This window comes from Natrix helvetica, assembly GCF_964273705.1.
Source record: "Natrix helvetica genome assembly, chromosome: 7".
NCBI classification, from domain to species: domain Eukaryota; kingdom Metazoa; phylum Chordata; class Lepidosauria; order Squamata; family Natricidae; genus Natrix; species Natrix helvetica.
In genome coordinates this window covers 26,095,699-26,539,614 of record NC_138558.1, presented here as the reverse complement: position 1 = coordinate 26,539,614, position 443,916 = coordinate 26,095,699, and the positions used below count along the sequence as shown (strand labels likewise).

General features: G+C 38.5%; 4 protein-coding genes across 34 annotated transcripts; 2 read left to right on the top strand and 2 right to left on the bottom strand.

The window, feature by feature from the left end:
* Positions 1-18,241: 18,241 nt before the first annotated feature.
* Positions 18,242-329,946, bottom strand: ANK2 (ankyrin 2; the record flags this gene model as incomplete). Of its 22 annotated transcripts, XM_081960477.1 has the most annotated exons (50): positions 18,405-20,920; positions 22,746-22,928; positions 23,313-23,477; positions 24,467-24,550; positions 25,048-25,140; positions 27,751-28,042; positions 29,477-29,756; positions 31,145-31,285; positions 32,803-32,934; positions 35,480-35,554; positions 36,953-42,841; positions 45,832-45,853; positions 47,490-47,522; positions 48,481-48,603; positions 52,934-53,059; positions 54,376-54,604; positions 56,400-56,496; positions 58,297-58,501; positions 62,342-62,553; positions 64,583-64,737; positions 68,047-68,271; positions 71,575-71,610; positions 73,243-73,284; positions 75,996-76,099; positions 76,653-76,755; positions 80,096-80,240; positions 83,687-83,759; positions 85,051-85,149; positions 86,544-86,642; positions 89,381-89,479; positions 89,574-89,672; positions 90,502-90,699; positions 91,879-91,977; positions 93,802-93,900; positions 94,098-94,295; positions 94,589-94,687; positions 95,646-95,744; positions 95,899-95,997; positions 99,935-100,132; positions 100,923-101,021; positions 110,376-110,474; positions 116,734-116,832; positions 117,826-117,849; positions 118,522-118,707; positions 122,393-122,491; positions 131,205-131,306; positions 132,199-132,297; positions 142,137-142,238; positions 269,693-269,754; positions 286,031-286,069. In XM_081960477.1, 49 exons carry the CDS (start codon positions 269,711-269,713, stop codon positions 20,813-20,815), a joined length of 11,787 nt encoding a protein of 3,928 aa, XP_081816603.1. In that variant the 3' UTR covers positions 18,405-20,812. The 22 variants fall into 22 exon arrangements, with proteins under 22 accessions (XP_081816601.1, XP_081816603.1, XP_081816620.1 ...); XM_081960475.1 differs by lacking the exons at positions 269,693-269,754; positions 286,031-286,069 and adding an exon at positions 152,384-152,518 and having other exon boundaries at positions 18,242-18,405; positions 131,205-131,303; XM_081960494.1 differs by lacking the exons at positions 269,693-269,754; positions 286,031-286,069 and adding an exon at positions 329,183-329,946.
* A 17,546-nt stretch (positions 329,947-347,492) lies between these two features.
* On the bottom strand, positions 347,493-369,682 carry LARP7 (La ribonucleoprotein 7, transcriptional regulator). Of its 3 annotated transcripts, XM_081959691.1 has the most exons (14): positions 369,245-369,682; positions 368,953-368,992; positions 366,014-366,229; positions 365,132-365,232; positions 364,961-365,044; positions 362,448-362,612; positions 361,382-361,490; positions 360,535-360,891; positions 359,522-359,660; positions 357,737-357,894; positions 355,750-355,871; positions 351,915-352,074; positions 350,286-350,377; positions 347,493-347,846 (listed from the first exon to the last, which is right to left on the bottom strand). In XM_081959691.1, exons 3-14 carry the CDS (start codon positions 366,180-366,182, stop codon positions 347,766-347,768), a joined length of 1,737 nt encoding a protein of 578 aa, XP_081815817.1. In that variant the 5' UTR covers positions 366,183-366,229; positions 368,953-368,992; positions 369,245-369,682; the 3' UTR covers positions 347,493-347,765. The 3 variants fall into 3 exon arrangements, with proteins under 3 accessions (XP_081815817.1, XP_081815818.1, XP_081815816.1); XM_081959692.1 differs by lacking the exon at positions 368,953-368,992; XM_081959690.1 differs by lacking the exon at positions 369,245-369,682 and having other exon boundaries at positions 368,953-369,112.
* A 1,261-nt stretch (positions 369,683-370,943) lies between these two features.
* Positions 370,944-407,032, top strand: ZGRF1 (zinc finger GRF-type containing 1). 8 transcript variants are annotated; one of them, XM_081959332.1, is made up of 26 exons: positions 370,944-371,074; positions 375,268-375,345; positions 375,465-375,545; positions 375,661-375,717; positions 376,950-377,123; positions 380,557-381,952; positions 383,905-383,981; positions 384,822-385,007; positions 385,392-385,485; positions 385,569-385,666; positions 388,419-388,551; positions 389,068-389,243; positions 390,080-390,267; positions 390,660-390,799; positions 392,662-392,808; positions 393,582-393,696; positions 393,841-394,097; positions 395,009-395,168; positions 396,571-396,648; positions 398,014-398,161; positions 400,501-400,628; positions 402,386-402,509; positions 404,458-404,634; positions 405,354-405,488; positions 405,870-406,131; positions 406,748-407,032. In XM_081959332.1, exons 2-26 carry the CDS (start codon positions 375,325-375,327, stop codon positions 406,789-406,791), a joined length of 4,596 nt encoding a protein of 1,531 aa, XP_081815458.1. In that variant the 5' UTR covers positions 370,944-371,074; positions 375,268-375,324; the 3' UTR covers positions 406,792-407,032. The 8 variants fall into 8 exon arrangements, with proteins under 8 accessions (XP_081815458.1, XP_081815453.1, XP_081815459.1 ...); XM_081959327.1 differs by having other exon boundaries at positions 406,674-407,032; XM_081959333.1 differs by having other exon boundaries at positions 405,870-406,136; positions 406,678-406,835.
* Positions 407,033-419,558: 12,526 nt separating this feature from the next.
* Positions 419,559-422,353, top strand: NEUROG2 (neurogenin 2). Its single transcript, XM_081960329.1, has 2 exons — positions 419,559-419,855; positions 420,629-422,353. Exon 2 carries the CDS (start codon positions 420,630-420,632, stop codon positions 421,416-421,418), a length of 789 nt encoding a protein of 262 aa, XP_081816455.1. The 5' UTR covers positions 419,559-419,855; position 420,629; the 3' UTR covers positions 421,419-422,353.
* The last annotated feature ends 21,563 nt before the right edge of the window (positions 422,354-443,916 follow it).

Here is a 443,916-nt window from a genome sequence, read left to right as displayed (position 1 = left end):
GAAAGTATCTGTGGTAGTACTCCACTTTGTGGTTAAAGAATCCATGTCATAGATCGGGGGTGTCAAACTCACGACATCATGTGACGTATCATTACTTTTTTCCCCTTTGCTAACCTGGGCGTGGGTGTGGTCAGCGCGTGATGATCCATCCCACAGGCCATGAGTTTGACATCAATATCATAGATTTTTTTAAAAAGTGTTTATTTCAAACAATTGCTATTGGTGGTGTTATTATAATGTACTGCCATCTAGCAGGCTATCTTCTAGTAGTGTTCCAAAAGTTGATGTCAGAGCACTATATGCCTAAGATGTGTTTTTTGTTGCTCTATACTAATTATTCTGCACACTTTGTTAGTGATTTCTATTGGGGTTAATTTTGCATTTTTTCAGTGCTGCAAAAATACCTGTGAATGCAATGACCTATTCAAAGCTTGGTTTAATAGGTTTCAAGACAGCTACTCCGATAGGTATTTCCATACCAAAAGCTAATGAAAGCCAGGTTTCACTGATATTTTAATTGAAGACCTTGTGCTATTTTTTTTTAAAGGAGATTTAATTTATCTCATGAATTGATTTAATTTCCCTATTAATTATATTTGTTACTTTAATTTTATATTTACTTAGCAATAGCGGGTAAATGGGGGAAAACGTGGTTTGCTTTGAAAAGATGGATAAAGATTCTGGTTAACTTATTCTAGTTTTCAGTTTTCAGAACCAGTATATGGTTCAGTGTGGTTCTAGTGGTGAACTGGGTCAGGTTTGAGTTCATCCTTAGCCAATGAAGACTTAGATGAATAGAATAGAATAGAATTCTTTATTGGCTGAGTGTGATTGGACACACAAGGAATTCATCTTTGGTGTATATGCTCTTAGTGCACATAAAAAGACAGGATACATTCGTCAAGAATCATAAGGTATAACTCTAAATGATAGCCATAGGGTATAAATAAGCAATGATCTAACAAATAAAATTAAAAACAAAAACTATTGTGCTTTTTAAAAAATAGATCCTTGCCAAAGAACCCATTCAGTTTTTCCAGAGTATGCCCTATGCCTCCTATATAGATAGGTTGATTAGATTTATATCCATCACAATTAAAAAGTTCATCTACTATTGCCATTCATCCATCAAAATACTATCAAATGCCCAGGGTACAAACAGTAGGCTGAATTTGGCTGGATACCATACATGTAGTCTGATCTTTGGATTTTTCCCCAAGTGGAAATGACCACGATCCTACATGCTGGCATACATCATCTCTCAGATCATTTACCACAACACCCCTGCTTTTATTAACAGCAGTGGCAAAATTGTTTTACTTTCACACTCAGCATTCATACATTAATATTAATGAATCCATCTGTTTTTCATTTTGTTTTCCCTCCTTTCCTGGCAGCCAGTTGGCTCTTTTATTTGATTATTTTAGCTTGCCAAATGAATAATACATTGTTTTCTTTTCAGAATTTATGGCGAATTTCTGCAAACACTTCAAATCAAATCAAGTGCTCGTAATGGGTTGCATTCAGTTTATGGCTGACACGAGTGCGTGAAAAATAATTTACAAAAAGAATCAGTTTTGAAGAAAGTAAAGAGAATCAAAGCAGAATTGCTTATACCAGGGGTGTCCAAACTTGGGAACGTTAAGACTTGTGGACTTCAACTCCCAGAATTCCCCAGCCAGCCATGCTGGCTGGGGAATTCTGGGAGTTGAAGTCCACAAGTCTTAACGTTCCCAAGTTTGGACACCCCTGGCTTATACTTAAATTGATGGTCAGGGTCATATTTTCCATTACAAATTTACATTCAGTTTGGCCAGATAAATACGTTCTAAGCACGTCAGAGCCATTTTTGGTCAAGTTAAGGCAAGATATTGGGAGACCGTGAGTTCGAGTCTCACCTTAGACATGGAAGCTAGCTAAGTAACTCTACCTTTGCGCGACTCATCTCACAGGATTGTTTTGGGAAGAATAGGAAGATAAAGGAGTATTATATATGTTTGTCACCTTGAATTATTTATCAAATTAATAAAGATGTGATTAAAAAATGGTCTTGTCCCCACAACAGGAAGGTAAAACTCCAAGCTCCAGAAGAGAATGATGATGATATTCAGGGTTTTGTTTAATTCCTGGCTGTCTCCAGAAGCTGAATCATGTAATATTGAAGAAAACTTTTTTTCTACGTTTCAATTCCACATCTCTTCAGGGGAAATATGTAGAATAAATGAATATAAATTATCCTATGCCAGACCACAGGCTGATGAAGAAAGAGTGTGGTTCACCGGTGCTCTTATTTAAGTATGATTCCATTAACATAATTCTAAAAAAAATAGTCACCCTGGGATACACTCAAAATTTAATCAGTAGAAACAAGTGTTTTATGGCTTAGTCTTACTTGAACTTTAAAAGGCTATTCTTTCAGAGTCTCTCCTGTCTAGGATACTACTCATTCTGCCCAATGTAATGTCGGGAGAATTTCTGCTTCTGCTTTCCGGATATAATCAGTGCTGCCTTCCTAAATGCCCTGCCCATTTTTGCCCTTCTCTGATAGACAGTAAAACAAGAATGCTAGGGATCTGAACATAGATCCTCGGGGACAAGGAGTTGTGTAATTCCATACAAAAGCAATAAATCTTATGAAACAACCTACTGCCTCTACTTATTCATTTCTATAGGCTTAATCTTGATTTCAGTTGGGCAACCAAAGTAACTTGTCAAAAGAAGATTATTTTTTAAAAGGCCAATCATGAAAAGAAAAACTCACTATAAAAATTTCTCAGTATTTCATGTTTTTGAAAAAGAAAAAAATGCATATTTTTTCTTCTTCTACGGTTGAATGTGGTTCAGGAAGATACTCAAATTTCCATTTGACTGCTTCGGTCAGTGGACACTGGGGCAGTCGCTCATTGCAGCACGAACATCTTCCTAGATCAGGGGTGTCAAAGTCAAGGCCTGCGGGAAGAATCTGGCCCATGGGGTGCTTCGATCAGGCCTTCAGAGCCACCCTGAAAACAGTGAAGGACCAGCCCATGTGGTGGCTCTGCCAGCGAAAATGGAGCTCGGGAGGCCTCCCAAATTCCGTTTCCACTGGCAGAGGGTTGCAGGAGGCCATTGTAGCCTGAAACGCAGCTCAGGGGCCCATTTTCACTGGCAGAGCGCTCGTGCCACCACAGATGTCCCCAACACGAGTGATGTTGAGCAGGCATGCCCATCCTGGCCATACCCAACCCGCCCCCCTGCGATCAAAAAACCCTGATGCGTCCCTCAATGAAATCAAGTTTGACACCCCTATGCTAGATTATTCAAGGCTCTTCATGTATTCTTTCAATTGTCGGAGAAGAGGCAAGATGTATCTGTAAAACAAATGAACAATCCTTTTTGTTATGTGCTGCTTTTACTGTTAGTTTAATGTCTGAACCCGCCTTGAAGTACTTTTTTTTTTAAAATCACGTTTGATGCTCATTTGGGCACTTACCAACAGCATTTGCTCTTTCCAGTATTTCCGTACTACATTGGAGAGAAGCAACAGCAAGAAAACAGGATCTACCAATTCCATTTGCAAAATATGTGCTTCTGTTGCTGTGTTGTGCATCTCATTCTTAGCTGATGAATTTCTGAAATGTTTTCACGTGTAATGAGAACCCACTGTGGGAAACAGATAACGCTTCCCTCAAATCAAGCTGGACATCTGGTGATTGCTGATTTCTTGGCAACAACATAAAAAATTATTTTCCATTGCCATCTTCTAAAATATTTAATTTTCCATTCTAGGCTACACACAGATTTCCTAATATTTTCCATCCAAATATTTAGCTTTTACAAGTCTGCCAAGATCAATTGCATCTCCTGTTCTATTTTCTAGTTTATTATGAAAAGCCACAGATCTTTCTCAGAAAAGGAAGAACTGGGGCTTATGTAAATAATGTTGCAGAGGAACTTCAAGTCCTAGTAGTAAAAAGCCAAAGACCACAGTAAAAAAAAAAAAAACCTGTACAACCATGATGGCGAACCTATGGCACACAGAGCCCTCTCTCTGGGTATGTGTGCCATTGCCAGCTCCTCTTCCGAGTTCCAGTGCACACATGTGCGTGCAAAGACCAGCTGGCCGGCACACATGCATGTGTCGGAACTCAGAAGAGCAGTTAGCTGGCGCATGCATACGCACCGGGCAGCTGCTCTTCCAGCTTCCGGCACTCCTGCACACATGAAGACCAACTGGCTGGTTTCCGACGCATGCACATTCTGGTTTCAGCACTCTGTGATGAAAAGGTTCGCCAACACTGCTCTACAATGAAAAACAATTAGTACAACTACTCTTAGAATCAACAATAAAGATAGTTTCTTCCATTTAAAATCAACTATCAATAGTAAAAGAATAAGCAGTCAAGAAATATGCCACAGACTGGGACTCAGATGAGCGGCCATGGTTGAAAAAAATGTATTCAAATGATGTGTTGGTACTTACAGAGATCAGAATCACGCAAGCCATGGTATTCCTGTGACACGCTAGGAAAATGAAAGTTGAACTTTAAAGTAGCAGGGTGGAAAGCACATTAATACTTATGAGAACAAACCGATGGATCATTGAACAAACCAAGCCAGAGTTCTTGCTTGACATGAAAATGAACATAATAACAGAGTTGGAAGGGACCTTAGAGGTCGTCTAGTCCAACCCCCTGCCAGGCAGAAAACCCTATACCCATGATGGCGAACCTATGGCACGGGTGCCAGAAGTGGCATGCAGAGCCCTCTCTGGGTATGCGAGCCGTTGCCAGCTGTTTTTCTGCTTTCTGGCCAGCTGATCTTTGTGGGCACTGGAGTGCTGGAAAATGGCCCCAAAAACATCCAAAAAACAAGGCTGTTTTCATGTCATTTTGGGGTGTTTTTCAGCCATTTTTGGCCTGAAAAATGGCCCGAATAAACAATCTGAAAATGACCTGAAAAACAGCATGGTTGTTGGCCATTTTTCAGGCTGTTTTCCGGCTTTCCGGCACCCACAAAGACCAGTTGGTCAGCGTGCATGTATACGTGTTCTGATTTGGGCACTCAATGCTGAAAAGGTTTGCCCTATACCAACCCTACACCAGGTTCAAATTGTCCTCCTTCAGACAAATTAGGCAAAACACAGCTCAATGGAAAAGGCTCCAATGCTGGGAAAGGTAGAACGGAAAAGGAGAGTATGACCAGTAGCAAGGTGGATGGACTCAGTCACAGAGATGATGAAGGCATTTTTGGGAGACATGAAAGAATAGGTGAGGGATGGATTGTTTCGGAAGAAAAATTATCTGTCTGGTTGCTAGGAGTCAAAAAGCCTGGCACAAAATCAGATATACCAGCGTATGTGACGTTTAAACTACATATTGGCAATTTCCCTGTTACTTTGCTTCTTCCCAAACCGTAAAAGAATCTGAGAAGTCTTTGAACAATGCAAAAATATACCAGCCTCTTCTCTCTTGCTGACAGATTTTAAAGTTCAGATGTAGCTGAGAGAGATGAATCATTTCACATTCTGTATCAACTTGTTTGGGGTGGTTTAGTTGTGCTGAAATAAAGAAGAAAAGTTACTAGGTGGACCAGCTCTTATTGCACAGAAGAAGAGGCTTTCCCGAGAGCCAAGTCTAAATATGATCATTCCCACTGACACAAGAAGCCACTCATGGGAATGACGAGTTTGATTTCTTAAACCTGTCAGGTATGCTGCCAAATGACTGTTATTTCAAGCCAGCCCGTTTATTTGGGGTTGATAGCTTTCACAAGACAAATGTGCTGCTGTTAACATTGTCTTAGCACATAAATGCCATTTATAATTGTAGCAGTCAATCCTCTTAATTCCAAAAAAATGGCTTCAGTGATCTCATTTAATGATACGGATGAAGTTGCAAATGAAAGGCTCATATAATGAATGATATGTTCTTATAGGAACTAAACAGCCTTGTCCAAAGTGCCTTACTCCATTTCTAATTAAATCATGAGGACTAATGCTTAGTTTTTATGACTACACTATTACAATGCCCGAGATCAGAATTTCATATTCAGGTCTCTATGACCACAGAAATGAAAATATATATATGTTAGTAACTGAGCAATTGAGGCTCTAAACTGGATTTAAAACCCATTTGTATGTACGTATGTATATATTTAGTTCAATTTATTGTATATATTTGCTCATTGCACATCTGTGACTATATAAATGCAGATATTCCTCCTGCATTCAATCTCTCTGCATAACATGCTGCTGCTTTTTTAATTCTGATCAGCAAACAGAAAATGCATCAGAAAAATTTCCTTCAGCAGCCAAGGTCTTTTAAAGTGGATGGTTAAAGGGATGCCAAAACAGAAAAATGCAATCCTATAACATACATGGATTTCATGCAGCATGCCCAAATGCCATTGTGCAATGTATAACATTGTGAAACATCACTAAATTACTCTTTGTCTTAAGGTTTTGCTTCTAATAAAAGAGAGAAAGAGAAAAAAAGAATAGAAGGAAACAAGAAAAAGATTTTATTGATTACATTTTTATGCTTCCCATAACCCCTACAAGATGATTCTGGGCAGTTTACAGATTAGAAAAAGATAAATAAATAAAAACAATTAAAATAATAAAAGCTGTTTTAAAAAAAACCTGCAGGACTTTTAGATAAACAGCACAGGGATAAGGTGGCCCTATCCCGACAAAGTGAGTGCCCATCTCAGAACGCCAAGCCAGACAGCAAAACCAAGTTTTAATACCAACTTTTAATAAGGCCAAAAGGGGAAGAGCAGTTCTCATCTCCGATGGGAGAGTGTTCCACAGGGACGGGGCCATAACAGAAAAGTTCCCGTCTATTGGAATTCCTTAGCAGACAGGGTCCATAGAAAGCAGAGGTGGTATTCACCAGGCTCTGACCAGTTCTGGAGAACTGGTATCGGAAATTTTGAGTAGTTCGGAGAACCGGTAAATACCACTTCTGACTGGCCCAACCCCCATCTATTCTCTGCCTCCCGAGTCCCAGCTGATCCGGAGGGAATGGGGATTTTGCAGTACCCTCCCCCTGGAGTTAGGAGGGAATGGAGATTTTATAGTATCCTTCCCCTGCCACGCCCACCAAGCCACACCCACAGAACCAGTAGTAAAAAAAAAAATTGAATCCCACCACTGATAGAAAGACTCTCCTACTGGCATGAATAAGATCATTCTTATTCTAATGCCATTGGGTGAGATAGCTCCTTAGATACCCTTTTTAAAAAGCCATACACCAGTGTATGTTTCTGTTAGATCAGGTAATGGAAAGGCACACAAGGCTAAAAAGCAACAACAGCTCTTTATTGAAGTACAACAAGTAAGAACAATCCAGCGAAGGTTGAGTCTGACAGCAGCCCTTTTATAGGGAGCTGTCAGATCCTTTGACCAATAGGATTAAACATCTGTTCCCACCGGAACAGAGGACCTTGATGGAAACCACTGTAGTAGATACCAGTATCTAAAACCCCTCCCCTCTTGGATGGAACAATCCGACTCGTTACGTAGTCACACAGGTAGGCGGGCTTTTGGGTAGCTCTGCCAGACCTGCGCAGTTCAGTCGGAGGGTGTTCTTTGGACAGGTTGGACTGCATGACCATTTTGTGTTCTGAGGGCGTTTTGAGTTTGCTGCTCAAAAATGTCAGACCCTTCGACCAATAGGATTAAACCTCTGTTCCCGCTGGAACAGAGGACCTTGGTGGAAACCACTGTAGTAGATTCCAGTATCTAACAGTTTCACAAAGCGTTTCAATAAGGATGACCTTATTTCATTACAATTGTTCATACATAGTCTACCTCTGTAACTAACCCATTCATAGGTCTTGAATAACATCATGTCTTCAAGCCTATGAATAACAGGGGCCAAAAGTTGAAGGACTAGTCTCCTGGCAATAAGAAGATTGTGGAGAATTCATTTGCATTGCCCTGCCACCACTTTCCAGCAATAGGTATGTTATTCAGAACAATTAGGGTGTGTGAAAATATAAGCTTTGTTTTGAAGTCAAATTAATGAATGTAATTACTTCTTTCCAGAATATAACTTTACTATGTTTCAAAGGAAAAGATAAAGGAATCCCTGCAGATTTTACTCTGGTAGTTGTTGCTGACTATAGTTGTGGCCCGCCAGCAAAGTTGGACAATGAGGAGGTTGGGGAGGAACATGGGCCAGTCCTGGAGGCTGGGGAAGGTTCATACAAGGGCTCTGCATCAGAGGGGCCAAGACCATCTGGTAGTTCTCAGCTGCCTTCGGAGCTAGACAGCAGTGAGGCAGAGGAACAGCTGGAGCCTGTTCCCAGTGTGCGCATGCACACAGCTGCCAGAAGAAAAGAACAACTAAGAAATCAGGGTTGACTTGGGAATATTGAATCTCAAACCTGGCGTGCCAGCTTTCCAGCCGAAAAGCCCAGCATCTTAATGGCTAGTCCAATGAAGAGAAGGACCAAGGGAGACATGACAGCAGTGTTCCAATATTTGAGGGGCTGCCACAGAGAGGAAGGGGTCAAGCCATTTTCCAAAGCACCTGAAGCCCAGACAAGGAATGATGGATGGAAACTGATCAAGGAGAGATTCAATAGGGAAATAAGGAGAATTTTTCTGACAGTGAGAGCAATCAAAGAAAGGAACAGCTTGCCTTCAGAGGTTGTGGGAGCTTCATCACTAGAAGCCCTTCAAGAAGAGACTGGACTACCACCTGCCAGAAATGATGTAGGGTCTCCTGCTTGGGTGGTCCCTTCCAACTCTGTTAATCTGTAATCTAATCTTGCTGACCCACCGGATCACACCAGTATGTTTCAAAAACATGCTTTGATTAAGAATTAGTCTCACTAACTCTCCAACAATTTAATAATTACTTTACAGTATACATGCAATAGGGTCCAATTAGTCCAGAACCTTTTTTTGTTGGATGAGACAATACTGCTGCCATTGGGGTGGGCGGGGGGTGTATTATGGGTTTTTATGATGTGGATCTTTAAATGTTGGAAGCTATTCGAAATCACCCGTGTGTCAGTTGGGGAGCACTATAAATTGGTTTAATAAATAAATAAAACTAAATTAAAGACATAAACTAAGATTTATTATAATGTTTAATGCTGCCCGTTTTCTATTGTTTAACCAAATGGGGGCCTCCAATTTCATATTCCAATCAGCTTTACATTTTGTGTATTGATATCAGGTGTTTATAAAGATCTATTATGTTAGGATTTAGTGATCATATGTAATACCTTAGTAACTCTGAAGCTGAAAATTCTGCTAGCCTAAATCAAAATATTACTAAACGTTTTGGCCATAAATACTGCAAGTGGTGGTTAGGGATAAAGTATATTTAACTTTTAATATGGAAAAGAATAAAAACTCATGATTTTCATCCACCGGTTAATCTAAAATGAACCTCCCAGCATCCATCCAAATCATATAGAAGTGAGGGAGTAATCAATTTTAAAATTAATTTATCATTATTTTAACATTATGACTTTTAAGTGGCTTTAACTCAGATATTCCCAAATTCAGCTACCTAACATTGTGAAGCATCACAAAACAGTTCATGTTTCCTTGACTATAAGAAAATTATTTCTTGTTTCTTTGCTTTTTGTCTAGGGGCTGTGAGTTCACTTGGATAAAAAAAAACTTTACCTAAACTTATAAATAATCAATGAAAATTAAGAAGTGGGAACTTGTCTTTCAATAATCAACAAAGCTTCTTGTTCTGGCAATCCATCTTAGTTAGGTGTTGCATAGGAGTTACACTCCAAAGACAAATTGTGTTTTTAGCTCCCATTGTCTGTTTACCTCTGGACCACAGTTTTTGTTGTGTTTTTTAATACAATTTTCACTGAGAAAAAATGTACAAGATTAAAAACAACAGAAAGACAAATAATTAGAAAAAAAGAAAATATATTAAATGTTAAAATATAAGTTAAAAAACAGTAAAAGTCAAGACAAGAGAAGGGAGAAAAATATCTAAGAAGTTATTTTCAATTTTCTTTTTAGAAACATAATTATTTCAGCCCTCCAAATAATATATCCTATTCTCTTCTTCCCATAAACAACCCCTTTTAATCAGTAAACCCAAAATCATGAGTTCATTTTCAGGGGGGGGGGGGGAATCCATAAAGAGATTCCATTTTTTGTAAAAAAAAAAATTGTTGTTCCTTTCCTAATAAAAAAAATCAATTTGGCCATTTTGGCAAGTTCTGCCATGGTCACAATTCACTCCTCTATTGTGAGTATTTTTATATTTTTCAGTCTTTATGCATATAATACTTTTGCTGCAGTTACAATATCTAAAACCAATTTTCCATAAAATGAATCAAGGTTCATAAGTTCTAGGAAAAAAATAGTTCTAGTTTCAACTGAAAGTTTTCAAAATTCTCTGCATCATCTTATACATATTATGTGCCCAATATTTTTCATTTTTTGCAACTGCACCATGTGCTTTTTACATTTCCCAAAACAGATAAAAGTATCCTTATATCTTAGAACAGGGATTTCCAAGCCCAAGGCTGTGGATCACTACTCATCCATGGCCTGATGTCTATGGCTGTGGGCCAGCTACCGGCAGAGCGTACACCCAGAGCGGCCACTGCTGGAAGACTTGGTTTGGAAGCCAGCAAAAAAGCCATACTGCGATGGTGGCGGTGGCAGCGGAGGTTTCCTGGCTCTACAGGGGGAGCTGGGCCAGGGCATCGTGAGGCTGGGAGGCGTATGAGTGAGAGCAGAACAGCCAGTGGTGCAACCCCCCTCTCCAGCCATGCAGAGCGCCATTCACTGGCATTTTGAAGGTGCCAAGCCGCAGGAGCCAGGCGGCAGCAAACAGGCGCTCACGCGGCTTGGCGATACCCCTAGGTCAGTGAGCGGTGCTGTGCCCGGCTTGAAAGGGGGTTTGCCGGGTGGCTGCTTGTGAGCGTGGTCGCTTCATGGCTGCTGTGCTGCACTGCTGTGACAGCGCAACACAGCCATTCGCCCATGAGGCTGTGCCCGGCTCTTTGGGAGCCCGCTCGCAAGAGAGCAGCCATCCGGCAACCCCCCTCTTCAGCTGGGCACAGAGCCGCTCACCAACCTAGGATATCCTGAAGGCACCAAGCAATGCGATCACCTTCACACACACACACACACACACGGTTCCCACGGCTTGGCATGGGATACCGCTAGGTTGGTGAGCGGAGCTCTGCCTGGCCGGAGGTGGGGGGGTTGTCCAGGGGGCTTATTTGTGGGAGAGGGCTTATATTTTTGCCCACCAGAAAAATGTGGCAAGGCCTTAGTTTCAGGACAGGTCCTATTTTCAGGGAAACACGGTATTATAACATTAAATCTGCCTGCATATATTTGTACTTGAATATAAATAATTTTAGATAAATATGTAACTTTTTCATTTCCTATTTTGTATACTCACGTCACTTTGTCAAACAACAGAAATCTAACATTTACAGTTGGTCATAAATAAATAATTAGGAGGAAAAATAAAGAAGAAAAATTCTAAAATTAGTATGATATTAGAGGCATGCTGAACAAAATCAGTTTCAAAATGGAGACATTGATATTAAGGCAATAGATAGGTACTGTAAAGTAGCAGATTAAATTTAGTACTGGGACAAACACTAATTGATTTTCGTTTTATTCATTTAATCCTAGACATCAAGTAATGTTCTGATAAAAACAGGGCAATTTGAATGTGTTGTTTAAAATAATAAATCTGTCTGAATAGCTAGAGAATAGCTAGCATGCACAAAATTCAGCCAATCCTTTCACAAAAGTCTATCCCCAAATGATAACCTATTGGCAATGGCTGGAAAATTGCTATCTACTGCCCTCCTGTGGCACTACGGTATTTTCATTTGCACAGAGTACATTTGACTGTAAGGCAGGGGTATCAAACTCAATTTTATTGAGGATCGCATCAGGATTGTGTTTGATCTCATGGATTGGGTGGGTGTGGCCAGGGTAGGAGTGGCCAGGGCAACATCACTCATGTCGGGGGCACCCCTCCCAGGTTCTGTTTTCAGCTGCGATGGCTTCCTGCACTGCTCTACAAGTACTGCAGGAGGCTGTTGGAGCCAAAAACAGAGGTTGGGAGGGCTCTGTTTTCACTGGCAGAGGCACTGTGGGCCAGTCCTTTGCTGTTTCCAGGGTAGCCCCATGGGCCAGTTCTAAGCCCCCCGCAGGCTAGATCTGGCCCATGGGACTTGAGTTTGACACCCCTGCTGCAAGGAGTAAACTGCAGAAAGGTTCTCCTCAGAAAGAAAAAAGAAATGAAGAGAAGAAACAATACAGCTTTTGACAGCTTTTATCCACAGAAAATGTTGGATTTCTCATTTGTGTGGAATACCGTAATGTAGAAATGCATTGATTGCTGGAAATCTTTGATGTAACTCCCAGAAGTCTCCATGTGATAAGAGGAAAGATTCTTAATTATATAGTTGAGTAGTCAATTCTATGTTAAAAATTATGGTTTGTTCCATGGGGGAAAATAGCCAAAAACCAGGGTGAAGCACATTGATTTTTAGAAGTGAAAATATTTGGAGGTTCACTCAGTATTTTGAATGGCACTCTTCAGGTTTTTCTAGGCCATCTCTAACAAGAATGAGCAAAAACTTAAAGGCAGTTTGGTTGAATCATTCTTAGATTTTTCAGATAATTGCTAATCTGTTCCCACAATATACAACGCATTCAGCCACCAACCTAGTAAAATCTGTCAGTTGTTCTCTTGCCATAAAACTAAATAACGTATTTTTCAGAGTATAAGATGCACATTTTTTCCTCAAAAAAGAGGCTGAAAATCTGGGTGCATCTTATACACCGAATACAGCATTTTTTGCCTCCTGAAGCCCTGCTCCCTTTACCAAAATGGCAGTGCATACTCTTATGGAAGCTTTCAGAGAGCTCCTGGGGGCTGGGGAAGGCAGAAATGAGCAAAAAATGGGCCGTTTTTGCCCCCCAGCACCCCAGCAGCACTCTGTAAGCCCCCCCAAGGCTATTCATGCCTTTTATTTGGGGGAAATGGGCCCATTTTTGCGAAAAACGAGCCGTTTTGGGGAGGTTTGCAGAGTGCAAAAACTTTTTTTTCCTTCTGGAAAGCTCTTTAACTGATTGATGAGAATTACATTGATCAAGTGCTGTGCCAGCAGAAACACCTACTTATCTACTCTCTCTCTCTCTTTCTCTCTCTCTATCCCTCTACCTACCAACCTACCTATTCTCTCCCTCCCTCCTGTATTTCTCTCTCTCTCTATCTCTCTACCTACCTTTTTCTTTAATTTGCCTCTTCAAAACCTTAGTGCATCTTATACTCCAGTGCGTCTTATACTCCAAAAATATGGGTAGGTAAAATTTGGAAAAACAGAGTCCCCATCAATTTTACCAAAGGGGGTGTCCTATGAGCCCTTGTCCCAGAAATAATTAATGCAAAGCCCAATTGTCCCCCCAAATTGATCAGTACAGTTTGAGAGATGTGATATGGGCTGGGCACTGGGTCTATAATGGAATAATGAGGCTGTGAGGAAAAACCAGTTGTCTTAACTTTTCCTGCAATCTGGCTTTTCCTGCCGTACTGGTGGCAAAGGGTGCAATGATTCACAAAGGCTTCTTTGGTGTCCATCAACCTAGACTTGATAGTACGACACTTGTAGGCAAAGCAAAACAAATTGCCAGCCTACAACAATTTCTTTAGTTTCTATTATTCCCTCTGGCCCTAAATGGCCTTCATGAGCTTCATATAGAATTAAAATAATGACTGCCTACCTTTGGGAGTCCACCTGCTCAAAAAGAACAAAGTAATAACAACGAGAAGGTTCTGCTGGATTGCTAAAACATGAGAGAGGCAGCATTTGGCAAACACCTACCTGACACATGGCAACACTTCGTGAATGGACAAGTCCCACCAACAGTCTTTGGGGGAAATACATCTTCAAAATTTCCAAATGTGCCCACCACCCCAATAAGTTGGAGATCCCTTTGATATCATGGTATGTTATCTACTGTACATTTTAACCATCACTTTAATAATTTAATTACACCACTATTTCTTGCATATCACTTAACAGGATTAAAACTTCATCTCATATTTAATGTCCCCCCAATTTTTTCATGTTTCTCGGTGGACCATAGTTTTCGTTCTGTGTGCTTTAATCTGCGAACATTGAAGCGTTTCTGGAATTCTTCTGGGACTCCTCTTCTGTCCTTAAGAACAAAATGGGACAACTCACCATGGCTAACTCGCTGCTGTCAACTTGCCATGGCCAACTTGCCACAGTGTGGGATAACTCATGATGAGATAATTTAACAATTCATTTAAATTATTTTAATTTTTGTCATTCACATTTCATTTTGTTTCTACTTTCTCATCCTTTCATTAATGATTATATTCCACCATTTCTTTGATATTAGTGTAACTCTTGTCCCATGGCGAGTTGACCATGGTGAATTGTCATAGACCCACTAAAGAAGCCTGCATCAGGGCAAGTTTTTCCTGTGTTGCCTTTCCTCTTGTATTTGTTTGATTACAATAATCTATGTGATCTGTTTATATATGTATTTGGTGGCTCAGTCCTCTAGCTAACATTGCCCAACAACTTAATGTAAATCGGGGTTACAATAGCCGAGCTGCAAATATTCAAATGTTTTTCTCAGCGAAATCCATGCCACGAAATCCATAGACATTGATTCTTCAATTGCTACATTCTCCAACCTTATACATTTTGACTATAGCACCCCAAAACTTCTGAAGTTCTATTTCCAGCTTGGAGGGCGTGATTGAGCCAAGAAAATATATAGCTAGAATGGGGCAAAGTTTGGTAGTATTGTTTGGTAATACTGTTTTATTTCTATGTTTTTATAATTGTAAGCTTCCCAGAGATCTTGCTTATATCATGGGCAGCATTATAACACAACTAATAACATAAATATAAAATAATAAAAGGCAGAAAGCCAGTTTGGTCTAGTGCTAAGGGAATCAGGCTAGAGACTGAGTTCTAGTCTCACCTGAAAGCTGGCTGGGTGATTTTGGGCCAAACTCTCTCAATCCATGATGTCCAGCTTGGCCATCAAGCCAATGAACCAATTCCTGTTGCAACCAATGGATCAACACTCCATTGATCTGAAAAAAAAGCACTTGTGGGTAAATACTAGGAAGAAAGAAGAATGGAAAGGATGTGAATTCTACATGTTATTATATTTTAGCTGTCCAGACAAAACTAGCACCTGCTATCAGGTTGTATTCCTTTAGAACTGACAATCAGTTGCCTCTAATGCGTCAGCTAGTATGCAAGACTTTCAGCAAAAATCCAGTCTTCTGCTGGAAAAGACAAAATTATGGGTGGCATTGTACAGGTATACATTGATTAACTGCTTTGTTTAGTGAGCAAAATTGCAACAATGCTGAAACAGTAATTTTACAGCTAATCTTTCCACTTACGACCATTGCAGTATTCTTATAACTACATAATAGAAAGGCAACTGATGAGTGAACTTACGACCATCATTGCACTGTCCTGTAGTCATGTGATCACCATCTATGCACTTCACAACTGGTTTCCAACAAGCAAAGTCAATGGAACAGCCAGCAGTAAAATTTCAAATCGCAGTCGTATGTCTCACTTAGCGACCATGTCACTTGGCAATGGAACTGCTGATACCAATTGTGATCTTGAAGCAACGTTTATCTGTGTGCCATTATATGTATGTGTGTTTATACAATCTGCATCGGATTGTCCAAGCATACAAAATAAATTATTAGTTTTACTCTTGATTTTTATTCTATAAGTTAAAGGAACAACAAAACAAACTAAACCCAATAATGAAAAATCTCCTAAAAACAACGGGCAGAGATAGCAGGCAACATATTTATCTTGCCTTTAGAGTGAAAGTGGACTTTTTCTTTGTTCCCATCAAACGAGCCTTTGCCATTGTTGAGACATGGAGAAAATTCTCTTCTCAGATTTGAAAATTTAAGATGGAGAGAATGGAAGAAAATGACCCTGTGTTCTTGGGACTGACTTTGAAGGTCAAACATTAACACTGTAAAATTAATCATAATGATATAGACCACTTGCTTTATAATTTTGCAATTAAAGTTTCCAAACAATTTCCCGATTCTACGTTGCAAAAAAGAGAGGATGCTATCATTGCTACATTTAACACTTTTATATTTTTATTTAATTAAATCAGCCATTGTACACATTGCAGCTATGTATTGTTAGTGCTGTTTGTTTGTTTTACATCTTTAATACATGCCCTCATAGATATATTCAGTTAAGTGTTATCACCATGGGAACAAGATGCCGATTTATCAACTTAAAATCACCTTCTCACAGTATTCAAGTTCTCTGATAACACAGCAAAAATTCAAAACTGAAAAAAGGAGAATAGCCATTATGCTGTTACACAGAACATCATCTGCACCGCAAATAACACAACAGAAATGCATTTCTTGTAGAGGCCCAGTCTTGAAGGTTAAACAGTGATGTTCTTGACAATGAGGAAAGAGCTATTGTGTGTCCTGCAATTAGGTCTCCTTTCATTTTGGCAGTCATTAAGTGCTTGTATCCTGCTTTGCCAACAAAACAAATTTGCATGGCACCAAGTAGGGGCTTTTTTTTAAAGCAGGAAACCAAAACCTCCTCAAATGTTTCTTTTCTCTTGGCATTGTTGCTTAATGAGGAGGTGCCACTTGGAACATTTATTTTCAGCATCCTGAGCACTGAGTGAGTCGGTTTGTTTTGTTTAAAGGAAGAAAGGGTAGCAGGGTTTTGAAAAATATTCAGCTCTAGAGGACCTGACTCATCATTGCTTTGTGTTTATCAAATAACTGACTCAAAATGTATACCATTTCATATAATATATATGTATATATTATATATATATATATAATTACACATATATGTTAAAATGCTACAGAGCTTCAGACCACTATCAGAATTAGGTACAGACCACAAAATAATTCCAGGGTCATATATGCCTTCTTGGAAAATCAAAGTGCAGACATTTACATGAATAATGCTTGAAAGGTGATTTAAGAACTATAAATAAAATAGCAAAGGGAGGGGAAAAAACTCAAATGAATGCGTAGTTGATTCCTGTCTCCTTATAAATAAAACTCTGGAGAAAAACCTCAAAGACAATGGTAATTTCTGCTCTCTCAGTGCTAGGAAGGATGAGAAGCGATTGGCATGATTATAGAAAGGTCATGTTTTTATATTCCAATGCCACATGCAAGTGCCAGATTTAAGAGACAATCTTGACAGAATGTGATCAAACTTTTTTTTTCCTCTGAAAGGTAACGGTTTCTTTTCCTCCTGCAAAATGTCTGTAGTGCTGTGGCCAGCAGAGATATCCCCTTCTAAGACAGCGTGGTTTGTTCAAGGAGTGATCCAAGCAGGATAGAAATCAGAACGATTGAATGCACCCATTTCACGTCCCTGATCTAAAAGAATTAAATACAGTATGCAAAAGTGCCACAGAAACAGCTGCTAGCACGTTATATCTAACTGGGTTTTTTTTTTCTTCAGGAAATCTTGAGGTGGTTTTCCCAGGAAGCAAAAAAAGCAGTAATGGCTGCAATCAACTGTCCTGTAAGGGAAACAGCTGAAATGTGAGGCTTTGTTCTGACTCTTTATAGTCAAGTAATTTATTACACTGGAAGTCCTATGAACACAGGAGGATTGATTTGCTTCGTTCTTGATAGATCCATGTCCTAGTTGCGATGGATTGTGTTAGCAATATTACATGAATTATTCTTCGACGAACCTTATAGTCCTGATGCTAAAAGTAGTCACAATAGGCAGTGCTTCTTTCTTTCCGTCTTGTGAATCCACATATTTTCTCTATTTACAGTTTACAGTTAATAATATCCTTTAAAAAACACATGTACACTGTCATTTCAAGAGGCCTGTGGAAGAAACTTATGCGTTTTATGGATCTGGTGCAAAAATAAAGAACAATAAGAATGCCAAGGTGACAAGAGAGTCAAGGAGAGCACACAAAGTCTATGACTTAGTAGATAAAACCATCCAGAATGAAGGATGTGATCTTTGGTCACAAATTAGCTTACAGATATTTAGAAACAAAGAAAATGAAATGGAAAACCTGCTCTATATGCTCAAAGTAGAAACAGCAGTGTTCCCTGATGATTATGTTAAATAATAATAACACCTATGATAAAAGAAAGTTGGATAAAGCTGGACAGTTAATGGATATGTGTGGTGGTCTAAGGGTGAGATTTAGCAGCATCTCATTTGGCCTCTTTCTTCTGCTCATCTTTGCAGAAATGCCTTAATAATTGTTGAAGGTCATGCTGAAGATCATCCTGGGGTAACGCGTCTGGTGTGTCCTCCAGCAGCTCCACGTGAATCCGGTTTCCATACTGGTCCTTAACCACAGTCCTCTTCTGTGTACTAGCTTTACTCATTGTTGTCCTACAAGGAATCAAAGAGGGGAAATGAGTGAATTTGTAGGATTTTTTTTAAAAAAGGAAATGGCATTCTATTTTTCATTTTAAATTCTAAGCATGAGTTTTGAGTTCCTGTAGGTGAAAAGACAGGGACTACATTTGACTTTAAAGAGCTAAGAAAAATGCTAAATATTTATATATAAAGTATCAATATTATATTTTTTTTAAAAAGTAATTACTTTCCTTATGCTACATTTACATAAAGCAAGCCTAAATTTACAATCAGATTTAAACTGGTAGATTTGTTAAAATGTCAGCAACTTGTAACTTCTTGAAAAATTTCTGGTGTGTGACATAACTTTGCACAGGCAGGGAGAAATGATTGCATAAAGGGACTATGGGTGTAGACTGTAGCCTGCTAAGATCAAAAGTTAAGTTGGTGCATAGTTGACATGGCTATGTAGAGTTAGAATGGGATAGTTTAAACTGTCCTTATGTATGGTTCGAATTTGTATGTAAAGATTGTATTCTGCTGGTTCGCACTGGTTTGGGCGAACAGGCAGTGATAGTGGGGCAAGGCTCCGCCCACCCACCCAGACATCATAAAGGAGGCTCTGCATATGCCCACACATGCTGCGTGCGAGCGATGGGAGTGAGTGGGCGCTCCCACTACCGAACCAGTACTGAAGATAAGAGGATACCGTTACTGCATTGTATCAGTCAGAAACTTTCAGTTATAAACATGTCTTAAGTTATTTTCCTTCCTGATACCGATAGTTGTTCTGAGAGACATTATTTGCTTTGTAACATCAGTGCTTATATTCATATGTTCTAATCCAGCAACACTGACCTTTGTATGAAAATCCTGTAACATGGAATCATTAACAAGATAAATGATGGGAGAAACATCCGTATCCCAAACTACAAACCTGCTAGTTTTTGTCATTCCTGCCCATACTTACAATATTTAACTTCAACGAACCTCATTGCTAGGAAGATGGAATACAAGTCAATAAATAAATATGTTTGTCATTTGGTATTATACATTGAGACAAGGGAAGGGAAGTAAGCTCTATTATATACATATTTTTATTACTACTTCTCTTCAAGTAAGGGTTTCCACAGTGATGGGAATACACAAAATTACATCACAGAAATAATTTATTCAGTGGAAAAGACAGTTTATTTCTTTGGGTTATATTCCTTGAGAACCACAATCCACCTTATAGAGGTAGTCTCTGTTGACTTCTTCGTTCTTAGAGAGGAATATGAGGTTCATATTAAGCCTCAAGAAACAAATGAACTAGGTCATTTAACTATTTGACAATCAAAAAAATCTCATACCATTGTTATTTATACATTGTTAAAACCCTGTTATTGTTCCTTCAACCCAGGAATGCTACTTGTTATATTGCTAAAATGGTGCCATCCACATGTCAGGCCTGTAGTTATGTTTCTTTTTAGGATCTTTGGCCTGCCACACTTTTTATTAATTTCCTATGCTGTTTCATTAGTGTAGTAGTTGGGAGGGGGGAATAGAAAGGAGTAGATTTGTGGAATGTATAGTTGTCATTCTTTTATAGAAGCTCAAGGTCATCTTTTGTCTCCGCACCTCGACACCTGACCGGAAGCAGAGGGGTGTAGGTGCCAGCGTGGAAGATGATGATTGGAACATGTGATGGATTTGTGGGTGTGGGGATAAGATCATGAACTTTCAACTGGGTGGAATTCCAGGAAGAACATTAGAGTTGGAATTCCATGGACGTGCTAACTTGCCTGTATGATTAAATTGGAACTTTAAGGATGAGTTTGCCTTGGTCTCTCATAGGGGTGCGAACCTGTAATCTGTAAACTGTGCATCTGAGGGATCTAGGTCGCACACTCATTTCCCACCCACTCCCCAATCTATGGAAAAATTGTCTTCCATGAAACCGGTCTCCGGTACTAAGGAACCACTGCAGTATAGAATGTATTCTGCCTACATAGTTGTGGATATGAACATAGAAATAGTAATAGCATTGAAATTATAATTTATCCCAGGTAATTAGCTTCAGTGACATGGACATTGTCTGGGGGCTTTTGTTTAGCCCCTCCCCTCCAAAACCTGGGTCTTTTGGTATGTGGATCTAAAGCCAAAACATTTCAATTAATTAATTGTCCAGACCTTTTCCTGTCCTCATGACACTTTGTCTTCCCCAAAACATTATTTAAAATATGTCATGCAATTTTTTTTACATTGCTAGCATTCAGAATCAGAATTATAATTCAGTTATTTCCCAAACAACTGGTTTTTCCATCAATTGATTATCCCCTCTTTTACCGAGCATGTTAGTTTCCAAGTAAAGCTTAAGACACCGAGACTGTAAGTTGACATTTATTCAAGTACTATTACAGTTAGTCTGTTAAATCTTTGGTCACTGCACAGGCTAGTGTCATGCCAACTCAAACCTTTTAATAAGCGACCCATCCTCTTTCATGACCTCTTTCTCTACTAATGGGGGGACTTCAATTTTCAATTTGTTACCTATGTAATTCAGGGCCTAAAGTAAAACAGGAAGCATAACTGTAGCATAAAAGACCCAAATACAACTTAGTTATATTAACCTGCTAAAATATCAATGAGACAAATAATAGTTAAACATGTCAGAAAAAAAGTATTGAGTGCATAATTTACAAATTCTGTACTTACTAAGAATTTGGGAATGTGTGACAAAACAGTAGAACCTACTCTTACTGAGAATTCTTATGCTGAACTCGTAAGGAAGACAAATGACCTTTGGTGAAGAACAAGGTCTTTTCTTCTTGAAGGAACCCAGAGAGAGTAGAAAGAACTCCAGTCTTACTAACAGATGGGATTTGGTTCATTAGGAAGAAGGCTTTATTAGGAAGACAATAAAAATGATTCGATCCAGGATTATCCTTGGAATCACATATACATTTCAAACAGGATAGCCATATTTCTTCTTGATGAGCCTCCTTTTTGGATTTATAAATAAAATAATCCCACTTGCAAATTGAATTATATTGTTAAGAGTACATTCATACTGGAGATTTCTTTCCTCAGCTATGTGCTTTCCGCTGTGTTCTTGGATGCTACGTTTAAATGTATCCAATCTAAGAATGGAGGTTCTTACTCAAACTGGACATCTGGTAAAAAGAAGATGTGCTGAAATCACTCCCATCTGAATAGAAATTATCTATATTCTATTTATTCAACCAATATCGAGTCATATTTTTAATCAAGTAGGATATGGTGAGTTTACAATCCTGCTCAAAATGCATCTGGAAAAAAGTTCAAAGAGCCTTTACTCGTCGATGATAAGCTTCTGCTTGTACAATTAGTTCCAATCTGAGGGAACTTCAATTTTCCTTACGTCTGGAAAAATATGTCAGTTGTGAAAGGTTCCAACTAAAGTCACTGTATAATAATGAATTTCTCTATACAAATTGGCTCCAGTTGGCCTTGCCAAGAGTGGGTTGACATGACCTGTCTTTCTGAAGCACTTTTATCATTTGTTTTAATTTCTTCTTCTAGCAGATTCAGTAGGTAGAAAATGGTCTTGTTAATGTGCCTCTTCCTGCATCACTTCCTTTTAATGAGGTACTGGAAGTAAACTACTGAACTCAGGCGCCTGTGCATGCATAAATATGTGCAACTTCAATATAGAAGTTCCTTCAAGGTGCTGAATATCCTGAAGGAGATCACCAGGCGGGACGTTGAATGTGATTGTTTGGCTTTGCTGTCTAGAATTCGGATGGGGCACTCCTTTTCAAAGCAGCTTCAAATGAATGTGTCAACTCATAAAGTTGCCATGGTGAAGAAAGGGGGGAAGTGCATTCCACGCATACCTTCAGCTAGAGTTGGATTTCAGAATACTACAACAGGCTTGTGAGGCGTGCACTTCATTGGTGAATGTGATTTATGACACAGACTGAGGGGAGGGAGGAAACAGGGGTAAAATTCAGCCATAATTAAAATGAGGTCAGATCTGACTGCAATGGGGTATTCCCGAAATGGTGTTCCTAATAAATGACTGGATTTCTTTTGAAACTTGGTTCCAGGTTCATGAATTAATTAGGGCATCTTTCGGAAACCTTTTACAGCTTTGTATAAGACCTAAAATTAAGACTCAGAGTAATCTCTCACTGGGTTCCATTAGATGATACTCTCAGATCTTTTCCAGAAGAAAAAATTGTTCTTTGTGAACTGTCGAGTTTCTCTAAACATACTGAAAAAAAAACAAGAATACATTTCTATAATGATGCTTCATTACAGTTAGCTATTTCTAATTTTTCTACATGTGTTTTTGCCCTTAGTACTATTGCTGTTCTAATAGTGTTGCCAAAACCAGACAATTATCTCACCTCTTCGAAGTCATCTTTGGCTGATGGAAGATTCACTGCTAAACTAGAATCTCCATGATGTTTTTCCATTCTCTCCCCTTGCACTAAAGTAGTTTTTATAACTTTGCTGACCTTGCGGCCTTCTACTGGTTCAGCCTGGAATTCTGAGGCACTTGGTAATACACTTGGCTCAGAAAAGGTCAGCTGTGAAAGAGAAATCATGAATAATTGCATTTGTCAATAATTGCTTAGTCCAGAAATCATGGCTATTGGCTGATTAGATAATGCCCAAAACATTCTTTTGCTACTTTGCTGTGAAACATTTGCACTAATGTTACTGATTCATTCATTTCTTGGAAAACGATGTAGTTGGTGGCTAGACTTGTTAAAGAATTGTTCTACAATTCTTCATTGAATCAGCCATCTTCCAAGGGAGTTTAAACAAGACATGTGGAGTGAACCTTATGAAACAACGTTTACAATTAAACATAAGAAACAATTTATAATGGGTAATTTCAGTGCCAATTTTGAAAATTCACTTCAAATAAATAAACTATAAATAAACTATGGCAGGAAAAAAAATCTAACCTCTGATTGTTCACTTTCACTTTTCAATACCACCCGCTTTATGACTTTGGAGTAACTGTCTCCTTCTTCCACCTTAACAGGATCTTGGGGTTCTCCCTGCATCACAACTTCTTCTTTTTCTGTTCCATCTGGTAGAACGAATCGCCTGATGATTTTCCTAGTGACCTAGCAGGATGACATGTTCATCAAGAGTTATGTTAGCATGTAGTTGAATTTTAAACCATGGCAGTCATATTTGTCCTTTCAAATACCTAGAGCATTCTCTCTCATGTGCCTTAGCCTGCTATTTCGTTAGCAGGTAACTTGAGGCACAATTTCAGCTAAAACATCTTCAAAATACTATTTCAAAGCAATTTTAATATAATCATCACATGATGTGTATTATTAAATACATTACAATTTGAACATGTTCCCACTCTGAACAAAGTTTGCAAATAAAATGCAGAAACTATTTTATCAAAATGAAGACAAAAACCTCATACAAATTTTACAAAATATATAGTTTCAACTATTCTGCTCCCAGTTCTCTCCTAAAACGAATAAGGACTTTCTATTTTTCTGCAACCGTTATATGGGATAAAATGTTTTCCTTTATCCCATGTGGTGTGAAATGCATAGAGCCTAAATCCTCAATTTCCATAAGAGATTTCCTTGTTACATATACAGGTAGTCTTCAACGTGAGACCAGAATTGAGCCCAAAATTTCTGTTGCTAAGTGAGACATTTGTTAAGTGAGTTTTGCCCCATTTTACGACCTTTCTTGCCACAGATGTTAAGTGAATCACTGCAGTTGTTAAGTTAGTAACACAGTTGTTAAGTGAATCTGATTTCTCTGTTTATTTTGTTTGTTAGAAGGTCGCAAAAGGTAATCACACGGCCCCGGGACACTGCAACCATCATAAGTACATGCCAGTTGGCAAGCTTTTGAATTTCGATCATGTGACCAATGGTCATGTGATAAAGGGTCATAAGTTACTTTTTTCAATAATGGAACTTCAAAATGTCACCAAATGAACTGTAGTAAGTTGAGGACCACCTGTATTAAAGTATCCTAAAGCCCTTCAATTTAACTCTGGAAATCTTGAAGTGGGTCAAATATAATTGATATACTAAAATGCTCTTTATATTCTCCTAATAAACCATCAGCTGAATACCTTCTTCACCACAATATGGCCATGTTCATCCACATACTGTTCCTCCGTTACAGCTTCTGGGGGTATATCAGGCACATCATCAGCCTATTGAACAAAAAACAGAGTTCAGAAAAAAATAACTGGCTATTTTAAATAAACTGCATCACAGAAGTTAGTTGGCTCCAACAACAACATAAATTAGGCAAGAAGCACTGAAGCCAATTGCTCCAATGCTATTGAACGTTTTGCAAATAGATCCTTTTTAAAAAAGCATGCAAGCTTGGAACAAAAACATATTTGGCTAGTAAGTGGTGGTGCTGAAGCAGCAAATCAGACTGTCCTCTTAGAGAGATAGTCTCTTTCAAAATGCAAATTAAATATCTACCATTTGGATTTACATTCCTTGAGTTTCCAAATGAAATTGGAAAAAATAATTATGTTAATCAGTTGACATGCATTACCCAGGAACATGCCAAATTCATCAGTGCATTGTCAGCCAAGGGGGTGTTTCAGGAACAGGATTTTAGGAAAAGGGTGGGTTTTAAAGGTATAACCAGGGCATAGTTGCCACTGGTACGTGCAATAGTTCAACACTCCTGTACCTGAATAATTACCCGGCGGCGAACGACCCTGGTAGTTACCATCTCTTCCTCATCTGAGCTGACCTCCAGCTCACCTAATTCCTCTGCTAGCTCCTAGTGGAAGCATGGAAGCATTGCTCTCATCATACTGGTACTGTACATGTGAATGAATAATTGGGCCCCTTTCTAATAACACAAGGAACACCATACAAATGCTTGCTGGAATGAGATACACTGCAAAATATGCTGTAGTACTTTCTTTCTATTTGGGGGCTGAATTTCAAAACCTTCTTTGAAGATCTGATGTTACAATCTGAGGAAACCTGCCTTCAACTTTCTTTTAATACCATGTACTACGTAAAAGCAGCGCGCCAGTTGAATAATGCAAATATAGTTATAACTTCATCTTCTATAAACCCAATTAAAAAAAACTAGAGAGATATGAGTTTCCAACAACTTTCTACTTATGAAATAGATCAGTGGTTCTCAACCTTTTCTTCATCATGGACCCTCTTTAAATAGCTTTGGTGGCCATGGACCATCGTGACTTAACTCAAGATTTAAATTGTAAATTGTTTCTTCAAGCCCTCGGCGACCCCATTTAACAATATCGCAACCTTCCAGGGGCTGTGGACCATCGGTTGAGAACCACTGTGGACTAGATTATATTGCAAGTTTGAGTTAATGAATAATGACTATATTTGCTCCTGTCTTTTAGCTAGTAAAATAAAAGATATAATTACTTTACACTTAGAAAACACAGTTAATTTTGATTTAAATAGTTCTGGGATATTTTTAAAATCCTTTTCACTTTTGAAACAGCAGTTTCTTCAGGTAAAGATACCGGCAATAAAATTTGCTCACTACGTATTTACTGTTGTGATTCTTCTGCAATGGGACTTGGGACACGTTTCTTAAAGGCTCATAATAATGATCGAGTTGCCACGGTAGCAACTTTCAAAGTGCCAGGGAACTAAAGGTGGGATGCAGTTAGGTTACTGCTACACTGTCAATCCAAATATCGTAACTTTTTCAATGGGAAAAATGAATTCTTTTCTACAGTTGAACAAAATCCTTGAAAGAAGTGGTTTGGTGAAAGACCTCTTTTTATACTGTTAAAATAGCCATTCTTTGTTTGGGCTTATTTGGTACCATCAAAAGGTGTTCCTGGGTATATCCATGTACAGGTAGTTCTCAACTTACGACCACAATTGAGCCCAAATTTTCTGCTGCTCAGGGAGACATTTGTTAAGTGAGTTTTATCCGCGTTTTATGACCTTTCTTTTCACAATGATTAAATGAAATCACTGCAGTTGTTTAGTGAATCGCGCTTCCCCACTGACTTTGCTTGTCAGAAGGTTGCAAAAGGTGATCACATGACTCTGGGACATTACAACCATCGTAAATATGACACCCTTGCCAAGCAGGTGAATTTGATCATGGGGATGCTGCAATGTTCATAAGTGTGAAAAACAGGGATAAGTTTCTTTTTTCAGTGCCGTTGTAACTTTGAATCAGTGGTGGGTTTCAATTTTTTTAGAACCTCTTCTGTAGGTGTGGCCTGCTTTGTGGGAGTGGCTTGCCGGCTGTGTGATCGGGTGGGCATGGCCAACTTGTAAAATGTGGTGAAACTCACTTAACAATGCTCTTGCTTAGCAACCAAAATGTTGGCTCAGAAACTCTGGCATTGAAGTGTGCAAGTCTTAAAGCTGTCAAGTTATAAGACCCTTGCACCCCTAACCTTTTCAAACTTGTGTTCAAACTTGACAGCTTTAAGACTTGTGGACTTCAACTCCCAGAATTCCTCCTCTCGCTCTTCATCTTGATGATGTGCGGAAGGGTGGGGGGAGGGAGCTGGAACCGGTTCTAAACAGCACTGTAGATTTGTGGAACCTCTTCTATGGAAGAGGTTAGAACTGGCAGGAACCCACCCCTGCTTTGAATGGTCACTAAACAAACTGTGGTAAGTCAAGGACTACCTGTATTTCTACTTGTTTCTTTCATTGTTTTCCAGTGAGTGAAATTGTTGTACCTGGTCAAGAGTAGCTCGTGAAGCATCCATACAAACCTCCTTTTCCATTTAAAGACAGATGTTCTATGCATGCTTCTAAATATTCCCAAACAGTTCTTTGGAAAGAAAAATGTGAGGCTCTATTTTGATTTAACTGATCTTTTTGATGAAAAGTTTTGACAATTTTCAACTGCCGTGGGACAAAAGTACATTTTCATTCACAATCTAATTCCTAACACATTCTTTGTAGGAATTAAAGTGTGAAAAGTGTGTAATTCTAACAAACTCTTATTTTGCTGCAAATATATATGTTTGGAAAAGCTTTTAAAACATTTCTTGCTTTTTTTTCTTTCCATACAAAAATCATACAGTACAAAAAATATTGTACCTTAATCTTGCTAAAAAAAAAATCTTTCAAAAATTCTTATGTCCATTTCATATTTTTCAGTTCAGGCTTATTCTGATCTTAATTCAAATGATAGCATCTTTTCAGTTATATTTCTCTCTATTCACTTCTGTGTTAATGCTTTACATTTTTTCAGTGCATTGTCTTTCAATTTTCCTTTCCTAGGACTGTATTTTAGTCTACAGCGTGTGAACATCTCTTATTTCTTATTATCTGGGTGTTTTGTTCCAAGTATTAAATAAGATTACATTAAAGTTTTTCTTCTTCATTAATTCTCCAAAGGGAACTACTTAGCGTTACAACTTACTTTTTCTAACAATTCTTCTTCCTGTCTCTCTAATTCTTCAGGCGGTTCATCAGTGGATTCAACAATCACCAGGCTGTTTTTCCTTGGATGCCTATCTTCTTGCTGAAAGTGATGGTCCTCAGGTTCTTCCACAATGGGAGAATCAGTTCGATCACTACATGTTGGAGTATGCAATGGTGGCTTTTCAAGATCTTCGCATCCTGGGGTGGAATCCCCAGATTTGTCACTAGCAATGCTGGCTGTTTTCACCCTTTGGGGCACTTGTGTCAAATCTGCTCCAGAAGCTGTGATACTGTTAATAAAGATTGGAGGAAACAAATGATTAGTTCTTCTAGTCTGTCTCTGAGGAATAAGATGTATTCTAAAGCCACTGGGCTTGGTTTTGAAAAGTGGCACGTAACATTCTGAAATGAATAAATCAGGACACAGTTGACTGAGAATACACGTGAGAATTCAATACCTATTGTCATGAACTACTAATCTAATATGGTTCAAGTTCTCATATTTCTTTCGAAATATATTAGAATTTGTAGTCAGGTAAACTGGGTTTCAATCAGACAAAAACAAGCAGCTGGCAATATTTTGTATAGACATTTGTGTTAAACCGAAACAGTCTAGCTCTCCAGTACTCCATTATGATATATTTTTATTTCGAGTACTGGAACTTTCCTCCCCCTTTAAAAAAAATATTTGGCCTTCCTGATTTCTTCTCAGCAATTTCACTGCTCTCATTCATTTCATTTGCTCCATTGCCACCACAGGCTAACAGAAGAAAGAATGGAATAGAATTAATGGTTTTCTTTCCAGTCTGTCATGTGTGTCATAGTAATTGTGTCTTTGTGACTATTTAATTCAGACTAATATTACAGTGGTTCTCAACCTGTAGCCTGTGGAACCCTGAGGGACCTCAATGTCATCACAGAGGGCCCGTGAAGGCTCAAATAAATGTTATGATTTAAATCTTGAGTTATGTCTTGGAGGTAAATGGCTATGCTCAGTGGCCACAAAGAAGAAAAGGTTGAGAACCTGTTTATTTCCAGGAATAGGAATAGGCAAGCTCAAGGACTACCCACTTTGGCCTCTTACTGATTGACACTCCTCTCATGGAAGCAATGTCTGCTCCCCAATGAAAATTTCACCCAGTACTTCAGAGAACCTTGGCTCATCTCACCATGAATGGAGCTTCATTCAAAATAAAAAAAGAAAAGAACCATTATCTAACCCAGTCAATATTTTGCCATACTAAAAACACGCTCCCATATATGACAAATAGAAATGATAATAACATCTTAACACCAAGGAACCTGAGGGTAGAACAAGAAGCAATGGGTGGAAACTAATCAAGGAGAGAAGCAACTTAGAACTGAGGAGAAATTTCCTGACAGTTAGAACAATTAATCAGTGGAACAGCTTGCCTCCAGAAGCTGTGAATGCCCCAACACTGGAAGTCTTTAAGATGTTGGATAGCCATTTGTATCTTATTGTAGCCAATTTGATGATCTATTTCTATTTAAATTAATAAGTCCAAGAATATTTTAAAATGGTATATATTGGCCATATATTTGTTTTACTCTAAACTTTTAGAAATTATTTATCTCATTGATTTTTTTCTTGAAGTATTTCTAGTCTTGCAAAATATGTATTTGTTCACTGCTTATGAAACATGATCTCTATGTAATAAATACTTCCTATTGCTACATACACCGCCGTACAGTAGAATTCTTACACATACTCCTGTGTAGTAGGTGAATCTTCTGTCAGCTCATGAGGCTTCCCTGAGAATTCAGCTTTCACATGATCTTTCTGTATTTGGTGTAGTAGTTCTACCACAGATACTTCTGCGTCAGCCTTCGATGTGCCTTCATGCAAGGGTGAGCAACTGAGAGAAAGGTCTTCTTCTGAAACAAGGGGAGGATGATCTGATGGCTCACTGTCTTTAGAAAAGGAATATTCTTCCTCTTTTTTATCTTTTGTGCTGCATAGATCTTCATGAAGTGCAGAGAACCCTGAAGCCAAAGTAAAACAACAGTCATTTAATCTCAATAAATAAAGTAATTGTTATCTACCCTGTTTCCCTGAAAATAGGACCTCCCCGGATAATAAGGCCAATCTGGCTTTTGAGTGCATGCACTAAAATAAGCCCTCCCCCCAAAATAAGGCCTCCTCGAAAATATTATGCCACAGCAGCAGCCATGAGGTGACCTTGCTTGCCGCCTCCTGCACCTCAAAAATAATAAGACCTCCCCAAAATTAAGGCCAAGCGCTTATTTCGGGGGTAACGAAAATAAGACCCTGTAGATGCAGATTTCAAAACATAAATTAAAAGTTTGCTATATCTAACCATAGATAAATAACCCTGTCATGTGTTCAAATATAAGAACTTGCTATTGATTTCTATGAATCCTATCTACTAAAACTCCATATAGCCAGAATTTCAATAAAGGAAAGTATTTGTAGCTCAAGGTTGAAGTGAAGGGCCCTTAGTGTTCACTAAGCTTGATTGTTTTCTTGCAGACATTTTATTACCCAAGCTAGATAACATCCTCAGTGCTAGTAAAGAGTGGGGTTAGCTCTCAATGCTCTCAAAAAGCCCTGTCAGTAATGGTGGGAGTGATCTTGGTGTTCCTTGGTTGGGTTGTTTATTGTTTGATAGTTGCTTGATTGGGGTATTGTTAACTTAATTGTTAGTCTGATGTTAATCTTGGAGTTAATCTGTGCTCATCTGGGTGTTGATTGCTGGTATGGGGGGTATTTTGATCTTTTTGTTCCATTTTATTGTCTCTTTCGCAAAATATATACACACCAGGGGTGGATTTGGCCTGCACTACTGCCAGTTCACTTGTGTGCACACTTTGCTTTTGTGTCGGCTGTTAAGGTTGCTGCAGTGAGTTTGTCCTTGTCTAAATAAAGTTCTTACACAGCTTCTCTTGTGGGAGGTTGGATTATTGCTTTGGTAGTGAAGAAACTTATTGGCATGGGTGGTTTTTCAGTACACTTGTGTTTCTAGTTTGCCATTGTGGTCTCTGCTGATCAGGATGACCAGGAAGGGTAGTGAGTTGTTGTCTTCTTGTCTGGTAAACTGGATTCCTTTGAAGATATTGATGGTTTTATGGGTGCTCTCTAATTGATTTTTTTATTATGGTGAAGTGTTATCTACATGAATTTCAATATGCACACTATATCTCTCAATATTCAGTGATATAGTATAAGATGATTCACTTCTGATCATTACTACTACAATGTTGAAAAGCACTATGTTTATTCCTATATAAACTGATGGGAATGCTCTCCTTGGTATAGAACCACTAGTAGTTAACCCAGTGATAGCTGGTGTTGTTATTTGCTAACAACCAGTTACTGAATAGTAATCATGCATGTGTAAGTATATTCTCACCTTCACTGTGATCCAGTACCATTGTTTGTTCAATTTCTGCATAGGTGCAACCATGATCTCTGGATTTTTTCATACTACTTTCCATTAGGTGGACAATATCCATTCGATTAATTTTTTTAACACACTCTGTAAGACCTGAATCTGTGTTATGGAAGAGACAGCATTTATTTTTAACAATTTGCACATATGAAGAATGCCATCTACTCAGTTTCTGGATAACTGCTGTCAGCCAATAGGAAGGTAGAGAATAAGCCTGTGTCTCTAATCATTTGAAAAGAGTGGTTATTTATTTTTATTTATTTTTGATCCTTCTCGTTGTCCTGATAATCACACTTATATATGATTGATTATATTCCTGGGAGGGACACGAATTGCCTCCTGAAATAGCTTGAACGGCAATCTTCCAAGTAACAAGTACCCACTAAATGCTGTATATTCAGATATATGAAAAGGGTGACTATGTGATAGCTTTGTACACATTATCCACATTTCTGAGAAAATCATCCCCAAATGTTGCTCTATTAATGGAATGTCTCTTCATTCCAATAGTAAGTACTTAACTAGGAGTATCTAGCAATATGTAGATAGTAATTGCTTAGTGACTGCCTTGTTTAGCTATTGTTTGCAGTTATGATGGTGATAAAAAAGTTGACTTTATGACCTGTCTTAACATTTACGATCTTTTCAGATCTGTAAAGGAAAACTAAAATGATATAATAAGCATAGTCACAATTTCACTTAGCAACCTCTTCAGTTAATGATATGGTAGAATTGCCAGGCCCAATTGTGGTCACTAAATGAAGATTACTTGTACATAATACGGTCATAGAAAGATAGTAATTATCTTGGCTGCTTAAATGAAATTATTTCTTGGGGATGAAGTAGCTAATAACAGGAATGGTACTGTTTATGTTTTATTTTTAAGCTGCCCCGCATCACAAATGTGAGATTGGCAGCTGTAGTGTATAAATTAGTTAAATACACTATAAATTAAAAAGGAAGGAAAAAGATAACTTTATGAAAAGAGTTCTTACACATTACGTAACTCTCAGAAAAATATATTGGAGGAGTACTAATAATGTTTGGCAATCATATTAGGAAGGAAAGACATGTCTATTCACAGAGCTGTCTTATTCTTTTGAATATATACAAATACAGGATATCCTGGAGAATACACAGAATTTACCTGGAAATTACTGTATGCAGGTACAGTTGCTCTGAAAATGACAATTGCATAGGAAAGTAAATTTATCCTTCTCTACTTGAATCATTTTTTTAGTTTAAAACCATACTACCTTCAAGTTATTGTATGTCCTCCAAGAAAAGCATATAAACAGAATATGAGCATGTTAATTTATATCATTGTCATATAAACAGTTCTACATCATTGAGAACATGGAAAAAAGAAACATTAGAAATCCTTTTCATCAGTGCTGTAGTCTCAGTAGACAGTATAGCTACATTTAGAGGTAGATTAGATAATAGATAATTATCATCTATAGAAGTCCATACGAAATATGAGTGTCCTTGTGTGTACTGTATGTAGGATCTTTACATTGTTTTATTTTTGTATGACACATGCAGTCTCTTATGTATATTGCACTTGGCTGTCAGAATGGAAGAGGAGTGAGGGATGGTAACTGCTAAAATAAATATACCAGTAGCATGCTTTCCATCTCTTTCCAGCCAATATTTCAGTAATGCATGACTCTGATCCTGAAGAGAATTGGGATTCTCAATCCGAATTTGATGAATTTGTTCTTCAGTGAAATCCAGTTCTCTTGCTAACTCTGTAAGCACAAAGTATTCAAATAATTTTGCAATTCTAGTTGCAATTCTTTATAAATATCACTTATTGCTACTATTAGATTACAATTCTATACTCACCTCAGAATAAACCCAGTAAACACACACACATGTGTGCGTGCACACACACAAACGTATCTATCTATCTATCTATCTATCTATCTATCTATCTATCTATCTATCTATCTATCATCTATCTATCTATCTATCTATCTATCTATCTATCTATCTATCTATCCATCCATCCACCCACCCACCCACCCACCCACCCACCCACCCACCCACCCACCCACTACCTATATACCTGTTATGTATTCGCATATACATAGATAGTTCTGACAATATTTAACAGCTTTGCCAAAATTGTAGACAATATTTTTCTTTACTGTATATATAGAACATTGTTAAGGTTATACTTGAACTATAACTTATACTGTTGCAATCCAGTTACAATCATTACACTGCATTTGTTCACTATTACCACAATGTTTATTTAATTGAAGAATTCTCTTTTGTGGAGTGGTATTTTTGTGACAAAACAGAAAATGCTGTTTTCCCCTCATATTTGTTTATAAAAATTTTTAAACTATCCATGTTCCTCACAGAAAGACTGTAGGGAGCATATTAGCTTGGTCTCATAAGCAACATTTTTTGGAAATTACTAAACACTGAACTTTTCCAAAAAGTTTTTAGGAAATGATAAATTTTGATCTTTAGATTTCTACTTATTTATTTAAAAATACTAATGTTCTCAGGTGTTTTTAAATGAACACATGGTGCTTTTTCTTTACCTTGGGCATTTTATAGTATTTTGTCTTTTTGTGAACCACTGTGAGTCAGCAAAGATTCTTTATAACAGGGCAATAACAGTGCGTATTTATTTTAGTACAGATTTATTTTAGAACCCAATGTTATAACTTCATGTGTGCATATCATATTTATATAACAAGAAAACATACAAGATATACCAATTAAATCTATACCAAGCTAATACCGTGTTTCCCCAAAAATAAGGCAGGGTCTTATTTTCTTTTTACCCACAAAATATGGCTTGGGCCTTAATATCAGGAGTTTATTGTTTTGGGGTTGCCGGGCGGCTGCTCTCTTCTGAGCGGGCTCCCAAAGAGCCAGGCACAGCCTCATGGGCGAATAGCTGTGTTGCGTTGTTGCAGCAGCACAACACAACAGCCATGAAGTGACCATGCTCATGAGCAGTCACTCGGCAAACCCCCCTTCCAGCCAGGCACTGCACCATTCATTGACCTAGGGGTATCCCAAGCCGTGTGAGCGCCTGTTCGCCACTGCCCGGCTCCCTCAGCTTGGCGCCTTCAAAATGCCAGTGAAAGGCGCTCTGCTGGAGAGTTGGGTTGTGCGAGTGACTGTTCCGCTCCCACTTGTGTGCCTCCCAGCCTCATGATGCCCTGGCCCGAGCTCTCCCTGCAGAGCCACAGCACCTCCGCTGCCGCTGCAACACCAACATGGCTATTTTGGCAGCTTCCAAACTGAGTCTTCTGGCAGTGGCCACTCTGAGCGTATGCTCTATGGTTGTGGGCCAGCTGCCAGCAGCGTGTACAACCATAGAGCGTATGCCCAGAACGGCCACTGCCAGAAGACTTGGTTTGGAAGCCGCCGGAAAAGCCATGCTGGGATGGCGGTGGTGGCAGTGGAAGTGCTTTGGCTCTGCAGGGAGAGCTGGGCCAGGGCATTGTGAGGCTGGGAGGCCCGGGAGCGGAACAGCCATTCGTGCAACCCCCCCCCTCTCCAGCTGTACAGAGCGCCTTTCACTGGCATTTTGAAGGCGCCAAGCCGCGGGAGCCGGACGGCAGCGAACAGGTGCTCATGCGGCTTGGCAATACCCCTAGGTCAGTGAATGGCGCTGTGCCCAGATGGAAAGGGGGTTTGCCAGGTGGCTGCTCATGAGCGTGGTCACTTCATGGCTGTTGTGTTGTGCTGCTGTGACAGTGCAACACAGCCATTCGCCCATGAGGCTGTGCCCAGCTCTTTGGGAGCCCGCTCGCAAGGGAGCAGCTGCCCGGCAACCCCCCTCTTCAGCTGGGCACAGCGCTGGTCACCAACTTAGCGGTATCCCAAAGGCACCAAGCAACGCGATCACCTTTGCCTCCCTCCTGGTTCCCACGGCTTGGCACCTTTACTAGCTTGGTGAGCAGCGCTCAGCCTGGCTGGAGGTGAGGGGTTGTCCAGGGGGCTTATTTGCGGGGGAGGGCTTATATTTTTGCCCACCAGAAAAATGTGGCATGGCCTTATTATCAGGACATGTCGTATTTTCAGGGAAACACGGTAGTATTAAACTGAATAGCAATTCGGAGAAGAGTTAAAATCAAGTGAGGGACTGCTATTAGTGTTTTTGAATTAAAAATCTTCAATCAGCATGTTCAATGATTCTGGGAGTTCTACTCAAAAAAAATCTGAAAGTACAAGGTTGTATGGAATAAGCAAATATGTGAAAACTGTTGTTTCTGGCAAAAAACACAGATTAACAACTGTGATATCTCCAAGATTATACTTTACCTGTCCAGCTGAATCCAAGATGATCAGCAATATGGGCTAGTCTTTCTTCTATTCTTTCCTGATTATCTTGTTGTTCTAAAATAAGATTAATAGTTGTTTATTTGTATGAAAATGTTTTTTTAAAATCAAAGGAGTCTCCATAAAATAGGCCAGTGTTTTTTTAGAACAGTGGTTGTGTTTAAGTGAATTAAAGGCCTTGATAAATGACTAGATTTAAAATATTCTACTCTTCAGCATTCATTAAGAATTTCTTTCAAAAACGTGCATTAATGTGTTATTGTAAACACTGTCCTAAATTTTATGTAAGTTCCCACCTATTTTAAATAAAACAAAACAAAGGGAAACTAAATATTTTGCTAGGGTAGAGATTTCATTTTTCCATGCTACTTTGGTTAACAAATCAAATGTGTATTGGTGGCCCCTAGAATCACTCTGTGTCTTCTCAACATTTTAAGCCACACATCTTCTAACAGCTAAAACAAGTCATGAATTATTGTCAGGATGATATATTAAATCATATATTTAACCCAACATTTCATCTTTTCCCCCCTCAATTTTTTTCCTTCTTCACAAAAATAGGCATGGAAAAGCAAGCACAAATTTGTTTGGAGGAAATATGCATAAAAGCAGCAGGAAAAATATCCAAAAGCCAAGGCAGTATCAGCAGAGTTTGAGTTTTTGTTTTCCCATAGATACATTTTAGATCTTCAAAAAGTCTATTAGGAAATATATTCAGAATCCCACTATCATTTTCCTTAGTATTCTATAGTACTACTGTAGGAATGGATTCTTAAGAAAATACATATATATATATATATATATATATATATATATATATATATATATATATATATATATATATATATATATATATATATATATATATATATATATATGAACATTCCTCTCTAAAATTTAGAGGACTGAATATCCATAAATTCAGTATTTGAAAGTTAATTATGGAAGCAAAGTTCAATATGTTTCTAGATTCTGATAACTTTGACGCGTATAAATGGATCTACATATCCAGAATTATAGTAATCTTACCTGTCTTTTTCTGTATCAAAAATATTTCATTAAAAAGATTCAAGCAGAGTGATGAAAAACCAAAAACTAAAACTTGCATTGGTCAGCTGTACTACAAGTGAAATAATGTTATAAGTTTATTAGTGTTGAAACAACATTAAGGAAGTGTGTGTTTTTTCATATGAGAAAGCTTATTTTGTTATATTTATGCTTTCCGTGAACATTTGCATTGTGCAATCTTGAGATTGTTTCAGAGACAGTAAAACACATAAAAAAACACAAAACAAACGGAGCTCACACAAGGCACATTAATAAACATAGGAAGCTTTTTAAAACAACACACGAATCATACACCAAGAGCAGGGCAAGAAGTAAAATAGAAGAAACAGGCAAAACCTTGCGATTTATGACATGCGTAGCAAAGGGAACCCAGTGGCTGGCAAATACCTTCAACATGGTCAGGGACATTTTCATCAGGAATACGTTCAATCAGAGTCTCAATGGACTCATCCCATATGGGCCTGGTGTCAAAGATGTCCTCGGCAAGTGACTGCTGGGTCTCAGTGGATGGCACATTTTCAATAACTGAAACTTCTAGGGCACTACTACTTTCATCATCCGAAACTAATTCTTGTTCTCTCTCTGACTGTGTAAGCCTATCCACTAACTTGGAAGCTTCATCGCTAATCTCCTCAAAGAATTCTATAGAATTTTTGTAAAGGTCAAAAAAATGTTCCTTACTTTCTTTTGAGGGACTAACAGCATTTCGGGAAGCTGAGGCACTTCTGCTCTTAACAGGTAATCGTGAAGAAAATATCTTTGGTCGGGCAGTCATCAACTCATCTGATTCTAGTTCAAGCTTCATCTCACCCACCCTCTCTCTGGTCTCTGCTTCTGCCTCAGTGTAACTTCTAGCTTTGACTGAATGCTTAGCTTTTGAGTCCATGGAGGCACTGGCATCAGATTCAGATTTACTCCTAATATCTTGTTTCATACGTACTTTGCAGGTTACATCAGGGACTTTAGCTGATTCTGACTGCCAGGCAGATGTTTCTGTCTCTAAAGATTCTTGCTCACCTCTTTGAAAAATTGCCTTAACTGGAATTTTAGTTTTTGGTTTGGAAGCATCATCCTGTGGTTCTTCCAGGTTGTCTATGAAGCCAACTGAAGGAAGGCTCTCAGCTTCTGACTTATCTGATGATGGGAATGTAGCTGGAGTAGCCCTAATGGGGATTTTGGATTTGCTTTCACTAGAAGGCACACTCTCCATGGCAGCTGTGGGGATTTCAATCACAGATTTCTGCTCCTCTGGGGAGGAATCTGGGGAATCATCTTCTTTTTCAGCACAAACAGACCTAGTGACTGTGGAAAAATTTAAGTGTACATCAATCACTGTCTGCTCAGGAGAGATAAGACAAGGCATCTGGGAGCTATCAAATGTATCACTAGAGGGGAGGTCATGATCAGAATCTGTTCTTTCTTTCTTTGGTGATTTTGAAGAGGCTGAAATACCCATTTTAATAGGAATTCGAGATTTAACATCTTCTTTTGTGCTACATAAAGCAGCGGTCTCATCCTCTGATACAGCTGTTTCTGCTTTATTAAATTCAGAAGGTGCAACTGAAATCGAAGATTGTTCCTCAGGGGGACATTCTAGGCCTTCAGCTTCTCTCATTTCTTCAGACAACGACACTTCTTCCTGAGATGGCTCCCCCATCTGGAAAAAGTCTAAACTTTCATCAGAATAATTCCTTTTAGTCATATCAATGGCACCACTCCTTGTCATTTCAAACAATTTTCCTTCCTGGAAAAGAAAGGGATTTGGTTCACTGGAAGGAGTCCCATCTTCAGTAGGTGTTCTGGCTGGTGTTGTATCAGGGGTGGTGCCTTGGGATCTCCTGTCTACCATTAAGCCAAATATTTTTTGTTCTTCCTCCTTCACTCTAGCCTCAAAAGCATCATCATCTTCACGAATTTGACTCCACTTCTCAGAATCCACATCTGTCCTAGTTATAATTACTTGGCTAATTATTTCTTCGGCTTCATGCCTGATACCTTGTAGAGCAGCTTCATCAAGTGATGTAGAGACTGATACCGAAGATGCTGAAGCTGGTCTTTTCTGAAAATTGTCCATTTGCTTGGATTCTATCTCCATACAAACACCTTCTGGGATCTGAACTTCAGAACCTTCTGATAGTGTTCTATAAAGAGAATTCATGCGTGTACCTTCAGCCATTTTAGTTTTTTTGTTATCATAACAGTCTTCCTCAGATGACTGATCTATTCTTGTTTTAAAATTAATTTCTGTACTAATTTCATCATTAGTAAAAAAATGTTGTGAAGGGACATTTTCATAAGGGCTTGTCATAGGCAAATCACTACTTTTGCCAAATTCTTCTATATCACTTTCATATTTACCTTTTGGGGTTGTTGGAGATGAATATTTTGTGGTATGTTCTATGCTAGGAAAAGCCCTGTCTGTCGTCTCTAACCTGTGATCTGTTCCAGCCATATCACTTCCCAAAGGGGAGTGGTCAGGTGAAACATTAGTAGCCAATACATTATTTTGTGAAACACAGCAATGAGAAGTCCCAGATGTACATGAGTCCTCTGAAGTTCCTCCCATGCTAACTAAGTCATTTGGTATTACCCCTTCAGATGCTACACTATCTTTTAAAGAATCATCCTGCTGGTGTGATGCCATTGAAGTTTCATATAACTCAGTTATTTTTTGAGCATCATCAGCAGCAGAATGGTAGAAAGATTCCTCAGGTGGCATTACAGGGCCATTAGGGCTAACTGTATCACTCTCATCCGTACTATAGCACTTTGATTCGCTAGCCTGTGCTATGATGCTGGCATCAGAAGCAAGTGAAGTATCACATGACATTTTGGTTTCCTCGGTTGGTTTATCAGATTCTGTGTTATCTTCCTCAGTACTGAATGCTTGCTGCTTAGACTCAATGGGCTGAAATCCTGTCTCTTCAGGACTGGAACTGGAATCCATATTGGAAAGATGAGGTGAAGAAGGTTGCAGTCTCATTGTAGGTTCCATTAACAGCCCAGAATCGGCTTCTTTTTTCAGCTTTGTTAATTCTGGTTCGCTTTCTGAGGAGGAAGAGCTCTTTCTAGATACAACTCCAGAAGTCACTATTGTAGATAAAGCATTATCTTCTAGAATTGTTGAAGGCAGCCTTTCAGTTTCAGAAGCACCTTCTAAATCAGAAGTTGAAATATCATCGTGTTTGAAATCCTTTCTATAGTCCCTCTTCTGTTTTGCTTCCTGTTCCATCTCATCAAACATCTTAATTTTGGCCACCATTTTAAACATCTCCTCTTCTGGAGTGACTCTTTTCTTTGGTTCATCTTCTGAATCATCTTCTGGCTCTTCATTAACCTCAGGAATTACTGCAGACTTGGGTATATTTGCAAGAATCTGTGATTCAGTTATTTTTGGTGTGATTTCATAACTAATTTCTTCAGAGCTAGGCGTCTCAGGTGAAAGAGGACTTTTTCCTGAGCTCTCCAAAAGAGATGTTTGTTCTAGACTGTCATCTTCAGCGCTTCCATCAGGATCACGTAAGAGTCTAGATCGCACAGGTGCTAGTTCTGGGAAGTTTTCAGCTTTAGCAGGGGTAGCCTGAATGGGACCAGGACCTGGAAGGAAGCCAGCCTTTGATTTCTGTTCTACAGGGCTACTTTCCAGAGAATCACAACAGGGGGATTCTTTGGTTGGACTAGGTTCAAGGGAATCAGGTGTTTTACGTGAAGAATTATCCTCCAACACTGGGCTTGCTTCCAATGAATCTTTATGACTTATAGCTATGGATTCGTCTGCAGCTGGGCTAAGACTTTCTCCCTCATGGCTAGGAAATGAAAGCTCTAGTCCTCTGCTAATGGTATATGGCTCAAAGGATGCATCCTCATCTTTTTCAATAAAAGAATCAGTTGGTTCAGCTAATTTAGTTAAATGTCTTTCATCTGCCAGCACTGATGATTTATCACGGAGAGCATCTTTATCAATCAGAGTTGAGCTAGAATCTAGGCCTTTGGAGTGTTCTTCTGACATATGATGGGAATGGGATTCTGTGGTTTCTGCCATATCTTTTAGGTCTTTGTCACAAATAGTAATTTCCTTTTCTTTTGGAGAAAGCCCCCTTGGTGAATGTGTTTCTGGTGTCGTCTGCACTGCACTGGCTAATATAGTTTCTTCCGTCTGGTCAGCACTTTCAGTTTTCTTAGATGAAAATGGAAGGCTCTCGGGGCTTGTTTCTGGAGTTTCTGCCAAGCCCTCATGCTTATAACTTTCCTCAGAGCTGTTCTGGGGAGTTCCATCAAGCAGGCTACCAATTGGAGAGTCTGCTATGCCTTCATGTTTAAGACTTTCTGAGCTGCCATCCAAAGCACCACTTTTCAAGGAGAGTGTGGGCAAAAACCCATCTTTCACATATTCTGATGTAAATGTAACATTGAATGGACTGGTCAAAACTTGATCTAAGTGAAGCTCACCTTCCTCGGTAATTGAAATATGCCGCAACTGTTGGTATTTATCACTATCTTCCAGCTCTTCTTTTATGACATCAGAAAAATCCGTTGATGTCTTTCTATCAGGACTAATCTGAAGCTCAGTATCTCCTTGGTCATCAAATGTTAGGGCTACATCTTTGAATTTTTCTTCAACAATGACAGGAGGTTCTTTTTTTCTGTCACTCTGTGATTTTGTGATTAAATCTTTCTTCAAGGTTATATGAGGTATACTCTGTGTGATTTTTTTAGATTGCAAACCTACCTCTGTCTGAGGTTCCTGGATCTTTTTGCTTTTGGGACTGTCTTTTTTATGTGTGTCTCTAGAGGTTAATGCTAGCTTCTTTTCACTTTCTGCTTGACTAGGTCCTTTTTTAGCTGTCCCTTTGTCAGAATCCTGTTGTTTCTGCTTTACAGACTTATGCTCAAAAAGTCCAGCTTTATGCTTTGATGGGTCTTGACCTGACTGGAAAGCTTTCATTAGTTCACGGACAGACATCGTTTCTTCAATTCTTTCTGTTTTAGAAGACGGTGACACAGAAGGCTTCTTGGATGTGGGAGAAACAGGAGGCTTTTTAGCTGTGGGAGAAACTGATGGCTTTTTAACTGTGGGAGAAACTGGTGGCTTCCTTGACGTGGGAGAAAGAGTTGGCTTTTTTGTGGTGGGAGAAACAGCTGGCTTCTTAGTAGAAGGAGAAGACAGTTTAGAAGGAGAGGAAGAAGCAGCAGAAGTCTTTGGAGAAGGTGGAATCTTTGTGGCTGATGGAGAAGTTGAAGTCTTTGTGGAAGAGGGAGAACCTGGAGGTTTTGTTTTACAAATAATCTTTTTAGCCTGTGATGGCTTTGTAATAGGCTTCTCAGATCCCTCTTTTCCTTGAAGTCGAACTGGCAACTTTGAACGCCCTTTCTGTTCATCTTCTACTCGCTTCTGAAGAGCTTTCACTTTATCTTTAATTGACCCAATAGGGGTTTCTTCTATAACTGGAGACACAGCAGTATCTTTCACAGGCTCTGCAATAGATAATAGTTGTTCTTCATCTAAAGATTCCTCTGAACTGACTTTGTCTAGCCCTAAAGGCTTATCTTTTCCTTGAGTTTCTTCAACCTTTAGATTTAATTTGTCTTTTAATTTCTTTCTAACAGGTTTTTTAATTTCCAGGGTAGGTTTGCATTGAGCTTGCTTCTTTTTGTCTTTTTTATCTGCTTCAGAACCTCTGCTTACAACAACAGCTTCAAATCTTTCTTCTACTATGTCTTCTTGGAATGTCTTCGGTTGCATTTCATTCAAAGACACATAAACTTTTAGATCCTCGCTGAGGTAATCAATCATTCCTGTCATATCTTTTGTTTCTTTCTTTGGTTTTCCTTTGCCTATTCTATTTTCTACACAAACAGGCTCGCAAACTTCCAAAGGAGCATTTTGCTTGGCCTCTTCAATTTCTTCATCACTTAAAAGAACCCAGTCTTCTTCCACCAACTCTTTTTCAGAAGCAGATCTCTGCAAAGCTGGCTTTTCTTTGGGGCAGCTCCCACTTCTTAGAATTTCATTCACTTTTTCCAAGTCCTCTTTAACTCTTTCCACGATTTCAAATGGTTCTCCAGGCTCTTCATCTGCTACTTTTGTAAGATCTTTCACCTTAATAGAATCTGTTTTTTCAGAAGAGTCTGTTGTCAAGATTACAGTCATTTTTATCAAATCTTGTTTCATCTCAGAGACTTCAGACAGCAAATCTGGACTTGCTAGGACAGGAACATCATTGACAAGATGGCTTTTCAGGACAGATGTTTCTGTAGATTCTGTTTCGTCATCATCTTTGATGGAAATAGGGGAAAACATTGGAAATAAATGGAAATCAAAAATAGAGATTGTCAAATGTAATCACGATTGAAATGGCTGTTTTTGATTGCAGCAGGATCAACAAAATGGTCTGGGAATGGTGGGTCCACAAATCTGATGGTGGGGGAAAAAAAGCAAAGCAAAGCTAATAGGGAAAACTGAAAAGGAAAGTAAGCAGGAAATAACTTGCTTAGTTTTTGCAGTCCAACACATCCATACACACAAACACCAAAGCTTTTATAAACTAAGACACCATAAAAACAAATTAAAGAAAGGAAAAGAAAGTTTGGAATTTACACAAAAAATAGATATCTCAAGATTGTTCAGATGTTACAGATCAATGCTCAAATAAAAACAGAACAAAAGGAGGATTGTAATTGGTTGAAAACTGATACCCTCAAAGAGAAAGCCAGTGGTAGCAAACTTCAGAACCGTAAGTAGTTATTCTATGAACATTATTCAATAATCAAAGTAAAAATATCTATATTTACATTTAATTCTACAATACTTTACAATAAATGAAATACATTGATATCTGAGGTAGCTGCAAACCGGCATTTCATCTAAGGGGAATCTTACATCCAAATAATGACAAAGACACAAGACTTATTTCAAGAGGCATAGTTCTACTTTGGAACATCCTCATATTGAAATAAATAAGTAAATAAGATGTAAAAATAAGGGGAAGGGGGTAATTAAAACACCACCACCACAGAACAGAGAATTCAAATGTTCAGGGAGAAAATGTAATGAATGGTAACCAGAAACATTCATACAGATATACAGACACAAACATACACACGATATATACATACATATAGATATATATGTAAGCCAAGTTATTTCCATGCAAAGCAAAGCTGTTGCATACATCGCGGGGTAACTATTCTTACATTAAAAGGAACCCAATAAAACTTAAAGGTTAAAAATTAAAATGGAATTAAATCATGTGGAAAATACTGTGGTGAAGTTTGACTTTCGATATCCAGTATACTTCATATCTGATTTGGAAAAAATCATTGGACAAGAATAAAGATTAAAAAGTTTTGCAGTAAGGCTCTCTATAGAGAAATCAAAGGCTATATAGCTATTTGTAATTTAGTTTGTTAGTCTGTCGTTTTTCATGATCAGCCAGCTATGGCTGTGAGCTGTGGATATTAGAGATGTGCCTAATCTTATTTGTATATTTTCAACTTGTTTTTCTCTCTCTCTTTTCTGGGTTGTCATGCATCTTTTGTGATGCACTGGAGAGTTCATTCTAATTGCTATTGATGAAAGCTCACTAGTTCTCTGCTAGTAGAAGAGATCATAGTATATATGAATAAAGTAGAATATCTACAGAACTTCTTGCATAAAGTAGATCAGGGACTCAGTACTCCCCAAATAGGTGTGATTTAGCTACTGCAACTGTCAAATAAGATTTGACTGAGTTAGTGGCTTATTGACAACCTTATAAGGTAAACCAGACATCAAACACAATCAGCTGGGCCAATTCTGCTTTACTGTAAAGTTATCTTAACAAATCTTATATGAATATTTCTCTCCCTTTACAATCCAAGAAACTGGGTTTGTGTGTGTATGTGAACTCTTCTGAGCCTCTTACCCACCCACATTCCTGCTGAAGGCTCAGCTGCCTTTATCTAATTGTTCCCTACCAGTGGTGGGTTGCAGGCGGTATGCCCCGGTACGGGCGTACCGGAGCCTGCCCGGAGCACCGGATACCGTTCCGGTACGGTGCTCCAGAGGCCTGCCCACCCGAGTTCCTTACCAGTCTTTTAAGTCTTTGGTGCTTCCGCACACATGCTGACACGCACAGCGCCTGCGCAACTCTCCCCTGAGCAGCTGGAGTGTTGCGGAGGCTCGTGGAGGTGCTAAGATGCATGCGCGCACTGCATGCCTGTGCACACGCACTGCACGCATCCATGTGGACGCCGTGGGCCCGTTCCAACTATACCAGTTGGAACAGGATCTGGAACCCACCACTGTTCCCTACATTGCTCTCTTTGCCTTGTCTCCAAGGTCACTCCCATTTACTATTACATTGATTTAGATAGGGTTGTTGGATTACTAACCTCAACTACCTATTTCTGTAATGTAAAGGACTTAATTCTCTGTATACTTTTCAGCAGCTATCACAAGATATACAACATATATCTGGCACTCTAGCACATGGATGCTTGTTTCAAATAGCCATTTGTAGCATGATACAGAGAGTCAGTTTAGTTATGGAGATTAAAGGCACCAGTCTAGAAACCAGGAGACCGTGAGTTATAATCCTGACTTAAACATAAAACCAGTTGGATGACTTTAGGCTAGTCATCCTCTCTCAGCCCTAGAAAGAAAGCAATGGCAAACCACTTCCAAACATGTTTCCAAAAAAATTGGAGAGATTTGTACAGGAAGTTGCCAGAATCACCTAACAGAATCACCTCTATCCTCATTTGGGGCAAAAATAATTCATTTCCAGAAAACAAAATTCTAAGAGATAAAAAAATACTTCACCATAGTATTAAGACATAGATAGATGGTTTAAAGATCTTTGTTACTTTCAACAGTATCACTTTTAGTATCACATAGGGATTTTCATGTGAGTAATTTCATGATGAGTTTTGATAGTTTGAATATTTTAATTTTTAAAAGTGATACTGTAATTAGTTTATGGAATGAAATGAATTCAGGTCACATACTTAAAATAAGAGAGAGACGGTGTTATAGTATGAAGGGCTAACAGCAATAGCAGGGTTACCAGGTAATTAAAAAAAACAAGAATGCTTAGATGAACTAAATATTTTAATTTTAAATTATTAATAACAAAAACAGATTTCAACTAAAAACTATAGTTAGAGTATTATAATCTTATATTTATAAAGTTAATATGATCTCAAGTGGCAATTAAAATTTGCAATCCCTTTCATGCTTTATTAGATAATTCATGCACATTGTAATAGTTTTGTTAAAATCTTACGTTTTTCTGATGTCATGTCAGTCTGAAAGAAAACAAAGAATGAATGGGTCATAGAAACATGATGTTACAATAACCAATAGAAACTATTATTCTGAACTAGACCTAGGCTACGCTCTTTCATTTTAGAAATGCACATGACAATAACAGCTCAATTCTAAATACTCTCAAACTGAATTCATTTCTTCTTGATAAATATTCTTAGGATTGCTGTTAAGTTAGTTACTTAGAGTGGTGGAATTAGCCATGCTTTTAAGTCATTAGAGATCATGAATTCAATTTATACACACAATACTAATGGTTAATTCACTGAATTTAAACTGGATGTTAAAAGGGGAGGGCAGAAGCCATTGAACTGGACAGAAATACAGAAATTGAAAGGGGTTATTTTTAACCTGCACTTTGGAAAGTGTTTTGAGACGTTAGTAGTAAAAATGGTAACATTTAGGTAGAAATAGTCTAAAGGTCTTCTTTTAAGATTCAAAGCATTTATATTTATATTTTTTGCGACGTTTTGCTAGAGAATTGGAATCATCTATTTTATTAAAGTATTTTAAGTGTAAAATATTATATTTTTACATGATATTTATTCTTCTATATTTTTATTCTTTGTATTTTCTTTTACAAATAATTACTTTTGAATATTGTATTTTCATTGATATGCCTATTTATTTATTGGTCAACAACTGAAGATGATAAGTGTTAATTAATTCATGATTTTATATTTACAGAGAATCATTTCCCATTACAATTTTAAAATGCCTTTGCCCCTGCAATTTTTTAAACTTTTTTGCTTTTAATAATTATCCATTGTCTGCATGTTTCTAGAAAAGCCTTATGAGAAAAACTATTTCATCAAAATAACTCAATAGGGAACATTCTTTGCTTACTTCAATTCAGGTCATTTAGCACTGTAGCAAAGGTAATTATAATGGAGACAAATTACAATAGAATGTCTCCAATTAACTGAAACACTCGACAATTGCAGTTATTTTTAGAAATTATAAAAGTTTATAAGAACTTAAAGAAAAGACATCCTTTCTTTCTAATTATTGTTTGCTTGACATTTACTCCTGGATAAAATTGCCAAAAGAACAAACTCACCTCAACTACAAGCATGTAAATATAAAAAGTTAAATCAGCTGTAGCTTGAACTTTCATTATCCTTTGAGGACATTATTGATAAATATGTGAGCTTTCACTTCAGAACCAGTGGAGTGGACTAAGTTGTTATATACGCTATGTTGTTAAAATAGTTTAGCTAACTTATAGATTTAAATTTTATATATTTAGATAATTTACTATTGTATCTGTGTCTCGTTCATTGATAATATATACTGGTTTAAATTAGCAATTAACATTTACTGCTTATAAATATATTTTTCATTTTCTCTTTCAGTTAATCTCTTCTCTCTTTCCAAAACAGAAAATGTAATAGAATAAATATGGATTATAGATAGTTTATTACTGGATTGATTGCAAAGGGCTTGTTAACCTTGGCCAATATCTATATGAAATAATTAATTTGAGATGGGCCACTTCTGGTCAATAGGCAATAAGTTGTTCATATTTGACATAAAGTCATCAGGCATTCAACTGACTCCTCTTTCCCAATTTAGATCCTTATCCTAGCAATTTTACAGCAGAATTAGCAAAGTTACCTCTTCTTCCTGTTCTTGATCTGATTCTGATTCCTTTAATCCAATATGCCATGCAAGAAAAGAAAAACAGAGCAAGGAAAGATAGGATGCAATTAAAGGAAAAGTATGATTTCTGGATATATGTAATTGGTAAGAATACATAAAGAAAACAATGTTTGCACTTTCTCCTAAGAAGGAAAGAAAAAAGAACAGGGAAGTTGGTTCAGTTAAGAAAAGTGGGGATTCAAGTAAGTTGAAAGAAGAAAAGCTATTTCATGTTGGGATTTTTTGTTTGATTATTATGCATTAAACTTACAACAATTTTTCAAATATGCCAAAATTCAACCTGTGTAGAAAAGTTTCTTAAATATATCTTTTTAAAAATAACAACAAGAAAATGAAGCATTAGCATAGATTTATATTTCTGTCACTAGTTAAGTTTCAAATTTAATGTTGCTATGTCTGAATTACATTGAAAGTTAGAATATTTGCATGTGATATCTCATACAATTTTCCTGTTCATTTACTGACAATTAGTTTGGGGCTGAGTAAGAAAGCTATAAATAAAAAATGCCAAATAACAAATCTACTTTACAGTTTTAATTTTTTTTAAAAAAGAAACAATTGTCCAGCATTGCCTGCTAATTGAGTTCACTATGTATGCAAATACACACAAAAATGGCTTAATTATCATATGAGTTAGTGATAACAATGTTGGTTGTTACGAATTATTGATAAACGTTAACTCATAACTAATGAGCCATTGCTTCCATATAGTGTTGAGAGTCATCCATATATATGACTCTCAGCACTCAAGGAAGCTAGAGATCCTCTGACAGGACAGAACGTTACATAATTTATGCACCCCAAATATGTAATATTAAATCATGGATACTTACATAATGCTATTAAGAATTTGTGAAAAGTACAAAACTATATAACAAGTTTAGTGCATCTTAAATTACAGTGTACAAGTATAATATGAGCAGGTTATATTTTAACTGGGGAGTACCTTTGTATATATTGGTAATGTGATATTCAGATTGCAGATAGCTTGATGTACTAGACCTCTTGTAGATTTAGGCTCTTTCATAAATGATAGGCGTCCACAAGATTCTTGTGTTGTATCCCGAACCTAGTGCAGAAAAATAGCAGGAGTTCAAACCCAACACTCTGAAGATGTCAATACTGCATATGTCTCTTTGTTGGTGGGATATGGGCAATCGTGTATTGGATTCCAAAGTAATATCTTAAGGAGAAACCCTCACTTGCAAGAAATAAAGCTGGGTTTTAGTTGTGATATGCTGGCAAAAAAATGCCAGAAATAATCAGTACTTTTCTTACACTCAGCAAATATTACTGCATGTCACAGATAGAATTAAAGGTGACATCTTCAGTTGACCGAAGTATGATGAGTGGTGGAGGGCTCATCTGATGACAACTGTTACTGTGTTGTCATTTAGTGTGTCACTTACTGTCATTTAGAATGAAAACGTAAAAAGCACACCTATAAATGAGACCAGGCAGAATTAAATACTATAGATCTGAATGAAGATAGTCTGATTTTATGAAGCAGAGTTGCTCCCCAAATTTTCATGTGCTTAAGACTGCAGGTGACAATCCCCATATTATTGTACACAGATATTTCTTCAGTTACTTCTTTTTCTTTTGGGGGGGTGTTCCTAAACATCTCTCTTTTTTATAAAGATTTTTTTTAAAAAATTGAATAAACACAGAGACAAAACACACAACCCCCCTAACAAAACTATCTTCCATTACAAGTTGTAGAAAGTGTGTCGATTGGTTACAAAAACCTCCGTGCATCCCTTCCACAATCATCACCTACAATTCATATCAAATCATATATTTTAAATCATATATATATATATATATATATATATATATATATATATATATATATATATATATATATATATATATATATATATACATACATATATATTACTATCATCATACCTCAACCTTTATTTGACTATAATTGTTTTTACATCCTTTTATATAAAATATTCCAGATTTAAAGCAAAACCACATAATGGCATTCCATTAGCTCTTCCCAATATCATCCAGTAACATTACATCTTTATAACATGTTCTAAATAAAAATTGGTTATATTTAATAACAGAGTTTCTAAACCTCCTTTCGTAGTCACCATTTGCAATTTATATCAAATTTCTTCTTATCAAACCCATACATATATATGCATTATTATCATTATCAATCAATCATTTAACTATATCCATTATCACTTCATTTTATACATAATGCTCTAAATTTAACTAAATGTGACTTAATTTTTTATTATAAGCTTTCATTACATCAACCTGTGTCTTTCCAGTAATAGTGCGGGCTTATGTCTCTTGCCATTTGTGGCATTAGTATTCTGGTTATTTCCTTAGAAAATTTTGTATGGACTTCTCTTTGCAATTTATTGCTATTGCATATTTTGTATAAGCTCGAAACCCTCCATCTGCTTCTTCGATCAGCTTATCTTTGGTTATCACTAGTGCTTCTGACAAGATTTCTCTCCTTAGTTCCATCAATTCTTCTCTCTTTTCTTCCTCTATACTTTGAAATCTTGGGTAGAGCTCCAGTCCATCTATCTTCCCTTTCCATATTCCACTCTTTCCATTTCCAACCACGCTCAGTTCACTGTCACTATCAACAATTTTCTTGTCTCTTTATTTTTTCCTTCAGTTTTTAGAACTCTGACCTCCACTTTCTTCATTGGATGAACATCCTCAATTTTTCCATCAAATTTTACTGTTCTACGATCTATGTTCTCCAATATCTTCTCAATTTTCTCTGTTACTTCTAATAATTTTTGAATTTCAAACATAATCTTTTGCAATGTTAAGGTTTCTTTTTCATGTTGCGCCATTCTTCCAACTTGTAAACATTGCCACTCTGGCATTCAAAACTTTTTATTAAATTTAAAGCAAGTTCATTTATAATCTTTCAAGACAAGGCTTTGTTTTCATTCCACTCCAGCTGCCAATAAAGTTCCCAAAGAGCACCTGTATAAACAACCCATGCTCTTCTCACTATCACTCTCTGTAAACAAGTTGAAGAACCTTGCAATGCAAAGTCAAATGATCAAAGAAAAAAAAGAAAAAAAACAATATTTCCAAGCCTTCCAAGCCCATGGGGTGCTTAAATCTGGTCTACGGAGCTGACCTGGAAATATCAAAGGATTGGCCTGCAGTGCCTTTGCCAGCTGAAACGGGCTGCAGGGAGGGTCGCATGTGGCCCCCTCCCCAGGTTCCAGCAGCACTCTACTGGCCAAAAATGGGCCATGTAGGGCCCTCGCGGGGCCTTTGCGCTGTCTATTTTTGGCTGGAAGAGTTTGGTAGGAGGCCATGGAGGCTAAAAACGAGGTGTGTGGGGGCCACATGTGGCCCCCCCTTGTCCGGTTTTGGCTGGCAAAGTGCTGCAGGAGGAGTCCATTCCATCTCCCCCCTGCTCTCCTCCCCCGCCAGCCCACAGAGAGGGACTACAGTGCTGATCAGGTCCTCGAAGAAATCCAGTTTGACACCCCGATATAGACAGTTGACTTTTAAAATTTTAATTGCAATGGGGTCAGCTGGCAGCCTGGGAGGTGACACGAGGCTGGCTCCTGGGCCTGGTGAGCGCCTCACTGGGTGAGGGATACTTACCAACCGCCTTGAAAGAGGCGGTGGTGAGACCCTTGCTCAAGGGGCCTTCGCTCGACCCAATGGAGCTAGCTAACTATCGTCCAGTCTCCAACCTCCCCTTCTTGGCGAAGGTTGTTGAGAATGTGGTGGCGCAGCAGTTCCCACGACACCTAGACGAATCCGACTATCTAGACCCACGCCAGTCCGGCTTCCGACCCGGGCACAGCACTGAGACAGCCTTGGTCGCGTTGGTTGATGATCTCTGGAGGGCCAGAGATAGGGGTTGCTCCTCTATCCTGGTCCTATTAGACCTCTCGGCGGCTTTTGATACCATCGACCATGGTATCCTATTGCGCCGGTTGGAGGGGATGGGAGTCGGAGGCACCGTTTTGCGGTGGTTCGGCTCCTACCTCTCCGACCGGAAGCAATGTGTGTTGACAGGGGGGCAGAGGTCGTCCCTGAGGCCACTCACTTGTGGGGTGCCGCAGGGGTCGATCCTCTCGCCTCTCCTGTTCAACGCATATGTGAAGCCGCTGGGTGAGATCATCCGTGGTTTTGGGGTTGAGTACCATCTCTACGCTGATGATACTCAGCTGTATATTTCAACCCCAAACCACCCCAACGAGGCTGTCGAAGTGATGTCCCGGTGTTTGGAAGCCGTCGGGGTCTGGATGGGGGACAACAGACTCAAACTCAACCCCTCCAAGACCGAGTGGCTGTGGTTACCGGCACCTCGGTTCAGCCAGCTGACCCCATCGCTGGCCATAGGGGGCGAACAACTGTCCCCTGTGGAGCGGGCGCGCAATTTGGGCGTCCTCCTTGATGCCCGGCTGTCAATGGAGGACCATGTGGCAGCCGTGGCAAGGGGGGCGTTCCACCAGGTTCGCCTGGTGCGCCAATTGCGCCCCCTACTGGACCGGAGTGCCCTGCGCATGGTCACTCATGCGCTGGTGACGTCTCGCCTGGACTACTGCAATGCCCTCTACATGGGGCTTCCCTTGGGACGCATCCGGAGACTGCAGCTAGTTCAGAACGCAGCCGCGCGGGTTATTATGGGAAGTACACGTTACTCCCACGTAACACCTCTCCTGCGCGAGCTGCACTGGCTACCTGTGGCCTTTAGGGTGCGTTTCAAGGTATTGATCACCATCTTTAAAGCGCTCCATGGCAGAGGACCTAGTTATCTGCAGGATCGCATCCTTCCACATACGTCCCTGCGACCTATCCGCTCACACAGGGAGGGGCTCCTCCTGGTGCCGTCTGCTAGGCAATGCCAGCGGGCGACACCTAGGAGTAGATCCTTCTCTGTGATGGGCCCAACCCTCTGGAATGACCTCCCCCCAGACATTCGAACTACCACCGACCTCCGTTCCTTCCGGCAAAAGTTAAAGACTCACCTGTTTCAATCAGCTGGCCTGGCACTTTCTTAGTTTTACCTCCCAGGGATTTATTTTATTTTAGGGTTTGGGGTTTTAATTGTGATGTTTTTAGGATTAGAATTATTTATTTCTTAGTACAGCCTATCTCCCCTCCAAATGTATCTTAAATGTAGCTTAAATGTATTTAATTTTATGACTGGTTTTATTGTATTGACTGTACACCGCCCCGAGTCCCTTTTTGGGAGAGGGGCGGTCTAAAAATCTAAGAAATAAATAAATAAATAAAATTATCATGGTATTGGATTTTTTTTGTCACTTACCTCCACCTTCTCCCAAGGGTAAAAAACATAAATCAACACACTATAACTTTATTACTGGTATTGAAATAAAATAAAACCAAACTTGACATACATATTTGCATATCAAAATTACCTTGACAAACAATGGAAGTCTGTTTTCTTTGAAGGCATAAAAACTGAATATATGATGTTGGCCACTCTTTGTTAATGGTACTAAATTTCCAAAGCAGTCCACAAATATAGGTTTTCCTTCTAATACCTACACATAATAAATAAGAAAATAAAACGTTCATTAATTTTGTTCTTATCTTTATTTTTGCTAAGTTAGAACATATTGTTATTAATATAAAGAAGAAGGTTTCCCATGTCACTCTAGGGAGTGGTACTCATCTCTATTTCTTAGATGATGGAGCCAATGTTAAGAGACACTTTTGTGGTCATTTGGCCAGCATGACTATACACCAACATGCAGGAGCTGACCCCATTGCAATTATAAATAAACAGCAGCAGCAAATATGGATTAAAATGTATGCAAGAGATTCTCAATATAGACAAATACATTATTATTTCCAGACAATCAATATTTCTTAGTAATTAAATAAAACATTACTTATATGCAATATGTCCTCAATCCAATGTAAAATGCTCCAAACATTTTAGGAAATTGTGTTTTTTCTTTCCTAATTTTTTACATAGTTTGTCAATAAAATCTTAGCTATAAATATCAGAGCAAGGAGAAAATTATTTAAATCTGATTAAATCAAATGTAAGCAGAATACCATAAATTAAAAAACTTAAAAGGATCACCTCCCCATGTTTTTAATTCATGCACTGCTTTGTAATGGACAACAACCAAAAACCATAGTAGAGACAAAAAGAAACTGTCACAAATACATAATTAAGACAAAATATTCTGATGGGTTCTGCATGCAGCAGAACAGATGTTGCAACATTTAAAGAGATTCTGATTCAGCAATAAATAGTAAGGATAGACTGATGGGAACTTAATTAAAATGTGGAAGAATCTTTTCAAAAATCACAGTATAAAAGTAAAAATAAAATTTACAAGTATCTACTCCACATGAACAAAGGTGGGAAACATATGGAATTATCTTTTCCTTCAATACAGCTATTGGAGACATACCACTAATTGATTAATTGAATTTTAGCTCTTTAAACGTTAGCATTCTAACTTGATTTCACTGATTTGTTAGCTTGATACTATAAACCTTTAAAAAAAAATACTGCATGTCTCTTGGTAGGTAAGGGCCTGCCACATTCCTATACTGATGTTTTAAGAGCAGATCGGTCCAAAGCTAATAGGGATTTTTGCAAGAAATTGCCATAAAGCAGGTCATGCTGGAATGGTTTTATGACATCTTATAACAAAATAGTCAGCAATGTCAATAGATATATTATTTAAAAAGTAATATGCATTCTTAACCATAAAACAAGGATTCTTAATAATATTCTAGCCTCTATGGTAGCAATATAACATTCTCAGATTGTTCATATATTGTCAATAATTTTTCCCTTCCATCATATAGGAAACATGTCCAAAAATAAAAATAATACCTCTACATCCCTGCTTCGAGCAACTTCAGCAAAATTTTCTTGTTGTTCCAGTGTTTTATCCACTTTATCATCGGTCATGCAGAAACATCTTAGACGGGCTTCTATGGGATCCTGAGATTTGGCAAACACTACAAATTTGGCCATGTAAGGTACACATATAATTTCTCTGTAGACTTGGGAAGCAAATGCTACAGATTCCTGTATCTGTCGACAATCTATCAACCAAAATCTGAAAGTAAACAAACATATTAAATTATTACCAAAAAGATCTACCAGGTGGGGGGTGGACAATAATGTGATTAAACTTCTAAAACACTAGGAACTAGCACTGATTTCAAATACCTGATGTAAAAGACAAATTCAAATATTTACTATATTATATATTATAAAATATTATTTTAAATATTATATATTTCAAATATAATTCAGATTTGACAGTATTTGAACTGCCCCCTGGACTTTGATGTGAGGGTTGGATCAGGACTGAAATATATCTGAATATATTGCTAGTTTAGTCAGGATTATAGAATGTCTTCACTGACACTTGTACATAAATTTAAACCAAAGTCTGCTTTGTCCCAATACATTATGCCTTTGTTTTTTCCCATTGTATCTCTTGCAATTGTTTACTTATTATTATTTATTTGTTAAATTTATATGCAACCCATCTTGCTACCCAAACCATTCCTTTGTTCTTCTTTTTCCGAATTCTTCATTACTATTCTAATCAACAGACTTTAAAAGAAAGACAAGAAAATCCTTATCAGAAAGCTCAATTTTTAAAATCAGGGCCACATTCTAATGCCTTAGAAGAGGGGCATCAAACTCGATTTCATTGAGGGCTGCACAGGATTGTGTTTGATGAGGGGCTGGAGTGGGTGTGGCCAGGGCAGATGTGGCCAGCTCAATGTCGGGGGTGTCTGTGGTGGCCCGAGCGCTCTGCCATAGAATATGGGCTCCCAAGCATCATTTTTGGCTGCAACAGCCTCCTATAACCCTCTGCCAATGAAAATGGAGCTCAGAAGGGCCAGAGGCACTGCGGGCCAATCCTTTGCTGTTTCCAAGGTAGCCCCACGGGCCAGATCTAAGCACCCCACAGGCTGGATCCGGCCTCCGGGCCTTGAGTTTTACACCCGTCTTAGAATAAGAAGTTTCTTTTTTCTAACAAGTTTTTATTGTTTTTTTCCATCATCACATTAACATTGTTGTGTCATCATACCTGTACATATCAATCTTATATCACTTCTATATTTATATAAATTCATCTACAGTTATATACATTTCTCTATTGTTTCTTGGCTGAATTAACTTTATTCCTGTTATGCAACCATTTATACCTATTACTCCAAATTTCATGGTATTCAGACTCTTCTCTGTCCTTTAATCTTAATGTTAACTTGTCCATTTCTGTGCAATCTAGGATTTTCTGAATCATAAATTCATCTTGTGGGATATTACTCTGTTTCCAACATTGGGCAAACATTATTCTGGCTGTAGTCAACAGATGTATTAGTACATATTTAGTTTTCTTTCTATATTTCCCCTTGGTTATTCCCAGCAGAAAGAGTTCCGGTTTATATTCTATTTGTTCCTCTATAATTTGTTGTATCCATTTCCAAATTTTAAATCCAATACTTTTGAGTTTCTGGACAGGTCCACCATATATGATAGGAAGTCCCTTGAATTTTTTTGCATTTCCAGCAGGTCGGATACATGTAGAACCACAGGTTTCTAACATCTCCAGTCTATGGAATCCTGAGGGAACAGCTGTTTAGAATCCTGTCATAGGAGCAGCTATCAGAGAACAGTAAGTTTACTTGCAATGTTGACATTAGATTTATTTATTTAGTATAGCATTCAGAGTTAATTATAATTTGGTTTATTTCAGGATTGGGTCAAAATTAGGGATCCTATTATAAATAGCAATCGGTGACTTTTGGACAAGATGCATATGCATAATACACTGCCAGGCTAGGTTTATGGTTCTGAAATGCTTTATACAGTTTTATTATTGGGCACTGTACCTGGCAGACACGTTTGTGGTGAAGGAAACACATTCATTTACGTATGTTAATGGTGTTGTTCCTGTTATGTCTTCCCACTGAGCAGGTGTTGTTCCACCTGAAACAAATAGGGATAAACAGTAAGCATGCCTGCAAAATTGCAAAATTGAATGTGTAAAATTACTTTTAGTTAAATTCCTAGTCATGCAAAGTCTGACCTAAGGGTATTCCTAAGATTTTCCATCATTAAAATTAATTCTGAGATTTGCCAGTACGACAGTTAAATGACTAGTACAGAATAGCAGTCCCCATTCTTTTGGGCATGGGGACTGGTTCCATGGGAAACAATTTTTTAACAAACCAGAGGCATGGTTTGCATGCTATGTAGATCCAGCACATGTGCAGATGAGGCTTCACTCACTTGCACAGCCCAGTTCCTAACAAGCCACTGGCGGCTACCAGTCTGCGGCCTGGGGGTTGGGGACTCCTGGTATAGAAGACTAATATATGTATTAATCAAGTCATAGGAGCCATTTGTATCTCCATTCATATACAATTATAAAGTCTGTGATCTTCAGAATCCAAAACTTATTTTGGGGTACAAAAAGAAAAAAATAGTAAATTCTTTACATCAGGGGTGTCAAACTCGCAGCTCGTGGGCCAGATACATCACATGCTAGCTCCGCCCCTGCCTGGTTTAGCAAAGGGGAAAAAAGTCCTGATATGTCACGTGATGCTGCCATGATGACGCGGGTTTGACACCCTACTTTACATTAATACTGTGCTAAAATCTGCATTGCAAACTCGATGTCTGTTGCTCGGAAAAATAGCTTTGGTTTTGTTTACGTTACTGTAGAGTTTGTTTTGTTTCATTTTGGTGAACGTGTTGGTACAACAATTTTATTTTCCCAATATTCTCTTCTCCTTTAAAAGATGAAAACTTTCTTTTTTTTAAAAAATGAATTAAAATTGATTTTTAAAAAACAGGCTGTTGTATATTTCAAACCACTATATTCAAAGACTTTGACAGACAAAAAAAAAGTTATGATTATATTTTAGAATATTTTTCACAATGAGGTGACACAGAGATAACACTGCCTTCTTAAAATAGTCATTGAGAAATCTCAGAACAGAAATTTCCACATAATAAATACCACTGCCAAAACTTGTTGAGGGGAATTACAGTAAGAGAATACACAGTGAAGTCACCACCTTTGCTCCTTGTCAACTCCTCAGAAAAACCTGTCGGGCTGGAAACAATGCTGGACAAAGATGCCTCTTGAATTGATTCAACAAGGACATTCTTCTAACAGAATAACAGAGTAGGAAGGGACCTGGAAGGTCTTCTAGACCAACCCCTGCTCAAGCAGGAGTCACTATACCTTTTAAGAAAAATTATTGTCCAATCTTGTCTTAAATCTTATAATTCATCAATATATTTATAATCTGACAATTTAAAACTCTGAAAAAATAGGTCTGCCCTTTGTTTTACAAAGCAAATAAATTATTCGGCTTATAAAACAAAACCAATTGAACATATATTAATGTTATAACTAAATATTGGTTTGTATCCATAATGTTTAAAAGTTATTTTTTTCCCTACAACTCTATTTCACAATAACATTAGCAATGACTCTTTCCACTGGACAGCTCCTATTCTTCACCTACTATTCTAGTCACAGAGCATATTTTTAGAATAAAATATAGTTAAAATGAAAATTAGTTATTTTAATGACAGTATGCATTGATTGGACAATGTGTATTTTCAATGTGTAAACCAACGCTCTTAAACTATGATCTATGGAGGTTAGTTTACATAATTTTCTAATAGGGCTTTAGTGAACATTTTAATGATTTAAACCACCAATATTTCATTTCAGCATCATGTATAAAATTGCAGAGAAATATGAGAGCTTACCTGTTATGCTGCACAGTAGTCTTAGAGTAGGAGTCTCACCCCCATAACCATTTATCATCATATCACTGGAAGCTTTGGGAACAGGAATGGTCATAGTGATTGGCTTATGGAATTTTCTTCGCCTAGGTTCCAGTGTGACAATAGGGCTGAATGTGGCTTTGTTGCCTAAAATTTTCTTTATAAGTTCACTGTGCATAGGTTGGGCCTATTCAAAGATATGGATAAAATAAAATTTATCTTAATTAAAATTACTTGAATAATGATTAGCTACAATAATACACTTTGTCCTATGTTCGTGATGGCGAAACTATGGCACGTGTGCCACAGGTGGCATGCAGAGCCCCCTCTGTGGGCAAACCAGATGTCGCCCCAGCTAGCTCCATCACGCATGTGCGTGCACCTCCCGTTGGGCAGCTGGTCTCGGCCAAGCATGCACAGGGGGCAGGGCGCGTGCACGGGGGAGCTCGCATTGCATTTTCGGGATTTGTGCGCGTGCCACCCCAGGCCCTGTTTTGGGCCTGGAAGGTCTCCTGCACCAACCTGGATGCCAAAACAGGGTGCAGGGGCACTGTGCAAGACCCAAGACCTGTTTTGGCTTCCCTGTTGGTACAAGAGGCTTTCCAGGCCCAAAATTGGGCACAGGGTGGGGCTCGCATCATCAAAGAGGCTGCAAGTACAGTCCATTCACACCAGCAAAGAGGCAACAGTGGTGGCAGCAGGCCAGTGTCTCGGGACGGAGTCATGCCCAGATGCAACAACAAAGGTCGGAAGTATCCATCCACCATGTTTTGCCTTCCAGGTTGATGCAGGAGGCTTTCGAAGTCCAAAACAGGGTGCGGGGACACCATGTGAGATCCCCTGTGCCCCATTTTGGGCCTGGAAAGCCTCCTGCAGCAACCTGAAAGCCAAAGTGGGGTGCTGTGAGGCGGGGCACATGCATGGGGGATTGGATGCATGCATGTGGGATCCGTGTGCGGTGTGAGGTGCATGCACGAGAGGGCGCTCGCATTGCATTTTGTGGGGTTTGGGCACTTGGCATCAAAAAGCTTAATCATCACTGTCCTGTGTGGTGATGATTTCTCTTGATTTGCTGCTAATTGATGTCTTCTGTTGATACTCTCTCCCTTGTTGACCATGAGGTCACTACTAGGAATTATCATTTACCAAAACTCTGAGGTATTATGATTTCACAGAATTCTCAAGAAAAGAACCATGAAAATTTCTGAAAAATCTTTCAATTCATTTGAATGATGATGAGATAAATTCACTTCTCCCTAGCCATTAAATAAGTACAACCTGAATATCTTCATGTTCTTACATTATTTCCTGAAAATGATAAAATAATATCAGTCCTTTTTCTTTTTTTATTGTAAAATTTTATTGACTTTTACAAATGTTTTGAGGAAAAGGGTAAATAGGTATAGAAAATTTTGACAGCTACATCATGCGGAAAGTAGAAATCCCCCCAAATCTCTCAACTTTTACAAAAAAGAAAAAGAAGGCATCAAAATTTGAATAAACATTGGCAGCTTTTTGTTTTTACATTCAATCATCAATATATTCAATCATCTTTTGTATCACTTCTAAGAATTACATTGTAGTAACAATTGCAAAGCCCTTTTATATTTTGTATATAGAATTCTTCCAGTGAAAAGTTTAATTCTTTTGCATTATTTGTGAATTAAATTAGATTTATGGCATGTTGATCATAAATTTGATAACAGACAAAACTGGAAGAAATGAACCTGTTATTGCTCATAATTCAATCCTACACTCAGGAATCTTAGTAAGTTTAATGAGACTCAACCCATGAAAAAAAGACCAGTTAGTAGCTTAATGGGGCTCCCCTTGAGATGCACCCGAAGACTACAGTTGGTCCAGAATGCGGCCGCGCGGGTGATTATGGGGAGTACTAGATACTCCCATATAACACCTCTCGTTCAAGGTGTTGATTACCATCTTCAAAGCGCTCCATGGCACAGGACCTAGCTACTTGCGGGATCGCATCCTGCCCCATACATCCCTGCGACCAATTCGCTCTCACAGAGAGGGACTTCTCCGGGTGCCGTCCACTAAGCAGTGCCAGAGGGCGGCGCCCAGGAGCAGGGCCTTCTCTGTGATGGGCCCAGCCTTCTGGAATGACCTCCCCCCCGACATTAGGATTACTACCGACCTCCGTTCCTTCCGTTCAAAACTCAAGACCCACCTTTTTCAACTAGCCGGCCTGGCTCAATTATAGTTCCATCTTTATCCTCCTGGCAATCTTTTAAATTTGTAATTTTATATTGGGGTATTTTAATTTTTAATTCTATTATGACTATTCCTATATATTGTACTATGCGATTTTGACACCTCCTCCGTGAAATGTTTTAATTGTATAATATGTGTTTTTATTTATTGTACGCCGCCCTGAGTCCCTTCGTGGAGAGGGAGCGGTTAACAAATCTAATAAATTCAATTCAATTCAATTAAATGTTTTAAAAGGGAGATACTAAGCTTTTATACATTACTCATGCACAGATACATACATTATATATATATATGGCCATTAATTTTAAACATCTGTTGTAAACTCAAAATAACACTTTTTTCTTATACAACAATCTAGATGACTGTTACCAGTCCTTCTTGTTAGATTTTCTCACTGAATCTATGACTTACTAAAAGTTATTACTGAAGTTGAACCTATGCCAGTGATGGTGAACCTATTGCACGCATGCCATGGGTGGCACGCAGAGCCCTCTCTGCGGGCATGTGAACCGTTGGCCCAGGTCAGCTCCACCACACATGCGCGTGTGCCTCCCACCTCCCAGCTGATTTTGGGGTCTCTTCTGCACATGGGTGAGGGGTGTGGCATGTGTGGGAGGCACTCATACATGTGGGGGGGGCAGGGGGATCACACGTGCATCTGCAGGGGTGGGGAGAGCATGGGGTGACGGGCACCCCTCCCTGCGGCCTGTTTTTGGTCCCAGGGGGCTGCAGGCAGGCCTGCTAGATCCAAAACAGGGCACAGGGGGTTTGCACATGCATGCGTGAGGGACGCAGGAGGCGTTGCATGCACATTACATTATGTATATGAGCATGAGAGCATGCACAATGTTGGGCGGGTGCACTTTTGGCACGCAACGACAAAAATGTTAGCCGTCACTGACCTATGCTTTAGTATTCTGTTTTGTTTTTGTTCTAAATTCAGTATAACACTAAAGCTCAGAACATATTACAAAAAAGGGCACAAAACCAAAAGGCGACTAAAAAAATCCAGAGAGTTACTAGATGGTAGCAAATAAATGTTGGGGGGATTAATCTAGATTTTTGCCACCATGATATGGCAGCCGTAAAAAGAATTAGTAAGTAATTAATTGAACAATACGTTTTTACAAAAAAAAAAAGCACTTCATAAAAGTTTAATGTTAGCGTGCTATGGGGGGAAAGGAAGTTTCAAAAGTAACACTTTTTCGCAAGGTCCTGAAGACTTGGTTTTGCCAATGGACCTTGGGAACCCAGAGTGGGGTAGAGCCCAAGAAGTAGCTTATTTGCTTCCTTGTTGTCGCTGTGAGGTGGGCAGTTATTGCTTCAACCCTTTTTATATTGTTTTTTTTTGTAAGCTGCCCGCGTAGAGTCACTGAAACTTGAGTGGTTGGCCATATACATTTAATCAATCAATCAACCAACCAACCAATCAATCAACAAACAAACAAACAAACAAACAAATATGATGAGAACCATTTTAATGTGCCTCTTAAAGACGACTCTATTTAAATAAATGTTTTGAATGCATTATCTGTTTTAGATATATTTATGGAGAAACCTTATTCAAACTTTTGCTACACATTTTGAATATATAACTTAGTTAATACTTTACAAATAATAACAGCGCCAGTTTCCCCCAGTCGAACTGGAATTCAGGAGACATAAAAGACTGGGCAAAAAGAAAAAAAAATACCATGGAGGAATGATAATGAAATAGAATTACAGGAAACTACTCTTATTCTCAACCAAAATATTGCCTTCAAGAATTATAATATTTTTATTTGTTTTCTCATACCTGAAGACCAACACGAATTCTCTTAGTTAATGCTCCCTCTGGAAAGACTGCTTGCACTTGTGGTACTACAGTGCTGCTTAGTACACCACCCTCAGGTCCAATGAGATTACTGTCTTGTTTAATCCGAGACACCACTGCAAAGTATTGTGGGAAGTCTCGGGTGATAATACGGCAAATACGCTTCTTCTCTAGCTCTTCTGGGGTGTCAAGCACTGGGTGAAAAGAGCAAACATTATTTCAATAGTAAACACTGGAATTGTTAAAAGAAACATTTACATTCATACTCTTAATGCAAGGGTGGGGAACAATGGTCCTTTTATGACTTTTGGACTTCAAGTCCCAGAATTCCTGAGCCAGCCAAGCTCAGGAATTCTGGAGCTAAAGTCCACAAGTCATAATGGGGCCATCATTTCCCACCCCTGTGTTAATATATGGACCTTTTAATGCTTCAAATGTTATTTTAAAATGAGTGAAACCTCCTTCGGGTAACTTAATTTCTGTTCAAGCTTCTATGACACCCTAAAAAAATTATAGCTGCTTGAAAGTACCTCATTAAAAGTAACACCTTCTTAGAACAGCCATTTTTTTCTTTTCAGGATCACACAGAAGCTAGACAAATATGTTCATTATAATAAACATCAGAGAAATGCTGTATTCTTCTGAGGTCAAACTGCCTTTTCAAGATAATTTTCAAAGCTTGCACAGTCCTAATATACATTTACACACCTTTTTGCTAATTGTGCTTCTAATCCTAAGAGATGCAGCCAGAATAAGTGTCTTAAAATTTGCTCTGAATAGATTCAGGTTTTGAATTTCACAGCAACAGAACAATTCATTAATTGCTGCTTGCAGGCAGTTACAACAGTTCCATTTAAAAGCTGATTATGGATGATATATATTAAAAATCATACTGGGTCTATTATTGGGACTGTGCTGATGCATACCAAGCACCACATAATGAGCAGCAAAACCATCTCAAACTACCAACAAAAATTAGTTAAGTTGCAATGACACAACCTTCAAACAACTCTACCAGAATTATTAAAAATATTCATCAACATATTCCAATGCCCTTTGGAGAGGAAACCCCTCCCTGAGGAAGGAGTTGGTACATTCCAACGACTCTCTGCCTAACTGGCTTGCTCTGATTGATGAAGCTGCTTGGATGAGCAGCAAAGCGTCTGAAACTAACAACGAATTAATCCAGTTGAATGACTCAACCTTCAAATAATTCTACCTGGATTACTGATAATCTTTATCGATACTACGTAATATTTTAGAGGAGCTTGCTTGGTATAGTATACAATTTGAATTTCATCACAGATTTCATGTTTGCCTTCTTACATTGTTTTAACTAGTGCAAATTTTACCAAAATAGTTTCATATAAAATACTAGTTTAAATATGTTAACTAAACTATCCATAGTGCACAATTTCTGTTACTCCTAAATTCCAATTTATAATGGATAAACGTTCCAAGTTCCTTGCTCCATTTACATACAATTAGACTTCAGCACTCTGCACCTGGCTGACTTCATAAAGCAATCAGGAAAAGATCTTGTGAGTACTAAAATAGGAGACTACTAGGTTATCCCCAGACTAGGAAATCGAAATCGTCCCCAAGAAGTAAGATTATGTAGTGTAGAAAACTACATTATATGCATTTACAAGTCACTAGACAACCTGTGCCCCATTGGGTCATTGCTTCAGAGATATTTCCTCATCAGATTGCCAATGCACTCAACAATGGCAGAGCTTCTAATGTATTCTAATGTAAGAATTTATCAAATTCTTGAAAATTTAGTAAGATATTCAGAGGTGTACCTTCCCATGTTGAATATAAATGCTTTATATGATTTTTATTTATAAAATTTGCCAAATTTCAATTTCACAGGAGTCCTGAGTCCCAGAATTTGGATTCATTCTGTAAATTAGCTCATTAGAGATAATTCGTTTGAAAAAGTTTTGCTCCATGATGCTCCGTTTCATCCAATTAAAAGTAAAAGACACGAGAGTTTTAGTAGATAAGAACTTCATTATTAGAATTAGTTTTATCTTGCATCTTGCTCTCTTTCTGAAAATCTGTTAACTTTCTACTATATAACTATTCTCATTATTTTGAGGGTATAAGTAATTTACAGCAACTATATGGCAAATTAAAATTGTTATTCCTTCCAGCTAGGATTGCTACTTTGATTTCTTTTTATTGTAGCTTTAAGATCTTGTTTATAAAGACATGTACCTTCATCCATTCCATTTAGTATTTCATTCAACTCATCTTCCGTAAATTCACAGAAATGCTCTTTCCAGTTGTCCCCATTCTCACTGCGCAAAATCACCAGCTCTCTTTCTTTACCACGTAATGCCGCAAAGTGAGGGATTTCAACAATCACAGGCCTATTACAGCAACACATCACGTTAAAAGATTGTGACAATAGAGAAACAAACAAATAAGTTTTGTTTAAAGCCTGTAACAAAAAGACCTGGAACTCTGCCAGCTTCATTATTCCTTGCTAGGATTGTGGGGGGGGGGGAGCATACTACAGTAATAGTATCTTCATACTGTAGCTAAGGATTATGATCAGGGAGTGTCTAGTTTTATTCTATATAAATAGGACCTTGCCAAAAACACAGATATGAATTTTTTTTTAAACACTGATAAAATCCATGAAATTGAAAGTTATTTTGAAGTATGGAATTGTATGGAGGAATCCTTATAAAGAATGTACTGTGTGTGTAAATGTTAAAGAAAAATTATGTTTTATAATACAGGTAGTCCTCAACTTATGACCAAAATTGAGCTCAAAATTTCTGTTGTTAAAGCAAAACAATTGTTAAGTGAATTTTGCTCCATTTTACAACCTTCCTTGTCACAGTTGTTAAATTAGTAATAGGGTTGTTAAAACTATCTGGCTTCCCCATTGACTTTGCATGTCAGAAGGTTACAAAGGGTAATCACATGACCCCAGGACACGGCAACCATCATAAATACGAGCTAGTTGCCAAGCATCTAAATTTTGATTACGTGCCCTCGGGGATGCTGTAACTGTCATAAGTGTGACAATTTTTTTTCCACTGCTGTTTAACTTCAAACGGTCACTATACAAATGGTTGTAAGACGAGGACCACCTTTAGAGGATAAAAGAAACCACTTTAAGTAACAGGATATTTTTGTGCTTCATTTGCATTGATTTTAATCGGCTCTTTATCTTAAATGACATTTTCAAAACTTTTTTTTTAATAGGGTGAATATATTGAAATAATTCATTTCAGATTATTTTATAAATGCAAAGATTTAATAATGTTTATGCATATCTCTAATTCACTGTCTTAAAACATGCTTTCTACTTTGGTAAACTCTGTAAATACATCTTTACATTAATACTTTCACGAGAAGAACGGAATTGTGTACAGCCGTACTTATTGATCATGCTAAATGTTATGTTATATCCAGTATATAAGATATGTATCATACTGGGGACTATGGTAACAAAATAATGATAGTAATAATCCAACAGATTCCTTTGCTTTCAGTCCAGGTTGCTTTGCTACAGACATCAAGCACATAACAGCAGAAGTGACTGGTACATTCTATAACTAATATTTTCTCATGCTAAATCAAAGGTGAGGTCAAGGAACTTTAAGAAAAAGTAGAAACATATCACCAAAACAACAACCACATATCACAAGGGCTAGAAATGGTCCACTAAAGGTTAGGAATACATACTATCAAATCATAGAAAGGACAATGTCATGGGCACAATGACATAAAAAATAATATTGCAGAAGGAGAAGAATGGGAAGGCCGGCATCCATCAATTTGTTTTAAGTCTCTCCTACCCAAGAAATTTGGTCCCTGGAGGCCCCAGCTGTAGGATTCGGCTGACCAAACTTTCTCCCTCATTAAGTGGGGGAGGAGCCGTAGGCAGGTGAAGTTTACTGAGTACATCCAAAGCAGCAGTGAAAGAAAGAAATAAAAAAAAATACCTTTATGTACTATTTTTTTTTTTAACCGAACCCCAGTGCCACTGTCTGCTCAGAGTGGAATTAGGCTTACACTGAACAGGTTTCTGCCTTTTGTTTGTTTGTTTGCTTGCTTGAAAATGACCCTCATATCACAGCAACTTACGAAATAAGTCTCCCATAATAGAGAATCTTATAGTTTATTAATAGGTCCAATGATACATTAGCATCACTTCTTGACATTAATGGGAACCACTCAGAACTGATGAAAAAATGCATGACAACATGGCAACAAGATTTGGTTTGGCTAGAAGTGTTCAGTGTCTCTGATTTCACTGCCAGGTCACCACCCAGGAAAATGTTATGGTATTCTTTTAATTCCATTTTTAACCTCCTCCATTCTAACTGTACATATTCAATTTTATTGTATTTTGATATATTTGGCATGGACTGTACACCGCCCCGAGTCCCTTTTTGGGAGAGGGGGCGGTCTAGAAGCATGAATAATAAATAAATAAATAAATAAATAAGATGTGGCCTTTAGGAAATTATATGAAAACTTTTCAACATATGCCAGTTTTCATAGGCAATCCTCACAAGGCTGAGAAAATAAAATAAACTCAGTCATTTTTATACTGGAATTAAGATGAGAAACTAAAATACATGATGTACATAGGCACTTGATTTGGATCTGGTGCATATTTTATTTAAACCTGTATGTAGTTTTGAATGGAGCTTCATTGAAATTCTAGCAGCAATCCTTCACTACAAATTTGCCCTTACTTATTTATTATATTTAGGGATATTCTCGTTTCCTTGCTAAAATACAGCAATAACAAAATAATAAGATGATAGGAGATTGATGCTTTGCCTAGCTTTAATGTATACCAGATTCCCTCTAAAAACCCGAACCTCTAAAACAAGATATTGTTAGAAAACAACTCAGACTTAAAAACTTGGCTAATGGCCTTAGGTATGTCTAATTTGCGTCATAACAGAATTATGCTGTTCCTCTTACGCCTTCATTCCTTTGGTTTCCAGCAGAAGCCATTCATTCATTCTAAGCAGAGGGGGTTTCCTTTGATCATCCACTTTTGGATGCCACCACTGATAAGGGAAAATGTCGGTAAAATAAAAAGTATTGGGAAATGATAGTTTCAGCAAAAAAAAAAAAAAAAACAGAAGGAAAACAAAAATAAAAATTGCTGAAACATTTGCAGCAAGTTTGATCTTTCTGTGAGGCCTTGCAATATAAGGATAAATTGCAGTCAGAGAAGTTGTTCTATTGCTTGGCCCCAGAAAAATCACCGGTTCCTGCTTCCCGGGAGATCTCAATTACTGAGAAAATACCTACTGAGAGAACACAAGTTCCTTGTAAAGGGAGCATTAGCTTGTGTTGCATTTTTCAACAGGTATTACATTTGTATTGACAACATTTCTGCTGCTATTTTTATTTAACCTTAAAAGAGAATAGGTAATTAATTGATGGTATATTATTAAAAATGGGTTTTCTTTTACAGCTCAGCACGGCTTACACCAGTTGATTTCAGGAAGCACAGTAAACCTGACTTGTTGCTTTAAATTAAAAGGTACACAAGCTGATTAGAATTATCAGATCCTTTCTTTGCACTACAAATCTTTTCACTTCTACTGTTAAATGCCAAGCCACCCCCGCACTGGCTCAAGTGAAATTATTCTGTTCTTGTTAATTAGTATTTGGGATTATTAAAAGAAAATCCTTACCCAAGAAATTGAGCGCCAGAAGGCCCAACCTCGATAAGGCGACTGGCAAGACCATCTCCTTCCACCATCGGAGGCATTGTGGCAAGTCTATGGCGTTTGACCAACCGGCAAGTAACTCGAGTTGGAGCAGTGCATTTCCGAGGTGGAATAATGATTCGAAGCCCATTGTGTCTGCAACCCCGCATAGCACCACCTCGAGCATCAACCATAAAACTGACCAGAAAACTGAAAATTGGGAAGAAAAATTAGGCATGAAAATAAGTTATAATGCATGTTACAAAAATATTCCAGAAGCAACAAATTTTAAGTATGTGTACTAACCATTCTTAATGATCAAAATTAATATGCATATTATGTACTTATGTACTTATGGTTAAGCTGTAGTTAGAGCTTTTAATTAATTGCACAGATTAAAAAAAATCAGAAATATTTTTACTACTTTTAGGGAGTCAAACCAATTAGCATAGTACTAAAAAAACCTCAGCTGATTAATTTGTACAAGTTGTCCTGGATTGTACACAGAATGCTGCAGTAACATCCAGCTCTATATGTATTAGTATACTAATAGGGTTGATTTGAAAATTGTGGATAATATCAGAATACAACAAAAGTATTAACAAAAAAGAAAATTTGGAAAATGAGAAGAGGTTTGTAAATATTGTATCCTAGCAAGGACTAACATTTCTAGGCTGTTATAAGATGTTGGAATCCCTACTCATAGAAGGCACCTGATGCACAATACCTATTATTTTCATCTGATGTTTAAACGTAATAAGAATAACACATGAATTTGACGACTAGCAAAATATAATGTAAAATGTATGAGAAAGTAGCTATGTTTATATATTTATCCCTTAAGATAAAACTAATAAGCAATATAAATACTTTGTATGAAAAACAAATACTGAACTCATTTCTTTTAAAGCATCTACAAAGTTTTGAATTTTTCCCAAGTCAATATCACATGCAAAATATAAATAAGCAAATCAATGTGGATGAAGATGAAGAACCATGATCTGCCATCTTGAAACATGCCATGCAACCTAGTCTTTCCTATCCCTCATCTGTGCCTTTACCCCAATGCATTGACGGTCCTCAATAACAGTAAAAAACAACAACAACACATTAGCAGTTACAATACTCCATGTTTACAGCTACAATGCCAATCACACTTTCTAATTTATGGTTATCAAATATACAAGAGCTAGTCTGCCCAAAGGAAAGTGGGGAGTTCAAGATCTTACCAAATGTAATTGGGGATCCAGGAAGGACATTTTATTTCAAGGTTTAAAGAGAAATGGACTGTAGACAAACAGTTGGTAGTTTTGTAGTATAAAATTGCACAGAGAACAAGCAACACAAAATTATGGAGGAATGCATGCAGGGTGGTTTCAACAAGGAAATAATATGTTAGCTAAAGTGTAATTTTCTTTTTCTTTTATTGTTTACAGGTTTTGAATTGTGTTTTGGACTTTGGGGGACTGGGAAGTAAGTCTCATTTTGATTAATGAAACTTAATTCCTAATAAATTTGCCTGCGATTTCCATGTTTATTTTTAAATGTGTATCTCTTATTTTTTCTTAACAGTCAAAGTTATATAACTGTGCGCTAGGCCTGTATCAAAATTGCATATAGTCAAATCCTTGATTTGGTGATTCTTAAACCTTAATTCTTAAAATAAATATGCACTTGTCCCAAATATTTACCACTCTCTTTTATACTCCACTGATCTCCCAGAAAATAAAATTATGTTCAAAGATTCCAAAATTTTGTTAAATCTCAAAATCTCCCAAGATTCCCTCTTGAAAACACCAAATCTTATACAAATCTACTAAAATCTTGCAGAATATTTTATAATATCCAAAGTCTGGAAAAGACTAGCCATAAAAAAATCAACCCAATAGCCATTGGAAGAAGACTCTGTGTCTGTCCCTGTGTTTTGGTTTTTAGCAGAACGTTTTCTTGCTATGAGACAAAAAGGCCTTTTTCATGCTATACAAATATATTATTAAAATCCTAGAACAATAAATCAGCAGGATGCTTCAGAATCAAAGGGAAAACATATCCCCACCCCACCCATTTTTGTAGTAAGTATTCAAACACCCTTAAACATTATACTCTTAGATCAAGAGAAATGCTTAAATTTCACATTTCTGGCTCATAGATATAAGAGGCTATTTCATCTGTACAATGTACATCTTTTCATTTGTCTTCATAATTCATTTAAGTGGCTCATATTAACGGAAGCAACGATAAAACTATTCTAAGACGAATAATTCTGATAAAAACACACACTGTATATAAATGGCACTTTTGGATAAAGCAGAAAAGATGTATCTCATTATATACCCCAAAGTGCCTGTACAATTAAACATTTAATTTAAATTATGGTACTACATTTCTCCCACAAAATAACTTTCTGGGAGGACTATCAAAAGAAAGAATAAAACTCTGCATAGTTCAGCTCAGAAAAGATATTTGAAAAGAATGGGACATATGGAAAATATTTTAAAAAGATTTATATTAATAAAGATAAACTAGACGCTTTAGATGTCTAAATGTATGATTTTCATGAGAAGGTAACCGCAGCCAATTAACTGTGGATGTGTATTTTTACTGGGGGAGATGGGAATAAAACACTTTATGCATAATGAGCTCAGGTACAATAGTTAGTCAGACAAATAGACATGCTCATCACCATAAAGATGGAAAGGACAATCCTTTTTGGAATATTTCCACAATACCAAAATTATATTGTATTGACTATGTCAGGCAGGGAAAAAGAAGAAGGAGCAGCAACCAGTTAGTAAAGAGTGTGAAATAAATAGAGTTTGAGTAATGGCTTCAGCATTTCTCAATAATTATTATAATAATATCAAACAGGATATTCTTCATTTAAAGACATATCATATGAAAAGACCACTAAAGTGCCCAATTTAAACCTAATGAGAGCCGTTTAAAAATTGAATATAATTCAAATTATTTATTAATAGTAAAGCTGGATCTCCAGCTTATAAATATGTATTTTTATGTATAGTCTTATTAAACTTATTAGATATGGGCATATGTGTTTTAGAGCTTTTCGAAAAGCTAAAGAAGGGCTGATAGTACGTAATCCACACACTTGAAAACCACTTCTTTTTATTGACTGAACATTTAACAAAGTCTAATTTTGTTCCTTTAGAAATGTTTCAGAACAAATATATTTTATAAACAAAGTCAATTACTTTAAATTGCCAAATTCCATTAGTCACAATTCTTGTGCAGTAGAGATATAACAACTAAAAAGTGTGCATTTTGGTCCTTTGGAAGGCTTTCTACATGAATATTAGCCAATAATTGCATTGCAATTCTATGAAACAAAATCTTAGATCAAATGATAAATATAAGAGGATCAATCTCCTTCACTAAATAATGAATGAGATCAAGGAAGTAGTAGAGCATCTTAAAGTGAATAAATTAAATGGATGGTAGAAGAAAGAAGGGAAAAGGAAGTTAGCATTAACATGAAATTATATATAAGTTCACCTGCTGTTTTCATGGTCAAAATATGGAGAGGAGTGGCTGCAACAGAAGAGATAATTTAGCAAAATAAAACAAAAAAGAATGAATGAATGAATGAATGAACAAATGAAATAAAATCAGTCAGAAAAGATATCTATCTACAAATGGAGAAGATGAAAACATTAAACATACAGTATGAAGGGCATATGCAGTAGCTAAGATAGAAGATACATCCCTTTGTAACCTCTTTTAAATGGTAGTCTTGTCCCTAAAATCATCTAAAAGCACTTTCATATGTGAAACATTTCCGAGATATGTTCTAGGAAATCAGCAGATGTCAAGAGTCTACTTGCTAGCCATAGAGGTAATCCTTGACTTACAACAGTTCATTTAGTGACCTTGCAAAGTTACAACAGCCCTGAAAAAAAGTGCCTTATGACGTTTCAGGTGCTACGTCTCCGTTTCAGGTGCCACCGTCTCCGTGGTCACGTGATCAAAATTCAGATTCTTGGCCATTGACTCATACTTATGACAGTTGCAGTATCCCGGGATCATGTGATCCCTTTTTGCAACCTTCTGATGAGCAAAGTCAATGGGGAGGCCAGATTCATTTAATAACAGTATTACTAATTTAATGTCTGCAGTGATTCACTTAACAACTGTGGCAAGCAAGGTTGTAAAATGGGACGAAACTCACTTAACAAATGCCTCATTTAGCAACAGAAATTTTGGGCTCACTTGTCGTAAGTCCAGGGCTACCTGTATTTATTGTGGACATGTTTCAGTCCATTTTGCTGGCATGCATGCATGCATGTATTTATGTAGGTATGTATATAGTTATAGATCTTTTATGATATCACCATTATGAAGCTGAACAATAATCATTTGTGTACATATAATTCAACAATGTTTTAATTAAGCATGATGTGTCTTGCTAAATTGTTCTGTATTTTTATAAAAAACAAATTATGAAAAAAGAACAAAGCACAACTTTGCAGCAACAAATTGCAAAGACCTTAACACTGGCTGCATAGATAACTTATAACACAATTCTATCTGTGTCTGCTAAAAAGTTCAATTAAGTTCAATTAATTAATCAATCAATCAATTAAGTTCAATTAAAGCTACCACTAGGTAACTATATATGCTTGCATCTTCTTGACTTAGTGGATATTAGTGAAAGTAGATTTAGAAAAATATTAAAAGGGATATCTTATATCCCTTTTTAAATATTAATTTCCTCCCCCCAAAAATATGCTCACTAGTATTATTTAGTTGCACATTAGTTGCTTTTCAGGTTATGATAATCTGAAAATATTTTGCATTTAGTTTTCCAAGTGTTTTTTTCTCCAGAAAGTTTTAGCTCAAATGCTGTCACTATTTCCCTGATCGTTTTCAATCTAGTTTATTGCTATGTATGATTTTCCTCTTCGTAGAAAAGAGGAACAAAATTTTCATTTCTTTCTTCCATGGTGCTGATCTGAAATTAACAAATATGTCATGTATACTTTGTTCACTTATGTGACAAGACTAATTTTTTAAAAAAATCAGAAACTTTATAAACATGTTACCATCTTGTAAATTTATTTGATTTAGTATTTTTATAAAGTTTGCTTTCTAGCTGGTAGGTCCTGTTTCTTATCAAACTTTGTGAAGATACTACATTAGGTGAAAGCAAGAAATATCATTTACCTTGTTAGCAATGATCCAATATCCTTTTTGGAAGACAGGCAGCTAAGAATAACAACTCTAATTATTTGTCAATTTTAAGTACTGGTCCCTCCATATACCTCCCACCAAAAAAAGAAGAAGAAAGAAAGAAAGAAAGAAAGAAAGAAAGAAAGAAAGAAAGAAAGAAAGAAAGAAAGAAAGAAAGAAAGAAAGAAAAAACAACTAATCAAAATTAGAAAATTCTCTAAGAAAGTAATTTGTGGGCTAATTTTTCTACAACTAAATATATTCATTAAAAGTATACACTATATTAAATGCACTATTATAACTGCTATAAATATGTATGTATATGTTGCCTATGTTATTACAAAACAATGAATTAGGATCTCTCAGCCTAGAAACCTCTTGCAAGAAAGAACTGACCAGGAATATCTGTATAATAGAGGCTGTGCATATATTTTCATGTATATGGACAGATTGTATGGACAAAGCCAATGCATAAACAACTTGTTATAAAATATACACTACAATTCCAAAAAATGGAACACAATGCTGTAGAAGCCACTCCAGTCTATCTATAACATACTAATTGTATACATTTTAATGATGAACTTTAATATACGTGAATATAAGATTTCTTTGATTCAGTATTTTTTCTAAATATAAAGTATACTATAGGAATGCTTAGATTATTATGAAATTATAGAAAATGTTTTTCTCCCATAGAAGTAGCTAACTTAAGACAGCATTGGATTTTTAATTGAATACATTGAATTTATATCCATATTTCCTATTCCATATCATTCAAAATATTTTCTATACATCTTTTCCATTATGTTAACAGTAAATATGCATAGAAAAGGCTTGCTAGTAGAAAGACTGGCTACTGCCATGCTGTTCTAAGAGAAAACTTGCAGCTGTTAGCCAAGAAACTGTTCACATTCAGCATAATATGTCAGTAATGCTTTTGCCCCTAAGCTTTGCTGTCAGTCATTTCAAAGCAGGCATTTGTCTAAACTGATTATATGACACATATATGCAGCTTTTGGCAAAATGTGCAAAACATCAACCTGGAATTGGTAATTCAAGCAATGTGAATGATCTAACCCCCCCTCCCCCCAAATGGTTGCAATATTTAGGTGAATCTGAAGTTTTCTTACAAGTTTGTGGCCATGGGGATATTTGCTTATTACAATCCCCCACCTCCAATATTTGGGAAAAAATATTATTAAATTAAATGTTTTATCACACACTATTCCTGAAAATGTTTTTTTTTTAAGAAAAACTTTAGCTTAAAATATATCTTTTAACTTTTTTTGTGTTTAAATCTCATTCCAAAAGTTGGCGTAGTGATACTTATACTAAAACCAAGAAGAACGGGTTTCACTTTTACTTTATTAGAGAGCCGTTTCATCTCCACACAGATATAGATTATAAAGTTACTTTATCAGCTGAAGTGAAAAAAAAGTTGGTTTCAAGAACTTTTAATAGCTGCTGAATTAGAACCATACATTTTTAACCTTATCTTTTTTGTTCCCATTCACTTTGCTTCACCTTATCGTGAGACCTGCCCAGGTCTACACAATGCTACTATTCACAATAGGGGTCCTATAGATGAAGTTAATTGGTATAAATGTCCTGTCAAATAATAGCTTACATCTGAAACGTTGATCATATGTAAGATGCTTCTAGATATCAGAGGATGGAACCTGTGTCATACAAGTCCACTGAGTTTAGTTCACTGGGGGTTTTTTTTGCATGGAGATGTCTTAAAGCAGAGGTCTCCAACCTTTCCGGCTTTGCGGCTGGAGAGTTCCGGAGAGGGAATGGTTCCGTGGAAGCACCGGGCCTGCACGCTCATGCGTACAGCTCCATTTGAGCAAGAGGTGGGTTAGCATGCCCCCTGCTCACACAAATGGCACTTCGTGTGTGACCACAACTGCCTGCTGATTGTGCTAATGGATCTTTCCATATGATTACAAGTACCCACCACTTGCACAAATGGAGCTGCATGGGCTTGCACACCACTTGCGAAAGCCCAGTTCCAAATGGGCTGCAGGCCAGTGCCAGGCGGCAGCCTGGGGTTGGAGAACACCTATCTTCAAAGAATTTTCTCGTGGTACTTTCTGTGTTGAAATTTAAATTTAAAAATTGATCTGATCAAACCTGGTAGAATAATTAATACTACCTCCACAAGTATTACAGCAAAAGAGCCAGAAACTAGATACCATTTATTAGCTAGCATAAAACTGTACCGTTCCTATCGACAATTTAACTCCAAATATTTTTATTATCTAATATTCTATAAGTTGTGAAATATAAACTGCCGCAATAACAATACCATGGATTTCAGAAATTAATAAAAATAGAAGTTTGATGTCTGCCTTATTGTATGTTCAAATTATTGATTTAAATCAATTTCAAATGGGTTTAAATGGGATCATCAAAAGAAACAATGTTTTGTAACCATAAAGCCATTACATTTACAGGGGTGTCCAAACTTGGGAACTTTAAGACTTGTGGACTTCAACCCCCAGCTATGCTGGCTGGGGAATTCTGGGAGTTGAAGTCCACAAGTCTTAAAGTTCCCAAGTTTGGACACCCCTGCATTACAATAATCAATAAAGGCTTTTCAACATTTTTAAAGAAGATATCATGACAAATACGATTGAAATGCAAAGTATGGTTGAAGATTAAGATTATTATTATTTTTCATTCATGAAATAAATTAATAAAAAATACATCCAAAGAAAAAATTAGTATAGATTACTTACCCAGAATGAATAGGACTAGCAGAAAGAGTTATGTTGTCCAGATTATCAGGACTCCAACTTAAACGATATGAATTTCTTTCACCTTCTTTAGTTAATGCAGCTATCTGGAAGAGCAGAGAAATATGTTTCCTTTTTTTTCTTTGCAATGTCTCTAATGAACCCATTAAAATGTTTCTACATTTGGATAAAACATAGATTGTTTTAAATTAATTTCACAATTATTTTTTTTCCTAGTACCCCATCTCATGAGTTTTAAATTATTAAAACTCATGAGATGGGGTACTAGGAAAAAATAATAATTGTACTGAGTGATTACAATAACCTTAGAGTTGTAACACAATACCCTTCATGACTACTTAGAAGGAAACAAATGCAACTTACTCCTAGATAAATGTATACAAGACTCAAGCCTTAAACCTTCAGAAAACTCCACTTTTAGACTCTTTTGATAGAACATTTTTAGACATATCAATTTTAATGTAAATTTGTTTTTTAATATTCTATTATTTCCTATCTAATCTTATTCTAATACTCCTTTTCAAGTCTCTTTCTGCACAAGGATTATTTTATATATAATAATAAATATTATACATACATACATACATACATACATACATACATACATACATATCTGCAAAATAATCTGGAACATCTTACCTGGTGACTTGGGATAATGACGGTGTCATCGATCATAGTGCTGTCCCTCAAGTACGAGGTATGGCTCAGTGTACGGGACCTGTCTGAACTGAAGGATCGCAGGCTGGTAGATTGGTATTTGGGCAACATTTTCAGCAGTTGTGATGGAGTGGTGTACATAGGATTATGAGCAAAAGCACAGGGGTGAAAAAAGCATGCTATTAGCAAATAGTGTAACTTCCAGGGGAAATTATTTTAATATACCCTCCATTATTCCTTGGAGTTTGCTATGCTTCTGGGTTTTCTATTCCAATGCAAATTGGAACAGAACCACAACATGCTCAATGTTCTGCTTACGAACACATCATGCATGATGTGTGACTAATCAGTCCTACATGTTCTTTTTTTCTCTGATAGAAAAATCCATTATTTGTCTTTCAAAACATGAAGAAGACAGAGTCCCCTGGAAGGTACATACATAATGGCCAGCCAACTGCTGTTACTACAGTGCAAGATTCTTCTTTTATCTGCCAACAGCATTTAAAAGTTTGCAACCACAACCACTGCTTATCTCTCAAACACAGAGAAAACTATAGAAAACCATTTGCTGAAGCAATGAGAGAATGCAAAGCAAAACAAAAGTGACTTACACACAACTAAAGTCTGAGCCAAATTTCCCTAGGTTTTGTCAAACCAAACTACAAATATATTATGGTAATCCCTCTATGATTTCCACATAATCATAGAATATATATGATATTTCAGATGTTAATTTTGATATTTCTGACATTGGAGTAAATGCCAGATGATAACTCTCATTTTTCTAATTGCCTGAAATCATTGCAAACTTAAAGTTTCAAATACTAATAAGCATTAAAATATTACCTAAGCAACACAATTGACTACTTCATCATGCTGAACTATACAGATTCTTCAGGCCTACATGCAAAGCCAAATCTCGCATAAATTATAGAAAATACGTATAATGTTTCTATTTTAATATTTCTTATACTGCATCAGTTGGCCAACTCTGTAGCCAGTAATATGTATGATCATCCTTCTAATTTTGATTAAACAAAACTAGACAGAACTATATTTTAATAAGTGAATTTATTTCAGAGACAATAGAACACAATTCATGTTCATAGAACCGAATTTTGTTTTTCCTTTCCTTCATCTCTCACTCCAGCATATTGGACAGCATATGGGAAACTGCTGCTAACATAAATCACATTTTCCCCTTATGTAATAAAGCAAGCTAAATAAGTTTAGAACGGCAAGTTTGATAACAATCTGACTAGAGCCAATGCAAAGTGTAATTATTCTCTTGTATTCATAATTTTTTCTCTGAAATATTATTGTGTAACAAAAGGATCTTAAACAGGAGTAATAATGTGGCTTATTACATCGTCATGGCAGAAATCATAGGGAGAAAAGATTATTTTTTTCTGTCTCATGCTATGATCCTAATACAGTTAAGAGAGTCCCCATGACTTTCTGCTGTTCTTTAAAATGAAAGATATGAACCATATCTGATCATTGTTCCTAAATGTATAAAACTTTGATGGGCAGTTAAATTGCCTGTGATAATATTTACCCTTTAAATAAGCAAATTCTGCCCCATTTTTATATTTCTCTAAATTCTAGAAGCAGTGACATAAATGGTTGGCAAAGAACTTCATAGCCCAAATCCATTACTTCTCTGTTAATGATGTGTTCCAATAAGTAACAAACATCTACACATAAGGACTTTATAAAACTAAAATTATGAGTTTTATGGGACAACATTTGACTAATTCTAGTGGTAGTAAAACAAAGCCATAGTATTTGTTTGATACATATTATAATATGGGGAATGTAATTAAACACACAGGATTCTTAGAATAAAATAGGGATTTTGCCACCACAAAGATAGTAGAAACTTGTGATGAATTTGGAGGGGGAAAAAAGTGCTATCTTCTTTAGATACAAAATTAAGAATGCCCTATTGTCATACTTAAGGTAAATTTAATCTAACAGAAAACCCTTAATTCTATTATTTTGTCTGTTTCAAAACTCACTAATATTTTATCAATCTCTTTCTTCTTTACAAACCATGGATTTTCCAGCTTTGAGGCAGCACAAAATGAGAGCATAATGAGGACTTTTTTTTCTGCAGTCATCAATGTTTTCCCAAAGAACACATTCCTATTCCTCCATACTTTCTCTTTATTCTATTATTTTCTTAACTATTTTTGATACACTTCATTTAGCTAAGAAAAGTAAAAATAACTACATTGGAACAGAAAATGGCCAGAAAGAGCAGTACCATAGTATAGTACCCATCACTCCCCCTGTAAGAAGTAATTTAGCTAGTAATAATAAGCATTCACATTGTGGCATTTTCTAAAGCTGATTTTTAATTAGCAGTTTTCTAGATGTCATCATGGAATGTGATAAAACTTTGGTTGAGCTAATTACTAACTGTAATCAAAACAGATTTTAGTTGTCCTGTAAACTTCACAAATTCTAAAAAGCTTTTCCTTGGCAAGCTTGCAAAATGGAATTGGGAGGGGAAAAGATGGGATGCCATAAGGGAAAACAGAAAGCATTGCTTTCAGGCCTCATAATACCTACCTGTGCATAGTACTATTGAAAGCATAAAAAGGAAGGAAAACAGGAAAAAAAAAACCACTGAACTCTTTTAAAGGTCCTCTGAGATTCTAATGAATAAAATGAAACAGTTCTTGAAATGTGGTTGTGTAGATGAATGGTAAGTATGAAATGTTCCATAGCAGAAACCAAGTGGCTTTGAGAACAAGCTTTGTTTTCTGTAATGATCCAGTTTTAAAGCAAAGTCATTGGTTGTGTAGAGGCTACATATCTACTTACTATTAAAACACTTTGGTCTGTAACCTTCAATTGCATGGATCAATGCATTATAGGGCAACAATTTTTAAATTAATAAACCTCAAATGAGCAACTTGAGCAATTTAAGTCTAAATTCTTAAATTAAGGAATCTACTGACACATAAAGAAGAAACTTGTCTGTTTTTATATTGTGTGATTGCAGAGTTCTGAAATCAACATCCCTATACCACTTTGTTTTAAGAGATCTGTATTTAACTATGTGTTTCTAATGCAAAAGACAAATACAGTTCATGAATTTACAATGCAAGAACTGCATTACACATTGTACTCCTTGGATGTTTCTTTTGTTCTATGGTGAAAAATGCTCTTTTATAACCCAATACCTAAAAAGCAGAGCTCTCAAAAACTTGTAAAAGAACAAATAGAGTTTTACAATTGTTACTGCTAACATCTTTTCCGGCAGAGTTTATTTTTCTCCTTAATGAAGCATATTTAGTTTAAGTAGCTCCTGAATATATATCTCTAATAGTCATCTGCATTTTGAACGGCTGCTCAGAAAAAAGAATACAGATAATTGCAGTAGGAAAATTCCCGTATTGTCCATAAAGTGGTACCTGTCAGAGTGGCCTCCTTCCAGGCTGTATCTCAGGTAGTTCATGCCATCTAAGAACTGAGTACTAGGTAATGAATCATCACCTAATTCCTTCAGATCTTCAGGTCTTAGATATTCTCCCCCATCTCCTGTCATTGTATCATCACCTTCATTCAATACACAAATTCCCAAAATTAGTCATCAATATAATTGTTTTAGCATTTGAATGAGACACCTATAAAACAGACATGGTTACTATCACTCTTGAAGCACAGCAAGCACAAATAGTTAATATATCTTAAGGAAACACTAGTCAGTTTCATAGGATTAAATTAATATAAGCTCTCTAAAAATCACATATAATCATTCATCTTGTGCCAGGGTAAATAGTATTAGTAGGATTAATTTAAGGAGTTTTAGTTCATTTATTCAACTCAGTGGGATTCTGGAAGAATCTTTAAATATTTTCAATATTAGAAAGTGATGTGTCCAGGGATGGGTTCCAGCTGGCACTACTGCCGGTTCGCTCATGTGCGTGCTTCGCTGCGTGCACAACTAAAAAACAAGATGGCGACGCTGATGGTACTGACTGGAGAACTGGTTCGGGGACGTGGCAGGCCTGGGTCGCTGCCGGTTCCAGCGACCCACGCTGCCAAACCACCGCAGGTTCGGCCGAACTGGTCCGAACTGGTAGGAACCCACCTCTGGATGTGTCTCTATAAATCTAAAATGATATGACAACAATGACTGAAATATGACATATAGTGTTATAATACCATAATCATTATTGTCATATCATTTTTTGTCTTCCTGGTAGAGCTCTCTTCCTTGGCTCATTCTCTGAAAATCTGTTTTTATTAGTTACAACCACTTACTGAACTATTTAAGTCTTTTCTACATTTGTTAATCAATGTTTGTTTTATATTATTTTATATAAATATTAATATCAATTCTAAGTAGAACTTGAAGGTGAGAAACAACAGTTTGTTATTGATAAGTATAGGATTTCAAGAATAATGTAGGAATGCAGAATGGGCAGATATGAACATTCTAGGTAAAGAAAATGTATATCAGAAATGTAGACTGATTCTAAAAAAAATTAATTCAGTTTATATATAAGTCCATATAGATCAGTGTTTGCTTGTTTGTTTATTGATAGGTTGATTTCAATTATTATGGCTATCCCTATCATTGTGAGAATTCTAGGCAGCTAACAGCTAAAAACAATGTAATAAATGCCGCAATAATAAACCCATAATTGGTTTTGTATTATCTGTTTTAATAGTGGTTTTCCAAGTTCACAGGCAATAGTCTTTCCTATGACTTGCTATCTAATTATTTAAATTCAAAGGTCAGATACTGATCCTGAAATTATGAAAAGCACCATGTGTATAACTGCACTGTGGCTTCTCCCATAGAGAAATGGAAATAGGTTCTAGAGATATTTTTATATATCCTAGCAGTGAAAACAGATCCATACTACATGCATTTTCTGGGAAATTAAAATAATCTCACTGACAACTCATTAATATTCCTGGTTTGATGTGATAAGCATGGTATCTTCTTGCCCATCAAATAACTGGTGTTAATTAACAGTTAAGTAGGGCATTATCTTAAAGACAGTGAAGAGATTTCTATATTGGAAACATTACAGAAAGTAGTAGCTCTGCATTTGGGGATCTACTTTCACTCATTTTATAGTGTTGTTCTTCATATAAATTTTGTAACCATAGTTACCATTCAGCTCAAAGTTTTGAAAAATATTACCCTGCTGCTTTCAAGAGTCATGTTGTCTGGCTAAAGACTCAAAGAATTAGGAGTTAAGTAATTGCAGATGAACATCATATCTTGTTAGTCACGTATAACTCTTAAAGCACATCAGGAAGCTAGGAAAACATCTGCTTTTACTTCATGATGAGAAGTGAGGCTGTGAAAGGCCACAGCCTACAAATGTCCATATGGATCTTTTGAAAAGCAATACATTTAGGAATTGTCTACATTAAATAAATGCATTGCATATTCTAATATTTTGCATATGATAACTCTAGAATTTTTGAACTATTTTTCTGAAAATCTCAATAATAGTGAATAGTTTACCTGCTTTAATACCAAAACTGCTTGGAAAATACTGATGTATAAGAAATGTGATGGTGTCACATTTTGTTTTAAATTAATAACATGAAATTATAGGATTATTAAAGTTTTAATTAACATTGTAAGATTGGCACATTCCCAAAATGATAACTCAAATTCATATTAGTAATTTTAAAGCTATTTTTCTCCATTTGGAGAATAGAGGGTGGGACAAACCATAAACTTGCACAGATGCACAATCAAATTTAATGTCTAAGTGTTAGGTGCTCAAATGTATTTTTAAACAAGGAAATCATTTAAGCTAGATTAAAATATTTTCTTTGTTCTCCAACAGTTGCTTCCACAGTACCTGCATCACTAAAGGCTTCCTCGTCAGTGGAATGGTCATAATCAGAATGTTTTAAAGCTGCATAATACATACATTGGTTTTAGGGGAAATTGTTTACAAAGGAATGTATAAGGAACAAAGTTACATTATAGGTAATCCTCATTTAGTGACCACAATTGCTTCAAGTGACTCAGTCATCACCCAAAGCAATTGTTACATGAAATTACTTCTCCACACTATACTTATGATTTTATTTCAGCAATCAAAAGCCTTCAGTGTGAAACTGTCAGATCTTGTCAGTTTTAGGCAGCAGCTGCAAGCAGAAGTTTCTGGCCAACCAATTAAGGTCACTGAAGTGAGTTTGTTACTTGCAGTTAGCGCATTGAGGGATGTGCCACACTTTCACTCCTGAGAAAAGCTGCTCAGGAGCAGGATGAGGCAACACACCAGGAACAGGACAAAACTGTGATACAATACTGACCGTGACAGCGAAAACGACTGAAAAACAGACACTGTGAAAGTCTTCAACCCAGATATTGTTCACAAAGTTACATTGTCATTACCTTCATCATTTCAAAAAGTCATGTATGAGACAGTTGCTAAATGAGGACGGCCTGCAATATGCTTCATTTTAAAATCATGTTGTACATAAACTATATGATCCATTTGGAGAACACATTAAGGAACAACTATGTGTCTATGCTTGCAGGTAGTTTACACTAAGGAAAATGGCATTGGGATAACTTATTTCACCATAATTGATAACTTTTAGTACTTCTGAATCAGTATTGTCCTCCTTTCCCAATTTTGCATGCCATAGCTCAGGGACATCTGACACAATAGCAATTGGCTTCCAAATGACAACAAAACCTTTTGTAAATACAGAAACGTGGCAGAGTTATGTTTGCCTACTTGTGCCTGCCACTTTAAAGCCAATTTAAAGCCAATTATTGTCACTATGGGTGCTGCTACTATGGGCCAGCCTATTCAAAATGTCACAGATATTTTACTTAATCAGAAACATGTCTACAGCTGAAATATATATATTTTAGTAAGTTTGGTACATTTTTCAATTTATATTTATATTTTCAGTAAGATAGAAGTACTTTAACTTACTACCCATGAGGAAAGCAGTAAATACATTTTATGAATACATACATTAACAAACCAAGTGATTCATAAAGAACTCACCTTCCTCATCAGAAACATCCAAAATTTCAGTCATAGTCTCAGGTACGTTGAGCTTGTGTTTTTCGGTGACAGTCTGTAATGAGAAAAAAGAAAAATCATTTGTTTCTCTCTCTGTTTGTCTACATGATTACAGAAAGGGAGACCGTGTTTAAATTCCACTCTTTTTAAAATAAAAGTATTAATTGTCGAGATGCCTGATTTTCAGATACTCATCTGCCTATGCATAAAGCCACGCCATAAAGGTATTCAAGTTGGCAGTAAACTTGTTCAAATATGACATTTTCATGTCAACAGTAAATTCTTTTCCTAAACAGCAACTCTTTGGATTTCATTTTAAGAATTGTTTGCAATTTCTTTTTTTTTAAGTTACAGAGCAAGTATATATAAATATAAACATTATAAATATATTTATAAAAAAAGTTCCTCCATTTAAATACCTAGCCCCTAACATAATTTTAGTCTGTTCTACTTAAAATTGTTCCTCCTTTATATTTTTTGCTTCTCTATAAATATTTCTTGTCACTACCAAGCACATGAATCATATTTGCATCTACTATTAAAAGGACTAGGTTAGTTTTGGTAATTTTTTTTTTGAAGTGTGCTCCATTGTATAAGCTTGATGGGTAGAGAACCAAATAATGTCAATATTTTAAAATACTAACAATTATAAGATGAAGAACATTTCTGTTTTTAACCCATCCACTTCTGCCTCAAATTCCTTGTTTGTACCAAAGAGACTATCATTTCTAAGCTTGATATCTAATAAATCCAAACTCACTTTCATATTTGATGGAAATATGAAAAGACTCTTATTAACTAGCTACAGTAATTAAATGTAATGTGGGAGATAGAATCAAAACTTTAAGAGCAATATAGAATTGCCTCTTCTTAATTAATAAATAAAATATTCAAAGTAAGCAATGGATGAAGCACCTATTACAGTATGATTTAACTGAATCTGTATTACCTTCCTGGTTACAAAACGTTTGTTCACTTCTTTACAGCATGAAAATCTTTCTATAATCAGGGATACAGAAAGTACAGGTTCCTGTACTGGCTGACCACAGGAACCCTTCCCAATATCAGAAAGAACAGATAATGAAAGATGACCCAAATAAGTAAATATTAAAGGCAATGCACAATTGATATGAAATTTAACTGGAAATGTTTGTAGATCGGTAGAAAAGGCATAACATTCAAATATCACATTTTAATACATTTATGAATATGCTTAACACTTCTCTGTATGGATATGCCGATAAGTACTGAATTACAGTGGACATAATTAATTTATCTCTTTTAAAAGATACCTCAAATAAACAAAACCAGAATAAAATAATTGGAAAAACGTCTGCTGTACTCACAGTTGTAGTGGTGATTACTTCCTCTGTTACAACCTTTAATGTATCTACTACTGAGATGTATCCCAGACGCTTAGCAATTGCTAAGGCAGTGTTGCCATTCTGAAGGAGGAAAGAAGGAAAAGGAATACTGTGATATGAACCAATGAGATCACACCCAGAAGTAAATGAACCAACATTTCCATCCAAAGTAAGTCATTCACTATGGAAAAACCCTTTGCAACTTTGCTCAGCAGCAATTGCCATGGAAACATAAACTCAGAACATCTGTCTGTGATACTGTATTTTTTAAAAAAGTGCACACTTTTTAATAATTTAACCCATAGCTTTCTGCACCTCATTAGATATTTTTTAATTTGCTACATGTGTTCTTGTATAAGTTTGACAATAAGCTTTTAATTGGCAATTATTTTGATAATAGTGTTAATAGAACCCAGATGCAACAATTTAAGAGGTTCCAACTCAGAAATATTAGATCAGAGATGGACGGGATGCTGCTGATGCACACCCAGAAAAAGAGGGGGGAAATCAGTATATTTTAAACATGTTTATATACATTCTCTTATTTAAAAAAAACCCAAATACACAATATTCAGACTCTAAAGTGATTTTTTTTTAACTTTAGGGGGAAAAAAACATAATTTTGTTTTAGTTGCCAATATAGTAAGTTATTATAGAAGTGATAACTATTGTTTCCTATCTGTATTATTGCTTCAGCATCGTGCCCTGTTTCCTCATTGTTAATTAAGGGAAAAATAGTAAAAATACTAGCATCACAATATTATCTAACCAATCTGAATTCCTGTAACTAATTATCTATGAATTAAAAAATAGATATATTTAATCAATATTTATAGAATGATCAGGTAAAAGGAACCAATTAAATTTGGCACTGCTACAGGAGAATGAGTGACAAAAATATATCTGTAGCAATAGCACTTAGACTTACATTCCGCTCCATAGAGCTTTACAGCTCCCTCTTAGCAGTTTACAAAGTCAGCATATCACCCCCAACAATTTGGGTCCTCATTTTACCAACCTTGGAAGGATGGAAGGATGAGTCAACCTTCAGTCAGTCAGGATTGAATTCCTGGTTGTGGGCAGAGTCAGCCTGCAGTGCTGTATTCTAACCACTGTGCCACAATGGCTCATGTGATAAAGTTCTTATTTCACTATTACCATTGCATCACCTGATGTTTTTCAGCAGCTGCATGTTTAATCATAAACTATGATAACATGCATTTATTGTATGTGCAATGATATCCATTCTATAGTTTAAAGACTTCATGCGTACAATACATACCATTTGTCTTATTAAATTATTAATTATAATATATTTTTAGTTGACTTGTGTATCTTACTATAAGTTCTCCATGTAGTCACATTCATCCATCTGATCCTAGCTGACTAATATAATTTACTTTCTAAGACATTTTGGAGTTCAAAATGTAAAACAAATCATTGCAAGTATATGAGTAAATACTCTAAAAACTTACCGCAGTGATTGCATTTGGTTTGGCCCCATATTGAAGAAGAACATTGATGATGTGAGTGTGACCTTGCTGAGCAGCTTGGTGCAGAGGAGTGTATCCATTCTGAAATTAGCGGTAGTTATCATGTTTAAGAATATAAATGGGACAAAAATCCTAAAATACAGTTATGTTAATATTCCCCTGATTTCACAGAAGTATTAATCACAGTGATGCCAGCTGTTTTCATCAGACAACAAACATCAATAACCATTTTTTCACATAGCTAACACCTATCAAATCCCTATTAATTTTTCATAATTAAGGTTTTTAAAAAGCAATCAATGGGTCAAATAAAATAAAATAAAAAAGACCCTAGGTTACCATGAAATTTGATCGTGTTGGTGTTCTGTAACACCAACCGTTCTGTAAACAGTATCTCTTTTATTTGGGAATATGTAACTGCTGATGTTTTATTTGGAGTGGGAGAAGAGAGATAGGAAAACTAAAATAAGCATTTATATGTTTTGCTCCATGTTACACATATTCTGCTTACCTACAACCCTGCAATTTCACAGCAGTTTAGTCTTAAGCATGCCAACAATATCCCTGTTAAAGTCTCACTATAATAACATCTTTGAATTTATTCTAAGTAGTATTGAAAAAGATTGAAATGAACAAATGGGGAAGTGAGCAATGATAGTTTGGTAGTCGCACATTCTTTGGAGCAAATTAAACTCAAAAAACCAGAATTTTTAATTCTAATTTTCTTATGCATATAGCCAAGTATTCCCTCCTGGACTGCTTCTGAACTCAAGAAGCAACCAGTTTTACATAATACAGAGGTAGAATAATATTAAACATATATAACAAGAAAGTGAAATTTTATGATTCTTGCACATTTACAATTTAAATTAATTAAAACTAATTAAATTACTTATATTTATTTACAGTACTTTTTTTTTTAGAGTCATACAGTTGTTTCCCCCATTTTTTGTAAATCTTTTGTAAATCTTATGTAAGGCTTATCTTTTAAGGGTTCAACACATAATACTGGTATGGAAAATTCAGAAATAAACACATATTTCCATAGAAGCAGCTCTGCATCCAGCATTTTATTTCTCACAATGATAACCCTGAGGTACTTATAAATTCAATAAGGAGGCAAATATCTTTTCTATTGTTATTCTCCTACAGGTGATATTTGAAAGCATGCTATTCCCAACCCAGAAGTAACCCTCAGTTAAGAACAATATTTTTCAAATCGTATGCTCCATGGTTTTATACTATCTCCTTTCAAGCCATCCAGGTGAATGGCCATTACTATACTTTATAGTACAGTACAAATTGCTTATGCACTATGTTAGTGGTCCCCAACTCCTGGTCTGTGAACTGGGACTTGTCCGCGGCCCATAAGGAACCGAGCTATACAAGTAGTGGGGAAGCATGCGAAGCTCCATTCGTGTATGTAGTGAGCCCATATACAAAACCATCTCCTTCCTCCTGCCACCACTGCTGCTGGTGTGCTAAACTGGAAAGGTTGGGGATTGCTAGTACTATGTGAAAAGGTCTTTTTTGTCCGTTTCAAATCACCTTCAAATCAGCTTTTTAGATGGTCCTGATTTTTAGAGGAGAAAATATTTTCTGTGGCGACTTTCTCCATACATTCAGAATTCCATATACCTCAGTCACTCTCCCCCTCCCAAACTCAAACATTCTAACCCTTTTTTTCACACAGAAGGTGTTCAAGGGCTCTGATCATTTTGGGCTGGTCTTTTCGGCACTTTCCCCAGTTATAATCTTTTTAAAGTGTAGCAGCCAGATCTGTACCTAGTACTTTACAGCCAGACATGTTGTAGATTTGTATAATGGCATTGTGCTTGGATTTTTACGATTAGTTCCTTTCCTAGGGATCCCTACATAAAAATATGCTTTTTCACAGTGCTGTTTACTTCCTTCTGCACTATGATGCCTAGATCTTTTTCTGTCATTAATATGTATTATCTGAGGAACTATCTCACCCACGTTGTCCCACCCACACTGACAGAAGAGGCATGCTGTGGACCCCATCAGTCAATGAATTTCAACTGGCAGGGTGCAGGAGAAAAGCCCTTTCTGCCATGGATCCTGCCCTCTGGAACATTATGCCCCCATGATGAGATCTGCACTCATCTTTCTGGTCTTCTGAAAGAGCTGAAGACCTGGCTTGGACAATTGGCCTGATGCCCTAATTGGCCTGGGACCCTGGGCCATACTTCAGATGGTTAGTGGACTGAAATAAGACTTCGCCTTCTCCTCTATGCACCTTGCTCTCTTCCTTGCCATATTTTTTAATTCAATTTGAGTATTAGTATTTATTACTTTAATGCTTTATCTTGTTGTTTGTATGGGTTGTAAGCTACCTAGAATCACCCCAAGGTGAGATGGGCATCATGTAAGCTTAATTAATAAATAAATATGAAAGTAGACATTACAGGATGCACTACCACCTTACACTTATTAATTTAAAATAAGCATAACACTGTACCATTTGGATTATCATTCGTAACACTTGTATTTTTAATTGAATATTTTTAGAATAGCTTTCCTCAGACTGATGCTAATGAAATGCATTAGCACTGTCATTTAGAGAAGTCCAAAGTTACAGAATTCCATGGCCGTAATGATAGTGATTGGCTATGCATTATTATCTGTACATAGTCAAATACATTCTTAATGTTGCATTATTCACAGAACACTGTACTGAAACATTGACTTCTGCTTTCATATATTGCAAATTTCTTGCAAATATATAAATTTCTTAAATATAAATTAATATTGTGGTTGTTTGTAAATGAGAATGGAAGGAAACAATATACATTTACCTTTGTCTTAGCATTGACATTAGCTCCTTGCTTCAGAAGGAAGTTCACCATCTTGATGTTTCCATAGTGACAAGCCACAATTAGTGGAGTGTAACCCAGCTAAATGAAAAGGACCCCCCAAAAGCGTAAGTAGAGAATGTGACAAGGCATTGGAAAGTTATTTTATTGTCTTGGAAGTTACTATTTGTTATACCTTAGTCTGAGCATCCTTGTTTGCTCCATGCTTTATCAGCATATCAGCTACATTTACTTTATCTTCTTGAGCTGCTAAATGTAAAGATGTCAATCCGCTCTGAAAATTAACAACATAAATATTTTAGTAATACAAATGAATATAAAAAAATTTTTTACACTGTAATAATTCAAGATATCCCCTGAATACCACAAACTGGGACCACATTGCCTCATGGAACTCACACCTAGGAAAGGCTGTAATGTAGTATGATATTCCTAAATATGTCATCTCAGAAGTTAGCCTAATGAAATTCAATATTCAAATAACTTCTTTCTAACAATTATCATGAAATATTCAGACTGTCAACTCAATCATAGTGTCTTTCCAATTCTTGTTATATATTGGAGAACACAAAGGTTATAGCTACGAACAAGACAAGAGAGGGAGGGAGGGAGGAAATAAAACTTGGTATTATAAAAGAATTGAATACCAGGGATAGTGGCCTCATACACATGCTGGAGAAGAAAGACATAAAAAAATGAAATACTCTGCAAGTGAATAAAATTGGGGTGAAATTTTGCTCGCTCGCTCTCTACTTCAGCATGGAAACTGCAAAATGATCTAACAGATTTAACTGCAATGTCCAATTAACACTTAAGCAGACCCACACAAACCTCTATGGATATATTATCTACTATTGATATTATCTCCTATTTAAGGATTTAAGGATCCTATTATCTCCTATTTAAATAGATTTTAAAAAATCAAATCACACTAATATGGATTTTGTGATTTTAGATAAGATATTAGCCAAATATATTTTTACACATTTTCCTGTTTTTAATTCTCTAATATAACTTAATATTTTGCATTGATTTGTTGAACACTTACATCATTTTCTAAATCCCAGTTAAAAAATTCATTCTTAATAGAAGGAGGGCATTACCTTTGTGGCCACATGAATATTGGCTCCCTTCTCCAGAAGTAAGTTCACCATGTCAGAATGACCTTCTTGAGAGGCCAAGTGAAGTGGAGTCACTCCTTGTTTGGTCAAAATGTTGGTCTCTGCTCCATAATTTAGCAGGGTTGTGGCTATCTGCATCTGATTCTTCTTAGCAGCAATGTGTAGAGGAGTATACCCATTCTAAAACCAATTGCCTTGTATTAATATAGGTTTTAATTTCCTTTTCTTTCATAATAGCAATAGCACTTAGACCTATATATCACTTCACAGTGCTTTACAGCCCTCTCTAAGCGCTTTACAGTGTCAGCATATTTGCCCTCAACAATCTGGGTCCTCATTTTACTAACCTCGGAAAAATGGAAGGCTGAATCAACCTTGAGCTAGTCAGGATTGAACTCCTGGAGTGAGCAGTGAGTTAACCCTGCAGCACTGCATTCTAACTACTGCGCCACAGAGAATAGCCATTATTTTCTGCAGCTTTCATCTAAATAATAATATTAGCCATAGTTTCTTGCATGAAATCACAGTTGCAATCCAGATAAGGCATATGTTAGGACTGATCTTTCAAATGTCCAATTTTAATTATAGAACACATAACCTTTATTGAGAATAGTTAAATGCTTTCCCTTAAACATATTATTCTTGATTAGAATTCATATAACTTGTATAGAACTAAAGGTGAAAATAAAGTCTTCTTTAAGAATAATTTGACATGTTGGACATATCCAGACATTTTCTAGCAATAATATGGAGTGGCTTGCTATTGCATTTTTTTCCAGAAAGATTTTTTACTTCTCCAGCTAGCCTACCGTCCTAGTATTTCTTCGCATTCTTCTGTGCTGGTATTGACCAAGGCTTCCATGATCAGACAGGTCAGCTTAGTGCAGTAAGTCTCAACCTTCCTAATGCTGCGACCCTTTAATACAGTTCCTCATGTTGTGATGACCCCCCAACCATAAAATTATTTTATATTTTCTGTATTTTTTTGAAAATATGTATTTTCTGATGGTCTTAGGTGACCCCTGTGAAAGGGTCATTCAATCCCCAAAGGGGTCCCGACCCACAGGTTGAGAACCACTGGCTTAGTGGAAACAATACTCCAAATGACACCTCTAACCTCATTCATAGTTGCCTTCCTTAAATGGATTCCTTCCAGACATATTGGATATCGGCAGTTAAGGTGGAAGATAGTTATGATCCTACTAGTCTGCAAGGTTCTAGTTTGTTGATTTTAGAAGTCTTTTTCAAACTTCCCCAACATACAAACTTCCACAGACCACACATCTTAAAGTTGCCAAGTTTGAAAAACACTGTTTTAGAACAACTAGAACAAATTTACAATAAAATGGTAAATCTCACCTTGGCAGTAGCATGAGGAGAAGACCCTTTCTCTAATAATAGTAGTGCCACTTTCTGATTGTCATAGTGAGCAGCAACATGGAGGGGAGTGAGACCATTCTGGAAAGGGTGGTTTATGTTAAGGCATTAAGTGGTGGTTAGCTTTGTTTATATTAACATTAATTAGAAAACAGCAGTATAGATTAAATAAGCAATTGATCGGAAATAAAAAACCCACAGCATGTTTAATTCAAAGTGAATTATTTCATATTAGACATGTTATTTAAATCAATAACAAAAATATTTTTTAAAAAATAGTATTACATCAATATTAGATAAAAGAATATTGCTTAAAAAAAAGAATAAGCCATTTCAAATTCATTAAATTTTCTGCAATGATATAATGTGTAGCAGAGCACAAAATAGTTTTGGATTTAAAATGTTTCAAGCTTGAAATACCCTATTTTGATTCATACCGGGTGTTTTGTCCGTATTGAAAGCTTTCTGACACTCTTCCAACTACCATAAAAGTATCCTCTGATTAAATCAGACCTGTATTGAGCTCAGAGCACTTAGCGTGGGGACACTTAGCAAAAAAGACTTTTCCAGAGGGGTCAGAACATTATCAAAAGATGTCCTTCACTATGATTAGGACAGCAGTTTCCAACTCAAAGTATTTTATACAGCCCTGATGTATTGCAATTCTAACCATATACTTTTATTAACAAATTGCAATCTTCAAGTACTTCATAGCAAAAAGTAAAATAAAACACTTCCATGTTATCTATGGGTTTCTGGTCATCATTGAAATATTGTATTATTATTACTTACAAATATACTCATGGCAGAATTACATGCAAGCGTATTTATAGAAAATAAAGAATTGTGGGATCCCCTAATCCCACTCGCTATACAATAACGGCAAAAGCTAACCATTTGTCAGGGAAATGTTTCATTTCCAAGCAGTTGCATTGTTGATGAAAGAATTACCAAGAAGTTTTAGGTGAGGTCAAACTGGGAAGCAGAAAGAATGTGAGGGGGGAAATTGCTGCAAGGTTATTTAAATCTCTGCCAAATAAAGTCCCCAAAGTGTTTATAGAAAAGAAGGTAGCCAAACTGGGAGGCTCAGAATGCTATATTGATTGGGGAGGAAAGCAAGCTCATGTCGAAGCATCAAGTTGATCAAGGCTGAATTTGTAAGGAATGATAGGCAACCAAGTGCCTTTTCTCGCCTATCTGAGCAAGATACCCAACATGGAATGATTGTTTATGGAATTCCATGTTAATCTGAAGAAAGCACATTTCTCCTCCCTTTTCAATTCTGAGTTAGAAAATTAAATGTGTATTATCTAATGAGGTAACAGAATACTGACATTGAGATTGGCACTGAGTGACACGTTGCAAAGAACAGTCTATTGCTAAATGTATCGATTGTTCCATCTTTCCCTTTATAATACCTCTTTTCTTGTCCCACTGCATGTCATTAAATATAATTGGCATGAACATGTAAGACTAGACCATACTAGATCTAGTTGATCTTATGAAGTATGTGTAGAAACATTGATACGTGATAACTATAATGTTCTGCCCTTTTTATGACATGCAAACAACCTAAACAATCTAAAAAGGAAGCCTTCATGTGATAATCCTATAAAAAAGTCTGTCAATGAAATCCATTGAAATTTGCCCTTTACAATAGGATATAAGCAGTATTTGTAGCGAATAATAGTGGGAAGGCTTCTGTAAAAATAGAATAGGCATAGTATTTGTGTAGCAATATAAATGATATTTTTATTTCAATATCAACTTTTGTTGGGGTTATTACTTGGAACTCTGACATACTTGCTATATAATATTGAATGCAACATCAAAATTAGGATATTTATCACTTAGAACAAAAATGTCTTGGTTATTTTTAATTTAAACTGGAATGCTAATTCTTACCTTCCCAGCTGAATCAGCAGATGCACGACGCTGCAAAAGGAGCTTTGCCACATCAAGGCTTCCATACTTTGCTGCCACATGTAGTGGTGTGAATCCCTTCTGCAAAATATAGAAGTAGAAAATCAGTGTGTGTACACACACACACACCATACATTGTTACTACAATGGAGCAATATAATTTCAATATCGTTGCTTCTAGTTACCCAAGCTAGCCACAACAATCTATTGATAAAATTCTAATGTTGGTGTTACTTTGCTAATATTGGAACATTAGCAACCAAAACTTGAGAATTTACCTTGGTAGCCAAAGAATGTGCTGCACCTGCCTCCAGTAGAACTGATGCTACATCAACTTGACCTTCTCGGGCAGAAATGTGTAGTGGTGTATATCCATTGGTTGTTGCAGCATCTGGATGTGCCATGTGTTGCAGAAGTAGCTGCACAATTTCTGTTTTGCCCAAGCGAGAAGCAATATGCAGTGGTGTCTGTTCCTCCTACAACTCAAAACAGGAAAGGAGTTACCTATCTATCTATCCATCCATCCATCCATCCATCCATCCATCCATCCATCCATCCATCTTATTTAATCTAACACATACGTACGTACGTACGTACGTACGTACGTACGTACGTACATACATACATACATCTATCCATGTATCTTTGTGTTCTTCACACTATAGAAGATTGCTAGAAAAAAATGAAACCTGTTCATCATAGTACACTAGATTACTAGAATTAGTCTAACTTTAAAAAAAAAATGTGCATGACATACATAAATACATACCCTGGCTCGTGCATCAACCAAAGCACCATTCCTCAGGAGACAGCGCACCACTTCTACTTGTCCTGCACGAGCCGCCATGTGTAAAGCAGTTTCCCCACGCTGAAGAAGAATGAATGGGTCAAATTTGCTAGCCATCTGAATAAAACCTTCAAATTCATTTCATGTGAGTTAGTCTTGTGTATCACAAGTACCTATTTTCCACATAGTGTGAGTTAAAACTATTATTCTAATGACAGCATATAAAAATCCCAGGAGAGAAATCTAATGTCAATTTTCCTCTGACAGAACTTTTTCCTACATGCTACCAGACCTAATTTGGAAGGAAAATGTGAGGAACCATAGCAACAAGAATTACCCTTCTGTTTTTGCTATTCCTAGATAGCAGAAAATTGCTAGAAAATTAACAGTTTTCTAAACAGAAAACAAGTAGTTGGACTCAATCCTTGGGTTATAAGATCAAACATAGCTTATCTACATATGCCACATACAGACATCAATCTGACAAATATATTTAAAAGTGAAAAAATAGTAAATAGTATAGATGTCATAGTTAATGTTTATGCTTGAATATAATGGCTGGGAAATTTTATTTATATTTATTTACTGAACATAAATCTATTTTGTAACTCTTGTGCAAGATTTAGATTTTAGTCTATACTCAATCTCAGATAGCTTGGGATACTTTTTATCATTGGAAATTTACTAGCACAAACTTTTGAGCATGCTCTATCATATATGGGCATCCCTGGCATAACTCTGCTATTATAGCAGTCAAAATTGAAGACATGGGAAGATTGAGGAGTAGATAGAACTAAAAGATCCTGAAATTATTTATTGCTTAGACATTGCTTTGAGATTTCAGAAATAAAAGTGTGTTTTAAAAGTATTTTCAAGACAAGCAGATGACCGAAAAAAGGACCATATTCCATTTTCATTGTATCCCAGAAAGAAGGTGAGTTAGAAAAAGTTTACAAAATACTAATATCTAGTATAGCTTCTGGTTAAGGCACATCACACTCAGCTATTCTAGGATTATTAAAATCCAAGCCATACTCACAATGTTAGTGACATCTGGAGAAGCCGCATTTTGCAGTAGAAGGAGAACTATGTTCAAATGCCCCATAAATGCAGCCACATGAATTGGAGTCAGGCCCGACTGTGAAATAAAGCAATACCAATTTTACTCCTCTGCAAAATGCCTTTAAATTCTTCCGGATTTATATATATATAAATATATATGTATAAATAGGAGAGTGTGAAGGGAAAAAAGAGATGGCCATAAGAGATGGCTCTTTGTGAAATTTCTCTACCTCTGTTATAGCTTGGATTGAAGCCCCATATTTCACCAGCAGTTCCATTACTTTAATGCGATTTTTCTTGCAAGCAATGTGCAGTGGAGTAAAACCATTCTGTGCAAAAAACAGTCATGTTAGTTTAAGCATGCACCTTCCATTGTCAAATAGATAGGTTATCCCCTTTTTAAAAAAAAGTCAGATTCTGACATACTAAGAAAACAGGAATTCCAGAGCCACTGGAACAGCTGCAGCAATGACTCCAAAAGAGAATTTGTAAATGGACATTTTAAGCAGACAAAATGTCTGATTGGCAGTTTAACGTGTGCGATATTCTTCACTCTTTCTGCTATAATAGTAGCTACAGAGACCACAGTAGTGTAGCATTACCCACCATGTGTAAATAATATAAACTCTTAATCACCGACATCAATATAGGTCTGCGCTGCACTAACGTAGCTTCCAGGCTGCTTAGAGTATGGAGGAAGGACATCAGAGTAAGAATGTTCTGTTTATATTGCCACCATTTTCTATGGCTCAACATAAGACGGTTTCCAATTAATAATGTTAACTGTAATGGAATGATTACTTCAGTAGTTAATTTGACTTTATCTTGTATAAAAGTCTTTTTGTAAATCTATGTATTTTGAACCATTGTAGGACAATGTTGAAATGTTATCTTTTTTTTTGCAGAGAAATAGAATATAGCAAGAGATCTCTAATTATTGAAAGACCCTATGAGACTTGAATAATGATGTTTATGGCAACCATAAGAAGTATCAGTCAATTTGCAATTTATTGGTTTTAACAAGAAACCCAAATAAGTATGATCTAATCTTACAGCCTCTCTACTCCCAGGAAGCTTTCTAAAGGTTCAGAATTGCTCTTGAATACTCTGAGTGGGATAGGAGGAAGCTCAACTTAGGGGCAGCATTTGGGGACAGAACTCTATGACTAGCCTGCCAACACCCTTTTCTGTAGAAAGCCAAGGCTGATCATATGACATTATTCCATAAGAACCATGTGTCACAGAAAAGCCCCTTCGAAACCCAAAAGGATAAGACAAACAGAAAACTCAACATCCATGAACTTCCCTGCCTGCATATATTTTTAAAAAACAGACCACTTTAATCAACACTATGTACAGGAAATACAAGTTTTGTAATGGGGTTTGAATTTACTATTATTGGCACAACATCCTTTTTTGGTATTTTAATGGTCCTTTTGCAGAGTGATATGCTGGGATAGAGAATCATGTGAAATTAACTTAATCCAGGGGTGTCCAAACTTGGGAACTTTAAGACTTGTGGACTTCAACTCCCAGAATTCCCCAGCCATAGGTTCGCCATCACGGGACTAAGCTAAAAAACAGTGTGATTTGTGTGCTACAGAAATGCATTATTTCAATAACACAGGCAAGTCATGGAAAAACAAATACACTGTAACTGAATTCATGGGGAGACCTATGCGATGTCCATAATAGAAATATATAGAAGTATGGGCATTCATAGGAAAGGATGGGTGTGTTTTGACATTACAACACAAACTCTATTCCTTATACACTTGTATGTGATACTGTATTGATAATATGAAGGGGCAAAACATACGTATGTCATATGCATGTTATACTGCACATTTCATGGTTAGGTCATTATCATGGTTAAGTAAGGGCACTTATGCACAGAAGGCAGGAATACATTATTTCTTTTATCAAGAACAAAAAACAGACTTGGGCAGCTTAAAAGTTAACAAATGTACTATGTTAATAGCTTTCGTGGACTGTAGTTCATTTCAGCTATTGATGCTCTTATTCTCAAACAGAATACTATTTAAGGAGCTTAAAAACAGTAAAAAAAATCTTGTTTTCTCACGTTTCCATTTTCTTTTTGGTTCAGTGGCTGAAAGGCAATCTCATCCTTTACCCCTATCCACTGACACTTAAAGCCACATGTTTGACATTAAGCTCTGGTCTATTGTATGGTATCTTGTTTAATCCCTAATCATTTGAAATGTTAATTCTGCCTAAAAGTATTACACAGTGTATTTCCAATCAAGAAGTGTTTAAGGTTAAAACATGAATCATACATTGTGTATGAATGAATCCATATGTCATAAAAAGTAAACGTTTCCTTTAGGTGGAAGTAGATTTTTGGTAACTTGGTTATTACATAGCTATATCCATGTGTTTTCCTTAGCAACAGTTTAGCTGGATATTTCCTTGCCTTCCCATCTGAGCTATAGTTTTCCATCAAAGATTTAACAAAGTTTAAGCTTGCTTAGTATTTTTCAGCATCTAAAGATTTATGGAAGACTTTATACATTATACATTTTACGATGCTGTGAAATCAGTAGACATGTCCAACCAATTATATGGAGGCATATTAGTTAAGAAGGTCAGGTTTCCCAGCTATATCAAGATAAACTACATATACTTCATAATTGGTGGGTGTGGGCAATACTACACTGACTTGCAGGGCAATCTCTAAAATAGGGGTGTCAAACTCATGTCATCAGAGCAGCATCACATGACATATCGGGACTTTTCTCCCCTTCGCTAAACAGGGCATGGGCATGGGCAGCATGTCACACATCCAGCCCATGGGCCCGGACCTTGACAGCCATGCTCTAGAAGAGAATTTTAGCTTCCATAGCACTGCATGAATAGCCTTGGAGTAAAACTTGTTTAGTTATCCTGTGGGGTATTGGCCAAAATTTGCCTAACCAGGAATACCTTTATCATTAGGTAGGAATGATGCAGGTGACAGTGATATAACTTAAAGTGGTGATCTAGTAAATATCTCCTTTCTTTTGCTAAAAAAAATAAAATCTTGATTGACCAAACTTGTGATGGGCAGAAAAAAATGAGAATCTGTAGATCCATTTGATGATAACCATGCCATACAGAAGACTATAACATGTGAAGTGAATAATCAATGATAAAGAACATAAATTACTGAATAAACTGAATAATATATATATTATACTGTGCATCTGTGAAATTACAAGAAGGGGAAAGGTACGGCACCCATCCTCTGGAATATTATTCCCCCTGATATGACACTTGCCTGAATCCTACGAGCATTTTGCAACATATTAAAAACTTGGCTCTGTCATCTAGGCTGCAACCATGACAGCATGGTTCATCACGGATTTAAACATTGGCTATTATTGATGTTCTAAGTAGCTATTTTTATACTACTGATTCGTTTTAACATTTTGTCTCTTTTTAGTTTGTTTTAATTGTTCCATATATATGAAATGGGTGGCCATGTAAGACGATAGATCTGAATGAATGAATGTGGTCCAATTTTGTGAAGTTGATGGATGAATGCATGCAAGAAAAGGAGATGAACTTGAAATGGAATGGGTTCCAATAGAGCAGTTGGAAGAACTCCTGTTCTGAAACAGATGAGTAAACTCTAGTATTCATATTCTAAATAGAAAAAGGCTATGGGGAAAAATCTATGAACTCAAGTAATAAAATATATTATTAAATCAGAATTATTAAGCAAATAAATATTGCTGACTATCTACCAAACATATATTAGCTCAAACTTCCCCAAGTGATGGAGAAAACGTTGGGACTACAACAGGTTTTGCAAGCAGCATAAATATCGTGGATAGAAACTACCATAAAGGACTTCCAAACCAACACAACTTCTTAGCACCCATGAAGGCGGCTGCATTATGCTGATGTCATTCACTATAACACACTGCTTATGGTGAAGAATATAATATACTCTTAATGTAGACTGTGATGAGAAAACCCTTAATGTTTCAAAAAGTCTATGACTGTAATTCTGTGCTCCCCTTTCTCATGTACGCTGACCATTCTGTTTGCCTCACATTCTTATCACATGCCACAGTATCCATTATATATCTTTTAATGTTCAGTTGCTTTATTAACTACATGGATTTGGGACAGAGTTTTAGAGTATCCTACTGAAAAGGCCAACAAGTCTCCCCTGTTTCTTTATATAGTCACTGAACTGAATGTGTGGAGTCAATATCTCAGTTCCCTTTATGCTCCACCAGAAATCCATGAAAAGTTTACCAAAGCACGGGCATTTGGATTTGCTCTCTTATCCAGCAGAAGCTTGGTGACACGATAGTGACCACAGTGTGCAGCAACATGGAGGGAAGTCAGGTAATCCAGCGTAACATCATCAACAGGAGCTTTGTGCTGCAGTAGGTGTTTGACACACTCCACATGGTCACCCTGAGCAGCCATATGAAGTGGAGACAGTCCATTCTGAAACAAACAGGGCAAAGCATTAGGCAGTGAAAACTTGTAAATGCATGTGCATGCACCCACAACAAAATTAAATTTAAGTCTTGAAAAACAGCCTATAAAATTAACAGATCCATCCATCAAGTTACAATAATGCATTGCCCAGTTATATTTCAAAGTTGGCTTCCAAGATATACAAACTTATGATTTTGCTTATTCACTTGGAAAACCTCACTCTGTTTTGGAAACTAAATGGGTATTCATGCATTTGTGCTTTGTGTCAAATCCATTGTTTATTGTAGTAGATTAATACTGCTTTCCCTAAATGTACATCTGATTTGTTGATCTCTTAAGTTTCTCTGAACATACTCTGCTTGTAGAAGTAGCCGGCCTGGCCTGTTAATTTTAATTTTAACTTATTTTAAATGTATTGTTTTTTTAAAAAAAATCGGTTTGTTTTTTTGGAAATGGATTTAATCTTTTTTAACTTTTGAGATGTGTGTTTTTTAATGTTGTACGCCGCCTTGAGTCCTTTTGGAGAAGGGCGGCATATAAATCCAAATAAACCAAACCAAACCAAACCAAGTTTATGAATGCATTTTTACATAAAAAGTAATGGAAACAGTGCAGAAATAGAAGTGAATGAGAAAATAAATAACCACATGACACATATGAGAGCAAAGATGTATGAATTTTAAAATATTTGATTACACCCTTATCAATTCCTATATTAGTTATTAGTTATTTTACTGCTATGGGTTTCAATAGCAAAGAAACTCCCTTAAAATACTAGTCTGAACTACAAACACACCTTGGTCCTGGCAAGCAGTGGGGCACCTCGTTCCAGGAGAAGCTCTACAACTTGGTCATGTCCACTTCGTGCAGCGCAATGCAGTGGAGTCAGCCCATCCTTTGAAAACAACAAAAACAGAAACCATGTTCTTTTATCTTGGAGCCAAACAATCATTTGACTGTACTGCTAATACAAATCTGCAGCAAAATTAGATCTTTAGTGGCAATGATGAAGTATTTTCTTTAGGTTCCCTCCAATAGGGAACTCTCAGAAATGATTCATCACCAGTCAGGGAGCAACAGCACTGACATTAATAAGTTTATGCAGCTCAGGAAATTGGCATTAAATTACAAGTATTTCTATATATTACATCTAGTAATAGTTCTCACTCATGCGTGGAATTGCTGCTAGGAGAGATAGATCTGTTAGGAAAGATATTATATATATTTCTTTATGCCAACTATAATTTATTAGCAACGAAAAGAATAATAAGAACCATTAAGAACATGTCTCCTTCAGAAATACTCAATCTGTCTACGTAATAGAAAATTATAAAAAATCTTTTTAAAATATGTAATTATTTCTGAAGTGTGGGTGGATCAGTTTGGGACATATGCATTCCAAATTAAGATGCTTGAGGGCCTGCGCTCCATGCAAGAAAAGAAAAGAGGATCAGAAGACAATGTGCTTCTGTCTGTGTTCCATTCCTGTGGAATAGCTAGAACTTCCCTGGCAGTTTTGGGCAAGAAAAAAACAGATCTGATTTTCAGAAATGTTAATATATAATTTAAATTAAACTGGGCTTTCTTGTTTTTCTTTGAAGACGCTTTGCATCTCATCCCAGAAACTTTGAAGCTTCTGGGATGAGAAGCAAAACATCTTCAAAGGAAAACAAGGAAGTCCAGTTGCCTCTTGAAAAAGCACCTTTGGGCCAACCATGACCTGTGTGACTGAGAATCTCCACAGACAATTTAAATTAAAGTTTATGTGGCTGGATTCTGTTCAGCTGAGATAGTTGTTTATTGTTATTTTATTATGCATAGTATACCGTACAAGTAGTCTTTGACTTACAACCATTCATTTGGAAGATATTCGAAGTTACAGTGGCATCGAAAAAAGTAACTTGCAACCAACACTTATGATCATCAAGCATCTGCATGTTCGCATGATCAAAATTCAGCCACTTGGTAATCATCATGTATTTAAAACAGCTGCAGCATCCTGAAGTCATGTGATTGCATTTGTGAGCTTCCCATTTGGCTTGCGACAAGCAAAGAAAATGGGGGAAGCCAGATTTGCTTAATGACTGCATAATTCACTTAACAACTGTGGCAAAAAGGGCATAAAATTGGGCCAGCCGCATTTAACAACTACCTTGCTTAGAAATTCTGGTCCCAATATCGATTGCAAATCAAAGACTATCTGAAACTTATTCTTGGTTTATGGTTAAATTGTAAATTGCCAGGAAACCATGTGAAGTCAGCAGTATATAATAACGCAGAGAGACATTTTGTTCCATGGTAACAAAAATTGTGGAAAGAAACAATAAAAAAGGATAATAAGAATGTCAAAAGAGAGGCCCAGAATCTTGAGACTGAGATGACATCGAAATGATGCTAAATAAATAAAAAACATAAAGTAGGAAAAAAGATGCCAGCCAAGGAAGAGTAAAGGGCATGTAAGCATTGTTGGATAAACTTGCTATCAGAACACGATCCTTGCATTATTTTCTTTTCTTTCTTTCTTGTAAACAAGATCATGTCTCAAATCACATGAAAGGCTTTTCTAGCATGAAATGTGCTAATTATCAAAAGGCAAGCCCAGTAAAATTTTTACTGATTCTGGATAACCAAGAACAAGTGATGGAAAACAGAAAAACAATAAAGTCTTTAAATTAACCAACCACTACACTGTTAAATAAATGGGGGGGAAACCCGTGCAAATTGTACTTCATGTTATCTTTGTGGACACTGCAAACAAAATGATGATCTACAGGGGAAACTCAAAAAATTAGAATAGTGCAAAAGTTCATTTACTTCAGTAATGCAACTTAAAAGGTGAAACTAATATATGAGATAGACACATTACGTGCAAAGCAAGATAGTTCAAGCCGTGATTTGTCATAATTGTGATGATTATGACTTACAGCTCATGAAAACCCCAAATCCACAATCTCAGAAAATTAGAATATTGTGAAAAGGTACAATATTCTAGGCTCAAAGTGTCCCACTCTAATCAGCTAATTAAGCCATAACACCTGCAAAGGGTTCCTGAGCCTTTAAATGGTTCCTCAGTCTGGTTCAGTAAGAATCACAATCATGGGAAAGACTGCTGACCTGACAGTTGTGCAGAAAACCATCACTGATACCCTCCATAAGGAGGGAAAGCCTCAAAAAGTAATTGCAAAAGTTGGATGTTCCCAAAGTGCTGTATCAAAGTACATTAATAGAATGTTATGTGGAAGAAAAAGATGCACAAACAGCAGGGATGACCGCAGCCTGGAGAGTATTGTCAGGAAAAGGCCATTCAAAAGTGTTGAGGACTTTCACAAGGACTGGAATGAGGCTGAAGTCAGTGCATCAAGAGCCACCACACACAGACAGATCCTGGATATGGGCTTCAAATGTCGTATTCCTCTTGTCAAGCCGCTCCTGAACAACAAACAATGTCAGAAGTGTCTTACCTGGGCTAAAGAAAAACAGACCTGGTCTGTTGCTCAATGGTCCAAAGTCCTCTTTTCTGATGAGAGCAAGTTTTGCATCTCATTTGGAAACCAAGGACCCAGAGTATGGAGGAAAAATGGAGAGGCACACACTGCAAGATGCTTGAAGTCCAGTGTGAAGTTTCCACAATCTGTGTTGATTTGAGGGAGCCATGTCATCTGCTGGTGTTGGTCCACTGTGCTTCACTAAGTCCAGGGTCAACGCAGCCGTCTACCAGGAGATTTTGGAGCACTTCATGCTTCCTTCCGCAGACAAGCTTTATGGGGATGCTGACTTCATTTTCCAGCAGGACTTGGCACCTGCCCATTCTGCCAAAAGCACCAAAACCTCGTTCAATGACCGTGGGATTACTGTGCTTGATTGGCCAGCAAACTCGCCTGACCTGAACCCCATAGAGAATCTATGGGGCATTGCCAAGAGAAAGATGAGAGACATGAAACCGAATAATGCAGAAGAGCTGAAGGCCGCTATTGAAGCATCCTGGTCTTCCATAACACCTCAGCAGTGCCAGAGGTTGATAGCTTCTATGCACGCCGCATTGAGGCAGTAATTGCGGCAAAAGGGGCCCAAACCAAGTACTGAGTACATATGCATGCTTATACTTTTCAGAGGTCCGATATTGTTCTATGTACAATCCTTGTTTTATTGATTGCATGTAATATTCTAATTTTCTGAGATTGTGGATTTGGGGTTTTCATGAGCTGTAAGCCATAATCATCACAATTATGACAAATCACGGCTTGAACTATCTTGCTTTGCATGTAATGAGGAGTCTTATCTCATATATTAGTTTCACTTTTTAAGTTGCACTACTGAAATAAATGAACTTTTGCACGATATTCTAATTTTTCGAGTTTTACCTGTATGTAGGTCAACATTCAACCAGTTCAGCAGATTGAGCTCTCTAGGTTATAATTTATTTACTCTTTTAAGAGCCAAATGCAAACACGCCCATACATACATAAATATATGCATGCCTGTATGTATATGTACACAATGTATGTATGCATGCATGTATGTATATGTGTATGTACATAAAACTGAAACTATCATTTAAACAATATATAATACTTTGTTTCTTTTTCCTTTTTTCTGTTGTACTTTTTATCACCTTTTTAAATCACTTCCTTTTTTCCTTTTATAATATACTGTAAGTATTTTTATCATGATTATCTCTGTGTTTTGTTCCTTTTTTATTTTCCTGTTATTTAAAAGAAACAAATAAATAAATAAGACCTGAAAGCTATAACTGTAACTAACTTAAAATCTATTAATATTAATGTCACTTTATTACCAATAGCTGTGTATAATGTTTTATATGTACAGTACTTAAGTGGATGATACTCTTAAATGTTGCTAAAATTTCACACCACAGAAATAAAGCAAGTCATAATATTTGAAACTGCTAGGTTGGCTGTTTAGAAACGGTATCAGTTTCTAGATCCCAGAAATGCACTGAAGCCTTGGATGACATGATAATAGCTTGATAAATCCACTTTTAGCATCAATGGCTAGGCAGCGCTCCTCATGGAAGGCCACACAGTTGTACAGAGAATTTTCTATTTCTAAATGGGCCTCAACTGTTCCATATTACCTCTGCCCAAATGCTACATAAATAAACTGTGTTTTTTTTAATAACACTGTTCAAAGAATGACTAAAATACAAGAACACTCCCCAGGAAAATTTAGCTAGCGTACTTTTCTGTTCTTTTGTTTGTGTCCCTAATGCTGAAGGAAGAAGTTAAAAGGAAAACCACAGTGGCTGTAAGCCTCTTCAGTATATTCAGTTGCATTCTCATTCATTCTCTAACCAGCTGGAAGTCTGAAGGGGAACATGCATGTATTTGTCTGAATGGAGGTACAGTCCCCCCCATATGTTCCAGAGCCCTACTTTACTATAGTCCTAAACTATACAAATGGATCTGTTTACATTCAAGCCATAGGCAGCAAATGTTTTTTTCAACCCCTAACAAAATTCACGGAAGACGGAGAATGTCCCTTTAATCAGATCTCAGCCTAGAAAAAGTTGAATGCTTTGCTCTGATACATTCACCAGACAAAAACTCCAAAAGCCCAGGAGAAATCAATAGACACCATTATCACCATAGGATAACTGATAATATTCATACAAAGGGCAATCTAGAAAACCTTCTACCAAAAACAGAGCACCTGGGGTCATCTCTTAATCCAGGAGTGTCAAACTCGATTTCATTGAGGACCGCATCAGGATTTTGTTTGATCTCAGGGAGCTGGGTGGGCATGTACAGGGTGGGCATGCCCAGCCCAGCTTTACCTCACTTGTGTCGGGGGTACCTGTAGCAGTTTGAGAGCTCTGCCAGTGAAAATGGGCTCCTAATTTCCATTTTCGGCTGGGACGGCCTCCTGCAACCCTCTGCCAGCGAAAATGGAGCTCAGGGGGACGGCCCACATGAGCTCCGTTTTTGCTAGCAGATGCACCACAGACCAGTGCTTCGTTGTTTCCAGGGTGGCCCTGCAGGCCAGATATAAGCACCCCATGGCCCTGATCTGCCCGTGGGCCTTGAGTTTGACAGCCCTGTCTTAATCCATGGACAATCTGGAATTGTGTTCTGCAACCAAGTGAAACCCAGTGTCAACATCTTAGCTTCTCAACTAAACAGAAGTAGTCTCTGCTAGGAGCCCAGACAATTTGATGGCCTAGCCTCTATTATGTCTCCAACCAGTAAGCAAAGGCTACACCGTATTGTAATAAATCCCATTAAGGAAGATAAACTTTGCGTGCAACAGACAAAACTTTTAACATGGTTAGTAATTATCAAATGTTTATCAGAAAATAGATTTTTATACTAAGAAGCAGAAAAGATAAACAAAAGCGAAAAAACCATTACTTGTATGCCTATTTTTGTATATATAGACACTTTTTTTTCCCACTGTGCTCCTTGACTTTTATTAGTAGAGCTTGGAGATCCTTGTGTTTTCAGATAACAGTGTAGTATCATCAGCATAGTGTGGGTTACTGGCACTTCTTCAAAACCACACTCATCTTCTAGTACAGCTTCCCCTTATATGTTCCTCATATAGGTCAAAAAAATAAAGGGAAAATAAACAATCTTGCCTTATTCCTTTGCCAATCTGGAACCAGTCTGTTTCACCATTTTCGATCTATATCGTGGCTTCCTGACCTGACTTGTGTATATAGGTTTGAATGAGGACATTGAGATTTCCACTGTTCTAATCCCATTTCAGAACTTAACATGATTGACACAATCAAAGGCTTCTCCATAGTCAATGAAGAAGCATATACTGACTTATTTTTGGTATTCTTCAGCTTTCTCAATTATTCAGCATGCATCAACAATAACGTCATGTGTTTCTTAGCCCTTTTAAACATCACCTTCCATGTAGGGTTTGCTGTTCAATATTTTACACATTCTGTTAAGTCTCCTTTCTTTGTTACTGATACACAGATTGACCTCTTCCAACCTACTAGCCATCATTCTCCAGATTTGCTGCCACAGTTTGATTAGAACCCTTATTCTTCTATTGCTTGTCATATTTGTATAGCTATTTTGTCAATTCATGTAGCCCTGTAACTTGGTAATTATCAGAATAGTGATATAACTTCAACTTTGGTACCAAAGATCATGGTCTCAAAATGTCTACTTTGATGAAAAATGTTTGTGCTGAACAGTGTTAATGAAGCTTTATCTCGCAGCTGACTTAGATAAATATAAGTGCTTTACTACAGCATTCTAACCTTTCTGGCTTGGTGGACTGGCAGGGCGGGGGCTAGGATGGATGGTTCTGTGTCAGCATCTGCCACTTACACAAATGGAACTTTGTGGGTAAGTGCCACTATTCATGCAAGTGGATATGTGTGTATGCATGAATGCTTGCACAGCCCGGTTCTGAATGGGCCACAGCCCCGTAGTGGGACCCCTGGTTCATCAGGACTGATTTAACAGGCAACCTAGCAGTGCAAGCTTCACTTTTCTATGCTGGTCTCACCTTGCATAGAAGCTTGAAAGCACGTCAATTTCTCTCTACCTCTAAAATTGTAAAATAGAATCTTAAAAACATGCCAATTTTTCTTTATTACAATGGGACCTCGGGTCACGAATGGCTCAGACCATGACCAAATCAAGTGCTGACCAAAAAATCCACTAAATGTTTCACTCAGGTCACGGACACATCCTTGGGTGCCAAATAAACACAGTTGTGGCTATTTTCTCTGCCGCAGCGATTTCCCCTTCCATGCTTTTTTTTTGCGCACGCATGCGCAGTCAGTCTTGCCTCTGGTCACAAGCAAATCGGGTGCCAACAAAGTCCTGGAACGGATTACGGTCAGCACCCAAGGTCCCACTGTATATCTTAAACAAACAAAAAAATCAAAGGTTATTTTTTATTTCTTGCTCACCTTTTCCTTTTCCCCTGACTGAATCATCTTTTCTCCTCCTTTAATCATTCATGTTCCTTTTCCCCTCCTGAGCCAAGTCCCTATTCATTCACAATTTATTAGGTTTTACCTTAATGACAGAATATTGATATTGTCTTGTTTTTATGGTTTGGTTTTAGCAACCTGGTATCTTCCTGTCATAGAATAAAAATAATTTCTTGTTTTCTAAGTTTTGGCTGTTGGGGTGGGGGAGGTTGCATAGTGACATGGCAAAATTGATTGTCCCCCACACATACTTTTTGGGCACTGCTGACTTGATTAAGTTACACTGGATTTCAGGGGCTCATAGCAACAATGATTAAAACAGATATGAGACTCTTTCTTTCTTCCTTTCTCCTGTAGTTACTAATACAATCCATTTCAGCAATATGTGTTCTATTTTTCTACTCGACAATCATATCTTTAGCTGTAAGGCTTTTATATTATAAATTATGCAAATCATCATTATTCATTTACATATGACCATGATAGCGTAGACAAAGCAAGGAACAAAAATGATACAAGCTGAATCAAAGTTGGACACAAGGATATTGCACAGCCACATGACGCCGACAAATGAAACCAAAAGTCTGGAATCTCCCACACTGAAAATGTCTTGGAAAATAGGCAAATTATATACAAATTGGATGCCAATGCTTTCAGATGTCAATATCTCTGCTGGCAGTTCAGGACAACACTCTCATCTGATGTGGGTGATAAATTAAACAATAAAGTCATTTAAAATCTTTTTCAGAAGCGTAATCTTACAGAAATCATAGAATCTGCTATTATATTTTCATCAAGTATTGTTTCCTGTTTGGTAGAAAGAATAAAATAGACCATGGAACGTTAGATTTGTTAGAATACTTCTATCTGTAATCATATCCCAGAGTCTTGAATTAGAAAGGCCATTGATAGCTACTATATCAGCTCCCTAAATAAATCTTTCATCTTCATTATAGGAGTAGATTTTCCCTTGGTTATCTTTTCCAGTCTCTTTCAACAGCTGTTTAGCTCGGTAGCGGAAGCTAATCAGATTTTTCTGCAGAAAGCTCCTCTTGAGCTTACTATCCCTGCAACTTTATTAAGGCACCTTCACTGTCAGCTATTAGGGAAACTTTAAAGACCTGATCATTTTCTCGAGGCTTATATTCAGTGAGTTCTATTAACCTGTTCTAGAATTTAAACATAATTGAGTTTAAAGTAAACCCATAATTTTAGCAGAATTACTTTATTAAATCAAAACATTTATATAGCCACCCATCTTAAAACAATTCTGCAATCAATAAAATCATTTAAAGCCAACAACCACAAACTAAAAACAAACAGGAAAAAAAATTCAAGAGCTTGTCATCAAGCCATACATTCCTAGTGCATCCATATTCTAATCCTACCCAGCCCTCACTTTATCCCAAAGCCTGGGGAAAGAGCCAAGTTTTAAGTACTCTGGGCAAAGACAGAAGGATGAGGCCCGTTGGATGTTAGCAGGGGAAATGTTTCATAAAGCAGGGACTGAAATGGAAAAGACATACTGCCAAGGTCTCGCAAGCTGGCAATGTTTAAGGGAAAGGAACTGGAGTGTCCCTATCTAATTCATTCTGGTGGTACAGAAAGATAGCCTCAGAGAGAGTGGCAGTCCTTCAGATTGCTTGGTCCCACACAATGTGGGACTTTAAAAATAGTACCTAGCACCTTGAATTGCATCCAGAAGAAAACAGGGAGCTGGTGCAGGTTTTGACGGGGTGCAATGTACCACTGCATTCACCATTGCATTCTAGACCAGTTGCAACCTCTTCAAGGGGAGTCTCATGCAGAGCACTTTGCAGTAATCCAAATGGATTGAAGTTTAATCCAAAGTTTTCCTTTATAAACTGAAAGCAAGGCTCTGTGCACTTTGAAAATTAAAGCATTAAAAAAACTCAGTAGCATCTTTTTCACACAGCAGCTTGAAAAAAAATCAGGCCATTTTAATGAAAAACAGAAAACTGGAACTTTTGTATAAGTACTGGAACACTTTTTCACAGTGGTTTTCTGATAAGAACAAATGCTACCCTTGATCTTAACCAAAAGGCCCAAATTCATTTTCAAAGTCCATGCAGCCAAAACAGAAAGAGTATGTATTTTAAAAAAAAGAGTTTTCACTCATAGAAGGAGATATGTAGTCATAGAAGGATTTCTTCCATGAATAAAATAACACGGCGTGAATTTCCTTCTGCTGACAAAGACCAAAAAAAACTTCTAAAAGAATGTGTTTCGATTATTAAAGTTCTAGCCTCTTACCAAGCAAAAATGTTAAATGCATGAGAACAGACATTCAGGGAATAAAACACTCACCCTGGTTTTGGCATCGATCTGCCCTCCACGATCCAACAAGAGCTTCACCATGTTAGTGTTCCCCCTTTTGGAAGCCACATGCAGTGGGGTGATTCCATTCTACACCATGAAAAGAACAAACAAAAGCATGATGGGGTTGGAGACGTTCAATGGGAATGGTTTTGCATTTTGACACAAAACAGTACAGAATATAAACACGGATGTATCACAAAGTACACTCAACATTTAAAAACACTTATATCTGATTCATAAAGGCTACCAATCAAAGCCTGACCCTAGGTATATAGTATGTCTATCTAAACATAACACAACATAAACGTTGTTATATTTCTGATAGAGATGTGTATTAGAAACATAACATTTATGTTGTGTCATGTTTAGCATTTCATTAGAATGAACAAATGATTAATAAAGGTAAAAAGACTTTCAAGTTGTTTGTATCATTGCTTTTCTAAGCAATGTAGCAGAAGTGATTGCCACTGCCTTCTTGGTTGGTTAGAAAAAAAGGTTGGATCCAAGCATTCTGAATGAAGGTTTATAAAAGAATGTGTTTTGATAATCAGAGTTCTAATCCCTAGACCCAGGATTTCCTTATACCTTCCCATCAAGTCCAACCAGGGCCAAACCTTTTTAGCTTCTTTGCAAGATCAATTGAGGTCATTCAACATCCTCCTCCTCCTTTATTACAGTGTACGACCAGAACAAGATAATTTAAAATAAACCAAGTGTTATCCAAAAATATAAAATAGTGTTAAAACAATTTACTGTACAGTCTACTTCTTTCTGGATAAGCCATTTGGCACACAACTTAACAATTAAGAAGGTATAGGGTTTCCTGCTAGAGCAGGAGGTTGGACTAATAGACCTCTAAGGTCCCCCTCCCCCCCCCCCCATTCTGATATTCTGTTATTTTTTAAAATAAATAAAATTTGATCAGGATAGCTGGACAACCTTTTCCATTGGAGGGAAAAAATCACTGAAGCATAGTTCCATATAGAGTCGTGATGGCGAATTATGGCATGCGTGCCAGAGGTCGCACACAGACCCCTTTCTATTGGCACGTGCGCCATCGCCCCAGGTCAGATCTCCGTGGCATTTCTTTGGTGAGCTTCTGTTTCCCTGCAAATGACGAAACAGAAGCTCTCCAAAAAAAAAAAAAGATCTTACCTCTTGCTTTCTGCTGGTTTTGGGATGCCCTGCCTCCCACCGGCGGGTCTCTGCTATGCGTATGTGCATGCCTGTGCATGCGCGCATGCATGTCCATGCATGCATATGTTTGCACCCATGCGCATTCACACACACGCATACCTTTCAGTTTTGGCATATATGCGCGTGCAGTTTGGCCACTCAGTGTCTAAAAGCTTCACCATCACTGATATAGAGTGTACAACTTTGAAAAACATAATCAAGGGTTTGTTAGATGTTTAAGTGTTACAGATTTTCCTTTATTTCCACCATCCATGATTGCAGAAGGGAGCGCATTCAAACGTACCCTGGAGAAATGGATGTAGGATAACAAGTAAATAATGTGCAGGTTGTTAATGATGCCACCTGCTAGTATTTCACCTATTTTTAATTCCTTTGAGAGACATCTCTGTCCAGTTACCTCCCCATCCCCTCAGATCCAGTAGGATGGTTTATCCCATCCCCAAGGAGGTGACCCAGAAGAAAAACATTTTCTCTTATTATGTGAAGCCCAAACCCTGTTTGGAAAGCCCTTACAACATTATTTTGTCATCAAGGCTGAGATTCCAAGAAACATGGAGTCCACTGAATGATATTGCTTGTAAGTTTGGAATGCATTCTCCTATGGTTTTTATTTTAGGATAGTTTTAACTGTTTTAATTGTATTTTAATTGTTGTTTTAATTGTTTTGGGTTTTGTTGTTGTTGTTGTTGCTGTTATTTTAATTGTGTGTACCTCTCACAGCCACAAGCATTAGAAGGGGAGCTACATAAACTTAATAATAAAATAATGATAATTTTTGAGAACTAGAAAGGGATGATGATAATTCAATTCAATTTTCAATTTATTAGCGCTTATAGACCGCCCCCTCTCCCGAAAGGGACTCGGGGCGGTGTACAGTCCATGTCAAAGAACAAAATTAAAACAATTAAAATTACTAAATGGATAATATATATATACAAATATAAAATCAATTCAATTACATTCAATTGTATCATTTAAGTGTATTCTAATTAGATGTGCAAAGAAATAATAGCATTTAGCATTAAGGCTTAGATAACCTAGATTAAAGGTAATAAAAGCAATGATATATGTCCACATGTTTCTACTGATTCATGGAAATAAACTCATAATTATTACATGTGCTTTTAAATATTTGCTTTTAAATATACATTTGGGTATTGCAGTGCACTCCAATTTAACATTTTGAAAGATCAAAACATCAAAAGTTTTGCTGCAGACATACACAGACAATATGAAAGACAAAATGACCTTCATAGCTATATTTATATTCTATCAAATACCTAAAGAAATAAACACAGTAGCGCAACAATGAAGCCAATTATCATAACAAATTATTTGCATTAAAATGTCTTAAAGAGGCCTGAAGATTTTGCTTCATTTCTTATTCATGAATAGTAGGTAAGGCTTTGGCATGAAAAGGAAGGAAGGATAGAAGGAAAAAATATTAAAAAGCACTTTAAATGTATGAGGAAAACCAATCCTACTAAGATGTAGAAATTAAGTAGGGAAAAAACATTAGAGCTGAGCCCATCCAACTATCCAGACAGTTAATAATAGCTGCTCTGTGAGGGAGTTATAAGTAGTGTCTAAATATGACAAATAAATAAAATTGTTAGATGGTGAGTTATAAGATGTTCAAAATTAACAGCACAATCCTGTGTATACTGTATCTGCTCCAAAATTAATCCTACTGAATCAAATAAAATGTACGTGTAAGAACAATTAGGATGGTGGTAACTTCCAGCTGAAAAGTTGTATTGTTGTTCTTGTTTTTTAAAAAGTAAGGTTTTATTTGCACGATTTCAAGAATTAGATAGAAAAGAGCACACATTTGTTACTTTATATAAATACTTATTCAGCTTGTTCAAAATATTTCTAAATTTATTTGATGGCATTATTCTTTAAAGGCCAATATCTATATTTTTTTTAAAAAAACAATGCAAACCGGTTTATCAAGAATAGTTAAAACATAAAAGCCTTGGTCATCACAGAAATATAATTCAATAATTTCTAAGACCTGCTGTAATAAGAAAGTGTTTATTCTTGCGGAAATAAGAGTTACTTTGGTGTCCTAATGAGGTGAATTTGATCAACATGAAATGATTCATAGAGATAAATGAAGGATTCAATTGTTTTCCTCAAAATATAGCATTCTAGATAAAGATAATTTAGATAATTTAGTGGATTTAGATATTGTGCTGATATAAAACAAACCAATCACTGTATACTTTAGAGTGAGAACAAAATAAATTATGAAGTGACAGTAACATGACCCTAGAGAAGTAACATGATCCATATGAAGATAGCTAGTTCAGAATGCAGCCGCGCGGGTTATTATGGGGAGTACTAGGTACTCCCATGTAACACCTTTCCTGCGTGAGCTGCACTGGCTACCTGTGGCTTTTCGGGTGCGTTTCAAGGTGTTGATTGTCATCTTCAAAGTGCTCCATGGCTCGGGACCTAGTTATCTGCGGGATCGCATTCTACCCCATACATCCCTGCGACCAATCCGCTCTCACAGAGAGGGCCTCCTCCGGGTTCCTTCCGCTAAACAGTGCGGGCGGGCGGTGCCTAGGAGTAGGGCCTTCTCTGTGATGGGCCCAACCCTCTGGAACGACCTCCCCCCCGATATTAGAACCACCTCTGATCTCCGCTCCTTCCGCAAGAAACTCAAGACCCACCTGTTTCGAGTAGCTGGTCTGGCCTAATTATAATCGTAATTGTATTTACAAAGGGAACATCTATCACTATCTTTCCTGGATGGCTTTTTAAATTTTATATTGGGGTTTTAAACGGGTTTTAAAATTGTTTTTAATTATTTAAATTGGTTTTGGGGTTTTATATACAGACAGTATGTGTGTGTTGTTTTGTTCAATGTCTTATCTTATGTTTTTGTTGTTTTGATTTTGAACGGTCTGTACACCGCCCCGAGTCCCTACGGGGAGAGGGGGCGGTTTATAAATTAAATAAACCTTAAACCTTAAACCTTAAGATCTATGTGGGAAAATGGGTTAATAAAGCAAACTTTCCAATTTATTATCCTGAGATAATTGTTATAGCCATGATGATATGTGGGAAAGACCTTGGAAGACTGGGAGACCGCTAGATTCTATCAACGTAGCTTTACAATAAAGTAGAATTAATTTGTCTGGTTGTGATTCAATGATAAACTCTCAACTCTGAAAGTGCAATCATTCCATCCCCACCTGCTTTAGAGGCAGAGATACTATGGTAGGTGCCTTCTAAGCCTCCTGTCCAACTCATCATCCAGTTGTGGGCAATACTGACTCTTATCTGACAATTTCCTTGGAAAGTCATGTCCTTCCCAGATCTTTCCCTACATATTGTCCTAGTTGTGCTTCAACGTATCTGTAAGAATTTTAAAGGAAGCTTTCAAAATAGAAAGCCTGCTTCCATCTTCATCAATAAGTGATATGGGTGGAATAAGCAATACCTTGATTATTGAGAGAAAGCAGCAGGTGCGTTAAAATCTGTCGAGGTAAGCATATTCTAGATTAATAAAGCTTTTGGTTTTGCTACCATACATTTTTTTCTTGAATGCCAAGTTCATAGCAATTCTTAACTTAAATAGAGATTACCGTATTTTTCAGAGTATAAGACACACCAGAGTATAAGACGCACCCAGGTTTTGAAGAGGCATTTTTTTTAAAGTAGGTAGGTAGATAGAGGGGTAGAGAGGGAGATAAAGAGAGAGAAATACAATAGGTAGGTAGGAAGAGAGAGAGTAGTTAGGTAGGTAGGTAGATAAAGGGAGAGAGAGAGAAATACAGTAGGTACGTAGGTAGAGAGAGTGTGTAGATAGGTAGGTAGGTAGATGGATAGAGAAAGAGAAATAGAGAGAAATTCAGTAGATAGGTAGGGAGAGAGAGAGAGTAGGTAGGTTGGTAGGTAGAGGGATAGAGAGAGAACAATAGAGAGAGAGAAATACAGTAGATAGGTTGGGGGAGGGAGAAACAGTAGGTAGGTATGTAGGTAGACAGAGGGGAAGAGAGGGAGAGAGAGAGAGAGAGAGAGAGAGAAATACAGTAAGTAGGTAGGGGGAGAGAGAGAGAGAGAGAGAGAGAGAGAGAGAGAGAGAGAGAGAGAGAGAGAGAGAAGGTAGGTAAGTAGATGTTTCCAGGTGTATTTATCCATGTGCTGGAGAAAGAAATAGCTGACAACCTATAGCACCTAAAACTTTGTTTCTGCTGGGACAGCATTTTATCAATGTAATTCTCATCAACCACTCTAAACAGCTTTCAGAAAGGTGGGAAAAAGTTTTTGCACTCTGCAAACCTCCCCAAAACAGCCCGTATTTTTTTTAAAAAGGCATGAATAGCCTCGGGGAGGGGGGGCTTGCAAAGTCCTCCGAGGGAGGGCAAAAATGAGCAAAAAACTGCCCTTGAAGGGGCGGGTCTTCAGGAGGCAAAAAATGCTGTATTCGGTGTATAAGACACACCCAGATTTTTAGCCACTTTTTAGAGGAAAAAATATAATATTAATACAGGTAATCTTCGACTTACAGCCGTTTGTTTAGTGACTGTTCAAAGTGACAATGGCACTGAAAAGAGTGACTTATGACCATTTTTACAACGACTATTGCAGCATCCCCATGGTCATGTGATCAAAATTCGGACATTTGGCAACTGACTCATATTTATGATGGTTGCAGTGTCCTGAGGGGTCATGTGATGACCTTTTGACAAGCACAGTCAATGAGGAAGTCAGATTCACTTAACAACTTTGTTGCTAACTTAACTGCAGTAATTCATTTAACCCTCATTTAACAATTGTCTCGCTTAGCAGCATAAATGTTGGGCTCAATTGTGATCATAAATTGAGAATTACCCGTGTTAGATATATTTTTTGTTCATTTATAGTGGTATCCTATAAAAATATAATGAATGCATTACAGTCAACTGATTTCCAACTATGAAACATGATATTATTTCTAAGGGAAAGAGGAATGAAGAATCATTGCCTTTAAATAAACACAACTGTGAATAGATTTACTGCTTCCTTTCCTTCCTTATTTCCTTTCCTCTCCTATTTCCTTCCTTGTTTTCTTCTTTCCTTTTCAATATACTTAATGAAAATGTCCTTGAAAATTCACGGTTATTTCTATGTGCAGAAGATGAGAACGCATTACCCTTGCTGTGAAGTCTACAACAGCTCCTCGGTTGAGTAGAAGTGTCGCTACATTAACATTTCCATAATGTGCCGCTATGTGCAAAGGTGTGAAGCCACTCTGCAAAAATAAAACAGTCCTAATTAGAAAATCCAGTTCTTTTTTTCACACAATAGTTACTAAAATTTGAACACTATAAGCCAGAATTACTCTCCTACTTCTGGACTATTCTAATTGTACAAGAATTAAATATTATGGTTTCTTATTTGCTCATTTCATTATTTCTTCATTTTTCTAAGTTCAGATGCAAAACTCATTTCCTCTGTTTTCGGAGAAAAAATATTTTTTTTAATACTTCTTATTGAGTACTGTATCAAATTCTGCCATGCTACTTGTTGACTCTCCATATAATTTAGAAAATGAGGGACATTGCTAACAAAATATGGATCCAAGAGTTGATAAACTATAGATGTCCATGCTTAGTTAGCCATCTTCTATGGCAAATTTCCATGGTTGTCTACAGAAAGCAGTTCTGTGAAAGTAAGAGGTAGCTTCTGTTAAGTGCTTTCAATATCCAATTGTGGACATTTTTATCATTTTTTCTTCAAGAAAATAGAATCTGAGCTCTGCTGAGCTGGGAATACTTTTAAATTGGAACAGAGTTCCACTGATTTCAGTATATTAAATTGCCCAGCTCTTGAAAACATAATAAATTATGAAGAGGGGAAAGAATTTAAAAAATTTAAAAATGCCATTTGCAAGCAATAAACAATCCAAACCAATTGTCCAGATGAATATTTTGGAATGGATTTACACTGCTACAGAAATAAATTCATGTTACAGGCAATTGTTCTGTATTTAATAATTCCTCTGCAGGCCCATTATTTTAGTTCCCTATTCCACTATGAAAAACAAATACAAAAATCTTGAGCATCTCAAAGCCAAAAAACAAAACAAAATAAAAAAGATGAGACAGAATATATTTCTGCTAAGAGTACATAAAAATGAAATGTGATACACTCTGAACTGAATGGAATGGTGGTGGCGGGGGATGAAATGATTTTCAAAAAAGAGCTGGCAAGAATAGATTAACAAAACTGTTGGTTTTGGTACCTCAGTTGTTCTATTCACCATCATCTGTTGAAGCATGTTTTGGAGAAAAGAGGAAAGATATTACAGATTGGCAGAATGACAGAAAGCTCACTTGTTCACTAAAATGAATTACAATCTTGTTACTGGGGGAAAACTCCTGATACAAGTGATTAATTTCTAATGTCATTGTATGGTATCTCACATTTCCATAGATTACACAGCCCAAAACCTACTTAACAACAACAACAACAACACTGTTTAACAGTTGTTTTCCCCCTAGTAAATAATCAAATTTTATATTTCAGAATCTAAAGCACAGTATGAATTGGATTATATTTTCAAAGATAAAAAGTACTGAAAAGCTAGCAGGAAATCAACACATGCAACACAAGAAAAACAAATCTGAAGAATGAATTGTGCCTTTAAGTCCAACATCTTCTTGCAACTGTAAGCAAAAAGGGAGGGGATGCTGGATCTGATATATTAGTAGCTTTTATAATGCTGTATGCTTACTATCCACATTAAGACAATTTATAAATATGCTGTAAACCATAAATTAATAAATATATGAATAATACAAAAAACAGCAAATGGTCGCCCTTCCAATCTCAGTGGAAAAAAGCATTATTTTATCCTGCTCATTTGGGGGAGGAGGGGAATCCTTGTAAACATCCTATTTTTGATACTATCCTGGAAAAAAGAGGTAAATTTTTGTACCTTAGACTGAACATCAGCATTATGATCATTCTGGAGAAGAAGCGCTGCTGATTTGGTGTCATCTTTTCTGGCAGCAATATGCAGGGCCGGCAGTCGCACTTTCCCCTTGGTGTCATTCTCCAAAAGAACAGCCACGGCCTGATTGTGTCCTTGCTGCAATGCAACTGCTAGTGGAGTGAACCCATCCTGTTAGAATGGAAAGAAAAGAGATGCTGCGTTAAACTAGTTTGGTGCTATGTAGGCACGACTACAGGAACCAGGAGTATCCCTCAGGTGACCCTGAGGACACAGATAAACCTCCAAGTGCTTCAATGGCCCTCTAAAACAGTGTTTCTCAACCTTGGCGAGTCCTGTGGACTTCAACTCCCAGAATTCCCCAGCCAACTGGCTGGGGGATTCTGGGAGTTGAAGTCCACAGGACTCAAAGTTGCCAAGGTTGAGAAACACTGCTCTAAAAGGACACAAATGACCAGCTCTCTGCAAGGAATATAAATCCTTCCATTCCCTATTATCCTGTCAGAGCTGAAGAAGCTTCTTGGATGAGAAGTGAAATGTCTTCAAAGAAAAAGCATGAAAGTCCAGTTGCCTCTTGAAAAATCACCTTTGGGAAAACCATGACCTGGATGACTGAGAATCTCTACAGACTTTTATCTAGGCATGGCTTTGGAGAAAAGTCTCAAGTTCCATTTAGTGGAATAGGCTTGCTTTTGGCTACCACACACCAAAGTTGACTTACCACTGAGGTAATATTACAATTTTAAACACAGTGTTCCTTATGAGACCATTCACTGCAAGCTTAGAAAAAAGTCGCCTAAAAGTAAACAAAAGACAAAATTCAATCCTTTTTGGTATAAAGAGCCCTTACACAAATCATACCATTTTTCAATAGGGCAATATTTTTTATTATATTCAGGGTGAGATATTCATTTGTAGAATCCCACATCAAACACGTTGTTGATTGCCATCATATCTAATATGAAACTGCATCCTCAGTGATTGACTTTGTTCTGACCTAGGCTTCCTGAGACAGTAAAAAGCACACGCTTAGTCTCAAAACCCTCTTTTTATTTCAGTGGCTGTGAATTATGTTCATTCATAGCCCGTAATGAGTCACAAATAGTTTGTAAAGAGTCCGACAGAAGTCTGGCAAAGTCTTTCGGGATAAGGCTGATAAGCACCCACCTTTATCTCCCTTGAAAAGCTGCCAAAGACCTAACTGGCAATTAGCTTTGCAAGGCCACATGGAGCACAGAGTCAAAAAGGAGCGTCAGAATTTAAACTGAACAGAACGAACAAAGTTGCTTTCTGCAAAGGCTCATGTCCCTTTATTCCTTCTTTATGTCTTATGGTAAGGGCCAATCATCTCCAAGCCTTACTCCCAAGTCGTCCTTTTGTCTTAACTGTTCTTGCTTTCAGGCAGCTCTGCGCATACCCGCATTGAGAACAGGCTCCCCCTCTTCTTCTGCCTTGCTGAAGTCTGACTTTGGAGGCTTTGGAGGTAGCACATAACTCCCAGATGGCCCTGGCCCCTCTCTGCCTCCACTGCAGAGCCCTTGTCCAAGCCTTCCCCAGACTGCAGGGCTGGACCATGTTCCTCCCCAACCTCCTTACTGTCCAACACTGCTGCCAGCTCCGCAGTCTGCTGGCAGACCACAACAGACTTGTCCAGATAGTAAACCTAACTGGAAAATAAAGTATGAGGCCTAGCGACATTTCTTGTGGTGGTATATCAGGTATTGAAAATGTTTAGCCGGCCTTTCTATTTATCATTTAGGTGGAATAAATATATTGGATCGTTGTAATTAAGAATATCATTTTAAATGTACAGAATGCAGATTTGTTGTATTTCTTAACCTTGAAATACTGAAATTTCAGGAATGTTTCCTAGAAGGACATATAATAGAATATAAGCAGAGAATATAAGAAAGCATGGACATGTTGAATTAGGCAACATAATACTGACTAAGGTTGGAATTCATGTGACACATAAAAGGAGACAGTATGAAAATGCTGAAGCCAAAATGCCTTGTGGAGTTCTTTAAAAGGATAAAGAAGAGTGCAGATGGTTTATCATCTTCAGATGTGTTTCTTTCCTCTGGAAACTGGGAACAGAATATTAAAACAGGCCTGCCTTTAACTTGCCTTTTTTGATATACACACACATCCCAGCAAGTGCCACTATGTGCAAAGCCTTCCTTCTACTCACATTTTAAAATGAATTACAATCTAACAAAAAGGAAGTGTTACAACACCCAAAAGCTAATAATGGGATTGCTGGTTTGGGCCACAACTTTGGTTGGTATGGCCCAGCAAGCACCAGTATGTGTAAATCTTCCCTTATGCTGCCATTCAAAACAAACTGCAATATGGCAAAAGAGGTTTTAGGACAACAGAAGCTAATGATGATCTGTTGGTTTGGGTTTATATACTTTCTTCTGTTTAAAGAAGACAGGAAGTGAAATGGTTTCACTCCAAATCTAGAAATACTCAGCAGTGCCTGTTAATAAAGTAGGTGGTTTTAGAACTAACACAGAAAAAGTGTTATCAATCTCATCCTGTTCCATGTATGCACTTAAAATAGAATAACACAACTGCTACTCATTCCTAGCATAATATGAGCGCACTATCAATTTCATATCCTCCCAAGAAATAAATTAATGTATGTGGGGAGATAACCATGCAACATGTTATCATCATCATCGCCATCATCAAACAGAGAAATGTAGGCACCAAGATCATCTAGTGATTCATTCATTTGCACTGTTGTTTCTGTCCAGTTGCTTAGTAACCACACAATGCTCCATATCCAGCAAAACTGCAATGGGAACATGGCTTCTGTCCATCCCAGCAACAAAAAGCTGCAATGTAACATGACCTCAATCCGCTCCAGCAGCAGAAAGGATTATTTTAAAAGCCACTGTCAAACGGAACAGTATCCGCCCAATGAAAGGATAGCAAAACAGCTGTTGACAAAGGCAAGCTTGGCTCCTCTATTAAATACCATACTATCTTGGATACCCTGCAGTGGGATCACTGCATACCAAGAAAGGTGACAAATTAAGAAACCAATAAGGGATTGTATCATATTACACAAATGCTAAAGGTAGAAGGTTGCTTTGTAAATAAATTTATTCATGAATGAGCACCTCTGCAATGTTAAATGTTATCACTGCACTGCAGCATCAAAAAAGTTGGGAAATATTTAACCTAGTTAAATTTGGAAGGCATAATGAGAACAAGATAGTTTGCAAAGGTAGAAATATATCAGGAGTTTTAAACTAAAGTTACCATATTTATCTTTTTCCTAACCATGATTTTAATTGCTTTGGCATACATGTAGTCCTTGACCTACAACAGTTCATTTAGTGAGCTTTTGAAGTTACAAGAGGATTGAAAAATGAGACTTATGACAGTTTATGACACTTATGATGGATTGCAGCATACTCATGGTCACATGATTAAAATTCAAATGCTTGGCAACTGACTCATATTTATGACAGTTGTAGTGTCCTGGATCATGTGATCACCTTCTGTGATCTTCTGACAAGCAAAGTCAATGAGGAAGCCAGATTCACTTAATACCATTGTTACTAACTTAACAATTTCAGAGATTCATAGAACAACTTTGGCAAGAAAAAGCATAAAATGGGGCAAAACTCACTTCAAAAATGTTTTATAAATGTTGGGCTTAATTGTGGTCGTAAGTCGAGGACGAGCTATATCATTTTCTCTACTTTTTATAATGCTTACTCTGAAAGAGAACTGAAGGTTGGGTGTGGTTTGTGTTTTCAGAAAACCAGGATAATGTAGGAACCACGATTTTAAAGAAAAGGACAAGCAGAGGAGGAGGAAGAAGATCTGAATACTGTACCTCAGTAGCAGTGCTCTGATTGGCTCCATTTTCCAAAAGATATTTTACTACATCAATATGGTTCTCCTGCGCTGCCATGTAGAGGGGTGTGAAGCCATTCTAAGGGAAAATAATGTAATATACAAGCCATAAATATTAAAAACCAAAGCAACTTACACACAAAATAATGTGATTTGTGAAGCCAGCTCAAATAGAATCCAAAGGAAAAACAAAGAAAACTTTCCACTGAAGAACTCAATTCTAAGATATATCAGGTACTTTCAAAATCTTCTTTTGGCAAAACTATTTTAAAGCTTGTACCTTTTTAAACATTTAATTTATTAACGTAAATATCTTGTGAGCCCTATTAAATATGTATTAAGCATTAAACATGAGATTGTAGTGACTTGGATTGTTTCTAATTTTCTTTTAAGTTTTGTAATGTGTGTTTTTTAATGCTGTACGCCGCCCTGAGTCCTTTGGGAGAAGGGCGGCATATAAATCCAATAAAACAAACAAACAAACTTTATGGGGTTTTGTAAAGCTTAATATACCCTTCACATTCTTTATGCAGCACTTAAGTTAATTTAGCATGTACTGCAAGAATTAGGATTTTCAAATAAATAATGTAAAAGTTATAATATTTAGGAAGAAAAGAAGAAAACTATTATTTATTTCTTGTGTAATTAAAAGTAACTCGCTGTCTAACATAGAACAGTGACCTTAATCATGGCAGATTTATGGGCTGGAACAATATATATTCCATGGCACTATAATATAAGGAAAAACTGTTTTGATTATAACAGGGCTGCAAAAGAACTTTTACAACTTGATATCCTAACCAGGAGTCAAAAATGTGAACTCAGGACTTAAGGGGAGTGCAAGATTGATATTTTTATGGAATGCTTTGAAGAATAATACAATTTACCCTAAGTATCAGATTAAATTCTTATAATGCCACAGTTTACAAAATAGAGTTGTGAGCAGGCTTTTAACAGAAAAAAATAAAACATTTGTTGCTTGCATTTTATGTATATATTTGAAAATGACACTGACGCATCTCATTAATTAAAAATAGAAACTTCCTTTTGTTTAATTCATCCAAGAATAAAACCTAAAGCAATATATGCAATACACATGTAATTGGTTTTGAAAGCATCTCATTAAGTTATATAGAAGCAGTACTATGTATATTTTAATATATTTTTATTAAAATGTGAATATAGTTTTAAATTATTCACTGTGTTTAGAGCATATAACATAATAATTCAGAACAGCTTGATGGATTTTGTATTATGGTTTTTGAACACTAAGTCTTGCTATTTTTGTTTCAGGATTATTACATAGTTCTTCACTTCTGTTTTGAGGTCAGCATGCATTTCCTGGAAATGCATAACATTATGATAATAAAAATGAATCATTGAACAAATTCTGTTTGTCATGCCATTTCATTTTTAGCTACCATATGAGCTCAATTTTAAAAAAACCTCAACCAGTCATAGCATGTGTGATATGAAGTGCAACCTTAATGCACCATAAAAAGACACAGATTTACACAGACATTCATTTTAATGTATAAAATATCAATCAAAAACAAAGAAATTGTATTTGCAAACCAAACTGGACTTCAAATAGCTTCAAATATGAGAATGCAGCAAGTCTAAAATCTATTCAAAACAACCAACCAAATTCTGAGCAGCACATCTCAACTATTAAGTTCGAAGTACATAGAACCAAACCATATTATTTCTATAAATAAAATGTCTTCCATTCCCTGCAGATTTTTTTATTTAAAAGCTAATCTTTATTATAAAACATAATGAATTCTGCATAATTGTTCATATAGTATCTAACTACAAATTCTAATTTTGCATATGGAGACCATTTTAATTCAATTTAGTTTTGTGTAGAACACATATACATCTTCAACCTAAGTATTCACCATATTTGAATAAGGCCACACATCTCAGACTACCAGATCGCTTGGCCTTATATGAATTACATATCTTTTAAAAGAACTATGGAAACTGATAATATACCTACATCTAAGAACTAAAAAAACCCAAAAAATTCTCAGCATAAAATATGAGAGAATGTAATTCACTTATAATCACCATTATCTCTGAATTCTCAAATTTTACACGCACACACACACACACACACACACACACGTGTGTGTGTGTTTTCGTAGATTTTCACGGGTGTAGGTATTCTGGTCTTGTTGTATTCGGGTCTTTTCCCGTGTAAGATTGAGATTGTCTTGGCAATGTTTCAGCGAGGTCTCACTCACCATCTTCAGGCTGGTGTTTTCGGCTTCATGTTTGTGTGTGTAAAGCGTGGTCGGAGCTGCCGTCTTTCTATAAATCTTGGTGGGGGGGTGTGGAGTGCTGGCTTTGTTTCAGTAAGTGGATTGATTGGCTGTGTGGTTGTATCATGATTGGTAGATTGGTGCTGATTGGTGCTGGCTGTGTGTCCGTTGTTGTTTTGTGTTGTAACGGCCTGGGTGGTGGGTGGGGCTCATTTGTTGACTAGGGCTGGTTTCCAGATGTCTGGTAGGTGGGAGGTATCGTCACGTTTATTCATGTTGTAGGGGTGTTTCTCTATTTCGATAGCTTCCATAATTATTCTCTTGTTGAAGTGTTCAGTTTTGGAGATTAACCTGGTTCCTTCAAAATTAATTTCATTCCTGTAGCTTTAAGGTGCTGGAAAAGGGAGGAAGTGTTTTCTTTTTTCTTACTGCGTTCTTGTGTTCTGCGATGCGTGCATTTATTCTTCTATTAGTTTGTCCTATGTAAGTTGCAGGGCAGATTTTGCATGGTATTTCGTAGACTCCTTGGTTTTCTAGCTGGATTTTGTCTTTGGGGTTTCTTAAGATGTTTGCTATTTTTTGGTCAGTATTGAAGGCTGTCTTGATATTGTGTTTGTGGAGAATTTTGCTGATTTTATCTGTGGTGCCTTTGATGTAAGGGAGGAGGGTGATGCCGTTGTCCTGTTCTGTGTCTCGGTTCTTGGGGGGAGTCTCCCTTTGGATTAGGTTGGTAATTGTTTTTCTTTGGAATCCGTTGGAGATTAATGTTTGTGAGAGTGTGTAATTCAGTTTTCAGGTGGTCTTTGTCGGCTAAGCGTTTGGTTCTGGAGATGAGGGTCTTGGCTACAGAGTTGATCTGTGCAGGGTGGTGATGGGGTTGTGAGTTTAAGTAGCGGTTGGTGTGTTTTTTTCTGGTAGATGGTGTGTCCTAGAGAGCCATTGGGTTTTTTGTAGATTAGGATGTCCAGAAAGGGAAGTTAGTTGTTTGCTTCTATTTCCATAGTGAATTGTATTTTGGGGTGTAGGCTGTTGAGATGTGTGAGGAAGTTGTCCAGTTTTTCTTTCCCGTGTGGCCAAATCACGAAATATCTAAGCCAGAGTTTGTGTTTGTGTTCAGATTTATCTAAGGCGTTAGTTTCAAAATGTTCCATGTATAAATATGCAATGACAGGTAAGAGGGGTGAGCCCATGGGTGCTCCTTCAATCTCAATCTTACACGGGAAAAGACCCGAATACAACAAGAGCAGCATATATATGCTGTGTACACACACACACACATTTTTGGAAATCTTAATTGTTACCAAAAGTAATCAAAAGAAATTGCAATGATTTACTATTAAATCAGTAAGCAGTAAATTCCAAAACCAGCCTACATTTACCTGTTGATTTCTTCCTAACATTAAATTTCAGTTGCAAAGGTATAATAATGTTCTACAATGCCTGCCATTAAGTGGCTGAGACAATCATTATTTTCTGAATCAACTGTATGTGGATCAAAATTCAAAAACTGAACATCTGTTATAGTGACTACAGGCAGTGCCTAGAACATTAAGTGCTACCAATAACTGAGATGAAAAAATGGAATGATTATTTCATCTGGGGAAGATTTATTTTGCTTTTTTATGGAATTACAATTCAATTTTTCTTTAAAATGCTTTTTAAATTTAATTGAAACTTGCATTTCTTTTTCATTTTTGAGTTAAATAAACTTTAATTACTCATCTTTTTTTTACTGTACGCCAAACATATATTGAACTTGAATATATATGGCATACATATGCCATACTAAACAAAGATGAGTAATTAAAGTTTATTTAATTAGAAAATGAAAAAGAAAAGGCAAGTTTCTTGATCTTCAGTAAATTTATCATAACTTTCCCCAATGAAAGAAAGAAGAACAGAAGGATAAAATTGGTCCATATTTACTTCCAAAATCTAAAACAAAAGAAAAAAATGGACATCATCATACCATTTTTTTAAATGGTTATCAATTTGCTTCTGAGTGCCATTGAAGGTGCTGGTTATCAAATATACAGAGCCTGGGCCCTGATTACTGTCTTCCACAGTTTTCCCCTTTGCTTTGGCAAGATTAATGTGTTCAGGATCCATTGATTAAACAATGCCATCTTTGTCAACCCAGAAGCGCCACTTCTCTGTAGCAACACTTGTCCTCTGGAATGAGGTCTCCATTCAAGATACACACACACAAACACACACACACACACACACACACACTTACACTTTCAAAGGACTGAAATGTGGAGTCCTTTCTGATGCTTTCTGAGCTTGGTGTTTTCCTGCAGACATTTTGTTATCAAACTAGGCAACATTACCACTGTTAATAGTGATGTTCTTCATGTAGGCCTTTGGCAAATATGATTAATGTCCCTTTTCTTCCTTTTCCTTGTTCCTATCCAGGTTTGTTTTCTCTGCCATCTCTCTCTCTCCCTCCCTCCCTCCCTCCCTCCTTTCATTTATCTATTTTGTCAAGCATGTATAAGATAACAGATGTGAGTATAAACATGAATATGAATACAGGAAATGAATATGAATAAGTGGGGACAGTAGGACAGGGATGGTAGGCACGTTGGTGCGCTTATGCACCCCCCTTACAGACCTCTTAGGAATGGAGTAGGTCAACAGTAGACAATCCAAGGTTAAAGTTTTAGGGATTTGGGGATGAAACCACAGAGTCAGGTAGAGCATTCCAGGCGTTGACCACTCTGTTGCTGAAGTTGTATTTTCTGCAATCGAGTTTGGAGCGGTTTACCTTAAGTTTGTATCTATTGTGTACTCGTGTATTGTTGCGGTTAAAGCTGAAGTGGTCACTGACAAGGTAAGATAATTTTGTGTACTATGCTCAGTTCAGTTATTTTTGTGTGTGTGCTGTTTTGTGTATTGTTTTGTGTGTTGTTTTTGTGGGAGGGATTTGTTTGTATTGGTTCTTATTTATAAAGGTTTTTAAACTATTTGTAAACCACCCATGATCACTGGGAGTCAAGTGGCATGCAAATTTAACAAACTATTATTGATGTACATTTGTCTTAATATTAATGTAGTACCACACGTATGGTGATCCAGCAAAGCAGACATTTAGATTTTTTTTAAAAAAAATAGGATCTGGAAAAAAAGTAGACACATCTACTAGTAGATGTGTCTACCCCATCTAATAAACCACTTTCTATTCTTCCATTTCTCCATGATACTATGCCATGGAATTTATTCATAATATTTACATATATTAATGTTGTGCAGGCATGCAATTGATATATGCAAGTATGTTGCCATTAATATACTGTTGCAAAAAATAAATAAAATTGTGTTCTGGAAGATGCTGTTCTATTGTTTCTTTGTTTTCTCTTCCTTTGTCATTCAGTTCCTTTGCATAATATGAATCTTCAGTGAGTCTTTCTATTATGTAACACTGCTGCCTGTGAAGCATCAAAAAATGTGTAGGATCCAAATCTACGCAACATGGATTTAATACATACACTCATACTTATTTACAAAGTTGAAGTCAGCTACCAATGATGTTTAGGGTAGTCCAGCTGACCACAAGCATATTAGTATCATTAAAGTATATATTTGTGTACTTTATAATATACTTTGTTTATAGATACATGTATTTGTACACAGTATACATCCCATACTAAATATACTGTCAGTTTAAGCTCAAAAGCAGATAACCCATTAAAAATAAATTATTTTTAAACCTCACAGTTACCTGAAAGTTGTCTAGACAACGTACAACTTTAAAGAACTTCTTCATAAAAATCAAGAAACAATGTAAAACAATGGAACACTAATAAGGTAAAGGTAAAGGTTCCCCTCACACATATGTGCTAATTGTTCCCAACTCTAGGGGGTGGTGCTCATCCTCGTTTCAAAGCCAAAGAGCCAGTGCTGTCCGAAGATGTCTCCATGGTCATGTGTCCCGCATGACTAAACGCTGAAGGTGCACAAAATGCTTTTACCTTCCAATCAAAGGTGGTTCCTATTTTTCTACTTGCATTTTTATGTGCTTTTGAACTGCTATGTTGCCAGAAGCTGGGACAAGTAACGGGAGCCCACACTATTACATGGCGCTAGGGATTCAAACTGCTAACCTTTCTGATCGATAAGCTCACCATCTTAGCCACTGAGCCACTGCGTCCTAATAGAACACTAATAGAATCACATTAAAATTAAAATGGGACAAAATATAATACAGCCTTAAAATTCTAATTTATATCACAGTAACAAAATTTCTAAGGTGAGAGAGCCCAGTCTTAACTACCTACTAAGCTAGTTTCAATCTATGGTAGAACATGACTAACAATAAATTAGACAACACTTCACAAATATGGAAGACACCATATTCTAGTATTCCAGCAACAAATGATTTAGGGATTTAGCAACAAAATAGCAGTTTGAAAACCATTCAAACTGGGAATTGCTTATTATAATGCCTGACCAAAATCTAGTTATCAGATTTTACGTAAGTATATCTTACCAATGTTCAACTGTTCAAAGATAGATTCTACCTAGATATTGTGGGGTTTTGTTCATTTGTTTTTGGGCCTTCAAGTCAGTGTTGACTCCTGGTGACTGCTTGGAGAACCCCTGAATTTTTGTTGGGAAAGTTTGTTTGGAGGTGCTTAGCCATCACTTCCTTCCTAGGAATGAGAATGACTGGCCCAGGGTTATGCAGTTGGCTTCATGCCCAAGGCAAAACTAGAACTTATGGTCTCTTTCTTTTATGATGCTTTAACCACTATACCAAACTGGTATTATGGGCAACATTTTGAGGGCCAAGAGCTGCCCTTAATATTGTATGAAGCATACCACCAAAGTACAACTTTGCACAATGTTCTGCAAAGTTATAGTCCCCAAGGTACTTAATTTTAACTTAATTTTAGAGCCATCACAGATAATTTTTGGCAAATTACACTGGTGGATTTGGATAGAATTCCAAGGTTGATACAAAAGAAGCCACCTACATTTATAAACCTTGGCTTCAACTTGTCCACCTTTAAATAGCTAAGCAGAATCTAGTCATAAAAATGTATGCAGTTTTTTTGTTGAAAAACTCTAATTCAGCTTTTAAAAATTAACATTCCTTGATTAACTTCCCAGCTATTCCAACATTTGAAACAGCTTATCAACTGTAAGGGAACAGGGGAAGGCTCAGCCTTTAGATTGTGATGCTCTTTAGACCACCAATCCCCACCTTTCCAGCTTGGTGGACTGGCGGGGAGGAGGCTCCATTGATTGGTGTTTCGGAGTCTGCCACTTGTACAAATGAAGCTTCGCGCGTGAGTGCCTGCCGCTCATGTAAGTGGAGCTGCACTCATGCTCGCCCACTACTTGTGTGGCCCAGTTCCGAAGAGGCTGTGGCTTGGTACAGGGCCGCAGCCCAGGAATTGGAGACACTTGCCTTAGACTATCCATACTAATATGCAGGCATGAAATCAGTGTGTACATATGTTTGTTTCTAAATGTATTGTATGCGATTTCCCAAGTATATGCCAACCATGTGGGATAACTTGAGATTGCTTTGACATGGGGAACATGATCATTGCACATTAATACTGTAAAAATACTGATGCATATAGAAATGCCTTCATATACTTTGAAGGAAATACATACTTTAAACCTTATATACCTTGAGGCCCTCTTATATGATGAAGCTCAGTAGCATCATGCACAGATTAGGAATTTTCATCTGATTATAGATGCCTCTTTATTTAAAGATTTGTCAGTTCCTTTCTGTTCTTTCCCTCCCTCAAGAATAGGAGGCCTCTTTTGTTTTGCTGGTGTGAGTCAGCAATTACAAAATAGATCAAAGAATACTGTCTCAGATACCAAGGTATTTCCTGAATATAAGGCGGTGGGTGACTAGGAAAGCATTATTCTAGATGCTATCTTGTAGTTATGGCTTGTGAATAATCACTCCTTGTTATTGTGGTAAAACTTTAGACTTTTAGAGAAAATAAAAACATAATAATGCTATATTTTAAATCTGTATTTTACATTTGCAAAGATATAGTTATTACGCATGTCCTTCCTAGGATGGAGAGGCAAAAAAATTAGAAGCATATTCTTTGGTCACTTCTATTGATGGTTCCTTATTAATTAGACATACAACTGTGTATGAACTAATTTCTAACATTTTTAGGAATGATTAAAAATGTTATTGTGTTACTAAGACATTTTAAAGCTATATCTAAAATTTAGGGATGGGGATTAGCTATCTTATGCTTGGTATGTTGCAAAATGGTGACTGCTTTTGCAGAAGGATATGTGAATACCAGATTATAAAGGATAGCTTTAATAATCTGGAAATGATTATTTGATATTATTGATGATAATATGCATCATTTATAAAATAGTTTATTTATCTGCATCTGCTGGAAATTGTTAACATCAATCACAATACTGAATAAACTGTGTACTTCTCTATATATGTCACCAATTAATCTTCAGACAATTTTTATTTAAAGTGCACATACACGTGCAGAAAGTTGCACATATATGTCAACTTACCTGAGACTGTGCATTAATATTAGCTCCTTCCTTAACTAGAACTTTGACCACTTCAGCCTGTCCCGCCAAGGAGGCAATATGTAGTGCGGTATTTCCCTTCTGCTTTGCACAAAATAAAAAAGTACGCATTAATTTAACTTGTACCTAGAATTCAGAGCAACATAAAGTACAATCTCTACAATATCAATAAAAATATGAATTAAATGTGGAAATTTCTCCATTATAAAATGTTCAATATCTTCCATTTCCTTTAAAATCTGATTTAAATTAAGATTACTGAAACACATTTCTAGGAAAGCAATATACTTATTCTTTTTAAAAAATCAGTACTGTTGGTAGGCATTTTCATTAGGAAGCATCACAATTTGGGAATAATTTACTTAAATAGTTGTTTCTAATTATGAAATTCTGTCAACAACATGAACATTGAAATATAGTTATGCACACCAATTCCTAATAAACCAAAAGAATTGAACTACTTTAGAATGTCCGCTGAAAGAAAACAACAGTTCTAATCCATAATTAAATAAATTATAAAATTAATTCAAAATTTACTGTTGGCTTATTTAGTAATTAACCAATTCTTGGTTTCTTTAAAAAATAATATAAATTAAAAATTCTACCAGCTGCACATAAGAAGAAGCAGGAAATGGGGGAACAAATGAGTTTATAGTTGTTTCAGGCTTGTACTGCCTGTCTTGGTTAAATATTAAATCCTGATTTTAGTATAATAAATCGAAAACAATCATTACTTGCAAGAAGTCCTGCAAAGTTTTACAAAACTAAAATTGTGATTCCTGTACAGATGAAATTTCATTCAGAATTAAGAAGAGAAAGCAACATGTAGAAATTATTTGGGAAATATACAAAGGCCATAATTTAGAAATTGTGCCTAACTAAACTTCAAATCATTAAAACAATTTACTAATAGATTTTACCATTCACTCTTTTGGGTTAATTATATTTTTCTAAGCACCTGGACAATAAATAGTACCTTAGTTGCAGAATCAACTGCAGATCCTCTTTCCAGCAATTCCTGAACCAGACCTACATGGCCTTCTTTGGCAGCCAGGTGTAAGGCATTAAGTCCATTCTGTATACAAATAAATTATACTGTTAATTTGGAGGTTACATTGACTTGTCAGAATGTCATATTAGGTGCACTGTTTCTCAACTTCAGTGTAAATCATAGACCTGGCAAGTTGGGAGCAATAATTCCCAGTGTGGAAAATTTATTAAATCAGCATAAAGCAGATACTGTCCAAAGCAAGAAAGAAAACAATCAAATAACATTCATAATTTAGGGGTGTGTGTTTAATTTATCATTTATTTACCTTTTCCAATCTTACAAGAACCTGAAGAATTCAACCAGAAAAACAATATAAATATAAATAACATACATGTAAACATAGAAATTAATTCATTGTTGCCTACCTTCCTACTAAGGGCCAAAGTGCTTTCAAAATAAAATTGTCTTCAGAGTTTTTCAGAAGCAGAAGAGAGTTGGGCCCAGATGCACCCCTATGCAAAGAGGCCCTCAACAAAAATGCCTTACATACAGCACACACAACGTGTACTTTATAAGCCACATATAGATATTGAAACTAGATTGGCAGAATTATATTTGAAACGGCATTCCCTAAATGTATTGTAAAGGAGAGTAAATTCAAATGTATTGAAAGAGATTGTTGTTGTTAGTTGTGAAGTCATGTCTGACCCATCCACTCCATGGACAACGTTTCTCCAGGCCTTCCTGTCCTCTACCATCCTCTGGAGTCCATTTAAGCTCACGCTGACTGCTTCGGTGACTCCATCCAGCCACCTCATTCTCTGTTGTCCCCTTCTTCTTTTGCCCTCAATCTTTCCCAGCATTAGACTCTTCTCCAGTGAGTCCTTCCTTCTTATTAGGTGGCCAAAGTATTTGAGTTTCATCTTCAGGATCTGGCCTTCTAAAGAGCAGTCAGGGTTGATTTCCTCTAGGACTGACTAGTTTGATCGCCTTGCAGTCCAATGGACTCGCAGGAGTCTTCTCCAGCACCATAGTTCAAAGGCTCAATTCTTTGGCACTCAGCTTTTCTTAGAGTCCAACTTGGATGAACTCAATTACAGCAGCAATGGATACACCATCAGAAGATTTGAAGGACCAGATCAGGAACAGCTTAGCTGTGATAACTTATTTATGATTAAGACCTGACTGATTCAGTACATCAATTCTTTGATTTGAATTGATTCAGTCCATCAGTTCTTCAGGTATATACCACTTTGCCATATAGGCCTTTCTAGATAATGACTTGCACCGCATCCTTAGTGCAACACTTGAGTGACAAAAAAATGTGTATCCCCAATCATTTGCCCAGCTCATGGATAACATCAGGCTTAGTAATTTAAATAGTATGCCATGCAATGACTGGAATTTTAGGGCTATCAGAGAATACTTGAAAACAAACATATTTTGTGGGGAGGATCCTGCATCAATTGCAGAGAGCAGACGGGCAAGTCCATGAAAAGTTGTAAATGTAAGTGTTAAGTATACACACTTTAAATCACATCCCCTTTGACTATAGAACTCTGCATAGATTTGCTATATAGATCACAAGTTTGCTAATACATTTATTAGTGTTTAATATGACACAGGGCACTATGCACTAAATATATTGGAAAAAATACAATAGCTCATTCTGTTGAGACAGTTATGTGGAAGTTATACATACAGTCAAAGGTACTGAGCATGAAATAAATTAACACAACACTACACATACGATTTAGTTGCAATTATCAATGGAATCTGCAAAAGGTCAGTTGAGCACAATCAAATCTATTTAGAAGAGAAACTGGCTAGAAACCAAATACTGCTTAACTGATTAAATGGATCAAAGCAGGAAAAAAGACACGGATGGAAAAAAACTCATGTTGATTTTTTTAGGGATCAGAAAACAGAAGATCAGTGTTTTTTGAGCTTTACACTGAAGTGTCCTATTTAATTTTAAGAAAATGCTGTAAACCTATAGGCAAGACATATTTATGAAAGGAAAATAGAAAAATAGTTAAATAATAGCTGTGTCTATCATTGTCTCTTTAAAACTTCAGTATTGCATTTCTTTATACTGTATAACCAAGAACCAGATCTACAATTAAAAGAGGTCACATAGAAAAGTGTGACAGGAATTAAAGTATAACACAACTAAGTAGTGTTTATTTTACCATGTTCCATTACTATCACTGTAATACGTGTAAATTAAATTGTTTATTCCTTCTTTATCTAAGGATATTTAGAAGGGCTACAATCCATTTATGGTAGCTAGAGACAATCTCTAAATTCAGAAAATTGTAAACTTCTTGGTTTAAAAAATTATCAGAGCAGAATGCTTTTATTGGCATTTTAGGAGTTATATAATATTGCTAACATTCTTTATCTTTTAATTTAATGATAGACAGAGACATGGAGGGGAAGGAGAGAGAGAAGTTACTGAGTGTATTTAAGCATTTAATTTTTCCTGCAGTTCTTAAAATGTCATTTTTATGACAAACAATATATAGTGGTTAATACATCTGCCTAATATGTAATACATCCCAGGTTCAAATCCTAGTAAGGGTATGGCTAGCTGATGAGAGCTAAATAGCTTGAAATAGATCTATACCAGTCTCGCTTTATTTATTTATCAGCACAAATACAACACAAATATAACAAAGGCAACATTAAAAATATGGTTTTCTGCCTGGATGGTCTCCTGGAGTGAGCCGAAAGGCAGAAAAGGGAAGCAGTGTGTTCCCTCCCATATTTGGGCATACCAGGGGTTGTGACACAATACAATACCTATTTCCCTGGCTTAGCTGATAAAGGAGGAGAGCCTGTGGCTTAGTGGCTAATACATCTGCCTAAAACGTAATACAGCCCAGGTTCAAATCCCAGTAAGGGTATGGCTAGCTGATGAGAGCTAAATAGCTTGAAATAGATCTATACTAGTCTCCCTTTATTTATTTATCAGCACAAATACAACAGATAGATAGATAGATAGATAGATAGATAGATAGATGATAGATAGATAGATAGATAGATAGATAGATAGATAGATAGATAGATAGATAGATGATAGATAGATATCCAAAAGGAAGGAGATTATGTAATTTAGGACAATCAAAGGAAAAACCATGTCAAAAATTTATTTATTTATTTATTATTTATTATTAGCGTTTATATACCGCCCCCTCTCCCGAAAGGGACTCGGGGCGGTGTACAGTCCGTATTAAAATACAACAGATTAAAACATAGAAATAACTACAGAAAATACATGTATGAGAGGAGGATAAAATATGCCAAACTGTACAGCTAATAAATAAATCAATACAAAAGTTTAAAATATCAGATTAAATTTAAAACACTATCCCTCTAAAAACCAGTAAGAATGTGTATGCCAGGAGGTAGACGTTATAAATTATGCCAAACCAGCCAGTCGGAACAGGTGTGTCTTCAGTTTCTGTCGGAAGGAGCGGAGGTCAGTAGTGGTTCTAATGTCGGGGGGGAGGTCATTCCAGAGGGTTGGGCCCATCACAGAGAAGGCCCTACTCCTCGGTGTCGCCCGTTGGCATTGCCTCGTGGACGGCACCAGGAGAAGGCCCTCCCTGTGAGAGCGGATTGGCCGCAGGGATGTATGTGGGAGGATGCGATCCCGCAGGTAACTAGGCCCTATGCCATGGAGCGCTTTAAAGATGGTGATCAGAACCTTGAAACACACCCGAAAGACCACAGGTAGCCAGTGCAGCTCACGCAGGAGAGGTGTTATGTGGGAGTACCTAGTACTCCCCATGACTACCCGCGCGGCTGCGTTCTGGACTAGCTGCAGTCTTCGGGCGCGTCCCAAGGGAAGCCCCATGTAGAGAGCGTTACAGTAGTCCAGGCGAGACGTCACCAGTGCGTGAGTGACTGTGCGTAGGGCATCACGGTCCAGAAGGGGGTGCAATTGGCGCACCAGGCGAACCTGGTGGAACGCCCCCCTTGCCACGGCTGCCACATGATCATCCATTGACAGCCGGGCGTCTAGGAGGATGCCCAAATTGCGCGCCCGTTCCACAGGGGGCAATTGTTCGCCCCCTATGGCCAGTGATGGAATCAGCTGGCTGAACCGAGGTGCCGGTAGCCACAGCCACTCAGTCTTGGAGGGGTTGAGTTTGAGTCTGTTGTCCCCCATCCAGACCCCGACGGCTTCCAAACACCGGGACATCACTTCGACAGCCTCGTTGGGGTGGCTTGGGGTTGAGATGTACAACTGAGTATCATCAGCATACAGATGGTACTCAACCCCAAAACCACGGATGATCTCACCCAGCGGCTTCACATATGCGTTGAACAAAAGGGGCGAGAGGACCGACCCCTGCGGCACCCCACAAGAGAGTGGCCTCGGGGTCGACCTCTGCCCCCCAGTCAACACATATTGCATCCGGCCGGAGAGGTAGGAGCCGAACCACGGTAAAACGGTGCCTCCGACTCCCATCCCCTCCAGCCGGCGCAATAGGATACCATGGTCGATGGTATCAAAAGCCGCTGAGAGGTCTAATAGGACCAGGATAGAGGAGCAACCTCTATCTCTGGCCCTCCAGAGATCATCCACCAACGCGACCAAGGCTGTCTCGGTGCTGTGCCCGGGTCGGAAGCCGGACTGGCGTGGGTCTAGATATACGGATTCGTCGAGGTGACGTGGAAATTGCTGCGCCACCACATTCTCAACAACCTTCGCTAAAAGGGGAGGTTGGAGACTGGACAATAACTAGCTAGCTCCGTTGGGTCAAGTGAAGGCCTCTTGAGCAGGGGCCTCACCACCGCCTCTTTCAAGGCAGTCGGTAAGGAACCCTCGCTCAATGAGGCGTTCACCAGGCCCAGAAGCCAGCCTCGCGTCACCTCCCAGGATGCCAGTACCAACCAGGAGGGGCACGGGTCCATTGAATATGTGGTGGGTCGCAGCCGTCCACGCAACCCGTCTAAATCCTCGGGGGCAACAGAGTCAAACTCCTCCCAGAGTGGACTCACAAGACTCACTGATGTCGGCTCGTCCGGTCTACTGGGGGGGGGGCATCCGCTCCGGATCTGAGCGACTTTGTCTTGCAGATATTCCCCAAACTCCTCTGCTCTTCCCTGCAAGGGTGCCTCTCGCGTCTCCTGCGACAGGAGAGAGCGGGTCACCCTAAACAGGGCGGCAGGGCGGTTATCCGCAGACGCAATGAGAGCGGCACAATGTCTATGTTTAGCTGCTCTCAATGCCACAAGGTAGGTCCGTAAATAGGCTCTTACCTGTGTTCGGTCAGATTCGGAGCGTGAGGACCTCCACCTGCTCTCTAGACATCTCCTATGGCGCTTCATCACCCTAAGCTCCTCGGTGTACCAGGGAGCCCGGGTGGATCGTTGCCGTAGGAGAGGTCGCAGAGGCGCAACCCGGTCCAAGGCCCCCGCCGTCGCCCTATTCCAGGCGTCGACTAGGTCCTCCGACCGAGCGCGGGTCAGGGCTACAGGTAAAGGCCCAAGCTCCATCTGGAACCTGTCCGGTTCCATCAAGTGCTTGGGGCGGTACCAGCTTGAACAAACTGGCTCCGCCTCCTCGCGGTGGAGGGTAGCGCCAGGGAAGTCCAGCCGGAGACATGAGTGATCTGACCATGACAGGGGCATAATCTCTAAATCCCCTATTCCCCGATCACTCATCCACTGCTCAGATACAAAGATAAGGTCCAGTGTGTGGCCGCCTTCGTCTGTGGGGCCCTGAATTAGTTGGGTCAGGTCCATGGCTGTCATGGAAGCCATGAACTCCCAAGCCACCTCGGACGCTGCTCCCGTCGACGGCAGGTTGAAATCCCCCATAACCAGAAGTTTGGGTATCTCAACCGCCGTCTCCGAGACCAGCTCGAGGAGCTCGGGCAGGGCCGCTGACGTATAGCGAGGAGCCAAGTATACAATCAGCAGACCCCACTGCCTCCCTGGGCCCCATTTCATACCCAGCGACTCACACCTGGGTATCTGTGGAACAGTGAACTCCCTCGGCTCTAGACAATCCCGTATAACTACTGCCACCCCACCACCCTTACCCAGGGCCCGAGGCTGATGGAATGCACGGAAACCCGGTGGGCACATTTCCACGAGGGGTAAACCACCCTCGTGACCCAACCAGGTCTCCGTTATCCCTGCAAGGTCCAGCTCCCCCTCCGAGATCAACTCGTTAATGAGGGGGGCCTTGTTGGTCACGGACCTTGCATTGCAGAGCATCAGCCTCAGGCCCTGGCTCTGTAGTTCCCGACCACCTAGGCTGCGGGGGTTGGTACAAACGACCGGGCGTAGCCAGCAGCCACGGTCTCCCAACCAACCTTGCGATCTTCTCTTGTCCTCGCATCCCCCCCTCCCCGCGACCGTTGTAATAAAACAACCCTCTACTGGAATAACTTGTTCCCTCTCACCCCTCACCCCGCTCACTTCCTTCGTAGACTCACCTGTTCGTCTGGCGTTGGCTTTCCTCCTGGCCTGGTTATCCCCCTTCCCCTTCCTAGAACCCCCTAAAAACACAATAAAACATTTTGATAAAAATAATTTGCTTGTTTCCATTAATGTGCTCTCAATAAATATCAAAGTGCCCTTCCAATTGTAGAATGTATCTTTTGGCTTTAGATACTCTTTCAAAAGGAATAGCACATTCAGTATATGTTTTCTGACCTAGTAACAGGTCAAGATATTCTCCTATAAGGTTATCCCATTAGAAACAATGGGGTCAGAACTAGAGGGTCACCAGAAGGAGAAAAAGATCTTTCCATTGAAGACGTAATCTGAGCAGAACTCTACTCAGGATATTATTCTATTGATGGGACCAAATTTTGATTTTAACTCACTGTTAGCAATAATAATTAGCAATAAACTACCACCCTTATAGCTATAATTGCTTCACATATAGTGAATATCTGTAACAAAAGATCTTAGCAAAAGCATTTTGGCAAAGGCCTAAGAACCTACAACGTTTAACACAGAGTGTGTTAATCTTTCTTTTATTTTTGGAATGTAATCTCAAAAGTAAGTGGATGGACAAGGAAAAAATAAGCTTGGTGCCCACCTTCAAGAAGAATCAAATGCTACACAAGCCAGAGCTTCTTGGGGGTATGATTCATAGTTAAGGATTTTATTGTCCATTGAAAAACTGAGGCTTTGCTTTCCCACATACCTATAAATAAACGAACCAGCCTCTTATTCAAATGAGTCAAAATCCTGTTTCGGTGGATTCCTCCACACCCTGAAGAGTAGTACGAAAGTTTAAAATAATCTACTTAATTATTTTGTTTATGTCCTCCTCTTTAAAAAAATATTTCATAGCACGCATATAACATTGATGAGAATATAAACATACTCAGGATTATAGTGGAACATGCTTCTAAAACCCTGTTTTATTAATGTCATATACACCATGCTTTATAATGAAGGACCTGTGTCCCTATTCTGATTGCCACAGAGGAACATTAGCTCCTCAGATTTATTCTATCTATCATACTTCAAGCTTTCCTAATAGAATACTGACTATCTGGTATACCATATAAATAGTAAAGAAATTTCATGCTTCCACATGTGAGATCACTAAACACCAGGTCCATTGTGGAGGAAGATCTGGAAGAAGATATATTTGAGTAGTAGAAAGCCAAAGATTACACACTATGCTACCTCACTACCTGCAATTAATAAAATATTACTGTCTCTGAAATATTTCTATGCTGTCTTCATGTTACTGTTTTATTGAATATATGCCCATTTGTATTTGTTTTTCCTTTACATATTAATATCTATGTGTGGTCATAAGATACAGAGAATCTGTTTTACTGTTTCATGAGATATGGTAAATAATTTATTACATAAATAAGTTGTATTTAAATGCATTTATCGTGCATGCTTACAACTGGATGGTTTATCTTAGAGTTGAAGCATGAGTTATATTTCCTTTAATGCCATAAACCTGTTCATTACAATTGTTGGATATCTCCATTTTGAGGTAAAACATTTGTAGAAAAACAGGATACCAAGGTGGCACAGGAAAGAAATAAAGATGGAGTCTATTCATTTATTGTGCCAGCACATAATTAGTGGAGCACAAGTATATACCACGATGTCATTTGATCACTGCTAGCCTCACAGTTGAGCCATTTGTCAATATGTTGTCCCAACTGCATCAATCATAATTGTAGATCAATTAATGTGAGATCACTTTATTGAAATATATAGGGAGGCCATTAAGTGTATGATTTATATAACCTACTATAAAGGTTGGACTCTGTTTTTTATTTATCATTATGTATTTCTGAGGCTATCCCTTCTCTTTGAAATAATGTCATAATTTTCCATTTAAAAATCTGTATTTCTGGTCTATAACTATGCATGGATGGAGCTATATTGATAGATGATAGAAGATAGATAGATAGATAGATAGATAGATAGATAGATAGATAGATAGATAGATAGATAGATAGACAGACAGACAGACAGACAGACAGACAGACAGACAGACAGACAAAAATTCTGAAAGATAATGCTTCACTGTTATCAGTCAAAAACATCGATTTTAATATACACAGCAAAGCTCTTTCACTTGATTAAGACTTTATTGGCCTAAAGAAAAGCTTCAGCTGAAGAAAGTTCAATATCACTTCTTCAGTGAAACTATAATGAAAATGATTTGGGACTGCATTTCTTGTAGCAACTACACTCAGGAATGTAGATTTATTTATAATTATTTTGAGAGTCTGTATGGGCATTCGAAATATAAACATTGCTCCTTAAATCTCTAATAGTTTTTCAAGCAACACTCTTTGTCACAGAATATGTAACATTCCTACATTGATCTGTAATTGCTATGGTGGATAAATTTATATGCATTATAATTTGCAAATTTTGTTCCAAAATTCTATCAAAATATTCAACAACAAAATAATATTTAAGGGTTTAGCATTTGGTCCTAGATTTTGCTGACAATTTGGAAAAAGGCTCATGCCAACTCTGCCATTTTGTATTTGAAACAAAATAGCTATAAAAGTTATTTAGAGCACTGGAATATGCAATGTTTATAGGAATTGTAACTTTTGGCTATATGATAATCTCCAGGTTGTTTTTATAACTGTATTTCCCAGAATTCCAAGCCAAAAAAGATTTAAGGAAATTGTGTGAGGAATATTGCTTAAGTCCATACATATGACGACATTTTAAACATTTTTATGTGAAATATAATAAATAACATTTACTGCACAGCAGTAACTAACTGTATATTAAATACAATTATATCACCCCTGATATTCTAGCTGTGTGATGCTGTGTGTGTCAAGTTTCCGACAGATGCCAAAATTAAATCATGAGCCTCAAGCCATGTTTCATGTACCCCCCTCCCCCCAGGATGTGTCATCAATCACATTCACCAACAGGACAATTTGTTGTAGAGGTCACTCCCCTCCGGCCACTGTAAGTAACCCTGGGATCAACCTTGAGAGAGATAAGTCTGGAATGTGTATCTGTCTTTTGCTGCTGTGCCGTTTCATCAGTTTCCCATCCCCCCTTTCCTATGGCAACTCGAGAGCAGGCCAGGGATGCTTTGCAAGTTGACAGTGTACTGTAGACAGTATATAGACTGATCATCTCAACTGGCATTAATCAACAAGCATAATCAACAAGAAAAACATTTGTAGATTTGTTCCAAAAAATTGACAATCTTGCTGTAACAATATCCTATCTTCATTCTCTACATATAATGAACAATTCAGATCACCATCAGTCCCACCCCTTTGGGAATCATTTCAGGTCTATGTATTTTTATCTGTAATTGCCTTCTTTAGCAACTAGAAAACACTGGAAAAGATGGTTCCCATTTAACTTTCAATATTACAGTACAATCTGGAGCTTGTAATACATGAGCCGACATATGACTTCTTACTTACCTGATTGCATGTATTGATATCTATTCCTCCTTTTAGATATTCCACTACCTTGTCCAGATTGCCAGCTCTGGCAGCTCGAAGGAAGCTTGCATTGCTATCCGACTGTGAAAAACAAAACAGAATAATATTACTGAATATTCTGAACCTAAGGAACAGAAACACATTACTAAACGAAAGTGTTCTGTTATGTTACTGATGTTTTTCCCAAATCTTATTCATTCTATTACCCCTCTGGAAAAATTACAGCGTGAACTTTTTTTAAAAAAATTATAATACTACCAAGTGGCTTCTTTAAAATATGCAGCACCACTATGTTCCGAAAAGAGCATCAATAATCTCCCAAATCTAATCATTCTTGCCCCATTCAGCTGCCTGATAGTGTGAAGGGCATGGAACCAATGCACAAGTTAGGATTGTAAAGGACACTATCAATTTCCCCAGGTTTCATAAGTAGAAAGTAATGTCAGATCACATCACAAATGTCTTTAGTTGAAAGCAACCAACATTTTTATGCTGCGTGCCTGGAACAGTTTCATTCTATCTTTCCCTAGAAGCTGCTATAAGTGCAGAGAAGAACTGCTGTTTCACCAGCTTTATCATCGTCTGTGTAGATTTTAACATAAACTCACATTAGTATCCAATCACATTTGTGACTGGTTTTCACCACTATTACTATAGGCTTCTTTTTGAAATCCTTGGAGTTGGAGACTGTGCAGAGATCTGGCAGAAGCAATCTTATCCAGCACTCTGGCCAACTCCACATTCTGCAGATTAACAAGGCATTGGGGAATTGCTTGTCAACCATAATTATGAGTTGTTTAATTCTTGCTTCACATTCTTATACCACAACTAGACTCAACATCAAGCCACAAAATGCATAATATATATGTAGCTGCACAGGAAGAATACTGTTAAATCTATTGCCAGTGAATAAAGACAAGACTTGATAAATAAGAAATTACTTTTTTTAATTACACGAAAGCAACCAAAATTTGTGGAATATTTTATTATACACTTGGAAATGTATTGGCTATTTGGGATGCCTTCAAAAAATATTCATATAGTTCCATTGTTACTTACTGGGGGGAAATGAAAAATTATTTATTTCTACAATAAAATATAAACCAGTTTAATTATTTCCTTAATATCTAGCATACAGAGTTGGAATATTTATACTAATAATGAATTCCTAATGGTTTAAAAATTATTAGCTATGTGCATTAAAATACAAGGGAAGATTAATTCAACAAAAAAAATGTTTGTAATCTTTCTGGACATTCTGGATGATTTTTTTTAAACCTGAGCTTTAATATAATTATGTCATAAAAATAAAGGAATGTTTGCTCACATTATACTTGATTATGTGGTCTATTACTCCACTTTAATTTTAGATGCAGCTATTCCACATGTACAACCTTGAATTACAGATAAATGTTCATTTTTCTTTATGATCAAGCTTTTTAGCAACAAAATCGGGAAAAAAATTATTTTATGTAGGCAAGCTTAAATCATTGGTTTAAAAAAATAGATTTGATATGTTTCATACATATCTTCCTTTTTGTATAACATAGAAAAAATTAAAAAATAAAATAAAATTGTATCTTCAAGTCTCCAGGAAGCAAGATAAAAAGTTAACATCGTAAGTTTCTATATTCCTGGAAAAATTATGAAATAAAAGGCAGAAATTGTGGTCACAAAACAAGGATTTAAAATGTAAAAAGTACACATTTCTTCCTTAGCCTATCTAGATGGTTTCATATCCAGGTATAAAAATGTCCAGCCATATTTTGCAGAGCTACAAAAAACTATGTTTCATGTTTAGACTTATTCTATGCTCAACATATCTGAACACTCTTGGGAATACTTTTCAGGGCTAGGTATTTGACTAAACAACAAATTAATGTTCATAAGAAATGGAATGAAAAAAGTCTGTCTCCTATTCGCCAGCATCTACTGTCTCCAACATACCAAATCGCTAAAGATTAGCTAGACATATGAAAATTCAGATTATAACACAATAAATTATGACAGAGGAAGTGAAAATGTTCTTAAAATGTACACCAAAATACTTTTTAGGATAGTAAATGCAATAAAAGTAGATATTTATGTATCGTTATCCCTTAATATTGCTACTTTTTTTCAATACAGTAACTTGAAATTGAATCATTTTTATTTGTGGCACATGAGATCTGAAGTTCTTGAACCCAGAGAACTAATTTGTGAGAGTGCAGAGAAACTTCTTTCAACTGGAACAAATTTTCAGTTTTCAGAATCAGAAGATTATAAGTGAATACAACTAAAGTCTCAGAAGAAACAGAAAAACAGCCAATAATAAAAAGAAAGGTTTCGAAAATAAAACTAAACCAGTGTTTCTTAACCTAGTGCACTTTAAGATGGATGGACTTCAAATTCCAGAATTCCCCAGCCAGCTATAACAGAGCTGGTAACTTGGCAAGCCAAGCTACTACCCTGCATTAGCATTGTGATCCCCATACACTACTAATAATAATGTACTTCTTACTGATCACTCTTTTGTGTTCACTCCACATTCACTGAGCACCTACGTATTCTTGTCCCTCTTTTTTTAAGCTTTACCAGACACACCCAATTATTATTTCCATATGATTACCTGGTTATCTGCCTGGTTATCAAATCATATTCAACACTTATCAACCACGTAGATTATACTTGCACATAAAAAAACAGAAAAAGCATGTTTATGCGATTTTTTCGTATTTGTAGGCATTTATACTTTGCAAAAGAAAGTATTACCCACTACCTTAATTTATACATTTTATTTTTACATTATTAAAAGTCTACCAAGATATACAAATCATCTACTTCCTTCATTTTTTGTTTACAATTTCTGTAAACTCAGCAATCATTTCCTTTGTTTTTTAAATCAAATGTAAATTTCTTGGTCTTTAGTATTATAATTTTCAGATTCATATTTTATGATGACTCACAAAATCTGACATTAGCTATGAATCAATTCAGTTCTTGGCCAATAGACAGTATAATCATCATACTGTATGTACATGTAATTTGAATATTAGCAAAGGCATTAAACAAGAAGAATCACACAGCCCAGTTTTATTCCCTGATCATCGTTGAACCATTCACTTAGCATTTCAATTATTTTCATACATGATAAAAACATACACTTTTTATCACGTATAACTCTTATCAGATTCACCATCACATTCATACTTCCCAAACTTTACACATTGTTATCTTTCCGACACTGTGAATCTGCTAAACACTTTTTCTGTACATTTTACTTCCTAGGTTTTATTTTACTGATATTTTCTAAGAGATGCCAGAAAAGACACATAAAATGCTATGGAGGAAGACTCAAATTAAATCTGACCGAACACCAATAAGAGCCCCATCAGAGCTATCTCATGATGATTAAGGTAGAAAAATGCTAATATTTCTTCACCCTTAGAGCTGTTTAGTGGCCAAAGAGAGACCACAGGATCTTCTTCAGGACTACTAAAAGGGCTATTCTGGCTAAATATTGAATAAAGTCATTCAATCCCATACCAGGTTAAATTCTGATTGGCTTGTCTAGCTAAAATGACTAGGCCTCACACTTCGGCTGTGATCTCAGATAGGAACTAGTCTCTTGAGGAAGTAGACAGAATTTTCTGCATTGTTTACCTCCTTCCCCATCCTCGTTTGCTTGACTCAGGTTCCTTTAAAGTGGCCAGACATGACTTGTAGTTGAGTCCATGTTGTGGTGATGGCCTCTTCCCTAAAAGGGACCGCTACTGAAAAGATAGTTGTACTGCTGTTCTAAAAGAAAGCAATTGATATAAACACCTTTTAGTTGGGTTTCACATTTGTAGATGACCTATGGCAATGCCAAGAGACATAACCTTGAATGCCTTGATCTCTCAGAGGCTTTTGACACTGTCAATCACAATATTGTTCTCCAAGGATTTTGGGTATTAGTTGCACCAATTTATGGTAATTTGTTTCCTTCCTTACATTGCAGTAAGTTTTAGCACCTCCTTTATGAGGTGCTATAGAATTCACATTCTCCCCTCTTGCTCAACATATAGATGAAAAGTAAAGTAAAGTAAAATTCATTTCTGGACTGGGAGGCCCTTTGGACACACACTCATGCCCTAGTCATCTTACAGCTTTACTTTGCAATGCATTCTAAATGGAGCTTCTTGAAACCACTTGAAAACATCCCCTGTCCAGAATGCATTGGCATGGCGAGTGATAGGCATGCTCCAGTATATCCATATGACATCCCTTTTGACACTGTCAGTTGTGAAGGTCTGTGGCACATCATGTCAACATTTGGGTGCCTTGATAGATTCATTCAAAATTGACATTGAGGTCAACTGCAGAATCACCAAGGCAAGCTCTGCATTTGGCAGATTATTGACCAACGCGTGGGACTGCCGTGGAATAAGCCTTGCTACAAAGCTTACAAAGTCTACAGTAGTGCTAACTACCCTGATGTATGCCAGTGAGACTTGGCCTGTATACGGAGGCACACTAGGCAATTGAACCACTTCCATCTGACCTGCCTCCGTAGAATACTGAGTATCCAGTGGCAGGACAAGGTCTCCAGAGCAGGCCTGCCATCAGTTCACACCCTGCTGATGAAAGCCCAGACACGCTGGGCAGGCCATTTTGCAAGGTTGCCGAACTATCACATTCCAAACAGGTCCTTTATGGTGAGCTGTTTCAAGGAAAGCGATCGCATGGGGAACAAAGGAAGCGATACAAAGATACGTTGAAAGCCTCCTTCACCTTCAAGTCGCTGGAAATTGACACCACTTCCTGGGAAACCCTGGCACAAGATTGATCAACATGGCGCACACTGATCCACCAAGGCTGCCAGACATCTGAAGACAGAAGACCAACCATGGCACAAGAGAAGCGAGCACTCCACAAAGCCAGAGCAAATGCTGCAGCAATGATGCCCACACGTCTGCCTGACATGTGGTAGAACATTTCATGCCCATATAGGTCTTACCAGCCACCTGCGGACACATCGTGGACAACCCACAACCTGTTAGATGTCAAGGTCCTCTTTGAACACGATGGACGAACATCATGACATTCCTGTTTCTTGAGCTGCATTAATTACCAGTATGCTTTCAGGTACAGTTCAATGTGCTGGTTATTAGCTATTAGCTAAATTTATGTATGACGTAAGTCCTGATTATTATTTGACAGAATACCTAACTCCCATGATGTCAGCTCAGTATAAGCTGACAGGATTGGTATGCCCTTTGTATCATCTATGAGGACAGAAAGCATGCTTTCTCTTGTGGCACCTGCTGTGGCTCCCCATCCTGATGGCATTCCATAAAGACCTATGTGTTCTCCTAAGTCTCAGATTAGAGTGGCCCTTGTTGGATATATTTGCAGGTGTGTGTATGTGCGTTGTTGGTGAAATTTGCCAACTTTATTCTTTTTTTGTTGTTCTATTTACATTGTATCTTCTAGCTTGTTTAGTTTTATTTTAAGCTGTCCAGTGTCCATCTGGAGTTGGTCATTGCCTAAATTGAATAAATTAAACTTCCAACATTCTAATAAAATTAATGATTTTATTTCATCTTTATTTTCTTGGACATTAACATTTGTATCATTTGTTTTAATTACGTTCTTTGACAAAATAGTACATTGGCCATACAAAACCATACATTATCACTAGCATTTCTCATCCGATTTTTTCCATATTATTTCAACATGTTTGTATTTCATTCTATTCACTTCTTGTTTAACACATGTCTTCTACTTACGGAATAAATCGTTAACTTACATTAAAAAAAACCTAACCCAATACTACTGAAACAGTGTCAGAACATTGAGTGCTAATAATAGTTTATTGCCTCCATTCTAGGTATATATTACAGCTAATAATAACATGTCTACTTATCTTAGTAGAAATATCTAAAATTGAAAAAAGTGATACAAATATGCATAGGAAGAAAGCCCACAGCTCTTTGCCCTTCTTCCTATTTTCTGAGTTCTCACTGGTTACATAGAAGGCAGGATTAATTTGAACAAACCAGTAAAGAATCCATATACACACATGTACTTTGACCCTTTCAAAGATCTTTTGTTAGATGACACAGAAGACAAAGGAGGCAGAGGAAGAGACAGAGGCAGAGAGAGGGGGAGAAAGAGATAGACAGACAGAAACAGAGATATAGATATAGAGATAAAGATATATATAGACAGTTAACTTTAAGTTAAGTAACAACCAAAATAAGCTGTCATTGATTCCTTTTGGTAATGGCTATTGATATTTTCATTTCTATACTTTTTAATATATATTTCTAATATATCAAATATTTCAAATATCCTATATATTTCTAAAAGAGTCTAATAATGTATTTTTGTGCCACATTCAATTTGAACAGCTTATATTAGCTTCCTTCCTTGTGGCATTAATTCACCAACGAGGTCTGTAGTTGAACATGAAAACTGTCCTTAATCCACCTTAACATGTTTATCTCTTGGTGTGTGCTTGGCATTGAGGTCAGGCAGCCCTGAAGGATCTTTGGAATGTCTTAGGATGCCCTTTGGATTTGGCAGTAGGCATGCAGCCTTGCATCTAACTCAAATTAGTTTTCAGTGTGGATGTTCAGGATGTCTATTATATTACCAAATAGTCAGTTCACTTGTAGCCAGAATGCATAACGTGATAATAAAAAATACTTAGACAATCATATTCTGAATCATGACTATGAATTGCTTTCAGTCAAAGGATGCCATAAGGCAATACTTTGGAGTTATTAAGGTGTCACTTTGAAAATAAACTCAAATGCTAATTAGCTTTGATTTTTAAAAAGTGATGTTCGTTTTGTTCTCTGCAGAATCACATTATTTAAAATCACCAAGAAAAGGTTAAATAACATACTTAATATGATTTTAAAAATTTGTTGTTCAAATTATATTAATTTTCAAGTTTTTTGGTAAAAAATACAGTAATCTTTTGTACAAGACATTAACTTACTTTTAAAATACATAAAATACAGCAATTTTATGCCTCAATAAGTGCTGTCAAATCCCATTAAAATACAAGAGCTTTTTGTATCTAATAAATAGTATCAGAGTGAAGATAGTAAAATTGCAGTGGTAAAAAGAAGAGAAAGTCTTATTTTAGGGTACTTATGGCTACCATGAAATGTTTGCACTGCAAAAGGCAACAAACAAACAAAGGTATGGCATCCACTGAAATTGTGCTTTCCGGTTCACTTGTGTTGAAAGACCAAACCTGAAGGGACCATGGTTGTGAAGTTGGCTGGGCAGCATTCAGCTGTCAGCTGAGTAGCTGTTCAGAATTCAAAAAATGTGGTGGGGATTGCATTTGGCAGGAAACTGGAGGAAGGAATAGAAATAAACATGAAGTGATCAGGAAAGCATGAAACTACCTTTTAATTATTAGGTATTCTCTGCAGCATTGGAAAAATGAAAGCAAGATTATAAAGACGTATTTCAGTAGGAGAAGATCAAGATTTGAATCTAATTGGATATGGATGTGCCTAATTATTGCTGCAGTTTGACATTCACCTACTATGAAAATATGTGACTAAAATAAAGAACTATGTTCATACATCATAGCAAATGCAGGGATATATTATAGAGGAATGTGACCATAATTTTAACAATTTATAGTAAAGTTTTTTTAAAAAAAGATAAGGCAATGGAGGGGGGGGTTAAACAGATTTTTTTCACTGTTTACTTTATTCATCATATTTTCTGCTGAATTTAAGGGTCAATGTGGTTTCAAGACCTTTTTCCAGGAAAAAAAATAATAGTGATTGAAAAACCAAACGCTGACCTTCCTAATAGCTAAGGTTTTAGTAAAACTTTAAGATTTGATATGTTTTCAATATAAAACTGCAGAAGTATGTGTTTCTCCATAGGGTGGCAATAAACCCAATGGAATAGAAGATGTAAAGCAGCAGAATATTTATATATAAATATTTATATATTAAAAGAAATCTCCTAAGAGTTCACTTGGTGCTATTCTGCATCAGAATTAAACGTATTATACACAAACTAATTATGTCATTTGGATACTTTATTGACAAGAAGTGCTTTATATAAATCAGACATAAATAAGCTATTCGAGTTAACTGAATTTGCATTGTCTCGTGTCAAATTTACAAAGGACGTTCTTGAAAACAGAAAGATACTATATATTAGGATGGCTATTCTATGTATTTGTAAAGTAAAAACTGACTGTCAATACTAAAGCTTTATGTTTTTAAACATAGGAGGAAGTTCCTGTGGAACTGGTCCAAATGTTCTTTGATGTTTATTCATTTTAAATCAACTATTTCCATCTGCATTTAAACTAAAGGATTAGAATAATCCTATGATTTCATAACTTGATTCTAAATAATAAACTGACCTGTAATGGAAATAGAATCAATCCATTCAAGGAAAATTGTTTTTTTTAATGTTCATCTTTTTTGTACACAAAACATTTGAGATATTGAAGAATCTTCTGCATTTAAATACTTCATGCACTTCCTATGTAGGCAATGTAAACAGTCCAACCATTTATATATGTAATTGCATAGGCAATATCTTCCATTCAACTTCATATATTTTGCTGCTAAGCACTTCATCAATAACATCTTTGTTTCTGCAGCACAGTAGCATATTGTATATAAAAAGGCAGTAAACCCCACTCCCACTACTGAAGGTGTTACTGTTGCTGACAAAATGTCTAAAAACAACCAAATTCAGAGAACACCAAGGACTCCGCAGTAGCGTTTTCTTGACATGTCAAACATGACTTGGAACTTCAATGGCAAACAGATAATAGTGATGTTGAACGAATACACGAAAACACTTGAAGAGTTATAATATACCATATGGCAGGCTGGCATATCTATATACTATGTAGTTCTTGGCCTCCAAAAGACATTGTATTAGCTTATGTTAATTATATGTCCCCTAAATATAACATGGATTAAACTCTGATTTGCACCAGACCCTATGAGAAACTGATTTTGTACGAGTGAGTATAGTATATTCCAGATTTAATGCTACTATTCTACCTATCAAAACAATAATACAAAAATAACAGTATAATTTGCTTTATTTAAAATAAAAGAATGCCCAATCTTCAGGAGATTACTATAAATTAGTAATTACAGTACACATTGGTTCGTTGTTCACTTTTGTGAAATTACTAGGAATTATGAAATCATGCAATATGAATTGTTTTTAAAAAATATTGATATTTTTAAAATTCATAAGATATCTCTGATTCAGTGAACGATGCTTCATGTTAACTTTTGGATTAAAGAAAGCTCAAAGCTCATCTGTTACAGATGGTGTTTGGATTTTTTAAACTAATCTGTAAAAATCATGTGTCTTGTTTTCTCTGTCTTGATACGTCTACAAAAAATCCTCCAGTCAAGCTATTTTTATTATGATAAAAATTGAATGCTTCCTAAGAAATTAAGATTTATTAATTGAGGTGAATTATACTTGAGAAAAAATGTCTACAAAGAAACAAGCAGGAGAGAAGCAATAGTGACATTTGAACAATGAAGATACAAACATACCATGTGAAAATTTAATGCAGTTTCTAACTGCCGATAAAAACATTCCAATTAAATTCTACTTCAGTTTTAAAAGAACAAGAATAAACATGATTAGTATAACATATTGCAAAGCTATTCACTCTCAGAGTAGATTTATATGTTTCTCTCTGCTAGAGGTACAAAGACAGTAGCCTCAAGCAGAATGTTATTTTAAATTAAATCTAACTTAATTTACTGAGACCTAATTCCAAACAAAATCTATAACATTATCTGTTAACTGTATAGAACAAAGTCTGTCTTGCTGTTAGTAACTATAAACATTGATAATGTTGACTTATAAAAGCAAAGTTTGCTTTGATCTTCTAAAACAAGGAAAATATTTATATCATACTGCATTTTCTCAAAAGCAATTTATTTTTTTAGGTTTCCAATACTAGGCTCTCTTTTTTTTTAAAGTGTAAAATGCCATCTTTCATTTCAACCACACTTTATACACATAGATTTTGTATGCACACCAAAACATTATGTGAGCTATTTTGCTCAATCCCAGATTGCCTAACCAACAGCATCTTAAAACACAACCAGCCTATATTTCAGCAGCTATTAGCTGATTCCAAATGGCAACACTAACTTAGCATTTCCACATTATTTTTTTATAACAAGTCCCTTGTTCTCTCATCAGCTGTGTTTTCTCTTTAGACTTACCAATCCCTCGGGATCTTTATTCACTCCATTATTGCATCCGTAATAGTCTGGAATCTTATCTGCATCTTGCACATTCCCTTCCAGTCTTACACCCTTGTCTGAGCCGCAAGCTTGGCATATGGGTGCATTGCCCATATCCTTCTGTAACTCCTGTAGTGGGTTTGACCTCGCAGAGTATGGAATATTCCAAAAGGGCAGATGAGTTTTGAAAATCGAGAATGATATTTGTAACTTCTATTTATTTGCTCTCCTGAGTTTTCTTTGGCAGAGATTTCTCTCTACTGGGCTAGGTTAAAAAGAAACTTTAACAACTACAGCCAGCATTCAGTGACCATTTCCAATTCAGGCTCTGTCTGTCTATTTTTACACCTACTGGCCCAGCTATGCATGTAAATTGAATGGGGAGGGAGGCAGCCTGACTAGCTCTGAGTTAAGGCCCTACTGTGTGAAATGCCTTCACACACGGAGGTTATTGAATTACTCAGCTGCATGCCTTTGAATGTTTTGATTTTTTTTTCTCTCCCTACTACATTATACATCAATGCTTGCTTACAGCATTACATTAATGCTGCCCGTTTCTAAAAGGAGGGGCTGAAAACCTTTTACTGTAAAATGATAACTATTATGAATTTATCATACCAACAATACCAAACTATATATGTAGACCCTTTAAAAAAAAGTGATATTTCATGCCATTATAGCATATTCCTTCATGTTTCTTTTCCTCTCCCTCTCTCATAGCATTTATGAGTCATGCTCTACAGAATTTTTTTTCACAATTTGCAAGATTATGACATTTGCGTAGTTTCTAAAAATTAAATTACACAATAACTCAAAATGTAACATGAAACTATCTATCTGATTTGTGGTAATATAAATGTGTTTTGGGAACAGTTCTAATCATAAGTACTATATGAAGGTGAGGGATGGTGGTAGTGAACTATTTTCGTCCATCTCCCCCAGATGGGCTTTTAAAGAAAACCCCACTTAATCTAGTGAATAAAACCAATAAGAAGTCTACCTTCATCCGAATTTGAAATATCTCTAGAACAACACCATGAAGGAAGTCATCGAGATCTGCTGAAAGTTTAGACTTAGAATAATTTTATTGTCATTTTGAATGTATACTAATCAGCCTACATTAAAATGTGCATGTAATTATTGACATAGAAATATGTACTTAATCTGCAAAGACCCACTTAGAGTCAAATGCAAGTGGGGCAATATAACAGTCTCATAAACAAATAGCATATTTAGGAACTATCCAGCATATAATCTCAGCCTAATGAATATAATTGGAATTTGATTATAGTTTCAAGTTTGACACCATTTTTAGAAGCATGCTGATTTTACACAAAATAATTCCCATTCTATGAACTATACCACCTACTTGAAAAACTCTAGATCAGGGGTGTCCAAACTTGGGAACTTTAAGACTTGTGGACTTCAACTCCCAGAATTCCCCAGCCAGCTGGCTGGGGAATTCTGGGAGTTGAAGTCCACAAGTCTTAAAGTTCCCAAGTTTGGACACCCCTGCTCTAGATACTTACAATAACGACTGCATCATTTTTAATGAGACAAACAAACTGAAAAGGAAACTAAATGTAATTTTAAAAAACTTATTAAAAAGGAAGATATTTATGTGAGCGAGATTCAAACAGCTTGACACAATGGTCAGATATGGGAGATCCCATTCTATACCCTACAATGAGCGTCTCTGCATTTGTGGAGTGGCAGAGATGGAAGACCTGGCTCACATCCTATTTGATTGTTGCTTGTATAAGGGGGTGAGAGACAGCTACCTTGGTCTATATACCAAATGAATGACCCATTGGGATCCCCTTATCAAAACAACTTACTTTATGTGCGGCCAGAACCTGAAAATAATATTTAACACAGCACAGTACTTAAACAAAATGGTTCAGTTGAGATCTGCATATGTGGGACTGATTGGGGTAGATTGTAAGGGTGACACCGAAATATAATTTTATGTCATTTTTATTCTATAACTATTGTATTTTACCCTATTATTTTCAATTGTCTATATAGGATTTTATTGGTTTGAACCTTGTGCTTTGATATGGCCTATTGGCTAATCAATTAAGCTATAATCTATTAAAAAGGCAGACCATGACAATTAGCAACTGAAGTTGTTGAGACAAAAATCTTTTGAAAGACTACTGAACCCAGAGTCCACAAACTGCAAGGAGTCGTCAAATCCACCTCCAGACTGTCATCACCTTTATTTCACATAGTGCAGTAACACTTGGTATTCCTTTTTGGAAAGAATGTACAACATAAACAGAATCTTATGGGAAGAGATGGACTGGTAGGTGCAATTATAGAGAGCCAAGATCAGCACTCAGAATTGCACCCATTAACTAATGCAATGATCAAAGCCCTAACATTATTTATTGAATGAAGGCCAATATACAGTACATGTCCCAGGATAATGTTTCAGGATTCAATGTGGGTCAATCACCCGGACCAGAGGTTTAGTCTTCTGAGCTTTCGGACTTGTGCTGAAGCCTCACGATGGGCTCCAGCACGAGACCAAAAGCTCAGAAGACTAAACCTCTGATTCTGATGATTGAGACACTTTTGATCCTGCAGAATTATTTATGCTCATTCATACTTGCAATATTGAAGTAATGAAGGCATTACTTCATTTCTTTCTCAATGTCCATTACACCCACTGTACCTCTCAGTGTCTCCTACTAAAAAAAACAAAGTTTGCTGTAAGTGTTTGAAGTGTGAAGAAGTGCCTGAACAGAGAGAAGAAAGGAACATAAAGAATTATCTTCAGGAATGAGAAGTTCTGCTCATTCTTTTAAAACCTCTGCGATATCATCAGGTATATATGCAACTTCTAAACATAGTTGAAACCACCTCACAACAACCTCCTGCAACCTATATTTAAAAGTATTCCTCAAAAACCAACTCCAGTTATTTGGTAGGTATATAGGTATATATTACCTATATTTTATGTATCTCTCGATATAGTATTTGGCATTTGGCAATCCCAAAGTCTGGTAGAATGAATGTATGTATAACAAGTTAATTTTCTGTTTATGCAATTCTGATTTCTCAAATCCAATTTATGGCAACTAGTAATATTATGACAATTTAGAATATCATTTTAATCTCAAGATTTTTGCTACAATTCCACAACTTCCATTTATCTATATTTAAAACATTAATAAGGAGATATTCAGACATTTTTTGGTTAGATAATTGAAGTATTTAGTAAACTCCAACCATTCTCATTATTATATAATCTTAAATTTAAAGAGAAACATGTTTTACACAGGCAATTGCTTGAGCAATTCTTAGTGTTAGAAGTTTTTTTGGTACAGCTGTTTGGGGGGGGGGTGTTGCAATATATAAATATATAGATGTAAATAAATATCCTTATAAACCAGGGAAAAATAAGACATATAGGATTCTTAGTAGTATCTGTAATACACATGATTTGCACCCAAATAGATAAACAAAAGAAAGGGATACATATTTTTCCAAGTTTAGTGTTGTTAAAATGTTTCAAAGTTATCAAAGACAATACTTCATAAAGCAAATAATTCCACTTGTTGGCCTCATTAAGGGAGTAAACAGCATTCCAACCTTGAAGTCCTAACTAAGTACTTAAAGTTTCAAAGTCTTTATAGAAGGGTGGATATTTTCCAGGATTGTGTTATTAATACAGCTGTTGTGGACCTGTTATATCCAGCGCAGCTAAGGAATAAGAACAGGCCAATTGTTATAATAATCAAGGTTGTATATCAATCCATTATACAATGGAAAACAGTCAGAAGTTTCTTTTGCTGTTGAAGTTTCTTGAACTTTTTTCAAAATGCCCTAAAGGCCATTAATGAAAAAGTGCAAGATATCTGTGACCTAATTGGTTTGGTTGTGCCATTAATGATTTGGTCCTAGGATTTGTAAACACTGACTGTACCGTTTGGGAATTAATATATTCTTCATTCCAGTTATACATTAGATTTTAAAAACGAACATTTGTTAGGGGTTCTAAAAACATCCTTAGAAAATGCTTTATGCTTTACCATTGCTTTATTTCCATTTGAAACTTTACTAAATTTGTACTTCCTTTTTCACAAATAGAAGTAGTCAGGATGCCTAACACAAAGCTTGAAAGTAATTCCATATGTTGTTTCAATTATACATAACTGTTTCTGCTCAAACCCTACAGAGAAATGTTCTGCAGTTATCCTTGACTTACGACTGGTCACTTGGCAACTTTTCAAAGTTATGACAGACAGCAAAAAATGTACATATGACTCAGATTTGAACTGTCCCCCCACCATGGTCACCTGATTACATTTTGGACTCTTGGCAACCAGCCTGCATTTATAGCTATTTGCAATCAGATGACTATAATTTATGTCATTTTTGCTAGAAAGAAGGGACATTTGATGTCTAATGCATTAACTACCGGTATTGAATATGAGCTGGCCAGTCAAGCAGGTTTGGGGATCAAATGATTACGTTAGGGTTAAGGTTAGGAAATAGCCTATTCTTGTTAAAAAATAAAAATATGTACTTTAAAGGAACATAATATATTCAGAATACAGGGATTCGTTCATAGGCTGAAATATTCTTTACTGGAATGGTCTTCTCTCTAGCAAACTTTGAGGTACCTTATCACTTCACAATATTTATCTTGCTTGAAAGCTGACATTTCTTTGCCTTCTTGTTTTTCTAATCTGGAAATCTATTTATATTGATCTCACACAGCACTAAGTAAAGACAAAAGACGTAAAAACAAACCCTCAAAGAGAACTTTATTAAAAGTAGATGCATTACATCACTCGAGACCCTGATAGAAAAGACAGCTATATCCCAATTAAAGCACAATTTTATAACACAGTCATGAAATAATTTCAAAAGTCCTATAAGGATTTATCTTTTCTTAAAATACAATTTTTGTCTGTTTGTGTGGCATTTGGTTAACTGTTTACATCAATGTATCATTTAAAACAATAGAGATGTCTTTGCTACCAGAGAACTATTGATTATTGTTAACAGAAGTGACCAAATGTATTAGCATTTCCCTAATATTGCTAAATATATCCAAGAGAGTCTATATAAAGCAGTGCTGCTACCAAGGATGTAACAGTACTATTTGTGCATTTATAGAATGGATGACAAATATTCAAAGTGCTTTGCCTACATGATATGGCAATTCTAACTTTGTAAGATAGCAATGCTAACCTTTTAAAAGACAACGATATTAACGGAAACACAAAAGAGATGTGAAAATACTGGCTGCCCATGTAGAAAGAAAAGTAGTGGGAAAATTATTCCCTATGCTGAAAACCTTTCGTGCCTGAAAACTTTTATATTGTTGATTCTTAACTACATGCCAAATACGTAGGTTCATAATCATGGGTTGCATTTAGCCTGCCAAAAGTACCCCTTCCTGCAAACATTTGCCCAGATTCTATTACCAAATTTCAGCGGTACTGAACGCTTCCATTTTCTCTATCAATTACAACCATTACTAGTACCAACAAGGCACCATTTCTGCTTTTCTCAATCCTTTCCTCAATTCTTCTTCACTTTACAGAACAAGATACTGTATATAGTGTATATATGCCTGGAAGGCTCTTAGGGTGGAGCTGAAAGGCTAAAGGGAAGCAGTATGCTCCCTCCTATATTTGGGTATACCAGGTGGTTTGACATAACGTGTGTGTGTGTGTGTGTGTGTGCGCGCGCACGTGTGTGTGTAAGCTAGTTTGTGCAATGATTAGGGCATCAAGCTAGAAACCAATAGACTTTAGGTCTAGTCTCTGGAGAGCCTAGACCTAAAGCCAGCTGGGTCACCGGAGGGCAGTCACTCTCTTGCAGTCTCAGGAAGTACACAATGAAAAACCATTTCTAAAATCTTTCCAAGTTAACTCTAGGGACTTCCCCAGGCAGTCTCCAGGAATAAACACTGATTTCAAGGAACAAAACAAAAAAAAAGGAGGGGAGAGATATTTATCTTACACTGTACCAGTGGTGGGTTCCTACTGGTTCGGACTGGTTTGGCCAAACCGTAGTGGTTTGGTGGCCTGGGTCGCTGGAACTAGTAGCGACCCAGGCCTGCCACTGTTAGATTGGGTAATGGATAGGCACACACAGGCTTAACGGTAACAACAACTCTTTATTAAGTACAACAAATGAGAACAATCCAGCGAAGGTTGAGTCTGACAGAAGCCCTTTTATAGGGAGCTGTCAGACCCTTCGACCAATAGGTTTAAACCTCTGTTCCTGCTGGAACGGAGGACCTAGAACAAGTATCTAACAACTCCCAAACCGGTTCTTCAGGTGGCTCTGTAAGTGCCGCCATCTTGTCTTTCGCTTCTGTGAATGCGCAGAAGAATTTTTATTGCACTGCGCATGCGGTGCAGCCCGAGCAAACCGACAGTAGTGCCCGCCGGGACCTATCCCTGCATTGTACTGTATTCTCAAATTCTCCCTCCCTCTCTCTATCTTCTTTATGTATACTGCATATAGAAACAGTATGGAATTGCTGTCATTTTTTAAAAAAATTATCAGAAGCAATTTAACTGTATTTAAGAATAAGCTCATTGCTTGTTAACATTAAAATGTATGAAACTGCTATTCTTCTCTAAAACCAACCATTTACTTAACAATGGCAGGCCATCCAACAGTTAGATATTTTCCATTGATCCGTATGTGCAAAATCCCACTGATCTCTCGTCTCTTCTACAAATCCTCTCACAGCACATTTATTTTTTTTTTAATAGAAAAAGGCTGGAGCTCTTATCCTACTGATGACTTTATGCCATGTAGATAAAGTAAAATGCAACCGCAGTATTTTCCATCAGCTTTGGTATACTTGACATGCATTCAGTGAAAACTGATCCATTTCATTTTTAGATAATATCCATAAACCTAGTGGATGATTTGACAATAAAGATCAAATAACAATCATTGTGGACAATGATTCGGGCCAACCTATCCATTAATGTTTAATAATTAAATACTTGACCAATTAAAACTGCTTATTTTTAGCCATCTTTTAAAAATAATCCCCAGAAGGCTGTTCTTATATGTGAATTCATCAGTGCATTAATCACAGTAATCCCTTCTTGCTAGTATCAGAGTCACAGCAAGCTTTTATCCGACATAAACATATGTCTCTATATTCAGCATCCAAACATAAAACACTCTATCCTAATATTTATTTGTATGATTATTTATACAGTATTTATGTCACATAAGATGACTCATAATAATCATATCATACTAATACCATGTTATAGTGAAAATAAACACTTTATTAAATATCCTAGCCAAATATATTAATACTGTTAGATACTTGCTTCAACTATGGTGGTTTCCACCAAGGTCCTCTGTTTCGGCGGGAACAGAGTTTTAATCCTATTGGTCGAAGGGTCTGACAGCTCCCTATAAAAGGGCTGCTGTCAGACTCAACCTTCGCTGGATTGTTCTTACTTGTTGTACTTTAATAAAGAGCTGTTGTTGCCTTTAGCCTTGTGTGCCTTTCCATTACCCGATCTAACAAATACAATTGAGGAAATATGATAATTAAGAGTTAACACAGTTTTATCACAACATGGTAATGCATGTGTGCCTCACTTTTACATGGATGGAACAAACTATGTGTGAATGCTGTTTTGCCATAGTGGCCTAAAGCACTCGACTAACTTGGTATAAAACATAAAGTTATACAATACTTTTGCTCAATTTGTGAAAACACTTTAGTCCCTACAGGCACACTTTAATATATGTAACTTAAAACACTCTTTTATTGTTGTTGTGTTCCAAACAAAGAAAACAAAGGGGAATAGTAGTATCCATTGGGGTAGATGTTTTGTCATTGTTTCAATCACATTTCAAAAAGAATTAAGCCAGGATTCAATTTTCATAATTCACCAGTTTCTAGCAAAATTTCATTCACCCATTTTATTCGTTCATTTAAAAGACATCTGTGTCATGAATTCTATGTATTAAAATGCAGACGAATTTAATTTAAAGTCAGATTAATTTCTTTAACTGTATTTAGTGATGTACTGGAGCATGTTATTTGAGGTAGGCCACCTCAACTAATGTTCTGCAGTACGTCACCAAATATAATTCTCAGGCTCCCATCTGAAGGTTCTCAAAAGTTGGGGATGTCACCCCCAGGAGGTATACCACATTATAAAATTAACTCCACAAGAAGGCTAAAACTGCTTTTATTGAGATTGGCTATAATAACATAATCCTGATTGTGCTGTCTGTCTGCTGCCATAGAAAAATGTATTTCCTGGGCCCAGCTGGATGGCAACATTTGAGGGAAGATGCCTGTACAGAGGCATTAAAAATAATACCATTGTTTTATTTATGGTTTCATGTATTCCATAAGATAATCGTATCAGGCCTATAAATGTCCAGAAAATCACTAGATAACAACAAAATGGGGTGGGGGTGGGGAGAAACAAACAAGATATGGTAGCTGAATAATTAAGGCCTAGTATTAATATGCAATTTTGGTTTGATTGGGCCTTTGATACATAGTACTTTTTTTATTATTGTTAGTATGGCCTTGTGGCTTAGACTAGATTTGGTTTAATCTTTCATTTTGTACGTTTTTATTCGGTATCTGTTTTAATGCCTTTCCCAAAGGTTATTTATCTGTGAGCTCTGTTTTTAAAACAAAGTTAAAAGTTAATTTTCCACAGTTTATTTAAAGTTATTGGGATAAGTGCTTTAAATATACCTTAAAACATAAAATGTTTGCAATAAATCTATATTAAAAGATATATCGTGGATCCAAAGAACTCTTTCTGTTATAACGTTTTTATCAGCAATTTAAATAATCCAACTTTACCATCATTAAATATTGGTCTGAAAATAAACTTCATAGGAAACAAAGGTTTACCTCGTGATTTTCATTACATGGTAATCCAACAGTCTGCTGTTCAGTTCAGAAATGTCAAGCAGCGTAAAATTGTTATACAATATAATAGAAAGACTAAATAATTAAGCAGTGTCTGCATTATTAACATGAAACATCTTAAGATGTTCATGACTGGCAACATAATGGGAACTACATGAAATAGTAAAATTCTCAAGTGCTTAAAAACAATAATTCCAGCTTTTCTGGCCAGGTTGTGAAGAGACCATGTCACACCCTCTTTGAATTCAAAGGAATACATTTTCTAAATTTAGAGATTTGGAATTCATGTGTAAACACCCTGAAAGCAGTGGTGCAATTGAGCTGGTTCTATCGGGTTTTGGGCGAAACAGTAGCAGTGGCGGTGGGGGTGGGAGGCTCTGCCCACCCGCCCGGAGGTAATCACAGCCCATTTTTTCACGTTCTCCGCATGCGCAGAAAGTCCTGTGCATGCGCAGAGGTGGTGTGTGCGCTCACATTAGTGAACCGGTAGTGAAGGTAAGTTGATTTCATCGCTGCCTGAAAGAGTCCTACAGAGAATGCCTCCATTTGGCAGACAGTCCGTGTATGGCTGCTTTTGGATAGATCTTAAAATAATTTTTAAAAGGTATTGGTTTGAAGCAAAGAAAAAGAAAAACCTTGAGCCATGAACTATTGAACCATAATCAGATCACAAAAGGCGGGAAATATTCTAATGATCTACACTCACCACAGACTTTTGTGATATTTTTAGTACAGAATGATGGGCAGCTTTCATATAAAAAACCTGTAGCAAAACCTTTTGTTACTTCAAATCAACATATTTTCCTTACTCCTGAAGCTCTTGCTACCTACAATTCTCATTCCTATCTGTTCTGTCTTCCAATTTTCCTTGTCTGTGCTAGTATTCTCACTAAAGCAGAGTAAAATCAACTAGGCAGAATAAAAGGAATGGTTTTGAGGTAGTGATAAAAAAATAGCTATTTAATTTTGTTTAGCTGTCCCAACTGGACTTTTCTGTGCAACTGAGTTTTATACCTCTCAAACCATCATACTGAATACAGTGGCTTATCCATATCCTAAGTTTGCTATTTTGCGCTATGTGTTGAGAAATTGTGTTGTGTTGAATTTCTTCAAAAGTCACTGAAGTGAGACCATCATATCTCAGAAATCTATTGATAAATATATATGTTTATTTTACTACTTTGGTTTGATTCATAAAGAATTAATAAATTAAATGAATGAATAAATAAATATATTCCATTATGCCAGCAGTAGGAATCGTGCAGCATTCCAATGTTTTCAAAAACCACATTTCTGAATATTTGCATATTTATGACTATTGATCCTGCTGACCAAAGCTCAACTGGAGAGCCAGAGCCTTCCCATCTCTATCTTAGTTTATAAATAAGCCAGTGAGTTCCAAATTGAAAGACTAAAATTGATCCATCTCCTAACATTGTGAATATTATTTCATTAATCATATCATTTAACATTCTTATTTAGCTTCTCTGTTGTATACATTTTATAAGAAATAAAAATTTCTTATAATTTTTCTACTGAGCCATGATTTGTTGGGTTTGCTATTGTACAAAGAGATAAATCATGGTTTACAAATATAACAATCAGGTTCAGACATGCAGTGGAATCATATAGGATTCAATACCTGTGTCAGTCTAACCACATATTTCTACACATGCTCATTTGCTCCATAAATTTTAGGATTTGAGATCCCTTCCTCTTCTATGTCCCTCCCTCAATATGCATTTCCTGCATCCTCCTTCCTCCAATATGGACTTTTGGAGGAGTTACAACCCCAGTGTTTATATGAATCGCTCAGAGAAACATGTGACTTCACTCTTTGGTGGCCAGAACAAAATGATACACCAAACAGTTTTTTCTGTGCATGATGGTATCTCACATCCAGCTTATCAGCCTTAAACTCACATTTATGTGTGTAAATATCTATATAGAAAGTTTGTATGTTTTTCCAAAGTTAAAAAAGAAGCCATCAAACAACGACCATTTCTCATTCCAATATTTGAAGACACTTCCTGTTTTCCACAGCTTTTACAGCTTTTAACCATATACACAGCATATGTACTATTCTGGCAATTATCATTCACGTGCATTAATATATACCTCTGCAAGGAAAAAAACCCAATAAATTTAAACCAAATTCACCTTATTAGAAAGCAAGTGTACATACAACTAATGTACCTATTTATGTAATACTGTATTGCTGCAGTAAAAGAAAGGCTTAGGGAAGCTGATGGCAGAATATGAAATGGAACAAAACAAACATAACTGTAATATTTTCTTTGAATATTCTGAGCAACACTGACCTATTCCTATACCAGAACATCCTGATCTTTGCATCTTCTGTGGCCACTATATTAGTAACTTTTGGCCGGTTTTATGTGTCTCTGGTTCTAATCAAGGCTGTAGAGCAGTGTATAAAAAGGAAATGTCAGAAGATACTGATTTAATTATATCCAATTTAATTAAAAGCCTAGCATCACATTTAAAACTGTTAATAAGCAGAGATGTACAATATCTTATCACCACAAGCTATTTAATCCTTGAGCATAACCTATATGCATTTTTGAACTCTATTCATGTGTTACATGTTTTAGTATATCTGTTGGTTGAAAGAAAATCACAACCAAGGGATTATTATTTCTGTAGCATTCTGAAGAATTAGGATACTGAATACAATCTGTCTGAGAGTATCAAGCTGTGGCTGTACTTGAAATGATACTTATATTATGCTGTTGGAAAATTCTATTGCAACTCATTCTATTGCAGCAAACAAAGCTTTTAAAGAGTTGGATATATCACTTCAAATATCACAAAGCTATTTAGCAACATACTAAATTGGCAGTTTAAGGGGGGGGGGGGAATTAACATTAATTCATTAATTCATTTCACAATGCCAATATAAGAAAATGATAAACAGATCAGGCATACAACAGCACGAAAAATTCTATTAATTTGTGAAAGGATCTGTAAATTAAAATGAAGCATGACTTGACATATTCATTTGACCTTAAAGAATAGTAAAGATGATAGAATGTATGTGCAGTTTGCTATGAAGTGTTATAGAGTACAACTTGTACAAAAGATAAGGTATTAATAAAGGAGAATTAAATAGGCAGGTGTTTCCTATATATTAATAGCTATTTCACCTATGAAGATTTGCTTTTTCCATATGAAATTTTGCACTATTTGTGCACTTTTTGCACTACTTGTGCAAAATAAACAGAATGTGATGGAATAAACGCCCATATCTATTTCAACAAGCCTATGGAGACATTCAGTTTGCATTACTTAACAACTAGTGAAATGCAAAAATAAAAACACTTGTGTGATTGGTACCTGTGACTATACATTTTTAAAATCTCTAGGCCCAATAACATATATTCTCTACCTGAAATGTCTCTACGCAACATAATTTCAGAAGTACTACCTGCATATGCTCAGAATTATTATTTTCTCATTCAATATGTGAAATAGTTTATACAGCTAACTGTTCTTAACCAGCAAAATGAACAACTTGTTAATATTTGGCTGATATTTGTCAGGGTATTTACTTAAAAAAAAACACAAATCTACTGTCAATTGTTTCCCTGTGCTAATCACAATTCAAAATCAGTTGAATTACAATGCTTCAGAAAGAAATAATCCAAGAATGGTTGACCTGTAAGTGACAATAAGACCAAATTTTATTTTCAACTGAATTTAGTTTAAACAAAAGTACTCTATCATCTTTTGTTCCATGCCTGGGTTAAGAAATTTAGGAATATACAAAGAGTGGATATTACCAGAATATCAAAATCTAATAGCACATTTATGCCATCACTGCAAGCAGAAGGACTTAAGTTTGTTTACAGGGTTTGATGCTATTTGAAGCAAAGAATAAGAAAGAGGGGAAACAGTGCCACAAACCTCAAAACCTAACCTGATTAAACGGAGCACGAAGTCCCTTTCTGTCTGCCAGTAATCAATTTTAGGTCAGGCCTAAGAAATACCTGCCTTTAAAGTGATCAAACCAGACTTGGTTGGTTTGAAGATAAAGAAAAAACAATGTATTAGTGTCACTAGCTTTATTTACACATCTGCGGTGCTCTCAGTGCAGCAAGACTACTGGAAGCATAGAATAATTTTTGAAAAGCAAAGGCATGCAGACATTCTGGAACAAAATAACAAAAATGCTGTCATTATCTTGCTGGAGGTATCCTGTACTATGCAGTACATTAAAGGGAAGTGATGGGGAAAAGGTGTTTGCTCATACCTTGCGCTTCCGATTTTCTCTAGATATTCTCCTCTGCCTTTTCCTCTCCTTTTCTTTCTCCTTCTCCTTCTCATCTAGTTCTGCCTCCCGAACTTTTTTGATAGAAGCAGCGGCATGAGCCATTTTGGAAAAGGGATATCAGCTTGGAGGTCTCCGTTCCTGGACCCAGATATCCAAGGTTTGTTTATCTTACAAGGACACTGCCGAGGTAATGCTGGGAAGCAGATATTCACTGGGCAGCCCTCTCCTCCTCCTCCTCCTCAAGCTGCCTGTGATAGGTCACAGCTGTGCTCTAGCTTCTGCAGCATCCATAATTCAGCATGATACCCTAAATTAGGAGTCTCTTGTGATCTCCTTGCATGAGCACAGAACACGCACACAGTGGCAGAGGAAGAATTCCCTGCAGCAAGCATGAAGCATCTGGAAATTTCTCTGACAGGTGAAAACAGAAACCCATCCAATATAAAAAGAGTTTCTCCGCATGGAAAAGATCTATTGGGATTCCTCCAGATGGACTATGCCTCTCAGAGGAAAGCTAAGATAAACCCACCTCTGCACATCCGCTGGAAGTGGGTGGGTCTGTGGGTAGACGGGGGTGGACAGCTCCCTGCCGCTGCTGCCACCATCACCCTCTTACAGGGTGAGAAGAAAATGGTGCAGTCTGACTTAATTACTCACTGCTACTGCTGCAAATGTCTCTGCTGAAGCGGATGACAAGCTACACAAGCCACCACTCTGTTTTCTCTCCCCACCCCTTCCATGTTTCCACCAGAGCTAACCCCCACCCCGAAGCAAAGTAGTTATAAAAAGAGGCCAGTACTGCTACATTCAGAGCAGACCAGCTGCAGTCTGTTCTGTCTGTAAAAAGCAGCTTTCTGGCTAAATCTGTGCTGGAGCTAAGAAGGGGAGGGAGGAGGTCTGGGAACAGTCGGATCCTTATTGTGTCATTTTCAACTCCACAAGGGGCTGCACTGAGGGAACTGCGTTAAACAGTCAACCTGCTTCTTGTTGGAGAAGGGACTTAAGAGGAAAAAAAAACACGGAGCATAATCTGGGCTTCTATTATGCTACTCAGCTGGACTCTTAAGAGGGAAGGATAATAAAGCATAGGGTATCTTTGCCTGCATTATATTATACGTAGCTGGAGACTGTCATCAGCTGTTTGGAATAATGATTTGTATCATTATTCCAAACAAAATTGTGAAATGCTTATGTTAGGAATAAAAAAGCAGGGTGGCAGTAAAAGGAATTTAACAAAAACAAAAAGAAGGTGCCTCTTTTTAAACTATAATTGCCTCTCCCTCTGTGTTTTAACGATGCAGTAACTTGTTTTTATTTTAGATAGACGGAATTTCTCTTCACTGGCAAAAACCTATAGCTGAAAAGTGGCCTAGCAAAATAGGAAGATGACATTCCAAAATAGAATTTGCTATTTTGAAATTGCAGAGCTGTTGCTTTCTAGGTTTATCTCAACAGGTTGATGGGGAATTGATTGGACAGCTGCTGATAATAACTGATTAAAGCCATACAAAATGTACACTGAAAAATGAAATTATTTTATAGTGTATTATTAAAACGATCCAATGTCAGTGCTCCAAGACAGAAATTATGCCTCTTAAAATAATGTTCAGAGTACTATATTCTAAAAGCTATTTTCCATGTTTAAATAAAATTGAACTGATATCATGCAAAGCAATATGATTTAAGTTCTGTGGAAGAGATTTTTATGTGTCATTAGTGTCTAATTATTAGGGTCAGCAAAGCATTTGGAAAGGAGATTAGATAGCTTTTAGATTAGTATTTCTCAATCTCAGCAATTTTAAAGCGTGTGGATTTCAAGCAGAATTCCTCAGCCAGCATGCAGCCCAAGGAATTCTGGGAGTTGAAGTCCATACTTCTTTAAAGTTACTGTGTGTCCAATCACACTTGGCCAATAAAGAATTCTATTCTATTCTATTAAATTGAGAACACTGCTTTAGAAAGCAAACCACAGATATGGGAAGTGAAAACTTAAGCCTCCCTTTCCATTCCTTACTGTGATTTAGATTTAAAAATAAAAAGAGTATTCCCACAATTAATCATGTGGGCTTTGGACACAGGATTTATGGAACCTCCTTTCTAATTAAAAGACCCATGGGGATTTTGTGTCAGAAGAAGTAGTCATTTACAATTTAATTTAGATAAGCGTTAGTGAATCACTAATACAGAATAGCTCAAAAACAAGCATTTAGTCATAGATTAATGAAATAATTTGGATTCCTAAAAGAAACTAAAAGCTAATTCGACAGAAAGAATCCTATATTCCTTAACCAATTTCGTTGTATTTAAGGACAATGACAATAAAGATTATACTTACCATAACTCTGACTTTGGTACCTTGATGATATCATAACAGCGTAAATCAATGTGTTTATCTAGCAATAAATGATGGTTTAATTTTAAATAGGCAGAGATCGGCGACATAAAGATTTTAAAAAAGATATTATTCAAACAGGCCTATACTATGATGCCTATTGTGCCCCTTTATGAAAAATTATTGCCTATCAATACCAGCTGTGTATTATATATCAACAGTTAAGCAAATATTAAAACAGAGAGTATAAAAAGCAAAGTCATGTTGAAGGTACTTTCTCTATCCAGCTATCTTGCAAACTTATATCTTTTTAAAGTTTGTTTATGTTTCAAAGAAGCCTATTATTCTAATACTGGACATTCACAGCCATTGTGGGCAATTTGTATGAATGCTGTCAAGTACTAAATAAACTTTCTAAATCTTGCTAATTTAATATTGGAATGTTTAATCTTTTTTTACTAATTTAATCTGTTACAAAACATTAGGAAACAGAAACACAAAATTTGGGGACTTTGCTTTTTATTCTTTGTTGGGGGGCTGGGGGGTTTCATCTGTACATTTATGGTGGTTCTTCTGTATGTTTATGAACAAAAGATACATGTGTTAATAATATGTTAACAGTCAACTTTAAAAAAAAACCTAACAGTGTCTGGCAAACTATTATGCTAAATGACTTAACTAAAACAGAGCCATGAAGTTGGATGTTTCAATAAAGGGAAATTGCTCGGAAGGTCATAGGTATGGTGGGATACCTACACTAGAATTATCAATGGAAATACATTTCATTACCCAAATAAGAGAAAAAGTTAGAAATTCTATCAGAGAAGGATGAATAGCTAGTGAAGAACACTAGTAATCTGATTCTTCTGGGTTCCATAGTTAGAAAAAATGTCACATATTCATGAAAGGCAGGCTGTATTAAAGTAAGCAGGTAAAATATATTCATATCTACCTTTCTTTCTGTTTCTCACCAATTCAACCAGTTGTGTCATCACTAGAATGTTTGAGTGTCATTACTAATTATCAGTTTGCATATACCAAGTCATTTGTTCTTTATGTTTTTATTACTACTTATATTTTCTCCTTCAGTTCCTAAATCATATCATAGTATCATATCTCATAGCATCTTCTATTTGCATCAGCTGAGCCCCTCCAGAATCACATTTCTTCTGCCATAAATCAGTTTTTCCATCATACAGTGTAGTATGCAAAATCAAACAACATACAGTATGTGCCATGCCAGTGTGAAAATTAATAGGTCTTCGCTTTGCCTCCCATAAAGTGCTTTTTCATAAGCCTTAATATTATTCATTTCTTCTTGAGAAAAAAAATAACACTAACAAATTACAGCAGGAGAACTCAGAAAATCATTACATCCAGTGGTGGGATTCAAATAATTTAACAATCGGTTCTCTGCCCCAATGACTTCTTCCAACTGTTCACCAAACTGCTCAGAAACTTAACAACTGGTTCTCCTGATGTGGTGTGAACTGGCTGAATCCCACCACTGATTACATCCCATATGAAATAAGGAGATTGTTGTTGTTGTTGTTGTTGTTGTTGTTGTTGTTGTTGTTATTATTATTATTATTATTATTATTATTATTATTATTATTATTTTACCGTGCTTCTAGACCGCCCCCTCTCCCGAAAGGGACTCGGGGCGGTGTACAGTCCATGTAAAGAATATATCCAAATACAATAAATAGAATTAAATATGTACAGTTAAAATGGAGGAGGTTAAAAATGGAATTAAAAAGAACTGTACAGAGCCAGTATATATAAATATAATTTTAAACCCCTAAAACACACACAGATTAGATTAAAAACAATACCCCTAAAATAACCAGTTAATAGTACATTTACCAGGAGGAACAGTTGTAATTATGCCAGGCCTGCTAATCGGAACAGGTGAGTCTTCAATTTTTGCCGGAAGGAGCGGAGGTCAGTAGTGGTTCTGATGTCAGGGGGGAGGTCATTCCAGAGGGTTGGGCCCATCACAGAGAAGGCCCTACACTCCTTGGTGTCGCCCGTTGGCATTGCCTAGTGGACGGCACCAGGAGAAGCCCCTCCCTGTGTGAGCGAATTGGCCGCAGGGATGTATGTGGGAGGATGCGATCCCGCAAGTAACTAGGTCCCGTGCCATGGAGCGCTTTAAAGATGGTAATCAGGACCTTGAAACGCACCCGAAAAACCACAGGTAGCCAGTGCAGCTCGCGCAGGAGAGGTGTTACGTGGGAGTACCTCGTACTCCCCATCACAGCCCGCGCGGCTGCGTTCTGAACTAACTGCAGTCTCCGGGCGCGTCCCAAGGGCAGCCCCATGTAGAGAGCGTTGCAGTAATCCAGGCGGGACGTCACCAGTGCATGAGTGACCGTGCGTAGGGCATCCCGGTCCAGTAGGGGGCGCAATTGGCGCACCAGGCGAACCTGGTGGAACGCCCCCCTTGCCACGGCTGCCACATGGTCATCCATTGACAGCCGGGCATCAAGGAGGACGCCCAAATTGTGCGCCCGTTCCACAGGGGGCAATTGTTCGCCCCCTATGGCCAGCGATGGAATCAGCTGGCTGAACCGAGGTGCCGGTAGCCACAGCCACTCAGTCTTGGAGGGGTTGAGTTTGAGTCTGTTGTCCCCCATCCAGACCCCGACGGCTTCCAAACACCGGGACATCACTTCGACAGCCTCGTTGGGGTGGTTTGGGGTTGAAATATACAGCTGAGTATCATCAGCGTAGAGGTGGTACTCAACCCCAAAACCACGGATGATCTCACCCAGCGGCTTCACATATGTGTTGAACAGGAGAGGCGAGAGGACCGACCCCTGTGGCACCCCACAAGTGAGTGGCCTCGGGGTCGACCTCTGTCCCCCTGTCAACACACATTGCTTCCGGTCGGAGAGGTAGGAGCCGAACCACCGCAGAACGGTACCTCCGACTCCTAGCCCCTCCAACCGGCGCAATAGGATACCATGGTCGATGGTATCAAAAGCCGCCGAGAGGTCTAATAGGACCAGGATAGAGGAACAACCTCTATCTCTGGCCCTCCAGAGATCATCGACCAACGCAACCAAGGCTGTCTCCGTGCTGTGCCCGGGTCGGAAGCCGGACTGGCGTGAGTCTAGATAGTCGGTTTCCTCCAGGTGACGTGGTAACTGTTGTGCCACCACATTCTCGACAACCTTCGCTAGAAAGGGAAGGTTGGAGACTGGACGATAATTAGCTAGCTCCGTTGGGTCGAGTGAAGGCCTCTTAAGTAAGGGCCTCACCACCGCCTCCTTCAAGGCGGTTGGTAAGGATCCCTCACCCAATGAGGCATTCACCAGGCCCAGAAGCCAGCCTCGGGTCACCTCCCAAGATGCCAGTACCAACCAGGAGGGACACGGGTCCATTAAACATGTGGTGGGTCGCAGCTGTCCACGCAACCTGTCCAAATCCTCGGGGGCAACAGAATCAAACTCCTCCCAGGATGGTCTCACAAGACTCGCTGTTGGCGGCCCGTCCGGTCCACTGAGGGGGGCCCATCCGCTCCGGATCTGAGCGACTTTGTCCTGCAGATATTCCCCAAACTCCTCTGCTCTGCCCTGCAAGGGCGCCCCCTGCGTCCTCTGTGATAAGAGGGAGCGGGTCACCCTAAACAGGGCGGCAGGGCAGTTATCCGCGGACGCAATAAGAGCGGCACAATATCTACGTTTGGCCGCCCTCAATGCCACAAAGTAGGTCCGTAAATAGGCTCTTTTTGAGAAAAGATAAAACCGTATGTGCCATGAGCATAGTTTTAAGACTTGTGGACTTCAACTCCCAGCATAGCTGGCTGGAGAATTCTGGGAGTTGAAGTCCACAAGTTTTAAAGTTGCCATGTTTGAAGACCTCTGTCCTAAATCTAGATTCCAGAAGTATTAAAAAAAAACACCATGAATTTACTGTTTACTGTGGTGGTATTAGTCACATGTTTTTAATAATTATTTTTAATAATAAGTGGGTTATAGCTATATTTATTTTTATGCTAATTTTGAAAGTGTATTGGCTGTACTCTGAACATTCTCTGGAAGGAGAAGGCCCTACTAAACTATTGCTCAGCAAATATACATTATTTTCATGCAGAAAATCACCTGAGATTCCACAGTAGGCCTGGAAAATTTTCCACCTCAGCTCATGGGCAGCAGCACTTGGAAAATATAGTGAATATTGCCAAGAAAGGTTTAACTGAGTAGGAAAACCCATTTCAGTTTCCTTGATTGGAATTTTGGATCACTGAAATTAAGTGAAGCTTAGTTCTCAGGCTCATTAAGAATTGGGTTGCTCATTACTGTGTACCATAACCATTCTGGTGATTTGTCTACAGTTTATGTAATATTAATTGGTTCTGGGAGATTATGCTGGATTAGCACTTTAGCAGTTCTTGCTCTACTGGTAGTGTTGAAGTATTAAAGTACTATATGGGCACACATATCTAAATGCTTTTAAAATCAAGTCATTGTACAAGTAAGAACATCTACCTTCCATCAGTTTAAGGAGTACTTCAAGAGACATATTTATAATATCCAGTCTGTTTTGGAAAGGAAATTCATGGATTTAAAGGGATAAAATAGATACTTTGAACATCTATAAGATTCAAAATACTCATTTTGACCTTAAACATTCCAAAGGTTTGTTTGTTAAGGAAACAAATGTTGAGCTCCATTCTGCAGTAGGAGACCACTAAAACAATTAGGATTCCAAATATGGGACTTAAGCTATATTTTATGCATGCATATTGAAAACTATGCAAACTAGAAATAATTTCAACTTTCCTAATAACAATTGCTGCAGAGTTGTGGTTTTACTAGCAAGCAAATGTAATTGAAAAGAAGATGGTAAGCTTTGGACAATATTGGCTTTAAGATGTTCTACATTATGTTGGAAAAAAACAGGCCTTCTTTTATTAAAGTACACCAAGAAATGGATAGTCATTGTCCAATGAGTGCTGCCTCACAGGATTTAAGGAGATAAGTAGCTATCAATCAGAAGATGGGATATTCAACATCCTGTCTGGGGGGGAAAAAAGAAATGTAACGTTGTAGAGCATTTTCCTCTTTCTAACTATTTCTCTCTGGTTTGAGTGCACTGAAATTCTTGTACAAATGGCATGTAGGAGGTGAGTGGGAGAGGAAGCAGATGCACAGTGAGCTCAAAAGAACAGAAGATCAGAAGAAAATATGCCTCTTCTGACATTGGCTTATTGCAGCTAATTGTGGAAAGAAAAGACGAAATGCAACAGAAATCCTTTAAGGATACTCTGATTCCAGGTTCATCTTTCCAGCATCTTAGGTATGTTCAAATAGTCTTCAATTAACAACCATAATTGGGACTGGCAATCACATGACTATGGGACTGCTTTAACTGCACACTGGTTGTCAAGCATTCTAATTGTTTTGATATGATTGCAGGGATGCTGTGATTGCCACAACTTCCAGAACCAATCATAAGTCTCCTCATTCAGTGCTAATGGTTGCTGATCAATAAGCAAAGACCATCTGTATCCTATAGCTGCATTTCTTCTGCCCTTAGTAAATATACGTTTGCTATGTTCTAGATGTCTTAAGTAGGTCAAATACATAAGAACTGTGTTCCGAATCATATTTATTGCAAATGATTACTGAGAAAAGGAACAATTAAGAACAAAAAAAGCACAGCTGAATGAAGTTAAGTCACCTAGTCCAGCATTCTGTATCACATGGTTAACATTTTTTTCCACAAAGATAAAAAGTTTGAACGTGGCAAATAGGTTTTTATGTTGTAGCTTTATCCCATCTTTTCCCCCCACATACAACTTAAAGTGGCAATACTCCTTCCATTCTATTTACCCCTACAATGCAACCTTGTGAGTCTAAGAGAAAGAGACTGGCCCAAAGTCAGCCAGCTGTTCTTCATGCCTAATGTGGGACTAGAACTTATAGTATCCTGTTTCTAGGTCAGTACCCTAACCACTACACCAAACTGCCTCTCCTAGTGGCACTTTCCAGATATTTAACATATGCCATATTTAATTCAGAAATACACATCCATCCAGACTAATAGCCATTGAAAGCACAGCCTCTGTGGATTTGTCCAGTCACTTTAAAAACCATCTAAAGTAGTGTCCATTGGCCATCACATCTAATGGCAGAAAAGTCCGTATCTAAAGTCCGTGCTTTGTAAAGAAGTAAGTTGGTTTTATCAGTCTTAAAAGAAATACTTATTTTTGTCAGTCCAGTACATATTCTACTGAAAAGCATGGCAATTCTAATTTCTTGGGGCATGCTGTGAAATGACATCATTTGTTCTGCTTTTGGTTCTCACAATGTTACTTTCTAGACTATTCCATAATGACAGGCTCTTCAGATTCTCTAAAAGTAGAAAGAATAATTCCTATAACCTAGATGGTAAGTAAAACCTTGTTCCCACCTTTTTGGGCTTCTGGAAGGACATTAAAACCTGGCTCTTGAAGTTGGCCTTGAATTCTGATAGACTAACAGAAAAGATGCTACCACTGTACTGATCTTGCCTTTTGCTACTTGTCTTTATTTAATATTTTTATTTTAAATGTGAGCTCCCCAGAGTCACTTTGCAGAGTTAGATGAGAGAGGGAGGGAGGGAGGGAGGGAGGGAGGGAGGGAGGGAGGGAGGAAGGAAGGGAGGGAGGGAGGGAGGGAGGGAGGGAGGGAGGGAGGAAGGAAGGAAGGAAGGAAGATCTTAGCCAAACACATTGTTATAAAAGTGGTTCTTGAATTTTCTAATCTTAAACAAGAAGCTAAAGAGGAGAAAAAAACAATTTGGAAGAATCATTCTTTAATCCATTATTATGTGTCTTTTTTCCTAAAAACCATTTAACTAAATTGGTAGCTTCCAGGCAGAGAAGATTTCACATTGCTGACTGTTTCTTTCAACGTTTAGAGGAGAATTTTTTTTTAAATGTGCTAATATACATGACCTCTCTTAACATGTACAGCTTACTGTTCTATGCTGCCAATTATGCGTACAACCAAATTTTGCTACAAACTCAAGATGTTTATTGTAGATTTAAATCTCTAGTTCAAACAGTATAAAGCATATTTCAGACATAACATTTGTTGCCCAGAAAACAAAGCTAAAAGAGATTACTTTTCGAAAAAGGTCTGAAGAAATAAATGATAGAGTTAAGGATCCAATAGTCAATGTTTACAATTCACAAGTCAGATAAAAAAATTCAGCACAGCTCTGGAGCTTTGGGAAGTGGATGATAGAATTTTGTTTTCCACAAAGAGTCTTTATCCCTTTATAAATTTGACTACCAGTTTAACTAATTTGCTTCTTCCTTTTTAGTAGAAACCATGACTTTCTTTACCCTAATTTATAGTTTCTGAAAGGTTGTTCAGCTTGGGACCTTCCTTAATTTGTGGTCTGGGTCAGATGATCCAGCCTACAGCTTCCATCAATGTATTCTTATTCTCTTCAGTTAATTCTTCAGCCTCCAAATATGAAAACTCAAAATGATCCTTAATACTTTCATAATTTTAAATTCATAGAAAGAAAACCTGTATTTGCTGAGTTGGAGTAGAGCCACAAATCTGATTCCTTCACTCAAATCAATGACAAAGATCACAATATTTTATTCCCATGCAGTAGAAAATGATATTTAAGTGTTCACTATATCTGAAACTTATTTCAGACCAGTTTTATTGGTTCTGTCTCAAATCCCATTTCTTCAGAAAACCATTTTAAGGATTTTTGTTGGCTTTCTTCTGAGTCTCCAAATATATTCCTAACATCTTCAATAATAAGTAAATCACTTTATTTGCCTTCTAAAAAGAGATCACATTGTAGATTAATTCTATGAATTGAAACAAATGTTATTCAACTCTTCTGCCTGCAAGATTCTGAACCCAAATCAATTTGTTTCAATTTTAGCCTTAATTATTGTATTTCCATACAATTATTATCACAGTAAAATTGAATAGAAACACTGGCATAAATTAACTATGTAGTAATTATGTGCCCCATTCTACCTATCCTATTTTTTATATACTACCAATTGAAAATAAGATCTCAAGGGATATATTTAGCCTATTAATTTTGAAGAACAGCCATGAATAAGAAGAATAGAACTTTTAACTTTTCAGCAAACTTACTTTTGTTTACTTACTTACAAACTTACTTACTTACGTTCGTACTTACAAACACACACACACATAATGTGATATGCTATACTGTAAATGTAATGAAGTGAACACTATGATTTCTTTTCAAATGACTTGCAAAAACTAGCACCATGGACAGCACTAACCTAAAACTCAAGATCTGAATTTATTTTTAATTTAATGCAGCAACAGAATATATTAATATTGATGGAAAAGCAAATGTTGTTAATTCCTGCAAAAAGAAACAAAATTTATCAATATTATCCTTCTTCATAGATTATTGCTCAAAAACAGCGGTCCCAAAAGATTGACTCTGCCAATTTTAATAAATGTATATTTATTCATACATTCACCTTTAAGCATTTCAATCCAGGTTCCACATATTAAAATCTTTCATTTCGTTTCTGATTGCAGGGTGGCTTCAAATAAAGAAAGAAACGTATTCTTATGCACAAGAAAATTAACAGTAATTTGTAGCCCCCTGCTGGAGAAGCCATGCTTAGCAAGTGCTATGGACAAATATAATAAAGGCCCAATATTTTAGGCTTAAAAGAGGATTGCTACTGGGCAATGTTGAAATAATACATATTAATTAATAACTGTAATAAGTCAGAAAATATGTTGTTCTTTTTCTTTAAAGATTAAGAAAACCACATTTCTGGGAAAATAACATCTTAGGCAGCTTTCAAAGCAGAACTAAATGGATGGAAAACATCTAATGTGAACAGATACTGCCTTTGTCAGGAAAGCACAACGTATAATTCAGTGGTTATGGCTATGGTTTTCCCAGTTGCAATGTATGGTTGTGAAAGTTGGACCATAAGAAAGGCTGAGCGTCAAAGAATTGAGGCCTTTGAACTATGGTGCTGGAGAAGACTCCTGTGAGACTCTTGGACTGCAAGACGATCGAACCGGTCAGTGCTAGAGGAGATCAACCCTGACTGCTCTTTAGAAGGCCAGATCCTGAAGATGAAACTCAAATACTTTGGCCACCTAATGAGAAGGAAGGACTCACTGGAGAAGAGCCTAATGCTGGGAAAGATTGAGGGCAAAAGAAGAAGGGGACGACAGAGAATGAGGCGGCTGGATGGAGTCACCGAAGCAGTAGGTGTGAGCTTAAATGGACTCCAGAGGATGGTAGAGGACAGGAAGGCCTGGATGAACATTGTCCATGGGATCGCGATGGGTTGGACACGACTTCGCAACTAACAACAACAACAATAGTTCAGTGGAATGCTTTAGGAAAAGAAGATACTGAGGGCTCTTTCCTTTTTTACCAGACTGAATTAAAATGGTAAAAAAACACACAAAGATTTTTTTGCAGCACAAGTTTTTCAGCACCTGGCACCTGAAATTCTTGTCAACAATATGAACAACAGCAATTGTAGGCACTGTTGCTATGCACACTTCACTGTTTTCCACACAGTCTTTCCTTTCTGCCACTCAACCTTCCATTATAAAAGCTGGCATTCTTTTTTTCTGAGCAATGATTACTTGGGTCAATGGGTAGACCAAAGAAATAATTAATCCTTATTTCTTTTGTCTCAAGGGATTCTATATGCAGGCAAGATTGTTTTATCTTCATGTCAATAAAACAGAAGAGTACTATATTAAATTGGAGACATCTTCCCTCTCCATCCAAAATCTTTAGACTTCTTGATGTATATATAAGTAGAGCAAAACTCTATTATGGCACAAACGTTTATACACTGTCATTGCACAAATCTATTTGCTGTACATTGGAAGACAGTCCTTTTTTTAAAAAAAAATTCCTTAGCAGATTTTTAAGAGAGCCACACTCCAAATCTCTATCGTATCTTGAAGTTTTAAATAGAACTGCTGACCAGCAATTACAAAGCAAATGCATTCTAAAAGATACTGAGGCCATGGGATTTTTTTGCTCAATATACAGTTTAAAAATGATGTGCTACAAAACAGCATCCCAATATTTTTTGAAGCACAGACAGGTAGCAAATAAAAAGAGAGTTCCAAGTTTATTATTTTGAATGCATTTAAGTTTCTCACTTTCTGGTAGATAGGAAAAGAATTCCAAGAGAGCAGATACACCTGATTTAAGTTTCAGCTAAAAAACAGAACTACAGGTCAGATTAAAAACTGTCCTTTCCCATTATTGCAATAAATTTCCTTTGCAGATTACCTGCTGATATATCCAGTTTTGCTCACCCCGGCTAGAAATAATAAGGGGCTTGTTGAATGCTTATGGAGAAAGAAATCTGTTGTTACACCAATTTTGACTGGCACCTTTCCTGAATGCTACTGAACAACAGGAAGTCATCTTTATCCATTCAGAGCCCAACACATTCAATGGGACTTATTGGCCTACTTGAGCTCAAGGTATTGGAATGCCAATTCATCTTTGAAAATGAAAAGGATATATAGGAGAAAAACATTTCTAAAATGGAACAAGAGAAACATTTTAAAAGGTTGAAGCTGGGGAGGGAGAGAGAAGAGAAAAGAAAGAAGTCGCCCAATTAACAATGGAGTTGAAAAGCGGAGTGTTTTCTCCCACTGCCAAATTTAGTACTTATAGCAACTCCTGTTGAAAGATACATGTTTTTCAGAAAATGGAGAAGATAAAATTACAATTACCACAGATATAAGGTGGAGGGATAAAGAACACATGCATCTTCTCAGAGCCCCCTGTGGTTCATGACCTATGAAACATCACAGAGAGAATAGGGAAATCTCTACACTATTCAAACCCCAAAACCTAACCTAGGATCAACACCTGAAAATAATAGAAGGAACGTCAAGTCTTTATGGCAAAAAGTAACCAATTCTTATCATTTTTTTTCACCCAGTAGATGCAAATGTGTTAGAAAGTCATTGAGCTAATGCAACCTGAAAAAATATTGAGCCAACTTTTCAATCTGATCTACAGATAAATCTTTCTAATGAGATACAAGGTGATAGAAGCAGCAATAGAGATGGCAAGAAGGTAGAAAAATTCAGCTCTCCAGCTGAGTTGGATAGGTATCAACATTAGAGATTCCTGAGTCGGAGGAAGGGTCACAATTAGGGTTAATCCTGGGGCTGTGTCATATGCATTACTCAACCCACTAGTAGGAGGTAGTGATTCTGGAAGACTGGTTTCCAAATGTTTAAATGAGGAGAAGCAGGACATAACTAAATCCACAGTTCTAAAGAGATGGCTCAAGTAAACCAGGCTTGGGTCTAAAATTCACAGGTCAGAGAAACTTTCTGGTACAGTTTTCTCTAATTTGAGTAAGGGTGCTTTCTTGCTCTTGAGGTGAAAAAATGATACACTGGGTAGAGTGATAGTGAAATCAGTGTCTCTACTGCACACACCTCATTTGTCTAATGTTCTGACCCAAGAGCATGAAGCAAACCCCTTGTCCCGACAAAAACCTCTTTTATTAATTTGCTGTGAATTCTGCTCATTCACATCCAGCAAAGTCTTTCAAGGGAGGATTTACAATCACAGACCTTATCTGGCTTGGAGACCTGCCAGGCTGATATCTGCAAAACTTGGCAAGAGTCTTGGAGAGTCACGAACCAATTAAGTGTCTCCTGCAAACTCCACTCCCCTTTTGCTCTTCTTTTATTTCCTCTTGGAGGGGCCATTTATCGTTCCCCTGTGGCCTTACTCCTAAGTCGACCCATTCTTTAGCTGTTCCCTTCGTCTGGTAATTCTGCACATGCGCACACTGGGGACAGGTTCCAGCCGTTCATCTGCCTGACTGATGTCTGACTCTGAAGGCAGCTGATAGCTGGCATACAGCTCTGGCCCCCCTCTCTGTTTCTGATACAGAGTCCTCATCAGAGCCTTCCTCAGACTCCAGGACTGGCCCATGTTCCTCCCCAACCTCCTCACTGTCCGAATCTGCTGCTATCTCCGCTGGCCACTGGCGAGCCACAACATCAGAGGAGGGTTTATGCCAGTTCACCCCAGATGGGACAAACTGGTAGTGGCAGTGGTAGGAGGGTCCGCCCACCTGCTTCTGCGCATGTGCAAAAGTGTCGCACAAGAACGCATGCACAAGTGAACCAGTAGTAAAATAAATTGAAACCCATCACTGCACAACATCTAGGATCAACACAATGCGTAAAGAAACAAAAGGACTAGGAATCTATTTTTTTTAATTTAAAGTTAAACCTTAAATTGAACTTAAACCTGTTCAGTGGGTGGTGAACAAAGTTTAAATGAAGACCACAATTGAAACCTTAAAACACGCAGTTCTGATATCTAAATCAAAACAAAATGGCAGCAGAGAATAAAGATGTCTCAAAAATACCATATTAGCTCAATCAGACTTTATAAATTTCATGCCTAGGAAAGTATTTTTAAAGACTTTCAGCAAAATTAGCAGGGTTGGAGTCCACCTGGCCTCAGGTGTAAAATGTTCCTCTCCTCCCAATGTAAAAAAACATGTGTGTAACCCTCCTATCATAAGAGAAGGATCAAAGAATAGGAAAGATGGGCCTCTCAGCCCTGACTTTGAAGAATCAAATTCCCCCTTGGAAAGCTGTGATACCACCTGAAGGAGACACAGCCAGAGCAGAAGGATCACATCCAACTCCAGGTCAACCAAGCATCATCTCTGATTCAAAGATATTTTAGTTCCAACTGGTTTTTACAGAGTGCTGAGCCATCACACTGAGTTGCAAGTTTTGGGCTGTATATTTTCCTCACAGTGCTGAGGTGAGATTCTATAAACTACCCAAAATTATCAAATCATCATGTCCAGTAGATAGCCAAATTTATCTATGTTTTGATTAAAACATTCTAATCTATATGACACTTTCTTCTTAACAATTCTTGTTGGTAAAAGAGTGAACATAAATTAATAACACAAGCAAACACTTCACCATCTCAGCAGCTGCCATAATAGCGAACATCTCTTGGAAAAATCATTCAGAATTATCAAATCCTATAAAGATTATTATGATTACATCTGAGAAGTTCCCCACAGCAATAATGCCTACCTTGGGGAAAAAAAGATCTCCATTTGTTTTCATAGTGAAGAGAGGAGAAAGGCAGTGGTTAAGGAAGGTGAACAAGTACCTGCTTTTTTAACTAGAATCCAACTCTTTTTCAGTTTCTCTGAAAAACTTTCCACTACAAGGACAAATTGTTGCTCTAAGTATTTGTATTGTTTTCGGATAAATTCTTTAGTTTCATATTTCTACTTTCAGTTATTTCAATTATTCTACCAATTTGTTAACTGATAGAAAATATTTGATCCATTATTAGAAACTGTCATGATTCCTCAAGTCTAATTACAATAAAGTTATTCCTTAAACCATATTCTGTAAAACAGACGAGATCTTTTTTGATCTCTCTTGGTTTACATTAAAAACTATTCACCCTAGCTGCCACAAGAGGTCACACTTACTTTTGAAATAATATTTGACCTATTAAACCGAAAAAGTTTTGTGTCCATATTAAAGCTATTTTGAAATTTTTTTTTCAAACACACAAGGTTTCTAATATAGAAATCATCATTTTCATATATGCAGTCTCTAGCTCCAGAGTCTGGTTGGACTTTGACTTTGCATGGTAGTTAATAAATGTGATGTGGGTTAAAACTTCTGGATGTTCAGAAAACCACATATTTTCTAAATTTGTTCTGCATCTAAATAGTTTAAATCTAAGTAATTGAATGATGTGCATGGAGAGATACTAGAGATAAGAAGAAGTAATGAATTATCTGACTCATTAAGAAAACTCAAGTGGACTTCCTAAATTAAGCATTCTCCAAATCATATATTTGGAGACAGACAGACACAGATGATGGATGGATGGATGGATGGATGGATGGATGGATGGATGGATGGATGGATGGATGGTCAGGCGGGCGGGCGGGCGGGTGGGCGGGCAGGCAGGCAGGCAGACACCATATTAAGTAAAGTTACATAGAAAATAAATGCCAGGTTAAAAAAAACTCATTACAATGAGTTATTACATTATAATTCACAAAATGATATTCAATTTAACAGATTAGAGGTAACAAATAATCCAGGTCTAAAAGATACAAGTGTTAAAAGGGTTTAAAACTTCAGGCAGCAAAACTTTAAAATGCTACTACCATTCTTTAATCTGTCCAGTCACTGCAGGCTGCATATGTACAGAAGTACTAAGGTGAAACCTGAAAGCACTGCTGATTTACACCTTATACAGGCAGTCTTTCCTTTTCACCACAAAATGGATTCCTAACCTACGGGTTCAAAACTGCTGATGCAATTTGCCAAGAGTTTTTCATTCTTGGTGCTTCATTCTTACTATCTTAGCCAGGGGTGTCAAACTTGCCTCGTCACGATGATGTCACGTATCACAATTTTTTCCCCTTTGCTAAACCAGGTGTTGGTGTGGCCAGTGCATGACATATCTAGCATGCAGGCTGGGATTTTGACAGCCCTGATCTTAACTCTCAGTTCTTATTCCAATCACACATCTAAGTAAAAGTTAAGCATACTATACACTGCTGTACACTGTACACCGCCCCGAGTCCCTTTCGGGAGAGGGGGCGGTATATAAACGCTAATAATAAATAAAATATAGTATGACAGTTAACATCATTTTTTTTCAGAATTTATTTTTCATGTTAATAAAATAAAACTTTTGTGGGAGATGGGTGATGAAAAAATAAGAAATATCAATAAACTAATAAAATAAAATAATAAAATAAAATAATTCCTGGCATGTAGTAGGAGACCTAAAACATCTGCAGTCTAAAGGAAAATTGATATATAAATAAAGAAGCACTTATATTTATGCTCAAGCTGATAGTAAAAAAACCCTATGAACAATAAAGGAAAGCCACATGCTATGGTCATATTATAATTATGTGTTCTAGTAACAACTTTAAATTTAAGAATAATGAAAGTGTTCCTAATGAGAGTAGATCATTTCTAAAGTTTAAAAGAATTGTTATGAAAGCACCTCTCTTTACCACCACTAGATGTCGCTCAGTCCATAGCAATGGTATCAAACTACCACACCTAAATTTAAACATCCCTATGTGAGGAAAATAAGTATTTTAAAAATTGTGTAAATTGTGTAAAGTTGCAAAAAAAAAATCTGCACTTTATGGGCATTACTATCTCAGTGAATAGGACTTGTTTCAAAGAAAAGGTAGTAGCTCCTTTTTATCATTTCTAAGAAGAAAAACAGCATTATGTGAGCTCTGCCACTCAAACTTTTGAAATGCAGTGAGTCCTCAGCTTACAACCACAATTGAGCCCAAAATTTCTGTTGTTAAGTGACACATTGGTTAAGTGAGTTTTGCCCCATTTCTTGCCACAGTTGTTAAGTGAATAACTGCAGTTGATAAGTTAGCAGCACGGTTATTAAGGGACTCTGGTTTCCCCATTGACTGTGCTTGTCAGAAGGTCACAATAGGGGATCGTATGACTCCGGGACACTGCAACCGTCATAAATGTGAGTGTCTGAATTTTGATCACATGACCATGGAGATGCTGCAAAACGTCAGGCAACAAAACCTAAAAATGCTACTACCGTTCTTTAACCTGTCCAGTCACTGCAAATGCACAGAAGAACTGAGGCCTTATTTCACATAAGGGTGAAAAATGGTCATAAGTCACTTTTTCAAGGGCCATTGTATCTTCAAACAGTCACTAAATGAACTGTTGTAAGGATTATCTACATGGTTTATGGTCGAGAAGTTGGTGAATTATTCAACAATCCTAATTATGGTATGGTGCAATGTGTAAGTACAACATACAAATTATTGATTCAAATTTATATGTGCAAATTGATATAAATTTGTGATGAAGCTCCTTTCAACGCTGAGTGAATCTCACAGAATTGGGGCAAAGATGTTACTTACTTAATAGTCCTTATTTAATGACAGTAATAGGGACTGACAACTTTATCACTAAAAAATAGGCTCGTAAAGCAAAAAATGAATGTACCAAATTATGATTGCAGCTAATGAAGCCTGCATGGTCATTAAGCAAGGAGGTCACATGGTTGGGACTTCCTGCCAGATTCTCTATTGACTGTGCTTGTGTGAAGCTGGCAGGGAATATTGCAAATGACAACCACGTGACTGCAGGCTGCTGCAATGGTCTGTAATGCAGGCCAGTTACCAAGCGACAAAATAACAATAATGTAATTATAGGGGTAATGCAATGGATGCGACTTTTAGGATCAGTTGCAAAACCCACTATTTTAGCACCATTATAACTTTTAATAGCCACTAATTGAGTGATTGTTAAGTGAGGATTATCTGTACTATAGTCTTATAAGTCAAACTTTCTACACTATCAGCTACTAACCTGGTTTAAACCCTTCTGTAGTCCTGCATTTATGTATCAAAAATTCTGACATCATTTCTATGATGGGTATATTTTAGAACACTGAGAAATATACAGCTGGCATATGTATATTTTGCTTATTTATTTACCCTCTACACCAGGGGTGACAAATTCGCGGCATCACGTTGTCATCACGTATCGTAACTTCCCCCCCTTCGCTAAACTGGGGTGGGCATGGTCAGCACATGACGCATCCAGCCCGCAGGTCACGGGTTTGATACCTCTGCTCTACACCATATCCAACTATTTAATTTAAACATTTGAAACTCCAGCAAGATGATATAGATATGATGATCAGTTCACAATATGAGCAAGAGGCCACTAGGGGGCATAATAAATATTGTGTGTGGCTTTGCACTGAGATACTTGCTGGATCACTTGCTCCAAATGAATTCCACAATTCCAATTCACAGGTCCTGGGAAAGCTCTTATTGGCTGTTCATTTTGCAAAGTTGGGCATGAGACTCACAGGAACTTTCTGCTGGTGCATCTGCATTGCAGAATAGGCTCCTTCTGGAAACCATATGGGCCAGAGGTGGTATTCAGCAGATTCTGACCAGTTCTGGTAGTGGAAATTTTGAGTAGTTTGGAGAACCGGTAAAGACCACCTCTGACTGGCCCCGCCCCCATCTATTCTCTGCCTCTGAAGTCCCAGCTGATTGGGAGTAAATGGGTATTTTGTAGTAACCTTCCCCTGGAGTGGGGAGGTAATGGCGATTTTATAGTATCCTTCTTCTGCCATACCCACCAGGCCATGCCCACAGAACCAGTAGTAAAAAAATTGAATCCACCACTGACATGGGCCCCCACTTTATTACTCTTCTTAGTGGTTATTAAAACATAATGATTGGGGGGGGGGGATTTATGGAGTTAATATCTGTCAAGTACCAGGGAAATCAGGAAATCCATATAGTTCTAATTTGCATAAAGATTTATTGTAAACTTAAACTCTCTACAAGAATCTGAACTACTAACAGTCAAGGGAAATTAGCGGGAATTAAGAATAGAATGAATTCAAGGAGGGATGGATTTAGATCTCATGACAGATGACATGTTTGACCCCTCCCTTGGGCTCACCCTCATCATCTCCTACAATGTCATCTATTTTAAAGTTCCGGTTATTCTGATATATTATGTAGTGGTATGGAGAGCAGAGTTCATACTGTTAAATGCTTTTATTTAAATGTGAAGAGATGAGAAAGTAAGGTAAGGTAAGGTAAGGTAAGGTAAGGTAAGAGAAGAGAAGAGAAGAGAAGAGAAGAGAAGAGAGAAGGGACCTTAGAGGTCTTCTAGTCCAATCCCCTCCTTAGGCAGGAAACCCTATACCATTTCAGACAAATGACTATCCAATCTCTTCTTAAAAACTTCCAGGATTGGAGCATTCACAACTTCTGAAGCCATTTTGTTCCATTGATTAATTGTTCTAACTATCAGGAAATTTCTCCTTAGTTCTACGTTGTTTCTCTATTGATTAGTTTCCACCCATTGCTTCTTGTCCTACCCTTTGGAGAATAGTTTGAGTCCCTCTTCTTTGTGGCAGCCCCTGAGATACTGGAACCCTGTTATCATGTCACTCCTAGTCCTTCTTTTCATTAAACTAGACATACCCAATTCCAGACTATGGATATTATTGTTATTATTATGAACTATTGAAAATCTCATGGTGGCAAACATAAATCTAATAAATAAACAAATCAAAGAACTGTGGGGTGGGGGGAATATTGCCCCCCCAAAAAATGGTATACAGATATACTAGCGGGATTATACAAAGAGAATGTATAATCCAGCTAGTATATCTGTATATCATTTTTTTGACTGTCCTATTGGTAAAAATTCTCAACAGAAAATAAAAGTAACATGTAAAAATACCAGAATGCCACACATTCTTTGTATGTAAACCAGTAGCCAAAGGAATCTCCATGACAAGGAGTCTCCGGCTTTCTCCTGTTTACCTTTACTTAAAATCATTGTGTGCAGCAAAAGCCAAAAGTTAAATGAATACAAGAAAGGTAACCGATTGGAATCCCTGATACTTAAGGAAGCATCACACTGAAAAGCTTTGGGGTTTTTTGCCTTCAAAAAAAGGATTGATCTATCATGTCCTTTCTGAAAAGTGCAGCTATGTTTGTGCACTTGGCTTCGATTTAGGTCTCTCCTTATGAAACAATCCCATCCCATCCTCCTGATTACTCTGCTGCAGGTCAAATGCTTAGACTTCTGGGGCTCTGCTTTGCATTTTTGTTGCTATTTCTAGCTCCATGCTGACCAGCATAGTTTGGTGTCCCAGATTTCCTTTCTACTCAGGGTTGTCAGTTCTTGTTCTCTGTCTTTTGCCTTCCCATGAAACACGGAGGGCCTTTTCCCATGTCCATTTTATCTGTTCTTCTTGATTTTGATTTTAGGGATCTATGAATGCAAGTAGGCCTCGACTTACAACAATGGTCATTTAGTGACCATTCAAAGTTACAACAGCACTGAAAAAAGTGATTTATGACCATTTTTCACAGTTACAACCTTTGTAGCATCCCCAACTGGTTCATACTTATGACCGTGGCAGTGTCCCAAGGTCCCTTTTGCAACCTTCTGACAAGCAAAGTCAATGGGGAAGCCAGAATTACTTAACAACCAGATTACTCATTTAACAACTGCAGTGATTCACTTAACAACTGTGGCAAGAAAGGCCGTACACTGGGCCAAAACCCAATGTTGTCTCACTTAACAACAGAAATTTGGGGTTCAATTCTGGTCATAAGTCGAGGACTATCTGTATTTTCTTTTACTTATAAAGTTCACAATAAAACTGCACAGGCCTTGTGACCAATGCTTTTCCACTGAAAGCTCAAATCCCAAGTGTATTCTGCTTATGTTTCAAGGCCATTTTTGTCACGTAATTCCTTTCATTCTCGGTCCAGTGGTCTGTTAGCCTGAGCTTTGAATGCTGCATGCAGATAGCAAATAGGCATATCTCAAGCTATATTTTATCTAGCTAAATTTAATTCTATCTTGATTCAATATCTCATTTCATTCATCTTTAATCCTTTCTATTAACTTGCATCTGTTGAATATATCTGGGCTTCTCCATTTCTTTTTTTGTTGTAAAATGCTGTGGGCATGGTAGGTCCGTTTTTCACTCTACCCAGGCTCCAGAGGCTTTCTAGGAGCCTGGGGAGGGCGAAAAAGGCTTCCCCCCTCCCCCCGGAAGGCCCTCCAGAGGCCAGAAATGGCCCGTTTTCTGAATTCTGGTGGGCCCGGTAGATTTATTCCCTAAAGCCTTCGGAGGGCGAAAAACAGCCCAACTTGCAAACTGGAAGTCTATTCCCGAACTTCTGGTTTGCCCATTGGGTGGTTTTTCGCTCTCCAGAGGCTTCAGGGAAGCCTCCAGAGGGCAAAAAACGGCCGAAGAGCAAGGCCAAAAATCAGCTGGCCAGCGCACACATGTCCACTGCAGCTGACAGGGCAACACCTCAGAAATGGCTCCGCATGCCACCTGTGCCATAGATTTACCATCATGGCCCTAGTGGGTCACAAGACCCCCTCTCCAATATTCTGGAGATATATGTAAGCTTTCCTCCTGTTCCTGAAGGAATAGGGAAGCAGCAATCTATCAGGTTCTAGGCAAGCTTGAATTTAACTGAAGCTTCCCAAGAAACTGAATATGGAACTGTTGGAAGTCAATAATTATTGAAATACCAGTTTGGACACTATTTCCAGCAGTTGTTATTTGTAATAACTAAAGGTATTGACCCATTTTATAAGTTAGGAAGCCACAACCCTAACAGCTATTTTTCAAGAAAAAAAACTGTCTATAAAATAATATTTAAACTCTGCTGCATATTTGTCTTTTAACTTATCCAAGAAACAAACCATTTGATCCCTTTTTATGCTGTCTGGTTTTCTTCTATCTGTCCTGTATTTTTGCAACCATCAAATTTGTCGTCATGTTGTTCTTTACTATTTGAGAACTAATTCTAGCACCCATATTTTCCATAGCTCAGTGGAATATCTCTGTTCTGCCTCCCACTTGTAAAGTGGCAATTGGTCGTCAACATTTCCACATTCCAATCTGAAATGGAGGGGGTGAAGGTGGAGCATGGAGAGAATGATGTGTGGAAGAAACTCTATCTCCAACATATCTCGCACAATGTGTCTTGCTAAATATATCCATACTCAGCAAACATTTTACACTCATACCTATTTCCTAAACAGGCCTTTTGGTCAAGATTACAGACAGGCAAAAAAAATGTGCTGAAAATAATTTACCAGGACTGCTAAAATATATTCTGCTGTTTTGCTACAATACCATATAATAGTAGATCATTAGGGAGGGAGGAGGGATGGGTCTTGATTGTGACTTATGAATTGTATCCATAAATTGTGTTTTATCCTTTCTCATTAAACTATGTTTCTTTGATAATAAATTGTGCAATTGTTTCAGCTTTCCCCCGCTATTAGCTCTCACTATAAAGAAAGTATTTGTAGCTTAATATTTTCACCAACATCATTTTTAAGCAGGCATTTCCAAACTTGGCAACTTTAAGAGTTGTGGGCATCAACTGCCAGAATTCCCCAACCAGTATGGTTGGCAGACAAATTTTGGGAGTTGAAATCCACAAGTCTTAAAATTTGGAGACCCCTGTATTATAGCATTCTTATTTTGCAAATGATCAATATGAGGATGCCCGGATATACAGGATACAGCCAAGTGTAATTAATTCTTCGTATAACAAATGGTCGTGATATGTTGCCTATGTAACCTCATCTTCTATGAATTAAACCACCAAATCCTCTTATTATATCATCAGAGGCAATTCGCAAGAGTGTTCTGCTTCAAAACATCCAAGGTTTCCAGTCATAGCCTCAAGGGAGAGACAGAAAGTATGACACAGGTGTTAGATCACACAAAGAAAATATATTGGCAAACTCCAGGAACAAAGAATGCCCCTATCGTATGTCTGCATTGATTGAACCAGATGGAACTGATTCAGATCAGTAACTACATTAGGATTTTGGGGGGCAGTTTGGTTTCCCTTCTGACACTATTACTTCTTGCTGCTAATTATTCTTGCAGCAGGTCACAGTTACCATAGTAACTAGGTGTTTGATCTTCTAATCAGTGTTCAGCGCCCAACTATTATATTACTTTACAGATACAAGCAAAACAAACTCTGTAAAAACTCTTGCTTTATTTTACCCCTTTTCTTTACTTGTACAGCGTAATACTGTATTTAAAAGATGGACTTTTACACAGATTTCACTTCTGTATAATAATATCAGGTGTTGCACGCTGCTGTATGAAGTCCTTCTTTAAAAAAAAAACATTTCTCTTTCAAGCATGTCTGGAGGACATAATACTCTAACTCTCCAGAGAGAACTGGCCTTGAAGAGACAGGAGAAGAGACAGTTCTAAAGCAGTAAAAGAGAAGGCAATATATAAATTGAAAGATTAATATCAGATCTCGTGCCACCCTCCCCCAGGCCCCCCATCCACCCTGCTCATCCTACTCTTTCCCTCCCCATCTTTTAGCTATGAAGAACAGGAATGCTATGGCTGTCATCTTAAGTATGACTGTGCTGGGAAAAACAAAAACCAAAACAACTTAAGAGTTGAATTTCAAACTACAAGTTTAATTTTAAGAGAAATTGATTTACAGCAAAGAAACACTCTTTCAAATTAATAAGCAGGGCTTTCTTCGAAGTAAAGCCCACATCTCAGGAATTATGGAAGCACACCAAGCCTTCCTTCCCATTAAAAGATTAATTCTGACCACCATCTATATATTATTGTTTTCAAGAATCATTTAAATGTTAATAGGTTATATGGGTTTTGCATGGCCTCATTTTAACCATTTGACTGCAACACTAAATACTTTTACTAGAGTATATAAATCCTTTGCCTTTAAAGGTAAATGTTCCCCTTGCACATATGTGCTAGTTGTTCCTGACTCTAGGGGGTGCTGGTCATCTCTGTTTCAAAGCCAAAGAGCCAGCACTGTCCGAAGACGTCTCCATGGTGATGTGGCCAGCATGACTAAATGCCGAAGGAGCATGGAAAGCTCTTACCTTCTCATTAAAAGGGGTTCCTATTTTTCTACTTGCACTTTTACATGCTTTCGAACTGCTAGGTTGGCAGAAGCTGGAACAAGTAATGGGAGCTCACTCCGTTATGCAGCACTAGGGATTTGAGCTGCCGAACTGCCGACCTTTCTGATCGACAAGCTCAGTGTCTTAGCCACTGAGCCACTGTGTCCCTTTGCCTTTACTTATCAACAAACCTGCTAAAAACTCTGTTACAAAGTTTCTTTACGAGAAGTTGAATCATCTCCAATAAATTGTCTAAATAAGCATGAGCTGAAATAGTTCGGAGTCCTGGCTTAGATTTTCCACAGCACTTCCACAAAGATAAATCTATTATGAAGTACAACGAAGTGTTGAAACAGAAGAGCACGAAATACAAAATAGATACATACACTGTTTTTAATTTCAATTTAGCACGATCATGTAGAAATTGCTGCCCCTTTTTTAAAACTCTGGATATGGTAGTCAATTGGAAACACCCATTTGTATTATCTCTTTCCCACCATTTCAACAGTGTATCATTAAAATGCACAATATTTATTTTGCCTGCCCAATTAAATTCTACCTACACCTCTATTTCTATCAAACAGTCTTTAAAAACAGTCTTTATGTGTAAAAAAGTTATATGTAATTTGTAATAATAAATATGATTTACAGAAACTACAGAAATAAGAAACAAACTTTAAAAGAAGGAGTATTCGAATTGTGGGATTCAATAGAAGACATAATAAGCAAGTCTTGTACTTCCCTCTAATACAGGATTGGGGTAAATGCATACCCTGGCTAGGCTGGGTTATCAGCTAGTATTCACATATAAATATAGCTGTAACTTTCTCTTTTAAGCGGCCACCACAAACACATTAAAGAGTTCCTCTGTATTTCCTCTACCTACTTCCCCATAAGCAAAGCATGCTGATTTCTTCATAGCAGCACCTTTCTTTTTGTTACTGAGAACTTGCATAAGTTATTACTGCTCGTTGTATCACACAGGAGACCTAGAACTCATGACTTCATTTTTGTAGCCGGATTCCTTCCATGGATATTTTAGTTTGCCTTCAGACTGTCATGCCTTGTCATTCTTTGTTAGTTATGGCTTCCTCAGCTTTAGTGTCTCCCAGATCTGTTGAGCTACGTACAGCTCACATAATTTTAACCAGTGCCTGCAGGGTGTGAATTGCAAGGGTCTTAATTTCAACACTTCTAGAGGATACTAGACAGGAGAAATTTAGATGAAAATAATGCTTGGGACCTTGGGAAAGTCTCTACGGCCTAATCTTCATGGACTGACCGCTGATGGAAACTTTTGCAAGATTACAATCAGGTTTAACTGTGGTTTTTTTTTTATTGAAAACATATTCAGCACAGCCAATTCACAAAGCATTGTAGTTTAATTCATTTACTCACAGGACTGCAAGAGATCTGGGAATCAGAAACTACGAGCTGATAGTTCATCATATAGGATAGCCAAATAGCAAACAAATGGTTGTTGGACTTAAGTCCAGCGTAATTAGACTTAATTGAGTACAGAGATTTGCATGGGAAGGCTTTAATCAGTTTAACTGCAATTCATCTCATGCGGAATAAAATTGCCTTTTTAATGGCTTTTTGAAAGCCTACTAGCTTCAAATGGTGTAACTAAATCACAATAAAATATATATCCAACATATTCATCACAGTTGTTTTCTTCTGTTTCATTTGAGGATTATGTATGCGGCATGTTTTATACAAACCTATAAATTTCCTAAATGGGTTTTTTTCTAGTCTGTGTCCATTACTCAATGTAGTCCTCTATAAATAATGTAGAATCACTTGCACATTCTTCTTAAGGTATCTCTGTTGGTTTTGCAGCCATATTTCAGTTTCAAAATGCAAATATTTTGTAGTTACCTATTAATGACAGATGTCTTCTATAAGAAAGTTGATTATATTTTATATTGTGGACAAAATAGTATCACACACACCCCGAGAGGTGTTAGAGGTGTCTTATACCCATAGTATTTGTTTCCAGAAAGTACGTCATCTGTGTACCAAGTTTGGTTGAAATTGCTTGAGGCGTTCCAGAGTTATGCTGGAACACACACACACACACACAGAGAGAGAGAGAGAGAGAGAGAGAGGGAGGGAGGGAGGGAGGGAGGGAGGGAGAGAGAGAGAGAGAGAGGGAGAGGGAGAGAGAGAGAGGGAGAGAGAGAGAGAGAGAGATGGTAGCATAAATCCACTGCAATACTTTATACCACCCAGCGTACCTGGAGTGAAGTATCATATAAAATTAATAATTTATGATTATATTATCACCATCCTAATTGAGGGAGCAGTCTATAAGGAACTAGTAGAACCAATTAGCTTTGATTCATAAAGGAATTTTAAACACTCTTTATGTATTTTACAGCCAAATGAGATGAAACATTTCCAGCAGCAAGAGACATTGAGTCCTACTGACTAGGTTGTCCCTGGGGCAGATACTTGCTAAGGAGCTCTCTGCATCAGTCCTTTATTTATAGATTGAGAGGTGCTAAGCAATAGGGATTCCCGGGCTGTTACGCCTTTCAGGAACATTCATTGGTCCATAATCAGTAGCATTATTTAATTCCAGCTTCATGCAGAAGCAAGCACCACAACAGATGCAGTAATAATACAGAGGACAAGGCTTATTATTTCTAATGCAATTCCACCTTTGTAAAAAAAAAAAAAAATCAAAAGCATTAAAAGTATATATAGGCTAACAAAAACTTTCCACCACATGCACTGTGTACATAATATGTAATTCCACAATTAAATATGTTTGGACAAAATGAGTGGAGCTGAATATGCAGGAAACAATACACCTCTATAGTTGGTGAAGCGTTGCAGCCTACGAGACCTGGGTTACAATGGAGGAAGGGACTCTCTGTCACAGAGGGAAGAAAAGGTAAATGCAGTGCCATTGTCAGTTGAGATACTGCTCATTAATTCAGAGAGGGTGGACTGTCAGACTCCAGGCTTCCATTTCTCACTGTTCTTTGTGTGCATAGGAAGCACAACTCTTGCATTAGGGGATACTTGATTGATGACAGTTTTGGGAACCTTAATGAGAAGTTAACAAAAATGAGTCCTTGCCAATCAAGGGCATCTGTGAAAATTATATCAAGAAGGCCACTGTATTACCCTCTTGTGACAAAAACCTGTTGTAACATCATGAAGACCAGACCAGCCCTGCCATTACTCAAAATGATATAATTTTCTTGGGTAACAGATTTGGATTTCCTGAAAAGATAGTTAATATTAGTCCTTTGTTTCTACATGTAGGGATTTCCTAGATTACTGACCAAAACAACATGATAAATCAAAACAAGGGTGCTATCCTGAGGAGAGCTGAATGCACGATACACCACTTGCATTAAGCCACAAACTTTTATGGCATAAGCTTTTACAGACAAGAGTCCTTTTTTTTTCAGCTGGCAGAAGCGGGAGTTTGCATGTTTGCAAGACATCATCCTAAAAAGTCGCATCAGTTCCTGGATCAGTATTTGGAGTCAAGAAAAAAAAAACATATGTCCACTGCCCCATCCTCCTTCCAAGCAGAAGTAATGGGAAGGGGGGGGGGGAATGAGAATTAATGCCACATTCCCAGAGACATTCTGGTATATTGATGGTTTCCCATTGTAAAAAAACCATTGATTTTCTACAGAATCACTGGCAAAGAAGACAAAGTCTCTTCTTCACAGTCACTCTTTTCAAAAGCAATGGTTTCCTGTGTCTAACAGCAGAAAACTAATGATCTTTCCTACCAGCCAGCTGGCTCAGTTTCTTTTCCATGGCCAAGTCAGATCTGAAGGCTGTCTGAGGAATATATCTGACAGAAAACTGGACTGTAGAGTTTGCAGAGGTGAGAAAGTACACTTGGGCCACCCTGAAAACATAGTTTTCAAAAGCTAAAACTTCTTCTCTCCAATGTTGATTTTGGCAGGGTTTTAAAGACATGTTGATGAGATTCCGTTTTAGAAAATTGTGATCCATGCTACATTGTAAGTTGTGAGATTTCATTATAAATAAGTTGGATCCAAATCGTTTTCATTTCTGGCACACAAACAGCACTATATTTTTGAATAGCATGTTCAATAAAATATAGGTGCCTTATGCAGTGGACACAGTCAGTGGCTCAGCGGCTACGACGCTGAGCTTCTCGGTCAGAAAGGTTGGCAGTTTGAATCCCTAGCGCCGCGTAATGGAGTGAGCTCCCATTACTTATCCAAGCTTCTGCCAACCCAGCAGTTCGAAAGCACGTACAAATGCAAGTAGAAAAATAGGAACCACCTTTGGTGGTAAGATAACAGTGTTCTGTGCGCCTTCAGATTTAGTCATGCTGGCCACATGACCATGGAGACGTCTTCAGACAGTGCTGGCTCTTCAGCTTTGAAACAGAGATGAGCATCACTCCCTAGTGTCGGGAATGACTAGCACATATGTGCAAGGAGAATGTTTACCTTATGCAGAATCACTGGTGATGATAAACTAGATGCTTCTTTTAATAGTGATTCAGCACTCAGAAAAATTATGTACCTCATCTATGAGAGATAAACTTTTATGATAAATGAGCCTGTTTTGGAAGCTTGAGCCATTTAATGTACTGCCTAATGTTACAGATTCCTTAGATCTAAATTTCACAGCACAATCAGAATATGTGGAGATTTGTAAATCTTTGCTACCAAAGATTTAAAGCTAAGTGCAATTCTATTAGGATTTAAATTTCATATATTCACATTTTAAATATTCTTTTCTAATGCTTGGAACAATTGTTGATTATTTAGTATTAAGGAACTGAAACATAACATGTGATATAAACAGTGCAAAACTTTAATTCTGTTTTAAATGTTTACATTTTAAATAACTCTGCATGAGCAAATCCGCGCATGAAAAGCTTTACAACAATTTACTCAGTTAATAGAATTATCTGCAGAGAGGCTAGTGGAGGATGGAAGGATACAGGTATGCACATTAAATAAGACTCACGTATCTTGTATTTCTCCTTTTGCTTATATCCAGGAAGGAAATCTAGAGGGCCACTATGTATACACTTCAACAAGGCTACAAATGACCACAACACTTGATAATCACAAAATCTATGAAACTGTGAGACTCAACACATCTCTTCCTTGGATTATACCAATTGTGAGATGGTTCAGAGCAGTGATGTGCGGTGAGGTTTATGGCTGGTGAGGCTGGTGACGTCATCAGGAAGGCAGGGAATGGGACCACGTGTGCAGGAGGCTGAGGCAGCCTCAGCCTCCTGCACACGTGGTCCCATTCCCCGCCTTCCTCAGTCAACATGAAGGGGACCGCGGAGTGCGCTCCATGGTCCCGCAGCTTGCGCTCCGCAGTCCCCTTCATGTTGACTCAGGAAGGTGGGGAATCGGACCACGTGTGCCTTTTCCCTTTTCCCTTTTTTTTCTTTTCATGATGAGAGCGGTGAGGCTCTGCCTCCCCTGCCTCCCCTGACCGCACGTCCCTGGTTCAGAGGAAAATAGATTATGTCAGCAGATATGGTTCCAACCTTCTAGCCTGCTTAGAACTCATTTATTCAGTAGACCCTATGAATAATATTGTTGATTCTTAATAAGTCTTGATACAGAGTTACGTAGATTAAATAGTACAATTATATTTTACAACATTTATGGAAAAGGGGAAATGGAAAACAGCTGTGTAGCTTCTCTTGAGAGAAGAACAATGGGAACAAGGGGGACAGTAACAAAACATACATCACAACTTTACCTCCATAGTGTAACACAAATATAAAAAAGTGGAGCTTTCTACGTCATGATACATTTTTCAAAATTTTGGCATCACTGTGATTATCAAAAGACACCTATGCCTAATTACAACTCTTTTTATCTATGTGCAGCTGATTAAACATATTTGCATAAATTAAGGGTTTCTGAGGCTGGGATGAGGCATTAAAATGTTTTAGCAACTTGTATTACTGTATTATTGGGCATTTCATATGTAAAACAGAGTTAAATAATCACATTTTGTACTTTAAGTCTTTTTCTTTCTTTCTTTCTTTCTTTCTTTCTTTCTCTTTCTTTCTTTCTATCACTAGCAAAACATTTCAGGAACTCAAAAACAGTAAAAAAAATGCAGATAATGGCATCAAAGAAACTTTACACAATTGCTATAGTTGCTAAAAAAGAAGTAACCCATTCTTCTTAAGAAATCAATGAGAAGAATCAAGCCTTCCCAGAAGAACATGATTTAATGGTATTCTCAATAAATAATTCATTGCCTTCACCTTCAGAACATATGCAAGACACAAGAATTCTGCCCTTAAATTTCTGATATTTAATCGTGCCACAAAATGTATTTAGATGAACATTTAAATGAGACAGGTAACCTTTTGTTGCTTTATTGAAACTGGGTAATTTTCTCATCGTTCTCCTGATGGGCTAGGAGTTCCCAAAAGAAATCTGCTTGCTTTTGATTAAGCATAACAAAATCAAATCAGATTCACCTTCACATACATTGTTTGGCACAATAATTAACCTGCAATAATATGAATGTAGAAAATGTAAGCAGATAAAGGTGCATTTTAATAACCTCCCATTTTATTAGCTGCACTCATATCCCATAACATTGCAAAACATTCCAACATCAGGTTTGTTTGTTTGTTTTTGAAGTACAAACAAAGGACACACCACAAAGAAGCAAAATGCAGGAAAATCCCTGAATTCTAGTTCTATAAAACCAAGCAGTATTTTTTTTAGAGTTATTATTTATCTAAATAAATAGGCTAAATAAAATCTCTGTTTCTAAAATGCAAAACAGTAATTGTAGAAAAATCATTCACATTTGTGTAAGTTCTGAATTCATTTGGGCTTTGGAAAACATTTTATTCTATTTTTCTAATTACTAATTAATTAAGAACAATGCATCTCATGCTAGTATTGTTTTCTGCAAGCTAAAGAATGAGTGGCTAGTACTGTAGGAAGTTAGCACCCACCCCTCTACTAGGAAAATGAGATATTTTAGGAAATATTAAAAGGGCAGAATATTTTCCCTAAAAGGGAGGCAGAAATTCAGCCCCCCCCCCCTTTTTTTTTTTTCAATGGGCCATTAAGGCCTGGGCAAGTCTATTCTACATAACAATACAATAGTAGAGTTGGAAGGGAACTTGGAGGTCTTCTAGTCCAACCCCCTGCCTAGGCAGGAAACCCTAAATCATTTCAGACAAATGGCTATCCAACATCTTCTTAAAGACTTCCAGTGTTGGGGCATTCACAACTTCTGGAGGCAAGCTGTTCCACTGATTAATTGTTCTAACTGTCAGGAAATTTCTCCTCAGTTCTAAGTTGCTTCTCTCCTTGATTAGTTTCCATCCATTGCTTCTTGTTCTACCCTCAGGTGCCTTGGGGAATAGTTTGACTCCCTCTTCTTTGTGGCAACCCCTGAGATATTGGAACACTGCTATCATGTCTCCCCTAGTCCTTCTTTTCATTAAACTAGACATACCCTCGGACTCAAAAGACAACCTACAAAGTTATCCCTGCATAGCCCCATGGGAGTCTGATAACCAATCAGAATACAAGCTCATATTCAAAAGCCCACAGAGGGCATAAAACCCAGGCATTCTCAGCATCTCTTTCCTTTTTGCCCAGGACCTCAAACCATGTGGTCCTGTCGACCATTAAACCATCTTTCCAAGCAGTCTCCATGTTTCCAGTGTCTTTCTTCCCACTTGGAACTGAACCCAGAAGGACATTTTTTCCAACAGTGCTTCAATTCAGCACTGGGAAAAGACTTAGGATTGCCATTGCAAATGATCCCAAATATCTTTCTTTCTGGAGAAGAAACCTGTCCAACTTATGTAACCAAGAAAATAGACAACAGTATTATCTATTGACCTTTTCTACATGGGAAACTTTCCTTTGCAAAACCATCAGGCTTTCAAATTTCCTAAAGGCATTCCAAGTGCAACCAATCCCTGTACTGAAAAAATGGTCATTATATCTCCCATAAAATATCCCGATGGTCTTCTATTCATGATGCTGAATAGAAGATCTGTTTTCTCTAAGTAAAGCATTATGTCTCGGATGAAGCAGTGACATTTGGAGTAGGAACAGAATGTGTTTCTCATCTTTGCTTGCATTCTCACTCACTGGCAGTCACCACAGTGTTATCGACTGGAGTAAACTGTTTAAAACTCAATGGAATTGCCAATTCATCAGTCATCTTTCTTCATTGTTTCAAAGTTAATTAGTATGAATCAGAGCTATGCTAAAGACTGTTGTATTTCCAATAAGTTTATTTATAAGGTTTCCCAAATATTACATTCATATTTTACTGTAATGTTAAGTTGTCACAAGTTCTTAAAGGTTGCTGTAGCCACATAAACGCAGCTACTTAAATAGCATGAATGTATTACTTAAATCAGCACATCTTTCAGCACATTTGAAGTTACACTTTTAATTATTCAAATGTAAAAAACAAAATGAGCACATATAGCTATTATGGACAAAACTATCCCAAGTAACCATTCCTAGCGAAATCTATTTCACAGAACAACAAACAGATTTTTTTTTTAAAGTGTTACACAATCCCATCTGGTAAATCTTATAAATATTACACTATGCATTAGGACACTTAGATGGATTTGAGGTCACCTCTTATAAAATGTGTCTTACATCCAAATGACTTAGTCTTTAACCATAAACTATAAATTCAGGCAAAAATTTTCTAAATGGACTTCTTCAAAAATTATGTGTGGAACAGTCGTTTTAAAATCAGACTTGGAGGTAGTGTTCTGTCAGGGGAAATTTCACCCTGAGCTAATGAGGTGTAGACTGTCGGCTTTCCTAAAAAGCATATGTTCAGAAAAAGCGAAAATAAGACCCGATAACATGTTCTAATTAAAAACAAAATTTTAATATGAAAATAAAATGAAAACAAATCTATCTAATTGTTACATTTTGGCAAGAGCAATTGTCGCCCACCTTCTTGGCAGACGAACAGAAGATCAAAAGTAAAGAAGTCTCTGGAATGTGTGATGTATTAAGAAACGTGTTAAGAAGCATGCGCAGTAAATCATTGCTGATAAGGCCTATGACCTGTGCAGTAATATCTCAGCACAGCTAGCAAACAATTAACGCAGTGACATGTTCAATAGTAGATATTACCATTACTTGGTTTTGTGCCATGCAAAAGGACAAGTTAAGTATATGGTACAGTACAGTGGTGGGATTAACTTCCCTTCCCTACTGGTTTGCAAATGTGAGCACGCAAGCGCACTTGCTTAGCTTGCACGTGCCACATCTGTGCATGCGCACCACCTTCTGCGCATGTGCGGTGCTCATGCATTACATTGGGGCAGGTGGGCGGGGTCTCCTGCAGCCAGCGCTACCGGTTCGCCCAAACCAAAGAGAACCAGCTGAATACCACCTCTGGTACAGAAGTTATCATTATTAACAGGACTGTAAATGGCATTAGATCTGGAGCAAAGACAGGGAAGGTTCTTGCTACAGGGATTGCCTACCCAGAAAACCATCTTAGTGAGTTTTCAGTGGACTGAAAGACAACCAGAAGGAAGTGTTAAAGATTGCCTAGAACTTGATGGTGTCTAACTGGAAGGCAACAGACAATGGTGGTGGCAATAGTAAGCATTATTATAAGTTACACAACAGGGAGAGTGAAAACAGCAGTGGGTGCTGCCTGGGATCAAGTTATTGTCAGGACTGCTTTTTCCTGCTTGAAACAATCCATTCAGTGCATTCATCCCACAAGAAACTCTTGGTGCTTCCATCCATATCTTCATGTGTAGAATGAAGCCAAAGCCAGGCAGTTTTGTTTGTATGAACATGGCCATAATATACAATCTTCTGTCCCTGGAAATCAGATATACCTTCTTCTGAATACTTCTGAAAACACGCAAGTAGCTCCAAAGGGCAGTGTAGAGATGTTCTGCACAACATTTCAAGAAATGAAATTGCCAATGTCCAAAGCAACCAAGATACAAATAAATAAATAAAACCAGCTTTTCCATTAGAAACACTTGCAGCAAACTTTGGCTTTGTGCTCTCGTGTTCCTGAATCCTGTTTGCTTTTGAACTCCAGTTTGTTTACCCCAAACCTGCCTAAACTCTGTGATACCTGTACTCCTGCAGCATATTGGATGTGTACTCTTTCATGTTGTGGAGTGGTCTCTCATACAAGACCTGACTCACTTTTAAACATTGTGTGTGTGTGTGTGTGTGTGTGTGTGTGTGTGAATAGATGCACTTGCTAGCTTACTGTCTATAACCATTTGCAAGGACATTCTTGCAAAACAGTTCAGGGTGTGTGGCCACAGTTAAATAGGGCTGAAAGAGATAATAGTTAACACTAGGAATCCCGGAATCGCAAATTCTGCCTTTTGAAATGTCAGCTTGGTTAGAGAGGGCACAAAGCAGGAGAAGGTCACAAGAACTCTATGAGGTGAGTTGGGCTGAGAGAGAGAGTGATTGGCCTATATTTCTTTCTTCCTCCTTTCTTGGAATGCCACTGGGGTGTCTTAAAGGCAGTCAAAAAAATCAATCAATCATAACTGCATGGTTGAAACTCCACCCTTTTCATGTGTGTTGTATATACAACTGGAACAACCTTTACAGTAGTTACAATAACAATGTAGAGTCCAGTGCAGTTGAATGGCCAATACATTTAAATAATAATAATAATCTGCAGGATGGTGAAGAAGATGCACTGAGCTAGTTACACCATGAAGGCTTACTGAAAACTCAAGAGATGAAACTGGCCTACAAAAAAGACCAAAGGAATAATAGAGAAGAGACAAGACAAGGCAAAGTATTTGCATGGCCAGTACACAAAAAAAGCAAGCAGATAACAACAAGGCCTGGCAATAAATAAGAGCAGGAAAATTGAAAAAACAGAGGAGTCAGTTCTGGCTGCACAAGACCAAGCCTTAAGAACAAAGCCAGAATTGAGAACCTACAGCAAATGATGCCTCTGTAAAAGAGCTGAAGAAACAGTGAACCCGCCAGTCAGCTTCTTAAAATCACACAGAATGACTACAAAGTACAACACGGCAGAAGTTACAGAGGCACTGAAGTATCTGCAAGAAATGTCACTTGCCTGATGGGACTACAAAATACACAAAGTAATAGAAAATGAAAAAGCTTAAAGTGGTGTGGAACTTTAGAATGCAAACGTACAAGGTTTAACAATTATTGGTTTTTTTAAAAAAACAAAATAGCCTGGATAGTGTACACTGTAATACTCGGAGGCAACAGAAACCAAAAGGAAAAGAATTGGAGACAATGACAAAATGCAAAGACTTGCAAGCAGAAGTAGAATGATTGTGGAAAAGAAAGGAAAGACGTTACCAATAATAATAGTCATCCTGGGTACAATCCCAAACATCTGGAACACCACTTGAACACCAGCATGATTGACAAAATCACCACAAATCAATTGCAAAAAAAGGCACCTTTACCTGTAACAGCTTACATCCTGTGACAATAACTTTAACATCATCAAACAACATCTGCCTATCGCAGATACCTGGTGAATAAAAATGCCAAATCTAATCTGAACATCTGATTGAGTATGTGACCAGTCATGATACATAAATAATATAGTGTGTATCTTTTGAAATATACCCAGACAATTACATATGCAGCTAAGGAATACACTTTGTTAGCACCTTTGAACTGACTGATATTAAAATATCAAGGACAAAGTTGTATGCCTAAAATTATAAGAAATTATAATGAAAAAATACACCTATTTAATATAGTAAATTCCACTTGGATCATTAATAGATATTTTCATTGATGTTGGGATTACTAATGTACTTTAAATGTACTTTAAAATAAATTGGATCCAAGTTTTTGTAAAGGGGTAAACCTATAATCAGTAATAAAGCAAGATAAATACATTTTGCTTAGGTATGAAAATCAATAATTCTATGGTATACTACAATAATCTTCACTATACAGCAAGGTGGTGCCACCATATCTTTTGCTACTTTTGTTTTCTTCAGTTGGAATAAAAAGTATTGTTTCTATAATTTATATTTAAATGTCTATTTAAAATTAGGAAGTTGATACATAAGCATGGAAAAATTCATCTTCCCATTTTCAAGGGTTTTGACAAGTTTGTTTTTCTTATATCCTGATGTACGTACTGAGTTCCTCTCAAGTTCCTATTTAATACAGAGGTTTATATTTTGGAAATCTATGTTATAACATTGCATAAATTCTACACAAACATGAAACAAATGCAAGACGTATCAGTGATTATTTGCTGCATTTTTCCACTGTGGGTTATATAGTCTACCAGAACTGAGCATCTTCATCAAGATATAACTATGGAGTTTCATTATAGCTACTCTTGTAGGAAGATATGTGGTGATAGGCAGCATGCAACCTGATATTTATTCTGAAGTTAATTTTCATTTTTGCATTCTATGTTTACACACTAATAAATGTAATCATGTAGCTGAAGCAGGTTTTTTTGAAAAACTCAATGTAAGGACAGATGAAGCTGTGTAAATATTAATTTAATAATACCAGGAACACAATCATACTCAGAAATATCTAGAAATCAGTCTCACCAAATATAATACAATTGCTTCTGAGTAAAAATGCATCTCATAGCCTGAAAATATTTTAATAAATGCACTCTTTCCCATAGAGATACTGAAAGCTGGGTGTGGCCATGTATTGTAGTAGCCTACTATCACCAGCATTTAGTTACAGGCTTTAAAAAGAGGGGGGTATTTAGCTTTCTGTAGTTTTTTTTACCTGTCTGATTAAACATATTTGAAATAAATCTCAAAAGATAAGAAAATCCAGAAAAATCCAGAAAAAGCAAGGTGACATGCCTAACCATTCATTCGCAGTATTATTCTCCATCACAAAGGTATTATCTTCTTAAAAACACAGAGCATGATACCACAAAACTGAGATTGCAAGGCATAATAATAGTAATTGAAAAAACAGGCAGCAATGTGTTTTTAAAAGCCCTTTTGTTCACTGCAAATTGGGATTAATATCTGTATGGTTAAACCTTTAACTACATTCAAATTCTGTGTTTTTAATCAGCAAATTAGCTATTAAACAGCAATGACAACAAACCACTACTACAGCCTTTACACACCAGAGACTTCTACCCGCCATAATGCCTTTAATGATCACATTGCTGTTACTGCTTTCTTTTTGCAAAATATCACACAGGACCATCCACCAAAAACATAACCATGTTTTACACAACAGGAAAATCACTAATGGTATGAAAATACAAAGGTTGGAGAGCTGCTGGAGCCTACACCTTCGTTCTTAAGACTTCAGACCACTCCTACTGCCTGACTCTTCCATCACACATCTTGCTTTTCCCATCTACGTTACCTTCTTGGGTCTTTTCTTCCTGTGATTACTTCCATTATATTTCTCCCCACCATCACTCTTTTGAGCTGCATCCTCATTCATCATTTTGAATCCTTCTTCAGAGCAAAGAGCTGTGCCATTAAACCTTTGCAAACATACAGACTATCAGCAAATATGTCACTTACTGGATAGGAGGAGGGGGTAGAGGGGGAGGGACGGAGGAAGGAGGGAGGAGGGAGGAGGGAGAGAGGGAAGAAGACATGAACATGATGACGTTGCTATGGTAGCAGCAACCACAACTGTTTATCTGACTGCATTGTTAAATCTGATTTATCCAATTAGCATAGGATCTTGGTTCTCTTACAGGACAAAATGTTTGAATTGAATGTACAGAGTTCAGAATGGAACTGAGAAATAAGTGTGATTGCAATAGAGGGAAAGAGAGATGGAGAAATATATAGATAAATATGATAAAACCTCCATACAAATTTGTCACATTACTGAGGTCACTATAGCAACTTCTCTCATTTCTATAAAACAAATTACGTTTGCTATATATTACGCTATTATACCTGTTCAAAATAAATTTTCTACAGTATTGTTTCTTTTTGCATGAAATAACTTTTAATACATGAAATGTGTATTGTATTAGTGGAACTGGTACACTGTAATGGCTTTTTTTATGTTATTAGTACCTGGATGGAGTAATTATTTTATTTTGGTTTTTAAGTCCTTTAAATCCCACATTGAGCAATTACAATCTGTGCTTCCTCCAAGATTAAAATAATATAGGAAGCAGATTCTTACTCCTAGGTACTAACCAGAAAGCTGGTTAGAAATTCTGAAAGACAGATGCCAAAATAAAAATGGAAGCTGGTTTTGAAGACAGCTTCTCTAGTAGCTTCTGCTATTCCACTCAATAACTGGTCTCTTCTTAAACTTGGTAGTATTTCTTCAGATCTTGGTTACTTCAAGGGGAAAAAAGATAAGCATTCAGAGAAGCAAATGCATTGACCCAGTTCTGAATCAGTGCAATCTGTCCCAACATGTCAGTTAGTCAAATTAGACCAGATTAGAAGACCAAAATTATGAATATTAGCATTCTGAACTGTGTATTAAAGAAAATGATAATAATTAAAACAGTGTTTGAGGAAAAATAAATGAGAAAGCACCACAGATATTTCTAAAATTATCTCTAGTTTCTTAATTGGTCTTTTTTCCCCATCTACATCCCTATATCTCATAAAAGATGCCATAAAGCATATCTCAGAAATATTTATAGATCTCGGAAAAATTCAAAATAGCCTTGGTTTTTAACAGATGTATTTCTATTTAAAAATTGAGGGATCAATATTTATTAACATTTCTCCAGCAAACAAGATCCTGGTGTAACTCAACACTATTTTCTGTACTATTTCTTGGGAATTGTCGTGTCCCAAGAATCTCATCAATAACATTTTTTTATCCATTACCAACCATTCTTTTTCCCCTGGATTTTAAATAATTCTGCTTGGTGAAGAGTTCTAGAAATTTAAAATTACTCTGTGAAACTTTAAAATGGAGATTTAACTCTTGTGAAAACTTTCCTTTGAAGGGAGATTGAGTGGAGATTATTAGAAGCCAACATTGAGAACATTGAGAAAATACCAGGAAGGAACTTTTGCGATTGGGTGTATAAGACTGTTGTTGTTGTCGATGCTGTTACAGTAATATCCTAGGGGACACAATGTCACAAAGGGTTAATGACCCTGGAATTGCTAGATAGAAATGGCCTGCATTCTGGCAGTTTGAGCCCAGTTTGTGAAATGGAGTGAGCTCCTGTTGCTTGATTCCTAGCTCCTGCCTACCCAGCAATATGAAAGCATGCAATGTTGTGAATAGATAAATGGGTATCACTTCAGTAGGAAAAATCTGGCTGCATTTGTGTGCGTAGATAGCGGAAGCTGGCATTGAGACTAGCTAGATGCAAGTCATCATAGCATAAGGTGAGGCGAAACTGGCAAAAGAACCCGGAAGAGCCAGCAACCTGAACGCCACTAGATAGTATATGTTCTGACCTAGGTTTCCTGAGATAGTACAAAGTACATGCTTAGACCCAGCAACCCTCTTTTTATTTCAATGGATGTGAATTATGTTCATTCACAGCCCGTAATGAGTCACAAATAGTTTGTAAAGAGTCCAACGGAAGTCCGCCAAAGTCTTTTGGGATAAGGCTGATAAGCACGTACCTTTATCTCCCTTGAAATGCTGTCGAAGACCTAATTGGCAATTAACTTTGCAAGGTCACAGGGAGCACAGAGTCAAAACGGCGCTTCAGACTTTAAACCAACCAAAATGAACAAAGTTTCTTCCTGCAAAGGCTCACTTGCTTTGCTCCTCCTTTATGTCTTATGGGAGGGGCCAATCATCTCTAAGCCTTACTCCCAAGTCGTCCCTTTTGTCTTAACTGTTCTTGCCTTCTGGCAGCTCTGCACATGCACTCACTGGGAACAGACTCCCCTGTTCCTCTGCCTCACTGATGTCCGACTCTGGAGGCTCCAGAGGCAGTACATAACTCCCAGATGGCCCTGGCCCCCTCTCTCCCTCTTATGCAGAGCTCTCGTCTGAGACTTCCCCAGACTCCAGGACTGGCCCATGTTCCTCCCCAACCTCCTCACTGTTCAACTCTTCTGCCAGCTCCGCAAGCCACCGGTGGACCACAACATTGTAAAACTAGTTCACTCCCATGCTGCAGCAAAGATAGGCACACAAGCGCTGAACAGAATGAAATAGCACTCTGGGCTGTCAGTATTGCATTGTGTGTCTAGCATGTGTAGATTTTCCTGACATTAATTATAAATAATAATAAGTAATCTCCTGCTATTGCATATAATCATCAATGTAGGGAACAGTTACCTAGTTCTAGAAGATATTAAGGTATATCAGGAAAAGTAGATTGCAATTCTTGAACCCTACAAGCCAAAAAAATGTAAATATGAAGCAGGAAACCCCATTGAAATATGCATTTGCAAGAGGGGCAGGGGAAGTAATGAAGACATCCCTTCTCATTTGCAAGAAAACTGTTGGTGGCCCACAGTCATGACAAGACCAACTGAAAAGGCAACTTAAGTTTTCTCTACTGATTGGAAGAGAAGATCAACTGAATCTTTTATTCTTTCTTCTACTGTCTGAAAGAGAAGATTGTTACCAAGGCAAGTTAGCATTTAATGAAATAAAGTACTTTGCAGAATTTATCTCTCATTCCATAGAAGTAAGTAGTCCCATAAGACTTTTCAATATTGACTATTGAAAACAAAGATGGCTTAATAGAATATAGCAAATACAGAAGGGATACCATATTATCTATATGTCAGCAGCAGAAGAAATAGTGTTCCTATCACCACTGTCCCTGGATTGGACTGGAAAACATTTCTGAACATTTTCCAGCTTTCTTTATCAGTATTATATAAAACCCACATTACATCATGTTTTGTTCGATAACGTTTAGCAAACAGGTAATAAAAAAAGACCAGGAAATACTACACAATCTTTCATTATCCTGCAGTATGAAGTTTAAAATGATAAAACAGAAGCTAGATTTCTTTCTATAAATATGCACACACACACACACACACACACACACACACCTCTGTATGCGTGGATATAATTTCATTAGGTACTTTATGTAAATACAAGATACAAGTAGTCCTTGAGTTACAACCACAATAGAGCATGCCCATCATGGTCATAACTTATGAAGGTCATAGAGCAAGTCAGTCACATGACAAGCCCTTTTTTTTTTAAAAAAAATGTGGCAGTTGTTAAACAAATCCACAGTTGTTAAGTGAAATGCAAAACTGTCACAAAGAGTCATGTGAGATGCTGCCAACAGCCAAAAATGTGGCTTAGTTGCCAAGCACCCAAAGTGCAATCATGTGACCATAGGTTCAAGTTACCTTCACAACTTCAAATCCAGATCGTGTTTCAAGTAGACCTATTGGACTTTGCTAAGCGACTGATCATAAATCAAGGAGCCCCATACATACATATTAACAAAAAATTATGTAATTTTAAAAAAGAGAAAAGCAGAAGTGCAAGATGGATGGAAAAATCAAAAAGAAAACGGTGTTTAAAGAGACATTATTTTAGTTTTGGTCAAACGGAACAAATTTGCCATTTCTGCGAATTGTATTTTCTTCATGATCCACTTCGCCATTGTGGGTATTTCAGTATTTTTCATCTTTGTGCACATTGTAGTTTCAATGAGGTACCGTATGAAACACCAACTTTCCATAAGTCTTTTCTAATTGGTAGTCCGTAAGTCCAAAAGAATACAAGTTTCTTTTGAATTATTAGTTTTTTAAATACTTTATGTCATTGTGTGTCCAAGTCTACCACACATGGTAAAATGTACTTTGGTGTTTTTTACATTTTACATATACATCATTGCAGCACTGTGATGTATAAAATAAAAATACTTTATACATCATAGATCAGGGGTGTCAAACTCACATCGTCACGGTGATGTCACGTGGCCTATCGGGACTTTTCCCCCCTTTGCTAAACAGGGCATGGCCATGTCCAGTGCGTGACGCATCCGGCCCGCTGGCCGCGACTTTGACAACCCTGTCATAGTTAATTTCTCTGAAGACACATACCAATTTTCTTTTCATGAAAATTCCCTTTTAAATTATAACACAATGTGATTTTTAGTTCTTTTAAATACATTCTCTCCCATTGGTCCATTTGTGAATTATAACCAACATTCCTATACCTTTTTTTTAATCATACATTCTTTAACTTGTTCTCAACAGAATTTTGTACATTTTAGCAATCACATTTTGTACACGATCATTTATACATAATTCATTTCGAATTTCATCTTATGTTGTTCATTCTAATAATTTTTTTTATCTATATTAAATATCTCTCATAATATGAGAATATATGTGAATAAATGAAAACTAAATCTCCAATTTCTCCACACATTTGTGTTAAGGATTCTTCCAATTTTGGATTCATAATTTCTTTCAAATTTCTTCGATTCACGGTTCATGTTATCTAGATCTCTCTTAATAATTCAGTCACTGATGCTGCAACTTCTTCCCCAATTCTTCACACATCGATATAATTGTATATATCGATGTATAATTTCTGGCATAATCCATTTTTCTCTTATTTATTTTGTTAATAATTCTCTATTTCCTTTGGCAGCTGCCAAAAAAGCTGATGTAGACCTGAGCTGCATCAACAGAGAGCATCAAGATCACGAAAAGCCATGATCCTGCTTTATACCATTCTAGTGATGGAATACTGCAGACAGGTCTGGTCACTACGATACAAAAAAAGATACTGAGACCCTGGAAAGAGTACACAGAGAAGAGCAACAAAGATAACAAAGAGTCTGGAGGTGTTCTGACCTAGGCTTTCCAAGAGCATGAAACAAACTCCTTGTCCTGACAAAAAACCCTTTTATTAATTTACTGTGAATTCTTCCCATTCACATCCAGCAAAGTCTTTCAAGGGAGGATTTACGAACACAGACCTTATCTGGCTTGGAGAGCTGACAGGCCGATATCTGCAAAACTTGGTAAGGAGGGAGAGTCACGAACCAATAAAGCAAACTAATTGTCTCCTAAAAACTCCATTCCCCTTTCGCTCCTCTTTTATTTCCTCTGGGAAGGGCCATTCATCGTCCACCTGTGGCCTTACTCCCAAGTCAAACCCTGTTCTTTAACTGTTCCCTTTGTCTGGCATCTCTGCACATGTGCACACTGGGAAGAGGCTCCAGCTGTTGGTCTGCTTCACTGACGTCTGACTCTGAAGGCAGCTGATAACTGGCATATGGCCCTGGCCCTCTCTCTGTCTCTGACACAGAGCCCTCATCAGAGCCTTCTCCAGATTCCAGGACTGGACCATGTTTCTCCCCAACCTCCTCACTGTATGAATCTGCTGCCAACTCCGCTGGCCACTGGTGGGCCACAATAGGAGGCTAAATCATATGATGAGTTATTGAGGGAACTAGGTGTATCTAGCCTATTGAAGAGAAGGATTAGGGGACTTTAATAACTGTCTTCCAATACTAGAGGGGCTGTCACGGAGAAGAGGGGATTGACTTATTCTTCGAAGTATGAAAGGGCAGGACAAAAAAATAATGTGTAGAAGTTTGTTAAAAAGAGGTCCACCTAAACATAAGGAGAAGTTTTCAGACACTGAGAACAATTAATTAATGGAACAGTTTCCCTCCTAGAATTGTGGGTGCTCCATCAATAGATTTTCACAAATAGACTGGACAGCCATTAGATGGGATGGTATAAGGTCTCCTTCCTTGAGCAAGGTTTGGAGTAGAAGACCTCTGAGGCTCATTCCAGACCTATCATTCTATTTCTATGTTTTATTTTTTACCTTGATCTGTCTCCAGAATGAAATAACACCCATCATGTGGTTTAGTTAGTCTACTGCTTAGAAGATCTCTATAACTTTTTAAGTATTTATAATCCAGAGTGCTCTATAAAATGGGTGATTCCATTATCCTTAAAACAAACTCTGCATGAGACAATGAGCTTAATACTTTTTCAACAGCTACCAGTGCTCTACTTGTGAGTTACTTGCATGTTCTCTCTAGATCCTGCTGTTGTTCATAAAGAGATGACTTCCAAAGCACAAGTGGGTGATATCTTAGCTTATCTGGATAGAGTTCATACATCTAGGCCAGTGATGACTAACCTTTTTGTTGTTGGGTGCCAAAAATGCAAGCACGCAATAGTGCCTGCACGTGCCGGCACCCGTAATGGAGAGCGCATCCCCACATGCGCATGTGTGAACAACTCTCCCCCTACCCCCCTCCCACGTGCACCAAACTGCTCACCTCCAAGCTGAGCTTGGTATTTCTTCCAGGGGGCCAGGGGAGGCCATTTTCGCCCTCCCTAGGCTTCAGCAAAGCTTCCGGAGCCTGGGGAGGGCAGACAACGAGCCCAACGGGCCTACCAGAAGTTCATTTCTGAACTTCCAAAAGACCCATTGGGCCTATTTTTCACCCCAGGTTCCGGAGGCTTTCCTGAAGCCTAGGGAGGGTGAAAATGGCCCTCCTGAAAGCTGAAAAACAGCTGCCTGGTGCTCAGGTGCACGCTGGAACTGACAGCTTGCATGACAGCAGATATGGTTCGGCGTGCCACCTATGGCATGGGTGCCATAGGTTCACCATCACGGATCTAGGCTCACCACCCAACCATCAATCTCTACCTCAGCATCATTTCTACTTTTTGAATCATGTTTTGCCATTTATGTTGATATTTTATGTTAGCTGCCCAAAGTCTTAGAAATTGGGAGAGGGTATAAATTTTAGAAAAGAAGCAAATGGAAAGGTCAGCAAGTGTGAAAGTTTTTCAGAAGTTAGAATGCCTCTGCTTCCCGTTTCTCCTTGGTACAATAGTTGCTGCCAAGCAATACTTTTTCAGGGAAGACAGTCTTTCTACAAGGCTGCCCTTTCATTGCTTTCTTCATTTCGGCTCATTGGAATAGATATTGGTTGTATTCCCAGAACGCAGTTAACTAGGCCAACTATTCCCTTAGAAAACAGATTTATGATCGTGTAATGGCAGCACACAATACAGATGTTCAAATATGGAGTGGCATCTCTGAAAGCCTCCTAACCACCACAAAGGAGCTTGGGAGGCTGTTACTTTTCTTTTTCCCAGGGGCTCATCTCCAAAATCCAAATATCTGCTATGGCCCAATCAGAATCATTACCACCACACATAGATTTGGGAGCTTCCTAAAGACCTTTTATTCCTCTTATTCTTTCATATATTTGTGATGGAAATTAAAATAGGGGTAAAATTGGAATGCTTATGGAAGTCATGTTTGTCTGTCATTGCTCTAGGAATTTTCTGGCATGTGGATGAAAACGTTACCCCATCATTAACTCTTGATATGGATCAGTTGTTTTAGAGCAGGGATGTCCAAACTTGGCAACTTTAAGACTTGTGGACTTCAACTCCCAGAATTCCCCAGCCATGGCTGGCTGGGGAATTCTGGGAGTTAGTCCACAAGTCTTAAAGTTGCCAAGTTTGGACACCCCTGTTTTAGAGTCAAACACCCACTAATGCTGTTTTCAGCTACAACTAATTATTTCCAATGCTCTATGTGTGCTTATTGGTTTTTGCTTTTCCCTACATGTTATTCTCCCCTCTTGTTGTACCAAATAGGTATGTTTTCAAAGTCAGGTTCTGATGATGGAGAGAAAAAGGCCAAAAGTCTCAGAACAGAATGATGATTAAAATATATGTTAAGGGTCAAAAATAACTAGGGCACAAGATCTTTAGCTCTAAATGTCTGTAAAAAGGTCAGGTCTTCGTTTCCTTATTAGAAGTAGAAGTGTGTGGGGACCTATGAATTCCAGGATGCATTAAGATCCATAAAAATTGGGCTTCCGGTGAGAAGACTTGTTATTTCCATCCTTTATCTCCCAAGGGGTGAACTCTAAGCATCTCTTCCTGAGTTGATTAATGTTCATATTACAAATCTAGGGGTAACAAGTTGTAAGCAATGTTTACTCAGGAGCTTCTTAGCTCCTGAGTCAGTTTTGAAGTAAGATGAGAAAACTTCATCCTGAAACCATTACAAAAGACAAGCTTGGCAAAATGGTTCAATTCTGTCCTATTTTTTAAAAAAAAGCCCAGGGTGCACTTTTCTGCCAAGCTTACACCAGAGGTGGTATTCAGCTGCGGGACGCTTCGCCCACCCACCCCAACGTAATGCACATGTGCAGAAGGCAGTGCTCACATTCACAAACCAGTAGGGAAGGTAAGTAAATCCCACCACTGGCTTACACCATGCTCTTTTGGTGAACAGAATATGAAGATTCTGTTGTCAGCTATTGCCAGGGTAAACAAAGAATAATAACACATAGATGGTTCTTCTTTCCAGATCCATCAAAAAATATCACCTTACTCTAGAACAGCATAACGTTATTGGCTAGGCAAGGACCTCTTCTTTTCTTAGCAATTTATTTAAAAATAAAAATAAAAACTATTTCTAAAACCTGGGAAGATCTCAAGCTGCAACTGTGAGTAAAAAAATAAAATCCTACCACTGGTTTAGAAAAGACAATAATGGGATTGGAAAGAATGGCATGTTCTCAGACACTGTTAGAACATTCTGAATGCTCTCTTCGCCAACAAAAGCTTCTTTTATGGGGAAGTGGGGAAAGAAGCCTTTTATTCTCTAGACTTTGATGGAATCACAGCAGGGCAAGGGCACTGAGAAAACAAGCATTTGCTACACTGGTCAAATGGCTGTGAACTTAAGAGTTCCCTGAAGTGCTTTATCTGCATTCATTCATGATTACATGGTGTTGTGGAGACTTCTAATAAAGGTTCATTTGAGATGAAGAAAAGCAAAGGTCTTTCTGTTAAAAGTTATTTAGGATTCTGGTCACATGGGTTGCTAGTTACTCTTACCAGGGTGGCAGCATATCTGGCACCAAGGTACATAAGGAGAGAAATGTTACGAGGAACAGAGTAAAATGCACATTTTATTTGTCCAAACACGTGCATGTAATATTCACAAATGTATCTTCGCTAGGCATGTGGTGGCTATTAAGTCAAGTGCCATGCCACCTATAGGGCCCTTTTGTTGAGCTCAGTTTCACTCTTTGATCTCATTCCAAAATGCCCACATGCATACTGTGGCTCTCATAGACTGGGGAAAACAATGCCTTTACCAGTCAACAATGGGGTAGCCCCAGGGACAGATGTCTTCCTCTTTCACTATATTCCAGCCTCTCTCGTGTAGAATTTTCTGAAGACAATACTAGAGACATCTAACTTGACAGGTTCCATCCTCACCAGTTTAGATTCAAACACAAAAACAAATTGAGATGGCAGAGCATAGTCATTCACTTCAATGCTTCAAGGTACCCAATGGTGAGACCCAAATCCAGCATTTCCAAATACTTTTTTTAAGACAACAACACCAAGGTATTTGTTGCAGCAAAAAGACAATGACACAGAAACCAACTCTAATGAAAATAGGAGGGGGAGAGGAGGGGGAGGAGGAGGATTTCAGGGATCACACTTTCTTTCATCAGATGTGCAACACTAAATATATGGATATAAATTTACAGTCCTCAACTTACCAGCATTAATTTAACAGTGGGTCAAAATTACAATGGGCTTGGAAAAAGTAACCTAGGACCTGGCTTGCCCTTATGATCATTGCACCACCCCCTACATTCACATGTTCACAATTCATGTGCTTGGCAACTGGCTTGCATTTATGACTGGTTGCAGTGTCCCAAAGTCATGTGATCCCAAAAGAAAATCCCATTGGGGACGCTCAATTTGCTTAACAACCTTCCGATTTGCTTAAAGGTTATTGTAAAAATTGTCATAAAATCAGATTCAACTTGCCTTGATTTATGACCACAAGGATTTATGATGGACATTTCAATCCCAGTTGAAATTTTTATGTTGAGGACTACTTTATATGCACCCTCAATAGAGAGATAAGATAATGGTGATAAACAAAGGAATATTTACAGTTTTCCTTCAAAATGTTAAGATACAGGTCAAAGTTATCTGTGGAAGCATCAGACATCCAATATTCATGGCTATGACTCATCCTAGGGTAACAACTATGGATGATGAGCAGGCATAGCTAGATCAATTGTGCAAGTAAATACTCATCATTTTCTAATATAAATTATGCCATCAACTGTGACACATATTCCTTTGTTATTTATACAGGCAGATCAATATATTTACAAGCATTAGTAGAGACCAATTAGACACTAAAATGATATTATTCAAAAATCAGTGAAGGATGTTTTCAAGCTCACAGACATTCTATAACAGACCAAAGACACTTAAAAGGGAGCTTAAAAAGAGTTCTCCAATGTACATTTACTAAACTGGAATTCACTGGCAAATATCACAAGAAAACCTGAAAAAGAAGAAAAAGAATGTTGGTCCTTACCTGAATGTTTCTTTTCAGTAGACGAGAAGGAGGTGTGACTCCTGGGATATTCTCACAGCCTGATTGGTCCAGAAGACTGAGGGAAATCTCTTTTAACCTCCTTCTTTCCCTGTGGTTCCCAGTTCCTCGAAGCCGCATGAGCAGAAGCATACTGTCAAACAAACAGACAAGGAGACAACCTCCCCCCAGCCCCTCACCCCAACTGACTACCAACTACATCTTAATAGGGGCAGAATGTCACCCCTCCCTCTCGTCTACCGAAAAGAAATGTTCAGGTAAGGACCAAAATTCTTTTTTCGATAGATTCGAGGCAGGGGCGACTCCTGGGATGTACCCAAGCTCAGTCCCTGGGAGGGAAACTAGGACTCAAGGGGAGGGGTGGCCCTACCTGCTGTAGGACCCTATGGCCAAAGGATGCCTTGGCCGATGCAAAGGCATCCAGCTGGTAGTGGCGAATAAACAGAGTCAGGGAGGCCCAAGTGGCCGCCCAGCAAATGTCTTCGAACGGAGCCCTCATGGCCCATGCTGCTGTAGTAGTCGCACTCCATGTGGAATGGGCCATGATCCCCGAGGGGGGAGGCCAGCCCGAGGACTCATAGATCGTGGAGATGGCCTGTCGTAACCACCTGCCAATGGTGGCTGAGGAAACTCTGGCTCCCAAGGAGCTCGGTTGGAATGAAATGAAGAGGGCTTCAGATCTACGGAAAGAAGACGTGCGTTGGAGATAAATGCGCAAAGTGTGACGCATGTCCAGCCTGTGCCAAAGCCACTCCCTCTCATGGGAAGGAGTAGGGCAAAAATTGGGGAGGATGACCTCCTGCGCTTGATGGAAGGGCGAATTGACCTTAGGGAGAAATGTAGGATCCAACCTCAGGACTACTCTATCCTGGTGAAACTGGCAGAGGTCATCCTTAGATGACAGAGCCCCTAATTCGGAAATGCGCCTGACCGAAGTCATGGAGACAAGGAACACCTCCTTGAGAGATAGAAACCTAAGGTGAACTGTGTGCAAGGGCTTAAAGGGAGCCCCTGTCAGGGCCCTAAGTACAAATGGCAGGTCCCAAGTTGGGAATCTATGAATAGGGGTGGCCGTAAATTAGCAGCCCTCCTTAGAAACCTCTTGACAAAGGGGTGGTGAGGCAAAGACAAGTGATCTTCCTCTGGCAGGATTGAGGCCAGGGCTGCTATCTGTTGCCGTAGGGTGTTATGGGAGAAACCCCCCCCATCCAGGCCTTTTTGTAGGAAATCCAGAATTTGAGCGACTGAGGCCTCTGTCTGACAAATGCTGAATGGGCCGCACCACTTAACAAACACAGCCCATGTGGAGTGGTATATCCGAGTGGTTGAGGGGTGCCTAGATGCCTTGATGGATGCTATAACTAGGGAGGACGTTGGCACTTCTCAGGAGGCACCGCTCAAGTGCCAGGTGGTCAAGTGGGGCTCTGGATGGATTAAGACCCCCTGGCACAGGGAAAGCTCCTCCTGGGGAATCCTCCACAGGGGAGAGCTGGAGAGCTAGATGAGGTCCGCAAAACCAAGGCTGTCTGGGCCAGTAAGGGGCAAGAAGAATGATGTCTGTCCTCTCTACCACTACCTTCCTCGGGGTCCCTGGGGTCAGAGGGAGTGGAGGGAAAACATATAACAGGCCCGGAGGCCATCTGCTCTGGAGAGCATCTGTCCCTTTTGCGGCCCAGGCTGGAAAATGGGTGAAGAGTCTCGGGAGTTGGGCATTCGACAGGGTCGCAAACAAGTCCACCAATGGACCACCGAACCTCTGGCAAATCTTCTGGAAGAGGTCTGGTAGAACCTGCCACTCCCCTTGGTTGACAGTCGCATGGCTCAACCAATCGGCCTGGTGGTTGGCCGTGCCCGAGATGTGCTCCAACACCACTGATGCAAGATGTCTCTCCGCCCAGGAGCCTAGTTTCAGTGCCTCCAGCCAAAGGGCTCTGGAGTGAGTCCCCCCTTGGCAGTTTATGTGGGCCTTTGTGGCCACATTGTCTGTCAATAGAAGAACGTGATGGCCCTGAATCGTGTCTCTGAACTGGTAGAGAGCCAGCCTAGCAGCCTTCAGCTCCAGCCAGTTTATATTGTGGTGAAGGTCTGACTGGGCCCAACAGCCCTGCACCATCTCGGAGTCCATGAGCGCTCCCCAACTGAACAGGCTCGCATCTGTAGTGATGGTCACTCAATCCGGCTCCCAGAACTCCAATCCACGTTGAAGGGCCGGGGACAGCCACCACTGCAGAGATAGCCACACATCCGTTGGCAGATGGACCGAGCGCAGGTGAGCCACCAATGTTGCCAGGACGTTCGTGAACGTGCATGGGGCTGAGGGCAACCCAAAGGGGTGGGCCCTATATTGGAAGTGGAGCCCGTTGTGGGAGAAATGGAGGAACCTGCGATGAGCGGGAAGGATTGGGATGTGGAGATAGGCTTCTGTCAGGTCTACTGACGCTAGGAAGTCCCCCCCCCACCTGATGCCCTGCAGAATTAACCTGAGGGAGGACATCTTGAAGTGCCTGTACACCAGAAAACGTTTGAGGCGCTTGAGGTCCAGTATTGCTCTCCAGCCCCCCGAGCTCTTCGGAACGAGCAAAAGGTTGGAAAAGTGACCCAGCCCATGTTCCATTTCTGGGACTGATTCCACCGCCCGGATGTCCAGCAGATGTTGAATGGCTAGGGACATCTGATGATGGCATTCCAGATCCCAGGATGGCGGAAAGGTCCTGAAGAAGGTTGGGGGCATGGAAAGGAACTCCAGGTGGAGTCCGTTCTGGATAGTGGACCGAACCCAGGCATCTGAAGTCATGCGATCCCACAGATCTGCAAACAGTTCCAGGCAGCCTCCTATGGGAATGCTCGGGTTGGAGTCATTTCCCCTTGTGGGAGCCCCCCCTCGAAAGGGCCATCTGGACTGGCCCTGGAACCTGCCTCTGTCCTGGTAGTAGGGCCTCTGGAAAAACCTATCTGATCTGTAAGGGGGCATATGTCTGTTGTTGATTCTCTGGTTCAAGGGCCCTGAAGGACTGCCTGCAGTACGAGGACAGGCGATTGTCTGTCTTCTTGGTGTTGGCTGGCAAGGCCTTCTTTTTGTCCTTATTCTCTATGAGAAGGGGATCCAAACATTCACCAAAAAAATTGGGTTCAAAGTAGGGCGCAGCCACCAAGCCCCACTTGGACTTATTGTCCATCTGTCAATTGCGCAACCATAACAGCTGCCTAGAAGTCACCGAGGTGGCCAGGGCTTGGGATGAGTACTTTATAGTGTCCAGAGTGGCATCCGTGGAGAACTGCATGGCAGCAATGAGTTTTGTAATATCCTGATGGAGTCTCTCATCCTGGATCGGAATGCGATCCTGCAACTGACGAAACCACATGATGGCTGATCCGTTGAAATAGGAGACAGCTGCAGCGGACTTTATTGCCCATACTGAGGCGTTGAAATTTTTACATAGTGTAAGTTCCGCCTACTTGTCCTCTGGTTTTAACGTATCAGCCACATCCCCTGTCACTACTGAAGAAGCATTAGCAAGAGAGGCTATAGGAGGATCAATGTTAGGCAATTGGAGAGCCTGAGAAAAGGCCTTCTCCATATTGTAGAAGCAGCGGTCCAATGGATCCTCAACCACCTCCCTTGAGCCATGAGGAGAGACAGGAGGGAAGGGAGAAATTTCCAGTCCTGATTGCCTGCGTGCCCCAAAGGGAGAGATAGAAGGGGAAGAAGGACTGAATCCCCTGGGGGGAGAAGCTGAATGAGCAGATACCGGCCTTAAAGGAGACCTAGATCTGGAAGGAGAAGAAGGCTTGTTGGCTTGGGCCTGGTGTTCTGTCCTAGCAATCACTTTTTCCAGAGCCTTTTGGCGTCTGGTCTCATCCCTTGTAGGCTTGACCGCTGCTGCCCTGGTTCCGGGCCCTTCCCTCTCCTCGGGCATGTTTTGGGCACCCCCCAGGGCCATTGAACTGGTCTGCCTGCTCTCCACCATGGAGCCGCTCACATGTCTTGAGGGTGCTGCTGCCCAAAGTCACCAGCCGGTGCAAGGGCCTTGCGGGAGGAAGGATTGGGCTGCTAAGGCTAAACTTGCCGGCCCAACACTGGCCGTGATGCAAGTGGTAATTTTGGGGACTTACAAATGGCCACTTCCACGTGCGTGCCTCCAAAATGGCCACCCCCACATGAGTGCAGCCAAAATGGCCACTGGAAGGCTCAGTGCTGCAAATGTTTTTTTTTCTTCAGCCACGGCTTGAAAAGGCTTGCCGCGGCTTGTTGCAACCAGACGCGGCTTGCAGAACTGAATTAATAGCCCGCAGTCTGATCGTAGCCTCTGGCCAGCAGCCCTTCCCGCAGAGCTGCGAAAAGGAAAACCTGACACCCCCGCAGTTCCAGGGATCGGTCAGAGCTCCCTAAGAACACAGGAGGAAAGCGGAGCCAATTTGCTCTCCCCCCGGCTTGCTGCGAGACGGAGGACCCTGTCTCTGCAAGTAGCAGCTCAGACAATTTGGAATTTAGAAATATATAATCAATTTAAATTTTTACTCACTCTGGGAACTCAAACAGTGCTTGGACCAAAAGACTGAGAGGAACTGGAAACCACAGGGAAAGAAGGAGGTTAAAAGAGATTTCCCTCAGTCTTCTGGACCAATCAGGCTGTGAGAATATCCCAGGAGTCGCCCCTCCCTTGAGTCTACCGGAAAACAGTGGTCTCCAATGACCAAAACATGGTCACCAACAATGGACTACTATGGTCCGTGAGAAAATGTTGGTGGTCTGCAGAAACATTATTTGCATTTTTATATTGCACTAAATACTATGCACCTTTTTTTAAAAAAAATCATATTAGTGGTCCACATGATTTAGAATTATGAATTTTGTGGTCCGAGGTCCGAAAGGTTGGTGACCCCTGGTGTAAAAAGAGGTTGTGGAAATTAACAACTGACTGATGTAGTCGGTACCACCTTGGGTTCCTCTTTCATAGAATGTGCTCCCTATACAAAGTTTATGGAGAAGACTGCACATCTTTTATTATCACATTGCTCTATAGAACGTTCTAGGAAAGTTGCCAAATTTGAGAATGCTGGTGGAATATGCTGTGTCTGAATTTTCTCTAAGACTAAAAATACCAGCTAATTGTATACTTTTTCTCTAAAAGACTTTAGCAAGTTTTTCTTTCCATCAAACTTTTGGGTTTATCTATATAGTAGTCCTTGGAAGCTCATATTTGAAGAAGTGCACCTATTCTGGATTTGCTACATTGGGTACCATAACACTTCCGTTAAAGAGCGCTGTAAGTTCTTCTATGGCTGTGATGGTGAATCTATGGCATGCATGCCCAAAGTGGCAGGAGAAGCCATGTCGCCCAGCACGCACGGCCTTGCCTGTTTGTCTTCCAGGTTTCTGGCACGCATGCATGCACGACAATCAGCTGTCCTTCACGTGCACAGCAGTGCAGAAAACCGGTGTGCACATGCCAGCTGATTGTCGAGTGTGCATGCATGCCAGAACCTGGACGTTCGGCTTTCCCATACCGTGATCCCTTCATACGCACGGCAGCGCTGAAGACCAGCCTGTGCATGTGTGCCGGCCAGCTGATCATCAGGCACACATGCATGCTAGAACCCAGAAATTCAGCTTTTCTGGAGCACAACCACTATGAGCGTGCATGCACATGACATTTCCACATGACAGGTTCACCATCATTGTTCTATGACATGGCTCTCAAGTGAGATGAGATGTTTCAATGGCCCTTTGGTCCCGTCAATGATTATAGGATATGTATTATGGTTGGTTGCACAGTCAGCCAGAAGTTTAGACTGGATATCTGGTATTTTTATCCACCTATCAAGTTCCTCTGAAGAATCTGGAATAGGCAGATGTTGGTAGTATTAATAACAGTAGTATTGTGCTGTTTGCGGTCTGGCTATTTCTATTGTTGTTTTTAGATAGATTAACTTGATAAATCCACTGCTTTAAATTGTTCAGATTAGGCCAATTATACATTATGGGAAAGAAAGAAATTAAACAGATTTGTAAGGCAGCATAATAGAATACTATCTGATGCAATACAAAGTACATCTCTATTATTTCCTTTTGCAGAGTCACTTGTTCTTTTCTTCTCATAATTATTGTAAACTCTTGAAGCATATTTTTCAGCCAAGAGTTTTAGCAATTTCAAAGCCTTTATCGCCTACCCATAAAATCTCTCTGACAAATAGTTCGTGAAAAATTAGTTTTGCTAGTGGACAGTGATTACTCTGAGTAGAGTTATGCTGTCCTTTTCTTTTTATCAGTCAACAATCATAGTCACCCTTTTCTTCAAGAAGAATGCACTCTTCATAGACAAATGCAAAAATAAATGTTACTAGCTGTGAATTTTTCAAGCATGACAAAAATTAACCAATTAGCACATCAAAATTATGTGAGCAAGACCGATGTAAGGCTTTTCTATCCTGTATGACCCTACAATTATTTTCGCCTGAATAATTTGTCTTGCTACTTATGACAAGCCACAAAGCTTCTCCAATTTAAAATATGCACAGTAGCCTCCCTGGAGAGTCCATTAGGGCACAGAGATCTACCTTCAAATGTTACTGGAAGGTTATTAAGACTGATGGATGCTGTAGATGTGGTATAACAAAGAAGCAATCAGCAGAGATTCAATGTCTTATATGACAGGGGGATCCACATAGCATGTGATTTCAGCAGAAAATGCATAAGCTGAGATAACAAAAATAACTGCAAAACCTTTGTTGCAACTTAAAAATAATGAATGGCTTTCTGTTTAAAGTTTTATACTGTTATTTCTATTACAAGCAGGTAACATACACAGCTCATTGGGGGGCTAGCTAGTTTGCAAATAAATGTTCTTGTGATAAACATTTTTATTTTCAAAGAACCAAATTAAATATCCTAACTTAAAATTGAAGCTATAAATAAATACAATGCTTTGCAGTCAAATACATTTTTCAATTACGACATTGCACCATTTCAAAATGCTTCTCGTCTATTTCCTCATTTTTAACTGTTGCGGCAATACAGGGTTTGGTCATTGTTTATAGATACTTGATAAGATCCCTGGGAACTACTATCATATGTATACTACAGCTAAATATGTATATATAGCTATAGCATTACCGTGTTTCTCCGAAAATAAGACAGGGTCTTATTTTCTTTTGCCCCATGAAATATGGCCTTGGGCTTATTATAGGGGGAGGGCTTATTATTTTCTGGGGCAGATGAGAAGCGAGGCGCGCCTCTTACCTTTCCAGATCCATTGTGTTCCTTGCCCTTTCATCCAGTGAATCCCCTTGTAAAAAAACCTAGTGAGTTGAACTCATGAGGATTTTTTTTACAAGGGGATTCACTGGACAAAAGGGTGAGGAACGCAGTGGACCTGGAAAGGTAAGAGGTGCACCTCGCTTTCCCCCCCCACCTGCCACCCCTCGCTAAAGGGGCAGCGGAGAAGGGAACCAGGCAGGCTGCCTTTACCATTAGGATGAGGTGGGCGGTGGTTTTTTTGCACAAGAAGGAACAGGTGGGAGGGGGTGATTGCATTGCTGACCTGCCGCTCTTTTTGCGGCGGGCTCATTTTGCGCAGGTGGGAAGGGCAGGGGTGGAAGCACTTTGTTTCACCTGCCGCTGTTTTTGTGGCGGGCCCTCTTTTTGCCCCGCAAGCTGTACCGGTAGGTGGTACAATGGTAATGGCAGGGACCAGTTGCGCATGCACTTAAATAGTTGGGGCCAGTTTATTTTCAGGAAAGGGCTTATTATGGCGCGTGCTCTGAAAAGCCCGATTGGGCTTATTAGCAGGGCATGTCTTATTTTGGGGGAAACACGATAAGATATTCATTTAGTGAATCAATTGTTTCCTTTCATCAATAGATCTATATTCAGCAGTCTCTGTTCGAATATCTCTATAGTAAAAAAAGTTGTTTGAACAATATTTGAATGCTTACTTTCATTTAAGTTAAATATTCTTGATCCTTCATTGACCAATTCTTGATCAATAGTATAACATTTCATCTTCTATGTAACATCAATGGGATAGGTGAAGCAATACCCTGTCTCACTATAAGACTGATTCTGGGGAACACAATGGCTTACATGGTTAGGTATGACAATCTGCAAGCCCCTATTTGAGACCCTGCTGTGTGGTGGGATGAGCTCCCATATTTGGTTCAGCTCCTGCCGATCTACCAGTTCGAAAGCACGAGTAGATAAATAGGTATCACTTCAGTGGACTCATTAACTCGGACATGAATAGCGTCCTCACTTGGGCATCTCCCGGGCAACAGTGATTCACCAGGTAGTCCTTTCAACCCGGAAGCACCTTGGTGCTTCCAACACAACATACTGATTCTTATGTTACCAAATTTAAAGTCCCATTTTTTTCAAAATTATTAATATATACCAATACATATTATTATAACTAATACTCTAGAAAAGAATATACTAAAATGAAGAACTGCACACAAATGGATAAGATATTCTGTTATGCTACAGCAACATATTTTGTTTGGTTTTCATATCTAACATGGTTGTCTTTTTTAAAAAAAACTTATTTCTTGCCAGTTAGTTCTAGTTTTTGTGGATGCATTTGGTTTCGTTATTAACAGATTTTATCAAAAAGTGCAAACATTATTTCCCTTATCGGAAATGGAATCCAGGTTCTAATGGTGATTATTCAGTATTGATTTTTTTCCATCCAATTACTTTAAAGTATTTGCTGTTTTATATTTAAGATACATAGAATGATTATTGATATTATTGGTATCAATTAGTTAAAATTAATCAACTTAGTTAAAATAGTTGGTGTTATCGTTGTTTCTTCAAGTATTTCTTCTCATGTATTATTTCTTTAAACTTTATTGTTAAATCTTAGCTTTGATCTGTCTTAAACTAAAAAGGGGAAAGTGAGTTTTTAATTGTTTCTTTTATTTCTCTTGGGACAATACTAAATCCGCAATGGAGATAGCTCCTGGTAACTAGAATACTAAAGACTTCAGACAAAAGTGAATGGAAGGTTGTTTACTGCTAAGGATTGCACTTTCTCAATGAAAATGAAACAAAATCTTGAGACTAGAAGACTGCAATAGCGACTTGTTTAATTGAGAGGATCTGAAGTGCATCCTCTACCTTACTGGTGAAGCAGACACTTAACAGGGATAAGTGATTCCTTAAATCACCAGATACCATGGGTTAATCATTTTAAAAATAAAGGTTTCAATTCAAATAATTGGCAATTATATGGATAAGATAGGGTTATTTCAAAACAAAAACGTAATAAAATAGATTTTAATTTACTTGTAATATTATTCAAGGCAATTGTCATGGCCCCCGTCACAGCCTGAGTCCATGAAGGAGAATGAGCTGGAGCTGGAGTTGACGGAAGTTGAGGGAGAGGAGCAGGACAAGGTAGCCCAGGTTCCCTTTGCCTTGGGACAGGTTGCCAGCAGGGAAGGACGAGGAAAGGATGACCAAGAAAGGGAGAAAGAAAGGACAGGCAGTGGAGATGAGGAGCGATGGAGCTTAGGCAATGAGCAAGGACCGCTCCCTCTTGAAAAAGGAGGAGGAGCTTCCGAGGCAGATGGCGGCTGCCGTGTGAGCTCCGCAAAATTGCGGAGGGGTTTTCCATCTGGGAGAGGTGCTGCCGACCCCTAATGTTACTCTGAGGGTCGTGCTTTGTCGACGACCACCCCCCGATTCTGCCCTGGCCAGGAGGGGCCGGGCAGGGCGTTTGGGGCGGTCAGCTGGCTAGCGAGAAGCTGAAACACCGAAACACCGAAGGACGCCGAGGACGCCGAACGCGCCAGCGCTTAGGCGGAGAAGGGAATGGAGAATGGAATGGAGTGGAGAAGGAGAACGGAATGGAGTGGAGAAGGAGTTATGGAATGGTTTGCTGGCTGTGGCTGTGGCTTCCCATCTGGCTAGTGAGAGCACCAGATGGGGAGCGTGGAGCGCGGAGCTGAGCGTGGAGCGTGGAGCGCGGAGCTGAGTGTGGAGTGTGGAGTGTGGAGCTGAGCTGAGTGTCAGGCGGCTAGAGAGGAACGGAGGAACGGAGAAGAACGGAGATACGAAGTGGGTCTCGTTTGGCTGTGGTTGCCCGTCTGGCTGGTGAGAGCGCCAGACGTGGAGCATGGAACGGATCATCTGGCACCAAACAGAGAACGGAGTGTGGGAGGCGTGAGGGAGAAGCGCGGAGAGGCTGGAGAGACAGGAAGATGATGAGAAAGATTGCAAGTATGTCGGTCTGTTGGCGTGCTGGCGTGTTGGCGTGTGGGCGTGCTAGCCGGGGCGTTGGCCAGAAACCTGGAGGACTGCCTCGTTGTGTGAGAGGCGAGAAGGGAGACGGAGGAAGATCTGAACGAAGCAGCTATAGGAGGGGTGAGCCGGTTAAAGTTTCTCAGAGCAGAGCAGACACAATTAAATGGCAAACCTAGAACCTAGGTTTGAATCCTTGATACTATTCTGATTGTGACCTTGGCGTTTGCTTTTAACATCTTTTTAAACATCTTTTAAATATCTGCTTTTTAACATCGTTTTAACATCTGCTTTGCCGGTTCCTATACCATCTTGAAACTCTCCTGAATGAAACCCGGGGAGGCGACTAGCCCATTAACTCACCCTTTTCATCTTGGGTCAGGAAAACCTTCTCGACAAACAAATGATTTTACATCTATTTCTTCAGCACCAGTTACCAACTAACTGTACCCCATGATTCCATTTCTATGTACACGAAGCCGGAATTACTGCGGCTGCGGGAATCCCCTTTCTCGCAGGTCTGGCCTTCAGCCCTTTCGAGGGCCCACCTTGAGGATGGGTTTATTAACCCTGAGAGGTGGAGGAAGCGCAAATTAAGGGGTTTTTTAGTAAAATATTTTTTAAGAATTTGTAGGGATCCTGGGGTTGGGGGGTGGGAGGAGGGGGGGGAACAGGTCAGGAGGGATAGTAGAGCCAGGCATCTAGGTGTGGTCGAAGGAGGAGGGAGCGGAGTGGGGGAGGAGAAGGAAGATAGCATTCCTGTGCAGGGCACTTTAATACCAACGGTCGTAGGGAGGGGCAGGTGCGAGGACAGTTTAAGAGCACGTAGTCGGTTGGGAGACCGGGGTTTTTGGTCATTCCCGGTCGTTTGTACCAACCCCTGCATACTAGGTGGTCAGGATCTACAGACCCAAGGCCTGAGACTGCTGTTATGCAATGCGAGGTCCGTTGTCAATAAGGCCCCCCTCATCCACGATCTAATTTTGGAGGGGGACCCGGACCTCGCCGGAATAACCGAGACCTGGTTGGGCCACGAGGGAGGTCTACCCCTTGTGGAAATGTGCCCTCCAGGTTATCGAGCATTTCACCAGCCTCGGGCCCAGGGAAGGGGCGGTGGGGTAGCAGTGATTATCCGGGAAGACTTAGAGCCGAGAGAGTTCACTGTGCCGCAGACATCCGGGTGTGAGTCCCTCGTCGTGAGATGGGGCCCAGGGAGGCAGTTGGGCCTGCTGATAGTATACCTGGCTCCTCGCTATACTTCAGCGGCCCTGCCCGAACTCCTTGAGCTGATCTCATCGGTGGCGGTTGAGACCCCCAAACTTTTAGTGATGGGGGATTTTAATCTGCCGTCGATGGGAGAAGCGTCTGAGGGGGTTCGGGAGTTCATGGCTTCCATGACAGCCATGGACCTGACCCAGTTAATTCAGGGCCCTACTCATGAGGGAGGCCACACCCTGGACCTTGTTTTTGTCTCTGGCCAGTGGACGAGTGATCTGGGAATAGGGGATCTAGACACTATTCCCCTGTCATGGTCGGATCACTCACTTCTCCGGCTGGACTTCCCTGGTGCTACCCCCCGCCGCGAGGAGGCGGAACTGGAAGGTATTAGATGGTTCCGCCCCAAGCGCCTGATGGAACCGGATAGGTTCCAGACGGAACTTGGGCCACCTCCTGTGGACCTGACCCGCCCCCGAGTAGAGGACCTGGTAGTCGCATGGAATAGTGCGGCTACCGGGGCCCTAGACCGGGTGGCGCCTTTGCGGCCTCTCCTGCGGCGAAGAACCACCCTGGCACCTTGGTTTACCGAGGAGCTAAGGGTGATGAAACGCCACAAGAGACGCCTAGAGAGTCGTTGGAGATCCTCCCGTTCCGAATTTGACCGAGCACAGGCACGAGCCTATTTGAAGACGTACCTTGTGGCACTAAGAGCGGCCAAACGTCAACATTGTGCCGCTCTTATTGCGTCTGCAGATAACCGCCCTGCCGCCCTGTTTCGGGTGACCCGTTCCCTCTTGTTTGAGAGACCACGGGAAGCCCCTCTACAGGGCAGAGCAGAGGAGTTTGGGAATTATCTACAGGACAAAGTCGCTCAAATCCGGATGGGATGGACCCCTTTCAGTGGTTCAGTAGAGACGCCCGTTGCGAGTCTTGAGGGACCGCTTTGGGAGGAGTTTGACTCGGTTGCCATCGAGGATTTGGACAGGTTGCGTGGACGTCTGCGACCCACCACATGTTTATTGGACCCGTGTCCCTCCTGGCTTGTACTGGCATCCTGGGAGGTTACGCGCGACTGGCTCCTGGGCCTGGTGAACGCCTCGTTGGGTGAGGGGTCTCTACCGGCCGCCTTGAAAGAGGCGGTGGTGAGGCCCCTGCTCAAGAAGCCTTCCCTGGACCCAACGGACCTAGTCAATTATCGTCCAGTCTCCAACCTTCCTTTTTTAGCGAAGGTTGTAGAGAGTGTGGTAGCACAGCAGTTCCCACGTCACCTGGAGGAAAATGATTATCTAGACCCGCGCCAGTCCGGCTTCCGACCCGGGCACAGCACGGAGACGGCCTTGGTCGCATTGGTCGATGATCTCTGGAGGGCCAGAGATAGGGGTTGTTCCTCTATCCTGGTCCTATTAGATCTCTCGGCGGCGTTCGATACCATCGACCATGGTATCCTGTTGCACCGGCTAGAGGGGCTGGGAGTCAGAGGCACCGTTTTACGGTGGTTTGGCTCCTACCTCTCTGGTCGGACGCAACGTGTGTTGACAGGGGAGCAGAGTTCGACCCGGAGGCCACTCACATGTGGAGTGCCACAGGGATCGGTGCTCTCGCCCCTCCTGTTCAACACATATATGAAACCGCTGGGCGAGATCATCCGTGGTTTTGGAGTGGGATATCATCTGTATGCTGATGATACTCAGCTATACATTTCCACTCCGAACCACCCCAATGAGGCCGTCGAAATGATGTCCCGGTGCCTGGAGGCCGTACGGGTCTGGATGGATGGCAACCGACTAAAACTCAACCCTTCCAAGACGGAGTGGCTGTGGCTTCCGGCCTCCCGGTTCAACCAGGTGCTTCCATCTCTGGCCATCGGGGGCGTCCAACTAGCCCCCATGGAACAGGTGCGCAATTTGGGCGTCCTCCTGGATACCCGGCTGTCCATGGATAACCATGTAACAGCCGTGGCAAGGGGGGCGTTCCATCAGGTTCGCCTGATGCGCCAATTGCGCCCCTTATTGGACCGGGATGCCCTACGCACAGTCACCCATGCGCTAGTGACGTCTCGCCTGGATTACTGCAATGCTCTCTACATGGGGCTTCCCTTGAGATGCACTCGGAGACTACAGTTGGTCCAGAACGCGGCCGCGCGGGTGATTATGGGGAGGACCAGATACTCCCCTGTAACACCTCTCCTGCGCGAGCTGCACTGGCTGCCTGTGGTCTACCGAGTGCGTTTCAAGGTTTTGATTATGATCTTTAAAGCGCTCCATGGCACAGGGCCTAGTTATATGCAGGTTCGCATCCTGCCCCACACATCCCTACGACCAATTCGCTCACACAGAGAGGGACTTCTCCGGGTGCCGTCCGCCAAACAGTGTCGGGGGGCGACACCCAGGAGCAGAGCCTTCTCTGTGATGGGCCCAGCCCTATGGAATGACCTCCCCCGTGACATCAGGATTACTTCCGATCTCCGCTCCTTCCGTGTACAGCTGAAGACCCACCTCTTTCAATTATCCGGCCTGGCTCAATCGCAATCGTAATTTTCCCATTCCTCCAAACTGTTTTTTAAATTGTTCTTAAATATTAATTTTATTGGGTTTTTACAATTGGGGTATTTTAAAGTAGATTTTTAACTGTCTATTGATGTAATTTGTTTCCTCCTCCGTGTATATGTATATGTGTTGTGTATGTATGTACGTTTGGTGTTGTTATGTATTTTATGTTATATGCTCCATTGTACGCCGCCCCGAGTCCTACTTGGAAAGGGAGCGGCTAATAAATCCAAATTTATTATTATTATTATTGATCTTCAAGCATGGAGAGTGGAGAGGAGGTGGGAACAGCGCAGTGCCTCACCTCTCTTCATAAAGCACACCTGGGGTCTGAGAGTTAAGGAGACACTATGGGGATGAGCGTTTGTCAGGAACAAGCACTGAATTCGTGGACTTTTGTGTGCCGTTGCCGACGTCTGGAGTTCACTGAACTTCTTGCATTATTGCCTTGTTCCTTTGCTTTGTTGGACTCATTGCCTTGTTCCCTTGCCTCACTGGACTTCTTGCCTTGAAGCCATTGTGCTAACAGTGTTTTGCTGGACTACTCGCAGCCAGAAGCTGCTGGAGGTGTGTGTGTGTGAGCGCTTTGCTCTGGGACTTGCCATAAATGCAGGGCATTTTGGGGGAAGGTGGAGCAATAAAGGGACTTTTGAACTACCAGCTGACTGTGTTGCCTCCATGCCTTGCCCCCAGTCATCACAGCAATATCCTAACTGATGCATTAAGAAATAAAACTATACTTATATCATACTTCTCTCATTACTATAAATATAAATATCATTTAAATATTAAAACACTGCATATGAAACTACAAATATATGTTGAACAATTAAGACATAACAGAAATATATACTTCATTTGTTGGATTAAAAATTTCTACCTTGGTTGAAGGTAAAGGTAAAGATTTCCGCTATCCAGTTGTATCCAACTCTAAAGGCAGTGCTCATCTCCATTTCTTAGCCAAGGGAACCAGCGTTCTCCAAAGACATTTTCTGTGGTCATGTGGCCAGCATGACTATACGCCAAGGTACACAGAATGCTGTTACCTTCCCACTGAAGTGGTACCTATTTATCTACTTGCATTTGCATGTTTTTGAACAGGTAGGTAGTCAAGAGCTGGGGCAGGTAACCAAAGCATGGCACTCGGGTCTCAAATCTGGGCTATCAGCTTTCCAGCTGACATTTTCTGTGTCTTTAGCCACTGCGCCATCGCATCCCCTTGGTTAACTCATTGCAAAATCTCAATATTGAATATTTTTGTTGTGATTCAAGTTGCTTGTGTAGCAAGTGCAAAGCAATGTATTGGTTGCCATGGTTAATGCATACTTCTGAAATTAATCAGAAATGCATTTCATAGATTCTCTCTTCCCCACCCGAAGCATTTTATGGAACAAAATGTGGGATTCTGAGCCTGATCGGTATTTTCAGATCATCAGGTGAGAGAAGCAATGTGACTCACATTTAAAAAAAATGAGTTTGATAAAATGGTGGCAGGAGTTTATTTAATTATAGAAAAAAAGTCAAGATCCACTGTTTTAAAATAAAAAGAATGCCCAAGACAATCACATCTGTCTTTACTACTGAAGTTATAGCACTGTATCTAAGCCTGTATTTATTTTCTTAGGACAGGAATGTAACTATTCTACGACAGCTTGAAAGACTACACTATAAGAAAGTATTAGGTCCAAGTGGCTTTCAACAAAGAGCTCTTAAAAGGACGCTTAAGTCCTTAAAAGGACTTATCTCTCACATACCAAAGGAATAGAAGATTAGCAATGTAACATCAATTTTCAAAAAGGGGCCCAGAAATTACAGGACAGTCAGTTTAACAGGGTTTCCTCAGAGGTGGGTTGCTCCTGGTTCTTCTCAGTTCAGCTGAACCGGTAGTGGAGTTCAGACTTGAGTCGCAGAATCAGCAGAGACCCAGGCCTGTCATATCCCTGAACTGGTTCCCTCGCTACTGTTGGACTGCCTCCATTTTGGTTTTTAGTGACTGAGCGTGTGCAGTTCACTGTAAATTATTTTGTGCATGCGCGAAGAACAATTTACATTGAACAGCGCACGGGTTGCAAACTGGTAGTAAAACCGGCAGCAATCCACGTCTGGGTTTCCTGCCTGAACTGCTTGAATAGAAGACCTCCAAGGTCCCTTCCAACTTTGTTATTCTATTCCATTCCATTCTATCTACATTTGTTAGTAGAAACAATATCAAAGAAAAAATTATGAACATTGAGAAAAAGGCATCCCTAGCTTTGACTGGAAAAAAGACACTAATTAATTTTAATGCTGAGTGGAAAACACATCTGGACTTTCTGCATGAAATAGGAAAAAATGAAATTATTATGTATGGACTTCATTATTAGAAATATATATATTTCTATATATATATATATAATGTTTCCTGAGGTTTTCGCGGGTGTTTGTATGTATGTCTTTGGTTGTTCGGGTTTTCTCCCGTGTAGAATTGGAAATATCTTCACGACGTTTCGATGAAGTCTCATTCATCATCTTCAGGCTGGTGCTTCCGGCTTGGTGCTTCCAGGAGCAATGTGAGATCTCAGCCGGTTCCTCCTTTTAACTGCCAGTGGGGGTTTGTGCTGATTGGGTGGGAGCTTGGCTGCATTTTGATTGGGTGGGTGTATATATGTATATATGTATATATGTATATATGTATATATGTATATATGTATATATGTATATATGTATATATGTATATATGTATATATGTATATATGTATATATGTATATATGTATATATGTATATATGTATATATGTATATATGTATATATGTATATAAGTATATGTATATGTATATGTATATGTATATATATGTATATATATGTGTATATATGTATATATATGTATATATATGTATATATATGTATATGTATATGTATATATATGTATATATATGTATATATATGTATATATATGTATATATATGTATATATATGTATATATATGTATATATATGTATATATATGTATATATATATGTATATATATATGTATATATATGTATATTAAAAAAACAATGAAAACCATATTGTAACTGAAGAGGTCAATTTAAATTCATACTTAGTTTTAAAAGAAAACCAGAAGTCATTTCTTTGGGCTTCTTTTTCCTTTTTTTTCCTTAGTGTGTTTTTGGCTTCATTCTCTTTTTTTCATTCTCCCCCCCCCCCCCCCCATTCCTATTTTAATTATTATTTCACCTATTTCAATCAGCTGGCCTGGCACTTTCTTAGTTTTACCTCCCGGGGATTTATTTTAATTGGGTTTGGGGTTTTAATTGGGATGTTTTTAGGGTTTTAGAATAATTTATTTCTTGTACAGTCTATCTCCCCCTCCAAATGTATTTTAAATGTATTTCATTGTTATGACTGTATTTTATTTGCATTGACTGTACACCGCCCCGAGTCCCTTGTTGGGAGAGGGGGCGGTCTAAAAATCTAAGAAATAAATAAAAATAAATAAATAAATATAAATTAGTTTCTGTTAGTTTTTATCTTTCTAGTAATCTAATAAAACTATCATAAAAGAGAAAAGGCCTTCAAGTGAAGAAGTCAGCATGAATTCTGCAAATGTAAGTCCTGCTTTCACCAGTCTTTTATTTCAGTTTATGAACAGAAATGTGATTGGAGGTGACCCTGTCAGCACTGTAAATTTTTATTTTTTAAAAAAGCCCCTGGCATAATTCCCAATCACAGGCTTATGAGTAAATTAAATAGTCACAGGATAAAAAGATAAAATCTTTTTTTTTTTGATTACTAGCTGGTTTATGGCAATTCTCTCAAGAAGCAGAGTCCATCAAGAATCTGTGTTGGGACCAATGCTTTTTAATTTGTTCATAAATTATCTTAAAAGTAAAGGTAAAGGTTCCCCTCACACATATGTGCTAGTCGTTTCTGACTCTAGGGGGTGGTGCTCATTTCTGTTTCAGAACCGAAGAACTAGCACTGTCTAAAAATGTCTCCGTAGTCATGACTAGACGCCGAAGGAACGCTTTTACCTTCGCCTCAAAGTTGGTCCCTATTTTTCTACCTGCTTTCAAACTGCTAGGTTGGCAGAAGCTAGGACAAGTAACAGGAGTTCACTCTGTTACACGATGCTAGAGATTTGAACCATCCATTTTCTGATCGACAAGCTAATCGTCTTAGCCACTGAGCCACCGCATCCCCTTAAATGAGCTTAACCTGGGGTAAATCATAAGGTAGATGTACTAAATTCTTCATGCTAGGGAGAAGAGCTCCTAGGAGCTTTTCAAACTGGTAAATTATCAAACAACAAATTCAACTCAATTTAAAACAAAAACAAAACCCCAAAATTCACATATACACAAATGAGCTATCTACCACTAATAAATTGCAATGCCAACTTATTGTATGGCAGCTGTGAAAAAGGCGAAACCCATTTTATGGACAATTAAGGAAAGATTTGACATTGTGTTGAATTAAGAATGAGTTAACAGTGTCATACAGCTGCCAATGTAGTCCAAGACTGCATGAATAGGATAGCATCATGATCAACCTGTACAAATGAAAAAGTTAACTTATAGCCAGCCGTTTCTGACCATTCAAAGTTATAATGGGCCCTCCACCCCAAAAGGATGTATAACCAGGTTTTTAAATTCTGATGTCACCTCTCTCCCATATCACATGACCACATTTTGGGTGCTCAGCAACCAGCCCGCATTTATCACCATTTGCAGTGCTCCATGATTACGTGACCGCAATTTCTATTTCTGTTGGAAACCAGTGTTCACTTTCGTTTTTGCCAAAAACTGGCCCATAGAAAAGAATGTGTTTGCTTAATGATAGCCATTTCACCTTAAAAAGGTCATAGAAACAGGTTCTGTGACCTACTTTAAATACAACCTATGATCATAATTGCCAGGTTCAATTGTGGTCATAGGTCAAGGATTACCTGTACAGTACTGTTAAAAATTATTAAGCAATGGAACTGCTTACCTCTTGAAGTAGCAGGTGTTCCATCACTGGATGTTTTCAAGAAAAGATTGAACAACTATTTGTCCAAGATAGAATGAGAACTCCAGCGGAGGTTGGAATAGAAGACCTCCAAAGTCTCTTCCAGCCCTGTGATTCTATAAATACAAATCTTTGGCATGCATGAAGTTTGTGAAATGTAGAGATCAGACTGCATTTTTAAAAAATATAATAGAGATGGAAAAATGTCGAAAGGAACAACCAAAATTAACAGAGGGCTCAAATCTCTATAAGAAGGAGTAAAAGATTGGGATTTATTTGAAAAAAAGGCAATTGAGGAAAACTGAACTTACTTCAAAGACAGCTTAGCACCCAAAGTTGGGTCATGTGACTGTGGAGAGGGCCTAACTTTCAGAACTTCAAATTCAGGTCATAAGTCTCCTTTTTCAAATTGGTTGTAATTTCAAACAGTCACTAAGTAACTGGTCATAAATCAAGAACTACCTGTAAAAAAAACCTTCTGGCTTATCATGTGTATGATGAAAATCCATCCATATGTACGATCTTGGCATTCTAATTTTTCATTCGTTCACCCAAGCCTGCAAATAGTGTTAAATTGGAACTGGTTCACCAAATGTACAGTCCTAATGGTGGGTTTTCTTCTGGTTAACACAGCAGAAAGATGTCACTAAAATGTGATCACGTGTGTACATAATTCTAAGACTTGTTTGAATAGTCTGTTCTATGAACAGTGGCCTAAACTGTTGTACATTCTACTACAAATATTTACTATTAAAAAATATACATGTTCTTATTTTAACCACTGCTAATAATAACAATGAAAGCGGTAAAATAGAGGCGTGTATACATAATTGGCAACTAATCTATGCTTATTTTTTAAATGGGAATACCTCCCCCCCCATTATCAATATATAGTGTAATATAATCTTAATAAGCATGTTCTTTTGAATATCAACTTTTTTGCTTATCTCACAACCATCTTATGACAGCTCATTACCATTTATATAATGAAACATAAGAAATATTTATATGTTTACACAGCTATTATTCAGCTGATATCACCTAAATTCACCTACATTTTGCAAGCAATCACGGTTATAATAACAATAGGTCCTATTCTATCCAATGTGTCACTAACATATTTCTTGTACTAGATCTACCTAAGTAATCTAGTTAGTTAGTCAGTCACAAATAAATGAAAATATGCAGATGTACTACTGTGTTCGAAATAACCTTTCAGAAGGAGCTAAGCATAGGAATTGTGAAGATTATCCCTGCTGAGACAGAAATAGGCTATCTGTCCATATGATCTAAGAACTGGGTCCATTAACAAAAGAAGATTGCCAACTGCTCTACTACAGCTGTGTCTGCTTTTTAAAAAAGAACAAAACAATTTGGTCTGGTAAGCATGAAGCACAAAGAAAAAGAGATGATTATACATAGCTTTGTAGACTTTCTTCAAGCTTCCATTCCAGTAAATAAGGCTATTTTACTGTAACCCATTTACAATTTGCCAGCATGAAGCACCTCTGAACTATATTCTAAACCATTAAAAAAAACCTATCTGTGCAAAATAAATAAATTATAACCTTTGAGCAAAGTGTCAAGGAATGAGAGTCCTCCTATTTCTTTAGTGTAATATTTATGAGAATTGGGAATTAGGGAGGTAGCACTTATTTGAAATGCCAGGGTGAGGGGGAATAAAGCTGATGGCATTTCTTCTTTCATTCTACTAAAATAATAAACCAGATTTCGGATTATTTTACACCCATCCACACACACATGTACATACACAAGCCTAACATGAAAACCAGCATATATATTTTTAAAAACCCTTACAAGGTTGTTTTTTAAATCATTTTTATCAGTAATAATTCTACCTACTGAAAGGATAAATGTATAAAATTAAATGAAAATATAATATAGAAATTCTATTCAGAAGCACATTAAAGGATATAAACAGACATTATTTATTAGTCTGTTGTCAGCTATGCAATGAAATAAATTATAAGCTAAATGGTAAAGTTTTATTGCTACTAAATTTCACTTAGTGGCACATAATAATACACTTTAAAAATAAGTTTATTATCTACTTAATTATTATCTACTTAATTAAATTAATTTATCAAGAGATTTCTTGCAATGAAAACATACTAAAAAGAGAAAGAAAATAAAAGAAATATTAATAAATCTATTTATAAAAGCTAGGGCTCAGAGCTCTACATTAAAGCATGACATGCTTTATTTCTGGGTATTATGATAATACCTTTTGGACAAAAATATTTTACCAGTCACTTTTCTCTTTTAAAAAATTAGAATAGTTTTAAGATAACACTGAATGTCATGAACAGCACTTATTTCCTATCAACTACATCTAAGCACTTCTGAGGTTAAATATTACCGTGTTTCCCTGAAAATAACACAGGTCTTATTTTCTTTTGACCCACAAAATATGGCTTGGGCCGCTTTCGCCACTGCCGTCGCGCTTCGAGCATAACTTCTTCTCCGGCTTCCAAACTCCGGAACGGCTTCTGATTCTTCCAGCAACAGCCACTCTAGGAGTGCGCTCTATGGCTGTGGGCCTGCTGCCATAGGGCCCACAACCATAAAGCACACTCCTAGAGCGGCTGCTGCTGGAAGAATCGGAAGCCAAATTCTGGAGTTTGGAAGCCGGAGAAGAAGTTATGCTCGAAGCGCCATGGCGGCAAAAATGGCAGCGGTGCCCTGGCCCTGCAGGGAGAGCTGGGCCAGGGCATGGTGAGGCCGGGAGGCATGCGAGCTGGGGCGGAACAAGCGCTCGCGCAACCACCCTCTCCAGCCGGGCAGAGTTCCATGCACTGACCTAGGGCGTATCCCGAATGTGCCAAGCTGTGGGAGCGGGGGAGCGGGCAGAGCACCACATGGCTTGGCACCTTAGGGATACCCCCTAGGTCAGTGAATGGCGCTCTGCCCGGCTGAAGAGGGGTGGCTGCTCATGAGCTGCTTTACTCCTGAGGCTGTGCCCGGCTCTTCAGGAGCCCGCTCACAAGGGAGCAGCCACCCGGAAACTCCCCCTTTGGCCAGGCAGAATGCCACTCTCCAACCTAGCGGTATCCTGAAGGCAGCAAGCAACGTGAGTGCCTTTCTCCTCCCTCTGGCTCCCACGGCTTGGCGTCTTCAGGATATCACTAGGTCAGTGAGTAGTGCTCTGCCTGACTGGAGGGGGGGTTGTCCAGGGGGCTTATTTTCAGTGGAGACTTTATACTTTTGCCCACGTGAAAAATGTGGCAAGGCCTTAGTTTCAGGACAGGTTATATTTTCGGGAAAACACAATAGTATTCCTTTGCTTAGACTAGCAGAGTAAAATCCACAGGGATTCTCTTACCTTTACCTTCATTCTATTTTATGTATTTTTCTTGGTTTCTGTTTTTGATTTTATAACAGTGATGTTATATCCCTAAACTATTACATTTTAAACAGTCGTGCGGGATTTGTTTTATATTTTGCAATATTCATGAAAATATATACATATAGCAAATAAATAAATAAGAAAAACTAGAGATGACCCCCGAGGCTCTTCCAAGAGACATGAAAATATATGAAAGGCAATGCACATTATTATTCCCCAGGTCTGTTCAGTAGACTGTAATTATAAAACTAGCCCTCTTTTCACAGATGGGGCTTTGGATTCTTTCCAATCCATAGATTTTATATTTTAACAAAACAATTGTGATCATTTATTTAAAAAACACTGGATTTTTTCCAATTAAAAATATTTATAAACAATTTTTCTTTTGCTATTCATTGCAGTAGCACTAATATCCTACTTAATTATTTGATTAAAGTTACGTAGTTTTAAGTACCCATTTCTTATTATCAGTCCGGAAAATCTGCAATTTTGATTTTACTAAAAGGAAAATTTCTATGGGATCAGAAGTTAACTTTTATAGTAATTTTTACGGACCTTGCATAAAGAGAAAGGGAAGGGAGAGGGGGCATAGAGGGAAAAAGAGAGAGGGGGGCGGGGGAAGGGAGAGAGAGAGAGATGCAAATTGGAATGCTATTATTTAAACAACTTTTCTGTTATAAAGATAATTCTAAAATGTTTAAGTCTTGGGAAGAAAAAGATTTGTAAAAGAATGAACTTATATTAATAATTCACAATTTTTAAATCAATATGTTAATTTGGTACAAGATTTCAGATTTCACCCAATCATATTCCTTCTTAATCCACAAGAAAAGATTAGATATTTAATAGATTCTAATGGTTTGTCTCCATTGGCCAGTTGTCCCATCACCAGAAAAGGCAGACAACTGCTTTTGGAGGGCGGAATGAGATGTTACTCTATTCAAATTCTTCACATACCATCAAGGCAATCTCAAGCCATGTTCCTCTATTCCCTTTCAAACACTAGATCTTCACATCATTTTAAGCACTCTTGTCCATTAACCATGAAACAAAATAACAGTTATGAACACGCAAGGCTTTTTTTGTGTATGACCCATGTGACTTCAACCATGTGGTTGTAACCACCTTCAGATATCCTCCCCTGAGCAGCTATCCCCATTGTCCATAACACAATTTTAGAGCTAGAGTTATTATGAGGGCTGCAATTTGATGGAATGTGCACCTGGAGAAACAGAGGAGAGGAGTCTTGGCAGCAAAGAGCTTTCCCAGGGAGCAGGAAGTACATTCCAGAGAAAAGCCTAAATTAGGAGACTGGGCAACTCAAGCTGGATGGGAAGGGAAGAATAGGTTTGGACCCTAGTGTCAGGTTTCCAAGTGATGAAACCCATTCAAAGAAGAAATGTGCAAAGTCCATCTTCGAAAACAAATTTATTTTATTTAGGTAGACATCGAATTGGCAAAATCTGTTGTAAATCCGGATCTGACACAAACCGGAATTACACCACATAATATTGTAAGTTAGAAACATCTCTCAAAAGTCACATTCTCCAATACACATTCAACCCACATTGCCTGGTGTCTTCAAACTCCACCTTCTGTTCTTGCCAGGAATAGCCTCGTCTGTTCCCACGGAAAAGAAGGTCACCTAGCCAAAACAATCCTCACTATCCATTCGCTCCTTCTCCCCCACCTTAAAAATGCAGCAAGCCCGGAAAAACCCCTTACATAATAAAGAGAAAGAAAAAAGGAATAAATGAGGAAATTAGACAGCTAAATAAAATGGCTACACATATGTCAAATTTGGGCTTGACACCTAGACTCTCTAAGGATGTACAGTATATATTAAGGTAGAGGATTCTTACTTCAGTTTAGCAAAACTCTCTTCGTTAGGTGTAAGTAGATAAAGTATTGGATTCAATGGGATTTCATCTTTGGCTGTAATTTTTGACTTGCAAATAGAAAGTTTCTGGTTCAAAACCCATTCTTCCTACCTCCCACCTTTCTTTCTCTCCTTGGCTTCCTAGTTTTCTTCTCTCTTTTTTCCCTTTACAGTCCAATAATTTCACTATTTGTCCAACAAGCTAAAATAAGAGGGTTTCATCCTAAATTATTTACTTTAAGTAGGTTATAGGACATAATAGATATAGTAGATTATAAATCCTTTTACCCCAGATGACTGGAAAAACATGAAATAGTGCACCATTGGATTTTTTTAAAAAACTCAAGAGAAAAATGTAAGGAACTCAGAGAAATGGGGAAAAACCATATTAAAAAATTCTATTGCATTTCTAATTAAAAGGCAAGACTTACAGTCATTCTTAAAGCATTCATAGTAAAAATAGCTCTAAAAGATATTAGAAAAACGGGGAGTAAGAAATGATTTTTCTAAGCTGGTTGTAGTATCTGCATGTATATTCATGCTGCTGATGCTTTAATTATGTATATAACCATTTAATATTTTGTATCTAAGGCAGGACGTAAAGCGAGATTTGGACATAAGAATGAACATGAAATGGGGTCAGATTAGAGGATTTCTTGGGGACCCCATCTATCCCGTCTATCTCGTTATACATTTTCTAGTCTTGAAGAAAAGGAAACTTGAATTTAGGAAATTCAAATATCAAACCGCGACACCTGTTGTAAGTAGGCCAAGTCATTTGGAGGTTTCGCTTGTGAATCAGACATACGGCTTAACCACAAAAGCCAGAATGAAACTAGTGTTTCCTGCATGCTTCTCTGCCTAGCAATGAGGAACTTAGCCAATTGAAATGCTTTAATATTTTTGATGCTTTGAACACACTATAAGAATGCGTGTTTGGATTAGAACGCTGTTCAAATGTTAGAAATTGCTATCTCTATCTGAACTATTTGGCCAAATAAAGTTTTTCTTGATCTTGCAGTCCAAATCTCCTGATTTTCTGCAACATATCTGTATACATTTGTTTTCACAACACATATTATATCCAGGAAGAGCCACCACAGGAACCAAAAGGTGAGAAGATAAAGTAGTAATTAAATTGTCTGAATATGGTGTATTTTATCTGAACTGGAGAGACCTTGCAAACTGTTACCAAACATCTTATAGATAGGATTTTCTTAAACCAGGTTAGCCAGTGGTGGAATTAGGCCAGTTCGAACCTATTCGGGAGAGCCAGTTGTTAACTTTCCAAGCAGTTTGGAGAAGCAGTTGTTGAAAGAAATCTTATTTTGGTTTTTTTTCACTTTACAGGACTAATCCTGTAATGAAAGCAGGAAGGAAACATTCTGGTGTTGTTTCTAGCCTAATCTTTATTGCCCTGCTTACAGAAACTGCCTCTCTGGTTTACCCTTATTACATTGTAACAGCTAAGCCGAAGAGTCCATCGACGTGAGTGATGTTAAGTTGGCCATGCCCACATGTCACATGTCAATGACCAGCCTACCCAGCTGGTCATTAGGGCAGACAACCGGTTAAATTATTTGAATCCCACCACAAAGGTTAGCATTAAACTGGCATGCATGCATGCAGGATAGGAGCATCTTAATTGGTAAAAAGGGAATAAGGTGTAAGGCTGAAGCATAGTTAGTCCAGCAGAATTGTTTATCATAGAAATCACCAGTGCTACTAGGAAATATCTAATTGAATCATCACTCCCTGATTTTACAAAGCATTAGTTACTCCCTTTAGGGCAAGGTAGTCAAACTCACAGCCCAGAGGCTAGAGGCATCACATGCTGCCCACGGCCATGCCCGGTTAAGTGAAGAGGAGATAAAGTTAGGATATGTTTACGTGACACCACCATGACAACACGAGTTTCACACCCATGTTTTAGGGATTTTACCTTTAGGGTTTTACTTTATATATGTGTTTGTGTGTATAATATGTTTTATTACTGTTATATATCAGTGATTGCACGACTTCAGTAGATGCCATATGCTACATAAATAAATATACTTCCTTTAGGAAGTGTTTATACTTTACTAGTCTACCTGAATTAAGACTGCTTTCTGCTGAGTATGACCGGAATGAAGCATTTCGAAGAGTTAAACTGCATTCAAATATCAAGACCAAAATGTATACATTTTTAAAAAATCTAATTCTTCTGGTGATTAACGTTTGTTCTCTGATTACCAGGGACTCTTTTTCTTTACACAATAGACATAGAGAAAGAAGATAGCTGGTTTCTAAATTTCTAAATATACTATTCCCATTTCTTTCATCAAAATGTTTGCAATAAAAATTAACTGGGGAAGAATGAAAAAACAACGCTCCTTATTACTGAATAAAACATAGTTCCTGGAGCACCATAAAATATGTATTTAATGATAGATCTTTAAGCAAAACAATAATATGATGTTATATTGTCTCAAAACAAAACAATACAATAATAAGAATGTGCATTCTGAAATATAAAGTTCCTAGCTCAAATTTCAGTTCCAAGCTTAACTCACTGTATTAGCTGGGTAAACCATGAATAAACTTGCTGTCCCACTCCAATCCCATTACAGTACAATACACCCCAAAAGGACAGTGCCAGAAACCTCACAGACCAGAAACCTCAGAAAACAGTGCCAAGAGACTCAAGCCAGCCCTTTCCCCTTTAAGAAAACCAGCTGAAAGGAAAATTCAGAACAGCCCTGCTGTTAAAAAAAGTAACAGAGTTGACAATACTTAAGTAGAGCCATTAAGATAAGGGGAATCAGGCTAAAAATAAACTCTCCAAGGTAAACAGAAACTCCTTCTTCCTGTGCCCTGACAGGATTAACCCTTAGGACATGAAAACACAAAAGCCCAGACAGGATTAACCCCTTAAAGCAGGGAAACAAAAACCCAGAGCAATCACAACAAAACCCATCAAGCTGCATCACCTTAAAAGGAGAATTAAGCATAAAAGGCTCAGATTCACACTTCCAATCTGCTTGCAAGACAGGAACCCTGGAGCTGAGTCACTTTTTACTTTTTGCCTTCCTACATTAAAAGAATTCCACTTTCTGGCAGCTAGTTTCTGCATCCATTTCTTCTCAGCATCTGTGGTGTGTCTCAGCTGGGAACAAACCAGAGAAATTTCTTCCAACAAATGAAAACTTCTATTTCTTAAAATTAAATCTATTAATATCTAGGCTTGCAAAGCAACATATCAAATGTGCTGCGTCATCCTTAATAATTTTCCCAACTCCTATTTTTGCTAGTTTTTCAGATCACTTCTATCACTAATCTTTTTTCAGAACATAAGGAAATGAATATATTTCATTGCAGCTGCTATTGTACCTTCTCTCCATCACCAATCTGGCCAATCTGCAGGTCAGAACAAAAGAACTGGAGAGCAATTAAGACAAACAGTAGCAGATGGTGAGAAACTACTAGGATGTAGGCCATGACAAATCAGTTCATGACTATATACAGCTTCATTCTACCTGCAGTTAAAATGTTGTCCTACTTAGGAACATTAAGGTCACAGGAACTATCGATCAATATACAAATAGGCCTCATTTAGCAATTACCTTATACAATGACCAGACAATAATGACTGTGATGAAAATGCAACTTTGCAACCAATCCTTACATTTACAAGCTTCACAAATCTGCAAATCAAAGAAAAGCTTATGTAAGATTGTAAGCACAGTTGTGGTTTCACTTAGTGGTTGCTTTGCTTAATGCCTGGATGGTCGCTCCCAAGGTCATTAAAGGAGGACTACCTCTATTATTGCTACAGAGTGAGAATATAATTATTTATTGGGGAAAAGTCTTGACACTGGTAATCCAGAAAGCAGTATTAGGAATCAATGTATGTTGTTTTATTTTATATGAATTTCCTAATAATTTGCACTGTACTTGCACCCATCTTTAAAGCATGAAACACAATGCATGAAATAATTAACTCCTAATAACTATTGCTTCTAAAATATATTCATAAGAATAGAGTGACCTTTCCTGTTACTTGTGAAGGGTTGTTTTTTTTTACTGAAAGAACAGTTGCTTTGGATTTTCTGAGAAAGCCTGACTTTTGGCAGCAATCAACAGCTAACATTAAAATATGAAGCCAATACCCTTCCTAAAAAGAATGTCCTTGGCTTATGGAAAATAATAATTTGCAGAATACCCAGTAAAAATTAAATCAAGTTTGTAAATTATGATAGAATATTTTAAAATGTTTAAAATATTATCATGGAAACTCTACTTCAATCTGTAAATGATATAATATAATGATTAAGACTCTTGTATGGAAAATATAAATACACTGCGATGTAGACTTGGTCAAGACTTTGAATTTACCAGTTGTGTATATTAGACCATTTTGTGGACTAATAATGCCCCAAATTGGAAAGGTTTTACGAAGCAACAGAATCTTTCTATTATTTTGAAAGCAAATGGGGGAAAAATCTCAGTCCTGCTGCATAGTAAATGCTTAACATTTGAAATGTTGGAATATTTTTTTTTATTTTTTATTTTCAAAACATCCACAACAAAGAATCCTCCTTTTTTACATACTGTAGAAAGTGTATCAGTTGGTTACAAGAAAGTTGTTCCCGACTCTAGGGAGTGATGCTCATCTCTATTTCAAAGCCGAAGAGCCAGCACTGTCCAAAGACGTCTCTGTGGTCATGTGGCCAGCATGACTAAATGCCGAAGGCGCACAGAACATTGTTACCTTCCCACCAAAGGTGACTCCTATTTTTCTACTTGCACTTTTACATGCTTTCGAACTGCTAGGTTGGCAGAAGCTGGGAGAAGTAATGGGAGCTTAGGGATTTGAACCGCTATACTGCCGACCTTTCTGATCGACAAGCTCAGAGTCTTAGCCACTGAGTCCCTTTTAATCTTACCAATATACAGCTCTAAATCACACCATCAGCTTAAAAGGGACTATGTAGTAGAGATCAGAACATCCACATGACAGAGGCGTGAAATTATCTAGGAAAACAAAACCAGAATTTCTAAAACACACTCCCATCCTCCTTTCTTTGTTTAAAACTCTTCTGCTTTATGATCAGTGTTCCTGTGACATTAATTTGCTTTGTGAATACAACTTTGTCTTAACTGTGAATTGGCTTTTGGTGATTTCTCTGATTTTGACTGATGGCCTGTACTTAAACAACCCAGCTTTCTGGCCTGCAATTTCTTTGAGCAAATAGTCCTGCCCAGCTAATATAATTTACACAAGAACACTTGACTTTTATATTTTCCCGTCTGTTGTGGTCTGTCTAAAACCTGCCTTTATATCTATCTGGCTTGACTCTTTTGAAAGATTTATGACAACCAGTTGAACAATCACAAACATATATCTGCCTTCCTGTCTATTTATATCATCTATATGATAGCTAGTGAGTGTTTCCCCAAACTAGCACTTAGAATTCTAGACCATTTAACCATATTGCTTCACACATGGAAATGTTTTTTGCATCTTGTAGCAGCAGATCCCATAATTTCATTATAAACTGTACTTCAGAATACTTCCTTTTATCCATCCTCATTGGACCTATTTTATTGAGTTGCAGTATAATGAGGAAACAATTATCTGAATACTCCCCCCATTATTGCTTATTTGGGGAAAAAAGAGTCTGCTATTCTTACTTTTCCATTTTTTAACTTTTCAGACTAAAAAGCCCCCAAAGAGATTGTCCACTCCTAATAATAACTATGCCATGTGTCTTTAAATATCTTGATTGAGATTTATAGGATTTTTGCAAGTTCCAAATTATTTGAAATGGCCACAAATGTGTCACACAAAATGTACTATGTACAAGAAAATGTTAATTTATTTACATAAATGCAAACAGATCTTAATAAGTGGTTTGCAACGTAAGGGTTCGATTTCTGGCACTATGCAAAGGACTTGGGTTAATGAAAAATATAAATTCGTAATAGGTAAAGGCTGGGCCATAGTCAACATTCAGAGAAAATGCGAAATGAAGATAGTAAAAAATATTGTGAGTCACCAAAACCATCTGGGCTTCTAGTGAACTTTTAAATCAAGAAACAACCCCTGCTACATATATTCAGAACTCCAGAAAAAAATTCTGCATCTAGACACAGTGTCTCCACCTTTCTGAAGTTGGTTCCTTTAATTGGCTGTCATCCAGCCTATTACAAATTTAGTTGAATTGCTGCATTAAGACTCTGAGCTAATTCACTCTTGATGTATCAGAGTATCGTTTACATATCCTGCATGGCAGAATTCAGTTTGGTTCGTTGGTTTATCCTATTTGTATACTTCATCATCAATCAATAAAGCTCACATAAATCCAATAAAAAGATACAACCAATTAAAGCGACATGGTAAACACAGTAATCAAACCATAAGAAACAATAAACAAGATCACAATGCACGGCAAAATGAACATCAATCTATTTTTATTATGGTCACAGACCGTACACAGCACTACAAATAAAAGCATTAAAAACAACAGTAATAATAATACATAAAAATAAAAGACAAAATGCAAAACAAAATGAAATAGGGGAGTAAGTTTATGGAAGAATTTTAAAAAGAGTGAGAATGAATTAGTCACCAAACACTGTACAGTGGGGCAAAAAAGTATTTAGTCAGCCACCAATTGTGCAAGTTATCCCACTTAAAAAGATGAGAGAGGCCTGTAATTGGCATCATAGGTAGACCTCAACTATGAGAGACAAAATGTAAAAAAAAAACACCAATCACATTGGCTGATTTGGAAATAATTTATTTGCAAATTATGGTGGAAAATAAGTATTTGGTCAATATCAAAAGTTCATCTCAATACTTCGTTATATATCCTTTGTTGGCAATGACAGAGGTCAAACATTTCCTGTAAGTCTTCACAAGGTTGGCACACACTGTTGCTGATATGTTGGCCCATTCCTCCATGTAGATCTCCTCTAGAGCAGGGATGTTTTGGGGCTGTCGCTGGGCAACACGGACTTTCAACTCCCTCCAAAGGTTTTCTATGGGGTTGAAATCTGGAGACTGGCTAGGCCACTCCAGGACCTTGAAATGCTTCTTATGAAACCACTCCTTCGTTGCCCGGGTGGTATTTTTGGGATCATTATCATGTTGACAGACCCAGCCACTTTTCATCTTCAATGCCCTTGCTGATGGAAGGAGGTTTGCACTCAAAATCTCACGATACATGGCCCCATTCATTCTGTCTTGTACATGGATCAGTCGTCCTAGTCCCTTTGCAGAGAAACAGCCCCAAAGCATGATGTTGCCACCCCCATGCTTCACAGTAGGTATGGTGTTCTTTGGATGCAACTCAGCATTCTCTCTCCTCCAAACACGACGAGTTGTGTTTCTACCAAACGGTTCTATTTTGGTTTCATCTGACCATATGACATTCTCCCAATCCTCTTCTGGATCATCCAAATGCTCTCTAGCAAACTTCAGATGGGCCTGGATATGTACTGGCTTAAGCAGGGGGACACGTCTGGCACTGCAGGATCTGAGTCCCTGGCGACGTAGTGTGTTACTGATGGTAGCCTTTGTTACATTGGTCCCAGCTCTCTACAGGTCATTCACTAGGTCCCCCCGTGTGGTCCTGGGATTTTTGCTCACCGTTCTTGTGATCATTTTGACCCCATGGGGTGAGAGCCCCAGATCAAGGGAGATTATCAGTGGTCTTGTATGTCTTCCATTTTCTAATTATTGCTCCCACAGTTGATTTGTTCACACCAAGCTGCTTGCCTATTGCAGATTCAGTCTTCCCAGCCTGGTGCAGATCTACAATTTTGTTTCTGGTGTCCTTTGACAGCTCTTTGGTCTTCACCATAGTGCAGTTTGGAGTGTGCCTGTTTGAGGTTGTGGACAGGTGTCTTTTATACTGATAACAAATTCAAATAGGTGCCATTGATACAGGTAATGAGTGCAGGACAGAGGAGCCTCTTAAAGAAGAAGGTACAGGTCTGTGAGAGCCAAAAATCTTGCTTGTTTGTAGGTGACCAAATACTTATTTTCCACCATAATTTGCAAATAAATTCTTTCCAAATCAGCCAATGTGATTGTTTGGTGTTTTTTTTTACATTTTGTCTCTCATATTTAAGGTCTACCTATGATGCCAATTACAGGCCTCTCTCATCTTTTTAAGTGGGAGAACTTGCACAATTGGTGGCTGACTAAATACTTTTTTGCCCCACTGTATAGAAGAATTGTCTCTTGAGCAGCTTCTGAAATATTACTGATGCAATTCTTAATACAGGTAGTCCTTAACTTATGTCCATTGCTTTAATGGCAGTTTGGAGTTACAACATGCTGCAAAAAGTGACCTATGACCTGTCCTTGAAGTTACAACTAATGTTCCACCCCTATGGTCATATGATTGTAATTTAGGCATTTGCCAACACATTTACAATATTTGCAGCATTCTGTGATTCTGTGGGTCATGTGATTGTGATTTGTGACCTTCCCTGCCAACTTTCAACAAAGGCAATGGAGAAATCAGATTTGCATAATTACTGTAGTAAAAATGAACATAAAATCAGATCCAGTCATGTGGTGATTTGCTTAAGGACCACATTACTGAAATTCTGCCTCAATTGTGGTCATACGTGAAGGACTCTCTTAGTAAAGAGAGATTATACCCCCTCAAAAAAACAACAGAAAGTGACTAAAATGTTTAAATGTATGAAATACATATTTACGAGCAGATAAAAGGTTCACATATCAATGCTAAATTATAATCTTGTTTACTTTTGGCTCAGCATGTTTTGTGAATACAGCCATTGTTTATAAACAGTAATTTATAACATAAATTACATATGAACTTAAGTCAGTTCTAGTTAATTCAACAAATCATAGTTAATACAAACCTGTATTGTTGCGTTGTAAGACAATTATATTATGACTGGGGAAATCCAAACCAAACTCTGATTCAGACATCAATCTAACAGACGATTATCTACTAGACATTAGCTTTAAATCTCTCTCCCAGGTTCTTTTGAGGATCAGTAAGAAGAATTTTGGAAATATGCATATTTCCATGAACTTCTGGAGAACTACAACTGTTTTTCTAAGCACATAAAACTGCTGGCAAGCGTGATGTAAGAAATCAGATTGTAAATATTACATCTGTAAATATTCAGATGTGGGTTGATTTTTGCTTTTTTTTAAAAAAATGGACACTGGCTTCATTAAATAAGATTTAACATATCAATTTATACACATCTTTAAGATATCTTGTGGTTACATCTCCCACTGTTCTAAAAATTTACATTCACAACATTTCTGGAAGTTCAGTCTGGAAAGAATGAATTAGCCTGACAAGAGCCAACATACCACAGAAATACTGCAAAATACCTTTATATACTGCCAGATATGATTATTACTGTATGAAAACATTGGTTTATTTCTGGGTCATTGAGGTAAATGTGGCTATCGTGTATTGCTTACTATCAAATGCACATAATTTGGTAAATTGTAGTCATGCTTATTCATTTATTTTTTAGATACACAGACATGTAGCAGATACCTTTTTAGGGGACACGGTGGTTCAGTGGCTAATTCACTGAGCTTGTTGATCAGAAAGTTAGGCAGTTCAAATCCCTAGTTCTGCGTAATGGAGTGAGTTCCTGCTACTTGTCCCAGCTTCTGCCAACCTAGCAGTTTGAAAGCATGTAAAAATGCAAGTAGAAAAATAGAAACTACCTTTGGTGGGAAGGTAACAGCGTTCTGTGCGCCTTTGGCATTTAGTCAAAAATGTGGCACATTGAAGCCAAAAACAGGACGCATGGAGGCCAAAAATGGGGTGCACAGAGGTGGCAATAGGCTGCAGTGGCAGCAATCCCCGCAGCTTGGGACAGCTAATCATCAGTATTCTGGGTGGTTCATCCAACCACCAATCAGCTGCCTGTGCTAAATCAGGCTGTGCTGAAGCTGACCAGGCTGTTTGCTGTTTGCAGCAAGGAGTCAAATTCCTGGGAGGCCTTCTCAAAGTAAAAAGGGGTCCTAGCATTGTCTTTCCATAAATCAATACCCATTATCTGTATTTATACAGTTTCTTTAGCTGTGAGGCAATCTAGGGATTACAAGGCTAGTGTGATGAGACCACAATTGTACAGCTTCATCTCAAGTTTCCAACTTGAAACTTACCCTGTAGAATCAAGGAGAAAAGCTCTTACTTACCCATATCTGCGGTTCTACTGAAATAGCTCCTGCCTCCACATTGAAGGGCAATGTTGAAAACACAATGAGGGGTTTCACAATGTAGGGCACTTGCATATTTTTTTAAAAAGGCAACTCTTTTTTTTATTTTTAAATGTTTTTTTATTAAACCTTTCAAAAAATCAACTGCCAAAGATAACAAGCAGAAGGGATGAAAAAATACTGTAAACTACGAACCAAAAAACAAAGGATTTACAAATATCATATTGTAATTTTCAAGTGCAGCCAGGTCTCCTATTTGTGACATCTCTGTTCACAGAATGTTGTTTTTATAGTGGCAAACCTGAAGTTCATCATATAAAAATGTGGATGCTGCTTGAGCCATTCAACTTGAGGGAGGTTGAGACACATGCACCTTCAGTCTTGTAATGAGCAAAATCTGAGTAGATGAGGTGTGATTTAGGTTGGGCTAATGTAAAGGTAAAGATCCCCCTCACACATATGTGCTAGTCATTCCAGACTCTAGGGGGCGGTACTCATCTCCGTTTCAAAGTCGAAGAGCCAGCGTTGTCCAAAGACATCTATGTTGTCATGTGGTTGGCATGACTAAACACCAAAGGCACCCAGAACGCTGTTAACTTCCCAGCAAAGGTGGTTCCTATTTTTCTACTTGCATTTTTACATGCTTCAAACTGCTAGGTTGGCAGAACGTGGGACAAGTAACAGGAGCTCACCCTGTTACACTACGCTAGGAATCCGAACTGCCAAACTGCCAACCTTTCTGATCAACAAGCTCAGCATCTTAAGCCACTGAGCCACTGCATCCCTTTATGTTGGGCTAGTTGTGCTTAAAATTTTAAATCTTAATTGGCAAGTTTCTTTTGTGCAGGGGTCAGAGACTGTGATGCTACTAGTATTTTCTCCTCCTTCTCCACCTCTTAATTTTCCCTTGCTCTTCTCAGTTCTGAGCAAAGTCATTTGCTCCAATTAACTTACAGCCATGTGCCATTTTAGTTTAAGTGAAGCATAATTTGCATAATTTATAATATTCATAAATCTGCTTTTCATGTGGACTACATATGCTACTATAATGAAAGTATAAATTAATGCTTCCTACCATAGTATTTTACTCTGAACCTGTCTCCACTCTGTGTTAAGTATCCTAAAGTTTTATGGGAAAGAATTTGTCTGATTAGACTTTCAGTTTCATGTGATGTTTGAATAAAATAATAATAATAATAATAATAATAATAATAATAATAATAATAATAATAATAATACCTTATTTTATTTCCAGAAACCATAACATTGGTTCCAATATATCAATATATATTTAATATTAAAACATTTATGGACAAATAGCTATACGCTGAGAATGAGACTTTAGAAAGAAAACTTGAATTGTGTATGAAAAATAATGTAAGTTATTTATTCTCCATAAGAGGGCACTATTGCTTTGCCTTTTAGCTTGAAAGTACATTTTAAAAATATCCACATTCTATCTATTTGAAAACTGCTACATCTTTTTAGAAGATATCAATTTTTTAAAATAGAAATGTATAATTTATTAAGGCTAATTATTGACTCTCTTATGCATGGTTGGCCAAAAATACAATTTCATTTTATGAAGGTTGGAAAAATATTCATACTTTAGGAACTGAAGAACAACATGATAAATATTAAATTAAAATGCACTACTGTACTGTCAGTCCTATAAGGTAGACCAGCCCAATCAACCAATGACATCTAAGTCTAAAACTAGTTTTATGGGAACAGCAATAGACACAAAACTTTGCAAGGCTGAATCTGTAGACAGCTCCTTCCTTTGCTTTCTCTACACATAAGGAGCTACTTTGAGACATTTACTCAAAATGGTTTCTTGGAATGGGCTCAAGACTCACTTGTCTGATTGTAGCCTTGGTAGTGGCTCTTCCTCTTGACCTTCATGGCCATTAAGCATGACCTCCACACTAACTGTACAAGATTGATTTTGGTGTATATATCCTCCTATTTAAAATATAGAATGTTCTTACATTGCTTTAAGCCTCTGGGAACAGCAAAAAAAAAGACTGACTGTTATGGATGCCCTGATACTATATTTGTAATATTCAAAATTATTTTTCTGAAGTTAGAATTCTGAAGTTTAAAAAAATAGTGTTGTCATTTTACAAATATGAAAAGAATTTTGGCCAATTTATTTCTCTATGGATACATTCTGTAGCTACGCGCTTCCATATATGTTCCAATAATTATTTGACACAGAAAATGAAAATAGAGTGTAATTAATTTTATTAATTTAATTTTTATTGGATGGCCAAAGTACAAAATTTAGAACCCTATTTGCAACAGTTGTTTGCTTCATATTTTCCTTTATTAAGAATAAATCCTTCCTTATATCAGAAGAAACTAGAATTTATGTGAAGAGCTTCTTATGTTTAATGTTCATTCTGTAGGCAGAACTTTGCTTTCATTTGATTAATTATTAATAAGGTATCAGGCCCCTTAGGTTAGGCAAAGTGAGGAAATAGATATTATAAGAAATACTAGAACTCTACTGATATAACAATATCAATAGATACTGTTTTTCAAGAAACTTGAAAGTCTGATAGCAATTCTCATTCCTTCCTTATACCAATGAGAAGTCAGTTGGGGCAACTAAGTTTTCTTACTTGTTGTCACATAAGGCAACGTCCATAGTCCTCTGCATAAGGTTAGTATTTCATAATGAAGCCAAACATATAATGGCTCCTTGAATCTATTGGAAAACTGGTTGATTATGTGTATCGAGTTGGTCCTGACCCTTAAGAATAACATAGATAGATCTTCTCTAAAATTATCAGTCTCCAATCTGGGTCTTCCAAGTCTCCCAAGGGTGCACTCATTGCTGCTAAATTAAAGTCATCCACCTTATTGCTGGTTATCCTTTACTTAGGTTTCCTTCCTCTCTTATTAGCCTGAACAAATATAATTTGAGCCTGATGATATGATCCTCAAGTCAGAACTCTGCATTGATTGATTAGTTAGTTCTATTATTCATTTTTAGCAGATCATTTTATGTAAAGCATATTCTAATTTATATCATTTGTATCATGCCACCAGACTTGAAATGTTGGGCTTGGGCAACCTTGAACTATGCCACTTATACACTGACCTAAGCATAGTACACAAAATTGTCTGTTACAACATCCTACCTGTCAATGACTACTTCAGCTTCAACCACAATAATACATGGGCAAACAATAGATACAAACTCAAGGTAAACTGCTCCAAACTCGATTGCAGAAAATACAACTTCAGCAACAGAGTCGTCAATGCCTGGAATGCACTACCTGACTGTTGTTACATCCTCAAGCCCCCACAGCTTCAACCTTAAATCGTCTATCGTGGACCTCACCCCATTCCTAAGAAGTCTGTAAGGGGCCGTGCATAAGCGCATCAGGGTGCCTACGGTCCCTGTCCCACTATCTCCATTTATTTGTATTCATTTCATGTGTTCATGTCCATGTTTATACTTATACCTGTTATCTTGTACATGTTTGACAAACTAAATAAAATAAAATAAAAACAAATCATTGCATATGATTTGTCAAAAAGGCAACAGTAAGGACATGGTAAGATGAAGGTAACAGTTGGGGGTCATCGCTTCACTCAATTATTGCGATCTCAGCACTCCCAATTGTCCACTTAACAACCATGAGATCACTTAACAACCTACTGCTTCGCTGGATAATAGAGATGCCAATCCCCATTGTGATAAGTCAAGGATTACCTGTAAATAAACCCAAGTAGGGTTTTCAGCCATTTAGTGGAAGAACATTTGTGTGCACCTGCACCAGGCCTCCCTGGGCCTTACCCAGCCTCTGCAGCACCCTGTGCTCCTTATCTGACCACACTGCTTCTCAAGGGCTGAAAATCTTGGTTAGATTTTGGCTGTCGACTGGGGACTGGCTGAAAGAACTGTCTCCTGAAGGGTTTCAGATCTGTCCCTGCTTGCATGGAGTTGAAATCCTTTGACAGGGAGCTCTTTCAATCAGCTCCCAGAGACAAGTGAGAGTACTCTTGGCGGACAGAAGCAGCTTGCAACTCTCCCCACTAGCTTCTAGGGATGTAGCAGAGAAGATTGCAAATGGCAATCACATAATCATGGGGCATTTGGCAACTGTTCATAAATTCCAATGGGTTGCTAAGCACCCAAATCACAATCATCAGACATGGCGGGGAGGGGGAATGACATTTTGTGATGGTCACCATTGTTGAGTGAACAATTGTAAGTTGATTGCCTCTACTGGAAATATTGGAATTCTGTTCATCTTTTAGTAAACCTTGCTAACATTGGGAAAGAATACATAAACTGCATATACACTTAAATTTATAGGTGATTTCACAGATCTTTTTTTTTATTATTTCAAATGGACCAAAATTTGGTGTTACCAATTTATGCAAGCATTCCTCCACAATGCTCCCAAACCTGTATGAAATGAACTCACATAACCATGCATGGAAATCTTTCTTGCACATACATGTGAAAGGTCAAGGAATCCATCTACAGGAGGTAATATCCTTTGCTAGGCAGAGCTTACCAATGAAGGCAAATATGCAGGGATGGGATTCAGCCAGTTTGGACCGCTTCGAGTGAACCGGATGCTCATTTTGTATCTGGTTCACCAAACCGGATACGAAAGTTGAAAGGACTGGCTGGCCCTGCCCAATCCCGCTCCAATCCTCCCAGGAGTCTCCATGCAGGCCCATTTTGGATGCCAGGTAAGTGCAGGCGGAGGCCGTTTTCGCCCTCCTGGAGACTCAAGAAAAGCTTCCAGAGCCTGGGGGAGCGAAAATGCCTCCCCCCCTCCTGCTGCCATGGTGCAGGAGGCTGAGTAGGCCATCCCCACCATGGCCACGCATACCCAGCAACCGGGCAGAGAACCGGTTGCTAAAAATTTTCAAACCCACCCCTGAATATACGTGTCTCAGGATAATGTTGCAGGATCCAATCTGGGTCAGTCACTGGGACCATAAGTTTTATTTATTTATTTATTTATTATTTATTTTATTTTATTTGACTTATCAGTCGCCCCCTCTCCACAAAGGGACTCGGGGCGACGTACAATCAAAACAAATATACAGATGTGGCATGGAGGAGGTTACATCAATGCTTAACAAATAAGATTCCAATAAAAAGCCACTAGGTTAAAATAAATAACAATAAATTAAAACAGTTAAAATAATTTAAAACCCCAAAATTTACATTTACCGTAATTAAAATTGCCAGGGAGGTTAGAAAGTTCTAGTTTAAGCCAGGCCGGCTAGTTGGAACAGGTGGGTCTTGAGTTTCGTGCGGAAGGAGCGGAGATTGGTCGTTATCCTGATGTCTGGGGGGAGGTCATTCCAGAGGGCTGGGCCCATCACAGAGAAGGCCCTACTCCTGGGCGCTGCCCTCTGACACTTTCTGGTGGACGGCACCCGGAGGAGTCCCTCTCTGTGAGAGCGAATTGGTCGCAGGGATGTATGGGGCAGAATGCAATCCCGCAAATAGCTAGGTCCTGTGCCATGGAGCGCTTTAAAGATGGTAACTAACACCTTGAAGCGCACCCGGTAGACCACAGGGAGCCAGTGCAGCTCGTGCAGGAGAGGTGTTATATGGGAGAACCTCGTTCTTCCCATAATTGCCCGTGCGGCCGCATTCTGGACCAGTTGCAGTCTCCGGGTGCATCTCAAGGGGAGCCCCATGTAGAGAGCATTACAGTAGTCCAGGCGGGATGTCACCAGCGCGTGAGTGACTTCTGAGTCTTCTGAGCTTTCTGAATCACACTGGAGCCATCTTCAGGGAACTTCTTTCAAGCATAGTGTGTGTGCTTTGGGCTGTTCTGTGTGTGGTATTTATACTGGCTTTTTAGATGTTGGTTGGAGTGTTGATGGCTGGCTCTTAAGTCATTGACTGTTGTTTGCTTCCAACTCATCTCCTGAGTATTTGATAAGCTGCTGGGAAATCACCAGTCCTAAAAAGTATACTACTCATAGATCCAAGTATCTACAAAACCATTTTTTCCTTCAATGCAGCAATAGTGAGGAATGTGTTGTCTTTCTTGAAGAGCATTTTCCAGTCAGTTGATGTACCTGAGGCTGCCTCAGTTTCCTCGCCACTGACTCCAACACAATGGCTATTTCTCCCTGAACAAATGGATATTTTGTCTTCACAATAGCTAGTGAGCTAATGCCAGGCAGGAGTGGGACAGCCTGAAGGTGGGAGGAAAAAGGAATCCACCCATTTGAAATATTTCATTGTTTTTCGCAAATTTAAGTGGGTCAAGGAAACCTCAAACAAAGACAAATTCATCAGTCCTCCGATCGTGCTCCCTGAAAACAAATGCTTTCAATGCTTAATGTTCATTTTAATTATAAGGATGTTATTAATTCTCAGGATCCTAGACAAAAATGCATGGCATCGTGGGTGGATGAGTGGGTAGAGGGAGAATGAATAAAAAGATTCTGTTTGTTTTAATCAGATTCAATTTTTCCTATCAGTTGTGGATTTTGTTTTCTTTTTAATATTTCATAGCTGAATGTGGTTGTAGATAAGTAAGAGCAACTTTTTAAGATTATGAAAGCAGCACCTATACAGGTAGTCCTCGACTTACAACAGTTCACTTAGTGACTGTTCAAAGTTACAATGGCACTGATAAAATGACTTATGACCATTTTTCACACTTATAACCTTTGCAGCATCTCTATGGTCATGTGATCAAAATTCAGACACTTGGGAGCTGACTCATATTTATGACGGTTCATGTGATCACCTTTTGCCATCTTTCGACAAGCAAAGTCAATGGAGAAGACAGATTCACTTAACAACCATGTCAGTACTTTAACGACTGTAGTGATTCACTTAACAACTTTGGCAAGAAAGGTCATAAAATGGTGCAAAATTAACTTAACAGCTGTCTAACTTAGCAACAGTAATTTTTTGGGGTCATACATTGAGGACTACCTACCTAAACATACCTTGTGTGTGATAAACTTTCTGTTTTAGTGATTCCTGATTGCATAGTCTCAAATTGCTCTAATACAGGGATGTCCAAACTTGGGAACTTTAAGACTTGTGGACTTCAACTCCCAGAATTCCCCAGCCAGCATAGCAAGTCTTAAAGTTCCCAAGTTTGGACACCCCTGCTCTAATAGAACAATTCTGAAGCAGAAATGTCAACTTACTATTATTTGTTTTGTAGTTAATTGGATTAGTAATCCTGATGAAATATAGCAATAGCTTAGATTTATATACCACTTCACAATGCTTTACAACCCTTTCTAAGTGGTTTACAGAGTCAGCATATTGCTCCCAACAATCTGGGTCCTCATTTTACCAACCTCGAAAGGATGAAAGGATGAACCAATCTCAATTCAATCAGAATCAAACTTCTGAACTGCTGGCAGCTGGCAATCAGCAGAAGTAGCTTAGCATTCTAACCACTGCACCATCATGGAGCAAATCTTTCTTTGTTGCCATATGTGCTCCTTATCTGAAAATCATGTGTACTTTCTTCAGTATTGTATTTAAATGGAACCAAACATGTTTCAACAGTCCACTCCCACATGCATATGGTTATACATTGCTGAAAAAGTACATCAAACCTTCTCAGTAATTTAAGGTATGCAAAAACAATTATGGTAATTAGATTCATCATGGAGTTTTTCCAGACAGATTGCTCATATCACTATGTAAATGATCATGATAAACAAATATTCAAAATAGTTTCTCATTACATGTACCTTCTGGCATTCATATTCTATATATCACCCACTTCTCTGTGGGAGTAGAAAATGTTAGGAGGTTTACTGTTTATGACAGTGTTCCCCCAATCTTGGCAACTCTCAAAATCTGTAGGCTTCAAGCCTCAGAATTCTCAGCAATGATTTTGAGAATGAAGGAATTCTTACAGTTGACAGTTACAAACTTGGGGCAGCCCGTGTGGAAGGAGTTGGATTATACCAACTAATAATTAATTTTCCTGCAGATGTCAGATCCATGAACCTGCCATTCTTCAGGGAAGAGGAGCGATCCTGATTAGGTTTAAACCTTATTATACTTTGTTTGCTTTTATACTTTATTGTTTTCTTTCCTGTGTATCCTGGCTGTAACCCAGGGGTGTCCAAACTTGGCAACTTTAAGACTTGTGGACTTCAACTCCCAGAATTCCCCAGCCAGCGCTGGCTGGGGAATTCTGGGAGTTGAAGTCCACAAGTCTTAAAGTTGCCAAGTTTGGACACCCCTGCTGTAACCATTGGTTTATAACCTTTGGCCTGGTGCCTAAGCACTCAGACATTTTCTCAGCTTTTGAGGAATGTAATGGGAAGGTGGGCCATGTGGGTTGTATCGCTTGAAAGCCGGCAGAGGATGACCATGAGAAGTTCCCTTATCACTTTCTCAGAGCGGCCGGTACAATAACATCTTCACACTTGCGGATTGGCAGAATCCACACTGAACTGTTGGGAGGGGTTTCTAATTCCTTTTATTCTACTTGTATGGCCCGAGGCCCTTCAGAGCCTGCTTCGATTTGCCTTGCTATCACTCCTATTCAAAAGTTCCTTTTGAAATGTTAAGTTTCGAGAGTCTTTACTTTTTTGAATAGAGGGGGAGAAGCCGGGCCTTACAGCAGATCTACAGCAATTATAACAATTATTGTTTTTGTCATTTGTCTACAGCAGGTGTGTTCAAACTTGGCAACTTTAAGACTTGTGGACTTCAACTCCCAGAATTCTGGGAGTTGAAGTCCACAAGTCTTAAAGTTGCCAAGTTTGGACACCCCTGGTCTACAGTCTCTCCCATATTTTAGTTCAATTTAATTGTGCCTATGTTTTGGCACTATAAAAAAAAACTTTGCCTTGTCATATAAAGGAAAATAACCTGCTAGCTATTTGCTTTTCGTTCTACCTATATTTCAGTCTATTTGTTTGGTATAAATAGGATTGCAGGTTAGTTTGGGAAATAACAAAAAGCAAAATCACAGAAGAGGGCAATAGTAAATCACTTGCATAGTGTTGCCAAAATGACCACACAATAATGTCAAGTTTTTACCGTCAGCAGCCTGCTAATTGATTGGACTGGGAGTGCAAATGGCTGAATGACTGTGCAGCCTTTGGAAGTCAGCCGTGTGTTTCATAACAATCTCAAAATGAGGTGAAGAATAGTATACTTCGTTAAAGTACAGAAATAAAGAGGTGAAGAAAAATAGTAGATATGAGGAAAATACATTACATCCATTGAAATCCGAAGGATGAAATATTTGGTCTTGGTACCTTTAAATGCCACTCTTTACACGGTCCAGGGTAAAATGTGTTGATTGATTAATGATGCCACCAATAGGTAATTTTCTAAAGAAAATCCAGATACTTTGTTGCATGAGGATAAATGGACAAATAGTGTGCTAGTCACAGAAAGGTTAATAAAGTTTGTTTAATTGACATTCTGGATAAATGTTCATAGGCAGTTTGTTGAGTTACACCATTATTTTTCCAAAACAAAGCCTGTGAGATCATTCTAACCTTGTAGTCTCCTCTATATTTTACAAGTAATGGACTGAAATGTTATGCTGTTGAAATAATGGAAACTCAGCTAATGATCTGCATTAGTAATATATTCAGTCTGACGTAAAATATAGATATAGATGACTTTTGAAGGATAAAGCTCTTCTTAGAATCAGAGTTTATAAATGAAATGCATATAAATGAGAATCAGTCCTTAAGAAATAATGGGGAGGGGAGAATACTGTTAGTATAGCATTAAATTTTAATAAGAACTACTATTTCTTCAGTAAAGCACAAAGAAAATCACTATCTTCAAGTCCAAATATAAATCTATTATCTATTATTATTGATAATTTATTATCAATAATAAATCACGTTTACCAGTATGACAATAAATGTTGCCTTTCAGTGGCTTTTAAATTTCCCACAATAACAGCTTACATGTTAAATTACCTATGCTTAATCTAAACTACAATTGTTGATCTTAACTAATAAAAATAAATATACATTTATAATTTCTTGGATAGGTTTACTTCAACAATCATAGCAAAGATAATCATGTTGTAGGGCCGTCATGGCTAAATTAAAACTGTAATTTTACTGAGCAGTGAAATGAAAGTGTTCCTTCTTTGTCCCAATTATTACTGGTCTTGCAGAAAATAAGATCCAGTGGGAAAACCATGCATCTTCATTCAGCATTCCATGCAGCTTGTATCTTATAAATCATATGACTATGAGTTTCTGTACAAGAGCATTCTGGGCAAAACTAGTACTGGAAACTCCTTTGGAGAGAATATATTTTTTCTGAAATATAATGCAATATACTACAATTTCCCTTCTTCTGGATCCCTTCCGAAATGCTGGGATCAGATCTCCCTAGCCACCAACAGATACGCCATTATTCTAGATCAGTGATGGCAAACCTTTTAGCCACAGAGTGCCCAAACTGAAAGGCGCAGGCACGCCAGAACCCAACGACCAGCTGACCAGTGTACATGCATGCCTCGGAAACCTGACAACTAGTTGGCCGGCGTGCATACACACCTCAGAAACCTGATAACCAGCTGGCTGAGCTGGGGCAACAGCTGGGTATGACCAAATCCAGGCAAATTGTGCAAAGTTCCTTCTGATCACAACTATCATCATCTGCCCTGCAAGCACACGTCATGAATCCAGAAGGTACCCTGAGAAATGAATTGACTATGATTGGAAAAGTGAGGCCCAGGTGAAGTTAGATGCAAAATCTCCAAATCCAGAGGGCTATAGGTCTTACCAGGATTAAACCGAGACTATTTGCTCATATCTAATCCTTTCCAACTACCTGCCCCGAGGCACTGAGGAAAAAGCAATGCCACCTAGCCCAAATCGCAGAACTATACCTTGCATGGATTATATGGATGATATCATCTAGTAGTTCCATGTAGACATTTAACAAGAGTGGGAGGTAGTTGAGTCCTTAAGCACCTAAGCAGGAGACTAAGGCAGGCTTGAGCTTTCACCCACACCAGTAGTGAGTAGAAACAGACAAATGAGGAGAATCTCTTGAGCCAGTGCAGGAGGATACCATGATAAATGGCATCTAAATGACACTGAGAAATCATGGACACCCAAGATGGATGTACTTTCCCCATCCCAAGCCCACCAAAATCACTGACAATTGCAGTCAATGCTATATCTGTAATATGACCAGGTATGCATCCAGAATGAAAGCCATCCTTCTAATCTACTTCCTCAAAGGCCCTCAGGAGTTAAAAGCCAACTACAGGGGTCCTCATTTAACAACCAATTGTTCAGCAATTTTTCTAATTTACAATTAGTGTTGAACAAGTTGTATTTACAACTGTTCCTCAGAATACCAGCTGTCACAATGTGCCTACAGTCATATTATTATTACGTCCAACATTTCCTGCTAGCCTCCCATAAACAAAGTCAATGGGGAGGGTGATCAGAAGTAAGAAATTGTGGTCATATGATGTCTTTGCTTAATCAGTTGTGCAGTCCTTGCTTCACAATGCCAAACTAGGACTGCGGTCAAGAAACAAGATTGTCACCAAACATTGCATTTTATGACTGTCACTGAACAATGACAATTCTGGTCAAAAATGAGATGAAACTAAAGAATAGCTACTGAATCTGGATTTAAAGCATTATGAAAAACCTTTCTATAATACATTTTCTTCTTCATTTATGTCCCCAGCTGCAATTTGGATATCGATACTTTTCACTGAATGTTAAAGATTCTTGGAAGTTTCTATTTAAGACCTGGAAATCTTATTCCAAGAAACCATATTTCTGTTTAAGTCCTAAAAACCATATCCTAATTATATAAACTTGTCTTGCTGTGTGGTATGTTGTATATAAAAGAGCCATTCTTGCTTGAATTTGGTTAAACTTCTATTATACGATTTTGCCATAACAGCATATTCTCCCATTTTAGTTTAATCTAAATATCATCAACAAGGTTTCTCTTTTCCAGTGTTGTACCAAGTTTATATTGCAGCTGTCAACATCTATAGTATCTTAGTAAATTGTAATATATTTTCATTTATGTTTTGGGAATTATACCAAATAAATATATATATTGTTTCAATTCAAAGTTTCTTTTTAGCATTTTCTAAATATTTTGACGTATTTCTTTCCAATATTTTTGTGGATTTAAAAAACCACCACATGTAAGAAAATGTTTCTTTTGTTTGTTGTGGTATTTTCTACAATTGTTCTATGTTGTTGTTGTTTTGGCAATTGTTTATAGCATTATGTAGCAATGCCATATCCTCCTTTAAATTGTAGTTTGGAGTAAATTTTATTTATTTTTGTCCTATAAGTCTTCCCATTGATCCACTGTAATTGCTTCTTTGAAGTTTTTGCATCCATTTTTACCATACAATTTTGTATTTGTGCTGTCTCTGCATTGTTCTCAGTAACAATTTGTAAATAATAATCCTCTAGAACGCTTTACTATTATTTGGAACTCATTACGGGCTGTGAATGAATATAATTCACAGCCTTTGAAATAAAAAGAGGGTTTTTGGACTTAATTGTGTGTGTTTTACTGTATCAGGAAGCCCAAGCCAGAACAGTGGTCCACAAGCTGCCAGTTTGACAGGCCTGCTCTAGGGCATGGCTATCCTGAACTCTTTCTCCTTCTTTCAACCAGCTTAGCACTGTGCAAACTCTTAAAAACCTAATTCACTGGGAAACCAGGTTGCTCATGCTCCTCCATCCTCCAAGTGAACACTGCAACATGCACCTTTTGCTATGGAAGCCCCTGATGCAATTTGTTTTTAATTCTTTTGAAATTCTAGAGTTCTTTGTGACTCAAAGTTTTCAAAAACTGAGATTCAAAAACTCTGATTTAAATAACACAAAGTGTTTTCTGAGTCAGGAGTTCTCTCTGCTATCACATCAGGACTATTAACAGTTGCACAGCACAAATCTAATAACTCTAATTATAAAATTTGAACAACATTGGGAAGGTCATCTAGATTAAATAAACTGTTCTAGACATGAATATCTTTGTTCAGTAAAAAATGGAAATGAACCTGATCATCTTGACTCTTTATATTATGCAGAACAGTAATAACTCTCTTAAAGCTATACATTTGCCAAAAGCAGCCAAATTGTGATCTGCCTGAGAACTCAGCTGCTATATGCAAGGTAATTTATCAACCTGCAGCCAGGTGAATAAAGTAGCTGTTGACATAATAGCATAAAACTTCTGAATAATTCATGTCAACAAGGAGCAATCATCACGCATCATCTACCACAAACTAATATTCACGGGACTCTCTCCCACTGATTGTCATCATCAACTTTCAGTTTTTAAAACCAAGTCATCTAAACAAAATAAAATGTAATATATATTGTAATTTATTTTAACATGATAATTTGCTTTTGTTGACATGTAACAAGCCCTCAAGATCCTACTGTGACCTGTCCTTGCAGCCAGGTCTGCAATCTAATGAGTCAGGACAAATAGATACTTCTAGAGCAGTTCTATTTTTAGCCGATGACAATAACAATTTCTGGAGTAGCGTAAGATATTGATAGGTATGAATAATATATCCAAAGCCTTCTTGCTGTCATAATTTATACATAGAAAAAAAAATCTGGTAATCACATACGGTAAAATGGGAAGTAGAAACATGTTTTCGGATTAATCTATTTCATAACAGAGAAACTGCAGGGAAATGGAGCAATGTGTAAATATCAAATATGACTAAATGCAGAATAATGAGGAGGCAGAAAACTAAAGTATCAGAAGTATTTATTGCTGCAAGTAAAGACCACACTGAACACTCAATGTATTTTAACAGAAGTTTATGGTCCTCTGTTGTTGTGTATTGACTGACAGAATTTAAGTCTCACGTGATCCATTTCACCATTGATTCAAAAGTCTTATAATCATGTAATAATATGAAGAAAGCATCAGTAACTGGGCTGGAATCTAGTATTTGTGTGTTTCTTTTCATATGATCTAAGCCCTCTCTTTCCAATGTGGTTTTATATTTTTACCTTATATAAGAATCTTGCTTTATTTATAGGAGGAATATTATAATTCTACTTGTATACAGATTACTGACTCCCAGGGTGCCTAAGTTATCTATGAATATATCTTCCCACTTTCTTTCTGTTTGATTTCCTCAAGGACGGATTTATAGCTAGCATAATAACACACATTTTATACAAAGTGTAATAAATACATAATGACAAATATAGATTACCGTGTTTCCCCAAAAATAAGTCAGGGTCTTTTGAACCCCCACCCCCCAAAAAATAAGCACTTGGCCTTATTTTCAGGGAGATCTTATTATTTTTGAGGTGCAGGAGGCATCGAGCATGGTCACCTTAATGGCTGCTGCTGTGTTGCAATATTTTCAGGGTGGGTTTATTTTGGGGGGGAGGGCTTATTTTAGCGCATATGCTCAAAAATCCGATTGGGCTTATTATCCGGTGAGGTCTTATTTTCAGGGAAACAGGGTAAGTGAAACCTAATCTATATTCACCACTATATTCACGTCTGTTTTTTTTTTTTTTTTTGAAATATTCAAAATTGGCTTTCTCTATGGAATTAATGGTCTATTCCAAAACTATCGTTTCCATACAAATTTGAAGTGGTTCACTCTCAATTCTTCATTTAAATTTGTACTGTAGTCCCAGATGCTTGCACATAATCTGTCTATCTTGTTTCAACGATATTGAATAACATCCATTTCTGCAATAGCATCCTGTGAGCAGGCTTCTAAATCTAATAATCTCAACTGAAGCAAGGCAATGAAAATGAGAAACTAATTACCATTGCAAAGTGGTGAGATACGATAGTTCGGGATGATGCATTTTTTAAAAAAGCAGGATGTCACCTGCATTAGATAAAATTGCTTGAAACAAATAAATATAATTTCATTTTTTTTATCATTTAAGCTATCCCTTGCTTAATTCCCAAGTCATAAATTCTATTTCTACATCAATTCCATATATAAAATCCTAGAATATATTGCATATAAAAAACTTTTTTAAAAAAATCTTTAAAGGTTTTAAGGCATGAGTTTGAATATATTTAAAATATCTTAATAGTGTCACATAATCTGACGCACATCAAGATTTCTAAGAACCTAAAGAAATCTTTACCAAAGAAGAATAGCTGTTGTTATGCAATAAGCTTTGAAATCATAGGAAATGCTACGGCCCCCTGGAGTAGGAGGCAGGCTATCAGGGTTATTAGTAGACAGCTTAACTCTAGCTGCCCCAGATGACTGTGTGAAATTGTGCAGCATCCAAACTTAATCAAGATTCTGGTGATTGGGATTAGAATAAAAACATTGATTGGATTCAATGTGAAATTAGATAGCCTTGCCAACATCCTGCAATGACACTGTGGATATGTTCTGGTCCGTTAGGTACTACACCAAAAGAAAACAGTTTAGAAGCACAGAACAAGTTACATGGCCAAATAAAGTTCATTCTTAGTACAGTATTATTAATAGCAATAGCACTTAGACTTATACACCGCTTTACAATGCGTTACAGCCCTCCCTAAGCAGTTTTTACAGTCAGCATATTTCCCCAACAATTTGGGTCTTCATTTTATGGAGCTCGGAAGGACGGAAGACTGAGTCAACCTTGAGCCTGGTGAGACTCAAACTGCCAAATTGAGGGCAGACAGCAGTCAGCAGAAGTAGCCTGTATTCTAACCACTGCACCACCATGGCTCATTAATAATCTGGGTCAGTGACGTGCGGTGAGGTTTATGGCTGGTGAGGCTGGTGACGTCATCAGGAAGGCAGGGAATGGGACCACGTGTGCTGGAAGCTGAGGCTGCCTCAGCCTCCAGCACACATGATCCCATTCCCCGCCTTCCTGAGCGTGCTCCGCTGGCTCGCGTTCCGCAGTCTTTGAAAGCGACTGGGGAACGACGAGAACCTTCCTGCCTCTGCTGGACTTTGCAGTCCAGCAGAGGCAGGAAGGTTCTCGTCGTTCCCCAGTCGCTTTCGTGGCTTCGTCATCCGGGAGTGCCGACAACATTTCTGCCTCTGCAGCTCGCGGCGCGGCCGGACAGAGGTAGCCAGAGTGGCACCGAAGCAGTCCAGTGGGCGAGCAACTGAGGACCTCCATCACTCGCTCACTCGCTCGCTCTTTTGTCCGCCCGGACTGCCTCGGCGTCGCTCTGGCTACATCCGGCCGGCCGCACCCAGGAGCTGCAGAGGCAGAAATGTTGTCGGCGCTCCCGGATGATGAAGCCACGAAAGCGCTTTCGTGGCTTCGTCATCCGGGAGCGCCAACAACATTTCTGCCTCCGCAGCTCCCGGGCGCGGCCGGGCGGATGTATATAATATTATAATATTGTGTTGTATTTGTACTGATAAATAAATAAAGGGAGACTAGTATATAGTATAGTATATTATAATATTATATATATATATAGTATATAATATTATATACTATTATTTCATGAAGAGAGGTGAGGCTCTGCCTCCCTTGCCTCCCCTGACCGCACGTCCCTGATCTGGGTTAGATAACACTTTTGTGCAGGCGTAGCCTATGGTTTACATCCTAAATCTCATCTGTTTCCTGGCTGATAGTAGCAGAAGAGTAAGAAACCATTTTTTTGTATCTTTATGCCTCCCACGCAGATGCCTGTGCCATTACAGTTGCCCACAACGTCCCTCAAATTGCTTTTCCTTCTTTCTTTAAAAGCATCCTGTGACTGAAATTTAATGTATCGGAACTGATGATCTAACCTAGTTCATTTTTTAACGCATCTTAAAATGCAATATTCTATTGAAGTGTCAACCAGGATGCAAGTTCACCATATACTGTATAATTTGCAAAGCAATCGTTGTTTTATTATCTCATCGGATAACAGAAAATAATAAGCGCTGAATAAAAGTTTCTTCTATATATTTTTTAATTGTTAGAATGAGAAATATTGAAACCAAAGTTTAGTCAAGATTTTTTAAAGTTGCAGATCTCAAGAAAGCATGTTATATTACAGCAAGCATTTACATTCTGAAACCATTTATGGATGACACAGACTTATTAATCTGGAAAACAGCCAATAAACCTTTTGGTTCTTCCAAGGTTATAGCAATGCAATATATTGAGGGAATCAGGCATGATGGTAAATCTTCTAATTTTATAAATTACTCTGAAGTATTGCTTTACATGTATAATAAAGAAATTATATGATAACTTTTCCCTATTGGACATTCTTGAAAAATATTGAGACTTCCAGATATTTCCAGATTGAAGAAAGCTGTAATATGCCATTGAAACACAATGAAAATAATAAAAGACACTATTGCAATCAAATACATCCAATCTCTATTTCATTATATTTATATCCTTGTAAACCGTACATTATTTCTGAAGTCTGAGGAACAATTTTTCTATGGTTCTCATTTATGCTTTCAACTTTCTATCAGTACCATCCCCTTTCATTTGGAAATGTATGATGCCAAGAATGTATTTTTATTTCATAAATAACAGCATATCTTCTTGGTAATGACCTTTCATAAACTTCCAAATATCTATAATGTTTGAAGAATCCAATTAAATTTAGTCCATTAAGGAACTAGTTCAGGAAACTGCAACAGTTATGATTGCTTAAATATGTTACTCAAATTAGAAAATTGCATTTATGGTACTTTAATTCTACATTCATTTATTTATCCAGAATGTAAAATAACACTAGCAGTTATCTGCAACAATTTCAACCATGCTTGGCTAAAGTTTCCTTCATGAGAGCACCTGTCTACCCTAGACGAGTTCAAATCACCAGGACCAGATGGATTACACCCCAGGGTTCTGAAGGAACTGGCAGACGAGATCTCAGAACCACTAAACTATATCTTTCAGAGATCCTGGAGCACCGGGGAACTACCAGAGGACTGGAAAAGAGCTGGTGTGGTTCCCATCTTCAAAAAAGGGAAAAAAACAGATCCAGGAAACTACAGACCTATCAGCCTGACCTCAATACCAGGAAAGATTCTGGAAAAGATAGTCAAGCAACAAATTAGCGAACACCTAGAAGCAAACAAAGTAATAGCCAAAAGCCAACATGGGTTTGTCAAAAACAGATCATGCCAGACTAATCTTATTGCATTCTTTGACAAAATTAGTGGATCAGAGGAATGCCGTCGATATAGTTTACTCGGAGTTCAGTAAGGCATTTGATAAGGTAGACCAGTGGTGGGCAACCCGCGGCTCGGGAGCCACATGCGGCTCTTTACACCCTTTAATGCGGCTCTTCTGTGTGCCGGGTGCCCGCTCCCCTCCCTCCTCTCGGGCTTTGGAGGGAAGCTTCTGCAAAAGCCCGGGCGAGTGACAACCAATTTTGGTCCTATGACTGTAGAATGCTGCAAAATACCATAAATGCAGGCCAGTTGTTGAGTGTTTCAAATGTGATTGGAACACTCAACAAGGTGACCACAGTGTGTGTGTGTGTGTGTGTGTGTGTGTGAGACAGACAGACAGAGAGAGGAACAGAGAGAGGGAGTGAGGGAGGGAATCAGAGAGAGACTGACAGACAGACACACACACACACACAGACAGACAGAGAGAGACAGAGAGGGGGAGGGAGGGGGAGAAAGATAGACAGACAGACAGAGAGACACACACAGAGTGAGTGATTAAGTGAATGAGTGAGAGACAGACACACCCACATACACAGAGTGACAGAGAGAGAGGAAGGGAGGGGAGAGAGACAGAGGGAGAGACAGAGACAGACAAACACACACACACAGAGTGAGAGACAGACAGACACACACACACACAGAGTGACAGAGATGGGGGAGGGAGGGAGAGAGAGACAAAGAGCCAGAGAGAGAGAGAGAAAGAAAAAGAAAAAAAGAAAGAAAGTGGGAGAGAGAGATGAAATTAAAAACAACAACATACAAACCTGACTTACTCAAACTATCCAAGGAAATGCAAGGCCAATGTTCACATTAGTGGTTGTGACTTTGTCAGTCAATGTCAGGATGTAATTTTCTCTACATTGTAAGGCAAATTTTACGGAATTTAACGTTATCGATAAATAATATCGTTCTAAAGTTTTTGTTTTATTAGTTGTGTTATTTGTATCCTCCCGACCTATGTGGATACTTGCATGCAGAATATTCTCAATAAAAACTTATTGAAACTAAAAACAGTGTACCATCCTATGTATTTTCGGTTTTAAAAATGTGGCTCTCAAAGTAAATTTCAATCGTGGTTTTGGCGAGATTTGGCTCAGTTGAAAAAAAAGGTTGCCCACCACTGAGGTAGACCATAACCTACTACTAGATAAAGTAGAAGAATGTGGGTTGGACAACATCACCACCAGATGGATTCGTAACTGGCTGACCAACCGCACTCAACGTGTAGTCCTCAATGGAACTGCATCTACATGGAGGGAGGTATGCAGTGGAGTACCCCAAGGGTCTGTTTTGGGCCCAGTACTCTTCAACATCTTCATCAATGATTTGGATGAGGGAATAAATGGGGAACTCATCAAATTTGCAGATGACACCAAGCTGGCAGGAATAGCCAACACTCGAGAAGATAGGCTAAAGATACAGAAGGATCTTGACAAACTTGAACATTGGGCACTATCTAATAAAATGAAATTCAATGGTGAAAAGAGTAAGGTTCTACATTTAGGCAACAAAAACGAAATGCACAGGTACAGTATAGGTGGTACCTTGCTCAACAGTAGTAACTGTGAAAGGGATCTTGGAGTCCTAGTGGACAACCATTTAAATATGAGCCAGCAGTGTGCAGCAGCTGCCAAAAAAGCCAACACAGTTCTAGGCTGCATCAACAGAGGGATAGAATCAAGATCACGTGAAGTGCTAATGCCACTTTATAATGCCTTGGTAAGGCCACACTTGGAATACTGCATTCAGTTTTGGTCACCATGATGTAGAAAAGATGTGGAGACTCTAGAAAGAGTGCAGAGAAGAGCAACAAAGATAATTAGGGGACTGGAGACTAAACCATATGAAGAACGGTTGCAGGAACTGGGTATGTCTAGTTTAATAGAAAGAAGGACTAGGGGAGACATGATAGCAGTATTCCAATATCTCAGGGATTGCCACAAAGAAGAGGGAGTCAAACTATTTTCCAAGGCACCTGAGTGTAGAACAAGAAGCAATGGGTGGAAACTAATCAAGGAGAGAAGCAACTTAGAACTGAGGAGAAACTTCCTGACAGTTAGAACAATTAATCAGTGGAACAGCTTGCCTCCAGAAGTTGTGAATGCCCCAACACTGGAAGTCTTTAAGAAGATGTTGGATAGCCATTTGTCTGAAACGGTATAGGGTTTCCTGCCTAGGCAGGGGGGTGGACTAGAAGACCTCCAAGGTCCCTTCCAACTCTGCTATTGTATTGTATTGTATTGTATTGTATTGTATTGTATTGTATTGTATTGTATTGTATTGTATTGTATTGTATTGTATGAAACTTTTTGTCTGTTAAAATAAAATACCAGGGTACCTTTTGCAACATGGTGGTCATTAGAAATATGCCAATTCTTCATATCTCCATTCAGTACTTACCTAGAACAGAAAAAGCACATATTAATCCTTTATAACTTTGTTACAGTATGCTTCAATCTCAATGAATATATATTACAAACCTTAAATAAATGTTTTACAGGTAGGCCTTGACCATAATTGGGCTGAAAATTTCAGTGAGAGTTGCAAAGTGAATTTTGCCCCATTTTATGACCTTTCTTGCCACACTTGTAAGTCAATCACTGCGGCTGCTAAATTAGTAACATGGTTGGTGAATTAATCTGGCTTCTCCATTGACTTTGCTTGTCAGAAGTTTGCAAAAGGACAGCAGCTGGATCTTGACACGTAAGGTTTATTATAAGAGAAAATAAGAAAAATAAATCCCCACAAAAGGCTGAAAGAGGGGCAGTGAGGGAGAAAACATCCAGGCAGGCTGTGTCATTGGGGAGGGAAAGAATTAGAGATGAAAGACACTGAGATGGGAGCTTCTTGCAGCCTTGCACAGGGCTGGGGCTAGGACGCGATCTCCCTCCCTCTCTCCCCTTCCTTTCTTCCTTTCCCTAACAAGTGCCTGAGGCCGTGTGCCCCTGCCGTTTGGCCCACAGCCCCTAAGATCTAGCATGCTGGCAAGCAGAAGCAGTATGGTTTCTGTTTGCCGCTTGATTGCCACCGGCTGGGGGCTAACTGTCCCGTGCGGCCAAAGGCCCAAAACAAATGGTGTTTCGGCAAATGGGCAGGGCCAAAGGGTGCTGGGCAGAGGACCATTGGCCAGGGAGAATGGCTGGGGGAGGGCCAGCCGTTCAGGAAAGCTGGAGGTAAATGGGCAGAGGTGGAAGCCTGGAGGAGAAGGAGGCACGGCCAAGTGTAGGAGCCTGAAGTCCCATTCCGGATCATAAATACATGTCAGTTGTTAAGCACCCAAATTTTGATCACATGACCCGGGGGATGCTGCAATGGTAGTGTGAAAAGCAGTCATAAGCCATTTTTTTCAGTGCCATTGTAACTTCAAATGGCCACTTAATGAACTGTTGTAAGTTGAGGACTACCTAGATTGTACTCTTTAAAATGATATACTTAGGGTTTTTTGCCTTTATTCAAACTATATACTTACATTTATTTGAATACAAGCCCCATTCAACACAGTGAGGCTTATTCTTAAGTACATATAAGATTTCACATTCACGTTTATTTCTTTAATGGTAATTAAAGTCCTTGAAATTTGAGAGTTAATATCACACTACTATAACCATCAATGCCCCACATATCTTTCTTACATGAGTTAAATTCCCAAGGTGTGACTTTTATAAAGCTTTCTTTTTAGTCACACGGTTCCTTCATTAAAAGGGGGAAATAAGAGCTTTAATTAATTTCCCTGGGACTATTTAAAGATCCCTTGCTGAAGCTACTATGAAATGCTAATATTTTGATGCCAAGAACAATTCCAACTAATCCAGAAGAAGGCAGAAATTCCTCAAAAAATCATAGGATCTTAAAACAGGATTTGTTTTTTCTAACAATTATGACCTGGATGGACAACACATGTGTTGGAACTATTGGATTTTCAGGGATGCCTAGGACCCATTTCAGATATTTTAGAACAAGAGTGTCAACCTTTGACTCTGCTAGCAAAAACGGAGCTCAGGGGGGCTGCATACAGACTCCCCATGCCCCGCTTTTGGCCTGGACAGCCTCCTGCAGTCCTCTGCCAGTGAAAATAGAGCTCAGGGGAGCTGCATGTGGCCCCTTGAGCTGTTTTTTCTGGTAGAGGGCTACCAAAACAAACTAAAAATAAAACAGAAGGCGAAATGCATCCCCTTTTACATTTGAGCATGCAAAAGGGACAGGAAAGGAGAGAGGTAAAGAAGAAAGACAAAGAAAAGAACGGAGGATGGGAAGAGAGCAAGGAAGGAAAAATAAGGAAAGGAGGGGAAAGAAGAAGAAAGGAGAATGGAGAGGGAAAGAAAAAGAATAAAAGGAAGGAAGGAAGGAAGGAAGGAAGGAAGGAAGGAAGGAAGGAAGATTATAATAAGGGTGAGGGAGGGTCTTAAAGAAGTCCTGCTTTAGCACTTGGCCACTGTGCCCGTGGCATGAATCCCATGTCATGCCCACCATGGTCACACTGACTATGACCATGCCTCTCTCCCCAGTCGTCCGAGATGAAACACAACCCTGATGTGGCCGTCAATGAAATAAAGTTTGACACCCCTGTTCTAGAAAGACATTTGTCCAACTTTAGTTCCTGATGATGCCAGTAGTAGCATACAGTCACGTGTGCATGTGTAGGGGAGTCGCACACATAGAATTATGGGTGTGGGCACACCCACGTACGAACTCCCTGTGCTCCCCCCACATGCGATGGGAAATAGGCTAGCCAACACTGGCCTAATCTATTCCAATGGCTCCGTATAAAGAGATAAAGGGAGATAAAGAGCAGGGGAGAAAAAGGACCTGAAGCCTGTGACATTTCACACACTGGAAGCCATGAAGCCTGCAAGGTTCTCATGCACCCTATAGTACAGTTTTGCAAAGTATTTGAACAAATTATTTGCAGCAGATAAAGACACTAATGAAGCATCTTTCTTTTTAAAAAGTTAAAGCTTCTGTGTCTGAAAGCTATTCTTGACTGCTTGCGCATGTGTGTACAGCCACTTCAAACTGAGGCATGACATCAAATGCATATATCATCAATAGCAGTAGTTACATAGATGAGATTTCAATAGCTAGGTCTACGTTCATATATACTTTCCTGTCATCCCCAGAGCCAGTTCTGTGTAGTAGTTAATGCAGCAGCCTAGAAACCAGATGACAGTGAGTTGTGGTCCTGTCTTAGGCACAAAGCCAGCTGGGTAACTTCGGGGAAGTTATTCTTTCTCAGTCCTAAGATGATGTTAATGGCAAACTACTTCCGAAAATGTAGCGAAGAAACTTCATGGATTTGTCCAGGCAGGTGCCAGGAATCCAAACTGTCTCGAAGACACAAACACACGTCCCCAGAAAATGTTTATCCCTGTGACGGCTCTGGGGATGACAAGAGAGATCTTGCATTTAGATGTCTTGACCAGAATGGAAGGAAGAAGGACAGAATCTGTAATTGCCCCAAAGCAATACAGTAGAACTAATACAGGCAAAATAAAAGAACATTAAAAATGTTCTCAGTGTGATTGGCAAAGTTCCTAAATTGAAAGAACTCTTATGCAAATAACCGAAATTTCACACCTACCCCACAAAAGCAGTAGTGCCTGTAAGTCTTTCTTATTCAGGCTTTGAATGAGCTAACTCCCATTACTCCTTTTGAAAAAACAAAGTGTATTTGATCAAGCCTTTCAAAATAGCTATTGCTGCCAAGTAAAGCTCAGACTCTCTTGGTCTGCTTTAAATTTGCCCATAATGTTCATGCTCATGAAACACACTGCCTTTACCAACAATTGAAATATAACTGTAATTTAACTGCACAATCCTTGATATTTCACATTCTAAGCAGTTAACACAATATATTGCACGTTTATTCTTTTAAGATTTTAAAATGTCCTATATCTTAATTTTATTTTATTTATTTTTTTGCTTTATTCACTGCTTGTTTTATGCTTTTCTATTTGGGGCCAGCAACACTTCAGACTCTGGTATGGCCAACCCAAAAAGATCTTAGTCTCAGCCTGAGATCTCATGCAAGAATGCTGAAATATCATTAAAAATTTTAAAAATCATACCAAATTCCTAAACTCACATAGATTGTCAAAGGTTTCTGACATATAGCATGTTTTAGGCAAGCAGAACCACCATGGCATCCAGATAATGTCTAACTTTGTATTTGCCATAATCCATTATGAAAAGCTATATTATCGAAGATGGAGTGTGGATAACACTTGTTTTTTAAAAAAGTCTTCTCCCCCCCCCCCTTCTGTTCAGTTGTGTCCAATTCTCAGAGACTGCCTGGATAAGTCCTTGTAGTTTTCTTGGCCAAGTTTGTGATAAATAGTTTGCCATTGGCTCCTTCCTAGGGCTAAGATGAGGTGATTGACCTAAGGTCATTAACTGTCTTTATGACTAATTCGGGACTAGAACAGAGCACTGTTCCCTCTAAGGTGCGCGGCTGCGCGGCCGCGCGGCCGCACAGGTGGCAAGAAAACACCGTGCAGCAGTTTCCAACTGCCGCGCAGTGTTTTGTACTGTCACAGGCGCCGGAGGCTGGGGAGGTCCTTTGCAGGCGGCTAGAACTGGCCGCCCGCAAAGGACCTCCCCGGACTTGTTTTGATGAGCGTGGGGCGACTGAGTTCAGGAAAGCAAGCCCGGGGAGGTCCTTTGTGGGCGGCCAATCCTAGCTGCTTGCGCCCGGCGCTGCGGCTAAAATAAACTTCCAAAGCCCCTGCCGCTACCGGAATATCTGCTGCCGCCTCCTCCTCCTCTAACAGCACCACCACATTTGCTGCCCAACGCTGCGGCAGAGCTGAAGCCGCCAAAGCTCCCACCTGCGCCCCCGCCTGTGGCAGCGGTGCCTCCCCCTCCGTTCAGAGCACCTGAGCTGAGCCCCGCGTTACCCCTGCCCCCTCCTCCTCTGCTGTGCTTTTGAGGAGCCATGAGGCTGCGGGAGCCAGTAGGAAGGTGGCGAAGGGGGCGCAGCAGGGGGAAAAGGCCTCATGGCTTCTCAAAAGCACGGCGGAGGAGGAGGGGGCAGCAGGGGTAACGCGGTGCCCAGCTCAGGTGCTCCGAGTGGAGGGGGACGCGCCGCAGCCGCTGCCACGGGCGGGGGTGCCAGCAGGAGCTTTGGCTTCACCTCAGCCGCAGCGCCAGGCAGCAAATGTGGTGGTGCTGTTGGAGGAGGAGGAGGAAGAGGAGGCAGCTGCTATTCTGGTTTCGGCAGGGCCGCAGGGGCTCGTCGGCATCTTCAGCAGCAGTTCAAAAGTAAAAGCTATTCAATGAAACTCACCCTACAACTGTTGTGTCTTCAGCATTTTCTATTTAACAAGATATTAAAAAATGTTATGACTCAGCTGCTGCTAAGAAATGTATTTTCGTGGGGATATTTTAAAGGAATAGTTAGCTTTATCAAAGGTTTTTTGCAATGATTTTTGAACTTTTTAGAGAAGAATAAACACGTCTTAAGGCTAGTGTTGCTGTCAGAGACCATCCCTCCACAGGAAAGATGAAGGAAAGGAAGGCAATGACAAAAAGAGCATTGCAATGATGCAAAGTTTTGACTTGTTTGTACATGTACATTTACATCGCATGTACATACAAAAGGGTAGGTGACAGGTTCTATTGCAAAGGTGCAATGCTGCTTTCATCATTTCGATATTATTTCTGGATTGTGCAGAGCCCTCTGCCTTACAGATTGTCATTTCATTCAGTTCCATTCAGGAGTCCTTGTGGATATAAATTTGATTTCTGCAGGTATGGTTTTGGTTTTGGTTTACTTTTGCTATCTATATCCTTTTTTGGGAGGGAGGGATTTTCAGAATTTTCATCTTTAATATGTGAACTGTTCTCAAGGAATTGTATAGGTATAAAGTGGTTCCATTACAGAATTAAACTGTTTATTACTGCATCTTCTTTTTAACATACATTTTGAAATATGATGTCCACAATGTTCATAGATTTTACCACGGATACAAAGCAGGCCAATTCAGCCTAATTATACATATTATAAGCCATTACAGGCCTTGCCCATCAAGCAGAATTACCTTGTTTCAAATCTCTGCTGTCTTCTTTAATCATGATGATGCAAAGCAGGATTTCTGAAAATACTCAGCTCTCTACAACCTTATTTTGGTCCTTAGCAAACAAGTTTGCATGCAGAAATGTGCACCCCTAACATTAATAGCTAGAAATTTCGACTGGAGACAGCTGAAATTATTTCTAGTACATAGTTAAGTTTAATTGAAATAAACCTGGTTTGATGAAAGATGTATAAATTGAGAATGTGAATTAATTGTTAAGAATCAGTGGTGAAATAATGGTGGCGAGTTAAATGTTCTAAATATGAAAACCCTTCTGAATGTGAAAATACCTCAATCGGAATTCACTGAAGGAACAGCAGATATATGGTTCTCCTCTATTAATATAATATTTAAACACAAGAAGTTCTCTGTCAGATGAGACCAATGACAGACTGTGCATTCCACAAAGATCCAACCAGATTTAGGAAGCTCACGAACATAGACTAGAAATCAATCCTCTTCCCACACAGTTTCTCCCAAACAGCAGGCAAAATAGCCTACCTAGCATCTCAGATGCAACAAACAGCCCTAAAAACCACTAGCTACTCATAGCCATCTAAATTGGTAGCTATAGTTGTTGTTTAGGGATAACTCCATGCATCATTTATAGAAGCATCTACGTATAAGATGTTCCATAGCCTACCTCTCAATCCCAGGGAATATTGACATTTCCAGTATTTCATGTTATCTCTCTTCATTCAATTAGCTCTGTCTCTCTTCGGCTGTTTAATCAGGGTTAAGGTTTGAGGAGCCTAATTCTAGTCTTCCCTGATCATCATTTAATCTTCAACCTTTCTTGGAATATCACTGGCAGGAAAATGAAGAACATGGATTCTTTCTTTTTGAAGCATCACTAAAATGTATGTCATAAAAAACAATATGTCATAAAATATTTCAAATCACTTTAAAACTATTAGGACGCAATGGTTGAAAAATATAATATTTAATCTCCTGTTGCAAGTACAAAAACTGTAATAGGGCTGTAATATAAGACTTATATATAAGTGCTAAGTGCTAAGTGCTACCTATAAATTGGATCTCGATTGTGCTATAGTGTAGCCTTTGAAATAAATAATTAATTTCATATACATTTAAATTGATTTATATATCACTAATTCATAATTACAGCCATGTGTAACTAATACCAGAATTTAACTTTATTATCAGTGGTACATTTTAACTAAAGTGGTATTTTAAAATGCTGCCTAATCCAATGCATGATGATTAATGTGTGAACATCATATTTCAGAAAAGTGTGCGTAGGACTACTGCATTATATATAATGTATTTATGTGCTGTTTTTCAAATGTATTTCAATTACAACTGGGAGTTTATGTTTGTATTGCCATGGTTTACCAAATTATTCAGATAATACAATAGCCAATAAATATAACACAGGAGTCAACTAGCTGCTAAGATTCTCTCTGTGTGTGTGTCTCTGTCTCTGTCTCTGTCTCTCTATCTCTGTCTCTCCCCCCCCCCCCCATCCTCTCTCGAGGACCCAGATTGTTGGAGGCAATATGCTAACTCTAAGCTGCTTAGAGACGGCTCTAAAGCACTATGAAATGGTATATAAGTCTATTGCTATCTATCTGTCCATCCATCCATTCATCCATCCATCTAACATAAAACATATCAAACACACAAATAAGATAAAAATGGAACTACAACAATATAAAGAAAATAGAATTTAAAGAAGGCAACATCGAATCAAGTCAGGGAAGACTCTCTGAAGGGGTTTGGTCTTCAAAAGCTTTTGAAAAAAACTGCAAAGATGCCATAACCTAAAAGATGATTAGATGATTTTTTAAGTGTAGCCGGTTCCTCCCTCCCAATTTTTTGTTTTATATTTGTATTTGCTGAGAATTTCCTCTAGTAGAAGAATCCTGAAAGTCTCGAGTAACATAAAAAACTTACTTCATTGCTGAGTTTGTTTGTTTTTTTCCTTCATGGCTACTTTTTAAAAATTTTATTGCACTCTACCAAAATGAATGTTCAGCACCTGTTTAACTTCAATTTAAAATCTATTAAAAATAGAACAAAATCTATTTTTAACTGGAAACAGAAAATTATAAAGCACTAGATAAGCTTCAACTTGTGGAATACCAATAACCAATGTCATTGTATACATGATGTACAATGACAATAAAGGCTATTATTACTACCATGCAAATGAAAATTAGCGATCATATTATTTTTGCAGATGGAATACAAGTGGCTGGTTTTCTTCTTCTTTCACATTTGTCATATAGAGGTCTTCATTTCAAAAGTAATACTTTTAATAAATCAATAAAATGTTTTATTTTGAAACACAGAATAATGATTAGTAGATTTTATAATTATAGAAAGAAACTTATTTATTTAGAGAAAATGCACTATAGGGATAGGCAAAGTTTATTTAGTGAAGTGCATCGTAACAGAGAAGAATCAAAGAATATTTGCTCCGTCTATGTGTACTTGAGAAGGAAACGAGCTCAGATTAGCAATTTCTTAAACAAAGAGTAGGATTCCGAGCAAATCCTTCTACCTATAGTATATTTAACTGTAGATATCTCTATTTGCACTAGATATCTTGTCTACACAGTATATCTAACCTCCAACTTGTACTCTGTATACCATAAGGGAGTAATGACTCAGTGCTCCTGGATTTGGACCTGCAACAAATTAAATATTCTGTATATAATTTACTCCATGATAACTGATTTCACTGTGGCTAATCTTTGGAAAAAGTCTAATTATATAGTTGCTAAGAGTTGACACTGACTTAATGGCATATTGTTATAGATCACTTGCTGTACCTATTTTGACAAGTATCCTGCATTTCATTTATTTCCGAAACAAGCAAATACACCCTAGAACAGGGGTGGCGAACAAGTTCGACAAAAAGAGCCAAAATTTTAAACTGTGAGAGTCAGAGAGCCACACCACGCAGTGACCTGCCAAAACAGACCCGGAAGCAATGTTCCCTTTTTTTTCGATGTGAGCAGAAAAGTATAGTGTTTGAGCGGCACATTTTCATGCCTGAGCACCCGAATTTTTTTCACAGATGTCACCTAAGACAACAACGAAATCAGTATTATTTGAAACTCAAAGTTATGTTTCTTCAAGGTACCCGCTTAATTCAAAGTGTTATATAATATCAGTATCACTTAACAACGCTCCTGCTTAGCAACCAAAATGTTGGCTCAGAAACTCTGGCATTTGAAGCACGCAACTCTTAAAGCTGTCAAGTTACAAGACCCTTGCACCCCTAACCCTTTAGGGGAAAAAACCCCCAGGGGTCTTCAAACCTGACAGCTTTAACACTTGTGGACTTCAACTCCCAGAATTCCTCCTCCAGTCATGTTGCAGCAACGTCATCTGCGTGGATCTGCTCCATCTTTGCTTTCTTCATTGTGGGCAGGGCTTCTGCTGAAGATGCCGACGAGTACGAGTTGCCACCAGAATAACTGCTGCTACCTCCTCCTCCTCCTCCTCCAACAGAATCACCAGATTTGCTCCTGAGCTCAGCGCTGGGTTACCTCTGCCCCCTCCCCCTCCTCCGTGCTTTTGAGGAGCCATGAGGCTTTTTTTCCCCTGCTCCCCCCCCCCCCCGCCTTCCTACTGGCTCCTGCAGCCTCATGGCTCCTCAAAAGCACGGCGGAGGAGGAGGAGGGGGCAGGGGTAACCCAGCGCTGCCTGAGCTCAGCTGCTCCGAGCGGAGGGGAGGCGCCACTGCCACACGCGGAGATGCCGGCTGGAGCTTTGGCGGCTTCATCTCAGCCGCAGCGCCGGGCGGCAAATCCGGCAGTGCTGCCTGTTAGAGGAGGAGGAGGAGGAGGTGGCAGCAGTTCTTCCGGTGGCGGTGGGGGCTTTGGGGCTTCACAACTAGCCTCAGTCGCCCCGTGCTCCTCAAAGCAAGTCTGGGGAAGTCCTTTGCAGGCGGCCCATTCTAGCTGCCTGCAAAGGACCTCCCCAGCTTCCGAAAGGGAGCGCGCGATCCGAGCCACAGTATACTAAATAATGATAAGAGGCAAAGAGCCTCATTTATTTTGGCCGGGAGCCGCATGCGGCTCGCGAGCCACGTGTCCGCCACCCCTGCCCTAGAACTAGATAAATGTAATACTGGCATAGCTTCCATTTTCAAAAAAGAAAATCCAGGAATTACATTTTCTAGAACAGTCAGCCTCTACATTTTACTGGCCTCTAATATCAAGATTACTAAGTTTAATTTTTAGTTGAAGAGAAAACATGGAAGAAAACATGGGGGGGGGGGATCATTATTTTCTCAATTAATATTTAAATAAAAGTAGAACCAGAAGAGAGAGAAAATCCTCATTATTTAAACCTAAGTTATCCAAAAGTATATACTGTATATACATGGATCTGTTCTCAATGTAAATCTATTTAAATAAGCTGCACTTCTCCTAACTATTTAATCAAACTATCCAATCTTTCCCAACGTCCAAATGCCAAATACAATGGCCAGCCTTCCTCCAACCCAGTGATTCCTCCGTTTGTTATTATCTAGCCGTGCTGGCTGAATGTTCTGGGAATTGTAGTTCTTTATAGCTGTAGGGCACTGTTGTGATGTTAGTGAAAGCATTTGCATTAGGTCCCCTTCTGTGGATAACTACAAAAGGGCAATCCATAACTTAAATGTGATTGAGACATTTAAATGGACAGGCAGCCTGCCCAGAAGCTATAATAATCCTGAAAAGGTTTTGGCTCAAACGATGGACACATTAGCATGAATTTAAGACTGCGTATGTGAGGTAACTGCTTGTGCTTTCTGTTCCTTCAATATCACCCCACCCCTCGTACTTAACATTTTCAAAATGAGATTCAATTTTGGCCATAGCAGTTTCCAATTCAATGTCAAACCATACACTGCCACTTATTCCTTTCTCCTAATTCATAAAGATCATTAAACTACTAAACAACAACCCCCTTCCTTACATTTCCAACAGGTTCAAGTTCAGACTATTATATATTTCTTGGAAGTCTACTCTCTGTTTGAAATGTCGTATTTCAAATGAAAATTCCATGTGCACTAGAGATGCTCCTTACATTTAGTGCAAAGCAAACATGAGGAATTATTTTTATTCAAAAAGTAAATGAAATTTTGATTTGTGTTACTGATGTTAAAAGAACAGAACTGAGAAAACATTTCAAATTTAACACATTTGTAAAGCTTGAGACACCTTTGTGTCTACTATTCTTTCACACAGATCCAAGGCAAATAAGATTTGTAATACCCAAAGATGCTTTTTCAAGAGGCACCTGGACTTTCTGGTTTTTCTTTGAAGACATTTCGCTTCTCACCCAAGAAGCTTCAATTGCCTTCAACCATGACCTGGATGACTGAGAATCTCCATAAACATTGGTAATAATTTATGTCTATTATTTGTATCTTATCTTTATTATTTTTACATATAACCCAAGGCAGCAAACACATCCAACATTCCTGCCTCCCACCCCATTTGCCTCACAACAACACCCTGTGAGGTGCATTGGAGTGAGAGTGACTTACCCAAAGTCACCCAAGCTGCTTTCATGACTAATATGGGACTTGAACTCCCGATCTTCCACTTTCTATCCCCGTGCCTTCACTAACTCAACCAGGCTAAAACAACATTAAAATGGTAGCTGGAGCAGCAGAATTTCTGATGTGTCATTCATGTGATGCAAGCAATCTTTCCTGATTAAATGTCATTTTAAAATGTTCTATAAATTTACACAAGGGGGATAAATTGAGTTCTTATCTCTATTTGCTATGTCATTTTGAAACTTGATTCTAGAAGCATAAAGGGAGACGCAAGAAAAAGAATTTTTAATACTGGCTTCTTAAAGTTTGACATTTTTCTCTCCTCCCTAGCATAGATGCAAATGCAGAAATGAAAACCTCCTAAAGAAGCTGCATGAGTGAAAGAGTGAAATAAATCAGATCTTTTATGGACCTGGGATTCCAGCATCTTGACTGTTTTCTGAAAACGGAGTCCTTTCTACCAGTGATTTCACTTAGCAGATAATTCTGTTTCTTGCTCCTGTTGGGACTCCAGTAAGATATTCTCCCCCCTTGATACACAGGATTTCGCCAATCCACAGCATAGAAAAGCCCTTGCAGGAATGCCCCACCCCATCCATCTCTACCTCCATTACTCAATGTTTTTTTTCTCTTTTATCTATTTACAGCAAAAAGAAAGATGCTTTAATTAGGCAGTCACGCTGCCTAGGTAAGTGACACTTTAATTAGGCAATGACACTGAGCCTTCTTTTCATCCACCGGGGAAAAACAAAACTTTTCACTTTTTAATATTTTAAATTGCATCATTCCAAGTCCGGCATGGCAATTCATTGTGACACAAGATTAGGCTTCAGTTTTCTGATCTTTCTCCCAGGGCCCTTTTTGGTATTCAGCTTAAAGACTGCTATGAGGCATAGAACACCAATTGGATTTGTTACTGGTCCCAAGCTATTTTAAATTGAATAGAAATAAACTTTCCTGAAGCTAATCCAGTGGTACCTCGGTATTCATCATTAATTAGTTCTGGGAGGCACCAAAAGTGATGACTACCAAACCAATTTTTCCCTTAAGGAATAATGTAGTGAGTCACAAGGCAGCTGACATCAACAAGTTCTAGCTTGTCGAGTACCAAACAAATGATGAGTACTAGGACAAAATTTTCACATCAAAATGTGTTGAGTATCCAATTTGATGAGTTTCAAAGCAAGGAACCACTTTTTAACAATCCCTATTACAAAAGACACTTCTTTGTTAGAAAGAAATCAGATTCATTTCCAAGCCAGGAATAAAGAATACAGAAGGTAGGTAGTCACTTGAATCAGGTGAAGTTTATTCTGACAGCACAATACATAATCAGCTGGTCTGAAGATGGACACTTGATCCCAACCCCTGCAATCCCCTTATCTAGAAAACCTTGCCTTTGTTCCTCAAAAGTCAGCACAAATACCTATCCTCTAGGTAGGACACAGGTGTCAAATTCGTTGTGTCATGTTGCCGTCATGTGACGCATTGTGACATTTTCCCCCTTCACAGGGTGGGTATGGTGCCCACCTGGTGCCTGTATGTGTTGCATCCAGCCCGTGGGCTACCAATTTAACAGCCCTGCTCTATGAATTTCAAGGAAGTACAATTAGCTGGGTTTCCAAAACGGAGCATGCTGCGTTCAGGCATTCTACTGTTTGTGGTTTCTGGTTATTTAACAATGAAGATGGAAATGTCAATCTCTTGGTGGAAAGGGTCTTTTGTTATTTAATTAGGAGGATATAGGACAGGGGTGTCAACCTTGTGGCGTCACATTGTCATCACGTGACGTATCGCGATTTTGCCCTTCGCTAAAACGGGAGTGGGGGTGGCCAGCCCATTACACATCCTGCCCATGGGCCGCCAGTCTCACAGCCCTGCTCTACAAATTTCAAGAAAGTGCAATTAGCTGGGTTTCCAGCTACAGTTTTAACTTTGTGTCGAGCCTATTGCAATTTCCCATCTTTTATACTGATTGTACCTTGTTACGTTTTGCCATGAAAACGTTACAGACTCTATGGGCAGGGGAACATTAAATGGGCTCTTAAGCTTGCACACTTTATGAATATATATGACTTATATTTTATTAACCTGATGTTTGGTTCTCCCAGCGTTTCTGTGAAGTGCTTTTCTCCCCTTTATAATGGTGTTTACCACCTTTAAAATGTTATTATAAAGCTGGCTAAACTTTGTATCCTAGTTGATACATGAATGGAATTTATATCCTGGCTTTTTTTATTGTTATAAAGGCAGTTTCTCCCATTTCTTTTAATATTGTGTCTGTAGTTACTGTTTCTGATTCTTTTCAGTTTTTACACCAAGTTATATTGTCTTGTATATGTCAGTGCATGATCTAAAATTAATCTGTTAACTGACTGATTAGATTTCCTTTATATTTTCATACATTTATTTTTATTTTTAAGTTACAGATAAACGAACCATATTTAGGGCATGTCCAATTTTTCAACTTTTAATTTTCAAGCATTAGGGGTGCTCAAAAGTTGTAACATGGCTTAGGAATTGTAAAGATATTTTGGTTACTTTAATGTAATTTAGGTGTGCTTGGTAAGTAACTACATAAATACCATAATATTTTAACATTTTTTTCATTATTCTTGTGAACTACTTTGGAATATTTTATACACGCACGCACACACAAACACACACACACACACACACACACACACAAACACACTACAAAAATCATTCATGTCTTTAATAGGAGAGTCTTGACTAACAAGCATTATCCATTTCTTTATCAGCCTTTTTTCAGAGTGCAGCTACATTTAGGCCTAGAATAGCTGTATAATTATAGCATTTTTACAAGCAAGTATTTTCTACAAGTGGTAATTTTCATACTACCCAATTGTCACTTAATGTGCACTTAAAAGACAGAGTTGCATATAGTCTACAATATTGCTCAAGCTTTGAGAGGTAAACTGAATTTATCCCATAGTGAAATTATCCAACAACATACTATGTTACTTATAAAGAATATGTAAAATTAAAGGATTTTTTTTACAAACATCTTTGTAGCAAACATTAACTGGTTTGTTCAAATTTCCAAATCCAGATTATGAAATCAATGAATATCACTTAGCACAAATTCATTTTCAAGCTCTATTTGGTTGGTTAGAAGATGGGCAGTTATATAAATGTTTTAAATAATAACAAAATTTAATATAGCTTGAGAGTAAACTTGAACCTGTACTACCTTTATTCAATCTGTGTGTTTTTTCATGTATGCCTTTAAGGCAAAATATCAGTTGAATCTTTTGTACAATAGTTTTTCTGGGAAAACTAATTTTAAAAATAGGTTACTTGAGAAAAAATAAGACAAAAGTTTCAGATTTCCTGAGAATACAATAATGAGGCAGGTAATTCCATTTTGGAATGAACTATTATGATTATTGTACTTTGGAGAAATGATTATTTCTAAAAATAAAATTAGGTACCTTTTGCAATTTGGCATTTTCTTTTTATAAATGAAGAAGAAGAAAAGTAGAACTAGTCAATATGCATTGAGATAAGCAGTACTTATTCTTCACTAAACTAGCTGAGTAGGAAACACTCCCCAATATAATATTGCAGGCTCAAGCACATCAGACAATCAAAATTCTGATTTGGCAGTGTGCTATATGGATATACCGGTTAAATCCTAGGGATTTAATATAGAAAAGGTATTATCCATGTCTTATAAAAATATAAAATACAGCTTCCTATATCCTAATAATATTTATGTTATTATTCCAAAAAGTTATTTTAGGAAGTACAAAGAAAGATAGACATGCTACATCAGCCACCGTCAGAAATAATGGGACGGGTGAAAGGAAATTGCTTGGAAACAACTATCAGTCTTCTAGGCATGTTCCACAATTGCAGCCAGTTGATATGATTAATTTTTCTGTGATGAATAACCCTCAAGAGATGAGAGATGCATTACTCATACATATAGCCAATGTTTTATAGGTTTCCTATGAACATTAACTTTGTGCAAATTATATTCAGAGGATTTCTATCCCACAATTACAAAAATAAAAACAAGATTTTCCGTATAAATTGTCTTGAATTATAAAATATCTTCAAATTCACTGCTAAAGACGTATTTCTATTCATCTAATAGCTGCTTGAAAAAAAGGGATATTATACTTATTATCAGTTATTATTTAATCCAACAATGGCATATACATATATATTCCATTATAAAACACTGACAATAAAATGTAAATCTTCACAGGGGCAATAAGTAATAGATAATGTGAAGAGAACTACCTTTATTGAATAAGATTTTGTTTTCCATGTTTTCCCGAATTACAAAGAGCTTTTTATAAACATATTCTCTTGTCAAGTTTCTCCCATCAATTTCTTATCCATCAGTTGAAAATGACAAATTTCATCATCTTGTTTCTCTGATTGCTTCTCTCTCGCATAGCAGAATGTTAGGATTTAACCACCCCACCCTAATTTTAACTATAGTTAATTAAAATTAACTAATCACTAAACTCATAGCAATATCATATTCTGTACTTCTACCTTAAAAGAGCAACCAAAAATAAGATGGAAACTGTAATCTGTGTTTATAAGCCATTTATAAGGATGTCATAGGACAACCTGTTGCTTTTCTATATATTTTTTCCATTTCATATTAACAAAAGCTAATACAAGTATGACAACCACCTGGGAAATGAATATACTCAGGATTAGCTTCTGAATTCAATGAAGCTGTTTATCAATAAACAAGTAACACTCCTTTCTTAGTCACCGTTTTCTGCTCTCTTTCTTGCTTTAAATATATTATTATATGTTTCCTGGTGTATTTTTTAATTAGCTTTCAACTACAGAAGTTATCCTTATTTCTGGCTGCAGTGTTCTCTCAGAAGCAAAACACAGGCATAAATACCTATCTCCCAAATCAAAATGCTTTTCTCCTCAATAAAATAATAGAAATCAAAACATCTGATTTTTCTACAAGAATGTGTGGTGCATCTTGTTCAAAGAAAGGCAGAAGAAAAAGAGACAGCGTTGCTAGTCATAAAATGCATCATGCGGTTACTTAAAATAAAATAAAGCTACTCACTGAAGAGCTTTGCCATTCTTCCCCACACTGTGATACCTCTTAGCAGAAGGGTCCTTCAGCCTTTCTTGCAAATGATGTCAAAGACAGAAAGCTTCTGTATTGCAGCCTCTTTTTTTTTTTTACTGTAATCCATGTGTTTCATTCCAGCCAGTCCTTGCTGACCACACAACACCGCATGATTTCCCTTGTATATATAAGAATGCCTTCAAATCACACCAGATTTTTGGCAGTCACTGATTCTGGCTCTGACCAACTGCATCTGGGAGGAAGCAGCTTGTCTGAATGAGAAAGCAAGTAGGATGTTCCTTTTCTCTCCAGTTTTAAATTTAAGGGTTGGGGGGAACCTGTGATATAAACAGGGATATTTATGGGCTCCAGTGCTTCACGGATACCAATTTGGTACCTACTACTACACATTCTTCCTCATCAAATTTTCATATATATTATACAGGTCGATTTTTACTGGGCAGGTTTCCTCATAAAGCTGTTGGATGAACACTGCTTTTTTTAAAAAAAAGGTTTGGTACCTGTGCAGGCTACGGTGTCCAGGATTATCTAAATTTGAATTATATGGCTTGTTGTGAAGCTGAGCAGTTGAAGGGTTTACTCATTAAAGCTCCATACCCAGCAACAACACCCAGATAATAAATGTAGTTCAACCACAGATCCAGGAAAGTATCCTTTGAGAACAGATTACTCCAGAGGTTAGAACACATGCAAGATGTCAGGACTATTGTACAATTTTGTAAAATATATAGGAGGTGCCAAAATATATAAATATTGAATTACAATTTTAATGCCCAAATCTTGTGTGATCTCATGTGAGAACAATGTGTCTGGGCATTTCAACCATTTTGGTTGTTTTCTTTATTCTGGAGTATCACAAATAATCTAATCAAAGCCATGTTTCTGATGCTAACATGCCTTAAGACAGGGGTGTCAAACTGGCGGCCCACAGGCTGGATGTGTCACATGTAGGGCACGCCCACTACAGCTCCGCAAATGGGGAAAACATTGCAAAATGTCACGGGATGGCAACGTGACGCCATGAGTTTGATACCCGTACCAAATACCGTACTTTTTGGAGTATAAGACACACTTTTTCCCTCCTAAAAGAGGGTGAAAATGTTGGTGCGTCTCATACACTGAATACAGCCATTTTTGCCCTCCTGAAATCGCACTCTGCGCATCTGTTTGCATCAAAAACGGGGCGCGCAGAGGGTTTGGAAGATCTGCAGAGTGCTCCTGGGAGCAGGGGAGAGCAAAAATGACACGCCTGGAGGTTTAGGAGGTCAAAAACGCCCGCATTTTTCATTCATTTTTTGTAAAAAAAATAATAATAATAACAGGGCACGCAGAGGCCTGCAGAGTGCTCCAAGGGGCTGAAGAGAGCAAAAATGGCACTCCTAGGGGGTTTGGGAGGCCAAAAACGAGCCAGTTTTTCACACATTTTTTGCAAAAAAAACAAGGCACACAGAAGGCCTGGGAGGCCTTCAGAGTACTCTTGGGGGCTGGAGAGAGGAAAAACCAGATGCAGGGAGGCCAAAACTATTTTTTCCTGTTTTTCTCTTCAAAATCTTGGTGTGTCTTATACTCCAGTGCATTTTATAGTCCGGAAATATACGGTAATTTGTTACAAGGTCCTCTTCAGTATAGGTTCCTTAGCAGTTAAGCCTACATAGAAAACATTTCCCCAAAGGCAAAAAGCTTGAAACTCACTATTTCAGTTTGAAGTTGTAGACTACCAAAGAAAAGAACTTTGGTAAATGCCTACTTAAAAAAAAACATTCAGGGTTTTGTTGCTCCATTTATTCAAATGAAATTGGTGGTGCTTCCATTTTCTGTGTTCCAAATTGGATCCTAGTAAAAGATAGCAAGGGCTGAATTCAGCAAGACTACTGTAGCTTGTCAGTAAACATAATTTAGAACTGTGCTATCAATTAAAGAGTCAAGCAACTGCTTGCTTAATTTATTTAAAATTAAAAATAAACCTTTGCCATCTGTGCAATTGTGCATACATGCAAAGCTTTTTATTGTTGCTTGCTTTCTGTTAAATAAACTCAACAGTGTAACTTTTTCCAGAAATCACAAACGTAAACCCTACAACATGATGTAATTTCTTTTGAGACATTTAGGCTGAACACATACTGAACCCTGTTTTCATTGGCAGCATCTATACTATGAACCATTTTCATATAGAAAGCAAATTGGTATTTTTCCCTAATAGAATTTTACTAAAGCAAGGGAAATATACCCACCTGTTCCAGCTAGCCGGCCTGGCCTAATTTCCAGCCTTCCCACCTCAGTTTTGGTTTTTAAATTTTATGATTGGTTTTATGGGCTAGTTTTTAATTTTTATAAATTGTACAGGGGTTATTTAATTTAATTTTAATTATGTATATTATTGTCTGGATGGGTTTTTTAAATTTATACCTGTACACCGCCCCGAGTCCCTCCGGGGAGAGGGGGAGGTCTAGAAATCTAATAAAATGAAATGAAATGAAATGAAATATGCTGATGCTTCTGATATTCAACGAGTAGATCAAAATACATTAATGCCACTTTTTTCCTAATGCAAGTTTCACTGGAAAACAAACCACTTTATTTAAAAAGAATTATCTTGGTATGACCAATTAAGTTGCTTTATATAACTTAATTCCAGAAAATAGTTTTTTTGTAATATTGCTTTACATGTTTCTAGTGTTAAATAGAGACCAATTGTATCCATTTGGCCTAGAGGAGCTCTAGTCTTTTGTACAGCTCAGAAAGTTTAAAAGACCCATTTCGCTGAGTACGTTAGGCAAAGTCCTTCATGGGGAAGATAGACCTAAATAATTACTTATGAACTCTATCTTGCAGTCTCTTCCAAAATAGCCCCAATCTCAGGTGATATTGAAAACAATCATCCATGAGCAGAACATATGACTCACAAAACCTGAATTGCTACCATTACATTTCTGAGAATTTAAAAGATCAATTTCTAAAATATTGACTGCATTTTAAGTTTAGGAATATACTTTTCTTCGTGCTTCATTGCAACTTTGGAATTGCCTAAAACAGGTGGTGTCAAACTCAAGACCCAGGGTCCGGATCCAGCCCACGGGGTACTTAGATCTGGCCAATGGGGGTACCCTGGAAACAGCGAAGGATCAGCCCACAGTGCCTCTGCCAGCAAAAATGGAGCTTGGGAGGGCCACAGCCAGCCCTCCTGAGCTCTGTTTTCACTGGAAGAGAGTTGCAGAAGCCCATCGTAGCTAAAAACGGAGCTCGGAAGCCCTTTTTCGCTGACAAGAGTGCTTTGCCACCACAGGCACCTCCAACATAAGTGATGTTGAGCTGGCCACACACACACTGGCCATGCCCCATCCCCCTCGAGGTCCAACACAACCCTGATGCGGCCCTTTTGAAACCCCTGGCGTAAAATGAAGAAAAAGATTATTCCACTATATTCTAGCAGTCATAGACTGGCTTGCCATATGAGTTTTAAGATACTTTCACTACTATCTTTTAAAAACCCATTTGCCTAGATTTTTATCCAAATAAAAAAATGTGATTGGTTTTAGAATTTGGGAGGTGTGTCTTAACTTTTAGAAAAACTGCTTTTAAATGAGAACTAGTATGGTGTGTAATTCAGACGGACTAGGAGCAAGGAGACATACGCCATCAGCCATGGAAACTCATTGGGTGGTTCTGGAGCAACTTCCCTCAGCCCAAACCCACCTAACAGATGTGTTGCTGTGAAGAACACATTTTCTTGAGCTCTTCAATAAAAGATGAGGTTACAATAAAATAAATGCTGAAATTGGTAGGCCTATTACAATTAAATGATTTGTTTTGTAAGCTGCCTTCAGAATACTTTGCTATGAAAGCCTAGAAATATTTTATATAAATAAATATAAATGTTCAGTGTTTGTTGAATTTTAAAATGTTGCAACTGAATTAAAATATAATTCCTGGCTAATACTCTGTCTCCACAGTTCCAGGAAGCAATAAGAAACAGAAATACAATTTTATGCCTCCTTTGTACTAGGAGTTTTTTGGGGGGTGGGGGTGGGGGTGGGGGTGGGGGTTCAAGTCAGTCTTGATTACTGGCAACTTCCTGTTCTAGTCTTTGCCATTTTCAGAAATGGTTTGCTATTGCCTGCTTTCTAGGGCTGAGGTAGAATGACTGGCTCAATGTTACCCAGCTGCAGAGGTGGGCTGCACTTATATTCACAAGCGGTTAGCTGGTTGTGAGCTCGCACCCGCCCCTTTTGGAGTGAAACGGAGCTTCAAAGAAGGTAATCAACTCAGGCAGCTCCGGGGAGTAAAGCAGGGGTGGCGCAAAACTCAGCTGGCCAGTGAGGGCAGAGGGAACGAGGCAGAAAGTTAGTTATAAATGGATAGCTTAGCACAAGGGCGTGTGGACGGGCCCAGCCAGTGATCAAAGCTAAGGGTTCGCCTGAACCCTGCATGACCACGTGGCAGCCCCCCACTGCCCAGCTGGCTTTGTGTCTAAAGTGGAACTAGAATCCATAGTCTCCTAGTTTTTAATCTGATGCTTTAACTTGTTTTTCAACTGATTTATCTGGATTATAGCTTAATTAATATATTTGGGGAATAGAAAGAACCATTTGCTGTCCCTTTATAGAGTTAGGTGTTATCAAATGTTTCTTTTTTATGTATTTGTAAGTATGACCACACCCACTATCCATGAATTAGTGCTCATTTTCGTCACTGAGGATAGCATATGTGTATATAAGGAGAAAAAAGTAACAATATATGAGGTTTTGATAATGTCTGAGCATTTGCACTTATGTTCATTTTTCATATTTGCAGGTTTTAAAAGCTTATTAAGAATTCAATTGCATCTTGTAATAGGAGCTTTTTATTCATGTACCAATAACAAGAAGAACAAAAATCCCATCCAACTTCTTACAGGTTTTGAAGCATTTAATGGAATTGTCCTTGATGAGAGATATGGAAGAAAATTCATTTCCTGTTAGCCTGACTCATGCTAATGGAGTTTTAAAGTGCAGCCTTTGCACTAGCTTCTTAATGACTTGTTGCAATGGAGATGGGAGAATCATCACACAGCAATGCCATCTTCTGGCATAGTTCCGGTGAGAAAAGGAGTATGCTGAATGCAGCTCAAAGAAAGCTTATTTTCCTTGGCAAAACACGCCCAAGCAGCCACATAATAAATCTTGAGAATTAGGAGGTTTTTCTCCTCGGCAACATAATGTTGGATTGTGATTGTTCACAGAACTGAAAGAAAACAGGGAAAGAAAACCCACAATACTGAACTTGAAAAGCAAACTCACTTTAATGGCGAAATTCAAACTGAATATGTTTGCAAGTGTACAGAGTGCTGCCAATTTATATCCAACTGCTATGGAGAAATACACGGAAGATTGCAGATATAACCCTCTAAATTGGTCCATGCCATTTACTGAACTATAATGGGCTAAGGATGGATGGTTGTTGGAGGTCCTCTTTATAAAAACAAGTTCTAAAACTGGGGAAAGTAGCTTACTTCGGTTACTTGTCCCAAAAAGAAGAAAGCGTTTTTTAAACAATAACATTTTATAGTTGTATATACAAATTTACGCATGCTACTTTAAATAGAACATTAGTTGGATAGCTCTTGATTTAATTTCATGTGATCCCCAGCTTAATTTTAAAAGTACAGACAAGAAAATCAGACTTCTGGTAAAAGTTATTTACTTATTCTGTGACAACCAGCTGTGTGGGAAAAGAGAAGAAAAGAGAAAAGAGACAGATAAGGTATTAATGGACAAGAAATAATGGGTAGATCTGTCTACTTTTACCTCTGGTTTATGTTGGAACGTTGACCCTAATTGCTGTCAACTTCTAGCAGAAGTTGTAACTACCTTGTGTTAGTTTTTATGCATTAATATAAAATTGGTAAATATTTTTTATGGAAAAAGAAAAGCTACATCTTACAACAGCAGGGAAGATTGTGACTTGTCAGTTGACAAACTGCAAAATGGTAATCAGAATTTCATAGCCATGTATCATTTTTTTTCTTTTAAATCTTTGTCTTTAAGCTGGTCATGAAATAGGTAAGGGCAATTTCATATACATGTCTGTTCTCTAATAAGGTTTCAAACCACACAGTCTTATTTTACACAACTCTCCTCTTTAAAATACAATTCCTTGATGTCAGCACAAAAATACAGTAAAAAGAATGAACAGTGTTAGAAATGACTGTGTAAGCAGAAGTCTTAATAACAGAGCCAATTATATTGTTACATTTTTAAACTGTGCCTATTATTATAGTAAAGTTCATCATGCAAATCTTAAAATATAACATTCATTAATTGATTTTAGTAATATTTAAAGTTAGCCCTTCTTAGCTTTTTACTGTAGCCTTTAAACAAATGTATAGGACTTAATTCATATGTAGTCATAAAACAGTGTACTGGATGTTGGTTAAGTATGATTTGTGAATTCAGGCACTATGTAAATTTACTACTTCGAAGTGCTGTTTTTGAATTTCATGAGCTTTCATGATTTGACCAAGGTCCCTAAAGGAATCATCATGGGAATATCTCTTTTTGCTCTTTAGAAAGGCCAAATCCTGAAGATGAAGCTCAGATACTTTGGCCACCTAATGAGAAGGAAGGACTCACTGGAGAAGAGCCTAATGCTGGGAAAGATTGAGGGCAAAAGAAGAAAGGGATGACAGAGAATGAGGTGGCTGGATGGAGTCACTGAAGCACTAGGCATGAGCTTAAATGGACTCCAGAGGATGGTAGAGGACAGGAAGGCCTGGAGGAACATTGTCCATGGGGTTATTTATTTATTATTTCTTTAGATTTCTAAACCGCCCCCTCTCCCAAAAAGGGACTCGGGGCGGTGTACAGTCAGATAAAATGCAGATAAAATACATGAATAACAATATAAATAATATAAAACAATTGAATACTAAACATTTAGGTTGCAATGGGTCGGGCATGACTTTGCAACTAACAACAACAAATTAGATGAAGTGTGGTTAAAATGAAAAGACCTTTTCTGTGGTGACACCCTCATTGTGCAATGGAAATAGTTTTATTTTCTTTTAGTTCTAGTATCTCTCAAAACAAACTTAGCTCTGTTTTTTGTCCTTTAACCTCTGCTGTTTATGGACTATCCCACCACTGTATTGTTATTGGTTTTACTTAGTTTGCTTTTATTCTATAATTCACCCTGAAAACTTAATTTTATAGAGCAACCTATCAATATTTTTTAAAATAAAAATAAAGGCTAAATATTTATTACAAAATTCAATTTTTACTTAAAGCAAATGTTACGTATAACATGTTTTGTATATTTATAATTTGATACCTGAGAAGTAAGAATTTTTAGCTTAACCAAAATCTGTAGAATCTTTTATGATTCTTCATAATAGAATAAAAAAGTAAAGCCTCTTTCCACTCAAGCTTACTTCCTAGTGGTTTCTTGTACACATCCATGAGATATTTTTACCAACAAAATTAAACTAATCTGCATTACCATAACTTCTTCCAGGATTTATTTATTTCACAGTCCATTTTATGCCCTTATAGCCTGCCATCCCATCCCTTAAGATAGGGGTGTCCAAACTTGGGAACTTTAAGACTTGTGGACTTCAACTCCCAGAATTCCCTAGCCAGCTGGCTGGGGAATTCTGGGAGTTGAAGTCCACAAGTCTTAAAGTTCCCAAGTTTGGACACCCCTGCCTTAAGAGGTCAGGCCTTGTTTAACATTTCAAGATTAGCTAAAATCAGGTGGGGATTCATATTCTGGCCTTCCTTAAATAGTAATCTTCAGATTTGTTGGGACACCGTTTCCAAACATGGCTAGCTGGAAGGCACAAGATTACAGAAACCGTGTTAAACACTAAAAGTCGGAACAACAAAGAAGCAAATTACCTGTTAGATTAGGTAAAATGCAGCTACAAGATGTTTGAAAGGTGCCAGACGCCAACATACTGTCTAGCCCAGAATACTTTCCTGATACTTCTCATAAAAACAAAATACAGCATGTTTTATTGAATTTGCATCTTTCTTTTCTGCTTAAAAAAAGGGGTCACGGTGGTCTCAATAAAACAAGATTGCAATTGAAAAATACATAGGTGGCGTAAAATAATCAGTCTTCCGTTTTCATTTCCCCAAGCAATTAGTATTCAATAGCATCTGGCTCAGAAGGAAATTGCTCCATTTAATTTTTCAGTGAAATATTTAATAATAAAATTTATCTTACATACAGTACTACATATTTAACGCTTCCCAGTCAAATAGTTAACTGACGTTATTTTGTCAATTATTAAATTCTTTTTTCCAATTATATATTATTTTTCAAATACCTAAACCTATATTAATACAAAACTGATTCTTAAAAAATAAATAATAAGCAATGGATGAATCTTCCCCATGTATCCACACATATTTATTTTTATTTATTTATTTTATTTATTTAGTTTGTCAAACATGTACAAGATAACAGGTATAAGTATAAACATGGGCATGGTCAAGGAAATGAATATAGATAAATGGGGACAGTAGGACAGGGACGATAGGCACGCTGGTGCGCTTAGGCACGCCCCGTTTACAGACCTCTTGGGAAAAGGGCGAGGTCCACGGTAGACAATTTAAGGTTGAAGCTATGAGTATATACATAACATACATACATAATGTACATGCATAAGCTTGCATATTTAGTGCATCCTATAAAAATGTAATTCCTTTTTACTATCCAGTGTTCTATTTAACATTAAAAATAACAAAAACCTAAGTAGTTTGTTAAATTCTGTGGGGGACAGGCAAAGTGCATATATAATTCTTACTAATATTGATTAGAGTTTATGTGTGTTATTGTTTTAATTGTATTTAGCATTTTAAAAAAAAACCATTGTATTTTTCTCACATAGTATTATCTTGGAATTTTCTTCCAAGAAGAAAAGAACATACAGAATTGTTCTTATCTTACAGAAATTATTACAAATTCTAGGGGTGGGGAACTATAAGGGTCAGTTTGTAAATAAATGCTGAATTCTTCATGAATTATATCTCAAATCAGTTTTCTGCATCTTGCTGTTTACTGAATTAGGTTATAGCAATTTGATTTGTCAGCAGGTTGAGCCAATGGTAACTGACATTCGAGGGAATCAATCTGCAAAAGGTTGATTTACAAGAAATGCATTCTGGGAAATGCAGAAATTATATTCATCCAAAAGGGCCAGTCCAGAGTTATCTTAACCCTATGGTAAACTCATTTAGCACTTTCATCCATGAATGTGAATCGTAATTCAGATTAAATTCAAACAGATATTCAGGCAGAAAAACAAAAATGTTCTTCTTGTGGTTGTTAGCATATTTTTAGTTTACTAAGTAGATAGTAGGGGTGGTTAGAGAATAGCCTGTGACTTTTATTGACAAGACACAAACATTGCGTAAGAGTCTGCTACCCAATATTCATCTGTACACAACTAAAATTGTGTTTGTCTATTTGTACCATCAAGTTAGCCCAAACAATTTTGCAAAAACTTTTGAATCAAAGTTGCTATAGGAGGTGTAGAAGATATGGGACTACTCTGGAAATGTTCAGACTGGTCTGAAATGTTCAGACCAGTATTATTCTCAAAGTTGTGGCTGTGGCAGCATCCCTGTGATAACATGATTGTGATTTACGACACACCCTGTCATCTTTCCACAAGCAAAATCAATGCTTAAAGCAGCAGGAAGTCAGAAGTTGTTCTCACTCCCACTGCTTTTGTTTACCTGTGATCCTTCTATTTATATGTTTAAGTAAGTGAATATTGGCTTATTATTGAAGTTTGTACTTCACTACAATTGCCACTACAATTATTTTTCTATTTATGATATATACCCTTCTTAGGAGATCACAGTACTGTCCAGGATTTGTGTAAAAAGAAATATGGTCATCATAAAATTTAATGTCATTCTGGTCACCTCAGACTATACAACATTCTCTCATAGTATGACAGAATGGATCACAGGTTTGGCTAAGAATTACTAAATTTAACTGCATTTACAAATTGAAATATTTTATAGGCACCAGGCTAGAAACCAGGAGACTACAAGTTACAATTCTACTTGAACAAAGTCAAATTCTCTCAGGAAAAAGGCAAGGACAAACCCTTCCAAATATCTTGAGAAGAAAACTGCAAGGACTACAGTAGTCCACTCAATCGAAGACTCAAGACTGACATGAAGGCACAAAATAAATGAACAACACCAAAAACATATACACTAAGGTTATGTTTTATTTATGATTTTATTCTACATATCCCCCGCCACTATTTTTGAGGCTTAATCTCTGTGATATTGTTATTCTACGTGGATTTTTGTTCATTAAAACTTAAGATAAAAACTACCTTCTGTTTTGACTGCTAATAAATTTAAATTATCCTGACATATTCTGTAGAGACCCATGCGCCCTCTGGTGGGTATATATTATATATAATGTATATATATAGATAGATAAAATAAGATAGCTATGCCCTTTGGATAGAGCTTTATGTTTGGTGACTACGTGGACACAAACATCCAGTATATGTTAACAATGCTATAAAAATGATTGTCCGTTGCCTTCGCAAAGTTTTCTGATCTTTTTAACGTACAACCCTGAGAATTTCCTGGTGATTTCCATCTAAGAACTAATCAGACTGGATATTGCTTAGTTCATGCCTCAGAAAAGGTCAGCCAGGTGCTACGATAGCTATGAAAAGAGATGGCTACTATATACAAACTTGTTTGACAGGCCAAAGAAAATGTGAGAAGTTCTAACTTCCTGTTCCATGAGATTGATTCAATAGGACTACAGTTAGAGAAACGCATAGTTTTAACTTTCAGAGCAACTTTTTTAAAATTGGTACTGTAATTCATTGGTCTGTGGTATTGGTTGACCCTAGATGTATTCTCTTTTACTGGTATTGCCCCACTGTTTTCTTTCTTAAAGACATTTAGTACACGTCATTTGCAGTTCTGAAAAAATACAAAAAGTGGGACACAATACAATAGCGTGAAGGAAGCTTAAGTAGTATTAACTTCATGTTTTAAAAAATGTAAGAAGTGAAAGCCGAGTGCAAATTGAAATAAAACACTAACATGTCCAAACATCAGCATAGCCAGAAGCCTTCAGGATTAGGCTGCATTGTATTGTTGCACCATTGGTTTACTATAATGTACAAAGCAGGATTCTATAAATTGGAAAGTGATAGCTAAGAACGAAACATGGGTCATTACTCTAACTTATTAGGAAGAGAATAAACCCGAAAACTTGCCTTACACGTCATGATCAACAAAGCATGGAATTTCATCAATGCAGCGTCTCTTATTGGCAGATGTTTAATAAATAATCAAGTAACATTCAGAACTATATTATTTATTAGTATGCAGAATTCATTGTGTTATTATGCAGATAATAGAACTACATTCATATTGTTAATGATAACATTGAGCAAGGTGGATATAATCAGTGATTTAAAGGTACACATATTCTATTTCTGAACCTCTTGAAATTAAGTTTGCCAGCATGAAAAAACCTGATCAGCAATCTGCTTATTTTATATGAAAAGTATAGTATATACATAAAACAATAATTAAGTTTGTCAATGGCTACTGTCCAAGACTTACAAAGAGAATGCCCAGAAAGTGAGTCAAAGACCTTTTTAAAACTATGAATATTCTAGGATATATTTTTTTATATGTATAACTAAATCTAGGCCTTCTGAGAAAACTAACATGGGATCAGACTGCAAAACAATCATACTTAACATCAGGATCTTGTTTAAGATATCTGTTACATCCAAAAACCATGGAATATGTAAGCAGAAAACAGTTAAACGGTTTGCCATTTAAGAAGTTTGCATCAATGCATCTTTTGCCTTCCTATACATTACACATTATCACAAATGTCAGATAAATTAACTTTAAAAGCTCTTAAAATAAAAAGCAATAACTCCCCTGATTGTCAGTTGAGTGCATTTTTTTGAGTCATCTATCTCCAGAAATGTAGTAACTTACATGAATGAATATAGCATATCAGATATATTTCTAAGTGGTTACTCAAGAAGTAAATGTTAGGATTTCATTCAAACATGTTATATTAATGGTGCAGCACAAATATAGTACATATGCAGAATTTCATCTGTAACTACTCATAATATAAAGGCTAAAACGAGAAAGCCTACTTTTCAAATGCATTGGAAAACATCTACCTTATGGAGTATTATTACATCAATATGAAATGAAGAAAAACCAGAATTCAGTTAAGAGACGAATTTGGTTTTCATGTCTGTGCCAGAGCCTGATAATAATTAATCATTAATTTCCAATTAAAACTATTTTTCTCCTTATGTCTGGCCCCACTGGTTCTCAGAGACCATTTTAAATCAATTTGAGTAACAAAAGCTCACGGCAAACTCATCTTTAAGGCTTTCTTTGGAAAGCATTTGGCCATTAGGTTTTGAAAATGCCAGGAGTCATCTTAAGCAGAGTATCTGGAATATTGATTTCCAAACCAGTCTAAGCTTTGTATTCAACCCCATAGTTCGTGGGGGGGGGGGGGTTAATGAGCATGTCCTATCATCCTTCTTCTCCTTCATTACAAAACTAAAATTTCACCAAGGCTTTATCTTAACTAAGCTAACCATGGACACTGATGTTTCTTCCTAAGATGTCGCTATTGGTTCTATTCGGGGGGGGGGGGGGAGCAGGCAGTTGTAGTGGCAGAGTTAAACCCGACATTAACTTAGAGTCATTACACTGCCACAAGCCTGTTGGATTTGAATTACGTTGACCCTTATCTGGCACCAATTTAGTGTTGAATTTTAGTTGACTAGATTCTTGTGTACAGACTTAAATAAATCTTCTATGCTGCAATCTAACAAATGGTCCTAATCCTTTTTGCCTGACCATTCAACTTATTTATGAAGATTAGTATTAATTGGTGATTGCCACTATTATTTGTACTATTTTTATTTTGTTATGTTATTTTATTGCATTTTATGCTTTTTATTCATGTCTGTATGTATTTTGATATGTGTCACGCCCCCATCGGAGCCTGAATCTGCAAGGGAGGACAATCTAGAACCTGAGCCCACGGAGATTGAGGGGGCAGTTTTTTGGCTTCAGGGGAAAATGGGGAAGGGTAGCGTCAGTCAGGACAGGGCCTTTCAGGATTAGAATAGCTTGTAGACAGGGAGGAACAGGGGAAGGATGAACAGAGCTCAGGTGAGGAGCAAGGACCACTCCTTCCTGATCCGAGAGCACGGAGAGTGGAGAGAAGGCAAGAACAGTGCAGACTGAACAGGCTACTCGGGAGAAGAGCGCCCTGCCCATTTTCACAAGCCACACCTGGGGAATGAGACTTAAGGAGATGCTGTGGGGAGGGGCATTTGTTGGGAACAAACACGGAGTTCTTGAATGTTGAGTGCCAACATTTGAACTTTCCAAATGTCCTTGCATCCTTTCTGGCTTTTGGGACTAATTAACTGATCCTTTGCTTCCTGAACTCGATTTTCCCTGCTGGATATATTGCTGTGCAGCCTTGGTGTACACAGAACTTGGCTGGACTATTTGCAGCCAGAGGCTGCTTGAGGTGTGGGGTGGGGGGTTGTCATCACTTTGCTCTGGGACTTGCCAGAAACGTGGGAGCATTTGGGGAAATTTGGAGCAATTTGTATGTATACACTTTACATATTTGACATATATTGCTTTCGTAGCATAAAGGCTATAATAAGGGATTTGTTGATAATGTACTGATAATATGGATAAGAGTCTTTGGGTATACACACTGTAATGAATGTGAATTAATGTAAATATCCTTAAAATTTGTGCTGGAATTTTATAATCTACTTATTGTTTTAGGTTTGTTTTTACCCTTTTCATATTATTTTTATCAATGTTTTTATTCTATTTTGTAAACCTCAAAAACTATCAAGTGTGTATTTAAATCTACTTATTTATTTATCATATCTCTATAGCCGTCTCTCACATGAAAGTGACTATGGGTGGTGTACAAACCTTTCTAAACAAAATAAACAAACTATGCTTCAAATTAATTAGCTTATTAGTTTATGCTCTGCAGTTTTCTGAAACTATACTTTGACCCAAAATTGTTTCATGATGATATTGTTCACACATTCTAAAAAGCACTTAATAAGCTACTTACTGTAGGGGGGGTGTAGGGGGTGTGTGGACACACACATATTTGTGCCTTCAAGTCTGCTAGGACTAGTCCTGAAGCTTTACAGGAGGAAAAAGGATGAGGATATGTGTGTTAGCTCAGCCCCATATCTTTAGTTTTCCATTTTATTAGTTTCTATAAATCTTTTGTAAATCCTGAGGCAAGAAACTCATCAGCATAATCAAGAGCCTTAAATTATCTACACAATGGGGAGAGTCTATACAAATGAAAAATACTGTCTTGTTTCCGTTGTTCATTATATATGCCCAAGGAGGAAGGACACGATCAGGAAAAGAATATTCGTTTGTTTCAACAAATTTAGACCCACTCATCTCACTGTCTAAGTGACTCTTGGTGGTTTACAGACGAAATGCATATATTCCATATAAAAGCACTATTAAAAACACTTAAAAACAGAGTTAAAGACAGACTTAAAAGGCAAGTTAAAAGGTGGAGGAAGTGCCCTGAGTCCACCAATCCCCCCCAATACTGCATGTTCCTCTTCAAACCTAAAGGTAGTTAGACAGAACTACCATATTTTTCGGAGTATAAGAAGCTCCAAAGTATAAAATACACCTAGCTTTTGGGGAGGAAAACAAGGGGAAAAAATTTGCGCTTCTGCCTCCCAGCAATTTGCCTCCTTGCAACAAACAGCAAACAGTACAGACGATAAACACTGTTTGTGGTGTTACATTTCAGACTATACTTGTACAGATGCTGTTAAAATTGATGTGGCTTTCTGGAAGTATATGTTATTCTCTACTATTTAAAAGAAGATACAATAGCACTGGGACTCCTCAGATCAAGCATTTATTTTAAAAAGCTTCTTCATTTTGTTAAGTTGTCTAAAACAATAATAAAGTAGTCTTTAAAAAAGAAGTCTAATAATTTGAACATTCTATAGGCATTTATAATTGACTTACCTCCTTGCAGCAAAGAGCAAACATCCTGATCAGCATAAGAAAAAAAATCTGCTTCTGCCTCCCAGCAATTTGCATTGTGCAGCAACAGCAAGTTTCACTTTCAATTTCAGCATGGGCTTCCCGATCATCAGTTATTTCAGACTCCAGGAATTGACATAGCCTACTGCCCCATTTTCCCCATTTGCTGCAAGGAGGTAAATTGCTGGGAGGCAGAGGCCAAAGGGCGGGGGGTGGATGGGGCTACATTCAGTGTTGTGGCCCAAGAGGATCCGGTTGAGCTGCTAATGGACTCGGATAGCGAGGAACATATGAGTCTGCTCTGGATGATGTGGAGGACCCTGTGCAGGGTTCAGACTCAGAGCAGGGACCAGAGAGACTGGTTGGCCACCAGGAGGCGCCTGAGGCATGGAGCAGTGGGGAGGATCAAAGGCAGTTTGTCCCTGATGCTAGATTGAGAAGGGCTGAGAAACGGAAGCAGCAACTCCGTAGGCAGACTCACAGAAGATGATTAAGCACAGGTGGTTGTGGATTGGCCCCTCGCAAGAGAGATTATAGGTGAGGCATTGGGAGGGGACATTTGCAGGAAACAACCATTCGAATTAGTAGTTAAGAAAATCTATATATTCTAGCTGTGTCTGCTTGTTTGGACTATCTGCATGGCTTCATTTAAATTATCTGGGTTGTTTTATTGAACATGAGTTGTCTGGGCCCTCAGCCAAAGGATTTATTATCTCAGTAATTAAACAGTGGCAAACAGTCAAGCTTGTGTTCTGGTTTATTCACAGGCATAGAGAGGGGAGTCAGAACAATTCAGTGTATAAGACGCGCCCAAATTTTCACCCTCTTTTAGAGGGGAAAAGATGCATCTTATACTTCAAAAAATACAGTAGTTTTTTACATTATTCTGAATGCCTGGAAGAATGGGAGCCAACCTTGCCTCTGTGGACAAGATGTTGCACATACCATGAAAGAACAGAATGTCAAGTAATGCTGGAATAAGCCTTTACAGTATTTTTAAATTAATCTCATATTAATTTATATCCTGCAAAATAAATCTGATACAGAACTTAATTTAACATGAAAACCATTTTACACATTCTGCTAATGGGCTTATACGACATTAAAATACATATTCTAGTTAAAGTTTTAACATTTAATTTATGAATGATTTCTAAAGATAGATTCCCTACTGACTAGATAAGAATATTTTTTCTCTCACTTATATTTCGTATGGTGCTTCTTAGTATTGTTGAAACTCATATATAAAGTGAATTGAATAATGATTTATTATTTTAACATTTTATTCATTTATTGAAATTTATACCTATCTTAATCAACAGATAAAATGACATAAAGTATTCAAGTTTTAACAAAATTAACAATTATTCGGAGAATGTGCACTTAACTTCCTTAACCTTATGATGCACTGTAAATCAAATTACTTTGTGCTTTTCTTTTATTTCTTTTTCTTTGGGTTTTTTTTCATTACCATATTTTTGGGAGTATAAGATGCACCGGAGCATAAGACGTAGAAGCGCAATAAATAAGACGTACCAAGATTTTGAAGAGGCAAATTTTAAAAAAAGTTTTTGCACTCTGCAGACCTCCCCAAAACAGCCAGTCTTTCAAAGAAACGGGCCTGTTTTTGTCAAGAAAAAGGGCATGCGTAGCGTTTAGGAGGCTTATAGAGTGCTCCTGGAGGCGGGCGGGGGGGAAATGAGCAAAAAACTGCCAGTTTTTCACTCATTTTTGTCCTACCCATCCCCCAGGAGCACTCTGGAAGCCTCTTAAAGGCTATGCATGGCCATTTTTGCAAAGGGGACGGGATTTCAGGAGCCAGAAATGCTGTATTCAGTGTATAAGATGCACCCAGATTTTCACACTTTTTTGAGGCAAAAAGGTGCATCTTATACTCCAAAAAATACGGTACTTTTAAATTTGTATAATAGCTAAGTAGGGTAAATGTATAGCACTATTTTTCTCCAGACCTCACCACTCATATCTATTCAACACATGTTGATTTTATATTCAACTATTTTCAGGAACATATATGAGCAAGTATGTATTATTTTCATTTTACCTTTCTATTCTTAGCATCTAAATACTTTTAATAACTTAAAACCCCAAAACATATTTACAACTAAAACAATTAGATGCAATAGCAATTATCAATAAAAAATAGAATGCCTTCAAAGTATTTTTAATTATATACTCCCTGCCATAAATTCCAATCCCCATGATCAGAAATGACCATTGGCTTACCTGAAGGGTCCTTTTCTGTACACCGCGGGAGAGTCCAAGCAATGGGTTAATTCAGTCTGCTTGCCCTTAGGACTGAGGAACTATTTTTCCTTAAGCCACACCTCCTCCTGGTGTGCTCAATCCCCCAGAATTCTTTGAAGGAGTCAGTTCGTGCGGACGGAGCGAAGCGTCCAAGATGATGTACTGTTGACACGAGGAACCCGAATCCCGGCCTTGAGAGCCAGGGTGGGTTGGACTCTCCCGCGGTGTACAGAAAAGGACCCTTCAGGTAAGCCAATGGTCATTTTCCTGTACACCGCTTGGAGAGTCCAAGCAATGGGACATACCAAAGTTATTGTCCATCTGGGTGGGCAGAAGAAGGCTCCCGGGATTCGGTCTCTGACACAACCGCCTGGAGCACACGCCTGCCGAAAGACGCCTCAGCCGAGGCGAAAATGTCCAGTTTATAGTGTCGCACAAATGGAGAAGGAGAGGACCACGTAGCGGCCCTGCAGATGTCCAGGATCGAGGCCTGGGTGGCCCAGGCCGCTGAAGTAGCAGCACTTCGTGTGGAGTGTGCAGTGATGCCGCGCGGAACGGCTTTGGATTGACTTTCATAGGCAGTCGCAATGCAAGCGCGAAGCCACCTGCCAATTGTGGAGGAAGTGACCTTCTTCCCTAGGGAACCGGGCTGGAAGGAGAGGAAAAGAGCCTCTGATTTCCTGAATTCCGCAGTACGAGCGATGTAGACCTTCAGGGCCCTCCTGACATCAAGATTGTGCCAGGATCGCTCTCTGGGATGCGACGGATGAGGACAAAAATTTGGCAACACAATGTCTTGCGCTCTATGGAACCATGAGTTTACTTTGGGGGTAAAGGTCGGGTCCAGCCTCAAAATGACCCTGTCAGGGTGGATGACGCACAGATCCTGGCGAACAGAGAGAGCCGCCAGCTCCGAAATCCGGCGAGCTGACGTGATGGCAATCAAGAAGGCCGTCTTCAGCGTCAGGAATCGAAGAGAAGTAGTGCGTAAAGGCTCGAATGGAGGGCCAGAGAGGGCCCGCAGGACCACGGACAGCTGCCAAGTAGGATAGCGATGAACGGTGGGAGGGCGAAGGTTAGAAGCGCCCTTGAGGAAAAGACGCACCTTCGGGATTTTGCTGAGAGGCAAAAGGTGGTCGCCCGACCAGACAGTAGACAAAGCCGCCACTTGGCGTCGAAGGGTGTTCGGGGCCAGGCCCTTGTTGAGTCCCGCTTGAAGGAAGTCAAGCACTCTGGGAACAGGCGCGGTCGTCGGCTCGATGAGCAGCTCCTCACACCACTTGGCGAAGGCGGCCCAGGACGCATCATAAATCCTAGTGGTTGAAGGGCGTCTAGCCGCCTGAATGGTGTTCACTACCTCCTCCGACAGGCCTTGGTCTTTTAGTTGGTCCCCCTCAAGTGCCAGACGGCCAACTGGAGCCACTGGGGCTCTGGGTGAATCACGGCCCCCTGGCTGAGGGAGATCTGGTCCGGAGGAATGCGCCACGGAGGAGACACCGACAGGTGGACAAGGTCGGCAAACCACGACCTGCGGGGCCAATGCGGGGCCACGAGAAGGACCTCTGCTCCCTCTGCGATGACTTTGGAGATGAATTGAGGAAGGAGAGGCAGGGGAGGGAAGGCATACAGTAGCTCGCGGGGCCACTTGCAACGCAGTGCGTCTGTCCCCTCCGCCCCCGGGGTGAAGAACCGGGAGTAGAAGCGGTCGAGCTGCTTGTTGTCCCTTGACGCAAACAGGTCTACGGCCGGAGTCCCGAATCTGTCGGACATCTGGTGGAACAGGCGAGGGTCCAGTTTCCACTCCGCAGGATCTATGGTCGTCCTGCTCAGCCAGTCGGCCTGTGTGTTGTCCACTCCGGAGATATGGTCGGAGCGAAGGGATTCCAGATGGCGCTCCGCCCAGCGTCCCAGGGACTCCGCCTCTCTCATCAGTGCTCTGGATCTGGTGCCGCCCTGACGGTTGATGTGGGCCTTGGTGGCCACATTGTCCGTCATCAGAAGCACATGTTGACGATGGATGGGCCGGCTGAAATGTCGCAGGGCCAGGCGAGCAGCTCTCAGTTCCAGCAGGTTGATGCTGTAGCTGGATTCCACTTGGGACCACTTGCCTTGAACAACCAGGGACCCCATGTGGGCTCCCCAGCCGGAGAGGCTGGCGTCTGTGGTGATGATCAACCTCTCGGGTTCCTTGAATAGGTGGCCCTTGAGGATGGCCGGAGACACCCACCAGCGGAGAGACCTCTTCACGTCCGGGGGAACTCGAATCGGCCTGGTAGAGTTGCTCCTGGATGCCCTCTGGTGCGGCAGCAGCAGCCACTGAAGAGACCTGGAATGCAGGCGGGCCCACGGCACGATGGAAATGCAGGAGATCATTTTTCCCAGCAGCTGCGACAGAAGGACCACTGGAGCCTGCCTCAAGCTCAACACCTTGTGGGTCATGGACCTTAGACCGGTCAACCTGTCTCGGGAAAGGAAAACCCTGCACAAGTTGGTATCTATCACCGCCCCCAGGTGTACAAGTCTGTTGGTTGGAGTGAGATGGCTCTTCTCTATGTTTAGAGTGAAGCCGTGATTTCTGAGGGATCTCATAGTGGTTTGGAGATCCCGAAGGGCCTGCTGCCTGGACGACGACTGGATCAGGATGTCGTCCAGGTAGCACTGGAGCCTTATGGGCCTGCGTCTTAGCTGAGCCGCCACTACCGCCAGCACTTTGGTAAACGTCCGAGGAGCGGACGAGAGGCCGAATGGAAGAGCTTTGTACTGGAAGTGGCGACCCGCATAATAGAAGCGCAGGAACTTCCTGTGCTGAGGACGGATGGGGATGTGGAGGTATGCCTCTTTGAGATCTATAGATGTGAGAAGATCTCCCTGTCGAATCCCCGCCAGAATGGACTGCAGAGACTGCATCTTGAACCTCCGGTAGGCGATATGCCTGTTGAGGTTCTTGAGGTCCAAGATGGCTCTCCACCCCCCCGAGTTCTTTGGTACCAGGAAGAGGATGGAGTAAAACCCCTTCCCCTCTTCGCCTTGGGGAACTGGTTCCACGGCCCTGATGTCCAGGAGATGACGGACTTCCTGGTCCATACGCTGCCTCTTTTGGGGGCAGGACGGGACAGGGCACCGGATGAAGGTCCGAGGGGGAAGGGACAGGAATTCCAGGGAGAGGCCTTCCCTGACTGTCTGCAGAACCCAAGCATCCTCGGTGTTCTGGGCCCAATGGGAGGCGAACAGCTGGAGGCGACCCCCGATGGGCGCCAAGCCCTGGCAGTCACTTTGACTTACGGAACGGCCTGTTGGAGGCCCCACCGCGGTTATACTTGCGGAAGCCGAACTGCTGCCTGCCTCTGTCCCGAAAGGGCGCTCTGTCTTGGGACCTGTCGCCCTGCTGGCCGAAGGACCTATTAGAGGGAGAGAAGGAAGAGGCAGAGGTGGAAGGCTCGGAGGCACGAAAGGACTGCCTCCTAGAGTAGGGAGCGGCCTTACGTTCCTGCTTTTTATTTAGAGAAGGTAGGATCTTCCTCTTGTCCTTGGACTCAATGAGGAGAGGATCCAGGGACTCGCCAAACAATTTGGACCCCTTAAAGGGGGCGGAAGCCAGTTTCCATTTGTTTTTCTGGTCCGCTTGCCAATGTCGGAGCCAGATCAGTCGACGGGAAGTTATGTTAGAACCGAGGGCCCTGGAGGCAAATTTGGTGGCATTGAGGGACGCGTCAGCGGCATACTGGGAGGCCGCGATTATTTTTGACACGTCCTGGTGGAGACGGATGTCTCCCGCCGGGAGCTTGTTTAGGAGCTCGCGCAGCCAGATCACAGAAGCCCTATTAAAAAAGGAAGCGGAAGAAGAGGCCCTGATGGCCCAGGCAGCCGCCAGATGGGTCTTGTGGCACGCCTTTTCCGCCTTCTTGTCCTCCGCCTTAAGGCCTTCCAGGAGGTCGGCCGGTAGCGAGGAGTTGGAAGTGAGCGCAGCGATGGGCGGGTCGACAGTGGGAAGGGCCAGAAGGTCCTCCAACACTGGCTCCATAGTATAAAGCTTCCTATCTACCCCACTGGGAGAGGATTGCGTGGCTGGCTGAGCCCACTGGCGCTGGATTAAGTCGAGGAACAGCCCCGGGACCGGAACCAGCTCTTGCTGGGGCGCTGGCACATCAAACATGACCGCATTGGGATTAGCCGGAGGGGCATCATCCGCCGGCGCGGTCGGCTTGGGCTTGATCCCCACCCTGGTGGCAGCCTTGACCTTGTGAAGGACCGATTTAAAAAGGCTGGGCTTGAAGAGACCCGCAAAGGCGGGCGCTTCGGGGGGAAGGTCCTCGTCGTCCGAGAGGCCTAGCACCTCCGGGTCAGGGTCCTCAATGGCAGAGGCCTCGCTGACCACCGAGGATTCCAGGGAAGGATGGCGAGCACGCTTGCTTGGGGGCGGAGCTGCCTGATCGGGCTTGGGACCCCTAGGGGCCGCTGCGGTAGGGCTTTTAAATTTCATGGCCTCCGTGATGCCCTTGGCAATGGCGCGGGCCATTAGCTCCTGCATGCGGGGCGATAACTCCTCAGAGTCAGAATCGGGATCCAAGCCCTCTTCTAGGGGGGGTGAAGCCTCACCCTGCATATCGTCTATGCTAGCATCCCCAGGGGGAGGAACCTGTTCACAGGCCCAAGAAGGGACCGGGGAAGCCGGCTCTGCAAATGACCTATTAGGGGATAGGTCCTGGGATTCCACCTCCTCGGCGAGGACCGACTGGAGATCTTCCCGGGAGGGAGGGGCTCCTGAAAGGGACTGCACCCTGTCTGCCTGGCGTCTGGCCTTCTCGAATTGCTTGTCAAGGGCCCGCTGGCGCCTTTCAGCATCCTTGGCCTCAGCTACCGAAGGGGTTCTGGAACGCTGTTTCCCAGAGCTACCCCCACCACTCTTGCCCGCACCCCCACTCCCCGAAGAGGAGGAACCCTTGCTAGGGGCCTGCGAGAGGCTCGGCCTAGCGTCTTGGGAATCGGGAGGACTGGGCAGGTCCATAGTCAATGACCACACAAGATGGAGCAAGGCTATGATAAGGCAGAAGGATAGATATAGACTGGGTGCTGTAATGGGAAACAAAACGAAATGATCGTTAAAATTGCCATATATACAATTAATCGAATCAATACTATGAAATCATCCCATGTTTCACACCAGTCGGAGGCCCAGGGGTAGGATTGGGGCCTGCACCGAGGTGCAAGGCTCCGCAGGAGAAGCAGGGAGGAGAATGACTATAGAAAAAATCTTCAGGCCTGCGCTTACTTAGGCCTCCTCCCTGAGCCGGTATGATGACCGTTGGAATGGCACAGGAACCAGCGCCGCTCGCAAAAATAGACAAATGGCGAAGGTGGCGATCCTAGCCCGAGAAACCCTTGCTAGGCCCTGCCACCTCCAGCGGCCTCCTGACAACGAGGCTGATGCAAAATGGCGGCCATGGCTGGGCGCGCTATTTTCGCGCCTAAAAATGGCCGCCGCAACAGCGTGGGGCTAAGGGAGAGCGAGGGGCGAACGCGCCTCGCAATGGCGACGATCGCCCACTCCTCCCTGCGGCAGAGGTCCTCTAGCAGGCCGGGGAGCGAAAAAACTTCGACGAAAATAACAAACGAGGGGCCTGGGGACTTAGGAACCTCGCCGCTGCAGCCGCGCCGTTTTAAACGACAAGCGGCAGGCCTCCGAAGCCGTCCCAAGAGGATCGGCTGAGGGGCACCCCCCACCACCTTGTAGCTTACCTCCTGGCCTTCAAGTGCAGATTCTATTGAAGAAAGTCGCAGAATTGAAGAGAGAAACGTCTCACGAGGTTGGGGAATATTAGAGAAAAAACTTTAAACGCAATTAGAGAGTCCAAGCCAAAAAAAAAAGATCAATTTAGCTCAGAGCTCTAACTAAATACGTCCAAACGGGCTGACTGAGGAAGAATTCTGGGGGATTGAGCACACCAGGAGGAGGTGTGGCTTAAGGAAAAATAGTTCCTCAGTCCTAAGGGCAAGCAGACTGAATTAACCCATTGCTTGGACTCTCCAAGCGGTGTACAGGAAAATGGGATAGACTCCAACATTTCTAGATGGCATATTTACCTCACCATAGGAATGACAGCGCATATATAATACTAACTGGTCAAAGTATAGGAGAGTCTGACCTGATTAATATATGGGTGGGAGATTGACAAGAAAGGCCAGACCTACAGGCTGAACCAAGAAGAAAAAATAAATAAAAACAGGTGAAGGCAAGCAAGCCACTGCTGTAGTATTGTCAAATAACCAACGTGGATGTGTCTACATCACGGCTAGGAGTTAAATCTCATTAGCAGGAGGTCATATTTACATTTAATATAGAGTAATGCAATATTTACATTGATGCCAAATGAACCACTTACGCAAAGACTCCCTACTCCATCACAGAAAAAAAGTATTTCTTCTCATGAAATTCATTTTATATGTAAGTGAGCCATCAAGGAGGACTTTTCAGAAAGATGTAATAAGAGTGGCAAACCAATGAAGAAATGCCCAAAACTTAACCACATGATGTACTCTAAATTCAAATTACCTTAACCTTATGATCAGTGGTGGGATTCAAAAAATTTTACTGACGTTTCTGTGGGTGTGGCTGGTGGGCGTGGCCAGGTTGTCATGTGACTGGATGGGTGTGGCCAATTTAGCAGTCCATTTTGCCAATTTAGCAGACCATTAAACAATACACAGCAGCCCCCTTTTCTATACTTTTTTTTAATACTGCATGAAGTTTTTGCTCTAGGTTTTTTTCCCCGGGGGGGGGGGGGGGAGAGAGACTGGCAATGCCTGGGGATTTTTGGGAATTTCTCCTCTGGGTTAGAAGCACCAAAATAACCAAGATGATATAAGGTCTCCTGCTGGAGGGAGTTGGACTAGATGACTTCAGAGGTTCCTTCCAGCACTGAATTGCTGTGCTGCTTCAAAGCATCCTCTGAAGCTGCGTCTAGTGCCAGGGTTTGTGGTCCTTCCTTCCTCTCCTTTTTCTCTCCCTCCTTCCCTCTATCCATCTGTCCATCCATCCATCCATATCTCATTCATTTTCCCTTCCTGTCCCTCTTTCTTTCTCCCTCCCTCCCTCCCTTTTTTCTTTTTCTTTCTTTCTTTCTCTCTTTCTTTCTCCCTCCCTCTTTCTTTCTTTCTTTCTTTCTTTCTTTCTTTCTTTCTTTCTTTCTTTCTTTCTTTCTTTCTTTCTTTCTTTCTCCCTTAAAGGCCCCTCTGCACTCCCTGCAGCCTCATGGGACCCAAAATAGGGTGTATGGGGTGCTGCCACACCACCCACTTCATTTTGGGCCTAGCAATCTTCCCTGAAACTTCCTGGGAGCCAAAACAAGATGGGGGGCTGCTGCACCCCCCGTGCACTCTATTTTGGGCTGAGCAAGCCTCCCTGAAGTCTCCTGGACCCAAAATGGGATGCGGGGTAGTGCCACACACCCTCTGCCCCCCATTTTGGGTCTAGCAATCCACCCTGCACTTACCTGGGAGTCAAAACAGATATGTGGGGACTCCTGGAAAGGGCGGGGTGGGGAGGGGCTAGCAAGAGGTGGTACTTGATGGTTCTCCAAACCAGTTAAAATTTCCGCTACCGGTTCAACTGAATCGGTCCAAACCGGTTGAATACCACTTCTGCTTATGATGTATGGGTACCAAGCAATAGTGGGTTGCAGGCAGTATGCCCTGGTACGGGCGTACTTGGGCCTGCCGGAGCACTGGATACCATTCCAGTACAGTGCTCTGCAGGACCTGCCCACCCGAGCTCCTTATTGGTCTTTTAAGCCTTTGGCGCTTCTGCGCACACGCATGGCGCTTACAGCACCTGTGCAACGCTCCGTCGAGCAGCTGGAGCATCGCGGAGGCTTGCGGAGGTGTCACAGGCAGGTACGATGCTTGTGCGTGCCACGCATGTGTGCACGCGTGCCACACCTCCATGTGTGCGACGCCAGGCGGATCGAGAACCCACCACTGGTATCCGGTTATTTGGAACACTGCATACCAGCATATTAAAATAAATTAGGAAATAAAGTATTCGCCAGTGTGGGTATTCAGGAAAGGCAGCAATGGACTCGTTTCACCAATACCCATATCACAAATGCATCATTGGGTCCGTATTAAATCATCTTTCAAGGTGAATGTGAAGATTCTTTGATTGGGTTTCTCTTCTGGCAGGGCATTGTACTCAGTGCCTAAATGGGCCCTTCCAATTCTATAATTGAAAAGATAACATACAAACATAATGGAAAACTAATTCTTAGAACAGCACATTACTTCTGAAATAATTCAGAAAAGATGCCTTGGAAAATACAAGAGAATGGAGATAGTACCCACATGCAACTCTTTAAAGCAGCCATAATATCTACTAACTTAGCAATAAGTGCAGATTCTCCCTGGGTTCCAGAAGGCCCTTAAGGCTTGGCTATGTTCCCAGTTTACTGTCTTGTGGGACCTTTGCCATCTTTTATTGTTATGGCTGTTTTTAGTCAGGACTGTATACATTTTTTTACTTATTTAACTGTTTTAACTTCTTATTTAGACTGTATAAGCTATCCAGAGTCTACTGGAGTGGGCAACCATAGCAAATTAAAATAGTTTTAAAGACTTAGATAAATATATTTTCCCTCTGCAACCACTAGATTACAGATGTCAAACTTGATTGTGTCACGTGATGTCACATGGTGTATCGTGAATTTTTTGCCTTTGCAGAGCTGGGGTGAGCATGGCCTGTGCATGATGTATCCGGCCCAGGGGCCGCCAGTTTGACACCCCTGCACTAGATCCTACAACATGATGAAACTGCCAAAGAGTTTCAGACATGCTATTTTTGTATGTCTATGTGCCTTGAAAAACCTTTTGAAGTTGACTCAAAAACATTACGCAGCACCATTTTCTAACAAAAGGCACAGATGGTATAAGCTATAGTGAAAACTGCTGAAAGATCATTTTTCCACAGAAATAAATTGAGCTTCCCCTGATCAAGATGAATCAAGGCTATTCCGCAAGCCATGAATCCATTGCTAACGATGACATGCAACCTAGCCAATATAAGGTAAATACTATCCTCCATCAACAGTTACACAAAGTACACCTGCCTTTCAGTTTGCCTGACATCATCATATGTTCTATTCCTGGTATAAATGACTCTCTCTGGATCCAATTGAATATCAACAATAGGGGACTTCACTTCAAATGAAACAATTCCAGCCATTTCATGAGATGGTGACTAAAGGAGATTCTAAAGAACATGGCATAAATGCCCACAAAAGAGCAGAATATCTTTAGCACTGCCATTGGAACCGATTCGGCAAAAAAGACCAAGACTGCTAGAATTGATGCTCCAGTCAAGACAAATATTCCAGATGAAATTTAGGATTCACAGTACAGAAAGTCGTAAGGGCTATGGACTGTTTTAACTCTATTGGAGTCTGAGGCTGAACCATCCGATCCAGCAATTTGTCAGCCTTGGAAGCCAGCAGGCAATCAATCACCTGAAGCAGTGAAAGGAGACAATGAGAAGGAATAGCTAAGGGCAGATGCAGATAATGAGGGACCAGGTCCTGGCAGGGGGCCTAGCCATATGATGCACCAGCAGCTTCCAAGGACAGAGCAAAGGCAATCTGCTCAGTTACTCAGAAAGCAAGATAACAACAACTCTAAGTAAGCCATGCCTTCAACCGTGGCTGCTTAGGTGCACCTACCAATTTCAATTGGAAACAATTATCCAAATTTCAATCTGCATTCCTCAACCCTTGTTCTCAAGACTGGAGCTTTCTGATACTTGAAGCCTTGATCCCCAGACCACTTTTGTTTCCCTGACACTCTCTTATCCCATTTTCTTAGACCTTTACAGTTAATGGCCCATCTTCTAGTCCTGCCTTTCGTCTCTTATGGCTATTAGACTGAACCTCTGGTTCTAGATTCTTAAAGTGTTAACCCACATTAGCTACCAAACAAGATCTCACCATTCCAGCATTTTTCCTAGAGTTTGTGTGAGAATGCTTAGTTGAGCATACTACTACCTTGTTAGCAGTGGTGGGTTCTGGGCGGTATGCCCTGGTATGGGCGTACCGGTAGTAGCTGGGAGCAGCGGCCACTGTACCATAATGATAGCTCGTTTGGCCCACCTGCCCGCCCGCCTGTGTTTCTTACCGCATTTTAATGCAAACGGGCCAATTGCACCTGCGCGCACAGCGTGCAGCACCTGGGCGACCTCTCTCAAGCAGCTGGGTGTCACAAGGCAGTGGTATGCACATCCATGCACAACCTGCATGCCTGACAAGGACGCCCGGCCCCGTCGCAGCATACCAGTTGCCATGGGATCCGGAACCCACCACTGCTTCCTAGTTGAATTATAGAGCCATCATGAAACCAGTTGGAACTTCTACTGTTTGATTGCTCAGTCTAGAACAGGGTGGTCAAACTACCGTCCCATGGGCCAGATGTATCACATTCTGGCCACGCCCACATCTCTTAGTCCTTTTCAGAACCTACTGCTTCTCTGCGACCCATGGGGATTGTTGGGAGCAATTGGGTCAAGAGTGGCTACACAGACACAATTCTATCCAAAGCTTCAGTCCCCATTTTGTTCCAGGACATGATCAGAGCTTTGGCAGGACCATGCAGCAAAGTCCTCGGATATCCCCCAGTTCCAACCCATTCAGGTCCATTAGTCTCCAGAGGCAGACCACTCAAATAGGTCTGGCCACTCTGAGGATGGGGTAAGCGTTAAGAGAATATCAGGGGCACCAGAGCATAACAGGTGGAATAACTCTCACCAATTCACGTTACCATTGATCTGAAAACAAGATCATATCCGGTATGTAACTACTATCCTGGGTTGGACCTGAAATAATCTGAGATAGGACTAAATAGAGGGCATGTTTTGGCCCCCCTGAGCTCATTCCCAGCAACTAGACAGCATACACTCAAGAGGCTCTGGGGTTTGGCTACTGCTGGTGAATGCTAGGTCAGCCAAAAAATAAAGTTCTCCTTATCCAAGATCTTATTGGCAAGGAACGAGTCAACCTGGCATGCATTACCAAGACCTGGCTGACTCTAGAAAGGGGGATTCCCCTCTTATGTCCTCAGCCAGTTTTAGGGTTTGGCACCAGCTAAGGCTACAGGTTAGGGCAGTGAGGGGCAATGGTCATCTGAAGATCTCTCCTGGCCTTTTCTTTTGGGACTAAAGGAGAGCGAGCTAGAAAAAAGACAATGAGCTTTGTTTATGTATATGACACCTGCAGAGAGATTATTATATTCTCAACATTTTCCATAACAGAGGAATGTTCAATGAAGATTTGCAGAGATGGCTAAATTGACTTCCTTGGTCAAAGAAAAGACAATATCTACATTTATGGCTGACTAGAAATCCTTTATAAAATTTTGCATGAAAAAGAAAAAATATATTTGTGATTTTGATCATTATAAAAAATAGATTATAAAAATTGTGACCTTTTTTGTAACCATAGGGTAAAAGCTATCTATGTAATCATACATAAATTTTCTGCAACAAAAATTGGAAACTTCTATTTCTTTTTTCTACACTTGTTTTTTTCCCCTGGTTTTTTTCTTTATTCTGTATTAGTTTTTGCTATTTTTTATCTTTTCTTTAAAACTTAAAATATAATTTATGCAAAAAAATATAATTCTTCAACATTTACCTAATGGCTGCATCTTAGCAACCACTACCTAGTAGTCAAATATATTAGAACTTTATCTCTTTGCTGCCATCTAGTGATTGGGAGATTGATAAATTAATCATTTTTGAAAAATATTGTGAATGGATGAAAGAAAATTCCAGAGCTAATCCACCTCTTTTAGGCAAATAGATTTTTTTTTTGTTGAATTCTGGCTCCAAGAACATTTGAACAGGAGCTGCAACTGAGCAACACAAACTCATATCATCACTACTTTGCAATAAAAAGAGATGGATTCTTTATTACCAACTACTGATCGTTGATTGGTTGATTGGTTAACAGTTAATGGCGTGAAAATTGATTGGATGGAGCATCTACATCTTACAATACTACTCAGGCACACATTTTGTATGGGAATAGGTGGTGACTTTTCTCACAGTTCAAATTTCACTTAGGAAAATCCACCAATTACTGCTCTTATAATGTCACGGAGAGGAGTTGCATCGATTAGAAGCACAGCATGGCCCTTTTCCGGATGGGAATTAATGGAGAATTTGGGATCCAGAATGACTTACGCCATCCAGCGTGACTTATGCCAATTTGGGATCCAGTGTGACTTACGCCATTATGATTTCCTCCCAGTTCCAGGTATGGATGTATGGCAAAGTTGCTTTATGGACGAAGCCTACACAGAAAATCACCATGAATCTTTTTGATTGTGTGCATATCATGTTTTCTAAGTTCCCCAGAATTAATTTCCAGAGGCAACAGCTGTATTTATTGAACAGACGTTTTCCAGTTATGATAATTTCCTTTCTATTATCCTGTTGTGTATATTCTCAACAGACTAGCACAAATATAGATGCTTTCTCATTTAAAGCTAATACCAGTACCAAACAGAAGAAAAGATCACACAGCCAGATCAATCAGATGCTGTTTAGCAAATATACACAGAGAGCAAGCTTGCTGATGACATGGGGAACAAAACTAGGTTTTTTTTAAATTGTGATTGCAGGTCCATCAAAAAAGACCTAAACATAATTAAGGAAGATTAGAATTGTGTAATTTCATAATAGTGGAATGACATTTTAAACACATTTCATCATAAGCACCAAACAAAGGGTTAAAAAAATCTTGCCTCTGATTTAACAGCTATTCACCTTGTGCTTCAAACTTTGGCAGAAACAGACATGCACTCTGTGACAGATTTGATGAACAAAATGAAGAATTAGAAAATGAATTAACATGGTTTATTTAGCGTAAGCCAGGATTTGTATTCACTGTCATTTGTTGGGCAAGCAAGATAGACAAGTAAAGTAACCAACTCTTGTTTTATCAGCTTCAGGTTTGTTTTTCTCCATTTGGTTTTTCTTTTAGTAGCCAGATTTTTTTTTTTAAAAAAAGGGGGGGAGAACCAGAACTAAAACATGAATAAATCACAATTCAGGATTCAGACATAATACAAAGCCATAAATAAAATAAAATAAGTCAGGCTTAGTGAACCAAAATTTTACTGTTTTTAAAAATGTATGAATTTTGAAGGAAAATAGCTAAACAAATCAGTGTTTAGTGTGTGAAGAAAAGCAAATGAGTGGGGAAACAAAAAGCAAAGAAATCAAGACAGGCAGCCTACACTTCAAGCACTGAGTTATGTAACAGACTGGATTGGTAGAGACAGAGGCAGAGACACAAATGAAAAAGCAAAACCACTTACCACTGCCTACCAGTTAGTACTCTGCTTATCACCAATGTTCAGGGAAATGCAACATGAAATTTGCTCACATGTACAATACAGAAGAGGTGCTGTTATACATAGAGCCCTAGTTACAGCCGTATAGCTGGAATCAAATGGTTAACTCATCTCTAATCTTTTGCAAGCATTTCTGATGAATGAATCTTTTGTTACGTAAACAAAGATTCCTTTAGCATTGAAAAGTTTCAAGTCCTTGCCTCATTGTGCTCCTATACTCTGTGGGAGCAATTAGAGCATGCAGATAAGCCAGAGTACTTTACAACCATGCAGACTTCTCTTTTTAAAACTAAATTAGTTATACAATATGCAGTGCAAGATACTTGACAAAGTTCTCAGACTGCACAGTGTCAGGGTTGTCAGCTATTTTTCTCTTAGGGTGGGAACCACAGCCCTATTGTTGGACTCAACCACAGCCATGATTTGATTACCAACAACAGAAAAATGTGGAACAGTCACATATAATTGAACCCAGCAGTTGGTAGGAAAAACAAAAACAGCTATTCTTTTAATGTTATCAGACAAATTACAGAGAAATCCATATTTGTATGCTAATTGCAAAGTTGAATCTTCTGTTCGTACATAAAGGAATCAACTCATGCCCACACGTTGGCTATATAATCTCTTACTGCATTACCCATCAAATTTTTGATAGATGTTATGAATTGTGTATTACATTCAGCAAGCCAAAATTTCACATTTTGTCATTAGGTTTTATGGCTGTGACTGCAAACCTGTGGAATCTTACATGAGAGTTATCTGCACTCAACTTAGTGGGATTATATCAAGAACAGAAGAAATAGATAGAAGAAAAACGGGTGGAAATAGTTTCTTAAACTTACTGTAAGAAAATGTAACTTTTCACAAATCATTCCAAAAGGTTCCTATAATTTGAATTATTTAAATATAATATTTTTAACTGTGAAAACTAATCGTTTTACTAATTTGACTAATTGTTTCACCCTGAGCCAAAACAAAATACAAACAAAATACTCAGGTATTTACATGATTCTTTTTAGTTCTTCCAAATGTTTCTATCACAATTTTCCACCTTACATTAACCAGGAGTTTCAGATAATCTTATCTATTGTAATTTTATCCTTTTATCATAAAGTATTTCTGACAGTAATCAAAGCTTTTCCTTAGTAATTAAGAGCTTCTTTTGATTCATTCAGACTTAATGAAAATAATGTTCCTATGTCAAATTAGTGCCAGCTTGGGAAAGATATTCCTACTTTAAAGTATTTTAAAATAAAGTATTTAAAATATTTTATTTCACACCAGAGAAAACTAGAAAATACCGCAGAATTTGCTGGTATATCTCAAATGATAAATAAGTCAGAAAAGATTTCTGATTTTTGTATAATAGGGTAATGATTGGTTCTATCCTACATCATACTGCTGAAATAAATAACATAAATAAAACCCAAAGGAAATAACCCAGAGTGGATTTATACGTAGAAAGCAAGAAAAAGTTAAAGCACATGGTTTGGTCTTATTTCTAAACTCAGATGTCATTACTTAATGTTATGTTTTGGCATAGGTTTCTGGTTACTGTACATTACAATTTAATAAAAATAATTTTAAAAAGATTTTCCAAACATAAGGTCTGTCTGTCTTTGATATAAAAGAACTCATGAATTAGCTTCCTGACTTCTTTAATGCTGAAGCCTCTGTACCCAACTGAAAACTGATTTTCAAAACAGAAAAGATGTGACATTAAAAACGTGGATTTTTTTTGGGGGGGGGGTGTAATTATTGGAAACTGTAGGATCTTTTAATTGTGAAAAATAAATTCTTCCAGGCATGCAGGTAACTTTTTGAATCAATCCAGAGTTAAAAATTAAAACAGAATAAAAGTAGATTATATAAACTTCTTCTTATAAAAGGTAAAGCTCCACTCGCACATATGTGTTAGTTGTTCCCAACTCTAATGGGTAGTGCTCATCTCTGTTTCAAAGCCAGCACTGTCCGAAGATGTCTCCATAGTCATGGGGCTGGCATGACTAAACGCTGAAGGCGCACGGAATGCTGTTACCTTCCCACCAAAGGTCGCCCCTATTTTTCTACTTGCATTTTTTACATGCTTTCAAACTGCTAGGTTGGCAGAAGCTAGGACAAGTAATGGGAGCTCACTCCATTATACAGTGCTATGGATTCGAACCGCCGAACTGCCAACCTTTCTGACCGACAAGCTCAGCATCTTAGCCACTGAGCCACCGCATCCCTTTTTCTTATTATATGGTCTGCTTATAACTGAAATAAAATGGGAAGTGATTATCTCCTGGGTGTATTGAAATTAGGAATGAAGAAGTTGGTAAATTTTCTCTATTATCATTGTCTAGAAGGAATTTAATTTCCACTTTCAAAAATCTCTTGGACCACACTAGCTTTCAAAAATTATATATCTGTTTGTCTGAGAAATTATAGAATTTTAATCCTTTTGTTTTTAGTGTTTTCCATACAAAAAGGTAGCTTGCCTTAATTTTTTAATTAGAAAGACAGAATACTGAAGAAAACAGAATGGGAAAGAGAATGAAAAAATAAATTTAATGCAATGATTTTTAAAGTAATTTTTCCAATAATAATAATCTAAGTACATTTTATTGTATAAAATCCTGACAGGCATTTCATATATTGTTTACGTATGAAATATATTTCTGCTTATCTTGTTGTAGACATTTTCCTAGTACTGATTAAAGAGCTATCTGACTATTCTTGTGTCGCCCAAAACCATGCCAGCATAACGTGTACTGTCCCCACTGCCAAATTCTTATCCTGTCTCTTCCTTGCCTGTTCTGAAACATTGCTGACTGATGTTGTGCCACTCATTATAGGGAAGTTATTGCTTTTTTCTTCTTGCTCTAATACTGGTTCCATCACCTGTTAATGAGGAAAACATCCAAAAAAGGAGTACTGAGATGGCCCTGGTTTCTCTCATTTGGTTTATCTATCCAGGGGTGGGCTTCAAAAATGTTAGCAATGGGTTCTCTGCCCGGTTGCTGGGTGAGCATGACCATGGTGGGCATGGCCTAGTCAGCCTCCTGCACCATAGTGGGGGGCATTTCTCCCCTCCCCAGGCTCCGGAAGCTTTCCTTGAGCCTCCATAGGGCCTCCCCTGGGATCCGGAGGCCCTTCAGAGATCGGGAACCAGGGGTGGGTTCCTGCCGGTTCTAACCGATTTGGTAGAAGAGGTTCCACAAATCTACTGTGCTGTTTAGAACCAGTTCTAGCACTTGCCCCAGCCCCCTCGCTCGCTCCCCCCACCTGTCCGCACCATGCTTGCCCTGCCCACCATTCACTGATTGGCTGGCTCACCAATCGCCCCACCCGCCTCTAAGAGCCCTATCTAAACCCGTCATTGGCAAGTTTGGGGACCTCACAAGGCCTTTGCAAGGTCCCCTAAGATGCCTGGCTGCCAGGAAGCACAGGCATGGGGGTGGGGACAGCGGCGGAAGCTTATCTCCTAGGTGCCGGCTGCGCCACACAAACTACCGCCCGTCGCCCTGCAAGTCCAGAGAGGGGAGGTCTGGCCGTCAACAAAGGACTTCTGCTGAGGCGGCCCAGGTGGGCAAAAGAGCGAGTTAGCAATGGAGGCATCGCACCAAGGCCCTTTTGCCTCCCTTTGCTCCCACTTCATCTTGATGACGTTGCTGCAGCTTCTGGGTGCAGGCGGACAGAGGTAGTGATGGAGGATCAGCCTGATCCTCTTGATCTGGCAGCTGTGGCAGCGTCATCAAGACGATGTGGGAGCGAAGGGAGGCGAAAGGGCCTCGGTGCCCTGCCTGATCCTCCATCGCTCGCTCGCTCTTTTGCCTACCTGTGCCACTTTGGCACCGCTCTAGCTATCTCCGTCCGTCTGCACCTGGCAGCTGCAGCAACATCATCAAGACGAAGTTGGAGTGAAGGGGCCTCGGTGCCCTGCCTGAATCAGGCAGGGCACCGAGGCCCCTTCGCCTTACTTCGCGACTCAGACTAAGTGGCGGGGGGGGCCTCTCTCCCAGCCAGGCTCTTCCCTCTCACTCTTTGTCTTGATGATGTTGCCGTAGCTGCCAGGTGTGGAAAGAAGTAGCCAGAGCGGCGCCGGGGCAGCCTGGGGGGCAAAAGAGCAAGTGCGCAATGGAGGATCAGGCAGCCTGATCCCCTCTCTCTCACTCGCTCGCTGGGCTGCCTTGCCACCGCTCTGGCTACCTCCGTCCGTCCGTGCCTGGAAGCTGTAGTGACATCATCAAGATGAAGAGCGAGGGGAGGAATTCTGGGAGTTGAAGTCCACAAGCCTTAAAGCTGTCAAGTTTGAACACCCCTGGGGGGGTTTTTTCTAAAGAGTTAGGGGAGCGAGTTTCTTGTTACTTGACAGCTTTAAGACTTGCATGCTTCAAATGCCAGAGTTTCTGAGCCAACATTTTGGTTGCTAAGCAAGAGCGTTGTTAAGTGAGTTTCACCACATTTTACAAATTGGCCATGCCCACCCAGTCACATGGCCAGCAAGCCACTCCCACCCGGTCACATGGCCAGCAAGCCACTCCCCACAAAGCAGGCCACACCTACAGAAGAGGTTCTAAAAATTTTGAAACCCACCACTGCTGGAAACAGACCTGTTTCTGTACTTCTGGAAGGCTGTTTTTTGCCCCACCCCCCCAGGCTCCGGAGGCTTTCCCTGAGTTAAAATGGCATGCCGCGGGATCCAGAGGCTGGAAACGGGCTTGTTTCCAGACTTCTGGAACTTCTGGGAGGTCCATTTTTTGCCCTTTCCTAGCCTCCATGGGGGCCCTGCACTTACTTGGCATCCCAAACAGGCCATGTGGAGACCCTGGGAGGGGTGGGTGGGGCCAGCCAGGGGTGGGATTTGCAGGTTTGCTGAACTGGGCAGATCCTTGGCTAGAGGATCGACTACCTATTGGTGAAGAATCAGAAAGTGAAATTGGCAAGTAAACTGGCAATTCAGTAACAAAAGTCTGATTTCAACATCCCACCTTGTTTTCTGGAAGCTGAAATGAATGGAACTGCTGTCTGCTAAGGTAAAGGTAGTTTAGAAAACAACTACAGTGGAATATCCCATATAAACTTCTTTCCCTTCACCCCCAGATAAAATAATAAAATGTTAAGTGTATCCTCCTTTCCTGAAAGCCTGGAAATAGTTTGCTTTCAAAAGCAATGGAAGCAGGCAATAGATATGAAAGAACTCGAAAAACAAAGTACAAATGCTGAAAAAGAAATAGTTGGGGTGGAGGCATTCCCATCTTTTCCAGGATTTGGCAAAACACAGCTCTAATCGAGCCCACAGCAAGTGAGCAAGCCTCCCTTACAAGTAACATATAACAATGTGTTAGATTTTGCACACCTTAAAGCAATGGCGAGCTGGTGTCCTCTTAAGAGGAAACAGCTACTTTCAATCTGGTATACCTGATAATAACTAAGAGAGAAAAGAGTGGCATTGTCAGAGCAGAATTGTGATGTGGTAGAGTGCAAGTGAGGTTATGGTAAGTCACCCACAACACTGTTAAAAAATAATATATTTTGACAGTCTTTTAAAAAATCTTCACAGTTTCATTTGCATTTACACCTTCAGAATAAAATATTCAACTAAATTTATCATTCCAGAGATTTTTTTTCCATTTGGTAAAAGGATGCCCAATCAATAGTACCAGAGACTCCTTACATCAGGAGTGTCAACGTGATTTCATTGAGGGCCACATCAGGGTTGTGTTTGACCAAGCTGTGGTGGGTTGGCCAGCTTGATGTCACTCTTGTTGGAGGCGTCTGTGGTGGCCCAAGGACTCTGCCAGTGGAAATGGGCTCCCTCATTGCACGCAGCCCTCACAAGCTCCATTTTTGCTGGCAGAGGCACTGCAGACCGGTCCTTTGATGTTCCTAGAGCAGCCCCGCAGGCCAGATCTAAGCACCCCACGGGTTGGATCTGGCCCCCGGGCCTTGACATCCCTGCCTTACATGATACAGAGTTCCATAGAAGCTTCTTCTTAAGAAGACTGACAATCAAATTAAAAAAAAGGGTGGGTGGATGAAGGTTGCTTCAAGGTACACATATGCAAAACAATTCTTTCCAATACTATCTTTAATAATATAACCTCAAAGCAAATGTTCATATTTATTTTCAATAAAAAAATTAATAAGAAACGGAAGAGTCTGGTTAATCATAAATCTAATCCAGTGCAGAATTAACTTGAGTGATTATTTCTAATTCTATATTTGCTAGTCAGTACATCTCTTAAACAGAGCCAGTTTAAGGTATCAGTCTAGAAACTGAGAACGTGAATTCTGGTCCCGCCTTTGGTATAAAACCAACTGAGAGGACTAATCTCTTTCTCTGAGCATGAAGAGTCAGACAACAGCAAACAGTTCCCAAAAACCCTTTGCAGTGAAAACTGCAGAGACTTGCTCACAGTGACCAGAAATCAAAGCTAACTTGAAGACCCGCATACACAAACATTTCTTAAAGTGCATAGCCAGCTCAAACCTTAGCATCTCGTTTACTATCCAATGATCTTATGAATGATAGCACTTATATTGTTAATAGATTAGGCAGTAACAGGGCAATAAAATACATCAGTGTTCTGTAAACTTGCAGGAATGTCTTGTGAAAGCAACTGTATACCTGGTCCGACTCTGCTACTTCTTACTATTGTACATGTAGAGTTGTACATATCTTTATCAAAGCAATTTGATTATCACCTCAATCAGCACTGTAGCATCTCAAGCAATACTACTCTGCTGCGATGTAAACTTCTCTACCTGTGCAGAAGGCTCATTCAAAGCAAAGGTTGAGATGATGCTGTCACGTTGTTCTAATCAACAAGCAAGATAGATGTATGCATCGCTTGCCGCCAAATATTGATGGGTGTGATCCCCTGGGTCAAGCCCATAGCCCCTGGCTTCAACTTCAGCGCAAAGCCTACAAGTGTGCCTTACAATTACCAAGCGTTCCTATTCCAAATGCAGGGAATAACGCCTTGGTGCCAAGGTCATGCTTGCGCACTTCTCACTCACTAACATTGGGCAACCATAAGCTAGCTAAGCAAAAGCATGTCCGCTCTACCTTGGCTTTTATCCTGGACAAATCCCACCTGACTTTGCTGTCCGTATTACTGTCACTCAGCCACCTGAAGAATTCACCATTCAAAACAAGTTTGCATGGATAGTGTGTCCTCCAAAAAAGGTCACATAGCCACACATTTTAGTTTTTTTTATGAAACATGTATAGGTTTTAAAAAAACAAATAAAACAGACGTTAGAGTCTAATAATGTTGAAAGACTTTAGAGAACTTCTAACTGACTGTTTCCAAAAAGCACAACAAATGCTTTAAAATACAGTTTAAAAAAAATACTAGCTTCTAGTCAGAAGTCATTCGGCATGTTTACGCAAGATATTTGAACCAATAGAGCGGCCATGGATAAATAAGTCATCCACTGCCAAGCAACTGAAGAAATTTCCAATTATCCAGGTTATCCTGGGAGCAGCTTTTCTGGCAGCATTCCAACCATCCTTGTGTTGGCTATCATTTCATGTTGTCATTTAATCAGTTCCAAAACTTTTATTTTCACTGGAAATAGTCCAGTTTGGATCAGAATCTTTATCCACACTATTTTTGCTCCAAGTCTGATACATATAGACACATTGTATGTCCCTAGAGGGTGAGAAGAAAAATGGTAACACATAAAGAGAAAATGAAACAACTAAATATAAGTACACTAAAAACTTGCCCTGGATACAATGTGATGGAAAGTATCCATAGCATTAACCAAGTTTATTCCAAGTTCCAGATTTGTGCAGCATATTGAATACTAATATGCTTTAAATCCCTTTAAACATACACTATGATTTATTACAAAGATAATATAAAGTATCTGTGTTAAAGGGACTCCAGAAAATCAATGACTGAATGAGCAAATATCTGTATTTGTTATGAGCCAGCAAAATGGTAATCATGTTGGTTTATTGTCATATATATATTGTCATATATATATGACAAAAACAAACAAAATCTAGGTGCAAAGTTTTTGGCTTCCTCTGAATCATGAGTTTCTGGGAGACACTTAGCATTTAAATTTAATAAACTATTATCATCATGTAAATATAGTTCAACAAAGCATAGTTAAGCAAAACCATGCTTAAGCAAATGACTGAAAATCTTATATTTGCTGACTTTTCCAGTTAGCAAATATAAGATTTTATATTTGTAGGGTCAAGGTGGACTGTCAATTAATATATATAATTTACAGAACAGCTCAGAAGGCAAGAGTCAGTTTGGTCTTGGCAAAATAAGGTTAAGTTATCAGACTACAAAGGAAGAAACTATGAGTCCTGCCTTAGGCATGAAAACTGGATAAGTAACTTACAGTCAGTTACTCTCTCTTAGCCCAACCCACCTCACAGGGTTATTGTTGTGGGGAAAGTAGGAGAAAGGAAGAGTATTAGGTGTCTGTTGCCTTGAGTTATGTACAAATAAATAAATAAAGATGAGTTAAAAATGAATATGTTTGCATCTAAAAGCAATAAATAATTTGTCTATTTTCTCCTGTATTATAGGCCTGTGACTTGATACACACAAACTTTTAAAGTCAATTATGTTAAACATTAAAAATGAATGCTAGTTAACTAGTCTCCAACCTCATAACAAGTACCCCATTTCCCTGAAAATAAGACCTTCCTGAATAAGCCCAATAGGGCTTTTGAGCGCATGCACTAAAATAAGCCCTCCCCGAAAATATTGCAACACAGCAGCAGCCATGAGGTGACCACATTCGCCACATCCTGAACCTCAAAAATAATAAGACAACCCCAAAAATAAGGCCAAGTGATTATTTTGGCGGTCAAAAGAAAATAAGATCTTGTATTAATTTCGGGGAAACACGGTAGATGATGTACCTACCTTTAACAAATTGCCAGATTTTTTATAATTCGCCACTGGAGCAAGACTATAAGAGGACTTTCCCAGATTATACTAATTTAAGAAGCAACCCACTTGAGGCAGAAGAGGCAGAAATGCAAATGGATAAAGAGTACATTACATTACTAGATATGAATTGCAAGGTATGGATTTCATTATGTGATCCAGAGTTCCATCTGAAATTTGCTGCATGCTGCGTACTGCATTAGTGAAGTGCAAAACATTGCACATGAAAAAATATATGCAGTATTCAAATGTATAGACCTCCACCAGCAACTTAGAATGATAACATTCAAAAATTACTGATTAAACAAACTGTCACTCTTGTAAGCTTTATGAATCTTAAGTAGACACTAACCAACAAAGATCTGTAAACTCAGTCTTATACTCCATTATATTTTGTTCGTAAGTCCTGACACTGAAAAACAAACTCCAATTATATTTTCATTCAGTTTTCTTCTTACTAAAAATAAATTAGGAGTGGCTAATTGGAAGTAGAGTCTTTCTAGTTTCTACTGAAACAAGAAGCGCAGATAAACAAATAAAAAATGACTACAGTTATCAGCTTGACCTTTCAGTATAGAATTAAATGTTATTCAAGTAACTATCTGTGTGCATTTCAAATCTTTGCAGTTACATTGTCAATCATCATTTATTGCCACATGGCAGACAGAATAACAGTATAATACCAACTTTACTGCAAATATTTTTAAAAATATTTTACATGAAAAACAAATACTTAAGACTCAGGGGTGTCCAAACTTGGGAATTTTAAGACTTGTGGACTTCCACTCCCAGAATTCCCCAGCCATGGAGCCCTGGGGAATTCTGGGAGTTGAAGTCCACAAGTCTTAAACTTCCCAAGTTTGGACACCCCTGACTTAAGTGAATCTAAAGTAAACATAATTCCTGTGAATGCATGAAGGGACATCATCCTAAGTATCTCTATTCATTTCCAGAATCTTCCATATTTTAAATTACCGGTAATCTAGATATAGTAAGAACTGGGAGTATATTTTCTTAAATCTGAAGTTGGCAGTAGTTTTGGTATATCAAGTGAGATCAGGCAGGTAAGCAATGCTAACAAACCCTTAAATGAATGTATACATACAAAAGTGATGCTGTATTCTCTGAAACTTATATGTCTTCCAATTTCATGTACCGCAAAAAACAATACAGAATGAAAATAATTAATTGGTAATTCCAAGCATGCATCACTTTGCATAATTGTTTCTTAACCAAAAGCATACAATTTGATTAACATTTTTATATGACAGATATATTTTGATAAGAAGTGTTAATATATGGTACAAGTATAGATATATATTGTTCTACAGTTGTTTTCAGAATTTGATAGATAACACATTTTTATGGTGCCCTTATGTAGATAGAGGGGGGAGGGAGAGAAAGACCTGCTAAAGCCATGTGGTTCCTATTAGAATCCTAATAGTATTTTGCAAAGCACTGCTCACTGCAGCAGTCAAATTCATTTTAGATAATTTAATGGATGGTACTGGAAACCAAATTATCTCTCAAATCACATAGCTAGACATTATCTTCATCCATGACACAGCTTATCAGTCTAAGAAAAAAGCCAAAAAGAAAGTAAGAGAACAGAAGGGTAGGTCCAGTTCAGAATTTAGATATAAAGCAGAATCTAATTAAGAGGCAATACAAATGTATGTACAAATAAAATGAACTGTACATAAAGAATACTTGCAATCATAAAAATTAAAAGAGCAGCCCCCTAAAAAGTTCAACGTTGAATTTTTAAAATAAATAAATAAAACACTAAATGACACTGCATTAATAGAAAACCTTTGAGATTATTGTCCTAAACTTTCTAGCACCATCACTGAAATCTTTTTAGATTCCTTTGCTGATATTGCAGCTCAAGCTACTTACTAAATGACATCCCTCTCATTCTTCACATTATTTACTTATGTCTGAATCCAGGCAGAGATGGATCTACTCTTACTCCCTTGTATTATAAATGCCTGATAAAATGCATTTCAAGTGAAGGAAATAACATGTACTCATTTGCTTTTTCTCAGTAATCAGCAGCGTAGAACTGACTTTGAGTGCTTCTTCCATTTTCATACAAAATCAGAATCCTGAAATGCTCAAATTGCAGCACTATTCTGTTCTACACAGTGGAAAGTGCATTCTGTCTCACTCAGTAACATACTATGGAATGTATCTCTGCATTATCACACAGAGCTTATGACAACTAAATGCTATATTTTCCTTCCTTCCTTCGTCCTTCCTTCCTAGGATTATTGGTTGAAACTGTGCTCTCTGGCAAAACTGTATCACCTTCAAAATATGGTTTTTATACCTCAATAGCATTTAAATATTATGTAACGTTTCACATTTGTGCTATCGATATTTTGTTTGCTGGGACAAATTAACTAGAATATTATCTCTTGGCTTGCAAGAGGAAAGCAGTAGTAATATGAATTATACATGTTTACTAATGAGATAAATGGAACTTTTCATATGTCATCCCTGAATGTGATATGGTCTGGGTAAAATGACAAAATATATACATGGATCCTCTTCTGTATTTTGCATGATCTCTCAGCTAGGCAGCAAATGTACATGAATGTTATATAGATAAATGATGTCATTTAGAAGGAGGATGCAGCAATTGCTGTGTGGTATGGAATTCTGTACCTGCATATGGCACATCAGTCTCTGCAGGAAAATAAGTAATACTAAGGCAACATGCTGTCTAGCAATCTTGCATATTGTGTTAAAGGGGTGTGTGATGTATTGTAGTAATGCAGATAAGCTTGTATGATGGGGTGCTCCTGTGCCCATGGCATTTGCAGGTTTTACTAGGGTCAAACTTCTCTGTACTGCCCATCTGTGGCGAACAACATGGAGTTCGGTCTCTCCTTAGGATATGGTAATATGAAGGCTAGCAAGCTCATTTGATATGACTGAAAGGCAGGGCATTCATTATTATGACTTGTGATGGTGCAAGAGGATGCTGAGAGGAATGTAAAGGCATTTGAAATAAGCAGGGAGCTGAAACAGAAGGTGATCGTCTGGCAGTGGGTCTGTGACAGAGTGCAATGCAACAGCACACGAGAATCAGTGGTGTCAACAAGCTTGTCTGATGACAACCTTGCGCGGTGAAGCAGTCACAGTTCCTTTGCACTTGCGCGCACAAACCTGACTTGGCCATTTCCATTCCTCAGCGCAGCTGATGAAATGGACCTTTTTTTTTTTAATTAGCGTTGGAGTTGCCACCCGACACGGTCTCGTCCCAACCGCGCCTCCCCGCAACCCAAATCCCCAACAGATCGCAAGGTCGCTTCCTCCCAGGTGTAAATAGAAGCGGAATCCCGGAATGGGAAAGCCGCGCGTATTTACGCGGGTTGGTGTATGCCAGTGGATCAAAGGGTGGGTGATTGTAGCGGCCGCCGCCCTCTACCTCCGCGGGGTCCATAGAGAGCACCCACCTGCCGAAGGCGTGTCTGGCTGGATTGGGGCGATGTCCCGCCTTCAGGGGGGCCAGGGGAGGAGGGGGAAGCCATCTTCCGTCCCTGGGCTGAGTCTCCGATCCGTCACTCTGCTGGTCTCTCCAGTCCTACGAAAGTCTCGCCTGGTGGCAAGTGCCGCCAACCGCCGTCTTCTACTACTAGTCCCCCAAAGCAGCGCTTGAGCTGCTTTTGCCGGGTTTCTTCTCCCTCTCCCTCTCAGTCTCTCTCTCACCTTCCTCGGTGACCCGTCGCCCTTCTTCTTTCCAGCCTCAGGCAAAAAAAGAAAAAGACTTGGCACAGCCGGTCAGAAAGCACGCCCGAATTCCCCACAGCTTGCCCGCCTCCGCCTGCGAGGAAGTGGGCGGGGGGGAGGCAGGGGGTACACAAGCTGGGGCCAGGAAGCGCGGGAAGGGCACGCGACTGGTCAGGGAATGACCTTCCCCGGGAAAGTCGGAGGCGCAGCACCCGCCGCCGCAGCTGCTGCTTGCTGCTTCCTTGCGCTCTGGCGGCGGACGCCGTGGCGCTCCTTCAGCGCCTGTGCTCAATCTGTTCCTCCGGGTCTTGGTGCAGCAGCAGCAACAGCAGCAGCAACAGCTTCATCTGCGCGCGTGCGTGTGCCTGGTTGACTGGGGAGAAGGAGACCGGCGCTTGGGAGCACCGTAGCGCTCTTTCCTCCTTCTCTCTCTCTCTCTCTGCCTCGCGACGCGCGCGCCCGCGCCCTCAACACATACGCCGAGCGAGAGGGAAAAGCTGGATCGAATAAAAGGGGGAGGCTGCGTTCGCGATGAGGTCATGGGCAGCGCCTTGAAATACGGCCGGTGGTTGCTGCCGTCCCTTTACCGGCAGGCTTAAAAAACGAGGAGGAGGGGGCGCGGGGCGTGGAAACGGATATTAAGAATCCACCCATCCCACTGCCCCCTAAAATAACGCCAGAAGGGCCGTATGGTGGTCCCGTAGCGGCGTTTCTTCTCAACGAATTGCAGTATTGTGGCCAGTCGGCGCTGGCCACAGAGCCGGCAGAGGTGTGGTCGCTCAGGTTTTGCTTCTGTCTTCGGCAGGACGGGCGCAAGGAAAGCAAAAGAAAAAAAGGGTTTTTTTTGGCAAAGCAAGCCTATTCAGGTCACCTTAAAGGTAAAGGTAAAAGTTCCCCTCGCACATATGTGCTAGTCGTTCCCGACTCTAGGGGGCAGTGCTCATATCCGTTTCAAAGCCAAAGAGCCAGCGCTGCCCGAAGACGTCTCCATGGTCATGTGGCCTTCATGACTAAATGCCAAAGGCACACCTTCCCACCAAAGTGGTCCCTATTTTTCTACTTGCATTTTTACATGCTTTCCAACTGCTAGGTTGGCAGAAGCGGGGACAAGTAACGGGAGCTCACTCCATTATGCGGCACTAGGGATTCAAATCGCCAACCTTTCTGATTCCGTCTTAGCCCTGAGCCATCACATCCAGTCACCTTATTGGTTCCCAACTCCTATATTCTAGGGTTAAAGCTACCTTTTCCCAGTTGTCACTGTGGCTGAAGCTTGATTGTGAAGCTTGGTTCAAAGGCTCCTAGGGAGCCTTCATTGGCTCTAGGATTGCACCTCAAAGCTAAGCACGTTTTACAGAGTGAAACGAAGACATCACAGCCAATCTATTTGGGGCTGAGCTCCATTAGCTCCATAACCATCAACCGGCAGGACATGGGGTTGTGTGATGTCATTCTTAAGCCTACTAGCAAAGTGGAGCTTTCCTGAACCGGCTTATATATCTGACTTTAAACAAGGTTTTAAGTGCCATCTAAAAGGATGCTTAACTTCGGGAGGGGGGGGGGGGTTGACAGCCTTTTACAGTTATTTTGAGGAAACGTTTTGTTGCTATGTTAGTTTATTTTATAATCAGCCTTGTTTTCTAGAATAGGGATCTCTAACCTTAGCAATTTTAAGCCTGGCATATTTCAACTCCCAGAAGCCCACCAGGCTTAAAGTTGCCAAGGTTGGAGACTTTGTTCTAGAACAGTGGTTCTCAACCTGTGGGTCGGGACCCCTTTGGAGGTCGAACGACCCTTTCACAGGGGTCGCCTAAGACCATCAGAAAACACATATTTTCGATGGTCTTAGGAACCGAGACACCAATTTTATGTTTGGGGGTCACCACAACTTGAGGAACTGTATTAAAGGGTCGCGACATTGGGAAGGTTGAGAACCACTGTTCTAGAAGATCAAAATCAAAGAATGGATCACTCAAGTCTCCTGTTAGCACAGTGGTCATCAATAGAAGCATTAAAAAATGCAACATCTGTTCTTTTGAAGCAACAGGCAGGGATCTCTAATGATTGGACATTTTTCTATATTGGAAAAGTGAAAGATCTGTCTTTTATGCTGGCCTCTGTGATTTAAAAAAAATGGGAACTAGCACCCTGGAAGATGGAAGAAAAAGCAAGATTCCACTGGGCTGGCTACCACATTTTCCCTGTCAGGCTTGATTTTCAGATCCTTAGAATAAGTTTCATTTTTCTCCATCCTGTCCTCCGTGGCAAAGCTAATGAGAACACAAAGAAGAAACATTTCAATGGCTGCTCCTGCCAAAAGATAGAAACCTGGCTCCATATTTGAGGGCTTTCTGCCAGCAAGCAAAGACATCAGTGGTGGGATACGACCGATATGCCCCGGTACAGGTGTACCAGTGCCTGCTGGGAGCACCAGGTAGCGTTCCGGTACGGTGTTCCAAAGGGCCCACCTGCCCGCCCGCTCTCCTTACCTCTATTTGAGCCAACCAGGATATTTGTGCACGCACACGAAGCATATGTGCCTGCACTGTGCTCACCAAGCAGCTGGAGTGTCACGGGCAGTGGGTACGCTTGTGCGCGCTGTGCATGTGCACATGGACGGCCAGCCCCATTGCATCGAACGGGTTGTAACAGGAGCCGAACCCACCACTGAAGGACATGTTATGTCCAGACAAGTAAAAAAATGGTTTTTTTTTAAGGATCAACCATTAAATGATGCAAGCTTTCTGACTGCTTTTTCCTCAAAAATTATTGATACATTGAAATGGAAATTCTAATATTAAATGGACATATTGAGCTAGGGGTGACATGATAGCAGTGTTTTGATACACTATGTTGCCAAAAGTATTCGCTCACCCATCCAAATAATCAGAATCAGGTGTTCTAATCACTTCCATGGCCACAGGTATATAAAATCAAGTACCTAGGCAGGCAGACTGTTTTGACAAACATTTGTGACAGAATGGGTCACTCTCAGGAGCTCAGTGAATTCCAGGGTGGAACTGCCCACCTGTGCAACAAATCCAGTCGTGAAATTTCCTCGCTCCTACATATTTCACAGTCAACTGTCAGCTGTATTATAAGAACGTGGAAGTGTTTAGGAACGACAGCAACTCAACCATGAAGTGGTAGGCCACGTAAACCCGTCCAACATCAGCGTGTGACCTCACAAATGCACTTCTGGAAGAATGGTCAAAAATTCCCATAAACACACTCCTGAACCTTATGGACAGCCTTCCCAGAAGAGTTGAAGGTGTTATACCGACGTCCTATTGAACCCTATGGATTAGGTATGGGATGTCACTTACAGCAAGTACATATGTGAGTAAAGGCAGGTGAGCGAATACTTTTGGCAATATAGTGTATCTCAGGGGCTGCCACAAAGAAGAGGAAGTCAAGCTGTTCTCCAAAGCACCTGAGGGCAGGACAAGAAGCAATGGGTGGAAACTAATCAAGGAGAGAAGCAACTGACAACTAAGGAGAAATTTCCTGACAGTTAGAACAATTAATCAGTGGAACAACTTGCCTCCAGAAGTTATAAATGCTCCAACACTGGAAGTTTTTAAGAAGGTATTGAACAACCATTTGTCTGAAGTGGTGTAGGGTTTCCTGCCTATGCAGGGGGTTGGACTAGAAGACCTCCAAGGTCCCTTCCAACTCTGCTATTCTATTCTAATGTAGGAAAAATTTCTTATAAATAAATAGACAGGTATTGCCTCTGATCTGTCTCATTTTTCAAATTTAAATAAAAAGCACCTCCAGTTAAATCTGTTTAAACTTGAAACCTTAAAAGTGTAAAAGGGAAGGCAGACAAGAGCAAAGTGTTGGCTCTGGGTCAGCAAAAAAGGGTTCCCATAATTACTTGGAACAAGGTATTTTTAAAGATCACATCTTGTTTCTAAAAAAATCAATAGTCATTATAGTGCTTTTGGTTATATTGGAATGGAAATGGCTTCAGTTCCACAGACAGCTCACTGGATTCTTTTTCTCTCTCTCATATTTCTCATTCAGAGCATATGTATATATTAATAATATACATTGTTGTTGTTAGTTGTGAAGTCATGTCCGACCCATTGCAACCCCATGGTCAACGTTCCTCCAGGCCTTTCTGTCCTCTACCATCCTTGGGAGTCCCCTTCTTCTTTTGCCCTCAGTCTTTCCCAGCATTAGACACTTCTCCAATGAGTCCTTCCTTCTCATTAGGTTGCCAATGTATTTGAATTTTATCTTCAAGATCTGGCTTTCTAAACGGTGGTGGGATACTACCGGTTCTCTGGGTGTGGCTTGATGGGTGTGGTGTGGCTTGAAGGGCGTGGCAGGGGAAGGATACTGTAAAATCTCCATTTCCTCCCCACTCAAGGGGAAGGTTACTGCAAAATCCACATTCCCTCGCAATCAGCTGAGACTCAGGAGGCAGAGAATAGATGGGGGCGGGTCCAGTCAGAGGTAGTATTTACCCATTCTCCGAACTACTCAAAATTTCCATTACCAATTTTCCAGAACTGATCAGAACCTGCCAAATACCATCTCTGTTTCTAAAGAGCAGTCAGGGTTGATCTCCTCTAGGCCTGTCCGGTTTGATTGCCTTGCAGTCCAAGGGACTCGCGGGAGTCTTCTCCAGCGCCATTGTTTAAAGGCCTCAATTCTTTGGCATTCAGCCTTTCTTATAGTCCAACTTTCACAGCCACACATTGCAACTGGAAAAACCATAGCCTTGACTATATGCACTTTTATTGCCAGGGTGATGTCTCTGCTTTTTAGTATGCTGTCTAGATTTGCCATAGCTTTCCTCCCCAGGAGCAAGTGTCTTTTAATTTCTTGGCTGTATCCCCATCTGTGGTGATACATATCTCCCATCTTGATAGATTTGTATATCTGTCAGTTTTCTTCATATTTTGGCAAACAATTTGACTATTAATATATACTTTTTGGAATAGTTCAAAATACAACTTGATTTGAACAACAGATCTTCTCAGGATTGCATGATTCAAAGTCTAAATCTTTATCATCTAGTTATTTGTGTCTCCATAGGAATTAAATGCTATTATCCATTTATACTTTTCTGTCTGCATTATTGCTCCATGCCATTTTTCTAGCTGCATCATTCCAGGTAGAGGTTTGCATGAAAAGTTAACTTCCCTGGCTTTAGAAATAGCGAGGTGCCATTTCAGAATCAAGCTTAGCAGAAATATTTTCTCTAACTGATCTATTTTTAAACATAACCCAGGGATTTGGAATCTAGAGTTCTCTTGATTCTTCAAAGAAAAACCTCCTGATTTGGCATACACTCACCTTCAAAACTTTCACATTATAGGTACTGGTAGTTCTTGCGTGGGTAATTGGGACTGGCATTTCCATCCCTAAGTAATGCAATCATAAAGAGCAATATCACATAACCATACCACTTAGTGACAGCAGTTCTTGCAGTCTCCAATTACTGTTGTTAAGAAAATCACCAAGGATCATTAATCAAAGACCTCACATGATTGAATTTTGACTTTCTGTTAGCCTCCCCATTGACTTTGCTTGTGTGCAACTGGCAGGAGAAGTCACAATCTATTGTAGGCTGGCTGCCCAAATCACATTTGCGTGACCCTGTGGGTACTGCAGCTACTGGAACTTTGATGTCCAGTTGTAAGTACACTTCAATTACAAGTTCAAATGGTCACTAAACTAACAGTCATTAAATGAGGAATATTTGTATATCCAAAAGTGGTTGCAAATATATCTGGCAGGATAAGCAATTTATATGTGGTATAGTGTATGGGTGGGTTCCGGCAGAGACTACTGCCAGTTCACTCAGGGGCACAGTGTGCACGAGCAAACTAAAATTGCTCTGCACATGCATAGAAGCAAAAAACAAAATGCTGGCGCCTATGGTACCACTGGGAGAACCAGTTTGGGGGAATGGCGGGCCTGGGTCACTGCCGGTTCCAGCGACCCAGGCTGCTAAGCTACTAGCAGTTCGGCCGAACCGGTAGGAACCCACCACTGGTTTTCATGGCCTGGAATGGCTGCTGTTGCACTGCTGTAAGCCAACAAAAGGTGAAAAAGAGAAAAGGAAGCTCAATTTTGTGACCAGCTGAAGGATAGGAAGCCCTTTGGGGGGAGGAGCTAAAATATTCTAGTTTAGAGTCCATTTGCGGGAGGAAATGTTTATGGTAAACCCCTTTGATGTATATGTACCTTTCACAATGAAAGACAGGCAGTCTAAAGTTAGATCCTTGTAAATTGGTGATCAACAATAAACATATCTGACCCATTCTTAAAGCTGTTCTCATTGCTTGCACTTGACAATTCTAAACTTGAAGTACAAGTGCAGTCAAATAAGCTGAACTGGCTTCTAATGAGGACTGTTGTGGGGCAGATGTAGACCATGTCCCATGCTGCCAGTCTAACCCAAAATTAGAGAGAGGGAGGAGAGAAAATAAGGACTATAAAAACTGTTTTAGGAGGGAGTGGTTGAGGACAAAAGTTGGAGAATAAGATTGACATGCATGTGTGGAGCATTTGTTGGTTCTCAGATTGTAGAAGGAGAAGAAACATCAACATATGGCTTCCCTGGAGGAAGAGATGCAAAGTCCCAGAGACATTTTCATCCAAGACTCAAGACAGGCAAAAGAGAAATGGCTGGCTATAGATAGTTGGAGTTGATGTTGAAGTCCTAGTCTCTGGGAAATGACGAAGCAAAAGACTCCTGAGAAAGAATCGTCTCCCAACGGAAGAATAGCAGATAATGATCAGCTGAGAGGATCAATGAATAGATGAGCAATATTGAGCACATGTATGCTTAAATGCAAAATGAATTTCAATGGTGAAAAGAGTAAGGTTCTACATTTAGGCAACAAAAATGGAATGCACAGGTACAGTATAGGTGGTACCTTGCTCAGTAGTAGGAACTGTGAAAGGGATCTTGGAGTCCTAGTGGACAACCATTTAAATATGAGCCAGCAGTGTGCAGCAGCTGCCAAAAAGCCAACACAGTCCTAGGCTGCATCAACAGAGGGATAGAATCAAGATCACGTGAAGTGTTAATACCACTTTATAATGCCTTGGTAAGGCCACACTTGGAATACTGCATTCAGTTCTGGTCGCCACGATGTAAAAATGATGTGGAGACTCTAGAAAGAGTGCAGAGAAGAGCAACAAAGATGATTAGGGGACTGGAGACTAAAACATATGAAGAACGGTTGCAGGAACTGGGTATGTTTAGCTTAAGAGAAAGAAGGACTAGGGGAGACATGATAGCATTGTTCCAATATCTCAGGGGTTGCCACAAAGAAGAGGGAGTCAAACTATTCTCCAAAGCAACTGAGGGTAGAACAAGAAGCAATGGGTGGAAACTAATCAAGGAGAGAAGCAACTTAGAACTGAGGAGAAATTTCCTGACAGTTAGAACAACTAATCAGTGGAACAGCTTGCCTCCAGAAGTTGTGAATGCCCCAACACTGGAAGTCTTTAAGAAGATGTTGGATAGCTATTTGTCTGAAACGATATAGGGTTTCCTGCCTAGGCAGGGGGTTGGACTAGAAGACCTCCAAGGTCCCTTCCAACTCTACTATTGTATTATTGTATTATTGTAAATCCAGCATATTCCTTGCTTTTATTCTTTTGATAATTTCAGAAAACTGGGAGAGAGAAATGAAAGAAAAAGGATAGGAAGTTAAGCATTTGCAAGAGTAGAGGATAATAATGTCCAAATACTATATCAGCTGGAAGTTTCACTGCAAAGTTACATGAGCACTGAATAAAATATTGCTGGATACATTGGCGCCACCAGTACTGGATGGCGTATCTGACAGGCATATGCAATAATTTTGTCATTAACAGTCTCCAATGTGGTATAACCATTTAGTCCTTCAGTGCTAGATCTAACAAAGAGTTTTAAATTTGTCTATTTTTCCCAGTAAGTTACAATCTTTTGCTTTTAATCTTGTTTCCAGTAAAGGTTAATTATTGTAATGTTGTATTTTATGGTACTTTTATTGCACATTACTCGTATCCATCAAGATGAAGAACAGGCTACAAAATTGTAAACAAATGAATAAGACCCAAGCGTACAGTGCTTTGTCAAATTTCTGCTTATCAGGAATGTTTACCAATACTTTAATGTAAATATTATTCCAGATGTTGTATGTTTTAGCTTACTTTAGATTAGTTTAGTCCTTTTTTCCATAAGAGCAATAATTTCACACTCTAGTTGTTCTTTCTGAAAAAATAGCCTTTAGGTTTTACGTAACATATTTACTGTGAAATGTTACAACTATCAGTCCATAAAAACACATGCATCATTACTATCTACTGCCAAGTTACTTCATGCATAAAAGGTATTTACATAACACAGTTAATGTTTTACTGATATTAACCACTTTTATTCCTTCATCTTGCCTCTTCATCTTTTCAAAGGCTTTTTCAATACCAGTACAATTGCTGTTGTGCCCTCTGATTTAACTATATGTGGCAAGAACTCCTTCTGTGACTCTAGGTAATAACTATAGCTGTACTCAATTTGCTTCACAAAGATGTGTTTATTTGAGCAATGGTGAGATATAAATACCATGTTTCCCTGACTCTGTCTTATTTTCTTTTGACCCTCGAAATAAGTGTTTGACCTTATTTTCAGGGAGGTCTTATTATTTTTGAGGTGCAGGAGGAGATGAGTGTGGTCACCTCATGGCTGCTACTATGTTGCAATATTTTTGGGAGGACTTATTTTTTGGGGAGGGCTTATTTTAGCACATGTGCTCCAAAGCCCAATTGGGCTTATTATCCATGGAGGTCTTATTTTCAGGGAAACAGACAGGGGTGGCACTAATGCTGGTTTGCTAGTGGGCACGCTGCGCGCGCATGCACAATGCAATAAAAATTGTTCTGTGCATGCTTAGAAGCAAAAAACAAGATGGCGGTGCCTATGGCGCCGCCCAGAGAACCAGTTCAGGGGCGTGGCAGGCTTGGGTCGCTGTCAGTTCCAGCTACCCAGGCCACCAAACCAGTACCGGTTTGGCCGAACTGGTCCGAACCGGTAGGAACCCACTACTGGAAACAGAATATAATAAATGCAAATATTCTGTATAATAACATTTATGATAAAATTCTATCTGCACAAGTTCCACTGAATGTAGAGGGACTTAGTTCTGAATGTCTATGTGTAGAAGTATGCTGTTAATATTGATTTTGTTTCAGAAAGGCTTCCCTATTAAGAGTTAACTAGCTACAGATTTGGGACTATGGTTTGAAAAATTTAAATGTTAAAAGCAGAGAAATTCCTGTTGATTTAAAAAAATAAAAATCGACATGAAGATTAATAGTATGATCCTGAGAAGCCTTAATTAGGATGAAGTCCAACTGAGTTAGCTTCTGTAGAAAGTGAGCCAAGAAATATGGGTTTAGTTTAGTAATGGATACTTCCTGGGCTCCCATTCTTTAAAGCAGTGTTTCTCAACCTTGGCAACTTTTAAGATGTGTGGACTTCAACTCCCAGATTTCCCAGCCAGATTTCTGGGGAATTCTGAATGTTGAAGTCTACAATATGTGAACTGGCTGGGTGATTTTAGGCCAGTCACTCTCTCTCAGCCAATATACCTCAAGGTGAAAACAGATGGAGGAAGAAATATTAGATATGTTTGCCACCCTATTTTTATTTATAAAAATAATAATGTATCTCTGTGTGAATGGTAATGATGCTGATTTTATATGAGCTTATTCTGATTTAACTTTAGCCTGAAAGTCATGGTTAGCTTAATCAGTATAAGTAAGAAATGCCCACTTCTATTGTGAAGGTTATTCCTTCATGCATCTATTTATTTATACATTAAGCTATAACTCACTTTGTTCAACAGATATTAGTATGCAGATATGCTATGTATATTGCTTTATTTTCAATGTTAGTCTTATACGATTACTTGTGAATTGTATTCATCTATAATACTATTTTTATTTAACTTTTAGAAATTCAAAAAAGTAGTATAAGGAGCAGAGGTAAGGGAAAGAAATGCTGCAGAATATTGAAATGTAAATACATTTACTGTAAAATCAATTTGCATAGACAAAGTAGTAAACATGACATTTCTTTTTAACTTAATTAGGCTTTTAAGATGCCTTAATTGTGGTTTTTTAAAATAAATGCAGCAAATTTTCAGATCCATATCTTAATTAAATGAGATTTATTGCCACATTGGTGAAAAGTGATATAGAGGGATACAATTTCAGCCATATCTGCAACAAAAGCCAACCATAAGCAGACCATCACAGTAACTGCAACTTATAGATATCTATTGCCATCTACATATATTAAATTAATTCTGAACTTACATTGAGGATTTTAAAAGGTCGAAAATAAATAAAACTTTGAAGGTACTATAAACACTATTGCAAATAAGTTGCCTTTGGTTCTGTTTTTCTGTGAATAATGAAGTAATTCACTTTTTTTAAAATAAACACTGTACCACTGTATCATATACAGCCATTGATCAGAAAGTCTGTTCCTACAGGACAACTATTATCATTCTTCTCTGATTAAAAACAGCAAGTATCAAACATAATCTGTAAATTATGATTCCATCTTCAGATATGATGGAAATAGCTAATTAAGATGGGTGGAATCATTTATGTTTTGAACGTCAGCTACTTAGTTTCTGATTCTGTGCTAATCCATCATGCAAAGAAGGAACACAATGGATTTGAAACTAAATGCTTTAAAAGTGGATACTAATTTTAAGTGGATACTAGTAGATAAGTATAGTATAAAAATGTAAGGAAACATTGCAATAATGGCAAATAGCTGTAGCTTAGGTGTAAGATAAGAGGGAAGGTTCATTCCCTGAGCTTGTGGTTTGGTTTCCGAATGTTTCATTACTATACAAGGTAACATTTTCAGTGGAGTCCATAAGAAAGGCTGAGCGCCAAAGAATTGAGGCCTTTGAACTATGGTGCTGAAGAAAACTCCTACATGTCCCTTGGACTGCAAAGCAATCAACCCAGACTGCTCTTTAGAAGGTCAGATCTGTTTATAAGGGCTTTGTGTAGTAAGTAGATCTTGTGATGGAGAGGTCATGTCAGATGAGTGTCCCATCAGGTCAGGCTGTTGTGATGGGTCATGTGTGGGTGTGTCAAGTGAACTTCTTGTGGCAGATCTGACTAGGAAAAAACCAGCTGCAGAAGACGACTAGACTAGACTAGATTAGATTAACAGAGTTGCAAGGGACCTAGTTGATAATTTTTAAAGTAATGGATAACACAAGCTAACAGATTTAAATTGGATGGTGTTGGAATAAAGTGGGGAAAATATTTTAATCCTTGTGCAATTTTTGACAACTTAAGACTAAATCACAAGTTGGAAATGAGATAAGAACAGGAAAAGATGTCTGTCAAAACACGTTGAATCATGATTTGTTTATGGAAAAATGAAAGTGCGCGCTGCTTCTGAAATTACTTTTCAGAAGCAATTTAGATGAGTCTGGCACAATTAAATAGAAAATTTTGATTAATAAAGTCCAGCATTCCTGTCATATATACAGGTAGTCCTCAACTTACAACAGTTCATTTAGTGACTGTTCAAAGTTACAACAGCACTGAAAAAAGTGACTTGGTTCCGGTTCCGGCGGCAGCGGCGACGGGCAGTTCCCTGCCCGCTCCGGCTCTCCGGTGGGCTTCCCCACTCCTTGGGGGGCACAGGACACCCCTCAGAGGGGTCCTGCCGGAGGGGCGGCATCGCGGGGAGCTCCTGCAGCGGCGGCGGCCGGCGGGAGGTCTCTCGCGCGCCCAAGGCACCGGGGAGCAAGATCGGAGGGCGCTTCGCGCTTCCGCGCCTCGCGCCTCGCTAAAGCCGACCGGAGAATGCAACAATAGAATGAAGCAGCTGCGGTGCGGTGAGGTTGCTTCTCTCTTCATTCCCTATTTTGCATGAAGAATTATTCAGCTTTTTTTAAAAAAACAACTTTCGGTGTATTCTGGAGGCGCGGCTGGAGGGAGGGGGGTTTCCCCCCCCCCTTGGACAAGCGGCGAGGAATAATTTTGCTCTCAGCCCCCAGGGAAGGAGGAGGGGGGAGAGCCAACGAATGAAGCCTCACCCAGGTTGAGATGATTTTCTTTTCAACTTAATTTCACTTTCTATTGTGATTTGAGGACTTTTAGAACTTTTTAAAACTTTGTTATGCCTCTGTGCCCAAAACTGGCAGGGCAAGATGGCACACTTCCGTTGTCTTTATGAATTGTGAAACCTGACTCCACCTTTAAAATTCAGGCTTCCGGTCTTTGTCTCCGTGTCTCCCAGAGGAATCTCTTGTGGATTGGTACTTTTTGAACTTCCTAGGGGAAACCTTTCATCTATTGCCAGACTTATTAGAGAGATTCTCCTCTGCGTGGTTCTTCTGCTCCCGGACCTCACCTGCCTACCCTTCTTTTCTAACCGTTTATCTTATATATGGACTGAATTTCTAATGCTATAAAGGATGGCATCTAAAAGACCACCTCCTGGGAAACCTGGCTTTGCCACGTCTGCTCCAACATCTGTAACATCCAGTCCAGCCTCACAGTCAAAGATAACAGAACTGATACAACATAAGATTACAGAGATGGACTTTCAACAAATGCTTCAACAAATTCTACAGGGCCAGGAGGAAATCAAGAAACAGCTAAGGGAAATGAAAGATGAAATTAAAGAAAATCAAGCCCAAATTTATAAGAACTCACAGAGACTGGATCTTGTGGAAGGGGGGGTGGAGGAGGTGAGGGGGGGGGTGGAAGCTGTGCAGAAAGGGAACAAAGATCTTGACATCCAACAGATGAAATTAGAATTTGAGAGAATGTCCTATTATCTTAGATTTCAAAATGTTATAGAAGAAGATGGGGAAAATATAAGGGACATCATGACAAACATTCTGGCTGACTACACACACAAAGAAAAACAAATGATGGGGTGGGATATAGACCTGGTTTATAGAGTGAACTCAGCTTACGCTAGAACACACAATGTACCCAGGGAGGTTCACATTAAATTCCTTAGAAAAAGCACAAGAGATGAAATTCTGGGTGTACAAAGGGGGCAAGCATTGACATATCATGAAATGGAGATAACCATTCTGAAGCAGATCCCTAAGAAGATTAGAGAAAAAAGAAAAAATTATTCGCAATTAGCGAATAAATTATACCAGAAAGGGGTGTGGTTTAGATGGTTGATGCCTGAAGGTATGCTGATATTTTGGGAGGAGACAAGAATTAGAATTAATTCACCCATAGAGGCGCAGGCCTTTATGGAAAAAAATAAAACACTCCTAGAGAAACCACCAGACACCACAACGGACACGCAGGACACGGGAGGGGCCAGAGCTCTGCCAGTGGAGGGAGATGGGGCAATAGCAAGAAGACTCAGATCACAAAAATAAATAAGAAAATCATATTATTATAAACTGACCGAAAGTGAAAATGGAATTATATTTGGATTTTATACTGTAATGTTTAATTTGATTGAATTTAATAATAGAACTAATATGCTGATTGTAATCAATTATATATTAATGCATTATATATAAATGTATACTATGGGTATGGAGGGAGGGGGGCCTCACACACTTTGCAACTGCCAAAATTTGTATACCTGTCCATTTACCCTTTTCCCTATAAATCTTGAAAAACCAATAAAAAAAGTGACTTATGACCATTTTTCACACCTTTGCAGCATCCCCGTGGTCATGTGATTTACATTCAGATGCTTGTCAACTGGTTCATATTTATGACATTGCAGGGTCCATGTGATCATCTTTTGTGAAGTTCTGACAAGCAAAGCCAATGGGGAAGCCAGATTCACTTAGCAACCTTGTTACTAATTTAACAACTGCAGTGATTCACTTAACAAATGTCATAAACATTAACAAATTTCTCACTTAGAAACATAAATAGTTTGATACATAAATAAACATAACAAGATAGTTTCTATCCTTGGGCTGTCAGACTTTTAAATGCAACCACAATCACTCCATGCACACGCTGGTTTTTTTTCTTTTTCTTTCTTTTTTCGTTTCTGCTATAATTTTGCACCAGTGAGGTTAAAACCAATTTCGTTGTATTTAAGTACAATGACAATCAAGATGATGCTACTATTATACTATTACTATTGTAAATTATGGCATCAATTCTGGTTGTAAGTCAAGGATTACCGTACATCCCACTTTATGGCCCTAAAAGGTTGATATGATAAGACTGTAAGGTCCCCAAATCCAAATCTTGTTTTGTGCAAGTAGATTTAACGCTAAGGCTGATTGACATCTATTGGGATAACAAATAAAAGTTCCTTCAAAGGGAACAAATACTAGTTAAAGACAGTGGTTAATGTCACAAAATTCAGGGAATTTAATTCTGAGTACTTCTCAGGCTGCTTGGTTGAAATCTTGGTCCTTTCCCTAAGGTTCTGAAATATATATCTGAACTAACACTTACTTAAATTATTAATGTTGAAACAACTTGCAGCACCAAGCTAGTCTTGGCAGACACTGAAAAATTTAAGTGAAATATTTGGATGGCCAATCACTAGGGAATTCTACGGCTGTAGCCCAGGCAGGGAATTTGTAAGATAAATGACAAACCATTTCCATATTATTTTTGTACAATATGGCATCATCAGATGTTAAGCTTTATTTTAAAAACACCTACATTTTAAATAAGTAGAAGAATGGAATTGGCCACAAGAGGAAGGAGACACGTTATTTTCCACATACCATAGCCAGTTGCCATTATACTAAAAATTGTTCATTAAAAAAGTGTTACTCGATCAAATTAAAAACGTCAATTAATCTTTCCTTTTGTCTTCCAGTAGGCCAATTATAGACCTAAAAATAGTAGTATATGTTAAAAGATGGAGAAGTATATAGAAATAAACATAAATACTTAATCCAGTTTGTAATAGAAAATCATAGTTACCCTTCCTTATGCTCAGTAATCTAAGACACCGTATTAGGTTTTGGCTATATTGCTGAGAATTAGAAGAAATGAAGCTGCATACTTGCAGGACTCGGACAAGTTGGGGGGAGCTGGTAAAAACTATTGACTCTTTTATCTGGTGCTAAATAATTCCATATGTTAGTATACGGTATAGGGTTTCCTGCCTAGGCAGGGGGTTGGACTAGAAGACCTCCAAGGTCCCTTCCAACTCTACTATTGTATTGTATACTTTGAAATGCTGTTGCTCTGGAACTACTTTTAACTATTTTTCTTTTATTAAAAGATGTAAATCAGGAAAAGATTATGCTAGTTTAACATAATAATATACTATAACTATTAATATAATATATTAACCAATATATTAGTTATAATAACTAATACAACTAATATAACTAATATAACTATTATGACTGAAAGCAAAGGGTTTTTAAAAATTATTTTCATCATTTTTGTTAGGGTTAGCATAATTGTGAAGGTCTCAAAATTTGGAAATTTTGTTGCCTTTGTGTTGTTAAATAGAAAGGGCTATTCAGAACCATATTTCAACACAAAGATAATCAAGTAACACAAGAGTTGGGACTAATTATTGTGAGCCTGAGAGCTAGAAAGAGTTCTAGAATCCACTTCAGACAGAAAAAAGCCAACTGAATTTTGCATATACAGAAAGCTGCTGACAATCCAAATGAACAAAATTACCGAATTCTTTCACTCACATGGTTTTAATGGTATAAATATGAAAGGACTTGTAAGTCTTGATAACAGACAACTCTGTATCAAGGAGTAGCCTGTCAACAGTGGTTTCTGGATAGTGTGGATTACACTCACCACTGCAAATACTTTTTAGGGCCTCCTTTTTTTAGTCTGCAGAAATAATTAATTTTTCCTGCCATTAGTTCAGCACCAGAATTAGTATTTGCATTGTCTGCAACAAATCCAAAACTTATTTCTTAGCTTATTCCCGACTTAAACATTTCTCCACATATTGTATAGCAGCTTTATGTCCAGAGATAAAGTCTAAAAATTGTTACCTTCACATTCTTACTGTGTTTTACTGTATTTTACTCATAAAATACTGTGTGAAATAACAAAATGAATAGGAAATAAATATTATATGTTTTCTTTGCTATAACAATTTCCATATACTTAGTGCATATATAATTTTACTTCAGGAAATAATAATTATCTCTTCTTAATCCAGAGTATGTTAGTTGTCCTTCCTCGGAAAGAATGGCTATACAATATATTCTAGTATTAAGAGCAGTCAGTAAATGGAGGAAGAAGCTGTCTATTGATAGCTTTGGAATGTGCAGTTTAACAGCTAAATTTTCCGGGATGAGCTAGTGCTGTCAGTGAGCTACTTGAACTTTTAAAACACATGGAGCTACTTATATGATTGCTTGTGTTGCTGATGTCAGAATGTCAATGGTTGAAAAACTAAAATGGTTTCTAAATTAATTTGCATATATTTTTCTTGGATCAGCAGAGGATTATTATTAGAACTCATCTTCTGTTATTATTACTCTGCTAGAAAACACATACCAGTACAAAATTCAAAGCAGAAAAAGCATTTGGACTGTTATGTTTGAAGCATCACGAGAACTTGCAGAAAAAGGACCTATGAAGTTAAAATGAAAACAACATACAGGTAGTCCTCGACTTAGTTTAGTGACTGTTTGAAATTACAACAGTATTGAAAAAAGTGACATGACCATTTTTCACACTTATGACCATTGTAGCATCCCGTAGTCATGTCATCAAATTTCTGACTCATATTTATGATAGATACTGATTAAGAGTTGGAAGGAACCTTGTGGGTCATCTAGTCCAACCCCTCCCCACCCAAGCAGGAGACCCTACAACATTTCTGACAAATGGCAGTGCAATCTCTTCTTGAAAGCTTCCAGTGATGAAGCTCCCACAAGGGTTCCAGTGTCCTTGGATCATGCCATTACCTTTTGCAAACTTGTGACAAGCAAAGTCAGTGGGAAGCCAGATTCATTTAACTGTGTTACTAACTCAACAACTTCAGTGATTCACTTAACAATAGTGGCAGAAAAGATAGTAAAATAGGGTAAAGCTCACTTGTCTTGCTTAGAAACATAAATTTTGGACTTAATTGTGATTATAAGTTGAGGACTACCTGTACAGGATATTTGGTGTGTAAAACTAGAGACTCCCCAGCCAATAAGGTAACAGTGAAATCTCATAAAACCTTATATGTGAGCATAAGATAATGTAACATTTCTTTCTTTCTTTCTTTCTTTCTTTCTTTCTTTCTTTCTTTCTTTCTTTCTTTCTTTCTTTCTCTCTCTCTCTCTCTCTCTCTCTCCCTTCCTTCCTTCCTTCCTTCCTTCCTTCCTTTGAACTTTAAGGGAAACTGGACCATATATATATACCATTCTGATAAATTCTCATATCTCATACCAGATAAGAAAGGTGGAATCCAAGCCATCTGACCTGAATCCAGGAAGATGGTACTTGCAATATGGCAAAATTCCAATCTTGTTTTAGTGTGTTTGAAAATATTTCCCAAAGGTCATGAGAAATGATACTGATTATGTCGTTCATATCTACAAACGATCCTGTCATAGGTAGTATATGAGTACATGCATATACCATTGGAAAAATATGGGTTGGAGCTGGAAAAAAAGATTTCCTTCTTATCCACAAGAAAGAGGATAGAATGCTGTTTTATACAAATTCTCTTTTATATATTTCTTGCGATTGAACAAAGCTGCTCTAGAGGACTTGTGGAAAATTTGTGAGAGCTGACTAACGGGCCGTAAGAATTACTAAACAATCTTTGCTTACTATGAAATAAAGCTTCACAGGCTCCTTTATTGTATACCAATACTGAAGAATTATTTTGGGTTACAAACAGAAAATAATGGTGTTAAACTCATGTTTCTTAATCTATGGCAAGCAACTCTGATACTGCAAATGGAATAAAACTGATGATGTACAACTTAATCTTGATTCCATTTACAGTTTAAGTCTTCTTTAATGGAGTATACAGCCCGTGTCTCTAATTTTCCATCTTCCCCCTCATCAGAAAGCAAGACAACTTTCCATTTTAAGCAGACATTTAGAATGAATTTTAGGATGTCTCATTCCTATTTATTTTAAGAAACAAATATTTCAGTTTTTTATTTCATTCTTACAACCGCTTATAAAAATATTTGTGCAAACATACACGCAGGAGTTTGTTTAATGTATTCCTTCTAAACAGGCTCGAGTGGTATTCTCTTCTATCAAATTCAGGACAATCTCATTTGTCTGTTTGTATTATGAAACAATGAGATACTTTATCATAAGTTTGTTTCCTCTCTTTATAAGCATTTCATGTAAGTCGTACATTTACTCATCCTCAGAGAAACGTATATGCTTGCTTATCTCTTGAGTCTTTGCCAGTCTCATTTTTTCAGCTTTTGCTATTAGCTATAAAAGAAAACATATATTGTATTACTATTTTAATTCAGAAAATATGAACATTATTCATAAACTATCATTTGAAACAAAAAAACATTTAAATAAAAAATATACTTTATTTGGGTAAGAACAGCCCAGTTACCTGTAGAAAAATTTAATTTTCTTGATTTTAATCAGATATAGCTTACTTTTGGTAATGTTATGCATTTTACTGTACTGCTCTTCATATGTGCCTCCAACTTAACAAATCCTTTAAAAGGTTGGCTACTTAATCATTAATTTTATCCTCAAATATTTTTTAAAAATATTTGCAGAAACCTAGTGGGTAATATAGACTTACCAAATGAGAAAACCTTAGTAAGCAACATGATGGAATGGGGATTCAAAATTGGTTTATTTGATCCCAATTAGTCTACCCCGGTTTAAGAATACTTTATTTGACAAAGTGCGTTCAGACGCATAAGGAATTTGTCTCCGGTGCCGAAGGTTTAATCTTAGCAACTTCCACAAGGACTGAGGAATTCTGGATGGTGTAGTCTCAAACATTTTTTTTAACAGAAGAGGTAGGATTGACTTTTGGAGCCAGGTGATCCCCTCAGTTTTATACACAATCCATAATATTTTTAAAATAATTCCTAATTCTGACTAATATTAGAAGTCTCAATAATTCTATTGCTAACCATGACATCAGGTGCCCAAAATGCTTAGTGATGGCAATCCCTGCAGTCCCTGTTGCTGTTGTGGCCTGCCAGCAGCCAACAGAGCTGGTGGAAGACTCAAGTCAGGGAGGAGGTTGGGCAGGAACATGGGCCAGTCCTGGAGTCTGGGGCAGGGTCTGATGAATGCTCTGCATCAGAGGCAGAAATGGGGCCGGGGCCATCTAACAGTTATCAGCTGCCTTCAGAGTTGGATATCAGTGGGGCAGAAGAACAGCTGGAGCCTGTTCCTGATGTGCACATGCAGAGCTGCCAGGAGAAAGGAACAGCTAAGAAACAAGGGCCGACTCAGGAGTAAAGGCACAGGTGGATGGTGAATGGTCCCTCCCATAGGGAATAAAGAGGAGAGAAAGGGGAGGGGAGTTTGCAGGAGACAATTAGTTTAATTCATTAGGGTGAAGATCTGTTCATGACTCGTCAAGTAATTGCTGCTACAGAGTATTGGAAAATATTGGCCTGGCAGCTCTCCAAGCCTGATAAAGGTCTATAGTTGCGAAATCTCTTGAAAGACTGTTTGCTGGGACCTTGCTGGAGAGGAAATCTCCTTAACCTAAATAAAAGAGGTTTTATTGGGATGAGGAGTCTGCTTCATGATCCTGGGAAGCCTAGGTCAAAACAGTTGCTATTGTTAAGTGAGGTTCAGGGATCATTAAGCAAGGACCCCTTTGTAACTTTCTGCCTCTTCAAATAACTAAAGACAGTGGTGAAGGCAACTTGTAAGCAGGCTACCCAGCAAGTAAGTAGCTGCTACCATGTAGGAGATGGTATGTGGGTGGCTGACAAAATGTAGCATGAGTGCAATGAGGGTTGGGAAGGAGGACAGTTGGGTAGGCACAATGTGAACATGAGGTTCAGAGAGAGTGCACAAGGATTGCTAGATATGTGTGGTTTTCACACAGTGGGGGTGCAGGGAGGTTATGCAAATGGACAGAGAGATGTGGGGATGCACAGTGTGAGTGTGATGGGGGTGGCTTCTGGATGGGTGAGGGTACTGGTGTAATCTGTGATCTTCCCTGCCAGTTTAATCTTTGACTTTGCTTATGGAAGCCAACAGTGAAGGTTGCAAATGGCATCACATTGTAACTATGTTGTAACTGCAAGCTGATTACCATATTGCTATCATATAACTGTAAGGGTGGTGATATGGCCAGAACCTGGAGGACTGGCTGTAAAAATAGTTGGCAACAAGGAATACCTGTATTAATATTGGGCTGGTTAATACTGCTTTTTAGCCAAAATTCTTTTACCTTGATATTGTCAATTTAGTTTTGGATATTTGAATACCAATTCCCTTGTGCTGCTTAATGACCAAACTAAAGATTTTTGTTTCAGTTATTGGACTGCTGTTAGTAGAGTTTTTCCTGTATTCCTCAAACAGTTTCAACAAAAAGAAGTCTTGATATATATTAGAGACTAACATATGCTTTTACAGCAAAATGTGATGATGGAAAATCCGAGCAGTAGCAAATTTATTTGCCTTTTGAGATGGCACATAATCTTACTACAGAACATTGATCTATCTTAAAAACTTAAAGCTGCTTTATATTGATCAATAGTTCTAGCAGTGCTAGACAGATCAATTATGTTTAGCTCACACGGGTTTATTCTGACTGGCATTAGGTCTCAAAAGTCTCAGTGCAACTGAAATTGTGAATCTTCCATTGAAAGAATGAAACCTGAGATTATATTAACATCTGTGTATGAATTAGAAGCTCCAGATAATTTGTCTTACTTTTTCTGTGCCCCGCTTCTTTTCTCTAGGTTGATTCAGTTTAGCTTGTCGGTCCACCAAGATCTTCTGCCAGTATCTTTGTTCATGATCACCTTAATACAAATGCGTTGAACCAAAGTACACAATTTTACTTAACATGTGGTGTCAATACATTATTATTCTTACATTAGGAAGATGTTCTTATCACACCCATAACAATAAAGAAATGTGCACACATGAATAATAGGATTAAACCATGGTGGGAGACATGGGCAGAAAGCATGTTAATCCAAAAGCACATAAAGTCCTATGCATAAGCGGTATTCCTGATAAACCCATTTTTAAATCTCTAAGCACACAAGATCATTAGACATGAGAAGTAAAACTGTCATGTACCGCCACTTCTCCCATTTATTCCTACTTGGGTGAAAGTGACTGCCACCTGCAATTTTATGAGAGAAAACACTGCAATTCTTTTCAAGTTATACAATATGCACCTTTCTTTCTTTCTGTTTTGTACTGCTGATTCTGTTTGATTCTACTGCATGAATAAATAAAATTATTTTTAGTAGGAGCTCTTAGTATAAATATTGCCTTAAAATCCTATCAAAAAGAGTGGAGGAAGGAGCAAAGAGCAAATATAAGAATCCAAAACCTGTTCCTGATTTTACATTAGTTGAAATATGACTTAAAGGAAGCGAGATAAAATACAGTATATATTGTGCATAAATTTGAAAAGTCACAATTATAAAAAATAAATGAAATCTCTAATTATTTTAGTCCCTTCCATCAGAGATCATTTATTGAATGACCCTACTTTTACACACTTACTAACATTACTATGAGCTAAAAATTAAAAGCAAGCAGGGAAAAATAGGACTTGATTTTTTGTTTTATAATAATTTCAAGGGTTAGAGAATAAACTATAATGAGGGAATTCATCAGCATTCTTAATAAGCTCACCTGTTTATATACTACTAAACTGCTCTCCATCATCCTACTTTAAAAGGGTATATAGGTAGTCCTCAACTTATGACCACAATTGAGCACAAAATGTATGTTGCTAACAGAGACATGTTAAGTGAATTTTGTCTCATTTTACAACCTTTCTTGCTCCAGTTGTTAAGTGAATCACCGCAGTTGGTAAATTAGTTGCTAAGTGAATCTGGCTTCCCCAATGACTTTGCTTGTCAGAAGGTCACAAAAGGGGCCTACATGACCTTGAGGGACAGCAATGGTCATAAATATGGGCTCAGTTGCCAAGTATCTGAATTTTGATCATGTGACCATGGGGATGCTACAAAGGTTGTAACTGTGAAAAATGGTCATCGGTTACTTTTTTCAGTGCTGTTGTAACTTTGAATGGTCACTAAATGAAATGTTGTAAGTCAAGGACTATCAGTATCTAACAATTGGCATTCCAGACAAATTGTAATCCCTATTAACAGAGATTCTCTTTTTAACAAAGGGAAATACATGGTTTAAGTTCCAGACACAAACATAAAAGTAATAACAATTAGATCAGGCAAAAAAAATTCTGGGGAAAAAAATACCAGCATATCCAAAGTCATAACCTTAAAAATGTAAAAATGTTCCCAAAATTGATATAACCTGTGCACACCATATAAATGTAAAATGTATAAATCTCACCTGTAAGGATCTCAAGTTTCCAGTTGTTCTTTGTCTGCAGATCTTTATGTGAGTTTATTAAAAGTTGAGCATCTCCAGGTGTTTTAACCCGTACATGACATTCTGTATCTCCTTCCAGCAGGTCAACATAAGCAACATCAGCGAGTGTTGTTAGCATGTCCTATGAAGAAATGGATGCACCACAGCAGATACGTTATATTACAATCTCTTCTTAACTTATGTACTTGTTAAGAACAGAGAGGAAGGAAAACAACAATGTTTTTTAATCACGCACTGGGGAACAAAAAATGAAGAAAGAAAAAATAAATAAATAAGCAAATGCTGCAAATTTAGCAAAATATAATTGACTGCAATACGATAATGCTCAAGAAATGAGTTAGAATTCAATTTATATCTTTATCTTTGTGAAATACCGTACTTTTCGGAGTATAAGACGCACCGTTTTCCGCCCCAAAAGAAAATTTGGGTGCGTCTTATACACCAAATATATCCCTGCCCACCCACTGGCCCTCACCTTTTGGCCTCTGCCTCCCAGCAATTACCTCCTTGCAGCAAACAGGGAAAATGGGGCTTGCGGAGGCAATAGGCTATGGCAATCTCTGCAGTCTGAAACAGCTGATCATCTGGAGGCCCCTGCTGAAACTGAAATTACACGTGAAACTTTCTGTTTGCTGCAAGGAGGCAAATTGCTGGGAGGCAGGGGCAGATTTTTCCCCTTTTTGTTTTCCTAAAGCAAGGTGCGTCTTATACTTTGGAGCATCTTATACTCCGAAAAATATATCTTTACCCCCTTTGCTCCATCTTTACTTCTCTCGTACATACAGTGTTGTAGCTCTCTAAAATCCAATTGATTAGGACACAGATTTTCAATATATACAGTTCTAATCAATGTCTGGCATGAAAGATCAGAGCTACATGTTACAATCCAGTTAAACTGATTTGTTGGTCATGCCTATGCACAGAAATCTAATGTCAAAGTTTCGACTAATGAACCCAAACAATTCAGCACTCCGAGACTTTCAGCTTTCTCAAATAACTGCTTTATTAAGTACATCATTTCGGCATCGATGAAAATAAAACCAGCTCTAAATAATTCCTGAAGTATCTGTATAATTAAAGACATGATAATGCCCTCCCTCATTGTCACAGGTCACACTGTCCAAGTAGATGTTCTGGCATCTCTTTGGCATCCCTCAGACTCTGGCCAGCACCTGGTGAGATGACCTTGGTTCCCAGGGGATGATCTGTTATCAATGTCTGGTCTGACATTCCAGATCTCTCCCCTACCCCCAATGTGTGGCAAGCAAGAAATGGAAAGATGGCTGCGCACAGGCCTGATCCGTTTCGAAGTTGACAACTAGTCAACTAATGGTTACTATTATTTTGGTGCTAAAGGTAAAGGAAACGGTTCGCCCGCACATGCGTGCTAGTCATTTCCGGCTCTAGGGACAGTGCTCATCTCCGTTTCTAAGCTGAAGAGCTAGCACTGTCCGAAGTCGTCTCCATGGTCATGTGGCCGGCATGATTAAACGCCAAAGGGGCACGGAGCGCTATCACCTTCCCACCAAAGTGGTCCATATTTTCTACTTGTATTTTTTATGTGCTTTCGAACTGCTAGGTTGGCAGAAGCTGGGACAAGTAACTTCTGTCATTCCGTTACGCGGCGCTAGGGATTCGAAACGCTGAACTGCCGACCTTCTGATCGACAAGCTCAGTGTCTTAGCCATTGAGCCACCACGATAAGAGTTAATATAATTCAAGAAGAGTTGGACTTCGTCCACTTGTCGAAATATAGACTCTAGGATTCTTTTGACTCCACCCACAGACTCTGCCACTACTTCTTCTACAACTAGTAAACTTTTCATTTTCATGCTTTTTGCCAATTCAACTTGCCACTGTAATATCAAAATAAAACGATTCAATAAATTATTTGATTACAAAATGTGTATGCCATTGCTCTGTTAAACCAATGTCTTAGTTTCTCTGTGAAGTAGCTCAGTTTACAAAACTTGTACAAGTCAATAAGTGAATTATACAGTAATAACAAATGCTACCTATTTTCAAATTGTAATATATCTGGCACACACTGTTTAAAATGCTTTGTTTACTGAAATTAAAACCTTCTACTGTTCCAGTTCTTTAAGTCCTGCACATCCAGATGTGAATCACAATAAATATACTGTACCATAATTCACAAGCAAAAACGTATCTGATGTTCTCTTCCAACTCTGAACATGGAGATTCCATAGCAATTAGAGGCAATGTTTAAATTTTAAGATTGCCTGAAAACCAGTTTCATATGATAAATCTGGCAAGATTACAGCCAAAATATTATTTATTTCTTAAATTTATTTGCCACCCATCTTACTATGGGGCTACTATGGTGGTTTACAACAACAATAAAAAGGAAGAAATGAAAAGATATAAACAAAACAAAAGTAAAATAAAAGAATTGTAAAATAAACGAAGAAACAGAACATGACATACATCAATATGATAACAAAAATATGGATGAGTAGAGCAGTGTTTTTCAACCTTGGCAACTTGAAGATGTCTGGACTTCAACTCCCAGAATTCCCCAGCCAGCATTCGCTGGCTGGGGAATTCTGGGAGTTGAAGTCCAGACATCTTCAAGTTGCCAAGGTTGAAAAACACTGGAGTAGAGAGCAGAGTGCAAAGCAGGAAGGTGGAGTCTGCTATCAATCTAGGAGCCACCTGCACCTCCATATACTGTATTCATAGAAGAGCAAGTCAAACATTTTTACATTATACATTTCCTAGGTAATTATCATAGTATTTAAGTTTTTAAGTATTAATTTATCTTGTATGAAACATTGTTTATTCTAATAAGTACAATTGACTAAGTGTTATTATACCCATGCTATAGATTGGATAGAAAAGACTGATGCTGAAAAACAGGAGTGTTTAAAAATATCTAAAGAATTCATAACAAAAGGACTATTCAAACTGGCAGATTTTCCATTTCATGGCCATAGCTCAGTTTTTCAACTGTCATCAGAGACCAACTCTCTATGCCAGACTTTTTAAAAAAGATTCCAAAGGATAGTTGTGTGCTATCCACAGATTTTAATGTTCTATCATGGAAAAGTAACAGAGATATTTAATGTTAAGAGACTCTCAGAGAGTTATTTTTCTGTCACTGAAGTGTGCTATTAGTTTGCATTATATGTTAGTAATTGCATATTTGAGATACGGATCACTTTTTTAAAAAATACTTTGTCTTCATAGACACATATTAGATTTGACAATGAAGATATCATAGAAAAAAATTCAGATGCAAACTTATATCGAAATTTAACCTTTTCATTAAACATTACAAACTAATCTGTACTACCTATGGAATACTCATTAGAACAGAAAATATTTTCAACGTAAGATTCCAGCAACAATGTTAAACAGATTTATAATACATTAACAAATATAACAAAAGGCATATGTGCTAAGATTCAGTGTTAGACATCGGGAGCAATCTTTTCTAAAATCACAAAAGAAAATTAATTCGCCTCTAGAGAAATAATGACAAATGATGACTTTAAAAGAATGCACTTGTACAGGCAAGCAACTCTTTTATAGTTAAGTAATTGAATTCTTTTTTTAAAAAATGAACTCTACTTCTTCAGTTAATACCAGTAATCCAGAATTAAAGATTATTTAAATCATGTGCATGACTCTAGTAGCTGACAATCAGAATTTATACAAAGTCATAATCACAGTCCTCTCTCCCGGAGATAGTTCATAAATGTGAAAAATAAATAAATAAAATAGATATTCCAAGAAAGAGATAATTGCTTCTCTAAGAGCACTAAAACATTACCTTGATGTGCTTCCTGCCCGGCAGTGGATCAGTATCAAGGATTTTCACAATCACTCCACTCTCAAATTGGGGTCCCATTGGATGAATCTTTTCAGCAGGAGCTAAATCATTGTTGCTGATACCTATTAATTCAAAAAAGAAGAACATTAATGGAAATTCTTAATTTGGTTTTGCAATAAATAAACGTATTTCATATATGGGATGGAATAGTATTGCTAGACTTAAGTACTTTTGTTTGTTACGGTTTGGCATACACAGATTACTATTGGTAGTGGCAAAACCTAACACTTAATACTTAAAAAGAATTCTAAATGCTACTATTATGAGAAAGAGAGAGAGAGACAGAGACAGAGAAACAGAGACAGAGAGAAAGACAGAGAGACAGAGACAGACAGGACTTATGAACACATGCTCAATCTAAGAAACTGTTTTCATTATCAAAACGCAGCTCCAGGTTCTTTCATCTACCACCCATTCTCATGAAAGTAGACAAACTAACTTAATCAATGGGGGAATCTTTTAATTTATATTATTACTAGGATTCAACAAACTAAAGACATATTGTAAATAATAAACTGTCCATCCTACTTAAAGGAAAGTGCAGACAAAACTGAATACTTTCCAGATGGCGTCAACAGTGCTTAAAAATCGTCACTTGTTTCTAATTATTTCTATTGAGGCACAGGTAACACTTGGCTAATTGATTACAAAACATGTATAAGCATTGCAGACAAATATTGCCAACTATGGTTTAGCAATATTTGTTTGAACAGAAAGGAACTCATGCAAAACATCAGTATCTCCCTCTACTGAACATTTACAAATGCACTAGAATGTTATTTTATGTTGATCATTCTAGACTGTTCACCAGGAATTTTGCTTTTAAAAATGCCAAAGCCATGTGATAACTAAAGCAAGAGTTAAGGGGAGCGGACAATACCAGACCATAAAATAGTCAACACTGACTGATATCCACCGGTTGTGGTAGATTACAATGGATTCCATTCCTCACCAGTAGAGCCACTGGAAACCCCCCTTTGCAAGTACATGAAATCTTTCCTGTTATATCAGCAAATGCCATGCTTTTCTATTTTATTCATTTAATTCATATGCCACCGATCGTGGGACTTCGGGTGGCTTATATAAAAAAAACCAAATACAAAAACATTAAAATATTTCAAACATCAAAACATTAACAAAAATTGAGTAAACAAGGAACCAGTATATGAGCAGGATGGAAGTGGGATTCCTCTTCCTCGTCCTTCGGGGTGGAATTCCTCCATGGGGGCCTCAAGCCAACCAGCAGGGCAAGGTTTTGAGTCCCTTTTGGAAGGCCAAGAGGGCGAGATCAGATCTCACCTCCAGCAAAGGTGGAGATTGCACTGGTTGATTTTCTATGCAATGTGAGCATCCTTTCTCAGAAGATCCTAAAATGAACAAGTAGTCCATGTCCAAAATCTATCTTCATGTCTGTGTTATTTTATTAAAATAAACCAATTTTGTAAATGTAATTTTAAAATTACCATATTTTTCTGAGTATAAGACGCACCATGATTTTGAAGAGGTAAAAGTTAAAAGGTTTTTTCACTCTGTATGTCTCCCAAACCCTCTGCGCACCTTGCTTTTTGCAAAAAAAAAAAAGGGGGGGGCATGCAGAGCTTTAGGAGGCTTGTAGAGTGCTTCTGGGGGCCGGGGGGGGGGACCACCCATTTTTTGCTAATTTCTGCTCTCTCCAGCCCCCAGGAGCACTTTGCAAGCCTCCCAAACTCTCTGCACATCCATTTTTGCAATGGGGGCAGGGTTTCGGGAGGCCAAAAATGCTGTATTCAGTGTATAAGATGCATTCAGATTTTCACCCTCTTTTGGGGGGGAAAAAGGTGTGTCTTGTACTCCGAAAAATATGGTAAGTTTATATGTTTCTCAATTTTTCTTAAACTGTAAGCTGGTCCTTAAAAAAGAATCACAAGACATTCACAATTATGTTTACATTTGCCATTTCTTGTTGCAGAGTCATCTGCCGTGCAGACATCTCTTTCCATTGTTCCAAGAGGCACAGGATTTGCTTTGGTCATTGCTTTTTTCAGGGATGACATGCTGGCTTTCTGTAGGGTCAAATACTCTCGCTTCAGATGCATCCATTCATTCCTACAGAATGGAGATTGAAAAAATGGTAACACAAAGGTTGGAAGTGATGGGAAACAAAACGCTAAATGTAAAAAGAATGGAATTTCTTTTGCATACAGGGATGAAAGGTTCCTATTTCTCTATAAGTCATTATGGTTCTATGATTTTTTAAAAGAAAGAGAGGCTAAAGCACGTATTCATACCGAAGGCATATATATGACTTTTTGAAGTTCATTTATCTGAAGGGACCTGAATTTACTTAAAGCTTATATACTTGAGGAAACTGGTATATTTATCAGAACATAATTATTTTCAATTTGTTTCTAAAATACTATTAAATATGTAATTCAGTTTCTAGAGCGTCACCTAATATCCATTAGTTGCTAAGAGTCTTTCTAGAGATGCCAGTCTAAATATATTTTGGACTGACCTTAAAACCACAAGCAACTGTGCGTATTTTATGTTTCTACACAGAGGGTAGTTATCCATTAACTGTTTAAGAAAACTGAAATACCGTATAAAGGTTTGCTTGGATATTCACTCATCTTAGAGAGCACTAGATCAAAGCTAGAATACACGTAGTCCTTATTCAGTGACTATTAAAAATTGCTATAGTCCTGAACAAGTAATTCTTATGACAGGTCCTTGAAGTGCTGGACATCCCAGCACCCCCGCACTCACCTGATCACAATCTGGGCACTTAGCAACTGGTTCACACTTAAGATGGCTGCAGTGTCCCACAGTCACATAATTGCAATTTGGAACCTTCTCTGCTGGCTTCCCATGACCAAAACAAATGGGGAAGCCAACAGGGAAGGTTGCCAATCACTCTGGTAAAACACTTACACTTTCTCCCATCTAGCAAAGCTACCCACATTTCAGCTCCACTTGCACCATGCTTGTTTCCTTATTTCCACCTGGCAGAAGTCTCCAGCCCCCTATGCTTTACCTGCCTATCAGCCTGTTTATGAGACATCTGGGATATGCTAAACAACTCACAAGCCTCCTTAATGATAGGGGAATTGCTAGGGTTGCCGTCACTAAGCGATCCCAATTGCTATCACTAACCTATAGTCCATTTTTTATTTGCTAGTATTGATTAAAGAACAAATAAGTGATTTCTGGATTGCAGGTATTTTCCAGACTGAAAAAATATCATTCAGGTAGGGATTACTGAGCTATATTTTATTTAATATAATTGATTTTCTTTTCTTGTAACACAGTGAACTGTATTGCACAAGACACAATTTGCAGAAGAAAGAAAAATTTATATTTACCCTATCAAGTTCTCCTTAGCTACCAAAACACTTTCTTAATGTACATTTAAAAATCAAATGAGCATTTTACAGTAGTTAAAATGAGAAAAGTTCAATAAAAATAGGTTACTGTACAAGTATATGAGAAATTTTTTGGGACAGGAACTACAGGAATAACTGGTACAGGTTAAATGCTTACAGTTGCTTGCCATCTACAACACTAACATTTTACAAATCATTAATTCAATCAGAAAAAACCATTAATTAATTAACAAATCTTTAACCCTTATTATTCCACCTTCCTGGTCAACAAGGTAGGCAAGCATACTATTATTTCATCAGAAACAGTAAAAATACTAGCTGGCAAACAAATCGCATATATTTTAACATACTTTGAGAGAACTCTCAGTGGAATAACTTCTTCTCCCATTTTATGTCTCTCTTTATGTTTCTTCTTGTGTTTTCTTTTAGACTTCGAAAGAGAGGTTTCTTTCTTATCACCAATCTCTCTCTCTTCTTCAGTAGAAATTTCTAAATAAAAATGGGTTAAAGTTACTATAAGCAGCTTGCAAGAAGTTCAGGTCAGTGTATTTGGTTCTCTCATGTGCAATATAATTCTACATTGTAGAGTAACTGATTAAGGTTACCCGATTATTTTCATGACCGAGCTTTAGTTTCTCCAACCCAAAGTGATGCACTCAAACTGGCCTTTTGATTAGTTTTAAGACATATCTGGCAACATTCTCCACTACACAGCAGTAAAATACTCTTTTTAAATCTCATATTAAATTTCTAGCCTAATGCAAACATCTTGAAAACATCATGTATGTTTTTGGAAATACAGAATTGCAAATATGTACCCATTAATAAAACTTTTTAAGCTAACACTTTAGATCACATAATGGAATTTTCTGAATATTTCCTTTTCCCTATTCATCCTATCCACTAGATCAGGGCTGTCAAACTCTTGGCCCATGGGCTGGATGCGTCACATGCTTGCCACGCCTGGTTTAGCGAAGGGGAAAAAAAGCCCCGATACGTCATGTGATGATGCCGTGACAATGGGAGTTTGACACCCTTGCACTAGATACATAAAACACATTGCTGTACATGGATATGAAAACATTCAGCATTTGGACCACTATCAGAACGACATCAGGGATGTCAGGCAACAATGGATCCAACCTATAAATTATACCTGGAAAAATTAACAAAATTATTTTATTTTTCCTACTTTCATCATTGCAAGAAAGAGTCATAACAAAAATAGGATTTTCTTTCCCTTTTTTAAGCTGGAACAAATTTTCATTCTCTTTCACAAAAACATCAGTATCACTAGAATTTCCCACCCAACCCTGTTTAATGATTAGAAAATCATTAGGAAAAATTAGAAATATAAAACTACCTTTGGAATCCTCCAGCCCTGCTGATTGCTCCTTTGCAGAGTGAATATTATCTTTCAGAGAAATTTTCTTCACTTTTCCAACTGACATCTCTCCATCATCAGAGCGATTCCGTTTCCTCTTTCCTGATCTAGTTTCTCCTAGGTCGAAGCTTTGTGTTTTATCAAGTTTCTTCTTTTCTTTCTTTGAAGAGTGTCGCTGGATTTCTGATAATTCTGTTTCAGAACTCTCTGATATTGTCCTATGACTTTTGGTGCATTCTGTAGAACTGGCCATGTACACATCTTTTGCTCCAGTATTTGATTGGCTGTTTTCCTTCTTTGTTTTAGATTTTTTCTTTTTCTTCTTCTTTTTTTCTTCTACGCAAAATCAGAAAATTTGTCTCAATAGTCTGAATAAATTTATGTTTTTGCCCTCTTTGATTCCAAGGAGTCTACAGAGGTGTTTATGGCTATTTATTTATTAAATATATTTGCCATCCATCAGCAACTAAACAGTATAATAAACATTAAAATCATCACATAAAATAATGGAACAGACAAAATAAAATCACGAATGCAAGATGGGAAAAGAAGCAGCCAGGTATACGAAGGGGAGGAGGGGGATTAGCTTTTAATTAGTCAATCACCTCCAGTGTGAAACTCCCCCACTGAGACCCCAAACCATCTGGCAGAACCAGGTTTTAAGGCTCTTACAAAAAGACAGGAAGATGGGAGTCAATCTTATTTCAAAGGGCTAAGATATTCCAATCTACTCCTATGAGTTTACTCCTATGACTTTTCACAATTCCCCTGCTCAGTGAAGATTAAGGAGTGTAATAAAACTAAACATTATCAAGTTAATACTCACCAACTACGGTAGAATCACTTGTAGGTAATGCGGGAAGAACTTTGTTTTTTACTGTTTTGGGAAACAAACCAGGTTTTCTTGGTGCATCTTCTGGCGGGTTATTCAAGAACTAAAAATGCAAAAGTCAGATAATATGTTATCTATTTAAACACATAATCTATGATGCAGAATATCTAGTCCTTGCTTAATGACCATTTGCTCAGCGACCACTTGAAATTATGATGGCGCTGAACAAAAAGAGCTACGACTATGTCTGAAGTTATGAAAGGTGGTCACATGGTCACAATAGAAAGTCAGGCATTTGGCAGCATGCCTTCCCTTGCAATCGCAAGGGTGCTTGAACTTCCTCTCTGCATCTAGGCCGCCCTGCACAGCACCACTCAACCACAGCACCAGACCTACACCTGAAATAGAAGACTTTCAGCAGTCTCAGCCAGCTGCCATCCCAGGTCAGGACATCAGCCCTAACATCACCACTACCACACAAAAATACCAGTTGCATCTTTCCACAAGGCTCACCAGCTTTGGAGAATGACATGAATCCCCCCCCCGCCCCCACCCCCCCGATCAGCCATCACTTCCAAGGATCTGTCATATATCACTTACCTTGAGACATTTTTCTCTTTGCTACCGAAAGGTCTGCACAGCTTATCTTGCATAGCTCCTAGTTGTACCAGGCCTTTTTTCCCTGAAGACAGGGCATGCAGCCCTCTTAACAACAGGAGAAAAGCACCAGAAGGATTGACAAACAAGTTCTGTAGTGCCAGTGCCAGTGCCAGTAACTGGAAACTATTTTAACATTTTATGTTTTTAGAGTTCTAAATGTTTAATTGACACTATTAAGACATTTTCAGTAGAGTACAATATCTTCCTTCAGGTAACAGATTCTGTATTTTCAAGTTCTATTTCAGTGTTGAAAAATCCACATCGACAGACTGAAAAGACTCACACTACATTACACTATAAAAGATTTTATAAAAACAGTATTTTTATAAAAGCTAGAATTGTATATATTAAAAAAACTTAATTAAAGACAAAGCAATGTTTTCAATTGCTTATAACTCACCTCTATAGCTTTTTCAGCTTGTTCTTTTGTTTCAAATTCCACAAATGCAAATCCCTTAGGGTCTTTGGAGGTCTTATAGCGAGGAATGCTGACGTAAACTACATTGCCACATTTTCCAAATACTCGTTCAATCCAACTATGATTGACATTTTTAGGAAGCAATTCCTACAGCAAAGAGTTAGCAACAGACATAAAGATACATTCTTATGTATGTATACACACAAAGAACACCAACTTTGTTTGCACATTTATGCATGGACCATTATACTAATACCAGCAATTAAGTGATGTGCAAACCGAGAAGTGTCACAAATAAATATGGAATTGTTTATAACCAGTTTTGGCAGAGAAATAAATTCACATACATATAGGAATGCTCAGTAGTAGGGTGGCTGCAATGGTTTATGATTTTGTATTTCATATAAGTAATTCTTTGTCCTATGCACACACAAAAACCCAAGTAAAAAGTTGGGAATTATCTTTATTAATTCAAATAAATGCCATAAAATATGCACATTAAATGTTTCTAAAGAAACTATAATATTTCTTGATGCGAAGAGATTTGCCTACTTCCCTATACTGTCCCATAAATGTGCACCTATGAACTATTAAAGTGCCTGAATCTATTTAAATCTATAATTGGCTTGGCTAGATGGTTGCAACTGAAGGTCTTCTAGAATGGGTTGCAATTTCTCATTCAGGTATTAAAAACTGGAAATAGGAAAAAAAAGACTGCTAAAGTCAGAGGAAACAACAGTTCCAGTAAACAGTACTATAACAATTCAGTGGAGGGAAATAAGGTGAGCTGGCTTAGTGGGATAGACTTGAAAAAAATAAATTAAGTAAGAAAAACATGAATATTAAATCTGGATATCCATAATTACATTTTAGAGAAAATTTAAATATTTAGTTTAATTACAATTGAACTCCTGATCTGGCCATCTCCAACATATATTCTAACCCAGCTAGTGAGTTGTAAGTGGAAAAAATGATTGTACTCAAAAAAAGTGGTAACAGAAGGTAAGTAATAAGAAAGGGTAGAGCTGAAGGGCAAAAGGGAAGCAGTATGCTTCCTCCCATATTTGGGCATACCAGGTGTCTTGACAAAACATCTAATTATTCCCCTGGCTCAGCTGATAAGGGTATGGCTAGTTGATGAGAGCTAAATAGCTCAAAATAGATCTATACTAGTCTTGTGATATATATATATCACTCACCATCTTCAGGCTGATGTTTTCGGCTGCTGCATACATACATGCATATGTATGTTGCAGGGCAGATTTTGCATGGTATTTCGTAGACTCCTTGCTTTTCTAGCTGGATTTTATCTTTGGCTAGAAAACCAAGGAGTCTACGAAATACCATGCAAAATCTGCCCTGCAACATACATAGGACAAATGAACAGGAGAATAAATGCAAGCATCGCAGAACACAAGAACGCAGTAAGAAAGAAAGAAAAAACCTCCTCCTTTTTCCAGCACCTTAAAGCTACAGGACATGAAATTAATTTTGAAAGAACCAAATTAATCTCCAAAATTGAACACTTCAACAAGAGAATAATTATGGAAGCTATCGAAATAGAGAAACACCCCCACAACATGAATAAACGTGATGATACCTCCCGCCTACAAGACATCTGGAAACCAGCCCTAGTCAACAAACGAGCCCCACCCACCACCCAGGCCGTTAGAATACAAAACAACAACGGACACACAGCACAATCAGCACCAATCTACCAATCATGATACAACCACACAGCCAATCAATCCACTTACTGAAACAAAACCAGCACTCCACCCACCCCTACCAAGATTTATAGAAAGATGGCAGCTCCAACCACGCTTTAAACTGAAAACACCAGCCTGAAAATGGTGTGTGTGTGTGTGTGTGTAATTTAAATGCTATTTGTAAAACATATTTGATAAAAGTCTAGGATGGGCAGGCAAACCAGCAAAATATATATAGTATAAAGCTGATATAGCCAGTTAATAGTAACCATAGCTTAAACGTTTACATAACCTAATTAAAGTGAAGTTATAATGGCCAAATGTTTTTTTTTTACAATTGTGCTAATGGAAGACGCACCAGTTCTGATTTCATTCAATGGATTGACTGCTCTCTACCCCATTCTCACAGGATTAAGAAAAGGGTTTAAGAAAAGAGAAATCCTTCTCCATGAATCCTATTCGCTCATAAACTCTTATCCAATTACCACTATCTACAGAAAAAAAATAGTGCCCCCTCAGTACTCAGAAATTGAGGATTTTGCTTGAAAGGAGAGAGAAGGAGCTGGCGGACCAAGACTCTCCTGGCTTTTGCCGGACAACATTTTTAGTTGTATTAAAGAGAGCCAAAAATATTGTGCCAACTGGCTGAAGTTCTAAACAAGGGCATTTGGCTAGCAAAAGATGTTTTAAAATTCTACTTATACAAAACACATCAAAATACTTAATTGGCTGTTTCTAAGGAAATATTGAAAGTAAAAAAGTAAAAGAAAATAGGCACTATCTTACCACATATACAGTACGACTATCCACATCTTTTGGCTGATCACCCAAAGGTTGCCGTCTTCTGATCCTGATTCCTTCTAAATCCAACTATAAGGTATAAAATTAAATTAAAAATCTGTTCCAAATATTTCCTCTTTTTGGTCTTACAGAATAAAAAACAGATTCCATACTCACTTCTACAACAGATGAACTTTTAACTGCTCGTGCTATTAATTTTCTGTCAGTGGTTAATTTTTTCATTTTGTTGAAAGAAATCAGAAGTGATATGTCAACATCTAAAATTAAAAGAATTAAGTTAGAGATTGTAACAGGAATTGCGAAAAACTTGCTATACTGTTCTTGGGAACTGATTGATAGACGAAATCCTTAATTTTTCTGATTGGACAAGAGTTGAAATAGTTGGTTCTAATGAAATTTGAACTCTCGAAGATGTTTAAGGGCAACTGATCAGTCATAAGCATGAGATCACTATTGGGACTTTAAATAGTTTACTTTACTGAAACAAATAAGATATAGAGTAAAATAGTACAAAAATGTATACAATATGCTTCCTTTTGGGAAAAAGCCCCGCATATTTAATTTTTACAATAAAGCCTATGCTTAATTTAAATCATAAATTACTCCATAATTGATTTTAAAGCTTCATTACAATATTCATTACATTTCAGATAACAACTGTACATAAATGCAATGTAATTATCAGATGAGATTCCAAGAACGAATCCCATAAAAAGAATTCTACCACCATAAACATTTCCTATTTGTATAACACAACTGATAAAAGTCTTATATATGGTGTTCTATTACATGGATGAACTATTATTTTAAAATACAAAAATTTAAATTACTCAGAAAAGCAGCAGAGGGCCAGTTGTATTTAAATAAACTAAGTCTAGTTGATATAGATATTTGTAATAATATGCATGTGCAACAGGAACTATTTTTCAAGAATGTTTGTAAGCCAATGAGGAGTTACTGTGTTTAAATTAATAAATAAATGAACTGTATTTCAGTAATAATGTATTTTTATTGCTATTTAAAAACAAGCAGACTTACATCCATCTCTAGATTTTTCTATTTGTTCTCTGAGAAATTTGTCTTTGTGAAGATTAACATCACCAAACCAGAAGTCAACTTGTTTTGCTATATCTGAAAGCACTTGTTTAACTCTGGATCTTTTCTTTTTTTCTCGTTCCTTTCTCTGTTCAGTAGTTTCTTTCTCCATGATTTTGCTTCTTATATTTTCTGTCTCCGTTCCTATTACACTGTCATCTGAAAATAAAGCATAATTGTCATTTTCAACATGAATGCCTCTACTTTATACTTATACTTACCATATTTTTCGCACTATAAGACGCACCTAGCTTTTGGGAAGGAAAACAAGAAAAAAAAATCTGCCTCTAGCTCCCAGCAATTTGCCTCCTTGCAGCAAACAGCCTGGTCAGCTTCAGCACAGCCTTATTTAGCATGAGCAGCTGATTGGTGGTTGGATCAGTCTCCCAGAATACCACCTATCAGCTGTTCCAGGCTTTGCGGATCGCGACCACCCATCGCCACTGTTGCCACCTCTGCACACCCCATTTTTGGCCTTTGTGCACCCCATTTTCGGCCTCCACGTGTCCAGTTTTTGGCCTGTTCCAGGTGGTGGGGATTGCCACGCTTCCTATTCCCACCACCTGGAACGGGCTGAAAAAGGGCCATGCAGAGGCTGAAAATGGGGTACACGGAGGCGGCGATAGACAGAGGCAGCAATGGGTGGTGATGGGCGGTGGTGATCCCTGCAGCCTGGAAAAGCTGATAGGTGGTATTCCGGGAGGCTGATCCACCCGCCAGTCAGCTGCTCGTGCTAAATCAGGCTGTGCTGAAGCTGACCAGGCTGTTTGCTGCAAGGAGGCAAATTGCTGGGAGGCAGAGGCCAAAGGGTGGGGGCTGGCAGGTGGGTAGGGTTTTGGCAAGATTTGCTCTATAAGATGCACAGACATTTCCACCCACTTTTTGGGGCAGGGGGAAGTGCGTCTTATACACTGAAAAATACAGTACATTGCACAAAATATTAATTAGCAAAGTAATTTTAAGAAGTGATCTTTTTCTTAGAACATATATGTAGAGAAGAGCAAAACTAGAGATGACTGCTCAGTGGGAAACAACAAAGGACTAATTTTGCAAATGTGAAGCTGTAAAAAGAACAACCTGGAAATTTTCAGTAGTAGTTTGCTATTCCACATTGCTCAGATCAACACTATAACTACATTTTATTTTATTTCTAAAATATAGAAATATATTATTTCAAATATGTTCTTTCAAAACAATAGGGTAATCCACAGCAGAAAATGCATTTATTTGCATTAGAAAACACAAGCAAAGAATGAATAGCAGTTCTTGTTATATTTGCAAGACATGTAAGAATCTGAGCAAGTATATAAATATTTAAAAGAGCAACTTAACAATCAAAAATAACCAGAGTTAATAGCACAAGTCCAATTCACACCTTGAACTCCTCACTGACCTAACAACTCAGTCCCAAGTAAAATATAAAGTGATAGTCTTGTGCTACCAGAGGGGCTATTTCTGCCATATGCTTTATCATGAGAATTAAATATTCTTTTGGACAGCTACAATCTTATAGCTAACACGTTCTAAGTAGAGAAAAAGTGCTCTTCAACATCAGCAAAAGTTTAACTGTTACAAAAGCAAGCATTCCATGCAACAATCATTTTCACATCTCTTTGCAATGAGACAGTGATAGATATTTTATTTTAGAACCATATGCTAGCATATATACAAAATGCACTTCCTGCTGTGAGATGGCCATTCACAGTGATTAAGGATAGTGTCTTTCCAATTATAACACCAAAGGAAAACAAGACCACCGTCCCCCAAGTGGGCAAACATACAGCCCTGATGCAAGATTTCTTATTAAGATCTATTACTTTTCAATAAGTGAATATGCAGCTCACTAAATTAATGTATAAAATTCACCATCCAAAAGCTAAGTATCTATTTCCACAATCTCTAAAATTAATGATCCCTCGGAACGCTTTCAGGAACCCCCAAAACACGCCAGTAACTATTGGACACGATGGCTCAATGACTAAGACACTGAGCTTGTCGATCAGAAAGGTCGGCAGTTCGAATCCCTAGCACCCTGTAACAGAGTGAGCTCTCCCGTTACTTGTCCCAGCTTCTGCCAACCTAGCAGTTCAAAAGCATGTAAAAATGCAAGTAGAAAAATAGGGACCACTTTGGTGGGAAGGTAACAGCGTTCTGTGCACCTTCAGCATTTAGTCATGTCAAGCCACACGACCACGGAGAACGTCTTCGGACAGTGCTGGCTCTTCGGCTTTGATGAGCACCAGCCCCTAGAATCGGGGACGACTAGCACACATATGTGTGAGGGGAACCTTCACCTTTACCTTTAACTATTGGAAATACAATGTTTATACTGTTTAATCCTGGCTTACTTTTGATCTTCGAAGGCACTTTCTATTTCTCTCACCAGAGCCAGAAGTTAATGGAAGGGTTTTAAAAAACGAAATGCGGTACCCAGGCAGGACTGACAATCTCGTAGGGCGATTTCTCAGGGTTTTCAAATGCCGCTTTACTTGGGCCATATAACAAGAGTACGAACTCCGCTAAAGCGAGAAGACGAGAAGCTGCCGGGGGCGGTTGCCTCTCTCACCCTGAGCAAAGACAGGGCCGAGCTTTGAAGATTTTTATTCATATTTATTTATTTTAGTTTGTCAAACATTTAAAAGATATCGGGCATAAGTATAAACATAAATATGAACACAGTAAATGGGCACGAATAAATGGAGACAGTAGGACAGGAACGGTAGGGAAGTTCCCAAGGAAGCTGCAGAGCCCTGCCTCCCCCCAGAACTGATCGGGCTCTGCAGCCGCCGGAGGCGGCTTCGTGGCTGCGAGTGACGGGAACACAAACGTTTCCGGAGGACACTAAGCGTGGAATGTCAAATCTAAACCCCTAAGGATCTCACCAGCTCTTCGGGTCGCCCTCGAACGGCACCTCGAGCTGCCCTGAGGGAAAGCGGAGCACATCAGCGGCGTCGGCAGCAGCCTTCACCCACCCCAGCAGCCCCCGTTGCAAGCGCGCCTCTAGATAACGTCAGCCATCTCGACGGTTAAACACCCCGCCCCCTCCGGCTCATCCACGCGACTTGCCGATCCGCCCTCCCTCCCTCATTCCCTCCCTTGATTCAGGTGCGCATGCGCGAGAGGCGAAGGGGTGTAAGTATCCCTCGTAATCACACACACCCCTTTCGTACGCACCTGATCTCGAAATTACCTGACGCTAGGCCCCAAGATGAGGGTTTCAGTGCAAAGTCATAGTCTAAGCAAGGGTTTTCCAAGGCTTTTGGCAATGTTAAAACTTGTGGACTTCAACTCCTTTGCTGCCTGAGGAATTCTGGGAATTGAAGTCCACAAGTCTTAACGTTGCCAAAGGTTGGAAAACCCTGGTCTAAGCCGCTTGGAAGCCCCGATTCTCCGCCCCGCCCATAACTTTAGGTTTAAATGCTCGCGCGACACGGGGAGATCCCCGCTCTCCCTGGTTTTTATTGGCTGTCCGAAAGGCTGGCAAACCCCGCCAGGCGTAACCCAGAATCCGTTTTATATGGAGACGCGTGGAATATTCGTAGCTATTCCCATTACTGATTGCGAGAGATAGGAACAGTTTAAACGTGCGCGCATGCGCGGGTCTGTTCAGAAGTGTGATCTCCCCCCCGACAAATTCAGTCATTTTCAAACTTGGCGAGTTTTATTTAGAATCATGCTGGCTGAGGAATTCTGGGAGTTGAAGTCCACACCTTTTAAAGTGGCCAAGTTTGAAAAAACATTACTAAAAATCAATCGGCAACTAGAAGATGGCTTTTAGCGTCGACCATGCTAGCGCGTTGACTGTATATCGCTGGAAATTGGGATAGAATCCCGGTCAAAAAGACCAAAAGGTGCATTTGGGCTAATCATTCTCTCAACCAAATTCACCTTACAGAGATATTGTGTGGGTAAAGTAGAAGAAGGAATATTAGGTATGTTCGCCTTGAACACTTATAATAAAGGCATAACAATAAACAGTATTTTCCTCTACTTCATGGGTAAAAAATGCATCAATTGGTTGACAGAGGAATTATTAAGTCTGTCATCTGCACCTCCATAATTGTCTGGTTTGGCTCTGCAACCAAACAAGACAAACACAGACTTCAACGGATAATTAGAACTGCAGAAAAAAACAATTGCTACCAATCTGCCTTCCATTGAGGACCTGTATATTGTACCAAAAAGAGGGCTATGACAATATCTACAGACCCTCACATCCTGGACATAAATTGTTTCAACTTCTGCCCTCAAAACGTCGCTACAGGGCTCTGCACACCAACACAACTAGACACAAGGACAGCTTTTTCCCCAGCGCCATCAATCTTATAAACAACTAATTTCCACAACACTATCAATAATTTACGAAGAATGTATTACTATTATTCTTCTCTTCCTTCCTAGTATCTCTCTCTCCACTTATTACAACCATGTTATATCTTTCAATTTATATTGTTTTTATTGTTTCCTAGTACAATTTGATAGCTTATTAGTAACCTTGACAACCTAAGTGTTGTACCTTTTTATTCTTGATGAATGTATTTTGTTCTCCTTATGTACACTGAGCATAGACAAATTCCTTGTGTGTCCTTGGCCACATAGAGAACTCTATTCTATTCTCTCTTGGAAAATAAGCAAAGCTGACTCAATTAAGAGTTAGCTAGGGACGGTCTGGGATTTCATGCTTTCACTGGATTGACAAATCGTGAAGAAAAATGAGAAAAGGGCTGTGGTAAGAACGCGCTTGACTTTACCTTAACTTCATCAAAGCTCCTACCCTAGTCCATATGATTAAAACTGTTGTCCCCGCCTCCTCCTGTCTAAAGTCTAAACTCACACTAGCACCGCTCTACCCTTATCAACTTTATGGTTTAAAAAACCTTCCACTGCTGTTCTTAAAGGTCCATAAGGGAGTCCGAGATCATGACAGTGCAGCATTTTTGTCTCTATGGTATTTGTCGCATCGCAGAAACGTCATCGCGCTTGTGGAGCGGGAACTTTCGTAAGGTAAAGTTCTGCTGACAGAGAGGAGGGAGAAGGGGGGCTCTTCCATCCCCATGGCTTGTGAGAGACCTCGGTCGACAAGATTAACAGGTTTATAGGCGCCCCTTTTGTCAAGGATTTGGCTGAGGACTATGGTACATTGATCCGTCAGTAGGTGTGATATGTAATTCGTTTTATACGCTCTTAAAATGGTGTAACATCAGAATTGAGTGCCGTTTCTTTCTCTTATCCTCTAATGAAAGAGACAGCGGGTTCATCCAATTCTCGTATCTTCTTACCTCTGCAGAGCTCAAGGCTATGGTAACTTGGGATGACAGTCTAGGGTGAGCAATAAATGCTCCCCGGAGCCCCAACTCAACTGCATTGCTGAATTTCACTCCAGTAATTACTGAAAATCAACCGCAGTTTCTTGTTATTGTGTGACAAGAAGCCCCTAAACACTATAGCAAGAGGTCATAAATAGGTTTGAGGTGACTTTGTTTGGAAAAGCCTTTCATCACCTGAAAAAAATAAAAATTCTGTGATCTATGCATCCATAACTATGCCAATGTTGCATTTGAATCACATTCCCACTCAACCTAAAGAAATTCAGTAGGAAGGGTTGCTGCCAGAAACGTGCCTCTTTCTTGGGGATTTAATCTATGTAAACCCAATTCTTACACAGAAGCATTTTGCAGAAAAGGAGACATATTTATTTATTATTATTATTATTATTATTATTATTATTATTATTATTATTATTAATAATAATAATTATTTATTTATGCAGACAGACAGACAGACATACCTTGCCTTTATTATTTTCCCAAACAACTCCAGATAATAAACATATTCAACATACTTTTCTCTTCCCATTTTCCCCATAACAGCAACCCTGTGAGGTGAGTTGGGCTGAGAGAGAGAGGGACTGGCCCAAGGTCACCCAGTTGGCTTTCCTGGCTGAGGCGTGACTTGAATTCACAGTCTTTTTCCTTTCTAGCCTGATGTCTTAACCACTAGACCAAACTGGCTTTCATGACATAAAAAAGGATGACATAAAAGTCATCCATAAATCCATGGGGGAAAAGCATGGTAGAAATGCAAGTCAGAATTGTAATTTAATGTCATATAATTTGTTAATAAGCAAGGTCAGGATGAAAATGAGATTAACAAAATAGGAACAACAATGTCAGGCATGTTTAGAGGTCAGGGTAAATTAAAAAATAGGTTGCAACTAGAATTATAGATATGTTTATATTAGATTTAGCAAGTCTGATCTGTAGTAATTATATGCTATCAAGTTAGTGGTGACTTTTAGTGATCACATAGGCAGGCCTTCTCCAGGATGACTTTTTCGCAACCTGGACTTTCAAGTCTCCCATTGCTGCTGTATCAAGCCTGTTCTCTTTTCTTCCATCTTTTCCAGCATCATGGACTTTTCAAGGGAATGTGTTTGAAATATAAATTGAGCCTGTCATGAGAACTCTGGACTGATCTGTGATTTTTTTAAAATACTCAACTAGCTTGATCATTAATTTCATTACATAATTACAAAGCTTTTCTGAGAAAGATTTGTGAGACATCTTGTGGTCATTACATGGAATTGAACATATTGAGGGAATGTATGAGATTACATTTGTTAAAAACAACATAATTTAAAAAATCTTTTTAAAAAACCTCAGAATCAATTGCAGTTTAAGAGACATCATGCAGCTAAGGTTGCATTCCTATAGAAATTTAAATTTATTTATTTATTTAGCGTATGACAGAAATTTAAATATCTTCATTTAAAACAAGATTTATTTCTGAATAAGTGCTTATGATAACGTACTGCTTGGTTCTAATTTTAAAAATATTTGCTCTAGAACACATTGTTATTCTAAGGCAGGGGTGTCAAACTCGTGATGTCACGTTGCCATCACATGATGTTTTGCATTGCTTTTTCCCTTCGCAGAGCGTGGCCTGCATGTGACACATCCAGCCTGCGGGCCGCCAGTTTGACACCCCTGCCTTAGAATAATTTTTATTGAAACTGGAATTTCTAGGAGAAGAGAGCTGACGCTGCGACGGCACAACGTGCTATCTTGTTGTTCCGAAATCGCAGTCAAATTTCTGCCGCTGGACGGTCCATTTGGACCTAAACCGTCCTGCAGAGACGGTGATTGAGAAGGGCACCTCCTGCTGATCTCAGGGACACCACAAAGTCCCTGAAAGATCCAGGAATAGCCTTTTTTTTCGGCAACAAAAACACAGCTAACGAAGCTGCTGAAGTTGGGATAGCTCCGGAAAGGGAAAAAAGCAGAAAGAAAAAGTGTGTCAAATTGGTGAGGAAATTTTATTATTAGAGGAAGAGACTACCCAAGAAAAAAAATTAAGTTAAGATTGAAGACAGAAGAGGCGGTGAGATTGATCTGCATTGAACTTAGTGTGTTATTCAGTTCCTAATTTTTTTTTCCTCACGGATGGAACTTTTGCAGGGGCTCCCTATTTTTTAAACTGAATGGATTAATTCTTCTTCTTTTTTCACTTTTGCTTATACTTATGGATTAAAATTCTCCTTTTTTATAATGCTTGATTTGATTGATTGGATTGTTTTTGATCTCCATTTAAAGGTTTTTTTTCCCTTTCTTAAACTTGGAATATAAAGAAGAAAATAAGGATTATAAAGAGGGTTGTAACAACAGGAGGAAAAGCATTTACACTGCCACTTAGAGGCTGGAGGCTGGATACATTGTTTTTTCTTCTTTCTCTTTGATCACTTGAGATTCAAGATTCTTTCAGTTTGTTTACTGACAGTGATGGTAGGAAGAGCACAAGTTGTTTATACAGGTGCCTTTTGGAAGTTCTATCACTAGCTATTGGAGGGAAGACAACATTTTGACTTGAAAGATAATAAATGAACCTGTTTGAAGTTTATTAAAATAGCCTTGAACCCTATAATGGCAATATCTGCAAAATTGAAAGAATGGCCCATCAGGAAAAAGAAACTGTAACATTGCAAATGATTATGTCTGAAATTCAAAATCTATTAGTTGTGACAGGGAGAATTGAAAAGAGATTGGAGAATATAGAATACAAAACAGAAAAATCTGATGGAAAAACTGAGGATGTTTACCAAATGAAGAAAGTGGAGGACAGAGTTCAAAAGATGGAAGAAAAAATGAGCAAAGAGATAAGAAAACTGTGGATACTGATAACAAAGTGAGCGTGGTTGGTAATGGCAAGAACGGAATATGGAAAGGGGAGATGGATGGATTGGAACTCTACCCCATACTTCAAAGCACAGAAGAAGAAAAGAGAGAAAAATTGACGGAGATAAGGAGAGAAATCTTGATAGAAGCACTAGTGATAACCAAAGATAAGCTGATGGAAAGAGCAGGTGTTGGGTTTCAAGCTTTTGTGAGATATGAAAGGAACAGCATGGTGCCAAGGGAGGTTTATACAAGATTTATTAAGAAAGTAACTAGAACATTAATGCTACTAATGACAAGAGATATAAGATCGTACTATTGCTGGAGGGATACAGTTGATGCAATGAAAATGTATAATAAAAAAGCTAAATTTAGTTTACTAGTAGTATGTATAAAATGAAGCGACAATAGCTATAGTTAAATAATGATTAATAATGATAACAATACATATAGATATATTAGTTTGATAATATGAAATTTTATATAAACAACACATGGAGATTATGAGAGGAGGTTTAAAAGCTTTATCTAGAATATGTTATAAATTGTGATTGGATGATCTTAGGATGATTTAATGGAATGTTATCATATAATCCTATTCTAGATTTTGAATATTATATATAAAAGGGCATAAAAACAATTATAGTCAAATTAAGGTTGAGATATAATAATTGTGATATATATGAATATAGGTGAATTTAAAATATGCTATTTGATGTGTAAAGCAGGTGGTGACTATGAAAGAGATGCATGGAAATACTGTAACCAACTGACACACTTTCTACAATTTGAAATGGAAGATGGGTTTTTTTTAATGTTTGTTTGTCCTTGTTCAAAAACAAATAAAACCTGTTTAAAAAAAGAAACGAATTTCTAGATGCACAGATGTAAATCACCTTTCGAAACAGTGAATTCATATTCCTCATACATTGTTTGAAACAATATAAAATGAAATTTATAAAATATAATAAATATTTAGCTTAGAATTTCAGAGATGTTATTTTAACAGGATGTTTCCCTTTACAGGTGATGTATAATGACTGGAAATGAAAGCAGGTGGTTTGAGCTTAGCATGTCAAAATAATGGCTTATCAGGAATTTTTTGTAAGTCTATAATCTTATTTATTTTGGTAATATTTTGTACATTAAATATATCATGAAATAAAAATATAAACAAAATAGTGAAATAGTAATCAATAATATATTTTCACATATCAATATAGGTTTTATACACACATCAGAAGACTAAAAAATCTAAAGTGTGGCAAGATGGAATTTTGAAGGCTGTATCTGGAGGAAATAAGGTAAATATGTAGGTTCAGTTTGGTGGTATAGTGTCAGCAGTTTTATGTCTGTTAATTCATTTATATCTGTACTTAAGGAAATATACACCATCTTTTATTTTTCTTGTTTTTACAGGCAAACCTATTTGATGATAAAGGACAAATGTTGGATAGTATTTTCATAAAATTTCAGGTATTTGCTTTGTTTTTGTTTAGTGCAGATTGTTCTGAACTTATGACCACAATGGAGCCCAGAATTCTGGTCATATTGTGATAGTAAGGCACTACATAATCAGATTTGATTTTATGATCCTTTTTTATGATGGTTGTGTGTCATGATGGTTTTAAAATAAATCATGTGGTGGGTAAAGTAAATCACATAGTTGTCAAGCAAATTCATTCTTTTGAATGGTTGGGGTTTTTTTTTCTGGAAACCAGCAAAAACATTGCAAATTGACTTTGCAACTTATAATAAGCCAGCTGTCAAGATCATGTGACCATTGCTGGCCTGACACCAATCTGTTTCACCCAGTTTCATCCAAACTGTCTTTCTTTCTGTAAAGGTTTCATATTAGCATCATGAGATATTTTGGTATTTTAATTTTCTTACGGTCATTGCACACTTTGGTCAAGTCTACACCTTCGTTTTTAACTTTTCTCAGTCAAATGGGTGGAACTTTAAAGTGCATGATTAGTGTTGCCTGTCACATCCTTGATTCTGTGTGTCCTGTCACCTCATCCATGACATTTTTGTCTACCATCCTGGCTGATGTCATAGCTACTATTATTGCAAAGCCTTTGATTCATTTCTCTTTTGACCCACAAATTCCTATCTTTTATGTACTTCCCAGAAAGAAAATTGGAATAAATTATCACTTGAGGGGTTCAACTTTGAGTAACTGATCTAAGCTTAGTGGAGAAAAGTATTAAGCCTTGCTTAATACTCTTAATACCCTCTTGGGAATATTGGACCCATGATTCTCATATTTCTGCAGATGCAATGCAGATGACATTCACTCAATAGGACACGCAAAAAAGTAACCTTATTTTCCCTAAAAGACAGCTGAAACATTGAGTAGAGCTCAATACCAAAGTCAAACCCAGCCAAGATGGTAGAAGTCAAGAGAACAAAGCAAGGACAAGATAGCAATATTAAACACACTTTTTCTAAACCAACCAATGCATGGTAAATTTTCTTTTTCTCATTCACATTTTGCAGTGTTCTACTGAACAGCAAAAGTATCTTTCAAACAAGTATATTTTCAGGAGTTATCACTAAAATTCAGGGAAAACGATATTCAGCTAATTTTATGTGGAATCACGTTTACCTAGGTATGCTTAAGAGTGCAATAGAGAAGCGGTATTGATATACTATGGAGTTATATAAATGTGAAATTTAAAATATTTTTTTATCCATCTCTCTAGATAAAACCTGGTGATGACTTTGAATCCGAACGATATTTAATCACTGTAGAAAGTGAAAATGTTTCTAAAACTGATTATAATAATTCGAAGAACACAGAACAGTTAAAGTTAACAAGTAACTCCTTGAAACCCTTTGCTACTTCATCTCTATGCCATCCAAAGCGAAAATATTCTGTATGTTGTCTTTTCTCTTTCTTTGATACTTTTTAACATTTGATAAGATCATACAGGGATCTGGGTTTGAAAGAAACAGGGTAATTTGGAGCATTCAGAAATGATCAGCTACTACTTCTCATGAGATCACATAACAAGTGTTCCTCAACAACAATTTGGAGTTATGACAATGCTGTAAAAAGTGATGTATGACCTATCTTCACACTTATGATTGTCGCAGTACTCTTGTGTCACATGATCAAAATTTGGGCTTTTGGCAACCACCATATATTTACAATGGTTGCAGTGTCCTGGAGTCATGTGATGAGCATTTGGGACCTTCACAGGGACCTGATAAGCCAAGTGAATGGGACGAGTTAGATTTGCTGAACAACTGTGAGATTCACTTAATGAACATGGCAAAAAAAGGTAATAAAATTGGGTGCAACTCACGTATTGACCAGATTGCTTAGCGGTGGAAGTTCTAGTCCCAATTGTGGACATAAAGTGAGGACTGCCTATATCTTTTCCTCTGTTTGTGCATTGCCACCCAAAAGATTAGTTTGCTATATGCAGGTGCCAATAGGTGCCAAGTAAGTACCCATGCTCACTTCAAATCACCAATTTCCCTTTTGGAACTCAATCACTTAAGTAAATTCTAATTCAGTAGCAAATTTTGTGTTTGTCATTATTGGTAATTCTTGGCAATTAGACTGGAATTTCCATTGTTAAGTGATACAATTGTAGAGTGTAACTGCATCACTTAGCAACAGTAATCCCTGCATTCCCAGTTGCCATTCTTAATGAATCCCATAGTCATTAGGCAAGGCAGGTTCCTGCCAACTTTCCCCAATCAAGTCAGTGGAGAAGCTAGCAGGAAGTGCAAGTCTCAGGTGGCTTGCAAGCAGACTGGCAAACAGGTGTAAGTGGTTGTGGGAGAGATGAGCTTTGGGAAGGGTGGGATGTAGAAGTGGTAGTGGGGGTCTGAAGAGATGCGCAGGTAGCCAGTGTGGCATAAGGGCAAAGGAGCCAGTCGGGGTCTCTGGGTGGTTAATACTTACCCCAGCAACTTGTTACCTTTCCTGCTGGCTTCCCTATTGACTTTCTGAGGAAGCTGGCAGGGAAAATTGCCAGTGGGGATCATATGATTGCAGGATACTTAGGCAACCAAAACTCTGAAAATGTTGTAAGCACTGTTTGTTCGGTGTCACAGTGCCATCATAACTTTGAATCATTGCTGAATGATCATAGGTTCAAGATTACCTATAATAATCAGCTATGTGTGCACACAGATACTACAGATAGTCTCAACTTACAACCAGTCACTTATTGACTATTTAAAATTACAACAGACCCTGAAAAAGGGACTCACAACCCAGTCTCAAAGTTCCAAGTCGTTGAGGGGTGGATTGCAGTCATGTGACTGCATTTTGGATGCTGGCTAACTTGCCTGTATTTATAGCTATTTGTGATGTCTTGTGGTCACATGGCCACAAGTATAACATTTTTGCCAGAAACCAGCGTTTATTTCTGATTTAAAGCAACCAAAAAAAAAGGCCCATATCAAATATGATCACTAAAAGGTCACAAAGTTGATCTGCTTTACAAACCTTATAAGTTATGTCTGTAAGTGCAGGGCTCAAGTACGGTTTTAATTTGAGGACTACCTGAACTGCCAGTGATTTTTGTACCTTACCGTATGCAGTAGCATGTATATTAGATGTGAAATAATTCCAATCATCCACTGCATTTCATACTGGCAATAACTCTGATTATGATTATGAGTATTAATAGCAGCAGGTATAATACATGCTGTTAGATCAGTAAAAAAACATGAATAAAAGCGAACTGTAGTATGGTCTACAAGCTGTATAGATACTATGTGAATATTAATCAGTTGCCGACATTGCCGACAATTAAATATGAAAAATTTATATTATATATATATATATCGTCAGAGTGCAAAAGCCATTAAAGGGATACCTGCCTTTATACAATGTTAATCAATTTGGCCATTGCCCGTGTGATAGGCCCATCCACCCGCCTCCCACTTGTGCTTAGCCCTGTTGTTTTTACATCAGGCATGTTAATCGATGCTTCTATTCCTTCCTCCCTTATCGAACACAGCTTGGGCTGTTCCTCCCCAGGGAATAACGTTGAACTGCCTGATGTTGATTTAGCAGCATTCCCTCTGGCTTCCTCCCACACCTCCTCCCTCTTCTTCTGTCTCACGGGGACAGGGGGGGAGGAACAGCCCAAGCTGTGTTTGATAAGGGAGGAAGGAATAGAAGCCTGATGTAAAAACAACAGGGCTAATCACAGGTGGGAGGCGGGTGGATGGGCCTATCACACGCGCAATGGCCAAATTGATTAACATTGTATAAAGGCAGGAATCCCTTTGATGGCTTTTACACTCTGACGATGTTAGCAGTTGCTAACGAAAGCTCACTGAGCAATATATTTTAAACGTTCCGGAGATCATTATGTCGGTTTCTTTTATAACTACACCTGGAACTCGCATTTTTAGGACAATTCACTATACACACACACACCGTGTTTCCCTGAAAATAAAACAGGGTCTTATTTTCTTTTAACCCCCAAAATAAGCATTTGGCCTTATTTGGGGGGATGTCTTATTATTTTTGAGATGCAGGAGGTGGCGAGAGCGTGGTCACCTCATGGCTGCTGCTGTTGTGTTGCAATATTTTTGGGGAGGGCTTATTTTTGGGGAGGGCTTATTTTACTGCCTGTGCTCAAAAGCCTGATTGGGCTTATTATCCCGGGAGGTCTTATTTTCGGGAAAACAGGGTATTATATTTATTGATTGATGCAATATTATTCCTGCTATTATATTAGTAATATTTCCAGTCACCTTAATTTGGCTTCACAGCTGAAACAGATGCTTCCAACTACTATGAATTGCACTTTATAGAAATATGTACGAGTGAATTGCACTTGGTTTTTAAAAGAAAATAAACCCCCATTTAAGTTGTGCTATTCAGTTATAAATACTCAAAAGAATTGAAGTTCTTTTGTAAAATACATTGGCAGGACCAAAGTACTCCCTATTAAAACACTGAGACAGTTTTCCTCCGTAAAATTCATTGCTGCCACTATGAAGGTTTTTCTAGATGGTGTTTGAATATTCAGAGAAAATCTTTCCAGTAGCTATGTTGGACCTTTTGAGGACACTGTTGCCTCAGTGCATTGTGAAAAGTTCCTTTTTCGGAAAATGTCTGTGGAGATTCTCCATCATCCAGGTCACAATTGTCCCAAAAGTGCTTTTTTAAGAGGCAACTGCATGTTCTTGTTTTTCTTTGAAGATGTTTCACTGTTTAAAAAATGCTTTTCTAAATGTTTTGTACAGCTTTATTTTAGAAATAAGCATAAGTGATATTTTCATGATTAAGTCTTCATTTATTAAACTTACTATCCATTAAAAATGTCCTTCCAGGGTTTCCAAATACCACGTCAGGTGGAGAAGAAAAAGTTAGTGGAGGAACCTGCATTGCCATCTACATCCAACGGTCCTCTTTCATCCTTCCCACACCAATTTTATGCGTCTTCTCCTTTATTTTCCGTTCCTTGCCAAAACAGGGAAGATACTATCTTACTCTCAAATTTTAATGGGGATGCTTCTACAAAGAATATTAAAGATGCATGTTTTAATTTTCTGGATTCAACCTCTTTAGATGATGAACATGAAATAGTACAGAATAAAAAATGTAGTAGCAATAGTTTAGCTGTTGAATATTTGAAGCCAAATTTTCAGTTAGAAAATCCACCCGTCAGTTCAAGATATCATGCATTTTCAGAGAACATTCGAAGCAGAGCTGAAATTATAGCACTTTTGAGTCATGACCAACATGTTTCCAAGAGTCTAGAAAATGAGACTACTGCCTCACTGAAAAATCTACAGTTCACAATGAGGCAATCAGAATCCAACCCAGAAGTTTTATTGCAAAGAAAAAGCCGATGGGATGCTTATATGCCATCACGTTTATCTGATGTACATAATACAGAAAACAACGATGAGCATACTAGTGATTTGCAATCAATTGAAAAGAGCTTAAATGAGAGTGAATGTGTAAACAGAAGCCAATCCAATGACCATAAAGAGACTCCACAAATGCCGTCTTCTTGGAAACTTGATATTTCTCCTGTTAGTAAAGGTTCTACTGGAAGTCAGCTGTATAACTTTTTCCCAAGTGAATCCTTCATGAATGAAAGCAATAAAATTGAATTAAGTTCACTTGATGATGTTAATTTGAACTGTGGAAATGCACTGAAAATGTTTGAAGACTCATCAGAATCAAACAGACATGACATAATTGGTAATTTGGAAAGGAGTTGCCCAGGTGTTGACTTTGCAAATCCAGGAAAGCAATTTACAGAGGTTAACTTTAATCTTGTAAATATGCTGGATTTTAGTGGCACAGATGATAATAAACCTAATGAAAACAGCATTATTTCACAAGGTTCTGTATGCCTAAGGCAAGAAATTAAAAATCAAGTTGAGGTCAGTGCTGAAAAAAACTGTGATGTAATAGTATGTAGTAGTGGCAGGAAAGACAATGTACAATTAGAGTTTGTACAAGATCATGATTTCAACAAGATCTCAGGATCCCAGCCATTACCTCTTTGTGATGAAATTTCTGCAAAGCCTGTCAACATTAAAGAAAAGAGTACAGCGATTTGGGAGAAAAAATGGCAAAATTCAGAAGTTTTGATTAATGAGAAGATAGACACAAACACATTATATGCGCAGAATACGGATGTCCACCAGCAATTTCCATGTGCAAGCAGAAACTTGATAATGGAAAATGATGTGGACTGTGAAATGCAAGATAGTGAGTATTACACTTTCATTAACTTAGAAAAGAAAAAGTAATATTCCCTTTATTTCTGCCACTTCATATATTTGCAAATAAAAATAATGTTTATAAAATAAAGGCATTGAAACAGGTATTTATAGTAATAAAATAATTCTTTTCAGTAAAACAAAAGAAAAGTTCTGATGTTTTTTCCCCCACTGTATTTCAAACAAACACTAAAAATAATTTTAAGTTAGTTATTAATTAAAAAATAGCATACATGAGTAAACTTTGTAATTAGAAAATACACAATTTATTTTCCATTTAAAAAAACAAATCCAATGAAGAAAAATATTTCAGTTTATATTATCCTTCAACTGTTGATTTTTGTCCTCCCTCAGTTGGTGAATTGTTTCAGATTTATTAGTCTGTTTTTGAACCTATTATGACCTTAGGAAGCCAGTGCATCCAGAGTGAGATTAATAGAAAAAAGCTGCTTCTTTTAATTCTGTAATACAATATAATTTGAAGTATTTTTTTCACTAATTTACCTAGCTCTTTCCTTACCTGAATTTAAAATATATGCAAAATATCTACTGTAAAAGTACTGTGTAGAGGGGCTATAGTTGCTTTAGAAAATTAGATACGATTTGTGTAACATTTTTGCAATTTTGCACTGCTGATTACGTTTAAAATTAAAATCTGTTCACTAATCGGTTAACAATTTACTTTTACTAATTTTAAAGCAGTAATGATACCTTGTGGGAAAAGAAAATTATTTCTTGTTTTATAATATTTTTCAGAAAATTACTCTTAAAGCGGCATACACCTGCTTAAGAAATCAAAATATCTGTAATACTGGAATAAATTAAAAGTGCAAACTTTTGCTTAGAGTTGAATTTTTTTATAGGTGCTGTTTTTGGACAAACTTCTGTGTTTCTTACTTCTCCACCATTTTATTTGTGACATGGGCATAATAATAGCAGTTTTTACATAATTAATTTACTAATTCAATTAATTTGAAATTTACTAAATTTCAAAATAGAAATGTTGCCTTACTTATCAAAACATTTCTTGTAAGGAACAAATGAAACATTCGCAGATTAAGTTCAGTTTTTAGTTTCTGTTGTATTTATTAAATTACTATGCCGCCCAAACAGGTGATATGAACCAATTTTCTCTGTGATGATCACTAAAAAGATATATAAATCTGATTCTTGATATGAATTCAGTATATATGAAAAATGTCATAAGATCTAAATCTAAATTTATGGGAGAGTAAATTTATACTCTCAAAGGCTCGTCTCATATCAAAAATACCAATAGGTGTTGACAATAAGCTTTACTTTGCTATGTGGAAGAACTGAGCTGACCTAAATTTAGATGCTTATCATTGGACTGGTGGAAGTGAACTTCCTGGCTTCTGCTTCTCTATAGCAGACCTTCCAATCGCTACTCATGGAAGATGAATATTTTTAAAGAAGAGGAATTGCCTTATATCATAATCTTAATTAGAGGATACCCACAACATGAGAGTCCAAGGTGGGAAAACGAAAGGGAATCCTTAGTTTTTTCACAACTACAAAGCCAAATGTATATCCAAACTACAGTAGTGCTTTTAAAAAATATACTCAAAAAGAGTTGCTCTTGGCATAATGTGATTGGTAACACCTTTTGTAAGTGATTCTTATACTATTTGGTTTTTCTTACATAAGCAGTTAATAACTGATGTTAGATTTGTCAAATATTTCATTCTCGAAAATATATATATTTTATTTCTTCTGTTTCTAATAATTTTTACCTCTAGCAATTCTTCTATAACTTTGAATTTAGAAATTTAATTTGTTGTTATTCTGACCAATTCTACCAAAATGAGTACGTCTGATATATTCATATATACAAAATCATTAATCCACCATAGACATAACACATATTGATTTAGCCTGATGACTGAAGTTCATTGTTTCTTTCCCCCTCCCCTTTGATAGTTAAACAAAGTTTTGCAGAAGCATTTTGTCCTGAAGATGTGCAGATACCTTGCCTACATTCTGACTCACCAAATCTGGTAGTATTCTTTTGATGTTGTATCATAATAAAATTTCAAATCCATATTTGGCTGACTGTGCAACAACCACTAACAATGGCTTTAATCTGTGTTACATCATGCGTTTTAAGGGGACTTTTCTGTTTGCATTTTTCCTACTAACTAGTTATGCTCCTGCTTGCAGGCCTCTAGAGTCCGAAAGCTCACTTCATTGTCTGGGGATTCTCCAGAGCAAGGTTTTGTTGATGAAAAAAAATCTTCAGTCTCCTATATGAGAAGAAGTATTGACTTGAGAGATAGATGATAGACAGACAGACAGACAGACACTGTAGATAATAAATATCAATAGAGAGATATGTTTCATTAGTATTACTTATTAAATGTGATATTGCCAGATACTCTGATGAATCACAAAATAAAAGCATTTAAAAAAAAACAAGAAGCAAAAAGATAGCAAAACTGAGCAACATTACTCAGAAGGAACTTCAAACATGCTAGCCAAAAGTCTGGACCCTCTGAAACATCAATAGGATAGGAGCCATGGGGGAAGGGGGGGGAAAGGGTTGGAACTTCACTGGATAGAGAAGGTTCCTTTCCAGGGACTGATAGATGAAACTGGGTAAGGCCATTGTTGCCCAGGACTCACAAGGGAATCTAAGGGTTAACATAAACATCAACTGACAATTTTTGCAATTGAACAAATTAATAATTCAGTGTCTCGTTCTATAAAAGGTATAAGGATTAGTAAAGGTACGCAAAATATACCCACATTCTGAAGTTTTAATTGTGCTTATAGCTTCTTCTTTTTTTGGTCAATGCATAGCATTCCTTTACAATATTTGTTCCATTAAATGCATGAAGGTAGTTGAATTTCATGGATACCAGGTGAAAGGCTCAGCAGCTAGTGAGATGATGACAAGAGAACGCTGTTCTTATCACAGAAAGGATCCACAAAGTGACATCACCAAATCTGAAAGTGCTTCAAAAGATGCATCCTTTTTTTTAGTGCAAGAACTGAACTGTCCTGAGGTACCTGAGTTTGTTAAGGTAAGATTTTTAAATGTACACATTTTTAAATCTATGAACATACTCTGAAAAAGTCATGTTATAAGAGCTTAAAATACTGCTGTATATAAAAGGAATAATCATTATGACTATCAACAAATTCATAAGATAGGATATTGCTTATAAGGATCAGATAGTTTAATCCCTCTCGGGGGGGTGGGGGGTGGGGAGATCTTTATAAATATTTTATGCTACCCAAATTTTTAAGAGGTATTACTGAGACTCCTGTTTAGTGCCCTTGTTTTCTCTTATTAATTTTTTGCCAAGCTAATATACAGCAATTAATGCCTAGAACTAATCCAAAAACCAATGTTACCCTTGAATGCATTAAATGTGTTTATTGGGGTGGGGGGTATTTATCTTTAGCCTCTAGGTTCAGAAGATGATCTCAGTAACAGCAAAACCAAAACATTTAGAAATGAATTCAATGTTTTTGAAGACAAAAGCAGTAATAAATTTTGTAAGTAGCTATCAATATGAACAATTAATGACCAAAATGTAGCATTACTCTTCAACATTGTGTGTGTTTCTTCCTCTTAATAGTAACAAAGACTACATCTTTTAAACCTCCAAGTCAGAGAGTGACAAATTCTTCCTCAAATCTGGACTTCACGGAGTCTGCTTCGGGGGAATTTAATAAGGTAATGACTGGGTGGGCTCATTTTGTTTTATCATTACTTTAATGAACAAAAACATTTACTACCACATAGCTGCCTTAATTCTAGATACTGCCAGGACATTATCCCATTAGGATCATATGCTCATGAATGTTAAAATGTTTTTCCTCTCATTTTTTGGAATAACAATATTCTTCAAAAGTATCTTTTTCTCCCTTTTTTTTCTTTCTCTAGAAAAGGAATATATGTATGTATATATACACACACACAGAGAGAGAGAGAGAGAGAGAGAGAGAGATACATGCACATATATACATATACATAGATACATAGAGATAGAGGGAGTAGTAATCAAGAACACTGTTATGTACATCTGTTACTAATTTTGAATTAGAATTTATTTAGTTACTAAGTGAATATTAAAGTTCAATTCCTTGTTTTCTGTAAAATTTGGGAATAAATGCTTACAGATGTAGATATTTGTATCTATTTGTAACTATATATTTTTGCTTTTTACATTCCTTCTGTTCAGCTGTTATCAAAACAATGGGTTTCTTCACAGACTCCTGGCTGTCACTTTTTCCCAACTCTAAATAGTAAAGAAACAATAGAAGAGCAGGAATTGCTGATATCCAAAACTCATCCAGACTTGTATATGGATAATAAAAAAATCTTTTTCAGTAATAAAGGTTTGATTGTTGATGATATAAATAACAGCTGTGCCAGATTTTGGAATGCTCCAGTTAGTGTTTGAGCATTCTTAATCTAGTTTGTTCACTAACAAAATGTAAGTAATTCATATTTTTTAAAATGTTGCTGAAATTTCCTCCATTCCTGCCTATTTGATGGGGGTCATGATTTTTCTGCTTATAAAAAGGAATTTCTGTGTCTCCTAATCTCTGTGAGTGCAACTTTTATGAGGTTTTTTTTTAAATCCATGAACAAAATAAATTTATTCAGTCTCTACCTATCACATACCAGTTATTTTCTATTTATGAAATAGGTATAAAAAAATCAATATTAAGAAATGGAGACATATTGCAAAATCTTTTGATGTCTTCCCAACTTATAATCTAATTGATCTCGTTTAGAGGTAGAGCTAGATTAATAAAAATAACAAAGAACTAAACTTTATTTTCAAATAACAGAAAGCTACACTCTTATTTATTCTTATGAAAATTTCTCCTGTACTTTAAAGCTTTAACTGTATTAATTTTGAAGAATATAGCAGTTCCAAATTTTCACGAGTATATATAACCAAAATTATAAGATCATTTTCTTTAACAAAATCATTAATGTAGTTTTATTGTAACCTTCCAGTAAGAAGTACATTGTGCTGTATTAGTAATGACTGCTGTTGAAGTTTTTGCTACTGAAAATATTTAGGGAAAGGCAGTCCATTCCCCCCCAAAAATACTAATATGAATGCTTTCCTATATTATCAATAGAATTTTGTTTACAAGTGTGCATACTGTACCCTGTTTTATAGGAATGGGAGACTCCGTGTATCCAGAAAATGATATGTCTATCCTCTTACCTACTCTTGGAACACAAAGTCCAGTTGTTCCTGGACTTGTATATAATCCAGTTTCTGATTTCCAACTTTATTCCAGTGCAAAAATCTGTAAACATATTCATCATCGTTGTGGTTTCTCGGTAGTCAATACATATGACAAGTCAGAAATGTTAGACTCTGAGGGCAGGATGTGTAAAACATTTGTGGGTGAAAAGTACATAGGATTAAGAGACAAGATAGCCATACCGAGTGCATTGCCTAATGTGTCTGAACAAAAGGAACAAAGCAAATGGCAGAAATACCACAACACAACTGGTTGTGATTTGAGATCTCAAAATAGCAACGAAGTGGCCATGGCTTCTGATATCAAAGCCGAGAGTTTTTTAGGAATGTCATTAGAATACAGAAGAGAGAATCAGGGTAATGTCATCCATAAAAGCCCTCTGGACTCTGAGCGTCTGGAGACAATAAAAAGCATGCTTTGTAAACAGCAGCAAAACTTTATCAGTCAAGATTCTGTTTCAGAAACAAAGAAACTTTCCCTGCACTTAAATCAACACTTTTGCACTGAGGAAGTTCTAAGTGAGTTAGGTTACCTGAATTTCCCCAATATAACCAGAGATAGCAAGGTATGTAATTGTTCCCAATGTTAAGAAATGCTGCTAAATATTGTCCATCATGTGTACATGCAGATTAATTTTGTTGTATGTGCCTAATGTTTTCTCTTACAATTTTAACAAGGTTTTCAAGACTACTGTGTTAATAGGTTTCAAAATATTTAAGTTTGATAATCTCATAATCATAGTTTATCAAATTAAGATATGTAGTTTTTACTCATTCATGAAACCATGACTCCTCCTTTTGCTACAAACTGTGCTAACACAAGGAATCTAATCAACCATAAACTCTTAATTAGACTAAACTTGGGCACTGTAGTTGCAAACCTCAGAACAAGCCTGCATCTTCAGTCACTGTTTTAAGTTCTTGAGGTGATTTTTATAGAACTCTATAAAGTCAAGTTCCAAAATTATACATTACAGTATACATTCTAGAGACAGGATATTTCCAGATTATCTAAGATTAAAATTTAGCACTCAAATAGATGTATTTTTAAAGAATCAGGTAAGATATGTGGTCATAAAAACGGGAAGAATAGACATAGCCTTAATAAATGTTATATTCAGTGGTCTTAAATATAGGTAATTACTGCATATGAGATTAGAAAAATGAAAATAGGAATTTACTTATTTTGTTTTATAGGACACTTCTGAACTGTATTTCCCTAGGGCAGATATGGTAAAGAATATTAATGTACCTAAACGACAACAGCACATCCCAGTTGAATTTCAGTCTTCAGCACATTATAAGAATGTTTTTACTACTGCATTGATAGGTATGGTCCAACTTTTCATTTTAGTACTGGTACTCAAAATTAATAAATGGTTCTAAAATGCATTGCAATCAAGATTTTTGTTTAGACTTCTCAAAAAGTCAAATTTTATAGAACCAGTGGGATTTTTAGCCATTTGCCTTTCTGCCTTATGCAAAGTTATTATAGTTTGAAAAAGAAAAATTGCATACTAATTCTCGTCCAGTCTCTTACTTGCAAAGTCAATTAGTACCTTTCATTTACTTTTGTTGACATCATAGGAGTTATGTATGGTAGCCCATGTTTAGCACTAAAATGCTTGAGAGATTCTTTTTTTCTATCAATGACAGTGAAATTTAGAAATTTTTAGTTTCAAAGTTTTTTATTTAGTTGTTTCCCTTCCCTGGAGACATTATTAAACTGGAAAAGTAGACTAGGTGACTCAAGCAATTCAATATTACTTGATATGAATTGACATATTATAACATAAATGTTTTCCCACTAATTGCAAAACATCTCATTTCTTATTTTTATGAAAAGAACATTTAAACATATTATTATTTGAACTATCAAAAAACCTACATAAAGCTCTTGGAAAAGTAGACATATCTTTCTATTCATCGGTGAAAGAAGGGCAACAAGAGAATTCTGCGCCTCTCTGCCGCCACAAAATAGCAGCAAAGCTTGTTATGGTTAGAAAAGAAGGCCGAAATAAGGTATGTTGTTAGAAGCTGGTTAAAACACATTATTGGAATTTTTGGTTTTATTAGGATAGATATGAATGTTGCATGCACATGAATTGCATAGATGTACATATTTTTGTGAAATTGAAAATTTGGCTTGTGTTTGAGGAGTAAAATAATTTATTACACATTTTATCAGAATATTTACAATAGCTGGAAAATATGGAAATTAATAACTATGAAAAAATATTTTGAGTATTTTAATGGTAAGCCACTGAAAAAGTTCAGCTCTGTGCACACTAGGGAAAGGGGAATGTTTTCCCTTTCAACAGGACCCATTTATGATATTGAATGGCCAGGGATAGGATTCCTATGTATAAGCTTTGTTTTTGTAAGGATAATAATGACTGTTGGGAGGTTTTGTCCCTGTGCAATTTTCTCAGTGAATATCATTTTTAAAAACCTGGCATTTCTTTCTTTAAAAGAAAATAGTATGAACAGGAGGCAGTCACTAAACAAATTTAGCAGCCGGGGTGGGGGTGGAGAGATAAGTTTATTTTAATAAATACAATGTATCAGGTCAATAATCTGATATTATACTTAGTTACAACTTTATACTGTGACCAAAAACCCATATAACTCAAAACCAGGTTAACTGAATCAGCATCTTCCAAGAGATTTGTTACATGAAGTCCAATTTGTTACATGGCCAATAAAGTTAAGCTTTTTTTTCTCTCTGTCTCTATTCCTGTCTCTCTGTCTCTCTCTTGAAAATTAGTCAGGTTATCTGTTCATCAGATTTAGATGCACATAATTGGAGCACGCACTAACATAAACTGATTTATTGTATGGCTTGTATTTTGCTCCAGGGTCGTCTGTTCTATTCTTGTGATGCAGCTAAAGCAGATCGATGTGATTTTTTTAAGTGGCTTGAAGATGTAAAACCTGTACAGATGGAGAGCAAACCTTGTATTATACTTCATGATATAAAGAGTATTGGAACTTACCTCAGATGTCAAAGAATTTCTATCTATGAAGAATGCCAACTTCTAGTAAGGTATGCTGAAATGTTAGATATACTTGAATAGTGGTTTATAACTGAAAAGAAGCGATGCTAATTAATAATGAAGATAATGTCTAATTTACTTAAGTCTCCTTTAGAAAGAATTACTAAAAAGATAATTAAAAAGTCAAAAATAGTAATAATGAATTTATTTCAAGCAGACTAAGCAATTCTTTGGTCATGTTATCCCACCTGCCAGAGTTAGCACTTTCAATATAACTGATATTAATATTGATACTAATGAAGCATTTATTCATTATTTTGAGTAATATTAAAGCTTGTGTCCCCAGTTTTATTTATTTTTTATTTCATGAAAATCTATTTTTGGTATTCGTTTATAAAAGCAATAATATCAATTACAGCATTCTTATATTTCATTTTTCCAGGAAAATGTTTGATACCCAAAGAAAACAATTTGGTAAGATGAAGACATATAATATTGCAAAGGCTAGCTTTGACTGTGATTCTAAAAGGAAATTATTTCTTAAACTGAACCGAAAGGAACATTCCTCTACATATAGCAAAGGTTGGTAAATTTGAAAATTTCTGAAGCTAAAGAAAAATTATGTTACATTACATTTTGTTACATTACATTATCTTACAACATATTTATTTATTAACTGACTCAATCTAATGACTGGTAGCATTCTGCAACAAAAAATAGACAAATAATAATGTAATAAATAATTTACAATATAAGAATAATATAAAAGTATGAAGAAACTCTCATGCTGGAGTCAGCAATCTGGGCACTTGTATTCTGGGCTAATTGGAGCTTCCAGTTGTCTCCAAAGACAACTCCATAGAGAACACATAGGACACCAAATCTGTGGTGGTGATCAGGCTGTGAGTTACTGTTGCCAATGCATATGGATTAGATAGGGCTACAATTAATGTACCAGTCAATGTTGGTCAAAGGCCCATCCAAGCATCTTTCTGCTATTTGGCCAAATCCCCAAGTCCAGAAGGAACCCTAAGTCACACATTTCTTTGGGGCCATATGTCACATAGATGACTCTGGCATGCCTTCATCTTCTGTTCAACATGTATGTGACTGTTGAGCTAGGTCATAATAGATCATCAATAATTGACTCACGATTGATCGATTGAGTTGAATTGATTCCTGTTACTGTCCACAAAGCATCTGACTCAGTTCTAATAATACCAAGCTATGCATTTTGACTCCCTGACTGACCAAATGAGATTGTCGCGGTTTGGTCCCAGTGCCTGATTCTTTTGTGGTCTGGATGGGGAGGAATAGGGTTAAGCCCAACACTCAGCAATGCTAAATGGCTATGGGTCCATGAACTATCTGACTGAAGATTGTCTAAGTTTAGTTCTGGATGGATTGCTCTTCCACAGACAGAACTAGTGTACAGTTTAGAGTTTTTCCTAGACTTGTAGCTCCTACTCAAAAAGTAGTTCGCAGCTGTGTCCAGGAAAGTTTTTGTATAGACTTATCTTATGCATCATTTGCACCTGTTCTCAGACTAGGAGACCTGTCTTACAGTCACTATGCCTTAATCACCTCATGTAGGGACTATTGCAATATGTTCTCTATGGGGGCTACCTTTGAAGATAAATTGGAAGTTCTAACTGGTTCAGTGTACAGCACGAGTAGTGTAGGACATGTATTTCCAAATTGTTTAAAATCCTCAAAAATGTGGCCTTAGAAATTTTAATTATAGGTATGTAAATAAATAAATAAATATTATTATATTTTTATTTAATACTAGCCGATAACCCGGTATTGCTCGGGTATTTATTTATAGGGGGGAAATGTCCAGACTAAACGTAATTTCTAATGTTGGAGCTCCTTTGTAGAGTACTGTGAAGCCGTTACCATGGCAACTCCACTGTGCTGCACAGTAGAAGCCATTTTAAGGCACAACAGGCTGTATCTTAACAGAACACCCCCCAAAGGGGTTTTAGGGGAGTCTTACATCCACAATAATTCTTTCCAGAGCGTAAGTCATCTGTATACCAAGTTTGGTTGAAATTGCTTGAGGTGTTCCAGAATTATGCTGGAACATACACACCCACAGCCATTTTATTATATAGAGATATATTTAGCTTATAGAGTAAAACAGTTGTGAATGACTGTTCATAATCAGTTAAGTGATGTAAGTGATAAAATTTAAAATATCTCTCTGATAATATTTTTTTTCAAATAGCACTCTTAAGAATTTAAAATTACTTAATATGAAAATAGATATTTACCCAATGCATTGTTGGTTAAGAGAAGGAAAAATGCCAGTGTTTTTCCAGCAAGAAGACATAGGAAATAAAAAAACTTTTTTTTTCGAAGTTTCAATTGTAACTTTACTTCTGAATTGCAAAATTGATTGCTTGGTGTAACTCATGCAAATGTATGTACTATGTTGACAGATGATCTTTGGGTTGTTTCCAAGACTTTGACCTTTGAACCCTTGGACACTTTCATTGCATATAGTGTTTTTTTTGGACCATCCTCTAATAATGAAGTGCAGTTGGAGCCTCTTAATGGTTATAGCCCATCAAATTGGTGCTCAGATAGTAAGTTTCTGCTCAAGATTTTTTTTCTATAAGGTTTTAGAATAGATTATTCAAAAAATGACTAATTCTCTAATATGCCATGAAATGGAATTCCAATAGCTTTTACTAGAAAAGTTACCATTGAACCTTTAAAAAACAGTCAGAAAACCCGTTCAGGGTAAGTTGGAAAATCTAAATAGCCTAAACATTTTATTATCCACAGGATATTTTGCTGCAACTGAAATGTGTTTCCTTGAAAATTATTTTAATTCATGGTCAGCTTGAGAAAGTTAAATATTTTCACAACTTTTATTAAACTCAAGGCAAAAGAATAGTGGGAAAACAGAGCTAGAATACAGGGAATGGATTGAACTGAAACCCAATTACCTGCTTTTCTTACCGAAACATTTACATGGTATGTGAAGAGATGGGGAAAAATCCAAATATATCTTTGTTAAACAGATATCCTTAGATAATTATAATAATAATAATTTTTAAAAATCTCTTTGGATCCAAGGAGCAATACGGGAATGGGATTTTTTTAGAAGCAGGTCATTTCTGAAAAATTTTGTTTTGAGCACTAGGAAATATAACACTCCCTAACTAATCCACGACTTTTGAAACAAATTAGATTGTATCTCCCCGTGCCTATTATTTATCTTTAAAACTATTGTTACAATTGATATTGGCATGCATACAAGTGTCTCGTCTTTCTGGATCTAACTTAAGATTCAAATGTTTTTTTGCCAAGTTCATCTCTAAGTATCTATTTCTTTTTATATTTTCTTTCTTAGTGATTGTTCATGCCTTGTTTGTGTGTAACGCTAGCACAGAACTCACAAATTTGAGAAATATACAGGAAAATGTCAGTTCAATCACTTTGCCAATCATGCAACACCTACTTACAAAGTAAGAAGTGATACTCTCTTTTAAAAACAAACAGATTTGTACATTCATTGATCTAAATACATTTGAATGATTTGACTGGAAATGTATTTTAATTCTAGTGCTAAGTTCTAAATAGGTTAAATATTCTCTTTTCTTGTATTTTAGGGGTTTCAAAGAATTATTTCCAAAAACCAAAGAAAGAAAACAAAAGTTTAAACCACCAGCACTAAATACAAATGCAATAAAATCTGAAGCTTTCAGCCCAGAAATAGTTATAAATCTTGCTGATAAAATTATTCAAGCTTTCCAGCTAAATAAAGATCAGGCCACAGCAATGATGAAGATCGGCGCCATGATGACATCTCAAGAAATAAACACAGAAACAGGGAAATATCCAACGTTTCCAATAACAATAATACATGGTAAATTATTTCACAAGAGCTTCGTTGTTGTTGTTTTTTGCTTCTCCAGTCCTATATTTCAGAATTCCCCAATGTTTCCGGTTTTGGAAAGGGGGTGGTTCATGCGAGGGGCCGGGAAGCGCAAAACAACTCCATTTGTGCAAGCAGCATGCACACCGTTCACTTAAATAGAGCGTGCACACTTGTTGGCCAATCCCGCACAGCACACAGGTTGGTGACCTGCTATATTCACTCCATATGAACCATCTTCAATTTTATCTTTCTTCTCTAAACAATTTTTTTTTTTTAGGATTTTAATTTAGTTTTTTTTTTTACTATTATCAACCATTTATATTCAAACTTTTGAACTGTATACAGTACTCAATTTATATTCCATCTTGCAACTTCCCATGTACCCCAGCAAATCTACTCCGGAAGTTAGGATTTTGCTATGAGCATATTTGGGGAATGCAAAAGTGCAATCGGGAGGAAACTAACAATTTTATTTAGGTTTGTTTAGGAGAATTTATACAGAATAGTTTTTCTGTGAAAACTACTTCAATATCCACTGACATGCAGGTTAAATGGAAAGGTATGTTCTACCGACATAGAATTAAGAGAGAAGGTTATCTAAATCTTCTCAACTATTCTAGCATAAATTCCAGACTTAATTACAGCCATAGATCAAGGACTACTTATATTGCAATCATAGCATAATTCCAGGATTAGATTTCAGCTAATTAGATGGAATCACTGTACTGTATATACAGCTAAGAATGCTTAGTTTATGTTTTCCGATCATGTTGATGAATGTTTGATTTCTCTAACCTCATTAATGCTCAGCCCAGTTTCAAAGAAAATGCCTGTTTGAAAGAATACTACTCAATATGTTTGAATCCGTGAATACCTAATTTATTAAACTCCATATGTAGGTGTGTTTGGATCCGGAAAAAGCTTATTGCTGGCTATTGTCATTTTATTCCTGGCACAAATATTTGAAATCCACGAAGCGGCTAACGGCAAACGGTCAGTGCCATGGAAAATATTGGTTTCTTCTTCCACCAATGTTGCTGTGGACAGAATACTATTGAGGTAAGTAATTTAGAAATCATGCTCAAATTGCTTCCATAATTTTTTTTTCCCAATAATGAATTATGTGCATATATTGTATTTTTGGAGTATAAGACGCACCAAGATTTTGAAGAGGCAAATTAAAAAAAGTTTTTGCACTCTGCAGACCTCCCAAAACAGCCTGTTTTTCGCAAAAACAGGCCGGATTTTTTTTTCAAAAAATGGGCATGAATAGCCTTTAGGGGGCTTGTAGAGTGCTCCTGGTGGGCGGGGTGGGGGTGGGGGCAAAATTGAGCAAAAAATGGCCCATTATTTGCTCATTTCTGCCCTCCCCAGCCCCCAGGAGCACTCTGGAAGCCTCCTAAAAGCTATGCACGGGCATTTTGGTGAAGGGGGCAGGGTTTCGGGAGGCAGAAAATGCTGTATTCAGTGTATAAGACGCACCCAGATTTTCAGCCTCTTTTTTTGAGGGGAAAAAGCTGTGTCTTATACTCCGAAAAATACAATAATTAATCTTCAGATGCCTCTTCTTTGTTTTTGCAAATTAATCAAATGCAGCTTTTTGTTTTTCTTCTGGGTAGCAACCTAAAATGCTATTTTGGTGAATTCTAATAGAACTTTCTAATCAAACTTTCACATTTATGAGAATACTCATAAATACTAATTTAAGATTAGAAAACATTTTAAAATCTTACAGCTAACGAGAATCAATTTAGAAAAACTGAAAAATGAAAAGAATGTTACTGGAATTTCTTTGGAAACTTGCAGTTCTATGAACACCTATTGAAATTTAATCCAAACTCTGCCTCAAGAGCAGTTTTCTGAATCTCCTCTCCTAACTATTTAACCCTGCCATATAGTGACAAAATGATTAATGTAGCAAGTTTCTACCCAGATTCCTCCAATTCATAGTACTTTTGCAGAGTAAAAGGAGCATTAATATGCCTTTGTCCCTGAAACATTTACTGGAAAGATTTACCACTCAAATGGAGAAAAACTGTTTATATGTGTCCCTTTGTTCTCCTGAGGCAGTTTAGTGTAGTGGCTAAGGCATCAGGCTAGAAACCAGGAGACTATCAGTTCTAGTCCTGCTTCAGGCACAAAGACAGATGGGAGACCTTGAGCTGATTATTCTGTCTCAAGAAGGAGACAATAGAAAACTACTTTAAAAATTTTGCCAAGAAAACTGCAGAGCAATTGCCACTAATAAACACTGACTCAAAAGTGTGCTCACACACACACAAAAAGCTCTGAGCCCTTGTAATTTGTTAAGGACATCCCAGTGTGATACCCCAGCTTCAGATTTGCACATGAACATTTCAATTTGTAAAGTGATGCAGTTTAATTACCATGACAAAATATAAATGAAAGGATCAACATTTCTTTTGAGATATTTCAAATAAAGAATTATTGTTTATTTCAGCCTACTAGACGTTGGATTTGAAGACTTCATTAGAGTGGGAAGCATTAAAAAAATTGCAAAGCCAATTCTTCCTTACAGGTAACTTGCTTAAAATAGCAATAGCACTTAGACTTATATATGGCTTCATAGTGCTTTTATAGGCCTCTCTAAGCGGTATACAGAGTCAGCATATTGCCCCCAACAATCTGGGTTCTCATTTTACCCACCTCAGGAGGATGGAAGGCTGAGTTAACCTTGAGCCTGGTGAGATTCGATCTGCCAAACTGCAGGCAGCCGGTGATCAGCAGAAGCAGCCTGCAGTACTGCACTCTAACCACTGTGCAGTGGATGTTTAATCAGGTCCAAAAGTCTACGAGGAGCCTTTGATCAAGCAGGAGTTTGTGTAGAGCAGGGCTGCCAAACTTGCGGCCTGCAGGCCAGATGTATCACATGCTGGCCATGCCGGTTTTGCGAAGGTGGGGGGGGGGGGGAGTCGTGATACGTCACGTGACAACACTATGACGACATGAGTTTGACAGCCCTGGTGTAGAGGCAGAAACATAGACTAGTATTTTCACAAGAGAGCCATATAAGCAGCTGTCACAGTTGTGTGACTTTTTTTGAACTACAGGAAGCTAGGTGGGAATTCAAAATAAATTTTAGCAACTTATACAATTAGAATATTTATTCCTCTATTGGTTTCATCATAAAATCTTTTTTCTAGATTCATTTACCATTACTCTCTATCCGCCAAAGCCCACATGGGATAAGTGAACACAGGGCATTCTGACAGTTTTTAGTAAAGGATATAAGTCATTTTAAGTATTAGAAAGTATGGGACATAAATGATCAAAATAAGCACTTGAAATGGATTCTTAATGTGGTTGAGGTGTTGAGTACTTCTATATTATTGTGTTACAGGACATTTTATTTTTCAGATCTCTTTAAGAAGTCACAAGAATGTTTCTATGGTTTTATTGTTAACTGCATTCTGCTGTTTGGTCATTTTTAAAATTATTTTTTAAAATTTGTTTTGATTTCTAAAGCTACTATGGAAGAAACTGGTGTAAAATGTTCATTTTAAAACAACTGGATGAGCTGCTTAGAATCCTGTGTTTGAGATAGGTAGCCCAATAAATCTAATAAGTAAATAAATTCTTGCTGGCTACCACCTGTGCAAAATGTTTGAATGCACTCATATATGAACAGGTAACTTCTAACGTAGGTTGCTGCTTATAATTTATTATTTGGGTATAAATATAATTTTTTTATACAAGCCTCATTCAGACTAGATAATCCCTTCTGTTCTTTATTCCATTAATGCTACCTTTTGTGGCATGGATGGCTGCATCTTCTCTTAGATTCCAGATTTTATCTAAAGTAGTCATTTGTGCAGAGGCACCTTTTCATAAATAAAACCTTTCCATTCAGTATTATTCCATACAACTATGCAATATGTTAAAGCTTGCATGCTGACTCAGGATCTGAAAATGAACAGCTGAAAGAATTACTTGCCTTGATGAAGGAGGATTTAAGCCCAGTGGAAAAAATGTATGTGAAGAAGACTATTGAACAACATAAACTGGGGACCAATAAAGCTTCCCTGAGAAAGGTAATGATGAACTGTATTTGCACCTGCAAATAGGGCATGGATTTTTAAATTATTGTTACAGTATGTTTAGATGTTCCAGTTAAGTAATACAATGTGGCATACAAAAATAATAAAAATAATAAACAGTAAAGCCATCTAGCCTAAAGCCAATGGAATAGTAAGAATACAACTAAATCTCCTATAAAAAGACAGGATGGAACCATAAATTCCTGAGTGAAAAATCATATATTCATTATTAAGAAAGTGAGGGAGCTGTTAGCATTTCCTTTTTTGAGACAGTTAATTGGACTCTTTGTGTCCCAGTTGTGCATTGATGGTGAAATGGCATATAAATGGTGTAAACAATCACTTTTATGGATATTAATGTTGGAACTGTAGACTTAGTAGATCTAACTCAATGGTACTGCAACTGAATAATTTGGACAGGTATTATGATGAATCCCTTTGGGAATTATGAAAATTACAGGCAAAAATTTGAATCAGAATTATTTGAATATAATGCATTTTATTAGGACAAGCAAATTTTCTTTCTGTCAATATTAATAAGAAGCTGCTATGAAAGTTAAATACATATAATGCAATCTTATTTCAACTATATTATTAAGTAAAATAATGTTCATTCCTAGTAAACAATTTTTTTAATGCTCATACTTCTTGATTTAAGGCTACAATTCACCTTGCTAAGCTATAGTTGTTAAGTGAGTCGTGCCCAATTTTTACAACTTTGCTATAGTCATTAAGTGAGTCACATAGTGATTAAGCAAATCTGACTTCCCCCATTGATTTTGCTTGTTGGCAACTGACTAAGGAGAACATCATCATCCACCATCCAAATGGTGATCACATAACCCCAGGATGCTGCAACCATCATAAATATATACTAGTTGTAAAACACACAAATCATGGTCACATGATTGGGAGTATACTGTGATGGTCATAAGTGCAACTTCTCATCATAAATAATTTTTTTCAGCACTATCATAACTTCAAATAGTAAACAAATGGTCGTTAGTCAAGGACCACCTGTGCCAGTGGTAGGTTCCGGATCCCGTTCCAACCGGTATGGTTGGAACGGACCCGGCATTGCCCACATGGATGCGCGCAGTGCGCGCATTCGTCGTACCTGCCTTTGATGCCTCCGCAAGCCTCTCCGACGCTCCAACTGCTCGGCGGAGCGTCACGCAGGCGCCGTGCACAGAAGCACCAAAGGCTTAAAAGACAGGTAAGAAGCTCGGGTGGGTGGGTGGGCCCTCCAGAGCACCGTACCGGAACGGTATTCGGTGCTCCGGGCAGGCTCCGGTTTGCCCATAACAGGGTGTACCACCTGCAACTCACCACTGATCTGTGCTGAATTTGAAACTGCATTCAGTGCTTTTTTTTTTATGTGAAGCAAATTACCGTAAAAGCGAATGTTTAAGAAATACAGTAGCTTTTAGGGTTAACAGACATGAGGGAAGAGTGTCCACTAAAACAGAATGCCTTTTAAACCAGAGTTCCCCAACCTTTCTGGCTTTGTGGAATGGGGGGGGGGTACTTCGGTATAAGCTTTCCGCTGCTCACGAAAGTGGAGATATGCATCTTTTCCCCCACCACTTCGACGGCTGTTTCCAAATGGCTCAAGGCCTGATAGTGAGCCACAGTCCGGAGGTTGGGAACCCGTTTTAAACTATGAGTTGGATATTGGGGAGGGAGCTCCTCGGGTATTCTTTTAATAGTCAAGGATAGCTCAGTGTTATAGCCTCTGATTGACAAACAAACATGTCAGTTTGTAAAGTCATGCAGCATAAGACTATGACAATTTAAAAATAAAAGGACCCATATTTATTTAAAAATATTTCAAATACATTTGTAATGTGTTTGTCAAATGACAATTTTTGTGCATTTATTATTGCCTGAAATTTGGACAAACTCATTTCCAGCAAAATTTGACCATTAAATTCAAAATCCAGTAAACGACTGTCCTTAAATCGAGCATTTGTTATAATTATGAAAAAGACTAGGCTATAAAGTAATCAATCATTTTTATTGAAATATGTTAGTGGAACATGACATTAGATGAATAAACTGAATGTGCAGTTACTTGTATTTTTATTTCTTGCAAGTTTTACTAATTTTTTAAAGCAAACTTCGGGCATAGGGGTCGTAGAATCAGCATCCTGGGGTGATGTTTTCTCATTAGGTTTCCTTATAAATTTGATTTTTTTTTAAATTGGTTGCTTCATTTTTTAGTATAAACACATTCAATTACCCAATAAAGAAATTGAATTTTGGTTGTACAACCTGTGGTTCATTATTTGTATGGGTATACAGATGGTTTTATGTTTTCTCTATTGATACAGGTGAAGGTAGTGGGATCTACCTGTGCTGCCTGCTCATTTCCATGCATGAAAAGCCTTAAGTTTCCTATAGTGATTCTAGATGAGTGTAGTCAAATGACAGAACCATCCTCTCTGCTCCCAATTGCAAGGTATGCCATCATTTTACTTTGTTATTACACTCCTTGACTTATAACCAGTCAATTAGCGATCGTTCAATCTTACAACAGATTTCGCCAGGACAACATATAGTCCAGATTCAACATTTCAATGAACAGCCCCCCCCCTCCTCCGGTCACATGATCATATTTTGGGCACTGGGCAACCATCCTGCAGTTAGGGCTGTTTGCAGTATCCCATGGTCACATGACCACAATGTACAATTTTTTTGCAAGAACCATTTACTGCCAGTTTCTGACAAATCTGGCAAAATCCAGACGATGGATTCACTTAAGAACTGTCTCATTCACTTAACGACTACCACATTTCTTAATTATCACGGTGAATCACTTAATGACTGCCGAAGAGATTGCCAATTTGGGTGCGGTCCCATAGTGACCCACTTAATCAGCATGACTTAGGGATGTAATTCCAGGCTCAATTATGATCATGTTGAGTTCTACCAATAATTAAATTCAGGTATAGTGATTGTTTTAATTTATGAAGTTGTTTTAAGAGGTAAACAAGAAAACATTATATAACCAACTAATGTAAGTCTTATTATTGCAACAACTCAATGACCAGTCTTGTAACTAAATTCTCAAAATGGAGTGAGGAATTGCGATGTCATAGTTGATAGCAAGAATGGCTGTGCGAAGTGATCTCAATTATTTATAAAGTTTTAAATATAATATATTATTTAGAAAACTAAATCTGAAATAGTGAAAAAAATGTTCCAAGTATGGTGAAGACAACCAATTCAGAAACTCTTATAATTCCAGAATTGGGTCTTAGCAACATATTGTTTATCTTAAAAAAAACTGGAAGCACTTTTTTTCAAAGATTCTTGTTTGCTTTTAGTTGCTAGTTCAGGCAAATCCAGAGGAGTGGCTATTTTTCTTCCCTCAAAATATCTGATTAAGTTAGATTAATCCTTTATACATCCCAAGGTTCAGTATATAGTTGTTAAAGGTGTAAGACAAAAGAAACACCTTTCACTCGGTCAGTTTCAAGTGACATTTTTTTTATGCATACACCTTAATATTATCCAAGGAATTAAGAAAAAAATAAACATTGGCCAGGTATTAGACCTGAGTTTGTAATGAAAGCCAATTCAAAGAGCGAAATGCTATAAAGCAGGGGTGTCCAAACTTGGGAACTTTAAGACTTGTGGACTTTAACTTCCAGAATTCCCCAGCCAGCCATGCTGGCTGGGGAATTCTGGGAGTTGAAGTCCACAAGTCTTAAAGTTCCCAAGTTTGGACACCCCTGCTATAAAGTTAAACAATACAAAAGTATATATTTGCTTTAAAAGACAAGCTTATTGAGAACAAGTAATCAATTATTAAAAATTACACTGTGCATTCTACTGGCAAAATATTAAATATTGTAAGACCAATAATATTTTAATTTTTTTTTTTATTTGGGCCTCTATATTAGCAATTTTATACCATGTTTTCTTGAACATTATGATGTGGTAGAAATGTAAAGACAACTGTTTTTAGCACACAGGGCTGAAGCCTAGCACAAGTTTAAACTGTATAGCAAGTAAACAGACATAAAGCATAATTCATAAACTCTGCATTACCAGTTGCAGTTTACAAGGAAGTTGGTCACGCTATCTATTTTGTCTTGAGGCATGTTTTGCCCAACACTGATTTATATGATATATGGTTGCCTTTTACTGAAAGAAAGTTTCTCATTTTTTAAGTTTAATATGTGATGGCCAGAATTGTGTTTCCATTTATAGTTTTGAATGTGAGAAGCTGATTCTAGTTGGAGATCCTAAGCAGTTGCCACCTACCATTCAAGGGTCTGAAAGTGCCCATGACAATGGTTTGGAACAAACTCTCTTTGATCGTCTCTGTTTGATGGTGCGTACGTACTTTCAATATCTAGAGACATAGAAACTTGGTTTTTTTTTTAATTTTAAAAATATTTAGAGCCTAGACAGTGAGTCAAAATCTTATACAGAAAAATGTTGCTTTCTTAAATTATATCCCCATCTTTTTTACGAAAATATTTAGTACATACTCAGTAGATATTTATACTGTACAGAACGCATGTCATATAGAACACATGTGACAGATCAGAGGCCCATCACAAATATGCATTCATATAGAACAGTGGTAGTCAACCTGGTCCCTACCGCCCACTAGTGGGCGTTCCAGCTTCCATGGTGGGCGGTAGGGGTTTGCTGTAACTCTGCTTTATAAATTTTATAAAGTAAAGTTACTTCCCTACTTTATAAATCACCATTACTGTGGAACCAGTGGGCGGTTAGAAAATTTTACTACTAACAGAGATACAAAAGTGGGCGGGAGGTATAAAAAGGTTGACTACCACTGATACAGAAGATTATCATAAGGACTAGTTAACTATCTTCTCTAAAAGTGCTTCCATGAAGAATTAGTGGTGCAGTTAAAGAAATGCTTCTATTAGAATGTTTCTAAAAATCACTCCTAACAGAATAAATCATATTTTGCAGATTTCTGAATCAGGCAGGATCAGTGTCAGTATCTGCGTTGAATCAGTAATGTTAGTGTGCCATTTTCGCAAATACTAGTGCTTCTTTAATTAAAAAAAATTTTTTTTATCAAATAACATTTCTTTTTTATAACTTTTAAGTAAGATATACCATAGTCTACAAGCTCGGCTGGCATATTTGGTAACATTTGTAGATAAGATGAAACTATTACGGGTTTTTTTCCTCGAAGGGTGGGTTTTGCAGTTTCTTCTCCCCTTATTAAAATAGAAAAATACAAATACATTCCAAATTTTGCTGATTAATAATCTGGCAAGACAGTTGATGCACAATTTTGTTCTTATTCACAAATTACAAATAAAAAGATAGTATATAAATATATTTAGAAAAACAAAACAAAGGTACATGACCAAATTATCTTACTTCTTTGTTGGAAAAAAAAACAGTTTAAACATCATAAAGAACAATCCACAAGTTTGCAGGTAGATTTAGCCTTCTGAGTGCATTAAAAAATTACCTCAGTTCTCCATAGCTGTGGATAAAGGGTTTATAACTCTTATAATTGAAACGTTTTATAAACCAGAAGACAAGTATATTTTCCACCAGTAACAGTTATATAGAGTTAGGCTAATAATCTTATTTATATCAGACATGTGATGATAGCACAACAGCCCTAAAACTATGAATTAGTATTCCACTTCAGGGCAGCAAGGATTTTATAGCCAATTTACTTATATTCTGAAATAATAGTGTAAAATAAAACAACTGTTTCTTATGACTTTTGTGAATTCTTTTCTGTAATGACACAATGGTCTGAAATCTTCTCTGATAAAATTTCTAAGCATTTTAAATGAGTGAATTTACATTTTTTTTAAAATTGCAGTATTTGTCCCATGACACAAAAGGCTTAATAATTTCCTAATGTATGTTTCAATAACTATTTGTCTTAGTATCCTTATATTGTTGCATATATTACCTACAACAAAAAGCCTGGGATAAAAAGAAATCTCAATATTGTATTATTTATACAATAAGAGTTTATATGTTAGGCACAAAATATCGGGATCATTCTTCAAGTCGCAGTATAGATGATTTATTCAAATCTATACACAGGACTCTGGTTAACTAACAGCACTAATTTGGTGGTAGATAAGGATCAAAGGCAAGAGTGGGACAGCAATACAAGGACTTTAAAGTGGTGATGTACCTAATTTCACCCCCTCTCAGCTCTGCCTGCTATTTTCCTATATTATACTGTATAATTGACAACATTAGTTATTTAACAGTGCTTTCCATTATTTTTGCTCTCTTTCTTTTTCTCCTTGCTATAATCACAGGGATATGCACCTATATTACTTAGAACACAGTATCGTTGTCACCCTGTTATTGCTTCTCTAACTAATGAGCTATTTTATGAAGGAATTCTGTTGAATGGAATTTCTGAAACAGACCGAAGTCCTCTCTTGGACTGGCTACCAACACTGTGTTTTTATAATGTTAATGGATCAGAACAAGTAAGTATTGCATTAATTGAAGATAACCATTTAGAATTAAGAACTTGTGGTTTTCATGTTCCTTTGTAAACCAAATTGTTTAGGACAGGCATTGTAGAAGAGAAATCCATGAAGTAATCGTATCCTGAGCAAAACTTCTCCATTTCATACACTCATGGCTAAAATAAGTTAATCCATACAAATGAGCTTCTTCCTAGAGCCGTGATGGCGAACCTATGGCTCCAGAGGGCTAAAACCAGCCCTATGAACAAAACGGAAGTCTGTTCCTGAACTTCCGGTTTGCCCCTAGGGCCGGTTTTTCGCATTCTGGAGGCTTCAGGGAAGCAGGGGAGGCTGTTTTCGCCCTCCCCAGGCTGCTATAAGGCCTCTGGAGCCTGGGAAGGGTGAAAAAAGCACACCAAAAATGCGGGGGGGGGAGTGCCAGTCATGCGCACAAGTGCGCTAGGGTCATGCGCATAGCATTATGAGTGTGGCATGCCCGTGCATGACCCCCCTGTGGTCCTCCTACTTTTGGCACGCAAGCCACAAAAGGTTCGCCATCACTGTCCTAGAGTGTGCACCTCTCTCTGTCTCATTTGATTGAGCATTCCAGTGGGAGAACTATGACAAATGTATCTTGATAAAAAGTCTTAAATTAATAGTACTACATTTCATTATTCTATCAAACAATCGTATCACTGACCTTTTTTCCATTATATAACTCTAAACCTGTTTTCTAGATTGAGGCAGACAACAGTTTCTACAATATGGCAGAATCATTTTTCATTGTCAAATTAATACAATCTCTGATTGCCAGCGGAGTGGATGGATCTATGATTGGGGTAATAACTCTCTACAAATCCCAAATGAGCAAGGTAAGTTTTAGTCACTAAAACAATTCCAATGGTTTTGGATATCATTAATTTGATTTTTTTTCCAAACAAAAGACCCTCAGCTTCGTTAAGCTTTAAACTAATTGGGAATTTATCAGTGATGATTCTGTTTAAAATCCAGAATAAATTAAAAACCAAAAGTTTATAGTTCAGTAAAGGGATGGCTTACCTCAATTTTGAATGTACTACTCCCAGAACCATAAAAAGTTTCATTAATTTTTGTGGTTTTTAGGGTTTTTTATTCAACCTGCTCCAATGGTAGATAGATATGTTAAGAGTATATATCATTAGCCATAATTTTATTTAATTCAATCTTATGCAAAGCCGTAGACTGTCATGGACTTCATCTGTTTCTGTTTGCAGATCCATAACTTGTTAGTTGCTATACGCATGGATGCTGCCCAAATAAAGACTGTCCAGGTGTCTACAGTGGATGCTTTTCAGGGAGCAGAGAAAGAAATAATTGTTTTATCTTGTGTAAGGACAAGACAAGTTGGCTTCATAGATTCAGAAAAGAGAGTGAATGTGGCTCTGACTAGAGGAAAAAGACATTTATTGATAGTAGGAAATCTAAACTGTTTAAGAAAGAACAAATTATGGGGAAGTGTTATTCAGCATTGCACAGGTAAAGTAAGATACTTTAAAATATAAATTACTCATGTATTTATTCCTTATACTTAACAGTCTGCCTGTACTTTGAAATGCAAGAAAGGGGGGAAACCACCCCAATATTATTTTTACAATAGTAATTTGTTGACATAGTCTGATTAGAGAGGGAATGGCTGGGTTAAAATTTCCTTGAAGTTTTTTGATCCACCAGAAAGTTGACCCAAGCTCTCTGTGCTCAAGGTGATACTTTTATAACACAGCAGACTGGTGAGGAAGAGGGGATGGTTGTATGCGAGCGGCAGGCGTTACATGAGCACATGCAACTCCATTTGTGTGAGCGGAGGGCACATGTACCCATCGCTCGCATAAATAGAGCTGTGCGCATGCATACTTGCCCACCACTTGCATGGCTCAGGGGTTGGGGGACCCTGTGTTATACAACTTTAAATTGTCTCCCTTTAAAGTCATCACTAGATCAAGCAGATCTATCATGTACAGAGACCAGTGTGTTTAAGGTTTAATTGCTAATATATAAATATACTATTCTGCTATTTATAGGGAGAAAAAATGGATTACAACATGCTAACCAATGTGATCAACAACTGAATGATATTGTTAAATCTTATTTCCAGAGAAAGATGGAAGAAGAAGCCATCATGAAAAAGAAAAAATCTAAAAATGAATCCGTTTCTCAAAAAACAAACTCATAAATATACTGAATTATATCAATGATTTCATCTTCAAAATCAAAAATTGCAGTTTTTATATTTTTAAGTGCCTCCAGTAATACTGTTACATGCATTAATGGTTTTTAAAAAGTTTAAATATAATAAATAACTTTATAACAAGGTAATTTTTAATGAAAGTTAACTTACTAGGAACTGTACCTTTCATGACAATAAACTTCTCCATACACAGCTGTTTTAATTCTTGGACTGCTCTATAAATACCATGTCATTAAATGAAGTCCTATTTAAAATATTTCTCATGGATTTTTCAATAGGATACAAATTTATTCATAAATAATGGATAACAGTTTTCACTATCACAATAGATACCTATGGTACTTTCTGCAATCAGTTGTGTAAGATCATTGGGAAGAAAGTCCATACTTGGCTTGTTTTTTTTTCTCTTACAATTATATCACTTGGTATCACTGTGGGATTCTTTAAACTACCCATTCGAGCTCCCTAACTTCAAGCAGGAATTCAAACTAAGCATGTCTTACAAATTAACTATAGCTAAGTTAGAACACATGAAAAGGATGGGTGCCCACTAATTCTCTAAGTAATTGATTTCACTGTTAACCCTCATTTTCTTTTAGTAAATATTTTCCATAATCTGCCTTCTTGGAACTTAAATTCACTATTTCATGGCTTCACCTTTTATCTAATAACCTGTCACATGTTTCAGTGCAATCATATCTTCTCCTGTTTTCTGAACACTTAATATAACAAGTTCTTTACATTTCTTTACTTCTGACTTAATTTGAAGATCCCTGATCATGTTTGTTCCAATCTTATAAGTGTACTGCAGCAACAAAACATGGTGTTCAAGGTGTATGTCTGAGCAATACTTAAGACCCAATAAAGTGTCACTATTATAATTCTTGGCATTTGTTGATAACTGCTAAGTTATAAATCAAACAAAGGAGGGGAGGCGTGGGAGGGAATGGAAAGTATGCTTTCATTTGAGAAAAAATTCTACACCTGGCTTGGCTTTTCTTTGCATGGATTCTATATTTCACAGTCTTAGATGGTTTTCTCTTTATGTTAACATCCTAAATCTCAGAATAGGTATCACTGCTTATAAAAGAAAAGTATAAATAATTACTTAGAATCCATCTGATATTTCAAATCCTATTGATTAATATACATTGTTAAATATTATATCTTCTATAGTTATTTTGAAACATATTAGCGGTATATATTTATGTGTGGGGTGTGTGTGTGTGAATTTTGCAGGATCAGAGTGAATATTGGTATTCATGATATATTTTTGAATACCAATATTCACTTTGATCCTGCAATAGCCTGCAAAATTCACTTTATTAAGCAATGCCATCTTTGGGATTTTAGGAGACAATAAAATTAAAGTCATTTTAATAAGCATTCTTAAACTAATTTTAACCTATGTTACACTCCTAAAACATCATGATAAATTATAATATCCCCATGACTTTGTAATAATTTTTTTTTGCTAATGTACATAAAATACAGTTTTATTCATCTTACAAAAGCTAACAACACAAGATGTAGTTGCATGATCAGTTGAATATATATTCTTATTTTTTGTTTGTTTGAATTATACTTTAGAAAGTGGATATCAAAATGTATTGAAGTAAATGGTTTTGGATAGAAAGAATTTAATCTAACAGAAATTAACCCTCCATTATTTAGCCGGGAATTATTTTTACTATATCATAATACTATTCTAATAGTTTAAAATAACACACTATCAGCCTTCTCAAAATATTGTATGGAAAATATTTACAGATTTAAAATACTGCATCTTAGAAATATACAGTTTGGTTTTTGCGAAGTTAAGATTCTAGCTAAAATTAAAATTGTCCGTTAGGTGGTGCCAGTGTACTCTATGCTTTTCATTTCACAGCATGAAGGTAGCAAGCAGAGGTCATTTATTTTTTTCTTTGAAATAATGACAATTTGCATAATCTCACATGAATTAAGATAATTATTCAAATGTGATGCAAAACTCTTACCAATAGACTTTGAAGTTCTCTTCAGCCAAACGAAAATTGCACTCTAAACTTTGAAAGCTATCTACATTTCAAAAGTGAAGGCGAGTTTCACTATCATATTTTCGTTATTTCTTAAAAAGGTTTTCTTTTAGCTCAAGCTGTCACTAAACCCATTAATACACAAAGTGTGGAAGAAATAGTCAAGAGCTGAATAGCATCTTTTAAATTACTGGTGACACCCCTATTCCAGCTCCCTAAAATCTCAATCAACAATCCATTAGAACGCAACAGGAGTAAAACCAAATCCTCGTTTAAGTGTATTTATCCAATCTCTTTTCTCTCTTTCAAATGCTAAATCCATTTCAGCATATGCCTCTTCTTTCTCTCGCTCTTCTCTAAAGGCTGGCAGCCTATACTTCTCTTGTAAATATGAAAGATGCTAATCATATGACATATCACGTCTCAGTCGGAGCTTGGAATAAAGCCTTGAGATTTGGGATCATTGCCTCCAGACAACAGCTTCATCAGCCGGAAAGTTGGGTTTTTTTTCTCCTTTCCTTCAACTCTCAATCCCTTCTTTGTCTAGGAAAAAACGCAGCCAACTCAAGCTACTCTGGCCATATGGTTCACTCTGTATTTTCTTATTTGAATTCTGAATTGTTTCTGTGACTTGCTAAGATATTCCTCCCCCCACCCCCCACTGGAAGTGCATATAAAGACATAGTCTTGCTATTTAAAGTTAGGATGCTACTATTGCATGAACTTCCTCTTTTGATTAAAATCAACACACTCTTCATTGATTTTATTTAAACTACTTCCTACACCTGAATGAATTCAATTCTACTGAAGTCTAAGTATTCTTGGAAATAGAATTTCTTGACTTCCAACATTTGGAAATTGAATGAATAAATAAATAAATAAATAAATACCAAGGTAGTAATTTTGTGCTCTACTTCGAAGCACAGAGTTTATTTTAATAGGGATCTGTCAGATTTCTTTTTCCCCATCTCTCCTACAGATATGTGTCTGTCTATATCTTCTCCTTCTCTCGCCCCCTCCTTCCTCAAGACCCTTTCAACGAATCATTAAATTCTACAGAGGTGGTCAAGCCAGGCCCGCTTTTCATGCATTTGGGAAAAGAAAGGAGTTCTTGAAGTTTAGAAGATACCCAAGGAAAACTCCTTGAATGACATCAAAAGAATGGGTTTCCATAGCTGTTGAAGCACGAGAGCCATGTAAGCTGCACAAAGGCGGGTTGGGGCAGTGGGACTGTCCCGCTGCTCTATCCCAGCACAATTGGGTCACTGAAATAGGGAATTAATTACCATTGGAGAGTGGGCAGCCCATTCACCACTGCCTGAGTTTTATTAAACGCCAATATAAATAACAAAACAACTCTTGTGGCTGCACTATTCCGACACGCCAAAGGAAGGATTAGCTTGGGGATTAACATCTTAAAGTCTATGAGACTTTCTGACTCAAGGCTCAGAGCTGGTAATCGTATTTGTCTCCTGGTTCAGCGATTAGTGCTCCCTTACTCCAACCTTCGCCTGCTACCCAGTGTCCCTTTTTGCAGGCTTCCCTTTTTGGGTGTCCATTCCATCTCTGCTCACAATCGGCTGTTCTTTTAGCCAGGGACAGTGGGTGGGTGGGGGGGGGGGAGAAGAAAGAGGGAAAGAAAGAAGAATTGCATCTCAACCATGCAACTCTTCAAGTTTCTGGGAAAATGGAGGAGAAGAGCTTATGGGCTCCTGAGGCTGGAGTGGAGAGTCTGCCGAGAGAGGGAGGGCGGGAGGGAGGGAGGGAGGGAGGAACAGCCTGAAGTTTAAAAATCACTGTTGAAGCCTGCACCTGCCATGCAAATGGGGCAGACAAAACAATCAGAGCACCCTCACAAAGAGGGAGAGTTGGAGAGAAAGAATAATTACAAGCAAGGGATGCCTCCAGGCTACATGGGTATAGGCATCTTCTGATGAGACCCCTAAAGGGCACCCATCTGTCAAACCAAAGGAAGTACAGGGAAATTGTGGTGCCCTTTGGAGCCCCATATAAACAAGATCAATTTCTCCACTCAGTGTTATTGCACTACTTTCTTCAGAGTTTCTGAGTGCCAAGTCTTAACAATAACAATAAATAATATACCATTACAAACTCAAGTTTACAATTAAAGTGAGTTAAGAACAGTTATGGTGATAGGTATCTTATGAAAGTAAAAAAAAAACTTGTATTTGCTTCTTTCTAGCTTTTTTGACTAAGCCTGAAAGGATGAAGAAAGGTGGAGAGGAGAGATTGATCATTAAAAATCTCTAGACTTCCTTTCTTTAAATAGATTCAACTTGCACTGCATCAAGCACAATGCCATGTAAGACAGAGCCACTTGGTGCAATGCAAACAGCTGAGGCACATCTGTAAACTTCTCAGGGTCCAAAGGGCTTAGGCTACAGTTTTTGTGACAGTAATTCACACTTCTGAATCGTTTTCATTAGCACCAAGCAAATGAACCTTATCTTGCATTTTTTAAAAAAACTTCTCATTTAACTGACAACATTTTTTCCCTCAACATATATTTTTTTTAGAAATTATCATGGGTGGAGTATGATCTTCTTAGCAAGTATCTAGTTAGCAGTGCTCAAGGGATAGGTGTCAACATTTTACCTTTCATTGTATACTATTCTCTCTTGTGACTTGCAGTTATGCTAATTCCCCAAATTTCAATCCCAGTCAAAGGGAAAAACTCAGAGAAAATACCATGGGCTCCTTAACATGGCAGTTCAATTTTCTGTGGCAGTTTAATTTTCTGCATGGCAGTATATGAATGGGAACTTTGTGAAATTGCTGCAAAATGTAAATCTTCCACTGGACAAATGTAACTACTTTAAATCTAATTTAACTTCATTTTAATTAATTATAGAGTGAGCAGATTGGAATTCACACTATAAACTACAATCAAAGAAACTATGTCATAGTATATGATCTGGGAATCAACCTCTTGATTCAGGCACTCTAAGTAAAATTAAATTTCTTTGCTTGGTGAATATGGGTTAAATAGGAACCTGCACAGGTGTCACAAATGCCTTGGAGACGGGAATACATTGGAAAGCAGATCCTACATTGAAGACTACAAAGAATAAAGAATTGTTTATTTTGGTGGTCTTGAGGGCCAAGCAAGATTGAGAAATTGAAAAATCATATGAGGAAAAAACAGTAAACCACTACAATGTTGTTGCCCAGAAAACTGCACTGTTGAGTCCATGGAGTTACCAAATCACAGGCTTGACTTGAATGCACCTCTACCTTTGCAGAGACCAGCTAGCGAAATCTGGGGTTTACTTCTTCAACGTGTTGGCGGGTTTAGGTGACTTTCATACATCGCATTATTGTACCCCAAAATATGATTAGCCTAGATGCTTACTTGGCACCTGATGGGAACACCGTCATCGTTGTTTGCGTCCACGCTTAGTGGTTTAGTCGTGGACGGAGCCTCTCCTTATCAGTCGTCCGTCCCTCACCCAGGCCAGTCCCGCTGTGGAACTGGGGGGAGGGAGGGAGACGGGCGTAGTTGCGCCTTCCGCCGAGGTAACCCTCGCCCTGACCCCAAGACTTAACCTGAGCGTCCCACCGCGCAGCAAGCTTTCTCCTCGCCACGCCTCTTGCTGGAAACCTAGCGGCGTCCTTCTGGCTGGTGCATCTTGGGCGGTCGGCCTGAGCCAGCCCAGTCGCCTTCTCTTGGGCCCGGTTCCCCTGTAACTTTTGCCCTCCAAGAGGTCGCCCCGGAGCTCAGGCGTCTTAAGCATCACAAAGGCTTCTCGCCGACCCCCCCCCCCCGCCCCGGCCGATCCTGCCCGCTCCCTGCCCTCTCCCTTAAATCACCGGCGTTTCCCTCGTTTCTTCATCCCCGCCTGCTTTGGCCTTTCATTGTTCTCCTAAAGGAGGATTGAGCTGCGCGAAAAGAGCTGCAGTTGAACAGTTTGACCCTTGCTGGACCGATCGGGTCCCGGGCCGGACAGGGATCTCAGGCCTTCCGCCCCCACCCAAGCCGGTGCCACCCCTTTTGCATAACTGTTCAGCCTCATTTCACCGGCACGCACTTAGCGGACCACACAAGCGCTCTACAGTGGCCGCCGTCCCGGTTTGTCGTCACTCCCGCTGGGCTTCAAAATGAAAAGGGACGGTAAATAAGATATTTCCCCACCCCTCCATTTTCCTGACCAGAATGGTGGGCAAATTAGGCGAGGTGTATAAACACTTCCTGGGGAAGAAGAAAAGTAAACTTAACTCTTGCTCCGTCCCTAGAAATTAGTGGTTCCCAACCAAGGAGATTGTAACTTAATAATAGACATCATCCATTCATTTGTCCATCCATTCATAACATTTATTTGCTGCCCATCATATCTGATGATTCTGGGAGGCTTACAACATAAAAACATTAAAATCATCCACTGTAAAAAAAAACCCCAACAGATAAAAACATTAACCAAAAAAATCATGGATGCAAGATGGCAAAGAAGGAAGTTGGACACACGGAGGTGGGGTTGAATTTTAATTAGTCAACCACGTCCAGTATAAAGCTCCCAAATTGAGTCCCCAAACCATCTGGTAGAGCCAAGTCTTAAGGCTCCTACAAAATATCAGGAGGGTGGGAGCCAATCTCATCTCATGGGGGTAAGATGTTCCAGAGGACAGAAGCCAGAGAAGGCTCTTCTCCTGGACCCCACCAGCCAAAATTGCTTGGCTGATGGGATCCACAGTATGTCCCTCTTCTGGCATGGGTGAGACAGTTCTTCAAGTAGACTGGATCCATGCTATGCAAGGCTTTAAAGGTGATGACCAACACCTTGAATTGCACCCAGAAGTAGAACTTGCAACCATTGCAACTCATGAAACAGTAGTGTAACATGGGCCACTCTAGGGGCCCTAAGAACTGCCCATGCCACCATACTTTTGCACCAGCTATAGCTTCCAAATGCTCTTCAAGGGTAGCCCTGTGTACATTGCATTACAAGAGTCCAGATGTGAGATGATTAGGTCTTGAGTAACTGAGCGCAGGGACTCCTCATCTGGGGGAGGCCTCAACTGGAGCACAAGATGAAGTTGTGCAAAGCCCCCCCCTAACTGTGAGAGAGTTAGGAGTAGTGAATCCAGGAGAGAAGCCCAAGTTGTGAACCAGGTTTGTCAAGTATAGTGTCACTCCATCCAGAATTAAAGATGTTACAGTTGCAGAGTTTGGACCTCCATGCACCCAAAACCACTCAGGCTTGCCAGATTCAGCCAAAGTCTGTTGGCCCCCATCCAGGGCCCTGCAGCCTCCAGGCACCGTGAAGCAGCAGCCCAGCATCATTTGGGTCATCAGGGATGGAGATATAGAGCTACCGTATTTTGTGGAGTATAAAACACATCGGTGTATAAGACACACCAAGATTTCAAAGAAGTAAGTCAAGAAAAAAAGTTTTTGTCCTCCCCGGCCTCCAGGAGCACTCTGCAGGCTTCAGCAGGGCTGGGGGAAGGCAAAAATGCCCCCATTTTTTGCCAAAACAGGCATTTTTCCCTTCCCCCAGCCCTGCTGAGGCCTGCAGAGTGCTCCTTGGGGGTGGGAGAAGGCATAAACGGCCCATTCTTTTGCCCGTTTTTCACCAAAACTGGGGCATTTTTCCCTTCCCCAGCCCTGCTGAAACCTGCATCTGGGGGGTGAGGGAAGCAAAAATGGAGGATTTCACCCCTGCCTGTGAGTAAATCTGTCTGAAGGAAGTAGAAATAATGCTATTTGAGGCAATGAAGAATTAAAACAGTCAAGAATGATTACATGTGCTTTGCGTTGAATGTGCAAAGATAATTTCTATGTGCTTTATCAAATTAATTTCGTATAATCAATTTCACTTGTAAACTACAGGTAGAATTATTCAATTAAAGCATGGTCACACAAAAGATAAATGAATAAATGAAGCCCTGGAATGGATGGGATAGAAAGAATAACTGGATATTATAGAGATAAACAAATAGGAAAATACGGAGTGTAATCTTACTGTAATAAATGGAGTGATACAATTTATTTGGAATATAACTTTCATGGCCTGGGTTGCACACATATAAATTCACTTCATTAATGGAACAGAGGCTGATTGCATCCTGCTAAGTCGTCTTTAAGTAGCTGGGTTCATCACTGAAACTAAAATGTGGTTTAGAAATGTAGGTGGCTAAATTTATGAAACCTTGGAACCTGAAATCAAGCAAATGATGGGTGGGCATGGGACTGATACCTTGCAGTCTTTCAGAGGGGAAAAAATTCCTTCTTTTCTCTTTTTCTGTGGTTGCTATTATTCTCTAAAATGGTGTGCTTGGTAAGTTGTGGTTTTAAATAAATGCGCTCCAGAAGCAAGAAAATTTCTTGGAACCTTTCTTCTAATTCAGGCTTTATAGAACAAACACTCTCCATTGAAATCCAGAACAGACTCTCAAACCAAAGCAAAGAAGAACTTCTCTGCACTCTGGCTTTAATATGTGTGGCTTATTCCATTGCTAGGGATTCCATTCTTCTGCCATGCTAACAAATCCAGCCCCCTTTGCTTGCAGCTGTCCATAGTAAACCCTTTGGTAAATCCTTCTAGCCCTGGATCAAACACCAGGGCCGGCTGCTTGGAGCACAGTACAGGAGAGGAAAGTCTGATGGGGTAAGTAGGATGCTTGCTTGTTTGGCCCAAGATCAATGTTACTCCTCCAAATGGCTTTGAGTTGGAGTCTGTTGGGTCTGTAAGCCTCCCTTTTCCTTTCGCCATGGCTTTAAATGTAACAGCGTGAGCCAACCAAGAGTGATGGCAGGAGCAGCTGATAGCCATTTCCTTATATCTGCCTCAGAATGCCCTAGCGACATTAATGTTAAACACACCTTGACCATGCCAGGAATTAAATATATGCATACATTGTTACAAATATATTATAGTAAAAAGGGAAATTCCATAATTTGGGGTCCAAAAGATGGGCTTCATGTTGGGGATGGTTGATAGATTCTCAGATCCCACCCCACCATTCCAGCTCATCCTATTCCCTCCCACCTTTTAGCTATTGTATTTTGTATTTTTTTATGTTTGTAATATTTTATTTATGCATGAGTCAAAAAGAAGGCTGTGAAAATATTTACAGACCTCTCACATCCTGGACATAAACTGTTTCAACTCCTACCCTCAAAATGACACTATAGAGCACTGCACACCAGAACAACTAAACACAAGGACAGTTTTTCCCCAAATGCCATCACTCTGCTGAACAAATAATTCCCACACCGTCAAACTATTCACTAAGTCTGCATTACTATTAATCTTCTCATCATTCCTATCAACCATCTCCTCCCACTTATGACTGTATGACTGTAACTTTGTTGCTTGTATTGTTACAATTTATATTGATTGTGTCCTAATATGATTTGATTGCTTATTTGTACCCTACGACTATTATTAAGTGTTGTACCTTATGATTCTTGATGAATGTATGTTTTCTTTTATGTACACTGAGAGCATATGCACCAAGACAAATTCCTTGTGTGTCCAATCATACGTAGCCAATAAAGAATTTGATTCTATTCTATTTATATAATTTTATTTTTTTTAATAATGTAAGCCACCCAGAGTAACCCTGTGGTAAGATAGGCACCCAATAAATTTTATACATAAATATGTAATGCTTCACCATCTCTTCTGCGTGAGCCAGGTTATTGATCTGTGGCCAGAGAAATGCTTGGCAATGTGTGAATGTACAGCCTTCCTGAAGGCTCATTGGTCTGATGACAAAGTCATAGTTAGCAAGGTATGGTGAACACCAGAAAAAGGCACAATATGGACAGTCTAATTTATGGTGGCAGTCAAAGATTAGGAATACACTATATTACAGTGAAGGCTAAATAATATGCAGACCTGTTAGTGAGAAAATCTTTTTTGAGGGCAGGTCACCATAGACTTTGGGGCATCTCAGAGACAAGACTAAACTATAAACTGAACTATCTAAAAGAAGGGAGTGGGAAGAGGGAAAATATTTTGCCATCTGTCAAAACAAAAGATTTAAATTATATAAGGGACTTCAACAGAAGGATTCCAAGAAAGATTCCTGAAAATCAAGGTTGATCAGCAAGAGTGGCTGACTTCACTAGATCTTGGGATGTTTATAGATGAGAGATCTGAGCCAAAATTCCAGAGTAAAACAAGTACTGTATTTTTCAGAGTATAAGGCGCACCAAAATTCTGAAGAGGCACATTTTAAAAAAAAGTTTTTGCACTCTGCAGACCATCCAAATACGGCCCGTTTTTCACAAAAACAGCCCTGTTTTTTGTCAAAAAAGGGCATGCGTAGCCTTTAGGAGGATTGTAGTGTGCTCCTGAGGGGTTGGCGAGCAAAAAACGGCTCATTTTTTCTTCGTTTTTGCCCTTCCCAGCTCCCAGGAGCACTCTGGAAGCCTCCTTAAGGCTATGAACGTCTGGGTTTCGGGAGGCCAAAAATGCTATATTCAGTGTATTTTCACCCTCTTTTTTGAGGGAAAAGGGTGTGTCTTATACTCTGAAAAATATGGTATTTTATTTGAGCTGAAATAAACTTGGTGTGAGTCTCCAAGTATGATAGTAATCAATAGCGGAAAAAAATAATTACAGAATGTAATTACAGAAGAAAAAGATATTTGAGGATCATGAGGGAGAGCGACATCTTCCTTGCTTATGAAATCATGCAATTATAAACTTTAAAAGGGCCGGTTAAGCTGCCTCCCAACCACCCCCAGAGCTCACTAACAGAATCTAATTTAAAGCAACTTTTAACAACTGTCTCTTAACACCACCCAAAAAGCTCACCGATAAATTGCTTATATTCCACTGATCACAACATTAAAAAGTTTTTCCCCATAACATTAATTAATTTTCCTAGTACTGAACAGGTAGTCTTTGATTTATAAAAGTTCATTTGGTGATTGTTTGGAGTTACAAGAGCACTGAAAAAAGTGACTTATGACCGTTTTTCACACTTACAGCTGTTACATCTTCATGGTCAGGTGATCAAAATTCAGCTGTTTGGCAACTGACTCCTCTATATCAGGGGTGTCCAAACTTGGGAACTTTAAGACTTGTGGACTTCAACTCCCAGAATTCCCTAGCCAGCTGGCTGGGGAATTCTGGGAGTTGAAGTCCACAAGTCTTAAAGTTCCCAAGTTTGGACACCCCTGCTCTATATGATAGTTGCGGTGTTCCGGAGTCACACGATCCCCTTTTGCGATCTTCTAACAAGCAAAGTTAATGGGGAAGCCAGATTCATGTAATGACCGTGTTACTAACTTAACAACAGTGGTTCACTTAACAACTTTGACAAGAATGATGGCAAAATGGGACAAAACTCCCTCAACAACTGTCCTGCTTAGCAAAAGAAATTTTGGGCTCGATTGTGATCGTAAGTTGAAAATTACTTGTATTTCATGAAATCACAGAAAATCTAATGTTTATATTATCTTTCTGATCAAAGCATTCTGTGACACATTAAAGACTGGGAGCCTTTCTTCACGAGGGATTCTAAGTCTAACTAAACACTTGCTATCCCAAAATACGAATGGAAGACTATTTTGGGTGCCGCTTGGGTCCTCCCTTCCTAGAATTTAGGAATTTCTAGGGATTGTATCAATAACTGATCAAGTTTGGTCTCTTGTTTCACAGCTTCTTGAAAATGATTCATTTAACAACTTCAGTTGTTCGCTTAACAACCATGGCAAAAAAAGAGTCACAAAATCGGATGCTACTTAACAACTGCTTTGCTTAGCAACACTAATTGTGATCCCAATTGTGGCACCACAAGTGGAACCAGCCACAGATGAAGTTTAAACAAGAGGAACACCAATGAATGGGGGTTGCAAGGCATCTATTAGTCTGCGGTGCGGCCTATTCCCTCCTTATGAGAGAAGCTCCTTTTCATTAGGAGAAACTTAGATCAATATGAGGTGGAAGAGAGACTCAATGCCTTTCATAATGGAAAAAAAATACAAGTTGTCCATGCTTTGCTCTTCAAGTACAAACACATATCATGATTCTAGCTCTTTTTTTTTTTCCTGCTTTGGGCAGCCTCCTCTTTTCCAACCACCGGTTTCGGGTTTTTTGGCACACTCTTTTCTCCCAATTAAAACAAAGTAAGCAGAATGGAGCATGGGGAGGTGCCCCTCCTGCTTGGGCTGCGGGGGCCACGCTTGGCGTGTCGGAGGGCGACACAGGCCCGCTTCCTCTCCCTCAGCGCAGCCCTCGGGCCTAATGAGTTGTCCAAAGGAAGCAGGTTCCAGCGCGCGTGGCTAGCGGGACGCTCCGATTGGCCAGCTGCGCCTCGCGACCCCCCATTCATTAATAAATTAGCGACACGCTCCAGCCGAGCGCAAGGCACCAATCACACCCCAGAATTGTCCCGGTTGCCAACACACTTTCGGAGGGTCAGATAAAAGGGGGGAGGGGGAGGAGGGAGGGAGGGGGAAGAGGGGCACGCACACACACCCTAAAAATAAAGAAAAGAGATGAGCGATGATAATGAAATGAAAAGGAAAGCTAAACCTGGGGAGGGGGAAGAGAGAGAGAGAGCCGAGGAGGCCCCGGGGGTACATTTGATTGTTTTCCATGGGGTATATAAGGGGTTTTAAGTAGAGTCGTGTGCCAGACACACAGCCGCGGAAACACAAGCAGCTTCGCTTTAACTGGAGGGTCCAGGCGCGTGCCAGCAGCTTTCCCCACTGAGTTGCCCTGTTTCTTGCACACACGCAGGCCGGCAGCGACGGGCCAAGACAACCAGCCCTTTAAAGACCTATCTCCTCCCTCCCGCCTCCCCTCAGAGCAAGAGGCCCTGGACCCATACCAACACCCAGCCACGGTGGGACCTTCTCCAGCAACCGGGAGGGAACGGCGCGGGGCCAAGCTGACCCCTGAAGGTTGCCCCAAGGGGCGGTGCGGAACGAGACAGAAGCAGCCAGTCGCGTCTTCGGGCCAAAAAAAGAGGGCCGAGCGGGGGGAAAAAACAACCAATTCGGTTACTTCCAAAAGAGCCAAGTAAGTTTCCAAACTTCCCTCTCTCTTTTTTTTTCCCTCCCCCCATTTCTTTGAGGCGAACTTGGTTGGCGTTTTCGGAGCGGCAGCCAAAACTGCCGCTTGGCGCTTAGGGCGCAATCGCAGTGCGGCGCGCGCTCTCTCGGCCTCCCCTCACCCGGCCGCCGAGCAAAGGCAACCCAGCCGTATTTCTGCAACGCCTGGAAGCGAGACGCCCGTGTGGTTAGTTAGTTCATGCTCGGTACAAGCCAACGCGGTTGCAGGGAAGTCAACGGCCTTCGTGATCCCGAAGTGACCCCTGAGAACTGGACCGCAGGCTTTAAAAGCGCAGAGGTCTTCAAACTTGGCAACATTTAAGACTGGGGGACTTCAATTCCCAGAATTCTCCAGCCAGCTCTGCTGGCTGGAGAATTCTGGGAGTTGAAGTCCCCCAGTCTTAAAAGTTGCCAAGTTTGGGGACCCTGCTTAGGAGTTAGCGGAGCCCAACACCGACCTTTGTGCGTCGACGTGCATCGCCGTTACATTGGTGGTCTATGGATGCATGGAAAAATCGCGCACACGTGTATTAGAGACGAAGCCAGGGCTCTTAGGGAGCAGCAGACAGCTTTCCCTCGTTTGTAAGAACTGACCCATCCACGCCTTGGGTGCGCTCTTACGCGCGGCGGTGGGCTCATTGGCGCGTTTTGGGTGGGCCGGGAGGGGAATGTTCCCTCAGGAGCTCCGTCTGCCTTCCCTCCAAATGACCGCTTGCCTGGTTTTTGTCTTCTTCTTTGCAGGATGTTCGCCAAGCCAGAGTCCTTGGAAGTGAAGGAGGAAGAGGGGCTCCTTGGCCCCCGGTCCTCGCCCTCGCCTTCCTCGTCTTCCTCCCCCTCCTCTTCCTCCCTCGCCCCGTTCTCGTCGGGCTCCGAGGGGGAGGACGAGGTGGAAGAAGAGCCGTCCCGCGCCCTCCTGTCCCCTTCAGCGCCCGAGGTGGCCGTAAAAGCGGCGGAGCACGCGCGCCTTCCCCTGCTCGGCTTGAGGCGGCACGGCTGCAAGAGGCGCTCCGGCCGGGCGCGAAACGCTTCCCGCCTCACCAAGACGGCCGAGACGGTCCAACGGCTGAAGAAGAGCCGCCGCCTGAAAGCCAACAACCGCGAGAGGAACCGAATGCACAACCTCAACTCGGCCCTGGATGCCCTGCGAGAGGTGCTGCCCACCTTCCCGGAGGACGCCAAGCTGACCAAGATCGAGACGCTGCGCTTCGCTCACAACTACATTTGGGCGCTCACCGAGACGCTCCGCTTGGCCGACCATTGCGGAGGCGGAGGAGCGGCCGCTGCTGCTGCCGCCGCCGCTGCCGCCTTCTCCGAGGCAATGCTGGGAAGTATTAGCGGCGGCGGCAGCAGCAACATTTCTCCGGCGTCCTCCTCAGGTTCCTGGAGCTGCACCACCAGCCCCGCTCCTTCGGCCGGCTCCTCGGCTTACAGCTGTACTTTGTCGCCCTCCAGCCCCGGCAGCTCCGTCTCAGAGTTGGACTTTTGGCAACCGGAAAACCCCGGCTATGTACTGTCCAGAGATTTGATCTGATGCCTGCTGGCTTCCCACTCGTCCCTCCCCGCATGGGCCGGAGGGTGGGTAGACTGACGTGGCCCACCAGTAGCGGAGATCCCATGATTCGATTGCCGGGAAAGAACCGAGCGGGCTGGGGCGCGCAGCAAGCATCGCTGGAGGCTAAAGTATTAAGGCGGAGCGCCTGATCCCTGGGACGCTGACTGCGCTCCGCCGCCGACCCTTTGTAGGGCTCCGAACGCTTTCGAGTGTCTTCCGCTCCCCCGCGCGATGTCTGGCCCTGGTGGCATCTGCTTGTTTCCCATTGCCAGCCTGGCGGCTGTGGGAATTACACCTGTCAAACCAAACTTTCTGTCACTGTGATGTGCACTTTCCCACAATGTCTTTTGTTCTTTCTCGCTCTTCTGCCTCCCCCGCTCACGGCGACGTGCATACCTCTTTTTCCTAGCGCTCCCTCTGCTTTTAGCCAGCTGCCTCCTCTATGATTTATGCGGAGTGAAAAGGAGAGAAAATGAAAAGTGGGAGGATGGTTTTGTTTATCCGTTGATTTGCTTGTTTAGATTGAGTTAGAAGGCACCGTATAATTTGTAGGCATTATCCTGATTGAACGCAAGCGTGGAAATTTGAGGGGTGTGTGTGTGTTGTGAGAATGTAGAAGCTGGTAAAGAAGGATGGGATGGATGGGGGCCCTTATGCAATAAGAGTCCCTTATGCATTATTTATCTCCACCTTTGGTTGATGGAAAATGCTCTTATTCGTATAACAGACTAAAAATACGACAGAAGAAAATGTCAAAGAGATCATAAATTGTAATTAGCAACACACTTTTGCTGTTATTTATTGCAAAGGAAATAAAAACTTTTTTGTAAGACATGGGGGATGGGAGAAGAGACACATATATTTTTGTATATTCTACAGAGTTTATTCTAGTATGTATTTACAGTTGCAGAGCAAGGAGGTGACTCTTAAACATAAAACATATATAAATAAAGTATATAATTTTTCATGAGAGACAATGGTGGTGATCTTTGCTAATAGACTGAAGATTATTTCTGAGTTGTGACTGATCTAGTAGATGTTCCTTAGCTACAGTCTTGGATGTAAATCCTAATGAACATAGAATTTCTCTTTTATTTATGTGCTTTGCTAGTAATGCATCACAGATCAGTTCTGAGGTATCCCTTTTTTAAAAAAATCAATGAAATCAATTCTGACAGGAATATAACACTGCATCCACAATGGTCTAAAGAAAATATTGGTTGTTCTTTTGTTTTAAGTCAATAGTAAAAGTTTTGCTTCTTTATTTAAGTAAAGTGTGCAGTGTAGGCAGGGATAATGCAATAATGATGTTTGAAGCAGGTTTTCACTTCCTGATTCAGCAGCAAAAAAGAATCCTTTCTAATTAAAAAAATGTTTTAATAAAGAAGGAACAACAATACCATGCCCTGTGCAAGAAAATTAGTAATTCTTAAAGAAATGATTAAACCATGTCTGCATGAAATAATCTTCAATACTTCAATATTGATGAAGCATCCATTCATAAACAAAAAATGAAACTTCAGTATAATCCAAGATTGCACATGAGAGGATGCACTGTCTTCCCAACATTGCAGACTGATCTTCTATTCCAGGGGTGTCAAACTCAAGGCCGGGGAGCCCGTGGGGTGCTAAGATCTGGCAGCAGAACTGCCCTGGAAACAGTGAAGGATTGGCTCACAGTGCCTCTGCCAGCGAAAACGGAGCTCGCGAGCACCTTCAGCTTTCGCTGGCAGGGGGCAGGAGGCCATTGCAGCCAAAAACGGAGTTTAGGTGCCTGTTTTCTCTGGCAGAGTGCTCAGGCAAACACAGGCACATCAGACACGAGTTACGTTGAGCTCGCCATGCCTGCCCTGGCCACGCCCACTCCACACCCACACACCGAGGTCAAACAACCTTGATGCAGCCCTCAATGAAATCGAGTTTGACACCCCTGTTCTATGCTGTCCACCATACTTGATAAATCCATAATTCTTTACATAGTGATCAGTTCTAAGATTATGATATATAATTAAGAAGCTTAGCCACAATCGATTAATATGGTATCTTATTCCAATTCTTTATTCCAGAGTTCTTGTACTTAAGTAACACCCAATTTACTAATGCTCCTGGTTTATAAAAGCATACTCTAGACGTAGAAGCATTCAAAACTAAGTCCCATGCTAATACGTAGTAATTCAGGAGCTGTGATAGTGCAAATGCACCAGTAAGAATAGCCTGAGCCACAGTCCACGACAGATACTTGATTATGTTTCATAAGAAAGAGAATATTTGGAATAAATCAATTCTACATGAATGGAAACACTATAAATGGACTCAGACAAATTCTTCCTTGTTTATTTCAGTAGTGATGCAACACTTTACTCCAAAGAAAGTTCTAGTAATGCCTTAAGACCTATTCCACAATGTAAGAATTATGCCTTAAGATAACACTGAAATGGATCCTTTAGATAAGGATCAGGTGGCTAGTCCTAGTGAGCTACAATGATACCTGAAAGCAGCTTAAGATGATTCAAAACATGTTCAACAGGGCATCACTTTTAATTAGTTTCACTGCACTTTTGTAAAGATGAAAGACAAGGGTACTATTTGAAGAGTAAAAGCACATTCCCCCCCCCTGTAAAAATACAAAATTGTGAGGTAGGAGGATATCATGGAAATATTTTGTTATTCATTAGATTTGGAAAGTTGTGACATAACAAAACATGTAGGTTTCCCTTTTTTAGGATTGTTGGATTCACACAAAATCTCTTTTTTGTCCAGAGTTATACTATTCAGAACTTGATATTATAAAGACAGAGAAACCTACAAAGGAACAATCTTTATAACTCCTGAAATACAATCTTATCTATGGCTATTTGGATACAAGGTTTATTAATGTACACTTCCAAATAAATGGGTATAGAAACATAAGTTCATAAGAACCACTAATTCATGCAGCAGAAAAATAATGATTTTAAGCCTTGTGTTGAAAAAGAGTTGGATTCACATATAGCATTGTACCATAAATCATGGTTCATAATAGCAATAGCACTTAAACGTATATACTGCTTCACAGCGCTTTACATCCCTCTCTTAGCGGTTTATAGAGTCAGCATATTGCCCCCAACAATCTAGATCCTCATTTTACCCACTTCGGAAGGATGGAAGGCTGAGTCAACTTTGAGCTGGTGAGAATCGAACTGCTGGAAATCAGCAGTCAGCAGAATTAACCTGCAGTACTTCATTCTAACCACTGCACCACCATGGCTCTTAAACCACAATAATTAGATTCACATATCACAATATGCTGAAACAGCATTATGATTTAATCTAATATGTGATCTAAGTAACCGCATGTGTGAAACAGTAAGGATTAAAGCAAAATAATGCATTCTGGAACACCTACCTGGGACAAAACCCCACAATAATCAATGGAATTTATTTACACGTGCTCAATAAACCTTGGATATAAATTTATATCCAAGTAAGAATGAAGATTCTGTATCATGTTGGTGCAATTTTAACAAGAGGTAGGAAAATCCATTCCATATTGTTATTGGCTAAAAACAATGATCAACCCATTTGCTCTAGTGGTTAAGGCATCAGACTAGAAGCTAGGAGACTGTGAGTTCTAGTCTAGCCTTAGATATGAAAGCTGGATGGGTGACTTTAGGACTGTCACTCTCTCCCAACCCACTCGCAAGGTTGTTGTTGTGGGGAACATTGGAGGAAGGAGTAATGTATTAAGGGTGTTTGTCGCTTTCAGTTTATAAAAACACCAAAGGTGGGATATCAATAAATACATTGAGTATAGTGCTTACTTCTTTGCTGGATTTATATCCCATTGTTCCACCAGCCAATCATTTCAAAAACAAAATGTCCAATTTAATTTTAAAATACATCTTTCAAATATAAAATACAATTATTAGTCAAATCGGTCTGATCATCCTGTCAAACACAGCCTGCACTTTTAATATCCATTAAACAGTGGTGGAATTTCCCCTGGAAAAATACAAGGGAGAAAATTTAAGCTTCTTGGGTTGGCATCCAATTGCAAAGCCTGGAGTCCAGGAACAGGCCTTCTGGGATTGAGTTCAGAACAGAAACATGGTGTTTTGCTTGTTTGTAGTTTAGCCTCTTGGGTAAACTAGTGTGGCTAGCAAACCACAATTTAATATTTTGGTGCTTAGTGAACTCGGAGCATTGTGAGGTTAGTAAACCATGATAAGAAGACAAAGTGTCAGCATGCTACACAAAACAAGGGCTGGCTGGTTGCTTCACAGACAGGTAATTCTCCAGCTGTCTAGTGGGAGCCAGCCAAAATGACAGAGGAGTATGGATGGGGCGGGGCTGAGGAAGAGCCCATTCCTCCCTCTTTCTTCACTCAGCTTTATCCATCTGGAATGGGCTGAGTGACAGTCGGCAGACGCCCATCACGGGAGCCTTGTCTTAGCACGTGGAGTCTGCCTGGGGGGGGGGGAGCCCACCCCTTAGGGGAGGGAGCCAGGGCTGTCCTCCCCCAGCAGCCACAACTGAGGGGGACCCAGAGGACAGAAAGAAAAAAAATATTTTACAGGAAGTGAGAGTGAGAGTCCTGGAGGCAGCGTGCTTGCCTCAGCCAGCCCAGGGTGCAATATACACAAGGGTATGATATTAAATGGACATGTTGAGCTAGGGGTAACCTGATAGCAGTGTTCCAAAATCTCAGGAGCTGCCACAAAGTAGAGGGAGTCAAACTATTCTCCAAAGCACCTGAAGGAAACAGCATTATCCTTTCCTTTTCTATCCTATCCTATCCTATCCTATCCTATCCTATCCTATCTTTTCCTTTTCTATCCTATCCTATCCTATCCTATCCTATCCTGTCCTGTCCTGTCCTTTCCTACCCTACCCTACCCTACCCTACCCTATCCTTTCCTTTCCTTTTCTATCCTATCCTATCCTTGCTTCTTTCTCTTATTCCCCCTCTCTTCTGATGTACTCAAGCAGAGAACACTGCATCTGCATCTCACGTCTGAGTGAAGTTGAGGATTATAGATTTAAATGGAAGTTCCTATTCATCAATTGTAGTATGGAGATTCTCAATCATCCAGGTCATGGTTGTCCTGAAAGTGCTTTTCAGTTCTGAAAAATGAAGAAGCTTCTTGGATGAGAAGCAAAATGTTTTCAAGGAGACAAACAAGAAAGACCAGCTGCCTTTTGGAAAAGCACCTTTAGGTTGTCCAGCAACTCTGTGTCCAGGCATTGCATTAAGTAATGCATGGTCTTTTTAATCCAAACTGACTGGGATGGCAGAAGAGAGGAAGCCACAGGTTAGAAATCAGAATGACTGAATTTACCCATCACATTACTAAAGCTGTTTCTTCACTAGTGGAGAAGTCACAAATGGCAATCATATCACCCTGGGATGCTCTAGCCTTCATAAATATGTGCCAGCTGCCAAGTGTCCAAATTTTGATCACATGACTGTTGGGGTGCTGCAATGATTATAAATGTGAGCACCAGTCTTAAGTCTTTTTTTCCCAATGCCGTTGCAATGTCAAATGGTTGCAAGTTGAGGACTACCTATGATGACATTAACCTACTAAGGTCTAACAAAATCCAACACATTTGGATTTTCATTTCTCTTTCCTCAGAAGAGGAATGAATTATACAAAGATGAGTTATTGCCATATTTTGCCTAGAAACAGCACAAAAATCAGCATGTAGTTTGAACTAATTCAACTTAATTGTTTTGGGGAGGTCTTAATTAGTAACATTATTATCTGTGCTACTTAATAGTGAAGTATGGTAGTAAAACCTTGGAACTTGGGGCAAGGGACATAAAACTAACACATAGCATGCAAAACGTAGAGCAAGCAAGCAACAGGGAAAACTGACAACAATCTGATTTGCTCCCCTTGATAAGAGCCTGTCTGATTTTCATTTAGATTATTCATCGCAGGACCACAATTATTGTGCCCATCATTTTTATTCTAGCCCTTTTCCTTCTCTTTCTTTCCCACATTGCACACGCAGAATGCACACTTCTCTCCCCCCCCCATCTCTGGATATCAACACCTGGAAAATCATTAGTTGACAACCATTTCTCACAAACCCATTGAATAGGATGTGCAGCTCACACATCTATCTATTGGATTGGATCATGAAAGGCAGGTGGGAGAGAGAGAGAGAGAGAGAGAGGCCTGCAAAAAAAAAAGAATTAATGAAATTAGGTTAGCTCCATAACCCCCCCCCCCACTTTTTCAGCCTTGGGCTAGAAGTGATCAGCTCTATTGTTTCCTAGCCAAGTAGGGGGTTTACTGTGTGATAAATAATTCTCCCCTCTCCCACCCTTTTAAAAGTGCATATTTGCATAATCACCGCTTTGATGTAAGCAGCAATCTGAGACTGAGAAGTCCAAATCTTGCAGTTGGCTAGAAGGGACAAAACAAGAGCCAATCTTTTACTGCCGTGACAGTGTGCGGTGTTGTGTCAGGACCAGCTTTACACTTTTTAGGGGAGAGAAAAAAGGAGGAGAAAAAGAAGAGTGTCCCTTTTAATGATTAAACTCTGGCCATGCCAAAGGAGGAAGACGCCCTCTCTCTTGAGCTAAGAAGTAGATGAACATATGACTTTCCTTCTCATTTTTTTTTAAAAGGGTGCTTATAAGGAACGTAATACGAGTTTTGGTTTATCCTGTATAAAGGGCAGTAACAGTTTTTAATAAGTCTATTAATTAAGGTTTTAGGTCTAACCCATGGTAAATTGTATCTAAACTGTGTGAAATGAATGAAATTTAAGAATTTTGCAGTGTTCCAACTCTGCTCATGAATTTGACACTAAGCTACAACACAGACTACTTGTTCAATATTCTGGATGCCACTTTTTAAAAAATTGGGGTAGACGTATGTTAGAAATCAGGGAAATGAAATAATTAAGATGAGCGAAGCAATCCAGTAGCCAGGTTTATAATATTTGGATGTCTAGTTTTTTCTGACTTTTTCCATAGTCGGTGTCTTGCTGATCACAAATTAGCAGTAGTAAGTAACAAACTGATGTTTGCATTATGGTGGTAGGCAATTCCTTCCCTACCCCACTAACCTGCTTTCCAGCTACGTTCTCCTGTGCAGGGGCAACAAAAGAAGATCAGCTGGGAGGCAACGAATAGATTGATTGGATGCCCCAGCCTTACAGGCTAGGCCTCCCTGCAGCCCCCTGGGAGTAAAAACACGCTGTGTGGGGAGGGGGGTGCACCTCACCCCCCTGTGCCCTGTTTTGGGCCTAGTGGGCCTCCCTGCACTTGGGAGCCAAAACAAGATGTATGGGATTCCTGGAAGAGGTTGGGTGGGTAGAGAAGGGGCCAGCCAGAGGTGGTATTTGCCGGTTTTCCAAATTACTCAAAATTTCTGCTACCGGTTCACCTGAACCTGTCCGAACTGGCTGAATACCACCTCTGGTGGTGGGTTTTATAAAACTAATTCCTCTTCTCACTTTTCTGTGGCACTGGTTTAAATGCTCACACTGCCCAATCACTTCAAATTCTCCCTTTGAAGTTTCCTGAAAATTTCCTACTCTAGGAAAAGCCATTTGTAGAATTTGATGGATCCAGTGTCACACTTCACTCTCTGAGATTAAGTTTCCTCTTTTACCCTTGGAGGGGTTACCCAACTAATTCTTTGGCTCTTGGGACCATCCCAAAAGCTGCTAGATTTTCAAATTAAAATTATTGATTGCCTAAATACATTCTGAATCCTACCTGAAAATTCACAGACCATAAATCAATGTCATCTTCTATAGAAATAAGAAATATATAAAGTGGGTTTTTTTAAAAGTCATGTGGGTGATAGATTTCATTTCTAAACAGTTCAAGCATCCCTTTATCTAGAATCTTCAATATAGTCGTTGCAGTTTTCCAACATGGAAATAGATCATTATTAGATTGCAACTTGATTAAGCAATAAAAATGAGTTATCTGTTAATTGTATACTGAGGGTTTATTCCAAGCAAATACAAACTCACTCTTAACAGAAGTTTACAAAACAAGTTACATAGGGCAATCTTTTAATGTTTCTTCCTAACGACAACCACAGCAAGAAGACTAAATATATTTTATTTCAGTAGTGTGAATTCTGTAAAGAATAAACTTTTTGCCATAAAGAAATTTGGTCCAATTCCACATCTTCAATGGAATTCTCTTCTGAATCCCATCCTTTTCCTTACATGGTCAATTTTGTTTCTTGGCTTTCTTGAAAGAAAGATTGCAAGATGTGTTGCATCCCTGTAAGACTCCACTTTCCCATATGTAGCATTAGGAAGCCTGGGAGGTCACCAATAGGCCTTTCGCAGAAGGGTAAACTCCAGCAGATGCTCAACAATGCAGCTATTTTGACAATGGTGAACTGAAAGGCGGAGAGGTAGCGACTTATCAAAAGCCATTTGGAAAATTTATGGATTAAATAGTGTTTGAACAGGGGTTTAGTAGTTTACAAGCCACTGAATGATACCAGAGGGGTGAGGAAAATGTTTGTTTGTTATTCCAAATATAATGGCACCACTACAAGGCTGTTGAGTGTGCTTAAACCAGAAGAGAGACAGCATGGTTTCAGGGGTGGGGGGAGCTTGACTGGGCTGGGAAAATTGGAACTTTGATTCATAACGATTGAGAGTGAGGTCTGTTCCTACCGATTATTGGCCACTTTTACCATTTCCCAAATAGATTTTTTTTTGGCTTTCTTCAGTTTTAAAAAATAGAAAATTTACCTCTTTTTGAAAAATGCAGCCGTAATTTTAGACTACCTTCTAGTTACTGTATAAGCCAGTGATGGCTAACCTTTTTGTTGTCGAGTGCCAAAAGCCTACACCCATAATGCAATGCGTGCGCAACACCCTTCCCCACGCGCCCCGACCCCTGTGCATGCATGCACAACTCCCTGCGCATGCAAATGCAACCTCCACACCCCATTTTGGGCCTAGCAGGCCTCCCTGGAGCCTCCTGGGACCAAAAATGGGGCACGGGGCACTTGCTGCACCCCCTTTGCACTCCCCGTGCATGTCTGTGTGTCTCCTGCATGCACCCCGCTGCCTGTGCATGCATGGCAGAGACCTGAAAACCAGTTGGTTGGCAGGAGGCACGGGTACATGCATGGTGGAGCTGAGCTGGGGCAGCAGCTCATGTGCCCACAGAGACAGCTCCGGGCGCCACAGGTGCCATGCATGCCATAGGTTCACCATCACATGTGTAAGCAAATCTCTATAGACCTAATGAAGAACAAATTTAACAAATACTTCTGCTAATGGATATTCAGCAAACATTTGTCCAAATTACTTATAATTATAATTACTTACATGTTTATTACTTATTTAAAATAATTGTATAGAGCCTTTCAGATATATTCTTTAAGCCATGATATAGCTTATTTGGCTTTGATTTATGCAACAAATCAAAACCGCACATTGATAAACTAATCACTGCGCTTGTAAGATATACATACATACATACATACACACACACACACAGTATGCATGTGTGTGTGTGTGTGTGTGTGTATATAATGTACACACATATACATACATACACACACACACACACACACACACACACACACACACACCAATATCACCATCATTCATGATATCATTTTAACCTGCAGATACATTTGGTTTACCAACAAAATGAGAAAGAATCCAATAGCATCTCGCAAAGTTTATTCTGACATAGCTTTTTTCATTTCATCAAATAAAGATTTGCAAAAGTCCTTTTTTCTGATTTCCTGGCCAGCACATTCATAATAAAAAAATTCTGCTTAATTAATAATTTCTTAATTAGAGTCATTTGTTGAGATGGGCAGCATTAGAAATCAAATAAATACATTTCTTTAAATGTAGTAAGTCTACATTTATCAAGCTGGAGCAGTTGGGTCCCACAAGAATGTTAATGCTATGCGATGTGCTATGTAAACAAGACAACAAACGGACAACCGTCCATCCAAAATAAGTAAAAGCTGCTTGTTTCCATAGCATCCCTTTGCCATAAAAGCTTAATTTCTCCCGACAAAAAGGTCATCTTCCCTGAAAACATCTTTATGATCCCTGTGTGTATTGTGCTTTTAGTATAAAAGCATCGCTATACTATCAATGCTCAACTGGCAGTTCTGTCTCTCAAGGGGGTTTATTGCCCTTCTTGGCATAAGAATAGCATTGAGAAGCCAAACCTAGTGCCAGTGTGACAAAGGCTAACCCCAAGAGCCTGTGTTTGCTTTCTTTGGGATAATGCACATTTCTCAGAGCATAGCACCATAATTAAAAAAGAGTGTTCCTGACACACAACCATAATTTGGCTGTGTAATCTTAAACAAAGATATTTTCCCTGCCTCTTCTGGATGAATGTCCTACAACAAAGGGAGCAGCTACATGGAGTATTATGGTAGTTGATCAGCTGTTCCCCCTTAATTTTCTGTCATTGACCACAACATAAAATTAAATACAAGAAGCCAAACATCAACGCCTCTGGGGGATCGAAATTCCTTGCTTTTTTAAAGTTGTGTGACCATTGAAAAGAAAATCAATGAAGCTTCAAAAATAAGCGAGAATATAATCTCTGCAAAAAGTGTCTACTTATACGTATGAAAATTTAAAAGTAATGTAGGCAGTTTCCAGTTATTGTTCTTTAAAGTGCAACATTGTCACTTAGCAAATAATTCTACGGTTTGCAGGACAATGGCTAAAGAGTCAGAGGTATATTGGTTTGGGGGATTGGGAATTCCCTTATGTTAGAAAGAGCTGGTATGGATGTGGTGGGGGTAAGCAAGATGACTTTGGATCTCAGCATTCTGTAGGTTGAAATGGAAGATATATATATATATATATATATATATATATATATATATATATATATATATATATATATATATATATATATATATATATATATATATATATATATATATATATATACACACACACACACACACACACACACACACACACACTTGAACACGGGGCCCTATCCAAAAAAATGCAGTTCAGTGGTGAACATAAGGTCCTTCATTTAGGCAGGAAAAACCAAATGCTCAGATATAAAATAGGTAGTATGTAGTCCTGTCATTCTATTTTATGTTATATATAAGCAGTACAACTGCTATACATTCTCTCCTATTCGATCCCCTACTTTGGAATCACAGTTTAGCACAATCTTGATGTGAAATGAATGATGTTGACGTGTTAAGGAAACAGAATGAAAAAATGATTGTGCAAACAGTCTAACAATCTAGTGATATAGTTTTGACCAGCCAGACTTTTGGAAACTGGTTCAGTCACCTCTTAAGTGATAAATGCACAAATCGATTAATGTTGTCTGCTTTGTACATTATTAGCACTGTAGTTTAAAAAGAAAGAAACATTTCTCTCAATTTCTTGATGGTGGTCATCCTAAAACCGTGATGGCGAACCTATGGCACGCGTGTGACAGTTGGCACGCAGAGCCCTATCTGCGGGCATGTGAGCCATCGCTCCCGCTCAGCTCTACCGCACATGTGTGTGCTCCACCTGCCGGCCAGCTGGTTTTTGGTTCTCTACCACAGATGTGCTGGGGGGGCAGGGCACACGTGCGGGGGTCAAGCATGCATGGGGAGTGCAGGGGGTTGCATACACATGGGTGGGTTGTGGAGAGCGCAGGGGGGGTTGTATGCTCATGGTTAGGGGACAGGGGGAGCACAGGGGGTCATGCACACATCTGTGGGGGGAGGGGCACACATGGGGTCTACGCACATGTGCATGGGGGGTGGAGCACGCAGGGGATGTCACGCACCCATTGCATTATGGGTGCATGCACGTGCTTTCAGCATCAAAAAGATTAGCCATCATTGTCCTAAAGCTCTTCTCCAATGAATGATGGTTCCAAGAGGATTTCTAGCATATGCTTAGCACTGAAGCTGCCAAATCTATGGGACCACTAAATGAGAACAAAAAGATTGAAATTTTAGGTAGCTCTTTACTTCTATCTACTGTTGATATGATTATTTTTCAGCCCATAGTGCTATTACCATAGCTTTAGCCACCCTGGCAATCTCTAGTTATGGCAGTACCTACAGTGAAAATTCCTAGCTGGCAAGAATAATTTTGACCAGTTTTTGTCCCAATGTGTCTGGAAAAATCAAGTTGGGAAAAGCTGCTTTACCACCACACACCACTCAAACTACCAACACCCCCCCGCCCCCCCCCCCCCGGTACGGAAGAGATGCAGAGGGAATAGTAATTACACACTGATAATGTGTGTGGGCTGTGAATTCTGGGTAAGTTTTGCTCTTGCAGAATTTAACATTATTATTTAAGGTTTAAAGGTAAAGGCAAAGATTCTGCTTGCACATATTTGCTAGTCGTTCCTGACTTCAAGGGACAGTGGTCATCTCCATTACAAAGCCAAAGAGCCAGCACTGTCCGAAGATGTCTCCGTAGTCATGTGGTTGGCATGACTAAACGCCGAAGGCGCACGGAATGCTGTTACCTTTCCACCAAAGGTGGTCCCTATTTTTCTACTTGCATTTTTTACGTGCTTTTGAACTGCTAGGTTGGCAGAAGCTGAGAAAAGTAATGGGAGCTCAGTCCGTTACGTGGTGCTCGAACCGCTGAACTGCTGATCTTCTGATCGATAAGCTCAGCATCTTAGCCACTGAGCCACTGCATCCCTATTTAAGGTTTAGTTTGCTTTAAAAAGATACCAGACTTTCCATACTTTTGAAAATCAGAAAATTGCCATTGAATTTTGTTAGTGTAATCTTTGGCGTCTCTGATGGAAGCCCTTTGGAGGCCCGCACACAATCCAGAGATGATGAGTCATCAGTTAATCATTAATTTAAAATATTTACAATCCATCTCTCTTCCACACAGTTCTAGGATTTCTGGTGCATTGCATTAAATTACATCTGGTTAATTTAGTCATCCCTTGAATCATAATTATTTGAATCGATATGTTTGTCAAGTCTGGTTTGATCATTAATTTTACGTAACTTTGTAAAAGGATAAACAACAGTGTCATGGTCTTAAAGTTATGCATGAAGAAGTGGCATGTATTAACTCAGATGATGCCATTCTTTGTTTCTTGAGACCAAAGGAGAGATGGACTTTAGAAAACAGGGTATCGGCTATGTAATAGTTTTTGCTATAAGTTTTAAGAGGCTGCACATGCACACAGAGATAACTGTGGCTTGAATAGTTGTTCCACGGGAACTCAATGCACTATTTTTCTCCCTCAGAAATTTCTTAGCTGATTCTTCTAATCAAGATTTATCATGCTGTCCAAATCATCCAGTATCACTCTTAATTAGGCTAGCTTCAAGGCGGAGCCTGCTTGCAGTCGATCAGAGGAAATAGTGCACATTAATATGCCAATCCATCATTCATTTCTTTATCAGTAACATTTCTTTCATAGTGCATAAAGACTTTCAACCGCCTTCTGAAAATGTATATCTCAAATTACATAATTGATTGATGTAACTCCAATATGTATGACAATAAATTTCTTTCCCCCCAGAATACTTTAATATAATAATAAGCACACAAAACATGGAAAAAGAAACCTTTCCAAAGACGAGTTTGCTGTTTTTTTCAAACAAAACAAAACCCCAAAACCCCAATTCAGAGAAATCTTTTACAATTTGACGTTTTGATCATTTTTATTCTGACCCCATCTGATTTTGAATGGTGTTTTCCCCCCCAACATGGCAACTCAAAAGCTAATGTGATCTTATCTTGAAAACATTTGCACATCCTTGGTTCATAAGATTGAACCCTCGGGCTGCAACCTAAACACATACTTAGTAGAGAGTCAATCCTATTTAGCATAGAGGGACTTAATTCCAAGTAAACATACTTTGGACTAAGCTATGGAAATCTTTAGAAAGATGGTGCCTGCAGAATTCAGGCTAATAGGAGCTAGTGCACATCAACCCTTACTCTGCATTTGTTTGCATGACAGAAATGCGTATGGCACCAGCTCTATTCAGACTATCTTGGTGTTCCTCAGAAGCTTATTTCTGCCTGTTCGTGAAATACTTGATGATCGTCCGCCACACATTTGACTGAAGCTTGACTTGACAATGTCAACTGGCCTTCTGTTTCACTTGACTGAAAGTAATCAGATAAACTCAGCGTGAAGGAATAAAACCGAGTCAGGAGCAAGGCTGACAGTTAAATGGGAGCTAAGCCTCTGTTTTCTAGGCAAGCATCGTCAGAGCCTTATTGGGGAGGTTTTGATTTGGTTGCAAGCAGCTCAAAACAGCTGCGCTCAGCAACACAATCACACCGTTGAAGGGCAGAACAGAACTGTGTCCCCTAATCGTATTTTCTTAGATATGGACAATAACGTAGAGAATTCTGCCCAATCAAGAAATTCAAAGCCAAAGAATACACTCTTAAGCTTTGCCCTTTAAAACATATAAGCAGATCCAAAACATTACTCTTATTCTCTATTTCTCAATATATCTCACAAGCAAAACCTGATTTGCGGTGTCTTTAACTGCCTCTCAGATTGGCAGGAACTGTCTGAATAAGAATATGCCTGAACTTCCATTTTGCACTGACAATCAATCCGAGGTGGCTTTTATTTTCCTTTCTGGTTTTGTATTTAAAAATAAAAAGTCATCCAACTTGGATATTATCTCACAGACTGGACTGAAAGAGTGACTGAAGATTTCAAGATTTGCCATATTACTCCAGGTGACTTTGGGCATTTCAATTATTTTTCAGCCCTTTACAATTTTTATCCAGAGTTGTGGGATACGAGATGGACGACAAATAAATTTCATAATCAATTAACTAAATTTCAAAATAAATCACTCTTGTCCACTCATCATATCTTCATGCATTGCTGCAATGTTTTTAATGATCCAGAAATATTGTAGGAGATTTTTGTGAATATTGTAGCCACTCTAAGTAAATTACTCTGAAAGTCAGATTGAGACTCCATGATATAGACTTTACTTTACTTTATTTCAAACTTTTATACCGCCCCCTCTCCCAAAAGGGACATGAAAGCTGGTGCTGAAATGAGGACTTATGAAATAGAAAGTTACCCTTCTAAATATGTGTAAGGAAGTAAGAAGATAAGCTTTGTTTGAAGGTGATGGGTGTTATCTGAACTATTATTTGACACAATACCCAGAATCAATGTAGTGTGAGATTTATTAGGCAGCAGCCAGGGGAAACTACAAGCATGGCAGATAAAAGATATACAAAGATGTAATTTGTCAAAGAAGCTCTGATGAGGGAAATTTTTCAAACATTTCTCCTTGCTTCCTTCCTCCTTCGCTCCCCTTTTACTTGTACGCTACTCATTTCTGAAGGTACTAAAATTATGATAATATCAGCATAAAATAGATGTATATAACAATAAAACATTTTAAATGCAAATGTCACATGCCTATGAACCCACTTTCAGTTCATAACACACCTTTTCCCATGCAAGATGGAGCAGGGAGCTCTTTACCATTTTCCTGAAGCCCAAAAAGGATGAAGCTAAAACCAGGAAAGTTTCACAGAGTGAAAGTGGCTTTCAGTGTCAGCTTAGCCGAATGTGTGAACAAAATCAATGTAGTTTGTAATTCTGGGGTATATGTAGAATCCATAAGCACCCTTGGAAATAAATTGTGAACGAGTCTGTTGCTTAGCATCCTGTAATTATCCATTTCCCCCCCACTAAAATGAAGATGGAGTCTGGTAGATGTTAAATAAAATACTGTATTAGGTTGGCAACCCAAATCCTTGGGTGATGCCTTCCTAAGTATCCATTCCATCTAAGGCAGGGATGTCCAAACTTGGGAACTTTAAGACTTGTGGACTTCAACTCCCAGAATTCCCCAGCCAGCCATGCTGGCTGGGGAATTCTGGGAGTTGAAGTCCACAAGTCTTAAAGTTCCCAAGTTTGGACACCCCTGATCTAAAGGAAATTGCTTCTGAAGCTTCATTAAAAAGAATGACGATTGTTCAAACTGAACGATGCTACACTGTATAAATGCATTTGTGGGTATGAATATTTAAATTCATAACCAACCGTAGTGATTATACAAAAATTATCTTCCAGGCGGAAGAAGAAAAAAGAAAACATGTAATGGGGTCATGCATATCTTTGTATTAAAGGGTATATGAGGTTTTACTTATTTCCTAACTGTTTTAATTACTTCTGGGTTGTATTTTTTTTTAGCGTCTTAATTATTGTTGCATGTATTCTGTGCCAGAAACTTCAAACGAGAGGAGAATTGCAGCAACTAATTGAGCATTATTCTTAGGTCTTGGAATCTCAGTAGTTATATTTTGCTTTTCTTTTTTCTATCTTTTGCTTCCTCCTTCCTATAATTATTATTTTTTTATTTAAAAAAGAGAGAGAGGCAAGACAGCATGGACTACTGATGATGGAATATTTACCTTCATGAGCTTTTTCTAAAAGTTAATTACTGCTTGGAGCAAGTTGATTTGGCTGTCTTGAGCTGCCTTTTATTAGTGGAGTCTTTCATTAATTTCCCTCGCTGGATTTGCTGTTAATAGCTGCTTGGTCTCAGGCAACACAAAGCAGCATCTGTGCCATTGATGGGGGTAGGAGGGGTGACGCCGTTTACAAATCAGCTCTGATTAACATGATGCTGCAGTCTAAGGGGAGACCTCTCATCTACCACCAGCTTCAGGAACATCGGTCGGTGCTACTCCAGCTCCAACATGATCAACTAGTGTCATTTAGTAAAAGGAGGGGGACAAAGCAACTTCTCACGTGGCAGCAGAGGGCAACTGGTGTAACTAAATGAAAATGCCAATTGATGCATTGGACAAGAAGATGATTAAACATACAATGAAGTAAACAGAATGCAAAAACAGCTGCTGCCACTGAGGGCTGTTAGAGAAATGTATCTGACCTTACAAACATTATTTGAAAATTAAGAACAGAATAGCACACCCATGAGTACCATATTTTTCAGAGTATAAGATGCACCTTTTTCCCTCAAGAAAGAGGGTGAAAATCTGGGTGCGTCTTATACACTGAATACAGCATTTTTGGCCTCCCGAAACCCTGCCCCCTTCACCAAAATGATCGTGCATAGCCTTTAGGAGGCTGCCAGAGTGCTCCTGCGGGCTGGGGATGGCACAAATGAGTGAAAAAGGGCCGTTTTTTGCTCATTTTTGTTCCCCCAGCCCCCAGGAGCACTCTGGAGTCCTCTTTTTTGACAAAAAACAGGTCCATTTTCACAAAAAATGGGTCATTTTAGGGAGGTCTGCAGAGTGCAAAAACTTTTTTGAAAATTTGCTTCTTCAAAATCTTGGTGCGTCTTATACCCTGAAAAATACAGCATTTAATTTAACATTGTGCTCCTAAACTAATCAGATGCCCAGATATCTGGAGCCAGGCTACAGTTAGCATAGCTGGCTGGGGAATTCTGGGAGTTGAAGTCCACAGGACTTAAAGTCGCCAAGTTTGAGAAACACTGGTCTAAATTAACCACATGTGCAATTGTAAGCATAGTCAGTTAATTTAATATGACTGCTCCATATTTAACTCTGCTGTGCAGACTTTTGAAGCAAATCATTCTATAATTGAAAACTATTCACACATCATACAAAGTCATGGCTTGTTGAGTGAGCAACTGTGGCTGATTCCTACATTATGCTGAGTTTTAAAAATCACAGTTTTCAGCTAACTAGAAAGTACTCACTGGATGAACTTCTAGCAAGGAACATTCAAACCGACTATTAAACCTCATCTATTAGGAGTGTTTGCCTTTTTGCTCATTAAGAAGCCAATTATTTTTAAGTGGCTGAACAGAGGGGTCTGTTTATGGCGATTCTGCATTCTACAACTTGAGAGTAGCAGTCCCCAATATATTTGGGTCTGTGGACCAGCCGCCAGTGGCGGGGTGGGTGGGTGGAGACAACAGGGGATAGTTCTGTGCAAGGGGCAGGGATAGTTCTGTGCAAGTGGCAGGTCCATGCGTATGTATGTATGTATAAATCCCAGTAAGGATATGGCTAGCTGATAAGAGCTAAATAGCTTGAAATAGATCTATACTAGTCTCCCTTTATTTATTTATCAGCACAAATGCAACACAAAAATGGTTTCCTGCCTGGAAGGCTCCTAGGGTGGAGCTGAAAGGCAAAAGGGAAGCAGTATGCTCCCTCCCATATTTGGCCATACCAGGTGCTTTGACAAAACACTTAATCATTCCCCTGGTTCAGCTGATAAGGGAGGAGAGCTTGTGGCTTAGAGGTTAATATAACTGCCTAACATGTAAAAACAGTCCAGGTTCGAATCCCAGTAAGGATATGACTAGCTGATGAGAGCTAAATAGCTTGAAATAGATCTATACTAGTCTCCCTTTATTTATTTATCAGCACAAATGCAACACAAACATGGTTTCCTGCCTGGAGCTGAAAGGCAAAAGGGAAGCAGTATGTTCCCTCCCATATTTGGGCATACCAGGTGCTTTGACATCACACATACACACACACACACACACACACACACACACACACATACGCACATTATGTAAATCTTTCTAAAACTGTCATAGTTTAATAGCTACAGTTAATTAAATAGTATTTTAGAGATTCAATTATAAGGATTGTGAAGCCATAACAGCACAACAAAGAATATGAATCCAAAGAATATAAAAAAAAATGGAGTACAACTAATTGAGAAGGCCTATGTAATATTGATGCATACAGCTTATTCAGATAGCTCCTCATTTTCAAAATGCAAAGAAAGCAATGACTAGGTTCATGCATTACAGTTAGACCTAAGGCATAATAAGAAATGAAATTGATTTTGGCTTAGTGGGATACGCAAACTAAGTCAATTGTTATCAATAAGACATATGAAAAAAACATGGCTTATTGCAGTATGTAGTCCATTCCATGTATTGGCCTGTTGACTATATGTAGACCTGTATACCGATGCTTACAAATCCCAATTGGGCCAGGCTCCATAGGTGCATGAGCATTTTTTTTCATGATTGTAGTAAACCTTTGCACTTTATAAAACTCTTTTGGGATACACTGCTGTAAAATAATTGTATCTACTAAACTATGCTTGCTGCAAAAACATGGATTTACCTTCCATTTATTTGAAATTTTTAAACAAACATTATCAACATGCAAGCAGATAAAATAAAATCCAAGCTACTCTATTTTAGCTATTTCGCAGAATGACTTGAAAAGAGTATGAGTATCTTCCTTCTGTAGATAGAGCCCTGGTCCCTTGGTTAAATTTTTTGAGAGTAGATAGGTATCTGTCTTTCTTAGTTGTGAACAAGAACGGGCATAATCTTCCTAGGAACACATGAGCTGTCATGTATCCTTTTAATCTGCAAAACCCCACAGCCAAATGTACTGTCACATGCTGATTTCCCTTTTCTTTGAGAAAGTAGCTCTGGGATCGCTGATGGATTGTTTGTTCTCTTTTTATCACAGTCAAGATGCTGAATGCCCTCGGGTGATGGGAACCAATGGGAACCAAAGCAAGACTGATGACCCAGTTCAAGTTCACCTTACAAAGCTTGAGCAGTCTGCGAGCAAGACTCTAGAAAAGGATTATTCACACTGGCATTATATTTTTGAATGCATTTTGTTTTTGTGCAGCTGCAAAAGTCCCAACACTGAAGATTTTGCACAGAGCTTTAAAAGAGATTTAATTTTCTCCTCCTTTCTCTCCCCTGCTTTTTACTCTTACTACCTAATTTCTTCTCTAGCTCTGGACTGTGACAGAACATGTGCGTATTCAAACAATGCAGCGCAAGCATCATATAGGTGACAAAAGGAGGATAAAGAAGCTGCTGAACAAAATCTGAACTCTCTCCAGTTTGATAGACAAAGCCATTTTCTCTTCCTTCAGATAAGCTTTGCGGAAATCATGAATTCTTTTATGAAAAATTCCCGATCTATCTCAAAACAACACAGATATTCATACATCTTTTAAAAAGGTACCATCACTTCATAAGAAATAGCTCAAGGACCTTTGTTAAAGCTGCTGTGTTCAGAAAATATTCCTGCTTGCTATTTAAATAGAAAGAGAATTATATGTTGTCTTTACAATAAAATAGATCATTTACAACAAATATATACTGTAGATGTAATCTGCATGTAAAACTCTAAGCAAGGGAATGGCAGGCTTGACACACAATGCTGAATTCTTGTTGTGGCCCGCCAGCGGCCAGCAGATCTGGTAGCAGATTCGGACAGTGAGGAGGTTGGGGAGGAACATAGGCCAGTCCTGGAGTCTGGGGAAGGAGTCTGGGAGTCTGCTCTGTGTCGGAGGCAGAGATGAGGCCAGGCCCATCTGACAGTTATCATCTGCCTTCAGAGTCGGATATCAGTGGGGCAAAAGAACAGCTGGAGCCTGTTCCCAGTGTGCGCATGCGCAGAGCTCATAGGAGAAGGGAACAGCTAAGGAACAAGGGTCCACTTGGGAGTAAAGGCACAGGTGGACGGTGAATGGCCCCTCCCATAGGGAATAAAGAGGAGCGAAAGGGGAGGGGAGTTTGCAGGAGACAATTAGTTCAATTCATTAGAGTGAAGATTTGTTCCTGACTTCTTGCCAAGTATTGCCTGCTACAGAGTGGCGTTTGGAAGATGTCGGCCTGGCAGCTCTACAAGTCTGATAAAGGTAGTTGTGAAGTCTCTTGAAAGACTGTTGGCCAGGACTTTGCTGGAGAGGAATTCACTTTAAAACTAAACAAAAGAGGTTTTTCGGGACGAGGAGTTGGCTTCATGCTTTTGGTAAAGAACAGTTCTAACGCATAATGCAGAAAACCTGGGACTAAGCCAATTTATCTGATATTTGACAAGGACCAGAACTCAGATTCAGAGAATGATGAGTGAGATAGTTACTGAATTGTGCCCTATCAGGAGTTGATTTGCAACAACACAAATTGATTTGTTTCATTTTGGAACAGGACGTCTCATCTTATCAAGCCTGAGCTCTGGAACGGTTCTCAGATTTCTCTATGGAACAAAAAAATTGCAAATACTCTCTACTCTGTAAATATGTGCAAATATTGCAAATGCAGGTAGTCCTTGACTTACAACAGTTTATTTAGTGACCGTTCAAAGATACACTGGCCCTGAAAAAAGTGACTTACGACCATTTTGCAGTAACTCCATGATCATGTGATCAAAATTCAGATGCTCGGCAACTGACTCGAATTTATGACGGTTGCAGTGTCCCAAGGTCATATGATCATCTTTTGCCACCTTCTGACAAGCAAAGTCAATGGAAAAGCCAGACTCACTTAACAACCAGGGTACTAACTTATCAACTACAGTGATTCATTTAACATCGGTGGCAAGTAAGGTTGTAAAATGGGGCAAAACTCTCTTAACAAATGTCTCGCTTAACGACAGAAATTATGGGCTCAACTGTGGTTGTAAGTCGAGGGCTACCTGGAGTCTCTTAACTCTGATCCTCTCTTTGAGCAAATTAATCAAAAGGGCTCAAAAGAATTGTCTGATCATGACAGCAGATTGATGGAAATATCTTGATTGTGCTAACATAAACACTGCCTTTAATATATTGGACCTACCACATGTACTGTATGTGATAGGTCCAATATAACTGAGACATCACTTGGTTGTAAAACACTGGGCTGCTATCACCACCAGGATGAAGTTCCCCAGCACCCAAGAACTGGAAGCTCCAGTAAATTTACTTCTTGCAACACAGAGGACTGTAGATCAACAACAAACTTAGCTTGTCCTTGTCTGTAGATATGCCTGGAAGCCAATGTTATCTTTTTCTGAAAGTTCTTATCCCAAACTGAATTGCAGAAGATCTTCTGTAGTAGAGCAACATCAGAAGAGCCAGTAAGCCCAAAGTTGGTTCTGTCATCTGCTTTGTTCGGTTTTCCTCTCAGGCCTGGAAATCAGCCACAGACCCTGAATTCCCCTGCCAAGCTCACTGCACACTGCCATCCAATCTTGACTTTTTCCGATCTGACAGCCCTGGTTTCTTTAGCTGCTTTTCAAGTTTGACTCCAACTTCACTTTTCTACTTTTTAAATTTCCATACTATTCGTTGATAATTTTATTAACTATATTAACTTCTCACTTTCATCTTTCCCTTCCATCCACCTACAAAAATCATCAATATTCTACCACTCTCCATCATCAGTGCCATTTTAAGTCTAAGATCTTGCCTTATTCTTAGTTGTGCAGTTAGACTCAGAACCTAAAGGTTTCATATCTTTATGTACTTTGGGTAGAAAAGTATACTACAGCATCTAAATATGTTTAATTGATCCTGGAAATCTTCCTGTTTAATTGGGCCTTAGACCAAAATTCTGCCTTGTGAACATTGCTTTTTTAATGTACCTCCATAACAAATCAGGCATCACCCATATAAATGAGATTATATTTTTTTAAATAAATGGGGGTGTGATGAAACAATCAGCCAATCACTGATCTAAGCATGCTCAGTCTAAAAATCATCAACTAAGATTTTGTTAGGGATTCTAGGGTCATGTGAAATGGTGCACTCAAAGAAATC

Excerpts from the sequence above, each read along its gene's own strand:
- NEUROG2 (XM_081960329.1), top strand. The coding sequence starts at position 420,630 with ATGTTCGCCAAGCCAGAGTCCTTGGAAGTGAAGGAGGAAGAGGGGCTC.
- LARP7 (XM_081959690.1), bottom strand. The coding sequence starts at position 369,013 with ATGTGCTCCGCTTTCCCTCAGGGCAGCTCGAGGTGCCGTTCGAGGGCG. Across the intron at positions 365,233-366,013 it reads AGAAAAATCTAGAGATGGAT|ATGTTGACATATCACTTCTG; the intron begins GTAAGTCTGCTT and ends TTTTAATTTTAG. Across the intron at positions 347,847-350,285 it reads AGAAGCGGGGCACAGAAAAA|CTAATAGCAAAAGCTGAAAA; the intron begins GTAAGACAAATT and ends TTTCTTTTATAG.
- ZGRF1 (XM_081959327.1), top strand. The coding sequence starts at position 375,325 with ATGGCTTATCAGGAATTTTTT. Across the intron at positions 375,346-375,464 it reads TGGCTTATCAGGAATTTTTT|GTTTTATACACACATCAGAA; the intron begins GTAAGTCTATAA and ends ATATCAATATAG. Across the intron at positions 385,486-385,568 it reads CAAAAGCAGTAATAAATTTT|TAACAAAGACTACATCTTTT; the intron begins GTAAGTAGCTAT and ends TCCTCTTAATAG.